This window comes from Pleurodeles waltl, chromosome 1_1, assembly GCF_031143425.1.
Source record: "Pleurodeles waltl isolate 20211129_DDA chromosome 1_1, aPleWal1.hap1.20221129, whole genome shotgun sequence".
NCBI classification, from domain to species: domain Eukaryota; kingdom Metazoa; phylum Chordata; class Amphibia; order Caudata; family Salamandridae; genus Pleurodeles; species Pleurodeles waltl.
Genome location: NC_090436.1, coordinates 283,657,475 through 284,181,926, shown reverse-complemented (window position 1 = coordinate 284,181,926; position 524,452 = coordinate 283,657,475). Strand labels below are relative to the sequence as shown.

Genomic DNA, 524,452 nt, shown 5'->3' with positions numbered 1-524,452 from the left:
AGGCGGGCCACGCTCCTCCACCCAAACGGAGGAGCCGCCCCTGTGGAGGTGTCAGGTAAGTGATAGGCCTTGGAATGGATGATTGATAGATAATGGTTTGCAGATTTACCCGGTTAGTTTTTTTTTTCCTGTAAAACATGAATGCATCAGTTCACTAGAATTAGATAGTGGGTAAGTATTCCATGGAGCGTTCCTCTGAAGCAAATTCCTCAGTACCAGGGGGCAGTGTGGTACTGGGCTATCTGTTTTCCTGGTGATTCTGCAACTAGGTACTCCTGTCTAGCTCTTCAAATTTTTAGTAACCTCCGATATGGACTTTGACTGTTAGAGAGTAAGCTCAACCTTAACTTGACACTCAATAATATACATTTCCAGTAGTTTTTTTCTTTTGAAAAGAAATAGGGAGTTTATTTATGCATTTGTTCGTTAAAAATATGATAGCTCCCAAAGGAGTTACATTTTGAACACCAGTATCAGTACAGCCAGGCTCACTTCAGTAGATAACTGATGTTGATTGTACGCGCTCTAGAATAATGAAGCAGAGAATAACTGTGTGTTCGAAAGTGGTGCGATGTTCATTACATTTATAGCTGGGCTTGAGCACTTGAGAATGACGGTGTACCTCTGTTCAGTCCTGCGCAGATACAAATTGTGTCGCGTGGTAGGGTGGAATCAAAAGAAACAGCCGGGTCATGTATGTATGTGGGTGGGTTGCAAACTAGAAGGGGCTAAAGATGTAACCACAACAAGGAAGATGCACAGACACCAGCAGGGCCAGTGATGGCATGCATCAGTGCCGATGATTTATCCGAGCAGCTTATGAGAGATCCTCAACGGATGGCGCACAAGAGTTCATAGGGTCCAGCACAACCACAGAAACCAGTGAATCCAAGATTTTTTAGGAGGACCATCTTGGGTTAGTTGGAAATTGATTTAACCCTGAATAGCTTCAGATCCTCCTTCAGGGGTTGCAGTCCTGACAATAGATGACATATTTCCTTCATTAAAAGAGGTGCCAAAAAACAATTTAGGTAGTGCTATAGTTTGTCTTAGATCGATTGGCCATTTGGAGAAGCTCTGCGTTCAAATGGTTTAAGCAGCTGGGCATAGCGGTTTTTTGAATATGAGTTTGGGCCATGTTTCTTTGACAGTAGAGATAACAATCCCGAGCTCCAGATAGGCAGCAGTAAGAGTCCTGCCCCTGCTTCTACTTATTTTGTTTTTGCTGGCATAGCTTCGAAGAAGTAAAAGGTAAACAAACATTGTGATTTAAAGGCCACCTATAACCAAAACGTTGTGGCATTTGGTGTAGGCTAATCATCCACTCTGATGCCAATCTTCAATTGAAAATTTGTAGCACACCAACAAAAGTGCATTCGTGATTGTGTTCAGCTGAGCCCTGTGGTGTCAAGGCATCGGATGATATTTACAGGGTCACTCAGTTCATGGAAAAAACATACTGCTCCTCAAGCATAACAAGTCAGTCCAGCCGGAGAACTGAGGCTGGTTACCACAGGGTACGCCGGGTGAGTGTTTAGTGCATTACTCTGCCTTAGATGGTAGCTGGAAACCATGTCATTGGCCTTAGCTTTCACTAGTGTCTTTTCTTGTTGAGCATAGGCTGGCTTGTTGGTTCCTTATGAAGCTGACAAGGTAAACACAAAGGTCTCCCGGCTTCTTCATAATATTGTTTGTTAATCTAGCCCATTAACAAAACAACGTGAGGAACACTGAACTAAAAATGAGGTGTTGGGGAAAGAGCACCAGCAGGGCCATGCAATGGGACAAAGGACTGGAATTTCTAGTATGGTCTAATGTTATGTGTCAACCTCCGAACTTTGGGAAGGGAAAAGCACACACTCATCTGCCCTACAATACAACATTAATTTCTCGCTAAATATAGTTTTTGAGTAAGGGTTCTGTGCAAAATCAAACTGCACAGATTGTGCTAGCATTTGTTTTGCACCTCCCTAAAAAAGGTTCAAAACCTATTCTACTCTTATCATGACATGATTAAAGGGAAATTGATCACCCAAGTTCTAGCAGCTGCAATTAGTGTGCAGCAGTTACATACCTATATAGAATGGAACATTCGAAATCACTGTGAAACACATCTTGGAATTCGTGACAAAAGTCTCCTGAGCAGAACAAAAACATGCCCAGCAGAGCTGCTAGGTCTTTCCCTCAACACACTTGCATCCCTTACCTTGGGTTCTAAGGTGCTAAAGAAGTTTGCCTTGCTATTGAAAGAGCACTAACATGAAGAACATAGACCTTGTGGAATTAGAATCCCATCCTCACACCCCCATTTTTAAGGGATACATATCGATATTGATAGAACAAGAAACTAGTTAGAGAACAACACAGCAATGTACAAGGGGAGACAGTCCGAGATATGATTCACTATCATTTAAATTATGCAGGATTTTCATGAATGGCCAATCATATTGCGTCCAAAATGTAGAGTAATTTTAATCTCTATCAATGATACTCCTTCACCACAATAAAAAATATCATGTACTATTTAATATGCAAGTGGTTTGAACAAACATGAAAAATAATTTTCATAAAATACAACATAAGATACATTTAAATGATGCTTTAGATCAAATGTGAAGCCCCATGCATTATAACACCATAGATAGTTTACTTTAAGCGGGTACTGTTGTGAAATTGAATGTAATTGACTCAGTCCAGTCCAAAAGGGGACAAAGAGTGGAAACGTCTTATAAGACCTTCCAATTGAAAGTGCATCAATGCTCTTTGAGTTCCTTATAAGTGTAGTTGTTTCTTTTGGAAGTTAAATGTGTAATAAATTAAAAGAGCTGGCATTGATGGCCTCCCTCCCTGAGCCATTAATGACTTCGGAGAACCCCATCCCCTGGGGCTGGCTCCCATGCAAAGTCCGAGGGATTCCACCCTCTGGGCGTAGTGGTATCCCTGCTCATACTGGCGTGGGCTTGGCAGGACCATTTCTATATCACCTGCCAAGCGGGTACAAACACCAACTCCGGTCCCAACAGGTGGGAGCTTTAAAAATGCCACCCGGTGCTGGTGGAGTGGACTCTTGATCTGTTTCCCTGCACGTACTGATGCTGGCAGGAAAACGGATCAAAATATTGCTCCCGTCTGGAGAGAGCAGAGCATTAGTAGTTGCCCCCTCCGGACTGGAGCCATGCCAGCTCCTTCTGCATGTAGGGAGTCAGCTAGGGATGTGGGGGCTCTAGGGCTCCCCCCACTGCCTCCAACCAAGTGTATGGTGGGTGCCCTGAGTGGGCACCAGAGCACCTATTTTTCCATAGTGCCGGTCCCAGGTCATTTGACATGTCATCAGTGATTTCATAAATTATGTCATCGAGCATGGCATGAATGATGTAATATGTGATGTTAAACACAGCACTTGATGGGGACACAAGTTATAGTTAACTCTGCTGACTATAACTGGTGAAAGTCTGTGTTTTTTTTTTTGTTTGTTTTACTTCAAAATTTTAATTTTGTGACTGACATATTCACGTAACTATAATGTTAATTTAACCTTTAGTGTTTTTTTTCAGTGGATCTATATATATAGATTCACTGAAAAATCCAAAGGTTATATGGACGTTATAGTTAGGTTCAAGTTTTATGAGCACAAAAACATAAACATTCAGCAGTTATCCTCATAGTTATACTTATGTTAAAGTATAACTCAATGCCTAAAGTTAGTTTACGGTATGAGTTATAGTTTTTACAGATAAGTATAATTTTAAGTATAACTATAGCTGCTGAATTTCTATGGTTTTGTGTGCATAAAACCTGAACCTAATGATAATGTCTGTGTCACCTTTGTTTTTTCAGTGAATTTGTATATTTTTTATTGTAAAGTAAGATATAAATATCATACGTATTTGGCCTTGCGTGGGAGGGGTTTGGTGTGTGAGTGGGTGTATTTTTCCCATTGGGTTTAGGATCTGCAGATCCACCGCAGATTTACACTGGGGATCGCCCTGAGCACTATTTTTCCTTTAATAACTCCAAAACTACTGAATGGATTTACACCAAATCAAAAAAAGAGATCTTTCCTGACCAAGATCTAGCTTTCTGCCAAATTTGGTGTACTTCCGGTCAGCGGCTCAGGCTGTAATCATATTCAAAATTCCTATAGGAAATTGCATGAGGAGAACACACTTTGAGACCCCCCTCATTTTTCTTGGCCCCCACTTGATGAATCACCCCGAAACATTCCATACAGCAGCTCAAGTAATTAGTGTATGAGTATTGAATTATTTGTCAAGATTCATGAAACACCGCCAAAGCTATTGACAAAACAAAAAAAAAATGATTTGTCTATGGGAATTAGGTTCTAACTATACCTGCCTACGGGCCAGTATATAATACATACATATATCTATAAATATATCCATATATATATTTATATTAGACTTATTCATCATTTGGAATGGTTTGAATGAAGAATTCAAAACATACTTTCATAAGTTAAATCAAAATGTTTGTGGGTTGCAATTTACCTTTAACATCAATGCCACACAAATAAACTTTTTGGATATCAAAGTTTATGTGGAGAATAATCACGTACACACAACTATGTATAGAAAAGAAACTGCAATAAATAGTATTCTACATGGCAAAAGTTTCCTTCCTAAACCATTACTCAAAAGTATCCCATTTGGGAATTTTTTAAGAACAAGGAGAAAGTGTTCAGATGATAAAGAAATGGAAATTCAGTTTATGGATGTTAGACAAATGTTCCTTCAAAGAGGATATCCCAGAACTCACATTGAATTAGGAGCTCAAAAAATCAAGAAATAGAACTCACCAGCAAACTTTAATTGACAAAACACCAAGCACCCTACAGAAAGAAAAAGAGAGTCCGCGATTAATACTTATAGTAAGGAGAGCAAGGACATTGTTAATATTTTCAAGACACACTGGAAATTATTGAGAAGTGACCCTGATATAGGACAATTGATAGGTCCAAGATCTCAAGTAACGTACAGGAAATCACGTTCTTAAAGGGATATATTAGTAAAAAGCCATTTTACCTCACAACTGACAAAACATTGGCTGGAGAAAGGATCTTTGAGATTTTATAAATGTAATAACTGTAAGGCCTGTCAAGTAGCCAAAAATGTGAAAACTTTAAAAGATTACAAAGGGAGAGACATACCTCTAAAAGCAGAAACCCCACATCATTTGGTGCAGCAATTTTGTTTGTGCTTTTATGGTTGTAAAGCTTGGAGCTGCCTTTGACACTTCTTACTCTTCTTTCTACTTCTCCGTTTGTCTAAGGGAAGAAGGCTGCCCTTCTGAGACTTGACAGATTTTCAAAGTGTTAATTTCTCTGTCATTTGGTTTTAAGTTTTGTTGAATGAATATATGTGTTTTTCAGGTAAAATCTCAGTTAATATGTCTGTAACAAAGGATAACATGCAACAGCCAATATGTTGTTTATCTAATTGAATGTGAGTGTGGCTTACAATGCATAGGCAGTACAATCTGTCCCTTAAAGAAAACAATATTAGAACATGTGCGAGCAATTCAACATCAGGATCAAAGTTATGCTATTGCAAGACATCATAAGAAACATCACATTAGTGGTTGGAGGAGCATTAGATTCTTTCGTCTAGCTCAGGTGCCTAAAGATGAAAGAGGTGGAGACAGAACTCTAAAATTGTGACAATTGGAGAGTAAAAACATTATTCGGCTTCGAACAAAGATACTGTATGGACTGAACGTGGATGAAGCACATTTTGTGCATTTATAATAGTTAACATAGTAGAGGTTGAAGTAGGGCTGATAAGAGGTCAGTGGTGTAGAAATGACATCATTGTTAGTATGACAAAAATATAACCAGTCTCACTGATATGGAATTTATGAACATAATTCAATGCATTATATATTTGTGGTACTGTCAACTGTTAATCAAGTTTATTTCCATTTGAAAAGGTGACATTTCGATATAGATAATGATGGGAATAAGGTCGCTAGGCACCTAGCTTTGATCTTACCAATATATCAATTCATTAAAAAGAGCTGAAAGCTAAGTGTAATGAGATCAAATAAATTTCAATTGTGATTTTATAATTAGCCATAACTATGTGACTACTTTCATATCAAGCATTTTTGTCTTTTCTCTCTTTTGTTCTGCAAACAAATGTGTATACATATATATATATATATATATATATATATATGAAGAATTTATTTATATTCAGTAAGGCGTAGGGAAACTGATCTATTAGCTCTGAGAAAAATAATTCTCAAATATAATGTCATAATCAACAGAAAACTGATCACCATGGTAGACGTGTTAAGTTAGAAATTGGGCACTTAAATCATCCATTGAGTGTGTTTTTTTTTTAAAAAAACATTATTTTTGTATAAGTTATTATGTTTACACTGACTACGACATCCAGAATGCCTCATTATGGGCAAGTGGGATTATCAGTATTTAAGAGAAACAGTTTAAAGGACTCGCTAACCGTGAACAAGACTCTTGTTGAGTCGAAAAGACTGCATTTTGGGAGCCTTTTGGAGTGCAGTGAATCTCTTCGTATTTGAAATATTTGAAAGTGGTTCCATTCTTCACCGGCAGCAGAGTGCGCCGCTGAACTTTATTTCGGACTATTTGTTTGTGTATGTATGTATGTATGTATGTAGATAAATATATATATATCTATATATATATATATTTATATATATATATATATATATATTTACATATCTATATATATATATATATAATAATGTTACTTACCCAGTGGACATCTGTTTGTGGCATGTAGTGCTGCAGATTCACATGCTTTGCATAAGTCTACTGTTGGGCCTGGAGTATTACAAGCTGTTTTTCTTCAAAGAAGCTTTTTGGAGTCACAAGATTAAGTGACTCCTCCTCTCGGTGATAGTGAGCATGGTCATCAAGTCCTTAGTTAGATTGTTTTCCTGCAGGAGGGTGAAGTAAGGAGTGACAAAATGTGTATGTACATATATATAGTAAGAAAAGAAGATGTCCATGCAATGTATATACATATTTACATAAAAAAAGTACTACAACAGCTACAAGCTTCCAAGGACGAGGGGGGGTGCATGTGAGTCTGCAGCACTACATGCCACAAACAGATGTCCACTGGGTAAGTGACATTTTCCGTTCGATGGCATGTGTAACAGCAGATACACATGTTTGCATAGACTGAAAAGCAGTCCTCTCCTAAAGTAAGCGGTGGCTAGCCTGCAGGAGTTGGAGTAGCTTGAAATAATGATTTAAGCACTGCTTAAACAACGTTTGCTTGTTGGCGAGATAACACATCAACACAGTAGTGCTTAGTAAATGTGTGTGGTGTGGACAATGTGGCTGCTTTGCATATGTCTGCCATTGGTATGTTTCCTAAGAATGCCATGTAAGCTCCTTTCTTTCTAGTAGAATGTGCTTTTGGAGTTAACAATAGCTGTTTTTTAGCTTTGATAGCAAGTTTGAATACACTTTACTATCAATCTAGCTAACCTTTGTTTTGATGAGGTTGCTGAAAAGCCACAAAAAAGTGGTTTAGATTGTCTGAAATCTTTTGTTCTATCCATGTAATACATGATAGCTCTTTTGACATCAAGGGTGTGAAGAGCTCTTTCAGCAACTGAATCTTGCTGTGGAAAGAAGACTGGCAATTACTCTGACTGATGTGAAATGTTGAACCCACTTTGGGTAGGAATTTTGGGTTTTGTCCTAAGTACTATTTTCTATTTGTGAATTTGGAAGAAAGGTTCTCATAAAGTGAATGCTTGAATTTCACTAACTCTTCTCAAGGAAGGAATTGCTACTTGGAAAGCAACCTTCCATGAGAGAAATTGAAGAGGGCAAGAAAGCATGGGTTCAAGTGGTGGACCCATAAGCCTTGTGAGCACGATGTTAAGATCCCAGGCAGGATCTGCTGGTACTCCAGGTGGAATATCTCTTTTAAGGCCTTCCATAAAAGCTTTTATTCCAGAAATTCTAAATATGCTTGTTGTTTTTAGAGGTAGGCTGATATTGCTGTTAAATGAATTTTAATAGATGAGTATGCAAGATTTGCTTTTTGTAAGTGAAGCAAATAACAAACAATATATTGTACTGATGCTTTAAGTGGATCCGTTTTTTTGGGTTGACAGTAATATACAAAACGTTTCCATTTAGCTGCATAGCAATGTCTGGTTGTAGGTTTATGTGTTTCCTTTAGAATGTCCATACACTCTGATGGAAGCTGTAAATATCCAAACTCTATGACCTCAGGAGCCAAAATCACTAGGTTGAGCATACTGGGATTGGAATGGCTGATTTGACCTTTGTTTTGAGTCAATAGGTCTGGTCTGTTTGGGAGCTTTTGATGTGGTACTGTAGATAGATCCAATAGTGTCCAGTGTCGGGGTGCCCATGTAGGATCTATGAGTATCATAGTGAGGGAGGTGTGATGGATTTTGTTGACCAGAAATGGAATCAGTGGGAGACGGGGAAAAGTGTAAGCAAATATCTCTGATCAATTGATCCATAGAACATTGCCCTTGGATTGAGGGTGTGGGTACCTGGGTGCGAAGTTTGGGCATGTTGCGTTTTCGCTTGTTGCGAGAAGGTCTATGTCTAGTGTTCCACACATGTGAAAGTAATGTTGAATTACCCTGTTTTTGCAGATAATATATTGTTGACATGTCTGTCCTTATTAACACTGTCTTGTGTGTGATCTTTGGTTGGAATGCTTTGAGTGCTAAGAAAATTGCTAGCAATTCCAAGTGGTTTATGTGGTAAGTTTGCTGGACTGAGTCCCATTCTCCCTGTATAGTAAGATTGTTGAGCTGGGCTCCCCAACCTGTCATTGATGCATGTGTGGTGATTATGGTCTGTGGCACAGGGTCCTGAAATGGCTGCCCTTTTGATAGGTTGGTGTGATTCCACCATTGCAGAGAGTTGTAAGTCTGGCAGTCCAGCAACACTAGATTGTGAAGTTGACCCTGTGCCTGAGACCATTGTTGCGAAAGACACTGTTGTAGGGGTGTCATGTTTAGACGTGCATTGGGCACTATTGCTATGCACGGTGCCATCATTCCCAAGAGTTTCATAATAGACCTAACTGTTCAGTTTGATTGTATTGTAGCTGAGATACGAGGCTGTGAAACACTTGAATTCTTTGTGGGTTTCAGAATTGCTCCCAGATATGGTTGTTTTTGTGCTGGCTGAAGATGAGATTACTGGTTATTGATTGTGAACCCTAGAATGTGTAGGGTATCAATTGTGTGTGTTGTTGACAGATTTGAATGGTGCTGACTTTTATGAGCTAGTCATCCAGATAGGGAAAGAGATGTATTTATTGTCTTCTGGGGTATGCTGCAACCGTTGTTTGGCATTTGGTAAATACCCTTGGTGCTATTGTTACTCCAAAGGTTAGCACGTTGAACTGGTAGTGCTTGCCTGCTATCACAAACTTTAAGTATTTGCGATGTGCTGGATTTATGGGAATATGGAAGTTAGCATCTTTTAGATCTAATGCTGTCATGTAGTCTTGTTTTTGTAGTAAAGGAATGACATCCTGAAGAATGACCATGTGGAAATGCTTGAGAGAATGTATTGATTGAGGGGTCTGAGATTGAGGATTTGTCTGAGTGCCATCCTTCTTTGGTATGAGGCAAAATAGAGAATATACTCCTGCCCCTTGTTAAGTTATAGGTATTACCTCTTTTGCACCTTTGAGTAGAAGTGATTGTACCTCTTGTTTTAGCAGAACAAGGTGTTCTGGAGAAAGCCTGCGTGAGGGGGGGGGGGGAATATTTGTTGGAGTAGTGATGAGTTCTAGGCAATAACCACTGTGGATAATCAACAGTACCCATTGATCTGATGTAATGTTGTGCCATTTATGGTAGAAATGTTGCAGTCTTCCTCCCACAGGAGATGTGTGCCATGTGTGGATGCTGAGAAAGTCACTGCTGCTCAAGCAATAACCTGATTATAGGCCGTGGTGTCTTCAGGTGGAGATGGCCTAGTGGGATATACATCAGTATCGTTAGATGGGAGAGGGTCTGGGTCATACAAATCCCATGGGTCTACACTATAAGTATTGTCACCCTCGCAATCCCCGTGTCAGTAGACCAGGGATTGCGGAGAAAACTGTGTAGGTGAAGGTGGTGGTGGTGGAGTATCAGGTGGTGGAGAAGTGGGAAGCAAAGGAGAATGCTGTGGGGAAGGCTGATGTTTTGCCTTTGGTTTCTCCTTGTGTTTGAGGATTTTGGCAGGTGAAGGCCCAGCTTCCAAAGTTCTTTTGAAACATAGTTTAGTTTTGGTTATAGAAGGAGGAGAGGCAATTATTTTTCCAGTATCCTTATGAATTTGGATTTTTCGTTGTTTATGGTCCATCACTTCAAGTATTGGCCTAATGTCTTTTGATTTTTCTGCAGATGGAGCATATTTATTTCCTGCAGTTTTGAGCTCCAAAATTTGGTGACCGACTGCTTTAATTGGGCTGAAAATGTGGACTCCGAAAACAGATAGAAGTTTTTTTTGGCTCCAAAGAGGAACTTGGGTGTTTTGGCTCCGAGGTGGAAGACGAATGCTTTGGTTCCAAAGTGGAAGCCTCCACTTTTCGAGTCGATCCCGAAACAGGCATGGTAGTCTGTTCGGTAGATGTCGAATGCTTTTTGGTCTTTTTTGACGCCGAACCAGAGGGCCGGTCATCGAGATGTAACGTTCGGGTCCAACCAAGGCCGGCAAGCAGTGGTGGACCCAAGACCAGTTGTGTTGATTTGTTTGATGTTTTTTGGTGATGGGAAGGGGCTATTGTGCTGGTGTACTGCGCTGCTGGAATCATTTGACTGTACCTCTCGGAGTCACGCTAGGAATCAGGGTCTTCGATGGAAACTGCAGTCTGCTCTTGTTCCTCACCGAAAATGTTGGGCGTTTGTTCAGTCGACTTGGATGACACCTCTTCGATCTTGCAGAGTCTTTTTGGAGCAGAAGGATCGACACGCCTCATAGGTTTCTTCTTTGTGATTGGGAGAGAGGCAGAGATTGCACACTGAGTGTTGGTCAGTGTAGGGGAACTTTGCGTGGCACCGAAGGCAGAATCGAAACAGAGTCCGAACCATGAAGCTGTGTCGCAGTAGGCCAGAGAAGGTCGCCGTCGACCGGAAAGAGCATTCAACCAATCCCAATTATATAATCTGATCGAGTGTAGTCAGAAACCACGTTCGAAAACGATACCGACGCTTAAAGGAAAGATAGAGAAGTTCAGATAGTACTGAACCGAGAACTACCGGAACGATATGAAAAACATCCGAACTCGACGGCAGAAAGAAAAGAATCTAACAGAGGACTCGATGCCCATGCGCACAATCACAGAGAAGAGGAGTCACTTGATTCCGTGACTCCAAAAAGCTTCCTCGAAGAAAAACAACTTGTAACACTCCGAGCCCAACACTAGATGCAAAGAATGTGTATGTGCAGCTACACATGCAATCGAGTATATGTGTATATATATATATATATATATATATGTTATGTTATGTTATTGCGTTTTATATAGCGCCAAACTTCCTGGAGGCTTTGTGGCGCTGAGAAGGACTCTAGCCTCATAGCAAGCAGAAAAATACTGGATCACAGAGAATAATGATTGAAAAATTACAAATTAAAAAAGCCAGGTTTAGGTTTTGATGGATTTCCGAAATTCCAACTCCTGCCTAATCAACCGGATGTTGAGGGGAAGTGAGTTCCACAGTTTGGCTCCCTGATATTTCAGCGATCTACCACCCCATCTTGCTTTTTTTTACTTTGGGGAGCACAACTAAGGCTTTGGAAGAAGATCTTAGAGCTCTAGTAGGGGCATAAAATGAAACTAAAGTTTTCAATTGATGTGGGCCCCTATTATATAGGGCTCTGTGAAAGATGCACAAAGATTTAAACTTAATTCTTTTCCCTACTGGCAGCCAATGCAGGGTGGTCAAAGCTTGCTTGGCTGATGTATGCTGTGGCATATTAAACAGTAACCGAGCAACCGCATTTGTACTGTTTGCAATTTCTTGATCACATATTCCGATGAGCCCAGAAAAAGACTATTACCATAGTAAAGCCTAGATAAAATAAGGGCCTGTACCGTAAGTCTTCTGGCCAGGGGAGGAAGCAAACCAGTGACCTTTCGGAGTAACCTTAGTAATCCAAAACAGGAGGCGGAGAGCATCCTAGCTTGGTACTCTAGTGTTAGTTTGGAATCTAACCATATTCCTAGAGCTTTAATATGATTTTTAAGAGGGGGAAAATTTTCCAACTGGATAGCCGGCAGAATAATATTCGCCGGGTTGGAAAGCTTTCCCAGGAACATTATGTCTGTCTTTTCTTTGTTGAGTTGGAGCCTGCTGTCAGCCATCCAACTCGAAACAGCTTGCATGCAAGCTGGCAAAGCCGAATTATCTGCAACCTTCACCGGAGTAAAAGACTCCACCAACTGCGTGTCGTCGGCATAGGATATCACGGACAAACCAAGAGGTTCCACTAAATCTGCTAGGGGAGCCATATAAATATTAAAAAGAGTAGGACTCAAAGATGAGCCCTTGGGTACTCCTACAATGTGATCTAAACTGTTCCGACAAAAAAGAGCGATCTAAGACCTGGAAGGACCTATTTTGAAGAAAATATCTCATCCATTTAAGTGCCTGGCCTTTAATTCCAGCTTTTTCCATTCTTTGGATCAGGAGACCATGATTAACAGTATCAAATGCTGCACTTAAATCCAGCATTATGATAGCTGTTGCCAGTCCCTGATCCATCCGTTTTCTAGCCTCTTCTGTAACAGCTATCATAGCTGATTCTGTGCTATGGGCTGGTCTAAAGCCCATTTGCGTGGGATGCAGGATATTATGATCTTCAAGAAAGCTGTAAATTTGCGCATTGACATATTTGTCAATTATTTTTGCCATAACTGGAAGAAGTGATATTGGCCTATAGTTGTTGAATTTGTCCCCATCTAGGTTCGTTTTTTTAGCAGGGGTTTGACCATTGCATGTTTCCATTGTTCGGGTACACTGCCACTTTGTAAGGAGCTGTTCAAAAGCTCCGTTATAACAGATGTTGTGGCAGGTCTCGCAGAGTTAGTATGTAGGGGGGAGCAGAATCTAGAGGAGAACCCGATTTCAGTTTGCCCAGAAGCAAAGCAGTGCTTTCCTCCGAAATAGGTGAAAAACACAGTAAAATGGCTGAGCCATCGTTACTATCACTGGTCTGCTCGGACCTTATCTCCTCTTCCCCTGGGAAGTTCTTATAGATATCATCAATCTTCTGTAGGAAGAATGTGGCCAAGTTGTTACTATGTTCCTCTGATGCTTCTGTTGCTTCAGGGCAGGTAGGAGAGTAAAGCATCTCCTTCAACACCCAAAAAATTTCTTTCGGGGATCCCGATGCCTGTTCGATCTTATCCCCATAATAGGCGGCTTGAGCTAGCCTTATATCTCCATGATGATGCCTAATTGCTTGTCTATACTCTTCCCCATCTTCCTGTTTTAAGGATTTCCTCCATTTCCTCTCTAGACGCCTACAATTCCTCTTCAGTGTTGTCAAATGTGGGGAGAACCACAAGGTTTTGTCCCTTCTCCTGTAACCAGAAAAATCCTTATAAGGGAGCAGAGTATCAAGACAACTGGTAATCCAGTCATTAAAAAGAATGGTGTCCATATAGTTATCCCTCACATAGGGGGTCATTCTGACCTCGGCGGTAAAAGGCGCTTACCGCCGGTCAGAAGACCGCCATAACACCGCCGCGGTAAACCGCCACGGTCATTCTGACCCGCAACTGGCAAACCGCCAAAAACCCGACATCCACAAAAGTCCGCCACACCAAAGGTCAGCGAAAAAATGGCGATGACCAAACCTCCACCGTCACGGCAACAGAAATACGCCCATACCATTCCGACCCACAAATCCACGCGGCGGTCTTTCAAACGCGGTATTCCATTGGCGGTACACACCGCCGCGGTCAAAATACACACACACATAGAAAACTCAGCCACATTGGTCAGTTTGAAATACACACACCTGATACACATACTAACACCACTCCCACACACCCAACACAAAATAAAACATACACCCACATCACCCACAAGCCCCTACGACCCGAAATCATTGACGAAGGCTAGAGAGAGAGCACAGAATAGACAATCCCACAACACAGAGGCACACAACACCATCACCCACACAGAATCCACGCACCAAACACCACACACCACCACACGCACCACACTCATCACCACAAACATCACCACAAACGCCACCCCACACCTCAACCACACCACCCCATGGCACCCCAAAGACATCCCAGGTTCAGTGACGCCGAACTCAGGGTCATGGTGGAGGAAATAGTCCGTGTAGAGCCCCAGCTCTTCGGGGCACAGGTGCAGCACACCACAATTGCCAGGAAGATGGAGCTATGGCAAAGGATAGTGGACAGGGTTAACGCGGTGGGACAGCATCCACGCAATCGGGAGGACATCAGGAAGAGATGGAACGACCTACGGGGGAAGGTGCGTTCCATGGTATCAAGGCACAACATTGCGGTGCAGAAGACTGGCGGCAGACCCCCACCTACTCCCCCCGAATTTACCGCGTGGGAGGAGGAAGTCTTGCACATCCTGCATCCTGAGGGCCTCGCAGGAGTAGGTGGAGGAATGGACTCTGGTAAGGCAAATCTTCACTACTGCTTTCCACCCCCACCCCACCTGCATGCCACCCCCAGAAGAGGCCCCCAGCGATGACAGCAGCTCTGTCTCCCTGGAGCCAGATGACCAGCCCGGTCCATCGGGGACCTCTGGACAGTCGGTTCCCCACAGACAGCCACAGGCTACACCAGACCCAACCCCCTCTGGGAACACCACCAGCACAGCTCCCACCCAGCGGGCCCATGCCTCTGTCTCCAGGACACGTAAATCAGCGGTGTGTCCACCACTACAGGGCCCCCAGGTTGACCCACCACCCCAACAACAACAGGGACCTGGGGGCAGTGGTAGTGGGCACACCGTCCAGGGGACAGAGGCCCAGGAACACAGGGGAACTGGGAGGGCTGCTGTGCGACAGGGGGGGACATGCCCGGGGAACCGACTCTCCAAGACGCCCTCTCCTCCATCATGGGAGCATACCACCGCTCCCAGGAGACGATGGCGACGGTACTGGCCCGGTTCCAGGAGATCCAGGAACTGCAGGAGGAACAGTACATGGGGTTCAGGGAGGAACTGAGGAACATCGGTTCCGCAATTGGGACCATCGTCGTGGCCCTTACCCAGATCGTCACCGCATTGCGGGACCATGTGGCACCCCAAAGGGCCCCTGTCACTAGCCCAGGCCAGGAACAGCCTACCACCTCCGCCGGCGGTAGTGGACAGGAGGCCGCCACACAAAGAAAGGCCACCAGAACCCCACCTCCTGCAGAAGAAGAACCACCCCGCAAGCGGAACCTGAAATCTCACAAGAAGACAGAGTAGGATTGCAAGACCCCCGCCAGCCTAAGATACCCCCTGATGTCATCCCACTGTCCCACATTGTCACCCTGTCCAACCTTGAACTGCCCCTGCTCCATCCTTCCCCAGGCATATGGACAATGCACCTGTGCGACTGAGAACTGGACTCTGCCATGGACATTACTCCACCCCCACCCATCACCGTTTCCCAATCATGTACCTATATGTAGCACTTAAAATAAATCACTTATTCCACTTAAAAAAACAGGAGTCTGCTTGTATTCTTAACAAATGTATTACACATCACGGTGCAATAATGTCCAGTTACTTTGTGATGACAACATACCAATTTCAATAAGCTTTAGTCCATGGGCAAACAAAGCTGAAGTCAGGCAGTGGGTCATACAGCTCTGAAAAGGGAAAGGAAAGTCACAAATCAGTTAACAGGAACTGGGGGGAAACACACGAGACGCATGAGGCCTTAAGTAAATGTAAAATGGGGTGGCTGATTCTTACCTGTGTGCTACTGAAAATATTGTTGTATGACTGTATCCCTGTTGTCCGTGTCGTCCCCGTCGTCTTCCTCCTCTTCACTCTCCACAGGCTCCACAGCTGCTACAACACCACCATCTGGACCATCCTCCTGCAGAAAAGGCACCTGGCGTTGCAATGCAAGATTGTGAAGCATACAGCAGGCCACGATGATCTGGCACACCTTCTTTGGTGAGTACATGAGGGATCCCCCTGTCATATGCAGGCACCTAAACCTGGCCTTCAGGACCCCGAAGGTCCTTTCTATGATCCTCCTAGTTCGCCCATGGGCCTCATTGTACCGTTCCTCTGCCCTGGTCCGGGGATTCCTCACTGGGGTCAGTAGCCACGACAGGTTGGGGTAACCAGAGTCACCAATTAGCCACACAAGGTGTCTCTGTAGCTGTTCCATCACATAAGGGATGCTGCTATTTCGCATGACATACGCGTCATGCACTGACCCAGGGAACTTGGCATTTACATGGGAGATGTACTGGTCAGCCAAACAGACCACCTGGACATTCATCGAATGATAACCTTTTCTGTTTCTGTACACCTGCTCACTTTATTTGGGGGGAACCAAAGCCACATGGGTCCCATCAATGGCACCAATGATGTTGGGGATATGTCCAAGGGCATAGAAATCACCCTTCACTGTAGCCAATTCGCCCACCTCAGGGAAAATAATGTAGCTCCGCATGTATTTCATCAGGGCAGACAACACTCTGGACAAAACCTTAGAAAACATAGGCTGAGACATCCCAGATGATATGGCCACTGTTGTCTGAAAAGACCCACTTCCAAAAAATGGAGTACTGACAGAACCTGCACCAGAGGGGGAATCCCTGTGGGTTGGCGGATGGGGGACATCAGGTCTGGCTCCAGCTGGGCACATAGTTCATGTATAGTTGCTCTGTCAAGCATGTATGTAAGTATGATATGTCGTTCTTCCATTGTCGACAGGTCCACCAGCGGTCGGTACACGGGAGGATTCATCCTTCTCCTCGCAAGTCCCAGCGGACGGTGCCTAGGAAGGACAACATGGAGCACAGAGTCAAGCAACCCACAGGTTCGTTCACACAGCTTGCACAGTACACGAATCGCTATGCATTGAACGGCTTGTATGAGTGGCAATGCAAGGCCTAGGCCTGTGTGACGCAGTGGAAATCATGCCATGTGGGCCCTTGAAATGGCGGCTGCCTGACCTGTGAAGTGTGACAGTGGGATGTGAGGTCACTGCGCTGGCGTGGCACACCGTGGCGGTAGGCGGTCGAAGACCGCGGCGCAAAGCAGCATTGGTTAACATTGAACCCTATGGGTCTCAGGAGCCAATGACGATGTGCGCCGGCGGTCGCGGTACGCACCGCTGCGGGCGTGACCGCCATTTTCTATCTGATTAATCACTCGAGACCTGATCATCCACAGGAGAGGACCTATACTGCAAGTGCTGCTGTGACCTCAGTCTGGGAGATACAATGGCTGCTGCGACTGGGGAAAGGGCCCCTGCCTTCACTTCCGAAGAATTGGAGAAACTTGTTGATGGGGTCCTCCCCCAGTATGCGCTACTCTACGGTCCTCCAGACCAACAGGTTAGTACACAGGGTGCACGTTGAATGGGCTATGCCTGTGTTGAGTGGGGTGTATGTAAGATGGTGGGGAGGGGAGCGAATGAGGAGTGCAACGCACTAAAGATGAGAGCATGTGCCACATGGCAAGGTTGGGGAGGGGGGGCCACTCACATTGACCAGGCAGAAAACTGATGCGATTTCCTTTACCACCCTGTACATGTCACATAGGTCAGCGCCCACCAGAAGATCGACATTTGGCGTGCCATCGCCAAGGACGTCCGGGCCCTGGGGGTCCACAACAGACGGGGCACCCACTGCCAAAAGAGGTGGGAGGACATCTGCCGCGGGACCAGAAAGACCGCCGAGTCTCTGCTGGGGATGGCCTCCCAACGTAGGAGGGGTGCCAGCCGCCAATTGACCCCCCTGATGTCCCGGATCCTGGCGGTGGCCTACCCCGATTTGGATGGGCGCGTGAGGACATCACAGCAGACACAAGGGGGTGAGTATCAGCACATTCTGCTATCTTTGCGCGCAGTGAAGGTGTCTGGGTGGGGGAGGAGGGCTGTGGCTATCTCCAGGCCAGGGCGCATTCTGTAGGCTAGGCCCCTCCGTTAGACACGGCCCTGTGCCCCCGCCCCCCACCTCTGTAGGGTGCCAAGTACAGCTATCCATGGTCCGGACTCACCCATGTGTGCATTTGTCGTCCATAGACCTGTAGGCCTAGTCACAATAACTGAGTAGTGTACCCCCATTGCGCGGCCTAGTTCAGGGGGCTTCTGTGTCTGTCCTCTCCGACAACGGTGTTGCCTATGCATGCACTCAACCTGTCTTCATTTCTCCCCCCCCCATTTTCTTTGTCTTCCTGTTCATGTGTGCATTAGCATCATCAGGCGGAGGAGAAGTGGCATCGGCGCACGAGGGAGCTGCATCTCACATGGCCCCGGAGGGCCATACAACAGACTCCGAGTACACCAGTGTGACGGAGGGCGAGTGGAGCTCCACAACGGGGACCCGTGGAGACGTCAGTGACACCGACACGTCCTCGGAAGGGAGCTCCCTAGCGGTGGCGGCAACATCCGTGCCCACCGCCACAACAGGTACAGCCGCCACCCAGCGCACCAGCCCCGCCCTCCCAGCAGCCCCTCAGCCTTCGCTCCGTGCCCGCTCGACCAGGAAGGCGGGCATCTCCTTCGCCCCAGGCACCTCAGGCCCTGCCCCAGTTACCCCTGCTGCCCTCAGTGAGGAGGTCATTGACCTCCTCAGGACACTCATTGTTGGGCAGTCTACCCTTTTGAATGCCATCCAGGGTGTAGAAAGGGAGGTGCATCGGAGCAATGCATACCTGGAAGGCATTCATTCGGGTCAGGCTGCCCATCAGCGATCGTTCAACGCTCTGGCCTCAGCACTGACGGCAGCCATTGTCCCTGTCTCCAGCCTCCCTCTTCTGACTCCCTCCACCCAGTCCCAGTCTCCTGTTCCTCTGCCTATCCCATCCACACCATCAGACCAGCCTGCACACACCTCTACACCCAAGGGCAGCTCATCCAGACATAAGCACCACAGATCCCACAAGCATTCACCCAAGCAACATCCAGATGCAGACATGCCAACAGTCACTACCACCTCTGTGTCCCCCACCTCCTCGTCTTCCTCCTCCCTCCTTGTGACGTCTCCACTCACACCTGCATGCACACCACCATCAGCCAGTACTTCCATCACCAGCACACCCTCCATTACAGTCCGCACACGTGCAGTCACCACCCCCACTGCCATTTACACGTCCCCTGTGTCCTCTCCCAGTGTGTCTGTCACCCCCTCTTCCAAAGCACATAAACGCAGGCAGCCACCCACCCAACAGCCATCCACCTCACGACAGCCTCCGTCACAAGCACCTGCACCCAAAGACAGCACACTTGACTCTCCTACAACCACATCCTCTTCCTCCACTCCCAAACCCACTACACCTACCCGTCCCTGTCCTTCCAAAGTCCTTTTCCTTTCCAACCTTGAGCTCGTTCCAATCACTGACCCACCCCCTCCATCTGGTAAGAGTAAAAAAAGCACCTCAGCCACCACCAGCCGTGCATCTACTGTGACCATAGTGCAGGGCTATTGGAGTCCACCAGATCCTAGGGCAGGAACATCGGCCAGCAGCAAGGGGACAGCCAGCCCACCCCCTGGGAAGAGGACAAAAAAGAAAAAGGCCCAGCGCGACAAGACTGAGACGGCTGCCACCAAGGACAGTAGCCTTGCCCCGTCGCCTGCCACATCATCCAAGGGAGGCAAGGGCCACAGAGCTTCAGCGAAGGAGGGCAAGGGCAGCAGGGCAGAGAAGTCAGGCAGCAGGCGAGCTGCCCAGGAGGGCCCCACCAGCCCCATTCCGGGTGTGACGAACGACACCCACGGGCCCAGGACTCCATCACAGGAGTGCGCCGCGACCGCAAGTTCGGATGGCGAATGAGTGGGAAGTCTTGCCCAGGTCTGGCTCCCTAGACACACAGGACAAGCACCGCTGAACAGGGCCCCGCCGGGAGGAGCACCGCTGAACAGGGCCCCGCCGGGACAAGAACCGCTGAACAGGGGCACGCCGGGACAAGAACCGCTGAACAGGGGCCCACCGGGACAAGAACTGCTGAACAGGGCCCCGCCGGGAGGAGCACCGCCGAACAGGGCCCCGCCGGGAGGAGGACCGCTGAACAGGGCCCCGCCGGGAGGAGGACCGCTGAACAGGGCCCCGCCGGGACAAGAACCGCTGAACAGGGGCCCGCCGGGACAAGAACTGCTGAACAGGGGCCCGCCGGGACAAGAACCGCTGAACAGGGGCCCGCCGGGACAAGAACCGCTGAACAGGGGCCCGCTGGGACAAGAACCGCTGAACAGGGCCCCGCCGGGAGGAGCACCGCTGAACAGGGCCCCGCCGGGAGGAGCACCGCTGAACAGGGCCCCGCCGGGAGGAGCACCGCTGAACAGGGCCCCGCCGGGACAAGAACCACTGAACAGGGGCCCGCCGGGACAACAACCGCTGAACAGGGCCCCGCCGGGACAAGCACCGCTGAACAGGGGCCCGCAGTCTCAAGCACCGCTCCGCTGGGCCCTTCCTGTCAAGCACCGCTCCGCTGGGCCCCGCCGTCTCATGCACCGCTCCGCTGGGCCCTTCATCTCAAGCACCGCTCCGCTGGGCCCCGCCGTCTCAAGCACCGCTCCGCTGGGCCCTTCCTGTCAAGCACCGCTACGCTGGGCCCTTCCTGTCAAGCACCGCTACGCTGGGCCCTTCCTGTCAAGCACTGCTCCGCTGGGCTCTTCCTGTCAAGCACCGCTCTGCTGGGCCCTTCATCTCAAGCACCGCTCCGCTGGGCCCTTCCTGTCAAGCACCGCTCCGCTGGGCCCTTCCTGTCAAGCACCGCTCCGCTGGGCCCTTCATCTCAAGCACCGCTCCGCTGGGCCCTGCCGTCTCAAGCACCACTCCGCTGGGCCCTGCCGTCTCAAGCACCACTCCGCTGGGCCCTGCCGTCTCAAGCACCGCTCCGCTGGGCCCCGCCGTCTCAAGCACCTCTCCGCTGGGCCCCGCCGTCTCAAGCACCGCTCTGCTGGGCCCTTCATCTCAAGCACCGCTCCTCTGGGCCCTTCCTGTCAAGCACCGCTCCGCTGGGCCCTTCATCTCAAGCACCGCTCCGCTGGGCCCGCCGTCTCAAGCACCGCTCCTCTGGGCCCTTCATCTCAAGCACCGCTCCGCTGGGCCCTTCATCTCAAGCACCGCTCCGCTGGGCCCCGCCGTCTCAAGCACCGCTCCGCTGGGCCCTTCATCTCAAGCACCGCTCCGCTGGGCCCCGCCGTCTCAAGCACCGCTCCGCTGGGCCCTTCCTGTCAAGCACCGCTCCGCTGAGGCCTTCATCTCAAGCACCGCTGGCCCATTGACAGTGCCGGTTCTGTGTCGAGCAGGGCTTCAGGAAGCACTCTGGGCACCATGCCTCCTCCATTAACAGTGGAGTCGGTAATCCATCTGATGGACTGTGGCTTGGCACTTCCCAGGATGGTCCAGTGGGCAACCCACCCACTGTAGAGACTTGAGAGACTGTGGCTTAGCACTTCCCAGGATGGTCCAGTGGGCAACCCACCCACTGTAGAGACTTGAGAGACTGTGGCTTTGCACTCCCCAGGATGGTACAGTGGGCAAGCCACCCACTGTAGGGACTTGTGAGACTGTGGCTTGGCACTTCCCAGGATGGTCCAGTGGGCAACCCACCCACTGTAGAGACTTGAGAGACTGTGGCTTTGCACTCCCAAGGATGGTACAGTGGGCAAGCCACCCACTGTAGGGACTTGTGAGACTGTGGCTTTGCACTCCCCAGGATGGGACAGTGGGCATGGAGGCCCCTCGTGGATCTGGGGTCATGGACTCATGTGGCTGAGGTGCCCCCCCTTCCCTTCCCCCTGAGGTGCCTGTAGTTTTATCATCTGATGCGCCTGCAGTGTTCTCTCCAATGGTATCTGGTCTCCTGTGTGGGCTTTGCCCATGTGTTTGTGCACATTGGCCCACGGACTATGGAACTTTGACGGAATGTGCAGGACTTTTTGCCTATGTATATATTGTTGACCATGTTCATTCCTTATTGTTGTATCTTTTATATAGCATATTTCCCGTACCTTGAATGGAGCTATTTATACATATATTTTATATATCATTTTAATTGTGTCTTTGCATTATTCCGGTGGGTTTGGGTGGTGTCACTCTGACTTGTTGCTCGGCATTGGGGTGTAGGTATTTGTGGTGGGGGGGTGGGTGTATGGCGCATGTGTGTGCCCGTAAGCTTTCCTCTTCCCCCCTCGCCTGTGTCGTAGGTGCAGTACTCACCGTTGTCGTCTGCGCCGGCGTTCGTACTCCTGGTAGATGAGCAGGTAGACAATAGCTGGTAGGATGTGTATTTCGGGTTCCATGCTGTCCTCCTTCCTCGTGGAGTGTGTAGAGGTGAGCGTTTTCCCGTTCGTAGTCTGTTTCCGCCGTGTTTTTATCAGCGGGGCTCCCGCCCCGGAAAAGGTGGCGGATTGGTGAGTTGTGATAGGGTGGCCAGTACATTGTCTGCCGCCTGCCTGTTGGCGGTGACCGCCGCGCTATTTGTCTGTCCCGCCGTGGCGGTCGGAGTGTTAAAGTAGCGGCCTGTGTTGGCGGTTCCCGCCAGGGTCAGAATTCCTTTTTTTTGACCGCCTGCCTGTTGGCGGGTTGGCCGCCGCTTTATCACCGACCGCCAGGGTCAGAATGACCCCCATAGTCTTCTTTACTGTTCATTAACAGTTTAATCCACTCTTCAGAATTGAGATTGTGCCATTTTCTTGCCCTCCTACATATAGGCTGTTGAAAGCCCGATCTGTGAGGAAATTCCATTTTTAATGTAATTAAAAAGTGATCGGACCAAGCTAACGGGGAAGGGGACAGGGCACTAAGGGAGGGAAGATTACTAAAGACCAAATCTATAGTATGTCCTCTCTCCTGTGTCGGACCGCTAATTATTTGTTTTAGTCCTAGCGCTTCCAGATCGCTCAGCAGACATTTAGCTGCAGTGTGCTGTAGGTTGTCTACTTGTATGTTAAAATCTCCTAGCACTGTTAAATTTAATTTCATGAAAATTAATTCTGCTACTTGATCTGGAAGGGAGTTGAGGAAATCTTCATACGGCCCTGGTGGCCGATACAATAGCACTCCCGTAAATGTAAAGGTAGAGTTAAAAACTAAAGAGAAGCACGTACCTTCACACCCTGCTAATTCCAGCGGATAATGGCTAAAAATAAAATCCTGTTTAAAAATAACTGCAATCCCCCCTCCCTTACCCATCGCTCTGTCAAGCCTTGAAATAACATACCCTTTAGGTAGAGCTAGGGCAATATCCGGACCTGAACCCTCATGGAGCCAAGTCTCCGTAAGAAAGAGGGCAGTCGGTTACAATTCACTCAATAAAAGATTTATGTCTAACTTGTGTGCAGGTAGGGAGCGGCAATTTATCAGTTAAAGAACTAAGCTGTGATTAAGGTGCAGTGTGTCTAAACCTCCCGGGTCAGGAAGGACCCATTTACAAGAGGGACCGGACCAAACACTATTCACTAAATTTGGGCAAACCCGACAGCTGTCCCATGTTCCTTTTCTGAGGTCCCTCAGTTCTGCTTAGGTATATGAACTTACTATTATCCTTAAGGTATAAGGGGACTGGCCCCTGGACCCGTCCAGGCGCAGACGGGCTTGCCTTTGGCGCGCGACCGCTGCGCGCCCGCCGGGTCTGAATTATAAAACATCTGGGTTCCGATCAACTAGACCGGCAATAACTCAAAATGGCGGCCAACAATGGGTCACCGGTGAGTGGGGAAAAATAGCTGACCCGCTCACCTACGAAAAAAAGTATAAGTCCCTAAAATTAGAATAAATATTGGCTGTCCCAAAAAGAATAAAGGAGCCAGCCAGTAAAAAGTTTACAAATCACTCCAAAAGCTTAAAAATACAATCCCATGCAGCCCTCTTACATAGGCTGACATAGGCTGACAATCTCCCCCTCCTGACAAAATTTTAAAAGCACACCAATGATTTAATATTACTCCAGTAGCAGCCCTCCTTCTTTGACTCACAATCTCCCCCCTCCGTAGCCTCAATGAGCTATACAGTATTGCCTACTAACTTGTTTTGGCAGTCCTATATATAAGGCATTGTGTTGTAAAGGTAATGCACGGTAAGTGATGCACTGTAAAGGCATTGCGTGGTGATTGTCATAAAGGTTGTTTTCCTTTTTATTGTTTCTAGGTTCTAAGCAGGCACTACTCACCAGTCACATTGAGACTGCAGCCTTATATATTTACAATGCAAATGTTTTATAGTGCAATTAAAGCAGAAATTACAGAATAGTTAATAAACAATCATTGTTCTGTAAATAGTATGAGCACATTTGGTAGGCCTTTAAAGTAGCTTTAAGAGGCACCTGTATAGTGAAGCAGAATGGTATACGTAGGATGCTCAGAAAACATGCACAAATTACAGCAGGAAATGTGGCTGCTGGAGCTAAAATATTCAGCAGACCCAGTCATCTGTATATTAGCTGTAGTCCAGCGAAGGATAACCAAATATAATGATGTAACAGAGAGAGAAATTAGACATTGTGTCAGAAAGAAAACTGCTCACTCCTTCACAAAGGGTGAAAGACCCTATAGGACTCTAGCCTCCACGAATAAGCTTCCCTGGGCTTCTAATATTGGTGTTACTATAAATGCAGATAGTGGCCAACCCCGCTATGAGGCATGCTATAGCCTTCAAAACTTTACAATCTTCTTTGCTGACATATACACGTCCAAGCCACTTATTAGGCATAGTCAAGTTGTTCACTATCTTGATGACATTGCACTTGAATGGTTAGGTGATGGTAATCGACAATTCTTGATACAGTCAATCACTGTAGAAGAGATTGACTGTCATCAAATGTCTCTTCACTTGTAAAGCATTGCACATTGATGTATTAGCAGGCAAATTCTATAAATGGTATGCCTCTATCCTGGCCCTTCATCCAGTAAAGCTAAGGTGCACTCTCCCAGCCTCAATGACAAAGATGCTTCCCATTACACTGCTCAAGCCAGGTAAATCTCTTATCTCTGGGGGTCTTATAGACCACTGTCCCTTATCAATATTCACACTAACATAATCGATTAACGCCTCATTACTAGACTATAAACACTTCTTCCAGACTTACTACTCCTAGATCAGTCTGGCTTTGTTCCTGATAGGTGCACCTCATAAAATGTACAATCTTTGACTTGATTCACCAGCGGAACCTGGATTTGGAGGCTGCAGCCAAAGCATTTGACTCCGTTGAGTGAAGGTTTATGTTCCTGACATTTACACTGATGGGCTTGCCACAATCCTTTGTTGACTAGATAGAACTGCTTTACACTAATCATACAGTGAATGTCCAAGTTAGTGAACTAATATCTACCCCGTTGACCATAATGCAAGGTATTAGGCAGAGATGCCCTCTATCTCCAATTCTTTTTGCCTTAGTACATGGGCCTCTTGACACCAAAGAAAATGTACCTCCCATTATTCTGGAATACATAAAATATATCTTCCTCTTGGGTGGGTATGACTGTAAACTGGGGTAAATTCCTTATGTTTGCTCTCACTCCCATGAATGGGAAGTGCTCCTTTGACTTCATATACCTGGTGTACAGAATCCATCAAATACGTGTTCTTTCTAAGTTGCCCTATCTATTTTACTTCAGCCTTGACATAAGTGGGAGATGCTCACAATCTGTTACAAATGGGGAGGGTTTACAGCTCCAAATCTAAAGCTCTATTATCTCTGTGCTGAGGCACATAATGCCCAGTACTGGTACTACTCAACTGCCTACCTACAATACAGTGCATGAAATGGATGTCAGGCTCCTGGTCCCACTGCAAGCCATGCTTCACCATCGAGTGGTGAGGAAAAGACACTAAATTGACAGTCATCTGCAGTGTGTTGGCCTGGGAGACGTATTGCACCAGGACTGGTCTTTATTTATTGTCCTGCTAGAGCAAATTTATTAATAAAGATTAATGTTCATTTTCACGTGTTAGCACATCTACGCAGCAAATCTAATTTACAGGGCCCATTGGCGTGGTTGCACTAAATATGTGCTTTTAAACGTCGCTCTGCAGTCATGAGTTCTCTCTCATTGTGTGTTTTCCTTTTTCATAAACTAGATGAAATTGTCCTCTTTATCATGATGTTGTTCATTTGCACTGTATCAATTAGTCTACTTTACAGCGAGCTTGACGGAGATGTTCTCATGTATCAAAACCCAAGGCTGTTGTTGGCAGCAGCCAAAACTGTGTTGTCTATTCATTTTTCAGTGGTTTATTATTCAATCACACAATGTCATTTCCCCTTGCATGTAGGGCAAAGGGGATACATTATTATTCATAATTTGAGTGGTCTTTACAGTAGCCTGTATTATGTAACAACATTTCTGCAATGCTGTTTGGTTTATGTCATTAGTGCAGCCCTGTCTTACCGCCTCACTTTATATCCAGGGCATGATTCTCTACCGTTATGAGCCTAGAAAGAGTGCCTTATTTGGGATGTGTGCCAGAAATGTAGCCAGCTTCTTTGAAGGAAGTCCCCATGTCGGATTTGTCATTTAACTCTATACGTAGAACGTTTATGGAGATCTACCCCTAGCTTCTTATGAAATATTGAATTGCCTATTTTTTTTGCTTTGTATAATGATTCTGAGTTTTAAAATAAACCCTTATGATTTTGACTTTGAATATTGTCCTTCAAAAAGATAATTTATTAGCCTTTGGGCCATTGTCCTGTGGGACTCGCATAGCCCTGATCTTGGTATCAGCACTTCAGATCATTTAACTTATTTGTTGCAATACACCAACAGTACTCAACTAGTCTGTTTCTTATACATCCACTCTAAATGAACCCTCTTCTGCTAAGAAAAAACTTTGGCAGTGTCCTACAAACACGAGCTGATTAAGATTGTTGATATTTCTTGGGGAGGGAGGGAGGGAGGCTTCATTCTAATGCCTAGCATAGCTGGTAGAGAGGGTGCAATCTCTTAGCAAATTTTTTATATTATGGACTGTTGAAACAAAAATTCCTTCTTTTAGACAATAACGTTACTGCCAAATCAACAAATATCTCATAATGTGCGATTACAGCTCCCAGCAGTCTGAAGCCCCTTTAATTAGACCATTTTGGACAAATAAATGAACCTCTGACTCGCACAACCCAGTGAGACAAAAGGAGATTGGTTCTACTGCTGTGCGCAAACTGGAATCTGGCCACCTAGCAGTAGGTTAAGAATCGTACCTTCAAGCTCCTTTATAGAATCTGCCACACCTTATTTAGATTAATGAAGTGTAAACCGAGAGAGGATTTGGTTTGCTCTAGAAAATAAGCCACATGCGCCGATTTCCTACTTTTGGAGTGGAGTGCCTACAGATCAACGTTTTCTGGAATGTTATCACCACATTGATGATCAAAATGGTAGATTTTCCAATTGAACCAGAGCCTCACATATCGGTATTGGGTTTTGTTAAAAGTGTTCCACCAAGGATTAGAAAGCTCACTGCTTTAGCATTATTGTATGCAAAAGATGAGCAGTGCACTACTGGGGAAGGTACCACCTCCCCACTTGTGAACTATAGCTCAAACATGTGTGTACCTCAGAAAACACCTTGAATATTATTCAGAGATTCTCCTGGCATGCTTTGGCCTTCTGTCCCCACCACATTTGTAATCCACATTTGTAATCCCCTCAGGGGTTAATTGATTTCTCAAGCTAATGTTTCAGTTGCCACTGGTCAGGCTTGAGGAGCTTGGAAACTAACTGTTAGAAATGGGGTCTTTGGTTGGCAGTGAGGTAACCCCTGTCCAAGCAAGGGCCCTCACTCTAGTCAGGGCAAAGGAGACTCACCCTCAGTTAATCCCCGCTCTCCCTCTTGGTAGGTTGGCACAAGCAGCCAGGCTTAGCTTCAGAAGCAATGTGTAAAGTATTTGTAACAACACCCACAGTAACCCAGTGAAAACACTACAAAATGACACAATACGGGTTTAGAAAAATAGCTAATATTTATCTAAACAAAACAAGACCAAAATGACAAAAATCCAACATACTCAAGTCATAATATGAATTTTAAAAAGAATAGGAGTCTTAAATCCTTAGAAAACAGTGAGAACGATGTTATCTCACAAAAGTACCTAGGTAGCGTCAAAATAAAGCTGCACAGGCAAGTGTGTGTCGAAAAAGGCCAGCGCTGCGTCGATTTCTCACCCGCAAGGGAGACCGTGTGTCATTCTTCCTCCGATTGGCGAATCTCGTTTCTTCTCTCCCACAAGAGAGCAATGCCTTGATCTGGACGGGCACCTCGGTTCCGGGCAGGCTTTGTGTTGATTTTCCGCGCCCAGCGATGTTGCATTGAAATCCAGTCGCACGGTATCAAGAAACTGCACTGCGTGGGGGCTTGCATTGTTAACAGCAGCCACTGCACGTTGTTTCTCCAGCTGCATTGCGTTAATCTCACAGCCGCGATGCAGGTGGAGTGTCGAGTTTAGCCACAAGCCCGGCAGCGTGTCGTTTAGTAGCCCCAAAGCGGGTGGTGCATCAAAGTTTCCCCGCACAGTGGTCTTTGTGTGGATTTCTGTCCTTTTCCCCCAGTTGCACCTTTCAAGAGCCCAGAGACAGGTTAGGGCACAACTTGCCAGGCAGGACTCTCAGCAGAAAGCCCAAGTGCTGGCAAAGAGAAGTCTTTGTTGTCCCTAAGACTTCACCAACAGGAGGCAAGTTCATTTCAAGCCCTTGGAGATTCTTCACCAGTGGGAAGTAACACAAAAGTCAGTCTTTGTTCTCTCTAAGGTAGAAGCAGCTACCGCAGGCCAACCCAGCAAAGCACAGTCACAGGCAAAGGGGCAGTACTCCCCCTCCAGCTTCTCCAGCTCTTCTCCTTGGCAGAGGTTCCTCTTGGTTCCAGAAGTAATCTGATTTTCAGGGGTTTTGGGTGCTTTTCTTATACCACTTTCTGTCTTTGAACTTTAGGAGAAATCTCTGTTGTTTTCAACATCCTGCCTTGCCCAGGCCAGGCCCCAGGCACACACCAGGGGGTTGGAGTCTGCATTGTGTGAGGGTAGGCACAGCCCTTTTAGGTGTAAGTGACCACACCTCCCCTACGCTCAGCCCTGATGGCCCATCAGGATATGCAGGCTACACCCCAGCTCCCTTTGTGTCACTGTCTAGATAGAGGTGTAAATAGCCCAACTGTCAAACTGGCCCAGACAGGGAATCCACAAACAAGCAGAGTCACAGAATAGTACAAGCAAGAAAATGCCTACTTTCTAAAACGCACAATCTAAAAACCAACTTCACTAAAATATGTATTTTTAAATTGTGAGTTTAGAGACCCCAAACTCCATATGCCTATCTCCTCCCAAAGAAATCTGTGCTTTAAGAATAAAGGCAGCTCCCATGTTAACCTATAAGAGAGATAGGCCTTGCAAAAGTGAAAAACAAATTATGCAGTATTTCACTGTCAGGACATCCACCTTTAACATACACTGCACCCTGCCCATGGGGCTACCTAGGGCCTACCTTAGGGGTTCCTTACATGTATAACAAGCATTTGCGATGCAACGGGTCTCGCATTTCTCCGAGTTAGAGCTATTAGCAGTTGTAAACTCCCAACCGGACTTTTCTTGCGTCATTAAAGTCATTTAAATGGAAAAAAAGAGTGCGATCGCGCTGCTACAGTTTACTCGTAGTGAAACCTATTGGCAAAAGTGCAATTATCTACGTAGCCTGCAAAAGTGCAATTAACTATGTAACAGGGTCGATGTCATGGAAAGTGCTCGACTTCTGCCAAGCGAGATCGCGCTGTGAAAAAAGATAAAAAGTAGTCCACAAACTGGATGGAAAACAGCGAGCCTCGCATGTTTTCAGTACTTGGTTGCAGCGCTCGAGGAGGGCTAACCACCAGAAAAGGCATGACGTATGCATGCCTTCCACTAATGAAAGCAAGCAGATTTTAACAGGTAAGCCCACGAACCAATGAAAGACACTGACGTGACATGGACGGGGCTCCAAGCCCTTTTCTAACTACTAAAGCGTCTCGCAAGCGAAACGCAAGTGCAAGCAGCGCAGGCTCGACCCTAAAAAGGGAAGGTTTAGGCCTGGAAAGTGGGTACACTGCACACACAGACACTGCAGTGGCAGGTCTGAGCCATGTTTACAAGGCTACTTATGTGGGTAGCACAACTAGTGCTGCAGGCCCACTAGTAGCATTTCATTTACAGGCCCTGGGCACTTCTAGTGCACTTTACTAGGGACTTACTAGTAAATCAAATATGAAATCATGGATAGGCCAATGTACACATATAATCTATACAGGGAAAACTTAAACTTTAGCACTGGTCAGCAGTGGTAAAGTGTCCAGAGCAAACAAAAACAGCAAAAACAGAGTCCAGGTCACAGAAGCAACCTGGGAAGTAGAGGCAAAAGTTTAGGGGAGAGCATGCCAGTGATGCCAAGTCTAACACCAACCAATTGTGTACCAGTATTTCATTGTGTTGTACTGTGTAGTTGTTAACTATTTACATTGTTTAAAAAAAAAAAGAAACAGAGATCATTTAAACTGTCCTCTACTTACAAATCAGGAGTTCCCTTACTAGTGCAGTAACTGTTTTTCATTGGGTGATCCCCATATAATGGCCAATATTGGTATTCTTATACTGTTGGATCCCTCAATTCTTTTTGATAGTGCCAGACATCAGACACTGCTTCCACCCTCTTATTTTGCAAAGGGGTATGGAGAGTTAAATATTTTTAAAAATTTTGATGGTAAGGGTTGCTTTATAGTCCTGGTTTCTTAAATTGAATAGACTGTCAAGTCTTTAGAGGTGAGTCTATCTTTTGATATAACAGTGTAAATGTTTTATATCATGGTTACGGATATATATATATATGGAAATTGTCACTTACCCAGTGTACATCTGTTCGTGGCATTAGTCGCTGCAGATTCACATGCTGTGCACATCCCGCCATCTGGTGTTGGGCTCGGAGTGTTACAAGTTGTTTTTCTTCGAAGAAGTCTTTTCGAGTCACGAGACCGGGGGACTCCTCCCATTTCGGCTCCATTGCGCATGGGCGTCGACCCCATCTTAGATTGTTTTCCCCCGCAGAGGGTGAGGTAGGAGTTGTGTATGCTACTAATAGTGCCCATGCAATGGAGTAATGTACATAATGTAGTTTAAAGTAATATATTTACAAATATACAGATGTTCAAGATGAACTTCTAAACGGCTACAGGCTCCCGGGGAGGCGGGTGGGCGCATGTGAATCTGCAGTGACTAATGCCACAAACAGATGTACACTGGGTAAGTGACATTTTCCGTTCGATGGCATGTGTAGCTGCAGATACACATGCTGTGCATAGACTAGTAAGCAATTATCTCCCCAAAAGCGGTGGTTCAGCCTGTAGGAGTTGAAGTTGTTTGAAACAATGTTTGTAGTACTGCTTGGCCTACTGTGGCTTGTTGTGCCGTTAGCACATCTACACAGTAGTGCTTGGTAAATGTATGAGGCGTAGACCACGTAGCTGCCTTACATATTTCGGTCATTGGAATATTTCCTAGAAAGGCCATGGTAGCACCTTTCTTTCTAGTTGAGTGTGCCTTTGGTGTACTAGGCAGTTCTCTTTTTGCTTTAAGATAACAGGTTTGAATGCACTTAACTATCCATCTAGAAATGCCTTGTTTAGAAATTGGATTTCCTGTATGAGGTTTTTGGAAAGCAACAAATAATTGTTTTGTTTTTCAAATTAGTTTTGTTCTGTCAATGTAGTACATTAACGCTCTTTTGATGTCTAAAGTATGTAGTGCTCTTTCAGCTACAGAGTCTGGCTGTGGGAAGAACACTGGTAATTCTACTGTTTGATGTAAGTGGAACGGTGATATGACTTTTGGTAAAAATTTAGGATTTGTCCGTAGAACTACTTTATGCTTGTGTATTTGAATAAATGGTTCTTGTATGGTGAATGCTTGAATCTCACTTACTCTTCTTAAAGATGTGATGGCAATTAAAAATGCAACTTTCCATGTTAAGTATTGCATTTCACAAGAGTGCATGGGCTCAAAAGGTGGACCCATGAGTCGTGTTAAGACAATGTTGAGGTTCCATGAAGGAGGTTGTGGGTTCTGTGCTTTGTCCTCGAAACCCCCCTCTAAACTGTGTTTTTCGAAATGTGCCTCTGCCCTGTGGGGAGTAGAGTGCGCCCATGGCTTTGGCCGTGTCAGTGTCTTTTTTAAGTTTTTCGATCGCAGTGTCCACCTCCGGCCCAAACAATTGCTGTCCGTTGAATGGCATATTCAGCACAGCTTGCTGTATTTCTGGCTTAAATCCTGATGTACGCAGCCATGCATGTCTCCTTATTGTTACTGCTGTGTTGACAGTTCTAGCAGCTGTGTCTGCAGCATCCATTGCTGACCGTATCTGGTTGTTGGAGATACTCTGTCCTTCTTCTACTACCTGCTGCGCTCTCTTTTGGAACTCCTTGGGCAAATGTTCTATAAAGTGTTTCATTTCGTCCCAATGGGCCCTATCGTATCTGGCCAACAAAGCCTGTGAATTGGCAATACGCCACTGGTTTGCTGCCTGTGCCGCCACTCTTTTGTCTGCTGCGTCGAACTTTCTACTTTCTTTATCTGGAGGTGGTGCATCTCCTGAAGTATGTGAGTTCGCTCTTTTGCGCGCTGCCCCTACTACAACTGAGTCCGGTGTTAGCTGTTGTGTGATGTACACGGGGTCTGTTGGTTGGCTGTTTATATTTTTTCTCCACTCTTGGAGTAATGGCTCTTCCTTTTACAGGCTCTTCAAACACTTGTTTGGAGTGTTTTAGCATTCCGGGTAGCATAGGAAGACTTTGATACAGGCTGTGTGTGGACGACAGTGTGTTAAAAAGAAAGTCGTCTTCAATAGGCTCAGCATGCAGGCTGACATTATGAAATGCTGCTGCTCTCGACACCACCTGTGCGTAGGCTGTACTATCCTCTGGTGGCGACGGCCTAGCTGGATAACATTCAGGACTATTATCTGACACTGGTACGTCATAAAGGTCCCATGCGTCAGGGTCATCTTGACTCATTCCTGTATGAGTTGGTGATTGCATCATTGGTGGAGTGGCTACCGGTGATGGTTGCGGAGAGCATTGTGGAGATGGTGGCGGGGTTACTTGTTTAGCCACCTTTGCCTGTGGCTGCTTGTCTTTTTCCTGAAAGGCAAGTTTGCGTTTCATTTTAATTGGAGGGAGAGTACTGATTTTCCCTGTTTCTTTTTGGATATGGAGCCTTCTTTGTGTATAGTCTGGCTCTACTGTTTCCAATTCCTGTCCAAATCTATGTGTCTTCATTTGTGTGGACAGTCCTTGTTCCTCAGTGTAGGAACTTGTTTTCGGTTCCGAGGCCGGATGTTTCGGTATCGAAACCTTGTCGGCTGCTTTTTCGGTTGCGACGAAACCTTCTTTACTTTCGGCGTCGTGGTCTCTCGGTGCCGACCCATTTTGGTTCCGCTATCTCGGTGCCGAACCTGCTCGGAGCCACTATCTCGAGCCCGAGATTGCTGTGTGGCGGTATCTCGACCGGAGTCGGATGACTTCGCCCCCAGCGTGCCCTTTTTCGGTGCCGATGATCGGTCATCTATTTTTCGGGTTAAGCCATGGCCTGTTGGCGGTGGCGTCCCCTGGGCTTTAGTGGTCTTTTCGTGAGTTTTGTGTTTTGACGTCTTACTCACGGTTTTCGGCGTTTCTTCGGGATCGATCTCATCCGAGTCCGATTCATGGATGGAGAATGTTTCTTCCTCCTCCTCGAAACGCTCTTGTCCTGTCGGCGCCAATGCCATTTGCAGTCTCCTTGCTCTTCGGTCTCTTAGGGCCTCATTCTGACCCTGGCGGTCTGTGACCGCCAGGGCGGAGGGCAGCAGAAGCACCGCCAACAGGCTGGCGGTGCTTCCTGGGCTATTCTGACCGCGGCGGTAAAGCCGCGGTCAGAAAAGGGGAACCAGCGGTTTCCCAACGGTTTTCCCCTGGCCCAGGGAATCCTCCATGGATGGGGATTCCGACCCCCTTCCCGCCAGCCTGTTTCTGGCGGTTTTCACCGCCAGAACCAGGATGGCGGGAACGGGTGTCGTGGGGCCCCTGGGGGTCCCTGCACTGCCCATACCACTGGCATGGGCAGTGCAGGGGCCCCCTAACAGGGCCCCATACAGATTTTCACTGTCTGCTTTGCAGACAGTTAAAATCGCGACGGGTGCCACTGCACCCGTCACACCCCTGCAACTCCGCCGGCTCCATTCGGAGCCGGCTTCCTCGTTGCAGGGGCTTTCCCGCTGGGCGTTCGGCCTTTTGGAGGTCGCCCGCCGGCCCAGCGGGAAAGTTGGAATAGCCGCCGTGGTCTTTTGTGTCTTCCTGGACCGAAACGCTCGACAGGCTTCACAAGTATCTTCCTTGTGTTCCGGCGACAAACACAAGTTACAGACCAGATGCTGATCTGTATATGGATATTTGTTATGGCATTTTGGGCAGAAGCGGAATGGGGTCCGTTCCATCAGCCTTGAAGAGACACGTGGCCGGGCCGACCAGGCCCCGACGGGGGATCGAAAAAACCCCAAAGGGCCACCGGAGCTCTTCAAAAGTCGGTGTCGATCTGTTGTAACTAACCAGATACCGAACGCAAACAATATCGACGATTTTTCCGAGATTCTAACTAACTTTCCGACCCAAAACACGGAGCGAAAAGGAACACGTCCGAACCCGATGGCGGAAAAAAAACAATCTAAGATGGAGTCGACGCCCATGCGCAATGGAGCCGAAATGGGAGGAGTCCCTCGGTCTCGTGACTCGAAAAGACTTCTTCGAAGAAAAACAACTTGTAACACTCCGAGCCCAACACCAGATGGCGGGATGTGCACAGCATGTGTATCTGCAGCTACACATGCCATCGAACATATATATATATATATATATATATATATATTTATATATATATATATTTAATATAATATAATAATATGTTCAGTGGCATGTGTAGCTCCAGATACTCAAGCTTTGCCTAAGTCGGCCATCTAGTGTTGGACTCTGAGTGTTACAAGTTGTATTTCTTCAAAGAAGGTTTTTGAGTCACGAAATCCAGTGACTCATCCTCTCGGCGATAGGGTGCATGGGCATCAAGTCCTTTGTTAGATTTTCTTTCGGGCGTCAATTTCGGACGTCTTTCCTCTTGCTCCGGAAGATCTCAGTTCGGTAGTATCTAAACTTCTCTCTTCTTTTCTATAAACGTCAGTATAGTTTTCTATCAAGTTTTCCAGTCTTACATTCGATCAGATTGTAATCAGCGGGGTCTAATACACGCCCTTTACATGCGACCTCGCCCTTCTTGGGCCTACTTCTTGGGCCTACTTCGACGTGTGGTAGTGGAACAATGTTAGGCCGATGTAACAGACTCAGTTTTGCTTTTCCCGTCGGTGTCGCACCAAGTTTCCATACACAGATCAGCACTTGGTGTGTAATCTCTGTCTCTCTTCAGATCACAGAGAAGAGAACTGTGACGCTTGCAGGTCCTTTCGTTCTAAGAAGTCTCTTAGGGATTGAAGAGCATGTCGATTGGAGATGGCGTCCAAGTCGTCGGAACAAACGCCCAACATCTTAGGGGAAGAACACGCACAAGAGGAATTGGCACACCATGTGACGTTTCCATTGCAGACTCAGATTCGCATTTCGGAGCCGACATTTTTGTACCAACTCAAGAATTTGGTATCTAAACTTTAGGAGATGAAACCTGTTGGTGGTGAATATGCTCCAGTTACTGAGGAGTCTTTAAAAAAAAAGCCCATATTGGAGGTAATGGATGCTAAACAGTGAAACATCCATATACATAAGGACACAGGAAGAATTATAGCCTCTCCTGCTCCAACAATCAAAAGAAAATTGGCTTTTCAAGAACCTTTACAAGCTGAGCCTCCACCCACTAAAATATTTAAACAAAAGGAGAAACCAAAAGGCACCACAACAGCCTTTACCACCACATTCTCCTTTACTTCCTGCTTCCCACCACCAGATACTCCACCACCATCATCTTCACCTACACAATTTTCTCCACAATCCCCTATTTCACCACATGGGGATGATTTATATGACACTCAACAGGATATAGATCCACTGGACTTATTTGACACAAATCCCATTCCTCCCAATGATCCTGATTTATACCCTGCAAGACCATCTCCTCCTGAAGATACCACTGTTTACAATCAGGTTATAGCTAGAGCAGCTGCGTATCATAATGTACAGCTACATACAGATCCCATTGAATGTGATTTTTATTTGATACATTGACCTCTACTCATAAGGAGTATCAGTGTCTCCCTATGCTCCCAGACATGCTTAAACATGCAGAAGACCCTTTCAACGAACCAGTAAAGTCCAGAATTATTACACGTTTGTAAAAGTATAAACCTGCACCCTCTGGTCCGGTTTGTATTAGAGCACCATTACCACCTGACTCTATAGTCGTCATTGCAGCAGGAAAGAGGGCCAGATGCTCCTTGTCCAGACAAGGAAAGTTGTAAATTTGATGCAGCGGGTAAAAGAGCAGCAACTCAAGCTGCTAAATAGTAGAGGATTGCAAACTCTCAGGCGCTTTTAGCAAGCTACAATAGAGCTCATTGGGACAAAATGGAAGATTTGTTGCAGTACCTTTCACCAGAACACCAAAAACTAGCACAACAAATAATAGGGGAAAGGCTGGCTATTTCCAATAACTAAATCATATCCACTATAGATGCAGCAGATACAGCGGCAACGGGTATCAACACCAATTTCATCATTAGAAAACATGCATTGTTAAGGGCTTCAGATTTTAAGCCCTTAAATAAGCAACACCTATTTGGGCCAGAGGTTGGTAGCACAATAGAAAAGCTAAAAAAAGGACTCTGATACAGATAAAGCTATGGGTGCGCTATACACTATACCTACTCGAGGAACTTCTCGCAGGCCGCAGTTTGGGGGTGGTTTCAAATCATCAACCACAGAACCATCCACATCCCAACAGAAACAAGGGCCACATTTTTACAACAGAGGCTCCTTCATAGGCTCTTACAGAGGAAATAATTATAGGGAGAAAGGCAAATCAACTGTCCCAAGAGGTTCTTTCACCTCAAAGTAACAGTGACTTTTTACAGATTCCCACAGAGCATACATCTCCTGTGGGAGGAAGACTGAAAATGTTTTAACCACAATGACACAACATTACTACGGATCAATGGGCTCTATCAATTATCCAACATGGTTATTGTCTAGAACTTATCTCTACTCCACCAAACATTCTCCCTCGCTCACATAAACTTACTCTGGAACATCTAAATTTATTAAAGCAGGAGGTACAATCACTACTACTTAAAGGTGACATAGAGATGGTACCTATATCCCATCAAGGCTTGGGAGTGTATTCACTATACTTCCTCATACCAAAGAAAGATGGTAACCTCAGACCAATCTTAGATCTGAGACCCCTCAATCAGTACATTCTTTAAGAACATGTTCACATTGTCAATCTACAAGACATCATTCCCCTACTACAGAAACAAGACTACATGACAGCATTAAATCTAAAAGATACTTATTTACACATTCTGATACATCCAGCACATCGCAAATATCTAAGATTTGTTATAGCCCGAAAGCACTACCAATTGGGAGTAACAACAGCACCAAGGGTATTCACCAAATGCCTAGTAGTGGTTGCAGCATTCCTCAGACGACAGCACATACATGTCTTTCCATATGTGGACAATTGGCTCATAAAAGCCAGTACAATTCAAATCAGTCAACAGTATACAGTGAACACCCTACACAACCTAGAATTCACAATTAATTATCAAAAATCTCACCTGCAGCCAGCCGAATTACAACCGTATTTAGGAGCAATTCTGAACACTCAATCAGGCTTAGCATACCCAAGCCCAGTGAGAATTCAAGCATTTCACCATCTCATACCGCAACTACAATAAAACCACACTTACACAGTGAAGTTGGTCATGAAACTATTGGGAATGATGTCCTCATGCATATCAATAGTACCCAATGCACACATGAGACCACTACAACAGTGTCTTTCTCAACAGTGGTCCTAGGCACAGGGTCACATTTAGGATCTAGTGTTGTTGGACCGCCACACTTATTACTCTGCAATGGTGGAACCACACCAACTCATTAAAAGGGCGGCACATTCAGGAACCTATGCCACAGACCATAATCACGACGGATGCAACAATGATAGGTTGGGGAGCTCATCTCAACAACCTCACCATTCAAGGGGAATGGGACTCAATCCAACAAACTTATCAGATAAACCATTTGAAATTACTAGCAGTGTTCCTAGCACTTAAAGCTTTTCAAACACAAATCACACACAAGACAGTGTTAATAAGGACAGACAACATGACCACAATGTATTATCTGCAAAAACAGGGTGGACATCTTGGCACAGACAATTTGGAAATAGGCAATTCACAATCACATTCGACTACTAGCAGAGTATATTCCAGGGATCCAAAATCAACTAGTGTACCTCTTAAGCAGAAAGCAACAACAAGTACACAAATGGGAGATTCACCCACAGGTGGTTCAACAATAATTCCAACCTCTTTGCCACAAGCGAAAATGCAAAATGCCCAAACTTTGTATCCAGGTACCCACACCCTCAATCCAAGTGCAGTGCTCTATGGATCAATTGGTCAGGGATAGTTGCTTACGCTTTTCCATCTCTACCACTAATTCCATTACTGGTCAACAAGATCCGTCACACCTCCCTCACTATGATACTCATAGCTCCCACATGGGCACGTCAACACTGATACACAACACTGTTGGATCTGTCTGTAGTACCACATCACAAACTACCAAACAGACCAGACTTATTGACCAAAAACAAAGGTCAAATCAGGCATCCCAATCCCAGTATGCTCAGTCTGACGATTTGGCTCCGGAGGTCATAGAATGTGGCTATTTACAGCTTCCATCTGAATGTATGGATATTCTAAAAGAAGCACCCAAACATACAACTAGACAGTGTTATGCAGCTAAATGGAAACGTCTTGTCTATTATTGCCAGCCCAAAAACATTAACCCACTTAAAGCTTCAGTACAGGATATTGTCTGTTATTTGCTTCACTTACAAAAAACAAATCTTACATACTTTTAATCCATTTAACAGCAATAGCTGCTTACCTCCAAAATAGACAGCATACTTCTCTGTTCAGGATTCCTGGTATAAAAGCTTTTGTGGAAGGCTTAAAAGGATCATTCCACCTAGAGCCCCACCAGCTCCTACCTGGAATCTTAACATTGTACTCACAAGACTTATGGGCCCACCATTTGAACCCATGGATTCTTGCTGTGTTCAATTTTTTTCATGGAAGGTTGCTTTTGTAGTAGTAATCACTTCTTTAAGAAGAGTTAGTGAAATTCAAGCATTCACTTAGAAGAACCTTTCTTTCAAATTCACAAAAATAAGATAGCCCTTAGGACAAACTCAAAATTCGTAGTTTCACCGGTTCATATCAATAAGTCAGTGGAATTGCCAGTCTTCTTTTCACAGCCAGATTCAGTTTCTGAAAGAGCTCTTCATACCCTTGATGTAAAAAGAGCTCTCATGTATTATATAGATAGAACAAAAAAAATCAGAAAGTCTAAACAACTCTTTATGGCTTTTCAACAACCTCACATGGGCAATCCTATTTCAAAACAAGGATTAGCCAGATGGATAGTAAAGTGTATTCAAACTTGCTATCTTAAAGTTAAAATACAGTTACTAGGAACTCATAAAGCACATTTCACTAGAAAGAAAGGAGCTTCAATGCCTTTTTTAGGAAATATACCAATGGCAGATATATGTAAAACCGCCACATGGTCTATACCACACACATTTACAAAATACTACTGTGTGGATGTGTTATCTTGCCAGCAAGCAAACATTAGACAAGCAGTGCTTAAAACACTATTTCAAACTACTCCAACTCATACAGGCTAGCCACCGCTTTTTTTTGGGACAGGACTGCTTTAGTCTATGCAACGCATGTGTATCTGCAGCTACACATGCCATCGAACAGAAAATGTTACTTACCCAGTAGACATCTGTTTGTGGCATGTAGTGCTGCAGATTCACATGTGCCCTCCCGCCTCCCCCGAAGCCTGTAGCCGTTGTAGTATTTTATTGGTAAATATGTATATACATTGCATGGAAATCTTTTTTCAATCTCTCTCTCTCTCTCTCTCTCTCTATATATATATATATATATATATATATATATATATATATATATATATATACATTTCTACACTCTTTAGTTCACCATCCTGCGGGAAAACAATCTAACAAAGGACTTGATGCCCATGCACACTATTGCCCGAGAGGAGTAGTCACTCGATCTCGTGACTCGAAAACCTTCTTAGAAGAAAAACAACTTGTAACACTCCAAGTCCAACACTAGATGGCAGCCATATGCAAAGCATGTGAATCTGCAGCACTACATGCCACAAACAAATGTCTACTGGGTAAGTAACATTTTCCATATATATCTATATAAAAGCTTTCATGATATCAAAGACACTTTTTCTTCTTTAAAGTCATCGAATTAGCATACATATGCATCAGATGTCCTTAAGGAAGCAGTGGTGTAATGAATTTGGACAAGGGAGTGTGGACTGACATGTGGTGTTTTGAAAATGATTTGCACTAAATGAAAATTATTTGTAAATATAACATTTGTGGTTTGTATAATTTTATTATCCTACAGACATGCCAAAGGTGTTTAACGTACCTTTCTGATTTTTTTCCAGTTTATTTTTAAAGAATGTATTCCAGGGTATCTTAAATTATGAATTCTCTCACTTTTGATTCTAGACATTATTTGATGCTTTGAATTATGTTTTCAACATGGTAATGATGATGGTTGCCTTTAACTATTAATTCCTCACATTGTGTAAAAAAAAATTGTATTCAACAAGTTAGAATAATTCAATTTTTGTAGTACTATGACTAAATTTGCTTCTGTTTAATACATGCCTGATTACCCTGTGTGTTCTTCCCTGCACTTTCAATTGGATATGACCAAAATACACTTTGTTTCTATCTGTGAAAACACGTTTTCCTTGTCAGCCATCTAAATTCCTAATAGTTACCTTTCCATTTGACAGTGTCACCTTTCTTCAAAGGAGCATCCTTTATAGCATAACAGCATAAAAATATTGCTACTAGTAGTATTCTTTTATGGTCAAAATCTATACTTTTAAATTTTAAGGACGGATTGACATAGTACTAAATCCAGGTTTACACATAAATATCTTATACCATATATGTTTATATAAATTGCTCTATTATGTATTTTTGATGCAAATGCTAGTGTTTGGCACCTATGAGGCATTACTGTGCCGTATTAATATGAGAAATGTATAAAAGGCAGTTATGAACATAAAGTACAGACTGTAAAAGCAAACAGAGGTAACATTAACCATTTAGGTGTAAACAATTCTTCATTTAGGGAGGTTAGTAGAGTTGTACAAAATAAAAATTAACCAACAGGTGTCAACCTGAAACCATTCCTAATCGAAGAAGTATCGCTATATAACATAGGGGCTGATTACGACCATGGCGGATGCTATACTCCATCACAAACGTGACGGATATCCCACCGCCGTTTTACAAGTTCCATAGGATATACTGAAACTTTTAATACGGCGTACAGGATATCCGTCATGTTTGGACGGAATATAGAATCCGCCAAGGTCGTAATCAGGCCCATTGTCTGTACCACAATGATTAACACAACATTTCAAGGAAAATATATGCATATCATTTTAGTATATAATAATATAGCCATTTAAAGGAATTAAAATCCTGATTCAACACCTGATACCATAAAAGCATATTCTTTATTGTGTGCACCCTTAACCCCAAAACCATCACACAGTTTATTTTTGCTTTAAGTAAATTCATACAGATATTTACAATCTATATTTACAAATAACAATCTAAGCGGAATTCAAAATGTAATCAGTGCCATAAACTCAATCTTGAGTACTGCATCTATAATTAAGATACAAATTGTTTTATTATGTATGACCCCTAAATCCCCTTACTGTAAGAAACAGAACACATATTACAGAGAAACTAATAGTTTAGAATGTTAATGGTTCCAACTCTTTTGCACAAGTTCCCAATAGCCTTTATTATTTGTGGTACATTTCTTTTTTTTAAATGATCGGTCTCTGAACAAATTATCTGTTGGTTTGCTGATGGGATTTTTAATCACTCTTCAATGTAATAATTAACTTAACAATGTACTTGTAAAATAGAGTTCATTAAAAAAGATACATAAATGTTTTTGCCTATTCTTTCAATATAATATTACTTTAAAAAAAGGAATACTAAGTCTAGTTATCTTAAAATACATTTAAGACCCCATGGTATTTTCAATTTACCAGTGAATATTATTGAAAATAGAGGGAAGAAATGGGTTGGACTGCATAGATGTTGGTATGATGTGAGACTCAACACTTTTACATTATGTTTTAGAAGGAGCATTAATTTGTCAAGATTGGCTTGAGAGAGAAGTGTCTTGTTTTGATAGTTACCAAAATCTAAAAAGATGAATTCAGGCTGATGACTAGATGAAACATAGGCTGTAAGTGTGAACAGCACTTTGTAAAATCATAATAACATCATGCATCTTTTTAAATTCAGATATCGAAAGGTAAATTACAAAGGGGTAGCAAATTGGTCAATGCTAATGCATCTGATTTAAATGCCTAACATCAAAGAGCACATTTGTCCAAAAATAAGATATTAAATTACGTACAATAAGTTTTTTACATATTTATAAGTTGGAGAGCAACTGCTTTTGAAACAAAATATGTTTAATCATTCAGCCAAGATACTGGGCATTCTGTCATCTTTTTCCAGCTGTTATCTTCAGTACTGTTAAATGACAATGACATTATTTATAAACACATCACTGTTTTCTTTTAATATTCATATATTCTTGTTATCTTTAATAGTTTTCTACTAATTTAATTGGCTGACAGTAATCTCACTTCTGAAAATATGTACAGTAGTATGACATTAACTGAATCTAGTAAAAAATAGGATGAAAGATGTAGCAACTTGAGTGTTTCAAGAGCAATGGGTCTCTTTGTTGCATTGAAATGTACAACTGTCATTCAAAACAACTTCAAATAGGAAATTGCTTGTTAGTCTGTGAGGATTGTGTTAGCTGCATTTTTACTGGGACAAACAGCTGTTTTCTTTCCAGTATATCTTAGCGACTAAATATTAAATTTAATATCATTTGTAAGAGTAGGAATGCATTTAATAAAACCTATTCATAAGCAATACTGAATACTCTAGTGGTAAGAATAAAAAATAAAGCAAAGTAAATCGAGACATTAGCACTCTAAATCCGTTGTGCTGCTGTTGTAATTTACTAGACTATTTCAGTATGATGTATTATTTTATGCATTTGTGGGGTGCTATTTCACCAACAAGCACCATTTAGCTGGAGCAATAAGATTTAATTTCGAAACTAGAGGGGGTATTTAATACTGGTTGACTAGTCCGCTCTGATTCTTCCATTAGTTTTCTTTGGTGAGGACATCAAATGGCAAAGTTTAAAGATGAGCAGCTAGGAATACCTTAACTAAAGAACTCATAAACAGAAAAGAGCACCCTGGGTAAAGGGAAAAATATATAAAGCCTGTTTGAAAAGTAAATCTTAGGTTTCATTCAAAGGAAATGGAACTTTATCTGGAATTTCTCCAAGCACCTTTCAGACTGCTTTAGAACAGCTTCATAAAAGGCCCCAGCATTTTGCATTCATTACTACCTGGATATTGCCTAGTCAGAAGTGCACAAAAATATGTTGACTTTATCAAGGTTCATAAGGAAATAAGCCTATTGTGATCCTGCCGCCATAGGGAGTGAGGGAGACTCTGAAATTTGATATCAAGAGTCTATAGACTTGGCAGACATCATAAACTAAATTTTAGTTTTAATTGCAGTGAACGTACTCAGTTGTCACTCCTTTATCAACTGATTTCATTCAAGCCAATCCATAAGCTGATGGAATAATAAGGCCTGATCTCCATTTAACTGGGTGAACAATGAAATAAGAGTGGTCCGGTAAGAAACATACAAGTAGAATGTGGTTCAGTGAGCTGTGGAGCCAGGGTATGCTCCTTCTACAGAGCTATAATCCTGATGTGTTCGCCATTCACTCCTCTCCCCCCTCCTCAGGCAAAGCGAAGTTCAGAGTGTGTGGAGATGGGATGAAAGACTTTCAGCTGCTTGTGAAGTGGTATACACTCAGCGGTGGTGTGGTTCAGTGTCCTGGACTTCAGCTGCACGGTACCCGATAGAGGAAAGATAGGCCCATGCTGTAGAAGGGTTGCCATCCCAGGACTTCAGATCTGCGAGAAGGGCTCCTGAGACACCATTGAGGTAAAAGAGGTGGGGGCAATGCCTGGGAGGTATGGGGGACACCCTTTTAGAGATGTTGACTGGACACTTGGTAGCCTGGAAGAATGAGCAGGCCCCAGCTGAGCATAGGGGGGTTCCTTGGGCCCCTGAGCTAGAGGAGCAGTATTTTTTGAGCTGAGAAACAACTTGCATTGGTGGTGGGGGCAGCTGTGTCCAGTTGGGGACAGAACTCAGCGTTTCCACATAGGTGCACTGCATCAGATCCATTAAGTTGATCTCCAGAAATTCCAGCTTCGCTATACATAAACAAACTACATACAGTTTATGCATCTGACCCCAAAATGAATGTGTCAAATATACCCTGAGTGGCTACAAATGGCCCCAGATGTGATGAGACTGAGGAAGACTTCTATATATGTTGTGGTGCTGCTTGGTGTTGTCGCTGTTCTAAAATGCTGTGATACAAGGAGTAACAGAAGTGACAGGAAGGCTGAGTCTAAAAGACCCCACTACATGCCTCCTCGGTGTGATGGCCTGCACCAAAACAATCAAAGCATATATGCACCCTCAATTCATGACTGTTGACAAGATACCCTGGGATGGGCATGTGCAGTGGTGGCGGTGTTATGGGGTCCCACCAGCAGGGGTGGAAGAGGGGAAAGTTTTACATTGTGAGATACAGACCTGGAGTGAATAGAGGCAGAGTCTGATATTCGTGAACCCTGAGACAGTAGTTACTTTGCCGCTACTGTTTGAGAGATGTGACTCCCACCTCTTGCATACTTGGAATGGATAGGTACCCCTGACCAGCATTGCTGGGTCACTAAAATGTGAACTTGTTTGAATGACTGTCAGGGAGCAATTCACCTAGAACTTTACCACATGACACCCAAGGCAGGGAACTGTCAAATAACTCTACAAGACAAGTTGCAGCAATCAGAAATTTTGGACTTGTGACTGTTTATTTGAAATTCTTGTTTTTATTCTGTTCTTCTTTTCAGGCATCTGCCACGGTCATTTCTTTGCAGCTAACTGTGTAGTATGCTTGAAACATGTATCCACTACTTACATCGCTGTGTAATCATTATGACCAAATGTACCAGTCAAGTTCCTGTATATCTTATGATGTAAGATCACAAATTGCATGAATCATCTGACTCATTGCTATATGATGTTTGCATAGTGTTCTATCGAGTGACAGGTATTTGTATAGATTGCCCAAAATCTGAAATGCCAATAAACATTGAAAAAGAAAGTCATCTGCGGAGCCACACAGCAACGAAAAACAAGAGTGGATGAGAATGGGCAGGATGGACATACGTCTTATTCATGTTTCAGATTAAAGCAGCTTGAACTGTATAGGTACTGTTTGTGGCAACCAAACATATTGCATATCTGGAAATATTGTTGAAGTGTTATCCAGAAAGGTTGTGTGTAATCTTCGACTGACTTTTTATACACATCAGCAGGTTTTAAGACGAAGTTCTGTTTTCTTGCTCATCCCTTGTTCATTACCCAATAAGTATTATTTTAGCATTATCTTATATTAGTGAAATTCATCACATATTTGCAGTTGTTCCAATATGAGGTTCCCATTATTGAAACAAAGGGCTGAGTGACAGAGTTGAACTACATAAGCTATTATTAAAAATGAATAACAATGGTAATTGAGTGTGTTTCCTTTAACTCCATGTATCCTCAAACAACATTTTAGACTGTGGTGTAAACCTTCTATCCTGTATACTGTATTGATGAAATCTTTGAAATATTCTCAAGGCCTTGCCCATCCTGATCTTCCTTGCTTACTGGTCTCTGTGTTCCAGTACTCTCTTTGTGCTAAGCTGCTCAAAGTTTGCTTGCTACTTTTCATCCTCCAGGTGCTGCATTTCACTTGCACACATGCTCCATACTTTCTTGCAGTTTGTAGTGTTATCTTGCTCCAAGGCTCTGCTCACTTCCTGAAATGAGCTCCCTTTGCAACCTCCTGTACGTTTTCACCTTGTCCTGGTCAACTCTTTGTTTCTCTTCATCCTATCAAATTATTTTCATTACTTTTTCTCAGTTTTCTAATTATTCTTTCTTCCAATGGCATTTGTAAACATTCACAAACCAATAACTCAGAAAACGGAGTATTTTAAAATTCTTTGAAATGGGAGCAGCTATTCGAATAGGAGTTTGGAAGTTGACGGGATAGGAAAAATGAATATTTTATGTGATATTTGTGCAGTGCTATAATTACTCTGGGTGGTTACACTTCACGCAGAGAGAAATGATCCTTTGTGAAAAAACCATGAGATAACCTGTTGGTAGTTTCAGTGCCTACACCAGTCCTGCTAGTACAGTATCATAAGTAATGTTCAGATCCCAGATACATAATGTAAACTATATAAACACCCTTAAACTGTCCAGCAGTTGCAGTATACAGTGCAAGAAAATAGAACTTCAAAAATATTTTCATCTATAAAAAAAAATTGTGTAACCACAGAGTTCATGGGAAAGGCATATCCACATTAGTGGTTAAGGAAGCCCTGCTGCATTACTCCCGTTGCTTTAAACATGTCTTCTACAACGCAGGCCTCAATTTAGTTGTGTCTCCTCCGCACACTCCTCTTCAGTTTTCATTAGTTTGTCATATTTCCTCTTGAAGAATCCAAGCTGCAATGCAAAATTTTAATTGAGTAAAAGTTCGGCACATTCACATAGCGGTGTGTTTTTTTATCATTTGCTCAACACAGAAATTCAATTGCTAATATATGTATAGGCCTGTTTTTGCTTCATTTTGAGCTTGCTTTCACACAACATTGTAAGCCATCAGTCAGTTGCATGTGTGAGCACACACTACACGGTAACCATCTCTAAGGGCTGTGCTGACAAATTCTCTGCATTGTGCCATAAGCAATCCACACTATAATTCATTAAGTCTTTTTTAACAAAGATTGTAATTTAAGTGAGATTGCTCTAACAGTGTCACTCCCGGAAGGTGCTCAACAGCTGGATCTTGGGGAGGAAATACAGCAACCTTCCAATCTCGACAAGCGGATAGGGCTTGTCTCAAACATCCAGTTTTGTAAAATATTAGGGTCTTTTTGTACAAGCAAGGGAAATGTTCCTACTGCAAGCTGAACAGGCAGATTGTAAGCAATATTTGTGGATAAGACAAAGGACATGCCTCAAAAAGATCTAAATTAGAAGTTGGAAATATGCTCCTGAAGGATCACTCCTATGTTTGGAGCAAATTCTAAACTTACCTGGTGCTCATAAAGGCTTTTTGGAGCACACCTGTTAATCTCTGTTACAATGCTTTAAGACTAGTCATATATCTAAATGCATGTATGCAAAATTCCATTATTTGGATTTTTTTTTTGTGTAAATTAGAAGTGATTATGCATTTGTAATGTGTTCCATTTTTACATTTTTCTACTGTAAAAATATTTTTTCGCTGAAATGAAACCGCTACAACTGCACTTGTATTGAGTATGGTGGTGGTACTGCCTCATTTCTACCCTATAAAAATTCTTGTACTTGGCAGTTGTAAAATTTTAATATATCCAAAACCCTATGAAATTGTGTGTTGACGTACTTTTGCTGCTAGACCCACCCAGTTACAACCACAAATCAACAGAACCCTAAATTGGCAATTATAGAAATTCCACTATAATTGCAAAATGTGTGCAATCACAAAAGCAAGGATGTGTCAATCCCACTTCTCTGAATTAGTTTTGTGAATTCACCATTTCATATGAATTTTAGCACATTAAAATTGAACTTGGATTCTCAAAATGCTTAGGAAATCAGGACCACACTCATTTAAATCTGATCTGCCATTAGAGGGTAGTCATTGCACTTTTTATGTAAGGTTTGAGATTATGGGTTTCAACTGGAGAAAACATTACCTCTAATGATAAACATATTTGCTAGTTGAAAATACTAGCAAAATAAGTCAAATAAATTTAAAAAATGCACTAGCAGTTTGTACCATTTTGCTCATGCATTCTTGACACTGTAAATAAAAAGCTTGTCTGTCTGTTCATGTGCTTTGGCAATTTAAAACTACAAGAGAAGCAGAAGATTGGTGAATGCTTGAGGTTCTAAATTTAGAAGGAAATAGGGGTTTTAAATTGACCAATTGGTCTTTGTTTCTCTGTTTCCAAAATGTTGTCTACCCCACTGAGTAGGATAGCTGTATTTTCAAATGGAATATGGGCACCGAGAGAATAAGTTCGGCCGGTGTTCATTCATGTGCATGCCTTTTAAAAGAGGGCTTATCAAACGATTATCCAAAGTGTATCTACTTACCTTCCATAAAACGGCAACCAATGCAGCTAGCAGAAGAAGGCCAGCAATCGTGCTTCCAATCACAACTCCTATAGGCACCTCCGATTTCCCATCTGGCTGGATTATTGCAACTGGAATCTGAAATAAATTCAAGATATTTTACTGCAAACCTTTCAGAAATATTACACTCTCTCCTATCCCGCCCACATCAATAGACCTACTCCTCCAAATACAAGTACTGTAAGGGGAAGGGGAACCGTGTCAAAATCTTAAAGATACGGGAATGAGACAATCGGTCATTGCGTCTGTAAGAAATCTTCATTTAGACAAATATAAGGCACTCTGCGATATTGCTAATGTGTGTATTGATAATTCTGTGCATTTTAAGACCTGAAGCTTCGCTTAGAGGGTTTTATGATATAATGGCATTTGCAGTGGCTGACAGCTTGTAGTCTCGTTTGTCAATAACATTCCACACAGGCCTTTTAACATATTCCGTGTGGTGCACTGGAGAAGCTTCTAGGACAGGGTTTCAATTTGTTAAATTATGTGGTTTCAAAAGCCTTGGATGCAAGGATTTGCAAATTCTTCTAGAAGACAGAAATGACCACTTTAAAATATTTCAAGACACCCGATACAAACAAGCCTTTACCAATCCAATCGGTGTCACTTTTTTTTACAACTGGAAGGGCTTCTTCATTGCTTGACTTGTGTGTTCGGCTGTGTTAATAGATGAATGCAACAATTCAAAGGCAAGCGTCATAACACAGCCCTTGGGAATATTGATATCAGCAATTTCCCCACCAGTTCAGGAAATTCATGAGGTAACCCTAGAGGGCTAGCTTACAGGCACTGCCAGCCCTCCCAACCCGTTGTACAGCAGCCATACCAGTCCTTGCAGAGCTGTGAACATGGCACCAGAAAGATTCGTACAGGCTAGCAGAAACAGCAGTTTTCCAATTCATACTATTGTGCTCCAACATCTAAAAATCACTTTACTTTGACCTCGGTGACCCAGGCTATTTGGAGGCAAGATCCAACATTTTCTACCTTGTTGGGGATTAATCATGTCAGATTGTTAAAAAAAAAAGCTATACCTACCCTTCATTTCTAGCCCACTCCATCTTCTTCCCAATTTTGCAGGAGCATTCTGCAATCCTGATGCAGCAGGTGAATATTTTACTCTTTTAGAGTGCCGTCAAATGGGTTCAGGACTCTGAGAAATGTGAAAGATGCTATTCTCAACCCATTCTTGATCCAAAGAAGGACATGGACTCAGACCTATTCTGGACCTTCGTTTATTGAATAATAATCTGAGGAAGGACAGATTTAAAATGCTCATGTTCACTGAGATCGTCTCTGCTCTGGGCTGAGGAGACTGGATGATGCCCTTAGACTTGCAGGAGGTGTATTTCTATATACCTGTCCTGCAGTGCCACAGGCTCTACCTGCTGTTCAAGTTAGACTAAGAATTCTTTTAATTTGCCATGCTCCACATTGGCCTTACCTCAGCTCCTCGGGTGTTCACAAAAGTGATGGTGGTGGTTGCTGCCCAATTTTGGAGGTCACAGTATATGCATTCCCGTACCTTGACGACTAAAGATGGGATCACTAAAGGTAGGCCACATCGAGATGGCAGCCAAATTCCTGACATCATTGGGATTCACTATTAAAAAGCCAAGCTCTTGTCTCCAACTGAGAGCCAGCTCAATATCAACCTGTTGGAGCTTTGAGTGATCTGTGTGGCTTTCAAAGGCGAGCTAGCTGACATGCATCAAATGGATGATGGTGCAACACTACCTTCATGGGGTACTACAACAAGCAGGGTGGAGAGGGTCCTGTATGCTTTGGAGGAGACCCTACGTCTATGGATGTGGCAGGACCAGCAGAACATCTTGCTGCTCACTAATCACCTAACAGTGTCTGTGAATGCCAAAGCAGAGAAAATAAGCAATTTTTGATGAGTGGGAACACCCGCGTTAGATCTATTTGCCACCTTTAAGACTGCGAAGTGTCAGTAATTTTAGTGCACTACAGTTTCCTTTAAGGTTTTAATTAAGAGAAGCATTTCGGCTAATGGAACAAGGTGCTCCTGTGCACATTCCAAACGCTGCCTCAACTGCAGGTTCTGAAGAAGATTGCGTTGCACAGTCGCCAAGTGGAGTCCATGGCTTTGATGCAGGCAGTGGCAAAAGCAGCGTTGCTGCAGCGAGATGGTCAGTTCCAAGTGACGCGCTGGTATTGTTGCATCAGCTCTTGTGTTGCAGCACCACACTCCCCTCCAAGGGCCCAGGACTGGATTTGGCACAGCTTGGCAGAGCAGGACTCACAGCACAGGAGCCCAGGTGTTGGTAGCAAGATGCAGGTGGTCTATGATATCGCTGACACTTCAGAAACAGGAGACAAGCTCAGTCAGGCCCTTGGAGAAACTTTAGGTTGCAGGATCCAGTTCTAGTTCTCTCACTCCCAGGCAAGAAGTAGCTGGCAGCAGCCCAGCACAGTAGAGCAAACCGCAAGATGGCAGTCTCTCCTGGCAGCCTTGCCATCTTTCTTACTGGTAGAAAGTTCGGTCCAGAAGTGTTCAGAGTCTATGGTGTCAGAGACCCAGTTCTTACACCCAAATGGACCTTTGATGTGGGGGAGACTTCAAAGAGTGGTTTTGAAGTGCCCCAGTTCCCTTTCAGCCCAGTCATGTCTGCGGTGGGTTATCAGTCCTTTTTGTGGGGTAAGGCCACTACCCTTTGAAGAGTGAGAGCCCCTTCCTGCCCAACAGTGCTCATCAGTATGCCTCTGGAATCCAGATCGAATTGAGTGTCCTGTATTTATGGCTGTCTGGATGGAATGCACAAAGGTAGCAGTCACTTAACCTTACACTACCAGATGTGGATTGAAAGCAGGTTAAGGGACAGGATAGTAAACTTAAGGAAATGCCAATTTTCTGAAAGTGGCACTTTTAGACTTGCAATTTAAAAACATTTTAAATGATAAATATACACCTAACTAAGGTCCTGATTTAGACTTTGGTGGACAGATTAGTCCATCACAATCGTAACGGATGTCCCGTCCGCCGTATTGTGATTTCCATAGGATATTGTCCTAACCCCATCCGCCAAAATCTAAGTCAAGCCCAAAGTTACTTTCCTATTCATTCTACTGACAGCACATCATAGAATCCAAATGCCTGATTTATCATTTTTTTATGCAACATAACCCAGAAAGGCAACGTGCTTTGCTGCACTGCATGAGAGGAAGATAGCATGAATGCACCATATCTATCAAGATAGGGTGCATTCCTGTCCACTCCCTTCACTGGTGCACTAAGTGCAGGCACCCTTGCATAAGGTGTAAGGGTGCCTATGTTTCAGACAGATATTTATGTGCCAAAATGGACACCTTACTGCACAGAAACAATCCTTAGATGATCTTTCCTCTTTCTTATGTGTGCCCCAGAATGTTGCACACTTGAAAAGAAGAAACACCAAGGAAAAATTAAGATATATTCCCTTGTTGCTCCTCCCCTGGGATGCCATAGCATTTTGACACATTCCCTGGTTCACCAGTCTTGGTAAACCTGAGAATGAGCCAAAATCGATGTGTGGATGCTTGGGGAAGAGTAATGCAAGACAGTGACTACGCTGCCTTGCGTTACTCTAGATTTTCTACAGCACGCAGGGCCATGTAAGGTGGCCTTGTGTGGTTAGTTAACTCAGTCTAGATTTTGCCTCACCCTGCATGCCCTTTGAGTGGTGCAAGGGCGACGCAAAACTTTGATAAATCCGGACCAAGTCTGACTCCATTTCGTTATGGAACCCTTATTCACATTTACAATATCGTTCCCTCACTATGAAAAGTGCTGCAATGGCATATCAATTGCATATCACGCACTGAACAGACAGATATTGTTTAATTCAAAAAGGTAAAATAATTGTTCACATTCTCCTCAAAAACACATTACTCTGTTATAATATTTACACCTAAGGTAAGGCTTAAAATTTAAACAAAAGAATGTGAATTAAAAACACATGACGCAGTCTGCATATTCCATATAACTCTGAAAGATAAATGCCACTGAACAGAAAGTTATAGTTTATTAATTTATCAAGATAAAACAACTGTCCACATTCTACTAAAAAGCATGTGTTGCGCTGTTACAATAGCCTGTATTTTACACCTGCAATAGGGATATTACATAAAATACTGTTGTCATACAGTGCAATACTGTACCATTGCATTAGGTGGGACTATTTGCAAGTAAATATACCCATATTTGCCAAATTTCTTAAGATCAGGTATTAATGCATGACTTACTGAGTTCCATTAGATGTGATAGATAAGTAAACAGTTGTTCACAAATGAGTGTCTTATTACATGATTCACAAGCAAACTCAGGCCTCAAAGTACTACATGGCCAGAAAACACAGTGCCCATGGCTGGTCTCATGTAAACTGAAGTGGCTTCCATTTTTGCCATTTACTGAACATATCTAGATATTTTGTTATATTATGGTATGGTCCGTGAGCCGGACTGGGCCAGGGAACACAGAGGGGTTGTAAACCACCTGGGGTGCTCCCCCGCTATGTTCTGCATACCTGCACGGGCAGCGGGAGCTGAAGGAGACCAGCCTCGCAACTCCAGATGGCAGGAGAGCCGCTGGGATGTCGCGGCATGTGCAGCCGCAGCCCACAGTTCCCCCTGAGGGCGGGGGACCTCGGAGGTGAGGCGGGCGGCTGGGAGGGACAGTACCGGTCACGTGGGCCAGACTAAGACCTGCTCGCGTTACTTGATCTTTGGCGGCACAAGAGGTAGGAGCAGTGAGAGTCTGCCTTTCCCCATCGGACGACGGGAGGGCCGCTGAGACGCCACAGCCCACTGCGGTGTGTAAAGCCATGGCCTACAGCTACCCAGAGGGCGGAGTGCTTCGGAGGTGAGGTGGGCTGCCGCGAGGGAGCGCACTTGGCTGCGCGAGTCACCCTGGAGCCCGCCCAAGTTCCCTGATTTTCATTGACAAGACTACGGCATTCCCCCTGGGTCCTGGAAGACAAGAGGGACCGGGGAGGTGAGAAGGGTACACTGACACACAACTACTGGCTAATATCCTGCCGGGGCAGGCGCTATGCCCCGGGGCGAGAGAGGAGGGCTTCATGACACTATTGGGGATACGCCTCCCCCACAGCGGTTTATGAGGAAAGGGGTGCCCTTACGTTCCAAATGTGCTTTCACCCTTTCCCATGGGTGGACCCGGGGACCGGCCACTATCCTGGTAGTGAGCTCCCCTGGAACGGAGGGGCCCGGAGGACAGGAGCTTGACACCACGGAGTGACGAACGTCATCAGCAGTGTGTCGCTGATGGTGTGGTTCCGCTACCTGGACCCTTTGGAGATGCGACCCGGATTCAAGTCAGGCATGGCCTCAGGGTCAGTATAGTAAGCCCATACCAACAACAAAGTCATTGTAGCGCACTTCACCTTCTCCTTCACGTCCGGGACTGGAGCCTCAAGTTCAGCCCAGGTCTAGCGACGACGGGCCCCAGATGGACTGTGAGTGCCATCAATCAATCAACCAGGCAGTCTGATGCCAGTGAGAAGAGTCCAGCCCACATGACCCCTCCGCTGCAGGTGCCTTTTTATTGCAGAGCCTGAATTACTTCATGGGACACGCACAGAGACCACAGTGCCGGAGTTCCTGGTATTAGCGGAAACCGCTGTTGCTCACACAGCCGTGACATAGCTCTGTTGCCACGAGAATTCTCTATGGCTCTCCCAGAGTCCCCTATCCCCGGGGTGATGCCAAGCGGGAAACCATCAGGCAAACATTCCCATCAACTGCTATTCTCTGAGGCCATTGCACAACCGAAACCCATGGCTGTACAGGTGGCACCTCCTTGACCCGTGACCTCACCGGCCAACCCATCAACAGCCGATGTCATGGACCGCATACTACAGGAAATGTGCGATGGGGTGGCGCTTGGAGGCAATGGCCTTAAGGATTTCGGACCTCTCTGCAGCCTCCACCTCCATACGGGCAGATATAGCCTGCTTCCAAGAGAGGTTAACTGGCCTGGATCAGCACCTCACGACCGCTGAGGATCACATTGCGGCACTGCCAGAGCGAGACATGGAGCTGCAGTCCCGGTGGGCAAAGATCACTGACTTGGAGGACAGGATCCGGAGGGACAATGTCTGTTTTTTTGGTATACCGGAACACAAGGAAGGCCCCAATATCAAAACCTTTCTTAAAAACTTCCCCAAGTTCACTGGCCTGGATTTCTCTCCACCTCTGGAGTTTCAAAGGGCCCATAGGATTGGCCCTCTACATAAGGCAACCCCTGGATGGCCTCGTCCCATTATTGCATGCTTCCTCCGCCATGACCAGGCTTGTCAGGTTATCTCAATGTCAAGGTCTCAGGGTCCGTACTCCCTGAAGGGTCATGAGATCAGAGTCGCAGCGGACCTTTCCAGGGTAACAAATGAGAAGCGGAAAGCATTCCTGGCCCTCTGGCCACAACTCAGAAAACTGGACGTTAAATTTGGTCTTTTTGAGCCTGACCGTATGTGGATTACGTACAATGGCAAATCAAGAGACTACATCGAACCGGCGGACCTTAGCTCCTTCCTGGATGGCCTCGCTCAACACACCATGGACGATACCCCAGCACACACGAGATCTGATCCCCCCGCCTTGGGTGACCCTCCCTGCGTATCTCCTTCCCTGTCGCAACCTCACCCCGCTTCACAGAAGAGGGGTAGACCATACGATAGCTCGCTCAAATTGCAGGAAGGACGGGAGCATGCTCTTCAAGCGGTGATCGCCCACACACAAGATCAAGGCCAGGACAAATCCTGATCCCCTTTGAGAACCACCATCCATGAACCACCCGTAGTGCTGGACCTCCAGGCATTTTGAGAATCTTTGTCCTGTAATCTGTGACAAGTACCCCCCCACTGGACAACTAAGTGCCTTATTGCCTGCTTCTGCTATTATCCTCCTCTGATAAGGTGGGAGTGGCCAGCGTTGTGGTTCTCAATTCTGTGCTGCTGTTGGTGTTCTTTGCCACCAACCATGGTCAGATTCACGGGGTGCACTCAGTCGTCCAGGGAGTTTTGCCATGGGCGGGGGCTTCCGGGATAAGATGTGATCAACCTGACTCCTGTCTTTCTCCAGTGTTCCCAGTTGCAGTATATCCTGGTTTGTTTGTTCACAGTTGACAGTACTGTACTGTACAATACTTTGTCTTCACTACATGACCTGTCTCAGGATAAGGGACGTGGTCCCACCTCTGGGCACCTCTGGTACCCCCCTCCCTTGTGACGCTCCTCTCCATCTACCCTATTGGTTCATGACCACTGCGGACCATGGACCCTGGGGGACCATGACTTACTGCCCAATTCGAGCACCTGTGGGGTCCGCCTATATCCCTACTCCCTCACTCCCACTCATCATCGATTGTCATCCTGGAGAGCTACCCGGACGACGCACGCTGTGGGCCTCCCTGCCTCCTACCACCCGGGCCCCCCTCCCCAACCTAACCCGTTCTACCTCGCCCTGATTTAATCCACCCAGCACGCCCCCGCCGTGTTGCCTACGCAACCCTCAGCCCGCAGTTTTGGGGCTGTCCACCCATTTCCTTAGTACTTTTCGTAGGGCTGGCTAGCACTGTACATGCAAAAGCCCCCGAGGCCTCTCACCCTAGATGTCAGTCCTGGTATGGTAGTCGTCCTTTCTTTCTAACCTGAAACATATTGAGTTGCACACATTTGTTTCGATTATGGGCCCTGTTACGGGTCCCCTGCCTGCCCCCGCCCCTCTCTCAGTTTTGCTCCATGCCAGAATAATGCTCCTCCCCACGCTTTACCTCTGACATACCGCCGAGTGCTGCTCATCCCTGGGTATCTGTTGGTAGACCCCTTGGGCTCCACACACTCTTCTTATCCCTCCCCCCGCGCTCGTCCTGCGCGCGGGCCATATAGGTTCTGACCCGCAGTTCAGCAGGGCTCCCAGTGGTGGCTACTGCAGATCCCAGGTCTGTGTCTCCTTTGTTTGTGCCCCTAGATTCTTATTCCCCTCTCTCTATCTAATTCTTCCTCCACCCCCTGTATCCCATCTCTTACCCTCTGAGCTTGCACGCTTGCATCCTTTCCCTGTCCTTCATGTACCTGTCCTGTCCTTTCTGTTTTTCTTTTTCTTCTTGTAGGAAGTTGGCTCTGTATGCACTATTGCAAAGTAAGGAATAGTATGCACAGAGTCCAAGGGTTCCCCTTAGAGGTAAGATAGTGGCAAAAAGAGATAATACTAATGCTCTATTTTGTGGTAGTGTGGTCGAGCAGTAGGCTTATCAAAGGAGTAGTGTTAAGCATTTGTTGTACACACACAGGCAATAAATGAGGAACGCACACTAAGAGACAATTCCAGGCCAATAGGTTTTTTTTATAGAAAAATATATTTTCTTAGTTTATTTTAAGAACCACAGGTTCAAATTTTACATGTAATACTTCAAATGAAAGGTATTGCAGGTAAGTACTTTAGGAACTTTGAATAATCACAATAGCATATATACTTTTCAAATAAATCACATATATCTATTTTAAAACTAGACACAGTGCAATTTTCAACAGTTCCTGGGGGAGGTAAGTATTTGTTAGTTTTTGTAGGTAAGTAAACCACCTACGGGGTTCAAGTTTGGGTCCAAGGTAGCCCACCGTTAGGGGTTCAGAGCAACCCCAAAGATACCACACCAGCAGCTCAGGGCCGGTCAGGTGTAGAGTTCAAAGTGGTGCCCAAAACACCTAGGCTTCAATGGAGAAGGGGGTGCCCCGGTTCCAGTCTGCCAGCAGGTAAGTACCCGCGTCTTCGGAGGGCAGACCAGGGGGGTTTTGTAGGGCACCGGGGGGGGGACACAAGTTAGCACAGAAAGTACACCCTCAGCAGCACGGGGGCGGCCGGGTGCAGTGTGCCAACACATGTCGGGTTTTCAATTGGAATCAATGGGAGACCAAGGGGTCTCTTCCGCGATGCAGGCAGGCCAGGGGGGAGCTCCTCGGGGTAGCCACCACCTGGGCAAGGGAGAGGGCCTCCTGGGGGTCACTCCTGCACTGGAGTTCCGATCTTTCAGGTCCTGGGGGCTGCGGGTGCAGAGTCTTTACCAGACGTCGGGATCTGAGAGTCAGGCAGTCGCGGTCAGGGGGAGCCTCGGGATTCCCTCTGCAGGCGTCGCTGTGGGGGCCCATGGGGGGCAGCTCTCGTTACTCACAGTCCCGGAGTCGCCGGGGAGTCCTCCCTGAAGTGTTGTTTCTCCACAAGTCGAGCCGGGGGCGTCGGGTGCAGAGTAGCAAGTGTCACGCTTCTGGCGGGAAACGCAGTTGTCTTGAAGTTGCTTCTTTGGAAACAAAGTTGCAGTCTTTGGTGAACAGGGCCACTGTTCTCGGGAGTTTATTGGTCCATCTAGAGCAGGGCAGTCCTCTGAGGATTCAGAGGTCGCTAGTCCCTGGGGAGAGCGTCGCTGGAGCAGTTTTTTTCAGAAGGGGGGAGACAGGCCGGTAGAGCTGGGGCCAAAGCAGTTGGTGTCTCCGTCTTCTCTGCAGGGTTTTTCAGCTTAGCAGTCCTCTTCTTCTTAGTTTGCAGGAATCTGAGTTCCTAGGTTCAGGGGAGCCCCTAAATACAGAATTTAGGGGTGTGTTTAGGTCAGGGAGGGCAGTAGCCAATGGCTACTAGCCCTGAGGGTGGCTACACCCTCTTTATGCCTCCTCCCAAGGGGAGGGGGTCACATTCCTATCCCTATTGGTGGGATCCTCCATCTGCAAGATGGAGGATTCCTAAAAGTCAGAGTCACTTCAGCTCAGGTTGCCTTAGGGGCTGTCCTGACTGGTCAGTGACTCCTCCTAGTTTTTCTCATTATCTCCTCCGGCCTTGCCGCCAAAAGTGGGGCCGTGGCCGGAGGGGGCGGGCAACTCCACTAGCTGGAATGCCCTGTGGTGCTGTAACAAAGGGGGTGAACCTTTGAGGCTCACCGCCAGGTGTTACAGCTCCTGCAAGGGGGAGGTGATAAGCATCTCCACCCAGTGCAGGCTTTGTTACTAGCCACAGAGTGACAAAGGCACTCTTCCCATGTGGCCAGCAACGTGTCTCGAGTGTGGCAGGCTGCTAGAACCAGTCAGCCTACACGGGTAGTTGTTTAAGGTTTCAGGGGGCACCTCTAAGGTGCCCTCTGGGGTGTATTTTACAATAAAATGTACACTGGCATCAGTGTGCATTTATTGTGCTGAGAAGTTTGATACCAAACTTCCCAGTTTTCAGTGTAGCCATTATGGTGCTGTGGAGTTCGTGTTTGACAGACTCCCAGACCATATACTCTTATGGCTACCCTGCACTTACAATGTCTAAGGTTTTGCTTAGACACTGTAGGGGCACATTGCTCATGCACTGGTGCCCTCACCTATGGTATAGTGCACCCTGCCTTAGGGCTGTAAGGCCTGCTAGAGGTGTGACTTATCTATACTGCATAGGCAGTGTGAGGTTGGCATGGCACCCTGAGGGGAGTGCCATGTCGACTTACTCGTTTTGTCCTCACCAGCACACACAAGCTGGCAAGCAGTGTGTCTGTGCTGAGTGAGGGGTCCCCAGGGTGGCATAAGATATGCTGCAGCCCTTAGAGACCTTCCGTGGCATCAGGGCCCTTGGTACCAGGGGTACCAGTTACAAGGGACTTACCTGGATGCCAGGGTGTGCCAATTGTGAAAACAAAAGTACAGGTTAGGGAAAGAACACTGGTGCTGGGGCCTGGTTAGCAGGCCTCAGCACACTTTCAAATCAAAACATAGCATCAGCAAAGGCAAAAAGTCAGAGGGTAACCATGCCAAGGAGGCATTTCCTTACACTTCTCACCTCTTCTCTCACCTGACTGATCCTCTTCTTTTCTCTGACAGAGGGTTCCCCCTACAGTCTCCCCCCATACCACTTACCCTCTGTCTGCACACACGCGCCCTGAGCTTTGCTATTCCCGTAGTGCCCCCTCCTTAGGTGTATTAATGTACGGGAGATCACACGCCCACCGAAACCTGCTCAATTCAGTCCGATAATGGGATCGATAGCCCCGCTCACTGTCCTCTCTTGGAATGTCCATGGCATGATGCATTACATCAAACGGCAAAAAGTCCTATCCTGCCTACGATCCAAAAGAACGGACATTGCCCTCTTACAGGAAACACATCTCTCCCCATTGGAATCAGAGAAACTGCATAGGGACTGGGTGGGCAGAGCGCTCTTCAGTGGAGCACCGTCTGTGCACAGAGAGGCACAGGACTCAGGGTGGCGATGTGGGGTAGCGATTCTCATCCGTACATCCCTGCAGTTCAGGCTATTCAAGACTTGGTGTGATCCGGAGATACATTATGTCCTCGCCAAGCTTATACTGGGCACCTCCACGGTTTATGTTGGCTCTATCTACGCTCCCATGGGTTCCAAACGTTCTTTTTTCCTCTCTCTTAATCGCTGCTGACAGAGATTGGAGCCTCTCAGTACCTACCAGATGGGGATTGGAACTTAGCGCAAGATGCCATTCTGGATCGATCAGGTGGCCTTGACGTGGGCAACAACGCTGACCGGGCCCTCCTAGGTGACGTTCTGTCGGACCACAGTCTGCTAGACCACTGGCACCTCTCCTACCCATCCGACCGTGAATACACCTTTGTTTCCCCAGTTCACAGGACCCAATCCAGACTACACTACTTCCTCGTCACTCATCGGCTGTTACATGCGAATAGAGAGTCTAAGATCCTACCACTGTCCTACCTAAGATCCTACCATTGTCTGACCACTCCCCAGTTTTATTGGCCCTGGAGCTGGGGCTGGCATCTCCCGGGCGTAAGCCATGGCATCTCCAAACTTTCAGATACCGGACTCCGAAGGGGAAAGAGCAGCTCAGGTCCCACATCGCCACCTATCTACTAAATAACAAGGGTTTGGTCTCTTTGCCTCAATTGCTGTGGGCTGCGGTGATGGCGTAAGTCAAAGGGCAGCTCATGAGAGATGCTGTCATTGCCAGTACCCAGAGATGTGACAAACAGAGAGCTCTGGAAGACTGCATAGCCCAGACTACCCGAGAATACACCCTAACCCCCTCCCCGTTTATCCGCCGTCACCTGGAACAGGCCGAAATGGAGCTTAACACCCTCTTTACATCACGCGCGGAATATGCATTACAGCGACTACGAGCACGCAGAGAAGGCGGACAAAGTGAAGCGGCGTTGGCCAAACCGGCCTTGCACAGCGCCGACGGCATGCTTATCACACATCCCCAGGTGCTCGCGGATGAGTTTGGTCACTTTTACCAGACTCTCTACACTCCAGACACAGTAGTAGACCAGGACAGTTTGACCGCCTTCCTTGAGAAGGCGAATATACCCTGCCTCTCGGAGGCAGGCAGGGCCCTTCTGGAGGGAGACATCAGCAAGGAGGAGATCCAACAGGCAATCACCAACCTCCCAAACCATAAAGCCCCTGGAGAGGATGGCTACCTGACAGAATTCTTTAAATGGACACGGGGCGGATACAGTAGATGCCCTATATGAGGCCTTCCGCGGGGCAGACCAAACAGGCTCTTTACATCCCCTCTCCAATAAAGCCTCTATAATCGTATGACCCAAACCTGGTAAGGATCCTCTCCTTTGTGGTAGTTACCATCCCATATCCCTCCTTAACGGAGATGTCAAAATTCCAGCGGGGATTCTGGTGGCCCGCCTCAAGAAGGTCATACCATTCCTGATTCATCATACGAAAGTCGGCTTTGTACCCAGCCGTTCTTCTCAGAACTACCTACGTACACTGCTCCATGCTCTTTGGGCTGCGTGGAACTCCCGGGAGGAGGCCCTTGCTCTCTCCCTGGATGCTGAGAAGGCATTTGATCGAATAGAGTGGTGGTACCTCTTTGAAACACTAAAACGTTTTGGTCTTGGGACTAGTTTTAATAATAGGGTTCGCTTGTTATATGGCTCACCGACAGCACAGGTCAATTGCGGTTGATTCCTTTCCGATACTTTTTCTGTTAGTAGGGGGACCCGCCAGGGCTGTCCCTTATCGCCGCTACTATTCCTGTTCGCCGTTGAACCCTTAGCAGCAGCGATCCATGGCTCCAATCTCATTATTGGAATATCCGTCCCTGGTGGCTGTTCCACCATTTATTTATATGCTGATGATATCCTGCTCACCCTCACCGACCTGACTAAATCCTTACAGGCTCTCCGTGCCATTTTGTCTGAATTTGAACTTGTCTCAGGCTACCGGATCAATTGGGATAAGAGCGAGGCATTTCCCCTATCCGCTGTGATGGTAAGTGCGTCCGTACAGGGCTTCCCGTGAAATGGAAGCAGTCACGTCTCCACTACCTGGGCATTTACATTAACAGAGGATTGGAAAAAATGGTGGCTGACAACCTAGACCCACCGCTAGCCAGTATGAAACGGGATTTCGATAAATGGACCCATTTAGGCCTCTCTATGTGGATAGGAGCACAGGCGGTACGCATGGTGACCCTGCCAAGATTCCTGTATGTTCTTGATGTGAAGCCTCTGCAGATACCCCTGCCTCTTCTCCGAGAAATAGACCATCGCATCAGGGCCTTCGTTTGTGGGTCGTCACGCCCACGATTGCCTAAAGCTGCATTACTCGCCAGACACGAGTACGGAGGACTAGACCTCCCCTCAGTGGAACACTACATCCTAGCATTACATATCTCGCAGCTGGTCTTCCTCCTTCCGGGAGTGAGGGACCCCCCACTTTGGGTGGAGGTGGAACGGACACTCTTCCATTCCCCAACGGGACTTCACGTGCTCTATAATACAGGACCTGCCCCCTCCAAATAACCAGTCCCATGATCAGAGCGATGCAAAACTCTTGGCGTCAAGCACACCGCTTATTGAAACTGGCCCTCCTGATTCATGACAGAGCCCCACTCTGGGGCAATAGGGGTTCCCTAATAGGAGGGAAGACTATCTTTTGGGAGGAGTGGCGTTCGAAGGTCCTCTTACGGTTCAATCAACTTCTAACCGAGGGCAGATTGAAGTCCTTCGCAGAACTCGGGGAGGAATGCGACCTGCCAGCACACCACTCATGGTGTTTTGTACAGCTCAAACACTGTCTGGGGAGACGCCCGGGGAGCTCCTCATGGCGAATCTCTCAATCCCCTGTACTCCACTACTTGGAAACCTGGGGCCTCCTCTGGGGAGTAATATCCGGAATGCACTCACTGTTGAACCACCATATATTTTCCCTCCCCCTCTTGCTCTCACTCAAAACTAAGTGGCAGGCACACCGCCAGACAGAATATGAATTAGAGGACTGGGCAGAATTGATTGAGGAGAGGGACTGCGGAGCTCGAGAGGTTCACTTGAAATTCAGTCTTTTCAAGATGCTACACAATTGGTACTTGACCCCCCAGAAATTGCGCTCTGCAGGGTTGTTGCCTCATGCCTCCTGTTGGCGATACCCCCATACCTTCTGTGATTTGCCTCACATCTTGCATGACTGCCCAGCCATTCAACCTTTCTGGCGATTAGTGGGAGGTACCCTTAGGGAAGTACTACCCCTGCCACCTTCTCTCACCCCCTCTCTCTTAGTGCTGCACGACACCAGGGAATTATACGACCTCTCCCAACCACAACATTTATTACACACAGCACTGGCTACTGCCAGGGTGTGATTCTTCAGGCACTGGCGCTCAGAATATGTCCCCTCTCATGGGGAATGGATCACTGCAATGTATCAGGCTGCCTCCCACGAACGACTCACATATAGTCTCCAGGATAAGATGGATGTGTTCCTCCAGAATAAGATGGATGTGTTCCTCCAGATGTGGGACCCCTTCCTCTCAACATCAGAGGGATGAGTACTTCCCGCTGGTGTCCTGTTCCGAAATGCACTGCAGTGACTCCTTTGTCTGAGAGCCATATACCCACACTCCAGCACAACATCGCCCCTCCCGCTCGGCTTTAGTTGTGTGTAGGCACACATATGCACCTGGGCTTGCCTCCATTCTCCCAAGGGTAGGTTTTCCATGTTTTCCCTCTTCTTCCTTTTCTCCCCCATCCCCTCTGCTATTTTTCTTCCCATTATATCCACTACATTTCCTTCGAACATACCCCCTTGACCCTACCCCCCTCCGCTTCCTCCCAGTTCCCCCACCTCGGTCACTCCTGCTCCCACCTGTATTTTCATTTCCACTTCCACTTGCACTGTCACTCTTCTCTTTTACCTTTACTCTCGCTCTCACTTTCACTCTCACCCTTACTCTCACCATTATTATCACCCCGCTATTGTATTCCTCTCTCTCCTCCTACTGATCACACATATTTGAGCCCTGTGTTGCCCTCTGTTAATTACCTATGACACATACTGTGGTAGATGCAGCCCCTATCCCTCGCTTAGCCTATACCTTCCTCTCCCCAGGTATTTATTTCAGCTGCTCTGCCACCTGATCCCTTCTATTGCCCATCTACACCTCCTTATCTCCCCAACTATATTCTGTGCACCCCATCATTTCTCCCTTTTCCACCCTTATCCTCCCCCCTACATTCCTTACTTTCCCTCTTCTTAGGTTCATAAATCACTCACCCCTCTCCACCGTCCTGGTCCTTTCTTCCGGCTCATGTCTCCCACCCCATGGACCCACAGTATTGCCCCTTTTTCCTTGTACAAGCCACCCAAACGGGATACCCCATGCTCCTTTCTCCACATGCAACCCAGATGACTGATACTGGAATTTAGAGAGGCTTGGGGGAGGGACGATTGGCGGCACTACACCCAGACTCCCATGATTGATACACCCTCTACTGCTTGGACCTGGGTTGGGACACGGGTGGGACTCCACATTGTGATTAGACCACCTATTTAAATTTCAATTGCTACATTGAGTTTAAGATATGTATCAGATTTTGTTTGGCCCTCTTGGATCCCCACGTATGTCAGACTGTCTCTTCCTCTCTGTATATTTGACGCATCCTGCACTGTAATGCTGGAATTCACAATATGTCATATACCCTGTCTCACTCAACGGATTTGTGTAATGTTTAATTGGTTTTGAATAAAGAATTACAACACAAAAAAAAAGTATATTACATACAGCTGCTCAGAGAGTATCCAGTCGCACCAACCAGAAATCCAGAAGACTCCAGTAGGATCACTGATTAAAAAGACAAGGTTTCAGTTGTTTCTTAAAAGCCGATTGACAGGACACAAAAGTGGCAGACTTGCCTCCAATTCTGGTCTTTCCATACTCTAGGGATCACTGCCAAGGCTTTGTTTGTTGATCTCAGATTGCGGTCAGGTTGGTGAAAACAGAATCTTGGTCTTAGGTAATCAGCCCCAAACGCATGAAGGGCAGAGTGTGCCAGCACTAGAGCTTTGAACAGGATCTTTTTCCTGATTACCAACCAATGCACCTCACGCAAATGTGCAGAAATGTGTGCTCTCTCCGGAAGCTGAAAAAGAAGACAAGCAGCAGCATTTTGCACCATCTTTAGTTTGTCCAGAAGATATTCAGGAAGACCAGGTAAAGTGGATTATTGTAGTCAAGCCCTGATGTTATAAGGGCCTGAATAACTGATTTTTTTAGCCAAAAAGGACAAAATGTACAAAATCTTCTCAATTGAGCACAAGAACCCAAAACAGGTGCAACCACCACCTTAGTTTGAGGCTTAAATGATAACTGATCATCAAACTTTACTCCCAAATTCATGACTGTACGACTCTGGGGAAGGAGCATTTTTAGGCCAAAAAGATAGCCAGCAATTGGGAGAAAGATCAGCAAACACCAAGATTTCAATTTTCTCAACACTGCACTTCAACTGATATAAGGTCATCCAATGAAATACCATCATCAGGCACTTCCTGATCAAACTCATGAGGAGGTCGCAGCTCTTCTTACAAAAAGAAACTGTGTATCATCCGCATAGGGAATAACTTTATCACCAAGAGATTCTGCGAATCCAGCAAGAGGAGCCAAATATCTCAATTAAAAAGAAAATCGGACTCAGAGCCGACCCCTGAGGCATCCCCACAGACAGATTCTGCAATTCAGATAAAAAAGGCGGTATCCAGATCGGCTGACTGTAATCTTCCAAGAAATAGGACAACCAATTTTCGTGACAGTTCAGCAGAAACATAATTTTCGCCAGTCATTACAGCAGGTCTCCCTGGGCAACAAGAATGTGCTGTGTTTATTTCAATAATGTGAGGTATTAGTGGGATATTTCCAGCTATCAGCACAGCAGCTCCCTGTAAATTCTAGGAATGTTTAGAGCTGCAGAGTGGACTGGTTACCTGTTATGTTTTTTTCATTCTCCATGTTGTTACTGAGAGTCTCTGTTGCTCACTGAAGAACAAATCACTTTACTTTCAAACTCTTTCAGAAATACTGCTTTCATTTACTTAGCAAGAACTAAACTACAGCTCAATTTGACAGGGAACGGCTAAAGAACGTTTTCTGCTACTTTTTAATACATATTTTTGCATTTCCACAAACATGGATATTTTTTCCTCTGTTAACAGTTTTTAGTTTTTCAGGTTAACTAAATAAGTTATTTATGTATTTAAGGGGCTTTATAGAGGGATGTAGGTCCTCTTTTAGATACTTCAGGTAGCCAGAAGGAAAACAGCACAGAATAAGAATAGGAATCGGCATTTGGTGTCCAATCTGACAGGGACAAATTGGTAAATAACTCAGTCTGATATTCTTAAATCATATTCTGTAGTCTATGTTTGATTCAGTAAAGGTAATTCTGAATGGTTCAATTGTAGCCAAAATACTTCTCTCAATGAAAGCCTTAGAGGAAACTCCAGTGCACAAATTAGTGACAAGTCACACTACCGATGGTGGCAAATAAATCTAGCCAAGGCGTTTCCACTGATCAAAAATTGCCTAGTTTCTCTGCCCTGACATTCAAGGACACTGATAAGTGATTAGTTAGCAGCAAGATGTTCTGCTAGTCCCGCCAAATCAAACAGTTCCTGATTCACACTTACTATGGTTCAAATCTAATTGTAGTACTAAGAATGCTTTAATGTCCAAGTCCTTATAATCTCAATGACCGACTCTGAGTTTTATTCTTTTGAAAGACTGTTAGTTGATGAGATCAGCAGACATCTCCAGTCGGGACGCAAGAAGCTGTCAGTTTCTGTAAATATACAGTGCTGTTTCCAGATTTTACTCTATACAAAGTGGCCCAGCTTCTGGAGGTGTGGCACATTCTAGCTACCTGATTCTAAAGTCTTGGGAGGCTTAAAAAGATATCCGTGGTGGGAACATAGTTCAGAATATTTCAGTAGTAGTTGTGTGACAGGACAAGGGTTTCCACCAACCTGTAGCAGGTTGAAGAAGTATTTGAAAAGGAAGAGAGGGCAGTATATTCACAGCCTTTGTATCTGCATTGACACGTGGAGGAAAAGTGGGTTCAGAATTTAAAAAGAAATCCCTTCTCTACAAGTCAGGTTCCCCAGCTAATTACAAATCTGATTTACAATATTTGTCCAACAGTAACCCATTATTAGCCTTTAAGAGCTGTTCGATCAGTAAGTGCTCAGTTGGCTCCACTTAATAAAATCCAACATAAAAGGCGAGGCATCTCTTAATCTGAGACTCATAAAAAACAGCATTGGTAGGGCTAATCGGTTTCGCTTATGCAAGTTCTATTGGACTTTTCAACGCATTTTTTTTTAAACACTATGGCTTAAAATTGAAAAAAAACAAACAAAAAATGCTTGCCTGGAATTTACTTTAGCTATTACACAGGCATGTTATTTTAGCCTAGGCCTACAGCTTGTGCCCTTTCGCTTCGAGGCATGCATTTTTATTTCTCTATTATTTTAGCAGAAGCCTCATTTCAGTGGAGATGTTTTTATTATTTTATCAGCTTGTCCTTTTCCACAGACTTCTGTTATTCTTTTCTCTGCACGGTATTCTCATTCCGTGCTCTATCCAAAGATGTAAGTGATAAGTTACTAATTATTGCTGGTGCAAATCCTTCATCATGTCCCCGACTCTAATACACAGAACTATACGAGTTGTCACACCAGGGTAATTTTCTCAGAACACCAGATGAGATGTTTATTATAAAACAACTCACTGCCCCCTACACAATAGAGGGGAATTCCAACCAGTTGACATTGTTCCCTCCTTGTCGCCTTTGCAAAGTTCTGCTGAGACCTGACGCAGTATCTCAGTCCATGTGGGAGAATTTGCAGTAGACCAACATACCTCTTCTTTACCTACAATCACAGGTATGGGGAATGAGGTTCTCCCAGGAGGACTCATGGGAAGATTAGAACTTACACTGCCATGCTCTTGTAGATAACCTTAGTAGCGCAGGTAGGGATTTTGGAACCATTGTTGTGACAGTATGGTGGGACTTTTCTTTTGTTTAACTTTCCTAGTCACTGCCTTGCTTTTATTATGTTTTATCATCCTCATAATTGCAATAGATGCTTTTTTTTTACATAGAATTTAGTTGATTCAATAAAACTTAATCAACCTAGTCTTGCTTCTGTTTTGCCTTTGTATGTGTGAGACAATTGTGACAAAGAGAAAGGGGTAAGAACTCTTCCACCACAATTTCCCTGAGAAATCCAGGTGACATGGTAAGGACTGCCACAGATCACCTTTTACTCTTGGATACTGGTGAGGTGCTCCTAGCTGGCTGGAAGGGTTAGGCCGATAGTTGTCACAAAGTGCATGATCAGACTCAGTCCCCCGTACTCGGTGGTGCTGCTGCCCAAAATCCAGCAGTCTTGTTAATAATTGCGAGAGTGTTTACGACACAATGTGATGCGGCCAGTGTTGACCCTGTCAAAGCTTTATTTCTTCTTTAAGTCATGTTGCACATCAGCTCATGCTGCCATGCTAATTTTGTAAAACCAGCGCAGATGGGCAAGCAACATGAGGGAGGTGCGAGAGAGGGAGTTTCAAGCATGAACACCGGGAAAAGGATGAGGGGTTGGGAAAAAGCATGGACAGTAGGAGGGGGTGGGAAAGCAAGCATGCGCAAAGGGAGGAGGGAGCAATGGGAAATTAACTATGGACAGCGGGCAGAGGATGTGGGGTGATAAAGAAATCACTGACAGCAGGAGGAGGGTGGGAGAGAAACCAGAGAGAGCATGAGGAAGACGGTAGGGAAGAAGCACAAAGGAGAAAGCAGCAGCGAGGAGAGGGACACATGTACTCTAGTGCATGCAGAAATAAAGTACCTTGCGAAAAAGGAGCTTGCGGACAGTGGAAGGACACTGGCTGCTGACAGGAAGCTGTGATAGGTCCATGCTCCACGGGTGGGACAAACATAAAGATCCAGGAGGAAGCCAGAGATCAAGAAGAGGAGCGGACCAATAAGAAGCAAGGAAACACGAGTGGCGTTGAAGCCAACCAAGTCCAGGTAATGGTAAGCAATGGGCTGGCTCTAAGCCTGTTTTAAGCTTTTTTATGTTAACAATAGGTTTCACTGACAGCGCATGCACACTGTTGAGGCGAAACCTAATAATAATGCTCTGTACTGCAAGCTATTAAAAATGTAGCTGTTCTCCACAGCTTAAAAGCAACAGTTGCTTCTGATTCGTGGGTGCCAGGACAAATCCAGGAGTATTTGTGTCCTCTATAAGTTTTTTTAAATTAATTCATTCATAACCAGATTCTGTGTCACTGATTGCTAGAATCTGTCTTTTATTCTTGCACAGAAAGCTCTTCTTTATCCACTTGAATATATCATCAAACTAAATAGTAAAGCTGTTTGGAAATACACTAATGTGTGAGGTTACATCATGTTTCCCTTCTTTTGCCTATGTACCCAGCTTTTCATTTACCATTGATTTTAACTTTAATCATGCCATTTATAACACTCTGTTCCTCTTCATGCATCTATTACCAAGAAAGTGCTTTGAAGTGGCCCTCAGAGACCATCTCTGATGATATATAAAAACATGAAAAAGTAATCAATTGTTAAACTCACTGTTAAATGATTATTGTCAATTAGGAAGATTTTTGGGTCCGCTGTGTTAATTTCTGCACTCGCTGTGAGTTCTAACACCTGGAAAGTTGACTGCAATGAGAAAAAAAAATATTACATAACTGGGTAGATATATCATTAAAAGGTTTCTTGCCTATGCCTTTCTTATTTTACTTCTAAACACAGTAACACATATTTCAGTAATATTTGTAACTCCTTATGTCAGTAATTCTCCAAATTAAAAAAATCAAAATTACTGTATTGTGGTTGTATGTATGTAGTGCCTTATACCCCTCGTGAAGTACATTAGTCAACAACAGCTAAAAGGAGTGCTTGGTTTGAAGAGTGTTGATTTGCAGTCTAGTTTGATTTTGTGAGTGACTGACCACAGTGGCACTCTTATCCTGTCATCAGTAGCTGTGCTTAATTGTGTAGAAGAACAAAGAGAACTATAACATATGCATCTTACATTGTTTTATTGTAGTGCTTAGTTACAAATGTGGGAAATGTTTTGGTCTTATGATTAATAGTGGAATGCTCTTCTCCGGCAACTGCAATTCAGTGTGGTCTTCATTAATAGTCTTGAGAGGAGATAGGTGTCACTTATTGGGTGAGTTTTAGTATCTGAGGAGCAACCCACAGGTATTCATGTGTCATAGGCGGTTCAGGTGCACTATAGATTCCCCCCCCTACTCCCTTCTCCTGGTGAGATAGGGTGTGACACATCCATAGGGAATGGTTACTAAATGTCAATTTAAAAGGCCTCAAGAGACGACCTAGCACCAAAGGAGAAACCGATTGGCATGTACAGGATGTAGGCAGCCAGTGTAAATACTAAGTGGAGTCCACTTGGAGCAAGAGGAGAGTGTCACACAGGTATGCACGGTATAGAGATAGCCAAGAAAGTTCTTTTGAGCCCTCTTCAAAGATCAACAGAACTGCTATCCACAGTAATGCACTGGTTACAGGCAGTCAGGTTAACACCCAGAAACATGCACAGGCTATAGGTAGCCATGGCCCTGAGGTCACTCAGAGTCCCATAGACAATTGAAACCTAGAGAAACATCAAAGGAGTTAGGGAAACAAATGCGTAAATCACAAATTGAGGAGACTATGGCCCATTACCCAGTTCATGAGGTACATTCAGGCCTTTATCTATCAGTAACAACAGTGTTAGGCAGATTTGAGGGGTCCTATAGACCCTTGTGGACAGTCTACAGATTTTACAGTGGTGGCAGAGGCCTATTTTGCCTATTTAGAGATCTCCTCTTGCCTTGCAGGCATTTCCATGCTGTGAAGGGAGCCACAGGCACCATGTTTTTTGTATTGTGAAACTCCTGCATGTGGGGTCCATTCTGCATTTTCCTGACCTAGGACATGACCAGTAAAAATGAGAGATGGTTATGTCACTCTCAATAGAACCACAACCTTAACAGTAATGTCAGCAGGTCAAACATTTACTCTAGCAGAGCCAGCCGATGCTCTGCTGGTGTAAACTCGAATTTTCTCCTGACTAGTAGATCCTGGAAACCTTGATTTTGGGGGTGCTCCTGCTTTGACCTAAACAAGGTCCATAGTACTTGCCTTATAAGGTTAATTAGCCATGGCGTCCGCCTATATATGACAGAGGATTGTTCTGCAGGAAAGCCCTGGCTTCTGACAGCCTTGGCAAATGATATATTGAGTCCATCAAGAGGCAACAGGGGAACACGCCCCAGGCATGCACTGGTTACAGGCAGTTGTGCTGAATGCTGTAAAAAGTCCACCCCTTAGCAATAGATGAGTGACACACAGGCATGAACTGGTTAAAGGCAGCCATGGTTAATGATCTGTTGAGTCTACCCAGGTGTCACAGAGAAGCAACTCACAGCACTAGTTACAGATAGCCATGTTCCATGAGCTATAAATTCCACCCAGCGTAGAACTTGTTGAACCAAAATATCAGATATATGGTGCCTTTGGGAGTAATGTTGGTGGGTGGGTGATTCTGTGGAAAGAATATCATTATTTAGTTAGGGGAGGTGAGCAATGGCAGATGTTTAGGGAAGGGAAATTCTAGAACCAGAAGCTCTGGTCAAGGGCGCTTCTTGGCTATAACAAGCCCAAACAAGGAAGAAACCCTTATCCTCTCTACTGTTTACACGGATTCCTAGGCTGATGCTCTGAAAGTAGGAGTTAAGTAGTATTATTGTAAAATTAGAGGACTGCCGAAGGGGCTGATCAAATGACTATTATTAAGCCTTTTAGCTTAGGTGAGGACTGGTCTAAGCTTAAAAGGCAGATGGCCGGTGAAAGGTCAAGAAGTTATCTGGAAAAATTCAAAATGCGGTTTTACAAACCAAACAACATTTTTTCTGAGGGAGAAGCCCTATGATATGTAGTTCATTGCATGTACACTACCGGGAGATATTATGGCATACAATGGTATTCAGAGTGTCAAAAGCTCAGAGGTAAACAGTAATCATTATTAAAGACTGCCACCAACTTCACAATGTCTCTGGCAATACAATGTTAGATTGGAACCATTTCCCTATGCAGTTGATTTTGTCCTGAAAATGAAAGGTGGTGGAGAATAGGAGGCAGTAGAGAAAAAGAAATGTGTGAGGGGATGATTAATCAATAGAATTACAGACCACTGCCTTTGCAGTGTTTTTAGATACAGTATATATGCCTTTTGTGAACTCTGATATAAATTGGTGTCTATTGGTAAATATTCATATGAATCTTCTTAATGTTTTGTGTACTTCAATGATCTTACTTTGATTTTAGAGCTGGAACCAAAAGCCTGGTATCCGAGTGCTCAATTCATCCCTTAAGTGTGGAAACTGAGAAGAAGTTATGGGCTGAAGCTGTGCCCAAGTGAATTAGGATCATTAGACTGGAGATTTTAGATGGTGGACCATTTGGATATAGAAAGATGGTGGTTCATATGGATATTGAAGGTGGCTACAAATTCAATCTAGTATTCCAGAATAAGGAGGCTAAGATTAACATAATGTTGCGTTGAAATCAGCAGTCATGTGCAAACTCCATAAAATAGAGCAGCACCCTATTACTATGACCACATGCTAATAATGTCATCAGCCATTAACAGCTAACAATGCCGTGCATGTGTGAGGCTAAACATGATTTAGTAGTTTACTACAGCCGAAAGGTGAATGAGCAGACTCTTGTTTGAAATTTGTACTCGAGGCACACCCTTCAGCACAAGTATCTGGGTGCAGACTTTCACTTAAGTCTAAATTACAGAATATGTATTTGTTTCTCAGATGTTACACATACTACATTATGAAAAATCATACCTTTTTTGTGTGCCCGTTGTGTTGTGGTGGTGTTCATTCGTAACTAGGATTCTATGCAAAGCCAGGTCGTACTACATTAGATTGCTCCAGAGTCCAAGCTCATTATTAAATGTGAGCCAGGAGGCAGTAAGTTATCTAGAAGTATATGTTGGAATTCAGATAATGATAATGAACCAAGAGGCCTGTAATATATTGCTATTTTAGTAATATGTTGGAAAGTAGTGGGGAGCTTGCATAGAAACCTCTCCAGCTGATCTCATATTGTGTGTTATCTTGGGGCAAAGGACGAATATGAAGTAAGCTTTAAATGTAATCAACCCTTCACAGGCAAATATCAGTAATGCCTCTTCGATTAGTGCTGGCCCTTAAGCACTTTAAGCTACTTGCCTATGTCTGGTAACACAACTTCCTTGCCTTCTCTCAACGTTTCTAAGGGGCTATGGTGACCACCTCACTCCAGGTCATGATGGACACTATCTACAGTGCTGAATATTTCAACTACAACTCATTGATTGCAGGTGTGTTAGTCTAATTCGTTCAACAGAAACAAAGCGAAACTACAACACCCCGAAAGCATTGGGTTAGCACACAAAGGTTCAGACTAGAAACAGTGTCCGTAGCGGCCTGTAGGGAAGTGGTCACCTTATAAGGTACTGCTTTAACACTTTAGTATTTTTCTCTGTGTGCTTCTGTTTATTTTACAAAATGCCTATTCAAATCGGGTATCTGCAAAACATGCTTATGTGATAGTGGAAAGCACATCCAATTACACAGTTATGAGCCCACTGGTTGGACAAAAGAGTCCAGATATTTGATTGCTAATTCAAGTGACACTGACACAAACAGAACCACTTTTATAATTAGAATTTACTTACATATGAAACCTTCATAATTCACAAGTGTATTGCCAATTACAATTTAACAAAATTACTTCATAATTAACAAACACACAGTGTTCTAGTTCTCCTTTTTAATGTGGCACTGAAAATGTAACAGACATAAAGAATTCAAGGTCAGACTTACAGCTGCAAATGTACCCTTCCAGATCCTGGTAGACACATTAATAAAATAATCGCCCTTGAGCTGCAAGTCTGTCAGTGAACATTTCACTTCTTGGCATTTAACTGTTTCACAGTTCTATTAGGAGAGAAAAATATACTTTTTAGTATGTTAGAAACATCAATTTAGAATGAACATCTAATCTAGAAAACAATATGACGACATGTCATTTCACATTTGCTACCTACCAATATCGGAAAATGTACGGGTTATTCTTAAAACCATAAAAGTGCAATACGTATAACACAGTGTTATTAATCACTAGTATTAAACACCTAAAAACGATGTGTTAATAACTCAACACACTCAAATGCTAAAATACAACAAATAAACAGTCTTATTACGAACCAATACCTCCAAGACTGTTCCTTATATGTAAAACCTAAAGAAAGTGACAACAGAGTTACAGATCTCATTTGTGTGTCCAGGAATATTAAGCCAGGTCTACATTGAATAAATTAATTTTTTTGCATTAATGACACAATAAAATGTGTACAGGCTTGTCCTAATATTTACAAAAGAATAGAAAGTGCAAAGTGTTTTGTCCGACAGGTCGACATGGAAACATTTGACAAATAACTGGACCAGTCATTTCCCTTGGCAAAGTCACCAGGCGAAACACAGAATTACATCTAAATCTTGTGAGAACAAACTTGTGATTGATGTTAGTAACATACTATAAGAAAGGTGGTAACCCATCTTTAATGAACAGCGAAGTATATGCCCTAACCCTGGGCTTGTCACATTCTTTATGGTATCTTTATTCCTCTAACCAGAACGTTAGAAAAAGCTTGAGCTCTTTGTTGTAAATTGCAATGACGACTCCGGAATTCTGGTCTGCTCAATTGGTCACATTGGCACTTAAAATAATTTAACAGTTAAATAGCTAGAGCAAAGGTTAATTTGAAACAGTCACTATCAGTCTGTTAAAAATGGCCTTTTCCTGTGTCCAAAGCCTGTGCCATTATAGTGGAGGACGAATCGCAATACGATCTTCCAGGAAGGGCAAACCCACACGAGTAACTAGTATAGCTCTTCGGTACTTCAAGCACCCACGTAAAACAGCTGTACGATTATAGCATAAACATACCCCCATACACCTATCTCGTTCGTCACTATTGCAGCACAATTTGCCCGAAAAATTAGGCTCATTTCTTTCAGGTGCTTTTCCCCTAATTTAGGTGCAAATCTGAAAAGTCCTTCAACAGATTTGTCAAACTGATGCTTTCTTACCTGGAGAGACTGTTTCCAGGACCCACCCACATCAAGGCCCATATTTATACTTTTTGACGCTAAACTGCGCTAACGCAGTTTAGCGTCAAAAAGTTTTGCGCCGTCTAACGCCATTCTGAAGCGCCAAGCGGGCGCCGTATTTATGGAATGGCGTTAGACGGCGCAATCAGACCGGCGCTGCCTGGTTTGCGTGGGAAAAAAACACGTAGACCAGACAGCGCCGGCGTAGGGGGAAAATGGCGCATGGGCGTCTTAAAATGGGGCAAGTCAGGTTACGTCGAAAAAATCGTCTTAACCCGACTTGCGCCATTTTTTAACGACGCCCATCCCCCATCAACATGACTCCTATCATTGTAAAGATAGGAGTCATGCCCCCTTGCCCAATGGCCATGCCCAGGGGACTTCTGTCCCCTGGGCATGGTCATTGGGCATAGTGGCATGTAGGGGGGCACAAATAAGGCCCCCCTATGCCACCAAAATAAAATATAAAAAATAAAAAATTATACTTACCTGAACTTACCTGAATGTCCCTGGGGTGGGTCCCTCCATCCTTGGGGGTCCTCCTGGGGTGGGCAAGGGTGGCAGGGGGGGTCCCTGGGGGCATGGGAGGGCACCTGTGGGCTCATTTTGAGCCCACAGGCCCCTTAACGCCTGCCCTGAGCAGGCGTTAAAAAGTGGCGCAAATGCGCCGTTTTTAGCCACGCCAACTCCCGGGCGTCTCTTTTGCCCGGGAGTATAAATACCACGTAAAGGCCTGGGAGTCATTTTTTAGACGGGAACGCCTCCCTTGCATATCATTAACGCAAGGAAGGGGTTCACGCTAAAAAATGACGCACATTCCGGGAACTTTGGCGCTATTCGCCTCTAACGCCATAGTATAAATATGGCGTTAGTTGGCGTTAGTTTTGCGTCGAAATTGCGTCAAAAAAAACGACGCAATTTCGGCGCAAACCGAGTATAAATATGGCCCCAAATACGGCCTCATAATAGGAGAAATGGTCTACTTATTGTAAATGGGCATCCATAATCCTAAATGAGGAAAACTTACTCGTGTTATACACGCATTTCATTACAAAAGACTTCCCTAAATGCACTTTAAGGTTATGTTTGGTCATAAAATCTGTGAACGCGATCCGGAAAGATTCTATTCTATTTGGGGTTTTGGACAGTAACACTGCATCCTTGGCATACAGGAGGGGCGGCATTGGACGATGACAGTTTGCTACACTGCTCTCCACGTAGGTTCATTAACATTCTAGGTCTGTTCTATGTTGACTCATTCTACCATGTGAGGTGCACTTTATATAGGTCAAAAAGAAATAGATAATGAACATGAAGTCTGCTTTTGTCTCACTGCAACGCCAGTCTTCAGCTGTCTTTGTTTACTTACACACTCCACAGGTGCATGCTGAACATTTGTTTGTGAGCAAAATATGTAAACATTTTAACAGAGAGATCTGAGACGAGCTAGAATTATCCACTTAATTTAATGTTCTAGCTAAGAAATTGGAATTCACTAATATACATATTGTAAACTCAATCCTGCTATGAACTTTTGAGGCTTCTTCCCCTTACTCACCAGTTACACCAAACTGTCAAGTATTACCTGGAATGTAACAGTTGTGCAGCCGTTCATACCAGTGGTATGGGGCTGCAGCCAGGGAGGTAGGGTAGGAAGCTTTTCAACTTGATGTGCTTGGTTGATCATGTGTATATTGACAGTGTGACTTACGTATGACATATTGGGTACTGAGATAAAGCTGTAGAGGTGATCAAATCATAGTGCTGCCTATTTGTAGAAATGCTTACATGCCTTAGGGATGTAGACATCACTAAGTTACATTTAACGACACTAGACTAAACCCTTTAATATGTCTTGGTCTCTATAACTGGATTGTTCAGCATTATCTTGTATGATGAGCCTATGCTATGCCATGGTCATGGTTGAGTGACATGGTCACATTCAAGGGAACAGCTAGGTCTTTACTGCCTTTTTGAAGTCCTGGTGGTTGTGCACCTTTCTAATTGTTGCTGGGAGAGAGACTGTCAAATCAGCAAGGGATGGAGCTCTAAAACAGGTTATCTGAATCTGGGAATGGTTAGATTTGGGACCGGTCTAGATCTAGATTGCATGGTGAGCTGTATATGTGAAGTTTGTGCTGTAGGAAGATAGGTCGATTTGCTATTCCATGGTGGTGGAGAGCAGGACATTCAGCATGACTTGTGGAGGACCGGGTCAGCAGAGGAACCAGCAGTACTGCTTGCTTTTATGAACTCTTTCTACCGTGGCCATTCCATGGTCTCATTAAGGTGGTTGGCAAAGTGTGCGCTTGAGGAAGGTTCATTTGGAGGTTCATGGCTTGGTGCCGTTACTGATGAGAGGTTAATTTTCTTTTAAGGTAATTCATCTGAGAGGATTTTGCAGCAAGAGTATTTGGAGCTGTACACCTTCCAAGCCATAATGTAGGTACGAGGTTAGAGTGGAGGCACTGGTTTTGAGATAGATTGGGTTTATCAAACCACGTTTAGGGCCATATTTATACTCTGGTTGCGCCGAATTTGCGTCGTTTTTTTCGACGCAAATTCGACGCAGAACTAACGCCAACTAACGCCATATTTATACTCTGGCGTTAGACGCTTCGGGCGCCAAAGTGCCCGGAGTGTGCGTCATTTTTTAGCGTGAACCCCTTCCTTGCGTTAATGATATGCAAGGGAGGCGTTCCCGTCTTAAAAAATGACTCCCAGGCCTTTACGTGGTATTTATACTCCCGGGCAAAAGAGACGCCCGGGAGTGGGCGTGGCCAAAAACGGCGCATTTGCGCCGCTTTTTAACGCCTGGGTCAGGGATGGCGTTAAGGGACAAGTGGGCTCAAAATGAGCCCAGAGTGCCCTCCCCTGCCCCCAGGGACCCCCCCTGCCACCCTTGCCCACCCCAGGAGGACACCCAAGGACGGAGGGACCCATCCCATGGACATTAAGGTAAGTTCAGGTAAGTATTTTATTTTTTATTTTTTGTGGCATAGGGGGGCCTGATTTGTGCCCCCCTACATGCCACTATGCCCAATGACCATGCCCAGGGGACATAAGTCCCCTGGGCATGGCCATTGGGCAAGGGGGCATGACTCCTATCTTTACAATGATAGGAGTCATGTTGATGGGGGATGGGCGTCGAAAAAAAATGGCGCAAGTCGGGTTACGACGATTTTTTCGACGTAACCTGACTTGCCCCATTTTAAGACGCACATACGCCATTTTCCCCCTACGCCGGCGCTGTCTGGTGTACGTGGTTTTTTTCCACGCAAACCAGGCAGCGCCGGTCTGCTTGCGCCGGCTAACGCCATTCCATAAATACGGCGCCCGCATGTCGCTTCAGAATGGCGTTAGACGGCGCAAAATTTTTTGACGCTAAACTGCGTTAGCGCAGTTTAGCGTCAAAAAGTATAAATATGGGCCTTAGTTCACCCAGATGCATAGGTTACAGAGGTCGACGGTAATGTCAGTGATGGAGTGAAGATAGTTTAATGAGAAGACTCTGTTGAGCTGGCATTTGTAAACGAGCAGAAATGATGAGGAGATTTTAGGATAAAGTGAGCACGAGATAAGTAAGCGTAGACAAATAAGCCATTTATTTTTCTTCCTCCCAGTATTTTTCTTTTTATAGGATTGGATTTACTGGCATATTTCTACTTTGTAAACTAGAAAGCTGCTAAATATCACATAATATATGTGCTTAGACAACAGAACATGACAAGTCTGACCTCAAGTGGCTTGTTTGACTTTTAGTTAAACTACAGTCTTTGTAAGCACTGCATTAGGGATATAAAACTTCATATTTCTTGTGGGCTGCAGTATGTGTTTTGCACCACTCACATGAAAGCTTCAGCAAGCACATGCCAAAATCAATCTTTCTCTTAAAGGCCTGTTTCTAACATTACTTAATCTGAGTGTAAAATTTAGTCTGCCATGTCGCTGTAGTAACAGAATTCAAGATGGCTTTCTTTCTGCAAAAACATTAATTTAATATCAAGCAAACGTGGTTTAGAAAAAAAGTTTTGAAATCCATCTTCAATATTTTATGAGTTATTATAATTAATTAATTGGTGTCCTTGAAGTTTAGTTTACAATTTTTAAATGTCACTAAGATTACTTCTAGAAGAGTTGAAATCTCTGTCTGAGCCATGGCAGTCCCAAACGTGTCCCTGCAAGGCTCTGTGGTCTTGCAGTATTTGTAATTTGATTTCCCAAGTACAGAGCTGATCTACATCAGGATGTTCCTAGAGAACAAAGGGCTATCTGGGACAGCTAAAAGGCTAGAAGATTTGTCTCCAGAATGTAGAGAGATGCAATGGTGGGAACATCAACCAACCATTGGCTGTGAATGGGAGGGGACACAAGATGACTGCAAATTGACACTTAAAACACAGGAAGGCACTCTGAAAGTTGACATGTTTATGTGAAATGTTCATACATGTTACGATGTTCTCCATTACTACATGAGGTGTCAGACGAACATGACAAATTTGAGTTAGTTTCTAACTGGTGGAAAATGGAGGAAATGCATTTTAAGAGGCAAGTCCAAGGGGACGCTAACTGAGCTGCAGCAGCTACAACAATATTTTAACAACCTGGAAAACTCATTGAATAGGGCTCTTTGTGGTTGTTTTAGCCAACGGTTTGGAAGGGGCTAGGATTGGAACTTAGGCTAAAGGTCCTCCACCAACCAGCCCTGAGTTCATACTGGTTCCTGGAGCTCCCAGAACCTGCAACTCAGCACAATACTGGATTAGAAATGATCAAGAAAAAGAATGCAGGGTTAGCGTCTATCTCTTTACTGCTTCTGCAGCTTGTATCTTCCAGGTGAGCTCTGGAAAGTTTGAGAGCTATAAGGGGAATAACTTGTGCAATTTCTGCCAAAAGTGGATCTGCTCATTTGGTTATGGCCCTGTAGCAGAGAGGAAGAGCAATCTCCCCATTGATCCAGTGCGCTGGGTCCTCCAGAGGAAGTCCTGAGAGTCTAAAAACATTTGTGTACCAGTGTGCACGGATACTCTGCCCTCTTCAGCACTCCCTATCTGTTCAGTGTATTAGTAGCCGTAGTGCCTCCAACACTGTTATATTGGATTTTGCCCCCATTTTTTCCTACAGGGAATTTCCACAAATCTTTAAATAGTCATTAACAATAAGGGTAGTATTCCTAAATTAAACCTGCTTTTTGTCCCTTTACTACTCCATTAGCTAATCGGATGGGGGCTTATACATCACTCTTCCCCAGATAATAACCCAGAAGGATTCATGATCTGCTGTTGAGGAGTCCACATGGCTGGTAATCATGATGAAGGTCTAAAGACAATTGTGTCCCTTCTGCTGGAATTCTGACAGCTTCTTTTTCTGGTCAGGATTACATAGCATAGGTGCTTTTGTGAAGAACAGAGGCTACAGATTCTCCTATTCAGATCTCTCAATGAAGGGAAGGTTCACGCCTGAATCCATGATTAGATTGTGAATTTTCAGACAGTTCCTGGTGCAAGCATTGCTAATCATGTAGATCTGATGAGGTGGGGTAGTTTGGTAGCAGAGGATTCTTATTATTGTGAAGGGTATTTGAGAAAGGACGTAATTAGGGATGAACGAGAGAGGTAACTGTCAGACCTGACAAAGATCCTGAGATATTTTACAATGTTAGGCGAAGAAGTTTTTGTGTGTGGAGGATTAGTGTAGAAGAGTGAAGACTGGTTGAATGGGTTGGGAAGGGAAAGGAGAAGAGAGAGGATGTGTGTAAGAAATGCAATGGGTTCACAGTGGTCAGAGGCATGTGGGTTGCTATGAAGGGGGTCTCTGTATTCCCGGTCAGCGCTATCATGAAATAGCATAAGTGAGGAAAGATAAGTTTGGGGGGCAATAAGTAGGGTGATTCAAAGATAGCGACAGGTTACTTTTGTGATAGAGATAGAGCTGTCAAATGGGAAAAAGCAGCAGATAGAGGGTTATTAGTGATGAGTGGGACAGGGATTGCTTGTGAGTGAGGAGGAGTGGAATCAGAGGAGGTGACACAATAGGTAGAAGATATATATGGAGGGGGAGGCATTAATGGTATGAGAGAAGCTAGGTGAGCTTGCACTTGAGATTTATGATTTATTTGAAAGTTTGGTAGGGGGATTAAAGGGAGATTGCTCTATTTGCTATTTGACAGAAGTGGTTGAAGCAACAGTGATGAACAGAGCCTGTGGTAGATGCAGGTTGTGAAAACAACCATAATTAAAAAATAGTCTTTAGTGTCTCTGCACTAACACTGTTGCTACATTGACCCATATGTATTAGTTTTCTACTGCATTTCTATTGTCTATGTAATTCTAATCTTTCCAGCCATCTATTATAGGGATCTTCTGGTGCCCACAGGCAAACCTTGTGCAAGTACTCAATGGGCTCATGACTGATGCCTTTCAAGAATAAGTATGACATGTTGCCCTGGCCAGGCTAGCATTTGGAAATACATTTCCTGCCAACATGATAAGGAAGAAAACACATTTTGATCTCCAGCTTGGAAATTTTGATTTAAAGTTCAGTGGTTACTGAAAATCATCTGATTTCTGGAAGAAATTCTAAATATGGACTAGAAACCTCTGGGTACATTTCTTCCATCACAAGGATAATATTATGGATGTATTTGTGATGGATTCTACTGCACATGTACAGTTTTTGTCAGGAATGTACACCAGAAATAGGAGGATTTTCATTTACCACCAAATTCTGCATCCGGCTCACAATATAAAGGCAAAAATGGGACAGGGAAAACCATTCATTAGCACCCAGTTAGTTTAAACCGTTCGGTATCATGGTTCCACTCTTGTAAACATACATCTCTGACAACTTGCAAAATGATAGCATGGAGCTTGTCAATATAATACGTTCAACTATTTTTCTATATATAGTACACATTTTATCAATTACCACATTTATATGTCTCCAGAACGTTTTCTTGTCATATGCAGGTGCACCAAACTGTATGTATCAATTATTGCTCTTATCATAACAATTACAATACCGTCAGATCAGAAGAAATGTTACAACATATGTTATAACAATATTCTCTTTGGAAATAAAATACATTTTAGGTCATAAAGTGTTTAACCGATTAACAAAAGATACTAACAATTTTTTTCAATCACAATTGCACCTACCATTTCCTTTACATCTCTGAAGTTCTCCTTGTGAAAAGAGGCAGAATATTGTTCTTTTCCTATTTTTAGTGGGTCTGGGTTTAGTTCACAGGCGATATTGCTGAACTAAAGAAAGTACACAAAGAAAGGTTAACTCACAAGGTATCTCAAAGGAGAGAGGTTTAAAAAAAGAATCACTAAGAGGGGTCATTTAGTTTTCCAGAGTGAGGAAACCACCATGAATTGGTAGGTCACCAGTCCCACCAAACTTACTGCCCTCCCCGCACCATACAATTGTGGATCGGTACTGTAGGAAGCCTACTGGTGGAGCATTTTCGTGCTCTGCTTGTGGAAACATTCAACCTAACAGCCTGTCCTCCACTGATCTGCAAATCACAGTGAAAGTGGTGATGAACATTTAGGGCACTGTGACTGTCACTAGATCTTGCTGATGACCACAATTAATGAAATGGTGGTCCCTAGTAGGGCAAACAAAGTGTGACTTAATCATGCAGGGGGTATTCTTTGTGCACCAGGGCTATTGTTTCCGACTTGTTCAAAAAAGCTCCTCTTTTTAAGATTTTGAGCCTGATTTTTAGCAGATGGGTACTCCATTACAAATGTGTCAAATATCCCATCTACCATATTACAAGTGCCATTGACTGTAATGCATTTGTAATAAGGTGGACAGGGCATCTGCCATGTTTTTGATGGAGTAATGCAACTGTCAAAGTTTAAATCAAGGCCTTTGATGACAAACAAAACATTTTGCAGGTGGGGCAACAGTATATGGCACTACTCAGCTTCACCTTCAGAGCAAATGCAGATCCAAGATCCCTAGAAGACAAACATTGATCTGGAAATATTTCCAGCTGTGCCCTGCTGAGCTTGAGGAATGGTGGACCACCTTCAAGGGTATAAATGACACTGTAACTGGTTCCTAGAGTCTTCCACTATTAACAAGCACAAAACTATGACATTAGCGGTTTTACACTGAGGGCCTTACAAACATTACTGCATTTACCATGATGCAATGGGGCTGACTGCATGCTGGAGTGTGAGGCAGGGTGCTCCCATCTCTTTCCTGTATAGAAGGCTACCTTGAGCCAACGAGCTGACGAGCTCTGGTTGAAGCACCTGTGTGCCAGTTGTCTGGTACACAAACCTGAGAGGACTTTTGGCAGCATTTCCCGCAACCCCACAGACAAAGCTGCTCTCTGCTGATGAAGGGCTTACCCAGAAACACTTGTCCAGAGATTTACAGCACTTGCTGCACCTACTAAGGTGAAAGACTTTAGTTTACTTTATGAATATAAAACAAACTTGTACTGCATTTACCATGATGCACTGGGGCTGACTGCATGGTGGAGTATGAGGCAGGGTGCTCCCTTTCTGGTTTTTCTGTTTAAGAAGACTCCCTCGAGCCAATGAGCTGACGAGCTCTGGTTGACGCACCTGCATGCCAGTGAGTAGTACACAAACCTGAGAGGATTTTTGGCAGAATTTCCAGCAACCCCACAGACAAAGCTGCTCTCTGCTGATGAAGGGCTTGCCCAGAAACACGTGTCCAGAGATTTACAGCACTTGCTGCACTCTAAGGTGAAAGACTTTAGTTTACTTTATGGATACAAAATGCACTTGTACTGCATTTACCATGATGCACTGGGGATGACTGCATGCTGAAGTGTGAGGCAGGGTGCTCCATTTCTGGTTTTTATGCTTAAGAAGGCTCCCTTGAGCCAACGAGCTGGAGAGCTCTGGTTGAAGCACCTGCGTGCCAGTGAGTGGTACAGAAACCTGAGAGGACTTTTGGCAGCATTTCCAGCAACCCCACAGACAAAGCTGCTCTCTGCTGATGAAGGGCTAAACCCAGAAACACGTGTCCAGAGATATACAGCACAAGCTGCACCCACTAAGGTGAAAAACTACAGACTACTTTATGGAGTAAAAACAAATTTGTACTGCATTACCCGTGATGCAATGGGGCTGACTGCATGCTGGAGTGTGAGGCAGGGTGCACCCATCTGTTTCCTGTTTAAGAAGGCTCCCTTGAGACAGTGAGTTGATGAGCTCTGGTTAAATCACCTGCCTGCCAGTGAGTGGTACAGAAACCTGAGAGGACGTTTGGCAGCATTTCCAGAAACCCCACAGACAAAGCTGCTCTCTGCTGATGAACGGCTAAATGAAGAAACACGTGTCCAGAGATATACAGCACTTGCTGCACCCACTAAGGTGAACAACTACAGACTACTTTATGGAGTACAAACAAACTTGTACTGCATTTACCATGATGCAATGGGGCTGACTGCATGCTGGAGGAGTGTGAGGCAGGGTGCTCCCATCTGTTTCCATATATGTATATATATATTAAAATAATTATGCCTGTTCTTTTGTTCATTTTGAAGCTACTCCTCATAAAAGAAAAGTCACGTGTATTCACCTGGTCTGTCTCCACCGCTGTTAGGTACAGCAACATATTTTTTTTTTTGGTCATCTCTGGGAGATGTATAGTTACAAATGCCATTTTCACTGGAATAGTCCCCGTTGTAACCTAGAAAGGAAAGACAGAGGTTAGGAAAGGACAAGACGATTTTGCCCATAGTTATTGGCTATATTGCTATGTAGTCTATATCCCTCTATGCATTTATGGCGTTTGCTTCTTCTGGATGTCATCTAAATGATGGAAATGTTGTCTGGGTTGGTGGCTTAGCACTAGTGATGCAATGTTTTTAAGCTAAGGAAGGCAGAGGAAGAATGGGTGCTGCTTTGAGCACAAGGAGAAATAACAAATATAGAGTTATCTTTGTGTGTATGTATTAGGTGGCCATATATCAATATACTTAGGCCACAATAAAAAAAAATTGTCTTCATCAGCTTCTCAGACATTGCATATTTACTGACTTAAAAAGACTATGCTAAAAACAGAATGCGCACATTTCCTGAGAGGAAATTGTGTACCTCGTACATCTTTTTAAGACCACTAGATGCGTGACATGGATTGGGATAGAGGTAATTGGAAAAGGCCATTTTGCCTGTGGTGTCAGAATGCAACCTTATCTTGACTAGACTAGAATTCTTGAGGTAACGGTACAGGATGTAGACCTCTGAATAATTATCAACTACTGATGAAATGTCAATACATAGATGATAGCACTGGGTAATCCAAGGCCTAAAAGCTTTTCCCCCCATTAAGAGATGATCAGGGTTGTTCAATGCTTTACGGAAACTGATGAATTTAGAAACTAGCTCAAGTGAACATTTTTAAATGCAAATATTAACAGTCAAACTATGTCAACATCTATGTTTTGATTCAAACACTTTAAGAAACATTTTGTATCTATAAAAAACAACATTAAACTCCTTAACTAAAACCAATCTTTTTGTATTTAGTTGTCTAAACCAAGCTAAAATGGTGGTAAAACACTTTGGGTCATTTTTGGAATAATTATACCTGTCCAAATGAAGCAACAGAGCTTTTACTTTTTTGGATATCTTACCATTTTGAATTTTTTAAACAAAATATTTTTAAATATTTTAGTGTTTTTATTAATTTGGATATTTTGACGATTCTTGAAAAATCTGCATAACACATACATTACCTATTCCAAATGTTTAATGAAATCATAAACTAATGATTTATTTCATTGCAGATATTTAATTTCATTTTTTACAGTCAATTTCACATTTGGATCTCTTAACACCATTATAGAACATTTTAACTTCCATTGTGGCTAGAGTCATGAACCCCCATTGCAATTCGGAAAGGCTTTTTCAAATTGCAAAAGGGTTTTAGTACATAGTTAAAAAGAGTGGTCACAAATTCTGTGATTTAGCAAATCGTGAGGTCTGGAACCACAACCTGCTTTATTACATCTGGTCTTTGATTTTTTTGCCTTTACCAACAATTACACACATTAACCAGAATTTATAATACCTCATAAATATTTACATTTTTCAAACTGCTAACATTCTTTTTTGTTATCAAATTCAAAGATTTCAGTGAAGTCCGATAGCACTTTTCAAGTTCCTTTGTCAAGAATTTTTAAGTTTTGAAACACATGGAAAAACAGTTTGATTGCACAGTAAATAATAATTTCCACCTCTTTAAACCATTGTTATTATAAGGGCCGCATATATGTAATCATTGTTTCATCCTGTGTATTAGCAGAATGTTGGTCACAGTTCCATAAAAGTAAGAGATGGTCTGAATTTGTATTGCTTCAAATCAATTTATGAGCCAAAAAATACACTTTTTGTGCTCAAATTGTTGGAAGAGATATATAGCCATGAACTATTTCACCCGATTGAAAGGTTCTGGAATGTTGCTAATGTCAAATACAGGAAGAGAGTATTGTTAAGACTATTAACTATGTTTAGCTCTTAAAACACTGTTTGCTGTATTAAACAATATATGTTGCGACGGCATGATTGCAAAGTATCTGTTCATTATATAATGAATTTATTTAAACATAACATGCATCACCAACATCTCTCTGAGAACACATTCATTGTGATACTAACCTTTAATGTAAAGTTGAATTCTGGGCCAATGTCATCAAGATTATTTATGGTAGAAGGAACATTTTCATTAGAGTACACTTCATAGAAATTTATGTTTGTAACCCTAGAGACAGAAGCATTAAGTTATCATTTGAATATAGTATTAAAAAACTGTACCACAAATAATTGTTTAACAGCTAGTGGAACATAAGGGCAAGAACTACATTCACAGATGTGTAAAACAAATATAACTGTAACATCAATAATAGATTTGTAGTTCAGTTGGTTGGAATCATTTGAAGGATCGGTAGGGGCAGGCTTTTAGGATCATTAATCCTAAAAGCAGGAAGCAGTTCAAGACCCTTGTTCTAGCTCTCTTTTAGGACTTAGGCAGGTCTTTTCTCAAGACCGCCACATTATCAGTTATATAGATCAGATTTCCGCTGGTGGTGGAAGAGAGGCGTTTCCACCACCAGCACCGCCACGCCAACAGGATACCGCCCATCGTATTACAATACGTAATATGGTGCAGCAGTTTCCTGAACGGCGGTGTGGTGCTGGTGGTGGAAATGCCGATACCCATCCCTTCCGGGACAACCGCCTCGCTGAGACAGGTAGGTGGACCATCTGAAAAGGAGGGGGGCGTTGTGCGCATGTGTGTAGAGTGTGCGTGTATTTGTAGCTCTATGGGTGTGGTTGGAGGGTGTGTGTGTCTGAATGAAAGGGAGAGGGTGTTGGGTTGCGAGTGCATGTGAGTTTATATGCAGAGGGGTTGGGGTATCTGTCGGAGTGCATGTATGTGTGCGAATGGGGGTGTTTAATCGCATGTAAGTATGCGAGTGAGTGGCGGTGTCTGTGTGTATATGTGTGTAAGTGAGGTGTCTGTGTATACGTGCGGTCGGGTGGGGGTGTTTGTATGGAAGTGTGCAGATGGGGTGTTTGTATGGAAGTGTGTGGATGTTAATGGATGTGTGTGTGGAGAGGGTGGGGGTGTGCATGAATATGGAGGGGGTGCATATGTGTGAGTGGGGGTGAGTGTATGTCAGTGTGAGAGGGGGTGGGGGTGTCAGGTATGGATGTGTGTGGTGTCTGTGTATGAATGGGAGGGGAGGGGGTGTCTGTGTGTGTGAGTGTGTGTATGTTTGTGTGAAAACGGAGGGGGGAATGGGGTGTCTGAGTGCGTGTGTGCTGGTGTATGTGTCTGAGTACGTGTGTGCGAGTGATTGGGTGTATCTGAGCGTGTGTTTGGGTGCAAGTGTGTGGGGGTGTATGTAAGCAAATGCGTGGGTGAGTGGGAGTGTGTGAATGTAGGTGTGTGGTTATGTGGGGGGGTGTTTACCGGTGACAGGAATGGAGATTCCTGTGACCGGGTGGGTGGATGACCGACAGCATTTTTGTAGTGGTGCGACCTCCACAATAATGCTGGCGGTCTTCTGAGTAGTAACACCAACGGCGGTATTATGGCTACCACCCGGCTGGATGTGCTCACCTCTGGCCCGACAGTCCAACCGCCCTGGCGGTACGGGCTTCGTCCAAACCACCAAACTCAAAATATGGCTGTCTTTACTGTGGGCCCGGTGGCGGTAAGACCCGCACCGCAAGTCTGGCGGTCCAAGAACAGCCAGACTCGTAATGAGGGACTGTGTGTATTTGTGGATCATTTGGGACTCATTTGAGCTGGGGTAGACAGTAATGGCAGATGTATCTTTCATGGCAATGAGAACCAGAAGCAGTGGGCTGACTTCATTATTTAAATACATTATTTGACACTGTGACTCGCCCATGCACAATGTTTACCACCTACCTAACATGGAATTTCAAGGATTACAAGGACTTATATATTTTTTTTTGTGAAAGGGAAGTTTACTTATGGTTTTCAGGAACCACATTCTTGGGCTACACTCTGCAGTCAAATCATTAGATTTCTCTATTTCTCCATAAGGCAATTTTGGGTGTTGAGCAGCAAAACTATACTCTGTGATAAAGCTTGTGTGTGGCCTGTGTGTTCCAGTTAATACAGTTTCAGAGGTAAATGAGATAAAATGCTTCAAGGTAGGTCAGGAGTTTAGAATTAAAAAGTGATATTTAATTAGGCTTATCAAAGAGGAAAGGCGACATTAGATAAGATAATTTCTCATAAATTTTTAAAAGAAGCTCAAATGGAAAAAGCGGTGCTGCTGACAAAAACTTTGGATTGGAGAAAAGGTGAGTGAGTAAAGAAGAACTTTTACATTGGTACTTTGTCCGAGATGTGTATGAGAGATTGTTTGTATCAAATGAGCCATACTCAAGCAAGGTACTGCAAGCTAAAAAACCTCACTGAGTGGTAAATGTGGAAATCAGAGAATTAAGATGTCCTGCCTGAAGTGCTTGTGGATTATTGGTGATTCAGCTTATCACCTCATTTTAGTATCTTCCAGGGTCTGAAGATAGGAGAGCCCAATCATGCTAGATGGGGATATTTGAGACGGTGAGTTAGGTGGAGGCATGGTAAGTTGACCGTAGACGGAGGACTAATGGCTCACTTTCCAACGAATTTAGTCAGTGGACCCTATTCACAAAGATATTTGTGCTGCTATGGTCAATGTAGGTGTGTAAATAGTATTGATTTTGAATGCAGAATCACATTTACAGTTCACATAATGTGAATTTATTTTTATAAATCGATTTATGCATATTTTTTTTCCATATTTCTTTTATTAAGTTGTTAGGTATCCAACCAGACAAAAATGTCCTAACTGTACCTCGCCCTCAGTTCTCCACCCCAATAGTCTTGAAAAGGAGCGTGGCACCACAATCACATATGGGTGTCCAGTGATACATAGCATCTAGACAGTACAAGTAGATTCATGAGTTCAGTGAGCATATGATCACTATTTTGATAATTCCGTTTCAGTAATATGTGATTACCCTTCTACAGGCTCCTTGACTTGCTCCTCCATTTGATTCTCCATTTCCTGCTGCGAACGAACCTCTGCTAAATCTCATTCTGACCTTACCCCTGTACTGTTTCCATGTACACTAATTTGTGTCACACCCACTTTCACTATACACCCATCTGGCATATTCTCACAGCCATTGTTTACAAGTGGGTAGTCAGTTTGTTATCCATCGTCTAGCTATGCATTGCTTTGCAACAGTGAACTCCAACTCTAGAATCTTTTCTGCATATTTAGCATGTTTTGCCCGGGTCACCACATCTAGCAAACAAAGTTGGATTGTCGGCTGCAGTAGTAGTTTGGTCAGATCTCCCGATGTCTCCCAAAATTCCCTCTCCCCTGGGCATGCCCACACATGTGTACATAGCTTCCGACTGTTGTCTTGCATTCAGGACATTACTTAGTGGGGTCAATCTTATGCAGCCAGTGCAGTGTAACATAGTCCCTTTGTATGCTCTTGTAATGTATCAGCTTCAGCCTCGCATTGCATGTGAACCTCCTGCAGTTGCCCAGTATATAAATCCATTTGCGTTTCTGCAATTCCATACCTATATATTTTTCCCATTGCATCTTCAATGCACCCATACAGGGGACAGTTTTCGGTAGTAATAGTGCATATGGTTGGGTGACCAGTTTACCTTCTCCTTCCATTTCCAGCATAGTTTGATTCAGTATGTGAATGTCTGGTTCCTGTGGGAACCCAACCTAGGCCTTTCAAATAGCCGCAGCAATCATCCTCCTAGAGGTCCCCAAGTGTTTGCAAGATATTCCCTCCCTCCCTGTGTTGTAAAAAGAGGGGCAGCATGGGACTAATTGCCATATACCAGGGAATCAGTTGTTGCTTGCATATATAATCATCACTGTCTCTTTGAGAGGCCTTTTCCCATATGTCTAGTGTAGACCTAACCTGCAGTGGTAGGATCGCCCTCTTCTTTCTATAGACTAGAGGTAGAGCCAGGAGCTTGCGTGTTCTGTCAGTCGTGTCAAGAGTCAAGTCACTGGATCAGTCTTCCCTTCCAGGACCCATGTTACCACATGTTGAAGATTGGATGGCCAGTAATAGATACGGAAGTTCAGTACTTGTAATTCTCAACTATCACATGGTAATTTCAGGACCTCCAGGCTAATGCCTGCTCACCCATTTCCCATGTAAAGCAACCTAAGTAGTTCATCTAGTCAATGGGAACTTGCATCCTGCATACGCACTGGCATATGCTGCAGCACATATAGGAGACTCTGGGTAATATGATAATTTTGCTTATCAATATGCATCCCGTTAGGGACATTGGGAACCATAGTCACTTATGCACACTCTGCTCGAGGGAAATGAGCAAGGGACCCACATTAGAGTCATGCGTTTCAACCATATTCAAACTCAGGTATACCCCCCAAGTATTTAACGGGGGTTGTTTAGACCCATAGGTTAGGAAGACTCTCACCCAGGATCCGTTCTCTCCACATGGGTTCAAATACTGATTTTGCCGCATTCAGCCTAAACCTAGACTGTTCCTCCACCTCAGCAACTGTGTCATTAACTGCACACCATGACATCTCTGGATTCCGTAGGGTCAACAGAATGTAATGAGTATATAAGGAAATGACCTCCCTCTTGTTCCCCACCCTCATGCCTGCCCTGCATAACTTGTGCACTGCTTCCCTGACTTCTTCTGTGTACACCTGGTCATGTAGTGCTCATGACTGGAATCACCACTGTGGCATCGGTGCCACATAGGCATGTCCCATCAGCGCTGCCATCAGTGGGCATGATCCAATAGTGTGCGGTCTAGATATCGGACCACCCCAAAGTTTGCAGCTTGCACTGGGTTCACAAGTAAGTAATTGATCCTGGAGAAGGAGCCAGGGGGGGTGAGTAAAAATATAAGTCTCTAGTCTGTGTCACCCACCATAGTTCCAGTAGGTTTATAGTATCTATAGCATCCATCAGCGCACTGGAGGCCATGCCTAGTGGCTGGGCCATGACCCTGGAGCTATTTAGCTCTCTGTCCAGTACACAATTGTAGTCCTCCATCCGGATGATATCATAATGTGGATTTGGTGCTACAAGGTGCACCACTCCTTCAAAAAAATCTGGTGTGTCTATATTGGGTGCATATCTATTTAGTAGTACCGTAGGTGTGCCTCCAATCGCCCCCACAACTCCTGTATAGCTGTCTTTAGTTCAGTATCTACTCATAGGGGAATGCTAGCATCCACCCATGTTATTACCCTGGGTGCTGAGGAGGTGAAGCTGGCATACCACAATCTGCCTCTCCATTTACCTTGTATTTTCACATTTTCCTGCTGTAAGAGACGCATTTCCTGTGACATGCCTATTGTTGCCCACTGCTTATGGGCATAGGACCAGATCCTCTGCCACTTGATGGGATTCTGAATTCCTTTAATTTTCCAGGATAGTACCATTACCCCCATACATGTGGAGTGCATACTTCTCTGTGATCATGTACTATCTTACCAACAAATACTCGTGTCACCAATAGTTTCAGCTACTTCTCTTCAAATTCAAAAACTGTAACACCACCCATGTGGCCCTCCCCAACCTGACCTCCACAAGTAACACACATGTCAACTTCTCCATTACAGGGCATTGCGTCCTAAATTCACTGGTGTAGGGTGCCCAAGGAAGAGTGTGACCATTAGTTAAACACATATCAAAGCAGTAATGTACTCAAACCTCACATCCACCCCATCTGACTTGCATAGTATGCTCAGTCATCTGCAATGTACCCCCCTTGGTTGCATAGAATTGTTTTGGCATCCCCTCCCCCCCCCCCCCCCAGATTCTATAGATCTGTATTCTAATGTGTGTTTCCCTTCCCCCCAGCAAAATGTTCAATGACTCTCAAGGAACTGCATGGCTTCTTCATTGGTTGAAGAAATGTCTTTTCCCCTCTAAGTACACTTGGTGGTGTGCCGGAGGCAGAGAGCATAAGCCAACCCACGGTCTCTAAGCTTCCTCTTCACTTCCATTAATGATGTACGCCTGTTTTGGATAGCCACACCATAATAATGGTAGAAGGAAATTCTGTTCCCATTAAATGTGACATCACCCTGTTGACAAGCCACTGCCAATATACCCATCTTATCTACATGCAGGCGATCAAAATGTTGGGCGGTGTGCCGTGTTTGGACCTGCCACCTGGGGTTCTATGTGCTTTGTCCACGTGTAAGCCTCCCTCAGTGTCCAACTACGGCAGTACCACAGGGAGCCATGTCTCCAGAAATTGCTCACCGATGTAGGCTCTGTTACCTCCGGCAGCCCAGTATACGTATGTAATTGCGTCTGGATCTGTTCTATTAGCTGACTAGAATGGGCCCCCAAGAGTTCCTCTGGCCCATCAGCCCTAATGCCCAAGTCCTTCACTTGTTCTTTCGTTTTGTTCATATCTTGGTGCAGTAGCTCCACTGTGTTTGCTATGCCATCAATTTTCTCGGTGATTGCCTTTTTACCCTTTGGTATCAAATTTTTTATGTCCAGGATAGATGGCGGTGGAACATCTCCTGGCATGAGCTCCTCCACGGTGACTGCCTTGAGCCATTCCGACAATGCCCTCCTCAATTGTTTGACAGTGTTTTGAGGCTGTTCCCGGGTCCCCTTTGGCTTTAGGAGGCATTCGTGCCTAGGTAGATTACACTGCAGGTCCTGGAACCCAGTTCCTAATAAAGTCTACCCTGCAGGATATTTTACAATACATGAGCAGTGGTCTAGCCCTCTCTATCGATTTAGCCGTGTCAACAACAGGCTATGACCAAGAATGTGCAGTGTTAGACCTGACAGCCTTGTTTTTGCCTGCCTCCCTCCACTTTTGAGATACTGTTTTTGCTGGTTTTTAGACTCTGCACACTTTACCACCGCTAACCAATGCTAAAGTGCATATGCTCTCTCCCTTTAAACATGGTAACACTGGATCACACCCAATTGGGCTATTTAATTTACTTATAAGTCCCTGGTAGAGTGCACTATATGTGCCCAGGTCATATAGATTAAAACCTACTAGTGGGCCTGCAGCACTGGTTGTGCTACACACTTCAGTAGCCCCTTAACCTTGTCTCAGGCCTGCCATTGCAAGGCCTGTGTCTGCAGTTTCACTGCCAACGCGACTTGGTATTTAAAAGTACTTGCCAAGCCTAAAACTCCCTTTTTTCTACATATACGTCACCCCTAAGGTGTGCCCTAGGTAACCCTAGAGCAGGGTGCTGTGTAGGTAAAATGCAGGACATGTACCTGTGTAGTTTACATGTCCAGGTAGTGCAAAACTCCTAAATTCATTTTTACACTATTGTGAGGCCTGCTCCCTTCATAGGCTAACATTGGGGCTGCCCTCATACATTGTTTGAGTGGTAGCTGCTGATCTAAAAGGAGTTGGAAGCCCATATTTAGTATGGCCAGAATGGTAATACAAAATCCTGCTGACTGGTGAAGTTGGATTTAATATTACTATTTTAGAAAAGCCACTTTTAGAAAGTGAGCATTTCTCTGCACTTAAATCTTTCTGTGCCTTACAATCCACGTCTGGCTAGGTTTAGTTGACAGCTCCTTGTGCATTCACTCAGACACACCCCAAACACAGGATACTCAGCCTCACTTGCATACATCTGCATTTTGAATCAGTGTTCCTGGGCTGGAAGGGTGAAGGACCTGCTCTCACACAAAGGATTGCCACCCACCCTACTGGGACCCTGGCAGATAGGATTGAGCTGAGAAGGGGGCCTGGTGCACTTCTAAGCCTCTTTTTGAAGTCATCTGCACTTCAAAGGCACATTTGGGTATAAAAACAGGGCCTCTGCCCTTCCACCTCAGACACTTCATGAAAAAGAAACCAGAACCTGCACCTTGACAAGAAGAACTGCCTGGCTGCCCAAAGGACTCACCTGACTGCTTTCTGAAGAGGACTGCTGTCTTGCTGTTGCCCTGCTCTCTTGCTGTGCTGCAGAAGTGCTCTCCAAGGGCTTGGATAGAGCTTGCCTCCTGTTCCCTGAAGTCTCAGGACCAAAAAGACTTCTCTCCTGCAGCTGAAATCCCCGTGCAGCGAAAATCCAATGCACCGCCTGCCAAGAACGATGCACAGCCTGCTTGCGGTGAAAAATTCACTGCACGCCGAGTCCGGAATGATGCAGCCCGACTTCGTGACGCGACCGGAACTTTGACGCACGGCCCTATTGGATCGACGCAAGCAGACTCAGAATGCCGCTGCCTGACTTCCAGAGAGGAATCGACGCAGTGCCTGCCGTGCGGAAGAAAATTCCATGCATCGCCTACCAGAATCGACGCAGCCCCTGTGACTTTGCTCCACAGGCCCAGGATTCCACGCATCGTCCCCAGGGCATCTGAAAACCCGCAACCCAAAGAGGATCCAAGTCCGTGCACCAGAAATCGATGCAACGTCTTCCCCACGTGGAAAATAACGACACAAGTCTGTGTGCGAAGGGGCAAAACCAACGCACACTCACTGTTTTCCACGCATCTCCTCCTCTGCAGTCCCTTGCAAGGATTTTTCAATGCAAACCAGGTACTTTGCCCTGCAAGAGACACTTGTTGTTTCTAGGAGAACTTAAGACACTTTTTATTGCTTTTACAGTAATACTTTAACTTTAAAGACACTTGATATCACTTTCAGTGATATCCCTACATTTGCTTATTTCATCTTTAATCGTTTTGACATGCATTTATCCAGATAAATATTATATATTTTTCTAAACACTATTTGGTGTATTTTTGTGGTGTCATATTGTGGTATTGTATGATTTATTGCACAAATACTTTACACATTGCCTTCTAAGTTAAGCCTGACTCTTCAGTGCCAAGCTACCATAGGGTGGGCACAGGATAATTTGGATTGTGTGTGACTTACCCTGACTAGAGTGAGGGTCCTTGCTTTGACAGGGGGTAACCTGACTGCCAACCAAAGACCCCATTTCTAACATGCAGTATGGGCAGATGTTTTGTAGCTATCTTTGTTCACCAACTCCCCGTCTGCTAGTGGCCCAGATTCCTCCTATCTTCTCAGAGAGGGCTGGGCGGGAGCGCAAATACGAGTATCAGCCACCGACTTTGCAATTATGATGACACCTCATATCCAACCTCAAGGGCCTCCATCCCCCAACAAATCAGCTCTAGTTCATGGGCGCACCCTCTGTTTCGGCATGTAAACACTCTCTGCTTTTGGGGGCCATTAACTACTCCATTCCGATGCTGCCACCGCTTTAAGCCCACGGTGCACAACAGGGGAGGGGGAGGAAAGCTCCCATGCTTATAAGGCTAGAATGTAGGAAGAGGTTAATAGAGTTGGGCACACTACCTTCACTCCTTGCAGTTTCTTTGTGCGAAGATGGCCCCGGGGGCCCCTCTCACGCAGTTCTCGCAGGCTCAGATGAGCTTCTAGGCCGCACCTCTCACTTCCGCCAGGGTGGCCTCTCAGCTTTCTAATAGTCCAGCACTGCTTTCCCCTCCCGAGTCACTGCCTGCAATGTGTGCCACAATGCAGTGGCCCGCTACTCACCTCCTCCAGAATTGGGTGCTGCCTCCGTTCCCACATGGCTCTGGTCTGCTGCACACCAGTGTGCTGCACACCAGTGCAAAGGCACCTGACCAACCAGGAAGATGGGCCCAGGACCCCCACAATTGGCTCCGCAGGGAAGGGACCATCCCCTCAAGCACTTGGGCCCCCTGATTACAGTGAAGGGGCCAAGGGGGGTAATTAGCGGTAGCCCATCAGAGCTCTGAGCAGAGATGTATGCTCAGTCAGCCATCTTGGCTTCGCCTTGTTGATTTATTCATTCTTATTATTAGACCAGCATGGTGTAAAATTAAGTGGTAATAAATGTGCTCCTATGAGCTTGAAGTTGTCATTCCAGATATATTGAGCCTTGCAAAGAAGTGAACATCCACAAGAATGTGAGTTTGTGGTATTGACAAACCTTAACATTTCTCTTTGCCTCTTTTGATACAAACTCCTCTCTTTGTGGACAATGTGCATGGTTGCTGGGTTGTCTTTCGTACAGTGAGTGGTCATATGTATGGAGTGGTGAGTGACTGTGGCACGGTGATCATCCCTATAGTAAGAGTAAGAAATGGATGTTAAGAGCAGAGGTATACACCAGACAGTGTTGCCAGGGAGGAAGGTGAGTGCTTGTGAATCTATAGTGCTACACTTTAAAAAACAGATACTCAAAGAGTAACATTTTCCGTTCATAGCATGGGAGGCTGTAGATACACAAGCTCTATATAAATGATAAAGCAGTATGCTTGGAAAGCTGTGGTTGGCTAGATGGTACAGTTATCTTAAACAAAGTTCATAGTACTGTTTGTCCAACCATTATCTGAGCCAAGCTAGGATATCCACATATTAGTGATTTCAATAGAACTTTGAGACTAACTGCAATCCCTACAACACCCTCTCCTTAGTCATATGGAGATTACTCTTGCAAAACAAAATAGCCACAGCAGTAAGTGTATATAAAAGCCATGCATTTCATAATAATAATACTTTTACAGTGTAGACAGACTCAAAGCCTATAAAAAAGCACCAATTGAAAACCACATGTATTATGAAGGAGAAAAACAAAAATGACAATCCATGATACTAACAGGCATCTGACATAGAGGATAGCATCTCTGAATTATCCACAACATCCATTTCCAAAGTGCCAACAGCACCCAGAAGCATATCCGCACACATCACATCGAAGTAAGCCGAAGAGCAGATCCAGGTGATGAAGACAGTCATCACTAGCTCATTCAACAGATGTGGAAGGTGACAGTGCTAGGAGTGCAGCATTAAGCGTGCCCATATGCTAGGAAACCTGAAGTGGAAGGAAAATCCAGCACCAGTAAAAGTGGTTGATAGTAGGCATCTAGCAGCAAGGGAAGCAGCATCATGAGATAACGCAGCTGATGCAACTGCAAAGGGCGCACAAGCAGATTTCTATCCAGAGACCTCAACAATTGCATAGAAGGCAGAAGTCGACTGCACACTTGAATGAGACAGTAAAACACAGGATACAGTCTCTGAAATCAGACAAGCTGCAATAACAGAGACCAGCTCTCGTTCAAATTCTAGTAACACTGATTCTCCAAATTACTGTATCATGCATTCATGACACAGAATATGGTAGTCCCATATTCAGTTGCCTCATTGTCGGACATCCATTTTGGAGCAAAAAAATAGAATCAAGCAAGCAGCAAGGAGTAACAATGGAGTCAGAATGCCTCCAAACACTCTTGAGAACAATGAATACAGAAAGGACGGAATTACTCCAAGCAAGTGTGGAAGGTAGAAACTAGTCCAGATCCAATCACTTTAAAAAAGTGTGCTACTCCAACTGTGTTAGATACATTAAAAATAGAGTGCACAACTTCACTGAAATGCTGTGGCAGTTGAGTTCGTAAAAGCTCAACTTATCAAAGTAAATGGTACGTGCAGGGACCCTGAGCCACAAACGTACTTCTCTGATAGTATGCCCAGGAGGATATAAGATATGCATACAGCAAATTACAACTTTGAAAACTGTGACCACCTAAGGGATACCTGGATTCATTCTGCAAAACTTTAATCAATCAAAATTGAATAGCTACCATTAGAAAGCAGCCTACATTCTGTTTTGATCAATGGTACAGGAAACCTTTAAAAAACACACTAAATTAGCCACAGAAGCATTACAGACCAATGAGTGACCTAAAGAAGCTCAACTATTGTGAAGTCTGCCAAAGCCTCTTTGTTCTTGTGTGCACATCTGTACTGAAAAGGGAGGAACCAGTCTTCATGCGAAAATGTGTACCTGTCTCCTCACACCTGCATCTTTGAAAATGCCTAAATCAGGATGTGAAATCAATGTGGAAATTGAAAGAGAAATGAAAACATGTATTACCAAACCTCAGAAGGCGTTTCAGCAACTAAAAATTTTATCTTTTGTAAACATTGTATGTTGAGCATTGTGTTAATGACTTCTTTTTCAGCCATTACATTTTGCATACATGTCAAAACTAACTAACTATAAAGTAAAAACTAAATTTAAGGCAAAACTAATTCAGTGACATTTTAAATACTTCAATGGCACTCTTTTTTTATTTCAGAACCTGCAAAGTCCAACTCAATTGTAAAATCGGTCTCAACTGACTCTAGCCATATTGAATGATAGGCATGTCATTCTGATTGACATCAAAGGCAGATGAAATAATATTCAATGAATAAATACGAGTAGACAATGTGGTCATACCATTATCGAAAACGGGCAAAGCTTTTTCCGAGTTTTTTTTATTAATTTGTCGCTAACGTTCGACAGCTTCTAGTTAAGAAACTTTCTATAGCTCATTATAACTGGCATAAAAAATGTTTAAACTGAGGAGATCTGGGACCTAACAGAAGATCCCACAAATCCATATTATCAGAAAGGAGGGATAAATGGTTACTGCTGACAGTGTTGAGTATTCTAACCATTACTGGCACAGTTTCCCAATACTATAAGTAGTAACCACCTCAGTGTGTAGAGACTGAGTATATATCAGGAGTCTGGCCTATTTGCCTTAAGCCCTGTAGAATAGTTTAAAAAAAGCATTACACCCATTTGCATAAACTGACCCCTATAACCACCCATCTGAACCAGACAGTGAAGAATTGTGCACTCCATTTTGCACTGTTTCATTAAGTTGTACTTCTGTGTAATTATCAAACTGTTTCTGGTTATGAAACCGTGCAATTGAGGGAATGTTTTTGGTATTAACATTTCTATTATCACCAAATCCAAGGCATGTCTGTTGTACTTGTTTAAAAAAAAAATGATTAGATGATGATTAGATGAGGGATTAGACATGGTCTAAATAAAGTGTCAGTGCCCTGGACCTGCCAATTTCGTTTTCCCCAAACAGACTTGAGCTCAATATTATTTTTTCAATACCCATAACACTGTAGTGAGTGTTGTGAAATAAAGGAGTCAGAATAAATGAACTTTGTTTGCGTAAGCATATTTATTTTTGGTGGGGAAGGCGTAAGCTTATAAAAATATGAAATAGAGTCGTAGAGTCATGACTGGAAAAATTGTGATTTTTTTTTATATATGTATTCGAACTACCCACAGATGGTATCAAACAGTGTTCCTACTGTGTATAATTAAAAACAGCACGTGGAGTACAAGCTCTGTGTAAAAAGTGATGGGCATAATGATGATAATACTGTGTATGATTCCAATACAGATAGCATATTAATAACAGTCACAACATCCCATTCATCAAAAATGGAACCTGGGATAAAGTTGTCATCCACAGCAATTTTAAACACATACAGAATCTGTAATGTTTCTGTGACACCAAAAATATCACATGGAACTCTATCACATAGAATACCATCATGGACAGGGAATGTAGTAATATTCACAAGGGACAAGTCTCTTTGGACCTTATGAAATGAAGAATGGGGAGTTAGCACCTCAGTTACCACTTTTGGAACAAGGCGATCAGGTAGATAGTGGTAAATGTAATCAAAAGGATGATACAAACTAGTGAAAGAAAAATCCAACAAAACCATGGAGGAATCAGATATGACTGTTTAAGCCAAAGGAGCAGTCCCCATATACCACGTCTGGATGTATGCGAAGAGTCTGAAGAAAAATAATCAACATCAATAAAGTAACCAGAGGCAGTCTGATTAAGAGCAGGAACTTCAGCATGGTTGGTAAAACACAACATCAGTGCAATGAGCAGCAGTAGAAGCTGGCAAGATTACTTCAGAAACACTTCCAGTGTTTCCTACATCAATTTGTAGTATAGCGATTTCAGCATTTGTAGACCCCAATTGGGGAGTAGTAGGATCAGGACTACTAAGTGTATGCAGAGGGATCTCATGCAGAGTAGGGAGCAGAGACAAGGAACTACTATTCAGATACCCTTATGGCCTACAGTAGAGAACTGGTCACATGATATAATCTAATCAAAGCCTTTACTTCATCAGTGGCAGACTGTTTAGAAAAGCAAGTCCAAGTGCTCATCACTAGTCTTTTAATTTGTATAAGACAGTGAAATGTTCAGAGATTTTAAAGAGTAATTCATCCGCCAATGGACCCGAGTTATCAAGATCTGGAGCAGACATTGGAACACCAAACAAAATTTCATAGGAGTACGACCACCAAACAGCTGTCTAAGCATATTATTTAAATCTCTCTGAACACCATATAGGTGATGAATCCATCTAAGACCGGGAGTTAAAACTCTAGCTGTTAAGGACTGCTTTAAGTCACAGTTTTCACATTCCATGATAGGATTTCTCTCAGGATGAAAGGGTGCAGAATAATGCACAGCAACACCAAGGGGGCCTATAGAATCCTTCAATGCCTCAGAGGCAAAAGTTGGGCCCTGGTCCAAGTGCAATGATATCATTGCATATGTACTGACAAAGACACATCTTTAATAGCAGTTTGAGCATCAGGATCGCTGTGGCCACATCCACAGAAATCAAGAATCAACAGCCATTAAGATATATTTAAGCATACCATTCAAATGTATTGGTCCGCAATGATCTAAATAGACACATTGTAATGGCTTATTTGAATAATAATCGGGGTCTGTGGTGGGCTACCAAAGAAAGAGGTTTTAATTTGTTGCCAAATGTTGCCAGCCAGTTAACATTTTCTGGTCTGCTGGTAAAGACCCTTCCCTCAGTATTGGTTCTGTAATAAAGAAACTGGAGCTGTGGATGCTAAATGCATTTATGCGTTGGAATATAAATGTGATTTTAAAGCAAGCTGCACTCTAACCTTCATTAAATGTAAAGTACATGTAACCACTGGAACCTGCAATTATGTGGACCACCAAATTAGTAGAGTTAACATGTGTATGTAAGTGTTTAGACTCAAGCATGTTTGTTGCAAATTTCGCAGAATAGCAGTATTTCCAGCTGTTCAATCTATATGAGAAAATGTTATTAGAAAATTCAGGATGAATACATTGTACTAAGGCCTTACCAGTTGTGCATAATCTGGTATATATGTTCTACCAACATTTAGAAAGCCCAAAAGTGATTGAAAATTTTTAAGGTATTTTTTTGGTTGCAATAAAGCATATTTCTCTACATAATGTGGTGCCAGATTTTGCCTTCATTTGATAACTCATATCCCAGAAGTAGTACACTGCAAAAGGCAACTGTTGATTTATTTATTTTTTTGATCAAATTTATAGTCACATTCAGCGAATCTCAGAATAATGGGATCCACCCTTGCCAAATGTGTAATCAAATCTTCATCTATGATGTAAATGCCATCAACATAAAACACTTCTGGGTCAATTTCTTGTAAAATTAACAACACTTGGGTACCAAATAGACATGGACTGTTCTTGTAGCCCTGTGGGATTCAACAGAACTGTCACTAAGCTCCCACTGCAGAGAAATCAGTTCAACCCCAGATTCCAAGTGCTATACATTTGGAATGTCAAATGTAGTGTTGTATTTCTTGTGTTCTAGATTATGCATCAATCCTGTGCTGTGGGAATTCTATAAAAGTTCGAAAGTGACTATTTAAATTTCAATAGATTAAGACCGATGATGAGAATGATCAGGTTTAATCACTTGGAATATTGGATTATTCATAAGGGAGACACAAAGCTGAATCACACCTTGATATTCTAATTGTGAGAGGATTGCCCTAACAACCAATTGAGATGTTCCTCATAGGTTAATAGGATTTCTAAATATTCATAAAGTCCGTAGACAGCTGGAACTGCTTCCCCAGTATATGTGTGAAGTGTGTGTGAATTTGCATCAACTGCAGGAAACTTAACCCAGGAATAAATAGCTTCACATTTTTACACTTCATGTGCCTCAGCCACGAAGGTAACATCTCCACCGTCACTGGCCAGCACATATCTAGTTAAATGTGCAGTTACTGCTGGTCTACAATTAAAAACAAAAATAACTGGTTGTGGTTGCGTCATTTTAATTAATGGAATTCAAAGAAATGAAACACTATAGGGGACTGTTGTTCTAAAAGACCAAGCTTAATCAACCTACAGGAACAAATAGGTGTTTCCCATTTGCCTGAGGAGGAGAAACCTTTATCACCACGGACGTCTCTGTTTAAAGGTAATCAAAGAACATTGGGCATAATCAAGATACTACTCAGTAGACCAATAAATAAGTACCAAAACAGAAACATTGGTGGTGCCATTTTGCACAGTTTCTACAAATTCAGTAGAGCTGTGTACTGGATCAACGGAAATCCATTATATAGGGACTTATTCAACTTATATAATCAGTAAATGTTGGTTCGGCTAAGTCACACTACCACATCTAAACAACTAACCTTCCAGAGTTATATATGCTATTGGTAACCTTGAACATGACCATTCTGATTCCCAAGCAATTTGTGGAAACAGATCTAGCAGTCACTTTTCAAAGCCCAAAGTTTTACAAAGAAAAGAACAATAATAATTGTTTAAAGATTTACTGTAAACATCTAATCCTTATAATACAAAATCTGAACTGCAGTTATTAGGCAGATGTCACATTACTGTAGTAAGCATTATTAGAATGGTAAAAAACACAAAGAATTCAACCATATTGTTTCGTACCTAAAGTTTACTCCTACTTAGTACTAAGAATCCCATGATAGTGAAAGCGCTCTACCAGACTTAGTTGAAATGATCTAACCCCATAACTTAGTGTAATGTCTCAGGAAACCAGCCTCTGTGCATTAATGAATGCTCTCTGTCTCAGTGGGGAAATGGGGCCTTGAAAGCTTCACAGCTTTTCGCAGCAGCATTTATAATAACTCCGATCTGAAGTGCCTCTCAGCTGACCTCAGCACGGATGTTGTTTAAGTAATAAAACACTGGCCTTACCACATTCAAAAAGAGACACAGAAAAACATTACTTAGTCTGGGGAAAAGAGTTGTCTCCTATGAGCAAGCACAAAACAAAGCAGGGGCATTGCGTTCTAGTATGTATCCCTGAAACTAACTGTGCAGACGACATGAGCAATGTCTGAATAAATGTGTGTAACATTTTCTCATGTAAGTGAAAAACATGTTTGAACTACCATCCCAAGAAGATGCTAAGTTAAAAGAGAAAACGTTAAAAGAGAAAACTAAAATGGAGACTAAATGCAATCCCTACAACAGTATAAGTGTGTGAAGTTGACTACATGCCCCTTTGCATATATCGGCTAGTGGTGCAATTTGTTGTGGGCCAAGTGTGCCCAGAGGGGAAGGATTAGGGTTTAATTTGCCTTGTGATATGAAGTCTGGATGCACTTGCCTAGAAGAGTTGGTGAGACTTGCGGAAGGACTTCTGATATAGCACATGAAAGCCTGTTTAACATCTAGGGTGTGAAGGGCTATCTCAGTTCCAGAGTCTTGCTGTGGGAAGAAGACTAGGAATTCCATAGTCTGGTTGAGGTGGAAAGAGAATAAAATCTTAGGGTAAAATATAAGATTAGTTCCTAAAACAGTGCTGTCCCTATGCACTTGAATAAAGGGCTCTTGCGGGGTGGGTGCCTGCAGCTCACTGGTGCAATTGAAGTAAGTTATGGCTGCGAAAAGGTAACCTTCCATGAGTAAAACTTGAAAGGGCAAGACTGGAGAGGTTTGAAAGAGAGACATATAAGCCTGGTGAGGACAACATTATAGTCCTATGTAGGGGAGCAGGGGCGCCCACGGAGATATGAACCTCCTGAGGCCCACCATGACTGCTTTGATAACAGGGATCCTAATAAAGGAAAATGCTCTCTGTTTTGCATGTAGGTGGCAACAGCAACTAGGTTTGGCCCTATGCAGGTGTCAGTGAGTCCTGGCTTTTGCAGGCTTTAGAGGGTGCATTTGGTTGAGGAGAAATTTGTGGAGAAACCTTTTTCACTTTGCAGTGTAACATGCCCAGGTAGTAGGCCTGCAGGCTTAATTCAGTACAGTCATGCACTCTTGTGGGAGACTAAGGTAAACAAACTCTAAGACCTCAGATACCAGATGACTGGGTTGAGCTGTCTGGGTGCCTGATTTAGCATTGGGTCCATGTGAGAAGGTCCAGCCTGTTAACAAGCTTTTCATGGGAATGAGGACATTTCCAAGAGCAGTGAATACCAAGGCTGCCTAGCCCAAGTGGAAGCCTCCAGAGTTAGTGTGAGGATATCTGTTGCATTTTGCCTATCATGCACAGATAGAGAGGAGGAAAAGCATGGCTGACAAGTTCTTCAACAGAACATTGTCCATGGACTGAGGGTGTGGGCACCTGGAGGATATGTTTGGGCATTTTGCATTGTCATGGGTGGCAAACAGGTCTATATGTGGGGCACACCAATGTTGGAAGTAGGTCAGCGGGACTTACTGGTGTTGTACTGATGGCCCAGTGCCAAATCATTTGTGCTAGTGCTGAGAGCTGGGAAGAATGTGTTCCCTCTTGCTTCTGGAGGTAATACATGGTGGCCATGTTCTCCATTTTGATGAGGACTACTTTGTCCTGAATGACGTGAATGAAGACTTAGGGGCACATTTATAGGCCCCTAGCGCCACCTTGCAGCTCATTAACGTCATTTATTTTTATGTTAATATGTCCCAATGAGGCCAGAATCCCTGCGCCGTATTTACAGGGTGGCGTAATGCATGCATTGCGCCACACTGTAACCCTTTGCGCTACATTATTCCTGCACCAGGCATAATATATGCAGAGGGGGTGTTTCCCCGTTAGGGGAGCTGGTAAAATGGTGTAAGGAAATCTATTTGATTTCCTTGTGCGATTTATTATAGCACTTATTAGAGCAGGCGTTAAAAGGGGGCTTCCATTCTTTAGTCTGCACTATGGTGCGCCGTATTTTAAATATGGCGCACACATGGTGGTGGTAGGGGGGTGCTAAGGGGCGTAGGGAAAGTGGCGCTGCACTCTGTGCAGTGGCACTTTCCATAAATCTGCCCCCTAGAGTGCTAGTTGCATGGCATAGGACTCCAGATAGTTGTAGCACCTATCACATGGCTGGACCACATCCCTTATATTGTTATGTCCTCTGGCTGCAACCTCCAGCCTAAGACAGACACGTCCATGGTAATGATCACCTGCGGAATGGGGTCTGTGAAGCAGAGAGCGATGCGTACTGTACTTCTCCAATATTAGCTACTCCCAGTGACCCTCCGCCTATGACCATTGCTTACAAATGCACCCCTGTAGTAAGCACATTGCATGGGGTACTACGGCAATACAAGAGGCCATCACCCCAGGAGGTGAATTACAGTTTTGACTGTTAGCCTTGATTGGGCTGAAAAAAGAAGCAACAGCTGCTGAGAAGCCAATGATTGTTACAATACACTTTGCTTGTAATGGTTTTCAGGACAGACCCAAGGAAGGGCTAGACCAGAAGAGGGTTAGACCAGAAGAGGTTGAAGATTGGATTTGGTGGCATTTATGTAGGCGTATGCAAAATGTGCACAATTTGTTTTTGCTTAGTAACACAATTTTGGTACAGATACACGTAATTGCATGAAATGCAGATACAGACTTTTTGTGCTATATTTTAGCGCAAAAAGTATCTTCGCATCTATATTTGGCACAGGATACTTTCAAACAAATCACTGTAAACTACAGCCATTCTCATTCTGCTGGTCATGTTTGTTTATATGTGTCTGAGGTAACACTTTACAGTGAATGATGAGTTTCATGCTAAAGTTTTACTACAAATGGAGCATAATTAATCGAAGTGGGATAATTACATAATTTCGGGAACTTGAGGTAGGAAGGATGACACAAAATTCCCCAAATTACACAGGCGTTATTTACATTTTGCCCAGGCCTACATTTATTATGAAACTGAGGCTGTAGAGCAGGGAGTTGGCAGCTTCCATGAAGCTAGGCATTCCTGTCTGCCGGTGCTGTTGTCATCGAGGTAAGGGAACACATTACTTACCTCCCCCCTCCCTGAACGTATGGCTATACCACTAGGCACTTGGTGAACACTCTTGGGGCAGTGGTGACTCCAAAAGGCAGTACTTTAAATTGGCAGTGCTGGCCACTTATGACAAAGTGGTGGTGTGCCCGGTGAGCAGGATGAATAATATAAGAAAGTAAGCTTTGCTGGAGATGCAGGATGACATCCTGCAGAGTTGTCATGTGGAAATGTTCTGACAGGATGTACTTGTTGAGGGGCCGAAGCACCCCTTTTATTACATATGTCACCCCTAAGGTAGGCCCTAGGTAGCTCATAGGGCACGGGGCTATGTAAGTAAAAGGCAGGACATGAACCTGTCACTTTTACATGTCCTGGTAGTAAAAGAACTCCCAAAGTCGTTTTTCACTACTGTGAGTCCTACTCTTCTTTAAGGCTACCATTGGGAATTCCTTAATACACTTTTACGCTCTAATCCCCGATTAGAAAGGAGTATCTGAACATTTTTCATATCTCTGGAATGGTAATGACAAATCCTCTTTACTGGCAAAGCCAGATTTAACATTACTATTTTAGAGATACCACTTTTAGAAAACAGCAAAAAGAACAGATGATGGACGGAATGCTAATCAATGCAAACATTCACCCCCAGTCACAGAGATCTGGGTTTAATCCATAATTTTTTTTACCACCACGCCATCCCAGTTTAGATCCAGCCATATGCAAATCAGTCTTGACCTTGTTCCCCACGGAACAGTCCAGCCCGAAATGCCAAGCCAGGTCCTCCCTAGACTGGAAACAAGCATCCTGGGACCGGTTTCAAGGTATCACTATTTATCAGCCAGGCTAGCTTGAATCCAATGGCACAGTGAGCATGGGGCACTTGTCTGGGTATGCTCTTCCCACTTAGGGCAATGAAAGGAAAAAGAACGGATAAAATGCTGATGGAATGCTGAACAATGCAAACATTCACCCCCTGTCACAAAGATCTGGGTTTAATCCATTGTTTTTTTGTCCACCACGCCACCCCAGTTTTGACACAGCCATATGCAAATTAGTCTTGACCCTTTTTCACATGGGAACAGTCCAGCCTGAACTGCAAAGCCAGGTCCTCCTGCACATAAACAATATATCCCCTCAACGCAGACACCCTTGCACTATGGTGCAAGGATGCTTGGGTTGTCTCTAGGCAGCTTAATTCAGCACCAATGCAGGGGAGAACTCTAAATACGGCTCACCTCTGTGTTTCTAAAGTTACGCAGCTCGGCGCTGCTATTTTTGGCGCAGCATTTCACTGTGCCACTTTAACATAAATCTGGGCCTTGGTGTGTCTGAGTACTCATGTGCATTAATCTTCATTCTGATGGGCATTCATCAGAGGGAAGGGTGGAGGTGAGCTGACACACATGAATGGGAAACTTCCTATCCCTACACACTGGGCTGACTACCCCCTACTGATATTCTGAAGCCAGGGCTGGGATGAAAGGGCCCCCCCTGCCCTTTTAAAGAGCTGCTTTGAAGTCACCCTATTTCAAAGGCACATATGGGTATAAGTACTGGGGCTCTGACCCTACCTAATCAGTACACTACTGGACCTGGGAAGAACTCTGCTGGAGTAAGGCCTGCTGTGCTACAAGAACAAAACAGGGATAGCGACTTGCTTTTAGGTAGGGGTGTGACAAGGGCATCCCTTCCTAATAGTGACTCGCTGGGCCATGTATGATTGTTTTGTGACCAGGAATGCGGTCCGAAAACAATCGCAGTTATCACCAACTTTAAGTTGGTAGTAACCCATTCACAAACGGGAAGTGGTGCCCAGGGGACCCCTTTCCCTTTGCGAATGGGGGTGCAAACATTTTTTACGAGCAGGCATGGTCCCACGGACCCCTGCCTACTCCTAAAAAATGAAACAAACGCTTTTCAGTTTTCTTTTTGTAATGCATCCCATTTTCCTGTAAGGAAAATGGGATGCATTACAAAAAAAAATGCTTTAAATAAAAAGTAATCACAGACATGGTGGTCTGCTGACCCCAGCAGGTCATCTCCCTGTGAATGTACTTATTCACAATGGGTCACAAACTGCGACCTCCCTCATAAATACTGCTAAGGCAGGTCCATTTGCCACCCACTGCGAATCACTAACAGTGTTAAACACACTGTAAAACATTGCAGTTTGCGATTTCCTAATAGCAAATCACAAAAATTCGCTATTAGGAAATTGCAAAGTGCTTTTTTGATACATCTACCCCTAAGTGACTTCTAAGCACTATTTTTAGTTTATTCTTTAAAAAAATGATATATCAACTTCTAATGATTGTAATTTTGATTTTTTGGTCTTGTTTTACTCAGATAAAAATTCTCTACTTTTCTAAACTTGTGTGGATCTTTTTGTGGTGTTTAAATTGTGTTACTCTGTGTGTGGGTGTGTGTGTGTTGCACAAATACTTTACATATTGCCTTTGCCTGCTCTGTGTCAAGCTACCAAAGGATGAGCACAGGTGTGTACCTGATTTACTCTGACTAGAATTGTGGTCCCTACTTAGACAGGGTGAATTCCTCTGCCAACTAGAGACCAATTTCTAACACCTTATATTTGCGTACATGGCATATTTGACACTACCTGTGGGCTAAATGAGCTGCTTGTTGACAATCGGTTACTTGATGGAAATGTGTAAACCATGACGAATGTTGACTGGAACTGAAAGCTTCATATATGTAAGTATATGATAAATGCTAAAACAAATATATTTGAAAAAAATTAGCTCCTTTAATATCTCAGGGGTGGCATGCCCTTGATCATGGGCAGAAACTGCCCTGTCCACTTGGATTTGTCGAATGTTTCCATGAGGATAGCCTCTTTCTCAAGCAGGATGTTCATGTCCACATTGTGAAAGAAGGCTGCCCGTTGGATGACTTCATGGTAGGCCATAGTGTCATCTGGGAGAGATACCCTGGCAGGGTAGTGGCCAAGGTTTGGGCGCCTCTCCCTTGGAGGATCAACATCATAGTAGTCCTAACTGACATCTGAACAACCTGTCTCAAGGGGAGTATCATAGGGGCCAGCAGGGCCAAAAGGACTGCTAGGGTTGGAGGAAAACTGTGGGGATCCCCCATGTGACTCTGGCAGTGGGAGGCAGTGTCTCTGTGGGCTTCAGCAGAGGTGGTTTGGATGAGATCTTTCCTGTCAGGGGATGGATAAAGGGGTACTTTTGCCTCATATCAAGCTCCTCTTGGAGTCTATGGAGAATGGGCTGCTCTGAATGTTCAGAGCCGGTTGTCAGTGGTGGCACTGGGTGATGTAGTTGACAGTGCCTTCAGATTCGAGTGATGTTAAAATCTTTGGGCTGTGTAGGGCTCAATGGCTGTGAAGAGTCAATGCTCTTGGGCGGATACTTCCTCTGTTCAGAAGCCAACCAGAGCCCAAAGCTGGCAGAGGCAGCAATCTATTGTGTGCTAGGCTTGACACTGAACTCCTTTGGGCGAGGTGCTCTGCCTTAGCGTGATGCCTCTTTCAAGGCTTGGAATGCATATCTCTACCATTGGTACTTATGGGCCTGGGCATGGTCTTCAGTGGAGGGCTGCTTCTCCTAGTGGTCAGGAAAGCCTCTATTTCTTCTTCCTCTGGGTGTGATTCAGAGGCATCGGTGGAGATGTTCTCCGGACTTGGTGGAGCCTGATGCCTCTACCTTTGGTATTGTAGGATTTTCTTTGAGAGGCATTGAGGCAAGCGTTGCACACAGCATTGTTGTGGTCTAGGCAGTGGCAGAGCTTACAAACCTTGAGGTGATCTGACCATGGGTTCTTTGAGTTGCAGCGTGGGAAGTACTGGAAGGGAGTCCATTTCATCACCATTAACAGCTTCGCGTTTTCCAGTGTTGCAGGCTGGCAAAGCGTCCAGGGGTCCAGGAAGGGTGTGGGAGTCCAAGAGGTCGTTCACCGGGCATCGGTCTCCAGAGGGTGTCAATGAAAGGGTTGAAAAAAAACAAAGGATGCTAGAGAGATTCCTCTGATGGTGGAAGTCGAAGTTGTGACCATGGTAGGCCTAAAGAAATGGAGAAGACACAATGGCTCTCGTAATCCCATCAGGACACGTCTGAACCCGATGGCTGAAGAAAATGCTAATTAACATTGAGTTGGTGCCCAATCGCATTGCCCACAAAGGGAGGAGTCACAGTACATCCTGTGAGTCAAAAGACATCTTGGAAGGAAAACGACGTGCAAACATTTAAGCCCAACAGTGGATTACACAGGGCAGGTGTATCTAAAACCTAACATGATACAAATATAAATTTAATTGATTCATTGCTACAATATTGGATAGATTTTCATATGGTTTCTGATATAGACTGTTCTTTACTTCACAGCCCATTTTATAGTCAAATGCCATACATGTCTGCATTTATGTATAAGATAGGAAAAGGAGATTTCAGAAGAAGATGTAGAGGGAAAGGGAGATGAAGAGCAGTGGGGTACCAAAAGTGGATGCCACATGACTCATATGGCATTGTAGGGATTCCAGTTTATTTATCTCCCAAAATCTACTTTAGCATTCGTACTCAAATTACCACTGAATTTAGGAATAAGTGTACATGCAGTTTTATACAACACAGATTAATTGGACCATTTTTTCACAGCTTTGATGATAACTCTGATTATGTAGCGCTTGACACCAATAAATTGCCTTGATTTTAAGTTTATACAAAAAGGGAGGGATTTGAAGAGAAAGAGATGTGATTGAGAGGGAAAGGACAAGTGGGAGACAGGTAGAGGCAGAAACAAAAAAGAAATGTAATCATACTATACCTTGTAAAATGAATTTCTGCATCATACTGAACTGGAATCGATACGTTGACAATGTTATTTCTTTTGTCCACTTCATTACTTTCACTGTCAATAAAAGAACATATTATAATACATAATATGAAATTGTTGTGAAAAAGATGACAACATTCCTTTGAGCATCTTCAACATTACCTCAAAGCTAGGAAACTTATGGATGCCAGATTGTGAAGATGTTTGAGATTAAAGTCAAATCCAATATCAAATGTTACCTGCAGAGAATGAACAGAAAACTTTTATAGATGGAAGACCTTAACACATTATTAGCGGGAAACACAGTACAAATACTGTAACATGTTACATAAAGACAATGAATGATGCATAATTACATACAGTTGTGATGATTCAAGACAACGAACATACAATTTATCTGGCACTTAAATTCACATGCTTACATTATAAGATAATGCACTGGGTTTCAAGGATAGATGCCTTGAGGAGATCAAGAGAGACAGACGGGGGCTGGGGGATCACCATCATTTAACATGAGTTAAAATGAGTATTACTCTCGGCTAACAAATCGAGAATTTAGATTGATTCTTAAAAACATGAAAGCCATGGATTTGAAATCAAAGAGGAACAGGAGTGGCTTGGAGGGATTTGTTAGGGCTGGGCAGTGCGTGGGGGTAAAGGAGGAGGGGTCATTTAAAAAAAAAACACGGTTACCTGCATCGCAGCCCCCGCCCTGTGCCGCTCCTCTACGGCAGCTGCAGGCACAGGCTCCCACCCTGCCCTGCAGCCAGTTTGAACGCTGCTGACAGCAGCAATCAGATTGGTTGGGAGCATCCAGCCAGGGTGCTCTCTGGCAGACTGGGAGCCTGTGCCTGTGTGTTTGGCCGGCCCAGACTATTGTTTTGTAGTAAATGTTTTGCAGTAGATGCTGCTGGCGGAGGGGCAATGCTCCCCCCCCTAGCCGAGTAGCTGCACCTGGAGGGAAAGGCACTGCATCTTCATGTTGCAAAATATAACAGAGCTGATGTTGGGAAAACATATGCTAAGGGAAATGATGGATGGGGATTAGCTCAAATGTGTTGTGTTTCTTTCTCATTCTGGGGTGAGGACTTAGAATTGTTGTTATCTGAGACTAGGTCATAACACGCCCAGGACCATAACTCACAAATTAAAAAACAAAAGTCCCAACAACTCACAATTAAAAGAGAAACCATGCATGTATCTGACATTCCTCTTGCTTTGTTCAGTGACCAAGTGCAAATGTAATAAATATAGTATAATATTCTGGAATGTAAGAGGAACGTCCACCCCTGTCAAGAGACAGAAGGTGCATATGTACCTGAAATGCAGAGGCATTCAGATAGTCATGATGCAAGAAACACACATCACTTGAAAGGAAGGAAATAAAATCTGAAAACAATGGTGGGACCAGGTGTACTATACCCCACACTCAGCATACGCAAGAGCCATAGTAATATGGTTTAGGCTGGGAACACCATTCCAGTACATAGCTTATAAATCACATACAGGAGACAAATGTGCCTAGATCCAAGGAAAACTAGATGGAGAACTGCTCCTCCTGATCGGCATGTATGCCCAAATGTTTCAACCACTAAATAGATACACTAGTACAACACTCCCATTAGAAGCTCACGTGCAGTGAATGTGGCAGAGATTTTAATTGTGTCATGGACTACACTATGTAGAGGTCCTACCCTCGTTTTCAGAGAACACCTACCAATATGACAGCTGAAAATCTTAAACAGAGAGAAACTAACTAATCTGAGATACCTAAATACCAGAAAATACTCTTTACCTGCACTAGTGCTCAGTTTGAGCCAGAGAGGGCCACCAGCACTTAGTTTTGGGGACAGACACTTATTTTTCTGACTTACATATTTACAAGAGCAAGAGCTGGGAAAAGCCACAAACTGGAATGACGGAGGAAGTGAAAGACTGAAAAACCATCACAAAACGAGAAAGCAGGACCCTGCAAGAGTGAGATAAAGGGGAAGGGGGGAGTTTGGAAGTGAATTTAGGAAACCTGAGGTGGATTTAAGACTATGCAGCTTTGGTATTTGTTGCAAGACACTAAGGGCCTCATTCTGACTTTGGCGGGCGGCGGAGGCCGCCTGCCAAAGTACCGCCGTCAGAATACCGCTGTGCGGTCAAAAGACCGCCGCGGTAATTCTGAGTTTCCCGCTGGGCTGGCGGGCGACCGCCAGAAGGCCGCCCGCCAGCCCAGCGGGAAACCCCCTTCCACGAGGATGCCGGCTCCGAATGGAGCCGGCGGAGTGGAAAGGGTGCGACGGGTGCAGTTGCACCCGTCGCGATTTTCAGTGTCTGCATAATCTTGGTGGGGCCCTGTTAGGGGGCCCCTGCAGTGCCCATGCCATTGGCATGGGCACTGCAGGGGCCCCCAGGGGCCCCACGACACCCGTTACGGCCAACCAGGTTCTGGCGGTCAAAACCGCCAGAACCAGGCTGGCGGTAAGGGGGTCGTAATCCCCATGGCGGCGCTGCCTGCAGCGCCGCCATGGTGGATTCCTCAGGCCAGGGGAAAACCGGCGGGAAACCGCCGGTTTCCCTTTTCTGACCGCGGCTTTACCGCCGCGGTCAGAATTGGCCTGGATGCACCGCCAGCCTGTTGGCGGTGCATCCGCGGTCCCCGGCCCTGGCGGTCCATGACCGCCAGGGTCGTAATGACCCCCTAAATTGCATCAGCTTCGGGTTTTATGCAGAGCTTCGGACACCGCCACTCTTTTGTTTACAAATTAGGCAACGACTAAGACCAACATAAATGCCACAAAAAATGAGATATGATCATGACGTTCATGCATATAAGTAGTAAAAAAGCATTTGGATAAAACAGTATAAAATTAATTACACACAGATATTGACAACATTTTCATAAAATACTAATATTTGCTTATACGCATCCGAACCTGGTGTTGTGTGAAAGAGATTATACATTAAAAAAGAAAAGACAAGAGGCATCCCGGAAAACAGGAAAAGGTACATTTAAATAAACATTACAACCGGGAAAGCAGATACAGCCTTGGGATCTGTCTCTTACAGAACATTGAAATGGCCCACATTTTATACATTTCTCTGGGAGCAATAAGCACATAAAACATTCTTTCTCTTGTGAAATATACAGTCGACAAAGGGTCGTAGATGCAATTTTCAGATAAGGTATGCAGGTGGCCTTGACCTGGCATGGACAGATTTCTGGCCTGAGGGGTGCATGGTCGCTGCATGTGCTGTGTCCTGATTGGCTGAGTGTACCTAACTATATGTGGCATCTAACTTTATGGTGTTCTGGGAATGCATGCGTCCCTCTAGTCATTTGTGCTTTATTGGGGCCAATGTCTTGGGACCATTGTAGTGTTGCTGCCTATCTGTGGGATTAGATCTAAGCTTGTGTGTTTGGCTGTCAGGTAAGTTTTAGCCCACCTGTGAACTGTCAGTCATTAACCTTCAGGCCTGGGCCGCAGAGCCTGCCTGACCACGTACCTACGTGCTGGGGTTGACAGAGATTTCACGACCGGGGAATCCAACAAGGGTGATGTGACTTTGTTCATGTATGAAAATGTACTGCTCGTGTATAAAGGTGTCTTGTTGTCGTGTGCATTGATTGATCCAATATTAGCAGTGGAATACCAGAAGTCAATATAAATTGGTTCCTGAGTGAAGCTAGACTATCTCAGCTCACACTTGAGGACAGGGACAAATTGGAAGAAAGTTTCATGGTTCAAGACATCAGAGATACCTTATTAATACTCAGCCCCAATGTACACAATTTGAACAGAATATGTACCAGCACACTTTTACACAACATATGCAAACGTACTTGCTTTTAAGTTATTTGAAATGTATGAAACATCACAGACATTAGGTGTGCTACAGGAGAGTACCAGGCAAATCAAAAACTTAAGCTGACGATGGGTCAAGTTGGGCTTGGGGCACTATCCTGAGAAACTTATTACCTAGCAGCACAGCCCCAATTGGTATTTGGTTGGCTGTCAGGAACAAACCTCTATGAGACAAGCACAGGAGACAGTCCTCTCCCTTTCTATATAATATGCAAGCTCTTACTCCCTGCCATCAAGATACATTACTCCTGGTCCCTACATGGGTGAAATGCCCGAAATTGTCTGACTAGGGTTTTCCAGCTCACCAGTATAATCACCCAATACTCCTCCAAAATACACCTCCAGGGCCTACCGGGACCCTTAGGTCCACTTACAAATGAGCAGCTGTTAGAATGATATGCATTCTCCTTAGAAACAATGGGTGACCTCTTCCAAGATGACCAGATCCTGACATTCGAGTGAATTCATCAAGATTATAATACACCTTGGTGGCACTCCGATCATTATGGGGAGCACTGAATAAAGAACCGCCTACTCATACGATTATTCACCTCTGTACCTCAAAGGGGGAGGTCCACATCTCATCACTTGGCTATACAAAGCAATTAGGGAACAAGCAGACATCTCTGTGGTTCAATGTCAATGCCTCTGGGAGGAGGACTTAGCAAGACCTCTTCATGACACTGAGTGGTCTAGAGCCCTGGGGTCTCCTAAGACTATTTTGAGGAATGCTTGTTTTAAAAGCATCAAATATATGATCCTTCACTGGGCTTTACCTTACACCCCCTTGACTAAATTGTATGCTCCCTGCAGCCAGCTTTACTTGTACTTGTCCTAGATGTTTCACCCAGGTTGCTAATCTTCAGCACATGCTCTGGTCCTGCTCCAGCATAGAAGGTTTTTGGCAAACAGTACCTGATTCATTGACCATGGTTGCAGAACTCACAGTGTTAAATTCATAGGAGGCTACTGCCATGTATTTTCCACAGACAAAAAATAAATAAAAAATCTCAGGGTACGAGTGTGCTTTGCGAACCTCGCCCTCCTGTTGCCCAAGCCTCTACTAATCATGCACTGGTGGGCCCAACACCCCTGGCTCTCCCCCAATGTCATAAGGCATTGCTAAGATAGGGAGAGGGAGAAAGCTCTGCACTGCACTGGGTGGAGACCCATTGAATACACAGGCGCCCCATCGCTCTTGCCTGGGACACTATGCTTATACAGTACAAGGAACTTGCTGATGTGAACCTCCCTCCCTCACCATGTCAAATTTAAAGGCCTCAGGTTCCTGGGTACCCTGCGCCTTCATCACAATATGCCAGAGATGGCTTTTGATACCATAGGGTTGAACTTTATCACTGCCACTCTTACCAGAGTTCACACCTGTTCTGCGAACCCCCTCCCCCCCAAATTGTGTTTCGCAGCATTACATCATTATCGCTCTTGCTCCCCCTGGTTTCTTTTTCCAAGTTCTGCAACCCATCCCCATTATTCATTGGGTCACGCTCATTTTTTTAGGACACAGAGGGAGACAATTTTAAGTGGCAGCACAAGCTGAAGGATTCTGACATTTTACATCATTATGAACCAGTTCAATTCACTCCTAGCCTATTGTTTATGCAAGTACTGAACCTTAGTTTCTTTTATGTGCTGAAATTAAAATGTATCTGGTGATTTCTACAGGCGTTTTGTTCCTATCCCGCTACAATTGCTGATGTCAAAATAAGAATGTCACACATTTTTTTCTCATCCTGCTACAGGTGCTAATGTCTATGGTTGATAAAACCCAATAAAAATTGTTTAACCATTTGATAGAACCAGAAAAGCACTGACAGTGGTATAAAATTCTAAGTGAAATTGTGGCCTCTGGGCATGTCAAAGTTCCTGTTGAAGGTAATACATCCTTACAGGTTAGGATTTGTACCTAAATGCAACTTATCATATACAAAGACTGTTTCATATAATGGGCAAAGTAGACTAAGACAGGAATGCAACTGTTGCCTCCATAGTCATAAAGACGGCTTTTGACACCATAGGGTTAAACTTCATCACAGCCACTCTTACGAAAATGCAATTTGGAGATCAGTTCTTAACATGGTTGAAGCTACTTTACACTGCCCCAATGGCTAGAGTACACACCGGCAGACTACCTCAGGTGCTCTAAAGGTAGGTAGGAGCACCAGACAGGGATCTTACTTCTTCATGTTAATCTTTATAATTTTAATGCAACCTCTGGCATGGGCAATATGTAGGAGACATGAATGTAAGGGGATCAAGATTCAAGGAGAAATAAATACAATATTAATGAATGCAAATGACACACTACTACCTTTTACAAATCCAAACGGAGAACTTGAATCCACTGCAGACTTTAAGAACTACATATGAATAGAACCAAGTCATGTCAGTTTTCAATAGCCAGGGGAGGAAATCAAGAAAGGAAAGAGGGACAGGACAATGGACTCCCGAGTGCTATGGTCACTACTTGGTTATTCGACCTTACAGGGAAGAAAAAAATGACTTTGAAGGCAACTTCGAGAGAGAAATATCAGCTACATATAGGGCATCGGCCATCTAGTGCAAGTGCAAGGAATGGCTGCACTAACCAAGTTAACTGTTCTTCCAAGACTACTGTATTACTTTGCTGACATCCCCTTAATTCCCTCCCCTAATTTCTTCAGGAAATTGAACACACTGGTAAATAATATCTTACGAGGAAACAAAAGAAAAAGGGCATCTTTACCCTAGATGATGTTTCAGTCAAGAGAGTTCGGCCTAGATGTTCCAAATTTGAAGAGCTATCATTAGGTGGCCCAGTTACTGTGGACTTCTAAATGGATGACAGAAGCCCACTCTTCTGAAGCCAAAATGGTAGAAATAACATACAAACAATGTTAATTGAAATGATTTAGTGGAACGTTATGAGAGGGTCAGAAACTGCCAAAGTTGATTATGGTGGCGCGGAAATAAAGGGAGAAATATCAGAAAAGTAAAAATTGTCATAGAATATGCACAAAAGTATTCTTATGAAGTGTGGGGAAAAGGAACGAAATAAGAGGAGTGATCGGAAAGAGAGTTTAGGCAGAAGCTGATATGCCCAAATTAAGAGACATACACAAGGCTGAGAAACTACAGCTGTTCAAGAGCCATAGTACACAGACTGGATTACCCGTGGGACAGTTTCTGAGTTACAGTAGGTTAGGATGCATCAGTCTGAGCTGGAACATTGAGGTGGAAGAGTCACCAGTTGATAACATTCTACAAATACTCTTCACTTTGGTGTAGAAAGGAAATTGTAACACAACTGTATAAATCAATCAGGGATACTTTGCCATCACAGAGGAACTCGGCTATGGCCAGATCTGAACCACGTTTGCTTCAACCATTATCAGATGAAACAGAGAACAGAGTTATAACAATGCCTAAGTTGGTGTCAAGAACTATTAGGTTTAAGTATATTGAGTTTTATTTCATGAATAAAGCTTACTTTACTTCTGAAAGATTGCATTATATGTACTTGTGTGTCTCAGAGTTGTGTCTGAAATGTGGAAAGGAGAAAGCCACATTCTTTCACATGGTTGGTCATGCAGCATTACCAAACATTAACAGTCCCTAAACTAGCCTCTGGAGAGTCATGCCAAGACCCACAGAGCTAACATAGAGTGGAAATGTATAGACATGATGCTGATAGATACATGACAAATCTCAACAAGGAGATGAGTCTCAGCCCCCACATTAACACATTAGAAAGCTGAAACAAAATTGTTTGGGGCTTAAATGAACAAAATAAGGAAATGATTTAGACAACAAAGCACCATGGACAAAGCTCAAGAAGGGGGTGCACCAGTGCAGTCATTCTCTAAGATTTGGCCACTTGCCACCCCAAATTAGAAAGAGGTGGACCACGAAATAAGACAGTCATCATTATCAAAACAAAATGAAAATATACAAAAAAACACTGTGGAGAAATAATGAAAGGGAATTTAGGGAAATGAATGAATAGACAGTAGGAATGGTAATGTTGAGTGCTGATAATGATCAATTTTATGTATGAGAAACACCATGTTAACCACAATGTTAGAAGTTGAATGCTATGTCAACTTGACACACATTCAATGGAAGGCACTCTAATGAAATGGGAAAGAAAGTGAAATTAGCAAAAGCAGTGAGGATATCAAGTTTGCCAGATTGCACACAAGAGTAGATGAGTGATTATAAAGGATTTCTAAATATCAAAGTGGATACTCCCTAAATTCACCTAAAAACCAAAATGAGGAGACTGAAACAAGTCTTTTGTTGATAAGAAGAGCTGAGATTAGGGAGTGTGAAATGTTCACGAGAGGCAAAGTTTATAACCTTGTGAGGATAGAAAAGGCATATTTTGGAGACCCATGAGTAAGCTATCAAAGTAATTAATTTTGCTGATAATAAGCATGTTGATGAGTATCTGTGATGTGCAGTAAGGAAGGGCAGAATCTTAATATATTAAGTGTTGGACCTGGATTTTTGACAGGGTCATCCCCAAACTTTTTGCCTCCTTCCTCCTATTTTTTCTGACCTGTTGTTGTTGGCTTTTGAACTCTGGCCACTTTACTACTGCTAACCAGTGCTAAAGTGCATATGCTCTCTGTGTAAATTGTACTATTGATTGGTTTATCCATGATTCGCTATTTAATTTACTTGTAAGTCCCTAGTAGAGTGCACAATATGTGCATAGGGCCTGTAGATTAAATGCTACTAGTGGGCCTGCAGCGCTGGTTGTGCCACCCACTTCAGTAGCCCATTAACCTTGTCTCAGGCCTGCCATTGCAAGGCCTGTGTGTGCAGTTTCACTGCCACTTCGACTTGGCATTTAAAAGTACTTGCCAAGCCTAGAACTCCCCTTTTTCTACATATGTCACCCCTAATGTGTGCCCTAGGTAACCCCTAGAGCATGGGGCTGGGAGTCGGAAAAAATGGCGCAAATCGGGTTGAGGCGAAAAATTTGCCTCAGCCTGACTTGCCCCATTTTTTGGCGCCCAAGCTCCATATCCCCCTACGCCGGCGCTGCCTGGTGTACGTCGTTTTTTTCAACGCACACCAGGCAGCGCCGGCGGCTAACGCCGGCTAACGTCATTGTTTAAATACGGCGCCCGCATGGCGCTTCAGAATGGCGTTAGCCGGCGCTAATTTTTTTGACGCAAAACTGCGTTAGCGCAGTTTTGCGTCAAAAAGTATAAATATGGGCCCAAATGACTAAGGACTCCTCAGATGAGGAGGAGGACTGCTCAGATGAGGAGGAAGACTTCTCAGATGAGGAAAGAGAACCAGTGAAAAAAGAATGGATCCTAGAGGCAGAGCGGTGGAGAGAGGAGCTAGATTACTTTATTGAAAGGGCTGAGGCAGCAAGAGCCTTAGCCCTGGAAAAAGAAAGGATTGCAGCTCAAGAGCTGAGCTGTGAAGAGCTGAAACTGGAAGCCGGAAGGGCTGAGTCCAGTTCAGATGGTGGCAGCAAAAATCTTGCATCCAGTGCTGCTGAAGAAGGGCACAAGCCCAGAGATGTGGTGCCCAACTTGAAGAAGGGAGTTGACACCCCCCAGGCGGTTCAAGAGTATGAGGTAGTTCCCGTTATGCACAGGATCCCTGAGAAGGATTGGGGAACTGGCACAGGGAGTCATGTTCCTACTGGGGGAGGGACACTTTACTGGCTCTAGAAGAGAGTGAAAGGGAAAAGGGTTCCCCCCTGGTGGACGTCCTGGAGATAGAGTGTGGAGACATCCCAGAAGAGTATGGGTTGAGTGTCAGGGACAGTCAGATACTGTCTTACCAGTCTCAGGAGGGTGATGTAGAGTGCTTTTTCAAGGATGAGTCACTGGATGGTTGGGTGAAGGGTACTGTGGTTAATACATGTGAAGGGCAGAGTGATGTAATTGCTGGAGAGCAAATGTCTGGTCCTTATTTTCCAGAGCTACGCCAACACCAGGTGGGGTGTGAGTTCTCTGACCCCAGGGAGCTTACAATGGCGGCAGACTTCTGGGTGAATACCAGAGAGTCTGAAGAGGCATTTGGGGGTGCTCCTGAAGGGAGTGGTCTAGGTGTTTCCCAACCAAGTGAGGTGGGAGAGGATTGTAGTGTCCCAGGTAGGTCCCAGGTCCTAGAGGGTTCCATGAGGGAACGCCAGGAGGAAAGCCTAGCCTGTACCGTAGGGCCACCTGTTGAGGGATGCCCGCAGTGTCAGAAGAACTTGGGGGGGGGGTAACTGTAGCCAGCATCCCACCAGTTCTGGTGTCTGACAGTACCACTCCTAGTGAGGGGGTGCAGAAGTCCAGACAGAGGGTTGAGAGGGGGTTGCGGACCCCAGTGGAGGTCCTGGAGAGTCAGGGGTCAGCTCTGAGAGCAGAGCCCCCCAGGAATGACTCATGTGAAACCGTTTCTGGTTTGGGGGAGATCCAGACTCTGCCGGATGGGCAGAGGTCAGGAGACCTGTACCAACCAGACTCTTGTGTGGCCCTTGGGGACGGTGTGTCCCTTGTGGGGGGGGGTGAGTGTGCCCCCCAGGAAGTCCTGGCATGCCAGGCAATTGTTCAACCTCAGGGTGGTGACTCTGGGTTGGATGGCCAGGTTCAGAGGTTAAACTCTGACCTGGTGGGGGGTAGGTGTGCCCCCCATAAAGTCCTGGTGTGCCAGGCAATTGTTCAACCTCAGGGTGGTGACTCTGGGTTGGATGGCCAGGTTCAGAGGTTAAACTCTGACCTGGTGGGGGGTAGGTGTGCCCCCCGAAAGTCCTGGTTTGCCAGGCAGTGATCCAGTCTGAGGGTACAGACCCTAGGCTGGAAGACCAGGTTCAGGGTGTCCCCCCGGACCTGGAGGGAGGGGCTACTGATAACAGTGCCCCTACCATGTTGTCTTCTGAGGAGACCACTCCTAGTTGGAGGGTGCTGGACCCCAGAAGGGAGGGCAGGGGGAGGGAAGCCTCACCCCGGGCCCTAGTCCAACCTGAAGGTACAGACCCCAGGTTGGAGGGCCAGTTGCAGGTTAACAGCCCTGCACTGGTAGAGGAATGGTACAGGGCAGCCTCTATAAGCACCCTGACCATGTTGGACTCTGGGGGTACCGCTCCAGGAGGGAGGGTACAGAGCCCCAGAGGGGAGGACCAGGTTCAGGCTGTCATCCCTGACCTGGTGGAAGGGAGAGTGGTTAAAGGGTGCCCAGCACCTGGGGCTACCGCCCCCCACTCTCCACAGCCACAGTGGTGGGAGAGCTTTGAGAGGCCTGGGGCCTGGCTCTCATCCCTGACAGCTGTCAGTAACCACTGTGGCTTGCTGTCTGGGTGGACAGAGTTATGCCTGGGGATGGGACAAGTGTCACACCCCACGGGTAGAGTGGGCAACACCACTGTGCTGGTCCTGGTGGTACTATCCTGCTCCTGGGATACGTCTGTGAGCAAAGTAAGGTTAGGTGCTGCACCAATGGTATCTGCAGGTAAGGAGAAAAGTTCACCATGGGTTGGCTTAGTGGGCCCTGAGAGTATGGACAGAGGGATCCAATTGGAGTCAGGAAGGCGAAGAACTGGTGCATGCCCTGCTGTTGTGGGCCTGGGTCCTTGTTCTGTCGCCTCAAACAGGGAATTACATCAGGATAGTGATTGTTCTCCCCTGGCTTTAGGCTGGTGGGGGGTCATGTTGGACCTAGCTTTTTGACAGGGTCATCCCCAAACTTTTTGCCTCGTTTCTTCTTTTTTTTCTGACCTGTTGTTGTTGGCTTTTGAACTCTGGGAACTTTACTACTGCTAACCAGTGGTAAAGTGCATATGCTCTCTGTGTAAATTGTACTATTGATTGGTTTATCCATGATAGGCTATTTAATTTACTTATAAGTCCCAAGTAGAGTGCACTATATGTGCCTAGGGTCTGTAGATTAAATGCTACTAGTGGGCCTGCAGCACTGGTTGTGCCACCCACTTCAGTAGCCCATTAACCTTGTCTCAGACCTGCCATTGCAAGGCCTGTGTGTGCAGTTTCATTGCCACTTAAACTTGGCATTTAAAAGTACTTGCCAAGCCTAGAACTCCTCTTTTTCTACATATAAATCACCCCTAATGTGTGCCCTAGGTAACCCCTAGAGCAGGGGGCTGTGTGGGTAAAAGGCAGGACATGTACCTGTGTAGTTTACATCTCCTGGTAGTGTAAAACTCCTAAATTCATTTTTACAGTACTGTGAGGCCTGCTCCCTTCATAGGCTAACATTGGGGCTGCCCTCATACATTGTTGAAGTGGCAGCTGCTGATCTGAAGGGAGTAGGAAGGTCATATTTAGTAAGGCCAGAATGGTAATACAAAATCCTGCTGACTGGTGAAGTTGGATGTAATATTACTATTTTAGAAATGCCACTTTTAGAAAGTGATCATTTCTCTGCACGTAAATCTTTCTGTGCCTTACAATCCACGCATGGCTAGGTTTAGTTGACAGCTCCTTGTGCATTCACTCAGACACACCCCAAACACAGGGTACTCAGCCTCACTTGCATACATCTGCATTTTGAATGGGTCTTCCTGGGCTGGGAGGGTGGAGGGCCTGCCTTCACTCAAAGGACTGCCACCCCCCCTACTGGGACCCTGGCAGACAGGATTGAACTGAAAGGGGACCTGGTGCATTTCTTAGCCACTCTTTGAAGTCACCCCCACTTCAAAGGCACAATTTAGTATAAAACAGGGCCTCTGCCCTACCTCATCAGACACTTGCTGGAGAAGAAACCTGAACCAGAACCTGCATCCTGCCTAGAAGAACTGCCTGGCTGCCTAAAGGACTCACCTGACTGCTTTCTACAAAGGACTGCTGCCTTGCTGTTGGCCTGCTGCCTTGCTGAACTCTTGTCTGGCTGCAAAAGTGCTCTCCAAGGGCTTGGATAGAGCTTGCCTCCTGTTCCCTGAAGTCTCAGGACCAAGAAGACTTCTCTTTTTCAACTGGACGCCGTGTGCGCCGAAAAATTCGACGCACACCTTGCTCCGTGGTGAAAGAGAGGAAATCGATGCAACGCCTGCCGTGAAAAAGAAAATTCCACACACGGCCTCCCGGAACGACGCTCAGCCAGATAACAGGCCGAGGAATCCACACACAGACCCTGGGACATCTGGTAATCCTGCAATCCATAGAAGGAGACGGTCCGCGTGCCGGAAAACGACGAGTGAAAAATAACGACGCAAGTCCGTGTGTGAAGGGGCGAAACTGACGCACACACCATTTTTGCTCCCGTAGAACGACGCACGTCTCCCCGCATGAAAAATAACGACGCAATTCCGTGTGTGAAGGGGCGTAACCGACGCACACACCATTTTCCCACGCATCTCCTCTTCTGCGGCCCTCTGCGGAGATTTTCCACTCCAAAACAGGTTCTTTGTGCTTGAAAGAGACTTTGTTTACTTTTTAAAGACTTAAGACACTTCATATCACTTTTTAGTGATATCTTTTCAAATTCATATTGCATCTTTTATCGTTTTGACCTGCAAATACACAGATAAATATTATATATTTTTCTAAACACTGTGTGGTGTATTTTTGTGGTGCTATATTGTGTTATTGTATAATTTATTGCACAAACGCTTTACACATTGCCTTCTAAGTTAAGCCTGACTGCTCGTGCCAAGCTACCAGAGGGTGGGCACAGGATAATTTGGATTGTGTGTGACTTACCCTGACTAGAGTGAGGGTTCTTGCTTGGACAGAGGGTAACCTGACTGCCAACCAAAAACCCCATTTGTAACATTAAGTAACTGGAATTTCTCTGCAGTAAGAAGATGAATGAATGTCAGTGCTTTCCAGATTCAAATAGCACAGCAAGGGTTCCTGCATAGAGGGAAAGAGCAAGAGAATTCATGGGAAAGGAAGTCAGTGGAGTCACAAAAGATAACATTGAGGGGGCAAGTGCTCTGGATGCCGGCCAAGGAGGCTGCATGTTTGTGAGCTCTGCAGCAATCAGTCATAGGCCTGGAAGATACCATTGGGTACAGGTAGCCCGTTCATTGGTGGAGTAATGTGTTGGGCACCCCTCTGAAGGTGTGGATAGGTTTTGATTGCCCGCATCGTCCTTGTGGCCCTGGTTGGAGTGTACGGCCACGGCCCAGGGAGAGGACTGGCTCTTCCATGAGAGACTGCAAGGCACGGGGTCTGCAAGGAGCAGGACAGAGGGAGAGATGGAGCTAGCCGGGGGACTGGGAGTGAGGGGAGTAGCAGCGGTGAGTTCGGGGTCTCCAGACTCCATCAGGCTCAGGTGGGTGTCAGTCCTAATCTCCAGTAAGGAGGCCAACCTGGAAGGCCCGCAAAAGCAGAGGTGAGCTGTGGAGCAGGGCCGGAACTCGCATTGGTGCTGTTTGATTGGGGCAGCCATGGAGGTCATCTGTGTAGCCCTGTGGGAATGGCCGATTGTGTGGAGTGACACATGCAGGGCCAGTGGGTGTCAGCCCCTAACTCTTGTTGGGAAGCTGGGCCTGGGGAACTCTGCGGAGATTGAATGTGCTGCTGACCCTCCTTTTTTATCTAGGATCACAGGGGTTACACATTGGAGAGCTGCGCAAATTGGGGGGACCCTTAAGAGGGTTGCCTGAAGAGGGTTGGATAAATCATTGTGCATAGGTGGTGGAGGTTCACCCTGGGCTCTAATTAGGAGGGCCAACACAAACATATGTGCCTGGGACTTGGTGGGCCTCTTCTTGGTGCTTGAGCCTGCGTAGTAGGAACTACCAGCTGCAGTCACTACTTGTGACCTTTTCTGAGGGATCCCTTGGTCATGGCCTCCAGGGCCTGGCGTGGCACCTGGCGGGTCTGTGGCCCACTCTTTATGACCACCTGGGTGTCAGGATCAACTGTGGGGAAGGACAAACAACCTGGCGTCCAAACATCAAAGACCCATATAGATACGTTTACTCTGCCGGCTGTGGTGGCTGAAAGGGATCCCCACTGCTGGCTCTGGCGGCCACCACTGAGACCCCTCAGCTTTGATTTTCAAGTAATCCATGACCTGTACTCCTCACTGGAAGAGCAAATGGAGTAATTGAAGGTGGAGGTGTTGTTGTGGCAGGATCTGCGCAATATGACAGCGAGAGTGGCAGAGGCCGAGGGTCATATCTCAACAACTGAAAACAACTTCCGATCCCTTCAGACTATGGTCTTAGGTTTCCGAAAACAGTGCGTCAGCTCACGTTGCGGTGGAGGATGTGGAGGGCAGCTGTAAGTGCAACAAAATTAGAATTGTGGGGCTGCCTAAGGGCATCGAGGGGTCAACCAACTGGCTGACCTTGTGGATACCGAAGGGGGAGCTAGAGCATACAGATCTCTGGCACAGAAGCATATGCCTGGTGCACTGCACCAGCCCATCATTGCTCGCATCTTCAGTTTTCCGGACCAGGACAAGATCCTCAAAGCCTCTCAGCTGCAGGGAAACCCTGACATGCGACAGTGCACAGGTAATGGTCTTTCCTGTCTACATCATTAAGGTCCAGCACCAGAGACGTTCCTTTCTAGAGGTCAAGCAACCTGAAGCCAGGGCGCATGTACATAACCCCATTCAGGAGTATCTGCTTTCATTGGTCATATCAGTGGCCAGCCCAGGAAAAACAGGCAGGAAATGATGGCTCTGGAAATCCGCATGTGGGACCTGGAAGCGGTCTATGCTGCTACCGGCTCCTCCTTGGTGCTGTTAGATTGCCTCCATCAACAAGAGGTACTCCGACAGTTACTCCTTGATGATGCCCAGAATGCTTGGCTTGCAACTCGGAGCCTTCTATATCAGTGGGGTGACAAAACTAGAACACTCTCCACTGGCTTTGCACTAATGTGTCAGGCTGGGCAATCATTGCTTACGTGATGGATGGGGGGAACTAGAAGGGTGGAGGACAAGGCCACTGCACAGTGCTCTTCCACCAATTATGAGGCACTCTATTCCCCTCCACAGGAGATGGATCCCGATGCCCTTCGGAACTTCGCTATTGACTTGCCCATGTGTTCCTTGGCTGCTCTTGAGCGGGATTCTTTGGGCAAGGAATTTACATATGAAGAGCTAGGGTGGGCTCTTTCTCTGCTCCAATCTGGAAAAGCACTGGGCCCCAATGGCTTTCCGGTGGAGTTCCTCAAGTCATTCAGTGGTCTTCTCATGAACCCTCTCTATAAGGCATTCTGACGGGCGCATGAATCGGAATCTCTTTTCTTTTACCTTCCTTTGGAGAAGATTGTCATCATACCCAAAACAACTCTCCCTCCAGATAATTGCTTGTCTTATGGGCCAAGGTTTTGGCCAACAGATTGCATACTGTGATTTTCACCTCAGTCCACGAAGCCAATCTGGCTTTATGCCTGGAAGAGCCACACAGCATAACATTTGCGCCTGCATGATTCGGTGGCACTGGCTGACACACTTCTGGGTGTGCACGCACCTCTTCTGATGGAGTTCCACAACGCGTTTGACTCAGTCTGTTCTGTCTACTGCACAAATTGAACTTTGGTCCCAACTTTCTCAAATGTACACAGCTACTGTACTCTGATCTTCAGGTGCGGGTTAGGGTGGGCAATTCGGTATATACTCAATTCCCACTAAATAGAGGCACAGGGCAGGGTTACCCCCTGTTATGGTTGTTATTTGTGATAGCCTTTAGTGTGGTGGTTGAGGGTAGGCTCCTTGGTTAGGGGTCTGGAGTGGGCCCCCAGGGTTTCAGATAGGATTGCATCTTACACAGACAATGTCCTCATCTTTCTTGATGATCCTCAAAACTTTGGTCGCCACATGCTTCATTGTAATTGTAATTGTAATTGTAATCGTATTTATATAGCGCTTACTACCCCTGACGAGGCGTCGAAGCGCTTTTCGATGAGTAGCACGCTACTCCGGTACCCAACAAGAATTAGTGATGGATTAGTATAATTTAATAAGGAGTACAGTTTTAGTATTATTATGAGTTAATTTGAGTTGCGGATATGAGAGTTTGTTAGTTAGATTGACTGGAGTAATGGAGGGGTGGAGGAGGAAAGAAATCCAGAAGTGTTAATTGGGAGTTTATCCTTCATTTGCTCAATCCAAAGGCTTGAGATGAATAAAAGGGGGGCGGAGGGGAAAGAGGATGTGGAAGGGTTAGGGAGAGCATAGTAGCAGGGTGAGATGAATGCAGGAGAATTTAGTAGGGTTGTGTGGGAGGTCACAGAGGTAGAGTGAGGTTTGGTGAGTTAGATGTGGGGGTGGAGGGATGAGCTTAGGCAGAGATATTTAGGAGATGGAAGTGGTCGAAGGGATTTGGGATGAGTCCGAGTGAGAATGGAGGATAGTTTGATAGAGACATGACATAAGAGCGATGTAGGAAGTTGGCTCTGTATGTGCTATTTCAAAGTAAGGAATAGCATGCACAGAGTCCAAGGGTTCCCCTTAGAGGTAAAATAGTGGTAAAAATAGATAATACTAATGCTCTATTTTGTGGTAGTGTGGTCGAGCAGTAGGCTTATCCAAGGAGTAGTGTTAAGCATTTGTTGTACATACACATAGACAATAAATGAGGTACACACACTCAGAGACAAATCCAGCCAATAGGTTTTTGTATAGAAAAATATCTTTTCTTAGTTTATTTTAAGAACCACAGGTTCAAATTCTACATGTAATATCTCATTCGAAAGGTATTGCAGGTAAGTACTTTAGGAACTTCAAATCATCAAAATTGCATGTATACTTTTCAAGTTATTGACAAATAGCTGTTTTAAAAGTGGACACAGTGCAATTTTCACAGTTCCTGGGGGGAGGTAAGTTTTTGTTAGTTTTACCAGGTAAGTAAGTCACCTACAGGGTTCAGTTCTTGGTCCAAGGTAGCCCACCGTTGGGGGTTCAGAGCAACCCCAAAGTCACCACACCAGCAGCTCAGGGCCGGTCAGGTGCAGAGTTCAAAGTGGTGCCCAAAACACATAGGCTAGAATGGAGAGAAGGGGGTGCCCCGGTTCCGGTCTGCTTGCAGGTAAGTACCCGCGTCTTCGGAGGGCAGACCAGGGGGGTTTTGTAGGGCACCGGGGGGGACACAAGTCCACACAGAAATTTCACCCTCAGCAGCGCGGGGGCGGCCGGGTGCAGTGCAGAAACAAGCGTCGGGTTTTCAATGTTAGTCTATGAGAGATCTCGGGATCTCTTCAGCGCTGCAGGCAGGCAAGGGGGGGATTCCTCGGGGAAACCTCCACTTGGGCAAGGGAGAGGGACTCCTGGGGGTCACTTCTCCAGTGAAAGTCCGGTCCTTCAGGTCCTGGGGGCTGCGGGTGCAGGGTCTCTCCCAGGCGTCGGGACTTTAGGTTCAAAGAGTCGCGGTCAGGGGAAGCCTCGGGATTCCCTCTGCAGGCGGCGCTGTGGGGGCTCAGGGGGGACAGGTTTTGGTACTCACAGTATCAGAGTAGTCCTGGGGTCCCTCCTGAGGTGTTGGATCGCCACCAGCCGAGTCGGGGTCGCCGGGTGCAGTGTTGCAAGTCTCACGCTTCTTGCGGGGAGCTTGCAGGGTTCTTTAAAGTTGCTGGAAACAAAGTTGCAGCTTTTCTTGGAGCAGGTCCGCTGTCATCGGGAGTTTCTTGTCTTTTCGAAGCAGGGGCAGTCCTCAGAGGATGTCGAGGTCGCTGGTCCCTTTGGAAGGCGTCGCTGAAGCAGGATCTTTGGAAGGCAGGAGACAGGCCGGTGAGTTTCTGGAGCCAAGGCAGTTGTCGTCTTCTGGTCTTCCGCTGCAGGGGTTTTCAGCTGGGCAGTCCTTCTTCTTGTAGTTGCAGGAATCTAATTTTCTAGGGTTCAGGGTAGCCCTTAAATACTAAATTTAAGGGCGTGTTTAGGTCTGGGGGGTTAGTAGCCAATGGCTACTAGCCCTGAGGGTGGGTACACCCTCTTTGTGCCTCCTCCCAAGGGGAGGGGGTCACAATCCTAACCCTATTGGGGGAATCCTCCATCTGCAAGATGGAGGATTTCTAAAGGTTAGAGTCACTTCAGCTCAGGACACCTTAGGGGCTGTCCTGACTGGCCAGTGACTCCTCCTTGTTGCTTTCTTTGTTCCCTCCAGCCTTGCCGCCAAAAGTGGGGGCCGTGGCCGGAGGGGGCGGGCAACTCCACTAAGCTGGAGTGCCCTGCTGGGCTGTGACAAAGGGGTGAGCCTTTGAGGCTCACCGCCAGGTGTCACAGCTCCTGCCTGGGGGAGGTGTTAGCATCTCCACCCAGTGCAGGCTTTGTTACTGGCCTCAGAGTGACAAAGGCACTCTCCCCATGGGGCCAGCAACATGTCTCTAGTGTGGCAGGCTGCTGGAACCAGTCAGCCTACACAGCTAGTTGGTTAAGTTTCAGGGGGCACCTCTAAGGTGCCCTCTGTGGTGTATTTTACACTAAAATGTACACTGGCATCAGTGTGCATTTATTGTGCTGAGAAGTTTGATACCAAACTTCCCAGTTTTCAGTGTAGCCATTATGGTGCTGTGGAGTTCGTGTAAAACAGACTCCCAGACCATATACTCTTATGGCTACCCTGCACTTACAATGTCTAAGGTTTTGTTTAGACACTGTAGGGGCACAGTGCTCATGCACTGGTACCCTCACCTATGGTATAGTGCACCCTGCCTTAGGGCTGTAAGGCCTGCTAGAGGGGTGTCTTACCTATACTGCATAGGCAGTGAGAGGCTGGCATGGCACCCTGAGGGGAGTGCCATGTCGACTTACTCATTTTGTTCTCACTAGCACACACAGGCTTGTAAGCAGTGTGTCTGTGCTGAGTGAGGGGTCTCTAGGGTGGCATAAGACATGCTGCAGCCCTTAGAGACCTTCCTTGGCATCAGGGCCCTTGGTACTAGAAGTACCAGTTACAAGGGACTTATCTGAATGCCAGGGTGTGCCAATTGTGGATACAATGGTACATTTTAGGTGAAGGAACACTGGTGCTGGGGCCTGGTTAGCAGGGTCCCAGCACACTTCTCAGTCAAGTCAGCATCAGTATCAGGCAAAAAGTGGGGGGTAACTGCAACAGGGAGCCATTTCTTTACAAGCGATGAGTAGATAAGTGTGATAAAAAGAGAGCAGAAATTCATAGAAACATGCCAGGCACAGAAACAACATATATACATATATATATATATTTATACACACACACACACATGACTTATACACACACATCTGCACATACAATACATAATTAGAAACATGGGTAAAAAATACTTAGTCCTCCATCCATCATCCTGGTAAAAAAGGCGGGAACTCCCCCACCTACCTCGAGGGTGGACGGGGCGTGGCCCAGCGGGCGGAGCCCACAGGTGCTCCACAAAGGGAGAAACCCTCCACTCTGTGTCTCCAGCAGAGGAAGACAGAAACCGCGCGTCCCAGTCAGACACAGACCACGCTCCAGCACATCATCAGCTCACCTCCAGGAAGGATTCCAGATCCCCTCCGCCATGGGATCTCTGAGCGCACAGCCCCGCCCCGCCCCATCCCTGCTAAGCCCAAGAGCCAGGGTGGGCCGTCCTTTCCAGAAGGTGAGCTTCAAACACGGCATCTGCCGCGTCCACATTGTACACTAGGGTACGTGATGGGCCACGGGGGCAAAACGTCTTCAGCAACCTTGTGTGCCCCCGGCAATGTCATTGCCACTAGTGCGTCCCCGCGGAGATGTCCTCGCGCCCCTGCGCATCAACGACGCACCACGCGAGTCGGCGGCAAACGCAGTGGGGTCGCCTTGGAAAGCTGTCCATCATTCTGGCAAGAGGTGGGAATTCCCCTACCTACTTCGAGGGTTGACGGGGCGTGGCTCAGCGGGCGGAGCTCACAGGTGTTTCATAAAGGGAGAAACTTCTACTCTGTGTCTCCAGGAGAGGAAGATAGAAACCGCGCGTCACAGTCAGATACAGATTACGCTCCAGTACATCATCAGTTCACCTCCAGGAAGGATTCTGGATCTTCCTCTGCTATGGGATCTCTGAGCGCACAGCCTTGCTTTATCTTTGCCAAGCCCGAGAGTTAGGGTGGCTTGTCCTTTCCAGAAGCTGAGCTTCGACTGCGGCACCTGCTACGTTTATATTGGTAAGTGCTTCCTTTGAGGTTTAGTTTCTGTAAAATGAGCATCGTGGCCTACACAACCGGAGTATTTTCTACGAGTATGTCAGTAAGCGTTACCTAGCATGTTTTATATACCCTGTTTATATTGTACATTAGGGGTACGTGATGGGCCACGGGGTAAACGTCTCCAGCAACCTTGTGTGCCTTTGGCAATGTTATTGTTACTAGTGCGTCTTTGTGGAGATGTCCTCGTGCTTCTGCGCATCAACAACACACCACCGGAATCGGCGGTAAAAATGCAGTGGGCTCGTTTTGGAAAGCTGTCCGTCATCCTGGCAAGAGGCGGGAATTCCTTACCTACTTCGAGGGTGGACGGGGCGTGGCTCAGCGGGCGGAGCTTACAGGTGCTTCATAAAGGGAGAACCTTCTACTCTGTGTCTCCAGGAGAGGAAGATAGAACCCGCGCGTCACAGTCAGATACAGACCACGCTCCAGCACACCATCAGTTCACCTCCAGGAAGGAATCCAGATCTTCCTCTGATATGGGATCTCTGAGCGCACAGCCGTGCTTCATCCTTGCCAAGCCCAAGAGTCAGGGTGGCTTGTCCTTTCCAGAGGCTGAGCTTCGACTGCGGCACCTGCTACGTTTATATTGGTAAGTGCTTCCTGTTGAGGTTTAGTTTCTGTAAAATGAGCATCGTGGCCTACACAACCGGAGTATTTTCTACGAGTATGTCAGTAAGCGTTACCTAGCATGTTTTATACACCCTGTTTATATTGTACACTAGGGGTACGTGATGGGCCACGGGGTGAAACGTCTCCAGCAACCTTGTGTGCCTTTGGCAATGTTATTGTTACTAGTGCGTCTTTGTGGAGATGTCCTCGTGCTTCGGCGCATCAACAACGCACCACCGGAAACGGCGGTAAAGGCAGGGGGTCGTTTTGGAAAGCTGTCCATCATCCTGGTAAAAGACGGGAATTCCTTTACCTACTTCGAGGGTGGACGGGGCGTGGCTCAGCGGGCGGAGCTTACAGGTGCTTCATAAAGGGAGAACCTTCTACTCTGTGCCTCCAGAAGAGGAAGATAGAACCCGCGCGTCACAGTCGGATACAGATTACGCTCTAGTACATCATCAGTTCACCTCCAGGAAGGATTCTGGATCTTTTTGCTATGGGATCTCTGAGCGCACAGCCTTGCTTTATCTTTGCCAAGCCCGAGAGTTAGGGTGGCTTGTCCTTTCCAGAAGCTGAGCTTCAACTGGGGCACCTGCTACGTTTATATTGGTAAGTGTTTCCTGTTGAGGTTTAGTTTCTGTAAAAATGAGCATCGTGACCGAAACCAACCGGAGTATTTTCTACGAGTATGTCAGTAAGCGTTACCTAGCATGTTTTATACGCCCCGTTTATATTGTACACTAGGGGTACCTGACGGGCCACGGGGTAAACGTCTCCAGCAACCTTGTGTGCCTTTGGCAATGTTATTGTTACTAGTGTGTCTCTGTGGAGATGTCCTCGTGCTTCTGTGCATCAACAACGCACCACCGGAATCGGCGGTAAACGCAGTGGGGTCGTTTTGGAAAGCTGTCCGTCATCCTGGTAAAAAGCGGGAATTCCTTTACCTACATTCGAGGGTGGACGGGGCGTGGCTCAGCGGGCGGAGCTTACAGGTGCTACATAAAGGGAGACCTTCTACTCTGTGTCTCCAGGAGAGGAAGATAGAACCCGCGCGTCACAGTCAGATACAGATTACGCTCTAGTACATCATCAGTTCACCTCCAGGAAGGATTCTGGATCTTTTTTTGCTATGGGATCTCTGAGCGCACAGCCTTGCTTTATCTTTGCCAAGTCCGAGAGTTAGGGTGGCTTGTCCTTTCCAGAAGCTGAGCTTCAACTGGGGCACCTGCTACGTTTATATTGGTAAGTGTTTCTTGTTGAGGTTTAGTTTCTGTAAACATGAGCATCGTGACCGAACCAACCGGAGTATTTTCTACGAGTATGTCAGTAAGCGTTACCTAGCATGTTTTATACGCCCCGTTCAGATGCTAGGTTTCTTTGGGGCCTTTACTGGGCTTACAGCCAACAAAGCCAAGTCCACAGTTTGCTTTATAGAGTGCCCCACTTCTGCACTCCGGTGGGCAGATGGCATACCGATCCTTCAAGATGGCTTCCTTTACTTGGGGAGAATACTTGACCAATGACTCCGACCGGGCCTGGGTTCACAATATCCATCCTCACCTGGAATGAAGGTCCCAGGACTTTGGGGAACACTACCGCTTTCTATGCTAGGATACTGTGCCATATATATGATGGACATCCTTCCCCATCTGATGTACCAGCTGCAGAACTAACTGTTCCTGCTTCCATCCTCCCTCTTTAAGAAACTGAACTCACTGCGGCAGAATTTTCTGTGAAACCACCATATACTGCGGATAGCCCTCAGTAAATGTTACAAACACCCTTACGATGGTGGTATTGCAACCCCGGACATACTGTCGTGTTACAGGACCTCGCACTTCATTGTACTAAATGAGTGGTGGGGCAGCACTACACCTGAACCTGCACTTCATACCAAAAGATGGGCAACACAGGAGATACCCTCCTACATTTGCTATATGGGGGGACCCTGCTGGATGACCTTCCGCCGACAACATTAGTAACCCTTCATGTATAAAAGGAAACATATAGGACCCTTGGGTGAATGGACTGGTTGAAAAAAGTAACCCCACTGGGACATTGAAACCAGGTGTTGCAGGTCATGGCCCTGAGGGGCTTCAATGTGTGGGACATCATAGGAATTTTGATACTGGGAGACATTATGGGGGTGATTCCGACCCCGCGGCGGTCATTTTGACTTCCCCGCTGGGCAGGCCGCCCGCCCGCCCAGCGGGAAAGCCCCAGCAACGATGAAGCCGGCTTCGAATGGAGCCAGCGGAGTTGCTGGTGTGCGACGGGTGCAGTGGCAGTGGCTTTGCAGACACTGAAAATCTTAATGGGGCCCCACGACACCCGTTCCCGCCAGCCTCTTCCTGGCGGTGTAAACCTCCAGGAACAGGCTGGCGGGAAGGGGGTCGGAATCCCCATGGCGGCGCTGCTTGCAGCGCCGCCGTGGAGAATTCCCTGGGGCAGGGAAAAACCGGCGGGAAACCGACGGTTTCCCTTTTCTGACCGCGGCTTTACCGCTGCGGTCTGAATTGACCCTGAAGCACCGCCAGCCTGTTGGCGGTGCTTCCTCCGTCCCCGGCCCTGGCGGTCCATGACCGCCAGGGTCGGATTGACCCCCTATATCAGCTATTGTACTGACATCCTTCTCAGAGCTGCAAGAAGATTGTGCCCTGAACAGTTCACAGTTCTTTTGGTATCTGCAGTTCTGGCATGCCCTCACCCATTATATTCTTTGGAAGCTAAATTACTCATGAGGGATCTGACTAGCCACAACATATCCTAGGTGTACCGATCACTGGTGATCAATACTCCTGGTTGCTTTGCCAGCCTAAGGGGGATGCGGGAGGGGGGCTGAGATCCCTCACTGATGAGGAAAGAAGGGAGGCCTGTACATCTCCTGTGACATTTCAACTGCCTCACAGTTCAACCTCATACAGTGGAATTATTTGCATAGGATTTTCTACACGTGTGGTAGCTTGTGGAGAATGGGGGTGATGGCTTTCCTGACATGCCTGCAAAGCTTGACACAACTGGGAGACCTGCTCCACACAATTTGGTCATGTGACCCCGCTCTGGGAGGGTATGTTGTCATGCCTGGACCAGGATTGGGGGGACTTTGCCCCAAGAATCCAAGCTGGTAAATATCCATGTCACTAAGAAAATAGACTAGGACAGATTCCGTACTGCGCTGCTGTGGCTGGGCTTGGTGTTGGCCAAGAGGGACATTATCAGGGCTTGGCGGGACTGCAACCCCCGACCTTGGAGCACAGCAAAGGGGCTTTCCTCTCAAATACTATAAAATATGGTTTGCATGGTATCAGTATCACCGTCCAGAGAGTTCATAACCCCCACTCCTGCATGGATGAGGAAATCTGGGCATACACAACAAAGGTCTGAAATGGGGCCACAGGGGTGCGGGAGGCATGAAACGGAAGATGTTTTGGGGGGATTGTCAGGACTGTGGGAGAGTGTGGAAATATATTCAATGCTGATAAGTTCCAAGGTTTATGTCAATTGCTCTGCTGATCATAAAATTGCTGTGCTGCAAGTTCAGTTGTGCATTCGTCTGGTGCTAATAACCTGTTTAAGCCCAATAAAAAGATGGTATAAAAAAAAAGATAACATTTATTTTATTTCGTTATTTACAATTGCAGAGAAGCATCTTAGCATTAGGCATGGGAGCCAACAAAACCAGCTTCAAAGAGATTGGTGAAAAAGCTATGTAAAATTGGAGAGAGCGTAACTCAAAAGGTAGGAAATTCAAACATTGTGGATGGGAGAGAAGAGGGTGGAAATTAGATGTTAAGCATTAAGGATTGTAGGCTCATGCAGTGTCTTATAAATGTCAGACAGTTCAAGACATGATCACGGGGCTGAAAAAGATAATGGAAAATTATTTTGATGTTATCAGCATAAAGGTAGTAAGAGAAGCCAAAGGAGCAGATAATATGATCAAGAGAGGAGGTATGCAATGAGAGGATCCAGACCTCATGGGCACTCCTAGTGCTAGCTGGTAAATGAGGATTAGACTGAGCACCAACAGCCTGAAAAAGAATGGTTAAGAGATAAATGCAGACTCAACGTAGGGTAGATTGAGTGTTGCTAACAGAGATTAATGTTCCCTCGAAGATATGGGTTAGTGAGTCTATCAAAGGTAGCCAGTATGTGAAGAAGGATAAAGATAGTTTACAAATGTACCTACTGTGCTTAAGTGATAAATTTAACAACATTCTAAAGGGCAGTATCATTGGAGTAGAGAATGCAAAAACCAGAATAGAGGAGAACCCTTAGCATGTGAATAGTTAGACATTATAATATCCAAGACATTGGAGAAGAAAAGGAATTTTTGAAAGACAGGGTGGTAGTTCATTTGAAAAGATGGGTCTGCTATTGTTCCAGAGGCAGTAATGGCAACAAGGATACTGAAATGCCTTTGGTAAATGACTGGTTGCATAAAGGAGGGAGGAGGACACATGATAGGGTTTTGATTCCAGGATGAATGTGCTAGAGGGGCAAAAGAAAGGACTGTTAGATCTGAGTTTAAAATGTATTTGAAGTATTTTGTAACAAAGGAGGAAATAGTTAGTGGATAGACCAGGTATAGAGCAGGAAGCAGGGTAGAAATGGTGGTTCATATGTGGTGGACCTTGGACTGAAAGTATTTGGCAAAGTGATCAGCCTTGATAGTGGTGTGTAAAACAATATTTTACCGGGGCAGAGGAAAAGTAAGAAACTTAAGAAAATGCATTAAGGAGGATGATCAACAGAAGTGATAAATTCATGGTAGTTTGTTTTCAATTTGTTCAGGTTTAATAATCAGTGCTAAGCTATGTTTCCTAATAAATTTGTAAATATGGCAATAAACACATTTGTCCTGAAATCTCCTTAAAATGAACTAGTTATAGGTAAAATCACAGGCACATTTTTTAATCTACTTAAGAATGTGCATCATGATTCTATGATGAAATATGTATACAGAGTATTTCTCTGACTGTTTTTTTTCCGTAGCTTTCCTATGAACAATAGCCTAAGGGTCTAATTTAAACCCATGGGGGATTGGGGGTGCAGGCCATATTTGAGATCCTCTCAATCCCACCTACCGCTACAGGGATCTGTCTGTAGTGCATCCAGCAGTGTGGTGAATGAATTGTAAGCAGAGCAGAATGTTGAACAATTGCCATATGCTTAGCCCCACTCAGTATACCCTTATGTTTTACTGAAACTCTCAAAGCAGAATTTTGTTCAGTAAAACAAAAACAAGCTTTCTCTCTGAGTCAGGGTTTGACTGATTTCCCTATCCGCATCCACCACACAATCCATGGTGATGGTCTCCTCACCTTAAATAGATTGGGGGACTGTTGCTGTCACTCAGCGGAGCTGTCCAGTGGCACACAAACTGAGGGTCAATCGTGGAGCAAGCAGCATGTGCACTAACAGAAACCCTGCGGGCCACATACCACAAAATTAGATGGAAAACAGCAAAGTCAGCAGATGTGGAATTCATCATTTTTCTCAAACAAGGCCCTCACTATTGTGGACAAAGTAAAAAAAAAAATAAGAACCATTATTCTGAGATGAGGCAAGGGTATGTAGTCCATAAATTGTTACAAATATTACAGTTTTCCCGTGGAGGTCTTGAAAACAAAAACTTTCAAAACTATTCAAAGTTGGAAAGACTTTCATTTGTCTTCAAAAATATTGAAAAAAAGATGTTGGAAGTTTGTACACGAGTAGGATGGCATATCAAGAAATTAAAAAAATATAAGCATTAAATGCAAAATATATCATGCAACTTAGCAGACTTTGATAAAATAAAGTAATAGATAAAGCCACATCCAGATCAAATGTCTGTTGGTATAAGAGTTTAAATTATCTCATACATGGAGTATTTGAGACGTTTTTGTGGTGGATCCTATTTAGTTTTAATGGGTCTCAGGAGTTTAGCTTAGCCTTCTGGGTTGCAGGCCTGTGCCCCCGTCATCTAGTGACTTTTAACCTACTTCCTGCTCTGTCTTAGCCTATTTATTTTATTATTTCTTTTAAGATGGCTGCCTTTGTTTAGAGTTAGAGCAATGTTTTGATTTACGTTATCAGTGCCCCTTAGTGAAGGCATCACTATCAGCATCAAAATCAAGGGATGTACGTAGGTATTCACATCATGTCCCTTTCCCACTTACGTGTGACAGGAACATAATGTACTTTTGGTGGGAATTGTTTACATAATTGCTGCCACAAGCCTGCTCCTATATCTACTGTTTGGGAACAAACCTGCATCCGGGGTCCTACAAGATCTGTATAAATACATCTCACACAGACAAGGTTATCAGAGGGATTCCTACCAGATGCTATTGACACCATCTATGCTTCACTTTGCCTTGATGCAGACTCGGCCTTTGTGTCACCACAGAGTCTGACCTAAAGACCTCATTCCAAGGTAACAAGTGTTGGGGGACGCTTCTCATGGACATGGTACTGGCTGATTAGGCTTATCACATCTAGTTATCATTAGGTTAGGGATTAGGTTCTCTATGCTAGGGATTTTACATTTCATGTTTATTGTAAAATGGTGGGCGTCTTTGTATTCACGACTCTCATCTTTACAATCATGCTTCTTTATTATTCATTATTATGATCATTACAGTTCATGCATTTTACCGGACGTTGCTGTCTTTCCAATAAACCTATTGAAAACTCTCCTGCATCTCCTTTATTGCCTGTGTATGACTGAGACTTGTTACTTGTAAGGAAATGCCTCCTTGGCATGGTTACCCCCTGACTTTTTGCCTTTGCTGATGCCAAGTTATGATTTGAAAGTGTGCTGAGGCCTGCTAACCAGGCACCAGCACCAGTGTTCTTTCCCTAACCTGTACCTTTGTCTCCACAAATGGCACACCCTGGCATCCAGGTAACTCCCTTGTAACTGGTACCCCTGGTACTGAGGGCCCTGATGCCCAGCTTGTGTGTGCTGGTGGGGAGAAAATGACTAAGTCGACATGGCACTCCCCTCAGGGTGCCATGCCAACCTCACACCCTAAGGCAGGGTGCACTATACCATAGGTGAGGGCATAGGTGCATGAGCACTATGCCCCTACTGTGTCTAAGCAAAACCTTAGACATTGTAATTGCAGGGTAGCCATAAGAGTATATGGTCTGGGAGTCTGTCATACACGAACTCCACAGCACTATAATGGCTACACTGAAAACTGGGAAGTTTGGTATCAAACTTCTCAGCACAATAAATGCACACTGATGCCAGTGTAAATTTTATTGTGAAATACACCCCAGACGGCACCTTAGATATGCCCCCTGAAAACATACCCGACTTCCAGTGTGGGCTGACTAGTTTTTGCCAGACTGGCACACACCAGACATGTTGCTGGCCACATGGGGAGAGTGCCTTTGTCACTCTGTGGCTAGTAACAAAGCCTGTACTGGGTGGAGGTGCTTCTCACCTCCCCCTGCAGGAACTGTAACACCTGGCAGTGAGCCTCAAAGGCTCACCCCCTTTGTTACAGCGCCACAGGGCATCCCAGCTTGTGGAGATGCCCGCCCCCTCCGGCCACGGCCCCACTTTTGGCAGCAAGGCCGGAGGAGATAATGAGAAAAACAAGGAGGAGTCACTGGTCAGTCAGTACAACCCCTAAGGTGCCCTGAGCTGAGGTGACTCTGACTTTTAGAAATCCTCCATCTTGCAGATGGAGGATTGCCCCAAAAGGATTAGGGATGTGCCCCCCTCCCCTCAGGGAGGAGGCACAAAGAGGGTGTAGCCACCCTCAGGGCTAGTAGCCATTGGCTACTAACCCCCCAGACCTAAACACACCCCTAAATTGAGTATTTAGGGGCCCCCAGAACCTAGGAAGATAGATTCCTGCAACCTGAAGACGAAGAAGGACTGCAGACCTGAAGCCCTGCAGAGAAGACGGAGACACCAACTGCTTTGGCCCAAGCCCTACCGGCCTGTCTCCTCACTTCGAGAAAAACTGAAACAGCGACGCATCCCCCAGGGTCCAGAGATCTCTGAAGCCTCAGAGGACTACCCTGCATCTAAAAGGACCAACAACTCCTGAGGACAGCGGCCCTGTTCCAAAGAAACTACAGCTTGCAACAAAGAAATAACTTTTAAAGGACTCCACATTTCTCGCCGGAAGCGTGAGACTTTACACTCTGCACCCGATGCCCCCTGCGGAGAAACAACACTACAGGAAGGACTCCCAAGCGATTGCGAGCCCGTGAGTAGCCAGAGTTGACCCCCCTGAGCCCCTACAGCGACGCCTGCAGAGGGAATCCAGAGGCTCCCCCTGACCGCGACTGCCTGCTTTAAAGAACCCGACGCCTGGTAAAGACCCTGCACCCGCAGCCCCCAGGACCTGAAGGATCCGACCTCCAGTGCAGAAGCGACGCCCAGGTGGCCCTCTCCCTTGCCCAGGTGGTGACTACCCCGAGGAGCCACCCCCTTGCCTGCCTGCTTCGCTGAAGAGACCCCTGGGTCTCCCATTGAAACCTATTGCAAACTCGACACCTGTTTGCACTCTGCACCCGGCCGCCCCTGTGCCACTGAGGGTGTACTTTTGTGCTGACTTGTGTCCCCCCTGGTGCCCTACAAAACCCCCCTGGTCTGCCCTCCGAAGTCGTGGGTACTTACCTGCTGGCAGATTGGAACCGGGGCACCCCCTTCTCCATCGAAGCACATGCGTTTTGGGCACCACTTTGACCTCTGCACCTGACCGGCCCTTAGCTGCTGGTGTGGTAACTTTGGGGTTGCCCTGAACCCCCTACGGTGGGCTACCTTGGACCCGACTTTGAACCCTGTAGGTGTTTTACTTACCTGCAAAAACTAACCAAAACTTACCTCCCCCAGGAACTGTTGAAAATTGCACTAGTTTTAAAATAGCTTATTGCCATTTGTGCTTACACTGTACATGATATTGTATTGATTCAAAGTTCCTATGATACCTGAGTGAAATACCTTTCATTTGAAGTGTTAGTTGTAAATCTTGAACCTGTGGTTCTTAAAATAAACTAAGAAAATATATTTTTCTATTTAAAAACCTATTGGCCTGGAATTGTCTTTTGAGTGTGTGTTCCTCACTTATTGTCTGTGTGTGTACAACAAATGCTTAACACTACCCTCTGATAAGCCTACTGCTCGACCACACTACCACAAAATAGAGCATTCGAATTATCTATTTTTGCCACTATCTTACCTTTAAGGGGAACCCTTGGACTCTGTGCATGCTATTTCTTACTTTGAAATAGTGCATACAGAGCCAACTTCCTACATTACTAACATGAGAAAAGGCTAACTTCCGTTCCACCACAACTTCCCTGAGATGTCGCAATCTGGAGTCCATGCGTAAGGCTGGCAGAAATCACCTTTTACTGTTGGGGGTTTTTGGTGAGGTACTGCTTGTGAGCCAGGAGGGTTGAGCCGACAATTGTGACTTGTAGGATTGGCCTAGTCGCCTACAAACAAAAGTGCTGTCATCCCTAAACCAGCAGTCTCGCTTAAGAGCGAGAGTCCAACTGCAACATTTTAATATATAGTTTTACTACTTGAAAGACAAAGAGGAAAATCAGCATTTTATTGGCCAAAGTCTATGTTTGACATAACTAATGACATGTTTGAGGCAAAGTTAGACAGGTTTCACTGCTTTTGTAGATCTGTGATAAGTTTTCTTTAGTGGTCTTGAACTACTGCAGCCAATGGTAACATAAATTACACACACAGTATTTCAGGGATTCAAAAGTTATTTACCTTTTGTCCAGTTTTGAAAACAGGATAGGCAACTTGACAGCTAACTGATTCCAGGGCATTGCCAACCTGGCACAGCACTTCAGTTCCATCAGTCTACAGAGAGAAAAAAGTTAATCTTCCTCTTTTGCCAAATGCACAGATACCGCAGAAAGGCATTTTGCTATAGTATCATACACTTTAACCTAAATGCACCAGTGATTATGTATTGAACATTCCCATGTAGAACCAAGGTAAATTGAGGTAGAGAGACCATGCAATCATGCTTTTAGAAACATTTCATTCATTCTTTTTTTATACAGGACATCGGTCACCCACAATGCCACACCTACTTCACAGCAAACAGAACATAGAATCAGATATTAACAAAATGATATAACAGTCTACAGCCAGTTAGGACAGCAGGCAGGCAGGTGTCGTGAAAGAAAAGAGAAACAACTGAAGGAAGAGTGCAAGAGAGAAAGCACGTCAGTAAATCAAAGGTCCAGGAATATTTTGAGACTTTCAGTTACCACTTAGGTCTTTACATGTCCATCCTTTCATCTTTCATCACTCTCAGATGTACACAGCTCTCCAAGATGAGAGAATCTTAAAGTTGCCACCATCAGTGTTGTGGGAGCCAGAGTGTCCCTTTCTCTCTAAACAAATATTTTGAATGATAGCCATACCCTTCCATGTTTATACATTCTATCAGCTATCAAGGCTGTGAGCTTCTCCAAAGCTCAAATATGCCTATTTTACATCCACTAAATGGATGGCTGAGGAAGAACAGGGTTCTTCCAGGGTTGTGCTTTGATGATACTCACAGTTGATAAACAAGCATTTGCAATGCAGTGGGTCTCGCATTTGCTTGAGTTAGAGCTATTTGCATTGTAAATTCCTAACTGGACTTTTCTTGCCACTGAAAATGAAAAGCAAAACATTTCACAAAAATGAGCTCATTGAAAGTGCCATGGCCTCCATGAGCATGAATGTGAAGAAGAGAAACACAAAGGAAAAGAAGTTCGCTCGCAGTGAACCGTATTGGCAATCGTGCATTTATTTATGTAACATGGGAAGTCTGCAAGGCGGTAACAAAACTGCCCCAAGGAGGGACAAACATAAAGCATTTACCAATGATGATAAAGGATTTTTTAAAGGCATGCTAACGAACGAGTGAAAGTGAGGGGCGTGCGGTGGGCGTGGTTAAAAGCCTCAAGACTTACAACAGGTCAAAGCGATTGCATGCTCAATCTAAAAGTGTGCAATAGCCTGCCTCTTGAGGTTGTGTTAGAATAGTGATTATCTTCCTCTGGATCCCCGAAAAGTTGTACTAACAGGTTGTGTCAATTCGCTATCACATATCTTTCTTGTCTACAATATTATTTCTTTTTAGAAAAATTGGATGTGCCTGCATGTCCACCACATATGAAGATGGGTATCTTAATCTCTCTCTTTCTCGGCATCCCCTCCAGCACTGATCAGAGACAACAAACATAGCATGTAATCGAACAGTTATGAAGTACCACATTATATGTATCTTGTACTCATTGACTTTATGTTGCAAGCACATTTTTGTCCTGTCTTATCTTGAACATTTGTTTATCCAGGTATCTTCTGGTGTTTCCATCCCCAGAGCTTGCTCCCATTTTAACTCACAGTTTTGTTCATTTGAACCAGGTTAATTATTTTATTCTATGAGTGAAAAGTACCTGCTCTTGGACAGCCTCGGTAGAGTAGCTGTTTAATAGGTGTCTTCTCTCTACTACCAATAGCTTTAGCCAAATGATGGATTTGGTTTAGTCAAAATTTGTCTACCCTTGTTAGGTCAAAAAGTTGTCCACAAGTTGATCAGGCTAGGGTTGCGCCATTCTGATATGCTACCCAAGACTGAAGGTCTTCTAATCACCAGTGCTCAGAACAATTACCCTGGTTTGAATTCTGGCTAAAAACTGATAATTGGTGTTAGCATGGGAAACAAGTTTACAGCATGTCACCTTGTGAGTTGGTCCTAGTATTTAATCAGAATTGATGAGGAGTTCAGTGGTGTGATTTGTAGAAATCTATCTTTAGGTTACAACAATAATACATGGTTTAAGGGAAGAGGTGAGTAGTCTTCCTTAAATGTTCCCCATGGCTTGGTAGGTAGGAATGTGGCAATGGTGCCAATCTAGAGTGAGGCACAATTGTGAGGCATATATATGTTAGATTCGGCAATCCTACTCCTTCCTGTGCTAGTCTTTTATACAATGTGGCATTAGTACTAGGTGTGCCATCATTCCAAATGCACCTCGTGAATGTAGCCTGTATTGTGATATCATCTGCTGAAAACCAAAGGGGAAGAGCCTGTGCTGCATACATCATCTTGGGCAGAAAGAATATTTTCACGCCCAAAATCTTGCTTTTTTAGTATCACACAAAGTTATTGTTGGAGTTTGGGTTACTTGTTGATGGGGATGGTGGTGGAGATGAAGCTGCAGCCACAATCTCTATCAGGGTGAGACACAAGGAAACCCCAATTAACTGTGCTCAACCCTCTGGTAGCTGGGCAAAAAGCAGTCAGCCTAAACTTGGAGACAATGTGTAAAGTTTTTATGCTGCACTTCAAACAGTAATAAAGGGAAAATGCAACACAAGAAAACTCCCACACCAACTAAAACTGATAGAGTAAAATGTAATAAATTAGTAGGATTGGAGATATGCAATTTTAAAGATTTAAGGGCAATTGGTGCTTAAAGACACAAAGCAGCATCTGCAGTATCTGGTCGCTCTGGACCAGGACAAAGTCATAATTTCACACGGTCGAACACAGAATCTATCTGTCATCCAGCTTTTTCATCGATGAAACTACCATCAAATCATTTTCCACACTCTTAGCTAAACAGTACTTACCAGGTTGAACTGGGCCTGTTCATATCCCACAAAAATCAGCATCACCTGTTGAGTCATTTAAGGATCAGCTCTCTCAGAATGTCCCTTGCAACATCTGTGTGATACCTCTTTGGAACCTCTTTGGAAGCTAAAACCTAGGATACTATATGAATGCTGGAGACTCACAAAATCACATCAAAGTGTCTAATCTTCCAGGACATTCCCTAGAGCTTGTGGAGTGACATATGTATCCAAAACTGAATTTATCTGACCTACTTGTTCCTCAACTCTAACAAGAAAAACATCCAAATTTCATTTCATTTCACTGAGGCCCCAATACACTCTCTCAGTGTGTTTGCAGCTTGGACACTGTTGAGACTGACTTATCAATGATCCCTCAAATATACAATGCTGTTAAGCACACTTTACTACCCATGTGCCTAACAAATGATCTTATCTCTACTCCACAGTGTTCTGACTATTCTAAAAATAATCATGTAGTCCTAATTGCTAACAACATTCCCAAGCTGAGGAAAGATGAAATATATGCTGTTTGACTCATTGCATACCTTAAATGCAACACTCATATTATCCTTGTCTTATTGACACTATTAGAGTACAATGAAATTTAAGGTTGAAATCTTGGTCTTTCATGTAATACTATGGACAAGGACCTACCTACCTCACAAAACTATTGCTGTCTTATCAACATGCCAAATACCTTAGATTATCTACCCCAAGATCTAAACGTATTGGTGACAAATAATTCGATCCTCACGGCTCCTCCCTATGGAACTTGTTTTCTTTCTCCTTCACTACTGACAGTTTTCTTAGCTTTAGAAAACTGCTCTTTATCCTCCTATTCTGAATGATTTTTGGCCTGTCCCACATTTAATGTTCCCTATGTTACTTTGGTTTTGTCATAGATGGCTATCCTTCTACCCACTATATGTAAACCATCCGTTAAGTCCTATGATGCAACCACTAAGTTGCCCAACTCTTATAGAAACAAAATCAATGAAATGAAATAAAACTCTAAAACATTAAAGGTTTTGGTTTTCAAATTACAGTAAATGAGAAATGAAAGAACATTTGTGTTCTGTAGTTGAAAGTTCCCATGTTGTATATCTTTGCTTAGTGTAGCTTACTTCAAATAGTAAAATGCTAAAACCTTATGAATTGCAATGGACACCTAGGGACCACAAAGGCATAGATATTCCTTCCTTTGGTAAAGTATAAATGTAGGGTTTAAACTCTTCAGAAAATTAAAAATACTTGAATGCATAATAAAAATGCAAATTAGTTTAAAATAAGTATTACTAATTTCAAACTATTATAATAAAATGTTCCATCACATTAACTAACCAAATAAAATGTTTATTGTTGGAAATGATGTTTTCTGCAGGGTCGTCCCCAAACCTTTTGCCTTCCTCCACTTATTTTTCTGACCCTGTAGTGTTGGCATTAGGACTCTAGGCCTGTGCATGTACTCCCTCCTCTAAACATGGTAACATTGGCTTAACCACAATTTGCTAATGTAATTTACTTGTAAGTCCCTAGTCAAGTGCACTACATGTACCCAGGGCATGTACATTAAATGCTACTTTTGGGCCTGCAGTACTGATTGTCCCACCCACTACTGTAGCACTTTAAACATGACTCAGACCAACCACTAGTGGGCCTGTATGTGCAGGTTTAAACTTCTCTTTCAACCTGGCAAATGCACCCACTTGCCAGGCTCAAACCTTCCTTTATATTACATGTAAGCCACGACTAATGTAAGCCCTAGTTAGCCCCAAGGGCAGGGTGTAGTGTATTTAAAAAGTTAGACATGTACTTAAGTTTGAATGTCCAGGTAGTGAAAAACTGCTGAATTTGTCTTTCACTGTTGCAAGGCCTATCTCTCACATGGGATAACATTGGGATTACCTTAAAACATATTTTAAGTGTAACTTCCAATTGTGAAAAGATAGAAATGTGGAGTTTGGTATCTCTTGACTCGGATTTTAAATTGTAAGTCTGAAAATGCCACTTTTAGAAAGTTGGCATTGTCTTACTTTAACCATTGGGATGGGCAGTGCAGGGCCCCACCTGGACAGCACCATCACAAGGTTCACTGTCTGCTTTGCAGACAGTGACCATTGCAAGGGTGCTGGTGCACCTTGCAGGCTACAGCATTGCCACTGGCTCGATTATGAGCTGGAGACAATGCTGTAGCCTGTATCCTGCTAGGCCAGTGGGCAGAAACTTAGGTTTCTACCCGCTGACCTAGCAGAAAACTCTTATTAACTCCGCGGGGAAGTCACCACGTAGGCGGAGGCCACCCTCTTAGGAGTTTGGTGGAAGGAGTTTTCCGTCCGCCAAACTCAAAAGGCAGCCCATAATGTTGCAGCAGGCTTAGTCCTTCTTTCAAAGGCTCTCATGGCTCCCAGTTAAAGCAAAACTTACTCATTGCATTGGGGATTATCTCCAGGTCTATTGCTGGATTGTTAACCTTTTTGATGCGGGCGTCAGCCACTGGCCGACGCCCACACACCCTCCCTGGTGCGGGTCACGACCAGTGGCCGACACCACGAAGGGTATTAATAAATCCTCGGGTGCATCGCACCCGAGGATTTCTTTTTTTTTTTAACCTTCCCCCGGGAGACACGGAAGCTTCCGTGTCTCCCCCCCACACGCCCCTTTGTGACGTCAGTGCGCCGCGAGGCGCGCTGACGTTTCAAAGGTGTTTTCCCCATCAAAGCAGGAAGCAGCCTCAGAAGCAGTTTCAGAAGGAGAGTCTCCCCTTTCTTACGAGGCCTTCTGAAAGTGTTTCCTGGCCCCCGATCGCAGCACAGCTGGGATTGGGGGCCAGGAAGCACCACTAGACGCCAGGGATTTCACTTTGGGGGGGCGGCCCCCTCGGAAAACGGGCCGCCCCCCCGGCATATTTTTTATTAAAAAAAAGGTAGGTGCCCCCTGGGGGGGGGGGGGGGCGCAATCGCGCCCCCCCCCAGGGTTTTGTTTTTTTCCAAAAAGAAAAATTAAAAAAAATAAAAAAATGACAGGGGGTCGCCCGTGGGCAGGGTGACCCCCTGTGGGGGCAATATTTTTTTTTTAGATGTTGTAGGGTTTCCCTGGGGGACATTTTGGCCCCCAAGGAAACCATACAACAGCTAAAAAAAATAGATGTATATATAGATCTATATATATATATCTATGTAGATAGATATATCTATGTACATTGATATATATCTATAGATATATCTATGTAGATATATATATATATATATATATATATATATAGAGGTAGATCTATATATATCAATCAAAGATTTATAAAGCGCGCTACTCACCCGTGAGGGTCTCAAGGCACTGGAGGTGGGAATGGGGGGAGGGAAAGGGGCTGGGAGGTTCACTGTTCGAAAAGCCAGGTTTTGAGGCCCTTCCTGAAAAGAAGTAGGTTTTGGGTCTTGTGAAGGTGGGTTGTGAGGGCGTTCCAGGTTTTGGGTGCAAGGTAGGAGAAGGATCTGCCCCCGGTGGTGGTGTGTTTGATGTGGGAGACAGAGGCGAGAGAGAGGTCAGCTGAGCGGACGTTTCGTGTGGGGGTGTGGAAGGTGACTCTCGTTGAGGTAGGCAGGGCCTGTGTTGTGGAGTGATTTGTGTGCGAGGATGAGGATCTTGAAGGTGATCCTTTTGTCAGTGGGGAGCCAGTGGAGGGATTTGAGGTGTGGAGAGATGTGTTCGTGTCGGGGGAGGTCGAGGATGAGTCGTGCTGCTGAGTTCTGGATGCGCGTAGTTTGCGCTTGAGTTTTAGAGTGGTGCCGGCGTAGAGGGCGTTTCCGTAAAAAAGCCTGCTGCTGATGAGTGCGTGAGTGACAGTTTTTCTGGTCTCTGTGGGGATCCATTTGAATGTTTTTCAGTATACGGAGTGTGTTGAAGCATGAGGAGGTGAGAGCGTTGATTTGTTGGGTCATCGAGAGGGAGGAGTCTAGGATGATGCTGAGGTTGCGTGGGTGGTTGGCGGGGGTGGGTGCAGGGCATAGCGTGGTGGGCCACCTTGAGGGGTCCCAGGTGTTTTTGTGTGGGCCAAAGAGGATTATTTTGGTTTTGCTTGAGTTGAGTTTCAGGTGGTTGGCTGTCATATATATATCACTTTTGTCAATATGTGTGTGGTTTCCCTGGGGGGAAAAGGGTCCGACTTGTCTAGTGGCAGTTTTAGTGCCATAAAGAAGCGCAGAAGGTTTATATGCCTACTGCAAAGAGCAAATCTGTATTTTATGTAAATAGCTGAGTACATTAGTAAAGTCAGCCATTACCTGCGCTATAATACCAATGAAATGTATGTGCGGGGTGGAGGGCGGCTATGGAGAGATGAAGGGCACTTTTGCTGGGTGGTAATGAGGGAATCCGAGGAGGGGGGAGTGGGAGCACCATTAATGATTGTTGGACTGGGCGCAGGAGGTGCTAAAGACTGTGACGAATGGTATGTGACAAGGTGTTTTTTGAGTGTCTTGAAAGTACGTGCTGATTGAGGGAAGAAGCGCAGGTAAGGTGGCCTCTACTGTTGCACGTATCTCACACACACCATCGATTTTGTGACTGTCTACGTAGGCTAGTGTTTTAGAGCAACAGTTTAGCCAATAGCAGAGATGGCATCTTGATGGATGACTGCTGCCTGCACTCTGGTTATAGAGGACCGCTCTGACATAGGATCAGAGACTGAGACATCAGATACTGAGACAGCATCTGAGGGATAGGACAATGGCGCAGACTCTGGGAGTGATTTTTCAGTCAGAGGAGTCCCATTCGATAACTCCTCTTCCAGTACATTATGAGGGAGGTGATGAGGACAGTCCTGCTGTCCCTTCCCAAGCTGTTCGTGCAACTGGGTAATAGTGGGTTAGGCCAACCCACAGAGCAGGTGAATGCGGCGGCAAGCAGAGAGAGAGAGTGCTCTCTTGGGAGCTCCCCAATTTAGTTCAGCCCCAAATTCCACCACCCAAATCATATTGTGGAGACATCAAAATTATCTATGGCAAAACAAACTGGTTTTGTAAGGCAGGCACCTGTGTTTTTGGTCCTGGATTCGGCGGCCATATAGAGAAACACACTAAACCCAAACATTTCTGGAAACTAGACATTCGGGGGAGTCCACAGAGGTGTGACTTGTGTGGATTCCCCAAAGTTTTCTTACCCAGAATACCCTGCAAAGCTGAAATGTTGGAAAAAAAACTCAATTGTTCTTGCATTTCTGTCACACAAACTACAGGAATATGCTGGGATCCACAACATTCCTACCACCCAGTGACTCCTCACCTGTCCTGATAAAAACACTACCCCACTTGAGTGCCTAAACCTAGTGCCTGTGTCAGGAATGGATCACCCCAGGGTCAACAGCTGCCTCACGTAAGGACCAACATTGACCGTTGTGTGATCTATTCCTGTCGCGGGCACCAGGCCTAACCACACAAGTGAGGTATCATATTTATCGGGAGACTTTGGGGAACGCTGGATGGAAGGAAATTTGTGGCTCCTCTCAGATTCCAGAACTTTCTGTCACGAAATGTGAGGAAAACGTGTTATTTTAGCCACATTTTGAGGTTTGCAAAGGATTCTGGGTAACAGAACCTGGTCAGAGCCCCACAAGTCACCTCATCTTGGATTCCCCTGGGTTTCTAGTTTTCAAAAATGTGCTGGTTTGCTAGGGTTCCCCAGGTGCCGGCTGAGCTAGAGGCCAAAATCCACAGGTAGGCACTGTTTTCTATGAAAAAATGTGATGTGTCCACGTTGTGATTTGGGGCATTTCCTGTCGCGGGCGCCAGGCCTACCCACACAAGTGAGGTATCATTTTTATCGGGAGACTTGGGGGAACGCTGCGTGGAAGGAAATTTGTGGCTCCTCTCAGATTCCAGAACTTTCTGTCACAGAAATGTGAGGAACATGTGTTTTTTTAGCCACTTTTTGAGGTTTGCAAAGGATTGTGGGTAACAGAACCTGGTGAGAGCCCCACGAGTCACCCCATCTTGGATTCCCCTAGGTCTCTAGTTTTCAAAAATGCACAGGTTTGGTAGGTTTCCCTATGTGCCGGCTGAGCTAGAGGCCAAAATCTACAGGTAGGCACTTTGCAAAAAACAGCTCTGTATTTTGTCAAAAAATGGGATGTGTCCACGTTGTGTTTTGGGGCATTTCCTGTGGCGGGCGCTAGGCCTACCCACACAAGTGAGGTATTGTTTTTATCGGGAGACTTGGGGGAACGCTGCGTGGAAGGAAATTTGTGGCTCCTCTCAGATTCCAGAACTTTCTGTCACAGAAATGTGAGGAACATGTGTTTCTTTAGCCAAATTTTGAAGTTTGCAAAGGATTCTGGGTAACAGAACCTGGTCAGAGCCCCACAAGTCACCCCATCTTGGATTCCCCTAGGTCTCTAGTTTTCAAAAATGCACAGGTTTGGTAGGTTTCCCTATGTGCCGGCTGAGCTAGAGGCCAAAATCTACAGGTAGGCACTTTGCAAAAAACAGCTCTGTATTTTGTCAAAAAATGAGATGTGTCCACGTTGTGTTTTGGGGCATTTCCTGTTGCGGGCGCTAGGCCTACCCACACAAGTGAGGTATCATTTTTATCGGGAGACTTGGGGGAACGCTGGGTGGAAGGAAAATCGTGGCTCCTCTCAGATTCCAGAACTTTCTGTCACCGAAATGTGAGGAAAACTTGTTTTTTTAGCCACTTTTTGAGGTTTGCAAAGGATTCTGGGTAACAGAACCTGGTGAGAGCCCCACGAGTCACCCCATCTTGGATTCCCCTAGGTCTCTAGTTTTCAAAAATGCACAGGTTTGGTAGGTTTCCCTATGTGCCGGCTGAGCTAGAGGCCAAAATCTACAGGTAGGCACTTTGCAAAAAACAGCTCTGTATTTTGTCAAAAAATGGGATGTGTCCACGTTGTGTTTTGGGGCATTTCCTGTGGCGGGCGCTAGGCCTACCCACACAAGTGAGGTATCATTTTTATCGGGAGACTTGTGGGAACATAGAATAGTAAAACAAGTGTTATTGCCCCTTATCTTTCTCTACATTTTTTCCTTCCAAATATAAGAGAGTGTGTAAAAAAGACGTCTATGTGAGAAATGCCCTGCAATTCACATGCTAGTATGGGCACCTCGGAATTCAGAGATGTGCAAATAACCACTGCTCCTCAAAACCTTATCTTGATCCCATTTTGGAAATGCAAAGGTTTTCTTGATACCTCTTTTTCACTCTTCATATTTCAGCAAATGAATTGCTGTATACCCAGTATAGAATGAAAACCAACTGCAGGGTGCAGCTCATTTATTGGCTCTGGGTACCTAGGGTTCTTGATGAACCTACAAGCCCTTTATATCCCCACAACCAGAAGAGTCCAGCAGACAAAACGGTATATTGCTTTCAGAAATCTGACATCGCAGGAAAAAGTTACAGAGTAAAACATAAAGAAAAATGGCTGTTGTTTTCAGCTCAATTTCAATTTTTTTTTTATTTCAGCTGTTATTTTCTGTAGGAAAACCTTGTAGGATCTATACAAATGACCCCTTGCTGAATTCAGAATTTTGTCTAGTTTTCAGAAATGTTTAGCTTTCCGGGATCCAGCATTGGTTTCACACCCATTCTTGTCACTAACTGGAAGGAGGTTGCAAGCACCAAAAATAGTAAAAATGGGGTATGTCCCAGTAAAATGCCAAATTTGTGTTGGAAAATGTGGTTTTCTGATTCAAGTCTGCCCGTTCCTGAAAGGTGGGAAGATAGTGATTTCAGCACCAGAAACCCTTTGTTGATGGCATTTTCAGGGAAAAAACCACAAGCCTTCTCCGGCAGCCCTTTTTTCCCATTTTTTTGGAAAAAACGAAACTTTCACTGTATTTTGGCTATTTACTTGGTCCCCTCCAGGGGAAACCACAAACTCTAGGTACCATTAGAATCCCTAGGATGTTCGAAAAAAAGGACGCAAATTTAGCGTGGTTAGCTTATGTGGACAAAAAGTTATGAAGCCCTAAGCGCAAACTACCCCAAATAGCCAAAAAAGGGCTCAGCACTGGGTGGGGGAAAGGCCCAGCAGCTAATTGGTTAAGCAAAACATCAACATCTACTGAGGAACCACGTTATTCTTTGACTGGAACAAGAAGAATTGTGAGATACTGCATCAAAATGGGCACTTACCTTAACTATGTATTCTCTCGCTCCATGCCATCCTTAGCCATGTTCAAGTGACTTTCCATGCCATATTATTGCCATATTATGTTTTTTCCTAATTGCTAGTATTGATACCCATACAAACATATCCACTGGTGTTCCAACCATAATAAAGCTACTTCATGCAACTATTTGTCTATATACCTTTTTATGTCCCCATTGTATGATGTTTGGAGTGTTATACAATGTTTAAGAGTTTCCTGATGTATAATATGTGAGGCTCATGTATACACACTACTGAACACAGAAAACAAATAATAAATATGCCTAGTTATAGGACATGGCAAAGGATAAACGTGAAGCTCTTGCAGTCTTCCTAAACTCTAATTTCTGACAGTATTGCCAAGGAACTACTATGATCTCCACCCCAAAACCTCTTATTAGGTCTTCAGTTTTTCATTGTTCAGCTGAATGGTTAGTTTTCTGGGCAGCTTTGAGGCAGATGATGTCATGGGCATTAGACAACATGGAGAAATGTTATTTTAAATACAAACTATAGAAAACACATGAGCAAGGTTGGATACTTACAGGCAATGAGGATGAAGCAAAAAACAGATTCTCTGAAAAAATTGCATTTATTCTGGTGTTGTATGCACTTTCCATTGTATTCTCCAAGGTTATGCTAAATACAAGCCTTCTGTTCTTGTTACTGACAATATATGTTGGTTTACTGTTGAAAATCAAAATCTTGTAAATGACTTTGGGAGACAATTACATTTTACAAAAAATGTTAACATTCATATATATATATTATATAGAAAAATATATAATTACTGTCTTAAGACGTCTTTCTTCATCAAGCATTACTTTTTTAATCATGTTACAGGTATTAGGTTCTGTAGGAAACATTCATTTTTTAATGGGAGAGGTACTTCATACAGCACATGTGGTGCACTGTATATATTTTACATACACAAGAATGGAATGGGAGTTTTAGATTGCAATTTGTCATGTATTTGGATTAAAGGGGAACTTGAAGATGAAAAGGATGGCATGGTGGTAACTCCACTTAATGGGCTGATTTAATGTCATTTAGATCAGCGACAGATGCCATCGAACAGATGTTTCCTGGTGAGGCAAAGATTATTGCAAATCTAAATCATCAAAGAATTCCAAGCTAGTTCAACTATACCATCAATATAAATGTAAAAAACATTTGAAATAGTTAAAAATACTGTAACAAAACATTTCATTTGTGGGCGCAAAAAGTGATTGCAGTGCTTCTGATGAAGAGCGAATATAATAGCGCAAGTATAAAGGGTTTTAACCATTTTAGTCGCTGTAAGTAAAGTGCTGGGCAGATGAAAAGGATATGCTTTAAGTCCTGGGCCCCGTTATTACTCAGATTACACTCCGGAGTGGTTGGGCTAGAAGGGAATTGAGCGGGAGCATCCCTAACCTCAATAGTATCAAAACACGTCTCAATCTGTGAAGTAAATTCCATAATAGTATAAGGTTGCCCCTTCCTCAACATAATTGAACTACTTATGTTCACAAAATCCTTCCTCTTACCTCTTACTACACCTCTCGTTATCTGAACGAAAGCTGAACACCCAGGTTGCCTGCTTCAGAATGGCTTTTAATTGGGCCGCTGAAATTGTCATGGCAATATCAGGATCTATACTCAACTTCTTGGCTGCCAAAAGAAAATTTCTATACAAAACTGACTTATCCTTTCTTTCTATTAATAATTCTTTCTTCATTAAGATCCTTAAGGCATATCTTTACACCTTAGTTTCGCCGCAACCCAGTGTATCACCCCAGCTAAACCTTCAGATTACACACTTCTCAGCCCCATTCCAAATGCAAGGCTGCTGCTGGAATCGATGGAGTGGCCGAGGATAGTTTTTTCAACAATTGACCTTTCATTTTGTTTAGGAACTCCCATCTATCCGTATCAATAGTTTCCAAACTATATAATAAGGTAGCTGGAAATTTGACCTGTATACTTCCAAAAGATAAGGAAAGTGACTTCTACCTATGGCCCAATATAGTGCCACCAACCCTTTGGTCTGTGCCCACGCTTTACTTTTATTATTGTGTATATGGGGCCTGTCACTAAGACTTTACACATTTTAACTTTTGAGAAGCCACTGACCAGGAAAGGTTAGTATATTTAGGACTCTTCCTACCACTGAAGCACATAATTTTTGTTTTAGAACTATTAACCTTTAGATGGTGGCTAGCGGCAAAATGATGTAAACCTGTAAGATAATTATTTTGGCCCTTGGGAGTAGAGCTAGGATTATTACGTTGTCCGCATATAGCATGCACATTATTTGTGTACCACCAATCATAGGCGCTATCTCCTCACCCTGAGATAGATGGCTTGGAAGATCCGAAATATATAACGGAAAAAGAGTGGGGACTAAAAGTCACCGTTACTTCAAACTGTTTTCAGAGGATATTTTTGCAGAAAGGCCTCTATCACCTCCTAATACCACTCTGCACCATGTAGAGGCATTCCCATCACTGCCAACCTCCTTCACAGCAAAGAGCAGTCAACTTTATCAAAAGCTGTGGAAAAATCTCTGAATGCGGCATGGGTGACTCCCCCTCATCCCAATACATACATTTCGTTAATCAAATGAAGGGCCATTATATTTTCATTCATTCCATAGTTTTTCCAGAACTCAGTTTGTTCCATGGGAATTATATTATTATCTTCTGCAAATTATTTTATTTTGGTCAGAAGACATTGTGCAAATAGTTTGCCAGCTGCATCCAGTAGAGCAATCTGACAATAGTTTCCTGGGGAATTACTGGTGCCTTTTTTATATAGAAGGAGCAGAATACTTCCTGTCCAAGAGGGGGGGGGCACTTTATTATTCGTGTAGCAACCAATAAAGGCTGGAACTAAAATGTTATCCCACAGAGAAGGTTCTTGTTTTGTAACGGAGTTAGGGACTTCATCTGGCCCTATCGCTCCAGATGAACGCATCCCTCGTATGGCCAGTTCAATTTTACTGACAGAAGGAGATTGACAAGAGCATGCACCCACTACTAGCTTGCGATGATTAACTGTTACGCCATTTCCTGCATATAATTCCAATATGAAATTAGTACACTGAACTGATCTTACCCCAGATCCACAGCCTTTAGCCACTAAAGACCAAAAGGTCCCTGAATCTCCCTTTAAAACTGCCTCTCTCAAATCTATTCATAGACTTTCCTGGGATATTTTATCCATACTGGCCTTCAATCTTCTCCTTCTCCTTTTTAGCAGTGGTAACCTAGCCTCCTTCTCCACAGTAAAAGACAGGTATTGGTTCCATACTAGATCATTTATTTCTCTATTCAGTGAGAGGATAGGGAGGGGGATTGGCTTAAAGTTACACTTATGTAAACATGTTTTCACTTTTATTAGTAATTGCTTCATAAAGGCTACAATGCTATCCAACTCAGCCCCTTCCCAAACATCTATATTCTCTAAAGTGGACTCTAGCATACACTTTAAGTCCCTACACATCCTCTTGTTCCACTGCGTCTTACAGGTCTTTTATTAAATTTGGATGAAGCTTGATCAAAACCCCAGGTGCAAACTGGGGGCAGGATCAAACCTAAGCTAAAAGTCGCCATACTATGATCACTGAGAGGGGCATTCACTATCTTTAGATCACCCAATAAATAAAACAAAGAGGTACCAACCACTACATAATCTAAAATAGAACCACCTCTCAAGTCTTTAGGAGTAAATTGAGCAGGGGTATTGGAACAAAATCTCCCATTTACAATAATACAATCGTATATTTTCATCTGTTCCAGGAGACAAAGCCCTCTCTTATTAGTTTTTATTTTTGGGGGGAAAGAGGTGGGTGGGGGGATACCACGATCATCCTCCTTTTCCAAGTCACATATTTGGCTCAAGGCATAATTAGAAATCTTACAATTCAGGTGACCCTAGAAAATTACGTGTGGGGGCATATCACAATCAAGGTGGTTTTTAATAAAAGAAAAAACCTTAAACATCAAGGAATCCTATTTAGCTCCAGGAGGGATATACACATTTACTAATAAGAAAAAAGGGGCCCCCAACACCCCACCTGACTGATGGACAAGTAAAGCCATACATACATCTGAGGGGTCGCTATAGCATTTGTACTTCCACTTATACCTATTGGTTAGGAGAAATGCTATTCCCCACTTATCATGCCCCTTGCTGGACTGGCTAGCTTTCCAATCAATGACAAAATAATCAGGACAGAGAATATCTTTGTCACACCATGTCTCCAAATCACATCCATTTGTAGGGAATTTAAAAACGGAACCTTTTCCCGACTGTACTTTACTCCAGCTACATTCTAGGAAAATGTTTTATTTCTTTGTTAAATCTGAGACTAAATAAGAGAATCAGACAATTATCTATACTGGAGCATTTTACAACTCTGGGCAGCAAATTCCAACTCTGAACAAGTTCCTGGTTGTGGTGAGCTGAATGTACTATATGCTCCTTAAAGGCCAATCGTCTGCCATTTTGCCCCAAAAATATTTGCAGGTCCTGTGCCTCCCCTGTTAGCCGAAGGGGACGGTAGATCCTAACCTAAACGTTACCCTGGGGAGGGAACCTACGAGCTTCAAAACCACCACTCTCATGAAAAACAGGAGCAACATCAATTCCTCTACATTGCAGACCTTCTACCTTTTGTACAATAGTGTTTACAATAATTTTGGAGAAAATGATTACCCTAGATTTAAATCTACCCCCAAATCATGTAAAGAAATCACATCCATATCTCTACTTTGAAAAAAACTTAAAGGCTCAATATCCGCTAAACAGGGCAACAATGCATGCCTGTTCAATGCTACATCAGAATCAAAGAGAAAAATCCAATGTACTTGTCTCAACATTCCGCTGCTGCTGGACAATAATTGCAGAGTGGCATACTGTCCCCAATTGCGTCTTAACCCTAAGTGCTATAAATGGGGGGGATCAATGGATTTAAGGAAGACAGAGCCAAAGGAGGGAGCTCGGCTGGAGAGATTGCACTGGATTCCACGCCAACCCCCAAAGTCATAACATTACCAAAAGACTGAGGAGAGCTTATTGCCCTTGACTCCAGCTGTAACAAGCGAGGCAGTTCCTCCAAACCAGCTAAATGCTGAGGCCCTTCTAGCCTGGGACATTGTTCAAGCTTGGGATGAGGGGTTACTTCTTCCTTAAACCAAAGTTTGCAACAACCTCTCTTCGAAATTCTACTTTTGGTAGATTTCTTCCCTTTTTCTTTAGGCTTTGTCAAGACTGAACTAGGGCCCATATTAATACTCTGTTTGCGCTGGATTTGCGTCATTTATTTTGGCACAAACCTAACTCCATATTTATACTTTGGCGCTAGACCCATCTAGAGCCAAAGTTATGGAGTTTGAGTCATTTTTTGTATGTGAAAAACAACCTTGCGCTAATGACATGCAAGGTAGGCGTTCCCGTGCAAAAAATGACTCTAAGGCATTTGCGCCTTATTTATCCTCCAGCGTCAAAATTATGCACAGGAGGAGGCGGGCCTTAAAACAATGCGCCCAGCCGGATTTGCGCTGTTTTTTAACGTCTGGGTCAGGGCAGGCGTTAAGGACCCGTAGGCTCATTTCCATGGTGGGAGACCATGGAAGCAGTCCACAGGTGCCCTTTTGTGCACCCAGGGACACCCCCTGCCACCCTCGCCCACCCCTGGAGGACACCCATGGATGGGGGACCCATCCATGGTGAGTGCAGGTAAGTGCAGGTAAGTATATATATATATATTTTTTTTAAGTGGCATAAGGGGCCCTACTTGGGCCCCCCCACATGCCACTGTGCCCAAGTCCCCTGGACATGGCCATTGCGCAGGGGGCAGGACGCCTGTCTTTGCTAAGACAGGAGTCAATTCAATGGGGGTTGTGCGTCAAAAAATGGCACTAGTCAGGTTAGAGCCAATATTTTTTACTCTAACCTGACTTGCACCATTCTTTGACGCACAACCCGCAGTCTCCCCTTCGCCTCCACTGCCCAGTTCCTGTAATTTATTTTGATGCTAACCAGGCCGCAGCGCCGACTAACGTAATTCCATAAATAAGGTGCCCGGCTTCCACGTTGGAATGGCGTTAGCCGGCGGTAAACTTTTTGACGCAAATCTACCCTGGCGCTGATTTGCGTCAAAAAGTATAAATATGGGCCTTGGTTTCTTAACAATATGAGAATTGAAGATTGGATACATGAATTTTTCCGCACCCACCCTTTCTGTAGCTCCTCCTCTAGATGCATTCATCTCAATCTTTTCCTTACACACCCAGTTGGACTTTCCGCAACAATCTTTTCTTGCTTACTAACTTTACAGTAGGTTATACCAGCCTGTGAGCAGACGTTGACCAGAGACTTGCCCATCCTGGAATTACATTTTGAACAAGTTAAATCCTGAGAACTAGACAACTGATTTCTCCTTAAATGTAAGTCTGAGGACCTCGACAACTGAATTAAAAATAGGGGATTGAGTTGACAGGGTACTACTTAATAATTGCAGGCCAGTGGGTAAAGTTGGGGGTGGGCAAGGGAAGGACTGAATTTTGGAAACATTCTCTTTGAACCTGTATCTTCTACAAAGATCAAGATCAATATTAGGTAACATGAAATCTTCCTCCTGGATTCCTGGTAATGCACTCGGTAGAGGAGACCCAGACGGGAGAAAAAGTGGCCCTCCCTGTACCCCTGGTCCCATATCTGAAAATTCCAAGGGACAGGCTGGCACAGAAACTGGGGATCCCAGGTTTTCCCCTTGGGGCTGACTCTCAATCTTTAGGTTGTAAAGTTAGTTTCCCTCCTACGAGATATCTTCAGGCCAGCCTCACAACAACTCTGCTCCTTTACTGGATGGCTAATAATACCAGATGGTTTTCCCATGCAACCATTAGTCAACAAAGATGTCCTCTATTTCCCAAAAGGGATAAAACTCATTCTTCCCTTCAAAGCCCGAAGTCAGGGAATCTCTGTTACAAAGGGGATTAGATCTAGTCTTTACACGTGATTGCCCCTCCAATATATGACCTGATCTCAATTTTTTTGCAGTCATTTTTCCTCAGCACTTTCTTGGCAACCTGGGGCGATGTTATAGCATACTTCTTCTTGAATCCTGTGTGCATAAATTAATTCAAACCTCAGATGTTCTGATTGGACCAAATCTTAGCTACTGACCCCACCGGGGATAATGTGCCAACAACAAAGTGAATGGTCTGTAAGAAGTCCACCAGGTTCCAAAAATGCAAAATATTAGGCCAAGTTAATGAGGCAACAGCAAAAAGAGTGGGGCACACCAGACGACCCACAAGCTGCACCCATTCCAGCTGGGCCACCTCACAGGTCACTGGGGCAAAGACTTTGCAGTAGCCTGCAACAGCCACCTCACTTTTATGAAGTCTCCATGATAAATACTGCAGAATGGATCACTCTCCACTTTGAATGTCAAACTCACCACCACGCTTACCCCACACTTTCTGCGCTCTCACATACTGGTGGCTGGTGACTGATTCCTGAATACTCCAGATGGGTGGACGGGTGGACTACAGCGACGGGCGGCAGAATGGCAGAGTGAACAAGCCGCCCATCGACTTAAGCTGTCCTAGCAGGAGCATGCGCAGCCTGACAAGAGTGGCTTGGTAAGGTAGGGCTCAAGGCACACAAGGCTCAGGACACCAGAGAGTCAAAGTGTCGGAGAATCCAGGGACTGCAGGCGGAGGACAGCCAAACCGCTCACAGAGCCTAAAAAATTGGGGGCCTGGAGTGGCACTGCTCAGCGGTGGCTCGGCTGTCATCGGATATAGAAACGCCATGGAACTGTGATATAAACGGCACCGCTATCCTGCAATGCTGCTGTGATGACCCAGAAGCAAAAACAGACCAGGAAACTGGATGCGCGTTCAGCGTAGTGAGTGTCAGCAACAATCAGAAAAAACCATAGGGCTTTGATGGATTGTAGTTCCATGGTTCGTTGAATCAAATTTTAAGGTGGCCTATAATGAACACCCTGGAGAAGTTAAACTTTGGATGAGTAAAACTGAGTAATGATTTCTGATGACTGCATCTCTTCCATTTTCTTCTTATTGGGATGGTTTCCTATGATGTTGTAACCAGGTGGGATGACCTGGTGAAGTTGGGAGTTGCGCTGTCCTGTAACCCCTTTTTAATAATGGAGAGAAGACCCTGCCTGGAGCTGTGATCAGGTTGTGGATATTCTGGCAGTTTTTGCTCAGTGATACTGTACTGATGTGGCTGCAAGCTAAGTGATGTTAGAGGGAGGTGGTTGATTAGTCGTAAGGGAGAGGTGGTGCATGTTGGGAAGGGTTGACAGAATGGGTAGAATCATCATCTAGTTCCAAGAGGCTGTGAATGAGGAAGGACTGGGAAGTTTATTAGGGAGAGTAAAAAAGGTGAAGAAAGGTAGACACGGATCAAAAGAGGTGCTTGAAAGGAAAGGGTTGTGAAGGAACTTTGAGACATCAGTGATGGTGAGAAAATGCCAGAGGAGAGATTTTCATTCACTGAGTCATGCTTGGTATGAACATACAAGGGTTAGTACAGGAGAGATGTAAAGGGTGATAAGGCCTGGACTCTCGGAGTACTTTGTCACTATGATGTGTCTGGGTGTGGGGCTGAAGTGCTGGATGAAGTTCAAGGCTTATAGATTGAAAGAAATGATATAGTTTGAGGTTAGTCTTGTTTGTAGAACCAAACTTTATGGTCACCTAAAATGAACAGGCTATTGTAGTTAATTGCAATATTCACAGTGCCATCAAAGGAGATGGAGAAAGCTTGGTAAAACAAGGGTGGGCGATAGATCAGTAACAATGAGGTCCAGTAGGTTGGAGAAAGGGAGCAATAGATGAGTAAAGTTGAGTAATGTTCCCTGGTGATGACCACTACTGTTTCGCCAGTCTTCTTACTTTGTATAATGATTTGTTAGCCAAGTAGGATGTTTGGTCAAGTGGGGGAATATGTTGTCTCTCAGCCATATTTCAGCAATGAAGAGAGAGTCATGCCTAGAGCCAAAGTCAAGGTTGTGGCTTCTTAGGCAGTCTTTGTCCAATGATCTTTTGTTGATGAAGTGGCTGATTAAGTTGTGTGTAGATTAAGGGGTTAATTTGCAGTAGAGGGGAAAAGGATAATGGCCTGAGGTATGAATGAATAGAGTGAGAATGTGGCAGAAAAGCTAGTATCATCTGGTGCAGTAATTTGATGTCCTGATGATATGTCCTGGAAAAGTGAACATAGCATTGAGAGCCTTAGCTCTGCTGAAGAAAGTTCAGGGCTATTGAAAGAATAGATCTAATTTGACACCAGCCTTGCTTGTTAAACCAAATGTACAGGTTGCCCAAAATGCACATATTGTGGTTAAATCCTAGTGGTAGCAATAGTCTCCGGTTATTCATGGGTTCCCTGTAGAACAGCAGAATGACCTGAGTATGTGGAGGAGGTGAAAAGTGGGTGAGTAAAGGTAAGAAAGGATTCCTGAAAACAAACACTACTACAGCTGGTCTTCTTAAAGGGATGATTTTGAAGCCAGACAGGAGAGTTTTGTGAATTGTGGGGACTGTGTCGACTCTAGATATATTTCTATGATGGAGGAGAGGTCCCGGCTTGATGGAGAGATCAGATTATTGATGTTCATATAGTTTTTGTTCAGAGGGAGGGGGCTGTTTAATGGTAGATGAGGATGTGAAGAGGAAGGTCAAGGGCAAGGGTAGGCTAAAGTAGTTTGATTAATCATTGGGCTCCAATGAGGAATGTTTATGGAAGTAGAAGCAGGAAAGGTATTCGTTAGCTGGGGAATAGAGAATCCAGGGGTGGGGGAAAGATGGCAGGTAGGTGGAAGGGGGGGGGGAGTCTAAGGCGGTCATTCTGACCGCGGCGGGCAGCGGTCGCCGCCCGCCATGCGGTCACCGCCAAATGGCCGCTCCGCGGTCAGGAGACCGCGGATGCCATTCTGGCTTTCCCGCTGGGCCGGCGGGCGACCGCCAAAAGGCCGCCCGCCGGCCCAGCGGGAAAGACCCTGCAACAAGGAAGCCGGCTCCGAATGGAGCCGGCGGAGTTGCAGGGGTGCGATGGGTGCAGTGGCACCCGTCGCGATTTTCACTGTCTGCAAAGCAGACAGTGAAAATCTTTATGGGGCCATGTTAGGGGGCCCCTGCACTGCCCATGCCAGTGGCATGGGCAGTGCAGGGGCCCCCAGGGGCCCCACGACACCCGTTCCCGCCATCCTGGTTCTGGCGGTGAAAACCGACAGAAACAGGCTGGCGGGAAGGGGGTCAGAATCCCCATGGCAGCGCTGCAAGCAGCGCCGCCATGGAGGATTCCCTGGGCCAGGGGAAAACTGGGGGGAACCGCCGGTTCCCCTTTTCTGACCGCGGCTTTACCGCCGCGGTCAGAATAGCCCGGGAAGCACCGCCAGCCTGTTGGAAAACCTGTGTGAAGAAGTCAATAAGAAGCAATGTAACATATTGGAAGTCGAACTCCTGAATTTCCAAATTTATAATGAGTGTATAGAGTTCATTCAAGTGTGGAGTTTGATGAACTGGAAGACACAGCTTCTTTAAAGCAAGAGGCACAGCTTCCAAACACAACCAGATCTCCTATCAGCCTCTGGGGTCCACTCAAGAGTAATAGAAGTATGACCAAGAGAAACAGCTTCCATAACCACCTATTATGAGTCTATGGGATCCATCCAGGAGTTGTGAAGGTGCGACCCGCTGGAAGGCAGAGCTTTCTAAAGCCACCAGGATTTCAATGAGTCTATAGGGTCCTCTTAAGAGTGGCACACAATCCAAAACACATGGTACTAGATATATTATTATTTCAGAAGAATAAAATATGATCTAATTAAAAGCACCTTTTGAAGATGGCATGGCTTTATGAAATCCTCTTGTCTACAGCAGAAGTGGGCATAACACAGCTTGCAATTTAGATAAGCAAAAGGTAGTTCTGGATTTACACACTAAGGGCCTGATTTAAATCTTTGCGGTATTACAACCAATCCACCAGAGCAGCGGACTTCAAAACACTGTCAAGTCAACGGTGTTCTGCCCGCTGAATTTAGATGTATTGCGGCTGAGCAGCAAACACCCATGACGGAGTGCTCTACCTAACCATCAGGCTTGTGGGTTCCCTCCAAGCCTATTTAGATGTTACAGTCCTTCAGGTGTGTATTTGGGCAGCGCATACTGACACCAAAATGACATTTGTGTATCTGTGCGATATTTGTCATGTACCAGTGTATCCCCATCCATGTCCCACACAAATGTGTTCCTGACATATGCATGTCACTGTAATTGAAATAATTACTGTGATATGTGTGTGACTGCATTGGTCCCGAGCTCATATGTGGTGACCCCACAACATACACAGCCAATGCAGGTCTCCTACCTTTAACTCTGGCGATGGGGGGAGGGGTTGTGTTTTCTCTGTGGTCCAGTGGCAGCAGCAACGTCAGGTTATGTCCAATTGGGTCCAGTCCAAAGCAGAGATGTGGAAAAAGTAAGATTTGTGCCCCTTTCCCCTCCAAACTTCCAACTCCAGGTGTGGATGCTGGACCGCCACAGTTGGCTTGATGGTAAGGCACATCCAAATCTGCTTGACGGTAAAGGTGGCTGGAGTCCTGCCATCAGCCCCAATTCCCAGTCCCACTGTCAAAGCGGCTGGAGATTCTTGGTGGAGTTGGTGGGACTTGGGCAATGTTTTGCCTATGGTCCCACTAACATCTAAATTGAGCAGATGGCCTGCAAAGGTGGCAGGCAGGATTTCCAACAGAAAACTGGCGGCTGGAACATTACTGGCAAGATCTAAATCAGGCCCCAAGGTGGATTTTAAGGGAAGACGAATGGTAGCTGAGTGGGCCATGAGATGGCTAGAGCAACTGTGAGTATGTATTAATGCCCAAATAAAAACAACAGTACAGCTCTCCATTTATACCCTTCCATATCACATCACTTATATCAAATGGAATTATAGCATTCATAACAACATACAGGCCATCTCAAATGACATAATTTGTCATCATTAGTAGACGAGAGAGTGAAAGCCTCACAACTGATAAACTCCTAACGCTTTAAGAGTTCCAATCTAACTGGTCTCACTATCCACCAAAGTGGAAAGGGATCAGCACCCAGGTAAATCGGTTTGACCCCTGCATCAACATGGATTTATTAGAAGGATCCTTACCCACTAGTACCACCAGTGGCATGATTCATAATTGGATCCTCACTCACTACACCTAGTGTGAGTGGGTGGGTTCTACACAATTTGTTATTGGGGCTCTTACTGAAAGTGCAAGTTAAAAAAAAGCCTTCAGGGTCCTAATTCTTGTTTATTAATAAGGACCTTTAGCTGGGATGAAAACCGTGTGATGTGGATGGCTCATCAGGCACATCTAAGCTCCCTTTGTGTGTGACTGTCTAAAGGGAATGCACAAAACCACAGCTGTTACCCACTCAGACATTTATTCAGAGACAAGCTGGCACACAGAATGATTACAGCAAGAAAATGCCAACTTTCTAAAAGTGACATTTTAAGACTTGCAACTTGAAATACAACTTTACCATAAGTTGTGATTTAAAATTGTGAGTCCAGAGATACCAAACTCAAATTATCTATCTGGTCCCAATTGAAAATTACACTTATAAAGTGGAATAAGGCAATCCCAATGTTAACCTATTGGAAAGATAGGCCTTGCAGGAGTGAAAAACGAATGTAGGAGTTGTCACTACGTGGACATGTCAACTCTAAAAGTTCATGTCTGAACTTTTAAATACACTGCAGCCTGCAATTGGGGCTGTCCAGGGTTTACCTTAGGAGTGACCTATGTGTATTAAAAGGGAAGGTTGGTGGCTGGCAAGTAAGTGAGCTTGTCAGGTCAGCATGGCAGTTTAAAACTGCACACACAGGCTCTGCAATGACAGACCTGAGAGATGTTTAAAGGGCTACTTAAGTGGGTTGCATAATCAGTGCTTTAGGCCCAATAGTAGCATTTAATTTACAGGCCTTGGGCACAGGTAGTGCACTTTACGAGGGACTTACAAGTAAATGAAATATGCCATTTGTGGATAGGCCAATGACACTATGTTTTAGGGAAACATCACATCCACTTTAGCAATGGTCGGCAGTGGCAAAGTGCTCATAATCCTATAACCCCATTACAATCTAATAGTGTAACCCAATGACCTTCAGGATCTGGGCAGCAATTAGTATAGACAACAACAATCCTGTCAGTAGGAAACCACAATGAAGACCAAAAAATTTATTAAAGGTCAACCAGAAGCGTTCATCAACAGCAACAATGGGAAACACAACCAGAGCAAATTAATAATGCACAATGTATGTATTTAAGAAGAAGTACATGAAAATCATCTATGCTCAATAAACCTAAAGTTTCTTTATTGAGTGGAAACAAGGTGACATCAGTGCTTCTGCAAAGTGAACAAGGGAAGAAATAAAGTGACTGTACATAGAAATAAATCAGTAAAAATGGACCTGCAAGCTGTCTATCCAAGAAGCAATAAACAAATCCTCAAGAAAAATGGAGTCTAGAAATTTTATAGATGTCCAAAGTGGATATTCTTATTGGTACAGACAAATAATATCATCGATGTTTTGACCCAGATAGTTGCAGTTACTTGAAACCATCTCAAGAGGTTTTCATCAGGACGTGGGGGGGGGGTGCAATCTGTGAGGCAACAATAGGACATGATTAATGTAATTTATGGCTGGGGAGTTTCCCTATAACTGTGTGAACCCCATGCAAAAACTCCCCTCATTTTTCATGAAAGTAAACTTCCATGGAAAAAGTGCTATGGAGGATGAAGAGACGGCAGGCCTGCTTACTTTAACTGAACTCTAAAATATGGAATCAATGAGGTCCCAAAGGAGTGAACAAACATAGCAGTGAGTGAAACTAATCACACTCATCCATGCCAACCAATAACTCGAGATAAGCCCTTTAGATATTCAGGCACAAAAAGGGCTGCAAGAACAATCAAAACAAGGAATAATGTATTTTATATTTCAGGACTCAAACTTCATGACTAAAAGACTCCTGACTTAAAATCAGCCCCATCACAATGTAAATGACTTGCCCATTCAAGGGTGCATATGCTCTCCAAAACTCAATTTAAAGAAAAGAGTTGGTGGGGGAAATGCTTGCCTAACCAACTCAAACACATGCACTACAAAACATAAACAAAAAGTCAACATGAGGCTTGACAACCTCTCACAAAAAGCTGAAAGAGGTGAAACTGTGGCATTAGAAATTAACAAAAAATTAGATTCCTACTGCTTGTTGGTCAGTATGATGCTGCAACTGTAGGCGACCTAACTGCGTCCGTCAACTGGCAGTTTAAAGCTTTCCACGCCAGAGTACATTAGAATGAAGTACTGTACTGCATATAGATAGAGATACATAGATATGTATCTTATTATTTTGAGTTGTTGGTCAAATATTGAATAAGTCACCAAACAATACCAGGAGGCTCACAAAAGGGGGTACCAATCAGCATGACTATGGCATCATATGTATCCTAACCTTGTATGAATCATTAACGTTATGGACATATTTGTATCAATGGAAGCAATGTCCTAGTGATAGCAGTGCCAGAATCCCTGCAAAAAGCATCCTTTAGGCAGCAGTCTTTCTCTTCCTGGATGTCAAAAAGCTTTACATAATCACACCAAATAGCATCACCCCACATTAGATTAGGAGGTTTTATTCACAAAGTACTTCACATGAATACACCGCCTTACCCAGCCATGAACATCAGAATTTCCTTCTGCTTTCAGGGCAGAAACCTGGCAACATTGGAAGCCAAGCGCAACAAGAAGACAACAAAGACATAAATCCTTATTCCTTTACTTCCTAATGATCTGTATCAAAATTCCAGTCCAGATCTTACAAGCTCCCTCCCAGCTCTTCTGAACTTGTCTTCATCTCGCTGCACCTTAATATCTTTCTCTGATCACTCCCCTCAAGCATTTAACCCATCTCTCCCATGAATTAAGATTTCTCGTTATGGCCTCCTGTGTTGCAATCCCCATTTCAGTGCAGGGCCCTGTTGCATCATAACTAGGCTTGTACTCTTTAAACAGCATACATCCATACATACATGCATGAAAATATTCACCCACCATTTAATTTTTTTTTTGTACGTAAATGTCACTTTATTCATATTCCTACTGTACCATGTAGGAACATCCCTTCTGCAGTTTACTTTTGAATAATAATTTACTAGGTTTAATCATCATGAACTTGATAAAGTATTTACCATAGATCAGTTTATGTAAACTCCGATCTTTAAGTCAATAGTGATGACAATGGGCCCAATTCGCAAAGATATTTTTGTAAATAGTCATGTCTTACTCTCAGTTTTGTTGTGAACAACCTTTGAATTCCCAGGTGTACTCCACAAAACATGTTATAAAGCATTTTTGCTGAGAGGTTGTCCCTTACTGATTTACTCATGAATTTCCAAAAGTGAGACGTTTATTCAGAAAAAACAGGAGTTTTGTTTTGAAATAAAGCTGTAAAATTTAAAGCAATATTTGGAGATTTCTATTTTAAAAGGGATGATTCAGACACAGTACTCACTTTTCATCGTTTTTCTGATTGACTTTAAGAATGAGATCTGTTAAACATTCGTCATCATTTCCACAGTCTTTTGTAAATGGAATCTGAAGTACAAAAAAGAAATGGGACCTATTACATTAATTGAAATGAATCATGAATCATATATTAGAGGGATAAGTAAGTGAAAAATCAAAGCAGGTTTACATCAATAGTATGGGAAAGACATGCGTACTTCTACAATCACTGGCCCACCCACACACCTGCTCCTCTCCTCTCACTACAAAACTATTCTTTGAATGGAGAGGATCCTTATTTTCCCTAATTCTTCATTGAGGGCTGAATCAACAGTAACATATCTCTGGGCAGAGGACTTGATAGCTAGGAAAGCTTTAAAAAGTAATATTCTTATGAGTAATTGGGTTGTTGGTTGACTGGCGTGTGAGCCCTGATTAATCAACAGCCACAATCCCTTGCAGGGTGAACCACAAAAAGTCACTGTATTAACCTTTGCTTAACCCTGGGTACCCAGGTATAACCCTGGGCACAAAAAGCAGTCAGGCTTAACTTAGAGGCAATGTATAAAGTATTTGTGCAGCACACAAATAGTAATAAAGTGAACACAAAGCCTGAGAAAACCCCCCCACACTAATTTAGAAAAATAGAGTACATTTTAATAAATTATTCGACACCAAAACGACAAAAATCTGATTAGTAAAAGCAAAGTTATGAATGTTTAAAGATTTTAGTAAAAACAGATCCAAACAGCATAAATCGCCAATTATGGATATCAAGTTACACTGACCAGGTCAAAGTCACACTTTGAGAATGACCGCAATGGAGCAAAGGTCAGCTACAATCACCAGACCGGCGCAGCTGGAGCTTCACATTGGTGGTCCTTGCTAGCAGTCGCCTGCCAGAGCTGTGAGTTGAATTGCGGTGCAAGAGAGGAGGGCTTGGTGCAGACAGTCCCATTTGTGGTTGTGAGGAGACCAAAAAAGTAAATACAGCTCTCTGAGCCACACCATCGTCCGGGACCTGAGTGGCACCACTTGGGGGTAAAGAACTTACTTCTGTTGGCCCCAGGGGCTGGAGGAGAATGTTGGGGACATTTTTATGTCCCTGAGGGTCAGATCAGGAGGCCAGTAGACTAGCCTTTGGAGTCACAGTGGTGTCTTGTGTTCAAGGCTGATGTTGCAGGTCCAGTTCTCTTCTACAGGCAAGGAGGCAGCAGAGCAGCATAGCAGTCCTTCTTTCTGGCAGAGTCATCAGGTGTAGAAGTGTTCTGAGATGATGGTGTCTGAGGTCCCCTTTTTAAATCATGGTGCCCTACCTCTGGAAGGTGGGAGAAACTTCTAGACAGTGGCTTTGAAGTGCATGGAATTTCCTGACCTCCCTGCCCTGGCTCTAAACTGTCTGCAGTGACAGTGTGGAGGTGAAAGATTTGACTTTTGGCAATTGCAATTGGAGGGTTTTGGGTATTTTCTACTTTATGGAATATTTACTTTTTGTGACAGCAGGAAACATGGACTCTGGGGGATTCACATTTGGGCTTAGTTTTAAAGCAACTTCATCACCTGGAAAATGTTTAGGGTCTGAATGACAAAGGTTTCTAATCTGTGCATATGAATTTTACAGTTTGAAATGGCTGTAACTGGATAACTTGGTGGGGAATTATAAAGGCAGAAATGTGTATCTTATCCATGAGGTATCATAGCTGAAGCTAGGTTTGCATCACTTTCAATTTTGTAAGTGCCACCTATATAGTGAGATGTTGAGGTTTCCAGGGGAGCAGAGAGACGTTTTCAGAGGAATGAAATAAAATGAAGTAAACCGCTATTGAGCTGGAACTATATTGGTGTTTATAAACCACTGTAATTCATTTAATACAGTAATTAGTACATCCGCAATCTGAACACCTAAACCTATAGAGAAACGATTCATGTGTAAGTGCTGCAAAAAGTGTTGAAAAGTGCATGCATAATCATCAGTTTTGAAATTGTTCCTGTAGGCCAGAAAGAAATTTAATAGAAAACGTTTCATTAAGACATGGAAATAAAAGTAGATTTCTGAATATGTTCATTATTTTGTGTGCAAGCATGCTAAAATATATGCAATTTAGAATATCTGAATAAGAAGTATAATTGTAAAAAGGCCTATCCAGTAATGTAGATGCATCACATGACCTGTGAATAAATAGTAACATGTGTAAAACTAGGGACAGGAAGTTTTGTGAGCCGGATTTTTATTTATAAATTCTGATCACTTGTAGTATACTGAACACGTGGGAATTCACAACATACATTTTGAATTAGCCCTTCTGCCACAAATGACTCACTGTTGCTACTAAATCACTGACGCTATTGTGCATATGCAACATGCTTATAAATTCCAGACAAAGTTTAAATAACCTTAGTGGGCTTCTTGCCCCCCAAAATGTCCATCATAACATGCATTCTTGTTATTTATATACATTTTACATAAAAGGGCATTAGTCACGAAACCAAGTACGCAATAAACTCTGCATATTATTTCTGAGGCCATGTTTGTGTTTTACTCGCAGACCCTCGGCTGGGAAACGTTTACTTTTAGAGTGGGCTTCTAGCAGTCATTTTTCTACTAGCAAGGGAAACCGCACCTTTTCTAGCTGCCAGTTGGTTCTTCTTAAAGCAGCTGTTTATATCTCTCCCTCCCATACAACATAGAGTTGATTCAGCTTCAAGAGTGACCAACATGAATCTATAGATGGGCTAATATGAAAATTGACCATTGTTTCCCGATGCTGTTCCGTCGTCTCCTAATTTGATTGTGCACCATTACATTGGGGCAAACATGACACTTTATTCACGGTGCTTTGAAATGGCAGATGTGTGTCTTGAAGCAGTATGTGATAAATTATTATTTTAATTGTTATTGCTATTATTGCATGCATGAATACATTTTTCGTGAAGCAATTCACCACATCCAAGATCAATAGCTAGACAGTCTGTACTTACAGAGTATTCACTGGATGTTGAAGAGTACGGATTGAGCACGGGTTTTGTACCAGCGTTTTGAAGACCTATGTCAATGCGGAGATTCAGAGAGTTTACTGCATCAGAAGGCTCCTGTGAATGTAATTAACATAATATATTTTCGTTTTGATTTCAATAATGTGCTCACATTTTAAACAATTGAAAAGTTTCAACTAAAGGAATTTATTATCTGTAAATCGGTTAGCCTGCATGAGCATTTCATCATGGAAAGGACACAAGCCCCTGTTCTGAGCTAGGAATTATGTACAGAAAAATGCATAGTTTTGTCTTCTAACTTTTCCAATGTACAAACAGGCACTCTTAATAAATCATATATTTACTTCTTAAATCCCACTACAATCATACATCCATGCGTTAAAAAGAAAATGGTACATACCTGTAACTATGGGCCAGATGTAGCAAACTTTTGCGAGTCGCAAATGGCCCGAATCGCTATTTGCGACTCCGCAAAATCGGAAATGGGATGTAAAAATCCCATTTCCGACTCGCAAAAAGCAATGCGAGCCGTTACCGACTCTCAAAATTTGCGACCCCATTTTGCGACCCGCTAATAGGAAGTCGCAATTTGCGAGTTGCAAACCAAATGCAATAGCCACTCGCAAATTGCGACTAGTCGCAAAAAGCCCAGTTTGCATGTCCAATTTACCACTAACTCAGAGCAGGTGGTAACCATTACCAAAGTATAAAAGGAGACCCAGAAGGCATCTGGGTTACTCAAGATGGCGGAGATATACCTGATAGGAGTGAGGAGGAGAGCCCACGCAGCCCAGCAGAGGAGGAGGAGGAGCCAGAGACAGGAGAAGATTTACAGAACAAGGCCGACACTCTTCCAGCAAACTGAGGAGGAAATCTTTGATAAATACAGACTTAGCAGCGCAGCTATACTAGGTTTAATAGATTTACTCAAACCACAGCTAGAACGCCAGACTCTGCGCGGCTGCGCCATCCCTACGCATGTGCAAGTGCTATGCTCACTGCACCTCTTGGCCTCGGGGAGCTATCAGGGGGTCATAGCTGTGGCAGGTGGGGTATCCCAAAGTGCACTATCAAGGTTCCTCAGGGCTTTCCTAGATGCCTTACTCACACACATGCCCCAATACATATACCTACCAAGGAATGAGGCAGAAATCAACAGCACAAAGTTGGACTTTTACCGGATTGCCAACTTTCCCCATGTCATAGGGTGTGTAGATGGGACACATATTCAAATATGCCCCCCTGCAAACCTGGAATATCTGTTCCGCAATAGAAAGTGTACCCACTCACTCAATATTCAGGTTGTTTGTGACACCCATTATGTCATCACTGACATTGTAGCTAAATTTCCAGGCAGTACTCATGACTCCTATATTATTAGGCACAGTGGGATACACCAACGCCTGGAACGTGGGGAGTTTGGAGACGGATACCTCCTAGGTAGAGCTGCATACACCTTGTAGACATGCACACAGATCAATGTGCACACCAACCAGGACTTTCTAACAGTGTACTTTTTGTGCCCAACAGGTGACAGTGCATATGCACTACGGCCATGGATACTGACTCCGTACTTAACACCCAGCAATGAATGTGAGAGGCGATACAACAGTGCACATAAGAGGACCAGGAACCTGATTGAAAGAACCTTTGGATTGCTTCACCGAAGTGGAGGTGCCCTCCAGTATACCCCCATAACGGCATTCAAAATAGTTGTCGCATGCGCTATCCTGCTCAACATTGCCACCCGACGTGGGCTACCTCTCACCCCTGCAGACCCAGATTCTGAGGATGAAGAGCAAGAGCAACCACATCGCCATCATGGGGATAGGAGCATCGCAAATCAAGGCAGACTGAGACGGGAACACATTGCAACCCAATACTTTGGAAGGTACGTGCCAACTTCTACCATACTCACCAATTGAACAAACACTCCATTTGTTAAGTGGAACAAGAAAGTTATTTAATATGTGCAAAAACCAAACTATATACAATGAAAAACTGTTCAGGGACTTCAAAAAGTCCACCTGGCATGGGACACATTGCTATCATGTGCCCCAACATCAGGGACAGTGGTTAGTTCACAGCCTACGGCGGCCTCTGCCAGCCTGGCTGGTACCAGGTTGCTCAGCAGTGCTCTGCCTCATACTCCCACTCCGTAGCACCCTGGTGTCACCAGCAGAGTCACTGCTGACAGTGGAGCCCTCCTCACTGTCTTGTGGGGTGACCCCTGTACCCCTGGACATCTGCCGTGCCTCCATGAGGTCTATCGCATGGGTGATCCGGCCCAGGCCCTTTGCCACATCACCTGCAAAGTGGCCCATTTCAACCTGGAGGCCGACTGTTCTCCTTGACAGCCCAGTTGTGTTCACTGCCAGTCTGCAAATAGAGGAGGCCATCCTGTCCAGCCTTTGGAGCAGCTGGTGGTCCCTGCGCTGCGCACCCTCACTCTGCGTAAGCAGTCCAGCCACCAGTTCAAGCATTGACAGGGCTAACTCACCAGTGTTGTTGCCAATTACCTCCAGTTGTGCATGAACCTGCTGCATGCTGTTTGCATGGTTCCTTTCAAAGCGCTGCAAAACCCCACTAATCGGCCCTAACTGTTGATTCTGCAGGCGCTGACCCCATAGCAGTTGTGCCTCCGTCGGTGTGGTGGATGGAAGACCTGACTCTGCCTGCAGCCCTGCTCTCCTCATCCTGCGTTGCCTGCGCAGCGGTGGAGGCCCTGTGATGTGTGATGTGGCACTCCTGGTTGTTGCTGGTGTAGGCTCCGAGACCACTGTTGCAGCAGGTGTTGCCATAGAGGGGATGGTGTTGGTGGTGCAGGTGGGAGTTGTGGCTGCTCCTGTTGTATCCTCATGGGGCTGGCTGACCATAGGCACCTGGCTACTGTGGCTGGTGGTGGTGTCTTGTGGGAGACCTGTGGGACATGGGGAAACACTGTCAGTGTCTACTATCTGTTGCACACTTCCTAATAAACATTTGCCTATTAACTGCCTACTTGACTACATTGCCCATAATGCATCATGCTGGTATATGCTACTCTGAAATGGAGCTATCTTGGTTGTGCATGCCCCTGTGTACATGGTGGGTGGGGGTATGGCATTGATGGGGGTACAGGCATATCACATGGTACTCACCGGTTGATGTTCTGGACTCAGAGGTGTCCAGTTCTCCAAATCCAGTTACTGACTCCGGCTCCAGGGTCTCCTCCACCCTTTCCTCCAGGGGTGTGGGTGGTGTGCCTCTCATCTCCCGGAGCCTTTCTGCCACCCTCTCCTTGGTCCGGGAGCGGAGGTCGTACCACCTCTTCTTTATTTCATCCACACTCCTGTGGCTGACCCCCAGGGAGTTTACCTTCTCCTGAATTTCCTGTCAAATTTGTTTTTTGGCAGAGTCTGGCACATTGAGGGCTGCCTTCCCAAAAAGCTCATCATGGTGCTGACAGCACTCCTCTGTGAGCACCTCCAGCTCCTTCTCTGCAAACTTCAGCTTTCTCTTCCTGGGAGTGTCAGCCATGGTTGATGTTGCTCTGTTAGCTGTGCTGCAGTTAAAAAGGGTGTGGTCCTCCCTCCTCCCAGGTGTATTTGTAAACTTCCTGGCTGTGATGTCATCATCATGTGCCAGGAAGTGTTTTCCAGAGTGTTCTGGAGTGGTTTCTGGAGTGTTCTGCAGCACCTGCATTCAATTTTCAGCACAGTCGCAATTTGCAAAAAGCGATCTCGCAAACAGCGGACTCGCTATCTGCGGTGCGACTCCGGATGCGAGTCGCAATTTGTCCCCGCAAATTATACCTACATTCCAGTTAGCGACACGCAAATTGCGAGTCGCACATGCTCGCAAATTGCGAGTCGCTAATTTCTTTGTACCTACATCTGGCCCTATATGTATTAAATGTAGATATATAGACTATGCATAAACGATGGTTTGTTTTACAAAGCACACTATTTACTTCCTAAAGTTAACAGTTTAGGATTTGACCCTAAATGTGTCTGAATAAAAGGTCAATGATGACATCGGCAACATGCTGAGCCCATACTCTTAGGGACTTTCTTTTGATTATTTTGTGACAACTATTTCTGAGTGATGTCAATGCATGTGCAGTACATTTATGCATGTACACCACTGAACCTCATAGTAAGTATGGGCGGGCAGCATGAGAATCTATAAAGTAAACACAATGAAAAAGCTTTTTACAGGTAAATAACAAGTTCACCAATAAGGATTCAATGAGAGCCAGTGCTATGGCTGAAATGCCACACCATGGTGATGTGTTTGATGTAAGTGTAATATCACTATCAGTGTTTTTATACAATCATGATAGAAGCTACTGTATCCCACATCAGGGGCAGTGCTCATATTAAATGTAGCCTTGATGTCCCACTTAAAATATTGTGTGATAAGTTTGATGTCTTCAATCAATGTGATACGGCTCAAGAGTGAGTATGAACAATTTCTAATTACCTCGTGAATATGTAAATGTATAGTGCACTGACAGAGAGACGGACAGGCAAACTCTCTTTTTACTGGATCATTACAAATAATCATAAAATCAGAGCAATACAGCTTAGATGTTTAAAACAAAATGCAAACTGATAGGAATACACACTTAGCAGAACACATTCCAAAAGACATATTAAGAAACAACAGAAAAAGATTTTATAAATTGAGGGATTTTCAATATCTCTATATTAATTTTAAGAAGCTTACTACGTCTTTACATACTGTTGATGAACGTAACATCTTTAAGAAGAACAGTGCTGGTTTACAATAACAAAGCTGTCACCTTTAAGCACAGGTAACAACAATTGTCTGATAAAATGTTTGTAAAATGTCCAAAAAACATGGTGCAAAAGTGTTTGAGGGGACGAATTGTCACATAGACATATTAGAACCATTTCAGGGTCATATTGGTCTAAAAGAAAACATAAAAGACTCCGAATGGAACTTGAGCAAAATCTGGTAAGAAGAGATCTCTCCCATGGATTAATAACAAGATGCAGATACGGCTCCTGCCCCGGTGTTGTTTGGATTATTGCATATTCCCATATAGATGGCTTCTTTAACTCCTCCCCCTCTCTAGATAACATAGACTGGGCAATAAACTTCTCCCTAACCCATACATTTTCCTCTCAGGATATCCCTTGCAGGCTCATGAATAGATCTGGCCTTCCAAGATTAATGGTTCATTTTTTTATATACTGTGGTCATTGTATCAAGAGGCCATAGTCACAAGCTAGACAGTCTTCAATAAAATGATTCATTGAAGCATGAGGATTACTCCATATGGACAACCATAATAGTAAGGGACTAAATTTACACTGTCCTCCACATAACCCATACCTGGCTCTCCATGCAGGAAGAGATGCAAACTATTGGGTGATAGCTCCAAGAGCTGCATAATCTATACTGGTCAGTATCCCCAATTATCTGCAATTTTGCATAAAGCTAAATAGGCTGCCTACAGTTTGATAAAATTTCACTCACCTATCAGAAAGGTGCTGTGACCAGGAACTGAAGGAGTCAAAGGTGGTACCGAAATACAGGAAGTATGCCACCTTCCCTGCATTCTTGCCTTGCATGGAAATAGCTCCAACCTTACTGTTGGTTCTACCACAGACCATGAAATAGGTTTTGCTAAAATGAGTTTCCAGGTCTAAATTTTCCATAACTGCTACAAAGCTATCACTCAATTCTTTAAGACTGTCAGGTTTTATAGAGTGTGATTAAAAAGCATTTGGATTGTTAATATACAATTTAAAAAATACTGTAGCAAGGCCACAACCAGGACAAACCCCTCTTTCAAGTGCAAATTAGTCAAAATAATCACCACCTGCGCTACATCTCACTGAAGCCGTAACATTAATATGTAGGATATGTAAAACATTGATTAAGGCCTTGTCCAGCCCGCCCCATGCACAGTAGAATGACCCAGAGAACTGACCAGTTCACTCAAAGACTGCTAAGTTCCATACATGATAAAGACAACTGACCCCGCTTGGCAGCAGTATATTTGCTAACTTTTAGATGTAGGTTGAGGCATTGTTCTATTGTACCCAGGCAGGTTCTAAAACCATAATGGGCCTTAGCTAGGATGTTATTATCCTCCATCCAACTCTAAATCCTAAGTAAGATAACCTGACCAACTACTTTGACCACGAAGAAATAGGTATATAATTGCATCACTCTTGTTCTTGTCTTTATAAACACTGGAACAATAACAGACCTGTGCCATGAGGGTGATAGTTTCACATTACAGGCTGAATTAATTACATTATTGATAACAGCAGCCCAAAATTATGGACTAATTTTCTAAAGGTCCAGAGATACTCTCTCAGGGACTGAGTCCTTGGCAAGGAGCTCCTACAATCGCAGTAGTCACGTCCTGTAACTCAAATGTACTGGAAGACAAGTAGGTGAGGATATGTTACTATCTGGTGCTAAGTGGCCCCTCGAAGGTAAATTAACTTCAAGTGTTCAACCCAGACATCTGCCTTAATTTACATTTCAGGGCTGTCATCAATACCTGAGTTTAGAGTCTGTGAATCAACAATTTTCCAAACATGCTTGTGTCTCTAAGTGAACACAAACTTGCCAACTTGTTCTATGCTTCCTCTTTTAGTTTCAGCCTCCTGTTCCAAAGGGCATTTCTATAGGACACTCTTCAGCGCCAGATACATTCTTAGTCCCTGGGGATGCTATTTACGGCTAACCACAAGCGTCTATTTTCTATCTTGCAGTCCTTATGGAACCAGCAGGGCTGATACGAATTATAGTTATTCTAGGGGGCACGCAGGGAATTCTTAAAGACAATGCGAATGTCGATGAAAGCTTTGATAATAGAATGTTCGTATTTGATGTCAGATGTCAAGCATTTGTTAACTAAAGAAATGTCAGCCCTGATAATGTTGTTAAAAAGTTGCATTATATCTACCATCTTCCAGCGAAGCCTGATCCCATTGTGACCCAGTGTTAGGCTAGTAGGGTCTTTCTTGGTTATCCTCAATGAGTTATTCAGTAAATTAAATCTTAAAACATTCAGATTTTAGTCTCTAAATCTGTTGGTTAAAGTACCATATTTCATCTAAATTTCATAAATTATATTTGGATAAATGCCTATGTTACTTAACCACTCTGGTTTCTGCATGTGAGCAGGATAATGTCTTAGCATGCTCTACTGTGTGGTCGTGGATTGATGCTCTAGGTCCAAGTTTTGCATTGAATTTCCCCACTAATAAGAACGTTAAAAAATTGCATACAGTCCCATGCCATTTCTCTAAGTACCCCAACAACTTTAAATTGGGTACAACTTATCACAGGAACATGTCATTATGAAAATGTAAAAGAGAAAAATGTACAAATTCTTGATCATGGAATCCATAAAAAATGGATACCTGGATATAGAAGGAAAACGTCAGTAACCTTACACTCCAGAGACACTTAGAACAGGGTTGCCAGGCCCCAGCTAGCTCCACCTGAAGGATGGCTGTCATCCCAAGTAATGTGATCCCGTAGCCAGGTTTCTTGCAGTAGAATAATGTCATTCTTGTTAATGTATGTTAGCCAAACCTCATCCCTTTTTTGAGGCTAAACTAACAGTATTCCAGCAAGTCAAATTCACTGCAGAGGTCTGGTTGACATTGTGAGTGTGCATTAGCTCTTCCCTAATTCTATTGTGGGAAAAACCCTGTCTGTGGGACCTGTCAGTCATTCAGCCTATTTGCCTTCCTCGCTTGTCAGTCCTGTTCAGATAAGATGGAATGGCAAAACAATTGTATGTTTTGACAGAAGTAGGTAAAGTAGGAGTAGGGGGTCTTGCACCTGTGACCTTGGCTGCATTGTGTAGTTGGATGTGGCCATAAAAGAAGCCCAAAGGTAGTATTTGGACTTGAGCCCCTGTGAGACAACTAGGAAAGGTATATGACAAAAGTTTCCAAATCACCCTAGGAGACTGAAAAGTAATTACTATGCAATCTTCCCCTGTATCTTTGGGCACGAGGTGCTACCCATGCCAATCCCCTTGCATATTTTTATCATACTCAGCAATGTTGAAGTCAGAGTTCCTCGTAAGCCAGTGACAAACTTCTTCTTCTGGGGTGATGATTCAACTCTATTGTGAGAAAGCACAGGAAGATTAGCTAGAATTGCCACGCAGGGAGATGGAGATGGTGGTAGTGAGGAGGGTAAATTATTTCCCCTGGTACTCCTGTGGTCCCTTGACCCCAATTACTTGATCTCCAGCCGGTCTCCTGTATGGCTGCTTCGTAGATGCATTTATGCTTTTGTTATTATCAAAAGGCTTCTCCTCCTCGCCAATGGTGAAAAGGGGCATCTGAAGGCCAGTGTAAGATCTGGCATGAGGGTGGCCAACTGAGGGTGTACCAGCAGACAGATTAACTGGGAGATAATTGACCTGGGTAACAGCAGAAGCTGGGATAGTAGATGAGCATGGAGCCCTTGCTTCTCCCCTTAAACCTTGAGCAGGGCTTCGAGAAGGGCTGACTCTCCCTCTATGTGGTCAAAACGCTCCATGGAAGGGATTAAGCAGGACTCAATCACACCTTTTAGACTCACAAATATAGTGTCCCAGCACAATTGCACCCCCCTCCCCAGCCCAGGTAAATCCAGACTAACGTGCTCCATAGGATTGTTAGTGTTGTTAAACACAACAGTGGATTTCTGAGCCCGGCATCCTCTTTTCTTGCACGTCACCTGATGAATGGGATCACTCCTTAGTAACAGGTCCTACTCGATGGTCTCCAGGTTAGGCTTGTGATGTGTATCAACAAGTCTCCTCACTATAAAGTCAGTGCACTGTGCATGCCTGAGCTGGCATATTTCAAGCTCATGTTCTATGATGAAATCATTTAGATGACTTAGATTAACTGCAGCAAAAACGCATGTCCCTTAGTCAGTCTGCTGAGGCAGTTATTGATAAGTATGTTTATTATCTGTATTTTGAGGCCTTGACACTCCATGGTTTTTATATAAATTTTGCATACTACTATTAAAGTGTTCTAGAAAAAGTCATTTTTATATGGTGTCATTAATATAATTTTTTATTTATCTATCAAGGCTGTCACTGCCATTGTACAGAATGGGGAAACCTGAAGGATAGAGGCAGGGTGCAAGTTCTAAATCCTCTCCCTTTACAATTGTTTGTTTTCTTCCTTTGAATGACATAATTCAATATGCCTCTGCTTCTGGACTCAGACACTGTCTGGGCATATACATCTCAAATCCTACAAAGATAACATAAACACTATAAATGAGGGAAGAATTTTCAGGTCTAGGAGAAACATTCAACAACAGGTTTCAATGGGATGAGTGTAGGAAGTTGGCTCAGTATATACTATTTCAAAGTAAGAAATAGTGTGCACAGAGCCCAAGGATTCCCCTTAGAGGTAAGATAGTGTCAAAAAGAGATCATTCTAATGCTCTATTTTGTGGTAGTGTGGTTGAACAGTAGGCTTATCAGAGGTTAGTGTTAAGCATTTGTTGTACACACACAGGCAATAAATGAGGAACACACACTCAAAGACAAATTCCAGGCCAATAGGTTTTTTATATAGAAAAATATCTTTCTTAGTTTATTTTAAGAACCACAGGTTCAAGATATACAAGTAATACTTTAAATGAAAGGTATTTCACTCAGGTATTCTAGGAACTAATCACAATAGCATGTACAGTTTTGACAAAAATGCCAATAAGCTATTTTAAAAGTGGACACAGTGCAAAAATCAACAGTTCCTGTGGGAGGTAAGTATTTGTTAAGTTCACAAGAAGTAAAACACTTACAGGGTTCATAGTTGGGTCCAAGGTAGCCCACCGTTGGAGGTTCTAGGCAACCCCAAAGTTACCACACCAGCAGCTCAGGGCCGGTCAGGTGCAGAGGTCAAAGTGGTGCCCAAAACACATTGGCTTCAATGGAAATAGGGGTGCCCCGGTTCCAGTCTGCCAGCAGGTAAGTCCGAAGACACGGGTACTTAACTGATGGCAGACTGGAACCGGGACAGCCCTATTTCCATTGAAGCCTATGTGTTTTGGGCACCACTTTGACCTCTGCACCTGACCGGCCCTGAGCTGCTAGTGTAGTAACTTTGGGGTTGCCTTGAACCCCCAACGGTGGGCTACCTTGCACCCAACTTTGAACCCTGTAAGTGCTTTACTTACCTGTGAACTTAACAATTACTTACCTCCCACAGGAACTGTTGATTTTTGCACTGTGTTCACTTTTAAAATAGCTTATTGGCATTTTTGTCAAAACTGTACATGCTATTGTGATTAGTTCCTAGAATACCTGAGTGAAATACCTTTCATTTAAAGTATTACTTGTATATCTTGAACCTGTGGTTCTTAAAATAAACTAAGAAAGATATTTTTCTATATAAAAAACCTATTGGCCTGGAATTTGTCTTTGAGTGTGTGTTCCTCATTTATTGCCTGTGTGTGTACAACAAATGCTTAACACTAACCTCTGATAAGCCTACTGCTCAACCACACTACCACAAAATAGAGCATTAGAATTATCTCTTTTTGCCACTATCTTACCTCTAAGGGGAACCCTTGGACTCTGTGCACACTATTTCTTACTTTGAAATAGTATATACAGAGCCAACTTCCTACAGGTTCAAAGGAGTATTCATTGTCTCCCCGTCAGGGGCTTAGGAGACAATAGATTTCTGGGGAGGGGTAGGGACAGCTTTGGGGACTTTTCAATTGACCCTATACAAATTGCCCATTCGCGAACTATAGGCTTCGATAAATCTACCCTATCATATAGTTTGGATGTGAAATAGGAAGAAAGGAAGGCATTTTGTCACATTTTGAAAATATGTTTTATTTTTATTTACATTCACAAAGTATTTAGATCAAATATGAAAAAAACATGTTGATTAACCTTGCATCTTCATGCACCAAGCAAATACAAGTAGGAGGGGGAAGAACATACCCTTTGTGCCCGCACGATCATGCCCCTCGCCTCATGCGAATTGAAACAACACTGGAGATTTCAAAAGCAATCAGGTACAATAATTGTAAATTGTGCTCTGAAACCGTAGTCTCATAAGACTTCTACTCCTCTGTACGATCTTGGGCAGCTCAACTCCACATCAGTCAAAACTGGGAGCATTTACACTGAAGAAGCTCTTTTGATCTTTGTCTTTAAATGTACAGCAAGTGAAACAAGATAAGAACAAGATTTAAAGGCCTGTTTACAGAAATCGAACACTGGTGGAAGTATAGAGAAAATAAGGGATGCTCTACAGGAGGGACAAACTCAAGGTGGACAGCCTAATACAAATACTGCTAATAAGTAGAAACCAAGCAAATGTGAGTAACAAACCACAAAGCCAAAGGTAAGCAATGGGTGGAATACATTCCCAGGGAAGCTTTCCAAATGTCCCCTAAATAATTTTAGCAAACCAGATATTCTTCGACCTAACGAACCCTGACTTCAGACTTGTTCCTCTATATGTTTATGGAACTCCTCTGTGACTTGCAAAATCCTTATACTTTATGGTAGGGGATACTTTATCCCTTATGTAATGGGTACACGCAAACATTTTCCCAGGGGCCACAATGTTTGGTTTGTGATGTGACCAAGGGCCGCATTGATGCTAGTAGAGTGCCAGAGAGTTTGGGAGAGTGCTGGAGGGTGGTGGGGGAGTGACAGTATGGTGGGTGGGAGGGAAGCGAATCATATACATCTAGTGGATGAATTGTACAATTTGGAACCAAAAAACCTGGGATTAATTCTGGCTTCTCCACTTTACAAAATGTTCTGATCCTAGACAATTGTCTTATTTCCCTTTCCCTCCTTTTTCTTCATTATTGCATAGAACCTCAAAATACATGACTTCAGTCTTTGCACTGTACAAAACATTTCCTGTGTTTCCTTTAATAAACTATATTGTTGTTCATTTATAAAAGGAACCGAGGCCACCCAAAGAGTGCACATAACAATGGACTTGCCTCTTAGATCACTATTGGCATTTTTCCAGGGTGGGTGGAGGGAGAATCAATATTTCGCAATTTATGTTTGAAAACTATCACTTAAAAAGAAAATACTTCACATTGCACTGATATAACCTGATGTACTGAGATGAAACATCTCTACATGTTAATGAAATACACTTTTTGATTTTTTGAGGAGACCTTATCATATTTTAACACTTTAGCTGCAATATATCTTTAAAACTAAAAACTAAAATAAAAATAAATGTGTTCCCAAAGTTAAAGGTGCATGACAACCTAGTTACTTCCTTTCTTTACCTTCAATGAACATTTAAGTGAGGGTGTTCCTGTTTATTTTACATCATTTTGATCATAGTACTGAGTCATGTAACCAGCAGCCCAGTGCTGCTTTTGACCAGGAGGCCACATGCGCCCCGCACCTTATCAATTCCTTATATTAAGAACTGTGTATAGAAAGTTATAACCTCATGCAAAGCTTGGTGAGCGTGCACACTGAACCTCCAATACCCCCTTCTACCAGAAGCTGTGCCATCTGCCACCTCCTACATCACTTGGAGGAGCGCTGTGTGTAATGGAACATTCATGATGAGCCAATTATGATACACGTCAGAAGATTGACTAAGAGATCTTGTCTTTGTAACAAAGATTAAAATATACACATAATTATTGATTTGCCGCATTTGCCACAATATCTAACATCTGCTGCATAATATGCAGATTTAAACAAAAAAAATATTTTCTAGCTCAAACGGTTCAAAAATTACTAAAAGCGCAGCAACACATGTTGGCGCACAGTGGAAGGGGCCTCTGCAAAAGTTGATTGCTAACCTTTCTTTTGCTTGTTGCTATATTTAGGTGTTAACCTGATACTAATGGGGTGCAACCTAAGCCCAGAGAGTATTAACAAGTCTAATAAGCATTTGCAATGCAGTGGGTCTCACATTTGCTCGTGTTAGAGCTGTTAGCGTTGGAAACTCCTAATCTAACTTTTCTTGCCACATAAATTGAAAGTTAAAAGTAAAACAGTTCCACATAAGCAAGCCGATGCAGAGTGCCACGGCTGCCATGAGCATCAGCGTGAAGAAGCACACAAAAGCAAAAAGAAGTTCGCTCACAGTTATACTTATTGCAAAAGTGCAATTTACCATGTAACAGGGGCGATGGCCAAGGCGGTTACAAAAACTCCCCAAGGAGGGACAAAGGTAAACCATTTACCAATGTCATCAAAGGATTTTTTAAGGGCAAGCCCAAGAGCAAGTGGTAGTGATGGACGTGAGGTGGGCGTGGTTAAAAGCCCAGATACATACCAACACATAGGAAAAGCAGCGCTTGCATGCTGCTATGCTCAACCTAAAAATGACAGAATAATGAAATAATATTACAAAAAGTGTTACAATATGCTGCATAATTTGCCTCTTCTTACTGCATATCTTAGTCAAACTTGCCACATAATTTGACCCTCTCCTGTCGCATAATTCTAGTGGCCCTGATTATCACAAATGTATCCTCATATAACTGTCATTTATTTGCCTTTTTTTTTACTGTACTCATAAAAAAAGAAAATGTATAAAAAAATTATAATACAAATAAAACGAGAATGTTAAAAACAGAGGCCCGTATTTATACTCCGTTTGCGCCGAATTAGCGTCGTTTTGTTCGACGCAAATTCGGCGCAAAACTAACGCCATATTTATACTTTGGCGTTAGACGCGTCTAGCGCCAAAGTATGGGCAAATAGCGTCATTTTTTTGCGTGAACGCCTTCCTTGCGTTAATGAGATGCAAGGAAGGCGTTCCCGTCTAAAAAAATGACGGCGACACAAATGCGTCGTATTTATACTCCCGGGCAAAAATCACGCCCGGGAGGTGGCGGGTCAAAAAACCCCGCATTTGCGCCACTATTTAACGCCTGGGTCAGGGTAGGCGTTAAGGGGCCTGTGGACTCAAAATGAGCCCACAGGTGCCCTCCCCTGCCCCCAGGGACCCCCCCTGCCCACCCCAGGAGGACACCCAAGGATGGAGGGACCCACCCCAGGGACATTCAGGTAAATTCAGGTAAGTATAATTTTTTATATTTTTTAATTTTTTTTGGGTGGCATAGGGGGGCCTTATTTGTGCCCCCCTACATGCCACTATGCCCAATGACCATGCCCAGGGGACATAAGTCCCCTGGGCATGGCCATTGGGCAAGGGGGCATGACTCCTGTCTTTACTAAGACAGGAGTCATTTAAATGGCGTCTGGGCGTCGAAAATAATGGCGCAAATCGGGTTGAGGTGATTTTTTTGCCTCAACCTGACTTGCCCCATTTTAAGACGCCCTAACGCCATTTTCCCCCTAAGCCGGCGCTGCCTGGTCTACGTGGTTTTTTTCCACGCACACCAGGCAGCGCCGGTCTGCTAGCGCCGGCTAACGCCATTCCATAAATACGGCGCCCGCATGGCGCTTCAGAATGGCGTTAGACGGCGCTAAATTTTTTGACGCTAAACTGCGTTAGCGCAGTTTAGCGTCAAAAAGTATAAATATGGGCCAGAATGGCTAATATACTTCAAAATACTTCAATATGCTTAAGTATGTGACAAAAACAACAACATAGCTAATAACGCTAGGCAAAGCTGCCAAATAAAACATGGCTTCTCCCTGTTAGCCATGCGGTACTCCAACTAGTCATTACTTAGATAAAAATATTTTGCGTAAATTTTAGAAAGAGATACCATTCTAGTAGCTAAATTATATAGTGTGGAAAAGTAAAATATTGCCTTCCGTTTCACCAAATGGTGTGATCCTAGGCAACTACAAATACTCGGGGCACAAGTCCTAAAAAAAGAAGTGGGCGACTAACCAAGTTAGGCAGTATGCAAGTGACATCACATCAGATATTCTTACAGTGCATGGACATCTCTTATATGCAGGGACTGAACAAAGTGAACACCATATCACTCTTAGATTCCTGTGAAGTAACAGCAAGCTGTGTGCCTTTGTTTCCTCCATAGCAGCTAGGTGTGAGGCTCCAAACAACTTCCAGCTAGAATAAACCTACAAAAGGAGGTGTGATGACCCCTTAACTTCAGCCTTTGTCCTGGGCCAGCAGGAATTTAGAATCAGAAAGCCCTCTCCCATGCTGCCCAAAACCAATGATAGGGCTTCTGAAAGTGTATGCAGGTGCTACTGAAAATGTCCTGCCACATCAGGACAAATATTCTACTGGGGCCACCGTCTTGAAAATACTGTATTTCTCAGAGGCTTCTTTCTAGTCTGCAGTGGTCCTCGTATGCCCTGCAGGGTTCCTCTTCAAGGCGGCAAGTGGGAATAGGGTTGAGGATGGCAGGATGCAGACAGCAATCAACAGGCAGGGCCATTCTAAGTTGCACTTTTGCACTGAATGGCCCTGTGAATAATAAGTAAAAGGGGAAATTTTTTTGTCCCCTTGTCCCCCCCACCCTCATCCACCCTGTCCCCCACACTCCAAAATCTGGGGGATACAGCCCTCGCATCCCACACACTTCCTACACCCAGGCTCCCTGTCTCTGAGCCCAATTTCTTGAGAAGTTGTTCACCTGCAAGGAGAGTGCCCCAGGAACTGCCAGCTGGCACTAAGAGATTTTAAACATAAATTGAACAAGCTGAGACCTAACAAGATCAGGAACGCTAGGAAGGCCTATCAGGCCATGAATTACAAGGGGTTTCAAAAGTAAAAAACTGCTAAATTCTGGAAATTAGTACAGAAAAAACAAGTGAAAATAACCAAAGTCCTCTCCCACAATCACCACTCTTAAGTGGACTGAATATAACTAAAATCTCTACAATTCTGTGGATCATGAATCTGCTCCAGTTCACCTACCAGATGGCATGCAGGACCACTGCTAAGAAAAGCAGAACACTGGAGTGAAGTACTGGCTGACAGAAAAAAGATTGCACAAACTCCCTCATTATTTCGCTCAGAAGGAGTCCCAGGGCTGAACGGTCTAACCAACCAAAATGTTTAAAACAGATCCTGAGAAATGGGCTTCTGTGCTCAGTCTGCTCTTCAAGAACTGCATCCTGCTGAACGAAGTGCCAGACAGCTGGAGAGGCACCATCTTAACACCAATTCACAGAAAGGGTGCTTTTGATCAGCCGGCTAACTTCAGGTTAATTCCTTGACATTGAGGGCAAATGTGTTGCAAAATTCTTGAATAACAAGAAAGAGGAATTGCCAATATGAAGTCAATAATTCACATCACTCAATCAGGCTTCAGACGTGAGCAGGGAACTGAAGACAATTTAACTATCCTGTCCCCTTTACTTTATGCTGCTAGCAGCAAAGATGCACCTCTGCTCTATGTAGCCTCTATCAACTTCACAACCGCGTTATGATAAAGTGAGCAGAGAAAAGGCTCTGTCAAAAGCTGACCAATCGGAGCATTTCGGAAAATCTGCTCAGAGCAATTAGGAGTCTATACACCAGAACCTGGGTCCATGTGAACACATCAGCAAACAGAGCTACCACCCATAAGATCTGGACCAGCACAGGTAATAAACAAGGATGCATCTTGGCTCCATTATTGTTTAATCTCTATGTGGCAGATATAAACAATGCCCCTGACTCAGTCCGGGCTTTTCCTCTCAAATTTGCAGGCACACACATCCATTGTCTCCAGTTCCCAGATGACACATTGCTGTTTGACCACAATGTGGTGGGGCTGCAGAGTTCCTTGGAGGCTCTTTCGTTGTACTTCAAGAACTAGCAGTCAACCAATAAAAAAAAAAATTATGGTTTGTGGCGCCAGAAGCAACAACTCCACCCCTAAATTTACATTTACCATGAATGAGGTAGTTCTGGAGCAAGTCTCAAGTCTAAAGTACCTGGGCTTTCACTTTAATCAAAGTGGGCCACGTGTAACATAGTTCTCACCTTTAAGAGGAATGTCCTTGTCCTTGATAGTGAGCGTTAAAAAATTGTCAATAAAGATGGCTAGCCCAGACCTTACAGGTATATGGAAAGTGATTGAAGTCAGCTTTATGCCAACTCTAACGTATGGTTCAGTGATATTCAGTGACCAAAACAACTCATGGTTGGACAAGGCACAAACAAAGTGTCAAAGAAGCTTGTTTTGTCTCCCCATCTAAACTCTGTTGTTGCAAATTTTACTGGAATTTGGACTGAACAAACAATCTATCATCATGAAAGCTTGACTTCTGGGGTACTTCGCCAAGCTCACGGTGGCCCCCAAGGGATCCCTTCAAGATTTAATTTGGGTTGGGATTCAGGAAGAGAAATTCAGATGGGTGTCCAAGGTGAGAACTGGAATGGAACTTTTGGGTGCCAAAAGTATCTTTAAACATATCTGCCCCCAAAACTAATTTCCAAAATGCTAGCAAAAAACACATAAATAAATCGAAAGTAGAGGATTTGCAAGAGCTATCTAAAACATCGCATGCTAATCTATGTGCATAGTTCTGCTGCGACAAGGGGACAGCTTCATACTTATCCAACCCAATGAAATTGCCACTCAAAAAAGATCTTGAGACTGCGATTTGGTTTAATTCCACTAAAAGGTTACAAATGTGGGTGTTTAAAAGGCTCATCAGAGTACAACTGTCTTCTGTGTAACTTTAGAAAGGAGTCGCTGCTCCACGTCATTTGCTTTTGTCCTGCCCTCAAGAGTCCACGTTGCTACTGGCAAAAACCTATATTCAGGTGCTTGGACATCACTCATTGTGAAAATGCGGTTACAGAATGCCAGAGCGGTGCTGAAGTTCAGCTCTCAGGCAGATTTATGAAATATTTCATGGAAGCACTCACGTTACTTAACTCAAGCTCCATTTAAAAAGTTGCAACTGCCGACATGACCTTGAGCCAAAGCTTCTGCCCGCTCTTGTCTCATAGCTGGGTTGTTACAGTGAGGACTAGGCCTGACAGGACATTTCTTCCACACATCCTGCACTTGGACTTCTCGCCCACCTTGTCCAACAAATCTGCCCAGGGCTGCAATTTTCATGGTTACTGCTACTTGTATCTAGCTTAGCAAACAAACCCTGTTCAGATTGAGTAGGGACCTGGTGGGACTGGCCATACATTTATCCCAGCTTCGTACTCCTGGGCAATGTCATCCCATCAGCCACGGCTTAATTTTAAGGCCACAAACCCTTGTAGCATTAATGGGCTTATTGGTTACTAGGCTGAATTGATTAATTGTTTTTATCTGATTGTATCATGTTTTAAATTGTGTATGGTGTTTTATGGCATATTGTTATGGTTTGCCTTTGGGGAGCCATTACTATGTTAAACTGTGCAGTTCATCCCATTCTTTATTTCTCAAGAATTCCTTCAGTCATTGCATTAGCACAGCCCTAGCACAGGAGAATGAAATCAAAATTATTCTAATGTTTCATTCATCCAAAAGTTATAGTCTCTAATTTGTTAACAGCATAGATGCTGTTAGTGTTTTATTATGGCTCTTTAATTCATAATACATGATAAAAGAGTAAAACTACACTGTATTCTAATCCAACATATGGCTGAATGACTGATTGGGAGGAGAGGTTTTGCAAGCACTCAACTGTTCGTTGGCAAATGTATTTTGCGAAATGTGAAACAGGTTAAATCAGCCAGTTTTTTTACATTCAACTGCAGAGTGAAATTTGGTTACACAGACCACAGTGTATCAATAAAAAAAAAATACGGAGAAGCAGGCTGATTTCTGACATTTCTTCCAGTTCATAAGCTTCTCTTGCACAATGAGGTCCAAGGAAAACCATGAAAACTGCTGAATTGTCAATGAACTGGGCAGCAGAAGCTGTCTTGAAACCATGTTTCATTAGGAAGAACCTCACAAACTGCACAAACCACATCTCCGGATACCCAGCAGCCATTTACCTTTTTCATTCATTTCTGTGGAAGTTGAGTGAATTTCTAAGTATTTTAGATGAAACAGATAAGGAATTGTTTCTAAAATAGTTGTTACAAGTTGTGTACTGGCTTTTGGTGAATCAATTCTGGCTTTGCAAACTGACATATGTACTATTAGGTTGGCTCACAATCTCCATATAGAATAGGTCACACTTCAACCTTTCTCATTGCTATTCATGAGGTAGGTTACAAATTGTGAATCCCTTCTCTTTTACTCACCCTGTAAACATCAGTTTGTGGCATGTAGTGCTGTAGATTCACATACTCTGCATACTCCTGGCATCTAGAGTTGAGCTAAGATATGTGTGACCTGTTTTTCTTTGAAGAAGGTTTTTGAGTCATGAGGTATAGTGAATCCTGCTTTGAATGGTAATGCACATGGGCATTGGCTCCATCGATAGAATGTTTTCACGCATGGCGGGTGAGGATGGATATGGAACAGAGAAGTAATAGAAGATGATCATGCAAGTGAATGTTGAAAAGGAAAGTAAAGTGGAAACATCAGCACCAACCAAAGGCTCACAGGGAGGTGGGTGGGCACATGGGACTCTACAGCAGGACATGCCACAAACAGATGCTTGCAAGATATGTAACATTTTCAGTTCATGGCATGTGTATGTGTTCATACACATGATATGCATAAACTGTAAAGCATTTCTGCCCCCCCAAGTGGTGGTTAGCCAGAGGATGTTGCAGAGGACTAAAAGAGTGTAGGAAGTGCAGCCTTGCCCCCTTGAGCTTGTTGACATGCGTGTACATACACACAGTATTGTTGTGTGAACGTGTATGGTATGAATACAGAGAGAAGCTATTGAGATGTTACCCAGAAAAGCCATGTAGGCTGCCTTTTTGAGTGTAGAATGTAGCTTAGGAGAACAGAGGGCTGTCTTTTGGCCTTGGCGTAATAGATCTGAATGCACTTGACTGGCCAGCCAGCGATCCCTGCTTTTGAAATAGCAATGCCTTTAATGTACAATACAAATACCTATTTTGTTTTCTGAAATGGTTTTGTCCTGTCAGTGTAGTACATGGGGACCCATGTGATATTTAGTGTGTGAAGGGCTCTCTCTGCTACTGAGTCTGGGTGTGGGAAGAACACTGGGAGCTCAATAGCCTAGCTTGGGTGGAAAGGGGAGACAATCTTTGGTATAAACTTTGGGTTAGTTCTAAGAACTACCTTGCCAGTGTGAACCTTAAAAAGGGCTCTTCTGGTGTGAGAGTTTGGATGTCACTCAGATGCTAAAAGGTGGTCCCATGAGTCTATTGAGGACTAGATTGAGGTTCCAGGATGGTGCAGCCAGTAACAAGAGGGAATAACCCTCTTGAGCTCCTGCATAAATGCCTTAATGAAAGGGGCTCTGAATAAAAAAAAGTGTTCCCTATTCTGTATGTATGCTACCATTGCAAATGCAAATTAATGGAAGTGTAAGCCAGGTCTATGTGTTGTAGTTGATAGAGGAAGCAGATGACCTCTTGCATCGCTGGCTTGAGTCGATCAGTGTGTTTGGGTAGGCAGTAGTGGACAAACCTCTTCCACTAGCAGGTTCTAGTAGTGGGATGGCGAACCTCTTTGAAGATGGACATGCACAGTTGCGATACTGAGTTAGCCAAACTCTAGAACCTCAGGAGCCATATCGCTTGGTTAAGCTGCATGGGGTCAGGGTGTCAGACTGTTTCCTGGTATTGAGTGAGAAGATCTGGCTTGTTGGGAAGCTTCTTGTGAAGGAATACAGATAACTTTAGAAGGATAGTTTACCAGGGTTGTCTGGCCTATGTGGGAGCCACCAGGATGAGGGTGAGGGGCATCTGCGGTACCCACCAGACCATGTATAGGAGAAGTGGGAGAGGTAGAAAAGCATATGCAAATTTCCCTGACCAGTTCATCCATAGTACATTGCCCATGAACTGTCTGTGCAAAAACCTGGAGGCAAAGCTTGGGCATTTTGTGTTTTCAGCGGTTGCAAGCATATCTACATTGAGGAACCCCCACCATTAAAAGTATGGGAGCAGTACTTGGGGGTGGGGTTCCCACTCGTGGACTTGTTGTTGCATTGTGCTCAGGAGGTTTGCAAAGTTTCTGTCCTCTCCTGGGAGATACTCCAGGCGCAGATGGTAGATTGCTCAATACCAAATGTTCTGCAGTAACACTGAGAGCTGGGGGAATGTGTGCCCCCTTGTTTCCGAAGGTAATACATGGCAGACATGTTGTCTGTTTTGACCAAGACTGTTTGGTGATGTACGTAACAGAAGAATGCTTTGAGAGCCAGCTGAACTTCCAGTAATTCCAGATATTTGATGTGGAAGGGGTGTCCACATGCACTGAATGGTCATATCTATGAAAGGCACCCTCTGTGTCTGTGGTGATGGTCACTTGAGGAAATGGGTGCAGAAAGATTCTACCCTGCAACAGGTTGCTGCTGTTCCACAACTGTGGAGAGAGATGGAAGCTGGCCAAAATGAACACTAAATCCTCCCAGAAAACCTCTGCTTGTGACCATGGTGCCACTAAGCAGTCTTCAAACTACCTCATGTGTATTGGAGCATGGGGAACAATGATGATGCAGGAGGTCATCATGCGGAGGAGGCACATTACTGTCCTGACTGTTGGCGAATTGGCTGAAAAAGAAGCAGCAGAAGCAGGAAAGCTTGGACTCGTGAGGGGCTGGGACAAGCCTTCAAAGTGAATACATTTGGAATTGTCCCTAGAAAGGGCTGTGCCTAAAGGGATTAAAGGTGGGTCTTGCTCACATTGATTGTGATCTGTGTGTGGGCCAATGTAAGGAAATGCCTCCTTGGCATGGTTGCCCCCTGACTTTTTGCCTTTGCTGATGCTATGTTTACAATTGAAAGTGTGCTGAGGCCTGCTAACCAGGCCCCAGCACCAGTGTTCTTTCCCTAACCTGTACGTTTGTATCCACAATTGGCAGACCCTGGCATCCAGATAAGTCCCTTGTAACTGGTACTTCTAGTACCAAGGGCCCTGATGCCAAGGAAGGTCTCTAAGGGCTGCAGCATGTCTTATGCCACCCTGGAGACCTCTCACTCAGCACAGACACACTGCTTGCCAGCTTGTGTGTGCTAGTGAGGACAAAACGAGTAAGTCGACATGGCACTCCCCTCAGGGTGCCATGCCAGCCTCTCACTGCCTATGCAGTATAGGTAAGACACCCCTCTAGCAGGCCTTACAGCCCTAAGGCAGGGTGCACTATACTATAGGTGAGGGTACCAGTGCATGAGCATGGTACCCCTACAGTGTCTAAACAAAACCTTAGACATTGTAAGTGCAGGGTAGCCATAAGAGTATATGGTCTGGGAGTTTGTCAAACACGAACTCCACAGCACCATAATGGCTACACTGAAAACTGGGAAGTTTGGTATCAAACTTCTCAGCACAATAAATGCACACTGATGCCAGTGTACATTTTATTGTAAAATACACCACAGAGGGCACCTTAGAGGTGCCCCCTGAAACTTAACCGACTATCTGTGTAGGCTGACTAGTTTTAGCAGCCTGCCACAAACCGAGACATGTTGCTGGCCCCATGGGGAGAGTGCCTTTGTCACTCTGAGGCCAGTAACAAAGCCTGCACTGGGTGGAGATGCTAACACCTCCCCCAGGCAGGAATTGTCACACCTGGCGGTGAGCCTCAAAGGCTCACCTCTTTGTGCCAACCCAGCAGGACACTCCAGCTAGTGGAGTTGCCCGCCCCCTCCGGCCAGGCCCCACTTTTGGCGGCAAGGCCGGAGAAGATAATGAGAAAAACAAGGAGGAGTCACTGACCAGTCAGGACAGCCCCTAAGGTGTCCTGAGCTGAAGTGACTCTAACTTTTAGAAATCCTCCATCTTGCAGATGGAGGATTCCCCCAATAGGGTTAGGATTGTGACCCCCTCCCCTTGGGAGGAGGCACAAAGAGGGTGTACCCACCCTCAGGGCTAGTAGCCATTGGCTACTAACCCCCCAGACCTAAACACGCCCTTAAATTTAGTATTTAAGGGCTACCCTGAACCCTAGAAGATTAGATTCCTGCAACTACAAGAAGAAGGACTGCCTAGCTGAAAACCCCTGCAGCGGAAGACCAGAAGACGACAACTGCCTTGGCTCCAGAAACTCACCGGCCTGTCTCCTGCCTTCCAAAGATCCTGCTCCAGCGACGCCTTCCAAAGGGACCAGCGACCTCGACATCCTCTGAGGACTGCCCCTGCTTCGAAAAGACAAGAAACTCCCGAGGACAGCGGACCTGCTCCAAGAAAAGCTGCAACTTTGTTTCCAGCAGCTTTAAAGATCCCTGCAAGCTCCCCGCAAGAAGCGTGAGACTTGCAACACTGCACCCGGCGACCCCGACTCGGCTGGTGGCGATCCAACACCTCAGGAGGGACCCCAGGACTACTCTAAGACTGTGAGTACAAAAACCTGTCCCCCCTGAGCCCCCACAGCGCCGCCTGCAGAGGAAATCCCGAGGCTTCCCCTGACCGCGACTCTTTGAATCCAAAGTCCCGACACCTGGGAGAGACCCTGCACCCGCAGCCCCCAGGACCTGAAGGACCGGACTTTCACTGGAGGAGTGACCCCCAGGAGTCCCTCTCCCTTGATCAAGTGGAGGTTTCCCCGAGGAACCCCCCCCTTGCCTGCCTGCAGCGCTGAAGAGATCCCGAGATCTCTCATAGACTAACACTGCGAACCCGACGCTTGTTTCTACACTGCACCCGGCCGCCCCCGCGCCGCTGAGGGTGAAATTTCTGTGTGGGCTTGTGTCCCCCCCGGTGCCCTACAAAACCCCCCTGGTCTGCCCTCCGAAGACGCGGGTACTTACCTGCAAGCAGACCGGAACCGGGGCACCCCCTTCTCTCCATTCTAGCCTATGTGTTTTGGGCACCACTTTGAACTCTGCACCTGACCGGCCCTGAGCTGCTGGTGTGGTGACTTTGGGGTTGCTCTGAACCCCCAACGGTGGGCTACCTTGGACCAAGAACTAAGCCCTGTAAGTGTCTTACTTACCTGGTTAACCTAACAAATACTTACCTCCCCTAGGAACTGTGAAAATTGCACTGTGTCCACTTTTAAAACAGCTATTTGTGAATAACTTGAAAAGTATACATGCAATTTTGATGATTTGAAGTTCCTAAAGTACTTACCTGCAATACCTTTCGAATGAGATATTACATGTAGAATTTGAACCTGTGGTTCTTAAAATAAACTAAGAAAAGATATTTTTCTATATAAAAACCTATTGGCTGGATTTGTCTCTGAGTGTGTGTACCTCATTTATTGTCTATGTGTATGTACAACAAATGCTTAACACTACTCCTTGGATAAGCCTACTGCTCGACCACACTACCACAAAATAGAGCATTAGTATTATCTATTTTTACCACTATTTTACCTCTAAGGGGAACCCTTGGACTCTGTGCATGCTATTCCTTACTTTGAAATAGCACATACAGAGCCAACTTCCTACATTGGTGGATCAGCGGTGGGGTACAAGACTTTGCATTTGCTGGACTACTCAGCCAATACCTGATCACACGACAAATTCCAAAATTGTCATTAGAAATCCATTTTTGCAATTTGAAAGTTTTCTAAATTCTTAAAAGTCCTGCTAGGGCCTTGTGTGTTAAGTCCCTGTTTAGCATTGTCTTTTTAGAGTTTAAAAGTTTGTTAAAAGTTTGAATTAGATTCTAGAAACAGTTTTAGATTCTTAAAAAAGTATTCCAACTCTTAGCAGAATAATGTCTGATACAGAGATGCAGGTGGTGGAACTCGACACCACACCTTACCTCCATCTTAAGATGAGGGAGCTAAGGTCTCTCTGTAATATAAAGAAAATAACCATTGGCTCCAGACCTACCAAAATTCAGCTCCAGGAGCTGTTGGCAGAGTTTGAAAAAGCCAACCCCTCTGATGATGACATCACAGAGGAAGAAATTAGTGACTTGGAGGCCAATGTCCCTCCTCCAGTCCTAAATAGGGAGAACAGGACCCCTCAAGTCCTGTCTCCAACTGTGTTAGTCAGAAATAGTGAGTCCCTCACAGGAGGGTCCCACATTTCTGAAATCACTGAGGATGCTCTCAGTGAAGATGACCTCCTGTTAGCCAGGATGGCCAAAAGATTGGCTTTAGAGAGACAGCTCCTAGCCATAGAAAGGGAAAGACAAGAGATGGGCCTAGGACCCATCAATGGTGGCAGCAATATAAATAGGGTCAGAGATTCTCCTGACATGTTAAAAATCCCCAAAGGGATTGTGACAAAATTTGAAGATGGTGATGACATCACCAAGTGGTTCACAGCTTTTGAGAGGGCTTGTGTAACCAGAAAAGTGAACAGATCTCACTGGGGTGCTCTCCTTTGGGAAATGTTCACTGGAAAGTGTAGGGATAGACTCCTCACACTCTCTGGAAAAGATGCAGAATCTTATGACCTCATGAAGGGTACCCTGATTGAGGACTTTGGATTCTCCACTGAGGAGTACAGGATTAGGTTCAGGGGGGCTCAAAAATCCTCGAGCCAGACCTGGGTTGACTTTGTTGACTACTCAGTGAAAACACTAGATGGTTGGATTCAAGGCAGTGGTGTAAGTAATTATGATGGGCTGTACAATTTATTTGTGAAAGAACACCTGTTAAGTAATTGTTTCAATGATAAACTGCATCAGCATCTGGTAGACCTAGGACCAATTTCTCCCCAAGAATTGGGAAAGAAGGCGGACCATTGGGTCAAGACAAGGGTGTCCAAGACTTCAACAGGGGGTGACCAAAAGAAAGGGGTCACAAAGACTCCCCAGGGGAAGGGTGATGAGACAACCAAAACTAAAAATAGTAAAGAGTCTTCTACAGGCCCCCAAAAACCTGCACAGGAGGGTGGGCCCAGAGCCTCTTCACAAAACAATGGGTACAAGGGTAAAAACTTTGATCCCAAAAAGGCCTGGTGTCATAGCTGTAAACAGCATGGACACCAAACTGGAGACAAGGCCTGTCCCAAGAAAGGTTCCACTCCAAACTCCCATCCAGGTAACACTGGTATGGCTAGTCTCCAAGTGGGATCAACAGTGTGCCCAGAGCAAATCAGGGTCCACACTGAAGCTACTCTAGTTTCTGAGGGTGGGGTGGATTTAGCCACACTAGCTGTCTGGCCGCCTAACATGCAAAAATACAGACAGCAACTCTTAATTAATGGGACTAGAATAGAGGGCCTGAGGGATACAGGTGCCAGTGTCACCATGGTGACAGAGAAACTGGTTTCCCCTGGCCAATACCTGACTGGAAAAACGTACACAGTCACCAACGCTGACAATCAGAGAAAAGTACATCCCATGGCAATGGTTACTTTAGAATGGGGAGGGGTCAATGGCCTGAAACAGGTGGTGGTCTCCTCAAATATCCCAGTGGACTGTCTGCTTGGAAATGACCTGGAGTCCTCAGCATGGGCTGAGGTAGAACTAAAAACCCACGCAGCAATGCTGGGTATCCCTGAACTGGTGTGTGTGAAAACAAGAGCACAGTGCAAGGCACAGGGTGAACAAGTAGAGCTGGAGTCTGGAAGAATGGCCCAGCCTACCAAGAGAACAGGAAAGTCAGTTGGGAAACCAACTGCAACACAGCAAAAGAAAGGGAACCTCTCTTCTCAGGAAGAAGTTCTGCCCTCTGAGGGAACTGAGCCTTTGGAGCTTGAACCTTATCAGGTTGAGCTCTTAGGCCCAGGGGGACCCTCAAGGGAGGAGCTGTGTAAGGGACAAGAAACCTGTCCCTCTCTTGAAGGCCTTAGGCAGCAAGCTGCTGAAGAGTCCAAAGGCAAGAAAAATGGAACACATAGGGTCTATTGGGAAGATGGACTCCTGTACACTGAGGCCAGAGACCCCAAACCTGGTGCCACTAGGAGAGTGGTAGTGCCTCAGCTGTTCAGGAAGTTCATCCTAACATTGGCCCATGACATTCCCCTTGCTGGACATTTGGGACAAACCAAGACGTGGGAGAGGTTAGTCAACCACTTCTACTGGCCCAATATGTCCAACATGGTTAAGGAGTTTTGCCTCTCCTGCCCCACCTGTCAAGCCAGTGGTAAGACAGGTGGGCATCCAAAGGCCCCCCTCATTCCACTTCCAGTGGTGGGGGTTCCCTTTGAAAGAGTGGGTGTGGACATAGTTGGTCCACTAGAACCTCCCACAGCCTCAGGAAATATGAATATCCTGGTAGTAGTGGATCATGCTACCAGGTATCCTGAAGCTATTCCCCTTAGGTCGACTACTGCCCCTGCAGTAGCCAAGGCCCTCATTGGTATCTTTACCAGAGTGGGTTTCCCTAAGGAGGTGGTGTCTGACAGAGGTACCAACTTCATGTCAGCATACCTAAAGCACATGTGGAATGAGTGTGGAGTGACTTATAAATTCACTACACCATACCATCCACAAACTAATGGCTTGGTTGAGAGATTCAACAAGACATTAAAAGGCATGATCATGGGGCTCCCAGAAAAGCTCAAAAGGAGATGGGATGTCCTCTTGCCATGTCTGCTTTTCGCTTACAGAGAGGTGCCACAGAAGGGAGTAGGATTCTCACCCTTTGAACTTCTGTTTGGTCATCCTGTAAGGGGACCACTTGCCCTTGTTAAAGAAGGCTGGGAGAGACCTCTCCATGAGCCTAAACAGGACATAGTGGACTATGTACTTGGCCTTCGCTCTAGAATGGCAGAGTACATGGAAAAGGCAACCAAAAACCTTGAGGCCAGCCAACAGCTCCAGAAGTTTTGGTATGACCAAAAGGCTGCACTGGTTGAGTTCCAACCAGGGCAGAAAGTCTGGGTTCTGGAGCCTGTGGCTCCCAGGGCACTCCAGGACAAATGGAGTGGCCCTTACCCAGTACTAGAAAGGAAGAGTCAGGTCACCTACCTGGTGGACCTGGGCACAAGCAGGAGCCCCAAGAGGGTGATCCATGTGAACCGCCTTAAGCTCTTCCACGACAGGGCTGATGTGAATCTGTTGATGGTAACAGATGAGGATCAGGAGGCAGAGAGTGAACCTCTCCCTGATCTTCTGTCATCAGACCCAAAAGATGGCACAGTAGATGGAGTGATCTACTCAGACACCCTCTCTGGCCAACAGCAAGCTGATTGTAGGAGAGTCCTACAACAGTTTCCTGAACTCTTCTCCTTAACCCCTGGTCAGACACACCTGTGTACCCATGATGTGGACACAGGAGACAGCATGCCTGTCAAGAACAAAATCTTTAGACAGTCTGACCATGTTAAGGAAAGCATCAAGGTGGAAGTCCACAAGATGCTGGAATTGGGAGTAATTGAGCGCTCTGACAGCCCCTGGGCTAGCCCAGTGGTCTTAGTCCCCAAACCTCACACCAAAGATGGAAAGAAAGAGATGAGGTTTTGTGTGGACTACAGAGGGCTCAATTCTGTCACCAAGACAGATGCTCATCCAATTCCAAGAGCTGATGAGCTCATAGATAAATTAGGTGCTGCCAAATTCCTCAGTACCTTTGACTTGACAGCAGGGTACTGGCAAATAAAAATGGCACCTGGAGCAAAAGAGAAAACAGCATTCTCCACACCTGATGGGCATTATCAGTTTACTGTTATGCCCTTTGGTTTAAAGAATGCCCCTGCCACCTTCCAAAGGTTGGTGAATCAAGTCCTTGCTGGCTTGGAGTCCTTTAGCACAGCTTATCTTGATGATATTGCTGTCTTTAGCTCCACCTGGCAGGATCACCTGGTCCACCTGAAGAAGGTTTTGAAGGCTCTGCAATCTGCAGGCCTCTCTATCAAGGCATCCAAATGCCAGATAGGGCAGGGAACTGTGGTTTACTTGGAACACCTTGTAGGTGGAGGCCAAGTTCAGCCACTCCAACCCAAGATCCAGACTATTCTGGACTGGGTAGCTCCAAAAACCCAGACTCAAGTCAGGGCATTCCTTGGCTTGACTGGGTATTACAGGAGGTTTGTGAAGGGATATGGATCCATTGTGACAGCCCTCACTGAACTCACCTCCAAGAAAATGCCCAAGAAAGTGAACTGGACTGTGGAATGCCAACAGGCCTTTGACACCCTGAAACAAGCAATGTGCTCAGCACCAGTTCTCAAAGCTCCAGATTATTCTAAGCAGTTCATTGTGCAGACTGATGCCTCTGAACATGGGATAGGGGCAGTTTTGTCCCAAACAAATGATGATGGCCTTGACCAGCCTGTTGCTTTCATTAGCAGGAGGTTACTCCCCAGGGAGCAGCGTTGGAGTGCCATTGAGAGGGAGGCCTTTGCTGTGGTTTGGTCCCTGAAGAAGCTGAGACCATACCTCTTTGGGACTCACTTCCTAGTTCAAACTGACCACAGACCTCTCAAATGGCTGATGCAAATGAAAGGTGAAAATCCTAAACTGTTGAGGTAGTCCATCTCCCTACAGGGAATGGACTTTATAGTGGAACACAGACCTGGGACTGCCCATGCCAATGCAGATGGCCTTTCCAGGTTCTTCCACTTAGAAAATGAAGACTCTCTTGGGAAAGGTTAGTCTCATCCTATTTCGTTTGGGGGGGGGTTGTGTAAGGAAATGCCTCCTTGGCATGGTTGCCCCCTGACTTTTTGCCTTTGCTGATGCTATGTTTACAATTGAAAGTGTGCTGAGGCCTGCTAACCAGGCCCCAGCACCAGTGTTCTTTCCCTAACCTGTACGTTTGTATCCACAATTGGCAGACCCTGGCATCCAGATAAGTCCCTTGTAACTGGTACTTCTAGTACCAAGGGCCCTGATGCCAAGGAAGGTCTCTAAGGGCTGCAGCATGTCTTATGCCACCCTGGAGACCTCTCACTCAGCACAGACACACTGCTTGCCAGCTTGTGTGTGCTAGTGAGGACAAAACGAGTAAGTCGACATGGCACTCCCCTCAGGGTGCCATGCCAGCCTCTCACTGCCTATGCAGTATAAGTAAGACACCCCTCTAGCAGGCCTTACAGCCCTAAGGCAGGGTGCACTATACCATAGGTGAGGGTACCAGTGCATGAGCATGGTACCCCTACAGTGTCTAAACAAAACCTTAGACATTGTAAGTGCAGGGTAGCCATAAGAGTATATGGTCTGGGAGTTTGTCAAACACGAACTCCACAGCACCATAATGGCTACACTGAAAACTGGGAAGTTTGGTATCAAACTTCTCAGCACAATAAATGCACACTGATGCCAGTGTACATTTTATTGTAAAATACACCACAGAGGGCACCTTAGAGGTGCCCCCTGAAACTTAACCGACTATCTGTGTAGGCTGACTAGTTTTAGCAGCCTGCCACAAACCGAGACATGTTGCTGGCCCCATGGGGAGAGTGCCTTTGTCACTCTGAGGCCAGTAACAAAGCCTGCACTGGGTGGAGATGCTAACACCTCCCCCAGGCAGGAATTGTCACACCTGGCGGTGAGCCTCAAAGGCTCACCTCCTTTGTGCCAACCCAGCAGGACACTCCAGCTAGTGGAGTTGCCCGCCCCCTCCGGCCAGGCCCCACTTTTGGCGGCAAGGCCGGAGAAGATAATGAGAAAAACAAGGAGGAGTCACTGACCAGTCAGGACAGCCCCTAAGGTGTCCTGAGCTGAAGTGACTCTAACTTTTAGAAATCCTCCATCTTGCAGATGGAGGATTCCCCCAATAGGGTTAGGATTGTGACCCCCTCCCCTTGGGAGGAGGCACAAAGAGGGTGTACCCACCCTCAGGGCTAGTAGCCATTGGCTACTAACCCCCCAGACCTAAACACGCCCTTAAATTTAGTATTTAAGGGCTACCCTGAACCCTAGAAGATTAGATTCCTGCAACTACAAGAAGAAGGACTGCCTAGCTGAAAACCCCTGCAGCGGAAGACCAGAAGACGACAACTGCCTTGGCTCCAGAAACTCACCGGCCTGTCTCCTGCCTTCCAAAGATCCTGCTCCAGCGACGCCTTCCAAAGGGACCAGCGACCTCGACATCCTCTGAGGACTGCCCCTGCTTCGAAAAGACAAGAAACTCCCGAGGACAGCGGACCTGCTCCAAGAAAAGCTGCAACTTTGTTTCCAGCAGCTTTAAAGATCCCTGCAAGCTCCCCGCAAGAAGCGTGAGACTTGCAACACTGCACCCGGCGACCCCGACTCGGCTGGTGGCGATCCAACACCTCAGGAGGGACCCCAGGACTACTCTAAGACTGTGAGTACAAAAACCTGTCCCCCCTGAGCCCCCACAGCGCCGCCTGCAGAGGGAATCCCGAGGCTTCCCCTGACCGCGACTCTTTGAATCCAAAGTCCCGACACCTGGGAGAGACCCTGCACCCGCAGCCCCCAGAACCTGAAGGACCGGACTTTCACTGGAGGAGTGACCCCCAGGAGTCCCTCTCCCTTGATCAAGTGGAGGTTTCCCCGAGGAACCCCCCCCTTGCCTGCCTGCAGCGCTGAAGAGATCCCGAGATCTCTCATAGACTAACACTGCGAACCCGACGCTTGTTTCTACACTGCACCCGGCCGCCCCCGCGCCGCTGAGGGTGAAATTTCTGTGTGGGCTTGTGTCCCCCCCGGTGCCCTACAAAACCCCCCTGGTCTGCCCTCCGAAGACGCGGGTACTTACCTGCAAGCAGACCGGAACCGGGGCACCCCCTTCTCTCCATTCTAGCCTATGTGTTTTGGGCACCACTTTGAACTCTGCACCTGACCGGCCCTGAGCTGCTGGTGTGGTGACTTTGGGGTTGCTCTGAACCCCCAACGGTGGGCTACCTTGGACCAAGAACTAAGCCCTGTAAGTGTCTTACTTACCTGGTTAACCTAACAAATACTTACCTCCCCTAGGAACTGTGAAAATTGCACTGTGTCCACTTTTAAAACAGCTATTTGTGAATAACTTGAAAAGTATACATGCAATTTTGATGATTTAAAGTTCCTAAAGTACTTACCTGCAATACCTTTCGAATGAGATATTACATGTAGAATTTGAACCTGTGGTTCTTAAAATAAACTAAGAAAAGATATTTTTCTATATAAAAACCTATTGGCTGGATTTGTCTCTGAGTGTGTGTACCTCATTTATTGTCTATGTGTATGTACAACAAATGCTTAACACTACTCCTTGGATAAGCCTACTGCTCGACCACACTACCACAAAATAGAGCATTAGTATTATCTATTTTTACCACTATTTTACCTCTAAGGGGAACCCTTGGACTCTGTGCATGCTATTCCTTACTTTGAAATAGCACATACAGAGCCAACTTCCTACATTGGTGGATCAGCGGTGGGGTACAAGACTTTGCATTTGCTGGACTACTCAGCCAATACCTGATCACACGACAAATTCCAAAATTGTCATTAGAAATCCATTTTTGCAATTTGAAAGTTTTCTAAATTCTTAAAAGTCCTGCTAGGGCCTTGTGTGTTAAGTCCCTGTTTAGCATTGTCTTTTTAGAGTTTAAAAGTTTGTTAAAAGTTTGAATTAGATTCTAGAAACAGTTTTAGATTCTTAAAAAAGTATTCCAACTCTTAGCAGAATAATGTCTGATACAGAGATGCAGGTGGTGGAACTCGACACCACACCTTACCTCCATCTTAAGATGAGGGAGCTAAGGTCTCTCTGTAATATAAAGAAAATAACCATTGGCTCCAGACCTACCAAAATTCAGCTCCAGGAGCTGTTGGCAGAGTTTGAAAAAGCCAACCCCTCTGATGATGACATCACAGAGGAAGAAATTAGTGACTTGGAGGCCAATGTCCCTCCTCCAGTCCTAAATAGGGAGAACAGGACCCCTCAAGTCCTGTCTCCAACTGTGTTAGTCAGAAATAGTGAGTCCCTCACAGGAGGGTCCCACATTTCTGAAATCACTGAGGATGCTCTCAGTGAAGATGACCTCCTGTTAGCCAGGATGGCCAAAAGATTGGCTTTAGAGAGACAGCTCCTAGCCATAGAAAGGGAAAGACAAGAGATGGGCCTAGGACCCATCAATGGTGGCAGCAATATAAATAGGGTCAGAGATTCTCCTGACATGTTAAAAATCCCCAAAGGGATTGTGACAAAATTTGAAGATGGTGATGACATCACCAAGTGGTTCACAGCTTTTGAGAGGGCTTGTGTAACCAGAAAAGTGAACAGATCTCACTGGGGTGCTCTCCTTTGGGAAATGTTCACTGGAAAGTGTAGGGATAGACTCCTCACACTCTCTGGAAAAGATGCAGAATCTTATGACCTCATGAAGGGTACCCTGATTGAGGGCTTTGGATTCTCCACTGAGGAGTACAGGATTAGGTTCAGGGGGGCTCAAAAATCCTCGAGCCAGACCTGGGTTGACTTTGTTGACTACTCAGTGAAAACACTAGATGGTTGGATTCAAGGCAGTGGTGTAAGTAATTATGATGGGCTGTACAATTTATTTGTGAAAGAACACCTGTTAAGTAATTGTTTCAATGATAAACTGCATCAGCATCTGGTAGACCTAGGACCAATTTCTCCCCAAGAATTGGGAAAGAAGGCGGACCATTGGGTCAAGACAAGGGTGTCCAAGACTTCAACAGGGGGTGACCAAAAGAAAGGGGTCACAAAGACTCCCCAGGGGAAGGGTGATGAGACAACCAAAACTAAAAATAGTAAAGAGTCTTCTACAGGCCCCCAAAAACCTGCACAGGAGGGTGGGCCCAGAGCCTCTTCACAAAACAATGGGTACAAGGGTAAAAACTTTGATCCCAAAAAGGCCTGGTGTCATAGCTGTAAACAGCATGGACACCAAACTGGAGACAAGGCCTGTCCCAAGAAAGGTTCCACTCCAAACTCCCATCCAGGTAACACTGGTATGGCTAGTCTCCAAGTGGGATCAACAGTGTGCCCAGAGCAAATCAGGGTCCACACTGAAGCTACTCTAGTTTCTGAGGGTGGGGTGGATTTAGCCACACTAGCTGTCTGGCCGCCTAACATGCAAAAATACAGACAGCAACTCTTAATTAATGGGACTAGAATAGAGGGCCTGAGGGATACAGGTGCCAGTGTCACCATGGTGACAGAGAAACTGGTTTCCCCTGGCCAATACCTGACTGGAAAAACGTACACAGTCACCAACGCTGACAATCAGAGAAAAGTACATCCCATGGCAATGGTTACTTTAGAATGGGGAGGGGTCAATGGCCTGAAACAGGTGGTGGTCTCCTCAAATATCCCAGTGGACTGTCTGCTTGGAAATGACCTGGAGTCCTCAGCATGGGCTGAGGTAGAACTAAAAACCCACGCAGCAATGCTGGGTATCCCTGAACTGGTGTGTGTGAAAACAAGAGCACAGTGCAAGGCACAGGGTGAACAAGTAGAGCTGGAGTCTGGAAGAATGGCCCAGCCTACCAAGAGAACAGGAAAGTCAGTTGGGAAACCAACTGCAACACAGCAAAAGAAAGGGAACCTCTCTTCTCAGGAAGAAGTTCTGCCCTCTGAGGGAACTGAGCCTTTGGAGCTTGAACCTTATCAGGTTGAGCTCTTAGGCCCAGGGGGACCCTCAAGGGAGGAGCTGTGTAAGGGACAAGAAACCTGTCCCTCTCTTGAAGGCCTTAGGCAGCAAGCTGCTGAAGAGTCCAAAGGCAAGAAAAATGGAACACATAGGGTCTATTGGGAAGATGGACTCCTGTACACTGAGGCCAGAGACCCCAAACCTGGTGCCACTAGGAGAGTGGTAGTGCCTCAGCTGTTCAGGAAGTTCATCCTAACATTGGCCCATGACATTCCCCTTGCTGGACATTTGGGACAAACCAAGACGTGGGAGAGGTTAGTCAACCACTTCTACTGGCCCAATATGTCCAACATGGTTAAGGAGTTTTGCCTCTCCTGCCCCACCTGTCAAGCCAGTGGTAAGACAGGTGGGCATCCAAAGGCCCCCCTCATTCCACTTCCAGTGGTGGGGGTTCCCTTTGAAAGAGTGGGTGTGGACATAGTTGGCCCACTAGAACCTCCCACAGCCTCAGGAAATATGTATATCCTGGTAGTTGTGGATCATGCTACCAGGTATCCTGAAGCTATTCCCCTTAGGTCGACTACTGCCCCTGCAGTAGCCAAGGCCCTCATTGGTATCTTTACCAGAGTGGGTTTCCCTAAGGAGGTGGTGTCTGACAGAGGTACCAACTTCATGTCAGCATACCTAAAGCACATGTGGAATGAGTGTGGAGTGACTTATAAATTCACTACACCATACCATCCACAAACTAATGGCTTGGTTGAGAGATTCAACAAGACATTAAAAGGCATGATCATGGGGCTCCCAGAAAAGCTCAAAAGGAGATGGGATGTCCTCTTGCCATGTCTGCTTTTCGCTTACAGAGAGGTGCCACAGAAGGGAGTAGGATTCTCACCCTTTGAACTTCTGTTTGGTCATCCTGTAAGGGGACCACTTGCCCTTGTTAAAGAAGGCTGGGAGAGACCTCTCCATGAGCCTAAACAGGACATAGTGGACTATGTACTTGGCCTTCGCTCTAGAATGGCAGAGTACATGGAAAAGGCAACCAAAAACCTTGAGGCCAGCCAACAGCTCCAGAAGTTTTGGTATGACCAAAAGGCTGCACTGGTTGAGTTCCAACCAGGGCAGAAAGTCTGGGTTCTGGAGCCTGTGGCTCCCAGGGCACTCCAGGACAAATGGAGTGGCCCTTACCCAGTACTAGAAAGGAAGAGTCAGGTCACCTACCTGGTGGACCTGGGCACAAGCAGGAGCCCCAAGAGGGTGATCCATGTGAACCGCCTTAAGCTCTTCCACGACAGGGCTGATGTGAATCTGTTGATGGTAACAGATGAGGATCAGGAGGCAGAGAGTGAACCTCTCCCTGATCTTCTGTCATCAGACCCAAAAGATGGCACAGTAGATGGAGTGATCTACTCAGACACCCTCTCTGGCCAACAGCAAGCTGATTGTAGGAGAGTCCTACAACAGTTTCCTGAACTCTTCTCCTTAACCCCTGGTCAGACACACCTGTGTACCCATGATGTGGACACAGGAGACAGCATGCCTGTCAAGAACAAAATCTTTAGACAGTCTGACCATGTTAAGGAAAGCATCAAGGTGGAAGTCCACAAGATGCTGGAATTGGGAGTAATTGAGCGCTCTGACAGCCCCTGGGCTAGCCCAGTGGTCTTAGTCCCCAAACCTCACACCAAAGATGGAAAGAAAGAGATGAGGTTTTGTGTGGACTACAGAGGGCTCAATTCTGTCACCAAGACAGATGCTCATCCAATTCCAAGAGCTGATGAGCTCATAGATAAATTAGGTGCTGCCAAATTCCTCAGTACCTTTGACTTGACAGCAGGGTACTGGCAAATACAAATGGCACCTGGAGCAAAAGAGAAAACAGCATTCTCCACACCTGATGGGCATTATCAGTTTACTGTTATGCCCTTTGGTTTAAAGAATGCCCCTGCCACCTTCCAAAGGTTGGTGAATCAAGTCCTTGCTGGCTTGGAGTCCTTTAGCACAGCTTATCTTGATGATATTGCTGTCTTTAGCTCCACCTGGCAGGATCACCTGGTCCACCTGAAGAAGGTTTTGAAGGCTCTGCAATCTGCAGGCCTCTCTATCAAGGCATCCAAATGCCAGATAGGGCAGGGAACTGTGGTTTACTTGGAACACCTTGTAGGTGGAGGCCAAGTTCAGCCACTCCAACCCAAGATCCAGACTATTCTGGACTGGGTAGCTCCAAAAACCCAGACTCAAGTCAGGGCATTCCTTGGCTTGACTGGGTATTATAGGAGGTTTGTGAAGGGATATGGATCCATTGTGACAGCCCTCACTGAACTCACCTCCAAGAAAATGCCCAAGAAAGTGAACTGGACTGTGGAATGCCAACAGGCCTTTGACACCCTGAAACAAGCAATGTGCTCAGCACCAGTTCTCAAAGCTCCAGATTATTCTAAGCAGTTCATTGTGCAGACTGATGCCTCTGAACATGGGATAGGGGCAGTTTTGTCCCAAACAAATGATGATGGCCTTGACCAGCCTGTTGCTTTCATTAGCAGGAGGTTACTCCCCAGGGAGCAGCGTTGGAGTGCCATTGAGAGGGAGGCCTTTGCTGTGGTTTGGTCCCTGAAGAAGCTGAGACCATACCTCTTTGGGACTCACTTCCTAGTTCAAACTGACCACAGACCTCTCAAATGGCTGATGCAAATGAAAGGTGAAAATCCTAAACTGTTGAGGTAGTCCATCTCCCTACAGGGAATGGACTTTATAGTGGAACACAGACCTGGGACTGCCCATGCCAATGCAGATGGCCTTTCCAGGTTCTTCCACTTAGAAAATGAAGACTCTCTTGGGAAAGGTTAGTCTCATCCTATTTCGTTTGGGGGGGGGTTGTGTAAGGAAATGCCTCCTTGGCATGGTTGCCCCCTGACTTTTTGCCTTTGCTGATTGTAAAGAAATGGCTCCCTGTTGCAGTTACCCCCCACTTTTTGCCTGATACTGATGCTGACTTGACTGAGAAGTGTGCTGGGACCCTGCTAACCAGGCCCCAGCACCAGTGTTCCTTCACCTAAAATGTACCATTGTATCCACAATTGGCACACCCTGGCATTCAGATAAGTCCCTTGTAACTGGTACTTCTAGTACCAAGGGCCCTGATACCAAGGAAGGTCTCTAAGGGCTGCAGCATGTCTTATGCCACCCTAGAGACCCCTCACTCAGCACAGACACACTGCTTACAAGCCTGTGTGTGCTAGTGAGAACAAAATGAGTAAGTCGACATGGCACTCCCCTCAGGGTGCCATGCCAGCCTCTCACTGCCTATGCAGTATAGGTAAGACACCCCTCTAGCAGGCCTTGCAGCCCTAAGGCAGGGTGCACTATACCATAGGTGAGGGTACCAGTGCATGAGCACTGTGCCCCTACAGTGTCTAAACAAAACCTTAGACATTGTAAGTGCAGGGTAGCCATAAGAGTATATGGTCTGGGAGTTTGTCAAACACGAACTCCACAGCACCATAATGGCTACACTGAAAACTGGGAAGTTTGGTATCAAACTTCTCAGCACAATAAATGCACACTGATGCCAGTGTACATTTTATTGTAAAACACACCACAGAGGGCACCTTAGAGGTGCCCCCTGAAACTTAACCGACTATCTGTGTAGGCTGACTAGTTTTAGCAGCCTGCCACAAACCGAGACATGTTGCTGGCCCCATGGGGAGAGTGCCTTTGTCACTCTGAGGCCAGTAACAAAGCCTGCACTGGGTGGAGATGCTAACACCTCCCCCAGGCAGGAATTGTCACACCTGGCGGTGAGCCTCAAAGGCTCACCTCCTTTGTGCCAACCCAGCAGGACACTCCAGCTAGTGGAGTTGCCCGCCCCCTCCGGCCAGGCCCCACTTTTGGCGGCAAGGCCGGAGAAAATAATGAGAAAAACAAGGAGGAGTCACTGGCCAGTCAGGACAGCCCCTAAGGTGTCCTGAGCTGAAGTGACTCTAACTTTTAGAAATCCTCCATCTTGCAGATGGAGGATTCCCCCAATAGGGTTAGGATTGTGACCCCCTCCCCTTGGGAGGAGGCACAAAGAGGGTGTACCCACCCTCAGGGCTAGTAGCCATTGGCTACTAACCCCCCAGACCTAAACACGCCCTTAAATTTAGTATTTAAGGGCTACCCTGAACCCTAGAAAATTAGATTCCTGCGACTACAAGAAGAAGGACTGCCTCGCTGAAAACCCCTGCAGAGGAAGACCAGAAGACGACAACTGCCTTGGCTCCAGAAACTCACCGGCCTGTCTCCTGCCTTCCAAAGATCCTGCTCCAGCGACGCCTTCCAAAGGGACCAGCGACCTCGACATCCTCTGAGGACTGCCCCTGCTTCGAAAAGACAAGAAACTCCCGAGGACAGCGGACCTGCTCCAAGAAAAGCTGCAACTTTGTTTCCAGCAGCTTTAAAGAACCCTGCAAGCTCCCCGCAAGAAGCGTGAGACTTGCAACACTGCACCCGGCGACCCCGACTCGGCTGGTGGCGATCCAACACCTCAGGAGGGACCCCAGGACTACTCTGATACTGTGAGTACCAAAACCTGTCCCCCCTGAGCCCCCACAGCGCCGCCTGCAGAGGGAATCCCGAGGCTTCCCCTGACCGCGACTCTTTGAACCTAAAGTCCCGACGCCTGGGAGAGACCCTGCACCCGCAGCCCCCAGGACCTGAAGGACCGGACTTTCACTGGAGAAGTGACCCCCAGGAGTCCCTCTCCCTTGCCCAAGTGGAGGTTTCCCCGAGGAATCCCCCCCTTGCCTGTCTGCAGCGCTGAAGAGATCCCGAGATCTCTCATAGACTAACATTGCGAACCCGACGCCTGTTCCTACACTGCACCCGGCCGCCCCCGCGCTGCTGAGGGTGAAATTTCTGTGTGGACTTGTGTCCCCCCCGGTGCCCTACAAAACCCCCCTGGTCTGCCCTCCGAAAACGCGGGTACTTACCTGCAAGCAGACCGGAACCGGGGCACCCCCTTCTCTCCATTCTAGCCTATGTGTTTTGGGCACCACTTTGAACTCTGCACCTGACCGGCCCTGAGCTGCTGGTGTGGTGACTTTGGGGTTGCTCTGAACCCCCAACGGTGGGCTACCTTGGACCAAGAACTAAGCCCTGTAAGTGTCTTACTTACCTGGTTAACCTAACAAATACTTACCTCCCCTAGGAACTGTGAAAATTGCACTGTGTCCACTTTTTAAACAGCTATTTGTGAATAACTTGAAAAGTATACATGCAATTTTGATGATTTGAAGTTCCTAAAGTACTTACCTGCAATACCTTTCGAATGAGATATTACATGTAGAATTTGAACCTGTGGTTCTTAAAATAAACTAAGAAAAGATATTTTTCTATATAAAAACCTATTGGCTGGATTTGTCTCTGAGTGTGTGTACCTCATTTATTGTCTATGTGTATGTACAACAAATGCTTAACACTACTCCTTGGATAAGCCTACTGCTCGACCACACTACCACAAAATAGAGCATTAGTATTATCTATTTTTACCACTATTTTACCTCTAAGGGGAACCCTTGGACTCTGTGCATGCTATTCCTTACTTTGAAATAGCACATACAGAGCCAACTTCCTACATTGGTGGATCAGCGGTGGGGTACAAGACTTTGCATTTGCTGGACTACTCAGCCAATACCTGATCACACGACAAATTCCAAAATTGTCATTAGAAATTGATTTTTGCAATTTGAAAAGTTTTCTAAATTCCTTAAAAGACCTGCTAGGGCCTTGTGTTAGATCCTGTTTAGCATTTCTTTTAGAGTTTAAAAGTTTGTAAAAGTTTGAATTAGATTCTAGAACCAGTTGTAGATTCTTAAAAAGTATTCCAACTTTTAGAAGCAAAATGTCTAGCAGAGATGTGACTGTGGTGGAACTCGACACCACACCTTACCTCCATCTTAAGATGAGGGAGCTAAGGTCACTCTGTAAAATAAAGAAAATAACAATGGGCCCCAAACCTACCAAAATACAGCTCCAGGAGCTTTTGGCAGAGTTTGAAAAGGCCAACCCCTCTGAGGGTGGCAACTCAGAGGAAGAGGATAGTGACTTGGAGGAAAATTCCCCCCTACCAGTCCTATCTAGGGAGAACAGGGTCCCTCAAACCCTGACTCCAAAAATAATAGTCAGAGATGCTGGTTCCCTCACAGGAGAGACCAACACCTCTGAAATCACTGAGGATAACTCCAGTGAAGATGACCCCCTGTTAGCCAGGATGGTCAAAAGATTGGCTTTGGAAAAGCAGCTCCTAGCCATAGAAAGGGAAAGAAAAGAGATGGGCCTAGGTCCCATCGATGGTGGCAGCAACTTAAATAGGGTCAGAGATTCTCCTGACATCCTAAAAATCCCCAAAGGGATTGTAACAAAATATGAAGATGGTGATGACATCACCAAATGGTTCACAGCTTTTGAGAGGGCTTGTGTAACCAGAAAAGTAAACAGATCTCACTGGGGTGCTCTCCTTTGGGAAATGTTCACTGGAAAGTGTAGGGATAGACTCTTCACACTCTCTGGAAAAGATGCAGAATCTTATGACCTCATGAAGGGTACCCTGATTGAGGGCTTTGGATTCTCCACTGAGGAGTATAGAATTAGATTCAGGGGGGCTCAAAAATCCTCGAGCCAGACCTGGGTTGATTTTGTAGACTACTCAGTAAAAACACTAGATGGTTGGTTAACTGGAAACGAAGTGTGTGACTATGTTGGGCTTTATAATTTGTTTATGAAAGAACACATTCTAAGTAACTGCTTCAATGAAAAGTTGCATCAGTATCTGGTAGACCTAGGTCCAATTTCTCCCCAAGAATTGGGAAAGAAGGCAGACCACTGGGTCAAGACTAGGGTAACCAAAACTTCCACTGGGGGTGACCAAAAGAAAGGGGTTACAAAAACTCCCCAGGAGAAAGTGGGTGACACTAGAAACAAAGAAAAAGAGTCCTCTGTAGGCCCCCAAAAACCAGAACAGGTGGGTGGGCCCCAAGACACAACCCAAAACAAAGGTGGGTACCAGGGTAAGAACTGGGATGCCACTAAGGCATGGTGCCACAACTGTAAACAGTCTGGGCACCACACCAAGGACACTTCTTGTCCCAAAAACAAACCCCAGAACAAAATTCCAGGGGTAACCAGTGTAGCCATGGGAGATGACTCCTCAGATGAGGAGGTCTTCATAGCCTTCAACTGGAAACAGGGCCCAACAGGTGAGTTGGAGATTCCAGAGGGAAGTAGACACTTCCACCACCTACTGGTGAATGGAATCCCAACCACTGCCCTGAGAGACACTTGTGCCAGTCACACTATTGTGCATGACAGGCTGGTGCTCTCAAACCAGTACATCCCAGGTGAGACTGCCAGGGTAAGAGTTAGCCTAGACAGGGTCACTAAGAGGCCTGTGGCTTTAGTGCCCATAGAAGTGGGTGGCACTCTTAGCTGGAGAAGGGTAGTAGTCAGTACAGACCTCCCCCTTGATTGTCTCCTTGGAAATGACTACCCAGAGGTTAGTCAGAGCCCAAGAGAGGAACTGGTCCAGTGCCAGTCCTCTCCCAAGGATTCTGGAAGTCCTGCCTCTGCAGTAAATGCAAGCAGGCCCCAGAAAAAGAAGAAAAGAAAACAGAGTAGGAGGGGTGGACAACCTTTAGCCAAGGTTACAGCAAGCCAAGGAGATTCTGCTCCAGTAGGGGAGAACTCCAAAAATGGCCCTGATAAAGTACAACCTGACCCACAAGAAGTCCTGGCTAGTCAGGCAACTGTTAAACCTGAGTGGGTGGCTCCTCAGCTAACAGAAGAAAGAGTGGAAGAAGGGTGTTTACTACAAGATGTGGTAACCCCCCACTCCAATACAGCAGACAGGCAACCTGAACCCAAAGAAGCCTGTAACTTAGCCCCTTCCCTTTTAGGTGAAGAGCTAAAGGTGTGGTTCTGGGCACTGACAGCTGTCAGTGGCCTCTGCTGGGTGTTAGCCTTTATGGCTGCACTATCCTTAGCATGGTGGTCTGACCCCATGCCAAATAGCAAGTTAGGCCCCCAGACCCTATTGGTCATGGTGGGGTTACTCCAGCTCTGGGTAACCTCTATGGGTAAGCTAGGGGTAACCCTGGCCAAGATAAGATTAGCAGAGGTGGATACCTCTAAACCCAAAATAAAAAGAATGGGTGGAGACATTGAAGAGGCAGACAAGAGGCAATTCAGACTAGGTCCTATCACTGTGGAAGTGGGTCAGTTCCCCAAAGGGAATGACCTGAACAGAAGGATGTAAGGCAGAGTAGGCCCTGCAACTAACCAGCCTATTTCTCCTACTCTTCCTCGCCTGACAGACTAGGAAGACTCTCCCAGCTTGGGCTGAGTCTCCTGGCCTGTAGGCTGGGGGGGGGCTTGTGTAAAGAAATGGCTCCCTGTTGCAGTTACCCCCCACTTTTTGCCTGATACTGATGCTGACTTGACTGAGAAGTGTGCTGGGACCCTGCTAACCAGGCCCCAGCACCAGTGTTCCTTCACCTAAAATGTACCATTGTATCCACAATTGGCACACCCTGGCATTCAGATAAGTCCCTTGTAACTGGTACTTCTAGTACCAAGGGCCCTGATACCAAGGAAGGTCTCTAAGGGCTGCAGCATGTCTTATGCCACCCTAGAGACCCCTCACTCAGCACAGACACACTGCTTACAAGCCTGTGTGTGCTAGTGAGAACAAAATGAGTAAGTCGACATGGCACTCCCCTCAGGGTGCCATGCCAGCCTCTCACTGCCTATGCAGTATAGGTAAGACACCCCTCTAGCAGGCCTTACAGCCCTAAGGCAGGGTGCACTATACCATAGGTGAGGGTACCAGTGCATGAGCACTGTGCCCCTACAGTGTCTAAACAAAACCTTAGACATTGTAAGTGCAGGGTAGCCATAAGAGTATATGGTCTGGGAGTTTGTCAAACACGAACTCCACAGCACCATAATGGCTACACTGAAAACTGGGAAGTTTGGTATCAAACTTCTCAGCACAATAAATGCACACTGATGCCAGTGTACATTTTATTGTAAAACACACCACAGAGGGCACCTTAGAGGTGCCCCCTGAAACTTAACCGACTATCTGTGTAGGCTGACTAGTTTTAGCAGCCTGCCACAAACCGAGACATGTTGCTGGCCCCATGGGGAGAGTGCCTTTGTCACTCTGAGGCCAGTAACAAAGCCTGCACTGGGTGGAGATGCTAACACCTCCCCCAGGCAGGAATTGTCACACCTGGCGGTGAGCCTCAAAGGCTCACCTCCTTTGTGCCATCCCAGCAGGACACTCCAGCTAGTGGAGTTGCCCGCCCCCTCCGGCCAGGCCCCACTTTTGGCGGCAAGGCCGGAGAAAATAATGAGAAAAACAAGGAGGAGTCACTGGCCAGTCAGGACAGCCCCTAAGGTGTCCTGAGCTGAAGTGACTCTAACTTTTAGAAATCCTCCATCTTGCAGATGGAGGATTCCCCCAATAGGGTTAGGATTGTGACCCCCTCCCCTTGGGAGGAGGCACAAAGAGGGTGTACCCACCCTCAGGGCTAGTAGCCATTGGCTACTAACCCCCCAGACCTAAACACGCCCTTAAATTTAGTATTTAAGGGCTACCCTGAACCCTAGAAAATTAGATTCCTGCGACTACAAGAAGAAGGACTGCCTCGCTGAAAACCCCTGCAGAGGAAGACCAGAAGACGACAACTGCCTTGGCTCCAGAAACTCACCGGCCTGTCTCCTGCCTTCCAAAGATCCTGCTCCAGCGACGCCTTCCAAAGGGACCAGCGACCTCGACATCCTCTGAGGACTGCCCCTGCTTCGAAAAGACAAGAAACTCCCGAGGACAGCGGACCTGCTCCAAGAAAAGCTGCAACTTTGTTTCCAGCAGCTTTAAAGAACCCTGCAAGCTCCCCGCAAGAAGCGTGAGACTTGCAACACTGCACCCGGCGACCCCGACTCGGCTGGTGGCGATCCAACACCTCAGGAGGGACCCCAGGACTACTCTGATACTGTGAGTACCAAAACCTGTCCCCCCTGAGCCCCCACAGCGCCGCCTGCAGAGGGAATCCCGAGGCTTCCCCTGACCGCGACTCTTTGAACCTAAAGTCCCGACGCCTGGGAGAGACCCTGCACCCGCAGCCCCCAGGACCTGAAGGACCGGACTTTCACTGGAGAAGTGACCCCCAGGAGTCCCTCTCCCTTGCCCAAGTGGAGGTTTCCCCGAGGAATCCCCCCCTTGCCTGTCTGCAGCGCTGAAGAGATCCCGAGATCTCTCATAGACTAACATTGCGAACCCGACGCCTGTTCCTACACTGCACCCGGCCGCCCCCGCGCTGCTGAGGGTGAAATTTCTGTGTGGACTTGTGTCCCCCCCGGTGCCCTACAAAACCCCCCTGGTCTGCCCTCCGAAAACGCGGGTACTTACCTGCAAGCAGACCGGAACCGGGGCACCCCCTTCTCTCCATTCTAGCCTATGTGTTTTGGGCACCACTTTGAACTCTGCACCTGACCGGCCCTGAGCTGCTGGTGTGGTGACTTTGGGGTTGCTCTGAACCCCCAACGGTGGGCTACCTTGGACCAAGAACTAAGCCCTGTAAGTGTCTTACTTACCTGGTTAACCTAACAAATACTTACCTCCCCTAGGAACTGTGAAAATTGCACTGTGTCCACTTTTTAAACAGCTATTTGTGAATAACTTGAAAAGTATACATGCAATTTTGATGATTTGAAGTTCCTAAAGTACTTACCTGCAATACCTTTCGAATGAGATATTACATGTAGAATTTGAACCTGTGGTTCTTAAAATAAACTAAGTAAAGATATTTTTCTATATAAAAACCTATTGGCTGGATTTGTCTCTGAGTGTGTGTACCTCATTTATTGTCTATGTGTATGTACAACAAATGCTTAACACTACTCCTTGGATAAGCCTACTGCTCGACCACACTACCACAAAATAGAGCATTAGTATTATCTATTTTTACCACTATTTTACCTCTAAGGGGAACCCTTGGACTCTGTGCATGCTATTCCTTACTTTGAAATAGCACATACAGAGCCAACTTCCTACACTGATGCTATGTTTACAATTGAAAGTGTGCTGAGGCCTGCTAACCAGGCCCCAGCACCAGTGTTCTTTCCCTAACCTGTACGTTTGTATCCACAATTGGCAGACCCTGGCATCCAGATAAGTCCCTTGTAACTGGTACTTCTAGTACCAAGGGCCCTGATGCCAAGGAAGGTCTCTAAGGGCTGCAGCATGTCTTATGCCACCCTGGAGACCTCTCACTCAGCACAGACACACTGCTTGCCAGCTTGTGTGTGCTAGTGAGGACAAAACGAGTAAGTCGACATGGCACTCCCCTCAGGGTGCCATGCCAGCCTCTCACTGCCTATGCAGTATAAGTAAGACACCCCTCTAGCAGGCCTTACAGCCCTAAGGCAGGGTGCACTATACCATAGGTGAGGGTACCAGTGCATGAGCATGGTACCCCTACAGTGTCTAAACAAAACCTTAGACATTGTAAGTGCAGGGTAGCCATAAGAGTATATGGTCTGGGAGTTTGTCAAACACGAACTCCACAGCACCATAATGGCTACACTGAAAACTGGGAAGTTTGGTATCAAACTTCTCAGCACAATAAATGCACACTGATGCCAGTGTACATTTTATTGTAAAATACACCACAGAGGGCACCTTAGAGGTGCCCCCTGAAACTTAACCGACTATCTGTGTAGGCTGACTAGTTTTAGCAGCCTGCCACAAACCGAGACATGTTGCTGGCCCCATGGGGAGAGTGCCTTTGTCACTCTGAGGCCAGTAACAAAGCCTGCACTGGGTGGAGATGCTAACACCTCCCCCAGGCAGGAATTGTCACACCTGGCGGTGAGCCTCAAAGGCTCACCTCCTTTGTGCCAACCCAGCAGGACACTCCAGCTAGTGGAGTTGCCCGCCCCCTCCGGCCAGGCCCCACTTTTGGCGGCAAGGCCGGAGAAGATAATGAGAAAAACAAGGAGGAGTCACTGACCAGTCAGGACAGCCCCTAAGGTGTCCTGAGCTGAAGTGACTCTAACTTTTAGAAATCCTCCATCTTGCAGATGGAGGATTCCCCCAATAGGGTTAGGATTGTGACCCCCTCCCCTTGGGAGGAGGCACAAAGAGGGTGTACCCACCCTCAGGGCTAGTAGCCATTGGCTACTAACCCCCCAGACCTAAACACGCCCTTAAATTTAGTATTTAAGGGCTACCCTGAACCCTAGAAGATTAGATTCCTGCAACTACAAGAAGAAGGACTGCCTAGCTCAAAAACCCCTGCAGCGGAAGACCAGAAGACGACAACTGCCTTGGCTCCAGAAACTCACCGGCCTGTCTCCTGCCTTCCAAAGATCCTGCTCCAGCGACGCCTTCCAAAGGGACCAGCGACCTCGACATCCTCTGAGGACTGCCCCTGCTTCGAAAAGACAAGAAACTCCCGAGGACAGCGGACCTGCTCCAAGAAAAGCTGCAACTTTGTTTCCAGCAGCTTTAAAGATCCCTGCAAGCTCCCCGCAAGAAGCGTGAGACTTGCAACACTGCACCCGGCGACCCCGACTCGGCTGGTGGCGATCCAACACCTCAGGAGGGACCCCAGGACTACTCTAAGACTGTGAGTACAAAAACCTGTCCCCCCTGAGCCCCCACAGCGCCGCCTGCAGAGGGAATCCCGAGGCTTCCCCTGACCGCGACTCTTTGAATCCAAAGTCCCGACACCTGGGAGAGACCCTGCACCCGCAGCCCCCAGGACCTGAAGGACCGGACTTTCACTGGAGGAGTGACCCCCAGGAGTCCCTCTCCCTTGATCAAGTGTAGGTTTCCCCGAGGAACCCCCCCCTTGCCTGCCTGCAGCGCTGAAGAGATCCCGAGATCTCTCATAGACTAACACTGCGAACCCGACGCTTGTTTCTACACTGCACCTGGCCGCCCCCGCGCCGCTGAGGGTGAAATTTCTGTGTGGGCTTGTGTCCCCCCCGGTGCCCTACAAAACCCCCCTGGTCTGCCCTCCGAAGACGCGGGTACTTACCTGCAAGCAGACCGGAACCGGGGCACCCCCTTCTCTCCATTCTAGCCTATGTGTTTTGGGCACCACTTTGAACTCTGCACCTGACCGGCCCTGAGCTGCTGGTGTGGTGACTTTGGGGTTGCTCTGAACCCCCAACGGTGGGCTACCTTGGACCAAGAACTAAGCCCTGTAAGTGTCTTACTTACCTGGTTAACCTAACAAATACTTACCTCCCCTAGGAACTGTGAAAATTGCACTGTGTCCACTTTTAAAACAGCTATTTGTGAATAACTTGAAAAGTATACATGCAATTTTGATGATTTGAAGTTCCTAAAGTACTTACCTGCAATACCTTTCGAATGAGATATTACATGTAGAATTTGAACCTGTGGTTCTTAAAATAAACTAAGAAAAGATATTTTTCTATATAAAAACCTATTGGCTGGATTTGTCTCTGAGTGTGTGTACCTCATTTATTGTCTATGTGTATGTACAACAAATGCTTAACACTACTCCTTGGATAAGCCTACTGCTCGACCACACTACCACAAAATAGAGCATTAGTATTATCTATTTTTACCACTATTTTACCTCTAAGGGGAACCCTTGGACTCTGTGCATGCTATTCCTTACTTTGAAATAGCACATACAGAGCCAACTTCCTACAGCCAAGCACTGGCGTCTGCTTGTGTTCTTGATCAGCCAGTCACAAGGTATGGAAAAATTGGGCTACCGCTCCTCCTGAGGTGAGAGGCTACCAATTTGGTAAAGACTCTGGAAGCCGTAGTTACCCTGAAGGACAGAACTTTTTACTTTGAAATGCAGTCCACTTACATGAATCTGAGTTATTGGCAGTGCTCAGGATGAATTGGAAATAGGTGTCCTTCAGGTCTAGAGTGACCTTAAAGTCACCTTACTGTAATAGAGGAATGATGTACTGCAGCATGACCATGTGGAAGTTCTCTGACAGGATGCACTTGTTGAGGGGCCTGAGGTCGAGCAGAAGCCTGAGGGACCCATCCTTCTTGAGGATGAAAAACTGCAGGGAGTACACTCCTTTGCTGCATTGGTGTGGGGACACAAACTTTATGGCACCTTTGAGTAATAGTGGATCCACTTCCTCCTGGCGGAGGTGCTGGGATTCTGTGGACAGGGAGAGATTGTTGGGGGGATGTTTAGTAATGGAACAATGAGTTCCTGGCAGTAGAATGGTTGCACAATGGACAGACCCATTGTTCTGAGGTGAATCTTTCCCATTGTGCGAGGAACATTTGCAAGCATACCCATACAGGTGTTATGTGGTCAGGGTGAAGGGAGAGGGAGTCACTGCTTAGCTTTCTTGCGGTGCCTCTGCTCTTGCCCTTGTGCTTGTGTCCTCTGTCCTGTGCATCTCTGGAATAACCTGGGGCGGCATACTGCTGCTGCTGCTTTTGCCTCTGGTATGTTGTGGAAGCCTCTGGGGACCATAGTGTCTAGGAGATAACTCTTGCCATATGTAGAATGTGGTAACCCCTCTGGAGAGGATGGCGGTGGTGCCCTGTGTGCTAGAAGAGGAGTAGGGGCTTTAGGTGGAAAGCTGAGTGGGTACCATATGTGGAGGAGGAAGAGGGCAAGGAGGAAGATAGTGCCAATGTCTTGATGCTTTTTCAGCTTGAGAGGTGGCTGTGGCTCCACTGTAAGCTGCCACAAGTGATTAAGTGAGTCACCAAATGGTTTCATACATCTGGTCCTTTGTCACAGTTTGCTTCTACATACTTGAGATTTGAAAAAAGCTCACAATTTCTTACCCAGACCTTTGCCACATCACTGACATTCACCAAAGTTTAAGCTTATCTGCAATAGTAGTAAGTGTTTTTGATTTAGCAAACTGCAAGCAGCAATGCCCAGAAGGAAAATACATAATCCACACTTTCAGATCAGTGAATATTTTCCATAGGTCTGACTAGAATAAGGACATCTAACATATCCTGGTAATATGAACCACTTTATCCTCACTGGATGGACGTTGCACACTGGTGAACCTCTCCTTGTTAAGAGTTTTGATCTGCACTCAAGCTGTGATTTCATTTTTTACATGCAACTCCACCTCATCCTCCTAAAATAAAGTGCTGCAACCTATGTTCCCTGGATAAATGCTAAACACAGGATTTCTGTCCCACGCAGTACTTATCAGTCACTATCTCCTGCCATTAGTTGCAGAGTGACAAACTCAGTTCTGGAAACATCTTGTCATAGTTAATGACAGAAAGCTTCGTATTATTTGGGCTGTAGACCTCATAATATTTCTTTCATTTGGTTCATCTCACACTAAGTCCTCTTTTTCATTGCTCTTTGATTAGGGCCAAGAGTACCAGCTGGTACCTCTCATAACATATTAAGGGATTCTGATCATGGCAGGAAAAGCTCAACTTTCCATGCTTCCTAGCTGCTAAATAGAGTGCCATTAAACCCTGAGTAATAATTAAATGTGCTTGTTTAGTGATTAGAAACAGCAAATTGATGACATAAGCAGTTATAAAATGGAATATTACTATGAGCAGATTGCCTAATGATCTTTTGACTGAAGTGATACCCCAATAATCTGTTTTTCTTGTGTGATTCTCAACAAAGGCGCTCTAGTCAAAGGCTGCAGTAGTGTACAGTGGGTAACCCATATTATTATATTTATCACTGATGGGTTCTGTGAGGATTCAGTACACAAGACCAAGCTGCAAAAAGTAAGAATTTTCTTTTTTTTTTTTTTTTTTTTTTAGACAGAGTCCTTCCCCTTGCCATTTTGTCAACATCATATTCATTGGTGAAAATCGGAAAGTAAGTTCACTTACCTGAACAACAAAAATGTGTTCATTGCAGGATTCTGCGTTGGTTACAGCAAGGTTTCTCTGAATGTACCTCTCGCTACTTTCCTTAAATTGCCCTCTGGAAGTCACTCTAGATGACAATAGGTCAGCATCCAGTGTGGCTTCATATTTAACATCTACAGAAGAATGAAAAACAAAATACGAGTTCTTAAATGGGGATCGAGAAATGTGTTTTAGTCCTGACAGTAATTACTTATGTAACAAATACATTTATGCAATTGATGTTGGTCTATCTAACCTGGTATGTTAAGGCTTAATGGCAACCAGACTCTTCATCACTCTCATGCCATGCAGTACCAATTGGGATGCAATTGGTGTAGTGACAAAAATAATATTGTGGACATAATAGGACAAGCTGACTTCATAAACAACAACTCTGTTGCATCCATCTCGATTTGAGTAAAACATATTTGCCACATTATGAAAAGTCACATAAGCATTCTTCAGAGAATTGTAAAACTAAATTACACTTCTGAATTTAATTTAGTTCAGGGAAACGTGCCTTCTGTGATTAATGTACTGGGTCTGGGCTTGCAGACATCATCATTCAAAGAAAGAAACTTGATCTCAAGACCAAGGGGGTTGTTATCAGATTTGGCGGAGGGAGAGTTTTTCTGATTTGGCGTCTATTAAACCCACAGTTCCAATGGCCCATTTAGAGCTGGGGAACCCACTAGGTTTTTCATGGTGAAGCTTCAGCTGGCTCTGCCGTTAGACACTTATGATCCAGGACTGCTTGGTTGGAAGGCCCGTTCTATTTAGAGTGGGCCCTGCAGCATAAATTGTTCTTGTCCAGGACCGCCATGGAAAGCAAGGCAGGAAATCTTGTGCCCAAAAAAATCAACAATTGATTCTTTCAAAGGAAATGATTATTCGTTGAATATGCTCCTAATGTTCCGGGTCCAGTAGTTGCACTGAAATGCTCCCCTGCATTGGCAAAGCACTGTAAATAGGGCAGGGCAACAAGGGTCTAAATTACTCCTTGACTATGTGTCTTTGAAAGACGGGACAAAGGACTAACCATGGGCAACACTATTCAAATAGCATTAGAATAATCTATCTAATTTTAATGAAACGTTAATACTTCAAGTAGGAATAGAGGACAGTAAATAAAATAAACTGCCCTATTTAAAAAAAAAAATAGATTAGTATGCTTTCTGATGCTCATATTGTGGTAAGCATTTTATTGTACTCAACATGGTAGAAATGTACAAAAATAGTAGTGTATTGCTAATAAACATATGACTGAAAGCAACACATACTGCCAGACCCTGTTCGGGTTTAAACCAGGCAAGTAGGGGTTACTTGCCCTTAACCACAGGAGCTGGGGTTGTTTGCGTCTGAAGCCCTAGGCCCTGCAAACAATTTTAAGTACAACCTCTTAAGCAGTTGTTTCTCAGAGGTATTGATGGTGAGCAGTTGCATGGTTCTCAGGTAGGTAACGTGGGGGTGCTCGAGCTCAGAACTTAACAATCACACAGCAGCACAATAAGTGATTGACCAACACAGTGCTTTATGTTTAAAAAGAAAAAACATTTTAATACACACAGCAACAAAATACTACATATACAATAAACGTCAGGTTCAGTTTAGTCAACTGGGTACTGTGGTTGGCCGAGGCTCAATTAGCAATTCTAATGCATTTGGTTAGCCTCTTTTAATGAATAGTTGTAAAAGTGGGAATTTTGTTTCTCACGGGTAGAATACCCCTTTCATGAATTGTTCATACTCGCAGTATTTCACAGTTCCTGCAGTCTTTCTCTCATCACAGTAAGTCCAGATGGTCTCAATGCACCTTGCATCTCCTAGACAGTCCCTATTCCTACAGGATTGGCAGGGTCCTTCCTATTCTCAGCAGACAGGCTGTCTTCTTGGTGTTTCAGGACAGACAAACACATTTTCCCAGCAAGATAAGACTCAAGTGATTTCCCACACTTCTGAAAAGCTATCAGGCAAACACCAACATTAGTTATAAAGCAGTCAGATGTGTACTTTGCAAAGCACTCCCTTCCTTGGTCCTAGAGAACTTGGAACTGGAACAACAAGCGGGACAGTAGGTCTCACTTTATAATGCCATTTTAGACAGAAGATGTGTATCCACTGTTTGCACTTTCCTCCCGAGACTGTTCAGTAACCACAGTCTTTGAGTAGAGGTGTGCTACTCAGTAGTCTCTAACCTTAAGCTCCCAGTTTCAAGACACAAAGAGGTGTGAGTTTTCTGGTCTAAGGTGTCTCTTTCATTGCAAACCACAGAGACTCCTGTACCACCTTTCACCTCTATCACCTACAAAATGGCAGCACTAAAGGAGCACTAATGAGCAGCCCCTATTAGCGAAAGACCTATTCAAATTACTAAAAGTGTTTTGTCTTCTTTCGTCCAACTCCAGGGTCTGGGTTACCTCCCTCCAGCTTCAGAATTACAGCAGAAGAATTCCACTGTCTGAGAAAACAACTTTACCTCCATCTTGGGCACAAGGCCATGCAGGGGCATCCAAAACGGATTCCACAGCCCTCCATTACGCTGGCTCAAACATAGACACAATGCACTTACCATGCAGTCCACATACACAAACATGCAGATCACAAAATTGGTATTTCAGATTTCCAATCTGGGTTTGCACACAGCAGTGGAATCTGCATAAGTTTGTCAGTATGCATCCACTTCCGTGACAAAGGAAAAGGCCTATTTACAACTACTGATTCACAAAAAAACAGTGTAGTGGTACTCAATCACCAATGCTCTATGTATTAAACCCATGACAGAGTAGGCAGGCAAAATAGTAGACCTTCAATTGCCATGTCACATCCTGGAACCCTGAGAAGTAGCAGATTAGCATCAGCTAGAGTATTTGCTCCAGAGCCTAGTGTTTCACTGCTCCAACATCAATGCAATGAAAAAACATGTTTTTTACAGCTCTGACAACAAAGTGTGGTACAACCAAGGTTCTAATGTGGTGCTCGTGCAAAAGGTTGATCATACATTTCTCACAGATCTCAAGGAACTAATGGTAGCCATTGACCTTCAGCAATGTTACTAATAAGTACTTATGCAGTACACACCACAAACTAATTTGTTAGTTTACGTGTGAATATCAGGCGCTATGTTTTCCCAACTGCATTGTTTACACATTATGAAGTTCCAACAATGTATGAGAGGAAAAGATATTTCCGATCTTAGAACCTGAGACCTCTAGATCTATGAGTGGGGGCTCAACTACTGAGCAATTCTGTGAAATAAGCAGAATGAAGCATTTGTATGTTTTTAAGTCAGCTTCTGTTTCAAATAGGGAATAAAAGATAAAATTGTGATAGGCTGCACACATTATCTGCTCTACGATTGACTCCAGATGCGTCAATTGAGGCAAGGTACCAGCATCTTCCCTGGGACCCTATAACCTGTATTTGTTACAATATTCCTATTGTGTCACATGTTGTTGTGGTTTGCTGTCGGGTGGGTTACCCTAGAAACTTATTATGCTGGTAAGTTATGAACACTCTCCTTGGTACAGACAGGAATATGGCCATTGAGAGCCTAATGAGTCTGGCAGAGAGCTTTGATACGCTAATGGTAATTGGCAAAACATAGGTAATTTTGTGTAACACAATATGAACATAATCACAGAGTGTACTACATCAAATCACATAACTTCAGGGAGAAATGTTAACACAAGATGTACATTTTGGATTTTTTAATGCAAACAGCATCTCAGGTAGGTTTTCCATCCGAACAGATTGAGCGCAGAACTACAAATTTGAATGCGAGCAGCAATGCTTTCAATGCGAGCAAGAGGAAATCTACGTGAAGTTACATTCTTGAGTTTAATTTTAACCTGAATGGACCAGCCAGGTAATTTTTTTAGAAGCATTTTGCATAATTATGTGTAATTTTGTGGTCATTTCACGTAATTACTTTAAAGCAAATTACAGGAGTTTTGCATACCCCTTGCAAGGCACCTTGAAATTTTGTGTTCCTTGGAATTTGATCACATTTATGTGTAAAAGCCCAATGTGACACTACTGCAGTACTCAAAATATGACATAATTGTCGTAGTTTGGGCTCTTGCTCTGGGCAAGACTGCTGGTTTAAGGAGGACAGTACTTTCCTACTCTACTGCTGTCCCAACCTTACCGGCTCACTAGCAGCACCTCACCAGAAACACAATAGTAAAAGGTGATTTGTGGCAGCCTTTACGCATGGACTCGAGAATAAGACATCTCAGGGAGTGTCGTGGTTAAACGGAGATTACCCCTTTCTCACAGATATATCATGTCTCATACAAACACAGGCAATGACAAAGATGCAGTAAAGTTTCAATAGTTTTTATTTTACATAAATGCAATTTGCGATACGTTGCATGGGCTGCAATGATTAGGATAATGAATAATGCAAGAAATAGAATTTTGAAGACAAGAGTCATTATTACAAAGACCCCCACAATCTTGCAATGCATAGGAAAGACATATGAGATGTACAATGCCCTAATACCCTAATGTGAAAGGCCTAACCTCCCACCTAAAGGAGAGCTGGGCTTGTTAAACCTAATCTGCCAATAGCATGTCCATGAGAGGAGCCCCCAACCCTTGTTACCTTGGAATGAGGTCTATATCTCAGACTCCGCAGGGACACAAAGACTGGGTCAGCGTCAAGATGACGTGCAGCATCGATATCAGCGATGGTGGCAATGCCCTCTGGTCAGAATCCCTCTGATTATCTGTCTAAAGTGCAATGTATTTATACAGATCTACAAGGACCCCTGACATAGGTGTGTTCCCAAACAATAGATAACAGACATGCTTGGGACGACAATTAATATAAACAATCCCTCGAAAGTATAGAGAGGGAAACTCCCTAAGTGTGAACACCTACTGTTTGTTTGTCTTTGTTGCTTGATCTTGATGCCTTAGCGCAGTGACACTGATAATGTAACTCATAACAAGTGGCCTAACTGTAAACAAGGCAGCCATCTTAGAAGAATTAAATAATTAAATGGGCTAAGACAGAGCAAGCTAAGTAGGTTAAAAGTCACTAGGTGACGGGGGCACGAGTCTGCAAGCCAGAGGCTAAGCTAACTCATGTTATCCCATTAAAAAGAACTAGGATTCACCACATAATCACTGCGTGGGATAGCATTAACTGTTGATAGGAGGGTAATAAGTGAAGAATGCACCACATGATATGCAGCAGGTAGACCGACTTGTCAGGGACAGCAATGAATAAAGTTTGAAAAGAAAGGTCTTTGTCAGAAACGATGACCAAGTTTCATACATTCGATGTGGGCAGGGAGGAGGAAGCTCAAAAGTGGCGGCCAATAGAATAATCCACATGGCCTTGAAGTTGGATCTTCGTCTTTGCAGGCTTCAAACATAACCAGTTTTAAAGCATGAATTTTTAGATAGTTGCAACAGTCTATAACTTGAATACTCCACTAATACTGCAGTTTTGTGGGAATTTGCATACCGTCCTTATACATTAAATAATTAAGATTTCAGAAATGCAACAAAATGGGCCACGTATGTATTAAATAATGTATGAGATGATTGAGAACCTTGTGGTACATTAGATAAAAAATGGTGAGAAAATATAGAAATGTGTGCAGTTTCACCTAAGGCAAAAAGAATGTCTTGAAAGATATGAGCAACCTAAGCGGCAATCCTTTGGTGCCCATCACATTTCAGAGGCTATGTAAAAGAAAGTTATTGTCTTCATTATTAAATGCTTTGGACATAACGAGTAAGTCTGGTATTCAGGTGTAGCTATGATTTCTGTAGGAGAGCAAATCTTCTCAGTTGTTGTGGATGATATTGTTTTCAAAGACATGGCTGGCTGGAAACATGGCTCATAGCCATGACTCAATAAAGGTGCTGTTCAGCAGAGGACATTAGACACAGTTATGTTGCGTTCAGTCTAACAGTATGGCTTCATTATGTTTTCACTAGGCCTGATCAGAGTTTGTGGAGTTCTGCTATGTGGAACTCCTCGAAGTGCTGGAAAAACGCTCGTGGTTTGTGGAGTTCCGTGAGTGACAGAGTGCAGTAAGTTATGCTGCTTGCGCTGATTTTGGTGCCAGGAGTTTGTCCCGCACTGTAAAATCAGGGTAAATGCCACAAAGCCCAACATAAAAGGGAGCTGCTTCTTTCTGCCGCTCCAGTAGATTTTCTACTCGAGCAGCAGCTTCCGAACGCGAGTGGCAGGATTATTACCTTGAGCAGTAGTGACCTGCTGCAACTGCCCACATGGAGAAATCTCGCAGGAAGGTAGTCTAGCAGTGATTTTCCTTGCTCACACTCGCGAGCCATGTGAGAGATAAAACTCCACTCTGTGGAGTTTTTAAGAACTATGGGCTTAGTAAGGAGCTCGGAGTGGGCAAAACTCTATGAACTTTGCCGACAGAGTGAAATTCATCGACCACCCATAGTTTTCTTCAACTCTGAAGTAATGTTTTTATTTTTTAGAAGGATCATTGGTTTCTCATTTTCCAATACTATCAATTTCCAAAAGAATATTGTCATATCATTCATACAAAGGCTGGAAAGTTAGCAGAAAATCTTTATTTCATGGAACACTTGTGGTAACAGACTTTGAAATGGTGGTCCATGTTACTCACTTACAAGCTCAGGGTCCAATTTAATTTTTGGTGGATAGCAGATCCTCCACCAAGGCAACAGAGTAAATAACTCTGCGGCCCAGATGGAGATGCAGTCTGCCAAATTTTGAAATGTCCCATGATCCAGCAGACATTTCAAACATTGACAAGAACCGCAGAGACTGAGGTTTATGTTACTTCATTGGGAGTTTGATCGACAACTGACTCCATCAATATGACAGAGCATATTGTTGGAGTGGTCCATCAAAGAGGGATTTTCTTTTTAAAAATAAAAAATAAATTATGCCCCTGCCATGGGAATTTTTGTCTGTGGCAAGGGGGAATTAAACACTTTCCAGTGCCCCTTATCAGTGATGGGCATTGGACAACAGCTGTATACCCACCCATCTAAATTAGATGGGCCGTGATACAGCCAAACCTCCAACAACTCTGACTCTGACAGGCTGTTGGAGAAGTTTGACCACAAAGGACACGGAGTAGACTCTGCTACCATCAAACTATGATTGGCCTGAATTTAAATTGGGCGGGCGGATCATTATGTTGGCGTGGAAGGCATTTCAATGCTGTTGTGACAGAGCTCCCTCTCCGCCAACATATACATCGCACATTAGGCTCCAAGTCTTTGCTGGACTACAGGTATGCGCACCAGGGCTCCTACAGTTAATAATACATGGTTGATTTTCTTTTTTTTCCAAGAAAAAAAAATGTGCTTTATTCATGCTGACTGTGTAAGGTGGTAGGCACCTCTGCTTGTATTTTGGGGACCTGAACTTATTTTTCATCAGCAGACATGGACCCAGAGGGAGTGGGATAAAGGCAGACAAGGGAGAAAGAAAGAGGAAAAACAAGATAGAAAAACAGTGACAAAATGAGAACAGTGATGAAAAACAACAGCATGAAACAGATAAGAAAAGGCAATAGATGCATCCAAAATAGGCAACCATGGCACTCTGCAAGCTCAGAATTCTGCAGCAGTGGTGCCAGGCTCCAACACAAAACAACTGTGATGTGGGGTAGGACTGTAAAAGCTTATATCCCTATCTTCAATACTGTACGAACAACATGCATCACAGTAGCAGACAACTAAAAAATCTTTAATGACCTTACCAACATTATTTGTAGAACCTGCTGGTCGGAACTGGGCTTTGAGGCAGATTTTAACAGTCACCTCTGCATTCTTGTTGTAGAGAATTATCTTATCAGGTTTGAACTCTGCTGTCACAGACACATCAGAAATGCTCATAGACCTGAAACACAGGAAAAGATGATAATAAGTTACTGTCTGGGATTCTAGGAAAGTGGTAAGATCGCAGACCTGTAAAAATATCGCATTTCACACCTCAAGGCTTCATAACAATAAACAAATAACTCTTTATAAGCAGGTACCAGGCACTGACACCAGAATCTATGTCCTTGCCTCTTATTGCCTTTAAAATTATTTTTTCAAAACAGCCTTTTGTTCGAATGCTCTGATGAGTCGGTGCATAACGTTTCCAAAAGATATGAAGTGACAATTCATTCCCTTTGTATAACAGCTTTTGGCAACAGAGCTCGTGCATCCAATATAGATTTAAATGGGTTCTGGGTATGCCCCTTGCACGTATTTCGAGGACACTCTAGTTTATCTTCATTCCCTGCTCCTGATTCAATGACTCTCCTCTCTGTTCTTGTGCTTGGCCCGTCCAGCAAGCATTTTGGTCTCATTATGTTTTCACTAAAAGCAATATATCTTTTGCTGCTTTTGCTGGCAGTTCTCTCTGTGTTCTGTCTCTCTCCCTGTTCCCCCTTGCTATTTCCTATTCCTATCCTCTTTATTTATATTTTGGATTTTTCCCTCCAGTTTGCCCATACCTCTTGTGCTCTATCCACTGCTGTATCTGCAGAACTTTTAATGATTCCAGTAGGGCTGCCATTGGAGGCACATGTGGGTGCCTTTGCCCACACTAGGTGAATGCTTTTTCTTAAAGTGAAAGAAACGTAATCTATGATGCCCACTGCGCGCACAGCTGTGCTGCCGTGTTGTAAAGCTTCTTGATTTCGGAAAAAAATACATTTTTTATTTTGGTGGGTCTGCCAACTGGACTTGCAGTCATGACAAATACTGTATCTGTCTTCTATAATGAAGGCTGTATATGACAGGGTACACTTTAGAAGACTGAAAGCAGAGGCACAGCAAGTGGGTATGTAGCAGAGACCACATCTTCTTTTGTCCACCTTTTGTAGAATGAGGCTGACATTGCTATTTTATATAACATATTTGAAAAACAGTACAACGCAAGCCAGATGGGTGATTAAAAGCAGAATTCACACCTTTTATAATTTTGTGGAATACTTCTTTACCATAAATGTTTCCACATGGATTAGGTGTCAGCTGCTTGACTGGGGACTTAGCTGAGAAAATCATTGCTGCCTCAGTTTGCATTACTGAGGAAGATCATTTGAAAGAGGAACTTTTTCATATCTTTAAGGAAATCCCTAGTCTAATATCTATCACAAAACTATGCAACAACCCCCTTGAAGTCTTAATCATCAAAATCACAGCTGTAACAGCATCTTTTTTTACCTGATTAACCTCACCCAAATAGTATCTTCGTGCTCCGCTCCATTTTGTGATTTATCACCATTCATTAATTAATCAATCCTGGATTTGTAAAGCGTGGCTAATCACCCTTAGGGTCTGAAGGTGCTGACTGTAGGCGTACTGCTGAGTCAAAGAGCCAGGTCTTGAGGTCCTTCCTCAACCGCTTCAGTGATGCAGTCTGCCTGAGCTTGAGGGGAAGTGTGTTCCATATCCAGGCTGCTAGGTAAGAGAAAGATCTTCCTCCTGCTGTATTTTTCAAAATCTTGGGGACGGCTGCAAGGGTAAGCTCGGAGGAACGGGACATCTGTTGGGTACGTAGAAGATGAGGAGGTGGTTAAGGTACGCCGGTCCTATGATGTGCAGTGCCTTCAAGGTGTGGATCAGGAGCTTGTATGTGATTCGCTTGTTGTACAGAGCCAGTGTAGGTCTCTGAGGTGGGAGGAGATTCGGCTGTGTCAGGGGATGTCCATGATGAGTCTGGGTGCTGCATTTTGGACTCTTTGTAGTCTTGATTGAAGTTTCTTGGTAATGCCGGAAATAGAGTGCGTTGCCGTAGTCCAGTTTGCTGGTGATGAGTGTGTGGGTGACTGTCTTCCTCGTGTCGGGGGAATCAATTTGAAAATCTTCCACAAGAGGCGGAGGGTGTGGAAGCTTGATGAGGAGACAGCATTAACTTAGCGTGTGATGATATTGGGAACAACTTGATGTCCTTCACAAACATCCTCTTTATTGCGAGAAGTTTTAAAAGCTACTCCATCTCCTATCTGTCTCAACTCTTTTTCCTTTATGTTTCTGCAGCTTGTCACTTCGCTAACATCTTGATGCCCTTTCCAAAAATCCTCCCTATTCCAGGATGTCTGAAATGCAAAAGTGGTTAGCCTGATTCTCACTGTGCCACTACCTTTTATCATCATGCTAATTAACATCTTCTATCGCCTGGATTAAATCTTAAAATGTGCCATCATCAACCTGGTCATAAGGAAGCCATCGGTCAACCCCGACAAGTTTCAAACTTCTGACTCATTTTAGGCATATCCTGGGTTGCAAAGGCATCTGGAACAGTTGTCATCCTTCAATGTTCCTCACACTCATGTGGCTTTCTCAGTGGATTTCAAGTCAGGTTTCAGATCCTGCAAGGGCACAAAGTCAGTTCTGCTAAATATCAAGGAAGTGCTACTCAATACCTGGGACAAAGGCATATCCTACATATTGATTTTATAATATCGCCCAGCTGTACGCTACTCTATCGACTAGAGGGTGCTCCTCAACAGCATGTCATATTTAGTTGTTATTGGTAGAACAGTATTATTTAGGTTTCTCTTTTTCCCTTTTATTTGGAGATTTGTAAAGCAAACCACCTTGGTTTAACTTCAGAGTGCTTTGGATCAGATGAATGTCTAGCTAATGGAATGTGTGCTGGAGTAGTAGCCCCAACTGAATACATCCAAGTAGTTTTGGGGCTTTTAGGTGACAGGCATTAGACATGAAGGAGAAAACAGTCAGGAACAGGGAGAGCTAGACATAGGTTTACTTGAAGGGGTGGTTTTACTATGATCTTTTGAATTTGGAAAAGTTGTATTCCATTCATAGAGACAGAGATAAAGAGTAAATGTGAGCCTTGCACTGGAAAGGGCCAATGTGTGCATTTCTTTTAATGAGTGATCTGGAATGACAGTAAGTTATGATTGGCAGACTTTGTGCATGTGGTGGGAAGATGAGTGATAAACAACTACACATACTGGTATTTTAGAGCTCAGTGTTGTAAGGATTGACAGATGAGGTAAAATAATTTGAAGTTGCTCATTCTCTTAAAGTGAGCCATTGGAGGGGTGTCGGGCAGGTATGATGTAATCATGTCATGTCAGGACAACAGACTATTTACAGTTTAACTATTTAGTTTTTGAAGTACACAGTAGAGCACCATCCCACATTTGCGCTTGTGATACCTTAGTGTGCAATGTGTCACACATGAGGCATGCAATCATCAGAAAATTGACAATTATTTTAATATGAATGTTTTTCTTTGCCCTCACTGAAAGCAGTTTGAAGTGAAAAAACTATACTTGGCTGTTTTATTATGAATAATGTGATGTGTACACACAAATTCTCTCTCTCTTGCTCTCGCTGTCTTTCTCTCTCTCTCTTCATGCATCCTTTTCTCCTCTGGGAAAAGGAGAACCACTGTTTAACCCCTTCGCTGCCAGGCCTTTTCCCCCTCAGGTGCCAGGCCTTTTTTTTGGCTATTTGGGGCAGGACGCTTAGGCCGTTGTAACTTTTTGTCCACGTAAGCTACCCACGCCAAATATTCATCCTTTTTTTTCAACACCATATGGATTCTAGAGGTACCCCGACGTTGTGGGTTCTCCTGAAGATGACCAAGAAATTAGCCAAAATACAGTCAAAATTTTAAATGGGAAAAAGGACTGCAGAAGGTGGCTTGTGGTTTTTTCCCTGAAAATGGCATCAACAAAGGGTTTGCGGTGCTAAAATCACCAGCATCCCAGCTTTCAGGAACAGGCAGAGTTGAATCAGAAAACCCAATTTTTCAACACAATGTTGGCATTTTACTGGGACATACCCCATTTTTATGATTTTTTGTGCTTTCAGCCTCCTTCCAGTCAGTGACAGAAATTGGTGTGAAACCAATGCTGGATACCAGAAACTTAAACATTTCTGAAAAGTAGACACAATTCTGAATTCAGCAAAGGGTAATTTGTGTAGGTCCTACAAGGGTTTCCTACAGAAAATAACAACTGAAATAAAAAAATATTGAAATTGAGGTGAAAAAACAGCCAGTTTTCTCTGTGTTTTACTCTGTAACTTTTTCCTGCGATGTCAGATTTTTTAGGGTAATATACCGTTACGTCTGCTGGACTCTTCTGGTTGCGGGGATATATAGGGCTTGTAGGTTCATAAAGAACCCTAGGTACCCAGAGCCAATAAATGAGCTGCACCTTCCAGTGGGTTTTCATTCTATACCGGGTATACAGCAATTAATTTGCTGAAATATAAAGAGTGAAAACTTTAGAATTTCCAAAATGGGCAAAAGATAAGGTGTTGAGGAGCAGTGCTTATTTGCACATCTCTGAATTCCAGGGTACCCATACTAGCATGTGAATTACAGGGCATTTCTCAAAGAGACGTCTTTTTTACACGCTGTCTCATATGTGGAAGGAAAAAAGGTAGAGAAAGACAAGGGGCAATAACACTTGTTTTGCTATTCTATGAAGCCCATGTTTCCCGATAAAAATGGTACCTCACTTGTGTGGGTAGGCCTAGTGCCTGCAACAGAAAATGCCACAAAACACAACGCGGACACATCACATTTTCCCAAAGAAAACAGAGGTGTTTTTTGCAAAGTGCCTACTTGTGGATTTTGGCCCTTAGCTCAGCCGGCACCTAGGGCAACCTACCAAACCTGTGCATTTTTGAAAACTAGACACCTAGGGGAATTCTAGATGGGGTGACTTGTGGGGCTCTCATCAGGTTCTGTTACCCAGAATCCTTTGCAAACAGCAACATTTGGCTAAAAAAACACTTTTTACTCACATTTCTGTGACAGAAATTCTGGAACCTGAGAGGAGCCACGAATTTCCTTCCACCCAGCGCTCCCCCAAGTCTCCCAATAAAAATTATACCTCACTTGTGTGGATAGGCCTAGTGCCCGTGACAAGAAATGCTCCAAAACACAACGTGGACACATCATATTTTTCCAAAGAAAACAGAGGTGTTTTTTGCAAAGTGCCTACCTGTGCATTTTGGCCTCTAGCTCAGCCGGCACCGACTAAAACCTACCAAACCTGTGCATTTTTGAAAACTAGAGACCTAGGGGAATCCAAGATGGGGTGACTTGTGGAGCTCTCACCATGTTCTGTTACTCAGAATCCTTGCAAACCTCAAAATTTGGTTAAATAAACACTTTTTCATTAACATTTCGGTGACAGAAAGTTCTAGAGTCTGAGAGAAGGCACAAATTTCCTTCCGCACAGAGTTCCCCCAAGTCTCCCGATAAAAATGATACTTCACTTGTGTGGTTCGACCTAGTGCCCGCAACAGGAAATACCCCAAAACACAACGTGGACACATCACATTTTTCCAAAGACAACAGAGGTGTTTTTTTCAAAATGCCTACCTGTGGATTTTGGCCTCTATCTCAGCTGGCACCTAGGGAAACCTACCAAACCAGTGCATTTCTGAAAACTAGAGACCCAGGGGTTTCCAAGATGGGGTGACTTGTGAGGCTCTCACCAGGTTCTGTTATCCAGAATCCTTTGCAAACCTCAAAATTTGTCTAAAAAACTATTTTTTTTCACATTTCGGTGACAGAAGGTTTTGGAATCTGAGAGGAGCCACAAATTTCCTTCCACCCAGCGTTCCCCCAAGTCTCCCTATAAAAATTATACCTCACTTGTGTGGGTAGGCCTAGTGCCCGTGACATGAAATGCCCCAAAACACAACGTGGATACATCACATTTTCCCAAAGAAAACAGAGGTGTTTTTTGCAAAGTGCCTACCTGTGGATTTTGGCCTCAAGCTCAGCCGGCACCTAGGGAAACCTATCAAACCTATCTTTTCTTAAAACCAGACGCTTGGGGGAATCCAAGATGGGGTGACTTGTGGGGCTCTCACCAGGTTCTGTTACCCAGAATCCTTTACAAACCTCAAAATTTGGCACAAAAAAACCCACTTTTTCCTCACATTTCGGTGACAGAAAGTTCTGGAATCTGAGAGGAGCCACAGATTTCCTTCCACCCAGCGTTCCTCCAAGTCTCCCGATAAAAATGGTACCTCACTTGTGTGGGTAGGCCTTGTGCTCGCAACAGGAAATGCCCCAAAACACTATCTGGACACATCAAAATTATCAAATACAAAACTACCTGTTTTTGCGGGAGGGCACCTGCGTTTTTGGTCCTGGGCTCAGCAGCCATCTAGGGAAACCTACCAAACCCAGACATTTCTGAAAACTAGACACCCGAGGAAGTCCAGGGAGGTGTGACTTGTGTGGATCCCCCAATGTTTTCTTACCCAGAATCCTCAGCAAACCTCAAATTTAGCTAAAAAATCTAATTTTCCCACATTTCTGGGTGGGATCACCGCACCGGGACAAATTTCCTAACACCCAATGTTCCCCTCAGACTCCCTGTAAAAATGATACCTCACTTGTGTAGGTGGGCCAAGTACTTGTGACAGGGAAGAGCCAAAAACATGTTGAAATTGAGGGGGAACCAAAGTGGGTCCAAAAGGGCAGTTGGAAAAAAAAAATTGTAGGCTGACAAGTGCAGCAACATTTTTATCGGTATAGATGAGACAATGCTGGGTGGTAGGAATTTTGTGGATTTCTGCAGATTCCGGAAGGTTCCATCACAAAAATGTGGGAAAAATGTGTGCTTTCCAGCAAAGTTGCAGGTTTGCAGGGCATTGTGGGTAAGGAAATGGTGCGGGGTGTATGTGAAGCACACCACCATGGAATCAACCAGATGTTTAGTTTTCAGATGTGTCCAGGTCTTGTGGATTTCTCTACATTGCAGCGTCCCAAAGTAAAAAAAAGTGCAGCCCTCACCATTCCAAGTGGGACGATTTTGAGAGTTACCAAGCTCTCATGGCCCAAATGTAAAACAAAAAACAAAAATAATCAACTGTCCTCTTGCTTGCCATGGGATAAGATGTTTTAGTATGCGGGGGAGAGCTGAAAGACTGTTAGCCCCTTCAGTTCGGGTGGGAGCATAACCAGGCCCATACTGGTTGGTAGCCACCACCCCACTATTTTCTTTTCTTTTTTTTTATTCCCTGGCATCTAGTAGACTTTCTGTCCCCCCGGGGTGTGGATCGGGGGTAATTGCCCAATCTGCTCATTGGTGGGCAGAACGACTTTGACCCCATTTATTTGGGGTGGGGGTATGGCCATACCCCCCAACCTTCTATTTTGAAAAGAAAATCTTCCCTGGTCTCTGGTAGGCTTTCTGCCCCCCTTGGGGGCAGATAGGCCTTCCAGAAATAGGCCAATCTGCCCCCAATGTGGGCAGCTATGGCCAACAGTAATGTGCCCCCATGGGGAGCGACTCTTTGCATAAGGAGCTGCCCCACAAACAAAACACACACATACACACACACCAATCCATGGTGTCTAGAGGTTTCTGCCCCCTTTGGGGACAGATTGGTCTAACACAAATAGGCCAATCTTCCCCAAAGGGGGGCAGAAATGGCCTAAATACAATTTGCCCCCCAGGGGAGCGACCCTTGTCTAAGTGGTCGCTCCCCATACATAAAAACATAAAGTAAATACAAAAATATATATATCCCTGGTGTCATGAGGTTTCTGCCCCCCTGGGGGCAGATCCGCCTAATTATATTAGGCAGATCTGCCTCCGGGGGGGGCAGAAAAGGCTTTAAAATATTTTGCCCCCCAGGGAGTGGCCCTTGCTTAAGGGGCCACTCCCATTATGCGTTAGTGTAAAAAAAAAAAATGTCCTGGTGACTTGTGGTTTCTGCCCCCGGGGGGGGGCAAAAATGGCCTAAAATACTTTGGCCCCCCCAGGAGCACCCCTTGCCTAAGGGGTATCTCCCCACACATACAAAAATAAAAATAAACAAAAAAAATGAAATGATGTGAGAGACACGAAAGGAAAGGAAAAGTCTTTCCTTTCTTGGCCCTCCCGCCCAACCTCCCGGTCAGAAGAGAAATGCAAAAGCATTTCTCTTCCGGGAGTGCGATCCGAGGTGACCGTTGATGAGGTCAGCGTGCGATTTGCACGCTGACGTCATCAGACATCACTGGGGGGCGGGGACAGGGGTGAAAGGGGAAGCGATTCCCCTTTCATCCCTGACGGAGGGGTGTGGGTGGGGGTCCCACGGGGAGCACTAGCGATTCTCCCGTGGGCCCGGTGCAGGACAAGTTGGTCTCGTCCCAGGCACACGGCAACCGTGTGCCTGGACGAGACCAGTTCATCCAGGGCACGGGAGGGGTTAAAATGGTGGTGCTAGTTGCTCAGAGCTGTCAAAGTAGACAATAGAAAGCAGCACACAGTCTTCATTCTCCTCTCGGTTTCCGCTGACATCTGTATTGTAGGCTGTGCACCTGTCTCTTTCCCCACTTCCCTTCGCTCTCTCGCTCTCACACATTTCATCTCCTGTTTCTGCAGTTTCTGCGTGTCCCGCTCTTCCTATCTTTACCTACTTATAATCTCTGTAATCATTTCTCAATAGATGCCTGTTTCTCCACACTGTCCATAATTCGTCTCCCTATTCACCTGTCCTGCCCTCATTTATCTTGCCTCACAGTTTCTCTTTTGTGTGCTACTCCATCCTCCTCTGTCCCATCTTGTTTCCCCTCATGTTTCTCCAGCTTGTCTCTTCACTAACTCCTTCTTACCACCCTCTTTCGTCCTGTTTCTACTGTCCACACTGCAGCATACCATCTCTCCCACTGAGTCTTTATTTCTCCTCTCACAGACTAGAATTGGGTTGACGTCCATCTACCACTACTGCTTACCAAATACAACACAGGTTCTGATGAAGTACTTCTGTTAAACCTCTTCCACGATTGCAAGCTGGATGTCTTTCATCAAATTTACTAAGCCAAAAATGTGAACTTGTTATATCACAAGATATTTTGAGCAAATTACTTTTACTCAATGATTACATGATTTTTTTCACTCTCCCTCTTTTTTGTCCCTTCTTACTTCCTATACACATTGACTTTTTTAATTCCCATTATCATTGTTAAATTTGTGCCAAGAAAACACCAACCCATTTTCCTTCTGCTTTAACTCCTGGCCCAACCTCCACCATACGCCCTGACTCCACCCTAGCTCTGTTCTGTTAATATTTTTTTATTACAATTCTTCTGTTCAGTGTTGGGGGACAACTCCTCTTTCCAATGTGTCCATTTTTATTCCTTATTGCCTCTTAGTACCACCAATCTACCCACTCTTTCTATACTACTGTTTTTACTTTTTTATTATGATTTTTCCTCTAACTATTCCTGCTAGCCTTTGCTACCCAGTCTCCTGCACCTTTTCCATTTCTGTTCTTAGATCAGGAAAAATTGCATTGATCCAAATTCCTTCTGTTAAAATTCCCAACGTATAATTTCTTTGCATTTAATATGCCTAACGATGCATTTCTTTTTCTGATGATTTTGCTAATATATCTAACTCCTAATTATAAATTATTAAAATGTACTTTATGGTCTTTGCTTTATGTTGTGTTTTTAATAACCCTTTTTCATCAGCATACTTGTCACTATAACGGATTATCAGCAGAAAGTGGTTTCTCTAAGGTTGTTTGGGCATAACTGATTTTTTTATTTGGGTTGCTAACTAGCATAAATTAAAGCTGCTCAATATATAAATCAGAAACATTAGAAATCGGAATACTTTGACCACGTGTAGCAGTCAGAAGCTTAGAATTGAGCTTCATATCAAACTTTGGAACTGCACCCATTGAACTAATAATTGAAGATCTTTCACCAAGTTTGTGATACAGCAACAATTAATGCTAGCTTTAATGTATCTATAGCTCTATGAGGCTTAATTCTTTTATTTGTACTGCCAGGGAAATGTATTGGTGTCATACTAAATTCTGTCGACAAGTGGGCTTGAGCAATAGAAGGTCGTAGAAGTAGGTTGAAAGCAGTGGGATGCTAATTTGAACCTTCCGGTGTTAATGTGATCATTTTATGTACAAATATAAATTAAAGTATTACTTTGTTATGAAACATTGAAAAGAATCACAGACTCACCATAGTTGAACAACTTTTCCATAGGCGCCAACTGATACATCAGTAATTGAATCACCGTTTAAATCTCTGTAGCCATCCAGTGATCTGCCAAAGAACTGCAGATTTTGATTGAATGTGGATCCATATATTCGCTAAATGAGAGGAACAAATGAATAGATTTTTTGTCCCAAACATCCTAACCACATTAATCAAAGGAAACCTATTAATATTTCCATATTGCAGCCTGCTCATAAAAAACTAATTTTCTACAGGTTTTTTTTCAGCCTAGTTTTACATAAACTTTTCTAGTATGCGGTTCATGAGCAGCACTTTAAATATACCTCTGAAAAACCAACCATGCATGGTTATCACGATGTACAGCAGCCCATTGGCAGAGGGTGTTACATGTAATCACACCTAGAAAGCAATGAACGTTCCCCAAAAGCTTCCCATGCATTCATGACCTGTAGTGATCTACAGCATTAGTTCACAGGGATTGTCTGGATACTCTGTGCCAAACGCATGTGGTAGCAAACTCCTCTTTAAGGCTGCTGTCCGAGCCCCGTTGTTTCCAGACTGAGTGGGAGAAATGCAATTTTTAGGGTTTCCTGCTTTGACATCGATCACATCTTTAAAGTAGACTGAATTCTGCTTCCTTTAAGGTGACTGGGGCCTGTAAATAGGATCACAGTAATCCACTCAATTTCATGTATAACAGTTGCTCATTTTCTATTGAGTGCACTTTTAAATATCAAACTAGGCAGCTTAACTTTCCAGGTTCCAGGCCTTTTGGAAGCCATCATATTTGACAAAGAAGTTCCTGGTCTGACTTGTTCCAGTACTGCATGAAGCACAATTACTCAATGGTCTGCTATTCCAATATTTAGAAAAGGAATATTATCAAAAAACTCTCTTTATGTCTGTCACCCATGGATTGTGCTTACTCTTGTTTTTCGGTCTGGTTTACTTTAACCTATGGTGTTTTGGACTAACCCTTGGTCAACTTGGGATACGGTTATTGTATGTTTTTTAATTACAGCCCATGTCTGCTCTTCTGTGACCTTTTCTCGAAGTAAGCTGCATTTCAATTCTATTTCACCTGCGGTTATTTTGTTAAACTTTCCAACTTCTGCAGCTTGATTTCTCACTCTCTACAGTGCCCCACTGTTCTCTGTCAGGCAGCACTTTCATATAACAATTATGAAGGACACAAACCTAGCACACAAGAGATGACAAGGTACATCCTTGTCTAGTCTGTTGGCTATCAGTGCACCTAAGGCTGTTCTGTTAACCTTGCTCATCTGCTGGGGGCTTGATACAATGCCTAAATTAGTTTAATACATATTTCTAAATATTTTTGTGGTTCCACAGAAAGTCTTTCTTTTCTCTCAGATGTATTACTGATCAAGCCATATTAACGAGACCTGGACATTGTTTCATTTCAATGTTTATCAGTAGATAAGACTGAATTCATTGTTGCTTGACCTGTATAGTGAAACCTATCTATCTCATTTACCTGTGAACTTGGTAACAACTTTAGAATGTGAACTGTAAAGCAGTATCTGGAGGTTTGGTAAGTATATTTGTTGTATCCATGGTAAAAAGCCTAACAACTCCATACTCTGATGACAGAGGGGAAAAAGTAACAATAAAAAGTCTGTTTCATCTCTGATTTCATCAATGAGTTGTAGCATTGACTTTAAATTTATGAAGTTCCACTTAAACTGTCCTGTGAGATTTTGAAAAATTCTAACATATGAAGAATTCTTGTTTAAGTCACAGAAAAATCCAATTGACTAGTATTAAAAAATGCATCCTTTTATTGAAGCCAAAGTTAAAGTGATAGAAATGTGTGCATACATATTTACACCAGGCACCTAAAATTAGAAGACAAAACTAATTCCTACCTGTGAATACTTGTTCCTTATTGTTCGTTTATGCCCATTGTAAATGTAGACAGCACCAGTATTTTGGTTCTCTAAAGGTGCGCCTACTATGACGTCATTAAAGCCATCCAAATCAACGTCTGCGAGCTCTGCAATGGCAGATCCAAACCGAATGTTCTCCAAACTCTCTGGACCTTCAAGGAGCTCATGCTGATCCAAAATTCCCTTTAAAAAACAAAAAAAGACGAGGATACTGAGAAAAGATATCAACTTTGAAAACATCACTTAAAATGTTAAACTATGGAGGCTGGTTCGAGGACTGTCTGCACTTTTGGTGTGACATAAGACAAGAACCAAGACAATCTAAAGAGAACGCATAACGTGGTTACCAAAGCCATACAAGGAGAGGTTGTAGAATGATGGTGAGGTGTGTATCATAGAAACCTACTAATTCTGAGTGTAAATTAACAACTAACAAACAACAATATTTTCCCCAGCAAAGTACAGTTCATATCACTAGTAGTCATAATGTTTGACTGGCGTGAGGCAGAGGAGCTTGGGGCCTGATTTACATAATAATGTAACAGTTGCAAACCACTGATTTAGTAAATAAGAGGGCATGTGACCGGCAAAACACTTTTTATTGTTTACTCAAGCCAATAAATGATTTGGAGAAGGTTTTCAGAATCATTAAACTGATTGCTTAAGGGATGTATTCATATTTTGTGACTGAAATATGGTTGCAAAACATTATTTTACCACCACATCCAAATTGGTTGGAAGCCATTTACAAATCAGAAGGGGGGGTCACCAGAGGATCCCTTTCCCTCTGAGAATTTTGACTAAACCCCTTTTAGGTTAATGGTCGCCTCGTGAAAATCTTTGGTTAAACCTTTTCATTTATTTATAAAATGGACTGCATTAAAAACAAAAAAGTTTGCTTTATTTAAAAGCAGTCACACACATGGTGGTCTGCTGACCCCAGCAGGCTGCTTTGTTCATATTAATGAGGTAGGTCAAACTGCAACCCACTATTATTCGGAATTTTGGGAATTAGTACACAGGTTGGTTCCCACAATTCCTTACCATTCGCAATATGCAACCACATTTTGCAAACAGAAAATTTGTAAATCAGGCCCATGGTCTTAAAGTAAGAGTAATGAATTAATTGAATACCTTTTCAGTGGATTTGTCAGGAGATCGGATGGCATTCTGCCGTGGAGCGTGTTACATACTGCAATTATGAGCCCTGAAGAAGTATGTTTGGATGAAACGCGTTGGCTATGAACGATTAGATATTGTCATTGTGGATAAACGAAGAACAAAATGAGCCCATGGCTATTTGAGGTCTAGGGGGTTGGCCCTCACGACCCGTGCACCGAAAAGTGCCATAAATTGCATATACTGTATATAAGAAAGGAAGAAGGTGCGGTTTCAATTCACCTTGATCCCCATTTTTTTAAAGAACATTTTCAGTGGACTCAACTGGCCCAAATAAAGGAAGAAAGTTAAGTAACAGATTCAAAAATGACGTTCCGATTTATTGCACATAGCGACTGGATTATCTTCCAGCTGACAGTCAAAAAGGACTGGACCTTTTATCCTTCCTGACAGTGAAACAGCAGTTTGCTAAAGACAAAAGTCAGCACTGGCTCATACACAGAGTGAAAGTGACAGAATGAAGCCATGAACAAGTGTTTTATAAAGAGAACAGAATCCAAAAGCAAACCATGTATCCTTGAAAGTGCAGACATTAAAACTGCAACAGAGTTTTAACTGTGCTATAGAAAGAACAGAAATACTAGAGAACCACACTCTCTGGAGCTCTCAATGATGGGAAACTGCTTTCCAAGACCAGATCAGCCAAATAATTATGCTGAATCTTAAGCAAACATACTGATGTCAGGAACAGCTTCTTGGAAGAATCAGAAACGGAGAGTCTCTGCCTGAATTACTGATAGTAAGACTGTCTGCTACTAGGAGATCTATACTGCGGCTGTGCCAGATGTGGTTTCGGCTAGCAGATGTGAAGGAGGATATGTTTGGAGGATATTGATGAGTGAGTACAAGCTTTACTCACTGACCATTGTCAGCAACTGCAAAGGTGTCATTATAGAACTAAATTTAGAGAATGCAAGGTTCTTCTTGGTTAAAACCTTAAGGATGTCCCCTTAGGGGACTTTCATTTCTTTACAAGTCCCCTTGATCTTGCCTATACTTCTTTCATGTTTATGATCTATAGATAGAATATCTTATAAAAAGCACTGAAGATTTATCTTCGCCATCAAGCCTATTCCATAAAATGTGCCAAACCTACATTTCAGACTTGCATTACATTCCAGCCTCACAGAAGACTAACTTCACAGTGAAGCAACTTGGAACTATCCAATGTTTTAGCTAGATCATAATACCACACAATACACATGCATGCATGTGAACTTGTAATTGAATTACATGTTATCTCCTAAGTGCAGACACTTGTTTGCAGTAACCAGGATCATTCATTGTATTTCTGTTGTGTTAAATGTAGTCATAAGTAAGGATCTGTGGTCACGTGTCAAACCAACAGTAATCGCCAACATTCATAATGAATCTGTTCTGTTGAACTAATTCATAACTAATGAGATGCAGTGCATTTTGAAGTCTCTTGATTATCAATTTTGCTATTGTTCTGAGCTCTCCACTATTGGACCTATGTCTTCATGTTCTTGGAGCAGCAAATTGATTTAATATAGCTCAGAAGAGGTGGGTCTCATGAGCTTGTGTTATTACAAAGCACACCCTAAAAGTGTGGAAGCCATGCATGCTCTTGATGAAAGAGGACTGGATTTTTAGATATTTAGAGGGTGATGTATCACACGCTTAAATGTAATGGGAAGTATAACATTATGTGGCTATCAATTAACCTCTTGAATCATTGGTGTATGTTCTTTTGTTTTTCCAAATAGTTTTTTAAAATGTGTTAAAGGTATAAATGTAGCAATTAATATATCTGGCAGAATACATAAGATAATCATGTGGTGAAGGTCCTAATTAAAGGTTGTATTAAATGTTTTTAAAAAACACTACTTTATTGAAAATAGCTTGTTTTAAACTGTCCTTATCTTGATGTTGGCTTTTGCCTCAAACTTTTACACATTACAGTTAGGCACTTGTCCCTCAAACGTTTACATATTATAATTAGACATGTATTGTTCAGGCAGATATTTTACAATATGCCCAAACAAATGGGGATTCTGTATCAAACAGGGATCGCAAGCTATGGCTATTACAGAGAACTCTAGTAACTCAACATGGAAAAATATGCCATTATTCAACATGGACAGCACACTGATGATGTTTGTATGTTTGTATATATTTATCTCTGGTATTTGTATAGTGCAAACCTAGCTAAAAGGCAGTGGATTGGGCTTTGGGGTCAAAGGCAAGATGATTCAAAATTGACAGGGATGTGTTTTTCACTATAGAATGCTCAGTCCTCAGACTGGTAGTCTGCCCTTTGGATTCCAGTTGTTAAGACTCATGAATTTCAGAATAATATGAGAGTCATAATCGTGTTATATTAGGATCAGCAGTTAGATCTTTTGGAATTTCAGCATGTCAAAATATACTGTACCTTGGTGATAGAAAACAGATAGACTCGGCCTTCTTCCTTCTTTAGCCCGTTCATGAACATTGGAGCTCCAACTAGTAGCACATCTGTTACTGAATCTCTGTTTACATCCACTGAGCAAAGGACGCTTCCGAAGTAGGAGCCCACCTGGAAACAATTACAAACAGCCTTACTGTTACAATTTTCTTTACTAATGCACAGTCTCAAGCATTGTACAGGATGGGCAGAAATAAGGGCACTTTAACTTTAACAAAGAACATTAAGGGCCAGATGTAGCAACATCACAATTTGCCAGTTGCAATTCTGAATGTTGGATGGTGTCCCTGACACCATCTGCAATTCGCAAGGGGGTCGCAAATGCCCACCTCATGAATAATCATGACGTGGGTCGCAATTTGCGACCCCCTTGCGAATGGTGGCCCTCACAGGGATGGTGGCCTGCTGCAGACAGCAGACCACCATGTCTGTAACTGCTTTTTAATAAAGCAGTATTTTTTTTTTTTTGTAATGCAGGCCATTTTCCTTAAAGGAAAACGTGATGCATTACAAAAACGAAAAATGAAACGTTTGCCATTCATTTTTTCAGAGCAGGCAATGGTCCATAGGACCACTGCCTGCTCTGAATTTTTTTTTTAAGTGCCATTCTCAACGGGGAAGAGTTCCCATGGGGACCCCTTCCCTTTTGCGAATGGGTTACCACCCATTTCAAAAGGGTGCAAAATGCGATCGGTTTGCGGTCACAAACCAAACCTGCATTGCACTGCGACTCGCAATTAGGAAGGGAACACCCCTTCCTAATTGCGACTCGCAAACCGGTTTGGCGATTCAGTAACCAGGTTACCGAATCGAAAAACAAGGTTTGTGCATTGCGATGTGCTTTTTGCACATTGCAAACAGCGAAATTCGCTGTTTGCGACGTGCAAAAAGCTTTCTACATCTGGCCCTAAGCTCTTCCTAGAACTGCCATTGACTCATGATTTAAGACAAAACCCTTCTGTAAAAACAGCAAGAGCTGTAATATAAACACATGCGCTGGTTCTGAACAGAACCGCTCATCTGTTTTTAAGGCATTGCACTTTCTAAGGTACATAGATTTAATTCGCAAATTATCTGGCATAGTGCATGAGCCACAGACAGGACAGCTTGGAACCAGAGAATGGCAAAGAATCCTCCCTGTTTTAGAGCTGTGCTGTCTCCAGCTCATATCCCAGTAGCCAAATGGAGAGTTTACCCTCTAACTGATCCGGTTTTCTTTATGAGAAATGGGCTCACATCTGGATATCATTTAATAAAAATTATTCCTGACAATTTGTCTTTCGTACACTGTGTCACTGTTTTTCTGATTGCACGGTCTGTGATTTTGTGAATGGCAGGATGTGCGACCACAATACACTTTCATACACCATCCCCTATATTGATCTTTGTATCACCATTTAAAGCTTCAAAACAGGAGAAAAAGTGCCCATGAGCAGTACAGGACAGCAAATGAGAGCTTAAGATAATCATGATCCCGCTGATACTATAAAAAACATTCCAAAAGTACTCCTAGAAACGTGTGACAGTCTTAACTATTCAGGAAACGGGTGAGAGTCAAAGAGTTACAAGTGGACTCCTGGAAAAGGCGTGTCAAACATTTTTGTTTGTGGAAGCAGAGCCTGTTGCGCAACTCCCAACTCATTGGGTACCCCCAAACCTTCCATGGCATGCTCACTTTGGAGTGTCCACTCCCTCCCCTGTGAGGAGATTTATTCAGGTGTAATATCACAACACACTAGGATAATATTATGCTTCAATTATCAGATTCCCCCATTTATGAATCTCTTACTTTTGTATATCGAGCCATTTGGCTATATAAGTTTAGCATGCATGCAAATACATTTAGAATCGGGCCATGTATGCAGTTTAGACGTATCCAAAGGTTTCACAAAGAAAGGGGCCTGCATCATTGCATTGGAACAACCTCTAGAAACTCCCCTTATTTCACTAGTGGTCACAATGACATTACACAAATATTAAAAAATATGAAAGTGGGACTTTTGCAAAGTAAACTGATGGAATGGTACTTGCCTGCTCTCCTCTTTGAACCTGAATGATGGTAACATTTCCCTGGGCATTAACACTGTAAACAACCACTTGACCTGTATAGTTAGATCTAGGAGCACCAGCTACGTAGTTGAGTGTTTCCTCAGTGGCAAGTACTGCAACAGAATAGCCTAGAATATACAGGAATATGACGTTATTGAGTACATAGAGGATAGCTATAGCAAGAAGAAAGATTGAACATATGTATTTAACTACGTACTTCTTTATAAATTAAGCTTCTAAAACATAATAGACATTCAATACATCAGCCTTACATAGGCCTTTCAAGACTTCTCTGAAAATGCAGATGTTTTAATTTCCCTCACAGTGTCATTAAGCATTATGTCAAAGTCCACTCTTATTTTGGCCACTGAAATAATCAATAAAAAAAACATATGTTTCATATCCTTACAGAGTAAAAATTGCAAACATATTAGATGTGTCTTCATATCAATAAAATGTTTACTGACTTGTAATAATGTTTTTTTCTCGTTGATGTTAAGATCCCAGTATATTTAGAACAATAACTCCCACCAGCCTAAATGAGAGAAGCTAAAAGAAATAGCCATTATGATCAAGCTCCTCTTATTACCTTTTAGGGAGATTTACAAGTGTAGGCATGCTCATGTTACAAAGCAGAAAGGAAGTGTGGGATATAAGTGATATCCACGCTGGAAAACCACAATTTGACATACGTATTTTTTAACAAAGAAATGTAACAGACGTCATTACATTTAAAGAAAGCGAAAATGCTTTCTGAAATTCCCTCTTACAATATCAGACGTTCTCAGTATGAATGTATGGGTGTTGGCGTAGCTGTGAGCGTTGTAAAGTCGAGAAATGTCGCTAATGCTTAGGAATGTATCCTCTTCAAGGAAATAGCATAAGAAGTATTTCCCCTATAACTCTTAACAGAGCCTTAACGATAGCCACGTGCTGAGAGTAATTCTGCTGAAGCGCTAATGTTTTCATTATGCATGTGCTTAAATCTCTGCAGCAGTTTCAACATATGTGTATTTCCAAAAGGGACCTTAGAGCCTGATTTAGAGTTTGATTGATTGGTGCTTTGTGTATATATGTACTACTGCTCTTGTGATTAGGCAGATGGGATTGTATTGGGCTACCCGTCTGCTAAACTGTTAATCAGCCTCAACAGAGCCTCATCTGAATTTAAAACCAAAAAACCAACGTCCGTAAAATACGTAATAAACATCAAGAAAACTGTCATCCACACATTTTGGCGCAAAAGGGCCCTACAAACAAACACTAAAAGCATATTATTTCACACGGGGCATCTGAGGTTCGCATCTAATTTCTATACTTTTGGAGCAAACTTCATGCAACACACCCTCAATTGAAGGGGTAAGTTTTAAAAACATTGTATTATATATTTAACTATGATTGTACAGCGGGATACTAAAAAAGTGATAGCAACAAAAAAATAACTCGATCCCCATGTATCTTTGTGAGGGACAACAAAAAAATTCAACTTTTCCTCCAGTTTAAATTCTCAAATCCAACAGAAATGTAATTTTTAAACCCGCAGCACCCAACAAATGTATGGTACCAGAATATTGAGTAGGAAATATCACGATATCCTAAAATAACATTGTCTAAATATTAACAAGGTAAGCAAACATAGTTATGTATAGATTTTCTATACTTCACGCCATATTTACATACTTTGACGATAAATATATTGTCCAGATACGTAGATTTGTTATTAGGAATAGTTAATCTATACCAGTATATCTCTCACACTTGTTGTATTTCTAAATGATGCAGTGATCCCGACATATAAACCTGCCAGACATGCCTTCTGTCCAGTACCTGAGCTTGGAGTTGCTACCACATCAAGACTCTCGAAGTCGAATCAACAAAATGTAATCCAAAAACACAAGGGTGCATAAAAACGCCCAGTGAAAGATGGGGAAACGCATTTCCAAATTAATTTGAGATAGCCTTGTCAGTTTAGTTTTCTTTTTTTTATTAAAGACTGTACATCTTTGACAAAAGTAGTGTCCCAATATATGTCTGTTCTAATAGAAGCTGCTAGGACCTCGCACATTAGGATAGGCTGACTAAAAGCGATTGAGGCACTTTCAAAATAAGGCCTAAAGAGAAATGTAGACGGTTAGTGTACAAATGCCTCTCAGAATGGGTTAAGGTGGTCAGTTTTATCCTAAACGTTTTACAGTGCGACATCTGCGAGGCCAGTGCATCAGCATATATGTCAAGTAGTTGCAGGAATTAGAAGCTTTCTTGTCAAGGTGCCAGATTACTGTTCAAAGTGACAGCCTTAGATTTCCCCTTGATGCAACGATCCTTTTCATTATTGACCAGCATTAACAAGTCATAAATATAATTTACAAAAATACTGTCTCATTGGAGTTAAGAATTACGCAATATTTTTTGCAAATGATATTTAGTATTCAATATTTCTGTTGATATTTTTGCTAAAGATATTCTGACATGCAACCCTAGAGAAGCGCCTCTTCCATTCTCCACCCCATCAAATTAGACCATGTGATGTTATGGTGGACCAGATCAAAGATTGATGAAAGTTGTCAGCAATGTGTCCATTACTGACCGGTTGTAGGAAAGTACCATCTTGCCTGGCATGTTACCCCCATATTTCACTGTATATATGTTGTTTTAGTGTATGTGTCACTGGGACCCTGTCAGCCAGGGCCCCAGTGCTCATAAGTGTGCCCTGTATGTGTTCCCTGTGTGATGACTAACTGTCTCACTGAGGCTCTGCTAACCAGAACCTCAGTGGTTATGCTCTCTCTGCTTTCTAAATTGTCACTAATAGGCTAGTGACCAATTTCACCAATTCACATTGGCATACTGGAACACCCTTATAATTCCCTAGTATATAGTACTGAGGTACCTAGGGTATTGGGGTTCCAGGAGATCCCTATGGGCTGCAGCATTTCTTTTGCCACCCATAGGGAGCTCTGACAATTCTTACACAGGCCTGCCACCGCAGCCTGAGTGAAATCACGTCCACGTTATTTCACAGCCATTTACCACTGCACTTAAGTAACTTATAAGTCACCTATATGTCTAACCTTCACCTGGTGAAGGTTGGGTGCAAAGTTACTTAGTGTGTGGGAACCCTGGCAGTAACCAAGGTGCCCCCACATTGTTCAGGGCAAATTCACCGGACTTTCTGAGTGCGGGGACACCATTTCACGCGTGCACTATACATAGGTCACTACCTATGTATAGCGTCACAATGGTAACTCCGAACATGGCCATGTAACATGTCTAAGATCATGGAATTGTCACCCAAATGCCATTCTGGCATTGGGGAGACAATTCAATGATCCCCGAGTCTCTAGCACAGACCCGGGTACTGACAAACTGCCTTTCCCGGGGTTTCACTGCAGCTGCTGCCAACCCCTCAGACAGGTTTCTGCCCTCCTGGGGTCCAGCCAGGCCTGGCCCAGGAAGGCAGAACAAAGGACTTCCTCTGAGAGAGGGTGTTACACCCTCTCCCTTTGGAAAAAGGTGTCAGGGCTGGGGAGGAGTAGCCTCCCCCAGCCTCTGGAAATGCTTTGATGAGCACAGATGGTACCCATCTCTGCATAAGCCAGTCTACACTGGTTCAGGGATCCCCCAGCCCTGCTCTGGCGCGAAACTGGACAAAGGAAAGGGGAGTGACCACTCCTCTGACCTGCACCTCCCAGGGGAGGTGCCCAGAGCTCCTCCAGCGTGCCCCAGACCTCTGCCATCTTGGATTCAGAGGTGTGCTGGCACACTGGACTGCTCTGAGTGGCCAGGGCCAGCAGGTGACGTCAGAGACTCTTTCTGATAGGCTCTTACCTGTGTTACTAGCCTATCCTCCTTCCTAGGTAGCCAAACCTCCTTTTCTGGCTATTTAGGGTCTCTGCTTTGGGGAATTCTTCATATACCGAATGCAAGAGCTCACCAGAGTTCCTCTGCATCTCTCTCTTCACCTTCTGCCAAAGGATCGACCGCTGACTGCTCAGGACGCCTGCAAAACCGCAACAAAGTAGCCAAGACGACTACTGCAACCTTGTATCGCTGATCCTGCCGCTTTCTCGCCTGTTTCCTGGTGGTGCATGCTCTGGGGGTAGCCTGCCTCCTTTCTGCACCAGGAGCTCTGAAGAAACCTCCTGTGGGACAACGGAATCCTCCCCCTGCAACCGCAGGCAACAAAAGACTGCATCACCGGTCCTCTGGGTCCCCTCTCAGCACGACGAGCGTGGTCCCTGGAACTCAGCAACTCTATCGAAGTGACTCCCACTGTCCAGTGACTCTTCAGTCCAAGTTTGGTGGAGGTAAGTCCTTGCCTCCCCATGCTAGACTGCATTGCTGGGTACTGCGTGATTTGCAGCTGCTCCAGCTTCTGTGCACCCTTCCAGGATTTCCTTCGTGCACAGCCAAGCCTGGGTCCCGACACTCTAACCTGCAGTGCACAACCTTCTGAGTTGTCCTCCGGCGTCATGGGACTCCCTTTTGTGACTTCGCGTGGACTCCGGTTCACTCCTTTCTAAGTGCCTGTTCTGGTACTTCTGCGGGTGCTGCCTGCTTCTGTGAAGACTCCCTGACTTGCTGGGCGCCCCCTCTGTCTCCTCATCCAAGTGGCGATATCCTGGTCCCTCCTGGGCCACAGCAGCATCCAAAAACCCTAACCGCGACCCTTGCAGCTAGCAAGGCTTATTTGCAGTCTTTCTGTGTGGGAACACCTCTGCAAGCTTCTTCACGACGTGGGACATCCATCCTCCAAAGGGGAAGTTTCTAGCCCTCTTCGTTCTTGCAGAATCCACAGCTTCTACCATCCGGTGGCAGCTTCTTTTGCACCCTCAGCTGGCATTTCCTGGGCATCTGCCCTCTCTCGACATTGTCGCGACTCTTGGACTTGGTCCCCTTGTTCCACAGGTACTCAGGTCCGGAAATCCACTTTGGTTGCATTGCTGGTGTTGGTCTTCCTTGCAGAATTTCCCTATCACGACTTCTGTGCTCTCTGGGGAATATAGGTGCACTTTACACCTACTTTTCAGGGTCTTGGGGTGGGCTATTTTTCTAACCCTCACTGTTTTCTTACAGTCCCAGCGACCCTCTACAAGCTCACATAGGTTTGGGGTCCATTCGTGGTTCGCATTCCACTTTTGGAGTATATGGTTTTTGTTGCCCCTATACCTATGTGCTCCTATTGCAATCTACTGTAACTTTACATTGCTTGCATTACTTCCTTTTGCTATTACTGCATATTTTAGTATTGTGTACATATATCTTGTGTATATTTGGCATCCTCATACTGAGGGTACTCACTCAGATACTTTTGGCAGATTGTCATAAAAATAAAGTACCTTTATTTTTAGTAAATCTGTGTATTGTGTTTTCTTATGATATTGTGCATATGACACCAGTGGTATAGTAGGAGTTTCGAATGTCTCCTAGTTCAGCCTAAGCTGCTCTGCTATAGCTACCTTCTATCAGCCTAAGCTGCTAGAAACACCTCTTCTACACTAATAAGGGATAACTGGACCTGGTACAGAGTGTAAGTACCCCTTGGTACCCACTACAAGCCAGGCCAGCCTCCTACATTGGTTGTGCAGTGGTGGGATAAGTACTTGCAACTACTTACCACTTTGTCATTTTGTACTTTTCATAAGAGAATAATATACAAAACAAGTTAGGTGTATGTACACCTAACCAAAAAGTTTTGCTTTTCTTCTCTTACACTATCTGCTAAGTGCTGAAAAGTACTCCTAAACTTTCAAAAAGTTTCTAAAAAGTTGAAAAAGTTTTTTTTTCTTTCTTTTATCTGTCCCTAAACCTTTTTCTATCATGTCTTATTTAGGAACTTCTCTTGATCTGGTCAGCTCAGCTTATGACCACCTTAACTGGAAGGGTTTAAGTTGTCTCTGCATTGATAGAGGTTTAGGAGTGGGAAAGAATCCCTCTAGAGAATTGTTATCTAACATGCTTATTGAGAATGATAAGGCCTTAGGTGGCATATCCATTGAGAAGTTAGGAGATGGTTCACACTCTGACTCAGGGGCACCCCCAGTAAGAGGGTTAGATGGTGACCTTCCCAACCTTCCCCTTAGCAGACCACCTAGCATAGCTGGTACTAATGTGAGCTCACATCACAGGAGGGATGTTATTCCTGCAGGCCAGGTTGTTAGGGTGCCAACTGTTAGGGACAGGTCTCCCTCTGTTCATTCACATCATTCTTCTGTGTCAAAGCATGCCCAACCCACCCACCCTGATGACAGATTGTTAGAAAGGGAACTCAATAGATTGAGAGTGGAAGAGTCCAGGCTGAAGCTTAAACAGCAACAGCTGGCTCTAGACAGGGAATCTTTAGACTTAGAAAAAGAAAGACAGAGGTTGGGGTTAGGACCCCGTGGTGGAAGCAGCAGTATTCCACATAGTAATCATGTGAAAGAGCATGATTCTAGGAATCTGCATAAGATAGTTCCCCCTTACAAGGAGGGGGATGACATTAACAAGTGGTTTGCTGCACTTGAGAGGGCCTGTGTTGTACAGGGGGTCCCTCAAAGGCAGTGGGCTGCTATCCTATGGCTATCTTTCAGTGGAAAGGGTAGGGATAGGCTCCTTACTGTGAAGGAAAGTGATGCCAATAATTTTACAGTTTTGAAGAATGCACTCTTGGATGGATTTGGCTTAACCACTGAACAATACAGGATTAAGTTCAGAAAAACCAGAAAAGAGTCCTCACAAGACTGGGTAGACTTTGTTGACTATTCAGTGAAGGCCTTGGAGGGGTGGTTACATGGCAGTAACGTTTCTGACTATGAAAGCCTGTATAATCTGATCCTGAGAGAGCATATTCTGAATAACTGTGTGTCTGATTTGTTTTACCAATATCTAGTGGACTCAGATCTGACCTCTCCCCAAGAACTGGGAAAGAAGGCAGACAAATGGGTCAGAACAAGAGTGAACAGAAAAGTTCATACAGGGGGTGACAAGGATGGAAGAAGGATGGTAAGTCTTCCGACAAGGGTGGGGACAAATCTAAACATGAGTCTTCATCAGGTCCACAAAAACACTCTGGTGGGGGTGGTGGGTCCCAATCCTCTTCTAATCAAGTAAAGAAACCATGGTGCTATTTATGTAAAGTAAAATGCCATTGGACAACTGATGCCAGTTGTCCAAAGAAAAGCACCAAGCCTCCCACTACCACAACCCCTACTGCTACACCTAATGCCCCTAGTAATAGCAGTGGTGGTAGGAGCAAACCTACTAATAGCCAATCCAAGAGAGTAGCTGGGCTCACTTTTGGTAATTTAGTTGGGGTTGGTCTTGTTAGGGAGACCATAGAGGCTTTGTTAGTCTCTGAAGGTGCCATTGATTTGGCCACCTTAGTTGCTTGTCCCCTTAATATGGATAAGTCCATCAACTTCCCCTAATCAATGGTGTTGAGGTTCAGGCCTACAGGGACACAGGTGTCAGTGTTACCATGGTACACCCTGAACAACACCTACTTGGTCACCAGTACCAAGTGACAGACGCTCACAACAACCCTCTTAGCCACCCCATGGCTGTTGTGAATCTCAACTGGGGGGGGGGGGCGTTATTGGTCCAAAGAAAGTTGTGGTTGCCTCAGATTTACCTGTAGACTGTCTATTAGGGAATGATTTAGAGACATCAGCTTGGGCAGAAGTGGAGTTGGAGGCTCATGCAGCAATGCTGGGCATTCCTGGGCATATTTTTGCTTTGACAAGGGCTCAGGCCAAAAAGCAAAAAGGACAGGGTGACTTGGATCCTGGAACAATGGACCAAGTGCTCCCTAAAGCTAGGGTTAGTAAGGGTAAATCCCTACACACTATCCCTCCCTCTACAAATGATTCTACTTCTGAGGAAGAAGAATTTCCCCCCTGTGCAGAACCTTCACCAGGGGAGCTGGCAGCAGACACTGCTGACCTTTTGGGTGGAGGGGGGCCTGCCAGGGAGGAGCTGAGTGTGGCACAGCAAACCTGTACCACATTAGAGGGTCTAAGACAGCAAGCTGTCAAAACAGCAAAATGGGGATGTCAGTGACTCACATAGAGTTTACTGGGAGGACAACCTCTTGTATACAGAGGCAAGGGACCCAAAACCTGGAGCAGCCAGGAGATTGGTCATTTCCCTGCAATACAGAGAGTTCCTCCTAACTCTGGCACACGACATTCCCTTGGCTGGACATTTGGGTCAGATTAAAACATGGGAAAGGCTTGTCCCCCTGTTTCACTGGCCTAGGATGTCAGAGGACACAAAGGATTTTTGTAAGTCCTGTGTGACCTGCCAAGCCAGTGGCAAGACTGGTGGCACACCAAAGGCTCCCCTTATTCCACTGCCTGTGGTTGGGGTTCCCTTTGAAAGGGTAGGGGTTGGCATAGTTGGCCCCCTTGACCCTCCTACTGCTTCAGGCAATAGGGTTATCTTGGTGGTAGTGGACCATGCCACAAGATACCCTGAAGCAATTCCTCTAAGGACCACTACAGCTCCTGCAGTGGCAAAAGCCCTCCTGGGAATCTTTTCCAGAGTGGGCTTCCCAAAAGAGGTGGTATCAGACAGGGGTAGCAACTTTATGTCTGCATACTTAAAGGCCATGTGGAAGGAAGGTGGTGTAACATACAAATTCACCACACCTTATCATCCACAAACAAACGGACTGGTAGAGAGGTTTAATAAAACTCTCAAAGGAATGATAATGGGACTCCCTGAAAAACTCAGGAGGAGATGGGATGTCCTGTTACCGTGACTCCTTTTTGCTTACAGGGAGGTACCCCAGAAAGGAGTGGGCTTCAGCCCCTTTGAACTCCTATTTGGGCACCCTGTAAGAGGTCCTCTAACACTTGTAAAGGAGGGTTGGGAACAACCTTTAAAAGCTCCTAAGCAAGACATAGTGGCCTATGTACTTGGCCTAGGATCCAGAATGGCTGAGTACATGAAAAAGGCCAGTAAAAACCTTCAGGCCAGCCAAGAGCTACAAAAGCAATGGCATGACCAGAAGGCTGTTCTGATTCAGTACCAACCAGGACAGAAAGTGTGGGTCTTGGAGCCTGTGGCCCCAAGAGCACTCCAAGACAAATGGAGTGGACCTCACATCATTGTTGAAAAGAAGGGAGAAGTCACCTACTTAGTTGACTTGGGCACTGCCAGGAGTCCCCTTAGGGTGCTCCATGTCAATCACCTGAAACACTACTATGACAGGGCTGATCTTACCCTGCTCATGGCAACAGATGAAGGACAGGAAGAAGAGAGTGACCCTCTCCCTGATTTCTTCTCTTCCACAGAACAAGATGCTCTAGTGGAAGGTGTAGTTTTAGCAGACTGTCTTACTGCTGAGCAGAAAGACCACTGCATAAATCTCCTGGGTCAGTTTTCTGAACTCTTTTCTACTGTGCCAGGCACCACTTCTTGGTGTGAGCACACTATAGATACTGGAGAAAGCATGCCTGTCAAAAGTAAGATCTATAGGCAGCCTGACCATGTCAGGGACTGCATAAAACAAGAGGTTCAGAAAATGCTTGAACTGGGAGTGGTTGAACACTCTGAAAGCCCACGGGCCTCTCCTGTGGTGCTTGTACCAAAGCCTCACTCTAAAGATGGGGAAAAAAAATGAGGTTTTGTGTAGATTACAGAGGTCTCAACCAGGTAACTAAAACTGATGCTCACCCTATACCCAGGGCAGATGAGCTCATAGATACACTGGCATCTGCCAAGTATCTAAGCACCTTTGATTTGACTGCAGGGTATTGGCAGATCAAATTATCAGAGGATGCTAAAGCAAAAACTGCATTTTCGACTATTGGAGGGCACTACCAATTCACAGTAATGCCCTTTGGTTTGAAAAATGCACCTGCCACTTTTCAGAGGTTGGTGAATACAGTCCTGCAAGGGTTGGAGGCTTTCAGTGCAACATATCTAGATGATATAGCTGTCTTTAGCTCCACCTGGGATGATCACCTGGTCCACCTGTGGAACGTTTTGGAGGCCCTGCAGAAGGCAGGCCTCACTATCAAGGCTTCAAAGTGCCAGATAGGGCAGGGGAAAGTGGTTTATCTGGGACACCTGGTAGGTGGAGAACAGATTGCACCACTTCAGGTGAAAATTCAAACTATCATAGATTGGGTTCCCCCTACAACTCAGACCCAGGTGAGAGCCTTCTTAGGCCTCACTGGGTATTACAGGAGGTTCATTAAGAACTATTGCTCTATTGCAGCCCCACTTAATGACCTCACCTCCAAGAAAATGCCTAAAAAGTTATTGTTGACAGCTAGCTGTCAGAAAGCTTTTGAGGAGCTGAAACTGGCCATATGCACTGCACCTGTCCTAAAAAGCCCATGTTACTCCAATAACTTAATTGTTCAAACTGATGCATCTGAATTAGGGGTAGGGGCAGTCTTATCACAACTCAATTCTGAGGGCCAGGATCAACCTGTTGCTTTTATCAGCAGGAGGTTGACCCCTAGAGAAAAGCGTTGGTCTGCCATAGAGAGAGAGGCCTTTGCTGTGGTCTGGGCACTGAAGAAGTTGAGGCCATACCTGTTTGGCACTCACTTCATTGTTCAGACAGACCACAAACCTCTACTTTGGCTAAAACAAATGAAAGGTGAAAACCCTAAATTGTTGAGGTGGTCCATATCTCTACAGGGAATGGACTATACAGTGGAACATAGACCTGGGAGTACCCACTCCAATGCAGATGGACTCTCCAGATATTTCCACTTAGACAATGAAGACTCATCAGGTCATGGCTAGTCTTATTGTCCTTCGTTTGGGGTGGGGGGTTGTGTAGGAAAGTACCATCTTGCCTGGCATGTTACCCCCATATTTCACTGTATATATGTTGTTTTAGTGTATGTGTCACTGGGACCCTGCCAGCCAGGGCCCCAGTGCTCATAAGTGTGCCCTGTATGTGTTCCCTGTGTGATGACTAACTGTCTCACTGAGGCTCTGCTAACCAGAACCTCAGTGGTTATGCACTCTCTGCTTTCCAAATTGTCACTAACAGGCTAGTGACCAATTTTACCAATTCACATTGGCATACTGGAACACCTTTATAATTTCCTAGTATATGGTACTGAGGTACCTAGGGTATTGGGGTTCCAGGAGATCCCTATGGGCTGCAGCATTTCTTTTGCCACCCATAGGGAGCTCTGACAATTCTTACACAGGCCTGCCACTGCAGCCTGAGTGAAATAACGTCCACGTTATTTCACAGCCATTCACCACTGCACTTAAGTAACTTATAAGTCAACTATATGTCTAACCTTCACCTGGTGAAGGTTGGGTGCTAAGTTACTTAGTGTGGGGGCACCCTGGCACTAGCCAAGGTGCCCCCACATTGTTCCGGGCAAATTCCCCGCACTTTGTGAGTGCGGGGACACCATTACACGCGTGCACTGTACATAGGTCACTACCTATGTACAGCGTCACAATGGTAACTCCGAACATGGCCACGTAACATGTCTAAGATCATGGAAATGTCACCCCAATGTCATTTTGGCATTGGGGAGACAATTCCATGATCCCCGAGTCTCTAGCACAGACCCGGGTACTGACAAACTGCCTTTCCCGGGGTTTCACTGCAGCTGCTGCCAACCCCTCAGACAGGTTTCTGCCCTCCTGGGGTCCAGCCAGGCCTGGCCCAGGAAGGCAGAACAAAGGACTTCCTCAGAGAGAGGGTGTTACACCCTCTCCCTTTGGAAAAAGGTGTCAGGGCTGGGGAGGAGTAGCCTCCCCCAGCCTCTGGAAATGCTTTGATGGGCACAGATGGTGCCCATCTCTGCATAAGCCAGTCTACACCGGTTCAGGGATCCCCCAGCCCTGCTCTGGCACAAAACTGGACAAAGGAAAGGGGAGTGATCACTCCCCTAACCTGCATCTCCCAGGGGAGGTGCCCAGAGCTCCTCCAGTGTGCTCCAGACCTCTGCCATCTTGGAAACAGAGGTGCTGCTGGCACACTGGAATGCTCTGAGTGGCCAGTGCCAGCAGGTGATGTCAGAGACTCCTTCTGATAGGCTCTTAGCTGTGTTACTAGCCTATCCTCCTTCCTAGGTAGCCAAACCTCCTTTTCTGGATATTTAGGGTCTCTGCTTTGGGGAATTCTTTAGATAACGAATGCAAGAGCCTGGCCCATGACTGGCCCTGCACCAGTCAGGGGGGAGGAGACAATGCTGTCTGTAGAAAGGCTCAAGCCTGCTCTACTCCCCTGAAGCCCCACGGGCCCTGCTGCTGACCCTTTTGCCTGCTCTGAGCAGGTATATAATGTAAATGGTTTTCTCTGGAGTCATGAAAAACTATACAGTAAAGTACCCAGTAACTCTGGGTCTGAGTGGTTATTCTCTATTACAGGGAGAAAACTCAGGCTAGACTGAATTTAGTGCAGGGATTCTGGTTGGAATTGGGGATTCCATCTCCTCGGTATCATCACACCAAATGCCAGCCAATTCATATTTTGGACTTAGAAAACAACTGTGTACCTTCTTTTAAAAAATAACCAACAAAATTCCAATGAGTATTTAGATGTGTTTTAAGATTGCACTGAGTCATTTGAGAAATATTTAATTCTGTCCAAAGAGATTTGCATTATCATTGCTCCTTTACAATATGGAAATAGTAGACATAAATGTGCCCTCTGGTTCTAGGAAGACTTGAGGGCAGAGTGAAAGAAATTGATGTTCCCTGAAAACAGATGGAGCAAATTCAAGAGTGATGATGGGTCTGCAGTGAAAACTGGAGAATTGTGCTGACAGACTGTTAAGAGCATCTTTGTAGTCAATAATATTTCTCCATGTAGGGATTAACAGGCCAAGGGAGTTATTTGAAGTTGTTCAATCTCTTATTTATCCAGCAACAGGTAACAGAGAACTAATAATTTCCCAAAACCATGTTGAAGCCATGAATTATTTTATACTTTTAAGATCTGGAATCTAATCTGCAGCACTATCCATTGCTGAATGCCTTCATTTTGCTAGGCTGGTTTGATGAAAACTGCAGAGCAGCAAAGACTACGTTGGTACAGCTATTTAAGTCTGTCCCCAGTGTTTCAGGGTGTAGAGGGGCTCATACAAATCTTATATATTTCACCCTACAATGGAATACTTTCCAAAGTTTTCATTAATGGAGTTTTGCCATATCATCTCCAGAACTTAAATGGTTAGATGTGGGCCATGAATGTTACCTCAACAACAATAGTTGATTTGCTCATATTTGAAGATATATAGTTGTGAGGAAATGGTAAACAAATTGGTTGGTTTTCTTCAAGCAAGGAGGAGGTGTAGAAACTTGACTAAATTCCTTTACTCCCGCTGAGCTGAGAAAATTTGGAGGAGTTGACAGAGCCATGAAGGAGTCGAGAAAATAGAAGATGTCTGTCCTACATCTGATCACTTTTTTGCCTTCAGTTTGGCAATTTGAATAACCCTCTTGATGCACTTAATGTTCTTCTGTCTCCAGGTAAAGATTTTCCTGGTTAGGCCCCGATTCGGAGCAATACAGATTTAGGTACAGGGATACCGTGTGACCAGAATTAACACTTCCATCTGGCATCATCACTACTAATTCTGGCTAGCCTGAGTTGTTGTCCCTGGAATGGGAAACAACATGCAGACTAGGCATTGCCGTGTGCAAATTTTCCTGAGAACCCTTCATTCATTAATAAATCTTCTCTTATAAACTCAAAGCTGGTAGTAAATAGGAGCGAGTGGGGCTTGTGTATGGTGGGAGGAGAAAGTTGAGGAAGGCATCCTGCATTACGGGATACTTGTGCTAGACAGGTTGGCTGCTGCTGGGCTGCATTGCAGACTCATCAATATTCAATTTTATCTGACAGGCTTTCCAAACAGGAAAATACATTGCCAGTCTATGGTCCCCATCCAACAACTGCCTTATTTCACAGCTCCACAGTATTGGGAAATTAAACTGTAGTCTCAAAATACACAGTAAGCTTGACTATCAGGCTATTTTTGTCCCATATCAGCTGTTATTTTGGGCGGGTTTGGGTACTGTTAACAAACCTTCCTTTTGTTAGTGGCAATTATGAAATATGTAGCTTTCAGAAGAGGAAGATTTCATTGATTTCCTCAATCTCTAAGTTACTTTTGATAGTATGTACTGTACTCTACTGAGTGAGGCATTAGAGTGAGAAGGAATTAGGGGAAATTATTTATAGTCTTAAACTGGGAATACAGCATCTGTTCATGTTGTGCTTGGGGGCGAGATAGCATGTCAATTTAGTCATGAAAGGCATCAGCCAGGTTTGCTGGCTGTCCCTTTCCTTATTTAACATTTTCATTAATGAGCAAGATGGTTGTTTGTGGTCAGTTATGTGGCTGCTATTTCCAAAGTGATATTTCTGTCCCATGTTTGCTTTGTGTGGGCATTGCTGTCCTACTGGTAAAGACTGCTGTAGGCCTCCAGAACAAGAATCTTTTGTACCAAAGTGCAAAGTGCAAGACTCAAATATCATGCAAAACAAATGTGTGTCCCAAGGAGTTTGTTAAAGCTAAATAGTGCCATTATTGAAACAGTGATGTTGTTTGAATACATGGGACTCTTTCAAATGTGGGATGTGGAGACGCACCCCATGAAGTCTGTGATTACAAGGGCTCATGAGTGGGAATATTGCCACTTGTTTTTCAAGTCTCAAAGTCTATCATCTCAGAGCAGGTGCTCACTGAATGTTTTTCACAGAAAAAGGCCTGGATTCAGATAAAAAAACAAGCTGTAAATGAGCTGGTTATACAGGGTCCTGCAAGTTCTTTCCCTATCTGTGCCTCATATTTGTAATGACCATTAAAGGAGGTGATAGTGCGACCCAGTAACCATAATAATGGGCCCAATATTATCACCCCATTTTACCAGTAACTCATAATGAGGCCCTACATTTTTGACTACTCTAATGAATACACTTCATGTTCTAACAACTTTCGACCCAACTTATGATATAGGCTAATGATCATAGGGCTAAAATAGAAACCAGGGCTCTTTACATTGTTGAGCTTTGGGTCTGGTCTTATTTGTGTCTCTTATTGCCTCTTCTAAATGGGGTTTTGGGAATTTGTAACCATACCTACAGCCACAACCCTTCATATGCTACAAAATAAATTGTGAATGGGAAATTTTATCCTTAGTATCCCTTTCATCCAGATTATCTTTTTGGACGGTATTTGGCCAAATCCTGAGGCTTCAATCTATTGTTAAGGGTTTTATGAAATTTTGAGTTGTGATAATTTCATCACCTACCAAGAATAGGCAATGTTAGTCAAAATCTGCTGGATATTGGGATTAATAGGATAGAGACAAACCACAGTAGTATCATTAGAGCAAATATTCCACTTATTAAATCCACATTTTAGGATACGCTAACTTTAATCAAAAGACGTATTTAGAACAAATGACTTCACCAGCTGTTAGGAACTTCATTTTTGAGGTTCGATCTTGGGCACTTTGCAGTTACAAACATTTGTGTGCTGATGGCCTCTTACACAATCAAGTCCATGTATGGATTTATCTAGTGTAATTCCATAGGTTTTCTATACAAGTACCACCACTTACAAGTTTTTTCGGGTGCGGAGTCCACTTTTCTATTTGTGTGAGCAGAACAGGACTCTCAACTTAAGAAAAACACGTGGTAAATTGCCTGGTACGTATGGGATCTGGGCTTTAGTCTCAATTCCAGGCCTTAAACTTGTAAAAGCCTATAAATGGGTTGGTAATACCACCGAATAACAATTATACCATGGCGCATATTACCACCCTATTTTATTGTCCATTTGTAATGGAGCAGTATGTGTTTTGAAGGCCAGACTGAGGAAGAGATATATTTTCTCCTTTTTTCATTTGCAATAACCATTTTACAACAACAATTTTACAATAACTACTGCACAATTTGTTTCCGGTGGAGCAGATCGCCTATCAAATGATATGATATGACATCTACTGCAGAAAATGGAGCTGTCTCAAAAGTGAGAAGAAATATTTATTATGTGATGTAGCTAGAATACAACTGGAATGGCAATCCCAGGTTAGAAAATCACACGGGTTAATCAACATAAAATAGCCTTATCATCCCACTATAATGTAGTAATTCATCGCTTTTAGCTGAATGCCTTTTAATAATACTGAAATTACACAGGTTGGGGGGAACCAGGAAAAACTCTGCAGTTATAGGAACCTGGGTTAAGAGTAATTGCTGTAGTTCCTTTATCAGTACATTAAACCTTGAGAGAAGAGTAGAAACAAAAAAGAGTGTGCCATGCCGGTCCTTAAGGACACGATATAGCATGCCTATTGCCTCAATGGGCACATCCACTCATTTTGTAGCAATAATGGTTGCCCCACATGAGCTTCTGAGGCTAGTAAGGAACACCTGCCTGTCTGAAAAAGTAAGAAAAACATAGACAGAAATCTTTAAAGGCAGACTGAGCTTAGACCATTCTCATTTTGACAAGCAAAAAGATACAATGATACATTTGAGGTAGCCTGTATCGCGAACGTAAATAATCATGATAAAGAACATAGAATAACGTAGATTAAATGACAACATTTTCCTTTGCAAAATTTGTTTAGGGGCTAACCCACATGATGAGCACATTGGTGACTATTCACAAAGATATTTTGTAGCATGTAAATAGAACTCAGGGTCAGCTTTAGCGCTGGTGGTACCCAGTGTGACAATGTTTTTTGGCGCTCCCCCTTACCCCTCATGAACTTCTACTCCGATTCCCACACTACCACCTGGCAAAAGTGCCCCTCATCTCTCTATACCCACTCTCTCACATACATTTTGTTTGTTTTAAAGTGCTAGTAATGACTGGCTTTTCTAATCCATTCAGCTATCCACATAAAATACATATCTGTGCTTTGCAGCAGGCATATTAACCCTCTGCGCTACTTTATGGTGAGTCAAAACTGCTACTAGACAAAACTCCAATCTCTCTCTGTAGCAGGAACATTAATCACAAGAGTTGCGATTTTATTTGCTGCCTGAAAGCTCGACGCACAAGAAACTCTGCAGCAGGTGCTTTTAAATCAAAGATATTGTGAAATACAGCTCCTCCCCTCTAGGTCGACGTCCACTGCACCTGCACCGGTCGCAACTCCCTGATAGTACTCATGTAGTAACCTTTTATGATCTCTTACACATCTTTGTGAATTGGCCCTAAAACACCTAAAATGAAAATAAAATTAGAATATTTATATACAGTTAGTACAGATAGAAACAACGGTGCCCTCTTTGCACTTTTTAGGGTCAAGCGTGCAAGCACTCTGGCTCCTGTTGTAATCTCTCTGTTGGCTTTTAACCACGCCCATTAGTTTTGTTGGTTCGTGGACTTGCCTTTTAAAATTCGCTTGATTGCATTTGTGAAAGGCATGCATACGTCATGCCTTTTCCGGTATTTAGCCGTCCTCAACAGCACTAGTAAACTACTGAACACGTACGAGGCTCCATGTTTTCTGTTGGTCTTCTGGACTACGTTTTCTTTTTATTTCCTATGCAGCGCGATCTCACTGGGCAGTAGTCGAGTGCTTTGCATGACATCGACCCTGTTACATAAATAATTGCATACGATACGTTTGACTGCGAGCAAACTTCTGTTTTGTTTTGTATGCTCCTTCACGCTCATGGCGTGGCACTTTATATCAGCTCACTTATGTAAAACAGTACTACTTTTCATTTTCAATTTATGTAGCAAGAAAAGTCCGGTTAGGACTTTACAGCACTTATAGCTCTAAGTCGAACAAGTGCGAGACCCGTTACATTGCAAATGCTTGTTTCAATAAGGAGTTCATGTTTTGTTGGTGCTTCGTGAAGGCTTGTAAGAGTATCAAGAAGAGTACACCTGCATTATTAATTCCTACATTCAATGTTAGAAAGTATACTGAGTAGAGCCCTCTTTTCCTATTTTACAATGCATCAGTCCCTTACTGTGCTATATAGAGTAGTGAAGTGCTATTATGTTGCACTGTGTCAGTGAGCCCAGAACAATGTTCATTAAGAGATGCTATCATTAGTAATCTAAAACTATAATTGTTACACAATAAAAGTGAACAGTAGACTCCTATTTTCCGTTATCACGACATTATGTCAAAGAATGATTGGTTTACGTCACAGTATTTTCGGAGCTTAAGCTAGTAATTATAATATACAGTGGTGAAGACTTCCTGCATGCAGGAGGAGGTTACAAAGAAAATGTGCTAGCTTCTTACCTAGGTATGAACTGTGGTTCCGGTCCTGCAGAACTTTTTCAAAGGCATCATTTGGAAAGATAAAATCTTTATTTGATGTTTGATGAACTACAGTTCCAGTCCAGTCATAGGCCCCAACAGCACCTAACATCATAACATCCTATCAAAATAAATGCCATAAGTGAATATATGCACCCGGTTCTCGAAGAAATAATCCTTTATTACTTGGCAGTTTTTGTACAAATGTATCTATCCATTAGTTTCTAATTTTGCCTCCTAAGTTTACAAATAAATCAGGAAATTCCTCATGTTGTGGGGGTAAAAGATTACCGTAGTGTGAGACAAGGTCTAGTCTCTGAGAATCAGAGTTGGTGCAATGCTTGCATGTTGTAATACTGTAATTATACTGTTAGCCTATGCCTGCTCTGGTATCACTGTTCAAACCTGATTAAACATTCGAAGTTGGAACGCCGTGCAGAGAACCACTGAAAAGGGCTGGAGGACCGTTGTGAATGACTGAGGGCCTGATTACGACCTTGGCGGAGGGTATTACTCCATTCCAAACATGACAGATATTCTGCCCGCCATATTACAAGCTCCATTATATCCTATGGAACTTGTAAAACAGCAGACGGTATATACGTCACTTTTGGGACAGAGTCATAATCAGGCCCTGGGTGTGGAGGAGCTCCTGCATGTTTTTTACCCACAACTGAGTAGCGCATGTATTTGAAATAAACTTGAACAATTTCACTTGTGACTCATCTCAGTCATTACCCATGTGTGTGCGTATCCTTGCTGAATGGTTCGTGTCGTAGGATGAGTAACCCACAGCAAGCTCATGCTGTGAAAGTAGTGAACCATTACACTGCTGCAAAATATCAGGAAGTACTCTTTGGGCCAGATGATTCAAACATTTTGTTTGCAATATCAAAAATGCATTTTGCTATGTATCAAGTCTAATTTGCAATTTGTTAACTTGTTACCGAATCGCAAATTGGATTTGCGACTACATACCGATTTGGTATTAGGAAGGGGCGTGTTAAGGGTGTCCCTTACAAATTCTGATTCGCAGAGGTATGTATGAATGTTTTGTGACCCAAATGCAGTTACTAAACATTTGCATTTTACCACCCATTGAAGGTAGGTGGTAACCCATTCGAATTCGCTTTGTGAATCAATTCAAAAACATTTTTTAAGAGCAGGCAGTGGTCCTGTGGACCACTGCCTACTCTTAAAAAATGAAAAGAAAACTTGTCTTTTTTTTTTTTTAAACGCATCCCGTTTTCCTTTAAGGAAAACGGGCTGCATTTAAAAAAACAAAAAATTGCTTTATGTAAAAGCAATCACAGACATGGTGGTCTGCGATCCTTGCGAATCGGTATATGAAACTCCTGGAGTTTCATACATTCCATTGGCGATTACTTATTTGCGATTCGCAAAAAATCAGAATTTGGTAATCACTATTGGTAATAATGATACATCTGGCCCTTTGTGTCTTAGGTGTGAGGAGTTTCCAAAAAATGTAGTGTCAGTTCTCTGCCTAGTTTGTATTTAGTTGAGTGGATTGTGAGGAAGGTGGGAGGTGCAGATCACAGGTAGGAGGCTGATCTGTAGAAATGGAACTCCTTGAGTAGAAAGCTGAGAGTGAGACCCGGCAGTGGCATTATCACGGTCCTAAACTGTGATTTTTCTTTAGTCGGCTGCCACTAAAGGGTTTTCAAAGTGATTGAAATATGGTCATGATAACATAGTTGTGGACCTTCAAGAGTCGTGGAATATTTAGATGGGAGTTCATGCAAAACATTACAACTTCCAAGACCAGGGTTGTTTTGTGAAATTTTTATTTTTCAGCTGCTGAATAGGATGTAGAACTTCATTTTAGTTCTTGTAGTTTTGTGATTTCAAAGAAAGAGACGTGTCAAACAGGATTCCATATGTGGAACCATGGAAGCGCTGTGCACAGCCACTTTAAAGGAAGCAGTGTTAGGTCACCTGGACATAAAAGTATTATTTCTATCTTTGTCCCAATAGGAAAGTACAGGTTTTGTGCATCCAGGGTTGGGTATGCTTCAGAAAGTGTAACACTTGATGTGGCTACACAGGTGAACATTGCTGCATTGAAAGACAAGCATTGACACCATTCAGATCAACTTTTTTAGGCTGCTTGTGATTTTTCCCTCAGTGGTTTCTATATTATGTGAGATCACTTGAGGCACACCATCTTTTCTGAAGTTCCCAAATAAAGCACCACAGCTGTCTACAAATCTTTATCTCTGCCTATATTCAAAGATGGTCACTAGCTCCTCAGAGTAGGGTCTGTGGAGACAGTGTGTGTGTATGCCAAGTTATGTATGTTGTGTGAAAACTGTACTGTGTGTGATGTAAATCATGTTCTACAGATAGTACATGAATATCACATAATATGGTGGAAAAGATTGGCATCTTACCACCACCTCCCCAGCCCATTTGTAGAATAGGGGAAGCCTACGCCTGAAGAAGAAGGCTCTTGTGGAAGAGATGTTGGTAGGCCTTCCCAAATTGTGTTTATTTCATTGGTGGGTGTCACCACCCACTCCAAATTAATAAGCCAATTTCTGTCAGTTTGTGGGTAGAGCCACATTATAAAGGTTCGATGTCTGGTTAAAGGGTATTCAGAGACCATCTCATTGGGGTGTAGAACCAGAGGGAACTCCTCTGAATGGGTCCTTTTAGGGTTTTTTGTGAAGGGTCTGTCAGTCCCTCTATTTTTTCCATGTATTTTGGTGCCATTCATCTTTAATGGTCATGGTGATGAGGGCATGGTACTCCCAATGTGGCATATGTGCAGACGTATATATTTATAGAGAGCAAACCTACCTGGAAAGCAAGTGAGCACTGAGGAGTATTGTGAGCACGTGGGTCAGACACATGTTCACCTCAGTATACTATATAATTTAACAATTAAGCAGTGGCTAGTAAACCATGTATGAAAACAGTTCCACTGTGTTATGTATTGTGACAATAAAACATGATCTGTGATTCATACTATAAAAAGCTTCATATGTGCATATTACTGGTTTGTAATGCTAATGAAATGCTGCTTTTCAACTAAATGCCAACTTGTCTCCCCCATTGAAACCAGAGGTTCGAGGCTTCTTCTTGCTCCTTCTTAATCTATATTGTCATTTTGTTTTTCATTTTTAATCTCTATTTGAGGTGATCTGGTGCAATGAAATTGAACACATCAATATTTAACCGTAAACTGAAAAAAAGCAAAAGGTTTAGCTCTAAACTTTGAGTTGGCTTGAAGAAAAAGTAGTATAGATCACCTTGTTCTGAGAGTAATGAGCACTAAATCCAACCTGGGACATTTCCAATTGGAAGGTATCTCCTCCCTGAACCGTGCCTGTTGGAAATAAAACATGTTACGAAGTCAAGAATCAAAATTTAAAAAAATCCTCATATCATTCCTAAAATTACTTTAGCAAATTAAATATTAGTGACATATGGAATATTGTCCTCCTTTTAATTCCCTGAAAAATAATTCTTTAAATGGTTTATATGGCTAGGATTGAAATGTAACATGCATTGGCAAAGGTAATAGGTTTGACTTGAATGTGCTTATTCATGACAACTACATTTGTGCATTGCTGTGTTTCCATGAATTAGAATGTTAAAGCCAAACCTATTGGCTTTGTCAATTGTTGTTAATATTTGAAATATTTTACTTCAACATTTTACATCCCAAAAAAATACAACATTGTATTTCTGGGAAAACTCACTCAAGGTTGCCCACCAATGACTGTATTTTGCTACTCGCAATATGTGGTCTGGAAGGAGATCCATGCTTTTTCTGTGTTTACAGCCAAATATGGAGGTCACAAATAGCGACCTGCCTAAATAATGTTAATTAGGAAGTTTGTTCTGTGATTCCTATGACTGAAGACCATCCACAAGTGTTGCTAAAGTTGCCCTAAGTGGTCAGGGTATGCCCAAATGTGGGTCGCTTGCTTACTGTGACAATGGATTCAAGCTAGCCTGGCTGATGAGACACCAGAAAACCGGGCCCAGGATGCTTGTTTGAAGTCCAGGGAGGACCTAGCCTGGCAGTTCCAGCTGGACTCTTTCCATGGGGGGGAGGGTTAACACTGATTTGCATATGGCTGGGTCCAAACTGGGGTTGCATGATGAGCAAAAAAACGATGGATTTATCCAAGATCTGTGAGTTGGGGGGGGGGGAGTGTTTGAAAAGTTTCAACACTCTGTCCTTCATCTTTTTTGTGCTGGACATGGATGATAGTCCATTCATCATCATTACCTGTACCAGCAACGTGGGCATTTTCTTTGACACCTCGTTTTATTGTCAATCAGTCAGCTTTGGCTTGAGACGAGACACCAAACAACAAAACCATCAATAGGTGGATATTTTTATCCAAAATATTTCTTTTAAGAGAGCTAGTAATGTACATGTATATTGTTTTGTAATCTAATTCATTCCTCTCACAGCGGGTCTGGTAGTGTAATTTCGGTAAAAAATAAACCAATAGATGACGGTGGTAAACAATGAGCGTTCATTTGTAGTGTCCAAATTATATATTTGTTTATATTTAAGCACCCTTCATAACATACTGTAGTATGTGAATGTACGAACTAACCCATCAAACCTAGAGTGAGATGTACACAAAAAGGAAACAAAAAGAGTACACAAAGTTGCACACAAAGAGTTTTACCTTCAATGCTGAAAATACGCTCGCCCAGGGTTCCCGCTTTGTCCAGGAGTGCAGCTTCATCAGACACATTAAAGAAATATTTCTCTGTTGGTACGCTAGCAATTGCTTTAATTTCATTAATTAAGTTTTCAGTGTTAATGTCATTTCTGGTGTAGTAACCCAAGACCTTTATAAAAGATAAATCGAACAGAACCGTGATGTGAATCCAAACTTCATCAGCAATAAAAATGTGACTATTTAGATTTTAAAATACAGAACACTTACTTAATTTCAGATTTCTTTAATAAGCATCACTACTTGAAAGCATGTAAAACAGCATTTCACTGCAAACTTATTTTTTGACATATTAAAAAGCAATCGTATGAAACACTTAAGCTTAACGGGCTGCTGTGCGACGGCAGAGAACTGTTCGCAAAATGAAGGCATAAGCTTCGAATCCTATAAAAGAGAATAAATAATTTCACCTTTTCAATATCGTTTTAAATATGTACTATGAAGTCCTCGATTACAAGCTGTGGAGCATGGAATTCCTCTGTGGAATTCCGCTCCACATAAAAGTAGCTGGGATGGTGTACACAACCCCCAAATGTCTAGGTTTGGGAACACCGGACCCCATTTTACCAGCAGATAAAAGATCATTAATAAGGTGCTGCACCGCAGCCTGGACTGACTATTCCGCCCCTGAGCCACAGGAGACGAGGAGAGCTTGTAATCTTCTCCCCTGCTAGGTAACGTCCACCCCTTCCCTTTTCCATCGTCCGACTTACATATTCACTAGAACATGTTCAGAATAGCAAGCGCGGATCAGTAGTGTTTTTTGTAAAATGGGTCTCGTTGCACATCCGGAATTCTTTCGAAGCTTTTCATGAATCGAGGTGGCTGGCTTGGCACAGTACATTTACACACCTGTCTCTGACCACATCCTTGGAACTGCTTTTGAAGCAGCTGCCACCTTAGAGTACTTAGCTAAGCTGCCTGTGCCTTATTTATTTATGTATAGTTTTTGAAATTCTCTCTTAAGCCCTCATTATGAAATGCCCATAATCTTTAAATGGCCTAAATACCAGGAGTTACTGGATCTGTTGGGATTATGAGTAACTCAGAAAGACCTTAGATCAGCACAGTTTCCCATTGGGACTCTGATAGCTTGTAGCATCTGAATTCCCTGGATGATGACCTAACCAAGATAGGGGAACCACACGGAGAATCCGCTGTGACATATCGGACTTCTTTGTTATTCCCTGGTCCTAAATCGACCCTCAGGGCTCAACCCATAAGGGTGTGGGTATTCAAATCCCTGGGGATATTGTTCAGCCTAATATTGGTATCTCCCAGGGCCAGAACCTCAAGATCCATTAAAGGATGACTGAATGAGGGCCTCTGAGCTCCAAGAAGGAGGTAAACGAACCTTGGAACCTGAACAAATGTCCCATTATTTTGAGATATGCACAATGATGGTGGTATGAGTCAAAAATAATTTGCTGAAATGTCCAAAAGTTAAAGGCTTAAATGTGTCCTTAGGTGAAAAAGCCTCTAATGAGAAAGTCTGCACAATAATGTGTTAGTCGTATGCGTATGCCTAGCAAACAGGTGAAAATGCATAGGATGAGAAGGAACACCAAAGGGCAATCTTAAAATTGGCCATAGACACTTCACTGAACGAATTGTAGCATTTTTGTTTCTTTAGGCTTCATCTGAAATTTAAGACGATATGCTAATGGATCATTAAGGTAATTTTAGAGGGTGGAAAATTGCACATGAAAAGATCGTTCTCTAAATAGTTTTAGCGTTAATTGTGAGGCCAGGAGGTTCTCAGAAGAGGATATCAGGCACATCCCTCGATAATAAGGTTAAAAGAGTCTGGGCAGATAACTCAGTGACGGTCATCAACATATTTGTGAACAATATTTTAAAGTGAGATCTTTCTTTAATTGACAGCCAAAGGAGTAATGTGGCTATGTGCTTTTTAATTGGCGGGTTAATGCGGCCTTTGAACATTAAGCATAGGTGTGCCTTGCTACATGGTTTAGGATTTCTTTCATTTTGTCTACCACTTTATTTGGAAGGCCAATACGAATGTTGTGTCAATAGTCCAGGCAAGATCATACCATGGCAGACATTAGTGCAATGTTTTGGAAAAATTTGAGGAATTGAAGGATGTACTGAAACAAGCTTGGATGGTAGAAGGCACAGCTGGTGATTGAGCTCAGAAGAATAATAAAATGAGAATATTAATTTCAAAATTGCAAATTGTTTGATTTGGTATTGGAATTTCGTCCATGGAGACTGGCCTGGTGAAAGGTGAGATGGGGTTTCATATGCAAGGCTTTTCTTTCTGACGTTTCAGGCCCAGCCACTATTGAAGCATTCATTTGAACGTGTTTCAGGTAGTTTTCTCCCTGATATTGCACGCACAGTTTCTTTATCTGCATTGAGACAATTCAGAGTATATTTTGCGTGTATCCGATAGCTGACATTGTGAGAGTTCTGAATGTGTACAAATAGGGCCAGATAAATGATTAGGGGTGAGTGTGGGCCCTTGATGGACTATCTATGTGAGAGGACTGAGTACAGAGAGTAAGGGACAACAGGGCCAGACTGGGCAATAATCTCACTAGTGGGGAAATGGGGCCACTGAATACCCGTTTTTGAGACAGCCAATGTCAGAATAAGGCTACTCACCTTTGACCTTTATAATCTAAAACCTTCAAGGAACCTATTCACTAGTGGGGATATAGTTGCACAATATTCTACCCCTTTAAGAGGCTTAATAGCTGACCATTGTTCACTAAACCTAGCAGACACCCTTCTAGAGGGGAGCTCGGGGATCTGAAAGGCATCTAATGAGAGTAAATCCAACCCTTTCGATCTGTATCTCTTCTGAGGGGAACCCCAAAGCTTCTTGTAAGAAGACAGAAGTTATGGCTCGTGAATGACTTGTGCAACTTCTAGTGAACACCCCCCTGCTATGCAAGCTTATGCTTTTAAGCACCAGGCCGTCATTCTGAGGTGATGAAGCTGGAGCAATGGTATTTAAGGACACTGTAGAGGGGAAGGCTGTAGGAATAGGAGATCATTTCCCTTTGCTAGTGACATCAAAAGGGAGAACCAAGGGTGCTGGGGTCAAAAAGGCCCACTTGTATTACATATGTGCTCTACTACCTGATCTTTCAAAACACCTTCGAAAGTAGGGGAGTCAGTGGAATGGCATATAGCATTCCCTTGGGCCAAGGAATTGTCATTGTGTCAACTGCCCATGTCTGTGGACAGTGTGGTGAAGAGTTAACAAATCTGGTTGAACCTTGGACCCACAAGTGATACATCACTGATGAGGGTAGACTTCGGCTGAGTTTGTCTGCCCTTCAATTCAACTGTCCTCGGATGTACACTGCTATCAGGCCAGGAGGTTTGACTCCACCCAAGCAAATATCTCTGAAGCCAAAAAAATCAATCACTCGCTACTGGTACCTCCCTGGTGATTCAGATAGCATTTTGCCACCTGGTTGTCTCTCTGAACTGCCAGCTTGGCTCCCTTCAGCTTTAGAGAATAAGTTTCCGAAGCCATTCTGACTGCTGATAACTCTCTCCAGTTGGAGGAATGCAAACTTTCTTCCCTTGATCACTGCCCTTTTGCCTCCTGATGCCACAGTGTCACTCACCATGCCCAGAGACTGGCGTCCGTCATCAGCTGTATTGGATAAGGAAGTCCTAGATGGACACTCTTTAAAATATTGGCCTTCCATAACCACCAGTCCAATGCCCCACGGATTTGGTTGGTAGCCGTGATTAACAGTTTACATTTCGGAAAGGTACACCCCAATGGTGGAGAACCCTCATCAGAATTTGAGGTGAAAATGCACCCAGGGATTTACTGCAGTAGTTGCGACCGTTAACCCCTGTACTCTCAGTCATCCCCTTGCTGACATGGTGGATTCGGTTAGCAGATGGAAAAGCTGATTCTGAAAAGTTCTAATTCTGGCATGGGCTATGTAGGGCACTGGGGCGTTTGGTTAAGGGGGTTGTGAACGCTCCTCAAGCAACAACTACAATTCCTGTCAGGGTAAACAACATAAAATCATTAAATTGGCCTGTGCTTAATCATCTGGTAGCTAAGTACAAATGCAGTCTGGCTTAACTTAGAAGCAATGTGTATGGTATTTATGCAGCACACTAACAGTATTAAAGTAAAAACACAACACAAGAAAAAGCCCACACCAATTTAGAAAGATAGAGTAACATTTAAAAAATATTTTGCCATCCATATGACTAAATTCCAGTAAGTAGTACTGGAGATATTAAATTTAAACGTTTTAAATAAGTATAGCACCTAATAACACAAATCGCCAGTCATGGCTATCTGGTCATGTAGACCCGGGACAGTCATAGGATTAAGTGGACATCAAAGGAGCATGGACCAGATACAATGACCAAGTTAGTTCAACAGAAAAAGGTACCTTTTCAAAATCTGGCACAAAAGACCCAGTTCGCAGTGGAGGAGGCCATGAGGAGCAGTGAGAGCGTTGTGGATGGCCGCCACTGTAGTGCGCAGAGCAGGCCAAGCAGTGCAGGCTGTTGTCACTGTAGCATGAAGCCCAGGTCGAGAATTGTGGACTGTCATTGCTGGAGCTTCACATTGGCGGTCACCGCAAGCTGTAGTTGCTGTAGCACGAAGTGCAGATCTTGCATTGACAGTTGTCATTGGCAGTTATTGTAGTGCGAAAGGTCAAGTTCACTGAAACTTCGTGTGGCAGTCGTCACAGGTGGTAGAGTCTTGTCACAAATGGGTCCATTCATGTTCATGAAGTGTGTCAAACTTCAGGATTTCATGTTTTCTTTACAGAACAGTGCAAACTGATGCCAGCCACAGGTCTAGGACCTGCGAAAGCACATTTTAGGGATCAGGGACTTACTCTAGGAGAGTCCAGCAGGGCTCAGGCAGGTCCAGTTGCAGGTCCAGGCAGGACCAGTTGCAGGAGGGCAGTTGGGTAGTTGCTGGGAGGCCTCTGTAGCTTTTTGTGTCATTGTAGCTCGGAACAGCAGGCCAGCCAGCTAACCCATGGTGTCATTCTGGTAGTCCTGGGTTCAAGCATCAAGGCAAGCCCCAAGCAGTAGGTCAGTCCTCTAAGGATACAAGGCAGGTTTCAAGGAGGAGAGCAGTTTTCTGATAGCAGAAGGCACTCCTCTGAGGTACAAAGCATGCCTCAAGCAGCAGGGCTATCTTCTGAAGTACAAGGCAGGCCTTCATAGTATTCTCCGCAGGTCCAGGAGTGTAATAAGGAGTAGCTCTGGAGGTCCAATATTTATAGTTATGTCAGCCTTTAAAGTAGGAGAAATGTCTAGAGTGATAAAAGATTGGTGTCAAGTTCTTTGCAAATGTGCTGGAGGCAGCTCTGTTGAAAAGTAAGTGGGTTAGGGAACATATGTGCCCCTCCTATCCTGGAAGGATAGCCAGTGCTGCTAACATCTAGTCCCATTTTTTCTCAATGTCTGGGATGAATACACAAATGCCACTGCTACTCTAATCACAGTCATGTGACCTAGTGCACAATCTACAGGGATCAAATGGTAAGAAAAAGACACTTTCTAAAAATAGCATTTTCAGAATTGCAACTTAAAATCCAACTTTACCATTGAAGAGGGTTTTAAATTACAACTCTTAGAGAGCAAACATCACATTTCTACCTGCTCCATAACACAAGTTATCACTTATTAAATGTAGTAAGGTAACTCAATGTTATCGTATGGGAGAAGTAGGCCTCACTTTAGTGAAAAATGAATTTGGGAGTTTTGTCACTAGCAGGACATATAAAACTTAAATATTCGCGTCCAACATTTTTTATTACAGTGCACCCAGCTCTGTGGGCTGCTTAGGAGCCTACCTTAAGGGTGACATATGTATTAAAAAAGGGAGGTGTAGACCTGGCAAAAGCTTTTTTTGCCAGGTCCAACTGGCAGTTTAAACTGCATATATGCTGCAGGCATGTTTAAAAGAGCTACTTGAGTAGGTGGTACAATAGGTGTTGCACGCTCACTAGTAGCATTTAATGTACAGACCCTGCGTACATGTAGTACCACTTTACTTGGGATTTATACGTAAATTAAATTGTGGCAATTGTATGCGAGCCAATTTTACCATGTTTAAAGGAGAGAGCAGAAGTACTTTAACACTGGTTAGCAGTGGTAAAGTGCACACATTGCCAATGAAAACAAAATTCAGAAAATAGGAGGGGGTGATGGCAAAAAAAGGTTTGGGGGTGACCCTGCAAAGAGGGCCAGGTCCAATAGGGTAGAAAGGTAAGGCCCAGCTGTAGTGAAACTGGGCTCCCATAAACTTCTTGTTCTGTGTCAGTTGGCGATAGAACATCTGGATGTTGATAATAAACTCAAGTCTCTGTAGGATCTTTGTGACCTGCATATTGTCTTGCACTTTAGGGAGAGAAGAAGCAGGCAACAACCTGTCATCCAGATACGGAAATGTTGTACATCCATTTAGCTGAAGGCATGCAACTGGCACCAATATCTTGGTCAAAACCCTGGCAGACAATGCCTATCCGAATGGATGGGATTGTAACTGGAAATGGTCTGTTTCCACTGCCAGGCGCAGAAATCTCTGTCTGTCTGGGTGTATCAGGACATGAAGATAGGCATCCTTCCAGTCCAGGGTCACAAAAAAAAAAATCCATTATCAGTGAGATGATGAATTGAATAGAAACCATACAAAAAGGAATTATCCAGACATATCTGTTTGACACCTCAAGGGCCCAAACAGGGCGATAGCTCCCATCTGCTTTTCGGACCAGGAATAAAGTATAACAGAACCCATTTTCTCTCTGGTTCTCTTAAACTGCTGTTATTGCGTTTTTCTTAAATTGGCCTTGGATCCCTAGGAGCACAGAATGTCTTTTGCACTCGTATCTTGCTAAAGAGGTAGTCAGAAACCAGTCTATGGGTTGACTGTGTAAAAACAGGATTATATAACCATCCCTGATGATGTCGAACACCCAATTGTCTAAAAACAAATCTTGCCACTAGTGGTAAAACTAGCTGAATCTCACCACAACCTCTAGATAGTAACTTGTGTGACTGTCCTGGATCTTTAGGAGTACCTGATCACAACTTGTTGCCAAATGAAGGCCCCCTACTTCAGACTATGCCATGAAAGGGCTACTTGTCTTTATGTTTTGAAGGCAGATGTTTTCATAAGAAAGATTTCTTGTTGGTGAACAATTTATAGGGTTTGAAGATTTTTTCTCCTCTGAAGCCTCTTGCACTATGGCATCAAGCTCTGACCCAAACAGGGTGATATCCAGTTTCCAGGACTTCATCCATAACAGACAACCTACTGCTATTGCAGCTCCTACCAAGGACCCAGCAGTCCATAAGCTATCAAAAGATATGTCAGACAAAAATTGCTAAATCAATTTCATTTTTGCAAGGATGCAAGTTGGATTTTCTTTCTCCTGTGTGCAGTCAAGGACCTGTTGGAAATTCTTGAGTAACACCTGTGTTGAAGATGCTGCTTAGGCCTGTGCCCAGCTCGCAAAGTTGAATGCTGCGTAGGACCATTTGAAGGCAACCTTCATCTTTCTGCTGAGCACATCTGGTAACGTATAATCTTCTGATGTCAGAGATGACGCTGAGGCCATGGATGCCAAAATCGATTCACCTTCAGGGTGTGAGGAAATTCCTCTTCAAATTTATGAAGAATATATCATCTGTTGAGGAACCAAATCTGTGTCTTTCCATTCCTTGAACAGGAGTTGTTTGATGACATGCAATGGAAGGTCAACCTCTTGCACTCTACTATTTTGTGATTAAAAGTCCTCTTCATCCTTGGGCTTCCCTTGTCTCTCTGAAATGCTTTAGGATGTCTCACAGTTTGCCTTTTTGATCAGCATCCATCTGTTTGTCCTCCTCATCTTTCTGCCTTTTAGCCCTAGGGATCGCTACAGCAGAGTCAACTGTCTCCCTTATTAAGGATTGTAAATATGCTCCGGTGATTTGTAGGACTTCCTCATCTTCCTTCATAGGTAGATTATGCTGCTTACTGGCAGCTTTCTCAGCATCCATTTTAGAACAAAGATGCACTATAGCAGAGAATCTTTAAATATGGTATCTAATGCGTGAATTCCTAAATTCATTGGAACTTAAACATTGATGGGCCACTGGTGCCTCCCTACCCCTACAGGCCCCCACTCCAGCATGGGTTGGAGTAAAAGATGCAGTCTCCCTGTGGTCCAGCCACCAGATGCTCTGCATGCTCCCTGTCCTAGCTCAGGACAGGAGTAGGGAACGCATTGGCAGCCGGTAAGCAGACGGCCATCAGCGTTCTTCTCCTGAATGTACACTCAAGGTCCTGAAGATAAGGAATGAATATACTGCCCCAACTTCACCAAAGTAAATATACCACAGAAAAGAAAATATAAATACCATAAAACATAGAGGCAACAAAGTTAGGGAGGAGGGGCGGGAGTAAGTCCATTCATCTACCACTAACATTGGAGATAGAGGAAGGGCACAAGAATAACGTGTCAAATCTCTGTCTAGTTGCCTCAACAGGTATGACTGAGATGAAGAGGATGAGATGAGCGGTTAATAGTGTAAAAATTCACACCAACCACAACATAGTTCTCCATGGTAAAGACCCGGAAAGATAATGCACAAGAAACCCTCTGCAGAAAAGGGCTTACACCGCAAAAAATGTATGATAAACCAGAGCAAAATCATTCAGTTATTATTTCCGTCTCTACAGTAATGACTTACCTGCACTTGTGGTAGGGAAGCTGTGAAAGGCAATATTAACCTGATTCCTGTATTTATTAGTAACAGCTAATCCACTTCCTAGTTTGGTGGCGTAGGCAGAAGCCCAAAAACTATTTCATTGGAAAGCCTCCTGCACAGTTGCAAGCAATTATTGTGACAGAAAGCTCTGCACTTTCTCACTACCTGTCACATACTATTAGTGTAAATTCTTCAAAAAAGAAATACTTTGACAATAATTGTGGAATTATATATTATAATCATTTTAAATATATTATTACAGTTGCATTCAGCAAGTCAGATCCAATGCCCAAAGCACTGTTTATTATCAAACAATATCTGAAAATGTGCAGATGTACTCAGGATGTTTCTGGACATTTGGATCAATGATTATTTGTGTTTTGCTGCTGCAAAACTGCATAGATCGCCACAAAAACAAACTTAGCAAAATTGTGCAGCCTTACACAGATGTAATATGGTGGTAGGTAGTGCCTCTGTGAAAATTTGCACCAACAAAAATATAACACTGCACAGGACTTTTATTGTAATGTATTAAGGCAAGCTAGTGCCTTTAACATCAAACCACCACTGTTTGGTTATGATACCACCCATCAGCCACATCCTAGAGAACCACCCCTCCAAGTATCCTATTAAATGTACAACTATATAACAACATTACTACAGAAACAATGCATTGCATTCAACTGCCATTAGCTTTAGATCCAAGATATAGTTACATCCAAGCCTATAAATGATATTAGTGAGCTAAATATTCAAGCCAATACATTGTATTAGTGAGGTAAACATATTTAGAGGTTATTCAATCAATCAATCAGTATTTGTATAGTGTGGCTCTGTCACTCCTCGGGGTATCTGGGTGCTGTGAGAAGGACATCTCCATCAAAAAGCCAGGTCTTGAGTTTCTTCCTGAAATCGGCCAGGGAGGGTGCCTTTCGAAGATGGAGGGGTAGGTCATTCCAGGTCTTGGTGGCAATGTAGGAGAAGGAGTGACCTCCACAGTGGCTGCGACAGATGTGGGGAGGGGTGTGCATGGGCTAGTGAGGAGGATCCTAGGTGTCTTGTGGGTAGGTGAAAGTTCAGTCAATGGTTGATGTACCTCCGGTCCTTGATCATACAGAGCTTTGTAGATGAGCGGCTTGAACTGGCTCTTCTGGATGGGAAGCCAGTGGAGGTTTCTGAGTTGGGGGTGATGTGGGTCCATTTGGGGAGATCCAGGATGAGTCTGTCTGTAGTTTTCTGTATGGTCTGGAGTCTTTTGAGGAGCTGGGTGTCGATGCTGGCATAGAGAGCATTGCCGTAGTCGAGGCAGCTGGTAACAAGGGTCTGAGGCCCGTATTTATACTCCGTTTGCGCCGAATTAGCGTCGTTTTTTTAGACGCAAATTCGGCGCAAAACTAACGCCATATTTATACTTTGGCGTTAGACGCGTCTAGCGCCAAAGTATGGCCAAATAGCGTCATTTTTTTGCGTGAACGCCTTCCTTGCGTTAATGAGATGCAAGGAAGGCGTTCCCGTCTAAAAAAATGACGGCGACGCAAATGCGTCGTATTTATACTCCCGGGCAAAAATCACGCCCGGGAGGTGGCGGGTCAAAAAACCCCGCATTTGCGCCACAATTTAACGCCTGGGTCAGGGTAGGCGTTAAGGGGCCTGTGGGCTCAAAATGAGCCCACAGGTGCCCTCCCCTGCCCCCAGGGACCCCCCCTGCCACCCCTGCCCACCCCAGGAGGACACCCAAGGATGGAGGGACCCACCCCAGGGACATTCAGGTAAGTTCAGGTAAGTATTATTTTTTATATTTTTTATTTTTTTTTGTGGCATAGGGGGGCCTTATTTGTGCCCCCCTACATGCCACTATGCCCAATGACCATGCCCAGGGGACACAAGTCCCCTGGGCATGGCCATTGGGCAAGGGGGCATGACTCCTGTCTTTACTAAGACAGGAGTCATGAAATGGCATCTGGGCGTCGTAAAAAAATGGCGCAAATCGGGTTGAGGCGATTTTTTTGCCTCAACCTGACTTGCCCCATTTTAAGACGCCCTAACGTCATTTTTTCCCAACGCCGGCGCTGCCTGGTCTACGTGGTTTTTTTCCACGCACACCAGGCAGCGCCGGTCTGCTTGCGCCGGCTAACGCCATTCCATAAATACGGCGCCCGCATGGCGCTTCAGAATGGCGTTAGACGGCGCTAAATTTTTTGACGCTAAACTGCGTTAGCGCAGTTTAGCGTCAAAAAGTATAAATATGGGCCTGAGTGTTTCTGGTGTTGACTGGTTCCATCTGAAGATTCTGCAGAGTGTGTGAAGGGTGTGGAAGCAGGAGGAGGCAACTGCATTGATTTGTTCTTTTCATGGTCGGTTTACTGTCATGGATGATGCCTAAGTTGTGTGCATGGTCTGTGGGTGTCTGTCCAAGTTCTGCTTGTCACTACGTGTGGTCCGATATGGAGGTGTGCTTCCAGAAGATCAGTACTTCTGTCTTGTTGGAGTTCAGTTTAAGGCAGTTGTCTCTCATCCAGTTGGCTATGTTGGTCATGGCATTGCAGAAGTTGATTCTGGTGATGGAGGGGTCCTCAGGGAGCGAGAGGATGAGTTGAGTGTCATCTGCGTAGGAAATTATGTTGAGGCCATGGGATCTGACGATGTCTGCAAGGAGGGTTATGTAGGTGTTGATCAAGGGAGGGCTGAGCGAAGATCTTGGGGTACGCCGCATAAGATGTCCTTGGGTTCGGATGTGAAGGGAGGCAGCCGGATGCTCTGTGTGATTCCTATGAGGAAGGAGGTGATATACTTGAGGGTGTTTTGATGAATGTTGATGTTATAGAGTATGTTGATGAGGGTATGGTGGTAAACGGTGTTCAAAGCAGCAGAGAGGTCGTGGAGGATCAGGGCCACCGTCTAACCAGAATCGAGGAGGGTTCTGATGTTGTTTGTGCAGCGATCAAGGCGGTCTCAATGCTGTGGTTGCCACGGAAACCTGATTGGGAGGCATCAAGTAGGTCATTTTGTTTCAGGTATTTGTTAAGCTTTTTGTTGATGGCCTTCTGAAACACTTTGGCCAGCTAAGGGAGTAGGGAGATTGGTCGATAATTTTTGAGTTTGCTGGGGTCGGCTGAGGGTTTCTTTAGGAGGGATGTAACCTCTGCGTGTTTCCAACTGTCTGGGAAGGCTGCTGTCATGATGGAGGTGTTGATGATGATGGCAAGTTCCGTGCTGATAGGGTAGGTTCTGAGATTAAAAAGAAGGTGGGGGCAGGGGTCTGCGGGTTTCCCAGAGTGAATGGGTGACATGATAGCTGTGGTGGTCTGAGAGGTGAGCGGGGATGAAGTGATGATCATTCGTCTGGTGTGTGATGGTTCGTTGAGGTCGAGAGCTGTGGGTTGGAGGGTCAAAATTGTTGTAGATGGTAGCAATCTTGTTATGGAAGTAGTCCAAGAGGGTGTCGCAGAGTTCTTGAGAGGGGTGGATTTTGTGGCTGCTGGGTTGGAGAGTTCCTGACTATTTTGAAGAGTTCTTTCATGTGGTTGGCTGCTGTATCGATGCGGGCTGTGATGGCTGTTCTCTTGGCTTCCTTGATGAGCCCGTGGTAGTTGCTAAGGGCTGATTTGTGAGTGGCTCTGTTGGAGGGGATCTGTGTAGCATGCCATTTTTTCTTGAGTCTGTAACAGATGTGCTTGGTCGTTCCGAGCTCTGGGGTGTACCAGCTGGCTTGTTTTGAGTTTTGCTGGTTTCATCAGGGTGACTCTGTCAGTGCATTTGGTGATCCACGAAGAGAAGCTCTTGGGTTAGGTGGCGCTGAGTGCCTGTGTCCACTGTGTCTCTGTTACCTTGCCCCAACTGAGGAGGAGCTGTGATGCTTGGGAATGGTGTACTGAGCATCAGAGATGGTGCAGTGAATGATGGCATGGTCGGTCCACGTGAGTTCTGTGATGTGGCTGAATTTGATTCTGTCGCTGGAGGTGAAAATGGAGTTAAGTGTGTGTCCGGCCTTGTGTGCGGGTTCAGTAACTAGTTGGGTGAAGCTGATGTTGTTCAGGTTCTCCTGGAGGGAGTTGGCATTGCTGGGGTCATTGACGTGGACATTGGGGTCACCGAGAGGGACATAGTGGTAGGAATCGATGCTAGGGGAGCGATAAGGTTGGAAATGACATTGCAGAAAGCAGGTCGGGGTCCCAGAGGTCTGTTTATGAGGATGCCTCTTGTTGTGGTCTTTGAGTCGGTCTGTAGTTTTTGTTGGTGCGGTTGCAGTATATCATCTTATAGCCAACAGGTGTTGCGGTGGCAATGTCAGGGTTGGAGGAGGAGTTGAGCAATGTATCGGTGATGAAGGCAACACCGATGTACCAGATTTCAGTAGCATGCTTGCAGAGGGATCTGGCATTGAGCAGGATGCATTGGAGTTGTTCTGGGTTATTCATGGTCTTTAGGGCGGAAGTGAGGAGTGATCCAGTGTGGGGTGATGGCCTTTTGCTGCAGGGGAAGTTGCAAATGCGGCTGGTGAATGGTCCTTTGGTTGATCGCTTGGAGGAAGTGCAGCAGATGTCGTTACAGGGTTCAAGGCCAGGAGCCCCTTGGCAGTGTATCCGTGGGTGGCAAAGGGCCAGGAGTCCTGGCACTGAACATGGTTCAGGTGTGGATGGGTGCAGACGGGCTTGCCTTTGGCATGCCTTCAGCACACCAGCGGCGTGGCCGTGCTGCGGCCTCCATTAAGTAGGTTCAGAGGGGAGAGGGAGGAGGAAAATAGCAGGAGGGGGAAACGGAGGAAGAGGGGATGGTGGGAAGAGGGAAACAGCGGATAGAGGGAAGAAAGGAGCAGAGAAGGCAAAATAGGTTTGCAGAAAAGGCAGAAAGAAAATGATCATAAGATGATCAGAACAGGCATCAGAAAACAGAAAAGCCAGAGAAATTATCAGAAAACGAGCAGAAAAGGCAGAAAAACTAGCAGAAAACAAGCAGGAAAGGCAGAAAAACAATCAGAAAAATAGCAGAAAAGGCAGAAAAATGAGCAGAAAAGAGCAGAAGCGAGCAGATAGCAGCAGAGGGTAGAGGATTGCAGGGCAAGCTGAATAGGACAGGGCAACGGTTGGAGGGGGAGCTGGCATGACGACCTGCTCAAGGGGGTCGTACTGTGGCCTTTGTAGGTCCTGGGGAGAAAAGTGGGTGCTGGGTAATGGGAGAAGAGAAACGGCAGAAGGAGGGAAATGGCTGGAAGTGGGAGATGGCAGGAAGAGGGAAATGGCGGGAAGAGGGAGGAAAGGAACAGAAAAGGCAACATAGAGTTTCAGAAATGGAGCAGAAATGGCAGAAAAAACAATCAGAAAAATAGTAGAAAATGCAGAAAAAATATCAGAATACGAGCAGACAAGGCAGAAGCACAATCAGAAAAGGAGCAGAAAAGACAGAAAAATGATCAAAAAACAAACAGAAAAAGCAGAAAAACAAGCAGAAAAGGAGCAGAAGTGAGCTGAGGGGGGACAAACAGAAGGCAGCAGAACCAATCAGAAAAATAGCAGAAAAGGCAGAAAAATTTGCAGAAAAGAAGCAAAAGCGAGCAAATAGCAGCAGAGGGTAGCGGACTACAGGGCAACCTGGACAGGAGAATTGTTGCAGCTGGTGAGTATTCCCAATTTCCAAACACTATACTGCATTGCATGCTGTGACTGTAATAGTATTTTGTTGGAGAGGCCCAAATGGTGCCTATGTGTACTGTGACGCAGTTAGGTGCCATGGCCTCCTCCCCCCCCCAAATGGCATCCACCTGTCCTGTGTGGATGGACATGTGGAAATGAGGTAACGCCGCTGACATTGTGCGCCATTGCAGAAGGTGGTCGAGTACCGCTGTGCAACTCCTCATTGGTTGTCATTGGGTTTTATGGGTTACAGTGGCCAATGGTGATGTACGCCGGTGGTGACGGTACGTACCGCCGTGGACGTGACCGCCATTTTCTATCTGTTCACTCACTTGCTACCTGACCTTCAACAGGAGAGGACCTACACTGCAAGTGCTGCTGTGACCTGTGTCTGGAACGGAGCTTGGCTCATGTCACTGGGGAAGGGGCCCCTGCCTTCACCGCTGCAGAGTTGGAGAGACTGGTGAATGGGATCCTACCCCAGTACCGAATGCTGTACGGGCCTCCAGACGAACAAGTGAGTACACCGTGAGCACAATGCAAGGGGCATGAATGCATGGAGTGCTGTGTGTGAGGGCCTCGTGTAGGGGGGGTTGGCAGAAGGGTTCTGGGCAGCGTGATGCATTTATGGTGGGCTGTGTCTGTGCGTAAGGGGATGTGAGGGGTATGGTGGGCCGTGAGTGTAACAGGCCAGACGGTCTGACTGATACCTTTTTCTATATTTATTTTTCTGCAGGTCAGCAACCATCAGAAAAAGGAAACATGGTGTGCCATCATAAAGGAAGTGCGGACCCTGGGGGTCTACGGCAGGCGGAGCACCCACTGTCTCAAACGGTGGGAGGACCTGAGACACTGGTCAAGGAAGATGGCAGAAGCCCAGCTGCGAATGGCCTCCCAATGAGGAAGGGGTGCCCGTCGAACCCTGACCCTCCTGATGGCCCGCATACTGGCGGTGGCCTATCCGGAGCTGGATGGGCGCTTGAGGGCAACACAGCAGCCACAAGGGGGTGAGTACAGTTTCCCTATATACTACTTGCGCTTGGTGGGGTGGTCTCCGGGTGGGGGATGTGGGCCTGTGGGTGCCCCTAGGCCAGACCGGAAATTGCAGGGTAGGTCCCATGTTGGGCAGGGGCTGATGAACACCACCTCCTATCAAGCTAGTAGGCATCCATTACTGGGCAGGGGTCTATGGGTGCCAGGTATGCTGCTATTGGCGTTAGGTATTCCTTTCCATGGCCTGGTGACTAGCATTGTGGCTGGTGGTGCATTGCCTAGTGTGTAGGGCTGTTCCCTATGTGTGTGTGTGTCATGTACGCCAACGTTGGTGTTGGATCATCCATTAACCAAGTGTATCCTTTGTCTCATTCCCCCCTTTTTGTTTTGTCAACCTTTCCTTATGTGCATTAGCATCATCTGGCGGAGGAGCAGAGGCACTGGCGACGGAGGGAGCTGCATCCCACAGGGCCCATGAGGCCGAAACCACTGACGGTGAGGGGACCAGTGGGACGGAGGGCGTGGGGAGCACCACAGCAGAGACAGGAGGGGACAGTTCTGACAGTGATACCGCCTCCGATGGAAGATCCCTGGTGGTGGCGGACACCTCTCTACCCACTCCAACTACATGTGCAGCCGCCACCCCCGTATGAGCACCACCCTCCCAGCAGCCCCTCAGCGAGTTTCCTGTGCCCGCTCACCCAGGAGGGTGGGCATCTCCGTTGCCCCAGGCACTTCAGGCCCTGCCCCAGTTAGCCCTGCTGCCCTGAGTGAGGAGGCTATTGACCTCCTGCGATCCACCTCTGTTGGGCAGTCAACCATAGTGAATGCCATCCAGGAGCTGGCAGCCCATTTGCAACAAACAAATGCATTCCTGGAGGGCTTTCACTCTGAGATGGCGGCCCAACAGAGATCAATCTGGGCTCTGGCCTCCTCCCTGATGGCAGCCAATGTGCCTGTTTCTAGCCTCCCCCCTCCAACTTCCTCTACCCAGTACCATTCCCCTTAACCCCAACCTATCCCAACCTATCCCAAGCACACAGGCAGACCAGCATGCACACAAGACAACACACAGGAGTGGCTCAGGCAAACACAAGCACCACACATCATCCCACAGGCACTCTCAAACACCATCCAGATGCAGACATACCAACATCCACTGCCTCCACTGTGTCCCCCTCCTCCTGGTCCGCCACCTCCCTCCCGGTAGCGTCTACACTCACCCCTGAATGCACTACATCCTCATCCACTACCTCCATCACCATCACGCCTATCACTACATACCCCTCACTGGCAGTCACCACCCCCACATCCATACACACGTCCCCTGTGTCCTCTCCCACTGTGCCTCTGCCCCCTCCTCCAAAAGTACACAAACACAAGCACTCATACACCCAACAGCCATCCACCTCACAATGGCATCCAGCCCATGCAACTGCACCCAAAATCAGTAGACAGACACCTACTACAGCCACTCCCTCTTCCTCCACTCCCAAACCTTCACCCTCTTCCCACCCCAGTGTCCTGAAGAAGAAGAAGCTTTTCCTCTCCACTGTTGACCTCTTCCCTACCCCTCCCACCGTCCTTCATGTCAGACCAGGGTGGTCAGAACCCAGACGAGCACCTCAGCCACCCAGTCCACGGCCACAGTAGTGTCGACAGCTACTGCAAGTGGGAGAGGCTCCAGGGAACCAGCCATCAGCACTGAAAGTGTGCCTGTACCAGCTGCCAAAGGGAAGGGCAAGGAGGCACCACCAGCTGCCAAAGGGAAGGGCAAGGAGGCACCACCAGCTGCCAAAGGGAAGGGCAAGGAGGAACCACCAGCTGCCAAAGGGAAGGGCAAGGGGCTTGCACCAGTAGGCAGGAAGGACAGGAGGCCTGGGTCTGGGACTGATTCTGAGCACCCACCAACAGCAATGGTGGTTCAGCCATCTGAGTCTGCAGGGGAAGGGCTGGAGCCTCCCCCCACCACTGCCTGCACCGCGACCAGCACCGCCACCAGCAGCAGCAGCTCCAGTGGGCAGCCGTCCTAGGCTGCAGGGGATGGGCTGGAGCCTCCCCCCACCACTGCCTGCACTGCCACCAGCTCCAGCAGACCCCGTGGGCAGCCGTCTGAGGCTGCAGGGGATGGGCTGGAGCCTCCCCCCACCACTGCCTGCACCACCTTCAGCACCAGCAGCAGCAGCTCCAGTGGGAAGCCGTCCGAGGCTACAGGGGAAGGGCTGGAGCCTCCCCCACCTCTGCCAGCAACACCACCAGCACTGCCAGCATTACCACTGCCAGCATAAGCAGCCCCAGTGGGCAGCCGTCTGAGGCTGCAGGGGATGGGCTGGAGCCTCCCCCCACCACTGCCAGCCCCGCCACTGCCACCGTTGAGCAGCCATCACCGCCGGCGGGCAGTGTGTAGTCCTGCCTCCATGGGCTGTAGTGTGTCCTGGCCCCAACAAATCCTATTGCGGTGACACCCAGGTGAGAGACTGTGACCATGCACTCCCCAAGTGCTGCATCACAGGACACAAGGCCCCCTCCAGATCCAGTGGAAGAAGCCATTCACTCACGGCATCCTTGCCAGGATAAAGCACACTGGGCACAAGGCCCCCTCCAGGACCAGTGGAAGAAACCATCCACTCACTGCATCCTTGCCAGGATGAAGCACGCTTGGCACAAGCAGTGGGCAAACCACCCACTTGAGAGACTGTGGCCTTGCACTCCCCAGGACATTGCACAGGGCATGTAGCCCCCTCCAGGACCAGTGGTGTTTGTTAGACCTGACAGCCTTAGGGTGGTCACCCCTAACTTTTTGCTTGCCTCCCTCCACTTTTTGGACACTGTTTTTGCTGGCTTTAGACTCTGCGCACTTTACCACTGCTAACCAGTGCTAAAGTGCATATGCTCTGTCCCTTACAACACGGTAACCTTGAATCATACCTGATTGGACTATTTAATTTACTTCTAAGTCCCTAGTAATGTGCACTCTATGTGCCTAGGGCCTGTAGATTAAATGCTACTATTGGGCCTGCAGCACTGGTTGTGCCAACCACTTAAGTAGCCCCTTTTCCTTGTCTCAGGCCTGCCACTGCAAGGCCTGTGTGTGCAGTTTCACTGTCACCTCGACTTGGCATTTAAAAGTACTTGCCAAGCCTAAACCTCCCCTTTCTCAACATATAAGTCACCTCTAATGTGTGCCCTAGGTAACCCCTAGAGCAGGGTGCTGTGTGGGTGAAAGGCAGGACATGTACCTGTGTAGTTTACATGTCCTGGTAGTGTAAAACTTCTAAATTTGTTTTTGCACTACTGTGAGGCCTGCTCCCTTCATAGGCTAACATTGGGGCTGCCCTCATACAGTATTGAAGTGGTAGCTGCTGATCTGAAAGGAGTAGGAGGGTCATATTTAGTATGGCCAGAATGGTAATATAAAATCCTGCTGACTGGTGAAGTTGGATTTAATATTGCTATTCTAGAAATGCTGCTTTTAGAAAGTGAGCATTTCTTTGCATTTAAAACTTTCTGTGCCTTACAATCCACGTCTGGCTGGGCTTAGTTGACAGCTCCTTGTGCATTCACTCAGACACACCCCAAACACAGGGTACTCAGCCTCACTTGCATACATCTGCATTTTGAATGGGTCTTCCTGGGCTGGGAGGGTGGAGGGCCTGCTCTCACACAAAGGACTGCCACACCCCCTACTGGGACCCTAGCAGACAGGATTGAACTGAAAGGGGACACAGTGCACTTCTTAGCCACTCTTTGAAGTCTCCCCCACTTCAAAGGCACATTTGGGTATAAAACAGGGCCTCTGCCCTACCTCATCAGACACTTGCTGGAGAATAAACCTGAACCAGAAACTACATCCTGCCAAGAAGAACTGCCTGGCTGCTCAAAGGACTCACCTGTCTGCTTTCTACAAAGGACTGCTGTCTTGCTGAACTCTTGTCTGGCTGTGAAAGTGCTCTCCAAGGGCTTGGATAGAGCTTGCCTCCTGTTCCCTGAAGTCTCAGGACCAAAAAGACCTCTCTTTTTCACTTGGACGCTCCGTGTGGCGAAATTTTCGCCGCTCAGCTTGTTCGCGGCGAGAAAAACGCTGCACACCGACGCTGATCGACGCAACGCCTTCGGGACGACCGGAACTACGACGCACGGCTTTGCAAGGATAACGCCCCCCGACCTCCAGAGGTGAAATCGACGCGACGCCTGCCGCGAGATCGAAATTTCAACGCGCAGCCCCGCAGAACGACGCGCAGCCGGAAAACAAGCAGGAAAATCCACGCACAGACCCGGGACATCTGGTAATCCTCGCGATCCACAGAAAGAGACTGTCCGCGTGCCGGAAAAAGAAGCACGACTTCCCCGCGTGGAAAATAACGACGCAAGTCTGTGTGTGCTGGGGAGAAATCGACGCACACACCATTTTTCCACATATCTCTTCTTCTGTGGCCCTCTGAGGAGATTTTTCCCTCCAAACCAGGTACTTTGTGCTTGAAAGAGACTTTGTTTGCTTTTTAAAGACTTAAGACACTTCATATCACTTTTCAGTGATATCTCTACAAATTCACATTGCAACTTTACTCGTTTTGACCTACAATTATCCTGATAAATATTATATATTTTTCTAAATACTGTGTGGTGTATTTTTGTGGTGCTATATGGTGGTATTGTATCATTTATTGCACAAATACTTTACACATTGCCTTCTAAGTTAAGCTTGACTGCTCGTGCCAAGGTACCAGAGGGTGGGCACAGGATAATCTTGGATTGTGTGTGACTTACCCTGACTAGAGTGAGGGCTTTTGCTTGGACAGGGGGTAACCTGACTGCCAACCAAAAACCCCATTTCTAACATTGGTGATCAGCGGTGAGGATAGGACTTGTGTTTGTGCAGTGACATACAGTAGCTAAGTATTTCACTACCTACCCACAGTTGAAGGTCAACTTGATTTTTATCTCTTTTTGCAAAATTTCGTTTTTTTTCTGCCTGTCAATTTTCAAAAACTAAATCCTCACTCAACATGTCTCTGACTGGGTCTCAAATGGGAGACTTTGACCTAGTCCTGTTGGATACATATACGGTCAAACAGCTAAGAGGGTTCTGCAGGGCAATGAGGGTACCCACCCAAGGGGCCTCCAAAAAGGAGGACTTTCAAGTGGCGCTGAGGGCCTGGGCAGAAGCCCATTTAGAAGAGGATGATGAGGAAGAGGAGCCAGAAAATGGCCCCTCAGAGGATTTGTTGCTATCTGTGGATGATGTTACCACTGCAATTGTGCCCCCTTCAAGACCAGGGAGCAGTGTCTCTGTGCAAAGCCTGACCGCAGAGGAAAGGAGAGAGGAAAGGGAGTTCCAATTGCAAATGGCAAAACTGAAAATTGAGGCTCAACAGGAGGAAAGAAGGGCTGAGAGAGAAGCCAAGCAAGCTGAGGCTGAAAGAGCAGCCAAACAAATTGAAGCTGAAAGAGAAGCCAAACAAGCTGAAGCTGAAAGAGCAGCCAAACAGGTGGAAGCTGAGAGAGCTTTGGCTGAAAAGGAACTATTGTTGGCTCATGAACTGAGTCTCAAGGAGCTGGTGATCAAGGCGAGACAGTCTGAATCAACCAAAAATGTGGTGCCCAGTTTTGTGGTGGGAGATGACATAGATAAATGGTTAGCTGCTTATGAAGTTGCACTAAGGGCTCATGAGGTTCCTGAAGGGCAATGGGGGGTAGCTATGTGGGGTTATGTGCCGCCATTGTGGAGGGACACACTTCTCACATTGGATCAACCTGATCAAAACACATACCCACTTCAGAAAGCCACTTTACTTGCCAAGTTTGGGCTGACCCCTGAGGGATACCGTCAGAGGTTCAGGGACAGCACCAAACAAACCACACAAACATGGGTAGATTTCTTTGACTTTTCCAGTAAGGCACTGAATGGATGGGTGCGGGGCAACAAAGTAGATGATTACAAAGGGTTATATGACTTGATTCTGAGAGAGCATATGCTTAATACTACTTTTACAGAGTTGTGCCAGCACTTAGTGGATAGTAAGCTGACTGATCCCAGGAAGCTTGCTGAGGAGGCGGACCTCTGGGTTAGCACCAGAGTGTCCAAGAAGGTACCTGGGGTGGGACACCCACAAAGGTGGTCAGGGTTCCCAACAGAAGAAAGAGGGGGGAGATAAACTTACAGATAAGGAACTCTCCAAAGGCCCCCAAAAGAATTCCCAGGGAGGGGGTGGCAACCATTCCTTTTCCAGATTTGGGAAAAAGCCAGGGACATATGATAGGACAGGGAAATCCAACCCCAAATGCATGGAGTGTTACCAGTATGGTCACTATAAAGGCGACCCCCAGTGCTCCAAGAGAGCACCGTCCACTACCGGACAGACACCTGGGTTGACTAGTGTAGCGCTCGGGGGGAGATGGACCCAGATAGCTTTGAGGAACAGGTAGAGATTTCCCTAGTGTCCCTGGGAGAAGGAGAAATGGTTCCCAAAGCCCACATGCCCCAAAATACTTCCAAGTACAGGCAGTGGGTCACCATTGATGGGCAGAAGGTGGAGGCTCTGCGTGACACAGGAGCCAGTATGACTACTATCAAGAGTCAGCTGGTGTCAAAAGAGCAGATAGTCCCTAATACATTCCACCAGGTCATAGTCGCTGACAATCGTGAGAGTCACCTACCGGTGGCTCTGGTTCCCTTTGAGTGGGGGGGGGGTCTCTGGTACTCTGAAAGTAGCTGTGAGTCCTGCCATGCCTGTAGATTGTCCGTTAGCCAATGATCTTGAGCATACTGCATGGAAAGAAGTGGAGCTCAGATCTCACCTGGAGATGTTAGGGTTACCTGAGTGGGTCTGCATGACCACACGGTCCTTGGCTGACCGAGAGGGAAGTCAAGGGCGTCTGGAGCCTGGAACAATGGCCCAGAGAGCTGTCAAGAGGAGGGGCAAGGGGTGCGGGAAACCGGTCCCAGAAGTTCCCGCAGTGGTTGACGGGGCTCCTGAGGAGGAGGCTCCCGAGCCAACTGGGGAAGACATTGCCACCCTAGGTGGCCTACCGGAGCTTTCTGGCTGGCAAGTTGAGGGTGGACCCACCAGGGAGGAATTCTGCAAGGCGCAAAAAGAATGTCCCACTCTAGAGGGTCTGAGGAAGCAAGCCTCAGACCAGGCGGCAGGTGAAGCCTCTGGCGATCACCACATATATTGGGAGAATGATCTCCTCTACAGTGAGCCTAAGGTTCCGGCCTTTGGGGCAGCGCGTATGCTGGTGGTCCCCCAGTGTTACCGAACCTTCCTACTGGGTCTGGCTCACGACATTCCCCTGGCAGGACATTTGGGGCAAGGCAAGACCTTTGACAGGCTTGTCACACACTTTTATTGGCCCGGAATGAGGACAAACTCATATAAGTTCTGTAGATCTTGTCCTACCTGCCAGGCCAGTGGTAAAGCAGGAAAAGGGTTAAAACCCCCCTGATTCCACTTCCTGTCGTTGGCACCCCCTTTGAAAGGGTGGGCATTGACATTGTTGGTCCATTGGACCCCAAAACTGCCTTAGGCAACAGGTTCATCCTGGTTTTGGTGGACCATGCCACCCGTTACCCAGAGGCAATCCCTCTGAGGATCGTAACTGCACCGGTGGTGACCAGAACTCTGATGGGGATATTTACCCGTGTGGGATTCCCAAAGGAGATAGTGTCTGACAGAGGCACTAACTTCATGTCTGCATACATGAAGTCTCTGTGGGATGCGTGTGGTGTAACCTACAAGTTCACCACACCCTATCACCCCCAATCTATTGGTCTTGTGGAGAGATTCAACAAGACCTTGAAAGGCATGATTGGTGGCCTCCCTGAGGCCATGAGGCGTAAGTGGGACGTCCTCTTACCATGCCTTCTCTTTGCTTACCGAGAGGTCCCCAAGAGGGGGGTGGGGTTCAGTCCCTTTGAGCTTCTCTATGGGTACCCTGTCAGGGGACCCTTAAGCATTGTCAAGGAGGGGTTGGAGAGAGCTCCAAAGGCACCCCCTCAGGATGTGGTCAGCTACATGTTGGCCCTCCGCAACCAGATGACCCGCTTCTGGAAAGAGGACCAAAATAACCTTGAGGCCAGTCAAGAGGTAATGAAACGCTGGTATGACCAGAAGGCCACCCTGGTAGAGTTTCAACCTGGAGACAAAGTATGGGTAATGGAGCCACTAGAGCCTAGAGCTCTCCAGGACCGCTGGTCTGGCCCATTTGAAGTAAAGGAGCGGAAAGGGGAGGCCACTTACCTAGTGGACCTCCAAACCCCTAGGAACCCCCAAGGGTGCTCCATGTCAACCGGCTAAAGGCTCATTTTGAGAGGTCTGAGGTCAACATGCTTCTGGTCACAGATGAAGGAATGGAAGAGGAGAGTGAACCTCTCCCCGACCTCCTCTCTGCCCAAGAAGGTGATGGGTCAGTGAAAGGGGTCATCCTCTCTGACTCCCTGACTCTAAACCAGAAAGGAGACTGCTATGAGCTGTTGGAGCAGTTCTCCCCCCTGTTCTCCCTTACTCCTAGACTGACCCACCTCTGTGTTCATAACATTGACACAGGTGACAGTCTCCCTGTGAAGAACAAAATTTACAGGTTATCGGATAAGGTGAAAGCCAGCATCAAGGAGGAGGTCTCCAAGATGTTAGCTTTAGGGTTATCGAGAAATCCAGTAGTCCCTGGGCCAGCCCAGTGGTGTTGGTCCCTAAGGCTACTGCCCCAGGTGCAAAGCCAGAACCCCAGTTCTGTGTGGACTACCGGGGTCTCAACTCAGTCATCCGGACTGATGCTCACCCCATCCCCCAAGCTGATGAGCTCATTGACAGGCTGGGCGCTGCCAAGTTCCTGAGTACGTTTGATCTTACTTCGGGGTACTGGCAGATCGCCCTGACTGAGGGGGCTAAAGAGAGATCCGCATTTTCAACCCCTGATGGCCATTACCAGTTCCGGGTGATGCCATTTGGATTCAAAAATGCCCCTGCTACCTTCCAACGGTTGGTTAACGGGGTCCTAGCTGGCAAGGATGCCTTCTGTGCAGCCTACCTGGATGACATAGCTGTCTACAGTTCCAGCTGGGAGGAACACCTGCTCCACCTCAAGGAGGTGCTTCAGGCCCTGCAACAGGCAGGCCTGACCATCAAGGCTAGTAAGTGCCAGATTGGGCAGGGTTCCGTGGTGTACTTGGGACACCTAGTGGGTAGTGGCAAGGTGCAGCCACTCCAGGCCAAGATTGAAACTATCAAGGCCTGGCAACCACCTAGAACTCAGACTGAGGTGAGAGCCTTTTTAGGCCTCACAGGATACTACCGCAGATTTGTCAAGGGCTATGGTACCATTGTGTCACCCTTGACAGAACTCACTTCCAAGAAACAACCTAGGTTGGTGAATTGGACAGAGGCTTGTCAGAAAGCTTTTGACTCCCTGAAGGAAGCCATGTGCACGGCCCCGTGCTCAAGGCCCCTGACTACTCCCAGGAATTTATCGTGCAGACAGACGCTTCAGAGCATGGCATAGGGGCGGTCCTAGCACAGCTAAATGAGGAGAGCCTAGACCAACCAGTAGTCTTTATTAGCAGAAGGCTATTACCACGGGAACAGAGGTGGAGTGCTATTGAAAGAGAAGCTTTTGCTGTGGTCTGGGCACTGAAGAAGCTAAGACCCTACCTGTTTGGGACTCACTTCCGGGTTCAGACAGACCACAGGCCCCCCAGATGGCTCATGCAGATGAGGGGTGAGAATCCAAAACTCTTGAGGGGGTCCATTTCCCTACAGGGGATGGACTATTTACGGTGGAACATCGCCCCGGGGTTGACCACGCCAATGCTGATGGTCTCTCCAGATACTTCTGCCTTAGCGATGAGAGCTCCCAGGAGGTCGGGTAGCTCGCCCCACTTTCAGCTGGGGGGACACATGTTAGACCTGACAGCCTTAGGGTGGTCACCCCTAATTTTTTGCCTGCCTCCCTCCACTTTTTGGACACTGTTTTTGCTGGCTTTAGACTCTGCGCACTTTACCACTGCTAACCAGTGCTAAAGTGCATATGCTCTCTCCCTTAAAACACAGTAACCTTGAATCATACCTGATTGGACTATTTAATTTACTTCTAAGTCCCTAGTAATGTGCACTCTATGTGCCTAGGGCCTGTAGATTAAATGCTACTAGTGGGCCTGCAGCACTGGTTGTGCCAACCACTTAAGTAGCCCCTTTTCCTTGTCTCAGGCCTGCCACTGCAAGGCCTGTGTGTGCAGTTTCACTGTCACCTCGACTTGGCATTTAAAAGTACTTGCCAAGCCTAAACCTCCCCTTTCTCCACATATAAGTCACCTCTAATATGTGCCCTAGGTAACCCCTAGAGCAGGGTGCTGTGTGGGTGAAAGGCAGGACATGTAACTTTGTAGTTTACATGTCCTGGTAGTGTAAAACTTCTAAATTTGTTTTTCACACTACTGTGAGGCCTGCTTCCTTCATAGGCTAACATTGGGGCTGCTCTCATACAGTATTGAAGTGGTAGCTGCTGATCTGAAAGGAATAGAAAGGTCATATTTAGTATGGCCAGAATGGTAATATAAAATCCTGCTGACTGGTGAAGTTGGATTTAATATTGCTATTCTAGAAATGCCGCTTTTAGAAAGTGAGCATTTCTTTGCACTTAAATCTTTCTGTGCCTTACAATCCACGTCTGGCTGGGCTTAGTTGACAGCTCCTTGTGCATTCACTCTGACACACCCCAAACACAGGGTGCTCAGCCTCACTTGCATATATCTGCATTTTGAATGGGTCTTCCTGGGCTGGGAGGGTGGAGGGCCTGCTCTCACACAAAGGACTGCCACACCCCCTAATGGGACCCTGGCAGACAGGATTGAACTGAAAGGGGACCTGGTGCACTTCTTAGCCACTCTTTGAAGTCTCCTCCACTTCAAAGGCACATTTGGGTATAAAACAGGGCCCCTGCCCTACCTCATCAGACACTTGCCAGAGAAGAAACCTGAACCAGAAACTACATCCTGTCAAGAAGAACTGCCTGGCTGCTCGAAGGACTCACCTGTCTGCTTTCTACAAAGGACTGCTGCCTTGATGTTGGCCTGCTGCCTTGCTGAACTCTTGTCTGGCTGTGAAAGTGCTCTCCAAGGGCTTGGATAGAGCTTTCCTCCTGTTCCCTGAAGTCTCAGGACCAAAAAGACTTCTCTTTTTCACTTGGACGCTCCGTGCGCCGAAATGTTCGATGCACAGCTTGTTCCGCGGCGAGAAAAACGCCGCACACCGACGCTGATCGATGCGACGCCTTCGGGATGACCGGAACTTCGACGCACGGCTTCGCAAGGATAACGCCGCCCGATCTCCAGAGGAGAAATCGACGCAACGCCTGCCGTGAGATCGAAATTTCGACGCGCAGCCCCGTAGAACGACGCGCAGCCGGAAAACAAGCAGGAAAATCCATGCACAGACCCGGGACATCTGGTAATCCCCGCAATCCACAGAAAGAGACTTTCCGCGAGCCGGAAAACGACGCACGACTTCCCCACGTGGAAAATAACAACGTAAGTCCGTGTATGCTGGGGAGAAATCGACGCACACACCATTTTTCCACGTATCTCTTCTTCTGTGGCCCTCTGAGGAGATTTTTACCTCCAAACCAGGTACTTTGTGCTTGAAAGAGACTTTGGGGGTCATTCTGACCCTGGCGGTAAAAACCGCCAGGGCCAACGACCGCCGGAGCACCGCCAACAGGCTGGCGGTGCTCCCATGGGCATTCTGACCGCGGCGGTACAGCTGCGGTCAGAAACGGAAAACCGGCGGTGTACCGCCGGTTTCCCGCTGCCCTGGGGAATCCTCGATTCCGAGCCCCATACCGCCATCCTGTTCCTGGCGGTTTTGCCCGCCAGGAAGAGAATGGCGGTATGGGGTGTCATGGGGCCCCCGTAACAGGGCCCCACAAAGATTTTCAGTGTCTGCCATGCAGACACTGAAAATCGCGACGGGTGCAACTGCACCCGTCGCACCCCTTCCACTCCACCGGCTCCATTCGGAGCCGGCATCCTCATGGAAGGGTGTTTCCCGCTGGGCTGGCGGGCGGCCTTCTGGCGGTCGCCCGCCAGCCCAGCGGGAAACCCAGAATACCCGCGGCGGTCTTTTGACCGCGCAGCGGTATTCTGGCGGGACCCGCCAGCCGTCGGCCAGGGTCAGAATGAGGCCCTTTGTTTGCTTTTTAAAGACTTAAGACACTTCATATCACTTTTCAGTGATATCTCTACAAATTCACATTGCAACTTTACTCGTTTTGACCTACAATTATCCTGATAAATATTGTATATTTTTCTAAACACTGTGTGGTGTATTTTTGTGGTGCTATATGGTGGTATTGTATCATTTATTGCACAAATACTTTACACATTGCCTTCTAAGTTAAGCCTGACTGCTCGTGCCAAGCTACCAGAGGGTGGGCACAGGATAATCTTGGATTGTGTGTGACTTACCCTGACTAGAGTGAGGGTTTTTGCTTGGACAGGGGGTAACCTGACTGCCAACCAAAAACCCCATTTCTAACAGTGTTGTACCATCTTCCGGCTGAGGTGCCCCCCAATTCCCTGTCCCCCTGAGGTGCCTGTGTATTTTCTACCTCATGCCCCTGCAGTGTTTTCTCCGTGTTGTTGCAGGAGTGAAGTGGGGCCTTGGCCTATGTGTAGTGGCCCTGTGGCCCACGGACATTGAGGACTGGGCAGTGTCCCTCCATTTGTACATATGCATGTACTGTTTTGATTTAGAAGCACGTATTTCTACTATTTTATCTTATTACACTCACTTTAATCAATTCCTTTTATCCTTGCATTATTCCTGAGGGGCACGGGGTGGATATGTGATGTTATTGCATCTGTTTGTGTGTATGGTTTTGGGGGTGGGGGTGTTGCATGTGTGTGTGTGTCACTCTCTTTTTCCTCCCCCCTCCCTTATGTGCTGGGCAGCAGTACTCACTGTGGTCGTCTTCGCCGGCGTTGATGTTCGTAATGCATGAATAGGTATAGCAGCATGGGGAAGATGTGAAACTCGGGCTCCATGGCGTTGTGGTTATTCCCTGAGCCTCCAGAGGTGAGTCCTTTGACTTCTGTGCTCTGTTTCCATTGTGCTTTTGATGTCGTTGGTACCACCCTGGAAAAGGTGGCAGATAGGCCTGTCTTAATACAGTGGGCGGAACATTGTCTTCTGCCTGGCTGTTGGAAGTTACCGCCGTGATGCTTGTTGCTACCGCCGTGACGGTCGGTGTATTAAAGTGGCTGTCTGTCTGGGTGGTTTCAGCCGTAGTCATAATTCCATTTTTGTTACCGCTGGCCTGTTGGCAGTATTACCGCCGTTTTATCACCGACCACCAGGGTTGTAAAGAGGGCCTTTGTTGCATTCCCATGTATAGTACTGAACATGAAGCCTTACAGTGGAAGACCAAGGGCCATATGTATAAAACCTTATGTCTGGGGTATGCCGGGACATGTGTTCCTTGCTCGCTGCACCACTGGATTCATGCTAGCCTGGCTGATGAGGGGGGATACACCGAAACGGGTCCCAGGATGCTTGATTCTGGTTCAGGGAGGACCTGGCTTGGCATTTCAGACTGGAGCACGGTCAAGACTGAATTGCATATGGCTGGGTCCAAAATGGAATGGCGTGGCGAGCAACGTAACAATGGATTACACTCAGATCTGTGACTGGGGATGAATGTTTTACAACGTCCACCTTTTTATTTTGTGATGTTGCTAAGTCAGTTACACACCATCAATTAACCTCTGCTCACTCTCTGGTAGCTTGGCACAGAGAAGACAGGCTTAATTTAGGAGACAATGAGTAAAGTATTTCTGCAAGATTTAACACAGTAAAACAAAGAAACACCGCCCAAAAAGAATCCACACCAGGTTAGAAACATATCTCAATTTAATTAACAAAACAAGACCAAAACAACAAAAATCCAATAAGAAGTTGAGATATTAATTTTTAAAGAATATTTGCAAGTATAATGCTTAAAAGCATAATGCACCTATCAGGGCTATCTGGTCCCGCTAGACCTGGTGAAATCTGAATAGTCAGGCTGACTGAGATGGAGCACGGGTCAGATACAGGTTCTGCTGAAAACTTCCTTTTGGATGGAGGAAGCATAGTCGTCGAAGACCTGATGCGTGGAGCAGAGGAGGCAATGTGCAGATGTTGCATCGATTCCTATCCATGCAATCAGGGATGCGTCATCAGTGAGTCCTTTGGCGTTGAAGATGATGTGTCATCAGCAAGCCGCACAGCCGGTGATGCAAAGTCCTTGAGCAGCGATGCAACATCGTCGAAGGAGATGCGTTACTTCTGATTGCCGCAATGTTAAATGTTAGCGTTATGTTAAATATTAAATTAATTTTCAAAAGCGCTTGATTACCCCAGGGTGTCTTGGCGCTGGCTATATTATCATAGCTGAGGAACCTAGAAGAAATAAGAAAACCTACTCAGTATCAAATAACCAAGTTTTCAGCGCTTTCCTGCACGCTAGTAGGGTGGGAAACGCTTTGATGTGCATCAGCAGCGCATTCCAGGCTTTTGATGCTCCAAACACAAAGCTTCTGTCTCCCCATGAGGCCCATTTAAATCTAATTTAAAACTACTGCAAATTTAGCTGAAGTTGAACAAAGGGTCCTGCATGGTGAATACCATTTGAAACAGTTTTTTGCAAAGACCGGGCCTTGGTCATTTAGTGCTTTGTACGCAATGCAGAGTGCTTTGAAAGTAATTGTCGGTCTTATGAGAAGCCAGTGCAGTTTCTTAATGGATCTGGACACAGAATTGTATTTTGGAATATTCAATAAAAGTTGGGCTGCAGCATTTTGCAGAGTTTGCAGTTTGTTCAGAACATATTAGTGTGTGTTGAGAAGTAGCTTGTTGCAGTAGTCTAACTTTGCCATCACTAGTGATATCACAAGCATTTTCTAAAGATTAACTGGAATATAGGGTAGAATGTCCTTTATTGTCTGAGGATAAAAAATGTGGAATAGGTGACCGAGTTGAGGTAGTCAGAATAACTCAATCCGTTGTCGATTAGGACTCCAAAATTACAGGTTTTGCTGACTGGTACAAGAAGCGATCCCAGTTCCTCTGGTCACCATGTAGGGGTCTAGAAAGAGATCTGGGCTCCAAACAATAGAACTTCTGTCTTTCCAAAATTAAGTTTAAGGCAGTTCATATTCAACCTTGTGTTAACTGCCTTCATGCATTCGCAGAAGCTGAATCCCAATGCCAGTGTCTTTGCTGGCCAGGGGGACAACAATTTATGTGTCGTCTGCATAGGATGTTAGGGAGAAGCTGAAGGATTTTAAGTCAGCCACAGAGGTAGCGTAAACAATAGAGTTCCCAAGCGGGGACCTTGGAGGGACCCTGCAAGGACGCGAAAAAGGTGGTGAGGCAAATTTGCCCAGACTAACAGACTGCCCTCACCCAGAGAGGAAGGAATTTAGCAGATTCCAAGCTGCTCTGGTGAATCCCATGTTGGCTAGGCGATCTATCAGCAGCCCATAATCAACAGTATCAAAGGCTGCTGATAGATCGAGCAGGATGAGGGCTGCCCTTCCTCCCAGGTCAAGTGAGAGCCTAATCTCCCCAGTGGCCTTAATCAGTGTTGTCTTTGTGCTATGGCCACTACGAAAGCCAAATTGAGTGGAGCCCAGAAGATTGTTAGAGTGGATATGCTCTAATAGTTGTTTGTTCATAATTGTTTCAGCAGTCTTCACTGGCAGAGGTAAGCAAGAAATGGGGCAATAGTTATTAGGATCCTTGGGATCCAAGGTTGATTTTTTAAGAGGGGAAGCACTGAGGCTTTCTTCTAAGTTGAAGGTGGCAATGCTTGGAGTTTGGTGCCTCAGCACAGGGAAGCTCACTTCCAATGGCCCAGGACTGGTTGGCACCACTTGGCAGGGAGGACTCACAGTTATCAGAGTCCAAGTGCTGGTGTGGAGTTGCTGGAAGTCTTTGATGTACCTGAGACTTCAGAGCAGGAGGCAAGCAGATAAGCCCTCTGAGTCACTCTGGGTTCAAGTGGTGTAGTTCCAGTCCTTCTCACCTAGGCAGACTGACCAGCAGGCAGTTCAGCACAGCAGAAAAGCAGTTCTTTCAGAGCAGAAGTCCAGCAGGGTATCAGTCCTTGTAGCAGTACAGCAATCCTTCTTCCTAGCAGAGTATCCACAGGTCCAGAAGTGTACTGGTTTGGTAGACATCCAGTTCTTATACCCATTTGTGCCTCTGAAGTGGGAGTGACTTCAAAGAGGGGTCTTTGAAGTGCACAGAGGTCCTCCCTTCCTGCCCTGGCTGCAGACTCACTACAGGGGGTTAAGCAGTACTTGGTGTGGAAGCAGGACACTGCCTATTCAAGTGCAAGTGTCAGCTCCTTCCTCCCATCCAGCCCAGGATTGCCCATCAAAATGCAGATGGACACTCAGTCACACCTACCCTTCCTTTTTGTGAGGCTGTCTAGAGGGAATGCAAGAGAACAGCTGTCACCCCAGCCCAGACATGAATTGGAGACAGGCTGCAGGCACACACGGCTAACAGCAGGAAAATGACAACTTTTTAAAAGTGCCATATTGAAAATTGTAATAGTAAATCTCACTTTAAAATTAAAGATGATTTATCATTACAATCCCATAGATACTAAACATGGCAAGTCTACTCCCCCTCAATCAGGAATTACAGTTTATTAAATATAATAAGGAATCCTCAGTGTTAACCTATGAAATGGGTAGGTCTCACAGTAGTGAAAAATGAATTTGGGAGTTTTTCCACAGACAGGACATGTAAGACTTGAAATGTATATGCCCTGCCTTTTAATTACACAGCACCCTGCCCTGTGGGCTAACAAGGGCCTACCTTAGGGGTGACATATGGAATAAAAGGGGAGCTGAAGGCTTGGAGAGGGGTTTTAAACGCCAAGTCAACATGTCAGTCAAACTGCACACAAAGGATCTGCAGAGGCAGGCCTGAGACATGTTTATAGGGCTACTTGTGTGGGTGGCACAATCAGTGCTGCAGGCCCACTAGTAGCATTTAACTTACAAGCCCTGTGTATATGGTATACCAAGGGACTTACAAATAAATTAAATATGCCAATTGTGCATACACAGATGTAACCATGTTTTAGGAGAGTGAGCACATGCACTTTAGCACTGGTTAGCAATGAAGTGCCCAGAGTCCTTAGGCTAACAACAACAGATCAGTAAAAGTGAGGAAAAGCAGGCAAAAAGTTTGAGGGGCAGGTCTAACAGGCATCACTTAACTGGCAGAAACAGCGGACTGTACGTCTCCACTTTTGTGATTTTAAGATTTTTGCATAAAGATGTGGACAATTTAAAATGGCACACTTTCTAGTAACTGTTTAGGGGGAAAGATAAGGAAACTAACTATCAATAAAAATTAAAGGAAACTTGCCTCTTTGAGAACAGCTGGTCATCTCATCTACTTAATAATTGGTGCTGCTGTGTCAAATAGAGAGGAATTAGAACAGTTGCCTACAGATTTCTTTGGATTAACGCAGCATCAGCAAATACAGAGAAATTGTCGTAACAGGTGATGATGTTATTAAACTGGAAAATGAGTTTTGTCCATATGATATTGGAAAAGTATTTTATATGCAAGAAAATGGTTTTACTGGAGAGAACCCAGAGAACACCTATGTTTAGTTTCAGAATTTTCCAGAGCAAATAGTTATTATGAGAGATTTCACCTGGTCATTAGTTTTTAAGGGAGCGGCTAGGAGGCAATGCTGTACAAAATTAACAAAGTTTACGAAGCTGATGATTTGTGAAAGTTGGCAAACCTTTGTTTGGGGACTGTAATATTGTGGGCTCTAGGCCCAAATATTAAGTGAATAATGACACAGATACAAGTGTGATGGATGCATAACTGGCTCAAGGAAAGTGTACCCAGCCCCTTTTATTTGTGGGTGGTAAGGCAGCTTCCGGTGAAGGGCTGCGTCAATATGTGTCCAGGAAAACACTACATTACTCCCAAAATCAAAATTAAAAAGGACAATAGGTCCAACCTGTAGAAACAGAAGAAATTGGATACCACACAGTCCATCAGTCTCTAGAGTCAAATCAGCAAGACAGCATTGGAGATATAGACTGATGACGCTGGCAACCATAGGACATCTTTGCTCACCTTCATAAATTAACGTGTGTGGGATAGAATGCAAACACTGGTTCGATCAGTGCATCACCACCAACACAACACCTCACCCCTCAAACCTACAAACCAATGCCAAAACTACCTTAAGAGGCACCCTCATATACAGACCCCTAGTACCTCAATCGGCCTTCTGCAACGCCATACCCAACATCATTGCACCACTAGCCATTGACTCCAACCACTACATTCTACTTGGTGACCTCATTTTTTCACATATATGACCCCAACAACGCCAAATCCAAGACCATCCTCAAGAACTTCAGCAACATAGGTCTCACCCAACTGGTCAATGCACCACACATAAGGCCCAACACAACCTTGAACGCCTCTTCCCCTCTAGTGACAAAGTCAGATTCAGACACATCACAGAACTCCTCTGGTCAGACAACAGCATCATCCACTTCACTATCGCCGATGCCCGACACACCACCACAAAGAACCACAGAGCCAACTACCACAACTGAAGCAAAATAACTGATTTGCAATGGATACAGGCCCTCAGCTCATCCAAACCCAAGGCCTCATCTGACCTCGGTTAGGCCATCCTGAACTTCTTCTGGATCACCAAATGTGCTGGCTCAGTTGCCCCACTGAAACCAGCCAGAACCAACAATAACCTCTAAAAACGCTAGCTGGTACACTTCGAAGCTCAGAACCACCAAGCACAGCAGCTACAAACTCCCGACACAATGGAGATCCATTAGGAATCCCTCCAATAGAACAGCCCAGAAAACAGTCTTCTGCAGCTATCACCAACAACTCAAGGAGGACAAGAGAGCGGCCATCACAACCTGCATCGACTCAGCATCCAACCGCACAAAATAACTTTTCAGAATAGTCAAAGAATACTCCAACCCAGCACCCACAGAGAACACCATCCACCCCTTGCAAGAACTCTGCAACACCCTCTCAGATTACTTCAACAGCAAGATTGCCACAGTTTCCAACAACTTTGAACTCCAACCCAAGATCTCCAACCCCAGCTTTCTCGACCCACAGCACACACCAACAACACTATCTCTACGTGGGCACTGCTCACCACTCAATCCACCTCAGCCATCATGTCATCATTTACTCTGGGGCAACCACTGACCCATGCCCCCACCACCTTCATCACCTCAGCAGTTTTTCCAAACAAATGGAAACATGCAGAAATTAAACCGCTCCTGATAAAACCCTCTGCCGACCCCAACGAACTCAAGAATTACCAACCCATCCCTCTACTCCCTTACCCGGCCAAAGCTCTTGAGAAGGCCATCAACCAGCAGCTCACTGTAGTGTCCGGGGTGGCAGCAGGAGAAAACACAGACAAGACAATTCATGCAGTGTATTTCCCTTCTGGCTCAGAAACCAGAGGGCCATTTATTTACCACACCCGTAACTTCCGGGGCATACCACTGCGCCATCCGGAGCAGGGGAAAAGACCTCACAACATAACACTCACCAGCTACCTGGAAGAACACAACCTGTGGACCTCTTCCAACCACAGCATTGAGCCTGCACTCATCACGCCACTGATGACATCACAGCACTCCTTGACCACGGGGAAACCGCTGACCTGATCCTCCTTGACCTATCAGCCGCATACAACACCATCTCCCACTGCACCCTCATCAACAGGCTCCACAGCATCAGAAGACAAAACAAATCCCTTAAGTGGAACGCCTCCTTCCTGACACATAGAGTGTCCCACTACCCCCTTTCACTTCTGCATGCAAGAGCATAATTTGCAGCATATCCCAAGGTACATCCCTCAGCCTCACTTTGTTCAATACCTGCATGACCTTCGTGGACGAGACGGATTCCACGGACTCAACATAATCTCCTACGCAGACGATACTCAACTGATCCTCTTGCTTACTGAAGACACCTACACCACCAGAACCAACTTCCGCAAAAGCATGAAAACTAACTGACTGAAGCTCAACTCTGACAAGACAGAAGTCCTGATCTTCAGGAACAGTACCTCCATATGGGACTATAGCTGATGGCCAGCCAAACTCTGACCCACTCCCATGCCTGCAGACCGTGCTCGCAACTTTGGCATCTTCCTCAACAGTGAGCTCACCATGAAACAGTAGATTAACGCAGTTGCCTCCTCCTGCTTCCACACCCTCAGCATGCTCTGCAGAATCTTCAGATGGATCCCAGCCAACACCAGGAAAACCATCACCCAGGCCCTTGTCACCAGCCTCCTCGACTAGGGTAATGCTCTGTACACCAGCATGTCCTCCCAGCTCCTAAAGAGACTTCAGACAATAGAGAAAACCGCTTCCAGACTCATCCTGGACCTTCCCAGGTGCACCCACATTACCCCCCACCTCAGAAACCTCTATTGCCTCCACGTTCAGAAGAAATGTAATTTCAAGCTCCTCACGCATGCCTACAAGGGCCTATATGATCAAGGACCGGACTACATCAACCACTGTCTACACTTCCATCAACCCACCAGACACCTGCACTCTTCCTCTCTGACCCTCTCACACACTCCTAGAATTCAGTGCAGCAGTGGCTGCTCATTTTCCTAACTCGCCGCCAAGGCCTGGAATGATCTATCCACCCCCCAATTCCCTGAACTGCACCCTCACTGCAGACTTCTAGAAGAGACTCAAGACCTGGCTCTTCAACAGAGACATCGCACCCCACCGCCCAGATATTCCCAGGGGTAACAGCGATATGCTCTACAAATGACTGATTAATTGATGGTCAGTGATGTGGGGAGGTGTCCCAGAATGCATTGAGTGCTACAGGTGAGCTTAGTGTCATGGCTTCCACCCAGCTCTGTATGCTCCCACTATCACAGCAGAACAGAAAACATGCAGTACTGTAGCAGGTGTTTACTTTTCATCTGCATACCAGAACAGCAATGTGGCCATATCAGTCACAGGGTCTTGTCTGGACCAGCATCGGCCTCATGCTGGTGTGTTATATTCTCCTGTATCACCAGCGAGACAGCCACAGTCTCTCCCAGAGAGGGGAATATCTCAGAAGCATTGGTACTTTATCACTCCTACAAAGAAAAATCTAACCCAATTCATTCAAATTGAATATTCTGACTGACCGCCATTTTGTCAAATGATCTTCAGCACCAGATGATGGCTCTGCATAAAAGGGTGGATAAGGAACCCAGCTATACACATAAGTAGCAACATAAATGAATAATACTTTACATTTGTCAGCGCATATAAATATCTGTCAAAAATTCACATCTGTAATTGTTTCTCAGCACCACTTTGGATGAACTATTACAAAGAGGTGAATGCAACAATACACACCCCCACAGTAAATGTGCCCTCCTTTATGTATGACATAAAACAAAAAGATACTTACAGCGATGCCAAATCTAGTAATATTATCCTTTTTACATCCATCTATCACCTTCTGTAAAATACTATTGTCATGTGACTCACCATCTGTCACAACAACCATTACTTTTGCAGCATTTGGCCTTCCACCATTTTGGGCTAAAAAAGCGTTTGCCCTGCAACAATTAAAACATTTGGTCATTGAGAAGAGTAAATCATAATTGTTATGAATGATGCACTCAGGCTGTAACTGGACAAGTATCCATTGAGTTTCACATTCCAAGTATAAAAAGGGGATGCATCCCTTTCAAGATAAGTACCAATATAATGGTTGCATGGTTGGCAGTGGCTTTGTCCACATTCCTTCACATCATTTGGTACATGTGTATGTATGTATGTACCTATGTAATGATAGATTCATCTATTAAAGCATTCCATAATTTATAACACCCTTGTAAAATAAAAGGACCAAACCCTTGTAAAAACAATGAACTACTTATCCAGACAAGACAAGAATGAAAAAATCAATTAAGGGTCCATGGCAAATAGAGAAATGGAAATTAGGTATATACATATATATATATATATATATATATATATATATATTTATATATATATATATATATATAAATATATATATATATATATATATATATATATGCAAAATGTTCCTCTTTGTTTAAGGAAAGTCGGGACACCTCCAAGGTGTGGTCAATACAAATAAGGATTTATTGGGAAGAAAATAGGGCGCCCCTCCAACGCATTTCAGCCATAGCCTTGATCACGGATGGATGGATACAAAGCACATCTATAAATAACAACGAACATAAAAAAACGGACATCCATCCAAATCTCAACATTATCACTCCCACAGTGGCGGCCATTTTGGAGTTTTGTGATCTTCCTCAATCAACTATATTGATATTCTCCTTCGTCTATTAAACATTTAATCTCACATGTATATATGTATTTTTTGTATAATAGTCTTATTATATATCCTTAATATATATATATATATATATATATATATATATATATATATGCATATACCCTGTTGCTCCCTTTCTTTTATTTTTAACAGTTTAAACATTTAATCATTTTAACAAAACTAATCTAGCCCAAGTGAAATCATATTCAATATATTCAATCCAATATTCAACTTTGTCAAATTCTATATTGGATACTAACAGGCTTTGATAAATCCTTATATACATTTTTAACCAGAATACTCAAATTCATAATATATCACTTTTTCCATTGTATAAGACACTTGCATCCTTATTGACCATATACCTCCATCTCAATTTGGTGTAATTCCGCCTAATTTTAAGTGACTTTCTAAATAACATCAATAGTGTAATCAAAAAACATAAATGTAATTTTTTTTACAAAAAAGCTACTCTAAAATTAATATAGATATAAAATCATAAAGTAATTACATCCCAATGAGGCTTGTGCATTTTAATTTCAAATTTTCTTCTTCTATCCCAAATGTGTACACATTTCTTCACTAGAATTTAGCCCTAAGGGATCTGGTGTATCAAATTCTATTATATACTTGGATTCCAATATCCATAACTCTCGTTCTCTATTTCCTCCTCAACAATTCATTTTCACCTGATCAATGACTGCAAACTGAAGTAAATTTTAATTTCCAAAAAGTTTGTCATGAAAATGTCTTGCCACCGGGTAATTTTTGTCAAAAGTTCTGATAGCTCTTCTATGTTCTAATACCCTTTTCTTAGCACAATGAATTGTGCTACCCACATAGATCTTCTGACAGGGACATATCAGGCAATACACACAATATGCAGTGTTGCAATTAAAGTGTCCTTTGATAACATATTCTCTCACACTGCCTGTCACTTTTATTTTTTTACAGGTTTCACTGTTTCTACATGGCAAAGCATATATGGGAGCATCATCAAGATGATCAAAAGGACCTAAAATATTATGGTATCCAACATGATAGAGGAGGAGATCGTGAACAGAGTTTACGGAGAATGGAATCGAGTGGATCATTTTGATTGGAAGTGAAATGCCGTGGGGTCTAAATATGGATACAGAATTGCATAGACATTTATAAAAAGATGAAAAAACTGAAAATAAGGTAACAATACCAGTGAATAAGAATGGGCCCTGAAAGTAATAAGAGCTAAATCAGATACTACTCTCTGAGATGGCAATATGAATAGGCTATATACAAAAGGAAAACATCACTGTATATGAATCTAAAAAATAAACCAAAAAATTGATCTAAGAGTAAAAAGAGGGAAAACATATCTGGAAATAGAAACATCATATATATCTTAGAAATGATCCATTGGATGTTAGACCAGTGAGGAACACTTAAACCCCTAAAATGTGTATGAAGTGTCCACTGGATCTGTTTCAAATGAAAAATCAAAGGGGCTCTATTTTTTAATAGTTTCAACTCCAAAGAAATTTTGTTCCCGATAAAAGGTACTTTACCGAGACTTGAACCCAAAACAGATTTTTGTAATAGAAATGTGAAAACTGCTGATAAAATAGTCAAAACTGTAATGGGACACTTTTAAAAATTATAACTTAGTTACTTTTGTTTAAGATTAGAAATCCTATAAGGAGGTACTTTACTTTGTAATTGTAAAATGTGAAAATTGACTATATAAGAAATTTTGTTTAGGAACATAGAAAAAGAATGGTTATATATAAATAAGAAATAGTATTGTATGAAAGAGTAGTTCCTATTCATACTCAGCGGTATACATTAATTGACAAATGATGGGTATCACATGGACAATGACATCATATGCGACGAGAAGTGTTTTTTAATTTGTTAAAGGTGGGTGATCACATGATTTAAGTACACTGTTGTCACACACAACTCAATAGCCAGTTGAAGGCTCAGGCCGAAACGCGTTGCCATTTTTGTCTGGATTAGCACTCTCTGCACTTTGTACTTCACATTAAAAATAAAAGAAGATACCTTTCAAATTGTTGACAGTGCCGGCGTTGTTCTTGAGGTGAGAAGCTGAGGATCTGGGCTTCTGCTACTATGTAGTGACTTTTTGTGATATATATATATATATATATATATATATATATATATATATATATATATATATGCATCTACATTTGTAAATGCAGAAAGTTTCAATACTTTTTTTTAAGTAATGTTTAATCTATATCGTTTCATGAATGTCGATGAGATGCCCTACAGCTTTCTGACAATGATGCATCCTGGGCTTCTGCTAATGAGGTGGATTTTCCTTCAAGCCCTGTAGAGAATGGAACATTAGACTGCTTGTAGGCGAACACTCACCTAACACTATGAGTGTTCCTATCCACTTGCTGCTTGCTAAGGATGTGAATAGATGATTTTAAACCTTTCCTTAATGAACTAAAATTGACAAATAAATTATCAGTGGTAGAATTTCTGACCACAGAAATTCTCTCGAAAATAGATCAACAATGCCCTCCTCAAATCCAAACAGTGAAGTTGTTCCTCATCTGCAGATTTAGGGTCTGGGTGACATGCCAGAAGCACAATTACCTGTTCCAAATGGAAAGAAGTATTAACCTTTGGAACACTGGTCATAAATGCAAAATAATTCTGTTCTCAAAAACTCTAAAAAATGGTAATTTGCGTGATAACTACCCCAGCCCCCTAACTGATTACAAAATAACCACTAGAAAATTTGTTTTCAAGGTGAAATATTTCAGATCAATAGATTGCATATATTCAAATGGACATTTCGTAAATACTTGAAATACCATTGACAAATCCCAAGTTGAAATTCTCAACTGATGGAGGGGACACATGAGTAAAACCCTTGAACAATCTCTTCACAAAACTCGTCCTCGACAGATCCAACCCAAACTATTCTGAATGATCTTCTGGCTGCCCACTGAATCTTCAGGGAAGCTACCTTCAATCTTATTGAAAAACCATCCTGTAAAAACTCGAACAGATGGACAAGCTGTGCCATCTGAAGAGTTAGCTGTCTCTGCCTAGAAAAGACAGAACCATGTTTCTTATAGGAAGGGAGTGTGGAAGTTTATCTAGAAGCTTGAGTAGATTTTACAAGTTTCTCTGCCTTCCCTTATTCAGTAACACTGGCCTCTCAATTTCCAAGCCGTTAAACGTGACATCTTCAAATGGTGCCATTGAAGGACAGGGAAAGACAGATCGGACAGATGAATGGGTAGTAACCACTTCCTGTCTATCTTCATCTTCACTGCTAGAGAGAACAGGTTGGAATGTGGCCATGCGGGGACTGCCAAGTCAACTTCTGCCCTCTCTTTCCTCAACCTCACTAGAAACCTCAAGAGCAGGGGAAATGGGGGAAAGGCATACAATGACCCCACTGGCCAACTGCATGCCAGGGCATCCAGATTCCATGCTCCCTCCCCGAATCCGTGAACAGAAGTTTGGAAGCTGAACATTTGCCTCACTGGCAAATAAATCAATGACAGCTGTTCCCCATCTGTTGCAAAAGCTTTGAAAAATGTGATAACTAAGAGAAGAATTGTGAGACGATGGAATCTGTCAACTTAAACTGCTAGTCTATTCACAGTCAGACCACTGATATAACTTAGATCCAACAAATATGGAAACACACAAATATGGAAAATTAAATATCGAGAGCAAAAATATCGACTTCATAAACATAAGTATAAAAATCACAAATTTTTAGCACACAAATTTCGTAGTCAAAAGCACTAATTTTTACATACATCAATAACAGAAATATCAGAAACACTAATATCTTCATCTATAAATAAACATATAATATGTCAGCATTATCGATTACCACAATATCGGCTACAAAATTAGTCAACATGACTAATAAAACCGTAAAAAATACACAAAAAACAATTTCAACATAACACAATTACTTCAAATAGACCCTAAACTTATAATAAACATCTATAATTAAATATATATATTACATCAAACAAATATTAAACATTCACCTCTAAAACCATACACCTAAAATGCATACAATAAAAACACCAAAAAACATTCATATTTACTATAAATATTTAAACACAAACAAAAATATCAATTATATATATATATAATAATAATGATAAATGCACATATGAATAAAACAAACTATGCATTATAATGCAAAAACAAAACATAAGTTCACACAAACAATTAAACAATTTAAAAGGCACACTAATTAATAGAACTCAATACTCCACAAATGACAAACACTGCAAGAGGAGGAAACTCTGCCGGATTCTCACAACAAACAATTAAAAAAGAAAATATTAATCTTTACAACTACATAAACAAGTAATACTTTTTTAAGTTGAAGATTAACTGTTACTAAACTAACTAAAGTAAATTAACAAATACATAGCAACACACTGTAACTTTTATCTGTTTACATAGACTACCTAGAAGAAAACGACTTCCAAACTAACAAACTGCCAGAAAATATCAACAATACCAAAGCACCAAGACCATATCATAAAGCAATCAAATCTAAATCATAAATGAGAAACTCACCCAAACAGCAACCAAAAATATACCTGACTCCCCAAACCTCAACAAACTAGCAAAAAAATATCAAGCAAACACCTGCTACACGTTAAAAAAAGTTCAAAAGAAAAACAGAAAATCTGTGCAAAACATCTCAACAAAACATACAAGTAAACAAAATGGGAGTTAACTTAATTTTCAAACATATCAATAACAAACATGCAAAAGTTAAACTATAATCTATATTTATACTATTTAACTACTTACAGATACAATGACAGAAGCTGCCAAATGTATCACTTCACAGAAATGAAAGCAATTATTAAACCACAAGGGCTACACCTACAGCCAGAAGGTGCATCAACAGAAACTATAAACTGGAAATGTACTAAATAGTATTTTAATGCATGCTATGGAAGATAGTATTGAAAGTAATGTAAATGAGCACAACCACCCCCCTTATGTGACAGAAACAGAAGTTAGAGAAATCTTACAAAATATAAGAGAGGCAAGCGCTAGCTCCCAGGAACCCACAAGCAAAACAACATACTACCCAAAGTCCCCAAACACATAACAGGCAAACTACCACCTATCCCCACTTTAAAAACGTCTAATTGCATGCCCTGAAAAAGCCACCAGTGATACCCCACCTGTGCCTAGAAGATAGCAAATCATATACATACCTGACCATTTAACAATTGCACGTAATGAGGAAACCTCCCATTTGTATGACAGTCTAAATAATGAAAAAAAAACGAATCCTAATCTTCTCTACTGCAAACACCTTAATGAAACATAGCCAATGTCAAACCTGGCTGATGGATGGGATCTTCAAAATGTGTCTTAAAGTATTCACTTAGATATACTCTTAGATGGTGAATATCAACACACCAATATCCCTTTCATATATGGTTTACTCCCAAATAAACGAAACAACATCTACTATGAACTCCTAAACTTTATAAAACAACATACAAATAATTACTATCCTCAAAAAATAATCAAAGACTTTGAACAAGCCATGATCCAAACGGTTCTAAAAATATACCTCCACACAGCGATACAAGGCTGTTACTATCACTTTAATCAAAGTATGTGGTTTCACTGACAAAAATCTAGCATAGAATATTCCACTAACAGCCATTTCACCTTTGAAATAAAAAAAATGATAGCACTAGCCTCTGTCACAGAGGTAGCCCACCACTATAACTGACAAATAGCCCTTTCTACTAACTAAATGAAGACAAACTTCCGGCCTGAAATCAAGTTTGGCGGGCCCACCGTCGGCCCGCCAGGACCGAGGGGAGGAGACCGCCACGGAGCTGGATGGCTCCCTCCTGGCCCAATTACAATGTCACCACTGGACTAACTGGCAGAAACCTCCATATTAGGTCCCTCAGAATGCACACTGTCTCCCGTAGTAGACAGTTTGCATTCCAAGGGTGCTGGGCAGGGGGGCCCCAGCACTGACTTTCCACCAGCCTTTTCGTTGCAGGGACACCATCATAAAAAAGGCTGGCGGAAAGTGAACTCATGATCAGCATGGTGGGGCTGAACTCAGCGCCGCCGTGGTTGACCACCACTCCGACCGCCACCATCCCATCAGGATCCATGATCCTGTCAGTGGTGGCAGTCCCCTGGTGGTCCAGCCGCCAGGGTTGTAATCTGGTGGTCAGACCACCAGGAATGCAGCGGTCCATCTGCCACAGTGAGTTTGGCGGTCACAAGACCACCAAACTCGTAATTAGGCCATTAGTTCCCTAATGGACTATTTAAAAGACACTGGGTTGGCAGACTGCATCGGTCATCACACAAACTCCAAGCCAAATTCCAGATACCATGGTGGAATATCTAACAAACGACACAGGAGAAGGATGGCACAATGCCTTCCAATCCACACTTGGCACAACTCAATCTACAATATACAAATTTATTGAAGCATTACAAAAAGAGCAAAGCTACCAACAATTAAGAAATTAATAATCTGTTACCAAAATTGTCCCTAAACCTAACAAACAAACTAAAAGAATTTACAACATGCTTCAAGTTATATCCAAACTCATAAATACCAAAGGAGTAGACTACTTAGAAACGAGCAACGCCTGGTGCATTTTGAACTCTTGGAAGGGTGAATATACTCACACATCATCGGCACACAGCTCACAGTCCTGAATTGCCTACTTGTTCTTGCCAGAGTTGGACCTTCTGCACACCACAGGGTCACATATGCTCTCCAGAGGAATATCAGAGCACGCAACTGTGGTAACTCTCTTTGGGACTCATTTGGGCCTGATGCGGTGACTCATTGCCTGGCTTCTCACGAACAGGTGGCTCTCTGATTATCTCTCCGAGGAACTGAAAGTGTTTCTTGTCCTCGATAAGGGCTTGGTGGAATCACAAGAGTGTAATGGGGGCATATAAGGCCTCAATGAGGGATATATCCCACTCTTACTCCGGGGGGGGTGGGCCATGAGAAGTGGACACACATTGGAGACCTTGAGTCCCCCATATTAAAAACTTTTAACTTATAAAAATAAATTAAAAAAATGTTATTACTCTAGCTTAAAATAAAACTTTTTACCTAGAATATCTTGGTATTAGAATGTAAAATACACAAATAATAGTACACATTCTCACACATTTGTAAATCAAATTTTTGTTTAAACTAAAATGCTATATTGAACAAACTAATTTAAACTACAAACCAAATATTTTCTACCATTCATATACTTTAAAAAATACATTTATGTTTGATTCAAATAAAAACATTTTTTTAAAAATATTTCTTATATTTTTACAATGTAAAACGTTTTAATTTAAAAAAAAAACATTTTTCCTTTTGAGATTTTTTAATCAATTAGAACAATTTCATAAGAAATATATTAATTTTAATTTATTCTTCATAATAAACCAAACCATACTATTTTATAAAAAATGTAAACAATAATTTAAATATTTGAAAATATGTATTTTTTTATTTTCAAAAAGACATTAAATCTATCTTATTTACCATTAAATTTGAAAATAAAATAAAAATTGAATATAATAAAATATATTTTAAAATTCAAAGCAATTCATTTGCATATCTTTAAAATCATTACCTTTGGGGGTGGAGCCTGCTGGGCCGCAAGATAGCCGAAAGTTGAGAGTGCTCCACCTGCCGTTAATGATCCTGACACCCCTGGAATCCTTAAATATCCTGCTGCTGCTTCCGGATCCTGTGGATCCAGGACTGAGGGGTCCCGTGAGATCAGCCGTGCTGGATTGCAAAGACTGCACGGTGGGCAGAGAGGTGGTGTGAGGGGTTGTGGGCGCAGCCGGTGTGACCTACTGGCTGGCAACGTGGGCATAGGTGTGCTGGGGCTGCCGCTCGGCCCTGCCTGTGGGCACTGCCTGCCCGCACATGAGAGCATTCACAGCTGGACTCCTGCCGAGATGTGTGGTCTGCTGGTGGGCCAGCCCGGCGAGGTGTTCTCCTTTGCACCCTCAGACACGGCACGGCGGTGGAGGCCGCAAGCTATGGACGCGTGCTGCCCTAGCCAGTGGGACTGCACAGACCCTGCTGGGGTGAGTTTGACAGCTTGGGGGGTGCACTAAAGTCCCCCTCCCTCCCCTGTCTGACAGCTTGGGCCCCCAGACATCGTTCTGCTGTGTTGCTGGGCTCTTTTGAGGGTGCCTCCTCCTCGTCACTGGCTCCTCCATCTTAGACTGCACTGGTGGCATTCTGCCACCCTCTACAGCACAGTAAGTGAAATCCCTAGTGCTCCTACAACGTGCAACTAAATGCCCCCGAGCTGGAAACCAAGGCCCATATTTATACTTTTTTAGCGCAGTATTTGCGCCGCTTTTTGACGCAAAAGCGGCGCAAACTTGCAAAATACAATTGTATTTTGTAAGTTTGCGCCGTTTTTGCATCAAAAAGCAGCGCAAATGCGGCGCTTAAAAAGTATAAATATGGGCTCAAGTGCCTACAGCTCATCCATTGCTCTCCTTGGCTCTCCCAGAGCACTTATTTTTCTGTGTCTGTGAGCTACGGGGGTATAGCAGATGATCTTCAACCATAAACTCACACGGAGCGCACGATTGAAGCACCAGCGCCTGTTGAGAGTAGAGGACCTGCCTTGCTGATGGGTGCACGAGGGCATAGAATTTCAGCCCTTGCTGCACCACTTACAGGACCTTACAGCTGCTGTGTATGACTATGACAATGCGTAAAGCAGACAAAACCCAAAGCGCAAATTACATAGGGTGCCTCGAAGAACGCCATGATGATAGTGTTCAAGATACAGGAGATCTGGACTCTGAAGCGGAGCCAGATTTTAAGCAAATCCTCACAGCTATGCAACATAGCCTTGCTACAATCGACTGCAAAATAGATGCATTGTCGTTTCAGATGGATAGAATGACTGAGAGACTTGATAAGCACACAGAGCGTCTTGACACGACTGAGTGTAGAATCTCGGATATAGAAGACAAACGTGTTCCCAATGGCTGCAACGCAATCCAAGATGGGCAAAACACTCACTGCTCTTCATGCCAAGGTTGAGGACTTGGAGGCTCGATCCTGAAGGAGTAACCTTTGTGTGGTGGGTATAGCCGAGATGACTTCCATCAACAAAATCGAGACATATAGCGAACAACTGCTTATCACCCTCTTGCGTCGTGACAATTTCTCTGACATGTTCATAGTTGACCAAACACATCGGTCACTTACCCCTAGGCTGCCTCCGGGGGCACTTCCTAGGCCAGTGATAGCTAAAATACTAAACTACAAAGATAGAGATGCGGCACTGAGAAAAGCAAGGGAACTTAAGACACTACGGCATGAGGGACGTGATTTCTCCCTTTATCCTGACTTTACATAGCAGGTGCAGGAGGTGCAAAACCTTTTTCTTCTGGCAAAAAGGCAATTGAGGGAACTGGGTCTGGACTACTGTACAGTATACTCTTCCCAGCTAAGTAGCAGCTTATGGTGGACGGGCAGCCCAAAACTTTCACGGACCACAAACAACTTACCCAATTTTTGAAAAGCCATGAAAAGCCACAGGGGTTCACCTGCCTCGGCTCCCTTATGAGAGAGGGGAATGTAATTGTTTGTTAAATATTGCAAACTGTGTTCGATAATCTATGTTTCCTTACAGGTGGTTCTACTTCCTTGTCTGTTTGTTGATAGCAGGGTGGATTCAGGAACCACTCCCCCCACTCATATTCCTACTTGGATCCAAAGACCACTACTGATTGACTATTTACATGCATGTATACTGGTATAAAGGTTCACTAGGATAGACCCATTGCAGATTTACTGTGATGGTGTGATTGTGAGCCATCCATGCACTGGTGGTATAAAAAAACGACAGGGTGTGTTGATAGGAATGGCGCTCACAATTCTTCCACCCCAATATTTTAAATTATAAAAGTGTCTACACAGTGCTCATGGAAGGAGGACTCACCCTACTCCCCCACAAGGTTCCAAACAGAAAAAGTTGATTAACAGTCCAAGGCAATCGTGTTAAATTAATATGACCATTGTCTGTATCTCTATATTCAGTAGGCCCACTTGTTTTTATTGGATGTATTCTTCAATTTCAATCAGTCCAGCCCATCCAGCCAACACGTGTTTCGTCATGCGAACAATACTCGCTATTTAAAAGTTTCTAGGACCCATTGTTGCCATAATTTGCACCACATCCTCATAGTTATACAGTGTGAAGTGGTGTCCTTGTACACAGTAATTCTAAACTCTCCTCAAACGTGTTTCATTCCATATTGTAATCTATTTAAAAGTTTCTAGGACCCATTTTTGCCATAATTTGCACCACATCCTCATAGTTATCCATTGTGAAGTGGTTTCCTTGTACAGAGTAATTCAAAACTCTCCTCTAACGTCTTTCATTCTGTATCGTAAAGAGTATCTCATTGAAGTCTGAAATCGGTAAGAGTTCCGAATGGCGTGTACGCGTGCAGTCAAACCCCATCCATGCACTGGTGAACCTTGATGCTGTGGGCAGGGGGGGGGTGGGGATGCTGGATCGGAGTTTGTGCCGGCCGTCAAGAAGTGTCCTCCCTTCTAGTGCACAGCAGGGGTATACTGATATGCATTATGGCGGCCATACGGGGGCACGGTAGACGCGGCCTGTAACATCTACCCCTATGTGTGCTTCACACAGTTTTATAAAGCGGCGTCGCATAATGAGGATGGGTGGGATTGGGCGGGTTTCTGTATACAGAGACATGCGAGTTGGGAACAGCCTATCGTGGGCGGGGAGAGGGTTGCAGAATGTCAGTTGGGAAGTACTGCAGTGTTTGTAGGAGTTTTGTGACAATGGATGTTGTTTTGTTTATTTGGACCAAGTACAGCAAATAGTAGGTACACCATAGCTCACTGTACTAAGGGGGGACCTCATGTTCTTATTAGTGGGACTTTATGGACCTAATTTTAATGATTCACAGTTATACCAGGGTTTGTCTGCAAAATTAGCAATGTTGGGAGGCCTGCCACAAATATGGGTAGGGGATTTTAACTGTGCTTTGGATCCGGTAGTTGACCGCTCAAGCGCTTCTCCCAGGAAGCCCTCTGCCACTGCTCGAGCGGTCACCACTATAGCAGTGGATACTGGTTTGGTTGACATCTGGAGACATGACTTCCATATGGAGGGCAGCTATTCTTATTACTCATCAGAACATGATTTGCATACCCGAATAGATTACCAGCTTGTGGCCAGGAGTCTTATGTCTAGAGCTCATGTACATCTCCTTGGCCCAGCACATTCTCAGACCATGCACCAGTGCTTCTCACTTTGGAGGTGTGGGGCAGCTGTGTTGCAACATTCATGTGGTGTTTCCCACCATACTCACTTCTAGATACAGCCTTACACCAGGATCTTGCCCTAGCAATACAAGATTTGTTTCGCTCAAATATAGGCTCAGTCACTAAATTTAGCACTGTGTGGGAAACTTTCAAGGTATATATTCATGACATGACCATAGCAAAGCTCGCTGGGGTACTAAAGTCCTTGCGGAGGTGCTTGGCACGATTGGACGCTGAGATAGCATGTTTGGAGGGAGAACACTTGGCCAGTGGGGAAGGCTGGCTGCTCTGCCTTATACAGGGAACATTGATGGAAATTTGAGAGAAAGCACATGCAGAGGTCCAGCATATGGGGAAGTATGCCATGGCCTGTACACATGGGGAGGGGGATCACCCGGGAGTGACACTTGCGGGACTCCTACGCCCCAACAGGGAACTTAACACAATCCTGGAGATACAGGACGGGGGGACGGGTTGCTGAGAGACCCAAGTAACATTGCCAATCGATTCCGAGATTACTACACCACATTGTACAATTACAGAGTACCTTCTGACTCCATATCAGATTACCTAGCACACACAGCCCTGCCTTACTGACGCATATAGGGAACACTTAATAGCACCTCTGCAACCAGGGGACAGAATGGCGGCGGGGAAAGCTCTGGGCCCTGATGGGCTTACAGTAGCTTTCTACAAGGCATATCAGGAGCTTCTGATATCACACCTGATGACACTCTATGAAGAAATGGCTGGGGATAAAGAAATGCCACCCTCCATAAGAGAGGTGTTAATGGTAACACTGCTAAGCTGGGTAAGCCCACACAACCATGTTTCTCTTACAGACCTCTCTCTTTGATTGACATAGGCACAAAAATCTATGCACACGATATTAACGAACAGGCTGGCACTGTTACTGCCAAAGATGGTTGGGGCAGAACAGGCGGGATTTGTTCTGCATCGTAGTCTCACATTGAATCTTTGGACCGGGTACGGGCGGTGGGGATTTTCTCAGATGCAGAGAAGGTGTTTGACTCTGAGGAGTGGGTCTTCATGTTCGAGTTGTTGTGCCGCATGGGGGTTGCGGAGGCGTTCATGAAATTGGTGGCCAGAGTGAGAGTCAATGGAGGGATCTTCAGCCCAATAAAGAATTCCAGAGGCACAAGGTAGGGCTGACTACTTTCGCCATTGCTGTATGCGCTAGTGGCAGAGGCAATGGCATGTACGCTGCAAGAATACCATAATCACAGGGGTATCCGCTTCCTAGGAAACACTTTGTTTTATGTCTAAGATCCGGCCTGCAACCTCACGCCCATGCTTAGGGAGGTAGTGCGCTTTGTAGGCCTGTCCGGTCTAAATAACAAATTTGGTGCGCTATTTGGGGATGCAAATTCATACAGACACTATCATAAAAGATAACTATGGGAAAGCCATACAAAAATTAACCGGTGCAGTGGAACGTTGGATCAAACTATCGCTTTCACTAGCTGGGTGCATTGCCATTATTAAAATGGTAGTACTTCTGAGGTTTTTGTTCCTTTTTCAGAATATCCCCATATTATTGCCTAGGCCTGTTTTATACACGATACGGTCACTCTTGATCTGACTGCCGTGGGTGGGTAAGCAGTCACGAGTCCAGTGGAACATTTTGACACTTTCATCTGACATAGGGGGACTTAATGTCCCCGAGTTGGAGACCTATTATAGGGCAGCTCATTCCATGTTTGCTCATAAGTGGATTAATGGTTCAACTGGCTTACCACATTTACACATTGAGCCATATGTTGGCTCCCCATCCTCTGCCTTATCAAATATTAGTACACTGAAGGCATCGATATGGCACGATTGACTCATTGAACACCACAACACATGCATGGCATAAACAAGCTCTCCCTTCCCTGTACTCACCTCACATCAAGCTTAAGTGGTGCTCCTGGTTTCCCTTGAGTGGGGATAAGGCAATGATCTCAGAGTTGCGGAACATGGGCATAGAGAAACTTACAGATTTGGTTTGTGAGGGGGTGGTGTGGCCCTTGGAATCGATCACGGAACAACTGGAGGCACCTACACCACTTTTACGGTACCAGTACTATAGAGTAAGGCATGCGTGCATGACCTTCTGGGAGCTGAGTTACTAGAGAAGCTGGATATGAGAGCACCTTCCATGATCATAGAAGAGACAGCACACAGTAATTTGGTATCCAGACTGTATGCTTGCACCCAGGAAGCACGTAGACTGGGTGTAATAAAGGTTAGATTGGACTGGTAAATGGACCTGAGCATAGCCTTGACAGATACACAGTGGCAGTACCATTACTCCATGACAAGCTCCTTATTTATTAATGGGAAGCACAGATTAATTCACTTTAAATTCATAAATCGGATATACTACACACCCAGCAGGCTACACAAATATGGTCTGTGTTCTACAGCCGATTCCCTGAGATGTGGGGAAAGGGAAGTGGGCTTTCTCCACATGGCATGGAATTGTCCTGGGGAGCAAAGGTTCTTGTTCCAAGTGTTTGCGGAACTAAGTATGTGTGACAGTATATAGTTCATACATTGTATAAAGAGGCAATTCACCCTAACAAGGTCTATAGAAACCTTTCAAATAAACCTCATCAATAGAGACCTGGTTTGGGTCATGAAGGGCAGAGCAGGACGTGCCACATACTGAACTTTTGCTACCATGAAAGTAAAGCACTGACTGAATGAAAACTAACACCCAAGAACTGATTTCCAGTGAGCACAAACCTACTGGCAGGAAACGTGAAGTTGATTTATTGATGTTCATCTCATCCTCATTGTCCCGGTCCCGGTCCTTACTATAAGTGGACTGGAACGAGGAGAACTTTGAATCGGGTAATGAAGATATCTGGTAAGTAACTGTGTTATTATTAGCAACAGGTCTTAAAAGAGGGACATGATGACACGGAAGGGCAACTAAAGACTAGAGAGGGATACACATGCTTAAATCTCCAATGGTCAAAACTCAGTGGTTTGGAGTAGATGATGAAAAGGTCCACTGGAGAAATGCCGACCTGATATAACATATGGTACAGAAATGATCCACGCTCTCACAAATCTGTGTGTCCTTCCCTACCACAAGCATGTTAATTCTGTTACAAATGATAGCTCGTGCCTTGCAAAGCCTTAGATTTAGGAACATTCCACCCAAAATCATCACTCAAAACTATAGGCTCTTGGATGGTTTCAAATTATTCAAACGTCCAGGTGGGGGTGGGTCTGAATCGAACAATTCTCAAGGAGTAGGACAGGAAAAAGAAAAGGTAAAATTGTACTTCTTAGTCCTCTATTTACTTCAAATACCAATAACATAGCAGGACTGAACCATCAGCAGAGTGCCCTACTTCATGCTCTGCAGTAGTTTCGAAATACCTGAGCCATTTCTAACATCCATTCTTCCCATCAAGGAAAAGCAGGCAAATTCCTATGTACTTCATTAAAGCAACTCAGTCATGGCACACTGACCACAGAAAACAACCATCTCATCAACATAAAAAGAAAAAGTGATTTATCCTTTAACAATAGCTGCTGCAGAATTGTTCTGTTCGTATCATTCAGTGGGCAAAAGGATCCCTTGTAGGGCAAAGCCACGGCCTTGAAATTTGAACAAAAAGTCATGAATTAATCTTAATAACTACAAGATTCATCACATTAACATGATTCTGAAAAAGAACAGATAAGACAACAACCACAAAATATTGCCCATTTTGTAAAAATTCAAGAGAAAAGAAAACCACATTATTTGGTGAGTTGCTCATAGATGGCACTGCATGGCTGGCTCTTTCCAGTTTGAATAAAAAAACAGTTTTCACCGATGTGGGAGTTACTTGGTCTGTATAGTCCTACAAAGCAAAGCCAGTGCATTGAAATGCTAACAAGCATTGGCATAGCCAATAGGTCTGGCCTTTGGCACCTTATAAGTGTTTAGCCATGTAGTAAACAAGCTACGAGTTTACAAACATCACAAAGTAGATAGAACAACTAGTGACATTTCATGTAACAGCTATAGTTGCCCTGGCCAATTTTTTACCAAGTTTGTGTGCTTGAAGCTTTCTGCTTATAAGTGGATTTTAAAAATAAGAAATGGAACATTGTCTGACTAATTTTGCACTATATCTAAAAACAACGTAACGCAGGAGAGGGTGAGGCTTGGCGCAACATACAGAGCTAGTAGGTTAAGAGGTCTTGCCCAATACCCCACTCCCTAGTCTCACTGTCTTGTGCAGGCTCTCCCTGTCAGCCTCTAGCTCAACACGGTGGCCATATGTAAAGAAATAATACAGCACTTGTAAGAAGTGCTCTTTGTAAATAACAAGTTAGCAATGTTGCATAAAATATAGAGCTGCGACTTTGGGACTGGAGAACCGGGTTAGAGTCTGGGGTCAGCTGTGTTAAAAAAATGCCAATCATAAAAATAAACTCATAACAAAAATAGCATGAAACTCTGTCTACAAGCCGAGAATTGGCTTGAGAAGAAAATACCTACACACGGGGTACCAAGACCGAAGGGGGAAATGTCATGTTGTGAGATGTGGGGAAACCGACACAGGAAAATGCGTGCACATAGGCTCCCAGGGCAGAGGCCACCAATAAACACAACAATCCTTACCCAGAACCCGTGGCAAAAGTATGTGTAACAGGGGCAGTCTCCAAGGCATGACCAAAACAGCAAAAGGAGGGACAAATGTAACCTATTCACCAACAAAAACAAGGGAATTTCGAAAAGCATATGAAAGAACCAATCTGCCTCTGCTATTCCAAACAGGGCCAGGTTTAGAGCTGGTAGCACCTAGTGTGACAATCTTTTTGGTGACCCCAATGACCTCCTTATCCATGAATCCCCTCCATACAACCGTGCAACAATGCCCCTCATCTCTCCATAGCCCCTATCTGACATACATTTAATTGATTTATAGTGCTACTTATAGTTCTCTTTCAGTTACTTCTCTGATCTGTATGTTACATGTTCTTTGCAGCAGGCACATTAACCCCAGAATGAGTCAAAACTGCCACTAGACAAAACTCTAATCCCTTTCCAGCAAGATCTTTAATCACCAGCGTTAGCTTGACATTTTATATTGTTGCCTAAAAACTGCTGGACACACAGGGAACACTGCAACATGTGCTTTTAAACCTGTTAGTTAGCTCCCCCTTTGATGTGAACACTAGGTACAGCTGCACCTATTGCACCACCTTAAAGCAAGCCCTGATTCGAATAGAGATTGCTTCCTATAAACCTCAGACAAATGCATCACAATGACCAACATGAAATACGAAGAAGTGATATAACTTCGGTAACCAGTTTATAGATGCTATAAAGAGGCGATTTACATCAAAGGCACCTTTTATTCCTTGAACTCTTTAAAGGGCAGTGAGATAAAATTACTCATCTTTTGTGGATGAACTTTTGTATATATGCCAATGAAGAGCCTAGAGGGAAAATATCAAATAGGCACCCAACCAATACTACTCCCTTAACATTACTGAAAAAGATATTGACTTATCTCAGAAGGCAAACTAAGGATTGCACAAAATGATCGAAGATACGGGTACCACAGCAGGTCCTGGCATTACTGTGCTGGGAATTACAGCAATGTTCCATAAGTTCATGCATCAGTGTGCCTCCCACAACTCCAGGGAGAAAAGAGGCCTGGCAATGGAAGGCAGAGTGGAATACATATTGGGCCGGCATGGTCAAAAATTCCAACGAAAACCTTAAAGTGGAAAAGTGAACAATTGTAGACTCTCTCTTCCAAGCCTTGAGAAGTGGACATTTGGATGAGACTAAATTGAAACCCAAAAAGTATAAGCCAGATATACAACCCATTCACTGAAAAAATACTGCTTTCCTTTGGCGTGGGCAGCAGTCAAGAAAATTACTATTAACTTCTACTTTGTGAATACCTCAACAAGAAAAGTGTAAGTTTACCTTTTTGCAATAGATCCTCAGTGTCCCTTATGCAAAGGCGTCTTTGAAGAGCTAGAAGAGGATAGACCTTGAGTGGCCAAGTCAGCACATCTAGGTGTTTGTAAACCTACAGAATATCACAAGGCACTGCAAGATTCATACTGACAAATAAGAAACTAAACTGCCTTCTGGACATGCACATAGTTGGATTGCAGAAGCATGAAATCTCCAAAGTACATCCCAAGCTAACAAGAAAGGCAAGACAAAAACGAATACAAAAATAAGGTTGAAATTGAACATAGTCACATAAAGAACAGCCTGAACTGAGAGCATTAGGCAAAAAGGACTGTCAACCTTTAAAGGGACTGAAACACTTCTTGTTTTCAGAAGTTAATCTTTCCCATATTATTTTGGTCTGATGAAAAAAAAATGGATGAAGTGATACATTATCCATTAGTCTTATAGGTGGCCTGGAGTGGTATTTGCCCAATGAATCCTGGTTTTCTGTGGTCTTCCTGGTACCCTGCTACTGTTCTGCAATTTAAATTAATGTCTCAATTTTGCAGAGAGGGTCGGGTGACTGTTCACACTAAAATGTAGCGCACGCTCATATTACCAATTACCTTTCCTACTTACATTATAACAGGAACAGAGAATAATTGTTTTGAAGACCATCCTAGTGTGCTGTAGTGTCATTAGCGAGTACCTATTGGCCCCTCTTTCAGTTTGCTATAGCTGTACAATCATGCCATTATGCAATGTGACCTCTGCTTATTGCGCCCCAGAGGGAGTATCCAACTTCTTTTGTCCTGATGAATTCCCAGCTCTTTTCATTATTTCCCACAGGCTGAAACATCGGCATCCTTATTGACATACGCCTGTATTGTAGAGAGCTGTATTGTAGAGATTATCATTGAGGGACGCTTCAAATTGGCTATTTGCCTAATGTGCTTTTTGTTTATTACTTCTAAACAGGCAATTTGTGTTTATTGTCTTTCACAGTTGTATATATTGTTTACCTTCACAAGCACTGCTCGTAGCACTGATATTCTTTTATACTCTTTATGCTTTGCAACACCCCTCTTGCAGAAGTATGTATCATATATGTAGTCTGATGTAACAGATTCGTCATCTTATGTCTTGGTTTCTCAATTAATGAATATAAAAAGGACTTTTATAGTTTCTTAATAAGTAATAACAGGATTTCTTAATAATTGTTTCCAAAAGAATCATTGTGTTATATATTTTCAGAAAAACTGAGAATCTGAGGATTACCGGCTCTATCTTGTATCATTATATTATAACTATTTCTGAATTTTGGCATGCACGTTTTACCATTGTGTTTTCTACGTCATTCAGTTTTTGGTTAATTTAAACTAATCAGAATACAATGCCATCTCTTAAACAGAAATATTTTTATCAAAATGACAACAATTATTGAAATATCTTACCTTGTAAAATCAATTGCCTTAAAGGTATTTGTGTATTCTCCACCATTTTGTGTTGTCTTCGACACTGCATCAATCATATCTTTTTTGTTTTGGTAATCTTTCATATTGAATATTACTCTTGGGTAAGTTCCGTACTGAATGAGGCTTACCTTAAAAGGGCAAACAACAAACATATATGTCATTTACTGTAATCAAACAAACTTGTTTTGTTAAATATTCCATAGTTTGTTGTCTCTGCATGCAGAAAAAATGACATATCTCTTTGGGATGAACATATAATGAAAACCAAAATATTATGTATAGTAATTGCAAGTATATATCCCCATATAGGTCCTGAAGAGTGTGCTCCATCTAAATATATCTCTGTGAAACTCTAGGTGGGGGTGACTCACCAAAGAGAAAAATTAAAAACATGAAGGGAGATAACAAAGCAATGATATACACGTACTTACAAATTATGGTTGGATTGGCACTTAAGATTGCAAAATTCGAAGGAAACAAGCAGATAATAATCTGTCACTATAAGAGTTGTTGTCCCCTGAGTGATTCCAAAAGATATCAAATAGTCAACGTTAGTGAAACTTGGGTTGTCTGTGGCATTATGCGTAACAGTGAGGTCAAAACAGCAGGTTATTGATCACTAACCACCAACAGTGTTATGTTGTGTATATACACATCCCTGAGCAACTGATCCCTTGGACCCCATGAATCAGATGCACAGTTGTATAGTATGAGTCATGGGGAAGGAATGGACAGCATGGCTTTACCTCATACAGCCCCCCCCTTCTAACTGCACCTAAGATATAATAAACACCTGATGGCCTGCCATAGATTCCCACCACCCTTTGGCCATCCCGCCCTCTTTTTTAAAAAAAAGAGAAAAATGCCTGCCATTCTTTCAGCCTCCCAAACACCCACATTTATAAAAAATACCTAGGGGCATATTTATACTCCGTTTGCGCCGAAATTGCGTCGTTTTTTTTGACGCAATTTCGACGCAAAACTAACGCAAACTAACGCCATATTTATACTATGGCGTTAGAGGCGAATAGCGCCAAAGTTCCCGGAATGTGCGTCATTTTTTAGCGTGAACCCCTTCCTTGCGTTAATGAGATGCAAGGGAGGCGTTCCCGTCTAAAAAATGACTCCCAGGCCTTTACGTGGTATTTATACTCCCGGGCAAAAGAGACGCCCGGGAGTGGGCGTTGCTAAAAACGGCGCATTTGCGCCGCTTTTTAACGCCTGGGTCAGGCATGGCGTTAAGGGACAAGTGGGCTCAAAATGAGCCCACAGTGCCCTCCCCTGCCCCCAGGGACCCCCCCTGCCACCCTTGCCCACCCCAGGAGGACACCCAAGGCTGGAGGGACCCACCCCAGGTAAGTTCAGGTAAGTATTTTTTTTTTTTATTTTAATAATTTTTTGTGGCATAGGGGGGCCTGATTTGTGCCCCCCTACATGCCACTATGCCCAATGACCATGCCCAGGGGACAGAAGTCCCCTGGGCATGGCCATTGGGCAAGGGGGCATGACTCCTATCTTTACAATGATAGGAGTCATGTTGATGGGGGATGGGCGTCGAAAATAAATGGCGCAAGTCGGGTTAAGACGATTTTTTCGACGTAACCTGACTTGCCCCATTTTAAGACGCCCATACGCCATTTTCCCCCTACGCCGGCGCTGTCTGGTCTACGTGGTTTTTTCCCACGCAAACCAGGCAGCGCCGGTCTGATTGCGCCGTCTAACGCCATTCCATAAATACGGCGCCCGCATGGCGCTTCAGAATGGCGTTAGACGGCGCAAAACTTTTTGACGCTAAACTGCGTTAGCGCAGTTTAGCGTCAAAAAGTATAAATATGGGCCCTAGTGTTTCTGGAAAATCTGCATTTTCTACATGGGCACACCTGATTTTACTCCTTGTTCTGGACCCTATGTTTGGCTAGTACTGGAACTTAGTTCCTTGAGACAAAACACTGCTTTTCAATGCTGCACTTCATATGATCTGACACTAATAGGATATTGGTGAAATTGGTTTCATCTAAATGGTCTCTTCAAATTTACTGTAAGGCCATGGTCTGTGGCACAGAAATTGAACCAGCAGCACTCAGGTTAACTGTCATATATGGTCTGCAGTGTTTGCACATATTTGACAAAAATATACGGCCACTAGAGGCATTTTAAAGACACTGCCTTAGTACATGGCAAGGGGAATTGCCTTAGCCATGTTAGAAAATCTATGTTCGTACATAAGGCACCTCTAAAATATTTGAAATAGGTTCTCTTGCGGTGAGTGAAGGTCTCAAAGCTGTTTTCACCGTATTGCATAGTCTAGATTTTCCAGATACAGACCTGGGTTTGAGTAAAATTTTAATTTCACATCCGTACTTGGGAAAAACCTACAAAAATAATTCACTCGGCTGAGCCAGAGCTCACTTAAAACACCTTTGCTGTTCACCATACTTCCAGAGGGTATTAAACATTCTTCGCTGGAGTTGATAACTCCACCTGCCAGATGCCACTAGTCTGGCCTCTGGACACAGGTAGGTAGAGATTTTGTCAGAAATTGGCAATTTGGCAGGTTTAGCCCTATTGCAGGTGTACATGGCAACTGGCAGTACCTGGCAATTTAGCAAGAATTTGCCCTATTGAAGGGGTACAGGGCAACTGGCAGAATAAACTGGCTTTTCCGAACGATTGACTGGACATCTTGCAGCACCTAGGTCACATTAAATTGCCTTGTATTTTTGGAGGTGTCTGGCTCATGTCAGATGAGCCCACTCGCCCCTCTTTTTATTTTATATTTATGATTTGAGTTTTGCATGTTTTATTTGGACTTGATAAATGTGAACTTTTATTTTCAGTAGATGCCAACACCAGGAGCGACGGGGCTTCATTTTATGTTTTTTTGGTACTACTTATAGGCACCGGCTGTTTAAAGTCTGTGAACATGTGGCTCTATTAGAATTGTTGAACATTTGACCAGAACTCTTGCTGAGCATAGGTGTGTTCAGCTCTTTAGTTTATATTAATGATTTGAATTATGCATGTTTTATTTGGAGTTGTTATTTTATCTGTACACTTTTATTTCCAGTTGATTAAACCAGGAGCAAATGGCATTCATTTTCTTTTCTTTGCCCTACCTTCACTTTTAGCAGCCATTTAAAGCTGCTGTATATGTGGACTGGGCAAAGGTGTACCACAGGCAAGCCCATCATTGCCGAATGCACCCCATAAGCGTCTAGGGTTAGCCATACTGCCTCTTGGAAAACAACTCTGCTTCAAATAGCTCTTGTGAGTTCTTCACATATGTGGTATTCTAAGGGCAGTTGAATGGCTCTTAAGGTTGGGCAATGTAGCCGGCATAGCTCTGTAATGAATACCACTACCTGAATACCACTGTCCACATCTGGCCCTCCTGACCCCTGGACCACCCACTCACTACACAGCTAAGAGTGCAAAGCAGGTCACTTACCTGTATCTTCCCCTGTGCATTAATTAACACGTGTTCCCTGGACAGTTTTGCTGCCAAAATCAACAACTGTTAGGAAACAGTAATGTGGACACACTATTCATCACAGAGTCTTAGACTTCGAAGACCACTGATTCCGACTTCCACACCACCGATTCTCATGGCTATTAAGCATTCCATCTACCACACCTTGACAGGCAGGATGGGGGTTTAGCTATTTTAGCAAAACTCTTGGTCACCTTCTCCATATTTGATCTGGGCCAGTTTTCCTAAGCTGAATTATTCTTTCACCTTAAAATGTGTTCGTTCCCCACCCCAGTTTATTAACTTTGACGATTTATCAGCTAATTTTCTATTTACTTCACTAGAGAATCACTCCTACATTATCGTTCTTTGTGACTGCAATATTTGGGTAGATGACTTTTCTGCTAAGACTTTAATAACTTGTCTCCTGGACTTGAATGTTCAGTTAGTTGTGAAGTCCACTCATGTAGCTGGACATACCCTTGTCCTCAGTTTTTCTCTAAGCAATGTTTTACTCTACAGCTTATCTACTCCTCAAGCTTGAACTGATCATTTTCTTATTCTGTTTTTTATTTTTAGATTTATACTACTTCTGCTAAACTTAGTCCACAGCGTCATGAAATTCTCACGATGTCTAAACAAGTAGGGTAAATTTACTCCAGCTACCTTTGTGAATACACTGGCCTACAGGCCACCTCCGACTCTGGGCTTCTTTACTGATCACAACATTTACTTAAAATGTCACCAATTGTGTCATTGCCGCTTTGGATAAAATTGCACCCATGAGCGCATATCACTTTCATTGTCAGTGCCGTTCTTGACATAGTTCAGTTTGAGTCTCAAAGTGTCTAAACTGTTTTGCAAAAAATTGGAATGGATTTGTAGGTCCAATTCCTTTGAAGATAGGAAAAGAGAGCCGAGAGCCGCTCTGTCGTCCTGTAAGTCATTCATTTTTAAAGCCAAGTCCGACTACTTCACTACCAGAGTTCCCAAGGCACAGGCTCTCAGAAATCTTTGGAGACAAGATCAACGCTATAAAGGCTGATATAGGCTCAGCTATCTCCTCTAGTTAGTTCAATTTATTGTTATCTTCTGGACTTTTAATCTTCATGTCTTCTTATTCATTAGGATCTCCACTCGCTCCATTTCAGCCCAAGGTTTTCTGCTTCGGTACTCCATTTGCAATCAAGCTCTACGCAGTCTCTGTAACATCTCCATAGAGTCTGCCACCATTCTATATACTTGAAAGAAGGCACTTGTGACACCACATATGAAAAAACCTAGTGCTGACCATTCTGTTATGACCAATGTTCGCTTTATCTTATTTCCACTATATCCGATTAAACCTTTAGAGAAAGCTATGAATAGGTAGATCGCACACTCTCATGTGTCAAACCACTTTCTGGATGTAGAACAGTCTGGTTTTGGCCATCTCACAGCACAGAAACGGTTTGGTTTCTGTGCTGCATGCCCGTTGCATGCCAGCAAACCAATACAATTCCTCACTCATGATCCTTCTCGATCTTCCTGCTGCATTCATCACGTTTCCACATGCTAGACTGCTTTCATGGCTTTCTGAAGTAGGAATTTAAGACTTGGCCCCTGATACTTTTCTGACCATTCTTAAAACCGTTCTTCTGTTTCCCTTTGAATCTGGCTTCAAACCCTTGTGGTAAGGCATTTCCTCTCAAGGCTCATCATTAAGCTGTACAGTATTTAATCCTTATGTTTGCTCTCTTGTTCAGCTTACTCACTCACACCGTCCACAATGCACGATCTATGCAGATGACACCGAAACTCTCATTTCACTTGGCACACCCTCCCATATCCACACTCTTAATTTCCAGCACTGTATGACACAGGTGGTAAAAAGGATGCCTCTAAAGAAATTTAAGCTCGACAAGGACAAGACAGAGATTCTGTTTATCCCTTATTGCAACTCTCCTTGCATTTTACAGGTCAGTTCAGTATGAAACATAAGTTTCATGTTTGCCCAAGATTTATCTTTTAACTGCCAGGTCAACAAAGTAATGTCCATATGTCTTCTTATTTCAGCTATTACAAGCATTTTTGCCTTACCTCTCACTACAGTCTCATGTATTGCGAATTGCAGTTGCACGAAAGGCACTGAATCTTCCTATCAGATCCTCCAAAGTACTGAGATACTATTTTGATTTTATATATTCCACAGAATCATGTTCAGATCTATATGCTTTGTCTTTAAAGCTGTACATTTTCGGAGGCCAAGATAGCTTAAAACAAATCAAGCCCTACAAATCGTTGCAAACTTTAAGGTCTTCATCTGCCAGACTGCTACCTTTGCCTAGGTTATTCAGAACCAGGGCTGGTGGGCAAGCTTTCTCCATGGTGCCTGTAAATCTATGAGCTCCTTCTTAGGATTCAGGGTCAGGTTTCGCAAAGAGCCAAAAACATGGTTATTCTCTACCTAATCTCCTTGCCAGTCCCAGTAAATCTTCTTCTCTCACAAGTTCCAGGGAACCTTGTAGGTAACTGTGTGCTACACAAAAAACTACAAAACCTTACACAATATAACAAATAATGGACAGCCTTAACAACTTTGTTGAGTTACTGATCCTAAATCAGGCTGACTGGATCAGCTCAAATTCATTAATAGGGCCCCCCTAGGCCCTTTGGCTGCAACCCTTGCAGGTGAAGAACCAATTGTGAGAGACAGGATGAAAACTTGTCTCAGAAGTGGAGTAGTCAGACGGAAGAAAGGTTAACCCATCTTAAATTCAAGGTTTTTGAGAACTTTTAGAGAAAAAATTAAGCGGTGAAGAGGAAGTACTGCAAAAGTAGGTTGGGTATGGGACCACTCCATTTAATTTCCAATGCCTCACTAGCCCCTTTGGCGTCAACTCCCACAGGGAGGTGAGCCAATATGAAGTATAACAGAAGGGAGGAGACCTTATCTAGAGAGTGGTTTTAGAGATCCAGAGACCTTCCTGGTGAAAGAAGTGTTCAGTCATCTTAAAGTTAGAGCTCCTGTGAGTTTCTTCGGCAAAGCAAAGAGGTTCTGCTAAAGGTGGTAGGCGTAGAGTGAAGATTCAGTAAAGAGAATTCTCCAAACAGTGGATAGTGCAGAGGAAGAGACCAACACCTTACCACTATCATCTCAGAACATTCCTGGACCTATCTACAGCTGAAGATGATAGACCGTCAGGAGAAAGGGAATTCAAGTAATTTCTGCTGGCACCCAAGGACTGGAAATGCTTTCCAAGCATTTCAAGTTTTTAGATACTGTTTGCCTGCTCTGGGGCACAAAAATTAGAAGAATTGCACTCTGAGAGGGTCAAACTTAACATACAGGATTGACTTTTGCAGTTGGAGAAATATGGAATTTAGTCATTTGGGAGAAGGGGCTGAGGTCATACCCAAGGCAGACAAGAACATCATTTTCATTCCTCTTGGAGTAATTGCTTCTCTGACAATGGGCTCTACAGGACCTTGTGACAAAAGTATCAGGCCATGTGGAGCTGTGCCTAGCTAGAGCTTCCAGCCTTGCTCCATTAGAGTATTTTTTAACCAGAAGTGTTGAAGGACCTAATTTTGACCATGACAGCCAAAGTAGTGCACGTCAGGATAGCAGAAGGTATCACCTCTGTCATCCCGGAAGTACTCTATCCGTCAAATATTACCACCAGGGGTTCCTTTCTAGGTACACAGTTTGTTGGACAGTCACTATTGGTTTTTAAAAAAAAAATCAAAATGGGAGTTCGTTTCTGAAAAACAAGGAACACCACACCCTGGGAAATTTCTGTTTTTCACCACCAGGTTTTCATTTACTCTGCTAGGCCCTCAGGAGAGGTTTTACGTCTACCGAGCTAACCAGTGGTTCTATCATCGGAAAGCTTAGGATCAAACCATCTTTAAATGGAAGTTTGGTATACAGTGCTCTCAATCCTGTTTGGGACAGAGTACCCTCCCTGCCAAACTCTAAATCAGGCCCTAAGTCTGAAGGTAATACCTTGAACCAAGCAAGGTGGAAAATCCATCACAGCGGTGAAGCGAACTCAGTGGCTATGAAATCAGTCTCTGTCCCACTAAGAGCTTTTGCCACCAAAACTAACAGATTAAGCAGAAGCTCAACATTGAGGTATATGACTTTAAGGAAATCTTGCTGGCCTCAGCCTTGAACTTTGCCCACTGAATGAATTTAACTTCAGTTTTGCAGAAAAATTCTTAAGGTAAAACCTTTGACCAGTAAGACCCACTCGGCAGATCAAACCTCTGCTCGGGTACAGCCAGCTTGAATCGCGTCTATGTCCAACTTGACTGTGAACTGCTGTTTTTCATTGGAACTTTACCTTTTGAAGGTGCTTTTTGTCTTAAAATTATAAAAAGTCACATTCTTGGTTCCCCTTATATGATTTAAATAATTTTTGTGCCCTTTGTTTTTTTCTATGTGTTTCTAAAGTGGTTAGAACATTTTATTGAGTTGTTTTCTTGACTTAAAAAGTGTTGGTACTGCTTGAAATAAACACATGTTGCTCTCTGGAATTGACAGCTGTTTGTGCATTCGTTTCTTTGAGACTTTGAGCAGAGTTTCTTTGAAACTTGTTTTGAGGCCTAAGCAAGGGGTGTTTATTCAGTTGGTAAGGTTCCTCCCTTCCCAAATTAACTACCAGCTTTCTGAGACTGCCTTCACACGCCACACTTGGCAGCACCTCCATCAGGTCTGCAGTAACCAGAAAGAAGTGGACAAAGGAAGGTAATTTGACTTCTTTGCTCTGGTCTCTAGAGAGAGCGTATGTAAGTGATGCCCCAGTACTGAAAAACAGCTTTTGTTAGTAATTTTGGTTACATGGGAACAGTGTATAACTGAAATATGAATCTGATATTAATTCTAAAGATCTTCAATAGAAGTATACAGAACAGTATTTTGGTTCCCTGTCTGGCTACAAGAGATGCACACACTGCTGTTCTAACTCTGATGTGGCACTTGTGCCAGCAGAGCAGTTGATAATCATCCCACTGTAATAATGGGCTATTGGGGCGCATACTAGCATGCGGCGGCAGCTGGGGAATCTTTGAAAATGGTGGAGCATAAAACCAGTCAGGAGTTTGTCCTATTTTTTTTCCCAAATTTGCCTCAGTCATACTCACTAACTCTCACATTTAGGTCCATATTTATACTTTTTTTGCGCTGATTTTGCGTCACTTTTTGACTCAAAAGCGGCGCAAACTGACAAAATACAATTGTATTTTGTACGTTTGTGACACTTTTGCGTCAAAAAATGACGCAAATGCGGCGCTAAAAAAGTATAAATACGGGCCTTACTTTCTTAGCCTTTACACAAAAAGATATTATCTCACTCAGTCTGACTCATACTCGCTCCCACTCACTGTTACTCACACTCACTGGTTCTCATTCTCACTTACTAAAACACTGACACTCACTGACTCTGGGCCCTGGTGCAATTGCACCTACAGCACCAATGATAGCTACTCCCCTGATGGTCTTCCACTCTCGCAATCTCCAATGAGAAACTCGTTCTAGCACAATCACTCCCTCGTACTCACTTTCACTTGTTCTTACACACACTCAAGCTCAGATTCTCACTCACTTTCACTCTTATTGCCACGCTCGAACACACTCACTTTCACTCAGACCCTTCACATACACACTTGCATAGAAAAATAACATTGTTTTCACTTACCTTTCTTACTTAGCTTGCAACCCAGAGGCTCCATGTTAGCAGCAGACCAAGAACTTGTTGCTGGGCATTGGAACCAGGAAGCCATGATTTGCAACGATGAACCAGACAGAGCAGCAGGGGCAGGTTTGAATAGGTGAAGCGTCGATCTCGATCCTTCTCCAAGCTCCTTAATAGGACTGGAAGCACATATCTAAAAGAAGCTAGGGCAGTGCTGAAATCCTGTCCCTGCTGCTATGCGTGGCATGCCATTGGCTTCAGGTGTGCACTGAGGTACATCCTAACAGCCCTATATTACCAGATACACTGTGCTGCCTCAGGCATGCCTAATATGTCTACTAAATAAAATGGATTGTGCCTGCGTGAGGAGATCGTAGTTAAACTACGCCCCTTAGACATGCGAAATCCAGACATTTTTTTGCTACAGTATGTTTTGTTTTATAACAACACTCTGTAGTTGCATCATGCCATAGGCTCTTTAGGCCCCTCTTCCTTCCCCTGTCATCAGGATTCTGGGGACAAGGCAGGGAGGGCGGACCTGCACATCGGCAGTATTAATGAAAACAAGAAACCTGCGTTTTCATTAACACTAAATTAAAAGATGTGAAGGGGCCTCACAGGAGGCAGTGGGACTGCGTCCCGAGGCCCCTGATAAGAGATTATTAAAGAAACAGTTTATCCATTTCAGTCATAATGACAATGGAAATGTGAACTCCTGCACCAAGATACAACAAATCCATCAGTAGTAAAAGTGGACACTTGGGGGAAGAGTGAGATGCCAATTATCACACAAAAAGGGTGAGAGAGGAAAATTACATCCATAAACATAATGTTTGCACAAATGAATATCGAGAAACACTTCTATCATAGAAGTATGTTTATTAAGACAAGGAAACACCAACATTTTTTTAGGATAATCTTCACCTACTCAATTTTTTTTGTTTGAGCCTGTTTATTTGATTTTCAAAAAATACAAATAAACGTATGTAAGGAAATGGCTCCCTATTGCAGTTACCCCCCACTTTTTGCCTGATACTGATGCTGACTTGACTGAGAAGTGTGCTGGGACCCTGCTAACCAGGCCCCAGCACCAGTGTTCTTTCACCTAAAATGTACCATTGTTTCCACAATTGGCACACCCCTGGCACACAGATAAGTCCCCTGTAAAAGGTACCAGTGGTACCAACGGCCCTGTGACCAGGGAAGGTCACTAAGGGCTGCAGCATATGTTGTGCCACCCTAAGGGACCCCTCACCTAACACATGTACACTGCCATTGCAGATTGTGTGTGTTGGTGGGGAGAAAAAGGCAAAGTCGACATGGCATCCCCCTCAGGATGCCATGCACACAAAATGCTGCCTGTGGCATAGGTAAGTCACCCCTCTAGCAGGCCTTACAGCCCAATGGCAGGGTGCACTATACCACAGGTGAGGGCATAGCTGCATAAGCAATATGCCCCTACAGTGTCTAAGTCTATTCTTAGACATTGTAAGTACAGTGTGGCCATATTAAGTATGTGGTCTGGGAGTTTGTCAAAAACGAACTCCACAGCTTCATAATGGCTACACTGAATACTGGGAAGTTTGTTATCAAACTTCTCAGAATAATAAACCCACACTGATGCCAGTGTTGGATTTATTAAAAAATGCACACAGAGAGCATCTTAGAGATGCCCCCTGTATTTTACCCAATTGTTCAGTGTAGGACTGACTGGTCTGGGCCAGCCTGCTGCTGAGAGACGAGTTTCTGACCCCATGTGGTGAGGGCCTTTGTGCTCTCTGAGGACAGAAATAAAAGCCTGCTCTGGGTGGAGGTGCTTCACACCTCTCCCCTGCAGGAACTGTAACACCTAGCAGTGAGCCTCAAAGGCTCAGGCTTCATGTTACAATGCCCCAGGGCACTCGTGCTAGTGAAGATGCCCGCCCCCTGGACACAGCCCCCACTTTTGGCGGCAAGTCCAGGGGAGATAATGAGAAAAACAAGGAGGAGTCACCCACCAGTCAGGACAGCCCCTAAGGGGTCCTGAGCTGAGGTGACCCCTGCCTTTAGAAATCCTCCATCTTGATTTTGGAGGATTCCCCCAATAGGAACAGGGATGTGCCCCCCTCCCCTCAGGGAGGAGGCACAAAGAGGATGTAGCCACCCTCAATGACAGTAGCCATTGGCTACTGCCCTCCCAGACCTAAACACACCCCTAAATTCAGTATTTAGGGGCTCCCCAGAACCTAGGAAACTAGATTCCTGCAACCTGAAGATGAAGAAGGACTGCTGACCTGAAGCCCTGCAGAGAAGATGGAGACACCAACTGCTTTGGCCCCAGCCCTACCGGCCTGTCTCCCCACTTTGAGAAAAACTGCAACAGCGACGCGTCCCCCAGGGTCCAGCGACCTCTGAAGCCTCAGAGGACTACCCTGCATCTAAAAGGACCAAGAACTCCTGAGGACAGCGGCCCTGTTCCACAAAGACTGCAACTTTGCAACAAAGAAGCAACTATGAAATACCACACGTTTCCCGCCGGAAGCGTGAGACTTTCCACTCTGCACCCGGCGCCCCCGGCTCGACCTGCGGAGAACCAACACTACAGGGAGGACTCCCCGGTGACTGCGACCCTGTGAGTAGCCAGAGTTGACCCCCCTAAGCACCACCAGCGACGCCTGCAGAGGGAATCCAGAGGCTCCCCCTGACCGTGACTGCCTGCTTCAAAGAACCCGACGCCTGGGAAACACTCTGCACCCGCACCCCCCAGGACCTGAAGGATCCGACCTCCAGTGCAGGAGCGACCCCCAGGTGGTGGCTACCCCGAGGAGCCCCCCCTTGCCTGCCTGCATCGTTGAAGAGACCCCTGGGTCTCCCATTGAAACCTATTGCAAACCCGATGCCTGTTTGAACTCTGCACCCGGCCGCCCCTGTGCCACTGAGGGTGTACTTTTTGTGCTGAGTGTGTCCCCCCGGTGCCCTACAAAACCCCCCTGGTCTGCCCTCCGAAGTCGCAGGTACTTACCTGCTGGCAGACTGGAACCGGGGCACCCCCTTTTCCATTGAAGCCTAGGTGTTTTTGGCACCATTTTGACCTCTGCACCTGACCGGCCCTGAGCTGCTGGTGTGGTAACTTTGGGGTTGCCCTGAACCCCCAACGGTGGGCTACCTTGGACCCAACTTTGAACCCTGTAAGTGCTTTACTTACCTGACAAACTAACAAATACTTACCTCCCCCAGGAACTGTTGAATTATGCAGTGTGTCCAATTTTAAAATAGCTTATTGCCATTTTTGCCAAAACTGTACATGCTATTGTGTTGATTTAAAGTTCCTAAGATACCTGAGTGAAATACCTTTCATTTAAAGTATTGATTGTAAATCTTGAACCTGTGGTTCTTAAAATAAACTAAGAAAATATATTTTTCTATATAAAAACCTATTGGCCTGGAATTGTCTTTGAGTGTGTGTGTTCCTCATTTATTGCCTGTGTGTGTACAACAAATGCTTAACACTACCCTCTGATAAGCCTACTGCTCGACCACACTACCACAAAATAGAGCATTAGAATTATCTCTTTTTGACACTATCTTACCTCTAAGGGGAACCCTTGGACTCTGTGCATTCTATTTCTTACTTTGAAATAGTACATACAGAGCCAACTTCCTACAACGTATTACAGCAAGTGTACATTAAAGTGAAAGATCAGATATAAAGCATAGTGTCAATATGCCACATTGAGTATTTAAATACAGGCACTTTACAGATGTTCACTTCACTGAGTATAGCATTGTTTAATTGTGCTTATTGGGAAATAAAGCACGTAGAAAACAGTGGGATATGACAATCAATCAATCAATCAATCAATCAAGTAATTTATAAAGCGCGCTACTCACCTGAAAGGGTCTCAAGGCGCTTGGGCGGGAGCTACTGATCGAATAGCCATGTTTTGAGGTGTTTCCTGAATGTCAGGAGGTCCTGGGTCTGGCGTAGGTGGAGTGGTAGGGAGTTCCAGGTCTTGGCGACGATGTGAGAGAAGGATCTTCCTCTGGCAGTGGTGCAGCGGATGCGGGGGACGGAGGCGAGGGCGAGGCTGGCGTAGCGGAGATGGCAGGTGGGAGTGTGGAAGGTGAGTCTGTCGTTGAGGTAGGCCAGTCCAGTGTTGTGGAGGGCTTTGTGTGCAAGGGTGAGGAGTTTGAAGGTGATCCTCTTCATTACAGGTAGCCAGTGTAGAGGTCTCTGAGGCGGGATGCATTTTCGTTTGGAGTTTGGCCGTGGTTCCCGCGTAGAGTGCGTTTCCGTAGTCTAATCGGCTACTGAGAAGAGCATGGGTGACTGTTTTCCTGGTTTCAACAGGAATCCATTTGAAGGTCTTGCAGAGCATGTGGAGGGTGTTGTAGCAGGAAGAGGAGATTGCATTGACCTGCTGAGTCATGCTGAGTGCTGAGTCTATGATGAATCCTAGGTTGCATGCTTGAGTGGTGGTTGTGGGTGCGGTTCCTAGGGAGGTAGGCCACCAGGAGTCGTTCCAAGCTGAGAGGTCGGAGCTGAAGATGAGGATCTCTGTTTTGTCAGTGTTTAACTTGAGGCAGCTTGATTCCATCCAGTTGGCAATGGCGTGAAGTCCATTGGGGAGGTTGTTTTTTCCGGTTGCAGAGTCTTTCGTAAGAGAGAGGATCAGCTGGGTGTCGTCTGCGTAGAATACTATGTTGATGTGGTGGGTTCGTGCAATGTTGGCGAGTGGGGCCATATAGACATTGAAGAGTGTTGGGCAGAGGGAGTATCCTTGGGGGGACGCCACAGATGGTCTTGGAGGCTTTGGACAAAAACGACGGAAGGTGGACTCTCTGGGTTCTGCCGGAGAGGAATGTAGAGATCCAGTCGAGAGCCTTGCAGCGGATCCCGGCATTGTGGAGGCGTGTGCGAAGGGTATGGTGACAAACGGTGTTGAAGGCTGCGGAGAGGTCCAGGAGGATGAGCGCTGCGGTTTCACCTTCGTCGAGGATGGTCCTGATGTCATCTGTAGCAGCGATGAGTGCGGTCTCAGTGCTGTGGTTCTTGCGGAATCCGGATTGGGAGGTGTTGAGCGCCTTGTTTTCTTCCAGGAAGCGAGATAGTTGGCAGTTCACGATTTTCTCGATGACCTTTGCTGGGAAGGGGAGGAGGGAGCTGGGCCGGTAGTTCTTGGGGTCGTCTGGGCCCGCCATGGGTTTCTTCAACATGGCGTTGACATCGGCGTGTTTCCAGCTCTCCGGGAAGGTGGCTGTCTCGAAGGAGCTGTTGGTGATGGTGCGGAGGTGGGGGGCAATGATATTGCTGGCTTTATTGAAGATATGGTGTGGGCAGAGGTTCGAGGGGGAGCCGGAGTGGATGGAGGCCATGATGTTGACGGTGTCTTCATTGTTGATGTGGGTCCAGGCGCAAAGGAGGTTGGTGTTGCTTGGAGCATTGGGGTCGTGGGTGTCAGTGGTTGGCTGGTGGGTCTGGGGGTTGAAGCTGTTGTGGATGTTTTAGATCTTTCAATGGAAATAGGTGGCGAGGGAGTTGCAGAGCTCCTGTGATGGCGGGGGTTCGTCGGAGCAGGGCCTGGGGATGGAGAGCTCTTTGATGATGCCGAAGAGCTCTTTGGTGTTGTGAGGGTTGGTGTCTATGCGGATTTTGTAGTAGGTTCTTTTGGAGGTGCGGATCAGCTGGTGATGTTTGCGGATGGCAGTCTTGAGGGCGATGTGGTTGGATTCGGTAGGTTCATGGTGCCAGGTTTTCTCAATTCTTCTGCATTCCCGTTTGGAGGCCTGTAGGTCGCCGGTGAACCAGCTCGCCTTGGTTCTGTAGTGGATGTCTGAGGGTTATTTGAGGGGTGCGAGGATGTTGGCACAGTCGTCTATCCATTGATGCAGGTTGGTGGCAGCTGTGTTGGGGTCCGGGATCCTAGGAGGTGGGGCCTGGGCGAGGGAGGAGACCAGCTGTTCTGACAAGATTTTGCTCCAGTAGTGGCGGGGGGTTGTGTAGGGTGGTGGTGAGTGACTGGCTTCAATACAACACAACACAACTCAACACAACAATATGCATGGAAAGTGACAGCCGTTCAAATTTGTGGCCTGATGTCGAGCTCAGCAGATGGGATGACCATACTGGCTACCTCCCCACCAGGCCATTACGACTTTCATGCTGGGCTGACGGGCAGAAACCAAGGTTTCTGCCCGTCAGCCAAGTGAGAAAGTGGTGGCAATGCTGCCGCCTGCAGGGTGCACCAGGACCCTTGTAATGTGCAGACAGTGAGCATTGCGAGGGCGCTAGGCAGGGGTACCCTTGCACTGCCCATGCCAAGTGCATGGGGCTGACGGAGAACCAGGTAGCAATCAGCAGGGCAGTACTGACTTCAGCACGCCCTGGCTGATTCCGACCCCCGTCACCGTCAGCCCATTGGGATCAAATATCTGGGCAGAGATTGTCGGGATCCAGACTGTTTTAAATTTGGTTAAGATGGCTTCCCAGTAAGAAGCTATGAGGTACTTGCAGAGTCTAAGGGTGTCTTCTCTGTTCAGTGTGACACTTTCTGCCTGGGCCCAGTCAAGGTGGGAGTTAGCCCACACATTTATTGTTGGGGGGATCAGGTGATTTCCACCTCTTAGCGATGAGCTGTTTTGCTGTTATGAGAAAGGCGTGTTCCTGGTACAAGTCGCCAAGTGTATGTATGCCCGAGGGGTGCCATGTATTGAGCTCTGTAATAGAGGTAAAGGTGTTGCCTCTTGGAATGCTGATGATCGTCATGGCAGGTGCATAAGGAGTTTGGGATCACATGAGTTACAGGCACCTACGGTAGCAGTGATAAGCAACTCCTAGTAAAAAAGGTTCAGGAGTCCTAGGCTGGGAGCTTGGGTGGAATAGATGAAGGATGGAGGCTAGGGTGGGGCAGGTCGTGGTTGTGTCCTCCACCCATTGGATCTGGAATGCAAGGTAGTAATGTTCCAGGTGTGGCACTGCCAGTCCGCCTTGGCTTAGAGGTGCATGTAATTTCACTAAGGTACAAAATTCGGGGCTGGGATATGTATGGGGAGATAAGTAAAATAGTACAGTAAGTGCGGCACTACTACCATCTTCAGTAGTGTGACTCGTCCACCTACATATCGGAATTCGTGGGCTTGCCAGGTGATTTGTGCCTCTTTAAGGGTAAAATGTGAGTTAAGCATGTCAGGTGTGATTGAGCATTATGGTTATGGAATCGGTGATGGCGTGTGCATCTTTTATGTATAGCAATAAATCATCAGCAAAAAGGGAAATGGTTCCATCACCTAGAGGTATGCCCCAGGTTTTGCCTTGTGTCCAAATTTCTACTGCAAGCAGTTCGATTGACAAGGAGAAGAGGAGAGGAAATAATGGGCATCCCTGTCTAGTACCCCTGTGTTTATGTACAGGATCAGATATCATGGAGCCTGCCTTGACCATTACCGATGACTGTGGGGGTCATTCCAATATAGGCGGGCGGCGGGCGCTGCCCGCCAAGCGGAAACCGCCAATTGGCCGCTCCGCGGTCAAAAGACCGCGGAGGCCATTCAGACTTACCCGCTGGGCCGGCGGGCGCCCGCAAAGGGAGCGCCCGCCGGCCCAGCGGGAAAGGCCCTGCAACACAGAAGCCGGCTCCGAATGGAGCCGGCGGTGTTGCAGGGGTGCGACGGGTGCAGTTGCACCCGTTGCGATTTTCACTGTCTGCTATGCAGACAGTGAAAATCATGCTGGGGCCCTGTTAGGGGGCCCCTGCACTGCCCATGCCAGTCATCCAGTGGTATGGCCAGTGGCATGGGCAGTGCAGGGGCCCCCAGGGGCCCCATGACACCCGTTCCCGCCATCCTGTTTCTGGCAGTGAAAACCACCAGAAACAGGCTGGCGGGAAGGGGGTCGGAATCCCTATGGCGGCGCTGCCGGGGCTAATCCGGCGGGAAACCGCCGGACCCGGCTGGGCGACCGCAGCTTTACAGCCGCGGTCGGAATGCCAAATGAAGCACCACCAGCCTGTTGGCGGTGCTTCCGACGACATCCACCCTGGCGGTCATAGACCGCCAGGGTTGGAATGAGGGGCTGTGTCTATAATGATTGCAGGAGGCTGAGAAATCGGGCCTGATGCCATATCTAGGAACAGCATGAAATAAGTAAGCCCATTCTAGAGAGTCAAAGGCCTTTTCAGGGTCTATGACTAGCCACCCAGCAATCGGCCAGTGCTGTCGGACGTAGGTCATGACACGGAAACAACATTAGATGTTTAAAGATGAACCCATCTTGGTCCGCGTGTTATAGAGATAAAATTAAGAGCAGACCGCTAGGCTCTTAGGCAAGATATTATAATGTGTTTAACATGTCTGTAAGATTCCAGCAGCATGGGGTCTTTATCAGGCACGGGAAGGGAGATAAGTAGCGCCTCACTTTGGGAGATGGAAAGGGTATTAGAGTTTCCTCATATAGTGACAGCAATCATGGAGCAAGGAGAGGTGCATAGGTCTTATAAAATTCTGCAGGCAGACTGTCGAGCCCAGGGGATTTGCTAGAGGCAAACAACCTTATTGCCTCCTGGATTTCAAACTGTGTAACGAGCTGAACTAGTTCGGTGCATTGGTCTGGCAAAATGTGGGAGAGTGACATTGTTAAGAAAAATGAGGCAAAGCCAAATGAGCTCACTGTGGAAACCGACCGGTATAAATGTGTGCTGTGTTTAGTCAGCTCCCCATGTATGTTTAGTTTGGTGTATAGCATTCTGTCGTTAGTGGATAGGATCGCCGTAGTGTGATGTCTGGGCTGGTCTTGGCGGATAAGCCATGCCAGGAGGCTTACTGATCATGTCTGCTATAGCATGTGTGCGAGCTGAGTGGGCAGCATAGTTTAGGCAACATAACCGTTCCAACAGTGAAATGTGCTCCTTTAGAGTGTCTGCTAGCTTGGATGTGTGAGTGGGATCCTGCCTGACTAGGCTTTCATGTTGTAGGAGAGTGCGTTCTAATTTTGAAACATCTTTATTGAGCGTTTGACGCATCGGCCATTGACTTCCCAGGCAACGTCCCCTTATCGTTACTTTGAATGCGTCCCATTCTATTAGTTTGGTGGAAGATGTGTTGTTATTATGTTTGAAGTATTCAGCAATGGTTGTGCTAACTGAGGAGCACACCGGGGTATTCCAGGAGCAAGGGCTGCAAACACCAGCTGAGGAGAGGAGGGGGATAGTTGTCCCACGCAAATTGTAAGGTTTGAGGGTTGTGGTCAGAATGGGTTCGGCCTAAATAATCTATTTGGGATATGGTGGAGAGTAAAGAGGTGGTCCCTAGGAGGTAGTCTATGCAAATGTGAAGTTGGTGTGGTGCAGAGAAAAAGGAATACACCTTCGTGTCTGGGTTCTGGGAGGCCCTATGTTAACTAGTTGCCAGTGGTGAGCCAGTCTCGCAGTGTTTGTGCATTTGTTTTGCAGGTCTGCATGGCAGGGGAGGAAATGAGCAGTCTAGGGTAACATCAAGGACACAGTTAAAGTCTTCCTTTAGGAGCCACCACAATCAATGCCAACAGGATGAAACCCCCAATACATGTTGGAAAAATGTTGGTTGTTCTGAGTTGGGAGCGTATATCGAGCCCAGTAGGATATGAAGGCCATCAAGGCGGCCTTGCACGTGAGAGCCCTCCTTCTCTACAGCGGTGTCCTCAGCAACAAAAGGAGTACCCGGCTTTATTCACAGTAGGACACCCCTAGAATAGGAAGCAAAATTAGTGGCAAGTGCCTGGCCTCACCATCTGTGTTGGAGCCTATAGGCCTCAGCCAATGTTAAATATGTCTCCTATGGTAGGGCAATATGGGTTGAACAGCGCTTATTGTATATTGAATAACAATGTGAGGGGGTGTTCATGCACCTCACATTCCAAATAATGATGTTAAGGTGGGTCAAATGGATGATGTGGGTGTGTGTTATTGGGCCGGTGTTATCCACCAGCTGTGATGAAAACCGATGGGCAGGATCAGCCATAGTGGGGGGCTGGGATAGATCACATACATGTGTGAAAGAAAGTAAAACAACGTATAAAATCAAACAATGCAGGCAATACCAATATAGACGAGGTACAACCGGCTTCCATACAAACTGCTGAACAATGTGCATAGCTTAGAGTACATGACTTTCATGGGGGAAAAGCAGGGAGTGGGAAGTGCAGCAGGCAAAATGGAATGTCTCCATAATGTGGAGAAGAATATGTGTAATTCATGGTAATAAATGACATTTGAATGCAAGCAATATTAACAAGCGATAGCCATAGCACATCATTATGGCCATAGCACAGTAAGGGTTACCAGAAAGTACACAAAATACCTGCAAGAAAATGAGTTAGTCAAACACTATTAGCAAAACCTGTTGTTGTCTGGCTCTTGTGCATCGGTCAGCATTTCATGACAAGCTAGTTATAGTGGAGTTCAAATAAGGCCCTCGGCCGTCTGTGGCATTATGGCAGGGAGAGCAAGGGAGTCCACTCCAGATGGCTACGTGGCTCAGGAGCCACCATCACTTATAAATTTAATGGAGCCTTCTTCAGGTTTGGATCCTTGTGTTGCATCGCGTAGTGTCACAGCAATTTGCAATGCCCGTCACCTTTCTTGTATAACCGCACCAGGAATAAGAGTGAATAATGAATATCCATTTCTCAGAGGCAACGTTCCACCGTGAGGAAGGAGTTTCTCTGCTGCTGGACGGAAATCGTGTAATACAGAAAAATCATGATCCGGGCATTTTCTACTATTATATCTTTGAGTTTGTGTGTTTCGCACAGTATAGAGTCCTTGTCGCAGTAATGCAGGAATCTTAGCAGGAACAGCTTGGGGTTGGCACCCAGAGATGGTTTGCGAGCTGGGACACGATGGGCACTTTCCACGGAAAAAAACTGTGAGAGAGTCATGGGGGAGGAGCAGGTCCCAAATCCAATGCTCAGAATATGCCACAGTGTGGGATCCCTCTTCTCCCTCCAGGAGGCCGACCACTCGGATGTTATTTCTTCTCGAACTGCCTTCTGCATCTTCAGCTCTTCGCTCCAGGATACGGACATGTCGGCCAAGGAAGTGAGCACAGAATTCAATACCTGGGTTTTTACTGGAGTTCAGTGAGGAGAAAATCTGTATTATGGTCTTTGCCTGCTAATATCCGGTGGTCAGCATGTAATAATTTGAGATCAGCATGAGCAGCCCCACGTGGCAGAGTGCAGGTGAATGGAGGTGAAATTTATAGGCAGGTGCAAGTCTGATGATGGTAGCGAGGGTATGCACCAATAAGCAGGTTCCATCAAAATACCTTAGACAGATGGAAACAAGGTGGCTGCATCGAGAAGCAGTAATTACCAGTCGCTTGTTTCAGGCTTGTAAGATTTACTGAGGGCAAGAAAGTGATTGATCACAAATTAAAGCACCTGGCGTAGTAACACTAAAACCGGTCATGCAATGCAAAATATGGCCTCAGGTATGGTTTTAAGACCGTTGGTGTCCAGAGTTAAATGGGAAAGGCCAAGGCTGTGGGGTTAGTTTATCAAGGCAGGCCAATGGTTGATTCTGCAATGCTTTAGCTGAGTCCTTGGGTGGATTTCAGAGGTCAAATAGGCAAGAGGGGTCCCCAATGTGCCTGTGCTGTCCCCCACACTATAAGGCACTGTCAGGGCGATAGTGAGCCTTGTTTATGCAGTGAGTTAGGCCCCTGAGGCAGCGACCCTCCCACGTCCTGCTGCATTCGAAATAGAGAGCCTGAGGGCAGGTATCATCGCCAGTAGCAGCACAGGGGCCCTCAGTGTTTGACAGTCGTGAGAGGAGTTTACTTTCAGGTCGCAGGGCCTGCCCTTGACTCAGGGTGGAACCGCAGCGCTGCGCGGCAGGGCCCTCAGGCAGCGAGGCTTAGGTTTTACCTTCGTGGAAGGAGAGGGAGAAAGAATCAGAGTGGCACCGGAAAAGCGCAGTTGCCCAACAACTCCCCCCAATGTGTTGTAGGCCTTACCGGAAAACCAACACGAGGCAGGCGGCTTGCACTGTCAGTAGTCCTCTCCGTCCACAAGGATCGGCTCAGGAATGTCACTTGGGGTGGCGGGGTGATGAAGGGTACCTTAGGTTCCAATGCATGCTCCATGGATCTCCACCTCGGGGTTACAGCTTCAGCGTTCCAGCACACAGGCAAAAGGTCATGCATGGCCGTATCTCTCACAGCTCCCCTGTTATCCACATGGGAACAAGAGTCTTGTGTATCTGGTGTCAATGGCATCGGCAAGGTGGAGACTGCCTTGTTCAGGAGCGATGGCAGGCTCACGACAGGGAAAATGATCGATTAGCCGGAATAAATGGTGGAGGCTGTTCAAGATGTATCCGCCATTTTGACTGCTCAAGCCACACCCCTATCCTCACCTACTTAGCATGGCATGCTCTTTTACAAGGTCTTCCTCCTGACAGAACTGTATGTGGTCTGTCTGGGATCACCATGTTCTGAAAGCTCTTATATATTCTACTTGCTGTGTTCGCGAACAGAACAATTATATTAAAATTACCCAAGGGTACCTACAAGGACCTTTATTTCTGGGTCCCTAGTAGGATAAAAAATTAGCAAGCAGGGGTGTGATGGAACAACACTGATTCTCACTCTGGAGTTGACATGTATCAGTCAATATCCTCTAGCTCAGGAGGCTGATTGGCTTTTGTTTGGACTGTTAATCCCTATTATTAGTATATACGTATGTGATTAACTTATGAAAAAGTAATACTCACAGTAACAGAATCCAAGAAAATACCCTAGATAACAGAATTTAATTCTGCATGGATGGAGAAATGGAGGGTAATCCCTATAGTCACACAATCACCAAGGATATTTACCCTTTGTACACCTAATGACCTTTGTACACTAAGGCCCTCATTGTGATCTCGGTGGTAAAAAACGCCGAGATCAGCGCTGGCGGTCAATAGAAGACCGCCAGCGCGACGACCTCCCCCCTCCGCCGGCCGTATAATGTTTTCCTTGCTGGGCCAGCTGGCGGAAACAGTGTTTATGGCCGCCGGCCCAGCAGGGAAAAGGTCCTTAACATTGACCGCCAATGTTGGTGTGCGGCAGGTGCAGCAGCACCTGTCACGCAGGCAGTGACCTGCGTGACAGGGCACTGCATGGGGGCCCCTGCACTGCCCATGTTAACTGCAGAGCCCAGAGCACCCCTTCCACCAGCCTTTCCCTGGCGGGTTCAGGCTAGGGGAAACAATGTACATTATAAAGATAATATATTCCGCCATTGTCAGGCTGCCTGTCGGTGGCACCCTGGCGGTGGCGGAGGACCGCCTGTGGCGGTCTTCCCTTGTTATTCATATGGCAGTCGAGACCGCCATGCTGGTGGCGGTAATTGCCGCCGGCGTGGCGGTCTCGACTGGCATGTACATAATGAGGGCCTTAATGTCCTTCATGAGCATCTGAATGCCTCTCAAAGATTGATGTATCAATGGTTTGTGACCATAATTGTGGCCACAAACCATTGGTCTATTACTGAGTCTCTATTGGGGATGGTAACTGATTCGCAGCATAGAAGGGGTCCGATGAAGACCTCTTCCCCTTTGGGAATCAGTGTGCCAACTTTAGGAGGAGTAGGCAGGAATCCACTAAAGCACTGCATGCTCACACTGAAGTTTCCCAAACTAGAAAATGAATTATCTTTTTAAAGCAGTCCATGTTCTTTCAAGGAACTTGGGTGGCGTTTTAAAACAAGGATTGGCAAAGCAAATAGGTCTTGCCTATGCAAGAGCTGTTGGCGTTGTCAATGTGGTTTAGCCATGTTGTTCCCCAGCGTGGCTGCTGTTCAGCATGGCTAAAAGTTAGTGGCATAGAGGAGAGTGGTGTGGAGTGTATTAGAGTAGAATGGCGACGAGTGGAGGAGAGTGGTGTACAGTGGAGTGGCAGAGAGTGTTGTGTACCTGAGTGGCATAGTCTGGAGTTGAGTAAAGTGGCATATACTGGAGTGGCATAGATTGGACTGGTATAGAGTGCATTGGCATAGAGTGTTGCAGAGTATAATGGCACAGAGTGCAGTGGCATTGAATTCATTGGGTACAATGTAGCATCATAGAATGCAGTGTCATAGATTAGAGTGGTGCATAATAGAGTGCAGTGGTGCTGAGTAGAGTGGCACAGAGTGGAGTGAAGCAGAGTGGATTGGCACAGAGTACAGTGACACAGAGTGCAGCGGCATAGAGTGCAGAGTAGAGTCTAGTGGCATAGTGTGCAGTGGTGTAGAGTGGTGCAGAGTAGCAAATAGTGGTGCAGAGTAGAGTATAGTACCATAAAGTGCAGTGGCATAGAGTGCAGTGGCATAGAGTGGAGTCGTTCAGAGTTGAGAGGCTTAGAGTTAAGTGGCAGAGAGTGCAGTGTTGCAGAGTAGAGTGTCAGAGTGCAGAGGTATAGAATGGTATAGAGAGCAATGGAATAGAGTACAGTGATACAGAGTAGAGTGTTGTAGAGTGCAGTGACATAGAGTGCAGTTGTATGGAGTGGATTGGCATAGAGCGGAGCAGAGTGAAGTACAATGGTGTAGAGAAGATTGCTTCAGAATAGAGTGACGTGGCGTAGAATGGAGTGGTGCAGGGTAGAGTGCAGTTGTGTAGAGTGGCATATAGTGTAATGGCATAAAGTGGTCTAGAGTGCAGTGGCGTAGAGTGCAGTTGTGTCGAGTAAATTAGAGCGGAGTACAGTGGATTGCTGTAGAGTGCAGGGGCATAGTGTTGAGTGTTACAGAGCAAAGTGCATTGGCTTAGAGTGTATTGACATAGAGTGCAGTGGCCTAGAGTGCAGTGTTGCAGAGTGGCATAGAGTACATTGGCACAGATTGGTGTTGTGCAGAGTATATTAGTGTGGCCTAGACTGGAGTGGTTTAGAGTACAGTGGTGTAGAGTAGATTGGCTACGAGTGCATTTGCATAGAGTAGAGTAATACAGGGTAGAGTAAAAGCTGTACCGTGAAGTGATGTAGAGTGCATTGGTGTAGAGTGGAGCAGAGTGCAGTGGCATGGATAGGTGTAAAGTGGAGTGGTCCAGAGTAGAGTCCAGAGTGTGTGCGGAGTGGTGCAAAGTAGAGCAGATTGGCATATATTGGAGTATTCATAGTGTGATAGCACACTGTCATTGCAGAAACATATTTTCAACTAAAATGACCATTACATTTGCAGAGACATACAGCTTACTAAACAAAATATACAGTGCACAGATGATAATGTGTGGAAATGTTATCACATAGTTTAATGATTTGTTTTGATCATATTAAAAAAACGTTTTCCAACACACTTCAGAAATAACAAACAATGTGCTTCATTTGTGTGTTCATAGTTCTGATATATTATGAAATACTTAAACAGTTCATTTGCACATTGTTGTGTGCTAGAAAAACACTCTCTCCACCCCCACTATCCAGCAAGATTGTCACATAAATCCTTTCACTTTGAAGTCAGAGAAAGAAAAGTAAACAAGTGCCCTTGGAAGACAGCTCCTGACATTTGACCATGGTCTTTGCGTACACATCACATGTAATGAGATAAGAACAAGATATCAAGGCCCGTTAACAGAAAGTGAGATCGTGGAAGGATACAGAAAACAGGGTTTTGGAAACAGGAAGTACGGACTGAACCGGGAGAGCCTAGAGCAAATAAAACCATGGAATTGAAAACCAGAAAGTGTGAGCTCCAAACCACAAAGCCAGTGGTAATCAATGAGCGGAATGTATTGCTAAGTCAGCTTTCTGAATGTCCCCAAGATGTTTTTTGCAAACCAGACAGCACTGTCTGGTAGGCTGCAACCTAAAATGTTTACAATTTTAGAAAGCAATTACAGGGATGGTGCCCTGCTGTCCCTTGAAGGCCACCATCCCTGTGATTGCAGGCAATTAGCGGGGTTACAAATTGTGACCTGCCTCATTATTATAGTAGGTAGTTCATTCTCCGACCATCTTCAAGTGTTTTTTTTTAACTAACCTATTTGTACATAACTTGGGGCCAGATGTAGCAAACATTTAGCGAGTCGCAAACGGCAAAATTTGCCGTTTGCGACTCGCTAAACGCGTATCCCAATGCAGAAATGCATTTTGCGAGTCGTTACCGACTCGCAAAATGCATTTCAGACTCGCAAATAGGAAGGGGTGTTCCCTTCCTATTTGCGAGTCGCATTGGGATGCAATACCATTTGCGACCGCATATGCGGTCGCAAATGGCATCGCAGTTACCATCCACTTCAAGTGGATGGTAACCCAATCGCAAATTGGAAGGGGTCCCCATGGGACCCCTTCCAGTTTGTGACTGGACCCCAAAATAATTTTTCAGGGCAGGGAGTGGTCCAAGGGACCACTCCCTGCCCTGAAAAAAAACCGAAACTAAAGGTTTCGTTTTTTTTGAAGTGCAGCTCGTTTTCCTGTTAGGAAAACGGGCTACACTTAAAAAAAAAAAAACTGCTTTATTGAAAAGCAGATCGCAAACATGGAGGTCTGCTGACAACAGCAGGCCTCCATGTTTGCGAGTGCCTATACTCGTAATGGGGCCGCAATTTGCGACCCACCTCATGAATATTCATGAGGTGGGTCATTGCGACCCCATTGCGAGTCGCAGTCGGTGTCTGAGACACCGTACTGCATAGCAATTTGCGACTTGCAAATTGCGAGTCGCAGGGACTCGCAATTTGCAAGTCGCAAATTGCCGACTTGCTACATCTGGCCCTTGATTTGCTAAATCAGATTGCATTCGCAAAAGGTTGGTTTGGAATTTGCTATCACTTTTTGCAAATGTGATTTTTGTACATCAGGCCACCTTTCTTACTATTTATCTCTGCACAGTCAGAGGTAAATTAAAAGTGTGCTTTTTAGAGAAAAATATGTTAATATTTTTAAATATATAAGTGACATAACATAGTATATGAAGTTAAGTGAATTCTGAAGAAATAGAAGGCAATTTTAAGTTTGGGATGGATGTTGGCCTTTCTTTTCCCAGAAGCACCTCCCTCATCCACGAGGGAATCACTTTGTGAAAAGAAACATGATGACGGTCACTTATCTTTCTCTAAAATGAGGGAGCCTTCCCCCTTACTGGGAGTTTTCAACCACAGAGAGACATTTCTGACGTTTATCTGATCAGTTCCGGATAGAAATTAATGCCTTTCCTGCTGGCTTCAGTACCACTACAGGATTTTCTGGACACAGAAGCTGACAATGGTTCCATTCTCAGGAAATCCACATTCTTTATGTTGAGTTGTAGGTTTTTATCAACCTTCAAGTATTCATTTCAGTAATATTTTTGTATATTAACTGCCTTGATTCCCATACATCTGACTTGTAATCCTGCTGTGGACACTAACACCCTTTGCTTTAACAATAGTTGTTAGGATCATAAAATAATTTACCCCTGCATTGTCTGCAGAATATGGGACATATTCATCTTTTTATAAATCAGAGCTGGAAAGTACATGCGAAACATGGGTTACCCATACATTTATTTCTAAATGCAATGTTTTCTATATTTTCATTTCCCCCATAATGCTATATTGTCCTCATTGTATATTTAGTGATGCCTTTCACCAGGTTTTGAATTTGATGACAAAAGTTAATAATTATGTTTTGTTAGCACATAGTATATGTGTTCTTACCTGTGTTTTTTGGGGGCCTATATCAAGGCCTTGCACAAATTTTACAAGGAAGTTTCTTACTGCTACCCAAGGGTAAATACTGTTTGACTCATCACACACAACAGCAATGTCTATGAAGGAAGAGCAGGCTAAAAGAGAAAAAAATGAGGTTATGTTTAGTCGATGTAATGAAGAACATGTTTTAAATCATTAAGGCAGCGCTGGAAAGAATATGGCGAGTAGAAAACTGTCAATGTTGGAAAGAGTATGGTGAGTAGAAAACGTACAGGGAAAGAGTGAAGTTGGCCCGAAAACAACACAACAACATGACGGCATGGAGGTATCATTTTACCCTAATTCTACCCAGTTAGTTCATTAAGCCTGTAGGAAATTTCTTTCTATGAAAAAGATTATGGGGGATGGAGATACCATATGCCATACTATACCTGGCAAGGCTGCTCGTCATTGTCACTGGGGAAAATCTAATTGTGAACACACCAGGTGTAGCCAGTAAACTTGCCAAATAGTTATACAGACAGGGCAGAGAGCCTAGATCTCAAAACACCGACTCCTTCATCAGACATGTTCGATAATGTGAAATGAACAATACTGTACCTAATGACAATAGACATTTTTGGGGTAGCAAGGTGCTGCCCCACCCCACTTTCCCAATAGATTTGGTATTTGGAGGGGAGACTGTAGGAGGTTTCGCTTCTCATGACTATGTGAGGATGAGTCAGCAGCCATGTGGACATTGGGACCTGAAATGGCTGCGCCCAGTAGGTGTGGGGCTTGGGCTTCTCTGGCAGCAAAAAAGGCCTCTTAATGATGAGGAGGCAGACACTACTATATTTTTTCAGCACGGGACTAATTACTCACCAATGATATCTCTGACCTCAGTGTCCTGAGTATTGATTATCACTATACCAAACTGCGTGACTATGGTTCTGTAATAGAATTTACCTATTTTGTATGAAGGGAGGGATTTTATTGTCGGGATGTCAGTGATCAACATGGATGGAAGGAGGAGAGGAGGGATTACAGGCTGAACACACATGCACTACACTTCACTACATAGAGACTCCCCCACGCAGCACTTAGCAACTCAATTTGGTTGACCCCACCCAGACAACTAATACAATACTAACTATGCATATGTCCAACAAACTAATGACCTAGAATAAATAACCCCCGCAAGGCACACCTCATACTGGCCTGCCTGACAAGAAATGCAATTGACATTGCTTTTGTTTCTGACAAGACATGTGATTGGCATTCTTTTTAGTCAGGAAACACGCCTAACTAGGGCTCGTAACGACAGCTTTGCAAGCAAATGAACTGCATATATATACTTCTTGTCTTACTATTCCAACTGTTGAGGAGTAGGCTTCCTGATCAAAAGACCAACGCATTTCAATCACATGACACACATCAAAGGCAGGTATCTACAAGTACTGGTCTTGCTGAATGGCATACATATCACACTAACGAACAGATAGACCGAACATGGATGACCCTGAGTTCTACCCTTGCATCACACAAGACTTTGCAATTAGCACACCCTACACAATACTTTAGAGAGGACACTTCAGCATTACTTTACAAACACACCTAGACTATACCGTCAATGTGATAGACAGGCAGAAGCTCAAATGCAACAGGCTAATAAATGTCCTTTCCCACTTTCAAATGCTAGGTTGATATTGTGTCCATAATCTGAATGCCATTGACTACTCTTTCTACTCTGCACTTCATGATTGCCGATATAGGCTGAATTACTGTCTGGGCTACAGGAATGTAGCAGGTTACCTCGACTTCGTCTCATACTGTGTGGAGTCCTACAGATCAACCGGAAACTCCAAAGCAGCTGTCAGTTTGACCCTAAGCATGTAGAAAGACAGCTGTCTAGTTGCCTTGGAGGTGGGCGATGGAAGGACACGGCAGGAGAGCAGTCAAAAAAAGGGGCATGCCTGGACCCAGTCAGAGAGTAGAGGAGACAGTGCAGAGAACAAATACAGAGAAGTAGAGAGCAGAGAAGACAAAAGAGGAACCCTAACTAAGGCCATTTGAAGAGAGGATGAGGTCAAGTCTCCACAGGAGGCAGCAGCAGCACAGAACACCATGGGTAGCTACACCAGCGATACCGGTAGTAATATCGGGAGAGCTGTGAACCCCAGGAGATGCCATTGACTACTCTTGACCCCAGCAGCCAAGAGGGGAAGAAGGACACCGTGGTCACCACCACCACAACCCTGGAGGAGGGTCGTGGTCACATGCAAGGGCCAGTTTTCCAACTCATTCTCTTATGGAGGTGGTGGCATAAGGGGAACACTCCACAGTGAGACATTGAGTATTGTGTAGAAAGGGGAGCACCGATAACAAGGGGTTTCACTCACAGAGTAAGTGTCAGTTCCACAGTAGAAATGCTAATATTCCAGGTAATGGGCTACTAATTAAATTCATGTGATTTGCTCAAAGAGAATCCTAACCACTTGGTAAATCTAAACAGTGAGAGACCTGCGAGATGGGACAGAAGTTTGGAGCCTGAGAAACTGGAACACCTGGGGACATCCTTCATAGTGAAGAGAAGTGAAAATATTATAAAATAGGAAAAACTCATAAATATTTTATAAACATCATTGAATCCATACAGGTGTTCGTAAGGTCCTCCCTGGCCTGATAACAAGTGGTGCCAGAAGTGGGATACCATGTCTACCATCATGAGACAACCCATATCACTGGAAGAATTGATCATACACTACAAGAGGGACACTGATATTTGCAGCTAATGGATGAGCCGCAGGCACAACCAGCACAACTGAGAAGCCCCCCCAAGCTGATTTAAAAAGTCAAGCCACCTGTTAGAAATAGGGTTTCTGGTTGGCTAGGGTATGCACCTCAGCCAGGCAGAACTTACCCACTCTAGTCAGGGCAAGGGAGTTACACGTCCAAGATAACCCCTGCTCACCCCCTTGGTAGCTTGGCACGAGCAGTCATGCTTAACCCAGAGGCAATGTGTAAAGCGTTTGCACAACACACACAACACACGTGACGCAATATCCCCACCACAAAGGAAACACAACACCAGATTATATGAAAATATACTGTATTGTACACAAGGCAATTATCAGACCAAACATCACATATCAGTACTATCCTGTTACCTTAGCAGTTGTCAGAACGTTACACATTAGTTACTCTGCAACCTAGCAGTAGTCACACATAACACACAGGTTACTCAGTATTCTGCAACATAAGCAGTAGTCAGGAAAACACGTTATTACATCACAGCACTTGTCATAAGAATATCATAAAATGCCCATAGTAGGAACCTTAGAAAACATATGGCAAGTTAGAAAAACATATTAGCAAGCATGTCCATAAAAGGAACATTTGCATACACATATGTAAAAACATCAAACGCAGTTAGGTAATATATGAATCAAACAAAAGTCTGTAGAAAGAACTTTGGATTGCAACTATATTGGTCCTTTAAACAGTACCTGGTTGGATGAAGGCACCTCCAGTGCCTAGAAGGCAAACAATGGGGCCCCCGACGCTCCTATGTGCAAAACGGGGGCCTCCCTTATACTTTAGGGTCAGAGGAGGGCGACATGCACCTCCTCTCTTTTATAGACAGGCCCCTCCGGGGACTGTGATTACTGGGGGCCCCCCAGGGCCTCAACCGGCCCTTACGAGGGGGGCCAAAGCCAGCAAAAACAATTTAGGGCAGGAGGGGGGCACCACGCACCCCCTCCGGTTTAATGACAGGCCCCGCCCGGGACCCGCGATCTCTGGGGCCCCCACCGGGCCTCCACTGGCCCTTCCACCAAGGGGGGGCCCACAATAATGCCTGTTTTACCTAACAGCAGAAAAGGAGCGCCCTGCTCCTAACGCAGAGGCCAGTGGGAAGGGGGCACTCCTCGCGCCTTCCCCTGGTCCTGCAGTGAAGCCACAAGAAGATCGGACCCCTCCTGGGGCTCGAGCAGACACTCGCCTGCACGCGATGCGGTGCGCAAGTGTTCTTCCAGTTTCCCGGGCCGCTGCGGTGATCTTATTTAAAGGGGCACAATGCAGCCAGGAGCCTATGAGCTCCCAAGGCTCCATAAGCGCGCTGCAAACCACGGAGAAGCACCCCTCGTGAAGAAATGGATGCAGGGGTCAGGGGCCACAGCACCCTGCCCCTGGGGAGCAGAATCTTAAGACAAAGTCCTCAGGTGGAGGGCCCAGCTACAGGCCAGCACAAGGGAAAGGCAGCAAGTGGCAAGTCCTTCACAGTGACCAGGCAGGTCACAGGTCAGCGCAGCAGCAGCAGTCCACGGCGGTTCCTGGTGAGTCCTTTCAGCCTTTGGTGTCCAGTTCCAAGATGATTCCAAGAGTCTCCAAATTGTGGGGAAAATTCCCCTGTACTTATAGTCAGTTCTTACAGTGTTTTACAATGGTAGGGAGAGGAGGTTCCAGCCAGTTACAACTGGTTCTGTGAGTGCCCCCTCTCTCCTTTCAGCACAGGCTCCAAACATCAGTGGGGGGTTAACGACCCTATTGTGTGAGGCCAGGGCACTGTCTTTACAAATGCAGGTGTGCCCCGCCTCTCCCTTCTCTCAGCCCAGGAAGACTATTCAGTATGCAGATGCACCTCTGTGACACCTCCACCCTCCCTGTGTACAGGCTGACTGAAAAGTATGCACAAAGCCCCAACTGTCACTCTGCCCAGACGTGGATTGGAGTCAAGCTGCAAAACACCAGAGTCATAAGCACAGATAAATGCGCACTTTCTAGAAGTGGCATTTCTGTGATAGTAATAAAAAATATACCCACACCAGTAAGCAGTATGTAAAAACATCAAACGCAGGTAGGTAATATATGAATCAAACAAAAGTCTGTAGAAAGAACTTTGGATTGCAACTATATTGGTCCTTTAAACAGTACCTGGTTGGATTAAGGCACCTCCAGTGCCTAGAAGGCAAACAATGGGGCCCCCGGCGCTTCTATGCGCAAAACGGGGGCCTCCCTTATACTTTGGGGTCAGAGGAGGGCGACATGCTCCTCCTCTCTTTTATAGACAGGCCCCTCTGGGGACCGTGATTACTGGGGGCCCCCCAGGGCCTCAACCGGCCCTCACGAGGGGAGCCAAAGCCAGCAAAAACAATTTAGGGCAGGAGGGGGGCACCACGCACCCCCTCCGGTTTAATGACAGGCCCCTCCCGGGACCTGCTATCTCTGGGGCACCCCCCGGGCCTCCACTGGCCCTTCCACCAAGGGGGGGGCCACAATAATACCCGTTTTACCTAACAGCAGAAAAGGAGCGTCCTGCTCCTAACGCAGAGGCCAGGGGGAAGGGGGCACTCCCCGCGCCTTCCCCTGGTCCTGCAGTGAAGCCACAAGAAGATCGGACCCCTCCTGGGGCCCGAGCAGACACTCGCCTGCACGCGATGTGGTGCGCAAGTGTTCTTCCAGTTTCCCGGGCCGCTGCGGTGATCTTATTTAAAGGGGCACAATGCAGCCAGGAGCCTACGAGCTTCCAAGGCTCCATAAGCGCGCTGCAAACCACGGAGAAGCACCCCTCGTGAAGAAATGGATGCAGGGGTCAGGGGCCACAGCACCCTGCCCCTGGGGAGCAGAATCTTAAGACAAGGTCCTCAGGTGGCGGGCCCAGCTACAGGCCAGCACAAGGGAAAGGCAGCAAGTGGCAAGTCCTTCACAGTGACCAGGCAGGTCACAGGTCAGCACAGCAGCAGCAGTCCATGGCGGTTCCTGGTGAGTCCTTTCAGCCTTTAGTGTCCAGTTCCAAGATGATTCCAAGAGTCTCCAAATTGTGGGGAAAATTCCCCTGTACTTATAGTCAGTTCTTACAGTGTTTTACAATGGTAGGGACGGGAGGTTCCAGCCAGTTACAACTGGTTCTGGGAGTGCCCCCTCTCTCCTTTCAGCACAGGCTCCAAACATCAGTGGGGGGTTAACGACCCTATTGTGTGAGGCCAGGGCACAGTCTTTACAAATGCAGGTGTGCCCCGCCTCTCCCATCTCTCAGCCCAGGAAGACTATTTAGTATGCAGATGCACCTCTGTGACACCTCCACCCTCCCTGTGTACAGGCTGTCTGAAAAGTATGCACAAAGCCCCAACTGTCACTCTGCCCAGACGTGGATTGGAGTCAAGCTGCAAAACACCAGATAAATGCGCACTTTCTAGAAGTTGCATTTCTGTGATAGTAATAAAAAATACACCCACACCAGTAAGCAGCATTTATTATCACCATCACAACCATACCAAACATGCCTACGCTACCCCTCATAAATCAGACAATACCCCTTACACATAAGGCAGGGCATTTCTAATGCAATCCTATGAGAAGGCAGCACTCACAGCAGTGAGACACCAAGTTAGGCTGTTTGTCACTACTAGGACAGGCCATGCAATATGGAACATGTCCTGCCTTTCTACATACATGGCACCCTGCCCATAGGGCTGGCTACGGCGTACCTTAGGGGTGACTTACATGTAGTAAAAGGGGAGTTCTGGGCCTGGCAAGTAAATTTAGATGCCAGGTCCCTGTGTCAGAAAACTGCGCACACAGGCCCTGCGCTAGCAGGCCTGAGACAGGTTTGAAAGTCTACTTCAGTGGGTGGCGCAAGCAGCGCTGTAGGCCCACTAGTAGTATTTACAGGCCCTGGGTATAGAGATACCACTGTATAAGGGACTCATAGGTAAATTAAATATGCCAATTAGGTATAATCCAATCATACCAACTTTAGATGGGAGAGCACCTGCACTTTAGCACTGGTCAGCAGTGCTAAAGTGCTCAGAGTCCTAGAGCCAACAGCAAGAGATCAGAAAAACCAGGAGGAAGGAGGCAAAAAGACTGGGGATGACCCTGCGTAAGGCAAAAAGTCCAACACCACCTTATAAATCACCAACCAACAAGTACAAGATACTGCCATTCTAAGATTAACAAATGCCATTACTAGGGCTTAATTAAGTGCATTCAAAAGTACCTGGAACAGCGTTCCAGAAATATGAGGAAGGGGATTCAAACGTACGACCACAACTGTGGTTGAATTGGCCTGTGCCTATCATCACTCCCCTGAGTTTAAGACTCATGTGTCCTGGACTACCATTTCAACCTTCCAGAGGCTTCCTCGAGTGGAGCCCCAACTACACATATCCAACAAAGTACCCAGTAAAGCACTACCCGGGGAATGGGCACCATCAAGGCCTACAGTGCTTCCATTGTGCAGGGTGGGGGCATGTAGCCCATCAGTGTCCACAGTGGACCCAGACAGCAGAAATCATGGAAGGCAGGTACACCTAAGGTCAAATTGTGACCACTGGGATATCCCCAAGCCAGTATAGAAAGGTAATATACCTTAATGGCTGGGATCTTAAGGCACTATTAGACAGGGAGTGCCACAATTCGGTGGTTAGTCAGGAGCTAGTCCCTAGGTCTCAGATGAAAGAGGGAGAAAGGATAACTGTTGCATATGTCCACAGAGACCAGAAAGTTTATCCTGTTGGTTATCTAAGGAGACCCCCACCTTAGTAAGGTAGGGGTGGTACCATTGTTAGCTGAGCATGTAATTATGTGTACTAACCATCCTAGGTTTAACCAATATCTTGCTACCCTGCAAAAAAGTATGGGGCTAATTCGCTGAAGGAAGCACCTTTCTGTTCTGCAGAGCTAGAGACATATCTAGACCTGTCTGAGAAAAAAATCTAGAAAGTAAAAGAGAATAGAAAAGCAAGAGTTTAAATTATCCAGTAACACCAACCCCACTTCTATCCTCTCATTCCCTGAGATACATGGAAACCTCAGCCCCAGCTTCCGAGCAGCACAGGGGGCGGATAGTACATTGTTACATGTGTTAGAACAAGCCAGTGCAGAGTACCAAGATCAGGTAGGACAGTATTTTCATATAAATGAATGCCTAGTGTATGGGGTAACAAAGGTGGAAGAAACCCATTTCGAGCAACTGCTTGTATCTACGGCTTTTCAGGAACAGATGTTACACCTAGCCCATTACCAGATGGTGAGAGGACATTATGGGAAAGATCATACTCTGAAATACCACTTGGAGCTGTTTTTTTAGCCCGTAGTTTACAGAGATGTTGCTAGATATTGCGCCACCTGTAACAGGTGTCAATTGATAAATCCTCAGGGAGTAGCAAGAGCCCCACTTCAACCCCTCCATATTTTTGAGGTTCCATTTAAAAAGGTGGGAATGGATTTGGTAGGACCTCTAACACCAGTCACACAGGGACATCAATACATCCCTATCCTTGAACATTATGCCACTCGCTATCCATAGGTGATGCCCCTAACTAGCATGCAAAAATTGCTGTAGCACAGGTGATGATCACCTTTTTAATTCTGGTTCCCACCTGAACTATTAACTGACCAAGTACTCCATTCATGTCCCATTTGATGGCACAGATATATAAAATCCTAGGGATATGCCAGATATGGATGTCAGTATATTCCCCCAGATGGATGGCCTGGTCGAGAGGTATAATAAAGTGATCAAGACTATGCTAAAAAAAATAATAACGGAAACAGGGAAAACTTTGAACCGGAAGCTACCATTGGTTCACTTTGCTATTTGATATTATGAGCAAAAATCTGCAGGGTTCTCCCATTTGAATTGCTATTTGGGAGGAAATACCGCATTCTGCCAGACATGGCATTAGAACAATGGGTCGAAGAGGAAGATGACAGGAAGCCACTCCTAGAATATGTTACAAATTTAAAGACAACCCTGTCAACCCTGTGGGACAAGGTACAGGACAACCTGGAAAATGCCTGAAACCATAAGAAACAAGTATATGATAACAGTACTGAGGGAATTTACAGAAGGGCAAAAGGTCCTAATTCTACTCCCTACTACAGAAAATAAACTCTTAACTAAATAGCAGGGACCCTACAGGGTCCTAAAAATGGTAACCTCTGTGATGTACAGGATAGGTATTTCCCATAGACCTAGGGAAGGACAAATATTCCACCAAAACATGCTAAAAATGGATAGAACCTGAACCAGAGAGGGTCGGAGACACTTTTAGGGAGTGGGCGGAGTTTGCAAAGTTGTACTCTGTGGAATTCCACAGAGTTACTTAAGAACTCTGCAATTTTCCACCTGCCCCTAAGACTGGTTTCAGAATCTGCGCTACAAGACTAAGCTCAAGCAGAGGGCTGCGCAACTCTGTACGGGGTAAGGCTCTGCATGCAGAGTGGCTATTCGGGTGCTGGTGAATGGCAACCAGCTGCAGAGCAGCCCAGGGGGGAGACCCGGTCCATCCCAGCCTGCCCAGCCTCTTTGTCTACCAGGCCTGCCACTACCACCCTTACATATACTGCATGCCCGGCTAGTCCCACCCCTCACCCCTTGGTCTATCTGGAGCACCCGTTTGACTGGGATGTGGGGGCCGTGGATGAGGGCGAGAGGGGGTGCTCATCATAGACATTGCGTGGCACGCCTGTGACATAGTTGGGGTCCATGGATCTGGGAGGAGAGCCCCATTACCACATACCATGGGCAGGGGATACTGCAGGGACAGCCACACCCTTTAATGAATGCTACAGAGTGCTATTCAGGAAAGGAATGCATGCACAGGCAATGAAGTTATAGAAACACACACCTAGAGGGGACACTTAACCGTGACACAAAGGGCATCTCCCAAAAACATCACCTTCCAACATCAGTTGTGCTTTTTTATCAAAATTACTTTTATGTAGTGCTTGCTACCCCTGGTGAGGTGTCCCGAGCTTTCACCCCCAGTGCCTATAACTACCTACATCTGTCAGCTAAATCTGTGAACATGTGCATCCCTCCTGTGTGTTTAAACAGATCAGCAAGCTTGGGTTGTGACCAGAATCAGATGCAGTGAACTTCTCTACAGCATTCTGTAGCTACTAGATGTGCCCCGAAAGACTAGTGAATGGAACAACTACAGATATTAGAGGTGCAGACAGGCCTGCGGTAAGCACTGGTATCCACCGCTGCCAGTCTTATGGAAAACTGTGTGCAGTCCCACAGATACCTATGACTGTCTGCGGATAGCCGCAACCAAAGCACACACACCACCACCACAAAAACAGCAACTGTCTGCTTAAGGCCTCTGTTTGTCAATTGTTTACATACCATAGGTCGCTCCTCATGATATCTATGTGCAAGTGAAACAGAAATGCAAACAGTACCTCAAGGGAGCTGCCATGAAGACTTAAATCATCGGAGGTGAAGGTGTCAGCCCATACAATCCCAGAGAGCTGTGGGTTGTGCTAAACTGCAGAAAATTCTCTAGGAAAGATTAGCAGAGTAGCGTCCACCTCCTGTCGGGTGCGGCACTCCATGGCGTGAAAGATCTTCTATTAGCATCTGGCAGGGGATGAAACTAGAATTTTTGCGCATGCTCTGTGCCTTCACGTCCCAATAGGTGGCCATCTTAAAATCAGGCAAAATGCTGCACAAACCTGTGCTGCTTTTATTAGGCACAGTAATCTCCACGACGCAGCAGATGGTGGAGCCTATGCCTAACTCCACGCTCCAAGTGGAACGCAGAGTGATAAAAACTCTGGGAACTCTGCCGGCGGAGCAATGTTTATCACCCACCCCTAGACACTTTACCCATTCTTTACATTACCACTGCCCATCCCCAAGTAGGGGAGGGGAAGGGCAGTATCAACATCAAGAACACCTTGACCAAAGCCAAGAACAACAGCTTTATCCGCTGCTTGACAGATGCTCTTAGCTTCTTTTAGGTAATCGGGCACAAACAACTTTGATTAGTCATAACATTGTCACCACCCGGTCGCATATACTCAAACTTAAACCATATCGAATACCAGAAGCCAGAAGGAGGGCAGTAGAACAGGAAGTGGAAACCATGCTAATAGCTGACATCAGAGAACCATCCAAAAGTGCTTGGTGTTCTATTGCAGTCTTGGTACCAAAATGGGATGGGAGTCTCAGATTCTGTATTGATTTCAGACAATTAAACAGCACCTCCAGGTTCGACACATACCCCATGTCCCCAATTGATGAACTCATTGAGAAGTTAGAGGGAGCACAAATAATGTCCACAATTGACCTAATCAAGGGATACTGGCAGATCCCCGGCATCAGAGGCCAGCAAAAAAACAACTTCCTCAACTCTTTCAGAGATCTATCACTTCAAAGTGTCGCCTTTTAGGCTTAACGGAGCCCTTCTCACGTTCCAAAGAATCATGGAGCCTTTGTTAAAATACCATCAAGAATATGCAGCTGCATATTTAGATAACATTGTAGTTTTCAGTCCTACTTGGGAGGTACTCTCAAAATGTCTAGACCTAAACCTATGAACTATACACCGGGCCAGTCTTCTCACAGACTAATTGACTAATATATACCCCCTCATGGGTAATACACTGGTCAGAGACCACAGTTTGCACCACCTGAAAAATGTCCTATGCACTGCTACCATTCTAAGCCGCACTAACTTCCAAAGGACATTTGTTTTACAGACTGACAGTTAAGGTCATGGGCTGGGTGTTTGTAGTGAAAATAATTATGTTTAACCACTAACTTTGTGTTTCACCACTGTTCATATTAGTTGTTCAATGTTCACCAGTAGCACATTACATTAAGTATTCGGTTTAGTTGCCTGTTGGCTTTAACGTGGCATTAGACATTACATTCTGTATTCAGTTTAGCTGCCTATTGGCCTTAACATGGCATTAGACATTTTGTATTCAGTTTAGCTGCCTATTGGCTTTATTGTGGCATTAGACATTGCAGTTGAGACAGTGCAGATGAGCTGTGTTTTTCCACATGGCAAATCAAGCTTGTGTTTTTCGTATTTTCTCTTACCAAACACTAGCATGATAAGAAAGCGCATATTTTGTGCATTTCTCTAGTGCAACCTTGGGAAAAACAGCCTTGAAAACTTGGCCAACTTTCAACGCCTGTTTCTTCCAACTCTGACCTACAGTAGCTAGCATGTTTTGACTATTAGGGTGAAGGGCCTTTTAGCAGGCTTTTTCATTATTCAATCTATAAAAAGTGCCCCTGGGAAGCAGCGAGGGGAATTTTCGGAGACTTCAGCCAGGAGTGGACGTCAGCTGCCTGACCTGTCTGGTAAGGGTGGAAAATCTCTTTCTTGCAGTTGAATAAGAGACATCAACTTCAGGGCATGAGAAAGATGATGAGCAGTGATAGGCCCTACGGTGATGAATTGTGACTTTTATTCTTTGCTTTGACAGTTATGCTGTAATATAATCACATATATTTGCTGTGTACATTGCAATTGAGAATCACTTTGATATATTTTCCTTTCATTGCTGTGACTATTTTTAAATGTGTGCCTCCAACATACTAATCTCCTCTCTCAGGAACCTCGTGGTGAAATAATAATAAATGTCTTCTTTAAACTAAGAAGTGGATTCCAGAGATTGTTTTCAGCTCGGTTATTAGTGAAAGCAAAACATTTTGGCGTAGTCAATTGCAGGATTCATAGGGGAAAAAATGTTTAACAAGTTAAAGGAGTGATTGTTTCACGTTGTGTCCTAAATTGTCTTGAAGTGCATAGTTCTGTTATTCTGAAGTGTAAAGCAAAACATTTTGTCGAGTCAGCAGTCTGGGAGTGGAATTGGAGATTGGAAGTGCACGATTTAAAAGTGACATTGTTTTTTTTTTTGTTGTTTAGAGAATTTAAAGGAAGCACCTCAGACCATGTTTGAAAATGCATGTGAAGTTAAACTGCCTTATGGTGCTGTGAGAAACATGTTTTCTGGTTCATCAGGATTTTCTAAGTCTTGGGATGAGTGCTTGGATAAAGCAAAAGTGTTTTCATATTTAGAAAAGGTGCTTTTTGAACGAAATGATGTCCCTTTTGTTCTTGACAGAAGGGTTTGGATACTTTTATCTGCTTACAGAAAAAGGTAGGAGTGGTGTGGGCAGTTAAAACATGAAAATAAGAATTTACATGAGCAAATTAGTCAGAACAAATTATTGCAAGATAAAGCTGAAATGTACAAAGCTGTTAAGGGAGAATCTGGCTTTTCACATTCCAGTAATGAGGAGGTTAAAAAGGTAGGGGCCAGTGTGAGCCTCATGAGCAGAGCGTAGATCTCTGTGCGGAGAGCAGTTTTTGGCAGGAGTTGAAGTGCATTCTTTAAAAGATTACACTGAGCAAGAAGTTGACGATGTTATATTCAGACCACCTTTGCAAAGTATGATGTGTAACATGAATTCAGACAAGGCAGAGGTACTGTCGCAAAATGTGCAGTTTCTGGGAATTCAGTGGAATCCAGAAAATAGACAGATGTTGTCACAGGTAAAACAAAAGATTTTAGAGTTTCTTACTATTTGCACTAAGCAAAAGACACCGAGACCCATATTTATACTTTTTTAGCGGCGCATTTGCGTCATTTGTTGACGCAAAAGCGGCGTAAACTTACAAAATACAATTGTATTTTGTAAATTTTCGCCGCTTTTGCGTCAAAAAGCGGCACAAATGCTGCGCTAAAAAGTATAAATATGGGCCCGAGTTTCATAAGCTTGTTTGATTTTTCAAAACAGTATAGCCCTCATCTGAGTTATCTTAACACTTTGGTACAAAGTAACTAGGAAAAAACATGAGTTTGAATTGAGTGAGAATCAGCTGCGTGCTTTTGATTTGGCAAATGAAATAATTCAACAGACTTTAGATTTGTGCGCAGTGCAAGAGGGAAACACTGATGTAAACTTGAGTATGTGGCAGAAACAGGGGAGGACAAGGGTGCCCCTGGGGCTTTGGATTAGAAAACTATCTGACTTTGTGGAGCGCTGTACTCCTTTTGAAAAACAGCTTTTGACTTGTTAATGAGCTTTAGTGAATACTGAGCAAAACACATTAAATGATAATGTAATTCTGAAACCTGAAATATCAGTCATGCAGTGGGTGATGAGTTCACCTAAATCTCACAGTATAGGACTGGCACAAGAGGCTAGTATCATACTTTGGGTCTGGTACATAAAAAACAGGGCTCAAGTAGGACCTACAGGCACTGCAGCCCTACATGAACAGGTGTCACAAGCCCCTTTACAGGATGAGGAGAGGGTGCAGGGAGTACCACAGGTAAAAGAGTTACCAGTGAAATTGAGTGCACCATTTGAATTCTTGTCCCCTGAGGAGAGAAAGAGTGTTAGTTTGACTAATGATTCATTGAAATACATGAGTACCAAAAGACAATGGAAAGCAGTGTTATACAATCCAGTTACTGAAAAGTTGTTGTCTACCACAGGAGAAGGAAAAAGTAACCAATATGCAGAGTTGTACAATGTGTGTCAGACTTTAAAGCAAGAGCTGCTTGAGACGTGTCATTTTTACACTGATTCTTGGTTCGCTGCCAATGGATTAGCCGTTTGATTTTCCACATGGCTTGTACATAACTGGTTCATTTATTCAAAGGAGATGAGGAGCAAGGAGTTGTGGCAGGATGTTTGGGAAATGTTAAAACAGAGTAAAGTCATAGATGCTCATTGTCCCATTAACTCATTGGAACGCTGGTTCAATTCCCTTGCAGACAAAAGTGCAAAGACAGAAGTGTCAACCCAGAATTCTGACTTGGTGGGGATGGCTAATTGGGCGCACCAGAAATGTGGACATCTGGGAGAAAAAGCCACTTACGGCTGTGCAGAGATTAGAGAGATGCACATTCCCTTAGATTTGATGAAAACTGTGATTTTGCAATGTCCTATCTGTCAGCTCACACAACAGAGATCTGTCCCACAAACAGTCAAAGATCTGCTGGGGAGAGAAAAGTTACCAGGACAGATATGGAAATTGATCAGGTTGTAGGGGGAGTGATTGCTGCAGATTACCAAGGAGAAATCAAAGTTATTCTGATGAATAGAAGAGAATCTGATTCATTCATACAGATTGGAGACAGAATTGACCAACTTGTCAGAAGTGCTGTGAATGGAGGTTTGGTAAGTAAGGAGTCTGCCCCAGCCCTTCTGACAGTGCAAGGAAAGGGAAGCTGTGGTGCAACAGATAAAAACCTCAGTGCTAAGGTGTGGGTTGAATCCCCAAATGACACTCCAGAACCTGCAGAAATCATAACAAAGGGCCCCAATAACGTCCTGCTGATTATAAAACAAGGAAAAGAGAAAGGAGGGCACATTTCAGATGACAAATGTTATTTGCAAGAAAAGTCATACTTTTTTCTTTTGCAGATCCTACTACGACTCTCTACTGACCATGAGTGTGCTGTGTGGTCTCTCTTCGGGTGTTTGCGTGTGGGGTCTGGGGAGGGACCACACCCCCAACATGAACCTGATTGATTAAAGTACAAACCCTATGGATCCATTTTGCGCAACTTGCCCCTTCAGTTCAAGTTCTATACATGGGATAAATACAGAGTACCATTGGAACTTGTTTGAATAAATTCTTACACTGGAACTAATCAACATTGCCAGTTAGCTGTCTGATTTTCGTATGGAAACCTGACTTTCACTTACATTCCAGCATACCTTTTAGGTGGACTGTGTACCTTTACATGAGTAGAACTCATGCTACATCAACTTGCTATTTTAGAGACACTATTCAATCAGTTATTATCCCAATCAGAGTATATAAGCTTCAGACTTTTCATTGTAGGTGTATCTGATTTGAAAGGTTATGAGATCAATACGTTAATCCACTTCCATTGCTTTACAGTGATTACTTTTATCATTCAAACCTGATTTGCTTATAACGTTTTTGTTTTTTTTGTTTTTCTTTGAAACAAGGGAAAAGTAAACAAAAGTTATTGGTCAGAGAGTGGAGATGTAGTGAAAATAATTATGTTTGACCACTGACTTTGTGTTTCACCACTGTGCATATTAGTTGTTCAATGTTCACCAGTAGCACATTACATTTTGTATTCGGTTTAGCGGCCTATTGGCTTTAACGTGGCATTAGACATTACATTCTGTATTCAGTTTAGCTGCCTATTGGCTTTAACATGGCATTAGACATTTTGTATTCAATTTAGCTGCCTATTGGCTTTATCGTGGCGTTAGACATTGCAGTTGAGACATTGCAGATGAGCTGTGTTTTTCCACATGGTAAACCAAGCTTGTGTTTTTCGTATTTTCTCTTACCAAACGCTAGCATGATAAGGAAGCACATAATTTGTGTTTTTCTCTAGTGCAGCCTTGGGAAAGGCAGCCTTGAAAACTTGGCCAACTTTCAACGCTTGTTTCTTCCAACTCTGACCTACAGTAGCCAGCATGTTTTGACTATTGGGGGAAGGGCCTTTTAGCAGGCTTTTTCATTATTCAATCTATAAAAGGTGTACCTGGACAGCAGCAAGGGGAATTTTCAGAGACTTCAGTCAGGAGTGGACGTCAGCTGCCTGACCTGTCCAGTAAGGGTGGAAAATCTCTCTCTTGCAGTTGAACAGGAGTCATCAACTTGCGGGCATGAGAAAGACGATGAGCAGTGATAGGCCCTACGGTGATGAATTTTGACTTTTATTCTTTGCTTTGACAGTTATGCTATAATATAATCAAATATATTTGCTGTGTACATTGCAATTGAGAATAACTTTGATATATTTTCCTTTCATTGCTGTGACTATTTTTAAACATGTGCCTCCAACCTACTAATCTCCTCTCTCAGGAACCTCGTGGTGAAGTAATAATAAATGTCTTCTTTAAACTAAGAAGTGCATTCCAGAGATTGTTTTCAGCTCGGTCAAAAGTGAAAGCAAACATTTTGGCGTAGTCGAATGCAGGATTCGAAGGGGAAAAATCGCAACACTACCAAGAAAGAGTGTCTGGTCATCAAAAGGGCCATGGAATCTCTGCAATTCTATTTATTATTATGTTCCTTTATTTTACTGACTGATCATGCCCCCCTAACATGGCTAGCCTGCAACAAAGATACCAACCCTAGGATCATAAGATGATTTCTGTCCATACAGCCTTTTTCGTTTCAGGCCTCTCATTTATCTGGGAAGATGCAGGCAAATGTGGTCTTTCTCTCTCAGCATCCTACACCTGAATGGCCCCAGCTGCCATTCCTAGGGGGAGAGCTGTGTTAGGAGTCTCACAAATGAACCAGTAACTCCAAGATGGCTGGCAGCTTGACCCAGAGCATACAGAAAGATAGCAGTCTAGTTGCTGTGAAGGGAGGCGACAGAAGGACACTGCAGGAGAGCAGCCAAAATAAGTGGCATACGGGGGCACAGCTGGAGAGTAGAGGAGACGGCTCAGGGAACAAACTCAGAGAAGCAGAGAAGACAACAGTTACACCTGTGTGAAAGATGACCAACCAGAGTACGAGGGTGAGTCCCCGCAGGAGGCAGCGGTGGTGAAGAACACTGTGGGCAGCTACATCAGCGATACAGAATGGGAGAGGAGTCCTGGGAGAAGTGGTGAAACCCAGGAGATGCCATCGACTACTCTCAAGCCCAGTGGCCAAGAGGGGAAGGAAAATGTTGTGGTCACCATCACCATGATGCCACCACCATCACTGGAGGAGTGACAGTTTTCCAACTCACTACCTTATGGAGGTGGTGGCAAAAGGGGAATAGCCCACAGTGAGACTCTGATAAGTGGGTAGAAGGGGAGTATTTGCACAGTGGAAATACTATAATTTGAGGTAATAGGTTACAAATCATATTCATGTGGTTTTCTCCGAGGGAATCCTGTCCTAGTGAACAGGGAGAGTGAGAGACCCACAAAAGGAATGGAAGGTTGGAGACTGAGAAACTGGAACACCTGGGGAGAACCAGCATAGTGAAGAGAACTGAGAATACTATAAAAAAAAACAAATCCCTATAAATATTAATAAAATTTATTGAATCCATACCAGGTGGTTATGTGGTCTTCCCTGTCCCGATAACACATACCTAACCAGAACATTATCTGACCTCTTCCCAACTCTACTATTATTGACTATCTATGTGACTTCCCGCCCTGTGGACACTGTTGAGACTGCAGCCAACCGAACTACTGGACCAAATGTTTGTCTCAGAAATCCACTCCACCATATTTTCATATTTTAAGATCACCAAACTTGGTAGCTTCCCAGTGAGAGCCATTCAAAGCTGAGATCCGTGGAGTGCGCATCTTGAAAGCGCATGGAATGCTCAAATCAATACATATATCCCTTAACAAATTAGAGACCATAAGATATTGGTATGAACAATGTGATGATGGTAAAATAATCCCCCTAAAATTAGCTGAGCTTAATCTAAAGCATGTAGAGTTCTGCAAGTAAGTAGAAGGAGAGTTTAATTTCCTCAATAAAGAAAGCTCACAGATATCGAGAGGGTGATCAACCTAGAAAAAAACTGGCTGGCATGATCTGATCCCCATGGGCTTCTCCCAATATTATTTGGGTGAACTCCCCGATAGCACACCACAATACACTACACAAAGTAATCTTGATTTATTTGCTTGCCATTACGCTGAGCTCTATATATCACAGTCCAAAAACTCCAGACAGTTCACCGGGGATTACCTAAATAAGTCTACTTTGGTCAAGCTGGAACTACACCAGCGGGAACCACTCTGTCAGCAAATCACCATTCAAGAAATCAGGGGAGTAATCCAATCAATGAGCAATCGTTATGCTCCACTGGAGATGGCCTTCCCGTTGAATTCTATAAAATATACACAAAGGGAATAGCACTGGTGTTGTTTGAGGTATATAACGAGTCACTCTAGAGTGGCTCCTACCACTGTTGCTGCGGGAAGCCATAATCATTACTCTGCTCAAACCTGGCAAGCCACCACATCTAAGTAACTAATACCTCCCCACATCTATGTAACTAATACCTCCCCACTCTCTCATAAATATTGACAATAAAATATTGGCAAAAGTGTTTGCCTGTTGCCTTTTCCAAGTATTACCTAACTTGATACGACCAGTTCAATCAGGGTTCAATTGGGGTAGATACACTTCTGACAACTTACGCACTTTATTCTCTGTTACACATCAGTTTGCTCAAATGCTGCCGGTACGTGCAGTGTTACTCAATTCTACTAAAGCATTTGACTCTGACTGTGTAAATGTTAACTGTGACCAAATGCATGGGAGTTTGGAAAGGTTTCTTGAGATGGATCACATTGCTCTACACCGAACCAATGGCAAGGGTCAGGCTAACTCCCTGATTTCAGTACTATTATCCATCAGTAGAGGAAACAGGCACGGCTTGACCCTTTCTCCTATAATTTTTGCCCTACCGATGGAACTGTTAACCTGCAGCCTCTGTGTGCACCTCTGCCACCAAGGCATAATTGATCAGCTGGGATCAGATGGATCCCAGCAGACTGTCGCAGGACAGTCAACCACACCTTAGTCACAAGGAAGCTCGACTATGGCAACGCCCTTTATGCCAGCACCTCAACTAGGAACATCAATAAACTTCAACTCATCCAGAAAGCCACTGCCATACTCATTCTGGACCTTCCTCTCCTCTCCAAGAACACATCTCCCAACACCTGAGGACCCTCCACTGGTTACCGGTTGAGAAGTGAATCACCTTCAAGCTTCTCACCCACACATACAAGGCCATACATAACGCAGGACCAGCCTACCTGAACTACTGCGTCTCCTTCCACCCCATCTCCAGATCCCTCTGCTCCACCCAGATGGCCCTGGCCACCGTCCCTCACATCCGCAAAACCACCACTGCCAGAGGACGATCTTTTACCTACACTGCAACGAAGAGCTGGAACAACCTCCCCCTGCACCTCAGACAAAGCCCGTCGCTCACCATCTTCAGAAGAACCTAAAGACGTGGCTCTTCGGATGAGGCCCCTGCCCCCAACATCTTGAGACCCTCACGGGTGAGCAGCTGCGCTTTACAAATACTGATTGATTGATTGAACGTTGTGAAAATGACATCTGTTATTGTCTATATACACTGACAATATTCTGTTTATGATTAAACATCCAGCTTTAAATATGACACCCATTTCACAGTTTGGTGCACAGTCCACCCTACAAGTAAACTTGGCAAAATCTACACTAATGACCCTGAGACCGATTACACAACAGCCCATGCTTCAATACCCACTTAAATGGCAGACAGACCCAGTGAGATACCTTGGCATCCAATACCACATTGATATCTCAGTTCTCACCAGGGCAAACTAAGGGATGTATATATCCAGTATAACTACTATGGTAGACTGCTGGATCAAACTGCTACTATCGGTAGCAGCCAGGGTGGCTCTCATGAAAACTATAGTCTCCCCCCCTACATATTTCACAATATACTGATTCCGCTTATCAGAGTATTCTTTGACCATCTCAAAATGCTTATGTTGAAACTGGTTAGGGCTGACCAAAAACCCAGGATTTCTTGGCCAAAATTGCAACTACAATATATTATGGGTGGATTTTCTGTCCCCAACTTCGAAATCTACTACCTGGTAGCCCAGGCACAGTATGTATGTTACTTGAAACATGACCAATGGCACCTTCCCTGCTTGAATGTGGAGGCTAGGTTGATTTACCTCGCTCCCCGCGCCAAGCTGTTCTGTTGAAGATTCTGCATTCCTAAGATGAAATGCATACAGTCCAGTGCATGCAGTGGGCATGAAACAGGTTGGTAGATCATACACATGTTGGAACATGGTACTCGCCACATATCCCTCTACACAACACCCCCATAATAGCCCCCATGATGGAAAAGGGAGTTAAAAAAAACCTCAGATAAGCATTACACACACTGGGTGATCTGCTCGTAAACAAAGGCTTCCTGGCAGTTACATATTATCTACATGGGGCTGCAAGCAATATATTGGATACTCTTACATAACATTGGTTCATTAGCGCCATCCAATAATTGTACTCTTCCTTCCCTGAGAAACACCAGAGTGGCAACTGCTAACAATGCTTTTCCCAAACTCCTCACTCACCAAAGTAAAATCTCGGATGTACAACCAAGTCATATCCATGCCTCCAACAACACCCTCGCACACCAAATCCAGTTGGGAATTCCAATTTGGCTATGACCTGACAGATGTACAAAGGATATATTGCTGTGAATAGACCCAATAAATTTCCTCCAATGGCCTGTTCAGATTCATACATTTAAACTTCCTACACAGGGGACATTATACCCTCATTTCCATGTTTAAATATGGCCTCTCCCCAAACACCAATTGCTGGAAATGTGGGGCCCCTGACGCTATTTGCCTACATATGACTTGGTCATGCCCTGGAATTATCTCCTACTGGAATCGCTGACTACGGAACGTCAGTGAATGACAATTACAGATTAAACATAATACCGTGGTGGCACTCCTTGAGTATGCCAAAGATTTTCCAAACCCCTACTGCAAACCTGTAGCCTTGGCCCTACTGCTGGGAAAATGCAGAAAAGTGGAAGACTCAGACCCTTCCTAAGTACGCCCAATGGCTCTGGGACCTCACTACCTGCCCTGAACATGCAGAAAACTACAACTCTTTTCTCCTTCGCTTCTCAAGACCTAGAGACATATGGGCACCCCTACATTTGAAACTGGCAGGCCTGAACCAAAAAAGCTAATGACTTTAAGGGCAAACCATGGACCAATCCATGCCAACACTTACACAATGTAAGCCACCCATTGCCCTAGAATGATGATGGGGACAACCACATTGATATTGTTGGAGCAGATATGCTAATATGAGAATATTCTAATGATTTGCGTATACATACTAATGAAGAAAAATGACAAATGAAACGAACAATTGAAAATAACGTGTATTGAGTAAAATGTGCCCACGGGGAGTGGTCACCATGTATGTTAACAGTACTAAAATAATGTGAAAAATGTATTTATATGCCATAACTGATGATATAATCTATATTTTATGATGCTTCATATCCTTAACTTAGCCAAACTAGAGGCCTTGTCGGCGCTGGGCCTTGCTTGCTAAACGTGGAGACACGATGAACTGCCGAGGACTGGAACTGGAGAAAAGGAGCTTGAACTGTACAGAGTTCAGATGAGCTCTGCTAGAATTTTCTGCAATGTACCAGCGGACAAGAGACGATCAGAACAAATTGATACAATTATTTGTAGAGTAGGCTAAATGTACTTTCCCAGGACTTGAACAATGGAACCACTGACTAAGGGACTGTGGGCAACAATTTTGTTACCTGAAGGGCCGGATGATGTTCTCATCGACAGAAGGACCAATCATATTAATGGAACTTGATGCTTGAACCGACGCAAACAAGTGGTAAACAAAAACTATAGGTTAGAATCATGACCCAGATAAGGTTGACCAATTAGAAAATTGTGGGACGGGCGGAGAGACCCTAATAAAAAGTCATGACACAAGAAGGGAATTCAGTGTGGAGAGACAAAAGTTGATGACGTCAGGAGACGCTGTCCGAAGTGCTGAAAATAGGGCTTGCTCCCTGTGAGCCCGAGTCTTGCTGATGACTGATGACCTGCGGACGAAGACTGACTAATTGCTGATCTATCTTGGATAGGTAGCTATAAAATGTTGACTGACTAATGTGTACTTTTTCTTCTAGGTACCAACTGTGCTGTTTAAAATGTTTATCTCTTTTAGATAGATTTTTCCAAATTAACGATTTTGATTAAATTGTTTTCGCATGAAGACCCACATGCTGATGCTAATTTGAGACAGGTAGGCTGACAAGGACGACTTATGGTGACTACTGACTGGCTGACTTGCGTTGCTGAATTATTCAATCTTTGCTTTGCTGAACTAGGTTTGATGTTTTATTATTGCTTATTAATTAATCTTGGTGAGATTGTTGCTCATGATGCTAATAAAGTTTGGATAACAATAAAGTCGAAATGAAGGTATTTGATTAGAAATTGTGACTAATAGGGAATAAACACGATTAACCAAATTGAGAGTGATGGTATTTTCTTGTTAGAACAGGGTTTTTATAACATTGCAATAACACAATGCTTATTGATGTTTCACTGGTTACCGCGTAACTAGGATACTCTATGCGATCCAAAAGATTCATCGACCTATACGCATCCCCTTGTAAGTTTACTTACAAAGGACAAGGCGCGCTAACAATAACTCTTCTTGAATACGTTGCTGCAGAACACGCATTTGAATGCCCTGTGTATTTGTCATATCTGCTTACAATGACAACTTCACTTACCCGTAATATGCCAGTATAGCTTTGATGAAAATGAAAATAAAGATTTAAAAAAAAAACAGTTGAAGACCCTAAAGGTTTCTGACAAATGTCAGTTTTACATAAAATGATTTCGGGTGCTCGAAGCAGCCAACATCCCTGTGTGAACATATATGGGATTCAGTTTAGAAGCAGCGATTATCACATGCTAAAATTAGCTATCCATGTTATTTTCCTGCCTTTGGAATTACTGGTACTCCCAAGTAATCATAATTCTGGGACAGGAGAATAATGGAGCCACTGTGGGCCTATGTGTATTGAAACTAGGGTTTTCATTCATTTTTTTCATTCTGTTGCTTTCAGTTTCTGGGTTAAATCTGTAGTTTATGAGTAGAACGCAAACGCCAATGGGTTAATGTGGGCGGTGATAAACATTTAATCAGTTTTCCTAAGTAAGTATCAGTGTGTACATAGAACAGGGGTATTGGGTCATATAATGTTAGATTAAACTTTCTACTATTTACTATTTGGTGACTAAAGATTAATGAGAAAGATGACAAAAAACATTGCAAGTTTGTTTGTTTCGGTTTGTGGCTGCACATGTTGATCATTTTATGCTGTATTGGCCACACACATTATCAAAGAAATTAGAGATGTGTCTATATAATTTTCACCATCACAAGGTAGTAGTAAAACTTTATTGTGTATGTTACATTAAAATCATTACAAACTTACGATTTATCAAATCAAAATGTGTGATCCTGAGAAAGCATGCAGCCCACATGTCAGGTAACTTAGGCGGTCATTCCTACTTTGGCGGGCGCCGCCAGAAGACCGTACCGCGGTCAAAAGACCGCGGCGGTCATACTGACTTTCCCGCTGGGCTGGCGGGCGACCGCCAAAAGGCCGCCCGCCCGCCCAGCGGGAAAGCTGCCAAGCAGACACTGAAAATCAATGTGGGGCCCTGTTAGGGGGCCCCTGCAGTGCCCATGCCAGTGGCATGGGCACTGCAGGGGCCCCCAGGGGCCCCACCACACCCGTTCCCACCAGCCAGGTTCTGGCGGTGAAAACCGCCAGAACCAGGCTTGCGGGAAGGGGGTCGGAATCCCCATGGCGGCGCTGCTTGCAGCGCCGCCGTGGAGGATTCACAGGGGCAGCGGGAAGCCGGCGGGAAACCGCCGGCTTCCCTTTTCTGACCGCGGCTTTACCGCCGCGGTCAGAATAGCCCTAGAAGCACCGCCAGCCTGTTGGCGGTGCTTCCTCCGTCCCCTACCCTGGCGGTCTCGGACCGCCAGGGTAGGAATGACCCCCTTAATGTTCATGCTCAATAAATGGACCCATTACCTTTTAAAATATATCCACCAGCTTTGAAATTGAATTCTCCCCTCATAGTAAATGGAGATTACCAATCCGGTGAGTGCCCAATTGTATGGAAAAATGGCTTCCTTACTTTTGTTTGGGTCCTGGTATCACACTAATTGAGTCTGTGAGTGGAGGCCTAGGGCCACATGTACAAAGATCCGGTATTAGGACTCGCAAACTGCGAGTCTTAGCAACTTGCGAGTCGCAATACCGGATGTACAACAGTGTACTTTACCTACCCCATGAACATTCATGAGGGAGGTCGCAATTTGCGACCCCATTTGGAATGGCCACCCTCACAGGGATGGTGGCCTGCTGGAGACAGCAGACCACCATGTCTGTGACTGCTTTTAAATAAAGCAGCTTTTTTTTTTTTTAAATGCAGCCCGTTTTCCTTAAAGGAAATGCAAATGGGTTAGCACCAGTTTGAAACTGGTGCTGACTGTGATTGTGTTGCGACCGCATTCGCAGTCACAAAACAATCATACATACCATTGGATTTGGTAATAGGAAGGGACGCCCTTGACACGCCCCTTCCTAATACCGAATTTCAAAACCCAAACTGTGATTCGGTAACAAGTTACCGAATAGCAGTTTAGGCTTTGTACATCCCAAAAAGCATTTATCAAGTTGCAAACAGGCTGATTCTGCAAATCTGCCCCTTTGCGACTTGAAAAATGCTTTACACATCTGGCCCCTAGACCTCTCTCTGACAATGCAGGTCCAGTACCTGTCCTGTGGCCTGAAGGGCCACATTAATTGTGCTCTCATATTAGTCAATGGACTACTGTCCTTGGCCCAAGCACATCAGGTAAAGTGGTGGTAGCAGCATACTGTGTTTTGTGAATTTATAGAGTGACCTTTTTCTCTGTATCAGTGAGAGTGTGGTCAACTGCCCCATCTTGTGAAAAGCTCCACTGATATTTGAAACCCAGAATCTTGCACTTATATTCTAAGTGTTTTTGAGTGAGTTTGTATAGGCAGTGTATGTGTAGCACATGTATGGTAATAGATATGTGTGTGTTGTATGCGACTCAGTACTGGGGCCAGTGGAATCCAGTGTTGATATCCCTGGTGTCAGCACCGGCTCTAGGTTGGTGCGACCGGTGCCACTGAACCGGGTGCCGACTTTGGGTGGGCGTGCTGTGTTTGCAAGTGTATTATGATTTTAAAAGCACCTGCTGCTGGCATTCCCTGCCTCCAGCTATTTTCAGGTAACAATACAAATGCCATGATAACTGTGATTAATGCTCTTACTGGAGAGAGATCGGAGTTCTGTCAAGTGGAAGTTTTGACTCATCCTAAGGTAAGGCAGAGGGTTACTATGTCTGCTGAACAGAACGTGTATCATGCAGATCGCAAAGTGCATATAATGTAAAAAGATCAGAGTGTTACTGCTTCTGTAGGAGAGATCCTTTTGTTGCTTGCAGTTTATAAGTTAAAATCCAAATGTAGATCAGTAAGCTATTAACTGCCATCAAAGAGTTGCATGCAAACAGCAAAGTATCGATTAGAGAGTTATGATTTTTGACCCAGCCTTTCATTATCCTATTGTTGCAAAAACGATTAATTTGGAAAGAAATCCATTCTTAGAGCGAACCCCCAAACATGGTGTTACATTTTAAATTCTGAGTTTGTGCTTCTCCAGAACAAGCCCTCTTAAACTATACTCCTACCATTATGGATGACCTGTGACTCCTAACCCTTGTAGTCCTCTGTCTTATGTGACATTTCGTATACACTGATTTACATATGTAAGACTGATTGTTTCCGTGCTCTGACACCCTACACTACACTGGTAACAGTGATACTATACAACATATTAAAAAATCATCTGGGAGAGAGTGGTTAGGGAGACTTGGGTGTCTCTGTTAAGGGTGGTAGTGATGGAATCCATGGCGGAGGTGGTCATTGGGGGGTGCCTACAATCATTCTTGCACTGAGTGCCACCAGCGCTGAAGTTGCATGGTGTACCAAAGCACAAGATGGAGGGTGAGGCTAGCATCTGCATTCCTGTAGCTGCTGAGTAGAGATCCAGGCACTCAAGTGCTGACAATGGCCTTTAGAAATTCCACAACGGCCTTGTTAGCAAAAACCTGTTCATTAGTTCTTCCTGACCACTGCTATTTCAGTGGGGTGAGGATGGGACTCTAGTTTCGGTTGTACAAGGTCAGGGCATTTCTAGGTAGGACCTGCCCTTTTATCTGTCTCTGAGTATTGCTGATGTCTGATGATTAATGTTGGCTGTTGAGCCCTCTGCTCCTGCCCCTCCGAACAATCGCCTTTGGAAGCCTGTGACTTATTGTCCTCACTACCCTGGTAGTCATATTTGAAACTGTTTGGGCTTGGCACAATCTAGGGAGCCATGGAAGGGCGGAACCCAGGACAGTAGTGGCAAATGACCTTATACCCAGTAGCCCCTTGTCTGCCCTGAGGCCTCCCCAACGGGATCCCACCGCTTGTGCTTATGGATGTGCCCTTTAAATCTGTCTATAACATTACGTATGGATAGGTGCCGTAATCCTAAACATTTTTGCAACAGTATATCTCTGAAGGGTGGAAAAATGGAAAGACTGAGAAATATCAATTTATATGTTCCAGACCAATGACAACATCGCAATAACTTATAATTATTGGAGCTTACAGACTAGGAGTTTACAGACTAACTCTACCAGCTAGCCTCAGATGAGAAACTCACCTGCTTCTGAATGATCTAGCACTGTCTAATATTGACATGCCACATGCAAATGGTTTGCAAACCAATAAAATAAATCAACATCACACAAGCCATGTAGGATGATGTTGTTATTCAGTGTTCGCAAAAACCCACTTCTCATGCCTTTGAGCATTGCACAGATGTTTTCTTTCTCTCGTTTATCAAGTGCAGTAAAGCTCCTCTTTAACAAATCAGATAAATAGGTTAAAAATATCTAAAATTACATGAAATGTCTTACTTTGAAGAGCCGGAGAAAAGCTTCTTAGGATTTTGAAACTTGAACTGATGTCTGAGCACACTCCTGTAGTGTAGTATTGACTTCCGCATTGCTGTGCCCACAAAGGGCCACATGTCTTTGAAAGGAGAAATAAAGCTGCATAAGAATTATTTACATTCCAACATTTTTAAAGTTTTTTTTTAAAATTCATTGGCTATTGTTACCATAGAAATTAGACGAACCATGTTTTAAAACTTCATTAAGGGCACAAAACGCAATTTGCTCATTGGATCCTGGGGCAGGTAATATAAGTGGCGTTGTATTCTGTGAAAAGAAATGGGGAGGCGTGATCTTTATCCACTTTTTGTTTTTTTATTATGCATGATGCAGAAGGAGTAGACCTTCAGCACAACGTTTTTAGTTTGAATGTCAAAGTACAATTTCATGAATTGCAAATACTGAAAATGTAGTTCCATACTTTGACTTATTAGTCCTTAATTGAAATAGCTGCACTAACAAGATTAGGTTTAAATGCGAGATTCTGGGATTGGACTGGTAAAGCTGAATGTAAAAGAAGGTAAACTGGCATAAATGTGTTCGTTTGTGAGCATTCACATATTCCTTTCAAGTAGTTTCACAAACTGGGAAGGCAAGTAAATTAATTCATGTCAAATGCAGGAGTGAGTGCATTGTCAGGACTGGCAAAGCGAGATGCGCCTATTCCTCTACATTAAACGGAGGTGTAGTGGACATTCTCCACAGGGAAAGGTATTTTACCTGTGGATTCTGGGCTTTCATGGATGGATCTCACTGGCAATTAAGGAAAACTGCTATAATTTGTATCTTTGTGGACATTTGCATTCCCGTTGCTAGTAGTTTCTCACCACGAGAAAGCAAGTAAATTTGACCATGTCAAAAAGCTGTAATGAGTACATTGTCAGGATTGAAAAGGGGCTACATCACACTTCTATTATATTCAGTGGAGGTACAGTAATGAATACTTATCCACAAGTAAAGATATTCTACCTGTAAAATTAAAATTCGTGTGCATAAGCACATTAGCATCACATTTAGGCATGCGAAATATTCAACCTCCAAATCCAAATATGCAAAGGATTTGGATATTCCAGGAACTCTACAGTTGCCAAAGATTTTGGGAAGAACCCCTGGGGTTCTTTGTGAATCCCTCACAAATCTGAAATGGGTTCCATTAATTTGAGCAGTGCTTTCAAAGGAAAGGTGTGTAACACTGATGGTTGACTCTTATAAGACGTTGCAGAAGATTTCAATTACTCTGAAAATAGACTTCCAATGTTCCAGCTGCTGATACAATTTCACTGAACATTTTAGCACAACTTGAACAGTGTCTGTCAAATGCAATTCTATGTCAGGACTCGAGACTCAGATTATGCTTCCGCTTTCTTCACTTTATTCACAGCAGCCATATTAAAGAAACAAAACGAACCACATTTCCCAGAACCCAAAGGGGAATTGGTAAAAACAAACAACATGCAACATTTCCATCAAGGTCTATCCTCCAATCCCCTTGTCTCTATATTCCAAATCCTCTTTCTTCGCTGCTCGCAGCCCAGATAAGTCCAGTTATCTCTCCAATTGGTATATTTAGCTTGTTGTCTTCATTTCCTGTTGGTTTCAAGTGTTGGTGTGTTACAGCACCGCTTTGCTCTCCTATGTTTGCTCGCCATCGTCCCCCACATCCGAAGAGTGAACACCGGAGGCAGATCCTTCTCCCGCCTCACCGCCAAGACCTGGAACACCCTTCCTTTGCTCCTACAACAAACCAAAGACCTGCTGACTTCCAGGAAGCACCTAAAAACTTGGCTATTCGAGCAGTAGTAGCACCTCCCTCCCCTCAGCGCCTTGAGACCCTTATGGGTGAGTAGTGCGCTCTACAAATACACTGATTGATTGATTGATGTGACAGTTGCTCAATTTTCTTGGTATGCAGAGTTCAGTGTTGGCTTCCAGACACTAGGTGGCACTGTTGGAGCGTTTCTTTTCTTCTCTTTGGTATGAAGCGCACAAGTTTGGAATTCCTGTCAGGATCCAGACTCACTTGTCGCTTGCCTCTGCCCTGCCCCTTTATTCTGAACACCCTGCACTTGTCCAAGGTAGGTTTGCCTGCCTTCGCACCTTGGGGTCTGTACTATCGTTTTAAGGCTTCCTGCCTTGTGAGGACATGCTCCCAGGAGGAGGCTTTACCCATATCATCTGTAATTCTTCCAAGGAGAGTGGTGTCCCTGGGGCTTGGACCCCTCTTGTTTGTAGGTCTGCCCAGTTTTGACTTGCTGGGCCCCCAGTACCAACAATGCAGTCCTTAAGCACTGCCCTAAAGGTTTGCCTCGATGCTGGTCACTGTGCACCAGTCTCATTAAGTGCCTGAAAGCACTGTGCCTGTGTGTTGTCATGTGGGTGGGCATCTTGTTCACCTTATGACATGCGCATGTCAGAGCATGGAGAAATGCATGGGGACGAGGATCCGTTAGCCCAGTGCCAGATGGGTCCAGGCCTCAACAGGCATGGCCCCGGTGCCCAGGGCCCAGGCCCAACCCCCAGACAACCAGCCTGTCCTGGCCAAACGGCCCAGAGAGTATGGGGTGGATCACAATGCCTCTGGGAGATATTCCTGCCCAAAATCAATCTCCCACTGCGCTCACTGATGCTGTGCCCCTGCCAAAGGTGCCTCCTAGTCCACTTTTGCGTGCCCCTACTGGGGATGATGCCCACGGCAACACATCCAATTGTACTCCAGCCACAAAGGTAGTGAACTATGTGGCAAGCAGGATAAGAGCTCCGTTGGGAAAGGAAGCCCATAGTCGCCTGAAGGCAGAATGCCCACTGCCTTCATTAGATGACAAGGTAGCTCTGATCCCGGAGCCCAACACCAGGGTGGCCACATTTCTGGCAAAATTCATAAAGGACCCCAAAAAGGGTATTGCCAGATCCTGGCGGGTGTGCCAGCATAAGCTCCTGTATGCCCTAAGCCCTATGACCATGATCCTGGATATGGCAGAGGATGCCAAAACTTCAGGATCCCTCATATCCCCAAGAGCGCTCTCCAGTTGGGCTCAGCGTGCTGTCATATTCCTGTGCAATGCCAACTTCACACTGTCCACTTAGTGGAGACACACCTTTTTGATTAAAGTAGATCCTAATCTGGGGGAGTTGGTGGACTCTAAAGCGAGAGCAGTGGCCCAAGGTGAAATATTTGGCAAGCCTTTTATCAAAGAGCTAAGAAAGTTTGCGAACACGTTCACATCTATGGACAAAGGCAGTCATCTATGAAGAGGGTGTTCTCCTCACGGCTATTCGCAGGGCCGGTTGAGGTAGAGGCACTTGACTGGCCAGTTCTCCCCACAATATTCTAGAATGCAAGGGCCCAGGTGCGGGCATTTCCAGGATCAAGGCGATTATGGCAACTTCTACCTGACCCGCAGCAGACGCTCTGGTGGCCGGGGTTTCAGAGTGCCTGGTGCTGCCTCAAATTCTGGTAAGTGTATCCACTTCCTCCCTCTTAGAAGTAGGGGGCAGATTGGCAGAAGTTTTCCATGTTTGGGAAACACTCATGACCAATGAATGGGTCCTGTAAATGGTACAGGGTTTCCGCATAGAGTTCTTCGGTTTCCCATGTCAGGAGATATGTCCCAAACGCATCTGGTTTTCCCTGCTCCAAGCAAAGCTAGTGGATGCAGAGATTGCATCACTTTCTGCAAAAGGGGCGATTTGTCCCACCTCTCCTCACCTGCAAAGCTTCATAAGCAACGAGTTCTTAGTTGACATGGCAGACAGGGGTCAGAGACCGGTGCTGAATCTACTTGAATTCAACAAATGGATGGTTTACTGCCATTTCAAGATGGAGAGGATATATCTTCTTCGAGATGTATTGCAACCAACGGACTGGATGGTCCGTCCGGACTTAAAGGACGCATACCTGGCTGTTCCAATTTCTCCTCTACTCTGCACTTTGGTGCTTGACTAAGGTGCTCAAGCCCATTGTGGTGTATCTTCATGTGCAGGGAATTCAACTTATTGTGTATCTTGATGATATGCTTCTCCTAGCGCAGGATCCTTGACAGTTGTCAGTTCCGTTGCAGATGGCTGTCGATCTTCTGGAAAGCTTGGATTTTGATATAAACGTGAAGAAATCCCTTCTGGTGCCGGCACAGAGGGGAACTTTTCTGGGGTTTGTCATAGACTCCAGTGAAGCCACCCTGAGCCTTCCTTCCCGGAAGATAAGCAAGATCTGGTACGAATGTCACAGAACATTGATCAGACAGAGGGTGTCTTTAAGACAGATTGCTCATCTGGTGGGACTCTTGTCGTCCTCCATCCAGGCCATATATCTGGGACCACTACATTATCGAGCCCTGCAAAGATTGAAAGCAGTGCATCTTCGGAGAGACCTTGCTTATTCTCAGTCAGTCATCTTGTCCAACAAAGCACAGGAGGAGATCCGCTGGTGGCTTTCCCACATAGGAGCATGGAACGGGAAAGCAATTTTCAGATCTGTCCCAGATCTTATCATAGAATCTGACACCAGCAGGTCAGGATGGGGAGCTCGGTGTGGAGAAATTTCCACAGTAGGAGCGTGGTCTCTGCAACAGCAGGCATTGTGCATCAACTGTTTGGAACTTTTAGCAGGTTCCTTTGTGGTCCCATGTTGGATCAGGGACAGGATCCAGTCATATGTCCTGCTGAAAATGGACAACATTTCAGCTGTCTGATATATAAGCCACCTTGGTCTCACCCGTTCAAAGATTCTTATCAATCTGGTGACCAATTTTTGGCAGTTCTGCCTCAGATATCAGTGACAGCGGAGTACCTTCCCGGTTGAGAGAATCTAGTGGCGGATTGCAGTCTCATCACTTTTGGGATTCTAGACTGTGGAAACTACATCAGGAGGTTTTTGCCATGCTCCAGGACCAGTGAGGTCCCTTGTCAGTAGATCTCTTTGCCAAGTTGGACCATCAGTTGCCCTGGTTCTTCAGCTGGAGACCAGATCCTCTGGTGGTTGCCACAGATGCGTTCCTGCAAGACTGGGGGAAGGAACAAGCTTATGCATTTGCCCTGTTTGTGATGATCACAAGAGTTTTGGCCCACATAAGATGGTAAGATGCGGAGTTGGTTGTGATCACACCGATTTGGAGATCGTAAGTATGGTGTCCAGTTCTTCTGAAACTTTCTTGGGATTTTCCAATCTGTCTCCCCCTGTTTCCGGATCTCCTTCTCAGCACGATCGGAGCCCACATCAGATGGTGCTGGACAGATCTCTCATCCTGATGGCACAGAGGATTACAGGGGTAGATGGTGGATAACAGGCCTTTAGGCGCAGGCTGAAGACGTCTTGTCCAAGGCCTGGTCTGACAGCACAGTCAAGCGATACAGGTTGGCTTGGGCGTGATGGTGTTGTTGGTGTGTGCAACGGAATTGTGATCCCGTAGGTGTAGAGGTAGTTCAGGCCCTGTATTTGTTAGCCAGTGTAACCCAGCAGGGCATGGCCTATCGATCCATCAATACATTTCGGTCTGCAATTTCTGCAGGGTATATACTTGTTGCAGGTCATCCAGGGGGGGGACATCCCTTTGTGTGCCGCTTGTTACGAGGTATCAGGTTATCTCTCCTGCCAGAACTACGGTATTCAGAACTTTGGGGTGTTAATAAGGTGCACAACCTTTTCTTATCCTGGCACCCTAATAGGTTTCTCTCGCCTGAGGAGATTTCAGAAAAACTGGCAATGCCTCTCTGTTTGATATTGTGCAGAACGATGTCTGAGGTTAGAGGACTAGACATCAGGGGAAGAATGTTTTCTCCTACCCAGCCTTTCCTGATTCACTGCAGCTTTGTGTTGTGCAATGTCTAAAGGCCTATGAGGAAATGTCAGCAGATTTCAGGCCACTAGGGGAGAGAGAGCTCCTGACTGGCCTCAGGAAACCTCATAATGTGGTTTCGTCTACCACTATAGCTCCTATGAGTTGGATGGGTCATGCAGTAAGCTGGCATTGAGCTCACGATTTTTTATGCCCATTCTACTAGGGGGCAATGACCTCTAAGGCTTTCACAATTAGAGGACATCATGAATGCGGCTGACTGGTCTTTCGATTTGACCTTTAAATGGTTCTATTTTAAGCCAATTTTGGATATGGCCCATTTGGTAGTAAGTAAGCTTTGAACTAGCATAATCTGGGCCTCCAGTCCTGACACAGAATGAAAATTTCATTGCTAACGTAACAAAAAGTTTCAATTTTTTTAAGGACTCAGAGGTGAGGATTATCCAACCCACTGATTCCTAATCCAGAAGACTCTTCCCTTGACTAGTAAGTAATGAGCCTTCTACTCTGATTTTTATGGCGTAATTTATGATGCCATTGATTATGTTCTTGTACATGCTTTGGTTGCTTGACGACTCTCTAGAGTCCAGATTCTCATGGTAATTTCAATTCTTTTGTTCCAGGCATGGATACTGGGAAACAAGATGCGTAGAAAAGGGTATTGGCATGACTCGTGCAACGAAAGAGGATTTGGAAAATAAAAACAAGGGACCATCGCCCACGGGCTGTGAAGTCCTGGCATCTAGCAGTAGAGACAGCCCATCCTGAGGCAGATAATACTCTTGAACGGGTCCATGTGACTAGTGGGATCCTCGCCAACATGGAACTTTGACAGCCAGAAGCACCAATCAACCCCATGTCCAAACAGTCAGCTATGGCTAACAAGGTGGTCAGCCAGTCAGCTAGTTGCAGCATCAAGAGCACCCGGACACAAAGCGATCCCCCCTCTTGGGCCTCAGACTCATCAGAGCCCCACCCTGTGATACCCATGAGACTGGTGCGATCCCCGCCATTTCTGGATGCACCAATCATCCCCAAGTCCAAACTGTCAGCTATGGGTGGCAAGGTGGGAAGCTAGTCAGCTAGTTGCAGCATCAGGAGCACCCGGACACTGCTTTGGTCTTGTTAGAGCCCCACCTTGTGATGCCCGTGTGACCAGTGGGATCCTCACCAACACTGGAACCTGGACAACCTGGAGCTCCAACCAAGACCAAACTGTCAGCAATGGGTGGCGAGGTGGGCAACCAGTTAGCCAGTTGCTGCTTCAGGGACACCTGGACACAAAGGGATCCCCCCTCGGGCCACAGTCTCATCAGAGCCCCACCATGGGATATCCAGCAAACATTGGACCCCCACTGAAATTACTTGGCGTAAACTAATCATGCAGGATCAACAGACCTGCTCAGACTGGTATTTATTCCATTTAACACCCTTAAAGGTGCGCATAACATACTAAACAGGAGCAACCTGATGTGCCTCTTCCAACACATTCCAACCTTGAAGCACCTCACCACGGCCGATCTAACCTCAGTGAAATTCATCCACATCTCAGTCAGAGGTTCATCAGATGCCACAATTACAATATGGCGAAGCACGGATGCAATAGACGGCATCGTGGGCGAGGTTAAGACTTTCAAGAATTGGGGTATCGAACTGCTAAAATGATCTGAACCAAAATACCCATACGTGCTACTGCAGCTGGAACCTTCCAAACCACAGGTAAGTGTCTTGAAAGGGGCATGGGGTGTCACCCATGACTGGCTCCCAAGTGCAACTAAAGCCACGAACCCCCTTAAAGTCTCATGCACTCACAACGTAATAAATGTATGCTATGTGGCAAGAAATAACAATAATGAGGGATGGAGCGATGCGAGAAATTCTACGTGTAGCCACCGAGGGGATTATTCCTAGCCGACGTAACCCTGACCATCCCCTATCCCAGAATCCCACATCGGACCATAGGCTCACATTAACATTGTGGAACGTAGCTGGTCTAAGATCAATACTGACAAGCAAATCTGCTATGGCAGTCTTGAATGGCAGCCACATAATCTGCTTGCAAGAAACATGGGCACTCACCCCCCACAGTGATACATGGTTATTACAAGCTTTTCAAGACGGCAATACGCGCAAACCTGTTTGGCCGGCTTTCGGGGAGGACTCTCAATTTTTATCAAGCCAAGATCACTATGAGACCCCTGACTCAATCCCACCCGGCTGTGCAAAGGGTATAAATCCATGGATTAATATTTCACCACACAGAGTTGCCACTACTACTAAAAAACTGTGATCATAACATTCAGAAAAGCCCAGAAACTCAGTGAAACTGTTGATTTCTGTAATTTTTGGGAAACCCTAGTGCTCAACTATGCTACCCAGGAAGTTGTGCTGTTGGGGCACTTGGAATCTTCATCATACCAACTTCTCAGCTTTGAGATCTCCAACAGGTGTGAAAGTGACCATAATCGACTGACCTTAACTCTGAACCTTGGAGCTGCTCCAGCAGCCAGGTTTCTAGCGGTGGGGTCCTCAACCCAGATCAAAGAATTCAAATTAATAAGGGTGATCAAGTGGAGACCAACAGATGCCCCAAAGATAACAAAGTGACAATTGGGCTAAATGGACTGGGATGGTCACAGCCCTAATAGCAACCCTGCAGCTTTCAGTGGAACACATGCAAAATCAACTTGAGAAACTCCACAGGGAGTCTAACATGCAATACAATACAATTGTCTACTCACTGAGAAAATTAAGATCTGCCTTGAGGCAATACAAACAAATCCTCATGTTCATATCTGCCAAAGGTGTCATCAATTTGCGGACAGATCACAAAAAGCTAGTCTGGATAACCAATAAGGCAACAGAAGACATGCACTGGTTAAAAATACAGAGCCTGCCCCAGGAAAGAAGCCTAGCCCAGTTCTGGAATTGTATTAACAAACCAAAATCTCCAAATGCAAGTAGAAACAACTGAGTTTCTGAGAGGGCCTGGGTGAACTTCATAACTGCACTGTATTCTGGCCATACAATCGCACCAGCTATTAAGAACCGTCTTGGGTGACCCAGCCAGTTCACAAGACAGCAGCTGGCCCTCACCTCTCTGGGGCAGGTAATTGAAATCATCAAGGTAATGAGAAAGGATGGGGTGCCAGGCATGAATGGCCTACCAGCAGAGATTTTTAAATGTGCCCTGAAATTATTCTTAGCCCACTCCTTAATCATGTCTTTGTTTCCGCCAACATCCCAGACACATGGAGGGGTTCCATCCTGTGCTCGATCTTTAAGGAAGTAGACCCCACAAAGCCAGCCAACTACCTCCTAATTGCCCTGTTGGATTTAGAAGCCAAAGCCTATGCACACCTCCTTCTGAAGCAGCTAGAGGACTGGGTTCAATACAACAAGATCTTACCATTCTTTCAGACAGGTTGTCATGCCTCAGCTTCAACCACAGATAACATTGTCTTCCTAGCTGTCCTTACTGAGCGAGCTGCCTCTTGCATGCAATTGGCACTCTTCTGCTGCTTCACAGATTATAGTGCAGCTTTTAATAAGGTAGACCATCCCACATTATGGAGAAATCTAACAATGTGGGGGATCCAACCGAACCTCCTGCAAGCCATTATCTTGCTTTACTCAAACACATGGGTATGCATAAAAACTGGGCCACTTACTATTTCCAAAACAATTCCCACCTAAGGAGGTCTGAAGCAAGGCTGTGTCTTTGTCCCCCTGCTGGTCAACTTGTACACTGCAGATCTTGGCAATGCACTGGTGAATTGCTGCCTGGCTCCTCCTCGTTTAGGCCAGTAGCCGGTGCACATCCTTCAATATGTAGATGACATTGTAATAATGGACCACCCTAGAAGTGGAACGCAGTGAGCTCTGAGAAGCCTCCACGTATACAATGTCAAAAACTACCTATTTGTAAACCAGGATAAGTTGAAGGTGGTATTCTTTGGGCAGCATAGGAACAAGAAACTCCTGTCATGAAGTCTGGGACCACTGACAAATCAGCACCAAAATACAACTACTTGGGGTTCTCGTTTTCTCACATGCAAAACCCATAGCCCATGTAGTCTCCAAAAGGAAGAAAGTTGTCATGATTACATTCGATCTTTCTTGTCTTCATAGAAAATTAAAAAGTCCATCTGCCGTACCAATTGTGAAAGCCATCGAGGCCACTCTTCTTCCTGCCCTACGATACGGACACTTGGCCTTACCCAGCGCCTGTTCATCCACTTTGGAACACACTTGGTCTTTAGGACATAAAATGATGTTTCATCTATCCAGGTACTCATGGAGATCCCAAATTCAGCTAGAATTTGGTTTGGTGCATCAAGGGCTAACCTGAGAACCAGAATTTCTGAAATACTACCTACGGGTTCTGAAGGCACCTGGGAGTTCATTAAAGGCCCGTCTGAAGGGAACCTTTCAAAGCCCAGGGAATCATTGGTTTGAGCATTTGCAGAAGGCCCTGAGAATGTTCCAAATTGTAGACTCAGCTCTTGAAATTAACTCTATCCTTTTTTCTGCATGGAAAACTGTCATTAACTGCCAGCTATGCCTAATTTCTTTCCTGCAATACATTGCCTCTTTACACTCTGTGGGTATCCCACTTCCTCTTAATTCCTCATATTTGGCAGGGAGACCCTAACCCTACCTCGCTGACTCAATCAATAGTCAGAGGCACTGTGACATCCTGACCATGAGACTCCTGGGGCTACCGATAATTGATTTTAATACAGCATGTGCCAGCTCAGGACACGGAGGGGTTTGCAGGCTGTACAATTTCAAACAAGATTCATGGCTGCATTTACTGTGCTGCTGCCTCTTCTAGAGATGAGTTGGAGGTCCCTATTGAAGCCTATCTTCATAGCAGAGGGGCTGCACACTTGACTGGAGTTCCCCTCCCTTTGCTTTTCCTGAATTAACACAACCTCATTGGCCAGATGCGCTAAATATGTGAAGGACATTAGGGTCCTTGGTGTCCCCAACAAAGATAAAACCCCATCAACTATAGTCAAAAACTTATAACAGATCACTTCCCAAAAAACTAACTGACTCCAAGACTGATAGGATCCATCTGACTCGGGGTGGGTCATCGCACACAGCACTTTAGTCTTGCTATCGGCTTGCCCAGTGGCAGCATCTCTGCATAATAATCCTCTCTTTAATCACAGCTGCACGCACCTGGGTGATTAAGCTGGTCTTTCCCCAATGTAATGGCGGCATGTTTTATCTCTTTTTAACTTCCTCGAATTGTTTGTATGCCAGTCTTTGACCCTTTTAACAATGTTTGTTATGGTTTTTATTAACTAAACAATAAACCTTCATTCTCTTAGAACCAAGTGGGAGGGAAATGGAGGTCTCCAAGAAGACGTAGACTGGGAGGCAGCCTTGATGCACCCTTTGGAAGTAGTGGTAAAATTGAGCCTGAAACTTATACAATGTAAAGAACTCTTGTTTAAAATGGGAAAAGCACGCTCACCCAACTGCCTACAATGTGGGGAGGCAATGGGCTCATACTCACACACACTCTGGATTGCCCCTCCATAAAGCTGTATTGGGAGGCGGTAACCTGAAGAATAGCGTACATATTGGGAGCTCAAATCTCTTGTACTCTCCCAATTGTAAATCATGGGGGTCCCCAGTGAAGTGGACTTGCTGAGGAAACAGCTAGTATTCTGAGCACTGGGTTTTATCCTGGAGAAGCAAGACATAGCCCGGGTATGTGGTGTCCGACTGCCCCCACCCTAAGTCAATGGGTCACTGGTGTGACATACTGTAAGGAAGGTGAGGGAGTGGTCTGAACCGCCAGGGGCTGCCAAAACAAATTCCTTAGGGTGTGGGGTCCCTGGCGAGCCCACTACTGCCTAAGCTGGGGCACTGAGGGCCGATCAGGTACCCCCAAGGAGGGAGAGAATGCCCAAGAAGGAAAAAAAAAAAAAACTACTGTCAGAAACACAGTCTGATGTTTAAGAGGGACCGAAGTATGGGAATCAGCAGTGGTTCAGCTAGACACCAATGTTTAAATTATCCCTTGGAATGTGGTAGAGACCAATTGGGATTGTTCCTGTATTTCTGTAACTCCTGTGATGATTGTATAATTCACAGTGGTGAGTTATTGTTGACATGGTTGTATTTGCTAATACCAATAAAACCCATTTGGCAAAACATAAAAGTGCAAATGAGTAACGCTATAAATCAATTATCTTAATGGTAGGTTTGGAATAGGTTAACTGGTCATAATGAACATCAATTGTATGAAAGTCCAAAGAGTTCAAAGGGTGTGACATTATTATTCACGCAATTTAACTACTTGAATAGTATTTGTTATCAACATTTTCACTTCCTATTCCAAGACAATAAACTGTGCCAGCTGAACATCTTTGCCAAAATAATGAAAAATGAATGTAAACCTATACAAAGCGACACACAGGAAGAAACATAAAATTTCAAATTGAAGGCTCCCTCCAAAATATGTATCTCAATATCCAAACTAAGCGGGAAGACCTGATAAAGGAGCTGAATCACATCCTCCATTTTATAAGATGTAATACAAGTATTGCTCTGGTGATAAACAATTTCTCTGGTGTGTATCTACTGATATCACTGAGACATTTTCAGAAATATTTTGGAGTGAGAGAAATGTTTTACAAACAATGTATATTGAGAAAGTTACCAAAGCACCCAAGTATATCAATAATCAGATTTAAATCTAACAAACAAAAGTAGGATGACAATCTTTACTGCTGTGGCCCGCAAACTTTGTTCAAGTATTGGTAGCAGCAGGAAAATTGTAAGGCAATTTACCAAACACTGTAGTGATCCTGATTGTGGATTATCAACCAGAAGGATTAATTAGAGCATTTCATTTTAAAGGTGAAGAGGACTACGTAAGCAAGTGAAGGAGATGGCAGCTGAAAAAGAGAGGCGCATGATGGACATGTCATGATGAACAAACCAATTTTAACATATTTTCCAAATAGAATAATGTGTAACTTTTTCATCACTAGATGGGTTTTTGTTTTTACAATTATATTGTTTAGGGCATAGCAAAGCATTCAGGTCTCCTATACACATAAAAGGTCTCACACTTACCAGAAATCCTCCAGTTTTAGCATTTCTGATTAAGGTCAAGCCAAGATTCATGTCCTCCTTTATCTCAGTAGCATTAGCAATATGTGTTGAAGCTAAAACAATACATGAAAAGAAAAGTTTACACTAATTATGTGAGAATACTATCTCTACATAAGCACACTTAGAAACTAGAGTGGCAACATCAAGAAAAAAATCTCACTAGTAATACTGCCATAATCTAATGCTGTTTGCAAAAATAAAAAATGTACAGCAGTGGCCAATTTGAAACTTGATTTAGTCAAGCAATGATACCTAACTGAATATTATTTCTTCTAGATAAAACTGTTTAAATGAGATAAAGAACAATGAGCTGGATAAGACGGCTCACTCAATTCCCATTGCCAGGGTGAAAACTGGCCATGTCAACACCAAAAAGTAGACAATAAAATATGACAGGACATAGGATTACCCCCTTATTACCCATTCTTTCTGTTTTGGCTATGGAGCTCCTTGGCATGCCATTTTAGAAATTACGGAAAAACAAAAGGATTTGAAATTTCAGGAGCTAGACATATGATCTCATTATATGCAGATAATATGCTCCTATACATTACAAAAAATACCTTAACAACTACAAGCAGTCATAGGATGCCTGAACACGACCACGTTTAAAGATCTAAGTATTCATAACTACCCTACAGAGTCAGACCTAATAGTAGGAAATATAAGTGATGGGTGCTTTCAGAAATTGAATATGATTCTGGACTACACTGCCCTTACCAGAAACGGTTGTTCCCATGGCATGGTTACTATATTACTTTGCAAAATTTACCAGTGATACCAGTCATACCTTATAGATCACCATTCAGAGGACTAAACTTCTATCTGCCCTGATACAGAAAAATAGTGGTTATAGACTGTGGCCCAAAGCAAGATATGCCACCCAATATCTAGAAATGGCCTATGCCCCCCAACGTTGAGTATCACTCTTTAGTAGCACGGCTGCAAACCATAGCTAAGTGGACATTTAGCTCACACGTACTGGAATCCAAATATCTGTCAGTTGTGATATCCCAGAGCACCCTGTGGGGTGTGGTATTTCAGAACAAATCTATAAACCAATGACTACCTCAACTGATAAATGCAGCTATCCACTGGTGGAACAGAAATCCATAAATGCTGGGCAAGGAACAGGGATAGACCCCTGAAACACCCCACCAGTGTCTGTGGAACTGTCTGAACTCCTGTCACATTTACAAGTGGTCTCTTGAAGACGAACATGTCTTGAAAGAGTGGGCAACATCTACGCATTTGGGGTCCTCCACACATATGAGCAAATACCTTATACATATGGGTAGCGCCACATCAATGTTTGACCTATGGCTGCCTAACAATTGTTGCAGAATTGGTTCTGAGACTACTCACCTAACCATGAATAAACTTGTGCAATTTACACTGACATGAGTGGCAATGTGTCAGATACTATCAAACATGTAGTGCTGAATGTTGGAAATACTAGGTGAATCAGTTACAGGGCTAAGACTGCAGTGATTCATAGATGTAGGCTGAAAATTTGGAGATGATGAATGGGACAAGATAGTGGCATGTATAGCAATGATATCCAACAATAATAGATTTAAGTTGCTACAGTTTAACTTTCTCCACTGTACGTATCTCACACCAACTAGGATAAGCAAGAGGTTTAGACCGGGATTAGGCTCTTGTTCAAGATGACATTGACAGAATGCTGTACATTACCTCATAATATGGGAATATTAACACAGACTCATTACTAAGAGATTGCCCTTACGGTCAGTCTACAACTCTTCCCAGAGGTGTCTTTGTTAAGACTATTCCAACACACTGGAAGAATTAAATATGAAAGGAAGTCTTCAGACTTGGCTTTCTATTTAGCCAAATGAAGAACTGGCATGAGTTGTAGCACAATCAGTGGTGCAATGGAGTGCTGATGCAACAAGAAGGTACACAGCTCAAATTCCTTTTTAAGACACTGTCCCAGGGCAAACTGCTAAATAAACTGCACTGGAAACATAGGAGGAGGCTCTCTCAGACATAAATGAAGCTGTTAGTGGTAGCAAATCCAGAGATTCACTAAATAAAAGGGTTTGTAACAACTAAATGGCATTCTATAATGTACTAAACCTATTTTGTGATTTTGTAAAATGAGTACAATTTAGAAGGGGCATGTTTAGATCATACCTTCCAAGTTGTGATTCAGAATTGTATGTATCAAAGTTTGCAACAGCCATTTTGGTCTGGCAACTCCTCAACAGAGTGGTAATCCATTCATAAAGGAGAAGGAGTCCCTGTTTAAATGTAAAGAATACAAGTCTAATTCAGGCACACTTTTTTAAAAAGTATGTTTTTTAAATGCAGCCCCTTTGCCTTGAAGGAAATTGGGCTACATTAAAATATGTATGAATATATATTTAAAAAGCAGTCATAGACATGGTTGTTTGCTGACCACAGCAGGCTACCATGCCTTTGATGGCCTCCAATAGAAGTATTCACAACTTACAACCTACCCCCTTAATATTCACAAGTAAGGTAGGATGAGACTCAATATGAATGGTGATTTTACAAAGTGACCTAAGAGTACTTAGGTCACTTTACAAAATCTCATTAGGTGAATAAAACTCAGTGAGCAATTTGTGACCACTTTATACAAGCCCAGTGTAGTACATCTAGCCTCTAGAAATGTGTGCTCTTGTATAATGTCTAGATAATCTAGATTTATGTTGTAACCAATAATATATGTTACAAAGAAAAGTATGTTGTCGCTTGTTGGATCAGACATCTTTGGTTTGGTCTTCTCCTAACATTTAGCCTTCCATCCTTCTGTTTTTGCTGATTTAATTTTTGCTAGCTTGTGCTCTCTCCCTTAATTATGGTAACATTGGCTTCTAACCAACTGATACATTTAATTTACTTGCAAGTCCCTAGTAAAACTATACTACAAGACCCAGGACCTGTAACTTAAATGCTACTAGTGGGCCTGCAGCACTCCTTGTGCCACCCACTTAACCAACGCTTTTGAAGATTTTGTGTACAGTCTAAACTGCCATTTTGACCTGGCAAAATACACCTTTTGCCATGACCTAATCACTCTTAGGGGAGGCCCTAAACAGCTCCTAGGTCATGGTGTAGTGTATTTAAAAAGTTGGATGTGTGATTTTGCCTTTTACATGTCCTGGTAGTGAAAAACTCTTACAATTGTTTTTGATTATTGCAAGGCCTGCTTCTCCTATATGATAACATTGGGTTACCTTATTACATTTAATAAATGATCACTTTCAAATGGGAGAAGGTATGAATTTCGAGTTTGGTCTTTAAAAAATTGCAATTTATAACCCCCTTTAATTGTAAAGTTGGATTGTAAATCACACGTCTGAACATGCCAACTTTAGAAAGTTGGCATTTTCTTGTCCCAAACATTTGGTGCTTGTAGCCTGTATCCTGGATCATATGACTAGATGGTGCTGTCAGCTAGTCTTTGTGTACTGCTCCCAGACAGTGAGACTAAAAGGAAAAGGTAATGTCAGGATGGGCCATCTCTGACTTGATGAGGGGGAGGAGCTTTCACCTACCACACATCACAAAGCCTCTGACTCAGCACACTCACAAAAGAGTTTCACACCAGTCTATTGTTCCCTCATGCAAGCCAGAGCAGGGAGGCAGGCAATTCCAAACAACTCTGGGGATGGAACACTCTAAAAAGTTTTTCTATTTGAATGATGACAACAACAATAGAGGACCCTCAAACCCAGTACACTCTAGGACCTGTGGAAGGCTAGGAAGAACTGAACTGCTGTGCTACTGTGCTGCGCAAAAGACTCCTACTCTGCTGCCTTGCTTCTTGAGTGAGAAGGACTCGGTCTGCATCTTGAACCCAGGACCACCAGAGTTACTCCAAGAGCTAGTTGGCCAATCTCCTGATCAGAGCCTTAGGGGCAGAAAAGGCTCTAACAACTACAAACCCTGCACTGGACACTGCCTGCTGTGAGTGCTAAGCCCCAAGTGGTGACACCCCAGACCTGGGCCTTTGAAAGTGGACCTGAAAGTGCTCTGCCAGTCCAAATGTGGTCTTAGAAGAACTGACATAGCCCAACACATCACAGCCTCGCATCAGAACCGGCACTGCATGACGCATCCCTGACCCAGGAGCTTGAAAGTCCTTTGAACCGCTCTGCAGCTCCTCAGATTCATCCTAGATGCAGGACCTCCCATCACAGCCCCACAGCTTCTCGGAAATGCTGCTGCGCAGCACATCCTCGACTTAGGATCTTGCAATGCTTCACACCAGGATTTAAGGTACTTTAGTCAGTAGGCCTAACTTGGTCCATGTATCCACCCACATTCCATTACGATTCACCTGACCATGTGACTTTGTCCCAGTCCCGTACGACCAGATTACCTCATTGGGGCTTTAAACTTTAGATGACTAGTTCTATTTAAAGTTGAATATCTCCACTTCTATTGTTTGGATTTTTGTTGTTTTTGGTGTCAACTAATTGATTAAAATGTACTCTATTTCACTCAATTGGTGTGAGTTTTTTTCTAGTAGTGTGTCTTCACTTTATCACTGTCTGTGTGCTGCATAAATACTTTACACATTGCCTCTAAGTTAAGCCTGACTGCTTTTGTGCCAAGCTCCCAGGTTAAACACAGGTTATTTGAGGTTTGTTTGTGTTTCACATTGGTTTCTGCTTAAGAGGTTTTTACCCCCCTCAACCAGTAACCCAATATTTTTACACTCCTAATGTATGGTCTTGGCAGTGTGCCTCTATTTTGGCATTCACATTTGACCAAATTAATGGATGGAGTATATGTATTGAGGGAAAATCTTGAAAAATACTGCCAGACAGCATTCAAGCATCAATGCCATTGTCATTCTTTTGTACCCTGTTCAGGGGGCCACAGGTTAGGCAGGGGCTACTGGGCATCAACTGTGGGGGCTCAGGGCATTTGCCTCTGATGTCTCGGGATCTCTCATACAATAACGCTAAAAATTGGGCCCTGTACAGTCCTTTCAGCTCTGTCGCTGGAAACAAGGGCGAACATTCAAGTCAATGATCATATACCAGTGCAAAAAATTGTCTAACCCTGTACTTTACTTTAAAAAAGAAAAGTACTTTAATACTTGTCAGAACCAAATACTACACACACAATGTTGGCAAGATACAACTTGGCTCCTAGGAGCTTGGGCTGGCATTGCCTCTCTATGCTACCTTAACTCCCAGGCCCTCCCCATCAAGTCCATACAGTTCCTCCTCAGGAATAAATGCAATGGGGCGATTTAGGCTCAGATGTACATTAACCCCTTTATACATGAGTTCCTCAAGCTCATACCTTCACTGTTCAAACAGTGAGACTGGTCCATGGTGCTTCCAGCAGTCAGGCAGCTGCGACATCATCAACACGCAGCCCTTTTCCCACTTCCGGATAGGTGCATAAACTGCCACACCAGCAAGACTCCTCCTGGCTGCCTGTATTTTCTTCTCTCTAGTGTTTTTTGTGGCTGGCAAGTGGTGATGTCATGAGCAGGAACAGTGTTGGTGACAGGCATTGGAACAGGATGTCTTGTAGTTAGGGTGAGGCCATGCACAGGCCCATTTCAATTGCAGCAATACTTCTCACAGGCTCCGTCCTCTCAGCAAGGTGATTTAAGATGGACCACACTCTTTGCAGTCCCAGCTGTGCAAGGAGAAGCCATTTTCTTCTTTTTGGGTTGCAGCACCACAGGTCAAGCTGTGATTGCCTTCTTGGTATTAGCGTCACAGGCCAAGCTGCGATCATCTTCTTGGTCAGATTAACCACAATTTTATTTTGGTTATAGGGTTGAAGGGTTTAAAGTCAAGCTGTGTTTTTCTCAGTTTCTGCCTGGAAATGCAAGTCTAGGGGCCAGATTTAAGGAGAAGTAGTGCAGCGCGGTGCTCCTCCCAATTTGGCAGCGCCGTACTATGTCACTTTAGAAACGCAGGGATGTGGTGTATTTAAGTGAATACGGTGCACCCCTGTGTTTCCCCCTGTGTCGGTGCTAAATTTAGCTGCCAGCACCAACGTAGGCATCCTTGCACCATCGTGCAAGGATGTATGCGTTGAGGGGTGTGATTGTTTATGTATGGAAAGGTGTCCCTTCCTGCACATAAACAATCACTAATGGCGCCTTGTCACTTCTGCGTGTTCTGCACAATGTATCACACACAAAAGTGCAAAGCGTCTTTTTCAAATGATTGTTTATGTGCAGGAAGGGACATCTTCCCGCACATAAACAATCATTTCTGGCATTTTGCTCTTTCTATGCATGCTGCATAATGCTGCATAATGCAGCATGCATAGAAAAAGCAAAATATGAGGAGGAATAAAAGTATTCCTCCTCGTTGTGCCCTGCTAACGTCACCCCTGGGGGTGGCGTTAGATTTGGCTGCTGCCTCAGGTTTATGCAATTTCATAAATCTGAGGCAGCGTCAAAATGCAAGGGGTGTTGCAGTGGCATGCCCACAGCAACACCCATTGCATGCCCCTTCCAAGTACAGTGCTGCGTGGAAAGGGGCCATGTGGTTTAACGCCACCTTGTAAATATGGCGCAGTGCTTAGCGCCACAGGAGCATCACAAAAAGTGATGCTCCTGTGGCACTAGTGGCCTATAAATACAGCCCCAAGTATCTACTGCCCACTGACACCGGAGGCATGCAGAACACTGAACTCCATCCTACTCCTCTGGTAAACTCCACCAGTACCGGCATCTCACTACACCTAGCTCTTCCTGGATGATCACTTCTCATGCAAGGGTGTCAGATTTCTTCCTTTTCTCAGAAGTCAGTCTGGTTTGTAAGCGCTTAGATGAAAATGTTTTTCAAGCAAGGGACAAACTCAGGTGATGTCCCCTCTTCTCTGGGAACTTGTTGGTCAGCCATATAACAGCTCTGCTTGCACAGCAGTCATCTGAGAAGTCTTCAGAACACACCTTTCTTTGGTTAAGGCAAACTTGGTTCTGTAATGGTACTTGGTACTGTCAGTGGGTCCCAGCTTTTTTACAGTCAAACCAGACAGGAGATGTAGATCCACTGTCTGAACTTTCAGAACAGGTTTGGATGGTTCACCTTTCAATTGCCCTTTCCAGGTCACTCTCTAGAGGTCTTTGTGTAGAGTGATTCTCTTCACAGGGTGGTCTACAATTTGGTGCACCCTCAAGAGGGGTACAAAGAGGTGTAAGCGTTCTGCACCTGGCTGTCATCAGCTTCACTGAGAAACGATCTTGGAAAAATTAAAAGGCTGACCTCACCTAATGTGTCCATTTCACCTTGAGCAACTGGGAATGCAGCCTCACTCTTGATACCCTCCATCTACTAGAGAGCAGTGCTATAGAAAGACTAGTTAGCAGAATAATTGGAAGCTCCTCTTAAGAAAAGGCCTAATCAAATTTCTGAATGCTGCCTTCTCCCCATGTTTCTAGGTGTTCTTTCTCCAACTTCAGGAATGTCAGAAATGCACTTTCACTGCCTGGGAAAACAACCCCACCTCCACCTTCTACACAAGGCTAGGACAAGGGCATCCAAATGGATCATACAGGCCTCCATTACTTTGCCTCCTCATACACCATAGGTGTCGGCATCCACACTATATCAGCATGAGGCAAGGGTCAAAAATGAAAACAAATATATATATATATTAGATGCAAGCCATAAGGCACACAGGGCCTTACATCATGCAGGGATTATATTCCAGTCCCAACTCATTCACATCTCTCCCTTCAACACTGGGGTTTAGTTTCAAAATTGTGTCTGGACTACCCAATCTTTACTGGAAGGTAATCTTGAGCACTATGAGGTAAGTGCTGTGCATGTAAGTAAAGTTTTGGAAATTTACACCATTTTATATTAGGGATGTGTACTTCACATCCCTAAAATAAAACTCAAACATGTTTCATATACTGTATGCAACCTTCTTTCACAGACATATTTATTTAACATATACTTTACATTCCTAATACAAATATTACGGATATCCTGTATTAATTTTTTACAGCTAACATTAGGAATATGGTACAAGTAACACAAGAATTTTAGTGGCGATGAACCTGTATGGACAAGAAACTCCTTTTTGAATTGTGATGTTAGTTGAACAAGTAGTAGGTCTTTATTTCCATACACTATTTGCTCTCAGGCTCAATGGATGTGATTCTCATATGAGGCACCTACATGTGTAAACCTTATTATTAATGCTTCTAATTTAGAAATCCTAATTAAGAGAATCCAAATATCTCATCGGAGCTGTAGATTTTCAAGTGGAAAGGTCCACCGAAGAGGTGAACCATTCTGCTTGAATTGGTGTGGTAAAAGGGATAGATACCGAGATTAAAAGCAGTGTGATACGGATCCTACACAAGATTTATGCACACTTGCAGCATTGTCCAAAAGTTTGGCAGTTAGATTGTCACAAATAGTTCATATCTACAAAAAATACATATAGTTGTGTTCATTTTTAACATAATGTGACTTTTTCGGTGTGGAGGACTATCTGGAAAAATAAATACAGTGAAAATTGTTTCTTTTACAAACTACAATCAAGTTGATTTTCCATAGTTAAACTATCCTGGTTTATGCTTACACTTTCCTGGCATGCTCTGTAAACTGATGCCTGGAGTAGGGGCTTGTAGGAGGCTGGCCTGGCTTATATTGGGTACCTTGTGGTACTTACACCCTGTGCGAGGTCCAGTTATCCCTTATTAGTAGAACAGAGGTGTTTCTAGCAGCTTAGGCTGATAGAAGGTAGTTATGGCAAAGCTTAGGCTGAACTAGGAGACATGCAAAGCTATCATATAGCACAATATCGAGTTACTAAAAATAAAGGTACTTTATTTTTATGACAATATGTCAAAAGTATCTCAGTGAGTACCCACAGTTAGAAGGTAAGTAATATACTCAAGTTATATGTACACAAACCCAAAACAGGTAGGTAATAGTAAGAAAAGTAATGCAAACAGTGTAGAATTACAATAGGATGCAATAGGTGAACATAGGTCTGGGGGCAACACAAACCATATACTCCAAAAGTGGAATGCGAATCACGAATGGATCCCAGACCTATGGAGCTTGTAGAGGGTTGCTGGGACTGTAAGAAAACAGTGAGGGTGTCCAAGATACCCCACCCCAAGACCCTGAAAAGTAGGAGTAAAGTACACCTACTACCCCAAAAGGACACAATAGTCGTGATGGGGGATTCTGCAAGAACCACAAACACCAGCAAAGCACTGAAGACGGATTCCTGGACCTGAGGACCTGCAAGGCAAGGGGACCAAGTTCAAGAGTCGCGATAGTGTTTAGGGGGGGCAGGAGCCCAGGAAACACGGATGAAGGTGCAAGGAAGCTGCCTCCGGATGGAAGAAGCTTAGGATTCTGAAACAACAAAGAGGACTAGGAACTTCTCCTTTGGATGGAGGATGTCCCACGTTGTGATGAAGGTTGCAGAAGTGTTCCCATGCAGAAATACTGCAAACAGGCCTTGCTAGCTGCTAGCTGCAAGGGTCGATGTAGAGGTTTTTCGGTGCTGCTGGGGCCCAGGAAGGACCAGGATGTCGCCCCTTGGAGGAGGAGACAGAGGGGGCACTGAGCAACTCAGAGAGCCCCCACAGAAGCAGGCAGCACCCGGAGAAGTACCCGAACAGACTTGTGAACCGGAGCTGGCTCAGAGTCACAAAGGAGTGTCCCACGACGCTGGAGGCCAACTCATAGGGTTGAGCACTGCAGGACGGAGTGCTGGGGACCCAGGCTAGGCTGTGCACAAAGGAATCCTTGGAGAAGTGCACAGAAGCCAGAGCAGCTGCAAATCACGCAGTACACAGGTTTGCTGTCTGGTGTGGGGAGGCAAGGACTTACCTCACCCAAACTTGCACTGAAGGACCACTGGACTGTGGGGTTCACTTGGATCCAGCTCCTCGGGATGAGAGGGGACCCAGAGGACTGGTGATGCAGAAGTTTGGTGCCAGTGTTAGCAAGGGGAAGACTCCGTCAACCCACGGGAGATTTCTTCGGGATTTCCAGTGCAGGGTAAAGGCAGACAGCCCTCAGAGCATTCACCACCAGGAAGCAGTCGAGGAAGCCGGCAGGAGTAGGCGCTACAATGTTGCTGGTAGTCGTCTTGCTACTTTGTTGCGGTTTTGCAGGTGTCCTGTGGCAGTCAGTGGTCGATCCTTGGCAGAAGTCGAAGAGGGAAGTGCAGAGGAACTCTGGGGAGCTCTTGCATTCGTTATCTGAAGAATTCCCCAGAGGAGAGACCCTAAATAGCCAGAAAAGGAGGTTTGGCTACCAAGAAAGGAGGATTGGCTACCAAGAGAGGTAAGAGCCTATCAGAGGGGGTCTCTGACGTCACCTGCTGGCACTGGCAACTCAGAGCAGTCCAGTGTGCCCCCTAAACCTCTGTTTCCAAGATGGCAGAAGTCTGGGACACACTGGAGGAGCTCTGGGCACCTCCCCTGGGAGGTACTGGTCAGGGGAGTGGTCACTCCCCTTTCCTTTGTCCAGTTTCGCGCCAGAGCAGGGCACGGGGATCCCTTAACTGGTGTAGACTGGCTTATGCAGAGATGGGCACCATCTGTGCCCATCAAAGCATTTCCAGAGGCTGGGGGAGGCTACTCCTCCCCAGCCCTTTACACCTATTTCCAAAGGGAGAGGGTGTAACACCCTCTCTCAGAGGAAATACTTTGTCTGCCTGCCTGGGCTGCCTGGACTACAGGAGGGTAGAATCCTGTCTTAGGGGTTGGCAGCAACTGCAGTGGAAACCCCGGAAAGGCAGTTTGGCAGTACCCGGGTTCTGTGCTAGAGACCCGGGGGATCATGGAATTGTCCCCCCAATACCAGAATCGTATTGGGGTGACAATTCCATGATCATAGACATGTTACATGGTCATGTTCAGAGTTACTATTGTGATGCTATACATAAGTAGTGACCTATGTATAGTACTCGCGTGTAATGGTGTCCTCACACTCACAATATCCGGGGAATTTGCCCTAACTTGGCACCCAACCTTCACCAGGTGAAAGTTAAACATATAGGTGACTTATAAGTTACTTATGTGCAGTGAAAAATGGCTGTGAAATAACATGGACGTTATTTCACTCAGACTGCGGTGGCAGGCCTGTGTAAGAATTGTCTGAGCTCCCTATGGGTGGCAAAAGAAATGCTGCAGCCCATAGGGATCTCCTGGAACCCCAATACCCTGGGTACCTAAGTATCATATACAAGGGAATTATATGAGTGTTCCAGTGTGGCAATGAGAATTGGTAAATTTAGTCACTAGCCTGCAGTGACAAATTTAGAAAGCAGAGAGAGCATAAACACTGAGGTTCTGGTTAGCAGAGCCTCAGTGATACAGTTAGGCACCACACAGGGAACACATACAGGGCACATACTATAAGCACTGGGGTCCTGCCTAGCAGGATCCCAGTGACACAGGGGCTAAAACATACATACATACAGTGAAAATGGGGGTAACATGCCAGGCAAGATGGTACTTTCCTACAAGGCTAATAAGATTTATCTGACCTACGCCTGTAATAAAAGGTTAATAAATAGTCAAATAAGTCAGAAATCTAAAACAGGGTGAGAAATGACCTCCACTCTAAGTGCTTGAATCATAAAGCATTTCTGTGAATAGGAACTTTCCTGAGAATGTTTTACATATGGAAACCCATCAGTATGTTCCACCGCTGGTGACAGACACAACGTACAGAATTGTTTTGTGAATTAAACCTGGATATTGATGAGCAACCCACACCCAAGCCAGGAGAAAGACACAAATAACGCCCAATTTTGTTAATTGGCCTATAACCTTTAGCTTTATGAGCTCAGTCCAAACTGCACAGTAGTACTGCCCTACATGCACAATGTAATCAAGATTTGAGTAGCCACATAGCTAAAGCTGTTGACTAACTTACCTGCCAAGTTCAGCTTTTCGCATGTGGTTTTTTGTGAATTAACAGGACATTTGTAAATATCACCCATTCTGTTAGTGGGATAACCACTCCATGGAGCACCAACCAGCAGCCTGAAACAAGACGCACTAGTTGAACAATAATGAAAATGTCACTTACCCAGTGTACATCTGTTCGTGGCATCAGTCGCAGTAGATTCGCATGTTCTGCAATAGCTCGCCATCTGGTGTTGGGCCGGAGTGTTACAAGTTGTTTTTCTTCGAAGAAGTCTTTCGAGTCACGGGACCGAGTGACTCCTCCTTTTGTCTCCATTGCGCATGGGCGTCGACTCCATCCTCGATTGTTTTTCCCCGCAGAGGGTGAGGTAGGAGTTGAATTGTAGTAATAGTGCCCATGCAATGGAGTGACTAAGTATGCACTTATTTAAGGTTGAGATGATACATATATAAATAATTGAAGGTAACTTCCAAACTGCTACAGGCTCCCGGGGAGGCGGGTGGGCACATGCGAATCTACTGCGACTGATGCCACGAACAGATGTACACTGGGTAAGTGACATTTTCAGTTCGATGGCATCTGTCGCTGTAGATACGCATGTTCTGCAATAGACTAGTAAGCAGTTATTTCCCCAAAAGCGGTGGATCAGCCTGTAGGAGTGGAAGTAGTCTGAAATAATGTCCTTAATACAGCTTGACCTACTGTGGCTTGTTGTGCGGATAACACGTCTACACAGTAGTGCTTGGTGAATGTGTGAGGCGTAGACCATGTGGCTGCCTTACATATTTCTTGCATTGGGATGTTTCCTAGAAAGGCCATGGTAGCACCTTTCTTTCTGGTTGAGTGTGCCCTTGGTGTAATGGGCAGCTGTCGTTTAGCTTTAAGGTAGCAGATTTGGATGCATTTAACTATCCATCTGGCTATACCTTGTTTTGAAATTGGGTTTCCTGCATGAGGTTTTTGAAATGCAATAAAGAGTTGTTTAGTCTTTCTGATGTTCTTTGTTCTGTCAATGTAATACATTAATGCTCTTTTGACATCTAATGTATGTAGTGCCCTTTCAGCTACGGTATCTGGCTGTGGAAAGAACACCGGAAGTTCCACTGTTTGATTTAGATGGAACGGTGAAATAACCTTTGGCAAAAATTTAGGATTGGTCCTTAGGACGACTTTATTTTTGTGTAGTTGTATAAAAGGTTCCTGTATAGTAAACGCCTGAATCTCGCTTACTCTTCTCAGGGAAGTAATGGCGATGAGAAATGCCACCTTCCAGGTTAGGAACTGTATGTCGCAGGAGTGCATGGGTTCAAAAGGTGGACCCATAAGTCTAGTTAGGACAACATTTAGGTTCCATGAAGGAACAGGTAGTGTTCTTGGTGGTATAATTCTCCTAAGGCCCTCCATGAATGCTTTAATGACTGGTATTTTATATAGGGAAGTTGAATAGGTAGTCTGCAGGTATGCAGATATTGCTGCAAGGTGAATCTTAATGGAAGAGAAAGCTAGGTTAGATTTTTGTAAGTGAAGCAAGTAACCCACTACATGTTCTGGAGTTGTGTGTAATGGTTGTATTTGATTAATATGGCAGTAGCAAACAAACCTCTTCCATTTACTTGCATAGCAGTGCCTGGTGGATGGCCTTCTTGCTTGTTTTATGACTTCCATACATTCTTGGGTAAGTTGTAAGTGCCCGAATTCTAGGATTTCAGGAGCCAGATTGCTAGATTCAGCGATGCTGGATCTGGGTGTCTGATCTTTTGGTTGTGCTGTGTCAACAGATCTGGCCTGTTGGGCAATTTGATGCAGGGTACCACTGATAGGTCTAGCAGCGTTGTGTACCAGGGTTGCCTTGCCCAAGTTGGTGCTATCAATATGAGTTTGAGTTTGCTTTGACTGAGTTTGTTTACCAGGTAAGGAAGGAGAGGGAGAGGAGGAAAAGCGTAAGCAAATATCCCTGACCAGTTCATCCATAGGGCATTGCCTTGGGATTGTTTGTGTGGGTATCTGGATGCGAAGTTTTGGCATTTTGCGTTCTCCCTTGTCGCAAACAAGTCTATCTGAGGTGTTCCCCAGAGTTTGAAATAAGTGTTCAGTATTTGGGGGAGAATTTCCCATTCGTGGACCTGTTGGTGATCTCGAGAGAGATTGTCTGCGAGTTGATTTTGTATCCCTGGTATAAACTGTGCAATTAGGCGAATTTGGTTGTGAATTGCCCAATGCCAAATTTTTTGTGCTAACATGCTTAACTGCGTGGAGTGCGTCCCTCCCTGCTTGTTTAGATAATACATTGTTGTCATGTTGTCTGTTTTGACGAGAATGTATTTGTGAACTATTATTGGTTGGAAAGCTTTTAGTGCTTGAAAAACTGCAAGAAGTTCTAGGTGATTGATATGCAGTTTTGTTTGATGTACGTTCCATTGTCCTTGTATGCTGTGTTGATCGAGGTGTGCTCCCCACCCTGTCATGGAAGCATCTGTTGTTATTACGTATTGTGGCACTGGGTCTTGGAAAGGCCGCCCCTTGTTTAAATTTATGTTGTTCCACCACAGAAGCGAGAGGTAAGTTTGGCGGTCTATTAACACCAGATCTAGAAGGTGACCCTGTGCTTGAGACCACTGTGATGCTAGGCATTGTTGTAAGGGCCTCATGTGCAGTCTTGCGTTTGGGACAATGGCTATGCATGATGACATCATGCCTAGGAGTTGTAATACCATCTTTGCTTGTATCTTTTGTGTTGGATACATGCGTTGTATGATGGTGTTGAAATTTTGAATTCTTTGTGGACTTGGAGTGGCTACTCCTTTTGATGTGTCTATTATGGCTCCCAGGTATTGTTGTACCTTGCGTGGCCGAATCTTGGATTTTGTGAAATTGACGGTGAACCCTAGTTTGAAGAGGGTTTGTATGATATGATTTGTGTGATTTGAGCACTCTATTAACGAATGGGCCTTGATTAGCCAGTCGTCTAGATATGGGAACACATGTATTTGCTGCCTTCTGATGTGTGCAGCGACTACCGCTAGACATTTGGTAAAGACTCTTGGTGCGGTTGTTAATCCGAAAGGCAGTACCTTGAATTGGTAATGTATTCCTTTGAATACAAACCTTAGGTATTTCCTGTGCGATGGGTGAATTGGTATATGGAAATAAGCATCCTTGAGGTCTAAAGTTGCCATGTAGTCGTGCAGCTTTAGCAATGGCAATACTTCTTGTAGTGTGACCATGTGGAAGTGGTCTGATTTGATGAAAGTGTTGACTACTCTGAGGTCTAGGATTGGTCTCAGTGTTTTGTCCTTCTTTGGTATCAGAAAGTACAGTGAGTAAACTCCTGTGTTTATTTGTGTGTTTGGCACTAATTCGATTGCATTCTTTTGCAATAGTGCCTGCACTTCTATCTCTAGGAGATTGGAATGGTGTGTTGTTAAATTTTGTGCTTTTGGTGGTATGTTTGGAGGGAACTGTAGAAATTCTATGCAGTAACCATGTTGGATAATTGCTAGAACCCAAGTGTCTGTAGTGATTTTCTCCCATGCTCTGTAATAATGACCTATTCGTCCCCCCACTGGTGTTGTGTGGAGGGGGTGAGTGACATGTGAGTCACTGTTTAGTAGTAGGGGTTTTGGGGCTTTGGAATCTTCCTCTATTTCTAGGGAATTGCCCTCCTCTATATTGTCCCCGAAAACCTCCTCTATACTGTCCTTGGTAACTGGACGGTGTGGCTTGTGAGGTGCTGGCTTGTGTGCTTTGACCCCGAAACCCCCCTCGAAAGGGCGTTTTACGGAATGAGCTGTAATTCCCTCTGCTCTGCGGGGAGTAGAGTGCGCCCATGGCTTTGGCAGTGTCCGTATCTTTTTTGAGTTTCTCAATCGCTGTGTCCACTTCTGGACCGAACAGTTCTTTTTCATTAAAAGGCATATTGAGAACTGCTTGTTGAATCTCTGGTTTAAATCCAGACGTTCGGAGCCATGCATGCCTTCTGATAGTTACAGATGTATTAATTGTCCGTGCAGCTGTATCTGCAGCGTCCATGGAGGAGCGGATCTGGTTGTTGGAGATGGCCTGTCCCTCCTCAACCACTTGTTTTGCCCTATTTTGGAAGTCTTTGGGCAGATGTTCAATGAGATGTTGCATCTCGTCCCAGTGGGCTCTGTCATAGCGCGCAAGTAGTGCCTGGGAGTTCGCGATGCGCCACTGGTTTGCAGCTTGTGCTGCGACTCTTTTACCAGCTGCATCAAACTTGCGGCTTTCTTTATCTGGGGGTGGTGCATCTCCAGATGTGTGAGAGTTGGCCCTTTTTCTAGCTGCTCCTACAACAACAGAGTCTGGTGGCAGCTGTGTTGTGATGAAAGCCGGGTCTGTAGGAGGCGGCTTATACTTTTTTTCCACCCTTGGTGTGATTGCCCTACTTTTGACCGGGTCCTTAAATATGTCTTTTGCGTGCCGGAGCATACCAGGGAGCATAGGCAGGCTTTGGTAGGAGCTGTGGGTGGAGGAGAGTGTGTTGAACAGGAAATCATCCTCGACCTGTTCTGAGTGGAGGCTTACGTTGTGAAATTGTGCTGCTCTAGCCACCACCTGAGAGTACGCGGTGCTGTCTTCTGGTGGAGATGGTTTTGTAGGGTATGCCTCTGGGCTGTTATCTGACACTGGGGCGTCGTATAGGTCCCATGCGTCCTGGTCTTGGTCACCCTGGCTCATGGTGGTGTGAGCTGGGGAGTGTGATGGCGTTTGTGCTGGTGAAACGTTAATCACGGGCGGAGGAGAGGGTGGTGGTGTAACTCTTTTCACCACTTTTGGTTGTGGTACTTGTTCCGCCTGGAACTCCAACCTTCTCTTTCTCCTAATGGGGGGAAGGGTGCTTATTTTTCCTGTCCCCTGCTGAATGAAGATACGCTTTTGCGTATGGTCCGCATCAGTTGCTTGTAGCTCTTCCTCAAACCTATGCTTCTGCATTTGGGAGGTTAGCGAGTGCTCTTCTGTATAAGAGCCTGAAGCTGGGTCGCTTGCAGTTTGTTTCGGCGTCGAAACTGTGTCTGCGTGTTTTTTCGGCTCCGAGGTGACTTTTTTCCTTTTCGGTGCCGAAACCTCTCGGCGTCGAGCCGTGTCCACACCGGCATCTCGGTGTCGAGGCTTGTCTCCAGCACTTTCTCGGTCCCGAGAAGGCTGCGTGCCGGTGTCTCGACCGGAGTCGGACGATCTCGGCACTGTTTGGGCCTTTTTCGGTGCCGACGGTCGGTCACCGATTTTATGGGTTGAGCCATGGCCTGGTGGCAGTGGCGTCCCCTGGGCCTTGTAAATGTTTCTTTGTGTGGTTTTCGACGTCTTACTCACGGTTTGTGTATCGTCGAATCCTTCGGAGTCTGAGTCTTGGATCGAGAAGGTACCTTCCTCTTCCTGTTCCTCGAACTCCCGTTGGGCTGTCGGTGCGGACGCCATTTGAAGTCTTCTGGCTCGACGGTCTCGGAGTGTTTTTCGGGACCGGAACGCACGACAGGCCTCGCAGGTGTCTTCGCTGTGCTCAGGTGACAGGCACAGGTTGCAGACCAAGTGTTGGTCTGTGTAGGGGTATTTATTGTGGCATTTGGGGCAGAAACGGAACGGGGTCCGTTCCATCGGCGTTCCTCAGCACGCGGTCGGGCCGACCAGGCCCCGACGGAGGATCGAAAAACTACCCTGAAGGGCACCGGAGCTCTTCGATCTTCGATGCGGTGTTGAATCTAAGTACGCCGATCCCGAACGCAACAATACCGACGAAAATCTTCCGAAATTAACTATTTTTTCCGTTCCGAAACTCGGAGCGACAGGAACACGTCCGAACCCGATGGCGGAAAAAAAACAATCGAGGATGGAGTCGACGCCCATGCGCAATGGAGACAAAAGGAGGAGTCACTCGGTCCCGTGACTCGAAAGACTTCTTCGAAGAAAAACAACTTGTAACACTCCGGCCCAACACCAGATGGCGAGCTATTGCAGAACATGCGTATCTACAGCGACAGATGCCATCGAACCTCATATTTTCATATGTTACATTTATTACATTTATCTTGTTACATTTATTGGTTTACATCAACGCTCATTTAGACCAACTATAAGAGGCAGACATGCAGTTTATTTGTTATCAGTAAGAAACTAGTATACAATATTCGCTGTGGGGATGGGTGCTGCTTCAGAGAGTTCATGCTGTATGGTTTTGAGTGGTGGTTTCAGAGTGTAAAAGGAAAGAGAGTACTATGTTAAAAGTCAGACTTTTACCCCAGGAAATTCAAGTGCAGTGACAACCAAGCAGCATCAAAAGGTGCGAATACTGGTGTTCTTCATTACCTAAGACACTGGATGGATGTCTATGATCAGCAAAGACCTACATGAAAGGAATTACTGTAGACTCAAGTTGAAGTATCATACAACACTGGTATCACAATTATAATTAGGTTGCGACTCACTAGCCGAGTTTGTTGTGAACGCGTAACAATTTGGATGATATAAATACGTATAGAGTCAAAATGGGAATTAAATGGTAGAACGTGCACACAATACAATATTCAATAAATCAGTAAAGCAACGCAATACAGGTACGAAACCAGGGACCCCTGCTGTTAACACTACTTTACCTTTGCGATCACTAAATGATCTCTAACACAAGAACGTGCTGAAAACTAGAAAAGACAGCACAATAGAAATACAGTCCATGTAAAAATAGAACAGTTCAAACAAATACATATCAGCACCGTGTTTGTCATTGCTAACCACTCACAATCACACCACTTTTAAATGGATGATCAGAATGCTCCTGCCAAAAATTTGGTGCCAAATTTACTAAGAAGTCTCTCAATGCAATAGTGTTTTGCATAATTGTAGGAAAGTCCCCCTTTTTGCCCTGGTCACCCCCAAACCTTTTGGACAGGTACTGGTGGTTAGTGACTCTTGGCTGTGCCCTGGATACTGCTTACCAGTCCCAGGGCCAGTGCTCTGTGTAAAGTGGATATGCAAATTAGGCTAATTATAATTAACCTACCTATAAGTCCCTAGTATATGGTAGGGCATGGAGGTTTAGGGACCCCAGCATAGGTAGTGCCCCATAGGTGCACTGTTGAGGTGCCCAGTGACATTTTAAAGGCAGGCTTGCCATGCTGGCTGCTTTTAAACTAAAGTTACATGCAAATTCGACTTTGGAATTAAAAGTAGTTCCAAAGTCTTAAACTACCTTATTTTTACATACAAGTCACGCCTAAGGTGCACCCTATGTGCCCCTAGGGCTGGGTGCCATGTAACTATAAGCAGGGACCTTATAAAAATAGTTTTATAAGCCCTGGTGAGGTAAAACAGCCAAATTCGTTTTTTCCTCATTTAAGTGAACAGCCTCCATAGGCTAGAATGGGGAGACTTTATTTTAATTTAAAAAATCCCCTTAAGTAATAGATACAACAAATTTGGTATCAAATTAATTGTTATAATAACTCCCACAACTTCCAGTTGTTGGATTTAATATACCTTGTTCAGGGAAAGAGTTTTAAACTTTATCAGAAAAGTTGCCAACTTTAGCCCTGCAGTGTTTTTGCTGCTGTGCTTTGCTTGGCCAGCCTCTGGCAGCCTGGCCAGGCTGCCTAGATGAAGTGTGAAGTAGCCTGGCTCAACACAAAGAGATGTGACTGGGGGAGGAGATCTCCCCTCAGCAGATGGGGAAGCAGGAAGGGGAAGGGCTGCCAAACTGGACTTCAAAGGCAGAGAAGGACGTTTGGAGCAAACCAGCAACACCCTCAAATCCTGCAAACCCAGACAATTAGGTGCCCCCTTGATTAGATTAGTAGAGGGCAGGAGAGGGATGTGTTTAAGCTTTTTAGCCACACCAGTGGGTGGGCTCAGACAGATGTAACCTCCAAAAATCACTATCAGCCATGATGGATTTTTTAGGAATGTTGCTCCCTGCGATTGATTTTTGCCACACTTCCCAGGAAGTGGTCATCACAGGGGGAAGGACCCTGTCTCTGATTGGAGAACCAGCACCCCCCTGTTTTTCACCCAGGAGCAAGGATACAACTGGCAGACCTGCACCCACACCTCAGATCCCTATCAGATTCTAACAAGGAAGATCTACAGAAGAAGAAGGACTGCCCTGCTGGACCCCTGGCCTGCACCTGGACACTGCACTCTGGGGACCTGCACCAGCTGCACACTTGGGCTTCACCACAAGAAGGACTTTGCCTGGCTTCAACTGGTTCAAGGAGGGACTCCCTGTTTGCTACAGGTTTAAAATTGCTAACCAGAGTCCCCTGCACCAACTCCTGAAGAAACCAACCAGCTGACCACTGTCCAGTGGTCAAAAAGGAGTTTGCGCCAGGTGCATTCTGGGAGTTGTAGTCCGCACCCTCAAGGAGCATCTCAGAGCTTCCGGAACCTTGGGGTGAACTGTGGACCTCAAAAGAACCTTAAAAGAACATCTGGAAGAAGATCCAGAAGTTTGGAGAAGTTTGGAGAACTTTTGGAAAAAAGCTCTATAGAGGGACTGACCTGCCGCGGCAACTCTAGTCGGCTTACCTCAACCGCGACCCAGCCTGACTTGCAGGTTCATCCCGGTGAAAAAAAATCTCCAAAAAAGAGACTAAGTCCGAACGTAGGAAGTTGACCGGGACCTCCCAGCTAGCGTATCTGAATAGGAGTCCAAGGACCTCAGATCAAGATTCAGGTTTGTCCTGGTCGAAGGATTTTCACCTAAAAAAAACAACTAAATCCAAATGTAAAAATCTCCACCAAGGGCTCCCACGATGCGTATCTGAGGAAGAGTTCCAGGAGGTCAGATTGGACTGGCAGGTTCGTCCCGCTGAAGAAAATCTCTAGAAAAACAACTAAGTCCTAAGGTAAACTTTTGACCGAGGCCTCCTGCGGGCTCTAGCCGAGCTGGGCTCCATCGTGGTCGGCCTTAAACTTTGACTTTGCCCTGGTTGAGGTGCGACCAGATGACCAGATTAGCGCTTTTTGTTTCTATGCGCTAGAAAGCAATAATTCTTTAAAAATTCATATCTCATGTTCTCCTTATCCGATTTTATTCATTTTGTTGTCATTTTAAAGCTAAACATATTTCCTATGTTTATGAATTGATGTTGGATTTTTAAACTGTTTCCTGTGTTTTATTTGATCACTGTTTTGTGAAATTTGAATGCTTTACACTTTGTCTCCTAAGTTAAGCCTTGTTGCTCGTTGTCAAGTTACCAAGGGTTGAGCTAGGTTTAATTTACTGAGCTCTAACTGGACCTAAGTGGAGATTAGTGGCCTATTGCTAAGTGTAGGTACTTACCTGCCCTTACCAATCACCCATGTTCCAATAATAATTTAGAACAAAACCTTCCTGGCTCCTCGAAGACTCAGTATCAGTGTGATGAAATTGTTAGAATAAAATGCAATGAAAGTTCAGTTTAGAATGTTGGAGTTCACAGTTACATGCAGAGGAAGTTACAACTCTGTGTGTGGCCTAGATATTCATTGGGTACCAGGCTCTGGAAGAGACTACAACTGGAGATGAGATAGGGGATAAGTAAATAAAATAAGAAAGTGCTCTCCTGTAGAGTCTGCCATTGTCCAAGCAAACTGTTTGTGTGTGCCACATGTACCTTTGTCAAAGTGCTGAGTCAGTGGTTGGCGCATGTGGAGTCAAAGTACAACTCCATGTGATGTGAAGTGTGTGAATGGAAAGAAAGCTTCACGGAAAAGTCTATGCATTGTTGGTCATGAAACTGTGACCAAGATCCTACAAGAAGGTACTGCACTGCACACAAAATAAAGTTATACAATATACAGAGCGTTAGTGCTGCTAGGCAGAGATCAACCAGGTGTAAGGTAATTCAAACTGAAGTATAAAAAGAATAAAGAGAAGCACTTACCGAGTCCACTAAATTAAGTTGTTGCATCATGACTAATGCTGGCCCTTAACTACAGAGATAGAGACATTTGAAGATTTCTTAGATACACTTGAAGTGATTAATACCAGGAAGATTACCAAATATTTCAAGATCTTCCTGGTGATGATGTGAAAGAAGTCATAAAGAAAATGCCAGGAACTGACAAAGAAGTCACATACCTTCAGATCAAGAATGCATTGATTCTCAAGTTTGATCCAGTACAAAATGTTAACTATGAACAATGTGTTTTCAGTCAAGAATGTCAAAGAGTTGGTGAAACAATCAATAAATTTGTCAAAAGACTCGATACACTCATCAAACACTGTAAGTTCAATGAATTTAACAATGAAGACGCCACGAGGCTTGGAGAGATCGATAGATGCTTGTCCAATCCAATCGGATGATGAATGCTGAGGTAAACTCCCAGGGCCTGATTTAGATTTTGGCAGAGGGGTTACTCTGTTACAACGATGATGGATATTCCATCCGCCGAAATCTAAATCCCATAGGAAACAATGGGATTTAGATTTTGGCAGACTGGATATCTGTCACTGTTGTAACGGAGTAACCCCTCTGCCAAAATCTAAATCAGGCCCTTAGTCTGTAGCGAGTGTTGATGGCTGCCAGAGCTGAGAAGCGTGCTGAGATACAAGCTCCTGACATGGAGGCTGGAAGTGCCCAGAGCAAGTCAGTCATGAGTGTGAAAAGTATTTCAAAACAAAATAATGAAGGGCACAACGTGATGTCTACACGCGAAAAGAAGTTGTGCTTCAGGTGTGGTTTCCCATTTTCACACAAAGGAAAGTGTTACGCCATTGGTCAAATATGCAAAGTCTGTGGTAAGGAGAACCATTTTGTGAGGTTGTGCAGAATGAAGGAAAAAGTAAGCGCATCACGAAGTGAAAACAAAATGGGCGCAAGAATGATCCAGAAGCAAAGTTTGATGCACACTCACAAGGCCAAACCGCAACATCAGCTGAGGTAAATAGATACTATATAAAGTTGATCATCTTCTAAGTCATCATCAAACAGTTCTTCTGCCTCAATAATAAGTGAAAGTGAAGAAAGAGAATGTGCCATGTCAATGCATATCTCAGGAAAACATGCACATGTTGGACTGGTCGAATGTGAGGAGAAAAGTCAGTCAAAGAAAAGTTGACATGTCAAACCAACAAAATCATACAAATACTGTCCAAAGATCTTGAAAATATATGGATGTTCAATACCTTTCATCATCGATAGTTGTGCCTCGATAAATATAATACTTGAAGATAACTACAATGAACTGTCTCTGTTACTGTGGCTTACGCCGTCGAAGACAAAAGTGTACACTTGGGCTGCATTGACACCCATGAAAAGTAAAGGTTTGTTCATAGCAACAGTGAAGCATATGAAAACAAAAGGGTAACCCCCAATCCCTGTGCTTCAAGGTACAGTGGAAAGTGCCTGTTTTTTCATTTTCAACACAGCTGCTGACTTTGAGAGGTTAGAAAAAAAAAGCATATCTACCAGATACTGTGATTTTTGTTTCCACTTCCCACTGTGCTGCCAGATCAAGACCGGAGTGTAATAGTGCTATTTCTCTAAGCAGTCATTTAGAGACATGAAAATTCTTACCAGTTGCCATCGCCGTTTTGGTATTGCTGCACTGCATAACCGAACTGCTCACTGGAGGGCCCCGAAAATATCTTTAAATCTTTAAGTCCTATGTTGTACGCTGCAGTACCATGAAGCAGAATGCCTGAAAAAAAAGACTATACCTGTTATTTACGCTGTTTCATATGCCACAAGAATAAAAAAAATATAACTTGCAGGCGTATAAATGTGTGGGTCATATTTTTGCAAAAAAATGTTTCCTATCATGCAGGTCTATTCAAACGAGATTTAGACATTGTTTTTTAAATTTAATGTGCATCATGCCAAAATAATATTCTTAATGGCAAAAAGAAAATGTCCTGTTGGCGTTGAATTACTTTAACAAGGATGCATGGTATGAAAACACAAGCAGAACTAAAAAAAAACATAAATAAATAATGGAAAGAAAAAAAAATAAACATTGATCCACCACACTGACACCGAAGTGTATTTCTTTTAGGGAGATGTGCACATGTGATCAAGCAATATGCTGTCACTCACAATGTAAGAGAACTAATGGATGAAGTGGGCTGACTCATTGCTTTATTCTGTATGCTGTGGCGGATGGAAGCAAAACGTGGTAGAGAGGGGTACAGATAAATGTTCAAAGAGGGTTGACCAAAACCACTTTATATATGTATGCATCGTTGGGTGTTTCATTTATGAATTTTTGAGTCTGGCGAAACAAATAAAGCTATTTTTAGACCAAACCTAAAAATGCCATTTGTCCAGCTGTGATTTTGAATGTTCAACAGACACGAAACAACTTGTGTATTCAGATCTACTAACAAGGCCTTCAGTCAAGCCCTTGACCTGAAGACAGGGGATGTTAGAGTTCAGATATGTTCATGAATCATTCCTTTTTCAATACACTTCCTCCTCATTAGGGAATTAAATACTCTGGGCTAAAAGCTGAATGCCAACAAGAGGCTTCCACATATTCGAATGACTGTACTTTGTAATTTCGGTTCTTTCATGACAAGCACGTCTTTTAGAAGCACAAGCGTCAATGAGGAAGTATTTCGTAAACCTGCACCAGCTTTGCAATAACGCACTGTGCACAGTTGTGATAGTTTCCACAGACTCATAATGTATGACTCGGTCGAAAGAAATGTCCAAATTGCACAGAAAGACACATACATGGGTTATTTTTGGAATCAAAGAACAATTCACAGGAAATCGTTGTGCAACCAATGTATTGCAGGACAGAGACCCTTCACGAGCATGCACCTTGGTTGTGTATTTTTAAATAATAGATATATAGGCAATAATAGAGATTGTTTAGGCTTTTAGAATTTCAGATATAGATTGTATAAATGTTTCTGACAGACAGCTGATTTTCCTACCTCTGCATGTGCAGAGTGAGAGAGAAAGGAGTGGCCTTTTGAAAGGGTAAAGTGGTGAATTGGAAAAAGGTAGACACACTGAAATGTCTGATTGTCACTGCCATGAGTTTAGTAGTTGCAAAGAGTATCCAGATAAGCCACGTGACTCCTCTGGCAAGAAGTCAAAGTGGTGCTCGTGTATCTGGCCAAAATAAAATGCTGGGCACAAATGTTGTGGGAAAATCTAAATTTATTTGGGTTACGGCTATCTACCCCTCAGCATTCAAAAACATGTTTGTTACCTTCAGTAAGGGCACCTTTTTACATTCCATGCCCCTTCATTGTTTTCAGTTTCCCCTCTTTCCCATTATTTTAATAGATCATTTCATTTTATATTACATAAAGTCAATTGAGCCTACATGAAAATACAAATTAAAAGAAAATGTAAGGAGCGGAGTGTTTGAGTTACAAACAATTTGCTTGCCTTGGTGTTATTTCTTTTGTTACACCAACAAACACACAATGGCAAGTCGACCTTCCTTTCACTGCCCCTATAAGAAATTATTAATTATTTAAACTGAGCTTCTAATAGCACTTACACCTTGATGGTGTATGGGAAGAACAGAAATGCACATTAGCCTGGGAAAGGCTTTGTAAATGTAAGTGAATTAATTATAATGGGCCTGATTAACAAAGGTAAATATACATGCAAATATTTACTCACTTGTAGATCTACTGCTACACTTGCTGTCCATTTCCAAGTGGAAATTTTACACCTAGGTGTATAATTATATATATATATATCCATGCTTTCAAAGGACATGGTGAAGCCTTAAGTAGACTGTGTGTCAATGTACATTGTACTAGCAATCTCAGTGTTTGTTTGTCACTATAGTTTGTTTGTATGTAGTTATAATGGCATCACCTGAAATAGTTTCTTAATGTTTTGTGCAGAGCTTTTAGACAGTACAAATCCAGACTGATCTGGATGCACTAAGGCCCAAATTTAAGAGGGCCTGTAGCCTCCTTGAACCACAGTAGCGTCATGTTTTTAGCTAATGTGGCCCAACGAAACCAAAATCAAAACTTTGTAACCCCTTACGCTATATTATGCCTGTGTTAGGGGGTTTGCAAAAATGGCACAGTGGAATCTGAGAGATTTCACTGGGTCATTTTTTGCTGCTACTTTTAACGCCTGCACAGAGGAGGCGTTAAAAGGGGGCACACCATTGATTTCAATGGGCCCCTGTGTACTGTGCAAGATTAGCACCCAAAAGTTTGATGTTATTGCCCCTACCCTGCACCATGGTGTGCTGAATATTAAATACGGTGCACACATGGTGGCAGTAGGGGAGGACTAAGGGGTGCAAGAAAAGTGGCGCTGTATTGAATGCAGAGCACTTTTCTTAAATCAAGCCCTAAATCCTTCAGCAGCTGGAACAATCTGTTAGCCAACACCTCATCTAGGATCTTGAAGTCAGAATTTCTAATGGAAAGAGGACGGTAGGGGCCCACCTCCAAGCAGTTTAGCTTTTGCTTTAGAAGCCAAAACAACAATGCCTTCTAAGGGGTAACAACGGGCAGCCCTCAATCCTAGCTGCTAAATACATTGCCAGTAGTTACGGGGTCAATAGACTGCTGTAGGTGGCATAAAGTTCACAAGGGTGTCCAAAGGTTCTAGGGGTTTTACCTGGAGCTAACTCCTAGATTGCAGCTTTTATCTCATCCATGCAGTGACCCGTCCAGCGACTCAGGCTGTTCTTGCATCAATGTAGTCAAGGGGACCTAGTCAAGAAGTTAAAGGCATGCTTTTGTGTCATTATAGTTTATTTTGTGTGGAGCAGGAGAGATCTCATCAGTTTCTGCTTTGTTTCTGTGATTTCCAGTTGCACAAATTCCCCTTTCAATCTGAGGGCATCTCTCTAAAATGTTGCTCCTACCCAGTGGGAAGTATGCATGTACTGCATCCACCCCCAGGTAAATAAATTAAATGCCTCCCAATCACTGATAATGTTGCCAGCTGTCCCTGCATTACCTAAAATGTACTGGTCAATGTGCTCACTGTAATTTGGCTAAATGGGGCATCAAGGAGAGCCCTGCTCTGTATTCTACTTGTGGAAATGTCTGTGATGTGTGGACCTGAATGTAAACGTACCAACACTGAATTATGATCCAATGCTGTTCTACAGGGATGTTACACATATTGCATAGCTTCCTGTAGCAGTTCAGAGGATCATGTTTTATCTAGAGTGTAAGTCATGTATTGAAGAATAATGGTGGTCATTACAACATTGGTGGTAAAAGCCGCTTACCGCCATGCAGAAGACCGCCAACACACCGCCGCGGCAGCGGAAATCTGCCACAGCTATTATGACCCACATCTCGGAATCCGCCAAAAGTCAGACACCCACACAAGTCCGCCACACCAAAGGTCAGTGATAAACTGGCGAAAACAAAACCTCCACCGTCACGCCAACAGAAATACGCCCACACTATCACGACACACGAATCCACGTGGTGGTCTTTCATCCGCGGTACTCCATTGGCGGTACACACCGCCGCACTCAATATACACACACTCCTACAAAACACAGCCACATTGGACAATTCAAAATACACAGACCTGATACACATACACACACCACTCCCACACACCCAATACAATATAAAACACACACCCACATCACCCACAAACCCCCACGACAAAAAATTCCGAAAGAAGGCCAGAGAGAGACACCACCAGCAAGAACAACAGCATCCACAGGCACACAACACCATCACCCACACAACTTCCACGCACCTCACACAACACACCACTACATATCACCACACTTATCACCACACACTCCACCCCACACATCACCTACACCACCCCATGGCACAGCAAAGACACCCCAGGTTCTCGGAGGAGGAGCTCAGGGTCATGGTGGAGGAAATCGTCCGGGTAGAGCCAGAGCTATTTGGATCACAGGTGCAGCACATCTCCATAGCTAGGAAGATGGAGCGATGGCGAAGAATAGTGGACAGGGTCAACGCAGTGGGACAGCACCCAAGAAATCGGGAGGACATCAGGAAGAGGTGGAACGACCTACGGGGGAAGGTGCGTTCCGTGGTCTCAAGACACCACCTTGCAGTTCAGCGTACTGGCGACGGACCCCCACCTCCTCCCCCACAACTAACAACATGGGAGGAGCAGGTCTTGGCGATTCTGCGTCCTGAGGGCCTCGCAGGAGTAGGTTGGGGAATGGACTCTGGTAAGTCAAATCTTAACTATTACATCCCCCACCCTACCTGCATGCCAGCACATACCCCCGCTCTCACCCTCACCCCCAGCACCCCAACTCCTCACATATGTCCCAACATCACAAACCACACATCCCAACACCAAGCCCTGCATGCAACAACAAAGCATGGACATCCATCACCAAAGCATGCCCACTGCACATACCCACACACCCCCCTAAACCATCATCACACAAGCTCCCACACAGGAATGCTAGCACTGGGATACACGGTCGCCCACCCATTGCACACCATTACACACACAGATTTAATAAACATCCTTTTATACCCCTGCAGGACCCCTACCCAACATCACCGGACAGGAGGGTCCACACATGTCCACACCACCAACAGAAGAGGCCCACAGTGATGACAGCACCTCTGTCCAACTGGATCTAGATGACCAGCCTGGACCATCGGGGACCTCTGGACAGTCGGTTCCCCTCACACAGGCACAGGCCACCACAGACCTTCCCCCCTCTGGAACTACCAGCACAGCACCCACCCAGCGGGCCCATACCTCCGTCCCCAGGACACGTCAATCAGCAGTGTGTCCACCACTACAGGGAACCCAGGATAACCCACCACCCCAACAACAACAGGGACCTTGGGGCAGTGGTAGTGGGAACACGGTCCAGGGGACGGAGGCCCAGGAACACAGGGGAAGTGGGAGGGCTGCTGTGCGACAGGGGGCGGACAGGCCAAGGGAACCCACTCTCCACGAGCCCCTCTCCTCCATCATGGGAGCCTACCACCACTCCCAGGAGACGATCGCAACTGTACTGGCCAAGTTTCAGGAGACCCAGCGCATGCAGGAGGAACAGTATATGGGCTTCAGGGAGGAACTCAGAACCATCAGCTCCACCCTGGGCACCATCGTAGGGGTGCTGAAGGAACTACTCAACACCAGGAGGGACACTGTGGCACTACAAGGGGGCCCTGACACTAGCATGGACGATGAACTGCCCACCACCTCCGCCGGCGCTAGTGGACAGGACGCCCCACCACAGGACCACCACAGCAGCACCCCACCCCCTGCAGACAGAGAACCACCCGCAAACGGTCCCTGAGATCCAGGACAAAGACAGAGCACGATGCCAAGACCCCCGCCAAGAAATTAGACCACCCTGATTGTCATCCTACTGTCCCACTGTGTCACCCTGTCCATAATTAAACTGCCCCAGCTCCACTTCCCATGCCCATATGGGCAATGCACCTGTGAGACTAATAGACTGGACTCTGCCATGGACACTCTTCCGCCATCACCCCTCACCATTTCACTACCCCCTCCAATATTGAGCATTTAAATAAACACACCTAAAGCACAAAACGATCTGGAGTCTGTCTGTGATTTCGAAATAGTGTATTAGCAATTACAGTGCTAAAATGTTTTTTAAATAGTAATGTCAACATACCTATGTCACACAGCTCTAGTCCATGAGGAATCTAAGCAGATGTCACACAGTGGGACCCACATCTGTGAAATTGTAAGGGAAAGTGACAACTCAGTGACCATATACTGGGTGAAATCGACAGACAGGAGAGAGTTAGTAGTGTCAAAGTACATGTAGTAGGCAGGTTTGGATTCCTACCTGTGTCTCACTGGAAACATTGCAGGATCACTGAGTCCCTTTGTGCATGTCTTCTTCCTCTGCTTCCTCCTCATCACTGTCCACAGGCTCCACAGCTGCCACAACACTGCCATCTGGACCATCCTCCTGCAGAAAAGGCACCTGGTGTCGCAAAGCCAAGTTGTGAAGCATACAGCAGGCCACGATGATCTGGCACACCTTCTTTGGTGAGTAGAATAGGGATCCACCTGTCATATGGAGGCACCTGAACCTGGCCTTCAGGAGGCCGAAGGTCCGCTCGATCACCCTCCTAGTTTGCCCATGGGCCTCATTGTAGCGTTCCTCTGCCCTGGTCCTGGGATTCCTCACTGGGGTCAGTAGCCATGACAGGTTGGGGTAACCAGAGTCACCTGCAAATGGTGAGGGGCAACTGTTAGACATACACTAACCTGGAGGGATAACCCCAGACAACCATTCCCACTGACTTGCTTCCAGGTGCTCACCTAATAGCCACACACGGTGCCTCTGGAGTTGACCCATCACATAAGGGATGCTGCTATTCCGCAGGATGTAGGCGTCAAGCACTGAGCCAGGGAACATGGCATTCACATGGGAGATGTACTGGTCTGCCAAACATACCATCTGTACATTCATAGAATGATAACTCTACCGGTTTCTGTACACCTGGTCACTCCTGTGGGGGGGGACCAAAGCCACATGGGTCCCATCAATGGCACCTATGATGTTGGGGATATGTCCCTGGGCATAGAAATCACCTTTCACTGTAGGCAAATCCTCCACCTGAGGGAAAACGATGTAGCTCCGCATGTGTTTCAGAAGGGCAGACAACACTCTGGACAATACGTTGGAAAACATAGGCTGGGACATCCCTGATGCCATGGCCACAGTTGTTTGAAAAGAGCCACCTGCAAGGAAATGGAGCACTGACAGCACCTGCACTTGAGGGGGGATTCCTGTGGGAAGGCGGATTGCTGACATCAGGTCTGGCTCCAACTGGGTACACAGTTCCTGTATTGTGGCACTGTCAAGCCTGTAGGTGATAACCAAATGTCGCTCCTCCATTGTCGACAGGTCCACCAATGGTCGGTACACCGGAGGATGCTGCCATCTCCTCACATGGCCCTAGCGGACGGTGCCTATGAAGGACAACAGCGAGCACAGAGTCAACCAACTCAGAAGTACGTACCCACAGTTTACACAGAACACCATCCATACACAAAAGGTGGCCTGTATGTGTGTGGAGTCTAGGCCTAGGTATGTGTTACGCAGTTGAAAATGAAGCCACGTGGGCCCCTGAAATGGCGGCTGCCTGACCTCTAAAGTGGGACAATGGGATGTGAGGTAACTGCGCGGGTGTTGTACACCGTCGCTGTAGGCGGTCGAAGACCGCGGCGCAATGCTGCATTAGTTAACATTGGACCCTATGGGTCCCAGGAGCCAATGACGATGTACGCCGGCGGTGACGGTACGCACCGCCGCGGACGTAACCGCCATTTTCTATCTGTTCAATCACTCGATACCTGATCTTCGACAGGAGAGGACCTACACTGCAAGTGCTGCTGTGACCTCGGTCTGGAAGAGACAATGGCTTGTGCGTCTGGGGAAAGGGCCCCTGCCTTCACATCGGAGGAGTTGGAGAAACTTGTGGATGAGGTCCTCCCCCAGTACAACCTACTCTAAGGTCCTCCAGACAAACAGGTAAGTACACAGGGAGCATGTTGTATGGGCTATGCCTGTGTGGAGAGGGCTGGATGTAAGAAGGAAGGGGGCAGAGTGCTGCGTGCATGAAAGACGGTGAATGCATGTGCCATATGGCAAGGGTAGGGATGGGGGCCAATCACTTTGACGGTGCAGTTGGTAATGACTTCTCTTTTCCCCTGTACATTTCATGTAGGTCAGCGCCCACCAGAAGAAAGATATTTGGCGTGCCATCGCCAAGGACGTCCGGACCCTGGGTGTCTACCACAGACGGAGCACCCATCACCGGAAAAGATGGGAGGACATTCGCCGCTGGAGCAAGAAGACGGCGGAGGCTCAGCTGGGGATGGCCTCCCAACGTGGGAGGGGTGCCCGTCGCAACATGACCCCCCTGATGTTCAGGATCCTGGCGGTGGCCTACCCGGAGTTGGATGGGCCTTGAGGGCATCACAGCAGACACAAGGGGGTGTGTACACTCTCATTCTGCTGACTTTGCGCGCATTGGAGGTGTCTGGGTGGGGGAGGAGGGCTGTGGGTTTCCCTAGGCCACTGCGAGTTCCGTAGGCAAGGCCCCTCCATAAGGCAGGCCATGTGGCACCCCACCTCTGTAGAGTGCCAAGTACAGCTATTCATGCCCCTCTGTCATCTATGTGTACAGATGTCGTCCATAGCCTTGTAGGCCATTTCCCAGGAATAGAACAGTGGAGCCCAAGAGTGCGGCGTAGTGCAGGGGGCTTCTGTGTCTGTCGTGTCCGCCAACGGTAGTGGTAATCAATGCACTCAACATGTCTTTCTTCTGTCGTCCCCCCCCTTTTTGTGTTCTCACTGTTCTTGTGTGCATTAGCACCGCCATCTCAAGCACCGCTGAACAGGGCACCGCCATCTCAAGCCCCGCTGAACAGGGCACCGCCATCTCAAGCACCGCTGAATAGGGCACCGCCATCTCAAGCACCGCTGAACAGGGCACCGTCATCTCAAGCACTGCTAGCCCATGAGCAGCAGGGGCACTGACGTAACTGGGTCCGTCACGGGGTGAGTGATGCACTCTGGGCACCAGTCCCCCTTCAGAACCAGTGGAGACTGTCATCCACTACCTCTGTCCTTAACAGGATGAAGCACTCTGGGCACCAGTCCCCCTCCAGAACCAGTGGAGAGATCCATCCACTACCTCTGTCCTTCACAGGATGAAGCACTCTGGGCACCAGTCCCCCTCCAGAACCAGTGGAGGCTGTCATCCACTACCTCTGCCCTTAACAGGATGAAGCACTCTGGGCACCAGTCCCCCTCTAGAACCAGTGGAGAGATCCATCCACTACCTCTGTCCTTCACAGGATGAAGCACTCTGGGCACCAGTCCCCCTCCAGAACCAGTGGAGAGATCCATCCACTACCTTTGTCCTTCACAGGATGAAGCACTCTGGGCACCAGTCCCCCTCCAGAACCAGTGGAGACTGTCATCCACTTGAGAGACTGTGGCTTTGCACTCCCCAGGATTGAACAGTGGGCAAGCCACCCACTTGTGAGACTTGAGAGACTGTGGCTTTGCACTCCCCAGGATTGAACAGTGGGCAAGCCACCCACTGTAGAGACTTGAGAGACTGTGGCTTTGCACTCCCCAGGATTGAACAGTGGGCAAGCCACCCACTTGTGAGACTTGAGAGACTGTGGCTTTGCACTCCCCAGGATTGAACAGTGGGCAACCCACCCACTTTAGAGACTTGAGAGACTGTGGCTTTGCACTCCCCAGGATTGAACAGTGGGCAAGCCACCCATTTGTGAGACTTGAGAGACTGTGGCTTTGCACTCCCCAGGATTGAACAGTGGGCAAGCCACCCACTGTAGAGACTTGAGAGACTGTGGCTTTGCACTCCCCAGGATTGAACAGTGGGCATGTGGCCCCCTCGTGGATTTGGCGTTGTGCACTCAAGCGGCTGAGGTGGCCCCCCTTTCCCTCCCCCTGAGGTGCCTGTTTTCTTGCTGTCTGATGCCCCTGCAGTGTTCTCTCCGTCATGGTCGGGGATCTTATGTGGGCCTCGCCCATACCGTGTGGTCCCAGTGTTCCACGGACTTTCTTTGTGCAGTACCTGGACTACTGTGCCTGGTATTTATTTTGTACATTGTGTATATATATATTTCTGCCTACTTGTTTTTAATATATTCCGATGGTTACACTCATTTTCTTTGGTCTTTGCATTCTTCCAGGGGGGTATGGGGGGTGTAACTGTGATGTATGGATATGCATTAGTGTGTGTGTTGTGGTGGGTGAGGGTGGGGGTGTTGCGTGTGTGTGTCCCTGTTTTTTGCCTCCCCTGTGTCGTAGGTTCTGTACTCTACGTGGTCTTCGCCGCAAGTGTTCGTGCTCCTGGTAGAGGAGCAGGAAGACTATCGCAGGGAGCATTTGGAGTTCCGGTTCCATGGTGTCCTCGTGGAGTGTGTAGAGGTGAGCGTTTTCCCTTCGGAATCCTGTTTCCGCCGTGTTTTTATCCGCGGTGAATCCACCTCGGAAAAGGTGGCGGATTGGCCTGTCATAATAGTGTGGGCGGTACACTGTCTTCCGCCTGTCTGTTGGCGGTGACTGCCGCGCTGTTTGTTTGTACCGCCGTGGCGGTCTGAGTGTTAAAGTGGCTGTCTTTGTTGGCGGTTTCTGCCACAGTCGTAATTGCAATTTTTTTACCGCCGGCCTGTTGGCGGTCTTACCGCCGCTTTAACACCGTCCGCCACCTATGTGTGTATTGCATAACAGGAGATGCATTTTCCTCCATGAGTCTCAGAATCGCTAATTACGTATCCATAAAATTAACCCTTATGCATTCTTGATAACCTATTTGCCAGTCTTGAAGGGTGTGATCTGCCCAATACCAGTGAATTATACAATTTAGAATTGCCATCCCAAATGGAGGGAGCTTCAGTCTGCTCAATGTAAGCCGTTAATTTGTCTAAGACTTCTAGCTATGCTGATGAATGGGCATATATATTCTAGCCATCTTTACAGGTCTTCTGTCAAGGAGACCCCTTTCTATGTTGAACCTACCCTCTGAGGCAGTTTCAATGTGGTGTATACTGTATGCCAATCCTGATTTAATACATATCAAGGTGCTGAGGGCATATGAAAAGTACGCTCCATAAAATACTTGGCTCCTTCACCTCTTTTCATGCTCTTGGTTTTGGTTGAATTTGTCTCCTGCAGACATGCAACGTGAGTACTGCGTTGTTGCAGGTAGGAATATATGCTATTTAATCTTGTTACTTATTCTCTTAATGTTCCAGTTCAATATCTTATATCTAATTGTAGTAATCTGTAGTGCTTAGTGTAGTGTATATTTAGTGTTCCACAGTAGTCACATAGGCCTTTTGTGACCCCCGGCTTAAAAGTAGCTATTTTAACATTATAGCTTTAGTTTTAAGATTCTTACGCAAATATTTTGTGTCATCTATATTTTTCTTGTTTGGGTATTTTTCACTCGCTTGTTTCTCTTCTTTCTGACTTTTGCCCATGTTTTTTATATTCTATTTGAAGCTCTTTTTTCTTCCATTTTGATTCCTACTTAAATTTCCTTTGTGTAGCCTATAGTATCATTATAGCAAGTGTTAAATTATGCGGAATGTTTTATGGCTATTTCATCTTACTGTCTATTTCTGTGGAATATTATAGCTCATTTGTCATCTTATAGGTATATATGTGTGCAGTGAAGTGGAGCAGTGAGTGATTTTAAGGACTGAGTAGACAGTAACTGGCACAAGATCCAATGTATTGCCCCTGACAGTGCTAAGGGTAACCATACAAATAAATGCTTTGAAGTTGTTTGCATTACATTGGGTTTTAAAAAGCACAACTTATGCCCATACTCCTCTTGACACTGTAGGGAAGGCAATAAAGCAACTGAACATAAAGTTACATCGATAGAGCCACATCCCTGTTACCCTCTGTGATTAAGGTGTTTGGAAAGCATATGAATTGAATCAGCACTTTATACAGACTGTAGAGATTTAGGAATAATAACCTTCACATGCAGAGAAACACAAGGAATTTCAATATTTAGCTTTTAAAGATGATGGAGCAGAAACTTCATCGATACATGACAGTTAATGCATTATGATTATCAAAGTACTCACAGTTTGAATGTAGAGTGATGAACTGAAAAGCTATGTTAATGTGCATTTGTCTTAGACTACTTACTGAAATATGGTGGTATTGAGATTAGTTTACGTGTTTGAAGAGTTAAACTGTCATCATGTTATATTTGAGAGTCTAAGCTAATAGTCTGTATTAAAATGATATTGAATTTCTTATGATAAATGTTTTAAATATGTGGGCAAAAATAGAGAAATGCATTTCTGTGTCACTCGTCATTTTGTTTAAAATTACTGTAAAGCAAATGCAAATGGAGACATATTAATGCAGAATTTATAGTCTGTGTAAAATATGTTTTATTTGAGTGTATTAATGAGCTGTTCTAATTCACTTGCATGAGCCTAAGTGAGGCCTGCTAGGCCCTGTATTTGTTAATGTGCAAAAAATATCAAGTTATCTTGCTAACATGTACCTTTCTTTCAGACTTTGCTCCCATGAGAAGTCTAGTTTGGTAATAGGTGTCTATTCCTCTACACATATTGTGTAAATAACTGAGTTTGGATGTAGAACATCATGGACTGTGGACTGACAATTTAAACATTTGTTTCAGCTTCGCATAGAAGTATACAGATGGACTCCGTTCTCATGACAAATTTGGGAAAGAATGTGGATGTTTCAAGTTGGCGTCACATGATCAATTTCTATGTTGATTTGATATTGCCCCTTCAATATCAAATGAACTGTTGCGTTCACAAATCAGCTTCCCTTATGAACTTTAAAGTATTGATGATCAGCTGGATTTTGATCAGAATCCCTGGAGCTCTGAGTAGAATCTTTTTGCCCTGTATCCTGAATGCTGAGCCCCCCAGAGAGGTAACTTCCACTCTGCCCTTGCCCCTTTGAAATACCTTACTGAGAGTTAGAGATTTGTTCTCCAGTTCTTGAAGAAGGAGCTTCTGACATGCTCATGTTTTACCTATGTATTTACTTTTTTGTCTGTCATAGCTAGTAGCCTGTTGCCCAAGATTACCTTTTTCCAAATTATTTTGTTATTTTTGTGTGCATGTGTTCCACCCACACGTTATTATTTGATTGGCTAAAAAGTAGGGATTTCACCTTGCCCAACTAAATTGAACTTTGGTGATTTGAACTGCCTTTATGCTTATTAAAACTCAGTAGAGCTTGTTCACCATACATCAGGTCATTTTAGTGATGTTCTGTATTTTCTTTGGTGAGTACCTAGTGTACCTAGTGAGTAGGGCGTCCTTCATGACAGAGTTGGTGAGCCCCTGTGGATCCCCTAGGGCTGTCAAGGTGTCCCTCCAATATACCTCAAAGTGCTTCTACAGACCCGCCTCCCAGTGTACCTCAGGGACCAGGTTCATGTGAAGAGCTGACTCATACCCCTTAAACCACAAGTATATGTCAACCTCCCTCTTATAATCCTTTACCATATCTTTAGGAAGGTGCACTCTTTCCTTGGCTTGCATTGGGGTAGTGCTGCCACCATCTGTGCTGGAACTGTCCTTAGATCCAGCTCCTTTAACTCAGTTAATGAGCCAACAACATGTTTCTCTCCTCCATGGCCATTGCCATTTTCTTTGCTTCTGCTTCTCTGTCCAGTCTAGCTAATTCCACCTTGAGCTTCTTGAGTTCCAAATGATGCTGCCTCTTTGCCTGTCCTTCCCTCTGTACCTCTGTTGTCAGACCTTTACAAGAAACACTGCTGCCTGCCTTGGAGTCCCTCCCTCCAGGAAGTCCAGGTTATCCACCAAATCACCCTGGCTGCTCTGTACCACCTCATCCACAACCATATTTTACTCTACTGTGTGCCCCTCAGTCTCCTTTGCTGCCAACCAGGCCCTCAGTGCCTTTTGCAGCTCATCCTTCTTGGTGGACTTTTGATTGGGCATTGGAGCTCCTTACAAAAGTGCTTGAGCTGGGCCACTGTGTAACCCTCCAATTTCTCCAGCTCAAACACCACTTTTGCAACAACTCCAATGGCTTCCCAGACCCAGACATATTTGTAGACAGGGTTCAATAAAGGTGCAAAGTCTCAGAAGCAGAGAGATCACAACAAGGACAAAAAAGAAAAGCAAAAGAAATACAAGAGAAAAAACAGTATATGGTTATGTAATGGTCTGCAATACAACAGTAGTGGGCACCAATCACTGTACGTCAAGTACAAATACAAGTCCTATCCTCACTGCTGATTATCAGTGTTAGAAATTGGGTCTCTGAATGGCAGTCAGTTTGCACTCTGTCCAAGGAGGGACCCTCACGCTAGTCAGGGTAGGGAGATACATACCTAGGATAATCCCTGCTCACCCCCTTGGTAGGTTGGCACACGCAGTCAGGCTTATCTCAGAGGCAATGTGTAAAGTATTTGCACCAACACACACAGTAAAACAGAGAAAACACCACAAAAGGACTCCACACCAGTCTAGACAAATTGGCAATATTTATCAAAATCAAACAAGACCAAAACATCAAAAATCCAACATACTCAAGCAAAGATATGAATATTTGAAGTAAAATGAGTCTTGATCCATTGAAATCAATGGATTCTTTGTTTTAGCACAAAGTACATGGTATGAGTCAAAAATAAAGTTGCATGATGCATCGATTCCTTTCTCTCAAGTGAGGCTGTGCGTTGATTCTTTCTCCGCCCGTCATGCGACACATCGATTCTTTTTGCGCAGGGAAGAGATGCGTTGATTTCCAGATTTCCACAGAAGCAGCCTCAGGTCTGTGTGGTGATGTTTCAGGTTTTGATGCCCAGAGAAAATGAGTGGAAAATCTGGACGCATCGCAGCCATGAATCCGCGATGAGCTGGTGATGCGTCAATTTTACTGGCGATATATTGATTTTTCTGCCGCTCAGCTCCGGTGCGTGGATTTTCACCTTGGAGTCACCAGCTTCTCCTTTTGAGGGCCCAGTGACTGGATGTGGCACAACTTGGCAGGGTAGAGGTCTCAGCAAGAGATCCCAGGTACTGGCAGATGAAGTATTTGATGGTCTTGAGACTTCAGAACAGGGGGCAAGTTCAGTCCTAACCCTTGGAGAATCTTCACGCGCACGATACACAGCAAAGTCCAGTCTTTGTCCTCTTTAAGGCAGAAGGAGCAACTGTAGTCCAATCCAGCAAAGCACACACAGCAAAGGGGCAGTACTCCTCCCCCAGCTCTTCAGCTCTTCTCCTTGGCAGAGGTTCCTCTTGATCCTGAAGTATTGTAAAAGTCTGGGCTTTTGGGTCCACTACTGATACTCATTTCTGCCTTTGAAGTAGGCAAACTTCAAAGGAAAGTATCTATTGTTCACAAGATCCTGCCTTTCACAGGCCTGGCCCCAGACACACTGGGTGGCGACTGTACTGTGTGAGGACAGGCACAGCCCTTTCAGGTGTAAGTGTCAGATCCTCCCTCCCCACTCTAGCCCAGGAGACTCATCAAGATTTGCAGATATGCAGGACACTACTCAGCTCTCTAGTCACTGTCTAGAGGGGATTCACAAACAGCCCAACTCTCAGTCTGACACAGTCAGGTGGAAGCACAGAATGGTTAAGCAAGAAAATACCCACTTTCTAAAAGTGGCTTTTTCAAACAGACAATCTGAAAACCAACTCTACCAAAGGTGTATTTTAAAATTGGGATTTTGGAGAACACAAACGCCAAATCTCTATCTGCTCCCAATGGGAAACTGCACTTATAGATATTTAAAGGCAGTCCCCAAGTTAACCTATGGGAGAGATAGGCCTTGCAATAGTGAAAACCGAATTTGGCTGGATTTCACTCTCAGGGCATGCAAAACACACCAGTGCATGTCCTACCTTTTAAATATACTGCACCCTGCCCATGGGGCTACCTAGGGTCTACCTTAGGGGTGACCTTTATGTAGTAAAAGGAAAGATTTGGGCCTGGCAAGTGGGTACTCTGGCCAGGTCGAATTGGCAGTGTAAAACTGCACACACAGACACTGCAGTGGCAGGTCTGAGATATGTTTACAGGGTTACTCATCTGGGTGGCACAATCAGTGCAGCAGGCCCACTTGTAGCATATGATGTACAGGCCCTGGGCACCTCTAGTGCATTTTAATAGGGACTTACTAGTATATCAAATATGCCAATCAGGGATAACCAATCATAATCACAATTTAAACAGGAAGCACTTGCATTTTAGCACTGGTCAGCAGTGATAAAGTACCCAGAGTACCAAAGACCATCAAAAACAAAGTCCAGCACACAGTCAAAAACACAAGAAGCAGAGGCAAAAAGACAGGGGAAACAACGCCAAGGATGCCAGGTCTAACACATGGAATCTAGGATCAAGGCCTTAGTGTTGTGCATGAGTGTTCTGTGCATTGTCGCAAAGTACCTGCTCAGCAATAATCATTTCAGTTCTTTAAAACAGCACAATAAATAGGTTACCTAACATTGCTTAGCATTGTAAGAAGCCATAGATTGAGTAAGACAGTAAGAATAGGCAGGGCTATAATGAAGGATGATATTTCTATAAGCTCTCCAACTAGGGATCGCCTTGGAACAGGACACTTCTACATGTTGAGGAGGAATCTGTTGATTTAGAAATGGAGTTGAGAATCTGTCAAGATAATAACCCAGGAGGCCCCATCTCCATTGTAGCTGCCACCTTCATCACTGAGGAACGGTCTTTTCAATTTTAATTTTCAAGAGAGTTGGCATCTTTGATTGTAAGAGGGATGGTGCTTGCTTGACAACTGTATTTACACATCTTCTACGGGGGAAGATGATATTTATGAACAATGAGCCAGAATATTGATTAGATTGGGAGCCAGTGCAAGTCCTGTAGGATGCTCTGAATGCCCAACCTCATAAAGCCAGTATCCATTCTACTTTTTAGGTGACCTACTGTAAATTTCAAAAGTCTTGTGTGTATGATATTGCTATATTCTATTTGAGTGTGTGCAGTTGTATTTATTGTGAGAACACATTTTGCTTATGCATGGTCTGTGGAGAGGGGGCAAGCAATTGAGAAGCCAAGTCACTTTTTTGGAAGATGGTCTTGTAGATCAGCGAGCTGTGCATCCACACAGTAGCCCCATATTGGAATTACAGAGGAAGGTTTTGCTTCCATTCTACGAAAGTCAGTGGAGTGCATACTGATAATACAGCGAATTATAACACAAAATCAATCAATCAATCAAGTACTTGTAAAGCAGGGCTATTTACCTGTTAGGGTCTCAAGGCGTTGGGGGGGGGAGCAGTAAGTGAAGGTCAGAGGGGATCAGGTGACGAACCACATTTTGAAGTCCTTTCTGAATTGTGAAAGCGTGGGAGATCTTCTGAGGTGGATAGGGAGGGAGTTCCAGGTCTTGGTGGCATGGTGGGAGAAGGACCTTCCTCCGGATGTGGCCTTCCGGACGCGTGGCACGGCGGCGAGGGCGAGGTCAACAGACGTATTGTAAAAACACTTAAACAGTTTTTATTGTATCTTACAGGGGCAGTAAACATTAGCAATTATCAATTATCAATATATCATGATCACCATAATTTATTTGTTTTTCCTTTGATTTTCCAAATGTTTAGTAGTTCATTTAGACAATAGCGTGTTTGCTTTGGCCATGATTACATGCATCGCTCGATATGACCTTCATTGCTTCACTGATCAGCATTCATGTTCAAGGTCACTGACCTTATATTTGAGGTGTACAACAGTGGTCTTGGTGTGATTTTATTGTTAGACCTGTCATCGTTCTTCAATCACTCCATCCTTCAACATTAATTAAGAATAGTAGACAGTAGAATCCATTTCGGGATTCTTGTTTCGAAGGTTTCAAGTCATTAACTAAGTCACCTTTGACATCTGAGGCAAAAGATATGCTTTGTGGGATCCATAGGGATTTGTACGTTCGCATCTGTATCAGATATCTACCTCCAGCCACTGATGTAGCTCATCCGCACAAGCAGACTCTATTTCTGCAATCAATCCTATGCTTATTTTGAATAGAAAAATCCTAAAACATCTTGCATCAACCTAAAATAGTTAGAAATTACTGAAATACGCTGTCATAAAAATGGTAAATAAAGGTCACTGAACATATCACAATGGACCGATTATGTGACTTCTTGAAAGAGTCAAACTACAGGACATAAAGCATATGTTAGGTGGTTTGAGATGTCAGAAATTGCGTAGATGTGCATTATGTGTCATTGTATGCCTTTTTCCTAAATTAAGGTGAGAGTGAGACAAACCTACCACGAATGAAGAGGATATTGGCATGACAATGGCATTTAAATATCCTGTGTATTCATGAAAATAATCTGTGATATGCTTAATGTTAATACAATATGTGTAATAACTCTAATCCTGTTACTGCATACATAGGAATTCCTAGTCATGGAGAAATGTAAGTGGGTGGAATTTACAGGGTGTTTTAAAAATTGCACCCCTCTAATTTTCTCCAAGTAAATTTCAGCAGGCCAAATCTGCCAAAATTTACCAGGAAAAATGACCTGGTAAATTCTGCTGCAAGTGGATTTTGGTGCAAAAATCACCAGAGTCCATATGTAAACCCCCATTTTAGGTGAGAGACCTCATGATAGGTGTTATTCATTGCACCCAATAAATTCCAAACCTCTAGGTATGAAGTTTTACAGGCTGTGTTAAATATTGATATTCCATCCAGAGCACTTCTAAACAAAACTACAGTGCAGTTTAATAGGTAAATGCCCAGCACTATAAATATCACAACTGCTTGACATTAATAAACTCCGTGTGCACAACAGTTCTGGATGGTATGTCAATATCGTTTACATTGCTTGCAATACTGTATTGAATGGCACATTTAGAACTGATATTAATTAGTTGCACACTACAATATTTATACAATAATTAGTTGAACGCTACAATATTAAAAGGCCTGTTGGTGTTAATGTGTGGCAAGTTATTATATTGTTGCCTTATCATGTGTACTGATGTGCATTTTGCAGTGGAAGGCTAGGTTCCTTTCTAATTGCTGGGTGGTTCATGGTGATCACGGAGAATGCCTATGTTTAATATAAGAGCATTTCATGATGTGTTGGGACTGTTACTAATTGATTGCTGATTAATTGTATGCCAATATGTCAGTGATGCAAAGTAACCCCTTTTTGGGTGGTTCTCTCAGTTTTTCATTTTGTTGGGACTCGCCTGCTGGTGCTACTGAATGATAACACTGGGACACTGCTATTCAGTGCCCAGTGTATGTGCTTCAATACCTAGGTGAAATAGGCTTGAAACCTGACTGGCAATTTAACATTACCAAAAGGACATAATAGTGCAGAAATGCACCAATGGTATGGAAAGTTAAATGCTATTTGTTTTGATAACGCAGTGATGTCGCTTGGCGCAAGATTTTACAACAGGTGTAACCTCTCACTTTCCTCCCCTGCACCAGCTCAGCAGGAGTGCGGATGAGCCCGCTAGCACTTTATTCCCCTTGCCTTAGGTCGAGTCAAAACTCCCACTAAGGGGCTGAGGCATAGCATGGGGCAATGAGAGAAATGAATTGGCAGGGCAAAATTCTGTAATGCAGCTCAAATAAAGCCACAGCCCCCATACTCAAGTTAAAGCACAGGTCTATCTGGTAGAGGAACAGGAGATGTTCGAACACTGGCTTAGATTGAGTAAATTTAAAAGTCTTACACTGAAATAACAGCAGGTATACAGCTGCAAAACTAAGGTGGGTGGCGCTGCCTCGGCTCTTCCTGGTGCTGACGGATGCAGGACAGGTCCGCTCCTGGCCCCGCATGTCAAACACAGTGGGTCTTGATGTTACACTTTATATCACTTATGGGTAGCCAGCAGGTGTGCAAAATGTCCTTAGGTTGCCTCCCAGGCCCCACTGTTTCCTGGGACTCAAAGTCCTGCAATGATACTCTTTGATATTTATGTACTTTCCAAAAATGTACCTTATAGAGTGCACAACACGCTCCTCAACAAGCAGCCAGTGGTCTTTCTCCTGTTTACAATCTCTATGTTGCACTCAAAGCCCTCCACAGGGGATAATACATCCAGAAAAAAGTGATGCGGGTCAAAGGTAGTGCAGACAACCATGTCCAATGTAGTGGATGGAACACAAATACAAAGGTAGTTCTCTCACTTGCTTAATGAATAAGATGGAAACACTGACAATCCTCTACAAACCACAACATTTAATGTAATACAGACATATGTGCCCAATGTAAAATTTGGAGCACAAATATAGGAGATTGCTGTCAAACGATTAACTGCCTACAAAGATACATCCCTCAATCTCCAAAAACTGTACCACTTCTGGAAAGTTGTGGTGCTGAAATACAATTTAGCCATCATCAAAGATATTAACAGAAGTGACATTAAAATAAGTATGACATATATTGCGAGTATGAGAACGATATGGAATAAGGTGAAGCATACTGCAGAATGCCAGTACACTATCACCGTATTGCTCAAGAAAAACCATGATGCTCATGTTACAGGAAAAATGAATAACCTGTTCTATTAAATGTCTCAACACACACTTCTACTTCAGAAGATGGGAGCGCACCAGTACAGTAACACGGGGATGTAGTTCCGTAATAAATGTGCAACTGGATAAATCAAGCAAATGTTGTCACCAACCAACTTCTTTTCACAACAGAACTGGCACCCTGACCACTACCAATTCAGATTACCTCAGAACGAACAGACGTGATAAAGTCCTACACTAAGTCATACGCATACATGCACCACAACTTACTTAAACCCATACAACTTCCCAGTTGGCGAGCCCAAACACACTCACTCTGCTCACCACTACCAAGAAAACATTTACTTGATTCATCTGATTTCAAAATGGACCTGTTACTCCATCATCAAACAACACAGCCACACTTGGACAAAACTCATAGAGCCTTGGGAAAGTCTTAAGGTGCAACATGTGTCAGCTATAGTCGATGTAACTGACACTGCAGTGCAATGCTAGTCTTTTGGAATCACCATCAATTAATCCTGCACAACAACCTTACGATTGCTTTCATACACTGATTACTGATTTACAATGAATTCCAAAGTTACTGTTTTAAAGTGTGTTCCCATCTTTTGATGTATGCTTTTGAGTGACTGTTCCTTCTGTCACTCGTGTCATACTCATAGGCATCACGGTGTTTGCTTGATGAGCAACACAGCTATAGAAAAACAGTTACCCCCCTTTAATGTAAGTCAAACTACCTCTCGATGTGCAACTCCTACCCCACCACCACCACTGTAAAAGTTGCTTACTTGCATTGCCAGTAGATATCTATAAGAGCCCGGCATCAGTGAGAAACACCCCTCTTTCCTCCTTCCAAAATGAAGTTACTGGTCATCAGAACTTATTCATTTGATTGCTGAAACCTCTCTGTACATTCAATAAAGTAAACGCACGCACTACCAAAATCAACAAATGAGCTACTGATTTCGAAAAGTGGCATTCTCTGTTTCTGAAATAATAATACAAGGCGCCTTTGGAGTTTTATAAAAACTTTTAATAAAGTCTCTAAATGAAAATACAATTGAAAATTATATACTCAGATGTGACATTAGGCTGCAAGATCATCAAGACAGCATTAAGACTAGTCAACAAAATTATAAATCATCATTGGGTTTTATTCTTACATTTGGAGTTGATTTATGATTTTATGATAATTCTCAAAGATTTCCAGAAGAACTACTGCGAGGCTGTGGCGTTCACCGCTTTACAAGGATATCCAAATTCATATGGCAGTTTCACATGTTAAATGTGCACAGCATACATTTAAATGTATGTATCTACTTAGCAAAAGTACATTTGCACATGCCAACATGTTTTTCCTCCAATGAGAAAGTATGTTTACATGTGGAAAAATCACTCACCCTTCCTCCAAGCAGTTTCTTAGGGTTTCGGTCTCCATTTCTACCCTGGGTGGGGGTTTAACCTTGTCCTTCACAGAAGAAAATGGTCTTGGAATGGGCCATCAAAACGTTTGTAAATACCCACAAACTCAAATGTTTGTAGGGGCTGTCCTCAAAGTTGTAGGATATTCATGTCCTGAAATCGTCACTCAATTCCTGTAGGCACAGATTTAATCCCATGTAATATTACATCATGTTGAAGTAATATCAACAGGATACTGGTGTAATATTACACGGGAATAAATTGATTGATGGAAGGAAATTCACAATTTATAAATACAATAACTTGAATTCGATTTTTTACAAATTTAAATGTGCAGACGAGTGTGTGAATCATGCAGCAAGGGCCAAAAATCAGAAAGGTAATTTGTGTTTGTATATCTACTTACATGTTGATCTACTACTACGCATAGGTGTAACTCTCTCTGTTTTAGCTATGTACAATGTCTGACTAGAGATTTACACCTACGTGTAGACTAAAGAGTCTCCACAAAAGAAGTCTTGATTTCTAAAACTTAGTTCATAAGTGTAACATTACCCCTGATAACCTTTCACCTGTTTGTGGAAATCTGCGCCACCAGGGTGGAATCTTTCTAGAGGTATATGATAGAGAAATCTAATAAAGTTTATTGTTTATACAATAAACAAGACCAATTTAATGTAAAAAAAATGTAAAGGCATTTAAATAAACAATGCTAACTGGTGTTTTTGAAGCAAAATATACAAAATGCCACTGCCTAGAATGAACTCTGTATCAAATTGTAAATTAATTTACATGTATGCATTATTTTTAAATACTTTAAAATTAAAATCACCATCTCTCAGGGACATTTTTATTTGTATTTAATTTGTAACAAACTTAGTCAAGCAGTTCTTTTTTTAATTTAGTTTGAATATTTTTCAGAATTTTATAACTATATATGTGTGAGTGTGTCTGGGTGTGTGTGCCTTACATTTAGAATTAGCTTAATTTATTTTATATTATTTACTTTGAGGTGTTAGTTTTATAGTCTGCCACCATTGTTTTGTATGGGAGTGTATTGCAGTACCATTGGTTAGACATGTGTGGTGCTTGACATTACCCTTATCTGAGCTAGAGTACATGTAAGCCCTTTTTTGTTACCAGTATTTGCATTGTAAGACTAGCAATTGTATTACTGTCGTGGGTGTTTTGTACCTTTGCATGCCCCCCCCCAAACCCCTTCTAAAATTTCTGTTAACCCCAACTATTTTGTATTTATCATTCTCCAGTTTCCTACCACTCCCCTTGTCATTCCCACATTTGCTACTACATCCTCTACTTAGAAGTGGGAAGATCACCACTACCAGGCCAGAGATCTCTGTGCAGAACACAATGGGGAGGCTGAGGTGAGTATTCCCAGCTGTAGGTTTGTGAACTTCATTTAGTGGTTTGTGAACTAGTTCTACTGGAGGTCTATCTTGTGTCCTCAAAAAGCCTTTTGTGAATCTGTCCTTAAAAGTGTTAGGTTAATTCTGCTTTGACCCCACAGATTATCCCAAATTTATCAAATGAATATTGATTCCTTATTTTATTGCCCAGATCGGCAGTGAAATTGTCATCTAACTTGAAATCACAATTTTTTGTGTTTTTTTTTTTATGATTATAGTTAACTTATCAAAGCCAGAAATGCTTTCTTTCTAATAAAACAAATCTTCCTATCCCACCATATAATTGTTTGATCATGCCTAAGATATTCTGCATCACCTGCAGGTCCATCTGTCTACAATGTGCATAAAACTAAGCAATACCTTCAGTCCTTTTCATAGCTTTTTATGGTCTGGCTTCACAGCTTGACAATTATGTGAGCACCACTAGAGAGGGGCTTTGGCTGTGCCCACATGTTGGGAACTAGGAGAACATATTTTGATTGGGCAGAAGTTGTGTGCTTCTACAACAACAATAAAAAAATTGACCTCCACCAGCTGTGACCATTTTGTTTATTTAATCAGCTGTCTGAGTTTGAACTTTCAAGAACGAATATGTGACATTGTAATGCTGTATAGGTGTCTTGGATCAATACATATTTATGGTGTTTGTCTTTCTCTGGCAGCCGCACAGATGAGAGGAGGGTAGTCATTGGCCTACTCGTGTTTTTAGGTCTGGCTTGACAGTGCAATTTTCACCTGACCTTTTAACCTACACCAATATTACTCTGCAGTTCTTTGCTTCCATACAAATACATATGCTATTTAATACAACATTTCTTTAAAGCCAGACCTATTGGCATTGCCAATGCTTCTATTATGTAGGTATGCAATAAAGTGAAGTTTTTAGCACATAACTCTGTGCCTGGTGTTCTTTATGAAACCTCTCGATGGTCCCAGCATCCAGGCCTTTAATACGTGAGTAGTATTTTATTTTGCCCCATTCCAGGAACATAATGGGCAGTGAAACGGGAGAGGAGTGTGGATTGTTATGGGTGAGTGAGTGGCAGGAAACACTATAATTTGTAAAACAACTAACATTCTTAAAGCCCTTCAAAACAGATTTGGGTGGGGAGTAGGAGAGAGATACGGGGCATATTTATTAAAGACTTGCATTGCCATTGCTTCATGCAATGAGGTGCATAAGCAAAACAGCTCTTAAGCTGGAATTTGTCAAGCCATGCAAAGCCATGCGTGGTCTTGCCTGGCTTGATAAATCTAGAGTATGACAACGCAGCACAAATCGATGTATTGCATTTCTATGGCCGAAGAAGGTGTTCCTTGGGTGGAGCGTGGGTTTTTCCATGCACACACCCATGGATTTTGGTGCATTCCCTGATTTACCATTACTGGTAGACCTGGGAATGCCTCAAAATCCTATGCCTCCCAAGGTGCGGCTTAACGAGGAGAAATATTACTTCCTTTTTCTAGGTGTGCTGCATTCTGCAGCTCGCACAGAAAGAGGAAAATGCCTTTCTTCAGGATTGTTTTTGTGCAGGAAGGTGCTCCTTCGTGCACAAAAACATTCCTGCTTACAACACAGGCACCCTTGCACCATGGTGCAAAGATGCCTGCAGTGGCCTAGACAGCACATTTTGTGCCAGTGCAGGGAAAAGACAGTAATGCACCCTACATTGTTAAATCTGGCTTATTCCTGTCCTTTCCCTGTCACGCAGCGCAGCAAGATGACTTGCTACACTGTGATTTTTTAATGAATATGCCTCACAGTTTTCATGTGGGTGCATATTTAAAAGTAGAGGTGAAATGCAAGAGATATTATCGTACCGAGCACCTTGCTCAATTCTTACTCCAGAATGCATTTATTAGGGGGTGTAATGCCTCAAAGACCCCCCTTAAAACTAAGCCTCTGCTTTTACAGTTTCTAATAGCACTGAAATCAGATTGAACTGCACTCCCTGTGGTCTTGTCTTGCTTCTAAACCATGTGATTTACAACTTCAGGCTATAACATGGCGCTGTACTTCAAGCGTGTTTCTACAAAGCTGAATTCCTAAGACGTGGGTGTCAGGCATTGCTTATTAAACTCTAACCTTGAAATCCCAGTGTGTGCCAGATTGTCTACTTCTACGTGAACTTTAAAGGGACAGACCATTGATTTTTTTTTTTTACCTAGCTGCAGTAAAATCCTTTCAGAAGTAGGGAGCGGAAATTGAGAATTTAGACATTCCAAATAAGTTTTTTTAAATTGGAACCTTTTTTAACAAACAGTAGCAGAGAATATGCGGGTAATAAAAACCCACAACAAAAAGTAATTTCCTTTCTAAGCAATAGCATGCAATTTTCATATTGCCTCTCTTATTGTCCCACCATTATTACAAACCCTAGATAGCCTTAGTTCTGGTAATCCAAAGGACGGTGGAGAAAAAGAGTTGTATTTGATTTTAAGAATACTACACTTGAATTATTTTTAATCACAGGCTTGATTATCAACTAAAAAACAACAAGGTGATGGATAGAATGTTTGGCAATCGCTGAGGCCCCATCCCAATCCATATTTTTTTTTCCCACCGTGCCACTCTAGTTTGGACTCAGCCATATGCAAATCAGCCTCGACCCTGCTCCCCATGGGAACAGTCCAGCCCAAACTGCCAGGCCTGGTCCTCTCTGGACTAGAAACAAGTATCCTGGGACCAGTGTTGGGGTATCACCCATCATCAGCCAGGCGAGCTTGAATCCAGTGGCACAGTGAGCCTGAGACCCACATCTGGGCATACCTGGCACACTAAGGATGGCAAAAGGAAAAACAACAAGGTGATGGATGGAATGCTTGAATTAATCTCAACCTCTGACAATCGCTTGGGGCCTCATCCCAATCCATAATTTTTATTGCCCATCATACCACCCAGTGTGGTGCTAGCAAAATGCAAATCTGTCTTTACCCTGTTCCTCATGGGAACAGTCCAGCCCGAACTACCAAGCCAGGTCCTCCCTGGACCGGAAACAAGCATCCTGGGACCGGTTTCAGGGTATTACCCTTCAGCAGCCAGGCTAGGTTAAATCCAGTGGCACAGTGAGCAAGGGAATTCAGCCTTTACCAACGCCAATTGTAACGCAAAAATAACTTTGCTGCTTTAAAGGAATAATATTCCTTGGTGCATTGACAAGCCCTGGATTAAACATGCAACACTTTACTAATTATTTACTAAATATTCCATGATTCCTTCTATATAACCTTAACCCCTACAAAACACTACTGCCAAGTGCCAAACTTTCTCAAAATGGGACTCGAGTTCCTCAATTGATAAGTGCTACATTTCATTCATGGCCCAGACAGAGAAAGATAAAGAAACACAGATTGTTTAATTTGTTGAGAATATACACATCAAAGAACAAAAGAAATGGAGTAAATACAAAACACATATTCAAACTTTTCTGGGCCAGGTGTACTAACATTAGAAATATAAATTTTCTAATTCCGATTATCTTCGAATCACAATTAGGAAATCTCTATTCCAAATATTTTAAACTTTTTATTTTAAAAGATTGATTCCTAGTGGCTCACAAATTGACCTATCTCGTGAACATTAATGAGATAGGTTGCAATTTGCGACCCACTAGGAATTTCCACCAACACAGGGATAGTAGTTTGCTTGGGTCAGCAAACCATAATGTCTGTGATTGCTTTTTAATAAAACAATACATTTTTTTTAAGTGTAGCCTTTAAGGAAAACAAGGTGCCAGTTATGGTATGTTGATTTGTATAGCACACACTAATCACTCCAGAGGGTATCCAGACTCTTGGGCAATGTGTAGGTGTGTGGTCCAAAGATGCTTATATGAAGAGCCGCGTTTTCAGCTTCTTGCGAAACTCAAGAAGTGTGGAGGAGGCTCTGATATGTTGAAGGAAGTCATTCCATGTCTTGGGTGCAATGTAGATGAATGAGAGACCTCCAGTTTTTCTTTGGCGGGTGCAGGAAGGGTGTGCAAGCGAGAGTGAGGCAGAGTGATGGTGTCTGGTGGGTTGGTGAAAGTGTAAACATCTGTTCAGGTATTCTGGGCATGTATTGTGTAGGGCTTTGCATGTATGCATGAGAAGTGTGAATTGGCTGCACTTGTGAATGGGGAGCCAGTGAAGCTTCCTGATGTGGGTGTGGTGTGGGAGGTCGAGTATGAGTCTTGTGGCTATTTTCTCAATGGTCTGGAGTGTATGTAGAAGTTGTTTGGAGATTCCGGCATGGACAGTGTTGCAGTAGTCCAGCCTGCAGGTGATGAGTGCTTGTGCGATGGTCCGTCTGGTGTTCAGAGGCAATCATTTGAAGATCTTTTGCAGCATGCATAGGATGCGGAAGCAGGAGGTGCACACTGCATTGAATTGAACTGTTATGTTGAGCTTGTCATCTAGGATGATCCCTAGATTACTTATGTGGCTGTGGGTGTGGGTGTTTATCCTAGCTCCGACAGCCACCACGTGGCATCCTAGAGGGAAATCTTGTCGCCTAGGACCAGTACTTTCATCTTGTCAGAGTTGAGTTTCAACTTCAGCGATGCGTTTCAAAAAAGAAAATGAAACGTTTAAGTTTCATTTTTTAAGAGTAGGCCTGCTCTTAAAAAATATTTTGTTTAACATTCTCAAAGGGGAACAGAACCCATGGGGGCCCCTCCCATTGCAAATGGGTTACCACCAACTTTGAATTGTTGGTAAAGTATTACTGTTTCACAATCAGAATTCAGTTACAAAACATTAATACATACCACTGCAATTCGGTATTTGGAAGGGATGCCCTAAAACACCCTGTACATATACCGAATAGGAATTGGGTTGCAAACACCAATTGGGATCTGTAACAAGCTAATGAATCACAATTTGGTGTTTGTGTATTTAAAAGATATTTTTTTGCGCTCACAAATAACCTGATTCTGCAAATTGGGCCATTTGCTACCTCACAAAAGCTTTGTACATCTGGCCTCTGGTCTTCTGCATTTATCTTACACATTGCTAGTAAGACAAAGGTGTAATCAATATACTTTGCTGAACGTCAATATGGAGAAATGTTGGCCCCTAAATTTATGAGATTCAGGATTATTACAGAGTTATATTTATTCAGTGCCAAAAACACAAGGCTCTTGGTAAAATCATGAGGTTTAACTGGCTTGTCTCAATACAGCGCCACATTGCAAACTAGCAAATGAAGAAATAAAGATAATTGCTATGGTTGTTTGACATGAAAATATACAGTCGAAGAAATGGCAGTAGCACAAATAAAGGGAATTAAGGCACTTCCATTTCAGAGAATGTCTCAAAGTTAACCACAGATAGAAGGTTTCAGATCTGTGAAATCACCACACTGGCACAGAATCCTAATGGCAGTAACAAGCTTGTACTGCCCCCCAGGAAGACCTTATAATTTTGCATTTGTAGCTGCAGTATACAGATAGTACAGAACAAATGTATATGTTAATCAAGCAATTCACAACATTTCCTGAATCTATATTATGGTTAATATGTAGGAGGTTTCAGAATTGAGCTTAAATAGTATACCCACTTTTAATCTCATTGGTAAAGATATATATATATATATATATATATATATATATATATATATATATATATACTGAAATATGAACATGATTTGGGCTGTCGTGGAGGTTATCTAAGCTACAAGTAAACGTGGCCCTGGAGATACATTTCTTTACAACTATCAATCCACATATTTTACGACTTGCCAGGTATAGAACTTCTAACTTTTCCATCATTCGGAATCCACAGCTAAAGTCAGTGAAAATCTTCATCAGTTGGGCGATTCTTCTAGAGTATTCAATCCCATGTACTGATCCATTTTTGGTACTGATGTAAGGGCAAAATAGCTTTCAACTATTTAGATTTCATAGCAGACAGGGGAGCTCTTCATTAAACATGGATAGGTTCTGGTGGCAGTTCATATCATCGGGCTGTTGTGAAGCGTCAAGAAGCACATCGCTACAGTCTGAGAGGTTGGAGCAGAGTGTAATTCCCAAGAGTGGCTCATCCCCACACCCCCAGTCTAGCTACCCACTGTCTAGCTCTTTGATTAATTGCTTGCCATGTTGCACCTTTTACATGAAAACAAATGATCTCATGGATCATGTGTGTGCATGTAAAAGCCGTAAAGTAAACTTAGCTGCAGAAGAGGGCTCCATTCGCTTTATTGTATTTTGTTAGCCGGGGGATTGCACTAACATCAAGCAGTGCAGCATGCCAGATGATGGAGCTTCTGGGTTTGTCAATCATGCACCCTCTTACTCAATTAGAAGTTAGAGTAGAGAAAAAACTCTATGTCAATACCTTCAACCCTATTCTGACTTCCAATTGGGTAATTGCTTGTGTATCTGGTACAGGTGCGCTGCTAGCCTACCCAGAATATGGAGATTGAGGCATCAGGAATCAAAGAGAGTAGCTGTTCATGCCGTAGAGGAGCAGATACGTTTGTGCTTCTTTGTAAGCCTGTGGGTTGGAAAACAGAGTGTATTAATTTGTCCCCATCACTTTAAATGTTGAGAAGCTGCCACTGATAAGTTCTGTGTTCCCTCCTACAGGAATATGAGTGAGGCTTCAGGGCTGGTGAGAGAAGTGCATAACCATTGGACATTCAGGAGACATGAAAAAATAGTTGATTCTCCTACATGGTTGCTTTTATTGGTTGTCCCAAGTAAACGTAGCACTTTGTTTCTGTGCTTTGGAAATAATGGGGATGGTGACTGTAGGAAAAAAGTATGGCCGGAAGGGTAGGCTCTGTGGAGAGAGGGACTAAGCATGGGCAGGTTGCACCCCTCTGCACAAAGTGGAATAGACCTGAGCAAAGACAAAAAAACAGTGGGTGGTTTAGAACCTGTGGATAACACTACAGGCACAGCTAAGCACTGAAGGTGCAGCAAATAACTGGCCCTATGGGGATGAAATAGCATACAGTATATACAATTTCTAACAGGGACCATTTGCCCTTATGTTAATGAAGAGCCTACAATGATGCCACATTCTGATAAAATATTCAGGAAGCCAACAATGAATAAATAGAAATGTAACCAACTGTGAAGAAACAAGTATTATCCCTTGGCCTGCAATATAACACTTAAGAGTAATTTAGCATATTCAAATACCTACATTTTTCTAATGTAGAAGAAAGAAGAGGCAAAGTCCTGGATAGCAAAGAAATGCCATGATCTAGCCAACAGTATCACACAAGGCCTAGGTTATGTGACACAGCTCAATACAGGCAATCAAAGGAAGATCACTTCTGCTTATTCACTGCCTGAAGACAAGATCTTGCTTGATAAAATCCGCAGGGACGGAGCTCACTAGACTACGAACAGAATGGAACCAGGTGGATCGGCACCTACAGCCACTATCTGGCTCGTTCACACTCAGAAGGCGATAGACCAGGTAAACTTCTGGCATGGCTGCTAAAGAACGAACGACGGAACTCCCCCATAGGGGCCATCCGCCTTGACTCAGGGACAATAGTAAACTTCCAAGCAGAAATAAATAGCGCCTTCAGAGTGTACTACTGCACATTATACAGGGCTCAACCCCTCCCCCCCCTACAGAACAGTTAAATGAGTTCTTCAGTGGGATAAACTTAAATCGCTTAACTCCCACACAGGTGGCGGGCCTAGAGAAACCAATAGATCTGGAGAGATACAGCAAGCTCTGCAACAACTAGCACATGGCAAAGCACCAGGCAGCGATGGCATCGCCATAGAGTATTATAGCACATTCTCGGCACAAACATTAACCCCATGCCTAGGAATGCCAACTGAGGCCTTAAAACACGGTCAATTAACTGACACTCTGAGAGAGGCTCTGATAGCAGTGCTACCTAAGTCAGGTCGAGATCCGTTAGACGTTCGCTCATACAGACCACTATCGCTGCTGAACACAGACTGTAAGTTGCTGGGCAAAATACTTGCAAACCGTCTGCTCCCATGGCTGCCGGACCTGGTCCATCAAGACCAGTCCGGATTCATTCCTGGCCGCAAAACTTTCATCAACATACGGAATCTACTACGACTAATGGCAAACACCCCAGAGGGCGAATGCAATCAAGTAGCAGTATCGTTAGATATTGTAAAAGCGTTTGATACGCTGGGATGGCCCTTCCTGATAGAAACACTAAACCGCATGGGATTTGGCCGGACATACATCAGCTGGGTCAGGGTTCTATACTCTAAACCAACAGCGAGAGTCAAGACAGGTGACATGATATCCGAGAAGTTCAATATTGAAAGAGGCACCAGACAGGGTTGCCCGTTATCCCCACTATTATTTGCTTTCACCATTGAACCTTTAGCCGCCCGGCTAGGAGCATTAGCCCTGGTATAGGGCATTCTGGACAGACACACACATCGCATAGTGTCACTATACGTGGACGACGCATTAATATTCTTACGAAATTACACAGCATCTCTATCTGGCTTATTGAAACTGCTAACCCAATTTGGGTTGGTGTCCGGATTAAACGCGAACTGGTCAAAATCCTGCCTATTCCCAATGCGACCGGTGCCGGAAACACACCGTTTGACCTCCAGCCCGGGGGACCTGAAATGGTGTTACACGACTTTTAGATACTTGAGAATAAATGTATATCACGATCCACAGGACCTCAAGGATGGTAACATGGGACAAGTGATTCCGTCCGTTAGGGGCTCACTATCTTTCTGGTGCTCGCTCCCACTCTCACCCATGTGAAGAGTGGCCATAGCAAAGATAATAATATTACCGCGCCTGCTGTATTTCTTTATGGCGCTCCCATTAGTACTCCCCACTTCTTTTTTTAAACCACTGAACAGTATACTAACTGATTTAATATGGGGCAAAGGCCGCCGGCGTGTGGCGTTAACAAAAATTCAACAACCACTTACATCGGGAGGGCTAGGGGCACCAAGATTTGAACTATACTATGCTTCAGCCCAGTTACAATGGGTGTTTAAATGGCTTGGAAATCCTACAAGTGAAGAAACACAGACAGTACTCATAGACCTAGGTCAAACCAGTATACTACATTATTTGATGAACTGATCTAGATCAATGCAAACACAAAACATTTTACAGAATATGGCCTATTGGGTCTGGGGACGCTTTGCATTAGTTGGGGACAAAAAAACACAATATTCCCCAAGATCCCACTATTGGCCATTCTGAAAATCGAAGATATAGCAGTAGAGGTAGGCCTGAATACGTGGCCCGAAAAGGGCATACAAACAGTGGGCGATATTTATGGTGAAAGACGCCTCCTAACATACGAGACACTGTCTAAAGCTCATAACTTGGGACAAGAAAGCTTCATAGCATTCGGCGCATTACGACACTTAGTACGTTCAAGCTGGAACAGTGGGCACAATGAACCAAAAACGTCCCCTATACTACATGATTTATTAGATAATGTAGCCATCCCAATAAATGTATCGAGAATATATAGAATTCTGACAACACATACTGAGCATGGGCAGGAACAAGCAAAAAACAGATGGGATCAAGTACTTTCAGAACCGATCCCAACGCAAACATGGAACCAAGCTATGAAAATGATATATGAAGTGTCACATAACCCCCGATTCTGCTATACCCAGTTCAATTACGTACACCAAGCATACTTGTCACCGCACCGATTGACACGTATGTTTCCCCAAACACCACAGAGGTGCCCTAGATGTGGCATCACAGAAGCCACCTTTTTTCACATGACATGGGAGTGCCTGCCAATTTTGCGCACATGGAACGATATAATAAATTTGTTAGCTGAGTGGACTGACACTCCAATGTCTCCCAGCCCAGAGTTATGCCTACTAGGAATAGGGATAAGACTGAAAAAACTTAAACAGACACACAGATGCATAGCATTAGCACTAGTGATGTATAGGGGCCTGATAGCCATGCATTGGAAAGCACCCAGTGTGCCAAGCATTTATCAGTGGCAAACTACCCCCATGAATAAACAATACTGATGGGTAATGTTGAATAATCCATAGAACATACCTGAAATAGTGGCACAGTCAATTACACTAGTAAATGCAGCATGGTGCCACACAGTGAGCATAATTGTAATAATTGAAATTGCAGGAACACAAGACGAAGGTTACGGCGAAATACAGCTGCACTTTGATAATAAATTAAATCATAGGAGGGAAGCACATAAATGCTCCAGCTACCTAGGACGACCCCACCCTGGAGGTATCAACTTACATGGGCGCTCGCACCGCCGGCACCTCCCCCCCCCCCAGAACGAGTATGTTCGTTGGATCGCCCCAGTATACCCAGATTTGAAATCACATAGAGTGCATATATCACCCTACTCTGGGTGCCATCGGAGGATAAGCTTGCGCGGTGTGTGCTGCGCCCTTCCTCACCTTCCCCTTCCTCCCCCCTGCGCGGACACTCACCTTAACCTATCTTAACCTCACTCGTCTCTTCTCTCTCTCCACTTCTAGTCCTCTTTCATTATGTCTAGGTTATAAATCATATAGTATTTCCTGAGTACACAATGTTATCAAAATGCCTCGTTTAAATAAAAAAACGATAATAGCATTACTTAAAACGCAAATACAAGAGGGATGAATATCGGAACATGAAAATAAGTGTGTAATCACGTAATCTTGAAATACAACTGTAATATCCTATTTTCTTGCATCGTTGGAAAAATTGCAATAAATATATAAAAAAAAAAAAAAAAGAGTTAAGTATGTATGAGATGATTCCTATAAACCACAAACCCATATCTTTTTTCTACACTAGATAAACAATTCTATCGCCTGTGCGATCTTTAACAGTTTCCTTTCTCTTGCATTGCAATTTCTTGTGAAAAATATATTAAGTTGATTCTATGGCGGTGTTTTACAAAATCTTTAGCTGGAACAAATGAACGTTTCAGAATGTGAATGGTATGTTTGGCGAATTCTATGTGCTTACCAGAAAGAAATTGTAACAGAATTCATAGTTCTGCCAGGTGAGCAATTGTAAATGCAATTTCATAATGTAATCGCCACATGAGTTCTCTCTGATACAACTGATGCAATAGGCAAGCATGCAGATATGACTACTTTCTTGTGCTGGTGGGTAAAACATAGATCCTCAGCTAGTTTAGTTCAATGAAGACTGATTTTAAACACTGCAAATGCAGTGAGAGATTCGGAATTGGAGATGCCCCTCAAATAACTTATGGCATTACAGTGCCCCAAATTGGGATCACAGAGAACTCTCCTTTACCATTTATTCATTGTTTTTTTGTACATTAGAAAACTACATAGAAACCACTGCACTCTGTGTAACATATGCTTTTGTTTATAAAGCACCATTTACTGTAATTGCGAATACCACCTAAATTGTTTCCATGGCTCAGCTAGACTGTGCCTCTACAAATGTTCCCAAATGTTCTCTCCTCAATCAGTTACACGTACATGTCAGTTGCGGGATTTCTTACTGCTTCGGTTTCCGGCTTGTTTTATCAGTAATGTATAGAAGGATTTGGTCTAGGTTGTAAGAAACTGAGAGGGTGATTTAAAGTTCAGCGTATGAGTCAAATGCGATGGAGTATCCTGTCTATTAAACTGATGGTCCACCTGTTCTACTTAGTGTCAGGAAGACCATCATCTATCTGTCAATGGAGCCCCGTTTGGCTTTCTGATGAAAACTTCCACTATTGATCTGTCAGAGTGGGGCGATAAAAGAAAGAGTGTTAAACTGCCCACCCTATGTGATGTCTGTTTTTCTGTCTGTCACCACCAGGTTTTGAAAAGAAACAAATAATGCCACACACACATCCTGGGGAAATCTTCCCTTGGTGTGGGGGTCATTAGTTGTTTTTGCTTTAGGAGTTTGTTTTTGAAAAACAAAACATTTCTATAAATTTGAAGAACAGCTGGCAAAACCGACAGTGGCCATCCACCAAGCCTTTAGTGCCTTAACAGGACTGCCATGGAGGTAGAGAGATCTTTGGTGTGCCAACGGTGATCCCTAAATTTGGTAGACAGTAATCCTTCAGGGTGGTGGACATACTTTTGTACACCATCCTGATGGATGGAGCATAGTCTGGATCTAATACCCTGTAATCCTGGTTCAGGCATAAATGTGAGCAAGTCTTCTTTGTAGACGTTTTCATATAGGTAAACCCTTGCAGAATTTCATTGGGGAAGGTTCAGAGCGCTACAGTGTTCTGCAATTTGGAACTAGGGGACTATATGTGGCATTATTCACTACCCCCCACTTCTACACTTTGGCCCTGATTTAGATCTTGGCAAAGGGGAATACTCTATCAGAAACGTGACAGATATCCTGTCCGCCGTATTACAATCCCTTTATATCCCATAGAGGTAATGTGGCGGATGGGCTATCCATCATGTTTGTGATAGAGTATTCCATCTGCCGAGATCTAAATCAGGCCCTTTGCATGCACGCTACCCTGGATCATTTGGTCTAGTTTGACAACTTTTTCAGAAAACCGTAAGATGAAATTCAGAGGAACTGAAACATCCTGCAGAGAGTTACCAAACTCAGCATTTGCAACACAAAGACAGCTTTGAACGATCCATTTGGGACACTAATCTGCTATTTGTCTGTGTTTCATATTATTTTTGCCTGTTATCACCACATTTCTGGAACTTTGCTGAGGAGTGTGATGGCTGCATTTCTGCTTAAGTTTCAGTTGCAAAAACAAATATCCACTATGAACAGCAACAGTGGTATAACACGACAAACTTTACATTCTTAAATATAAGAGACTTTTCTTAATTTGTAGAGTTGGTTGTAAATTTAAATCGTGCAGCTGAAAATCGTACTTCAGTAACATGAAACAAGAGCTGCATTCAAATGTAAGAGTCGCAATGTACTTTTTTAAGCCCTCACTGCACCATCTGTAGAGGTTTGCCAGCATCAGAGTGTTGCTGGCGGATGTCTACAGGTGTCTACAAATTTGTGGGTCATTTTGAGATTGGCAGATGCAGTGCGTACATCAGAAAATGTTTGGGGAACTGCGTGGTTTCTGATGGTAGTCACCTGCCTCAGCCATCTGAAATCCTTGACCTGATGGCCCATCTACCACAGAGCTATGATGGTGCCTAAGTTATTTAGGAAGAGCTACCTATTACTAAATTTCACTTATAGGCACTGACATGGAAAGCAAACTCCCAGCACATCAAGGCCATTACTTTTTTGTCCTTTGAAAAAGAATTCTTATGTTAGGAGTTTGTTTTACAAAAACAAAAAAGTTTGCTGAACATGGCCAAAAAAACATGGTGCCGACAGAATACATTACTCTGTCTACAATTCATACTCAATTCAAGAGCATATCTGGAGCGTTCCATACTGACTTATGCATTGTAGGCAGTGAGATCCACAGTAGATAAGCGTGTATGTGAAAATATGGAGAACTTTCTCTGCTATGAGAGTGGATGCCAAGGCCTCGGGTGATCAAAAGGGAGACCTATGTTTCTTTGCCAAGGGCTCAGTCGCAAGTGCAACCCCACACAAAGTTAGTAGAATAAGTAGTTTATTGCCTAAAGACATCTTCCCACAAAACACGGGGGTGTCTACCTTCAACTCCCACTCCAGCTCTTCTCCCAACATTCCACCCTACAACCCAGAACCTCCATGTTCCCTGGATTCGAAACTTAGAACCCAGGAACGTGCCAACAAGCACACTACACATGCCCCTCTTTATTTAAATACAAAAACATATACATAATCATTAAAAAATGTAACTTACAAAATGTAACATAGCTCCTTAAACCAATATTCATACATTTATAATTAACACATATTTTATTTTCAAATGTATCTGCAGATATAGCACAAATGTTATTACAAATTATTGTGAACATAGGCCCTCATTCTAAGTCTGGCGGGCGGCGGAGGCCACACGCCAGACTTCCCCCCTCCAAAATACCGCTCTGCGGTCCAGAGACCGCGGAGGGTATTCCAAGTTTTCCCCTGGGCTGGCGGGCGGCCGCCAAAAGCCCGCCCGCCAGCCCAGGGGAAAACAACCTTCCCACGATGAAGCCGGCTCGTAATCGAGCCGGCGGAGTGGGAAGGTGCGACGGGTGCTACTGCACCCGTCGCGTATTTCACTGTCTGCTATGCAGACAGTGAAATACTAGCGGGGCCCTCTTACGGGGGCCCCTGCAGTGCCCATGCCATTGGCATGGGCACTGCAGGGGCCCCCAGGGGCCCCGCGACACCCCCTACCGCCATCCTGTTCCTGGCGGGCGAACCGCCAGGAACAGGATGGCGGTAGGGGGTGTCAGAATCCCCAAGGCGGCGCAGCATGCTGCGCCGCCTTGGAGGATTCATTTGGGCAGCGGGAAACTGGCGGGAGACCGCCAGTTGTCCCGGTCCGACCGCGGCGTTACCGCCGCGGTCGGAATGCCCAAGGGAGCACCGCCGGCCTGTCGGCGGTGCTCCCGCCCCCGTTGGCCCTGGCGGTTCTGTACCGCCAGGGTCATAATGAGGCCCATAGTCTTCTAACCATCTAGAGAGTTCCCTTATCTCCATACCCCTTTGTACACCAAGGGGCATATTTATAAGCCCCTAGTGAAAATGACGCAAACAAATCACTTAGGGACAGATTTAAGAGCCCCTACCGCCACCCAGCGCCACATTAGCGTAATTGTTTTTTTACGCTAATGTGGCCCAACGAGGCCAAAAGCCATGTTTACAAAGTGGCGCATCACTTTGTAACCCTTTGCGCTACATTATGCTTGTGCCAGGCATAATGTATGCAAAGGGGGCGTTACCCCATTGGGGGTCCGAAAAAATGTCACAAGGAAATCTAACAGATTTCCTTGCATCATTTTTTACAGCACGTTTAACGCCTGCTCAGAGCAGGCATTAAAAGGGGGTTTCCATTATTTTTAATTGGACCCTATGTACTCTAGAGGAGTAGCACCAATATTTTGGCACTACTCCTGCAGAGTACATCAATAGTGTTAACAAAAAATTATGCTATTGCCCCCTACCCTGCGCCATGGTGGGCTGTATCATAGATAGGGGGACGCTAAGGGGCACAAAGAAAGTGGCGCTGCACTAGGTGCTATGCCACTTTCCTTAAATATGCCCCCAAATGTTTCAACATTGGTTCCCAACTCAGGTACTTTTGTGTATTTGTCAATTTAGTTCTCTCTACACTCTAACATTCCTCATCCACCTATTTGACCATTTCTTCTCAATAATTTTCGTGATAATTTCCCAACACCATTCCTCTCTGTTCAATTTCATTAGGACTCACAAAACCTCTTTCTTCTTGTAGTTAAACTGTTCATTACACATTCCTCATCCACCTCTTTGTCCATTTCTTATCAATAATTTTCCTGATCATTTCCCAATACTGTTCCCCTCTGTTCAATTTCACTAGGACTCACCAAACCTCTTTCTTCTTGTAGTTAAACTGGGTATTACACATTTGTTCATTACACACCATTTCCTCCTCCTCTCCCAAATCCATCTTTTTGTTTTCATAACTCATTCTGATTAACAGCCACACTGTTCAGATTCAACACTTTACCATTGCTTAGCTTTATCATATTACATAAAACCACAATAACTTCTTCAGGCTCATAAAACCTACACTCTGCCTTTGGTATCACACCTAGTTTCTTTATCCTGCCCTAATCACCCACCTTAATATTTACTGGTTTAGTACCTTTCTTATCATCATAATATGCTTTGCTTTTGTTGTGAACTTCCTTCATTTTTCCATTTTCAATAGATCACTGTTTCACTCCTGTACGAAACAACCATCCGGGTGTAAATTTTGTTCTAGGATTCCTTCCTCACATCATTACAAAGGGAGAAACACCAGCAGATTCACAATTTGTGACCTTATTTGCCCAAATCATCTGCCTTAATTGAGTTACTAAATCTTCATTACTTGCTATAGCTAATTGTATAATTCCTCTGATAACTCGTTGAACTTCTCAACCATACCATTTCCTCTAGGATTGAAAAGTGAGGTGGTTTTGTGTTTAACTCATACTCATTCAAAAAACCACGTTTGATTTATGTGAAAAAAACTGCACTCATTTGTCACTTAAAACATTTGCCAGAATGCCTTCAGAAATGAAAACCTCATCATGGAATTCCAAAACTGCATCTGTGTCTGCCTTGTCTACTGCTTTTACTACTGGCCAATGGCTAAACAAATAAATCAAAACTAAAACATACTTCTGTGGATTATCAGTAGGTCCTACAATGTTAGTTGCTACAGATGCCCATGGATTGTTTGGAATCAAACACCCACTCATAGGTGGTTGTAAAGTTTGTAAAGATTTATCAACCAACCTACAATTTGGGCATTCCCTTACGAATCTTTCTACTGCAGTGTCCATGTCAGGCCACCAAAATAATCTCTTAAAAAATGATTTAGTTCTGGTGATAGCCCAATGTCCCTCATGCCCCAGTGCAATGACTGTTTCACTTAAGGTTGCTGGTGGAATCACCTTTTGACCTCTTAAAATTGTGTTTCTTCTACTGTAACATCTGATACTACCTCCCAAAAAGGGTTTAATGGCTGACTTAAACACTGTTTGTTTGGCCAGTCATCAAATACATAATGTTTGACTTCTTCTCCTTTGACTGCAGCTTTCCCACTATCAAGTATTAATGCCTGAAATTCATTCCACCTGTCATCTTCACACTCTTCTATTTCATTTGACATCTTAGATTTAAAAGTCTGCCACAATATTATCTTTATCTGGTATGTAAACTAATGTATATTGATAATCAGACAAATGCTTGGACAATCAAGCTAACCTAGCCGATACATCCACTGTACCTTCCGTAGTTAAAGGTTTTACCAAAGGCCTGTGATCTGTATGGATGATACATGGTTTCCCCCACACAAAAGCTCTAAAATGGTCCAATGACCATGCACATGCCAAAGTTTACCTCTCGATTATAGGGTATTTCTCGGCAGTCAGTGTCAAAGATCTTTAAGCATAAACAATCACATATTCATTGTTTGATTCAATCAACTGTGTTAAAACAGCCCCCAGTCCTCTACTGCTTGCATCTATTATAATAATACACTCAGTATTGGGATTAAACCTTTTCAGTGCTGATGCATTAGCAATATCCCTTTTGATACACTGAACATTCTCTTTTAATTGCACAGACCATTCAAATGTGCATTTGTTCTTAAGAAATTGCCTGATATGGTATGTTTTTTCAGCAAACCCCGGAATGTATACTCCATCGTACCAAGAAAAGACCTCACATCTTGGCTAGTGGGGGTGGGTGCTTTCACAATGGCTTTAACTAATGATAGTTTCAGTCAGACTCCATCAGCACTAATAATGTGAGCAATATAAGAAACACTAGTTTCAGAAAATTTACACTTTGCAAACTCAATGTTCGAACCTTTAGATTCCAAAATGGATAAAACCTTCATGAGTTTGTTGTCATGTTCCTCTATAGTACAGTCAAAGATTAAAATATCATCATGGAAGAATTTTACATTTTTTTCCTTTCCAAAGAGTTGGAACATTAATCTCTGGAAAACCACAGCCACTGATGCCAAGCCAAATGGCATGCATCTAAACTGGTAACACCCCTCCAATGTAATAAATGCTGTAAATTTCTTAGAGCTCTTTTAATGCGATTTGGTGGTAAGCTGCAGATAGGCCAATTGTGGAAAATCAATTTGCCCCTCTGACACAAGATACTATCTCATTGATTTTTTAAGTTATTATTAAGGTGACTTAAATCAACACACAGTCTGATTTTTCCGTTACTGTGTCTCACCACTACCAAAGGAGAAACCCAATCTGATGCTTCAGTGGGTTCTATTACGCCCAAGAAAAACAATTTTTCCAGCTTCACAAACATTTCATCCCTCACCATAAAAGGAATGCTCCTCACTTTATGGACTTTGGGGTTGGCATCACCCTTTTAAATAATCCTATGCTCAAATCCTTTAAAATTCCCAAGGTTACTACAAAAAGTTTTTGGAAATGTTTGTTTTACTTCCTCACTGATTATTAAGCCTTCATGCACCACCAGTATTTGTTCCTGACTATTTGGACCCCAGAGGCCACAAAGATGCTGCAGGTGAAGTCCAGGGGGGTTGGTTCCGGGAAACCAAAGGCTCGACAAGGAGGGGGGGGCGACTGCTGGATGTTGCTGCACCAAAGGTCGGATTATCCAAGGCAATGGGGCTGCAGGGGTACCTTTTGGGGCGGGAACCTTCATCAGGTTCTGTTGCGGTCGGGGGGGCCTCCGGATTCAGTCTGCAGGCATTGTCGCATGGAGTCAACCCTGGTTGCTCAGAATTGCCTGGGGACTAGTTCTAGTCAGTTTGGCCACCTGGACATGGGCCGTGGGCGTCGGTGCAGAGTGGACAGTACTGGCGGATCCAGTCCTAGAGCTTCTTCTTGGACAGGACCGCTGTCCACGGGACTTCTTGGTCCTCTGTGATGCAGATACTCCTCTGGAGGCTTCTCAGAGGTCGCTGGACCTGCAGGATGTGACACTTTCTTTTGCATGGCTTTTTGAAGCAAGAGACAGGCCGGTAGGGCTCAGGCCAAGTCAGTTTTGGTCTTCCGTCTTCTCTGTTGGAGTTTCAGCTTAGCAGTCCTTCTTCTTTCTTCTTTCTTGTGAGGTCACTAGGAATCTGACAAGCTAAATTCAGGGGAACCCTTTAATCCTGGAGTTAGGGCAGTTTCAGGGGTCAGAGGGCAGTAGCCAGTGGCTACTGTCCCTGAGGGTGGCTACACCCTCCTCTTTGGGTACAGGGGCACAAACCTAACCCTATTGGTCCCTGTCCTCCAAACTAAGATGGAGGATTCTGCATGGAGAGGGTCACCTCAGCTCTGGACATCTTAGGGGTGGTCCCAGCTGAGGTGGTCACTCCTCCTTGTTTTTCCTAATTTTCCCACGGGACTTGTCACCAAAAGTGGGAGTTTGTCAGGGGGCATCTCCACTAGCTGGAACGCCCTGGGGCACTGTAACAAGAGGCCTGAGCCTTTGAGGCTCACCACCAGGTGTTACAGTTCCTTCAGGGGGGAGGTGTCAGATCCTGCATTGAGTTTTGTTTAACTGTGTCGGTTCTGATGAGCTGGGTGGCATGGCTTTGCGGGGCTTCGTGTAACTTGCCGTTAGTTCTGTTGAAGCTTGCAGCTGTGCAGAAAGACTTTGCAGGGCTTCGCGTCGCAACAGGTTTGGTGGTGAACACAGCTGAGCTGGCAGAGAACTTTCAGGCCTATTTCTAAGGATCCAGGATTGAGGGGGACAATACTTGAGGGTTTAGGACTCAGCAGATAGAGTACAGGTGCAGGGTGAAAGGTGTGGAGCCTTTTCTTTCCCTTAGGCTCTAAGCAGGAGGCCTGCCAACTAAGTCTTGCAGTCACTCTAGTCATCCTGGATTCAAGCTGCAGGGCCAGTCTTTCTCACTCAGGCAGCAGGGCAGCAGAGTAGCAAGGCAGCAGGTCAGTCATTCTTGCAGCAGGGCAACACAGCGGTCCTTTTTCTGAGTCTTCAACAGATCCAAAAGTGTACTGAAGAGTTGGGTCTGAGGGTCCACTACTTATACCTGGTGCCCACTTTGAAGTGGGAGAAGCTTCTAGTGTCCTCCCCCTACAGAGGTGTCTGGAATTTCCTGGCTCCCTGCCCTGACTTCAACTGTTTGCTTGGGGGCACAAAAGACTACTGTGAAACCCTATGTGAGTGTTCTGAGGCAGAGTATTTGTGATTTGCAGGTGTGTTAGGTGACAACTCTGCCCCCCCCCACCAAGTCAGAGATGGCCCATCCTGCCAAAGCCTATTCCAATTTTGTCTCACTGTCTTATGTAACGCAGGGTACAGGCTGCAGGCTTTAAATAGTTAGCACCAGAAAATGTCCTCTTTCAGTGGTTACCAATTCATTGGTTTCCAGTGTGGGAAGCTACACCTTCAAACTGAAAATGAGTGAACAGAATACATTGTCATATACAGAAGACCATATAAAAAAGTTAATCTCCACACCTTCACTTTTTGCTTCAATCACTTTAATTCCCCCAGTTAGACATAACAATGAGTCTGACAAGTTGCTTCAACTTAAGAAATAACATATACACACATAACTACATGAATACTTTCTTCTGGAACATTTGAAGGCCAGTTCCATTCCGTGGGGCTTTCAGGTAGGCATTATTCCTGTGATTTTTACTGAAGATTCGGACTATCAGAAAGGATTCAGTTGAATTAATACAAAATGCAGTAGGGATTTAATGGTACTGAGAATTGAGACAGCCCAGAAATGGTCAGAAACACAAATTGAAGAGATCCAATGCCTAGAACAGGAGCTACAAGATAGCCAGACAGTGTTGGATGCTAAAACATTACTTGAGAAGATCGAAAAAAGAAGTTGCTGAATTTAAGGATTTTACTATTAACCAAAAAAGTAACACATTTGAAAAAGACAAGAAATCATTCAATTTGGAGACAGTCTACCTTTATCTGAAAGACGAGTTCTAGACCCGTCTGAAATTGAGAAGGTTCTTGCCAGAATATCAAGGCAGATCTCAAAGTCAATTTCTTTCTTTCTCCGACAGCACTTCATCCTTCACAGGTAATTCCGATCAGACCTTTTTAGGAAGAGGCTGCTCCAGAGGCCCAGGTAGAGTCCAGTTCAGCAATCCAGCATGGAAAATGACCACCTGTTGCCAGCATTACAAGAGCCAATGAAGTCTTCTGTCTTCAATCTCTCCCACAGGCCTCTTACAGAAGCAGAAGAAAGTATCCTCTGCAAAGGGTTGTCATTTGTTCCTGCAAGGCATACTAACTTTGTCCAGTTGAAAGCTGAGCTGTTGGAGTTCTGTAGAAAAGTACAGCTGAAAGCTTTTTTTTGTGAAAACGATGCACCACTGACGCAGGAAACATCTGGATTGCAAAAAGTCCAGTTTTTGTCCACCACCAAACACTGTTCCCAAAGAGGTTCTTACTTTCAAACAAACTATTCTTTCTGAGATTGATGATCTTGAAAAGAAAAAGGAGTTTGTGAAGAATAATATCAAAAAAGATCAAAGAATGGCTCTTAATAATCTACAGAATGATACATCTATTGTGATCAAACAAGCCGATAAAGGTGGAGCAATAGTCATCTGGTCAGCTGATGATTTTAAAAAGGAAGGTTTAAGACAGGTCCAGAACCAGGAATTCTATTGTATGGTTCGGAATGATCCAACCAGAGAGATCCAAAGTGAAATTACTCAGATTCTGAAAGAAGAGCTGGATGATGGCTCCATTGGCCCCAAGCAATTTGAGTATTTGAAAAAAAGATAAAGCTAGAATACCCGTTCTTTAATTACTCCCTAAAATGTATGAGTCAAATGCTCCCTCCTGGATGCCCCATAGTATTGGGCTGTGAGTCTGTCCTTGAACTCATTGTGAAGTATGTAGATGTGTTTCTCAAACCCTTTCTGCTGTCTGTTCCATTGTACCTCAGGGACACCACAGACTTTATCACTAAAATGTATGACTTAGACTTCTGTTCTGCATCCAAAAGACCTGTCACTTTTGATGTCATTGTACAGCCAGACTCCTCAGGAAGATAGGCTTGAAGCCATTCAAATCTATTTGGAGAACAGGGCCAGACCACATTTGGTCCCTACTGAGTTTATCATCAAGTTAGCCCGGTTTGTGCTTAAGAAAAACTATTTCACATTTGTTGAATGTTTTTACCTTCTAGAGCTGGCTGGGTTGTATATGGCTCAATTTGAAGAACATTTATTTATCAAAATAATAATTTTATGCACCGTATTTCAAAGTGGCTGAAATACATTGGCAATTTTTTTTGCATTTGGACAGTGTGTGATGAATCTTTGTAAAGGTTTGGTGAGTGGCTCAGTAACAGATCTCCTGATACTGCTATTTGAACAGCAGTAATGTCTCCATCATATTTTTGGATGTTGAAGTTGTGGCGAAATGTGTCAAGTTACAAACTACATTGTATACCAAGCCTACAGATCAGAATAATGCTCTCCACTATTCCATTTTTCATCCACTTAGTTCATGAGATAATTTGCCCTACCGGCAATTTCTTCAGGTTAGACATTATTGTTCAGATCAAACTTTTTTTTAATTCATTTAAGAGAGCACACTTTATACCGAGGAAACTCCTGTAGTCAAAAAAAGATAAGGCATCTTCTGAACAGTTAATGTGTGTCACCACATTATGCCCCTAGGCAAACCATGTAAAAGAAATCATTCTACAGAACTGGCAATTACTTGTGAAATGGCATCATTCATTTCAACGTCCTTTATTTGCCTTAAAGCAAAATCAAAGTATAAGCAGTCAAATTGTCCTTGCTTACACATCTCCACCAACTGTGAAATCGAATTTATGCCAACTTTGGCAGTTACCCCCAGTTCAAGGACATGACAAATGTGATACCTATGTTTGGTGTAATGAAACAATTCAGGGAACTAAGTTCTCACAGAGGACATTAAGTGGAAACATAACACATATTTCAACTGTAAAACTAAAAATGCGGTTTACGGGGTCTATGCCCGTGTGAGAAGCTTTATATAGGCAAAACTAATCAGGAGATCCGAAAGAGGATAACACAGCACAAATCTAGAATTTGTCGCAGAGTGATGACAGATCATTTAGTCAACCATTTAGTTGATCAAAATCATTCTGAATATGATTTCCACTGGACAGTTCTTGCAGAAGCAGAAACACATTATAGAGGAGGAGATCTTGATGGTACTCTGAAATGAAAATAACATTATTTTATACTGTATTTTGATACTGTTAACAATAGTCTAAATGAGATCAATGAACTCCAAAATTTGTAACAGCAGTGCTGTTCTTTCATCATCTTATGTGTCTTGTCTCAGCATGTGAAATCTATCTTTATCCACATGATTCAATGTTAAAAACTACTTTGTGTGAATTTGTAGGTCTTTTTCAACATAAAGACAACTTTTAGTGATAGGCCGGTCTTTTATTAACGAAAGTCCCACATTTTTTTGATGCCCTACGTGTATAGTCAACTAGTTGTATTTGATAAATTGTTGTTTAGTTGCAACACCTTGAGATATGTTTGGATTTGGGCTTGAGGTTTTGTCATGGAAGTTTTTTGTTAATCCGGCTAATTGTTTTGGTCAGAACCACAATTCCCATAATGCTTTTGATGTGCCCCATGATGTAATTTTACTTGTCATGAAGGTTATTAATTCACTTTCCGCCACTCACTCCGGAATGATCCTTGTCGAAAACAGTTATATCTTTGATTGTTCCCATGAGACCTGTTCTTTAAAGTGTTTGGCTCACATTTTGAGCATGTATGATAACTTATGATACACTGTGACCCTATCTGTATACAGAACATCAGATGCAATGTTGTAAGTGCTTCCGCGGCGAGCTGTAGTCTTTGGCTCTCATGACCCTTTTTTTTGTAAATTGCTTGAAACCGACGCTCTCACTAACTCACAACGATTTGTGACATTGGCTTTAGATTTTTTTATATGGTTATTTTGCATGTAAGCTGTATCTCCCACGGGGCACATCTCCTATCACATTCCCATCCAGTTTGGGCATGGTTAGTCAATACCTCACAGCCTCTCTTTCTCTTTTTTTAAGCACATGACCTGATTAGTAAAGTTTGTCGTGCTTCCTATGGCGAAGCCTTTACTGGCACCGGCTTTTGCATGTTTTCACGTGCACATGTATTTGATAGAGTTTGGTTGCTTTGATGTACATCTTGTATTCCACCATTATATGATTGAGTCTTTACATTTTTTTCTGAAGGACCACACTACTGATGTTGGTCTCGCAACTTCCTTAATTTGAACTGTTTGCAAACTAAATAGAGCTCACTGAGGTCCCTCATTCATGTAAATCCCATGGTGTGTTTTTACTCTGATTCTTTCTCTTTCATTGTTGGTAGTGGAATGTAACAGGTTCTACTGCTAACTTGTTTTATTTTAGATTACAATTCAGAATTACAAACCCAAACTACAAAGGTTCTGTAAGTGAATTAGCGAAGTTGTTGGTTTTAGTATATTATTGCAACTTTCTAGGCCCACCATTGTGAATGTATGTATGACTGTGGTGTTTTGTTTATTTTTTCATGGTGGTGTTCAGTTCTGTGTCCTGAGGAGAACCCTTGAACAGCTATAGGGTTCGAAATGCGTCAACTTCCTATACCAGACAGCGTTAATTAACGATTGGATGGGCACAGAGGGAATATTGAGCTGAAATTCTACATGGACATTATCCCTGATGTTGGCTCCTCTCAGAACTGTGTTTTTGTGTTGCTCCCTCCGGTGCTATCCCATTGATCAGGGGCCTGGTAATAATCTAAATGTAAGCTCCTATTGAGATGTAAATTTCAGAACTGAAATATTTATTTATGTGATATAAACTGTGTACTGTCCTTGATGTCATTTATGTGTTAAGTTTATGGGCTGACACAATTCTTGTTTGTCAATGTGTTTATGAATATGGTTGTTTTGTTTAAGACAATGCATTTAATGAACACAGTATAAAGTATGATGTATAGTACGTCGATCACCCTGAATAAGTCATGTGGTCTTGTACATAAGTAATATTTTTTTAATGTTGGGTCAGTACTGGCATTTTTTTTTGTTATATGACTTTTTGTGGCTTAGCCCTGCTGCTCCTAAAAATAGCCCAACCCCACTTGTGTTCAGGAACTTTCAAAAAGTGGCATTTTTAGAATTGTGAATTAAAATCGAAATTTAACATTAAAAAGGATTTTAAATTACAATTCATTAGACACCAAACTTGCTCTCATTTGAAAGTTATCATTGATTAAATGGAATGGTAACCCAATGTTATCATATGAGAGATGGAGGCCACGTAATAGTGAAAAACGAATTTAAGATTTATTGCTGCCAAGGCATCTTAAACTTAGAAGTACATGTCTGCCTTTTAAAATACACTGAACCCTGCCTTCTAGGCTTTGTAGGGCCCACCGTATGGGTGGCCTTTCATGTACTGAAAACAATGGTTTAGGCCTTGCTAAAGGGTTATTTTGTCAAGTTGAAATGACAGTGTATAGCTGCACACACAGGCTGCAACGGCAGGCCTGAGACATGTTTAGAAGGCTACTAAAGTGGGTGCCTCAATGAGTGCTGCAGGCCCACTCGTGGCATTTAAGTTACATGTCCTGGGTACATGTAGTACCACTTTACTAGGGGCTTACAAATAAATTCAATGTGCCAATTGGGTGAGCCAATGTTACGTTGTTTTAGGGAGAAAACACAAGCACTTTTGTTAGCATTGGTAAACTGTGCTGAATCGTAAAGCAAGCAAGAACGAAGTTAGCATAAACAGGAGGATTGCATGCAAAAGGTTAGGAGAAAACCTTGCTGAGGATGTCAGTTCCAACAACCTTACTATCTGAGACCACTGCTCCAGTTTGAGTGGAACTTGCAACATTCATAATTTTACATATAACATGCTTCTTTTTGAAAGCTGTTCATCTAGACAAAGACACTTCTCTGTCAGCTAAGATTGTGGAATCGTTTTTAGGTCGAGCACGCAAGTGCTTTTCGACCTGTTGTAAATATTCAGTGGGCTTTTAGCCAGGCCCATCTCATGCCCATCACTTTCACTTGTGCGTGGCCTTGCCAAAATCCCTTGATATGATTGGTAATTGCTTTATGTTTGTCTCACCTTGGGGCAGTTTTGTTACCGCCTTGCAGACTGGCCCTGTTATATGGATTATTGAACGGTTGCCAATATACTTCAGAGTGGGCAAACTATTTTTTTCTTTTGTCTCTCACCTTCATGCTCCATGGCGGCCATGTTGCTCACAGCGTAGAACACCACGAACTCCATTGGCGGTATTGAAGCGCTGGTGACATTGTTCAAACTGTTATCTAATCAGAGTAATTTCTTTTGGCTACCCCCTTCACGCTCCATAGCTTTCACAAAAACACTTGTAATTTACGTCAAAAATACAGAAATTCTCAAAGCCGCTCTCCTGACACAGCAGGACAATAGTCACTACATTCTGGAAACTCGTCCCATAATGCTTTGCAGGCGATTACTTTTAGAAAAAACTTTTGCTCATAACTCAGCCTGTGGTGGTCCTAGGACAATGGGACCACTACCAAAATATTACTTCCTCTGACCAACCAGAGCCTGATTAAGCGCACTCAGGGCTGGAAGTTTTGTTTTACAGCTGGATGTAGTTAGGGTTTTATGGACCTTGTTTGTAATATTATTGCAGTAGGCCTGTGAGCTCAGAAAATGTGTAAGGCATAATGCTTTCTATGTGCTAAATATATGGCTGCACTGCATTACTTTCTGCCATTTGCTTTTCATGTGGTTATGCTCTCTAAGGGCTAACTATATAGTTACATGACCATGTTTTATACAAATGCTATTTTCATTGTGGTGCCCTCTAGGGGCTGTTCCAAGCATTACAGTCAACATATCAACATGGTACAATATTTGCGGCACAGAACCTCGCCCCATAAAGTTTTGTAGGGCATTACTTTTACAAAACATTTTTGCACATAACCTGCACTAAGCAGGTGTTAAAAAATGCTGATAAAAATGGTGCGAAAGAATCTCATAGAGTCCTCATTTTTACAGCCCCCTGAGCGCTGGAACACCCCCTGGCAACATTATGCCTGGTGCAGGCATAATGTGGCACAAGGGGTTACAAAGTGGCGCAATGCAAGGATTGTGCCACTTTGTAAACATGGCGCTGCATTTTTACCCTTCCAGCGCCACATTAGCATAAATAAATGATACTAATGTGACGGAATGGCACTAGGCCACCATAAATCTGGGCTACAGTGTTGTACACGTACAAGGCCATACACAACTCAGGACCAGCCTACTTGAACCACTGCATTTCCTTCCACACCCCCGCCAGATCCCTCTGCTCCGCCCAGATGGCCATGGCCACCATCCCTCGCTTCCGCAAAGCCACCACCGGAGGACGATCTTTTACCAACACTGCAGCGAAGAGCTGGAACAACCTCCTCCTGCACTTCAGACAAAGCCCGTCGCTCACCGTCTTCAGAAAGAACATCAAGATGTGGTTCTTTTGATGAGGCCCCTCCCCTTCAGCGCCTTGAGATCCTCACGGGGTAGTAGCTGCACTTTACAAATACTGATTGATTGATTGATTGTAGGTTTGTAACACACAGACAAAGAAGATCAAGTGCAGAATTAAGTGAGAGGGGCAAGCGTCTAATTTGCCACGACTTATGAGCATTTGAACTGTGTAGAGTGATCCTCTTTTAGGTATCTTGTGTAGAGAGTTTTGATTCCTTTGGTAGGAAGTATATCCAGGGGCTTTCTTAGTTGAATTGGGAAGTAGGGGTAATCCTCAGACAGGATCAAAACTGGAAAAGATTGTCTGTTAGCTAGCTATGCTCTAAATTTAAGGGGGTGAGATCACATGAATGCAGGGACTGTGGTAAACTTTGTAAAGTCAAGGGGTGCATTTGTCTTTGGCTGTTTCAAACCCTGTCCCATTTGAGGTGTTGCTTGATACAGTGGACAATTTGTGAGTAATTTCATGAGTCTGGACTAACCTCATATGGTAGAAAATTCTACTAGGAGCAAACCTTTTACCTTTGGAACATTCATCATAGACACTATAGCTAACATTCACTGCTTTAGAAACCGTCCAACTGCTGGACATAGAATGGACAGACATGGTGACATTTGGCACCCACTAAAAATACAACAATAAATACAATAAGTACTTAAATAGCTGTCCTCTCTACACCATTTATGTTCAACTGCAATGTAACAATCTCTGTTATCCAATACGTTCACTTTTACACTTTATTTGTCTGAGTAGTCAATGTCATTTCAAGAAACATATGAGCACGTGAGAGAAACACAAGAGAGTTTGCTATGTGCAATCATTTTGATCTGGAAGGCACAGATCACCCTACTGGGCTACTCTAACATCGGATGCAACATTCACATGTATTAAAATTTCAGATTTGACATGTCTAACCATTCTAGACTTTGCACTTATCAGAGGCATTCATGTAAAATGAGGTGAGACTGAATAACCATGGTCTTTTTAGGTCTCACCTCAGACAGTGCTGCTTGTAGCAAGACCTTTCATTTACCTACAAGGGGCTTAAGGCCCGCCCATTACGTACCATTGGTTGGGTTCACTGTACTTCTCATTTGCATGCTTTTAATTCGACATGCGTGTGGACTTGTCTAGGATTTGTCTCTTCCCTGGAGCAAGAACCCATTACCTGTGCCCTTTCACTGCTCCATCTTTAGGCGCTACATTTTATATTCGTTTAAGCAGTCTACAAGAATGTGTGTGTTGTTTCTTGTGATGTCAGTTGTGTATATCTCCCCCTGTTCCACGCTTGCTGCCATGTGCTTCACTCGCGACATTCCCTTCTCTCTGTGTTTGCACCAGCCCATTTCACTTCACGCCCCCTCCTGTTCCTTCCCCACTCCTTGCTTCCCTCTCTCCCGGTGCCTCCACGCTGCTTCCTCTTGCCGTTGTGCTTTTCCCTCACCCCCTTCTGTGATGTGCTCGCCCTCGCGTGCTTCTCCACCTGCGTGCTTCTTTCACCCCCACCTCCATGTTGCCCTCTTATACACTTGTTTGCTTTTCGTAGCAACGTAATCCGTAGAGTCACCTGTGTTATTTGTAATATTTTGCTCTTGTAATGTGGGACCCGGTCACCTCCTCACACGCATAGCCGGGTCTGCACATGTAAACGCCCTCGACCACTGCTGCTGGGAAACGGGGCGTTTGTTTACCACTAATCTATGGTGTTATGAGTTGTGGCGACCACCTTGTGGGCACTGTGTCCTGCGTTGGGCCAAAGTATGGTTCTTTTGAATTTACCAAGGGGTATGTGTGTGTTGTGTGCATGCTTTAAGGAAATGCAGCAAAATAAACACTGTTGTGTAAGAGCAAAGAGTGTGTCAGAATCCTCATCTGGCCTGCATAAACAGACTTGGGTGAAACAAAATATTTGAACCAAAACCAAAAACCTCAGTCTTTTTCCTTGCTGCGTTCAGCAATAAAAGCGGTTTAAAGCAGCTGCCTGGTCTTCTTCCAGTTTCCCCACATTAAACAGTTCACCTTAATTGCTTCCGCGTCCCCGGGCATTGCTTTTTCACTGAGAGCATGAAACATCCTATTACGAATATCCAGCTGAGAGTGCAAATAAGTCAGATGCACGCAGCAAAGTGATATTAGAGAAGATTTAGGTGGGTGTGCAAGCTGTCAACCACTGCTTTTTGTTATGTGTTTACTGCCGACTGAAGATGTAATACGATAAAAACATGAATAAATGCGTGAATAAATTAATTATTAATTGCTAAAATAGTACTCCTATTCCTACCTCAGTATTAATTTTGCTATATGTTTATTGTAGTGAGGAACTGCAAAACACAGCAAAAGCGTATTAACCAGATACTAGAATTGATGGAACCACTATGTGGGATAGCACATGTTGTGAGTTGAGTCACCATTAGATATTCTCACGATTTTGCCAGTTTGGATAATCTAGGTACAGAATCTCCGCAGAATCACGGAGTTCACACAAGTGAAGGAGTTCGGTTTCAAAGCAAGGCCCTTTGACAGAGAAGTTTGCAAGTTATCCATTAGAAAACACTTCCTCCTGGCTATTGTGTGTCCTAAAAGAAACAGCACTTTTTGGTATGCAGCACTTCTATTTTACGTGTTGCAAGTTGTGTGTTGGCGAAAAGATTTATGACGGTGGGATTGGGACCCGCCATTACTCCATGTCTATCCTCCGCGATCCAGTCCTTACTATTGAGATCTCATCTCCTTCTGGACGACCCTATGCCCTAACAGGCTCAAATTTCTTCCCCCACCATGGCCGTCGTTACCCTGGTGCCACTACAAAGGGGGAAATTGGGAAACACACATCCTGTAATAGCAAGCAAACCAGAGAAAAAAAGAAGCACATATAATAAACCCCCCCCCGCCGCAAAAGGGAAAGAGGGGGGACCCAGGACTGTATTGGGGAAGACTTGGACCTGGAGTAATGAAGATTACCGGTAAATAACCAGAGCATTGCTTGGCTTTGGTTGCTTTTCTGTTACACTCATTTGCTTGCTGTTTATTTATTAGCTTATGTTAGCTTTTATTCCACTTCTTGTGTTTGCCCCTTCCCTGGAGGGTGGATGCATCGTTTGTGTCTTTCCACTGCTTGTTTCTGGGCACAACTATTTTATTTTGGGTTGAAAACTCCATAGGAGTCTATGTGTTTTCCAGCTGTCTCCCTCCACATACTTCTCCATATCTTGCTCTGTGCTTTTCTTTCTCACCACTGTGCTTCCCCCGACCACTCCATGTTGCTCTTGCCTTCATGTTCACTCTCACATTGCTTTGTTTCTGTGTGCTTCTCCTCTGCCTGCTCCGCACTGCTGTCTGTCGCCCGTTGCTTCCCCCCCAACTGCCCTCCTAATTGCTTCAATCCCTCTACGCTCAATGTTGCTTCCTGCCACCTGGGCCTTGCATGTTGCTTCTTGCTGATCATGCCCTGTGTGTAGTTCCCCCCTCCCGTACCCTCCATGTTCATTGGTTTCCTCACCCACGCTCTCTGTGATGATTTCCACCACTCCCCTTTGTGATGCTTTTCCCCATCCGCATCCTTTGTGATGTTCCCCCACCTGTGCTATAAAAATGCTTTGGGGTAACTTTTTTTTATTGACAGAATGCCGCTGCTGTGGAATCATAGCTCTTATTTTTAATTTTCCTTAGCTATGCATTGGGGTGCCGTATTACATAGCTAGAGCTGTTTGCAAAGCCGTTAGGGTCCAAAGGAGAGACCTATTGGCTCGCCAATGATTGTTTTCAATACTGTAGACCACAAGGTTCCAGTTTGAACAAGTAAACAAAAGTGAAAGAGTAGCAAACATGAATATTTTCAGAGAATCAATATTATTCACAGGAATTTAGCCATAATATTGAGTCAGAAAGTTTTACTTTCTGTCTGCTATGTAGTTAAGCTTGCAAAAGCATTTTACCTTTACAAATGACCACACAGCTTGATGTTTAAGAGGTTCCGCCTTTGAAGTGCATGTAACCCCTACAATCCCTCTTTGTGAGTGGCAAATGCTGCAATAACGGGAAAGCTCACAGTATGAGTGTGTGTTTTACTTCATTCAATGCAGTCGTTGCCTTATTTATTTAAATGAAAAGCAAAATAACATACCATATGGTCAATGGGCAAAACCATCAAAGTCAATAAATATTTTATCATTGTCAAAGAGAACACAAACACTTTCATCAAGTCAAAACTAAAAAAAAAAAAAACTAAAAAAAAATTAGCAATGTGCAAATATATTCGTCACCATGGTATTAAAAGAAAAGGTCTTCATTTCCGACCTTTCCAATCTTCTACGCTGAAATGCATCCGCCATTTACTACAGCAAGACACAGATTAAGTTACCGGAACAGCAAGGAGGAGAGAGATAGTGTGTGCATAATTGTGCACTTCCGCGGTCTCTTTACTCTCCCTTGCTAATGCTACAGACCGTCTCCCATCGGAAGGGCCTGCTGGGTTTTCCCAAGTGTCCCAGGAGGTGACTTAGAGAATATCGTTATTTCAATGTTCGATGATTTAAATGTTCACTTGCATTTCTCGATGGTTAGCACTCTGTAATGGAGCCTCAACAGAGTAACATGGGTTGTGAACTGAGCCTGCACATTTTGTCTACTTGGTAACAGTGTTTGATGGGAACCTAATAGCCTTTCATTCATTAGCTCATAATTTAGCTAAAGGCACACTCCTCTTTCCATGTGTTCTTCAGATTGCAGCACACATGGAAAGAGGAAGTAGTGAGGAGAGATGAAGACATACCTCCATCTTTTGGCTTTCTCAGTTAGGTGCAGCATCTGGTGCCAACCCAGGTTTTCTGCCTTAAGTAAATCTGGGCTTGTGTCAAAATACATGGGTGAATGCACAGAAACACACATACCCCCACCCATTTAACACCTATATGACACAGCATAACACAATGCAGCGCAGTCCATTACTTTTTTTACAAAGCCACGTAAGGCAACACAATTTGGCCTTGAATAGCTTTGCATATCTAGACTAGAGTTTTGTATTGTAGCTGCTCCAAAAAAGTGGCATATCCAAGATGCAAACTGTTAAAAAAACCTCTCTGACTAGATCTAAAATTGGGATTACTGAGGTAAGAGAAAGGAGGTCCTGAATGAAATTTTGAAGTAGTGTTGCTTTCTGATTTACATTTCATACCATCAACACCAGGCATCAATGACACATTATGATGTAGTCTCTGTATGTAAAACTAAGTGGTCCCTGTAGAAGTATCTTTAAAAAATCAGGGCATTCAGACAAGACAAACATACTTTTGCTTTAACACAGTACAGTAACAAGCTAACCTTTTTGAAGACCAATTGGCTTTAACATATACATTTCACACTAAATAAGTCAGGTCTACTGCAATTATTGTTTTTTTTTCATGACACAGATCAGACTTATAACGTCTGACATATCTTCTCTTAATGAACCATGCAGATCTATAACCTGTATTACTGGCTCACCATCATAACCATCTTAGGCCTACTTTTTGACAAGGTAGCCATTAAGTATACCATCGGAAACTTAACAATTATTGCAAAATAAAAGTTGCCCAAACAATATACAACCCCTCTGATGATGGCTTACCAGGGATTCTCGTAGCACAAATCTTCACCAACACCACACCCCTTGCCTATTTTAGTAATCTATGTGTCACACTACCTGACTACAGGCCAGTGTAATGACAATCTACCTTTAAAGTCTGATTGGCTTTAACATATGCTTTTCACAATAAATATGACAAGTCTACTGCTGATCAGACGTATGTCATCTAACATAACTTCTCCAAATGAACCAAACAGGCCTATGGCCTTTATTACTGGCTTCTCACCATAGAAAATACTCAGGTCAGTCTTTCTGTATTGAGCAGAAGCCCCACCACAAAGCAACCACCTGTAAGTAGTCCTACAATTACAAATTAGTACATAATTGCAGCTGCCAAAACAGTAAGCAATCCCTCATAAAATGGCATATCCGAGACTAAGCAGTACTCTGTTCCTGTGGTTTTTCACAGGGGAAAAACCAACGCTGTGCCTACTATTGTACTCTCTCGGATTCCATGTAAGAAAATACCATCTATAGTATTTAACTCAGTGTACTGACAATCCATCACTCACGATTAGGCCTACTACATTTGTGAATCCATTTGTGTGATGCTCTTATATTTTTACAACCCTTTGTAACACTGATGCCAGCACCCCCTCTCAGAAAAGTGATCCATCACCACTGGTCTACTATGCCTACCCAACTCCCTGTACACAGTGGTAATCAGTAAGATTCCCTGTATCAAAATACCTATTCAGAAGCATTAACACAGTGTGATGACATTTCACCCTTAAAGGTCTATTGGCTTTAAAATATTCCTTTCACAATAAATACATCAGACCTATTGCCTTTGTTGTAACTTATATGGCTTGTGAACGTAATTACCTCAGTCCTGCTATATTGAGGGTAAGCTTTCCTACAATACAGAATACAAAAACTATTTCAGTAGAAGCATACAACGTCTGTCCAACAAAAATCTGAACTCAAGGCAATCAACATTTTGGTGGAGCCAAAGCCACTCTCTGAGTACTGCCTCTTAAAGCTCAATTCTGTCGATCACATGGGGTCTCGCTGAAGCTCTGCACACACATCTGTACCACACATCAGGCGTGAAACTTAACACTGGTAAACAACGTGCAAATTGCAGCATAACACAGTTACAACAGCACCTATCTTTTAATTTGCAAATAGAAAGGCTCCGTGAGTAATTTACATACCCTCTAGAAACCAGCAGAATAGAGAGATGAACAACAATACATACACAAACCCCTATATAAACACATGTGACCCCACGATCGATGTCTCATTATCAGATTAGCTGGTCTCACAGGGCCTAATGACTAGCAAAGGCTCTCTGTACTTTGAGAAGGTCACACACCAAAGAGACACAACATTCAGACGCACAAATACCCTATTTAAGTATGGCAAGGCTTAGTTGTCTTTACCTTGAACAGTGTATTACAACCTATGTCCCCATTTAATGAACCTCCTAGTCCCAGGAATCCTGGCCTTCTCATGCATAAATCTGACCTATGCATGATAAAGACTTTCTGAAATGTACTGTACTCAGTGTTGTTAAAAATGCCCTTGATTGGTTGGTATTGCTTGGGGGAGAAACTAATTCAACAACTATACGTGCAGTGATAGACGGTAATTTTAGCAGGGAGGGGACGCATGGGATACACATGCACACATACTCACACCCATGCAATTGTACAAACACACACACACACACAAACACACATAAATTTACAACACTCACTACCAAATATTCATACATACACGCATGTAACAAACATTAATTTAAAAAAATCACACTTACCTGCATCTCTTCCTTGGAGGTCCCAGGAGAGTAGGGACTGCTGCCTTCTCTCATTGGCTGACCATGGGTCAGCCGGGGTGAGGGAGGAGGAACAGCACTCCCTACCCGTCACAGAGTGGGATGGAGGTCAGTGATAGTTGCTGACCCCACCCCACCCCACCCCACTCTGTGACTAGGTGTCTATGATTGACACTGATCCCTGGGCACTTCAAGGCTTAAATCTGAAGCACCCAGGTCAGAGGCAATCAGTGACACTCTCCTTTGTCATGAGGGGGAGGGCCTTGAGAACCTTTGCTGAGCTGAGGAGCTGTGACACCCAGAAGCCTGTGCATTTAGTACGACTAGCTCCTGATTTAAAAATAAAGTGTCTGTCAGGCTGACCTTTGCTCAGCCTGACAGACACTTCTGGATGGGCAATAGGTGAGGGGAGCGTGGCCCCTCATTACCTAAGGATGGACCACAGCTCTATGTGATATGAGTTCCCGCTCTAGTAATAGCCATTTGGCATATTTTCCTTACTACATAGGAGGAGGAAGAAAAAGTCTAGAAAATGGACGTCCAATAAATTATCCTGAAAGACTTTTAAAAAGGTTTGCAGTGCAACAATCACTTCTAAAATAAAAACAAGCACACGTTCAAATGGAGCAATTGCAGACAAAGTGGTGACCAGGTTGTATGAGCCCTCTCTACAGGAGGACTCTAAAATCAAGTTGCAATCAGTTCCTTAAAATGTGGGTTCCAGCATATTGCCCTGGTAGCATTCCATATGCAGCCGATAAAATATAATGGCCAGTTTAGTTTCTTACTCTACCAATTTCTGTCATCCGGGAAATAAGCAAGTAATGATCCATTAGATAGAAGCAATCACAAATCAATTATGAACGATACGTTCTTACTTTCTGGGCCCATATATCAGAATCAGTACAGAATAACCCATATCTTCAATATATTTGCTTATGTAGGTGACCCAGTTAAACCTCATGAAAGCAGGTGTCTCAGGGAAGTGAAGTTTTAACTTGCAGGAGTTGATAAAGACTGCTCATTTCTTTAGTTTCTAATATGCTGCATTTTATTTCTTTACATGGGTCATCCAATCTATAGTAACAAACAGCTCTCTTGAGCCACTCCTGCTACACTAGTCATCGCAATGGACGTCCTAGATCAGTGGTTCCCAATGTTTTTAGAACCATGACCCATTTTTTTGAATGACAAATGTTTGCAACCTTTAATGAACATGAGGAGGAGTGCTTTTTGGAACTTAACTAAAGCATCGTGTGGTAGCGCACTGTCTTTTAGAGACAGCACACTTTCACTGAAAAGGCCACTAACTTTGCACAGACATACGGTTATATTGATAACACTATATAGAATACAGCACTAAAATGAATGATGTGTGGAAATCGGGTTTCCCTGAATATTTATCATTTGTGCATCACCAATTAAACTGGCTTTATTTGCTTTGATCCTATTAGAATCTCTGTTTCCTGAGTTTCAGAATTACAAAAAAAGTGTACTTCGTTTTTGCTTTTCTAAGTGCTGTAAGCATATAGGTAATACAGGTATTTACGTTTTGTTGTGTGCTGCAAAAAAAATGACATCCTTAGACTGTCACATAATTCACTTTAAAAACTCTTCACAGTCAGAGAAAGAAAAGAAAACAGCAATCCCATGTTAAAAGGATAAGCAGCAACGTTTCAGACATAGCCTGATATTTCACCTCCGTTGTGGAAGTATGGCAAGTGTGACAAGATAAACACAGAATTTAAAGTAAAGGCATCTTTATTTATCGCTCAGACTTTTCCAACCCACCAAATATCAGCTTGCGACTCACCAGTGGGTTGTGACCCACAATTTGGGAAATACTGTTATAGAATATGCCTTTTATGATGTCTGCCTGGCTTTTGAAATGTATTGTGATATCATTCAATGGATAGGCCTACAAAATGCCTTTTGGAAAACCAAACCGAGGCCTTACTATGGAACCAAAAGAAGCCGAGCAAAAATGCTCAATACAACCTGCTGCCTTCGTCTCCTTGTGCTAACTCTATCTTTCCATCTATCCATTCTCTCTGCTCTCTCCTCTCCGTCTCTGATTGGTTTCTGTCTACTACCCCACTTCCCTCTCTTTTCTTCTCTCTCCCTCTCTTGAAACTTCCCCATGCCTATTGCAATTAAACTCCAGGAGGTGGAGAAGTGACAGAGGCACAAGGAGCGTTCCTGAGCTTTTAAAACCAGTCTTCAAGGGCTACAGCCCACTGAAGAAATGCCAGTGGAATAAAAGGCTGGTCCGGCTCTGAACCAAAATGCTGCAATTGGGTAAACATTGTTAAAAATATGTGCCTCTTTTTTGACTTGAGGAGACAAAAACTGCTTGAACTAAAATGTTGCCCCAAATAAAACTTTGCTCTGAAATACATTGTAAGACACAAATATTTTGTGCAGTCAATCTACAATTTGGGCCTTTTGTGACTGAAAAGCAAGAGTCTTACCGTCCATCTGAGTTGTCTGTCAGATCAATGCAGAAGTAGAGGGGGTGTAATCACGATAGGTGATGACACTCACCACAATACTTCAAGTGGTGTTTGTAGTGTTGTGCAGTAGGACCCTGCAGGGCACTCCAGTGTACCTCGGGAAGGAAACTGGTCATAGCTGGGGCGTGGCCATATGAGAAAATGGGGACATGAGATAGGCGAAGGGGACCGCAAGAAGAGATGAGAAGGAATAAAGAGTTTTTTTCCCTTACAGCATCTCAGTGTCAATCAATCAGTTGACTTTTAAAGTGTAACTTGTCACCTGTGAGGGTATTAAGGTATTGGCAGGGTCACGGGTCTCAGTTGAAGAGGCAGGTTTTCAGCACCCTATGAACTCCTGTAGAGTTTGGGAGGTCCTGAGGTGCAGGGCAAGGCAATTCTAGGCTTTGGCTGCAAGGTAGGAGAAGGAGCGTCCTCCTGCTCTGCTGTGTTGTATATGGGGGGGAAGGGCCAGAGCAAGGGAGGTGGAGAGGATGTGTCTGGAGGGTTTGTGAAATCTCAGCCACGGGTTGATGTAGATGGGTTCAGAGTCATGCCGGGCCTTGAACATGTGGCGTGGAGCTTGAACTGGTGTCTCTTCTGAACCTGGAGCCAGTGGAATTTTTGGAGGCTCGGGGTGATGTGGGTGTGACGGCTGAGATCCAGGATGAGTCTTGCTGCCGTGTTCTGGATGGTTTGCAGTCTATGAACTAGGTGGTCCTCGATTCCCACATCAAGGGTGTTTCTATTGTACAATCGACTGATGATGAGAGCTTGGGTGATGATGCATCTCACATTTTGGGGAAGCCACATGAAAACTTTACATAACATGCACAGGATGAATGAGCTGGAGGTTGACAATGTGTTGACTTGGGCCCTCATGGTGAGTTTACTGTCCATGATGACACAGAGATTCCTGGCATGCTTAGCTGCGGTTGGAGTGGGCCCCAACTCTGTGGGCCACCAGGAGGTGCCCCAGGGGGATTTGTCCTTGCTGAAGATCAACACGTTAGTCTTGTCTGTGTTGACCCTGAGGCAGATATTCCTCATCCAATTGATGAAGCTTGTCATGCATTGGTGATAGTTGGTTCTGGCAGCAGTGGAGTTTTTGGAGAGGGAGAGGATGAATTGCATATCATTGGCCTAGGATATAATGTTGAGTCTGTGAGGTCTGACTATGTAGGCAAGGGGGGACATGTAGATGTTGAAGAGGATGGGGCTCAGTGTTGAGCCTTGAGAGACTCTGCAGATGATTAGTTTGGGTTTGGAGCGGAATGGTGAAAGGTGGACTTGTGGTGTTCTGCTGGTGATGAAGGAGGCAATCCACCTGAGGGTGGCTCCTTGAAAGCCTATCTCGTGAAGGCTGATGATCAGTGTGTGGTGGAAGATGAGGTTGAAGGCGCTGAGAGTTCTTGGAAGATAAGGGTGACTGTCTCTCCTTTGTCGGGGAGGGCCTGGATGGCGTCTATGGCTGTGATCAGAGTTGTTTTGTTGCTGTGGTTGCTGCGAAATACAGATTGGAAGTCATCCAGGAGGTGATTGTGTTGCAGGTAGATGATGAGTTGTTAATTGATGGTGTTCAATGGCTTTGGCCAAGAAAGGGAGCAGGGAAATACATGTATAGTTCCTGAGTTTGTTGGGGTTCCCTGAAGGTTTCTTCGGCAGTGGTTTGATTTCTGCGTGCTTCCAGGATTCTGGGAGGTGGCAGAATTCAGTGAGGTATTGAGTAGAGTGGAAAGTTTGAGGTCTGTCCAGGATGCTCCTAGGTTGACGATGTGGTGGAGGCATAGGCCAGAGGCTGTTGCATAGGTCCTGAGTGAGAGACTTTGCTTGTCACCGTTGCAGGGTTGGTGTATTCCTTGACTATCCCGAAGAGCTCTGTGCTGTTGTTGGGGTTAGCTTCAAAGCACGATGCTAGGGCTTTTTTTTCATCTTAAGTAGTTGGCAGTGGTATAGGTTGAGTGCTGATTTGCAGGCATTTCTGTCAACTGGGTCTTTGTTGTTCTTCCATCTCCTCTCAAGGTGCTTGCAGTGGGTGGTAGAAGTGTAGCTGTGGGTGGCAGTTGGACCAGGGTTCCTGGCTCTGGATGTGAACCAGGCTTGGATGGGAGCAGATAGGCTTGCCTTTGGCATGTCTTTGGCAGCCTTTAAGTAGGTCCTGGGAGGTGGGATGGGAAGTGAAGGTGTTGGGCAGGTCTGGCAAAAAGACAGGAAGGAGAGGGGGCAGGAGAAAGTAGTGGGTAAAGGGCACAAAAGGGCAGCAGCAAAAGCAGACTAAAAGAGCCCAAAGAAGGTAGAAAAAAAAGTGAGCAAAAAAGAATGAAGGGAAAAGGTGAGAATGAAGCAATAGGGAAAAACTGAAGTGGAGAGAAATAAGGGTGGGAAAGAGAGCAGGAGCAGCAAAAAGGGTGTGCTAGTGAGCAGGTGCAGCAAAAAAGGGAAAGAGAGCAAGGGCAACGAAAAGAGTGGGAAAGAGAGCAGGAGCAGCAAAAAGGACAGGAAAGAGAGCAGGAAGTGGTGCAGAAGCAGGAAGAGGAAGAAGAATGCAGCACAGGAGAGAGGGTCTGAAAGAATGTGGATCCTGGAGGTGGCCGAAGGCCAACAGAGGTAGGTGAAGAGCTGGGCCTGGGATTTTTTTCCTCCCTCCTTGTTCCCTACTCAACAGATGAGAGGAAACATGCCCGGTGGCTGCCACACATATCTGCTGCATCAGAGAGTCTTGCTTGTATGTGCCTCCTCTGTCACTATTGCACATATCTCTGGCACAGTATCTGGAACCTGCTGCTTCTGTGGTGAGTTCCCTGGCAGGAGTCTGAGAATCGCTGGTCCAGGAAGGTATTTACCTGCTAAAGTGCTGCATGTTGCTGTTTGCCTCGTGTGCTTGAACCCATGTGCCCTCATTGGCCATACTGAGTGGCGGGCCCTGCAGAACTGCACTGTTGCAGGCCTCAATAGATGTGTGTCTCTTCCCGGTGGAATGATAAGAAGGCCTGCTGCTAAGTGTGAGCTGATGATGACGAGCACCTGCTGTGCATAAGTTGCAGCACCACTGAGTCAGCCATTTTCTCCTCTGTTGAGGGGATGAGAGCAAAGTAAGCACCAAGCCTGAACTCTGGCCATCTTGCAGTGAGCTCCACAACACATGCACATCAAGGTCACAGCTGCCCTTTCCATCAAAGTAGATATAGTGTAGTCAACCCAAAGTGTGCCAGGAAGGCTGGTTGCATGGCTCAGTAGAATAACACAGGACTGCAAGGCCAGGTATAATGCAGCAGTTTTCCGAAAACAGCTGCCTACTTTCAACACTGCAAAGAAACAAAATATTGATGCCAGGTGAGCCGCATGGTTTGAAACATTTGATCGCTTTATTGATGCTCTAGAAGAGGATGATGGCAAGATCATTAAGTATCTCAAGAACTTGGCCGGTGATGGCATCAAAGATGTTCTAAAGAAACTCACAAGCGAAGATGCAGGGTCTAATCAGAAAGTCAAAGACGCACTAGCCAAAATGTTTGATCCTACCTCTAATGTTGACTACAGGAGGTGCATCTTCAACAAAGCCTGTCAACAGATGGGAGAAACAATGAACAAATCTGTGTAGAGATTTGAAACCCTCATCATGCACTGCAAATTTTGGGATTTCAACAACAAAGAAGCCATATGCCTTAAAATTATTGATTGCTGCCTCTCTGACTCTTTTCAAAGACGTATGCTGCATGAAACTCTCAATCTAGATAGGATGATGGTGGCTGTGCGGGCGGAAGAGAGAGCAGAACTCCAAGCAGCTGTAATGGATGAGAGGTCGACCCCCAGTGAAACAGTGCCTGCAATGAAGAGTCTGCATCAGCATAGCTCTGGCAATCGCAAGTCAATGCACACCAAAATGACACAGTTATGTTAATGATGCGCCATCCAGGTCCTCAAATACCTAACGCGAGAACACAACTCACTGGTGTCAAGGTCTTCTCAAAACTTGATTTAAATAAAGGGTATTACCAGTTGGAATTGGAGTAAAATTGCAGACACACGAGTGCCTTTTTGACACACCCCAGCCCGTTCAGGTACAGAAGAATGAGCTTTGGTGTGTCTTCTGTGCTGCTGACATTTTTCAAGACGTCATTGGCAGACCCATTAAGCCTATGCCGAATGCTCTCAATTACAATGACGACTTCTGTTTTTCGAGAGCACATGACAAGGCACTCAGAAAGGGACATCAGCTGCTCAATGATGCTGTCCTCATGTTGAATGTCACCAATTGTGAGTTTAACAAGACCAAACTCAAATTCTTCTGTCACATTTTCTTGGAAGGTCGCCCTCCTCAGGATGTGTGGATGCTGTGGTTTTTCCTGGGCATGGCCAGCTATTCAGTCCTCAACATATGCGACTGTGTCACTGTGAGTGCCCCATTTCAGGAACTGATGAAACAGAATGTAACATTCCAAGGGTCATCGGCTTGTGAACAGAGTTTCTGAGAAATTAAGAATGCTATTGAAAATGCAATGGTCATGGCCTACTTCAATCCGAAGCTTTCCACAGAAGTCAGGGTGGAAGCGAGCCCAGTAGGGCTAGGAGCCATGCTTGCACAACATAGTGGACATACCAATGCATAGAGATATCTTGTGGAATATGTTAAAAGGACTCTGTTTGACAGTGAGTACGCATACTCCCAGCCAGAAAATGAAAGTATGGTCATGGTATGGGCCAGTGAAGACTCATGTTTTCCTAGACGGTAAACAATTCACAACCATCACTGACCATCAGGCTCTGCTGAAAATCTTTGGAAACCCCAAGGCCAAGATGCCTCCTGAATTGAACGCTGTTAGCTACGACTTCAGGAATATGATTATGACATTGTCCATAAGCCTGGGAAGGCGGAGAACCCAGCTGACTACTTTTCTCGAGTTCCCTTGCAATCAACAATGTTGAGGTCTTTGTTAGTGGGGAATATCTAAATTTCATACTGAGGTCCAGTACTCCGCCCCCACAGTTGGTGGAGCAGATCATTGCTGCCACTAGTGACAACAAGGACATGGCCATGGTCAAAAGATTAATTGATACTTGAACATGGAGACAGACCACTAGACAAGAGCGTGGAGACAGACCACTAGACAAGAGCGTAGTCAGAAGAGCTCCAAAAGTTCCACGATGTTCAGGAAGAACTAGCAGTAACTGAAGAAGGGATCATACTTGGCGGATCAAGAATTTTTCTTCTGAAAAGCCTACAACAAAAGGACACATGACTGGCTCTTGAAGGACATGGGGGAATAGGAGCCACAAGACATGAAAAGGACTTGATGACATCTTTGCAACGTGGGGCATTCTCTGTGTCCTAAAGTCTGACAATGGACCCCCTTTCAATAGCAAACACTTTAGGAATTTCTCACTTGGCTTAATGTGAAGAAATCAAAAGAGTACGCCATTGTGGCCTCAAGCCAACAGTGTGATTGAAAAGTTTATGAATACTCTTAAAAGAACTGTGCATAAAACCTCAATGGAAGGGATGGACCTGAACCAGGCTGTTAGAAATGGGGTCTTTGGTTGACAGTCAGGTTACCCCCTGTTCAAGCAAGGACCCTCACTCTAGTCAGGGTAAATGAGAATCACCCTCAGCTAACCCCTGCTTACCCCCTTGATAGCTTGGCAGAGTAGTAGGCTTAACTTCAGAGTGCTAGGTGTAAAGTATTTGTACCAACACACACAGTAACTTAATGAAAACACTACAAAATGACACAACACCAGTTTAGAAAAATAGGAAATATTTATCTGAACAAAACAAGACCAAAATGACAAAAATCCGACAAACACAAGTCAGGTTATGAATTTTTAAAGATGAAACTCAAAAATAGCGCTTAGAAACACAAAATGCTTCGATGAGGTGTTAGCGCTTAGAAACACAAAATGCTTCGATGAGGTGTTAACACGGTGTCGTGACGGAGTCGTTCCCAACAAGACGACACCAGCGGCGCTGGACACGGAGTCGCGTAGACCCCCAAGTACAGTACCTTTGGTGAAGAGTGAAAACAAGTCGATGCGCGAAGTCGGGGATAGCAGCATCTGTGTGAAACGTTGAATCCACGCACTTCGAGTGGCGTCATTTACGACATTGTGCGGCAACTTCCACGGAGTCGCGGACTTCAGCGGGGCTGCAGAGGCGTCGGGCCTGCGAAGATCGCCGCGTTCCAGCGAAGGTCACGGCGTCGGGTGCAGGCGGCGTCACCGGATTCAGCAGCGGCATCGGTCCGAAGTCGTCCACAGTCGGTTTCCTTGGATTTCCACCAGCTTTCCTTTCAAGGACCTATGTACTGGGTAGGGCACCACTTGTCAAAGCAGGAGTACAAGGACAGGCACAGCCCTTTCAGGTGTAAGTGACCACTCCTCCCCTCCCTCCTGGCACAGATGGCTCATCAGGAAATGCAGACTTCACCCCAGCTCACTTTGTGTCACTGTCTAGTGTGAGTCAGCCCAGCTGTCAAACTGACCAGACAGGGAATCCATAGGCAGAGTCACAGAAATAGTATAAGCAAGAAAATGCTCACTTTCTAAAAGTGGCATTTTCAAACACACAATCTTAAAATCAACTTTACTAAAAGATGTATTTTTAAGTTGTGAGCTCAGAAACCCCAAACTCCACATGTCAATCCGCTCCCAAAGGGAATTTACACTTTAATCAGATTTAAAGGTAACCCTCATGTTAACCTATGAGAGGGACAGGCCTTGCAACAGTGAAAAACGAATTTAGCAATATTTCACTGTCAGGACATATATAACACATTACTATATGTCCTACCTTAACCATACACTGCACTCTGCCCTTGGGGCTACCTAGGGCCTAACTTAGGGGTGCCTTACATGTAAGAAAAGGAAAGGTTTGGGCCTGGCAAGTGGGAACACTTGCCAAGTCGAATTTACAGTTAAGACTGCACACACAGACACTGCAGTGGCAGGTCTGAGACATGATTATAGAGCTACTTATGTGGGTGGCACAACCAGTGCTGCAGGCCCACTAGTAGCATTTCATTTACAGTTCCTGGCACCTCTGGTGCACTTTACTAGGGACTTACTAGTAAATCAAATATGCCAATCATGGATAAACCGATTACATACAATTTTACACAGAGAGCATATGCACTTTAGCACTGGTTAGCAGTGGTAAAGTGCTCAGAGTTCAAAAGCCAACAGCAACAGGTCAGAAAAAAAAGGAGGCAGGAGGCAAAAAGACTGGGGATGACCCTGCAAAAACAGCCATTTCCAACACAGGCCCTGTGCCAAGTCTTGAAAGCTTATCACTCAACCACTCACTCTGACGTGGCCAGAAGGGAAAATGGGGAAGTGACAAAGGGGAAGGGAATTATGATAAGAGACGGGAAGGAATACATTTTTTCCCTATGGCATCTCAGTGTGATTTCTTGAAGCCCCCTCATTGTTCCCTACTCGACAGTGCTTGATCCAGTTATTTATGATGATGTTGGGAACTCTGGCAGACCCCATTTCCCAGCCGACTCAAAATATTTCCCCCAACATGACTGCCATTACCCAGGCAGCCGACACATCATGTAGTACTAAGCAAACCACAGAAAAAAGAACCACATATGATCCATTCCCCCAAAGGGATGGGAAGGGGGAATCCCAGAACTTTATTAGGGAAGACTTGGGCCTGGAGTATTGAAGATTACCGGTAAGTAACTAAAGCATTATGTAACTTTGATCTCCATGAAAACTAATCTTTCCATATCACTCGTTTGTTTGCTTCAGTGAAACGAAAATAGTGGTTAGCTAATTTCCAGCATGTGCCAAGTTGCCTGGTGCACCAAAATAACAGATATTTTGATTGCACACATTTCAAGTATTGCAAATGTCAACTTGCAAAATGGCATCTGCAAGTGACTTTAAAGCCTATGCGAAACACATGTAAAATCTGCTCTCTCGGATAAGCTCCTCTTGCAGAAACAGTATTGGATTTAAAACAGCTAAACCAATGAAAAATACGTGAATTACAGAAACGTCTGTTTTGACAGCAGATAAGGGTAAAATGAAAGCTAGACGTGTCTGAGACCCAATATACATTGACCAGAACAGATAAATAAGGATATTTGGGGGGTTTTGTATGAAAGGATTTGTTGATTAGAACTGCTTGTTGAAACACAACAAAATACGTGTCGGTATGCAGCTGCATAAATGTCTTTGGTCAAAACACAGCTTGCGAGCTGCCCTATCCTACGTGGTAACCATGGGGATGGCAAAGAGCCGGAAAACTGACAAAGGCAACCTTTAAACTAAGCATGCAACAATGTATTTGGGGAAAAAATGTAGGGCTTGCGTTACCTCTAGCAAGACAATAGTCCCTGGTCTAAAAACGTCTTTAAAGCATCCTTCTCTAGTTTAGTGTGACCTCACATATCCGGTGAAAGCAGAGTTCTGCTCACAGGATGTCGCTCCAGCGGCAGCCTGTAGTGCTTTACAATGGGAGCCTGTGTTTGGCTGTTTCAAGCAGTGAAAGGCCGCGAGGTCACTCATATCCTGCGTGTGTCCGAACCACTCTGCGTGCTAAAATGTTATCCTCTCTGGTACACTATTTTCATGCGCCTAAATGATCATTTGCTGTTATTGATTTCACCAAACACGTCGTTCAAGTTTGGCTTTATTGATACCCGTCTCGCTAGGTATTGGAAGCAAAGCCACACAATCGCAGCCGCTGTGCAGGCATTTTGGAAACAAGCCCAGAGGGCCATCGCAGCAGACAAAAATCATTGTTGCGACCGACGCGCGAGTAGTCAGACACCTCATTGATTCGAAACGATAGGAAGCCTGCAAAGGCCCGGCCCCGGTACGTGACCATTAGCTGAATAGACGCAAATCGTAAAATGATGACGAGTTAGAATTACCAAGGGTTCGGTCTGGAGGACAGGGGGAGCAATGCAAGCATACATCCGTCCCCAAAGAGAGACCTGAGTGGTGGCACAGAGTACTGCCATTTAAACGGTGTTGATAAATACGTTTCTTTGCTTCATTTATTGTTTGTAAAGATCAATGGTACTAACTCATTTTGCGCATTAAGCGTGATTTAATTTAAGCAGCAACGAGAAAGCCATTACTATTTCTTTTTGTCTTGTGCTGGCACGCTGTACCGTTCGAAAACAATCAGCACGCATACTTGCACAACTAACACATGTTGCGTGATGGCAGTTACGGTAGAAAAGATGGTCCATTACAACATTTGCGGTAAACCCGCATCCATATTTTTGCACCAGTAAATGCCTATACCGTGGGGATTCCAGTTTAGTAAGAGACTGTTTTCGGCCAAATCTTGAATGACAGAACGTGCAGTGAAGATCTATGTGTCTCACCGAATAAGGGCCCCGGAGAAGATCCGTGACACGCCAATGAGGACCAGTACAGTAACACAAATGATGGGGCCCTGCGTAGAATGTAAAGAGGTATCACTGAGTTGAACATATTTCACCGATATTCATTGGCTCTGAACAGTTGGAGGCCATTTGAACTGTTGTGGGACCCCCTGTTTGGCAGGGGCTCCAAGGGCCTTTGTTACGCCCGGATGAGGACAGTCACATGCCTTAGTGCTGTACTGAAACTCAGCTGTGATGATTGCCTAGCTGTGCAGGCACCACTAGGAAGTCAAAGAAAGTACGTTATCCTCTCGAGGCCGTCTTGTATATTTTATCACTCCCCACATATTTCACGTAAATGGCACTGCAATGTCATTAAGATTACGCCTAAATCCGAATACATTTATGGCCGAAGTATGCAAAATTAAACACACACAACCCGTAGCCAACAAGATAGAAAACTGTGTTTAACACCTCTAGTAGAAACCCTGTTTAATGAGACTTAACAACAGTGCAATAAATACCGCCAAGCATGCAGCGACATGTATCTGTGTTCATACTGCCTCCTTTCCTGTATCCTACGTGTCAGAACAAGCTACAGGCCCTGGAAAAAAGGAAAGTAATAATTGAAACTGCTGTAATTACACGAATGTGATCTTATTGATTTGCTTTCCTGTCTTTGAGTTTCAGATCCCAGTGCAAACAGCTGTTGCAAACAGCCTAAAGAGGATATCTGGTTAGGAAGATTCTATCAGACAGCTAAATTCAGTTTATTGTATACAGGTCCATTGAGTAATACAGAGTACAACACCTCTTTGCTTCCTCCCTCGCAGGAACTGCACTTACACAGACCTCGGCTTGCATTAGACACTGCATACCATCAGCTAATTGCTTTAGTGCCTAAGATACATCTGTAATTGAAATTTCAGCCGCGGGTGAGTAAGGCATATTTCATGCACCACATGTAACACTATGTTTAACACGTTTCATTGAAATGTATCCTCTTCCAAGCGGGTAGATCTACTGGATGTCAAGAGGCCGCGATTACATGGTACCCGGATTTATGTGATAGGATGCCATGTGGAATGAAATAACAATGCTGGATGGTATCACCGCACATGAATCGAGATACAACAAATATTTGTTTCTAGAATGGAAAATAACATGTGGGCCCAGATGTACCTGAAGCAGATCGGTACACACGGTATCTCGATTGCGGGGACAGATACCCTTCCATCTACCACCTGTTTAGAGCTAGAGATAAGGATCCGGACTACTTTGTCAGTGCGGGCCAAGCAGTGGTAAGCGGTGGATGGGAGGGCATCCGGGCACAGCAGAGGCTGTGGGCCAGCAGGGCGGGGTGTTCCATGTTTTATAGTCCTAAGGACATTGTTTGGGTGAGGGGCGGGGGCCAAAACTGTCTGCGCTTGCAAACCAAGAGTTATGTGATTTTTACCAGATAGATTTCTTTGCTGGTAAAATTGTTTCTGGTTTTCCCTCACTTGGGAAACTTGGGCGCAGGAACAATGAGTCATTGCAATTGGGCAGCATGGCATCCCTCCCAGCAATATCATTGTGGTCAATTTATAATCAGGCGCTACGGTCATACATTGAATTTGCAGCTCAAAAGGCAGCCAATGCACCTCCTGCCAATCCTCAGAGACATGATCATACTGAGTGACGCCACGTGATGTAGGCACATTAAAGGGGCATCCACCAAAGTCAGTGTGTGTCTTCCCACCCACCTCTTGGTTGCCCCTCCCCATGGACGAGAGCACCTAAGGCCTGCTAGTCCCTTAGTTTCTGTTGGTGGTGACTAAGCTGACTTTCCCATCGCAAGATACCTGTTGGTGGGCCAGCTGTCAACAACATCCGAAGCTGCACCAAAACACTTTTGGGATTTGTTTTTGGAAAAAAAAGAAAAACACTGACTGGGTTGTCAAGGCAAAGCAGCTCGGCTGGCATTACATTTTTGGTGAAAAACTGTCAGTTTCAATGGAAGCACATTCAGTGGAAGAGAAGATGAGCACTCTAAGGCCCATATTTATACTTTTTCACGCAAAACTGCATTATGGAATGGCGCAATCTGGCGCAAAGGGTGGGCTAACGTCAAGGAAAATGACGTTAGCCGGGTGGGGGTGGTGGTATGGGAGAAGGGGGTTTTGCACCACAAAATGAAATTAGACTGGTTAGAGTAACAAATGATGACTCTAACCAGCCTAGCATAATTTCTTGACGCAAAACCTATCATACCACATGACTCCTGTCTTAGAAAAGACAGGAATCATGCCCACCACCCCAATGGCCATCACAGGGGACAAGGGTCCCCTGTGCATGGCCATTGCACCCAGTGCCATGTAGGAGGGCCCATTTCAGGCCCGCCTCCTTCCTGTGCACCATTTTTGCACGGGAGGATACATAGGGGCATATTTATACTCTGTTTGCGCCGGAATTGCGTTTTTTTTTTTTACGCAAATCCAACGCAAAGCTAACTCCATATTTATACTTTGGCGTTAGAGCCGTCTAGCGCCAAAGATCTTGGAGTTAGCGTAATTTTTTAGCGTGGACACCTACCTTGCGTTAATGATATGCAAGGTATGCGTTCCCGTCTAAAAAATGACTCCAAGGCATGTGCGCCTTATTTATACTCCCGTGCAAAAATGGCGCACAGGAGTGGGCGGGTCCAAAAAAATGACGTCCAGCCGCTTTTGCGTCATTTCTTAACGCCTGGTCAGGGCAGGCGTTAAGGGACCTGTGGGCTCGGAAGGAGCCCAGAGGTGCCCTCCCATGCCCCCAGGGACACCCCCTGCCACCCTTGCCCACCCCAGGAGGACGCCCAAGGATGGAGGGACCCATCCCAGGGAACTTAAGGTAAGTTCAGGTAAGTATATATATTTTTTTTTTTTTGCGGCATAGGGGGCCTGATTTGTGCCCCCCTACATGCCACTATGCCCAATTACCATGCCCAAGAGACAGAAGTCCCCTGGGCATGGCCATTGGGCAAGGGGGCATGACTCCTGTCTTTGCTAAGACAGGAGTCATGTCAATGGAGGGTGGGAGTAAAAAAAAATGGCGCTAATCGGGTTGAGGCAGATTTTTTGCCTCAGACCGACTTGCCCCATTCTTTGACGCCCAAGCTCCATTTTCCCCTACGCCGGCACTGCCTGGCGTGGGTCATTTTTTTTTTACGCACACCAGTCAGCTCCGCCGGCTAACGTCATTCCATAAATAAGGCGCCCTCATGGCGCTTTGGAATGGCGTTAGCCGGCGTTACATTTTTTGACGCACAACTGCGTTGGCGCAGTTGTGCGCCAAAAAGTATAAATACAGCCCATAGGGCGCCCGGGCTTTAGAGTAATTTTTTACCCAGCAATGCCTACCTTGCATCTCATTGACACAAGATAGTTTCCCACTAGCGAAAAATGACTTTAACTCCATAACTTTGGCATTAGACGGGTCTAGTACCAAAGTATAAATATGGAGTTGGGTATGCGCTGAATTAGCATAAAAAAAAATGACGCTAATTCAGCGCAAAGCTAGTATAAATCTGGGCCGAAATTTAGCAAGAGGCACTGCAGGCTGGCAAAGGCGACATCTGCACCTCCCCAGCACTATTGCACCCCTCACCCACCAAATGATAAAGGGGCCCCATAGACCACTATATGTGAATGTTATGCAGCAATATGCCAATGATATTTGTCACAGTTTCAACAACCTGCAAATTGAAGGGTTTGGAAGACCTGCTCAGGCATTCTATCAGCAACAGGTTTCCAGTCAAGGCCTTAAATAAGCACACAGGCCCCAAATCCAAGGATGGCGCAGATGAAAGATTCACCTGAAAGGGAGCAGATGAAAGATGCATCTGGAAGAGTACAGATGAAAGATGCACCAAAAAGGTGGCTCAAGACTCACTGCACTTCCTATAGGCTTCTGTTTGAGCAAAAAATTAGACTGCTTGTCAAATGCAGTTCAATGAGTTAAAGATGAATTACTGAATAATAAGAATAACACAATTCTAAAACTTGTGATACTGTGTTAGGGAATAGTTGGGTGAAAGATAGAGTAAATTTGTCAGGGTATAGTTGGGTAAAAGCAAGAGTAAACTAGAGACTAAACATGGTCGCAGTGCTTAATTTACAAAAGAGGCTGCCGTGCCTGAAGCTCTGCTCAAAGTCTGCAGCCATGGCAATCATACACCAAGGCTGGAAGTCTTAAATCCACCTCATGTATTTTTAATCCTCTACCACATGCTCCCTGCCCCTTTATCTCACTCTTGCAAGTTCCTGCTTTCTCCTTTTGTGATGGGTTTCCGTACTTCTCTTTCACCGTCTTTCGTATTTATGTGTTTTTACCTCTCGCTCTCGGTGTGGAAAAATAAGTGTCAGTCCCAAACAATAAGTGCTGTTGCCCCCTGCTGGCAACCACTGGTTCAAATTAAGCACTGCATGGTCTGTAAATGGATATATATATGTAGAGGCCTAAAGATTCCCTTCCAATCGAAATGTCTTTGTTCATCACCTCTGTAACTAGTCATTGACTGTGCTTGTGCTTCTGAATTTAGCAGTCAATTACTATTTACAGAGGTGATGTACAAATAATTTGCGATTAGAAGGGAATCTTAAGGCTGACAAGAAGAGCTACATGAGTAACTAGTCATCAAAAAATACCTGGCTGAATTGGTCGGTGTATGTGAGATGGAATGCTTAATGTGGGTGGATTGCAAGCTGGCCATGTGGCTAAAGTCAAGCTCTAATGTTTTAGGCAAGCTAGCGTAAGTATGCACGGCCTAATAAGGTTAAAAACATATATTGAATTTTGAAAGTGGTCAAAACATGAAGGTTTTCAAAGAGACTATGCTGAACAAAAAGGGAGCACAGGCTTGGAAGCTTTCACAAAGCCACACACGAGTGAACATGTGGTATGGACAGACACAGAACAGTTAGAAATACAGGTACTTTGCGATGGCTCAACCAAAAAAGAACAATAAAATGTGGTGCATACTGAATGTTCAAAGCTGTTCATTAAATGTTGTAAAGCTGTTTGATAGAGTAGAATTCTATTACTTCATTGTTGGAAATGTATCCTGTTGTGTGTAAGAGCTCTATATAGTTAACCCTAGAGAACTGTGGAACTGGGTTCCCTTTGAATCTGCACCTCCCTTTTAAGGATCATCTTTTTTAATCATATTGTGTGGGAGAGTCTCATGCTGAGCATTCCAATCCTTCTTTTGTCCATTGTCCTACATATTTGTCTAGGCCATTATTGGTTCATTTTTGAAAACCAGGTCAGTCTTAGTAATTGTGTTTGCAGTGGATAACCCACAATGTAGGTATCAGGTAGTTCTACCCTGGTTGAAAGGATCAACACATTGAACTGCAGTAAACTATTGTGATTTATATGATTCCAAGTGCACTGCTTTCTTTGAATGCACAACAATGACAAGCTTTTTTGCATGAATTATGCTGGGTCAAAATGGCACACTATATTGCACATAAGAGACCATGCAAATTTAACACAGACTAGGACAGTTGTGTTAGAATTTTGCTTCCTGCATGTGTTTAGTTTAGTTTAATAAATTTTTAGAGCGCATGGCTACCGGAGGGCTTCCCAGCTCTGAAGGTAGACCATAAACTGATCAGAAACCTATACTGAGAATAAAAATGTCTTCAGTTTCTTACGAAAGGAAGATTCCAGCCGTTCTTGTCGAAGTTCCAATGGGAGGGAATTCCAGAGGTGTGCAGCTTTAACTGAGAAAGAGTTGCCTCCCCATGTTGCTTTCTTGAAACGGGGTATGTTGACCAACAAAGCAGTGGAGGATCTGCGTGTTCTTAGAGGCACGCACAGCAACATACAATGCCTGAGAAACCGCAGACCATTGTTGTGGAGGGCCTTATGTGTCATGCAGATGGCCTCAAAATGGATCCGTTGTTTTATGGGAAGCTAATGAAAAGAGGTCTGTGTGGGTCTGGCCGACAGATGCCTGGGAGTGTTCATGAGCAAACGTGCATTGGCGTTTTGCATGACTTGCAGTCTCCTTATCACACAGCCCAGAGAGCTAAGAAAAAGGGAATTGCCATAGTCTAAGTGGGACATTATCAGGGCCTGAATGATAAGTCTTCTGGCCAAAAAAGATAAGATCTTGAAGATTTTCCTTGTAGATCGTAATAGGCCAAACTGGATGCAGCCAGCTTTTAAGATTGATGGTCCATCATGAGGCAGGGGTCTAACCAGAAGCCTAAACTCTTTATGTTTTCTTTTGGGGACGTCTTAAGAAGAGCATGATTTCCAATTATCATTACTTTCGATTTTCCGTCATTACGTTTAAGTTTAGAGACAGTCATCCATTTAGCTACATCCACAAGACAGGTGGATAGATTAGATTGGGCGGAGTTTCTAGAATTCGAAAGAGAGACTACAAGCTGGGCATTGTCAGCACATGTTATAAAGGAAAAACCATATGTTTCACCAATTTTAGCTAAGGGGGACAGATAAATATTGAAAAGAGTAGGGCTCAGTGAAGAGCCTTGAGGGACCCTGCAAGTGAGGGGAAATGTGTTGGAAAGGAAGGAGCGGTCAAGAACTTGAAAAGTTCTATCTTTCAAAAAGGAAGAAAACCATCTTAGTGTAGTATCTTCTATTACTACAGCTAAAAGTCGTTGAAGTAGTGTGGTATGGTCTACTGTATCAAATGCAGCACTGAGGTCTAATAAGATGATAGCTGCATGTCCACCTCGATCTAATAATTGGCGGGCATTTTCCATGATGGCTAATAAATCTGACTCTGTACCATGCTGTGGTCTAAATCCCATTTGTGAGGAATGTAAGAGTCCGTGGTCTTCAAGAAAACATGTAAGTTGATTACCAGTGTGTTTTTCAACTACCTTCGCCATAATGGGAAGGAAAGCAAAAGGTCTGTAGTTGGTCAGAAGAGTTGGGTCAAGTTTAGTTGTTTTTAAAAAGGGCTTAACAACAGCATGCTTCAAGAGCTGAGGTACAAGACCAGAGGATAGGGATTGATTCAGAATAATTGTTAATATAGGTGAGATTGGGTGAGAGGCAGAGCTAGTATATGAGGAGGGGCGGGATCTAAGGGAGATTTATAGTGTGCAAATATTTAGTGGCTTGAGCCTCTGTTATTGGTTGAAAAGACGGAAGTGAAACTGTCAGAGATTGAAGATCGTTATGTGGATGCCGATCAGTCTCTAGAAGGACATCGGAAGGGAAGGTGGCATAAATATCTAAAATTTTCCTTTGGAAATAGCCTGCTAGATTATTACTGTGGGCGATGTCAGTTGAGGGGACCAGAGTAAGTTCTTTAAAGATAATAAAGATCTCTTTAGGGGAATTTGCATACTGTTAATTTTTAGATGTGCAGAATGCTGCTTGAGCTAGTTTGATATCTGGATGAAATGTTCTGATCGCCTCCCTTTATTGTGACTTAGAGGCGGTCATGCCTGGCGGAGGCAGAGATGTGTGTCATGCCACAAAGCATGACTGAGCTACCCAGGGGTGGCATGGATGCTAACTAGCCACATTATGTTCTAGATTGGCTAAGAAAGCAAAAAGAACAGATGGTGGACAGAATGCTGAACAATGCAAACATTCACCCACAGTCACAAAGACCTGGGTTTAATCTGCGTTTACTCCATAATTTTTTTGCCCAGCACTCCATTCCAGTTTGGACCCAGCCATATGCAAATCAGTCTTGACCCTGTTCCCCATGGGAACAGTGCAGCCCAAACTGCTAAGCCAGGTCTTCCCTGGACCGGAAACAAGTATCCTCGGACAAGTTTCAGGGTATCACCCTTCATCAGCCAGGCTAGCTTGATTCTAGTGGCACAGTGAGCACCGGGCCCACATCTGGGTATACCCTTCCCACTTATGGTGACAAAATCAAAAAGAACAGAAGGTTTAACTGGATCAAAGCTCTTTTGGTACCCATAATAGGAGACTGCTAGGTCGAGACTTGGCACCCTAAGCTCCCCATAAACAGACTCACCTTCCTGTATTTGGGAGTTCCCATCTCCTGGGATCCGAACCTCACTTGGAGCTTCAACGTATGCCTGCTGGTGCATAGAGCCCAGGAAGATTTGACCCGATGGGATAAGCTCCCCGCTGACCATCAGAGGTAGAGTAGTCCTTTTTAAAAGATTGGTGCTCCCACATTTCCTACATGCCCTTCACAACTACCCACTCCATATCCTACACTCCTGGTTCACCTCCCTAATAGCAATGGGGAGGAAATTCATATGGGAAGGCAACCCCCCATGTGTAGCCCTGTGCAAGTGTGTACGCATGATATATGAAGGCAGGCTAGGGATGGCAAATATATGCCTCTACTACTGGGCTACCCAACTACTGACCATTAACAACTGGATGCATGATGGATAAAAGGACCTTACCTTTCAGGGAGAGCTGGCTCCTGTAGATTTCAATACTGTAATAGGTATCCTATATGGTGCACCCATTCCTGACACTCTCCTAGAGCTGACCCAAGTGGTGTTCCGATTGTGAAGAGGAGCCCTGTGTTGGATCAGGTTGGACCGCAGACACCCTGGAGACCCCCTAGTGGGAAGGCAGGTGGTTGACTCAGGTGGCCCAGCTACAAGGATTCCAGGGCTTGGACAGCATCGGGATCTCATGTTTGTGGGGTGTATGGGACTGGTCCCATATCAAAGCCTTTCAGACCCTCTGAGAGGACTTTCAATTATCCAACTCACAATTCTTCTGATATTTACAAATACAGCACACACTTCAGACCTACAAAGACAAATTGGCTGATGTCCCAGAGTACAGCCTCTTGGAGGAACGACTGCTTATGGGACATAGTGGGGTCTTTCAGATATACAAGACCATAGTATCACAGTCACCTGACCTGATGTGCCCCCTCGAAGTGAAATGAGAGGAATGGGTGGGAGAACTGGATGAGGCTGACTGGCGAGAGGCGTGTATGGCTCCTTAAGTGCTGGCCATTTCGGTGCAATTCAGACATATGCATTTCAAACCTTTACACCAAACAAACTTTACACCTCACTACCTATGGAGTGACTGAATCCGTGCTCCTCAGCATGCCCCAGATGCCTAGACTCAAACAGAAATTTACTTCATATGGTGTGGTCCTGTTCCTTTATCCATAACTGTTAGGTGAATATCATATCTACCCTGTTACACGAAGTGGGCACACATATAGAGCCGCACCCCAAACTCATACTGAAGGGCATCCTAAACAATAGAAGAGGCGCCTAGGATGACAGATTCCTGGTGGAGCTAGGCACACTTCTGGCAAAAAGAGATATAGCCAAACACTGGAACTCCCTCCCTTCACCTCCAAAAAGGATGTGGACGAACAGCATGGACTGGTGCGCAAAAATGAGTGCATTACTTACGGGTAATGGCATTACTCTGAGTCCTAATCCCTCACGTTGCTTTCCATACCAATGAGGCTCCTTTCCTCCCATAGACCCCTCCCTTCCCCTTTAAAAAAGTCCCCCGCTCCCAACACCTCCTGTACAGAAACAAGCCCAAAAACAGCAACTCAGGCATCCCGTACCGGGAGGGCAGGATGGAACGGAAAGGAAGGCAAGGGAGTAGGACTAGGAGTAATACCATTACCGATAATTAATGGACGCATTACCTCCCGTCCCTCCCTCGCCTTCCTTTCCATACCAATGAGATGTAGCAAGAGAAACACAGGAGACGGACACTGCTTAGCAACATATCTAAATCAGGACACCAGAAAAGAACACCCCTATTGCATTATAGAAGACAACACACGGTGACCCAATACCGATTCCAAACATCCTAATCCTGCAATTCTGTAATGACGAACAAAAGTGGACAGAGAGGCCCATGTAGCTGCCTTGCAAATTTCTACCACAGAAGTGCCCTGTAACTCAGCCACCGTAGCAGCCATACCCAGAGTAGAACGTCCCTGGACCCCCAGAGGAGGCACAACCTCTTTCAAAGAATATGCCAGCAAAACCATAGAACGGACCCAGCGACTCAAAGAAGCAGTAAACGGTTTCTCCCCCTTCCGAGCCGGACCAAAATTAACAAACAATGAATCCCCTTCCCGGAAAGGAGCAACCACCATCATGTATTCCAACAATGCCCTACACACATCCAAAGAATACAACCGAACCTTCTCAGCCGAGGAAGGGTCAGGACAAAAAGCAGGCAAAAAACCTCCTGACGGGCATGGAAAGTGGAATTCAACAAAAGAGGGAACAGATCTGAAAAAATCTTGCAAAAAGGAAAAGTGCAGGCCAAAGCCCCCAACTCCCCCAAACGCCGGACCGAAGTGATGGCCACCAGAAAAAAAGTCTTCAACGTCAGATGACGCAAATCATAGGACTCCAGAGGATCAAAAGAAGGACCAGACAAGACCTTCAACAACAACGAAAGATCCCAGGCAGGAAAGGAATGCACCGGACGAGGAAACAAGTTAAGAAGGCCCTGAAAAAATCTACGCATCAAATGACCCTCATCAGAAAGATTATGCCACGGACCCTGAAGCAACGGAAACCAATTTGCCTGCAGCCATTGAGGAGTGATCCATAGAACCCTTGCCCCCAGAAGACGCACTTTCACCAGAAAAGCACGGCGCAACTGGAAGGGTGGGAACGCATAAAGAAGACCCCAAGGACACGCCATCCCGTCCACCGCCCAAGCGTGAGGGCAACAAAACCGGGAGCAAAAGTGCCTCACCTTCACATTCTCTGGGGAGACAAACATATCCATCACCAGAAGACCCCACAAGCAAACCAGAGATGGAACAGAGACAACCGGAGGGAAAAAACTTGGGATGAAGGAATGACCCTGTTCAACTGATCCGCCTGAACACTGACCACCCCTGAATGTACGTGGCCCGAAGAGACAGAACCCAATCCTGAGCCCAAATGAAAATGTACCTCGCAATCCGAAACAGAGACTGAAACCTAGTCCCACCCTGCCTGTTGACGTAAAACTTGGCAACCAAGTTGTCTGTCTGGAGAAGAACATCCATGCCCCGCAGGGACACCTAAAAATGCACTAGAGCCAGAAGAACCGCCTTCAACTCCCTCGGGGACCGGATCGACTCTCGAAGAGACCAAAACCCCTGGACCTGCTCTGACCCCAGCCACCTGCCCCATCTGGAGAGACTGGCATCAGTCGTCACTACAACAGGCACCGAAGGAGATAAAGTTACCCCCAATCGAAGATGAGCTGGCACCAGCCACCAACCCCCTGTGAATGAACCCTGACACAGGAATCCTCAACTGAAGAGTGCCCAGAGCTGGAGACCAATGGGAGAGAAACCAATTCATCAGGCAAAGAAGATGAAACCACTCCCAAGGCACCAGAAAAATAACTGAAGCCAAATGACCCTGCAGACGCAACCACTGAAGAGCCCTGGGAGCCTTCTGCGACAAGACCGCCAAAACCTGTGACTTGAGGCCCAACAGTCGCTTCTCCTACACAGTCACCAACCCCTGCAGAGTCAGAAATCAGGCCCCGATGAAAACCAGCTCCTGGGAAGGAACCAAACCTGACTTTCCCCAATTGACCAAAACCCATGACCTTGCGGGACCAACAAAACTCTTGCCACATGAATCCCCAACAGAACACTGCTGGGAGCCTGAATCAGAACATTGTATAAATACAGATGGACAAACACCCCTTCAGAATGGAGAAGAGCCACCAGAGGAGCCAGCACCTTGGTGAAAATACTGGGTGAGTACTTGAGGCCAAATGGAAGAACACAGAATTGAAAATAGTCCCGGCCTACTGCAAAGCGGAGGAACCTCTGAGAGGACAGGGTGACTGGAACATGCAGGTAAGCATCCTGCAGATCCAGAGACACCAGGAAATCCCCCGGACTGATCAGAAAAAAAATAGCCTGAATGGCCAACATCCGGAAATGCACAGTCTTTATCCAGGAATTCACCATTTCGAGATTCAGCACTGGACGAAAATCCCTCGACACCTTTGGAACCACAAACAAGACGGAATAAGCACCCCAACCCCGTTCCCCCACAGGAACTTGGGAGATGGCCCCTTTCAACAGTAAGTCCCAGACACCTTCCAGCAATGCCGCCCTCTTGGCACTGTCCGCATGCAATGGTGTTTGATGAACCCCTGTATCTGGAGGAACCAAGCCGAAGTCTATGGGGTAGCCATTTTCCACAATGTGCAGCACCCAGCGATCGGCGACATCCGCCCGCCAAATGGGAAGAAAGTCTCTAAGTCGACCCCCAACTGGCCAACTTCCAGCCCCACAGTGATTGTCAGGAACTCTTCTTGAGGCCACCCTGAACAGAAGGACCAGATTTTTGGGAGAAAATCGGGCTGAAAATGACGTTTCCTGGAAGGAAAAGACTTGGAATCAAATTTGGGAGAAGAGTGAGAATGCTTCCACTAACCCTTGCCAGATGACAAACCACCTTTATAAGGTAAGATGTGCTTCCTCTCCTTAAAAGCTTTGGAAATCATGTAAGGCAATTGATCCCCAAACAAAGTGTGACCTTCAAAAGGAAGCCGCGGGAGAGCAGCATTCTCCCCCAGATCTGTCTTCCACATCCACTACCAGAGAGACCTACAAGCCCCAAACAATGGCCCAGATGCCAGAGCTGAAGTGCAGACCACATCCGAAGAAATGACAGCCAGTAACCTGGCCTTTTTCTCCATAACCGCCATCAGCTCTGAACATTCAGAGCTCTCCTGCACAGCCACCGCAAGTTTGTTAAAGTCTTGAACCAAGAATTGAGAAGAATATGCAGAGAAAATACAGGCCCTGAGCACCAAATTCTCAGCAGCAAAGGCCCTCTTCAGACCCGAATCCACCTTCTTGTCAGTGGCATCAGCAGGATTACAGTCCTCAGGATTGACCGCAGTTTTGCCAATCAAAGTAGCCAAAATGGAATCCAGCTTAACAGAAGGAGGTAACACCTCCTCCCCCTCCAGCCAGTACAAGTTCTTAAGAAAACGAGAAACCTGAGATTTGTCCACCTTCTTCCACTAACGGAAAACCAAAACCTTAACCGGGACTTGGAAAGGCATGGCAAACCTAGAAGGTGTAACAAACTGCGGAAACATGGTGGAATCAGCCACAGAAGGGTAAAAAACAAGAAACCCCAAATTGTCCCGAACATGGGCCAGAACATCCCACATCTCCTCCCTGGAGACATACTTCCCACCAGAAGACGTAGAAGGAGTGTCATCATCCGAGGAAGAGGACCCTTCTGCCGCCCGAGGGACGGGAGTAATGTTTACAAACATTACATTTATTTACAAAAAAACGTGCAAGAGATTCTAGACTGTCCCTAGATTTTGGGACTTAATTTAACATTTGAGGCAAGTTGGCAACTTGCCAGGGTTACCCTAGGCACCTCCAAAAATGATGATTAAATGTTACTAGTCAAGGATTCTACAGAAGAGGGGAAGTAGGGGCTATCACTTGAGATTATAGGTGGGGAGAGCCAATGGAGGTTCTCACTCTCAGCACACACAAGAATTGTGTCCTTGGTAAATACTGGATCTACTGTTTGATGGACCACTAAGGTTTATGGGCCCTGCACTCTCTTCTAAAATTGTAATATCCAGGGAAGTAATAAGGAAAAAAGGCAAAATGGCGAGGGTGACACAGCATCTGTACTGGTATCTGACTTTCATTCATGTAATTGGCAAAAACACTTCCATTCATGTTGGGCATTTCATGAGTTGGTGAAGTATCCCGTGTGAGTTGATGATGGTAGATTGCAGGTGTAGAAACTAGGTGCAGAGTAAATGAAGTGTGGTTTTTGAGGGGTGGGCACAGCTTGAATAGATGTCATCAATGTCAATGTTCCTTTCAACTAGAATGTTTAAGAGGCTACGTTTGCATGTAGCAGATGGAGGATTCATGGTGAGACTGGCATCAGATATGACTTCCTCCACTTTTGATGCTCATGGATCTCTCTTTTTCTAAAAGAGTGTGTATTGCTGCATAGTGTGTGTTGTCTAAGAGGTATTTGATACCCCTTCTCTTTCTCCAGATTACTTATTGGTGCCTAGTTTAATTGTTGATGACCTTTAGTTCTGTAGAAATTCCCTTTATCGGGTTTTGCCTTACAGATTAGATGTTCTCATGGGTATGAGTGGGTAGAAAATGTCTGCTGTTTGGCTGCATTTTGGTTACTTCCTTCTGGTGTAGTAGTAAAGACCTCAGCTTTTTTGCATTTTTCTCTAACCTATTTTTAGTGGTATTAGTAAACTGTGCATTATGAAACTAATGTTCAAGTGTGCATAATTTGTCCCTAAAATTGTACTGTATAATTGCATTCACCCTATTCGTGTTAAACTCTCCAGTAAGGCTACTGTAAGTAGCCAAAGAAATCACACCAGTTGCATAGAAATGTAATGTCATGTGTGGGCTGAAGTTTGTATTTACACAACCTACATAAATGACAATAATTTAAGATTCCTGGCAGCACCCTTGTGCTCTGGCGTGGCTACAACTTAAAGGCACAGCAGTGACACATGGGTTTGGAAAACCGCCATGTCATAAGGGAAAAATCTATTTTTATATACTAGATAAGTCACCCCTAAAGTACGCCTTATAAGCCCACAAGGCTGAATGGTTAATATATAAAAATGTGGCATACTACACATTCAGACTATCATGCTTTCACTGTAAACATTTGTACAAAAGTCCCTGTCATCGTGTAAGAAAACCTGCAGTTGCCTGGAACAAGTCTAGCAATAAATAACATCCTTATTTGATAAATGTACCTGATAAAATACTGTAACAATTAATAAACTTTAGTTAAATTTACTTGTCACTTAGTGGAAACATTACCTTAAGGAAAATATACTTTGTGTTGCCTGATAGAATACTATCTTAGACTTGGTTTTCCTCTCAGCCTGGCTGCAGAGGTCCAATGCACATTCTTGGCTGGCTATTACTGACCCTGTTCCTGGAAGACAATGGCTTGGCATCTGGGTCCCGGAAGGAAGGGGTGTGGTCAGTAAGTGATCAGTAGGGTTTTGCTATGAGACAAGGGGTTAGCAAATGCTGGCAGACAAATGACAGCCTTAACAGCTTTTTCTTTGACATGGACATGCTAAGTGTGGTTTGCATACTTTCTGACTCTTACCCCAGAAAGGAGAGAAGGAGTTTTGACCCTGGCAGAGGGGAGGACACCTAATCGCAATAGGAGAGTGATTAGAGGAAGGACCCTGCATCTCCAAATGGACGTTGGCATGGGGCATCTTATTTTAGCGCTCATGGGGGTTTACAGCAAACTTAGAAAGTAGGTGCTGCAAAGGAAGGTAGGGGTTGGAAAGACAAGAATTAGAATTCGGTAAAGGGAATTCTTAAATTGCTGGTTAATGCACAGAATAAGACTGGGACTTCACAGCCCACTTCTTTGAGCATTCCTGGACAGTGGAAGAAAACAACTGGAAAGAAAAGGACTCTGCTCGAAAGCTGGCAGAAAGACGATCCAAAGATATCTGACTCCTACTGCCAACAGGGACCGGTACTACTGTCCAAAGATAAAAAATATTGGACCCCCCCTCCCCCTTTGCCTGGACCAGTATCACAAAAAGCAGAAGGACCTCTGACTCCAAAAGGGTCCTGCTGACAACTAAGGACTGGATTTTGCAGAAGCCCTAGCTATAGAAGGACAGGGTGATGTAAAACATCCTGAGGATCTGAGAAGTGCAGAAGATACCAACAGGAACTTTCCCAGCATTTAAAGAAAGAAGACTGGGAAAAGATGTTGAAGCTACTCCAAGACGATGCATGCTATGTGGGAAAGAAAAGGCAGATTTGTCCCACACAGAGCTTTTTGCTACTTTAAAGTGGGGCTCAGCAGGATGTTGCTGTAAGGGTATCCAGTCTTGTTGAGCCCTGATCAAACAAAGGTTTCAAACTTGATTTTGGGAGCTAAACAATGGACAAAATTTGGTTGTCACTTGTTTTACAAGGGAGAGGCAGCAGTTCTATCCCAGTTGTGAAGCGAACTCGTTAGCTAAGAAATCCATATTTGTTCCATTCTGAACATTAACTGCCAAAATCATCAGCTCCCATACACTTTCATTACAACATATCAGACTGTTCAGGTTGGACCTTGTCCTGCTGGAAGCATTGAGCTATAAAAAATAAACTAAGGGCTGTGTAGTGCCGATCGGACTGCCGTGGCTGTGGCGGTCCAACCGCCACAATATGAAGTTGGCAGGCAGACCTGTCAACCTACCGTCATCCCCGCCAGGACCAGCGATCCCGATGGGCTGATGGTGGTCCTGGTTGTAATCAACACTGAACTCAGCACTGCCCTGCTGATTACAACCTTGTTCTCTGCCAGCCTTTTCATAGCAGTCTGACCGCCATTAAAAAGGCTAGTGGAGAACAAGTGCAGGAAGCCACAGGGGGCCCCTGCACTGCCCAAGCCCATGGCATGGGCAGTGCAGGGGTCCCCCTGCCCAGCACCCTTGAAATGCCCACTGTCTGCTGTGCAGACAGTGCGTATGTCGATGGTGCTGGTGCCCCATGCGTGCAGCAACATTGCCGCCGGCTCTGTTATGAGCGGTGACAATGCTGCAGCACCTTTCCCACTGGGCTGACTGGTGGAAACCCTGGTTTCTGCCGGTCAGCCCTGTGGGAAAGTCGTGATGGGGTTGTGATGGGTTGCCACCACCCCAGCAGCCTCCCATTGGGAGTTTGGCAGATGGATGTTTCCATCCGCCAAACCAATAACCAGCCCCTTCCTTAGCCTTAAGGTAAAACTCTTTTGGGATTAATTAAAAAGATAACATACATATGTGAGTAATTTAGAGTTGTAATTTACTCTTACACTTTTGGGTAACTTTACTATTTTTAGCTATTCACCATATCAAGTGTAAAGTAACTCAAAAGTGTTGATTTACACGTCACTACCTCCTGAACGGGGGATGAATCCATATTGGTGAGAGTAAGATCCTGCTGCCAAAAAGAAACAGTGTTAAGTCCAGTGCCACACATGACCAACCACTTACACTGCAACACCCTGCCATAAAAAAAATCCACCCTGGCTGTGGAGTCTCCCTATGGTAAAGTATAGGGAAAATTTAAAAAATATTATTAATCTTTATAATTAACTAGTAAAATAATGTTTCTGTTGAATATTAATGTAAATTAAATGTATATATTTATCCTAAATGTTGAATGAAATAAAATGTGCTAGTAAGCCAATTTTGAATTCAATTCTTAAATAATTTAAATATGTTAAATAAAATGAAAATATTTTTCTGACGTTTAAATTAAAAAATAAATTTCCACTTAAAATAAAAGAATAATACTATGCACTAATAATTATTAAACGTGATTAATAGAAGTAACTAAAATTGTTTAAATAAATATAGTTTAATACAACCAATGTTACTTTGATTTATATAAATTCAGAAAAGTTGTAAAAACATGTTATAATCAAATAATGAATGTTTTAATGTTACATTTTTTTGTCATTAAAATATATTTATGTATATTTTTCACTATTTTAAATAATTGAATGTTACATTATTAACTATTGGTTTTATTTTAAGTACTTATCACTAATAATTTCTATTTGAAGGTGTTGCTGTAATAGTGGTTAGCCGTGTGTGGTTCTACACTCAGGGCTGAAGTAATTCACTGCTGGTTTGGGTCCCTTTCTGTCTGCAGTAATTGTGCAGTTTGTAAATAGCAATGTGCTTAATATTTTGTACATGGGTGTCTATCCCTCTGCAAACCCCTCCCTATGTTTTCCCTAAACCTCTTCCACTTTGTAGTAAGTATGTCCCTTTTTCTAAGATACTCCCTCCATGACCTTCCCTAAAACCTTCCCATTTAGCAGTTAGTATGCCTCTTTTTCAAAGTCACTACCCTAAGTCTCACCCAGGTTTAAACATATAGAAAGACACGGGAGGTTGAGGTGGAGAGTTACACTTGCAGGTTTGTTAATAATATTTTTTTGACTTTAATAGTATTATTGTAGTACTAATAAATGCACTTTGGTATAGGGAGAACTAGGTTTTGGAGTGCTTTTCATGTGCATCAGTTGCATTACACAAGGTGACATTTATTTTGTAGGAATGAGGATGTTTTTGTACCCACGCCAAGACTCAAACCTCTTTCCTCATGTTCAAATTCAGCAACTCTGGCCATAACCCTTACACTCTCTTGCTGTTTCAGCTCTTCTTCCAACCGGGTTGGTTATGTTGCTTCCACTGAGTCCTGGGTTGAGCAGCTTATCCTGACCCTCCTGCGAGACAAGAAAGGCGCTATGACATGGCCAGCGTTGGCCGCGTCATCGTGATTTTGTTCCCCTGACTTTCAGCCATGCTGAACAGCAGCCGTGCAAGATGGCTAAAAGACACTGACAACGCCAGTAGACCTCACATTGGCGAAACCTCTTGGCTTTGCCAATGTTTGTTTATTTAGGTTTCCTTCGTGTTCGGAGCAACCCACGGGATTATTGTGAAGTTTTACATTTTGCAGCACTGACTGAAAAAGGGGCCTGTCATTGAAATCCCCGAATCAGCTTAGCAGGACATCCGACAGTGCTTTAAGCTGTGCGTGTAGCTTTGCGATAATGAGGCAGATCAGGGCTGCATGAGTGCTAGGTGCGCCTGCAGAGCAGTCCGGGAACTGGAGTCACGGTATGCACCTCGAGCAGCGCCATGGAGGGAGTCGTAATTTGGCCCACCTTTTGGAAGCCTCGGACGGCATCTGCAGCCAACCAGCACTGTGTTGCTATGGTAACGTATCCCAGACTGAAACAAATGAATTCGTTCCCTGCAGCTATGGCATTATTCTGTTGGCATTTGTATCCAGAGAGCCAGTACTGAGGTGGGCAAAACAGCAAACAAAGTAATTGGGAGCACACTGTAGGTGTAGTAGAAAGATCCATTTCAGCCACCCCAAAACTTCCCAAGTCTCCTTAAGCATTGACCATTCACAGCACTAATCATCATGTCTGTCCAGTAGTTACTATCAATTAGTAAATAAAATAAATCCATTTACCAGACGAAAAATAAACATTGGCAAAGCCAATTGGCCGGCCTTTGTGACCCATAGGCTTCGCCAATGTTTTTTCTGATGCCTGCAGAATCAGCAAAAAACAAATGCAAAATGTTTTTTCCAATGATGTAGAGCATCAGCATGAAATTAGTGCATACGCATCATGATGTAAGGTGTGTATTCATTATGCCTGCACATGCATAATGGCATATCCACACGTATATGTAATAGGGCAGACGCCCACTTACTGACTGAAGCGTGGCTATTTTATTTATTATTTTATTTACCAATCCAAGATGGCAGACACCACTTGGAGGGGTAAAAAAAAAAAATTTGCTGTGCAAAAATGCATTTCTTAAAGCAGAGTAATTTGGCAGCAAATTCAAAGCCATCCAAAAAAACTTAGAAAAACACTCCAAAAAATTGGGAATTTTAAGGAAAGTGAAGGGAATGAGAGCAATGAAGAAGGGGAAGGAGCAAGGCTGATGAAGCAAAGGGTGGTGGGTAGTGGCCGCATCGGGCATGCGGGAACTAAAAATTGAAAGAAGAAAGCTGGGGGGAGGTGAAGGGAGCAACACGGAGCATGCGAGATTGGGTTTTGGCATCTAATAGGAAAGCAGCACATGAGGGAGAGAGGAAGTGGAATGAGGGGGAGCAAAACAGAGCATGGGGCGGCATGTACAGGAGGTGAAGCAGCACACAATGGAGACAGCTGGAAAACACACATTCTCATAGAGTGCTAAAGACAAAAGAAACAGTAGTTCCTTAAATGAGAGCAGTGGAAGGATACAAGTTAGCCAATCAAAAGAATGGCATATAGGCTATGCTCCGGGCGAGGAACAAACACAAGAAAAGCAAAGGAAGCCAGTAAAAAAGAATAAATAAATAATAGTGACAATAAACCCAACCACCGGAAGCAATGAGCGGGCCCAAAGAACACTATTTTTCGTATAGTCCACAAAAGGTCTTTAACAGCCAGGCAGTTTATAATGTCTTGCAGGTGTAACCTAAACATTATTCAGTAAACCTCTCTATGGGTAAACAGTTTGCACAGAGGCAGTTTGCATAGAGGAAAGATGGTGCAGTCTGAACATGTGGAAAATGGGAACATACACAAAAGATCATTTAGTGATGAGCACAGCTCAAAATGCAGTTTCGTTTAAGGAATGGCAATACAAATCTCAGTATGCACCAAGGATTACTGAGTGACAGGGCAAATCGAAACATGCTTAATGGAGGTAATTCTTGACATGCTGTTGCCACTTTTATCATTTTACCCTGCCCGGGTGTAATGCTTGCACTGGCATTAACTAATTAATTAATAACATGTTTATAATGTTATTTCTACTTCTATTTGACGTTTGAGTCTGTACATTTGCTGTAACCTATCTGAATACAGACATTCACCCATCCATGCCCTCACCCATTATACAGCCATTATCCCCAGGTCTCCCTTATCCTCATCTCCTTTATCACAGGTGAGATTACCTATCTCATCAGCAGAAAAAAGAGAATAGAGGTATACTGCTATATACTGGCCCACCCGCTCCCACTGGAGGATACCTAAGCAGTACCTACCCAGCATTCCTTATGTTTTATTTTCTGTCTGCCGACAGGATAATGAGAGGATGGAATGGGAGTTGCTCCTGTACGGCTTTGGCAATCCACGGGTTACAGTCATCGCCGGCTGGCATTCCAGCCAGGCGGGGCTGTCGGCCAGAAGGATTTGCACCTCTCTTCCTGTAGAGTTTGTGGGGAGGCGTGCGGTGTCTATGTGCCAGGTTGTTTTGCTTTTTTGGCAATGGATCACTGGTGTAGTAGAGGAGTTTCGGCGCTTAGTTTCCAGGTTTCATTCTGCACATGCTCACCTGTGCAAGAGTGTGCATGTGTGCGAGTCATTTCTGCTTTCATGGCATTGTGTCGACATGATGGGAGTGCTTCTTATACCAGTGATCAGGTGAGTATCACATAGTGGTTTTGAAAGTAAATTGAGGTATCTGCTGTTGCTTATGGGCAGTGTTCTTGGCTGGCTGGCATTACAGCAGGGTGGGGTGTCGGCCAGCAGGATTGCATGTCTCTCTGCCTGTCTGCTGGGCTTGCAGGGAGAAGCATAGGTACTTAAGGAAGTTTGGTAGCAACACTGGCTTGATGTTTTTACAGTTGAGTTTCCCGCAAGGCAGTCTTATCACAGGCGCTTGATTCCGGGTTGAAGTGAGCACAGGCGCGCTAAAGGGAGAGTGTTAGTCTGAGCTTTCCCCTGTCATTGCTGCATTAAGGGGAAAGCCTCACAGACTGGCAATCGGGTGAGTACTGCATAGCTGTTTTCCAGATTCTTTGGCAGTAACATGAATTTGGGCATGACTGTTGGTGTTTCTGATGGTTTTTGCAATGGGCACGCATGCTAAGAAGAAGAGGCATGTGGAGACATCCTCTGCTTCTTCCTCTTCTTCCTATCAGTACTCTGGGTTGAGGTGGAGGTTCTGGGAGCAGTGGAGCATAAGGGCAAGTACATTACTACTAAATTGTGGCCTGAGAGTGATCACCCATGTTCAGGCTAACATGGATTTTCTGGGGATGAGGTTGTGGTCAGTTCTGTGGGGTTACTCCTATGCCAATCCTGGAGTATAGCTCCCCTGGATATTCCTGTTCATCCTTTCATATATGTGGTCCTGAAGAGGTGTGGAAGGATCTAGACAAGATCCTTCTGCTTAGAAGTATGGCAAAGTTGTATCGGTTGCAGGAGATGCGTGGGGATCTTCTGTCTTCATTCCCTGTTGATGCTTTTCTGGCCCTTTCAGTCGAGAGAACTTCTGGTCAGGTGCTGCAGTCTTCAGAGTTCAGGTGGACTAATAGATTGATGCTGCCATGAGTCAGGTATATTCTGGTTAATGTCTGGCTCTGAGAGCTGGGATATATGGGATAATCTGTGTCCCTGTCCTTGATTTCAGGTCTATGGATGATGCATCTGTTGTTCAGGGTTGTTGGCCTGATGGAATACATGACTGTCATCTCCTTTGATGTATTTTTGGCCATAGCACTGTCTGGAGGGGCTTGTGCAGTGCAGTCATCCCCTTGTGTGGTAAGACTAGTGCCCTGACTAAACTTTAACTTTTGCAGGAGCCAGGTTCAATACGGTTCTAAACAGGGTCTTCCTTGCAGCTACCAGGGCTGCAATCTTGCTGTCTCTTTACTTGGGTACAATTGGTTTCCAGTCCCTTTTCTGTTCGTCGAAGGTTGAGATTGCTGGGATACATGGAAGCGGCTGTTTTCACAGCTTCACTGGGCTTGGTTTCTTCTTGGTCCTCTGTGGTCTCATCTTCATTCATTCTGAGCCCAAAGTCAGGGGACTTCGACGGTGTGGTTCCAGTGTCTGCAGGGATCACTGAGCTCCCTCCTGAGGTGGTGGCCTCTTCCAGTGTCTCCCTCCACAGGCATGGCACTGCAGCAGATGCCAGCTCCATTGGTTGGGGTTCTGCATTGGGGGACAGGCTGCTGTAGGCACAATGGTCCCTGCGGGATAGCAGGTGTTCCTTAAATTGGTTTGAACTCATGGTTGCTTACAGGGCATTGCTGGGGTTCAACCAACTTCTTGTGGGTTGCAATGTGGTGGTCCGATCAGGCAACCTGGCTACGGCTCTAGTCTAGTTCCCTGGATGCTGCAGCTACTCTGCTGTTCTCATTAGGAGGAGGTTCACTTGCGGTCTCTGGGGCAGTCCACCTCAGAGGAGTGCAAAATAGGGTAGTGAATTTTCTCAGTCAGCTCTTTCTTCCTTCCCAGAAAATGTCTCTACCAAGGGTTGTCTTTCTTCGGCTGTGCAAGAGGTTTGGAATGCCCTTTCTGGACCTCTTTGCTTCCTGGCTCAATGTGCTAATACCCAGGATCTGTTTTCACAGTCAGCAGGAGGAAGCCTTGGGTGTGGGGGAGAATGCATTAACCCGTTTATGGTTGAATCAGCTTTTCCAGCTGCATTTCCACTGGTTCTTCTCATTAACTTGTTGCTGACAGGATTGCTGGAGAAGCAGAAGTGATGGTAGGGCGTGCTGCCTTTTTAGCCCAGGCTCTCATGGTTTCCTAGGCTCCAGTTTTTGGTGATCCAGGGTCCATGGATGTTTCTTTTTAATCCCTCCTCTCTCAGGTCATCCTCTTTCCTGTCCTTGCAGAGGCACTGTCTCTCGGTTTGGAAGTGTGAAGATGTGGTTAGTGAATAAGGGACTGCCCCATCATTTTGCTGAGGCTATTCAGCTGTCCTGGGACCCATAAACTTTGATTTCATATGTGCAGCAGTGGGGTGGTTTTTCAACATTTGGTGTAAGCCCCTCCAGCTGGTCCTGTTTGACTGTCTCCTATATGATGTGCTGCAGTTTTTGTGGGACGGGTTTGAGAAATGTATGGTGGTTTCTCTCCTGCTAGCCCAGTGGGAAACTGTCCCGGCTCTTAGATCCCCTTGGGGGGGCTTGTCTGTAATGGATGCTTTGATGTCACATTTGTTGCACAACTTTCCTCTTTTCCGCCCTCTAGTGATGCCTTAGTTTCCTCTGTGGGCTTTGTCTTTGGTTTTTCAATCCTCAGTTTCCCCTCCATTTGCATCTTTGGAGTTGATGGATGTTATATTTCTCGCTTTCAGTGTTGTGTATCTGGTGGCCATGGAAAGCAGAAGATCGCAGATGATGGTGTGGTTCTTTATAGGGATTCTCCCTTTGTACTGAATGTGGCATCAAATTTCATATGGTCTGAGGAGTGTTTCTTCTGTTTCTTTGTGCTGAGACTCGGTCCTCTGAGGTTCAGTGGTCTTTGTGGGATGTTAAAATGGCTTGAAGGCTCTAGCTTGATTGGACTCCCTACTTTAGACAGACAGATTCCTTCTATGTTTCTTTTGGAGCCTCCAATCGGGTTGATCGGGCTTCCTCTTTGTCCATCAGTAGCTGGATACAGCAGTTGCTTTGTCTAGCCCATTATTTGTATGGGTTTCCTCATCCTGTAGGGCTTCAGGGGAGGTCCACCCGGAGGTGAAATGAGTGTCCATTTCTGAGGTTTTTGGGGCAGCTAAGTGTGCTTTCTCCAATATCTTTGTATGCATTTCGGGTTGCGGACTGTCCTCTGTGCTGGATGCGATATCAGTTGGAGTTTTGCATCACATGCTCTTTGACCTCCACTTCCACTCACACACACATACTTACACATACACACACATTCACACTTAAACACACTCTCTTACATAAACAAACTCTCACCAGCAAGCATGCACACCACATATATTTAAAAGCATTTTTTACTTACCTCAGCTGCCATGGAAGGGCATATTCCAGCTAATTGTACTCCATTTTTATTACACTAATAGTGAATACATTTTTATTAATCACTACAAGTGTGATATAAAAATTGATCGAAAACAAAGAGAGGGAAGACCCAAGTGAAGGACAACCTGCACTGTGCTCCTGGCACAGAATTTGCCACCTCTGAGGTCAGTGGTGACAAAGGCAGTGCCAGAGGTAGCAAAGGGCAAGCCAGAGCTCCCAGCTGCGACCCCTGGTAACGCATAAATGACGTTCATGCACTCACCTCTTCATCTATGCACGAAGTCAGAGACACAGATTTGCCACTTAACAAAAGGGAACTTTCACTTACAAGATAGCTAGGTCTAGTAGATTTGTCAATGTTTATTGTCATGATATGGGCATGTTTCTGGAAAGTTTTCTTGTGTATGGGGAAGTGGAAATCATTTTTTGTAAGTGCAACATGTTGCGTGGGTGGGTAGCTTTGTTTCACTATTTTGGAGATGCTGCGGTATTCCTGTATTCACCCTTGCTCATTTGTGGGCATATTTATCAAACTTACATGCAGTGCAACCAGCAAGCCCCCTTGCTGAGCTGTGCTGCGTGAAAGGCAAAGGGCAGGAATGCACCATATTTAACATCATATAGGCACATTGCTGCCATTTTCTTGCGCTGGTGCACTTTTGGCCGCCTATCGCCAACACAGGCACCCTTGTGTCATGTTGTAAGGATGTCTACATTGCAGGCAGAATTATTTTTGTGCAGGAAGGGACACCTTTCTGCTCAAAAACAATCCTGAGAGGAATTTTCCCTCCTAAGTGTGATGCAAAATGCAACACACATAGAGGAAAATACGAGGAGAAATAAATATATTTCTCCTTGGTACGCCTCCCTGGGGAGGCATAGCATTTTGATGCATTCCGAGGTCTACCACTAATGGTAAATTTGGGAATGTGCCAAAATCCATGGGTGGATGGATTTTGGAAAAACTACACTCCACCCATGGAATGCCTCCTTGGGGCAGAGTTACGCAAGGCAGCAATCTGCACTGCTTTGCATTACTCCAGATTTATCAAGCCATGCATGGCAACGCAAGGTGGCATGGCATGAGTTGATAAATCTGATTTAAGTAATGCGTCACCTTTGCACCCCCTTGCATGGCGCAAGGGTAATGCAACACTATGAGAAATATGGTCCGTAGTGTTTACACTTGTGCTGCAAAGTGGCTTGTTCATTTCATGGCAGAATTGGTCATGTCTGTGTCTGACATCATATGGATGCCAGATGTATGAGAGCGCTGAGTGGTAATGTATTCTGAAGGGTGTGTTACGTGTGGGCATAATCTCTCGAGCGTTGCCTTGCTATGGGGGATTTACACATGTGCTTTACCTGGACTTTGTCAACCGTGTGCTGGTTCGATTGGCGCACATCTGTGAGTTCCTAATATCCTCAAACACTGTTTCATGCTCAGTTGATAGGATTCTTATTGTTGAAGTTGGGCTTTCAAAGGAAATGCTGCCTTCAGAAATGCACAATTTATCCTTGTTTTGTAACCCCCTGGATTGAGAAGATCCCCAATAAACAGGCATCGTACAAAATCACAATTTCCAAAGTGAGACAGGCATGTATGTAAAATATTTTCTTAATGTGTTATTCTGGTGGGAATTGAAAAGATCAGTGCACAAAAAATCGGGTGAAAGAGCTTTATGATAAACTCGCCTAAAATAGTGCTGTTGTTCATTTGCAAACTGTGTATAGCGGGTGTTGATGCAATTTCAGCGTGGTCAGAAAAATGTATAGAATCAAAATTAAAGCTACCACGGCATGAAGCTACCCCAAGGGTTAAATAAAGGGTAAGGTCCTTTAAAAAAAGACTAATTTAACTGAAAATGTTTTAAAAACACAACATTAAGTCAAACAACAACAACTTCTTAGACAATAAAAGGCAAAAGCATTAAGAGATAGCGCTCAGCTGCCGGGGTAAGAATTGATGAACAGCTGATGAAGGTACACAGCGCACAGCTCCATTGGATAAAAAGAGACAGAGGAGGGCTTTCTGTTTCCGAACTAAAAACTCTTGAGGGTGCCCTGGTCTTGCCATTGCTGAATTAAGTAAATGAGCTCTTTACTGCTGCTCCTTCGAACTGCATGCCCGGCAGCCACACATTCCACTGGCACACTCTTCATGCTCAGCCGCTGCGAGGACAAGCATGGACAGCTCCTGTGCAGACGGAAGTGTTGATACACAAGCACGTGCACCGCTCCCGCGCCGCCTCCGCCCGTTCTTGTTAATGGCTTACTCATGAAGGCGACCACAGTTGCTTTTAAATAGGGCTTGGTGAAGGGAAATTCAGAGGTTTACATGGTGTCTTATGTTAATACAGGAACATCATTTCCCGGACGTTAACTATATCACGGCTGGCTGCTTGTGTCCGCTTCCGCATTCCGTTAGTATTTCCTTCACGGCAGATGACGCAGGGTGGACGCGTCACTCTGCGATCTGACACCTTTTTCTACATCTAGTCGAATGATTTCTAAAGTGCCGCCAGTGGTATTTATTCTACCGCAGGTTATAGCGCTGCTAAATCCATACCATTCAACTTGGAATAGAACACCGCTTCCTCCAGATGTACGTTGTACATTTCGCCCCAAAACACTCAGCTCAATGATGCACCCCAAAATGACGTCTAAGCATCCAATAAACCTTTAGAGGCTCTATCTTGTTCGACTGCAATGTTTTGGAAGTTGCTTTCTGCTTTCATAAGTAATGTCCATGACCACTTGGCCTTTCTCAAGACACTGAGGTTTTCCAACATTCCTGAGCCAAGGTATGTAGCTGCTCCATACCTCATGGCACATAATCCATTTACTGACCCTACAACTTATCAGTTTGTTGAGAAGATGAGTGTGGATCTGAAGATGTGGCTACATGTCTCTCCACATGGAGCTACCTGGGCTCATGAAAACGCACAAGGTACACGAGTGCATGACAGGGCGCCTCACCTATGGATATGTGCGTATTGCTTTCTGTGCTATGATCGGAGCACATCTCTGATTCTCGGGCAGATGCCCCTCCCCCCCCCCCCCCCACACACACACACAGTCCACCTCTCAGATCTTCAAACATGCATGGCCGCCCTCCTGGTAGCATGCCCACTGCTATACTATGATCACCCACCTTTTCTACAGGAGGATTTTGTGACACGAACGTGCCATTTTGAGATCCGGAAATTCATCAGCAACACAACTGTGGCACACCTTCAGAAGACCCTGCGGGTGATGTATCCTTTATACTTAGGGCCTGATTCTGACCCTGGCGGCCGGTGACCGCCAGGGTCACCGGCCACGGGAGCACCGCCGACAGACCGGCGGTGCTCCGAAGGGCATTCTGACCGCGGCGGTTCAGCCGCGGTCAGAAAGGGTAAACCGGCGGTCACCCGCCGGTTTACCGCTGCCCTTCTGAATCCTCCATGGCGGCGGAGCGCGCTCCGCCGCCATGGGGATTCAGACACCCCCTACCGCCATCCTGTTCATGGCGGGAAACCCGCCATGAACAGGATGGCGGTAGGGGGTGCCGTGGGGCCCCTGGGGGCCCCTGCAGTGCCCATGCCAATGGCATGGGCACTGCAGGGGCCCCCGTAAGAGGGCCCCGCAAAGTATTTCAGTGTCTGCTATGCAGACACTGAAATACGCGACGGGTGCCACTGCACCCGTCGCACCTTCCTACTACGCCGGCTCAATTCCGAGCCGGCGTCCTCGTGGGAAGGTTGATTTGCCCTGGGCTGGCGGGCGGCCTTTTGGCGGCCGCCCGCCAGCCCAGGACAAATCTCAGAATCACCGCAGCGGTCTTTCGACCGCGGTGCGGTGTTCTGACGGGGTTACTTTGGCGGGCGGCCTCCGCCGCCCGCCAAAGTAAGAATGACCCCCTTAATGTTTAGAGCTACATTGTTGAATGTTTGCCTCTCACATATATACCATCATCGCTTCCCTTTAAGCTATACAAGTTGCAACTTTCCAAGTATTCTCTTTCAATATATAAATTAAAGGTAAAAAGAGTGTTGAAGGCTCCAGACCCATATATCTGCAAAAAAAGTTACATTCCACCAATCATCTGTCCATTCGGATTAGACCAAGCCAACGTCCTATAGAACCAATGTAAAAGCAGAGGAGATGAGCTTTGAAGGGCGCACTTTGTGAATGGCACTCCTCCAAACATCTACATTGACTCTAACACTCTGAACCCAGGGTGGAACGGAAAGCTCGTTTTGGCGATGTTATGCGTATAGACCATTAACCGGTGAGTTACGATACCTTTGAAGGGATGATGTTGCTACAGTGACAATTACCTGTTAGCCACACACCGTTAAAAGCTAGAGTTTACCCACCAAAGCCGATCCGCAATGAATGCCTACCTAAAAATCACACAAGCGCCCTCAATGCAAACCTCCCTCCTACTTAATACTGTTGCTGTTTAGAAAAGCACATAGGAGCAATTGAATTATGTAGTGTGCGCCTTACACACAACATTAACATGGATATAACAGACTCTTTTCCCTCTAGTCACACGTCGGGAAAAGCTAGAGTTCTAACTCTCCCTGGCAGCAATGAATGCTGCATAAAATCCCATAAGTGCTCAGGGCAAACCTTTTCTCGCGCGTACCACTGATGCTGCTCACGAAAGCACCTAGAAGCAATTTAATTAACAATGTGCGTTTTTACAAAGAAAATTAACTTGGATATAACAGCCGTTCTGACGCTAAGTGTACTGATGCATGCATTCCAGGAATCCATGCTCGACCTCATAGTGACGGTTCGAACCGGGATGGGTCGACTCAGCATTTCATCCTTCCTTAGGTTGACAAAATGGGTATGATTTCGTCGGGTAACAACCGACATATAGATGCACTTCGTGCTCTGAAGAACGAACTCTATCTGCAAAGGGCAACGCCTTGGAACAGTTACACCCCAGTGCCCGAAAAGGGAGGGGTGGTGCTAAAGGGGGTATGCTGACCTTTGACCATCCACAAGAGCTTCATTAAGAAGCACATCTGTAAACACTTATGGACATGCAACTAATCTTCAGCTGCGATTGGGCCAATAAATCGACCCTGGACTATCTGAGGAATGCCACTTTGTTGGCCCTGCTAAAAAGTCATGGATAGCAGAACATCGCCTCGCTGCGCAACGCGCAGACGCATCACAGTGTGGTACACGTGAAAATGGAGTCTAGTGGCATGTGCCAATGGAAGCTGCCCGAAACACTTAACAGCTACTACCAGGGGAGTCGTCCTTTCGTTCCTGGTGACATTTCATGCTCCAGCCATCGTGGTGCCATTGATTATTTTTCTGCCCGGTAATTATGTTCAATATAGCTTCCTTAATTAAGACAACTCTGCAAGAGTAGTAGTCTGCACGGAGGAGCTGGCTTTATATGCTGCCAATCACTTAGAGGCATGGAGCGTGAGAAAACACACAAACAGAAAAAATAATGGCTACAAAAGTTGTCATTTTAGGACATCAGTCTTGCCAGGCATGTTGTGAACATTAGTGATGCAAATGCGATTACCCCAGACAAGTTACAGTACCTTGGATACAGACGAGCAGGGGCAGGCAGATTCTTCCTGTCGCGCTCATCGCTGCAGGCTGAGCCTCAGACCGAACCAAGGTGTGGATGCTCACGGGTGCGTCTTCAGGTCTGTGATGATAAAGGCAGGCTTGAGCCCTGCGCGGCGGCGGCGTTCTGAGGAGACCAGTGGTGAACGCACAGCTGCGGCAGTGTCGGGAGCGTGCCTCTGCTCTTGCCGCCAGGGAGGGTCAGGCAGGCGGCATCGGATTACAACAGGAACACCAGCGGTCGGCGCTTCCTCCCAATCAGCAGGCAGGTCCGCTCGCACCTCCCCCACCCTGCTCCCCTGCTCACTTCTGACACACCTTTACTCCTCGGATCTCACCGTACCTTGTGCAAGAAGGCGTGGCAGCAAACTTACCTACCAACAATGAAACACTAGCCCGACGTGAGGGAAAAGATGAGATTCTAAACACACAGAAATGTGACAGGTCCTATTAGCAGCTTTATAACGGGGTGCAAATCATCTAAATGACAAAATGCAGCCAACTTGGAGTCGCAGTGACATAAAACAACATATTTGTGTTGAACGATGCGAATAAATATAAATGTATTAAAAAAACTGTTTACAGACCGTCATAGGTGTTGAAATCTAGTGCCATGGAAATTACATAGTTCCATCTAAAGGTGTGTAGTTATTCTTTAACTAATAACCTCTTTTGCAAGGTTCTTAAAATAGCATGTAAGTACCAGGCAGGTTCTATTTGTTTCCACTCAGCACTATATAATTAGTTCCCCCAATGCTTTTAACTACGTCTTTTGTCAGTTCATGACATAATGGCCAGTGTCGGTGTCTACAATTTCAACCACAGATAGTGTCAAAGTGTATGGTTTATAAAATGGTAACTGTCAGCTTTTGAGGTTAACAATGACTAATGTCACCATGTAATGTTTTAACTATCAATTGAGTCACTGTATAATAACGTCAGGGCAATAACTTATGCAAAGTCCTCTCAATGGTCTCCGTTTTACATCGATATCCTTGAAGATTCCTGTCATCTGTACTCCCACACAACGGGTGTACAATGTGTCCTGGTGATCTGGAAATTTCTGCTCTGTTACCTTCACCTCAAATATTAGAACCATGCAGTGGGATAGAAAGGTATTCAGCATCATAACTTATTTTTAGCAGTGATCTTTTGGAAGGAACAACACATAACCTGTGTCCAAGTAACAATGCACCTAGCATCTCCCTTCACCCTTCCAAGCACACTACATTGCAGGTGTCATCAAACATCTACTGCAAAGGACAGACCAGTCATATACAGCGATGCCACCCTTTCAAAGCAACGACCACAGTAACGGCACAATAAACACATAATATTGACCTGCCCTAAAGTAAAGTAATACTCTCAAAACTAGAAAATGTAAGTTTGGGGTATAATGTGAGCTTACCCATAAATCAAGAGGTCTGTTCACCTGTATCAAACAGCTAGAAGCAGAATGAAAGCATCTAAACGTACGGTAATTATCACTCTTGAGCCATTTCGCCTGGATGGAAAACGTGTTATGTAATATTTTAACACAATGAGACTTATTTTCCTGTAACCTACATGAAAGGATCGAGAGGAGCTTTAACAATTGTAATTTTTAAGAAGACCTATGTATATCTTGCATATTGGATATCAGTAGGATGGATAGACAAAGAAAAAGAGTCATATGGCTAGAGCAGGATACCCAATAAATGAGACAGAATGAAACTAGAAGAGAGAGAGACATGGAGAAGGTCAGAGAGGGGATGTTTGGGAGAAGGGCAATTGGATAAAATGAACGAAAAAAAACGCAGAGAGAGAATGTCAAAAGAAAAAGTGAATAAGTGAAACGGTGAAAGAGAAAGAAGGTTTCCCATCAGGAATATGTTGTGCCGCAGGGCTCGCCGCGGCCCTTTGTTCCGGCCTGAAATAGTTGGAGGCTAGGATTGGGTGTCGGGTCTCGTCGTGTTCAGGGCGCGACGCAGCCTTGGCATTAGGAGTGGGCACCTCCCCACCCCTCACTTAGCTGGTGTCTTGCCTCTTTTTTGGGCTATCTTCTTCCTTCTTCTTCCTTTTTCTTCCTTTTTCCTTTTTTCTTTTCTTTAGTGGGGCCATATTCTCTTTCTTCCCGCATGCCTTTCTTCTTGTCTTCTTCCCTGCATGCATCTGGTTCCCTTTCTAATATGGCGTCCTCATCTATCTCATTCTATAGTCTTTTCCCAGTCTAACATGGTGTTCTTGCTTTTTCCTGCATGTCACTTCCTGTTCAGGGGTATTTAGGGAGTTGGATTCTTCTTCTCCTTGTGCTGCAACACCTCCTTTGGTGGTGATAACGCTCCAGTTGTTTCCTTCCGATTCCAGCCTTTATTCCTGTTTGTTCCAGCTTTCTTCCAGTTATTTTTCGTGACTTGGAAGTCTGATATTTTTTCACGTGTCTTTTCTTCGGTTCCAGGGAGTTCCTGTCATAGAGGTTTTTTCCCTTAGGGGTTTTTCCACTGAGACTCCTTCTGTAAGGCACGGACTGCCTTTGATGTACCATTATCCGCACCAGCTTGGATACCGGAAAGGGCTGCCCTTACCTTGGCCACAGCAGGACCTGCAAGAATCAAGGTCACCCTCCAGTTCCAGCTGACAAAGGCTGTAAGCGAATGGTAGACCGTGACAAATTTCAGCACCGAAAAAAAAACAGTTTTTATCAAGCATTATGGAGGACACTCCGACGGCTGTTGCAGAAACAAACCAGTCATTACTCCTGACCATCCAACAGCAAGCCCAGGAACTGCAACAGCTACGAACTGAAAATGTGGCTTTACGACAAGCCTTGGTCTCTCGAACAACAGATGTTCCCACCGTTTCTGCTACCACCCCACACTTTTCAGGGGATCCCAACAAATTACGTGAATTCCTTGATGCCCTGACAGTCTATTTTGCATTTCGACCCTGACAGTTTGTGCAAGATAAGACAAAAGTAGGATACCTCATCAGTGACCTATCTGGTCCGGCTTTAGCTTGGGCGACTGCTTTGGTAGCCACACCACAGATAATTCCCGGTTGTCTGACTATCTGGCCTTTGTTGCTGCCTTTAAGCAAATGTTTGAACATCCTGAACTCGAGTCTTTTGCAGAAAAAGCCTTATGTGACATCCAGCAGGGTAACCAGGACGTCCTACAATATATCACACGCTTCAGACAATTGTCAGCAGAAACTGCTTGGATAGAACGTACTCTTGTTACCCTTTTTTATAGAGGTCTTCGAGATGAAATAAAGGACGAACTAGTACATTTCGTCAGAGTAGAAGATTTAAAGGGTTTAATGGACTTAGCACTCTCCATAGAATATCGTCTCAATGAATGAAGGTTGGAGAAAAGAAAGAATCATGGACCACCTCATTCAGGGACCCACGTACCATCATTCACCGGTCAAAAGAAACTTGACCTGAGTTTAGAGGAGCTACTGAGGAGGAACCTATGCAAATAGTCACAGCTCGTGATCCCTTTACTGCTAGTGAGCGTGAAAATAGACGACTAAAAGGATTGTGCCTTTATTGTGGTGCTTCTGGTCATTTGTTTCGTGCACGCCCAGTTCATCCGGCGAGGTCTTCGGGAAATGCCAACTCCTGTCCTCTATGAGAAGGGAGGGGACGGGATTCTCTGAGATACCTTCTATTTGTTCCTCCAAAGAAGAGACAACGTCCCTCTTTCTTTTACCCAATACATTTCAGTTACCGGACGGTCGGGAAGAAAGGAAGTTGGCATTATTAGACTGTGGAGCCTGTGGAATATATCTTGATGAGACATGGGCTATGGAACAAAAAATCCTTGAATACCTAAGGACATTACAGAACAGGTTCATACAGTTGATGGATCCCTTTTAGTTTCTGGTCCTGTCATCAACACTACTCCACCTTATGTTTAGATTTTGGAAAACATTAGGGATATGTCTCTTTTGATCTGATCTCCTCATCTAATCATATAATCATTCTAGGAATACCCTGGTTCACAGCATAATCCTTATATTAATTGGGAAACCAGAACTATTTCACTCTCTTCTCAGTTTTTCCAACATCACTGCTATTCATCAGGAATGTACTGGTCACCAAAGAGAATGCTATTAAAACCACGAGAAGTAGGTTGTTCCATAAACTCTGTCCAAGGGGTACTCAGTCATTATCTGGAGTATGCAGATGTGTTTCAGAAACCCCCAAAACAGATCTTCCTCCACATAGAGAATATGACTGTGCCATTCCCTTGGAACTTGATGCTGTTGTACCCTTTGGGAGAATGTACTCTCTTACTGAACCTGAGAAGTAGATACTCAAGGAATATCTACAAGAAAATTTACAGAGTGGTCTGATTGCACCTTCTCCTTCACCCACTAGGGCTCCCCTCTTCTTTGTACCTAAGAAGACGATGGATCTACACCCCTGTACAGACTTTTAATAAGATCACCATGAAGGACCGGTATCCACTATCCCTTATAAAATATATTTTGGAAGCAGTAAGAGGGGCAAAGAAATTTACTAAGTTAGATCTTAGGGGAGCCTACCATCTTCTACGAATAAAGGAAGGTGATGAATGGAAAACCACGTTTCACACACCTTTTTGTCATTATGAATATCGCGTAATGCCCTATGGTCAAACCAACGCTCCTTCTGTTTTCCAAAGATTTATGGATTCCTTGTTTTCCAGTCTTTTAAATCCAACAGTAGTTATATACCAAGAGGATATCCTAATGTATTCCAGTCATCCAGAACATCATACCATGCATGACTTCATTTTCTAGAAAGACTCCGGTAACACCAACTATTTTGTAACCCCAAAAATGTGAATTCGACAAGACTGAGGTAAAATATTTAGGGTATCATATTAGTCAAGTTGGTATTTCTATGGACCCAGACAAGGTTCAAGCCATCCTAGACTCGCCATCCTCCTCTTCTATCAAAGAAACCCAGTGTTTTTTAGGATTGGCCAAATTCTAGCATCAATTCATTGCAGATTTTGCCCAACAAAGCAGCCAAATCACATGAACTCTTAAAAAAGAGAATTTACAGAACGGTTTTGTCTGGACAGAAGGTGCTGAAACCGCATTACAAAACGTGCCTTCCCACAAGCTCCTATATTACGGCATCTGGATACCACCAAGCAATTTATAGTAGTCACTGATGCTTCAGAGAGAGCCATAGGAGCCGCATTGCTACAAAGGCAAAGGAATGATGGATTAGAACATCCGATTTTCTATCTGTCTCATGTATTGTCTGATTCAGAGCGTAATTACTCAGTTTTAGATCGAGATCTTCTCTCTTTAAAGACAGCTTGTAATGAATGGAGACAACTCCTTATAGGTTCAAGGGAACCACTGGAAGTAAGAACAGACCATTGAAATTTACATTGTCTACGAAACTTCCAATGTCCGAACAGTCGCCAAGCCTGATGGACTTTCTTTTTTAGTCAATTTGACTTCTATATAACCTATATACCGGGTTCTCAAAATATTCTGGCAGATGCCTTGTCACAATGCTATCCTGAAAGTATTGATCCCCCTACACAAAAACTAATTGAATGAGATAGAATTATTGGACTAGTACAGTCCTTTCTTGATAAAGTACGGTCTGAGTATTCAACGTTCTCTGAACTTGAAATGAAAAATGTACGTCCAAATTTACACGAGGTTAAGGGGTATTACTATCATAAAGATGCATTGTTCCTCCCTTCAAAGACAGTCCAAACGAAAGCACTACAAATGTGTCACGATTCCCCTGTTGCAGGTCATTGGTATCAAAGCCACAGAAGAACTACTCCTTCGCTTCTTTTGGTGGCCTACGCTAAAGAAAGACACCAAGAGTTATGTGGCTTCTTGTCCCATCTGTGCTCAAACTAAAATACCCAGTAACAAACCAGCAGGATTGCTTCAACCCTTACCCATTCCACCAGCCCCTTGGCATACGGTATCAACTGATTTCACGTAATTGATATAATGGTCACGGTTCATTCATTTACTAAGATGGCTCATTTTACTGCATTAAAGAAACTACCCACTGCAAAAGAATTAAGTCAATTTTTTATACAGGAGATCTTTCGCCTTCATGGTCTCCCTCGAGTCAATATTTCGGACTGTGGCCCCCAATATTTTTTACTCTTTTGGAAATACTTTTGTAAAATCCTACACGTCGATGTGGCCTTATTATCTGGTTATCATACTCAGACGAATGGACAAACGGAATGCCTGAACCAAGGACTTGAACAATATTTACACTGTATTTGCAATGCTACTCAGAGTAACTGGTCTATGTACTTACCAATTGCTGAGTTCTCATATAACAAGACAGTACATAGTGCCTCAAAAGTCACTCCTTTTTTTGCTCTTATGGTTTTCATCCCAAATCCTTTCCTGCTATCATAAAAGAATCATCTACACTTCTTGCACTCAGCTCATTTACTCGACGGCTACGTAATACCCAACTTATCATACATTCCAATCTTCTGTCTACCAAACAACAAATTAAAAAGATGGCTGATAAGAGACAATGTGATGCCCCATCTTATCAAGTCAGAGACAAGGTCTGGCTTTCTTCCAAATCTGTGCCCCTTTGTCTGTCACAAAACAAGTTGAAACCCCATTATTATGGACCTTTCCTGATTCTCCAAAAAATCAATCCGGTATCATTTTGTCTTTGTTTACCTCGAACTTGGAAAATACATCCTGTGTTTCACGTGTCTCAACTGAAGCCCTATAGACCTGATCCT

At 44.5% G+C, this 524,452-nt stretch overlaps 1 protein-coding gene across 1 annotated transcript; it reads right to left on the bottom strand.

Moving 5' to 3' along the window:
• Positions 1-42,020: 42,020 nt before the first annotated feature.
• On the bottom strand, positions 42,021-517,931 carry ITGA2 (integrin subunit alpha 2). Its single transcript, XM_069221707.1, has 30 exons — positions 517,697-517,931; positions 418,259-418,382; positions 406,758-406,867; positions 394,822-394,913; positions 381,893-382,007; positions 354,528-354,655; positions 327,745-327,893; positions 308,103-308,253; positions 271,190-271,355; positions 269,789-269,865; positions 266,499-266,637; positions 248,280-248,425; positions 246,216-246,359; positions 242,621-242,824; positions 240,735-240,865; positions 230,521-230,660; positions 222,773-222,924; positions 172,583-172,693; positions 169,611-169,693; positions 154,549-154,690; positions 142,975-143,067; positions 111,862-111,938; positions 111,691-111,774; positions 87,104-87,206; positions 85,023-85,133; positions 82,604-82,708; positions 74,157-74,270; positions 69,835-69,924; positions 48,878-48,994; positions 42,021-47,236 (listed from the first exon to the last, which is right to left on the bottom strand). Exons 1-30 carry the CDS (start codon positions 517,743-517,745, stop codon positions 47,159-47,161), a joined length of 3,525 nt encoding a protein of 1,174 aa, XP_069077808.1. The 5' UTR covers positions 517,746-517,931; the 3' UTR covers positions 42,021-47,158.
• Positions 517,932-524,452: the final 6,521 nt, after the last annotated feature.

Coding starts and splice junctions, on each gene's coding strand:
- ITGA2 (XM_069221707.1), bottom strand. CDS start 517,745: ATGAGCGCGACAGGAAGAATCTGCCTGCCCCTGCTCGTCTGTATCCAA. Junction 269,866..271,189: donor GCGTATTTTCAGCATTGAAG/GTAAAACTCTTT, acceptor TATTTCCAACAG/GCACGGTTCAGGGAGGAGAT. Junction 69,925..74,156: donor GGAAGGGTACATTTGCAGCT/GTAAGTCTGACC, acceptor TTCTCATTGCAG/TCAACTTTCCAGGTGTTAGA.